The sequence below is a fragment of the Symphalangus syndactylus genome, chromosome 15 (assembly GCF_028878055.3).
Source record: "Symphalangus syndactylus isolate Jambi chromosome 15, NHGRI_mSymSyn1-v2.1_pri, whole genome shotgun sequence".
NCBI lineage: Eukaryota > Metazoa > Chordata > Mammalia > Primates > Hylobatidae > Symphalangus > Symphalangus syndactylus.
Window position 1 is genome coordinate 38,536,877 of NC_072437.2, and position 576,716 is coordinate 39,113,592.

The 576,716-nt window shown below is 33.9% G+C and overlaps 2 long non-coding RNA genes and 3 pseudogenes across 3 annotated transcripts; 3 read left to right on the forward strand and 2 right to left on the reverse strand.

Moving 5' to 3' along the window:
• Positions 1–77,148: 77,148 nt before the first annotated feature.
• On the reverse strand, positions 77,149–78,146 carry LOC129463925 (glycogenin-1-like; annotated as a pseudogene).
• A 37,417-nt stretch (positions 78,147–115,563) lies between these two features.
• On the forward strand, positions 115,564–364,634 carry LOC134731313 (uncharacterized). 2 transcript variants are annotated; one of them, XR_010115856.1, is made up of 4 exons: positions 115,564–115,636; positions 264,977–265,044; positions 349,102–349,168; positions 363,795–364,634. It is a non-coding gene; the product is annotated as an uncharacterized lncRNA (long non-coding RNA). The 2 variants fall into 2 exon arrangements; XR_010115857.1 differs by lacking the exon at positions 363,795–364,634 and adding an exon at positions 354,001–354,105.
• LOC129463730 (uncharacterized) lies at positions 115,936–119,052 on the forward strand (annotated as a pseudogene).
• On the forward strand, positions 281,540–286,311 carry LOC129463926 (uncharacterized). The gene is made up of 4 exons (XR_008651348.2): positions 281,540–281,593; positions 281,984–282,026; positions 283,669–283,794; positions 286,275–286,311. It is a non-coding gene; the product is annotated as an uncharacterized lncRNA (long non-coding RNA).
• Positions 364,635–416,520: 51,886 nt separating the features above from the next.
• LOC129463732 (coiled-coil domain-containing protein 148-like) lies at positions 416,521–417,029 on the reverse strand (annotated as a pseudogene).
• Positions 417,030–576,716: the final 159,687 nt, after the last annotated feature.

Here is a 576,716-nt window from a genome sequence, read left to right on the forward strand (position 1 = left end):
GCTCCCTGTATCACAGCCACTCTAGCTCCAGCTGTGGCACAAAGGGGCCCAAGTACAGCTTGGACTGCCATTTCAGATGCTGCAAGCCATAAGCATTGCTGGCTTCCACACGGTGTTAAACTTGTGGGTGCCCAGAGTGTAAGAGTTGAGGCTTGGGAGCCTCCAGCTAGATTTCAAAGAATGTTCGAAAAAGCCTGGGTTCCCAGCCAGAAAACTGCTTCAGTGGTAGAACCCTCACAGAGAACCTCTACTACGGCAGTGCAGTGGGGAAATATGAGATTGGAGCCCTCATACAGAATCCTCACAGCAGCACTGCCTAAGGCAGCTGTGAGAAGGGGGCCACCATCCACCAGATCCCAGAATGGTGGAGCCACTTGCAGCTTGTAACCTGTACCTAGAAAAGCTACGGGTACTTAACACCAGCCCATGAGATCAGCCACAGGGATGAACCTTGCAAAGTCACAGGGGTGAAGCCTTCCAATACCTTTGGAGACCACCTCCCATATCAGTGTGCCTTGGATGTGGGACTGAATTCAAAAGAGACAATTTTGGAGATTTAAAATTTAATGACTGTCCTCCTGGGTTTTGAACTTGCATGGGGCCTGTAGCCCTTTCTTTTGGTTGGTTTTTCCCTTTTGAAATGGGAGTATCTACCCAATAATATACCTACATTGTGTCTTGAAAATAAGTAACTTGATTTTATAGGATCAGAGGTGAAAGGGCCTAGCCTTGTCTCAGATTAGACTTCAGACTTTGGACTTTTGAATTAATGCTGGAAGAAGTTAAGATTTTGGGAATTATTGAGAAGGCATTATTGTATTTTGCAATGTGAGAAGGATATAAGGTTTGGGAGGGGCCAAGGGCAGAATTATATAGTTTGGACATACATCCCTACCCAAATCTCATGTTTAATTGTAATTCCCAATGTTGGAAGGTAGGGCCTGGTGGGGCAGTGTCATGGGGGTGAGTTTCTTATGAAGGATTTACCACCATCTTCTTTGGTACTGTCCTCATGACAATGGGTCAGTTCTCACAAAATCTGGTCATCTAAAATTGTGTTGCCCACACCCCACCCGCATCTTTCTCTTTTTCTTCCTCCTGCCATGGAAGAGTCATTGTGTTATTGCATTTTCACACTGCTGTAAAGATATTACCTGTGACTGTGTAATTTATATATAAAAAAATTTAATTGACTCACCACATGTCTGCGGAGGCCTCAGGAAACTTACTATCATGGTAGAAGGCAAAGGAGAAGCAAGCACCTTCTTCACAGGTGGCAGGAGAGAGAGAGAGCAAAGAGGATGAGCTGATCACTTTTAAACCATCATATTTTGTGAGAAATCCCTCACTATCATGAGAACAGCAAGGTGAAAACCACCCCCATGATCCAATCAATTCCCACCAGGTTCTTCCCTCAACACATGGGGATTACAATTTGAGATTAAATTTGGGTGGGGACACGGAGCCAAATCATCATTCTGCCCCTGTCCCCTCCCAAATCTCATGATCTATTCACATTTCAAAACCAATCACGCCTTCCCAACAGTCTCCTAAAGCCTTAACTCATTCCAACATTAACCCAAAAGTCTAATTCCAAAGTGTCGTCTGAGACAAGACAAGCCCTTTTACCTATGAGCCTGTAAAATCAAAAGCAAGTTACTTCCAAGACACAGTGTGGGCATAGGCATTGGGTAAAAAGTCCCATTTTCAAATGGGAGAAATTGGCCAAAACAAACGGCCACCCATGCAACTGTGAAACCTGGTGGGGCAGTTATTAAATCTTAAAGCTGTGAAATAATCTCCTTTGACTCCATGTCTCACATCCAGAACACACTGATGCAAGGGGAGGAGCAGGCTCCCAAGGCCTTTTGCAGCTCCATCCCTGTGACTCTGCAGGGTACAGCCCCTCTCTCTGCTCTCATGGGCTGGTGTTGAGTCCCTATGGTTTTTCCAGGAACATGGTACAAGCTGTCGGTGGATCTACTTTTCTTGGCTCTAGAGGATGGTGGCCCTCTTCTCACAGCTCCACTAGGCAGTGCCCCAGTGGGGACTGTGTGTGGGGTCTCCAATCTCACATTTCCCTTCTGCACTGCCCTAACAGAGGTTCTGCATGAGGGCTCCACCCCTGCAGCAGATTTCTTCCTTGACACCCAGGTATTTCCATACATCCTCTGAAATTTAGGCAGAGGTTTCCAAACCTCAACTCTTGCCTTGTGCACACCCACATGCCCAACAACATGTGGAAGCCACCAAGGCTTGAGGCTTTCAGCCTCTAAAGCAATGACCCAAGCTGTACTTCGGACCCTTTCAGCCACAGCTGGAGCAGCGGGGACACAGGGCACTAAGTCATGAGGCTGCTCACAGCAGTGGGGCCCTGGTTTCAGCCCACAAAACCATTTTTACCTCCTAGGCCTCTAGGACTATGATAGGAGGGGCTTTTGCAAAGATCTCTGATATGCCATGAAGACATTTTCTATATTGTCTTGGCTATTAACATTTGGTTCCTTGTTACTTATGCAAATTTCTGCAGCTAGCTTGAATTTTTCCACAGAAAATGAGTTTTTCTTTACTACCAAATTGTCAGGCTCAAATTTTCCAAACGTTTATACTCTGCTTCCCTTTTAAACATAAGTTCTAATTTCAAACTATCTCTTCAAGAACACATACAACTGAACACATTCGGAATAAACCAAGTTACCTCTTGACTGCTTTGTTGCTTAGAAATTTCTTCCACTAGATACTCTAAATCATGTCTCTCAAGTTCAGATTCCACAGATCTCTAGGGCAGGGGCAAAATGCCACCATTCTCTTTGCTAAAGCACAACAAAAGTGACCTTTATTCTACTTCACAATAAGTTCCTCATCTTCATCTGAGACAACTTCAGCCTGGACTTCGCTGTCCACATCACTATCAGCATTTTGATCATAACCACTCAGCCAGTCTCTAGGAAGTTCCAAACTTTCCCTCATCTTGCTGTCTTCTTCTGAGCCCTCTAAACTCTTCCAAACTCTGTCTGTTACCTAGTCCCAAAGCTGCGTCCACATTTATAGATGTCTTTATAGCATTGCCCCAATCCATGGTACCAATTTTACGTATTAGCTCATTCTTGCATTACTGAAAAATACCAGAGACTGGGTAGTTTATAAAGAAAAGAGCATGAATTGGCTCATGGTTCTGCAGGGCGGGCAGGCCACACGAAACTTAACAATCATGTCAGAAGGCAAAGGAGAAGCAAACACCTTCCTCACAAGGTAGCAGGAGAAAGAGAGTGAGGGAGCCAAACACTTTTAAACCATCAGATTTCATGAGAACTCCCTCATTATCATGAGAACAGCATGGGGAAAATTGCCCTCATGATTCAATCACCTCCCACAAGGTCTCTCCCTCAATATGTGAAGACTACAATTTGAAATGAGATTTGGGTGGGGAAACACGGCAAAAGCATATTACTCCTACTCCTTCTTTGCCTGTGGCATGATTGGAAACTCCTGAGGCCTCCCCAGAAGCAGACGCTGCTATGCTTCCTGTACAGCCTGAAAAGTGTGAGCCAATTAAACCACTTTTCTTTATACATTATGCAGTCTCGGTATTTCTTTATAGTAATGCAAGAACAGGCTAATACACCACCTTTTTACCTTTTAATATCAAGGTCCCCAGGCCCTCTTGGAAAAAGCATGCACCACAGTTTTTCCTGTGGATCCATGTTTTTTTGCCAGATATGTCCTTAACCTTGGCAAATAAATCTTCTAAAATAATGAGACTCACCATGGTCACTTATTTTGATTTAAAGAACAAATGTTTTTCATCTTAGTATCCTTCAGTTTATCTATTTTTCCCTTAAAGATAGTGGTTTTGCTATTCTTTTGAAATATTTGCCTACTTAAATTGATAAAATATTTTACTATGTTTTCTTTTTAAAAAATATTGTTTTACTTTTGCCTTTTTTTACATGTAGACTTTGAGCACATCTGAAATTGAATTTTATATTATATGAGGTTAAAAAATAGTAATTGTTCTTACTTCAATGGCAATTTGACACATCATTATTTATAAAAAAGAGTATCCTTTTCATTACTGCATTGCAGTGTCATCTGTTATCTGTGCTAAGAAGCAGTTGATAAACATTTTATTATCTTACAGAATTCTCTGTACTGTTCTATTTTTTAATATACTTGAGCTTCTGTCAATCTCACACCACCTTAATTATAATTGCTTTACAAAAGATCTACCTTTGTAGCAGTATAAATCTTCCAGATTTTTAAAATTTTCTTTTTATTTAGTGCTCCTTCTCCTCCTTCTTTAAAACTGAATTGGCAATTCTTGGTTCTTGGCATTAATACATACTTTTCATAAGGAGCTTGTCAAAAAAATTATACTACAATTTTCATTGAGATGTCATTGAACACTTTTCATCCTTGTTAAATACTTTTCACGATATTGTATTATTCTTTGTTTACAAGTATTGCATTGCACATAGGAGTTTATCACTGTGTTGCAGTGACCTGTTGCTCTTTCAACAGAGGACTCATTGTTCCAGATGCTGAAAGGGCTTTTAGCCCTTTTCAGAATTGCCTTACTTTCAGAATGCTTCCTTGTTCAAAATCACACATCTTTCCTCAGTGTAGCCGGCATACAATGGCTGTTTGCTGTAGGGCGTAAAGACCTGGTCTGCTTTATGTTTGTGTCTCCTCTGAATGAACATTTTAGCTTGAGAGCTCCCTATGAAGATATTTATGGCCAAAATCGGGCCTTCGTTACATTTCAGCTTTGCTTTCTTGCCTTTCTTCCACAATCACTGATCCTGAGGACAGTCCCTAACAAACACGCATGCTAGAATATCCATCTCAAAGGTTTCTTCATGAAGAACTTCTTTTCTACATAAATACAAAAGTAGTTCAAGGTAGTTGATAATAAAATGAAGTTTTGCTGCTGAATCACCCTCTACATGGCTGACAATGAAAACATAATTACTAGTGCTAACTGGAGAATAGAATTATGCTGGCAAATAGTGGTGGTCCATTTGCTACAACAGTAACCACTGGTGATTTGCAGTGCTTTAATAGTTAACAGGAATGGATTACAGATTATAACATATGGGTAATTACAGAAATATGGCAAAATCATAATTGTAGTAGAATTGTGTGGCTCTTACTAAGATCCAGACATTCCACATAAAGATAACAAAAAGCTGAGGGGTATCAACTTGCAAAAGAAAGTTAAGTGTGAACACCATAGTTCTTCCTGGGTCGTACCCAAACTGGCCTTCAACTCCCGTGGCGTGATTATAGAGAATTCTGAGTACTAGGATAAGAAGTCAATATTCATAATATCTGTGCTCCAAGGATGGTTACATTCTCAACAAAACTACAACTACTATTCTAAGGTCAACATTATGTTTGGGTTGATGTTCTTTAAAATCCTGAATCTGAAGATATTTTTCTAAAAGCTCTCAGTCTATAGAAATGACTTAATCCTTTCTATTATAAATATACACTCCTACCTTTCTTAAAGACAATGAGAAACCCCTCCTCTGTATGGTCAGCCCATATTTGCTGGTGATAGAGGCACAGATAGAGGCACTAAAATGTTCAGTATCAATTTTTCTCTCTAGTACAAGCGTGATCCTAGGAGAGGCAGTTCCATAATTATTACCACTGAAAATAAAGGGCATAAAAGACTTCCGTTGAGAAGAAATCATGGCAATACTTAACTGTCAGAAGATAGGTAGATACAATTATTGAAAGGTCATAGAGAGCAAATGGTGGGAGTTTGGGGACCTTGACCCACAGAGAGTCATGGAGATACTTAACAGAACATAGTATTCCTGGAGGTTGCATAGGAGGGCACACAGCAAGGGTACTGCTCAAGTTGTGTCATCTAAAAAAAAATAAATAAATAAATAAAAAAGCAAAGATGAATTAACAGGATGCTGAGGGTAGTCACCCAGTTTTTGGATCTCAGCCCAGACTCATCAAGTGAATAAGAGAGCCAGCTAAGTCAAGTGTACACGAAAATCATTTACATAGCCATTCTCCAAAGAAACTGTTATTTACTCGGTGACTGCACATTGGGGAAAGAAGAAAAATCTGATATTGGAGGAGGAATTAATTCCTAGAATCCAAAGTCATTATGAAATATAAGTGTATGTGTTCTATTTTAAATGCACTTTAAGCATACAGTTCTTTTAGGAGTTCAGACGGAGAGATAAGAACTGGAGTGAAATTTGCTGGTCGCTATGAGTTTGTTAACCAGTGTCACTACTAGGTTGTCAAAAGTTCATTTTAATTATAAGACTTGGAGATTACTAATGTACAACTAACTACCTGTTTGTTTATACATTATAAATAAAAGCCAAAACTCATACCGTATTGATGGTTTACTTGTCATGGCTGACCTAATTGCAAAAGTTTATTTAATATTCTTCCAAAATATTGTTTCCCTAAGAAGGATGAAGATTTGGGGATAATAATAATTAGAATCATGACTTTAATACATTAATATCGGTGTAACTAATGTTTTAGGAGATTAGTCACTATTTGGAAAGAAACAAAATTGAAGCAGATCCAGTTTTATATATAGGAACTGGAGTTAAAGAAAGACACTGTAGATTATAATTAAAGTATTACCAGTAGGTGAGCCTTCTATATGACATTTTCTGCATGTTCAAATAGATAAATTCAATTTCCCAGGGGAAATAAATTTGTTTGACCAGATGTAGCATCAATAAAAAATCAATTGACCACCAATTCATTTTTTTCTATATCCATCTTGAGAAGGAAATCAGAAATGATGGTCTATTTTAACTGGGACATAAGCTATGAACTCCTGAGGCAGAAATTTGTGCCACTATTTTTTTCTCAATAATTTTTTTTCTAAATAAATTAGAATATTTTTCTTAAGAAAAAGCTTCAAATTAAGAGGGATCAATTAAGTTGATTCCTTTGAGAGTTAGTTAGAAGAAACTGTTTTCCAGCATTCTTAATTATTTCAGCTAACCAATTGTATGTCCAAAACATTGCTTTAACTCTATTAAGACAGTAGAAATTGGAAAAAACAAAACAAAACAAAACAAAAAACCTATGTATTCCCTGAAACAGAATTGGAGTAAAATATATTCTTGTTTCTTGTTCCCTACTAAATAAATTTATCATATACCAATGTCCTTTGTTATGCTTAAAAAACTCCAGGCCCACAAGGATCTTTTGAATTTCAGAGTAGAATCATGATTAATATATTTATTTTTATCTGATTTTAGTCTTTATAAATCTATGGAAATCTCTCCTGTCGATATGGAGGAGATGGTAAAATATAATTTATCCTCATGATAAATATAGCATCATGTATTCCAGTGAAACCCATTATGTGAGCTTGAGATAAATTTAGTTGGCAGGCACAAACCTCAAACATAGGACCAATCTAAAATTTAACATTAGAAGTTAATTAGCCTAGAAAATTAAGTAGAAAACACAATGTGTATGCATACAAATGGCATAACTATGTTAAATTTTAGAATATAATTTATCTGAAGTAAATGTAAGCATATTCTCAGAATGGATATCAGCTGGCATTAACAAATCTTAACAGCTGGAATACAGATATTATTTTAAATAGTTGTGATCATGGATGTAAATGTCCTCTAAAACACTAAAATTTAGAGGATATATTCTAGCTCTAGGGTTACCAGTAAAGTTTTTAACTTTCTTTTGTATTCATCACTTTTTTATCCTTTAAAAACATTTTAAGTGGCCGAGCGCGGTGGTTCATGCCTGTAATCCCAGCACTTTGGAAGGCCGAGGCGGGTGGATCACGAGGTCAGGAGATTGAGAACATCCTGGCTAACATGGTAAAACCCCGTCTCTAGTAAAAATATAAACAAATTAGCCGGGCATGGTGGTGGGTGCCTGTAGTCTCAGCTACTCGGGAGGCTGAGTCAGGAGAATGGCCTGAACCCAGGAAGCGGAGCTTGCAGCAAGCGGAGATGGAGCCACTGCACTCGAGCGTGGGTGACAGAGGCGAGACTCCGTCTCAAAAAAAAAAAACAAAACAAAAAAAAAAACATTTTAAGCAGTAGGTCCTATAATTGTTCTAAGCTGAAACGAACTTTTATAGTTAACTGGAGAGAAGAAATTCTTAGAAATCTGTAGTAACATAACTATACCTTTCATACTTTATTAATTATAATGGGTTGACCAAAGACAGAGGGGAAAAAGATAACACTTGCAGTAACTCCATAATATTTTTAAACATAGGATTTTTAAAAAAATTAAATTATTTCCAGTATGGCCTCATCCTTTGTCTGTAACACATCTCAACAAAATTATCCTGAAATGAAGTTTAGATCTTCAATTATGATTTGTTTTTATTAATGTAATTTTTCTGGTTGTGCATGATTATGATAAAGAGAAGAATAGTCATGCTATTCTGGAAAACTGGAGCAGTACATGCACAATTGAACCTCTGTGGCCTCTGCCTATTTGGCAAATTCCAGCTGCCTTTTTGGTATAGTTTCATTTTATAATCACAAAACATAGAACATGGCACAGTTCTATTGGCAACTCTTTCATGTAGGTGTGCATAGATGTGTCTCTATGAATGCAGACACTGTTTCTTTTAAATATACTCTATTTAGACAATTATTTCTATGAAATAACACTGGCAAAATTTCTTACCAACTACATAGTAAATTTTTCTTCTGTATGTTCCCTGTGATGAAAATTAATTTCTCAACTCTAATGATGAGCAGCAATTAAGAAAGTAATCTTGGCTAGATGAACATGTTATGAATGGAATATTTAACTATTGAAGATAATGTATTTGTTTTATGAGTTAATCTACTACTAAGTGTTACTGTGTTGAAAAAAAAAAACTGCCAGTGGATTTACCTTTATCTCATTGTCAACAAAATCAAATGCAAAATGTTTGAGCTTAGGATTTCTTACAATTCTAATTGCTACCAACAATTGCTTTTTCTGGCTTATGAAGCAAAGGAAAAAATGTACAAAGTCTACACTACTCCAAATCACAGATAATCTTTAAAAAAGGCAAGCCTATATGCATGGATGTGAATAATTTTAAATTACATTCTAGTAAACAATGTTTTCATTCAATATCTAGATTAATTCTTTACGAAAACTACTTTTTCTATGTGGAATGGAGTCCCATTTCAGTGAGTAAAATGTCATAGTTTCTGTTTCATTCATTATCCAGTCAGTAACTGAGAAAATGCTACTATATTCACTATTAAATGTAATAAGTGAATCCATATATATATATATATATATATATATATACTCATTCTGGTTAAGCGCCTATTTTCTAGAAAAGTATAACTAAAAATAATCATCCCCAAGAAACATAGTGATCATGTTCTCCAAGGTAGATACAAAAGAAAAGCTATTAAAGGCAGCTAGAAAAAAGGGGCAGATCACCTACAAGGGGAGCCCCATTAGGGTAACAGCAGACCTTTCATCAGAAACCCTACAAGCCAGAAGAAATTGGCTGCGTATATTCAGCATTCTTAAATAAAAGAAATTTCAGTCAAGAATCTTATATCCAGCCAAATTAAGCTTCATAAGCAAAGGAGAAATAAGATCATTTTTAGAGAAGCAAATTCTAAGGGAATTTGTTACCACCAGATCTACTTTACAAGGTGTCCTTAAAGAAATGTTAAATATGGAAACAAAATACTACTAGCAGCCACCACAAAACACAATTAATTACATAAACCATTGGAAATATAAGCAACTATACAATCAAGTCTGTATATAAACTATCAGTATGATGATAGGATCAAATTCACACATATCAATACTAACCTTGAATGTAAATAGGGTAAAAACCACACTTAGAAGGCACAGAGCAGAAAGTTGTATAAAGAAGAAAGACCCAGCTATATGCTATTTTGTCTTCAAGAGATCTACTGTACATGTAATGGCATAGGTTTAAAGCAAACAAATGGATAAAAATTTACTGAACAAATGGAAACTAAACAGAGCCAAGGTTGCCATTCTAGTCTCAGACAAAATAGACTTTAAACCAACAAAGATCAAAAAAGACAAAGAAGGCAATTATGTAATGATAAATGATTCAATTCAACAAGAAGACTTTACTATCATAAGTAAATATGCACCCAACACTGGAGAACCCAGATTTACAAAACATGTTTTTAGGGACCTATGAGGAGATTTAGATAACCACACAATACTACTGGCAGACTTTAACATACCACTGACAGTATTAGACAGATGATTGATGAAAGAAAACTAACAAAGATATTAGGGATCTCAACTTGATACTTGAGCAAATGGACCTAGCAGATGTACAGAAAATGCCACCCAATAACAAGAGAATATACATTCATGTCATCTGCACATGGCACATACCCTAAAGTAGACCACATGCTCGGCTATAAAAACAATTATCAACAAACTCAAAACAGCCAAAATCATACCAACCAGTCCTGGATCACAGCACAAAAAAATAGAAACCAATACTAGGAAGATCTCTCAAAACCATACAGATAAATAGAAATTAAACAGCTACTACTGAATGACTTTTGGGTAAGCAATGAAATTAAGGCAAATTCAAAAAATTATTTGAAACTAATGAAAACAAAGACACAACATACCAGAATCTCTTGTACACAGCTAAAGCAGTGTTAAGAGCAAAGTTTATAGCAGTAAACTCCCTCATGAAAAAGTAAGAAAGATCTCAAATTAATAATGAAATATTACACCTAGAGGAACTAGAAAAACAAAAGCAAAACAAATCCAAAGCTAGCAGAAGAAAATAAATGACGAATCAGAGCTGAACTGAATAAAATTGAGAAGCAAAAAAAAAAAACATAAAAAAAGAGTAATGAAACCAAAAGTTAGGTTTTTGAAAGAAGAAAAAATATTAATAGAACACTAGCCAGACTAATACAGGAAAATGACCCAATTCAAATAAAAAATATTAGAAATGACAAAGGGAACATTACTACTGATCCCACAGGAAAAAAATAAAAACTCTCAGAAACCATTACAAACACTGCTATGCACAGAAACTAGAAAACCTAGAAGAAATGGATAAATTCCTAGAAACACCCAGCCTCCCAAGATTGAACAAGAAAGAAATGGAAACCTTGACCAAACCAATAATAAATTCCAAAATTGAATCAGTAATAATAATAAAAAAAGAAGCCTTGCACCAGACAGATTCAGAGCCGAATTTTGAATTTTAAAAGACATATAACAAAGTCTGGTACCAATCTTACTGAAACTATTCCAAAAATTGAAAATAAGAACTACTCCATAACTCATGCTATAAGGCTGACAGCAAAATCTGACAGAGACACGAAAACAGCAAAAAACTTCAGGCCAATATTCCAGATGAACATAGAAAAAAAATTCTCAACAAAATAGTAGCAAACAATCCATCAGCCTATCAAAAAGTTAATTTGACATGATCAAGTAGGTTTTATTCCTGGGATACATTGTTGGTTCAACATGTGCATATCAATAAATGTGGTTCATCACATAAATAGAATTAATAAACAAAAAGACATGATTATTTCAATAGATACAGAGAAGACTTTTGGCAAAATTCAACATCCCCTCATATCAAAAACCTTAAACCCACTAAGCATCAAATAAACATACCTCAAAATAATAAGAACCATCCATGACAAACTCATAGCCAGCATCATACTGAATAGGCAAAAGGTAGAAGCATTCCCCTTTAGAATTGAAGCAAGACAACAATGCGTACTCTCAACACTCCAATTCAGCCTAACTTTGGAAATCCTAGTCAGAGCAATCAGGCAAGAGAAATAAATAAAGGCACTCAAATAGGAAAAGAGGAAGTCAAACTATCTCTCTTCACAGATGATATAATTTTATGCCTAGAATACTCCATAGTCTCTGCTCAAAGCCTCCTTCAGCAAAGTGTCAGCATACAAAATTACTGTAAAAAAACTAGTAGCATTTCTACACATCAACAATATCTCAGCTGGGTGCAGTGGCTCACACCTGTAATCCCAACACTTTGGGAGGCTAACGAGGGAGGATCCCTTGAGGCCAGGAACTCAAGACTAGTCTAGGCAACACTGAGACCGTCACCTCTATTTTTTTTAAATTAGCCAAACATAGTGGCATGCACCTATAGTTCCTAGCTGCTTCTGGGGCTGAGGTGGGTTGATCGCTGGAGCCTGGGAAATTGAGGCTGCCAGTGAGACATGATTGGGCCACTTCAATACCACCTACTCAACAAAGCAACACCCTCTTAGAAAAAAAAGTCCAACCTGGCAGCCCAATCAAGAATGTAATCTCATTCACAATTCACACACACACACACACACACACACACACACACACACACACACAAATACTTAGGAATACAGCTAATTAGGGAGGAGAAGATATCTACAGTAAGAATTATAAAACACCAATGAAAGCAATAATAAATAATACAAACAAATTGAAAAACATTCCAAGCTCGTTAATAAAAAGAATCAATATTGTTAAAATGAACATACTACCCAAAGCAACATACAGATCCAATGCTATTCCCATCAAACCACAAATGGCATTTTTCACAGAATTAGAAAAACCTATTCTAAATTTTATATGAAACCAAAACATGCCTTAGCAGCCAAAGTGATCCAAAAAAAAAAAAAAAAAAAAGCTGGAGGCATCTTATTACCTGACTTCAAACTATGCTACAATAACCAAGAAAACATGGTACTGGTACAGAAACAGGCATATAGACAAATTGAGAAGAATAGAGAGCCCAGAAATAGAGCAGCACACCTACAATCATTTCTCTATTCAATACATGACTCTGGGCTAACTAGCCAGATGCAGAAGATTGAAACTGGACCCCTTCCATACACTACATAAAAAAGTCAACTCATGATGGATTAAAGAATTAAACATAAAAACCTAAAACTATAAAAGCCCTAGAAGAAAACATTGGAAATACCATTCTAGACAAAGGCTCTGGCAAAGATTTTGTGACAAAGATGGCAAAAGCAATTGCAGTAAAAATAAAAATTCACAAATGGGACATAATTAAAGAGCTTTGCACAACAAAATAAGCTATCAACAGAGTAAACAGACAATCTACAAAATGGGAGAAAGTATTTACAAACTACTCATCCAACAAAGGTCTAATATCCAGAATCTATAAAGAACTAAAACAAATTAACAAGCAAAAAACAAACAGCCCCATTAAAAAGTGGGCAAAGGACATGAACAGACACTTTTAAAAGAAGACATATGTGTCCAATAAGCATATGAAAAAAACCTCAGCATCACTAATCATTAGAGAAAAGCAAATGAAAACCACAGTGAGATGCCATCTCACACCAGTCAGAATGGCCATATTAAAAAGTCAGGCATAATAGATGCTGGCAAGGATGTGGAGAAAAGGGAATGCCTATACACTGCTGGTGGGAATGTAAATTAGTTCAGCCACTGTAAAAAGCAGTTTGGAGATTTCTCAAAGAATGTAAAACAGAAGTACTATTCAACCCAGCAATGCTATTATTGGGTAGATTCCTCCCAAAATATAAATTTTTCTACCATGCAGACACATGTATGCATATGTTCATCATAGCACTATTCACGGTATCAAAGACATGGAAATGCCCATCAATGGTAGACTGGATAAAGAAAATGTGTGATTGTGTGTGCATGTGTGTATACACACACACTGCAGAATACTATGCAACTGTAAAAAAATGAGATAATGTCCTTTGCAGTAACATGAATAGAACTTGAGGCCATTATCCTTAGTGAGTTAACACAGGAACAGATAACCAAATGCCACATATTCTCACTTACAAGTGGGAGCAAAATATTGAATACACATGGACAAAGGAAGGAACAATAGACACCTGGGCCTACCTGAGTGTGGAGTATGGGAGGAGGGTGACGACTGAAAAACTACCTATTAGGTACTATGCTTATTACCTGGGTGACAAAATAATTTCTACACCAAACACCTGTCACATGCAATGTACTCATGTAAGAAACCAGCACAAGTATTTCCTGAACTTAAAATAAAAGATAGAAAGAAAAAATGAAAAAAAGTGAAAATGAATATTCTATTAATGATTATTATTTTTTCACTTCTGACATTTTTATTTATATCATTTCTGGTATTTTATGTTCATACTTTTTTCACCTCAATAATTTTGCTCATACTGTTAATTATACCTAAAATTTCTCTTGACTTATAAAGTACTCTAACTACTTTAAAGATAGTAAAGAATGCTAACCAATTTTAATTTTTTTAATGAACACTTTGTAATTATATATATTATAGGGTGCAATTTGATATATTGACATGTGTACATGTTGTACAAGGATCAAATCAAGGTAGTGAATTTATCCATAACTTCATGCATTTAGTATTCGTATATCCATAAGACACAAGATATAATTGGAAATAAGTAACAAATACATATTTAAATTATCTCCAACATTTGAAAATAATAAAAAGTGACTTAAAGTTATTCATCAGTAAAATAAACACAATGAATATAATAAAATACTTAAAATTACATTAATGGTAACAAACATACTATCAAAATTTAGATGGAAAATCAGTAGTACATAAATATTAATGTTTAGCTTTAAATTCTTTCCCATGTACATAAGAAAGATTGAACAGTGAAGGCCTAGAAATTCAGTCAAGCTGCTAATAAAACTACAGAATATATCTAAAACAAATAAAACAATAAATAATAAACATCAAATAAGAAGTGTATAAAGTGGAAAGCACAGAAAGAGTGAATTCATTGAGAAGGACTACAACAGAAAACTGACAAAATAATCCTCACCAATATATTTAAAAACAGAAAAAATTAACAATGTTTTAGAAAATCATTAATGACAAGCATTTAAATAAAATGTAGAAAAATGATCTCACCTACAACATTAAAAAATGTAAGCATTTGTCATAACTACTTACATACAAACATACACACTCTCTTTTGAATTAGGTTAGCTACTTTAACTTAGGAAAGGAGAAAAAATTCCAGTAGCATATTAATTTCTCTAAGAAAGATGAAAACAAATACACTGTGAGTTTTTAAATGAAAAAAAAATCTAGTATATGTTAGTCCAACATATACATATAGATGCTGAAATCTTAAGTAAAATATTAGTAATGTTAAAATATTTCTGACACTTGCTGAAATGCTAAAGACTTTATTTAAAAATATTGCAATATGTGCCATGATTATAGGGGAAGGAGATTAGACTCAACTCTAAATACAATTGGAGAAAGTGGTGATTAATAGCCAAGGAGCAGATTGGGGTTGGTTGTTGAATGGAAAATTACTAAGAACAGACATCAAGGGTAGGAGAAATTCTTGCTAGACTGACCAAACAGGATTTTTGCTGAGGGCAGGCCAGAGCGACTTGATATTAAGAGTGGACGGATTCTCCCTAAACTGATTTAGCAGGCTTATTGCTAAAGGTGAATTCTGCAACGATGAAGGAGAAGTGCAAGGTTGAGGCCTACTTGAGAAGAGAGTTTATAGGACCCTTACTAAAATTTGATCAAGGAGAAAGTAGTGTTTAATAATCTTTGTCTGGAAGGATGAATAGTCTCAGAGACAAAATTTGAATAAAATCCACCCCCATTTTTAGCAAATTTGAAAGAAAGGCAAGTGTGTTAATGCTATTAATGTTATCAAAATATCACAGAAAGTGAAATGGTAAAACTTCAAATATCTTTAATTTAAAGCCAATATTGTGCCAAAAACCTTTGCTAACACTCTTCCCACTGGATATTCTACTGGCACACTGACCAGTTGGATTAGTGGAGACAGAGCAAATAAAAGTAGAAGACTTGAAATGAAAATAAATTATCTTCTATATTTCACAAAGTAGATATTTGCCTGCATAAATACAAATTCTACAGTTTATCTTACCTAATGAGGTTGTTTTGCACCTTCCCAAATATTAGATTAATTCACCACAAGCATGAAAGTAATGTTATTTGCCTTCTTAACATTATGGTTGAAGATACATCAGCTGCATGTCAACTGAGACTTTTCAGAAATAATCATTTGCTTAAATATTATGATAGAATTAACTATAAAAATAGAACAATTGTATCTGTAGCAGCTCTTTTTCATTATATTTACATTAAAATAGTGGAAAATAGAAATGTTCATAACACATACTCTCCTGTAAGGTTTAGGAAATAATTTGGTTTTCTAAAATGTCTATCAATGAACATATAAATAATCTGGAAAATTGTTCCCACATGAATTTCAGTGAATATGCATGTTGATTAATATTAAACTCTATACCAGTTCACTATTGCTTTCACCTTTAACATAGCCATTAAAAATGATCTGAACCACCATTTCTTTGGTATGCATTCAAAGCACAAGTCCCCAAATTTACATAAATTGAGCTGTTTGCCTAATATGCCTTAAGTGTGATGTAAGTAATTAAAAGGTTAAGATCAAACATCACATTATGTGCTTGACAGCAAATCTCTGCTGGAAAGAATAAAATTTAGAAGCTTAAACGTGTGGAATTGAAAAGATAAGAGTGTTTCCCTGCAGATATATCTTTCATGATGAACAAAATTATTTGAATAAGCTGCCAGAAATATGCAGCAATATCTTTAAAGGAGTAGTCAGTCCCAAGCTGTCTTCATTTAGATTCACCAAAATTATGCCAGGTCAAATAAATTATTACTCTAAAATGATAAACATAGACAGGATACACACTTTCTACTTGTTTGGGGTACATACAGGAATGCCCATCCACCTACAAATGCATGATTATGTAAATATGTATCTATATACATTTGTGTGTGTCTGTGTGTGTGTGTGTATAAGCAAAGCTTATGTTGTAGAGCTTAGTATACATTGACTACATCTTTATTTACTTCCCCTTCCCAACGTTTCAAGTTTTTCAGACAGAAATGGTGGCTACATCCTTAAAGACTCAACAATCTTTCACCTATTGCGGTGAGAACTTTCCCAATGCCATTTTGTGCTTACAACAGGTAAACTTGTCATCTGACTAACCCCTTCTAGTATATATATACCCTGGTTTGAAAAAAAAAATAATATGAGCACAATAAATGTTTAAGAAAGAAATAATAAAAAATACTTCAAGTCTAGCTTAAGAAAAGAAATATAACACAAGGGATGACTGGCAGATCAAAGGCATGAAAAGAACAGAGAATAGCCACAGGCAATGCTTTGATTACATAATCGTTTCTTCTGGAATGTTTAACTTCCCTGTAGAGAATAAACCAAGTTCCTAGGAGACCCATATTCGTAAGAGACTTGAGCACCTGAGTCAATTTTGCCCAGCATTAGAAGATGCGAGGTATTAATGTAGCTACACTAATAGATACTTATAGCCATGCATTAAAAATACATGTGTGCACCCATAATGATCTGGCACCCAACTAGGAGCTAAGTAACAGAGATACAGAGTAAAAAAAAAAAAAAAAGTCAAAATGAGTTTCAGAAACTAAGAAAAAAAAGACACTATGAAAGGATAAAGTCCCTGAAAACGTTTGAGAACCAGAGAGAGGCCAGCGTGATTAGAGGATGCTCAGCTGAGTTCAACTGGCATGACGACTTCAGCATGGATATGTTTAAATGACATCAAGCCTTTTTGTGAGAAGGAAGAGGTCGTCAGCTATAGACGGAATGAGCATCATATAAAGACGTAAGAAAAGTAAGAATTATAGCATATATGTGATAATATATTGTAAACAGAAATATTGAGAATGAGTGTTTTACACAATTTGATTGTTTTCTCAACTATTTTATGTTTTTCAATTCAATAGAAAATACACCAAGTAAATATCAATTCATTGTATGAAAGATTTTATTTGTAAAACACTGAGAATTATGTGAAAAGGTGTGCAACAAATTGACATAACAGCAAACTGTAATTAGGAGAGTGGAAAAGGGAATAAACATTTTCTTTTACACAGTCTATTTTTGTTTTGTTAAGTAAATAGTAATTTTAGATTGGCAATAATTTTAATAAATATATGTGTTTCAATGCACAATTATATGTATCAAAAATATAATTTTAAATATATGCACCTGGTCTTGTGAGATAAATAGAAGAAAATGAAGCAGAAAACAGAACTGAGATTTAAATGTACCATTTAGCTCATTTAAATTTCTACCTTTAATTGAAGCCAAAGTTTTAGAAAAATAGTTTTAAAGAATAATAAATATTTGTTGACTATTGTAAGCTAATATATTACAGAAATCCCTTTTCCCAAGGTTTTTGGAAAAATACATTATTATTGATTTTATCTGGAACTTTAGTTCACTGTCTAAGAGGTGTTGATTGAGTGTTAATTCTGCATAACAAATTCCTGCGTATATGTCAGTTTAATACACTAGAATATTGTCTGACACCCTGTGAGTTTACTGTCTATAATAAAATTGAATCATCTCTTCAGAACCAGGACATGCTCTCATTTTTTCTCACCGAGACTTCCCAAACAACATCCATCTTTCTGCTTTCCTTCTCTACTTAACTTTCTTTAACCCGTTTTCTACAATGTAAAAAGTGATCATTCTTTAAATACTCAGCTGATCAAAATGCTCCCCTGCACAAAACGCAAATGGCTTATTATTAGTTACAGTGTAAATTCTATTCTCCTATGAGCAGGCTATAAATTCAAGTGGGAAAATGTCTTGTTACCTCTCATTATTTCATTTTAACTTGTGGAAAAATATAAATACATACATACACAAATATATTTACATACATTTATATGCATGTGCATATGAATGTATATATCCTTATTTTCATTTCTGCATTGCAGACACATGAATTACTTAAAAAGACCCCCTCCCATCTCCTATGAACTTTTTTTTTTGTTTTTTGAGACAGGGTCTTGCTCTTTCACCCAGGCTGGAGTGCAATGGCGAGATCTTGGCTCACTGCAACCTCCACCTCCCAGGTTCAAGCGATTCTCCTGCCTCAGCCTCCAGAGTAGCTGGGATTACAGGTGTATGCCACCATGCCCAGCTAATTTTTGTATTTTCAATAGAGATGGGGTTTCACCCTGTTGGCCAGGCTAGTCTCGAACTCCTGACCTTGTGATTCGCCCCCCTCAGCCTCCCAAAGTGCTGGGATTACAGGTGTGAGCCACCATGCCTGGCTGAACTTTTTTATACCTTTGTTCATTCCACAGGTTTTTTTGGACGTTTCTTATATTTTTATCCCTCTAATTTGCCAGATACGTTGTTTAAATATTGCTTCTATATAAAATTCATGTCTTATATCCCTTTAGATAACTGTACAAGGATATATGTAAGATGCTACTATAATTATTAATTTTATTATTTTAATTTCAACGTACTATGAAATTCTAATGGGAAAGATTCTTGGTCTTATTTGGAATATTGATATTAAGCAAGCTTTATAAAGTTTAGGATGTTGAAATCAGTGCAAATAAAAGACAAATTATAAATAGATCTCAGGTTTTCAATGCTAATCAAAGAAATAAATGTTTAAAAAACTTAATCAAGCAACATTACACAATCTTATTAAAATCAATGTAAAAATGAAACATCTCAAAAATTATTTTTATAATAAATATGTACTATAAGGCTCATTATTTTTATTGTAACCATAAGTTCCTACGGTTGCCTAAACACTGAATAAATAAATACAAAAGTTTAACACAAAACAAATAGATCATACCTGAGATTTTTCAAATTGCTTTCAAAATTAAACAAAGTTGCTTCTCAAGAGATTGGACTGCTATTCATTTTGCCTTTTTATTGAAAAATACATTATGATGTTTTTTTGTAAAACATGGAATTGCATGTGATTGATTTATTATGTTTTCTATTCAGCTAAATTGAGGCTAAATAGTTAGCAGTAGTCTTTCTTGATGGTACCGTGCAAATAATATTATCCTACATTTCTTACAGTAAATGAATAATTTGTAGTAAATTGGATTACTAACAAATTTGTATGTAAGGAGTTGGGTTATAATATGGAATGAATTATCATTGTGCTTTGAAGAAGTCTGAGTACATTATAGGGACTTTTAGTGATATTCTAAGATACAAAAATAGGTTTAAATACATTAAATTTAAGAGCTGTGCATAAGATTGCAATAAGAAAAGAAAGTCATATCCATAAGAGGAATATATAAATTACCAAAGGAAAACTATGTCATTTGATATAGTATAATACCAAATATTTTATTTTAAATAGTGAACTCTAAAAAAAATAAGTAGATGCAATTTAATGATTGACTTGAAGGTAGACTTCATTATTGAAAGTGTGTCAAATTGGTAACACATTCGCCAAGTGACTAACAACAGTAACCAACCAAGAATGATTGCCATCATCTCAGTGACCTGAATCTTTTATTTTGCCTTGTAATAACTGGTTAAGAACTAAAGATCAGTTAAGAATTATCTTTAAGTATTTAAGTATTCTTACTTCACATAATCTACTGAGATTTGAAAATATTATTTGTGTGGAATTTAGATACTGATATGATTATCTGAAATTGTTTCTTGGTCAAATACACTGGGGAATTGATGCTGTGTTTAAACAGGTGACTTTTTTCCAATCCTCAGCTGTACATTAGAGTGTTGACATTTGAAAGTGAGAGAAAGCAAGCAGCTTTACAAGGTAGGGCTTTCGGGAAATGAGGCAGAGTTTTCCAGGAAACAATGATTAGAAAACATTTTGTTTACCTCTAAACCCATTAAGGTTTATATAATACTTTACGTCACAGCTACAGAAATAACATATTGGCCTTCATAAGAAAAGGGGAATTTGGTATTTCTTCAAAGTAAACCAATCGAGACACAATTCTAAAAAGCCATGGTTTGTGAAGCTTTTTAAATGCAGCTATTAACATGTGCAATAATAACGGCATATGTACTATACCTAGTGTATGGAAAGTGGAGGATGATTTACTCGGTCTTTAAAGCTTGAACTTTAATAAGCATCAGTAGAGAGGACGAAAACTTGCTCTAGTCAGCATACAAACTTTGCTTTTTCAAAGAATAACCACACTAGCTTAAAGCGGATGAAGTATAAAATCAGACAACACAGCAGAAAATACTGTATAAACAACAACACAGCAAGAGTGGCATTGAATTGGTATGCAGAAACTGGCTAACAAAGTCTCAATAATTGGGAAATTAAAGGCCTACTAATACCAATCATAGGAGGGAATAGGAGTCAATAACAGAACTTCATTTTAGTCGTAAATATTATTTTATTAATTATTTAATTTTGCTGTAAGAAAATGTATCTACATAACCAAGTTATTGTTTGCAAGTAGAGGAGAGAGAGAAAATTACAGCATTTAATACCCCTTTTGTTTTTCTAAAGTCGCAAAGGATTAAAAAACAATTAAGTATTTGGCAAGGAGAGATATTGGAGCCAAGTAAATAAAACATTTTAAATCTAAATTCTTTTGTCCAGAAAAAAATATGTGAGAGAAGCGTAATGCCTTATTGGATGGTTCCAGAACAGTGATTATCTATATCTTATTTTGCATTTCTTAACATCAGGCATTGCACCACATTTTCTATCAAATGCAAAAACTAATTGGAAGCGGCTGGGCGCAGTGGCTCACACTTGCAATTCCAGCATTTTGGGAGGCCAAGGCAGGCAGATCACCTAAGTCAGGAGTTCGAGACTGGCCTGACCAACATGGTGAAAACCCCGTCTCTACTAGAAATACAAAAATTTTCCTGGAATGGTGGCGGGTGCTTTAATCCCAGCTACTAGGGAGGCTGAGGCAGGAGAATCGCTTGAACCCAGGAGGTGGAGGTTGCAGTGAGCCGAGATAACACCACTGCCCTCCAACCTGGGCAACAAGAGAAAAACTCCATCTCAAAAAACAACAACAAAACTAACTGGTAACAGTTTCAGCCCTCAGTGTTTGTATAATTATGTAGAAGATATAAAACAGGTCACAGAAAAATAACAGAATCTGATCAGTGAATGAGAGATTACAAATATTTTATGTCATTCTGTCTTGTGTAAGGCAACCAGAAATATTTTACAGGATGAAAAGACATTCAAATTAAGCTTTGAATTGAGTGTAGGATTTCAAGCGTTAGACACGAGGAAGGGGCAAATAACAAAGAATGGAAATCAGAGTATTACCAATATTTCTGTAAAAGTAGCTTAGAGTCAGGAGAGGCCTTGCATTTCAGACCAACATTTGGCCTGTGTTCAATAAGCGAGCAAGAACTAGTGACGTTGAGACTGGGTGTGGTGACTCCCGCCTGTAATCCCAGCTCCTTGGGCTTTGGGAGGTGGAGACAGGCAGATCACTTGACGTCAGGAGTTTGAGACCAGCCTTGCCAACATGATGAATCTCCATCTCTACTAAAAATATAAAAATTAGTCGAGTGTGGTGGCACACGTTTGTAATTCCAGCTACTCCGGAGGCTGAGGCAGGAAAATCGCTTGAACTTGGGAAATGGGGAGTGCAGTGAGTCAAGATCATGCCACTGCACTTCAGCCTGAGCAACAGAGCAAGACTAGGTCTCAAATAATAATAATAATAATAATAATAAAAATAAATAAGAGGTAGCAACTGATGAGTGAAACTCGTTTCTATGATCAGAACTCAAGTATATTAAACATACGACATCCATAGTCTCAAGGACCCGTGACTTGTGGACAAAAGATTTTATAAAATCATTCAAGTGAAACGTGGTAAAGATTTGTAATAAAACAGTGGAAGAGGAAATGTAGAAGATGAAACAAATGTAATAAAGAAGAAGGAAGAGTTCATAGTATTCGGTCACTTACTGAATGTGGACAAAATAAAGGGATTGGAATATAAAGAAGGGATAAAAGTGACTGAATTTTGAGTCCATTGCCTGGGCACTAAGGTGGTAAAATAAATTTTGTTCAGAATACACTGTGATGGATTTTATTGCTAGGAAATATTTGTTGTTACTCATGGCTATATCTCTAGTATATACTAAAATATGCCTATAAATACATAGTGTATAAAGCAATATCTAGTTACAAAATAGTATAGCATTGAAGGTGTTAATATTGCAATTATATTGTTTTATTTTATATAGTAATTTTTATTATTTTGCTTTATTTTACATACAAACTGTCATTTTATATAACAAATAATAATTAACATTTGAAATTGAGATATTAATATTTTCACCTCTCTTCATTCTATTCCTAGGATAAATATGAAAATTAACTAAGAAGTGGTGAAATAACTGCTATGTAACTTTCTACGTAAATGAGTGCAATAACATAGATCCCTAGAGTGCATGTGATAAGCAAGGAAATGTGGGTGCTTTGGTTACAAGATTCTAGTAGATTAATGTCTGGCAAATAGAATGCACACAGTAAAATTTTAGCTGTTTTCTGGCCTACAAGACAATATATGTTTTTGCAGGCAATCATATCTGCCCTAATTTATATAAAATTGCTTTCTGGAATATTTCAATTAACTTTCTATGCAATGCTTGTGAGTATGTACATAGTTAAAATATCATTTCATTTTATTAATATAGTATGGCATCAGTTAATATCTACCCAATAGTTAAATATGATTAATAATATTTACCTTTAAATCATATGTGGGCTATTTTGAAGCATTCATTTTGTTGATTTACATATCCTGTTAATATTATGAAACTCATAACTATTACCAAAGTTAATGTAAAATATATGCATCAATTCATATAAATATATATATACACAATACAAAAAAGGGAATTCATTTCATTAATATTAGATTTCTTTTTGTTTTCTGCCTCTTGAAACAATAAAACTCTTGACACTTCTAGAGAAACAGACTAACCAATTTTCTAGACTTTTTATCTCAAATACAAATCAATGTTTACCTTTTAGTTGGTCAATTGTGTAATTAATTATTGAAACAATAAAAGTATTGTGATTCTTTTACAGAAACATTATTTGACAAATCTGAAAGATATTACTGAATCATAATATATTTATTGCATACTGTACATGAGGTACAAAGAAGAAACCACGTCAAGGACAGGTGTTATATATTGGATAGTTATCACATGCTAAACTAATGTTAAGGATAAAATAAAATTGGAGAAGTTGTAATGAAAAAAATCAGCATAAAAACATAACTTTTTCTTTTTTCATGGCAATGAGAAAACATGGCTCCAAACATGTAGATGATTCCTTATGTAGAAACATGGGATATCTATAAATTATAACTAGTGTTTGATAAAATAAGCTTAAAGACATATACATAACAGATAATGGAAAGATGGATAATATGGAGACTGATTTTTAGTGAGGGCTTTATTTAGAAGCCATTTTAAATAAAATAAGATATGAATTGTTTTGAAAAATACGCAGATTTAAATGAGAAAACCATTTTTGTTAAAATGTAGCCTTGGTGTAGAAATAAAGTGAGACAGTTTAAAGAGTTTTAGGAATTGATCTTGTCTAGAACAGCTGTTTCTAAAGCTGTGCGATTATCAAAATCACTTGTGATAATATTTAGAATAATGATTCCCAGGAACTAAATCAAATCTGCTAATTAACAATCCCCAGTGTTGGGTGGAAGAAAATTGAGTGTGGAAGAATGGGTTGTTTAGTATTGTATAGTTACTGAGTTTATTTCATTTAACTGAATGAGTAAGTTACAAAATGTTAGTATAAAAAAATTACGATATAAAATTTTTATATTATACAAATCATTCTGATTAAAATGTATATAACTTATGGAGAAGTGAATAAGTGAAGGGAATATAATTGACCTATCATTAAGAGAAAGTGATTATATTTAGGTTGGTGCAAAAGTAATTGCGGTTTGGGTCATTAAAAATAGTGGCAAAAATCTCAATTATTTTGCACCACCCTAATAATTGCATGGTTGAACAATAGCGAATGATGATACAGTATATTTAGTTACTGAAATAACTGAAATAAAGAGATGGCAAACATCTTGGCATTAATATCAGCAAAATATGGTACCTAGTTAGTTCAGGAGAAAGAGAAAAAATTTTTAAATGATGTCAAGGTAAATTTTTTCTATAATTTTAATTTATTTATTTTAAATTGATAAATAAAAATTGTATATATTTATGGTGTACAACTTGATGTTTTGTTATACGTAGACAGTGTGGAATTACTAAATCAGGCTAATTCACACTCCCGTTACCTCATGTACTTATCATTTTTAAGGTGAGAATAATTAAGCCCTATTATAAGCAATGTATCAGGTATCTAATACATTGTTATTAAAAATAATTATCATATAAAATAGATCTTAATGTATTTCTTTTATTGCATCCGTTGATCCACCTGTCCCCAATCCTCTCCCCCAACTCCTGATAACCATCATTCAGCCTTAAAGAAGAAGGAATTGCTATCATCTGCGACAGCACAGATGAACCTGGAGGACATTATGTTAAGTAAAACAAGCCAGGCACAGAAAGACAAATACCACATAATCTCACTTAGCTGTGAAATCTGAAAAAGTCAAACTCATAAAAACACAGAATAGAATAGTGGTTACCAAGTGAAATGTTAATTTGATTCTGAAACAAGGGCAACGGATGAAAATTACATTTAAAATTTGTAGTAATATAGTTGGTAATGATTTGAACATGCTCATTGCTGAATACCTTCCAAAATGCACATAGAGACTCTATTCAGTCACTGAGGAGCATTATCAGAAGCTGAGGGACTAACTCAGGGTAAGCCTAAGGAGAAATAGTTTGGAACAGCTGAATTTAAAAATGCAGAAGCTGAAGATATATCTATATATAAGTACCATTTTATTTTTAAAATAGTAGTTTAATAAAGAAAATAAAATCATGTGACGTTGATATATTTTCTAGTTTACAAATCTATCTACAAGAGATATGTTCTAAGGATGGAAATAGGCAATAAACCATTTAAAAATAAATGAATAGTTAAAATAAATATAGCAATAAATTGTTAGGTAGAAGATAACCAGAATGGAGAAATAATAACTTCAGTTATTTCAGCTGAAGTATGTAGGTTATGATGTGCTTGGGGAACAACTTTTCAGTCTAAAACAACAACAACAACAAAATAGGTGGTGCAACTACCTAAAGAAAAGATAGGCTGGGTGTGTCTGAAGAAAATGTGCCTCTCCTATAGTGAACAATGTGAAGAACACTAACGTACTCACAATAAAATAAAGGAAATTACCAGCAGCCAAAACCAGAGGTAGTCAAGAACCTGATAGTTAAGCAGGTCTTAAACGTAATGGGTTTCTGGGAACTTGACATTTATTGAGATGTCTCTAGGTCTTCCGATAATAGAATTAGCAGAACTACAGTATAAAATAATGCTTATTTTCAAACACATGAAACACAGCTGTCGATGCCAAGTAATGAATTGATTAGGTTAAATTGGATGTTAGGAAACGTGTGTGTATGCGTATGTGTATGTGTGTGTGTGTGTGTGTGTGTTTGCTTCGTTTGTGCAGGTACATGTATGTATGGGTATCCAGATGTTAAAGTTCTAGGTTCACATGTTAACTCATTATTACTAAAATTATATATATATATATATAAATATATATATATATATATAAAACAGAGGCCCAGAAAATAGCTACAAATTATTCCAGAATTCTAGAAGCTAGGATAAAAAAGAGGAGACAAAAATAAGGCAAATTAAGAAGCAAGTGAGAAATAGAGAAAAATAAGGGAGTATAATGTCAGGAAAATGGAGACAGAGTGCTTAAACAGAGGTAATGTAGAAATGCTGGCCAGTGTCAGATGCACATTTGAGGCTCAAGGTCATTGTTCTTTGGAAAAATGAATTAATATTGGGTGATTTTTCTACAACAATATTGAGTTATTTAGGTGAAAATATGTATTTGTTTTGTTTTGTTTAATTTTTTTTATTTTTTCCAGTTAGCTATAAATTTTATGACTTGTTTCCAAGATGAATGACAGTGAATGTTAGAATAAAATAGATGAGCATTTCTTTTATACTGATCATAGGGCATTGCTATGCCAAACTATGGAATCTAATTTGAAAAAGAGAGGGTTTGCTGTAGCATAGAAAAAAAACTATACTACAAGGTTACAGTAATCAAAACAGCATGGTACCCATACAAAAATGGAGACATAGACCAATGGAACAGAACAGAGCCCTCAGAAATAATACTACACATTTACAACCATCTGATCTTTGACAAACCTGACAAAAACAAGAAATGAGGAAAGGATTCCTTATTTTAAAAATGGTGCTGGGAAAACTGGCTAGCCATATGTAGAAAGCTGAAACTGGATCCCTTCCTTACACCTTATAGAAAAATTAATTCAAGATGGATTAAAGACTTAACTGTTAGACCTAAAACCATAAAAACCCTAGTAGAAAACCTAGGCAATACCATTCAGAACATAGGCATGGGCAAGGACTTCATGACTAAAACACCAAAAGCAATGGCAACAAAAGCCAAAATTAACAAATGGGATGTAATTAAACCAAAGAGCTTCTGCACAGCAAAAGAAACTACCATCAGAGTGAACAGGCAACCTACAGAATGGGAGAAAATTTTTACAATCTATCAATCTGACAAAGGGCTAATATCCAGAATCTACAAAGAACTTAAACAAATTTACAAGAAAAAAATCAAACAACTCCATTAAAAAGTGGGCAAAGAATATGAACAGACATTTCTCAAAAGAAGACATTTATGCAGCCAACAGACACATGAAAAAAATGCTTACCATCACTGGCCATCAGAGAAATGCAAATCAAAACCACAATGAGATACCATCTCACACCAGTTAGAATGAGGATCATTAAAAAGTCAGGAAACAACAGGTGCTGGAGAGAATGTGGAGAAATAGGAACACTTTTACACTGATGGTGGGAGTATAAACTAGGTCAACCACTGTGGAAGACAATTCCTCAAGGATCTAGAACTAGAAATACCATTTGAGCCAGCCATCCCATTACTGGGTATATACCCAAAGGAATATAAATCACAAGAATAAAAAACCAAACACTGCCTGTTCTCACTCATAGGTGGGAATTGAACAATGAGAACACTTGGACGCAGGGTGGGGAACATCACACACCGGGGCCTGTCACGGAGTGTGGGGAGTGGGGAGGGATAGCATTAGGAGATATATCTAATTTAAATGACGAATTAATGGGTGCAGCAAACCAACACAGCACATATATACATATGTAACAAACCTGCACGTTGTGCACATGTACCCTAGAACTTAAAGTATAATTAAAAAAAAAAAAGAAAAAATGTAAATGTAGCATCAGTGAACTGGAAATTTCCACATAATTAAAAAAATTAGTGAGGAAGAAGCAAAGATAGAAAATGTTAGGCACAAAAAGGGGGGTAGTTTAAATCAGCACTTCATATATAATTCTGTAATCAGTAATAAAATGTTCAAGAAATAATCAATGATGTTGGGTAATGAAGAGTGATGGAAGAAAATGTTTTTGTGAATTGGAGTAAAGAATTTGGCAAATGTATCTGTTGAGTGGTCATCTAAACTGGTGATAATAGATGCTATGGTAAAATATATCACAAGTTAATGTGTGTAAAGACATTAATCCATATAGTAAATTCCATAATAAGTGAGGGGATGTGATTGAAAACTCAGTAATTGAAAGTGAGAAGGCATGGTAATAGCATAGCCATACAGTATGGAGTCCTCTTCGATGAAACTCAACCTTGTAAATTAAGAAGGAAATCTAGTGTTCTGGATACAGAAAAGGAGGGCTAGATGGCCCCATTTCTTGGACCTAAGGTGTGGGTAATGCGGGAGATAAAATACTCTCTGCTTGAAAAATTTCTATGTTTTACAGTGTTGTCATGGATATTTTATCTCATTTCCTTCTATTAAACTGATATTTATTCATTTATATTTATTTATTAAATGGGTATTTTGTTCTATTAAAGCTTCTACCTTTATCAAAGTACAGTCTGTTCTTTCTTTATCCTGGAACCTGGTCATCTTTTATCTTCTCAAGGATTAATCTCTTATACATAACTTTTATGTTTTACTTTAAATATCCCATCTAAACATCAGATAAAGACAAAAAGAAACTTAATGGAACATTATGGAAATGGTTTAAGACATGAGGAATTTTACTAGACATGAAGTCCTTGCCCATGCCTATGTTCTGAATGGTATTGCCTAGGTTTTCTACTGGAGTTTTTATGGTTTTAGGTCTACATTTACTAACCACAAATGTAATGTTATACACAGCTGTGAAGATGGGGGAATTCCGTGACGTTAGTAATTACACAGTAATATGTGCATGGGAATCATGGTCATAGTGGTGGTATGGGAGGACTAGCTTTTTAAGGTGTTTGAAACAAACATGAATATTAAGCCTAATGGGAATAATGTTTCTTCTATAAGAAAAGTATGCCAGTCTGTTCAAATTATGAAACTGGGAACATGGCCTGGGGTGAAGTATTGTCTGAAACCACGTGGGAGAGAATGGTGCAGAGTTTATGTGTGTGTGTGTACATTCATGTGTGTGATGTGTGCAATTTTCTGCATGTTTGGACAAATTAATAATCTCTTTGGCTATAATAAGTAATATAATAGGACTAGAAAAATATAAAAATCAAGGTTGTACTAATTAATTTTCTCTATTAAATTTTAAAAAGGATATCAACTAGCAGCCCATCTCTTTACTTATATGAACAGATAAAAAAAACACAAAAAACCCTAAACAAAAAGAGGAAAAATTAATCATTAAGAGCCATAATTGCAAAAAGTCTTAAATGTTAATGAATTTCATAAAATATGAGTCAGATTCAAAAGGCATGCAGATTAAGACTAGAGGTCACAAAAGACAATTAAGTAATTAAGAAATATTGCCACAGAATACATTATATAATGTATCTAATGTTTTTATCATCAAAATGGTCCTCATAAAAAGTATGTGATTTGGGTTATAAATATTAATTACTTTTATACAAATATAATAAAAATTTAAAAGTAGGAGAAAAGCCTGCCTACTTTTAAAATAGAAACAAATATTTGATTTGCAAGAAATTCAGAGAGTTTAAAAAATAAACAGCTAGGACGTACTAGGAAATGAATAAATGCCAGTACCTAAGTCAAATATAAATAGAAAATTAATATAAAAATAAGCTTATTGAGTCAGAAAGATGGCCTTCTTTCCTGTCCTTAATTTTCTTTTTTAGAATATAAATTTCCTTTTTGGAATATAAATCACAGCTTTATATTCCGTGATTTTGCCCTATGCTCATAGGACGTTCAAGAATTGCCAGGCCCTCCCAATTTCAATGAACAAATATGTGCAAAATCACATTCGTTGTTCTCGTAGTGTTATTTCTCATACCCCCAAAAGGAATGTATTAGTCATTGGGAGTGCTATACATATAAAGTAAATAAAATAATGAATAAATTTTGCTTTAGATGTATAAAGTATGAATATTAGATCAATAGTTGTAGATATGGAGCATCCAGATTTCTGCAACTTTATGCAACAATTTGCATAATTTTTGCAAATATTAAAGTCTTTTCAAATAAGGGGATGTAAATTATTGTCTGTCCAATTATATTTCACAGGTTAGGATAATTCCTTAAGAAACTGGCTTATGACGTGTTACCCAGTAGGCTATAATATTTTACAGATAATTTATTATTGAAGAAGTTTCAGACACGTTTAAATTTTCTAATTCTGCACATTTGTCTGTATGTCTTACAGGCTGGTTTAGTTACACATCACTCATATGTAGTTAATTCCCTTTTTTATTTCTCAGCATTTGCCATACATGTGTAGAAGCAGAGCAAATACTTTTCAGCTAATGATAATTATGTCAATTGTTCAGCTACTGACACTTAAACAGCAGTACATCATTATGCATATTAAACCACACACAGTTATATCTGTTAGGATTGTAAAGCTGAAAATTTACTAAAAAACAACTAAAAAGTAGCTTGCCAATAAGATAGTCATTTACTCAAGCAACAAGTTTTATGGAAACAGGGTAGTCCAAGTTTGAATAACTTAGAAAAACAGCAACATTTCAACCTTCTTTATCACTTTGCTGTGCAATCTTCAGAATGCCCTTCCAATCTGTTTTTAATATGGTAGCAGTATATTTTGGGCATAGTGAAAATATGAAAATATCTAAGAAAGAGAAGAGGATATTCCTGGTGAGTGCTACTTTTGTATCAGCAAATAAATAAGTAATTTTCTAGGACTCTTCCAGTATACTTTCAGGTTTTTAGCAAGAAGGGTCACTGACGTGGGGAGAAAAATAAAATAGCAAAGGAACAGAATAATCATCATTGTCCTAAGCAAATTATTTTGCAATCTTGATCTTAAAAAAGGGTCTTTCTTCTACGGCACACAGCCACTGACAATGAACTTTTATGAAAAATCATAGCTATGTCAACAAGGACAGGATGAAGGGATAGAATAGAAAAGCAACCACATTGGGTCATTAAAAATAAGCTATGTGTTTGTTATTGTTGTTTTTTAAAGGATCACTATTTTGGCTACTATGATCTAACCCAACTTGGCAGTTATCCCACTTACTTGTTTCTTACATTCTAAGAAACATTGTCTGATCACAGTTCTTGGAGGTTCTGGGTGATATTCATTGCCTTCACAGATTTTTACTTTGTTGGGTTCTAAATTGGAGAAAATGCTGTAGCCTTCTATATCCCAACCAAATTTAGAATTGAGGTCAAAATTACACTTACTTCCTAGCAATTTATACTTGAAAAGATTCAAAATTTAGGGGTCTTCCTCAAGAAGAAGAGAGGCTTGTTGAACTTACCCCACTCCATGATAGCAAAAAAGGCATAGGAAAATCACCATTTTCATCATCATCAAGTACCGTTCATGATCCAGCAGGAAACAATGGCCTTTGGTGTTGAGAAGAGCAATTCATAAACTGTAGACCATCTTAAAAAAATACTCCTTTTAGAAATGTGACAAGTTGATACTGTTTTCTCATTAGTTTCTCCAACTTATTTATCACTTGTCTTTTGTGAAGATTTTATGATGAGCAGATTGGTGAGAAGTACCGAATAGTGCTACTAGAGCATTGCTCCATCCTGAGTAGAAAAGAGATAGATCTTTATGTAAACATGAGAACAAAGTAAAATGATTCATCATCATAAATGATATTACTTTTTACTTGTTATTTTCAACCAGCTAATTGAAATTAATTTTATATTGCTTCCAAAATGCCCCCATTCATGCCATTTGTTCTTTTACATTTATTTTTGATTTATGAACACATTGTAAAAACAGATTTCTTAAGCTATAATTTAAGGTGTACAATTTTGTGTTTTTGGCATATGTATAAAACTATAAAATTATTTCCACCATCAAGATAAAGCACATATCCATTATTCCCAAAAGCTACGACTTGTGTTTGATGTTTTTCTAATTTGATTGTCTCCATAGGGCCATTTGTTTTCTACCCTATAACACCTTAACTCGTTAATGTTAAATATCTTTTCAAGTTTTATTGAGTCTCAGAATCCTTCTGCAAAATATGACACCCCTGTATATAACAGTTATTCGTTTGCTAAAGATGCATCAAACTAAGGTAGTCGATTCTCATTATTCACAATAGTAATGCTCTATAATAATATTCTATATAGTCACCACAAACAATTAAATAAGGTATACTAAACTCTTGCTCCTAGAGGAAATATATACACACATATATACGTATATATATTTAAATATCTCACATAGATTATAACCTTGTCCTAAAAACAACTCTTTCCTGTAGAGTCTAATTTCTCTACTTGAAAAAAAAGAGAAGTGAACAAAATTTCAGTTAGATAAGAGACATAAATTCAAGCAGTCTTTTCCACAATATGATGACTATAGTTAATAACATATTGAAGCCTTGAAAAAATGCCAAGACAGGACAGGTGAGGTGGCTCATGTCTGTAATCCCAGCACTTTGGAGAGCTGAGGCAGGTGCTTGAGGTCAAGAGTTCCAGACCAGCCTGGCCAATATGGTGAAACTCCGTCTCTACTAAAAATACAAAAATTACCCAGGCGTGATGGTGCATGTCTGTAATCCCAGCTACTCAAGAGGCTGAGGCATGAGAATCACTTGACCCTGGGAGATGGAGGTTGCAGCGAGCTGAGCTCACACCGTTGCACTTCAGTCTGGGCAACAGCGAAAGACTCTGTCTAAAAAATTTTTTAAAAATTAAAAAAGAAAATATGCTAAGACAATTATACAAAATGTTCTCCCCCAAAAATGATAACTATGTAGGGTAATTCATATGTTAGTTAGAGTTAGTCATTCTGCAATGTATATGTACTTCAAAATATCATGTTGTCCATGATAAAAAACATACAATTTTATCCATCTATTAAAATATTTTTAAAGAGATAAGAGGTTCACAAATTTTAGTGAGTAAGTGAATACACAAATATTACTTCAAAAATAAGGAGGATAGACTGTGGTGTATTGAGGGGTCTATAAAATGCCACTAATAAAAAGCCATGTTTTAAGTAAAATGGCCAAAATCCATGGCAATAACCCTATTTATATCACAACTGCTATACCACTTTCTATCTCTAGGATGATTACATAGCATCCCTTAGTGTATTACAGCTATCCCTATTGATCTTGAGTTTGTCACAGTCTTCACATTTTATCATTGACTTTATTGAGGCCAGACCCATTGCTAAGTATAGTGCTCAACCTAGAGCCTGCTTTTGTCCTTTGTTATAACTACTATTTATGATTAAGCCCATGGATTACACAAGATGGTGGTCAAGATGAGGATGATGATGATGATGTCATTCTTAAAAGCATAGCAAATTAAATATTGATTATATTCTAGAATAGAAGCAAATGTCTCTTGGATAATTTCCTAATTAAATTAATTTTATATGGCCACATGAAAATTAATACTTTTTTATTCAATATCTTTTCTTGAATTGTCTATAAGCAAAAATATACAAAATTAATGAGTTCATGCTGCTGAATTCATAAAAGTTTTTCTATGGATTTCAGATCACCCTAAGGCTGTGGAAAAGAACAGTTAATCACTTATATGAAATCATATTTTTGATATAAATTGATATAATATTTTTCTACTTTATTAAACAGGAAAGTCATGGGACATTCCTATTTCTAAATAGAAATTAGGAGATAATAACTACATTTAACTTAGTATATTTCAGTGTGAACACCATTGTCATTTGCACCACAAGCTATTATGACAACAAATACAACCACCACAAAGGTGCAAAAGACTGCTTGAATATTTAGATAGTCCCGGGAGACTGGTGCCTTTTGTTGAGAACTACCATTCTAGACAAATTTATTTTTTACTTTTCTGTTCTTACATTTCTTGATCTCCCATCAGTACTGACAGAGTAAAACACTCAATTTTTGTAACTTTTTTCCGTCTCTCAGGAAATTGCATGTATTATTTCTCTTTTAATTTTCTTCTAACTCTCAATCATGGAATAACCTCAGGCCCTATTCTGTTCCTTTTGTTCTTCATCTAAACAGTGTTCTTAATTGATTTATTCTGTCGCATTATATATTATATTAAATATATATTATATATATTTAATATATATATTATATATTAAATGGTAATTATATACTAATGATTTTTGTATTTATTTAGAGCAGAGCTTAAACCACTTCAGTAAAGAGACTGTAAAATAAAGTTGTTAAAGTAAGAGTGTTAATCACCAAAAGTAGTTGAAATTGGATAGAGAGCTCTGATGGATAAGAAAATCCAGGTCACAGGAAAGCAGAAGGGTGCACTTTCTAACTTTTGCCATGTGGCCAGTTTTACCACGCTATCAAGCCAGACAAAGATTTCATTGAAAAATGAAACTACAGACTAATATCCCTGTGAGTGTAGATGCAAAACTTTTGAACAAAATACTAGAAGCTCAATCCAACAACATATAAAAATAATCGTGTACCATGACTATGTTAGATTTATACCAAGAATGCAAGGGTGGTTAAAAATAAGTAAATAGTCAACATAAAATACCACATTAGTATAATGATGGAAAAAAGAAAATCACATGATTTTTTAAATCTATGCAGAAAAAGTACTTAACAGCTAATCAACTATCACGATAAAACAGAAAACTATGAATAAAGGCAATTTATCAAATGATAAAGAGTATTTTTGAAAAGCCAACAGTTAGTATCATATTTAATGGTGAAAGACTTAAAGCTTTCCCCTAACAGTCAGAAATGAGACAAGAATGCTCACTTTCACCACCTCTACTCAGTGTTGTACTGGAAGTTCTAAAACTGAAAATTCTTAGAGAAAACCTAGAAGTAAATATCCATGCCATTGCTTTTGGCAATGAATTGTAAATATGATACCAACAACACAAAGGAAACAACAAAAGCATAGAAAAGTTGGGGTTCATCAATGGGATATCTTTTTCGATCAAAGACATTATCCAAAAAGCAAAAAGACAACCTAGAGAACAGGGAAAATATTTTCAAGTCGTGTAGCTGATAAGTCTAGTATTCAGAATATATGTATAAAGAAATCTCACAGTCCATCAGAGTGAGAAAGAAAAAGGGAATTTACATTCCAGCACTTTCACATTCTGGCACCTTGTGCACCTGGGCAGCCACTACAGAAGCCAAATCCCACAACTAACAGAACAGGGCTACCTCTAAGTTCAGAATTAGTAGCTGAACCAAAGTGTCCATGGGTCTGGTTAGATCAGAGATGTGTTGCATCAGGAAAGTCAGGCTATCTGGCAGTGCCGGGAAATTAGATGACAGGAATGACAGGCTGGGCTGTTTACTGGAAATCATGCAAAAACTAGGAGACAAGCGAGGCTGAGTAAATTTGGGAAGGTGTGTAAATCTACACCAAATGTTTTACCTCTTTTCATAAAGAATTGTGCATATTTCTATCAGATATCTTGCTAATACTACAAAATTGGGTCTCTATTATTGAACATCAGTGATCTTAATTGTTCTCCAGATAGTCACAGAATCTTCTTCATAGTTATATTCAGTCACAATGGCCTAAGAAGTCTTCAAGAGTTTTGTGTATCAAGATGCATTCTTAGTTAATGCAGTTGGTCTGGAGTCTAGACATGACATCCTTAACTTTTTCATGAACTCTAGTAGAATTGCCTTACCATCAATCAGCCCTTCAGCAAATATTGCTGTTTGATTGGTATGTTGGTCCATTTGTCATAACTTGAGGGTCTGCATTTTTAGCTGCTTTGCACTCATTAGGCTTAGTTTGATAAAATTGCTAACTGACAGTTGTAATTAGTTGAAAGTAGTGCAGACTACTAAGAGAAGCGCTATTTAATCCCCCAGGTTCACATATACTCTACCTGTTTACTAGCATATATAAATCTTTTCAATAAACAGGTTCAAATACCACAGTATAATACAATTCAAATGCCATAAAATAGTAACTTTCCCATTGCCTGCTGGCTTACTCTCATGACTGTCCAAAATGGCCAGCTCGTTTTCAGAGCTTAAATACAATGGGATCTTTAATGTATTTCATTGTGGGTCCCTAATGTATCAAAGTCTAGATTTGCAGATATGGGATGTTCAGTCCAAAAAGTGTATGTTTTATTGATGGCAAGAGGAAAGTCCCATTTCTACTTTCATCTGTTGATCCTCAGACCTGTGTATTTAGCTAATGAAAACATAACATCATATATCAGCTTTTGCTTCATTACACATCATATTCCTGGAGGCAATGTCCCATATTTAAGAGATGTCATTCCATATTTTAGCTGAATCTTTACCAGTTTAACAGCGTTTTATAACACAATCAGACTGCCTGCTTCTAGATAAACATACCCATGTATGACCAATGAAATGCATCATTATCAGTTTATTTTGGTATCTCCTTTGCTATAAAATGGTCTGAAAAACAATACTTGACGATGGTTCAGGTATTTTGCAAGCCTTCAGGTGGTGCTGTTTTCCACCCAAGGCACTTAAGGGAGAGAAGAGAAATGCATGTCCAAAATTAAGTGTGCATTCTGGGAAGGATGATTTACTACCAGCCCACAGAACTTCCCCCAGGTGACTAGATAATCTCCCCCACAAAACGGTGTTCTAATAAATTATCTGCACTGGTCTTTTCTGGAATAATGCACTCAGCAGTGGCTATAGCTAGATCATTTTGGTGAGACAGAGCTCAGGTTTTGCAGCGTATGCAGAACATTCATCTTTGCCATCATGTTAACTCACTTACAGAACCTTGTGTAAGCATTGAGGTTCCGTGAGAACAGGCTGGTATAACTACAGAGGATGGGTCATCTTGTCTTTTATTAACATTTATTTTAGTTGCAAGGTACATGTGCATGTTGGTTCTATAGATAATTGCCTGTTATGAGGGTTTAGATTATTTTATCCGGAATAAATAATTTTTATTTTATCTTCTGGGAAATAAGCAGAGTACCCAACAGGTAGTTTTTGGATCCTCACTCTCTTCCCACTCTCCACTCTCGAATAGGCCCTGTTGTCTATTGTTCCCTTCTTTGTGTCCAGGTGTATTTACTGTTTAGCTCCCACTTATAAGTGGGAACATGTGGCATTTGGTTTTCTCTTCTTGAGTTAGTTTGCTTATGATAATGATCTCCAGCTTCATTCATGTTGCTGCAAAGTACATGATCTCATTCCTTTCTGTGGCTAAATAGTTCCCTGTGGTGTACATGCACCACTATTCTTTATCCAGTCTACAATTGATGAACATTTAGGTTGATTCCATGTCTTTTGCTATTGTGATTAGAGCTGCAATGAACATATGCATGCATGTGTCTTTTTGGTAGAACAATTTACATTCCTTCGGGTACATACACAGGAATATAATTTCTGGGTCAAATGGTGGGACTCTTTTAAGTTCTTTGAAAAATAGCCAAACTTCCTTCCACAGAGGCTGAACTAATTTTTGTTTCCACAAATATTGTGTAAGTAGTCCCTTCTCTCTGTTACCTTCCCAGCATCTCTTATTTTTTGACTTTTTAATAATAGCTGTTCTGACTGGTGTGAGATGGTATCTTCTTGTGGTTTTGATTTTTATTTCTCTAATGATTAGTATTTTAAGCATTTTTTCATATGCTTGTGGGCCATGTAAATGTCCTCTTCTGAAACGTGTTTGTTTATGTCCTTTGCCCATTTTTAATGAGGTTGTTTGTTTTTCACTAATTTAAATTCCTTATAGATTCTGGATATTAGACCTTTGTCTAATGCATAATTTGAAAATATTTTCTCTCGCTTAGTGGGTTGTCTATTTAATCTCCTGACAGTTTATTTTGCTGCACAGGAACTCTTTAGGTTAAGTCCCATTTGTCAATTTACGTTTTTATTGCAATAGATTTTGGAGTCTCTGTCATAAAAATCTTTGCCAGGGCCTATGTCTAGAGTAGTATTTATTGCTTGAAGAAAACCTAGGACATACCATTTTCATCTTATAATTTTGTGTTTTATATTTAATTCTTTAATCCATCTTAAGTTGACTTTTGTATATGGTATAAGGAGGGGTCTAGTTTCAGCCATCTGTTTATGGGTAGCCAGCTATCCCGGCACCATTAATTGAATGGGGAGTCCTTTCCCTGTTGCTTGTTTTTGTCAACTTTGTTGAAAATCAGATGCTTGTAAGTATGAAGCTTTATTTCTGGGCTCTCTGTTCTGTTCCACTGGTCTATGTATCTATGTTTGTACTAGTACCATGCTGTTTTGGCAACGGTAGCCTTGTAGTATTAGTTTGAAGTCAGATAACGTGATTCCTCTTGCTTTGATATTTTCGTTTAGAATTGCTTTGGCTATTCAGGCTCTTTTTTGGTTCCATATAAAATTTAGAGTAGTTTTTCTCTAATTCTGTGAAGAATGTCATTGGTAGTTTGATAGGAATAACACTGAATCTGTAAATTGCCTTGAGCAGTATGGCCACTTCAATGATATTGATTCTCCCTATCCATGAGCATTGAATGTTTTTCCATTTGTGTCTTCTCTGTCTTTTTTGAGCAGTGTTCTGTAATTCCTGTTGTAGAGATCTTTCACATCCCTGGTTAGCTTATTCTTAGGTATTTTATATTTTTTGTTGCTGTTGTGAATGGGATTGTGTTGTTGATTTGGCACTCAGCTTGGACTTTATTGGTATATAGAAATGCTAGTGATTTTTGTACACTGATTTTGTATCCAGAAACTTTGCTGAAGTTATTTATCAGATCTAGGAGCTTTTGGCCAGAGACTATGGGGTTTTCTAGGTACATCTTTTCAATACAGTGATTTAATGCTTTTTAGGGGAGAATGATTTCAGATGAACATTAACATGAAACAAAGTTCTACATATTGTGTTCCTGTGTCATAAACTTATTTATATACTTATATCTTAGAACTATTTGCCACTTTTCTTGAATTTTATATATAATTATAACTCTAAGTCACTAGCAAGTTATTTGCCACTGCTTAGGGATCAGTATATATCCATGTCTAAGACAACCTCTCCCTCCTAATGAACATAACCATGTATCCTGTTATTAGTTATAGCATTGGGAGAATTTGCCTTCATGACCTCCTTCGAACAGTCTAAGAATAATGCAGAGAGGAAGAGCTTTCTCAGAGAACATTTCCAGACAAGCACATTCAAAAGATGCTATGTAGTATTTGTAAGTAAAAAATTATGAAAATATGGTGTAATAGAGATATTTTAAATAAAATGGACATGTTAGTAATTTTAAATGTAACAGGATGTAATCATTGAAGATAAGAGTTGAGAAACTCTAGATCCATGTAAATAGAATTAGGCTCTCAACATTTTAGGACATCAAAACTAAATTCTTTTTCTTATTTTAAAATAGCTATGTGGTGGTCTTAATAATCACTTTAAGAGGTAGAGCTTAACTCCCCTCTCCTTGAGTGGGTTGGGATTCTTCTAAGAACTAGAAAGAGTGAAAGCGATTAAATTTAACTTCCAAGACTAGACTATAAAATATATTGTGGTTTAAAGCTTGTTCTCTTCGATATGTCTCACCTTGGGGGAAGCCATCTTCCATGTCATAAGGACACTTAAGTGGCCCTATGAAGAGATCTATGTGGTGAGGGCCTGAGACTTTCTACCAACTATGCCACTTTCAAAGCATGTATTCTAGCCCAGTGAAGATTTCAGATGAGAGAAGCCACAACCAAAATCTTTATTACAGCCTCATGGGACTCATTGTCAGAATCAATCAGATAAACAGCTCTTCAATTCATGATACACAGAAAGTAAGATAATAAATATCTGCTGTTTTACATTTCTAAATTAGGGATAGTTTATTGAACATTTATAGATAACTAATATACTCTATTTAAAAGAGTGATGTGTTCTTGGCATATTATGTTATTTTCTAGCCACTTAAGCTATTAAACTAATTCTAATACAGTATATTCAATTACATAGCACATCTAAAGTTTTGTTTTTTTTCCAATGAAGATTAAGCTTTGATTCAAGGAAATTAGAAGTTTTTCTTATACAGTCATCTGAACACTAGTTCCTCTGGACATGTATCTTTTTAATTGTAAGGCTTATGCAAATGTAGTTTGCTTCTGGTTGGTAGTTACTTTTTGGGGTGCTTATATTGATTGGCTGCAGATGTTTCTGAGTGATGTTAATCCCAATGCTGTCCTTTTGTGGGGTGCATACATGGATTCATAGTGCGTGCTTGCAGAGCTACCCAGCTGCTCAGTTTTCTGATGTGGAAGACCTGGTATTTTCCCAGCATCTTCTATCTCTCTACATGTCAGACCTCAGCTCCCACCACTGTAGGTCCTTAGTCTTAGCCTCTTATTGCTAGAAATTTTTACCTTTTGACGTCCATTGTTTAGGGTATTATAATGCAACTCAACTATACCTACTCTCCACAGTGTTTTATTTAACTCACCAGAAAATAACATATCCTTTCTCACACTATATGATGGAACTACTGGCAGCTCGAATGCCAACCATCTTTCTGCTCTTTCCTGTCTCTGCAATTTTCTTTTTCTCTGCTCCAAAATGAACATGAGCAGATTTTTAAAACTCATACCCATACAGATTAGAAATGGAAAATAAAATGCCTGTCTATGGTTCTTTTAGTCATCCTCAGTTTTTTAAATTATTTTCCCAGAAGAGCCTCTCTATTGTTTTTATGAAGGCCATAATAAAACTACTGTTCTTCCCACTACCTAGTAGATTTTCAGCAAACATACCCTAGCTAAAATGTCAATGGTAATGTCTCCTTCCTGTTCTGGCTTGGAAGTGGCTAGCACATTAGTCCATTTGTGTTGCTATTACAGAGTACCTGAGGCTGAGTAATTTACAAAGAACAGAAATTTATTTTTCACTGCTCTGGAGTGTGGGAAGTTCAAAACTTATGTGCCAACATTTGGTCTACTGAGGGCCTTCTTGCTGTGCTCTCACATGGCAGTATGTGGAAGGGCAAGCTAGTTGAATGCAGTTTAAAACCGCTTTTATTAGGGCTCCAATCACATTAACAAGGGGCATCCCTCATTGCCTAATTAATCACCTCTCAAAAGCCCCACCTCATAACACTATCACATTGGCAATACCTGGATTTTAAAGTTCACACATTCTAGCCATAGCCGGTGGGGACTTAATGGTTTGGTATTAAGACCCCTTCTGCTTTATTTTCAAAAGTTCTGTTAACAGTATCTTGGTGGACTACTGGTTGCCATATTAAGAACATGGGGGCACTTCATACTTTTTTTTAAAGATGTTGGCTCTTAACTGTAATTTATATGCTGTGCATTTAGCACCAAAGTAGAAACTAAAGGGGCATTTTCACTAGTTATTTGAGTTTGGAATAGTCACTTAATGTTGCTAAGACTCAGTTTCCTCAGTAGGGAAACGTGTGTTAGATTTGATGATAACCAGCTCTAACATTGTCTGACTATATTTTCAGTCTTTGCTCAGGTTGAGTCATTGTACTGTACTGTGCAAATAATCTTTCCCTGAAAGCAATGTGTTTTTAATAATGTGTGTTAATGTGATGCATTTTTAAAAATCAGTTAAAGGGCTAAAGAAACTTTATTAATGTCAGCGTATGAATTACAAGGAAATAACAAATATATATGATGAGCCATATTCTACATTTAACTTGAACCAAAAGAAAAATTTCCTATTTCATAAAACGAATGCCTCAACTTTGTAGATACCTGGCATTTTTCTAATTTTTCCTCATATTTCTTATTAGTTTTACTTTTTGAGCAATTCAAGTACTTTGTGTTCATTGAATTTCAAGTGAAATCCCCTTTTTCATCAAGTGTATTATTAATGTTCACAAAATCTCTGAATGAATGATGCTTTTCAAGGTACATAAATTAAATACTAGATCTCAAGAAGCTTCAGTATAAAGTTATATTTACTCATGCACAAGCCCAGGTCAAATACTCAACCCTTTGGCGGTAACTATTAACATAATCTTACTTACAAAGTTTAGCATTCCTACGGCATAACTTCTGGCAGTGGAAAGATCACAATTTTCTGTGAACCTGAATTATAGTCTGCCACTCTCATGCCAGTGACCTCTTTGTATGTTACTTAATATTTCATTTAGCTTGCCACCAGTATTGAATAAAGACATTAACCCACATTAGAGCTATTCAGATAAACTAAAATATTATTAAATTTGGTATTTATATAAGATGATATTGGAACAGCTCAAGAATGACTTGATGTAGAATAAGAATGTGAGTGGTCAGCTCTCACTTTCCATTCCCTATTAGTCCCATTCTTCTAAATGCCCCATAATATAAAACAGAGGGATTGAAATAAAAAAACAAAATAAAACAAATGTAGATATACTGAGAAAAATAAGACAGCACCTGTGAAAATACTCATTTGGTCTTATTAATAAAGAATATGTACAAAATTCCCACACTCAACTTTTTCATCTTCTGTTAGCTATCATTAGAGGTGGTTAGAGGTCAATAGTATATTAGAAAATGTAAAATTTACAAAACAACCCATTATTTCTATTATTTAAAAGTAATATGAGTGTTTCTAATTTGATTTTAATTTGAATAGTTAATAGTTTGAATAGTTAATGCATTACAGGATGGAAAAATCAGTAAGGAAAAAATCAGAATGGAAAAATTCAGTGAAAAGGATTCCTTGCAATCCAGTCCATAGTTGCCAAGCTCTTACCGACCGTTTCCAAGAGGATCCACTGTCATTGGTTTCTTGTGTCTTTTTCATAGACACTTCCAAAAAATATATGCCATCAGATACAAACATATATGTACTTTTTGTCCCTGGTTTCTTTGAAATAAATGGAAATATACTCTACAGCCTATTTTATATTCTGATTTCTTCTAACCATAGATATTGGGGTCTTTCTATTTTAGCACTTATTTCTTTTTACCTCTTCATATTTTGAAAATGATGGGAAATAATTTATTTAACTACATTTTATTGATAGACATTGGACTGTTCCCAAATAACCATGTACAAATATAATTTTTCCCTTCTATCAGGCTAGAAGTAGGATGATTCAGTCAAAGTTTACATGTATTTGTGTGAATTGCAACAATTTATACTCCATCCATATAAAAGATTTATTATTCTTTTATACACTATAAATACAAGTTTTAATTTTTTTAAACTTTTGGTAATTTGATAGGCAAGTATTCTATCTCAATGTAAATTTGGTTTGCATTTTTATTAGTAGTAAGATTGAGCATCTTTACAAACATGTAAGATAGACATCTGTTTGTTCTTTTGTAAACTATGTCCATAATTTTTGTCTTATTTTTCACGGGGTTGTGGACCATTTTCTTAATAGTTTGTGAACATTTTCTATATATTATGGAAATTACCCCTGTTTCAATGATATACAATGTAAATATTTTTGCCAATTCATTTTTGTCTTTGATCATAGGATTCGCTTTTTCCCCCTTACGTATGTATATACCTACATACATCTGTCCTAGAACTGAGTCGGAGACATATCAAGTGCTTAGTAAGTGCTGTGTGCATATGGGACAGAATCATTACTTCCTCTTGGTCCTGAACTACTTGCTTTTATTTAATCTTTGCATTGATCATAGGAGAGATGCCATACAGAATTTGTAAATTTTGTGTAACTGAATGGATAAATCTTTTCTCAATGACTTATCATATGTTGCCTTTCGTTGTCATGTTTCATGAGCCTCCTTAAATCTGTGACAGTTCCTTATTCATTCATTGGGTTTTATAACCTTAATATTTTGAAGACTATTGACCAGTTTTTTAATTGAGGTAGGTATGCTATTTCCTCAGAATTGATTTTGTGTTATGTAGTTCTGGTGTCTGACCAGGTTTTACCACCGTTAAGTTGCTTTCTTTCTCCTTTGTCATATCTATCTATATAGAGATATAGATATCTCAAAGATAGATATACATCTCAAAGATATATCTCTCTCCATATACATACCTTTGAGAGATAGATCCATATACATACCTTTGAGAAATATACATATGTGTGTAATATATAGTGTGTAATATATAATATAATATATAGTGTGTAATATATAATATAATATATTGTGTATAATATATGTATATTATATTGTGTATAATATATATCTTTTATATTATATTACATATTTATCTTTGAGAATATACCTTAAGCTCTTTCAGCATTGTATATCTTATCATGCTTATCGGAAACAATCCTTGAGAGAAGTGTATCATTAATTGGGAATTTTAGAGATAGTGCATATATTTTGCTTCTTCTTGAACAATTCTTATGTAATTAATTGATTACTTTGTCTAATATCATTAGCTGATACCTCCTGTATATTGTTTAATATCTCTTATAATCTTTGCAAATTCTGGATTATAATGGAAATGTAGGTCAACTTTGCTTTGTTCTTGATCTTAATACCAATGCCTCTGATGTTTCCCCACTGAGTAGGACACTGTCATTAGAACATCTTTTATTTATTGAGTGAGGACCTTATGAAAAATTTTTGCGGATATCACCTTACTAATTCCTTGAAATGATTTTATGTGGTAGTTAGTGATATTCATATTTTACAAATAAGGTAACTTTATATCAAATTTTTCTAATTATTTAAATAACTTTTCCTCCTTATTTTATATGAAATATTTGCGAATGAGTTGCTGGATAGTTGCTAGGCCTACACATACTTCAGTAAATTGTAAGGTACCTAAGGTGGTATTTGCATTATATATTCAGTACATGACTACTCTTTTTCAAGGACTGCTTGCTAACAAACTATTTGGCTTGACATTGTTATAAACAACAATGATAACAACAATAACTGCAAAAACAGCAACAGAACTGTGACCTGCTCTCTGCCCTCAGGTCATTTTCAGTTCTATGTACATCTTTAGGTATTTATTTTGGGAAAAAAATGCAAATATTTACACTGAGCCTCCCATGTGCCAGAAATACTATAACCATTTTGCATGTAATGACTTGCTGATGTTTAACTTCAAATAGCTGGTTTGTTGGCCCTAGCTCAGACAGCTGTTGGGATGGTAGCATAAGGATATGAACCTAGCTTATCCAGCCTTAGGGAAATGTAATGTTAACCAAGGTGCCATATAGATTCTCAACTTACACAGAGGCCAATGTCTATGAAACAAATGAATGAACAAATGAAGGATAAATAGTTTTAGTGAAAAGTAAGATTTGGTCTAGCAAAATGAGAAGGGCAGTTTTGATGCAGATATTTTCTTGCAAAAACATCAGGGAATGCTAATATTATTGATAGGGCTTAAAACTTTTTGCTTAAAATAGAGAAAATTCTTAGGCATATAAAGATTATAATCAATGATGTCAATCATGCATGTATATTTCATTATAAAATTATGTTAATTACAAAAATAGTGCAGGAATAAGAAAGATAATTGCGTTAGTTCTTTGAGTTAGTGTTATCTTTTGCAGATTTTATTTCCTGAATGCTGTTATCAGCTACAAAAGCTATTCAAATTACCATATTAATATATAGAAATCTTTTGTATCATTTCATAAATGATCAGAAAAAAATACACATTAGATAGTCAGAAAAAATGTTTCTGTGAGTTCTTTTAAAAGAATTTTGAGTGGAATATGCAAAATGCAAAATGAGGTATTTTGATTTTTACATGTCCTATTATTCTTAAGTTATACAAATAATAGATACAACTCAACCAACAATGCTTAGCATAAAGTCCTGCAAAACTTTCTTTTATATATTCACAAAAATTCTGGATACAAATTATTTCTATAGATTTTTAGTAATTACATTCTCTTTTTGAAAACTCTAAACACTAAGTGGGTAAAAATTATTCATCATTTTACTTTGGCTTAGTCAAGTGAAGTGTTTTGCTTCTTGTTTTTGTTTTTGTTTTTTGTTTTTTGTTTTTTTTTTTTGTTTTTTTTTGAGACGGAGTCTCGCTCTGTCGCCCAGGCTGGAGTGCAGTGGCGCTATCTCGGCTCACTGCAAGCTCCGCCTCCCGGGTTCACGCCATTCTCCTGCCTCAGCCTCTCGGAGTAGCTGGGACTACAGGCGCCCGCCACCACGCCCGGCTAATTTTTTTTTTTGTATTTTTAGTAGAGACGGGGTTTCACCGTGGTCTCGATCTCCTGACCTCATGATCCGCCTGCCTCGGCCTCCCAAAGTGCTGGGAGTGTTTTGCTTCTTTAGTGTACTAAAACTAATTACAAAAGATGGAGAATTACTCATCTGTATTCATATTTCAAGAGGAAGCTAACATACTACCAAAAATTATTAAATGTTAATTTACATTTGCTAAAATATTTTTTACATAAGTCATTGACCCAAGAGGGTAACACAGAAATTGCAAATTTTTCAAATATAGCTTTGAAAAGAGGAAAAGACAGTTTTGTTTCCTTACTTTTTTCTGCAAATTACAGGTCGATTTTTTTTTTCAAAATCCTTTTTAGTGTGTAAAACTATTTCAATGACTTGCTTTGTATTTTTGTTATTCTCTTTTTTAATTTTCTTTTTATGTTTTCAACGTTTGCTTAGTTTAAGAGTATTGTTGGAGGGATGGAGTTTTTTCTAAAATGTACTTATGGGAAATGTTAGTTTTAAAAACCAATCAAAGCATGCAGTAGTTGTGAATAAGACTTTTCTATAATTATTTTGTCCAGAGTCACGTAGCTGCCCAAGTAAATTATAATGCATATTTCACAGATGAACTCTTTGAAGAGCTGTAGTACTGTAATTAATATTTAAATTGCCAGACAGACAAAAAGGAGAGAATAGGACAGAATATCTGAAGACATAATAGCTAAGAAGAATACTCCTAGACTGAAGAAGACATAAATCCACAAGCAACAAATTCAAAATCAAACCACATCTACTCAGATTCATCATAGTAAAACTGGTAGAAAGCAAAATTAAAGAGAAAATTTTAAGGAATCTATAGAAATAATGCAGATTAATTACTTATTTCTCAAGTTTTTCCGAAGAAACAATAGGTGATAGAAATCAATGAAATTATATATATATATGTATATTCCTCATTCTTAATTTCAACTTTATATTCTCTGCCAAGTGATAATATTCTTCAAAATTAAGATAAAATAAAACATTTAATTTTTTTAATTTTTATTTTTATTTTAGATTCAGAGGTACATGTTCAGGTTTGTCACAAGGGTATTTTGTGTGATGCTGAGATTTGGACTTTTACTATCACCCAGATAGTAAGCATAGCACCCAATGGTTAGCTTTTTAGCCCTTACCACCCTCTCCTTCACTCCTTCCTCTAGTAGTCCCCAGTGTCTGTTGTTATCATATGTATGTCCATGTGTACTTAATGTTTAGCTCTCACTCATAAGTGAGAACATGCATTATTTGGTTTTCTGTTTGCTTGTAATGGCCTCCAGCTGCATCCATATTGCTACAAAAGACATGATTTCATTCTTTTTATGGCTGCGTGTATTCCATGGTGTATATGTGCCACATTTTCTTTATCTCATCCATCACTGATGGGCACCTAGGTTGATTCCCTGTCTTTGCTATTGTGAATAATAGGGCATTAAAAATACGAGTATAGGTGTTAAGACGTTAAACGGGCTGGGCGTGGTGGCTCATGCCTATAATCCGAACACTTTAAACGGGCTGGGCATGGTGGCTCATGCCTATAATCCGAACACTTTGGGAGGCTGAGGAGGGTGGGTTACCTTCAATAATTCAGAACATATGCTCTTATCTGTAGAATAACTCACAAAAAATAGTTAATGACAGAAGAATACATATTAATAGTGTGTGTTCCATGTAGAAAGAGAGAAGGAAACAAAAAATCTCTATCCAGAGGATTCATGGTAGTCTAAATTATTAATAATACAAACATTGAGACTTTGATTATTTATATAATCTTCATTTTAGGTAGGTGTGAGCCTCAAGTCACAAGTTTTCTTGTGCAATCATTATAGCTTGTAGCTTTTGGTAACTCTTTTTGGAATATCACTGCTTTGCTAAACAGAGTTTTGTCATCCTATATTGTGAGTACTGAATTTAACACTACAGTAATTGTTTTAAGGTTATATGTTAATAACATATTAAATACATAACAATGCCAAAAGTATCCCAATTTTCTTTTCTTTTCTTTTCTTTCTTTTTTTTTTTTTTTCTGAGATGCAGTGTCGCTCTGTCCCCCAGGCTGGAGTGTAGTGGTGCAAACTCGGCTCACTGCAAGCTCAGCCTCCCGGGTTCACGCCATTCTCCTGCCTTAGCCTCCCGAGTAGCTGGGACCACAGGTGTCTGCCACCACGCCTGGCTAATTTTTTGTATTTTTAGTAGAGATGGGGTTTCACCATGTTAGCCAGGATGGTCTCGATCTGCTGACCTTGTGATCTGCTCACCTCGGCCTCCCAAAGTGCTGGGATTACAGGCGTGAGCCACCATGCCCAGCCTCAATTTTCATATTAGAATGAATTCTGCATTGAATATTTATTTGTGGGGTGGGGTAGATGCACAAGTTAAGTGGACACATGTCTTCCTTCCTCAATTTCACTGTATTAGAAATAATTAAAGCACCTCCCATCAAATTTTGTAATGATGCATGCAAACCCATGCTAACACATGTATTGTGTGGTAAATCTAGTCACCTAGCATAGTTCCCATAATATATAAGCTGAGGCAATACAAGGCAGTTACATAATTTTTCTAAGGTTTTATAAAATGAGGATAAAAACAATGCCTAGTCTCTAGAATTTCTAAAGATTTAACAGGTAATTCATGTGCAGTGTCTAGCAACGTCCCTAACACATATTAATTCCTCAACAATTGTTAATTATTATTGTTTTAATTTTTATAATTATCGACTTTTCTTCCCATCAGGCAAGCATTGGATACTCATTACCTCAATGAGTTTTTTGTTTGTTTTATTAACGTTTAGTCCCCACTGACAATTTTATTAACTTTAGAAATGATGAAATAATTTACTGCTTATATGCCTTTATCTCATATACCAGTAAACTGAGAGCATGTTTTAAGAGATAAGAAAGCTAAAATGGGATTAAAGTGCCAATTTACATTGAGTAGTCACTGTAGAATTCTAACTAGTTTTCTGGAATTTTTTTTTTTTTAAGGTATATACAGACATCAGAATTGACAGTGCTTATTTTAATGTGGCTTATTATGTGTTATCTCACCTAAGACCTTTGGTCTATTTGAATGCTAATATTGGATATGGTCCTACCAAAGGCTCAGACAAATGTATTTTATGCAGAAAATAAATATCAAAACCATTATTACAGCTATAAAGTTTCTTGTCCTATTTTAGACTCCAATGTACACTTCTTGACATAGTATCTTTGCTACCAGTCAATAATTACCTCTGAAAACTATTTTCCTGATTTGTTATTGTGCTTGAGGAAACATCATTATATAACCTCTATGACAGGTTTCTGTTTTTTTGTTTGGTTCAGAAGTATTCATACTTCATACACTGAATTCAACAGCAATTTCACATTAGGAATATAGAAAGTTGTAGAATAACAAGTAAAGTTTTCAATGTCTATCCTGCATATAAAGTCTTTATTTTACAGGTCTTTGCTTTGGGTTTCATATCTTTATCTACTTAATTTAACCTATCACAGAGGAGAGAAATAAGCTATTCATATTATATATTATTCTATAGTAGCAAATAATTGTATATATTTAGGGGGTAAAAATTGATTTTTGAATGCAGTATTGAAAGATCAAATTAAGCTAATTAAGATATCCATCACCTCAAATATTTAACATATTTTGTGATGAGAACATTAGAAATTTACTTTCAGTTATATGAAAATGTACAGAACTCAGCTATTAACTATATTCTTCATGGTGTGCTGTTGGTGGAACTAGAGGTCATTATTATGTTAACTTAAATACTGACCCAAGCACAGAAGACAAATACCACATGCTCTTACTCACATGTGGGAGCTAAAAAACTTGATCTCATGCAGACAGAAAACAAGATTGACAGATACCAGAGGCTGGGAAGGGTATGAAGGTAGGAGGGGGAAATTAAGCATGATTGGTGAATGGATACAAACTTAAAGTTAGATAGAATAAGTTCTAATATTTGATAGTAGGCTAGAGTGGCTATAGTTAGCTGCAGTGTGTGATATATTTCAAAATAGCTGGAAGAGAGGACTTGAAATGTTACCAACACATAGAAATGATACATACTCAAAATCATGGAGACTCCAAATACCCTGACTTGACCATTACTCCCATTACTCATTCTATGCATATAACAAATACTCATATATATTCCATAAATGAATTATGTAAAAAATTCCATAGTTATGTAAGTAGGTAAATTTCCTACTTAAATTAAATATTATGTATCAATAAAAGAAAAAAAATCAAAATAGGGTAAGTAAAAAACAAATGAAATTCATTTCTCCTGTTTAACTGAAGCTTTCTACCCATTGACTATAATCTTCCCACTCCCATTACACCCTAGCCTCTGGTAACCACCATTTCACTCTCTGATTCTAGGAGTCAGTTGTTTTAGATTCTATGTATAAATGAGAACATGCAGTATTTGTCTTTTTACTTTTGGCTTATTTTGTTTAGCATAATGTTCTCCAGTTTTATCCTTGTTGTCACAAATGACAGAATTTCTTCACTTTTTAAAGATAAATAGTATTCCATTTTGTATATATAACACATTTCCTTAATCCATTCATTCCTAGATGGACAACTAATGTGATTCCATAACTTGGCTACTGTGAATAGCACAAGGCAATAATGAGAAAGAAAAAAAAACAACACTAAGCTGGAGCTGGAGACATCACACTACCAGATATTAAACTATACAGCAATGCAATAGTAATTAGAACAGCATAATACTGGCATAAAAGTATACACATTCACAAATGGAACAGAAAAGACGGCTCAGAAAAAAACCCACACAGCTATAGTGAGTTCATCTTGGACAAAAATGTCAAGAATATAAAATAAAAGAAACAGTATCTTCAATTTAAAAATATTAAAATAATTGAATATCCATATAACTATCTGTATTAGTACGTTTTCATGCTGCTGATAAAGACATACCTGAGACTGGGAAATTTACAAAAGAAAGAGGTTTAATGGACTCACAGTTCCACCTGGCTGGGGATGCCTTCCAATCATGGTGCAAGGCAAGGAAGAGCACATCATGTCTTACATGGATTGCAGCAGGTAAAGAGAGAGCTTGTGCAGGGAAATTCCACGTTTTAAAACCATCAGATCTCATGAGACTTATTCACCATCACGAGAACAGCATAGGAAAGACCCACCCACATGATTCAATTACTTCCCACCAGATTCCTCCCACAACAAGTGGGAATTTAAGATGAGATTTGGGTGGGGACACAGCCAAACCATGTCACTATCCATATGCATAAATGAAATTGCACTGTCATCTCACACCACATACAAAAATCAATTTAAAATGGATTAAAGGCTGACATATAATACTTGAAACTGTAGAAATTCTTAAAGGACGCATGAGGGGAAATACATGACATTGGTCTAGGCGGTTATTTTTTTAAATTTGACACCTGAAGTACAGACAACCAAACCTAAAAGAGACAAATGGGATTACATTAAAATAATGTCATTAAAGTAAGCATATATTAATATTAACTACATGGAGATTCCACACTCTGCCAGGAGTCTAGTAATATGCTTGTTTTCCATTAAATGAATACAGATCTTTAAAGATCTCTAAGGTTACTATGTTTACCAAATAGGGAATGTTATTTAAAATAGTTAGACAAAATATTAATGACAAAAAAAACAAGATCAAAAAGTTATGTTGACTAACTTTAGTGCTTTACTTAAAACTATTTTAATGTTTCAATAACTCTATATCCAGAGATAAATATAAATATTGCTGATGGGGGCAATCATTTGCCCTGAATCATCCATTCGATATCAGTTTATTCTTGCACTGGCATTGTTTGAGCTTGGCTGATAATTTCATATCTATGCTATGATATCCATATTAGTGTCATGGAAATGCAACTCCTTTCTGGGGATATTGGAAGACTTGTAAATAGAAAGAATGCTCTGTTAGACACTGAATTTAGAGAATATTCATATTTAATTGCTGAGATTTGGGGGTATTACATCAGGTTCTTATACAGTTTTTTTCCTAAATCTTAATGTACAAGGAGGTACATTTTTTAAGGACAGTCAGTAAGTGAGACAGATCTGGAAGTGTGGTGTTAAAGCATATTGTTAGAAATGATGGCAGAGGTAGATTTAGAAATGTGTCTTACAAAAGAATATTTTTATATTCACTGTATCATATTGCCTTTCTGTCTTTTACTTTTTAGTTCTAGATATCACTGGACTCTCATTTTCTATGGAATATATTAACATAAAATAAACATTGTAAAAATTTTGAATATAATTTCTAGTTGCTTTGTATTTAAATATTTTAATAATAGCTGATACGAAATTAACTTGAAATAAGGTTAGCCCATAAATACAAACTCAAAGAATATAATTTTCCCACATTATTTCTTTTCACAAAGCAGTACTATAGTATAATAGCAAGGATTTTTATGAATTCTATAAAAATGCGCTTAAATGATGTTGGGTACTTTCTTCTTTTTATATTATTTGTTTTACACATATTTTAATGTGTGAGAATTAAAGCAAGGAATACTTTCCTTTTTATATGTTAACTCCCAAAGTACTAAAAATAAATTATAATTTGAAATTAAACTTTTCTTATTTCTATGCAGCATGGAGTTTTACCCCAATGAACTTAGAATGTAATATGTTCAGTTTCCTAAATAGTCACTTTAATAGTACATGGAATAGTCCAGAAAACCTAACTCCAATATAAGCTAAGCAAAACAATGCATAGATAATAGTTTCCTATTATTTATTGTTTAAGGCAACCAGAGTTTGTTAAGCAATATAATGCTCTACAGAGCACCCCTCCTACATGCATAGCAAATTTTACAATACCTATCAGCCTGTAATGGAGGCTTCTAACAAAGAAACAAAAGTTTTGACCTACAGGTCATATCAACTAAACACCTAAGTTAAATATGCAAAATGTTGCCACTGGGAATTTTTCTTTCTGCATTGAGGCATAACTTCAATAACATCTGTGTTTTAAAAATCCATACAAATGAATTTGTCACAGTAAAGGAAATTAAGCAAATTATGAAAATTATCTGTCTAGTGCTTGACATTATAAATACGAGTCTTGTATAGTGTCATAGATATATTTCCAAGTTCATGAATGTATAACTGAATGAATCTATTCCTATGTCAAAAATGATGGTCTCTTTGTGACTTATGACCACTTTTGACCTCTAGTATGTAGGGTCCTGTATCTTTTGACCTCTGTCTCTCTTTGCATCACCTCTTCTATCACTGCCCTACAGCTTTCTATTCCTGCTGCCCTCAGCCAAGTTTCTTTGAATGTGTTTGTTGTACTCACAGGCCCTTGCAATGACTGAAATGGTTTTACTTCTACTATTTCGGCACAATCTTTCCCAATTTAACTGTAATTTATCCTCTCATCTTGACCCAAGTATTACCTCCCCTTGGAAGACTCTTTCACTCTTTAAACCCGATCCAAGTCCTTTACTATCTGTTTTCAAAGCAACTTGTTAAATTTGCAAGCTTTGTGATTGCTTGACTTTATTTACCCCACTGATAACTCTGTTACACTAATTATTAGCACAATGTTTCACTCATAATAGTCCCTTTATAATTTTTTTAAATTTATTTTTTATCTATTTTCAATTTTCATAGAGATGAGGTCTCACTGTGTTGCCCAGGCTGGTCTCAAACTCTTGGCCTCAAGCAATCCTCTCACTTCAGGCTCCCAAAGTGCTTGGATTACAGGCGGGAGTCACTGTGCCCAGCCTGTAAATATTTGTAAGTGGGTTTTTGTTTTTTTGTTTGTTTTTACTTTTTATTTATTTATTTTCTAAGAGAGTGTCTCACTCTGTTGCCCAAGCTGGAGTGCAGCAGTGCTAGCATAGCTCACCATAACTCCGGGCCTCAAGCAATCTTCTTGCCTCAGCATTGTGAGTAGCTAAGACTACAGGTGTGTGGCACTATGTTCAGCTAAATTTTTTATTTAATTTATTTATATTTTTTTTTAAAACAGTGTCTCACTATGTTTCCCAGGCTTGTCTCAAAGTCCTGGCCTCAAGTGATCATTCTCCCGTCTCGGACTCCCAAAGTGTTGAGATTATAGGCATGAGTGACTGCACCCAGCTCATAAATATTTGTTAATAAAGAAATGATTGTCATGCAAGCCTAAAATTATTAATTGGCATAACAAATCACACAATTGCTTGTGTCAGAATCGAGAGACATTGGTACCTCTTTTTCCTTTCTCAGCATCTCTAAGCAGCAAGTTCTGTTAATTATAACTCTAAGATATTTAACACAATATATATTTCCATTTGCCCCACATCATTATTTTCTAACATAATCTCTCATCTGGACAATTGCAATTTCTTCCTAATTCTTTTAGCCACATTTTCTTTGTATCTCTACAATCCATTCTCCATACAACTCTATACATGATTTTTTAAATAACAAGTTATTTTATATTCTCCTATTTTTTTTCAGTGAAGACTCATTTAACTAACAACGGTTTTAACATTTTTAAAAATATTTAATGATTTTGCATTATCCTTATCTTAAAATCTTAAATGTTGAATTATCTAGACCTATCTTATGACACTCTTGCACATGCCATATGGGTCTTCTTTCTAATAGTTTACCAAGTTTTTGGTTCTAACTCAAACCATTCATATTTTCTGTTTCCTCTGCCACAGACATCTTTCTTTTTTTTCACCCCTCCAACACTCTCACCCCACTGTCAAACTACTATTTATGTCTGACTTCTCACACTAAATGAGATCATCTGGCTTTTAAGTATGTATTTAATAGCCAAATTATTTCTGGAAGGCTCTCTTGCCTCCATAAACTGGCATCCATCTAGCTATAGTCCTTGTCTTCTATACTGAAATTGAAATAGTATAGAAATCATTTATAGAACACTTTTTAAGTTTTGCATGTATGGGCAAATGATCTTAAAGTTACCTTAGATAAACATACTCTTATATTTTGTGAAAATATTTTCTTCACTTCTTTGTATATCCTGTAAGAAATGTTGCATTTTTTTCTGTGATAAAATTTGAGGCAACAAGAAGTTATCACTACAATGTCATTGTATTCTTATTTTCATTTCTGTATAAAATATCATAGCAAAGACACTCAAAGATGTCCACAAGCATTGAAACTATCTATGTGGGCCTACTTAAACATATGAGTTCCTAAAAGCAGAGAACCTTCCCCTGCTGAGGTAAGAGTCAGAGAATGAGATGTGACTATGGAAGGGGAGTCAAAGAGATTCACCTTTCCTGGCAAAGAAGACAGAAGAAAGGGTTCATGAGTCAAGGAATGCAGATGTCCACTAGAAAAAAGAAATTCTTCAACCAGTGGAAGGAGATTTAGGTCAGAAACATGCATCTACGTAAACAAGGGAAAGCAATATAAAAGGAATAAATGAAGCAAAACAAAATATTTTATTATTATTCTTATTAACTAGTCTAAAATACAACTGTTTAAATCATAATAAAAACATTCATAGGTGATTGTCATACATGTATAACTGAATCAAATGACCAAAGTGTCATAGAGATGAAAGGGAGGGACTTTAAATACTCTGTTATAATGGACCTGCATTACACCTGAAGCAGTATAGTGTTATTTGAAGGGAGTCATAGACTCTAAACCAATCATTATCTTTTCAGGGTAACATAATTGACTGACAAAAAAAGGAGATAGGAATAAAAAACATGTTCACCTATATCCAGAGAAGGCAAGAAAAGGGTTGGGGCAGGAGATAGAGGAAATAAATCTATAGAAAAAAACTATAAATGTGGCAGGGATTAATCCAGTTACATAACTAAATGTATTAAATGAGAATGAAGTAAATATACCAAATTAAAGACACAAGTTGTATGAAAGAATAATGATAATAAATCTAACTATACTGTCTACTATAAACTCTCTTTAAATATAAAGACACAGGTAGATTAAACGTAAAGGGATGAAGAAATATATACCATGCTCATACTCATCAAAAGAAAGCAAGATTACCTAATTTATTTCAGAAAAATCTGACTTCAGAACAAGGAAAATTATCAGGAACAAAGAGAGATATAAAGATAAATATATCAATTTTCAAAATAAAAAGTTCTCAACTTGTATGCACCTAAAAAGACAGCATCAATAAGGTCAAGCTAAAGACTGATCAAACTAAAAGGAGGAAACAGACAAGTCTACTATGATAGTAAGGGACTTCAATACTCCTCTTCCAGTAATTGACAAATCAAGCAGGCAGAAAATCAATAAAGATATAGTTGACCTGAACAACACTGTCAATGAACTTGAGCTATTTGACATATAAGAAATGCAGCAACCAACAGCCAGAAAAATGCACCTTCTTCTTGAGGTCACATGGAACATTCACCAAATGAAACCATATCCTAAGACGTAAAATCCAACATAAATTTAAGAAAATAAAGATAACACAAATATATTCACAGATCACAATGGAATTAAACTAGAAAGAAATGCCAAAAAAGTAGCCAGAAAATTACCAAATATTTCACAATTAACAGACTTCTAAATAACACATTGGTCAAAAAAGAAGACAAATGAAAATTTAAAATATTTTAACTACATAAAAATTAATATAAGGGCCAGATGTGGTGGCTCATGCCTATAATCCCAGCACTTTGGGAGACCAAGGCAGGTGGATCAACTGAGGTCAGGAGTTTGAGACCTGCCTGACCAACATGGCGAAACTCCGTCTCTACTAAAAATACAAAAAAAAATTAGCTGGGTGTGGTGGCAGGCACCTGTAGTACCAGATACTTGGAAAGGTGAGGCAGAAGAATCACTTGAACCTGGGAGACAGAGGTTGCAGTGAGCTGAGATGGTGCCACTGCACTCCAGCCTGGGCAATAGAGTGAGACTCCATCTCAAAAAAAAAATGCAATGAATATAAACATTCAAATTGGTGAGATCCAATGGCAGCATTGTCAAGACCGAAATTTATTGCATTAAGTGCATATGTCATAAAAGAAGATATCTATAAATTCAATAACCTAAGATTTTACCTTAGGAAACTAGAAAAAAGAAACAATTTGAGTGTAAAGCAAGAAGAAAAAATAAATATTAGAGCAAAAATCAATGAATTTAAAATCAGAAAACCATACAGAAAATCAGTGAAATCTAAAATTTGTTCTCTGAAAAGTTCAATAAAACTTATAAAACTCTGTCTAGAATAACCAATAAATAAAGGGAGAAAAACATTACCAGTATCAAAAATGAAAGAAAGGTCATGACTAATAATTTCATGGTCATTAAATGGATAACAAAAAGAATACTACAAGAAACTCTATGTCGACAAATTTTGTAACTTAGATAAATTGAACCAATTAGACTAATTAAACAAGCAAAACAAAGCAGATAAAGTTGAGAAAAATTAGTTCTGGTAGATGTCTGAGTTGTCAAACTTAAGTGGTTCTGGTGTTGACCAGGACGCAGCAATTCAACAGGTAAATTTTAAGGGGTTGTGTTTTGAGAGTTCTAAATGGATTTGTGAATTTTTGCCTGAGGTACTCAAAGAGGCAGGCAAGTTAACATCAATAAAATTCAAAGTCTAGAAAGGCTGAAGAAAAATAACAGGAGAAGAGAAGCATATACAAGAAGAATTTCAGAGAATCAGAGAAAGAGTTATCTGTCAGGCTAGAAACATAATTTGCGTGGGAGGAAATACCAGGAACAAGTTTGTTGCAAGCATTTTAAATCAGCAATTGTATGTGGTTGGGTCTAGTTTTCTTACAGAACATGAGATGATGGTTTATATAATTTGGCTGTGTCCCCACCCAAATCTCATCTTGAATTCCCACATGTTGTGGGAGGGACCCGGTGGGGAGGTAATTGAAAAATAGGGCAGGTCTTTCCCATGCTGTTCTCGTGATAGTAAATAAGTCTCAAGAGATCTGATGGTTTTGAAAAATGGGAGTCTCCCTGCACAAGCTCTCTCTTTGCCTGCTGCCATCCGTCTAACACATCACTTGCTCCTCCCTGCCTTCCACTGTAAGTGTGAGGCTTCCCCAACCATGTGGAATTGTAAGTCCAATTTAATCTCTTTCTTTTATAAATTGCCCAGTCTCTGGTATGTCTTTATCAGCAGCGTGAAAATGGACTAATACAATGGTAGATCAAAAAAGACCACAAAGAACTTTAGTTTGCAGAAAACTTAAGAGAGCAACTGCTGCAGTATATTTTGCATAAGGTAACATTGTGAAGTAATTCAGATGGAAAAGCAGATAAGGAAATGGTTATCATCAGGCTATTACCACCTTAAAGTTTGAGAGCAGACAACAAAATACTAGAAAGGAGTTCAACGAAATACCAGAAAAGAGTTTATCTGGAGCAAAGTAGAGCCATTATCTTAGTCAAAATAATACAAGAAGCAAGTTACCAAGGCAAAGTCTCACACACATGGGGGTAAGCAGCAAATTAGTTATCCAAACTTGGGCACAAAAGCCAAATGAGTGCACTAACAAAATTACATAGTGGCAAGTAACAGAGAATAATAAATTAAATATCCTTAAGTTTCGTCATGCCAGCATAAAAATGTGTTCTAGAGACAAAGGTGAAAATAAATCTACAGAATGGACTAAATGAGTTGTAGCTGTGTGAAGTATAATGTAGAAACTGGAAAATAGCTAGAATACAAAGATAATCCTGCATTTGTTGGACATTTTAAAAAATCTGGCCTTGATGTACTAATGATTTTTAAGTACAATGTTATATATTCTGCACTGAATTTGTGGCAACATTTGCACATAAATTACTTAATATAGATACTATCATTACATTGAACTTATCTGTATTGGCAAATAAAGTAATACATGTCATTAAGAGATATAAATTACATTCTATTAATGTAGAATAATTCAAATTTCTACTTTACCATTTTCTCACAATTCTAACTCTCAATATTCAGACATAATAGGTTACATGATCATTAATAAATAAAACAATCGAGTAGCTTGCATGATAATAAATTAAAATTGGAATGAAACTTCATCAAATGACGTACTGTTGGATGGATTCACAAAAGGCCATTAGTTAGCAACAATTTTCCAATACTCCAAGAAACAACAATGGAAAAATCATTTCCGAGTGCTTAATTACACTTATAAAGTACTCTTTCATTTTGTATACAGTGTCATTATCTATCCTCTTCTTGTCCGCTCTGTGAGGTAAATATTATTCATCCATAGCTGAAGCAACTGAGCTTCACATATATGATGATGCTAGCAAAACTAACATAATACTGTAGTGTTGCAGACGTGAAACAAAATTGGATACTTTGAACTCATTCACTCATTAAATAAATATGCACCAGGATCTAACTAAATCCCCACTGATCATATTTAAAGTTCTGTCATATTCACCATTTCATGTGTAATATCTAACACAATGCCCGGCAAATATCCAGTTCTCTAAATAAGTGTTGACTGAATTGATATGCCAGGTATTTTACTATGTCCTCTTTCTCCCTCTTATCATAAAAACTCATTATATTTCATATCAGTGCAGATTAGGTACCAAAGAGTGACTATTGATCCAATATCACAATTCAATATATTTTAGAAACAACTTTTTTTCTAAATACTGAAAAACCTCAAACTCCTGTTTTTATTGAAATTTGGGTGTCAATTATGGAGTGATACTTTCAAGCATTTCTTAGGTTATTATTTTAAAGATATCACAAAATCTGTATTTCACAGCCCAATATGCATATTTTGAAAAATATCATGATATTAAAATTTAATAAATTACCATCTGTTTAGAATAAAACCACACTAACTAGAGATAATGAACAAAATAGATCTATAATTATGTTGCTATACTTGTGAATTTAGATTAGCAACAATTTTCCAATACTCCAAGAAACAACAATGGAAAAATCATTTCCGAGTGCTTAATTACACTTATAAAGTACTCTTTCATTTCGTATACAGTGTCATTATCTATCCTCTTCTTGCCCGCTCTGTGAGGTAAATATTATTCATCCATAGCTGAAGCAACTGAGCTTCAAATTCCAAAATTCTTTGGAATTTTCTCTAAACCCTACCTTAGCATAATTGTAATATTTTACATTTGCTTCTCATATTATTTGTAAGTTATGCCACTATTCTGGATTCATTGAGGAAAATGCAAGGAAGCAATAAAAATTCGTTCTAGCAACAACTGGAAATTTTGGAATTATTTACCTTTTTTTTTTTAAAGACAGGGTTTCACTCTGTTGCCCAGGCTGAAGGGCAATGGCAGAATCATAGCTCACAGCAGCCTTGAATTCCTGGGCTCTAGTAATCCTCCTGGCAGAGCCTCCTGAGTAGCTAGGACTATAGGCATGTGCTGTTATGCCTGGCTAACTATTTTTTTAGAGATGGAGTCTGGCTATATTGTCCAGGCTGGGCTTGAACTCCTGGCCTCAAGCAATCCTGCCTCAGCTTCCTAAGTCACTAAGACTACTGACAGCCACTGTGCCCAGTGGCCATTTTTTTAACCATTGACTTGGAAGCCCCCTGAATTCAGAGAGAGTAACTGGGAAGCAGTTCCTATGGATAGCTCTTTAGGGGAAAAGAGAGTGAGGACATTGTCTCCATTTCTCCGTCTCCAATCCTATGAAGAAGAAATATTTTTATAGCCTATTTGTCAATAGATTGAAAACATTTTGCCTGCCTATGATTACATAGGCTAATTTCCTAGGTATGAAGCTCCATTTGTGCTTTGCACTTTCAAAATCCTGTCTCCATTTGCTCCTTTTTTTTATTATTATTATACTTTAAGTTTTAGGGTACATGTGCACAATGTGCAGGTTTGTTACATATGTATCCATGTGCCATGTTGGTGTGCTGCACCCATTAACTCGTCATTTAGCATTAGGTATATCTCCTAATGCTCTCCCTACCCCTCCGCCCACCCTACAACAGTCCCCGGAGTGTGATGTTCCCTTTCCTGTGTCCATGTGTTCTCATTGTTCAATTCCCATCTATGAGTGAGAACATGCGGTGTTGGGTTTTTTGTCCTTGTGATAGTTTACTGAGAATGATGGTTTCCAGTTTCATCCATGTCCCTACAAAGGACATGAACTCATCATTTTTTATGGCTGTATAGTATTCCATGGTGTATATGTGCCACATTTTCTTAATCCAGTCTTTTGTTGTTGGACATTTGGGTTGGTTCCAAGTCTTTGCTATTGTGAATAGTGCCGCAATAAACATATGTGTGCATGTGTCTTTATAGCAGCATGATTTATATTCCTTTGGGTATATATCCAGTAATGGGATGGCTGGGTCAAATGGTATTTCTAGTTCTAGATCCCTGAGGAATCGCCACACTGACTTCCACAATGGTTGAACTAGTTTGCAGTCCCACCAACAGTGTAAAAGTATTCTTATTTCTCCACATCCTCTCCAGCACCTGTTGTTTCCTGACTTTTTAATGATCGCCATTCTAACTGGTGTGAGATGGTATCTCGTTGTGGTTTTGATTTGCATTTCTCTGATGGCCGGTGATGATGAGCATTTTTTCATGTGTTTTTTGGCTGCATAAATGTCTTCTTTTGAGAAGTGTCAGTTCATGTCCTTCGCCCACTTTTTGATGGGATTGTTTGTTTTTTTCTTGTAAATTTGTTTGAGTTCATTGTAGATTCTGGATAGTAGCCCTTTGTCAGATGAGTAGGTTGAGAAAATTTTCTCCCATTTTGTAGGTTGCCTGTTCACTCTGATGGTAGTTTCTTTTGCTGTGCAGAAGCTCTTTAGTTTAATTAGATCCCATTTGTCAATTTTAGCTTTTGTTGTCATTATTTTTGATGTTTTAGACATGAAGTCCTTGCCCATGCCTATGTCTTGAATGGTATTGCCTAGGTTTTCTCCTAGGGTTTTTATGGTTTTAGGTCTAACATGTAAGTCTTTAATCCATCTTGAATTAATTTTTGTATAAGGTGTAAGGAAGGGATCCAGTTTCAGCTTTCTACATATGGCTCACCAGTTTTCCCAGCACCATTAATTAAATAGGGAATCCTTTCCCCATTGCTTGTTTTTGTCAGGTTTGTCAAAGATCAGATAGTTGTAGCTATGCGGCGTTATTTCTGAGGTCTCTGTTCTGTTCCATTGATCTATGTCTCTGTTTTGGTACCAGTACCATGCTGTTTTGGTTACTGTATCCTTGCAGTATAGTTTGAAGTCAGGTAGCATGATGCCTCCAGCTTTGTTCTTTTGGCTTAGGACTGACTTGGCGATGCGGGCTCTTTTTTGTTTCCATATGAACTTTAAAGTAGTTTTTTCCAATTCTGTGAAGAAAGTCATTGGTAGCTTGATGGGGATGGCATTGAATCTATAAATTACCTTGGGCAGTATGGCCATTTTCACGATATTGATTCTTCCAACCCATGAGCATGGAATGTTCTTCCATTTGTTTGTATCCTCTTTTATTTCATTGAGCAGTGGTTTGTAGTGCTCCTTGAAGAGGTCCTTCATGTCCCTTTTAAGTTGGATTCCTAGGTATTTTATTCTCTTTGAAGCAATTGTGAATGGGAGTTCACTCATGATTTGGCTCCCTGTTTGTCTGTTTTTGGTGTACAAGAATGCTTGTGATTTTTGTACATTGATTTTGTATCCTGAGACTTTGCTGAAGTTGCTTATCAGCTGGAGGAGATTTTGGGCTGAGACAATGGGGTTTTCTAGATATACAATCATGTCATCTGCAAACAGGGGCAGTTTGACTTCCTCTTTTCCTAATTTAATACCCTTTATTTCCTTCTGCTGCCTGATTGCCCCGGCCAGAACTTCCAACACTATGTTGAATAAGAGTGGTGAGAGAGGGCATCCCTGTCTTGTGCCAGTTTTCAAAGGGAATGCTTCCAGTTTTTGCCCATTCAGTATGATATTGGCTGTGGGTTTGTCATAGATAGCTCTTATTATTTCGAGATATGTCCTATCAGTACCTAATTTATTGAGAGTTTTTAGCATGAAGGGTTGCTGAATTTTGTCAAAGGCCTTTTCTGCATCTATTGAGATAATCGTGTGGTTTTTGTCTTTGGTTCTGTTTATATGCTGGATTACATTTATTGATTTCCATATGTTGAACCAGCCTTGCATCCCAGGGATGAAGCCCACTTGATCATGGTGGATAAGCTTTTTGATGTGCTGCTGGATTTGGTGTGCCAGCATTTTATTGAGCATTTTTGCATCAATGTTCATCAAGGATATTGGCCTGAAATTCTCTTTTTTGGTTGTGTCTCTGCCAGGCTTTGGTATCAGGATGATGCTGGCCTCATAAAATGTGTTAGGGAGGATTCCCTCTTTTTCTATTGATTGGAATAGTTTCAGAAGGAATGGTACCAGTTCCTCCTTGTACCTCTGGTAGAATTTGGCTGTGAATCCATCAGGTCCTGGACTCTTTTTGGTTGGTAAGCTATTGATTATTGCCACAATTTCAGAACCTGTTATTGGTCTATTCAGAGATTCAAATTCTTCCTGGTTTAGTCTTGGGAGGGTGTATTTGTCGAAGAATTTATCCATTTCTTCTAGATTTTCTAGTTTATTTGCATAGAGGTGTTTATAGTATTCTGTGATGGTAGATTGTATTTCTGTGGGATCCGTGGTGATATCCCCTTTATCATTTTTTATTGCGTCTATTTGATTCTTCTCTCTTTCCTTCTTTATTAGTCTTGCTAGCGATTTATCAATTTTGTCAATCTTTTCAAAAAACCAGCTCCTGGATTCATTAATTTTTTGAAGGGTTTTTTGTGTCTTTATTTCCTTCAATTCTGCTCTGATTTTAGTTATTTCTTGCCTTCTGCTAGCTTTTGAATGTGTTTGATCTTGCTTTTCTAGTTCTTTTAATTGTGATGTTAGGGTGTCAATATTGGTGTACCTGAAAGTGACGGGGAGAATGGAACCAAGTTGGAAAACACTCTGCAAGATATTATCCAGGAGAACTTCCCCAATCTAGCAAGGCAGGCCAACATTCAGATTCAGGAAATACAGAGAATGCCACAAAGATACTCCTCGTGAAGAGCAACTCCAAGACACATAATTGTCAGATTCACCAAAGTTGAAATGAAGGAAAAAATGTTAAGGGCGGCCAGAGAGAAAGGTCAGGTTACCCACAAAGGGAAGCCCATCAGACTAACAGCTGATCTCTCAGCAGAAACTCTACAAGCCAGAAGAGAGTGGGGGCCGATATTCAACATTCTTAAAGAAAAGAATTTTCAACCCAGAATCTCATATCCAGCCAAACTAAGCTTCATAAGTGAAGGAGAAATAAAATACTTTACAGACAAGCAAATGCTGAGTGATTTTGTCACCACCAGCCCTACCCTAAAAGAGCTCCTGAAGGAAGCACTAAATATGGAAAGGAAAAACCGGTATCTGCCACTGCAAAAACATGCCAAATTGTAAAGACAATTGAGGCTAGGAAGAAACTGCATCAACTAATGAGCAAAATAACCAGCTAACATCATAATGACAGGATCAAATTCGCACATAACAATATTAACTTTAAATGTAAATGGGCTAAATGCTCCAATTAAAAGGCACAGACTGGCAAATTGGGTAAGGAGTCAAGACCCATCAATGTGCTGTATTCAGGAAACGCATCTCACTTGCAGAGACACACACAGACTCAAAATAAAGGGATGGAGGAAGATCTACCAAGCAAATGGAAAACAAAAAAAAGGCATGGGTTGCAATCCTGGTCTCTGATAAAATAAACTTTAAACCAACAAAGATCAAAAGAGACAAAGAAGGCCATTACATGATTGTAAAGGGATCAATTCAACAAGAAGAGCTAAATATCCTAAATATATATGCACCCAATACAGGAGCACCCAGATTCATAAAGCAAGTCCTCAGTGACCTACAAAGAGACTTAGACTCCCACACAATAATAATGGGAGATTTTAACACCCCACTGTCAACATTAGACAGATCAACAGGACAGAAAGTTAACAATGATACCCAGGAATTGAACTCAGCTCTGCACCAAGCTGACCTAATAGACATCTACAGAACTCTCCACCCCAAATCAACAGAATATACATTTTTTTCAGCACCACACCACACCTATTCCAAAATTGACCACATAGTTGGAAGTAAAGCTCTCCTCAGCAAATGTAAAAGAACAGAAATTATAACAAACTGTCTCTCAGACCACGGTGCAATCAAACTAGAACTCAGGATTAAGAAACTCACTCAAAACCGCTCAACTACATGGAAACTGAACAACCTGCTCCTGAATGACCACTGGGTACATAACGAAATGGAGGCAGAAATAAAAATTTTCTTTGAAACCAATGAGAACAAAGACACAACATACCAGAATCTCTGGGACACATTCAAAGCAGTGTGTAGAGGGAAATTTATAGCACTAAATGCCCACAAGAGAAAGCATTTACTCCTTTATTTAAGTTCCCAGATCGCTTTAGAATTGCTTTTAATTTACTGTGCTTACTGAAGTCTTTATTTCTGCTGAAACATTTTTTTTATTAATTCAGCTAAAATTTCTTCTTCCTATTCCACTCCTTCCTCTTCCCACCTCCCTTCCTTCTCCCAAAATCCCCAACTGCCCCAGCTCTCACTTGTTTTCAAAACTAACCATTCCATTTCAATCTCTTCTGGCTATTTTTTTGAGCTCTCGATTGAACAATAAATTGACAATAAATGTGGAAAAATAATTCTGTTCCCAATTTTAATCAATTCTACAACTCTGGAGGTAATCCACCATCACTAGAAGGCAGTATCTTTCTTGGGAATAAGTAATTAAAATATGTTTATTTGTATTACACAAACATACTGTATAAAGCTCAGGTGTTTTTCTTTATGTTATTTAAGGCTCATTTGTTGGAGTTAAAAGCAATGACATTTTAGTTCTGCAATTTAATTCTCCAATTTATCTTCTAACTGTGAGCCCCTTCTCTAGTGCAGGCGAGTTTATCTAATTCACTCATTTTTTTTCTGTCTATTCCAATAAAAGCTTTAAATGATTTAGACTTATTAAATAAGTTACAGTCAGATTCAAAATTCTTTTAGACTTTCTCTATTACTTATTCTGATGACTTAATATTTTGCAACTTTGAATACCATTGCCTCCTGGAGAAAATATTGTTAATGAGGGTCCAACCATTTTAGTGCTAGAATGGCTTTTCCTCTTTCTAGAACATGCCAAAATCAAATGCAATATAGAGACAAATCTCTGATTTCAAAACATTGTGTTTGGGAAGCAAGAATTGAAGTTTGGGTCATATACACAGACTGGGTGGTACTCAGGATGCCTAAAGAACAAAGAAGACTGGGAGCTTTTTTAAAAAGACAAATGTTAAGTATTGTTTCAAAGAAAAGCTTATTGGCAGTAGAGGAGCTTTAGGTAAAACCAGTCAGGTCAGGTGATTTTAGCAACTACTAGGTGAAATTGGCCTTAGGATTATGTCTGGCCTTTTCAGCAGTGGGGTTTGTAAAAAATTTAATTCTTGCAGCTGGAGCTATGTGCCCTGAGTGCTTTTCTCCCTGGCCTCTTGACCTGATTTAGTTGAGTATGACAAGACTGACCCAGTTTGTATAATCCACTTTCACAAACATTTGCTTCATTTAAAAAAAAATGTTTGGCACTGATTCTAACAAGTGACATCATTCTCAAGACAGCTCATTCTTATAGCTGTATTCATTGAGAAATAGCTTGATTCCACTGACCGCCATCTTCTTAATTTATATCCCCTCTTTTTGATACATAGTTTGTTGGGCTTATGTATGTTTTCATTATCACATGCTGAGTTCACTTCCATGTCACTCTTGGCTCTTTGCAAAAGTTAGGTTTTGAAGTCTCAGACTGTTTGACTGAATTTACCAATGTACATCAAGTCTAATGGTATAAGATATATCTAGAGGATTGCCTCAGTTACACTGCAGCTGGAAAGTGATAAGACAGTCTCTCCATCTCTTAGACACTCCAGAACTTCATGTAGGACCATCTCCTGAATTCCCTGCTTCCCAAGCTTTTCTCCTTTAAGACTTTGCTTAAAAGTCAAGGGCAACTTCACAGTTTTAGCTCCTTATCTCGTAATCATTTTCACTTAAACTCCTCACTTTTATCTTAAAAGAACTGTTTTACTTTCCATGTGTGAGTAGAAGGGGGCAGCTAGACAAATGGTCATTATTACAGATCTCTTACCAGTTTTCACCAATTTTAAAACATGCTATACTATCTCACACTGAATTGCACATTATCTGAATTTAGTACAGAAAAATATGGTTGTAGACACGTCCCAAGGATAAATGGAGGGCCCATAATCTAATATACAAATGAGGGTGGCAGTGGGGAAAATATGCATAAATAGCTTGATTTCTCATGTAATCTGCACATCACACATTAATACTACAAATATAACTTGCTACACCTGCTTGTTAAATTTAGACTTTATAATCAGTACTTATCCAACTCTTGAAGTGCCATTGATTCTACCCCTACACCCAGCAGGTATTGCTCTGAACATCTGCTTACTTTTTCCAAAACTTTTAACAAATTCTTTCTTTGCCAAATACTCTGGATTGTTTGTGTCCTCTCAGCGCTCATGTTAGCCTTTCTTCCTCCTCAACACACGCTTTGATTTCTGCATTTGTACATCAATATCCAGGATGAGATTTGACAGATGGCATTATTTCTCTCATGGTAAGAATACTTTATCAGACAATTTCATGTTATGGTAAGAATTTTTTAAATTATTTTTTTCCAGTCCCAGTCCATAGCTCTTATTTCCATACACCTTTATCTCAAAGAATCCTGCAGTTTCTCAGGGATTACAACTTATTTATTAATAATATGCTGTCTTGTCTTTTTACAAATTTTGTATTTGTTTTCTCCATTTTCTCTATTTTTATTTTGTTCTTTTACTTTCCTTTTTCTCCTATTCTTTATCTAGCTGGTTTCTATTTTTTACTTTGACCTATAGTTTACTTAGAAGTATGCTACTGAATTTCCAAACACGAGGAAAATTTTTTTTGTTGACAACATCTAGCTTAATTAAAATATGTTCAAATAACACGTCCTTAAAAATTTCAATCTTTTGTTTTTGTTGTTGATACATGTTTTCTGGCTTAGTATAGTGTAACCTCCTTTTTATATATTTAAAAGGAAAGTACAATAGACGTTCCGTATCTGCTGATTCAACCAGATGCAGATCGAAAATATTTGAAAAAAATAAAAAATACAAAAACTATAAAACCATAAAATATAACACAAGTAAAAATACCAATTATTTAAATATCACTTACATTATATTAGGTATTATAAGAAATAAAGAGTTGATTTAAAGCATACAGGAAGATTTTGCAGATTGTATGCAAGTACTATGCCATTTTATATGTAGAAATTGAGCAATTGCGTATTTCAGTATTCGCAGATATCTGTGAACTAATCCCTTGCAGATATGGAGGAGTGACTGTATATCATTCAGTGGTAGGAGTGGGATTCTACACATGCCTATTAGCCCATAGTTGTTAATGGTATTGTCTAATGTTTCAATGCTTTTACTAAGTTTGGGTCTGTTTTTCTTTCAATTCCCTAAAGAGTGCTTAAATATCTCAAACTGTAATTATATTTCACCTCTATATTTTGTCCATTTTTCTTCGTATATTTTTAAGCGTTATGATTAGGTTAAAACTACAAACTTACTTTTTAAAATTAAATCACTTGATGCTAGTTTTCACATATATCTTTTATATAGGCCATGACCTGGTGAGGGATTCATGTTTATCTCCTGTTACTTAACAGAGATGAATAGATTACTTGCTTTATAACCTAAAGTCATAATGTCTTGATCACACCAGTTTCTTTGCAATAATTTCAGTTATGCATTTAACATTTTATATTCTCATATATTAGTATATGCACAAGCACATACAGACAAACACATATATGTGGCTGTGAATGCCTCTGTGTGTGTATTCTATGTTTAGGTTTTATTTCTTTAGACAAAGGAAAAATGATACACGGTTCAAAACAACCAGGAATGTTGCAGAATTACCCTTCCCCTCCTCGGCAATTTGGCCAGATTTCTTATTTAAATGTTATTGTGTATATTTGAGGTTTACAACATGAAGTTATGGAATATTTATATGTGGTAAAATTACTACTATAGTGGCCAGGTGTCTTTGGACATATATTCAAACATATTGACATAAAAACAATTCAAGTGACTTTGTAGGAAATTTAAACCACAGACAATAAATCAAGTTTGATTTTAAAATAAGTTGATAATTTTTAATCATATGTACTGATAATACAAAATTGGGAAAATATGTAAATATGTACTTAATGCTTATTTACACAATTTATAAGGCATTACATAGAAATTCATAAAAAGAAAACATGCATTTAAATAACAGTCTTTTACAAAATCTGTGACTATCCATAAATATTAATTAAAGTTTAACTATAACTGTTGATTTCATTTAACATTAGATATTTTACCATTAAAAGTAATGGCAAGAACTGCAATTATTTTTGCACCAACAGAATATATCAATATTGGGTATAATCTATATAATAGTGCCTAAAATTTTCTATAATCTCATGATTTTGAGCTCCAAACCTGACTTCAGTACTTCAAACCTGTACTTCAATTGTCGAAAAAAGAGGCAAAAATCTTTCAGAGTCTTGTATATCAGACACGCAGAGAGGGGCACCATGCAAACTATGTTTACTTAGACAAAGGAAAAATAATACACAGTTCAAAACAACAAGGAATGTTGTAAAATGACCCTTCCTTTCCTGAGCAATTTGGTTATGTTTCTTATTTAAATAAGTTTTCTTGGATATATTTGATATTTACAACATGAAGTTATGGAGTACATATATGTGGTAAAATCATTACTATGGTGTCCAAGTGCAGTGGCTCATGCCTGTAATCTCAGCGCTTTGGGAGGCCAAGGTGGGAAGATCACCTGAGGCCAGGGATTTGCAACCAGCCTGGGCAACATAACAAGACCCCATCTCTATGGAAAAAAAAATGAAGTGAAAAGATCTGATTCCAGGAGTTTGAGGCTGCAGTAAACTGTGATTGCCATTGTAATCCAGCCTGGGCAGCAGAGCAAGACCCTGTCTCTCTAAAAGAAAAAAAAAATGATTACTATAGTGAAGCAGATTAACTTATCTATCATCTCATATAGTTACTTTTTTGTGTGTTTGACAGGAGCAGCTAAAAATCTATTTATTTAACAAAAGTCTCTAATACAGTACAATTTGATTAACTTTCAACCAGGTCTGTGATTAAGAAGAGGTTTGCTATCACTGCAAGAAAGAAAAAAACTTGCATTTTACTTGAGGGCACGTCCAAAGCACTGTCTCTAAGAATTTGGGAGTGGTAAACATGGAGTGTGAATGCTTGCTTTCTACCATAGGAATTCTGAAAGCTAGATTTGGGGATTTTGGCTGTGAGGACCTTTGGTAGACCAGCACACAAAGAGCTTAGTAATGATAAGTGATTTCCCATGGGTCAAAGAGTTATCTTGAAATGTAATCAGTCCTCCTAGAGAAAACAAGGGAAGCCTGAAGATTGATGGTCTGACTGCATGCAAGGATTCCAGTAAGAACATTTTATAATAGTATGGAAAACAAAATTATGTGAATTGGAACTATAATAGTGTCTTTTTGAATAGCATGAAACAGCCGGGTTTGACATACAATTCTGACCTACAGCTATCTGTATTTTCTGACTGATGGATAATGAAGAAAAAGTAAGGAAGGTAAAATTAGGTTATTTCCTTATTTTGTACTTGGGCAGGAGGATTCTCATGATGCTGTGATGCCATTGATTGAGAAATTGATTTGAGGTGAAACAGACTTGTAAAGAATAAAAAATAAATTTATCCTTAGAAATGTTAAATTTATGTTATAGTGATTATTTCTAGTAAAATTTAGGGAAAATTGCATATGTACATGACAGTAACAGGAGGCAGCCAAATGCCTAGGAAGATACCAGCGGGTACCCAGTGAAACCCCACCTCTAAGCCAAAGACCGTGTAAAGCCTGCAAGCCAAGCTACAAGTTAAATTCTTAGACTGGGCTGAGAACTTGTCTTCCTATTTGGCATGCTTTCCTCACCCTTCACCTGTTTTACAGATACCTACCCTTTACTATTTGGTTTTCTACACTTTCATGCCCACCTGTGAGTGGTGTCTTCACTTTAACCTTTTTGGGGTACTCACAAACCAATCAGCATGCCCTCCCCTTCCTGTGCCTATAAAGACCCCAGACTCAGTAGAAGAGGGGATAGCCTGCTTTGGGAAGGAGATGGCCTGACTTCAGGGAAGAGAGACAGCCTGACTTCAGGGAAGAGAAAACCTGACTTCAGCAAAGAGAAACTGCTCTTCCAGTCCTCTCTCCAGCTCCCCTCTCCAGCTTCCAGCTCTGCTGAGAGCTGTTTTCATTGCTCAATAAAATTCCCTGCCTTCACCAGGCTTCAGCTGTCCATGTGACCTCACTTTTGAATGCCGGACAAGTGCTCGGGACTCACTGAGTGCAGGTACCCAGAAAATCTGTCACACCGACCCTTTGCCCTCACTGGTGGAGGGCAGCCACCCCATGCTACAAGGCAAGGGGCCAACTGAGCTGCTAACACACCACCATCCACGGATGGTGAAACTAAAAGAGCACTGCAACACCCACTCTGGGGCTTTGAGGTCACAGGCACCCTCACCTGGGCACAGCTGCATTCCCCAGGAGGTGACACATCTGGTCTGTCCACAGGCCTCACGTGGAGTCTGCTCCTGTGTTGATGCCCTGAGCAGCCAGCTCGATACCACACACTCTCACTCATGTGTTCCCTCCCACAAAGAGTTGAGTATGGCAGGCCAAGTCGTGGAGACACTCCTGCCGTGAGTCCAGTGAAGGGGTAAAAAAAAATCCTGTGTCACATACATGGTCTAGTTCATATCTCTCTCTATCTCCATCTCCATCTTCATCCAAATTTATATCCATACTTACAATATCTAGGTTTTTGTTTATTTGATTGATTGTTGAAAATTTAAGTTTTAGTTCAGATGACACCCTGACATTGTGTTAGGGTAATTAGAACATATGTAATTCTAGTGGTGGAAGAGATAATTACCTCTCCTCTTTATGTCAAATAGTTTCCCAATGTTTTGCTGATGCTTTGAATTCCATAATTACATATAATGTTCAAATCAAATGCTCCTAGATAAGTAAAGATGACTGACAACTGAGCAGTTAAACTATTAAACCTGGGTAAAAAGGCAGCATAGATGAAAGTCAGAAATTTGCCTAAAACCAGTCCTCCAAAAAATTTTTGGAAAGATAAATATCTCAATTACATTTTATGTCACAGTAACCTGAAATATGTGTTAGTGCATCTTCCTTAATACAACCTAAGGACCAGATAATTTATTCAACAAGTCTCTGCACAAATAGGTATTTAGAGGTAGACATAAACATAGTATCTAGGTTTTGTTTATTTCTAGTCTAAATAATTTTTCTAATTCTTGACTCTAATATTACCTGTCTTTCATGTAGATTTATAGCCAATTATATTTAACATGCGTTATTTTATCTAGAAAACAGCATAAATGGTGACAAATACATTTTTTCCTAGGTTTTATGGCTTAAATCAGCCTGTGTAATAATTTTATAAGCCTACCAACAACATGCAAAAATACCTTGAGATATATTAGATATATTAAACCAACTTTATCAAAGCATCTTGGAGGTGACTCTGATATCCATCTACATATATTATGCAATTCTTCTCAAATATCATTACATCACATCAATCAACAATACAAATAATGCCAGGAAACAGAAATCTAGTTCAAATGACCAAGGGGACTGGAAACTTTATTTGTAGAAAAATGAATGCAGGAAGCATGTTGCAAATTATACAAAACCATTGCTAAAAACAATATCATTAATACCTACAATACTTCTCTAATATCTCTACCATCTCTAGCATTTACTTGTTTACTTTCTTTAAAACCATAGATCTTCTTGCAGGCAATTTCTTATACAAAATTATTGAGCATATTCTCTATGTCCACAATTTTAGCTCTACATATTCTTTCAATTTAGCAAAATCTAAGAATCCATCTTCACTTGAAAGATTAAACTTCAAGAATTACAAATATTTTATATTTCAAAGTTTTTTTATTGTCTGTCAGATTTACAAATCTATTGAGTTGGTGGAAATTATCAATTTCATTAAGCTATTTAAGTATAATAATAATTATTGTTAGTTTTGCTATGCATTATTCATGTATTCATGCAGAAAGTACTGATTCAGCACCTATCACAAGTTGGCATAATCTACTGTGCACAGGAAGGGATAATGATGGCAAGACAGATGAATATTCTACCATCGCTAAGCTTAAATTCTAATGAAGTTAGACAATGAATCATATTAAATTTGAAGCATACTTTGACAGGGGAAGAACCGAGTATATTGGAATAAGCAATAGTAAAAAAATGCTATGATCTATGGGATGAAAAACTATGGAACAGATACTATTTAAACTGAAATTAAGAAGATGAATAGATGTTGATAAAAAATACTGGTACTGATGACGTTAGAAAATGATATGACATGAGAGGTTAAAAAATTGGAGTATGTTCCTGAGACAGGGATCTATTTCCTAAAGGAAATGACACCTATTCCAGTTATTATGCCTAGATACAAATTATAGCAAAATCTAATGGCATAAATAGCCATTTGCTGCACTTAGATTTTGTGGGTCAGAAAAATATTTGACTTACATGTGTGGCAGTTGATGCTGGCTGGCGACTTTGTACTTCAGTTCCTTTCTATGTGGGAAACTATTTTCTTTTTACATGGACTCTTTTGGGCTTCCTCGCAACATGGTGCTACCTTCTACAGGTGAACATCTTGATAGAGCTAGAGCTAGAGCTAGAGATGAGGAGAAAGTGAGAAAGAGACATAGAGGAAATAGTGATGGGGAGAGGGAGAGACAGAAGGACTGACAGGAGAGAGAGAGGGAGAGACATAGAGAGACAGAGAGCGAGATGTGGAAACTCTTCTATTTTTATGACTAAGCCTTAGAAAAAATCTAGGATCATTTCTACCATGCTCTACTGGTTAGAGAAAGTGCAGGCTCCCACTCACATGCAGATAGAGGTAACAGAAACTGTCCATCTCAACCACAGGAAAGCCAGTCATATATGTAACAGTCTTCTTTGGAAAATGCAATTTTCCGTAGTCCACTCGAGTACTTTAAAATGTTTAGAATTACTAAAGCCTGGTGTGAAAGAGGGAGGGAATTCTGTGATTTACAAGATATGTGGAAACATAATTTTATTTGAAGGAGTCTGGCAAGATGTTGATGGGTTTCATGTAGGAAAATGACTTCAGCAGATTAATACATTACAAAGATTTCTTTGTGTGATTACTTTGTTAGAAGGGAGCAAGTCTAAATATGCAGAGTATTGCGACTGCTTATTTGAAAAACTTGTATAAGCTAGGACAAAATCAGAGCACTGAGAAATAAAACAGAACATACTTTTAGCACTTAAAATGGGCAGGGTGTGTGATTAATTAGCCATAAGGAGTTAAGGAGAAAAAGGAATCTAAATGGCCAACATATGTCTGGCTTAACCAACTTGGTGAATGATGGTACCATATAAAGAAAGCAGAAGAGGAGTATATTTAAAGGAAAAATTGTGAGTCAGTGATGTACATCCTTGGTTTTACGTAGAGATTTTGAGTAAGAAATGGAATACTCTGGAAGTCATAAGACAAGATAAAATTGGAAATATAGATGTGAGGAATCTTCAATACACAGAGAGCAATTGAAATCATAGTTGCTTAGGAGGTGGATTTATAGTAGTACATAAAAATGGAAGAAAAACAAGTCTATGGATGGTCCTGTAATACACCAACATTTAAAGGCTGAGAGTGATAGCAAACATGTATCGGCATTGTTATTTACTACATTCCAGTCAGTTTATAATTGCTTTACAATTGTGGTCATGTGTACTCTTACAATAATCACATGAAGTAAGTGTTACTATTATTCTTTTTTAATGAATAAGAAACTGAATTGAGAAAGGCTAAGAGATCGTACATGAATTCCAACTTGGACATTGAAGTCCAAAGCCTATGCTTTTCTTGACCACTGTGATTTGCTGCTAAGAAAATTAATTGAATGAGAGGAGATGGAAAGAATGAATAGCAAATGTGCCAGAGTGACAGAAAGAGAACCAGTACTGAACAGTGTCATCAACATGACAGAGAAAGAGCATTTAAAAAAAAAAAAATGTGTTCATAGTTTCAAATATTTTTAAAGCCTTCAGGTGATTTGGTAAGTTTGGGGCAGATAAACTACAACTGAGAAGAATAAATCTCATTTTATGAAAATCACAAGATATTAATATTATTTTAGAGATATAAATATATTTATCTTAAATCATTCAACCACATATTTCATCCTCAAAATTGGAAACAGCTATTTATTTCACACTATAAATCAAATATTCTCTAAAATATCATTTATTTAAAAGTTTAGATCAAACAATAAATTTAAATGACAGGATATTGGGGCAACATCTTTTAGTACATATTTGGGTTCTTATATTAATTTGAACATTTTAGGGATATTTGTTCCCTCTGCTAAGTTATGTTGACATGTTGGTTTAAATTAAAAAACACATTAAATTACCTGCCAAAGTACAAAATTGAAGAGATCCTGTCAGCATCTCTTCAGCGTCAGAACTTCACACTAGCAGTGGTTCCCACCTCCAGCTACTTCCATTACTCCTAAAACCAGCCTTCATATACACTTTCTGAGGTGCACACAGTGGATGGGCCACACCTACTTCTCAAAACCTATATTCTTTCTGCATGTTTTTCTTCTTAAGATGTTCCATATCTTTTCAATACCCATTTCTGAATCTTTTTTTATGGCAGTAAGCCTTTGTTTTTCATACAGGGTGCCACTGCAGCATTTTAGCATGCTGCCTTATTGCATATAGGAAACTGATGAACATCTTCAGACACTAAGATCAGGAAAAAAATAGGGTTAATGCTGTTTGTTGATACATTTATGGATCACTCAGCAGTGTTAATACAGGCTCTCTTTACCTGAAAGCAGAATTACAATCAACTCACTCTGGCAGCACAGGGCAATTCTAAAATGCAGGTCTAGTGAAAGGTACATAAAGCCAGCAAGCAAAAAAGGGACAGATGCCATGTCCTCTTCTGAAGGGAGTGACTGATTTGGAACCAGGGTCTGCAGATTTTAAAAACTGATATAGCCACCTTAACTGCTTAATATTGAGTCTCCCTTACTGTGTATGTTGACAATCAGCAAAAGTGAGAATTTCTAAAATGCGCTAAAGAGGATTAAAAAGCAGAACATTGTCCATATAACAGTTGCCTCTTCACAACTTTTGCCCAGTTCTCACCTGTTGTCCTGTGAAAACCTCTCATCTGATGAGTTTTAGTGAAAGCCTCTTGAAGCCATAACAGACTTTTCTCAACCCAGCTCTAGGTACTAAGTATTAGGAACACGTGTCCACAGGAAATGGCAGTGTTTCTACCGGAGGTAAGTGTAACGTGTCCTCTTGATGTCAAAGGAATTTGGTCCCATATAATCAGCCTGGCCCTATTCCCACCACTTGTTCTGTTCTTCCAAGGATACAAAAGGCTGTGCCATAGCTGGAATCTCCCCAAGGGACAGATGTGATATGCCTCCTGAGATATCTTCCACATTTACATATGAGCAGGTGTCTTTGACAAGGTCAAATTGTTGAGGCAGATGTAAAACATTGCTGGTAAAGATGCTCCACCACAGGATGAGAAACCCTGGATGAGTCACGTTGGAATCATGGGACTCCCTTTTGACATTTTGTTTTGGGATCATAACTATAATTCTATGATTTGGCTCATTCCAGGAAATGCACAACTTTGGCATTTGCACCAAACACTTTAAATGCTGGGAGGTAGGAGTATATAGTAATGTTGCTTAGGTTATAAATGAACAGCAGGTGTTTTCTGATATCTGTTGTTGCCCAGATGCTTAAAAAATGTGTTCAGTAAGCCTTGGTCCCCACTGTCAAAACTACCTTGCTCAGAAGTAAGATGAAATAGCTGATTATATGTTTCAACTGAAGGCTGATAAACAGAGATTCCAAAATTGAAGCAGTTAGGCCACCCTTAGTCTGGTGCTGCTGACAATTCTCGCTCAAAAAGATCACCAATATTTGCTAGGATCAGAGTATCTGCATCCATGAATACACATTTTGAGTGCTGTGTAAGTGGCTAGACGTGAAGCTTTGCCAGCATGGCACCCAACTCTGGCCTCTTCATTATGGTTAGATGAGCAGAACCGCTGCTGTCCAAGACATTTACCATGATGACTTCATCAAAGACTGTCTCTAAAACTTTTCTCATGGAGTTTGAGACTTGCGGGATGGTGAACACGACCAGCCTTCTGGTGGTCCTGTGCTGTTTTTAGAGGTGAGCCCTGGACCGGGGCACCCCTTTGGTGTAGGCATAGTTTGTGGTCCATGTCACAAAGGCCTGATCTGTCATGGTGCTGCCGGGGGGTTCAGGTGGCTGGGGCAGCTGCAGGTTGGTGGCTCAGAGAAGCCTGTGCCAGGAGGCTGCAGGGCCAGCGAGGGGGTGTGGCCTCTGAATCTATTCCATCAACTAAAGGGGTAATAATTGCTTCTTGCAGTAATTTCTTGGTCACTCTTATTTCCTTTCTTTTTGCTTTTTCCATCCTTCCGTGTAACCTGTTATTTATACCACATACTCGCTTTTTAAACATCTGATGTTTCTGTGTTACTGACTGGACCTTAGTAGTAAATATTGAACAATGCTTGCTGGTTTGTTTTTCTGTGGTCTCTTCAAGGATTCCCCACAATCCAACAATAAAGACTTAATGTTTCATAAATGTTTTAGAAGTAATGCCTAGAAGGCTTAAAAATTTTTAGTCAAAATTAAAGAAAATATTTTGTTATAATATCTAGACATATTATTACCATGTATTATAAAATGGTGATTTAACTTTTAATTTAAAATTAATGTATTTATTTCCTGGATATGTCTTAGTGGATCTATAGTCATATATAACTCTTTCCTGATTGCTGCTTTAAAGAAGTTGCCCCTAATTGAATGAGTAAACTAAAATGACAGTAAATCCTATGGTAATCTTATCATATAAAGGAGCTAAATAGTCTATCACCATCTTACTAACTTCTAAGGAATTATTTTGTTGAAGATTTGGTGAAAGACTTTTAGTACTTTTCTAACAATTTAGCATTATGCCATGTTGGAAACACTGTATAGGAAGGTAAATGATTAAATGTTAAAGTTACCTATATATACTTATAATTTGCTCATTTTACTACATTGCAATAACCAAATTTTATATAATTTTACTCCTTATAAATATCATAGTATACCTTATTAATTAGGCCAATAAAGTGTCACATTGATTTTTTGTGACCACTAACATATCATTGACCAATATTCATGGGTGTGGTGGATCCTTTGGAAAAGAGAACTAATTAAAAAACATTTCTTGAAGACAAGATACTTCTGAAGTAATGTACTGCAGAATCATTGAAAGAATCTTTAGAAACGGGAAGTTATATTGAGATGCTATTTTGATACTGATAGCATGTAAAATGTATTAAATTCGCATTGACATTTTAAAAAAGAATGAAAAGGATGAACTTCTATTATCTGAACTGAAGGGCTTTTATGATATAATTCTCTTATTTCTAAAACTATGATTAAAACTGTACTTCAAAAGTCAAATCTTTTCAAAGAAACTCTAAATTACCAAGTAAAGAATTTGAAAATCTTATCTAATGTTCTCATGAAAAATTCTCTTGACCTTTGGTTTGACATTGAAGAGCATTCTTATTTTCTAAAAGCCTCTTTTGCTCTATTCTTTTCATGACAACAGATTCATAGGAAAAAAATCTAACAGAAAATATTTGCTCCATGTAATATGAAAGTAAAAATTTTTGTGTTTGTGTATGTATAAATGAAATTGTGCGTGTGTATATATTCAGGCAATATTATTATTGAAAATACATTATATAATTAGTATCCAAAATGTTTAAATCAAAAACACTCTCCTAATTTGCCTTGCTTTGCACAGTATGTATAAGAAGTAAATTTCTCGGACCATGGCTGTCTTTTTTTTTTTTTGAGACAGAGTCTCGTTCTGTCACCCAGGCTGGAGTGCAGTGGCACCATCTCGGCTCACTGCAAGCTCTGCCTCCAGGGTTCACGCCATTCTTCTGCCTCAGCCTCCCGAGTAGCTGGGACTACAGGCGACCGCCACCAAGCCAGCCTAATTTTTAGTATTTTTAGTAGAGACGGGGTTTCACCGTGTTAGCCAGGATGGTCTGGATCTCCTGACATTGTGATCCACCTGCCTAGGCCTCCCAAAGTGCTGGGATTACAGGCATGAGCCACCGTGCCCAGCGGGATACTTGCACCTGTTAGTAGAAGAATTAGTGTGATTATTTTATGTTATAAGAAAAATATTATAGAATTTAAAATATGAACTTTGGAATTATATTAACAGAACAAACTTTGTAATGGGTTGTTAATTTGTAGAAGATGTGCATTGCATCTGGTGTGCATTAGAATCTCAAGACCTCTGGTCTGGTGACAAAGAATTAAGACTTGAATGGGAGCATTTCTATTTAAGCATGATGTATTGTCTATGTTAACTTATTTTCTTATTTTCTAACCCAACTGAAATTAAGTAATAATAAAAACAAAGTCAATGGTGGGAGAAATTTCACCAGAAGAAGGTTTCAAAGAGATATTTTAGATGCAGAAAATTGAAAAGGGAGAGTTGATTTTCATGCAGAACAGGATAGTAATGAGAATAGAAATAATTACTTCATATAGCCCTTGAGAGTCTCAGAATTTAGATAAATTTGGAATGATGCATGTAGCTAAAAACAGGTGGGTTGTTAAAAGCCATTGATTGCCCTTTGCCTCTGCCAGATGGGATACTGATCATTTATTTTGTGGAAAATGTAACAAAAGGTGCCCTGGGTTCCAGAATTCAAGTACAATAGAAGAGGCCTGGGAGAGAAGGCACAATGGTCCAAGCTTTCTTTGCCATTTTGTTTCCAACTCATTATTTTGTATGAGCTCTGTAAAAGGGAAAAGATTGCCATCTAACCCTAGAGTATATGCCCAGTCTTCCTGGAACAAGAAAGGGTTGCAGGGAACCACTGTGCTGGGAAAACTAGAAGAGAGTGCTCTAGAAGCAGGATAATAAAAGCAGTAAGAGAGATTTTTATATCTGCCACTTTTTATTACTAGAAATAATTTATACTATGGTTTGCTGTTTTACGCTCTTCGTCATGAAGGCAGCAAGGCCAGTACAGCTTTCGGAGAGAATACTTTATAAGAAGATATAGCTAAAATTGATCTTACTAGAAAATGGATTAAGCATGCATACTTAATAGTGATTTCAGACAGCCTCTCAGTGTGCCAACCCCTGAGGATTAGGTGTTCAATACTTAGGGAGACAGTTCTTTAAAAGAGCATTGTCAGGGTAAATATGGAGAGTTTAACACTTGAAGATCTCTTGAATGAACAATGTTACCCGCATTTTTCTAAAATTATCGACAAGAGCATAATCTAGTAGAGTGACAGCCTTGGCATTATTTCCATCTCATGTTATCACCTGCTGATGAATTTTGCCTGGGGATCTAGAGCTTACGGAGAAAATAAACACATAGGTTTTCAATCACTGTAAAGAAAAATAATAAACTGAAAAACATATATATGCAGATTACTCTCTGTCATCCCCCTCTTCATTCCTCCTCCATTCTGCCCCTCCCTGTAGCCTAAAACAGCGGTCCTCAACATTTTTGGCACCACGGATTGGTTTTGTGGAAGACAATTTTTCCTTGGATGGAGAGGGGACGGTGTCAGGATGATTTAAGCACATTACATGTATCACACACTTTATTTCTATTATTATTACATTGTAATATATAATGAAGGAATTATATGGTCATCATAATGTAGAATCAGTGGAAGCCTGAACTTGTTTTTCTGCAACTAGATGGTCCCATCTAGGGGTGATGGGAGACAGTGACAGGTCATCAGGCATTAGATTCTCATAAGGCAGGCACAACTTAGATACCCGCAGTTCACAACAGGGTTCATGCTCCTATGAAAATCTAATGCCACTGATGATCTGACAGGAGCTGAGCTCAGGTGGTAATGCAACTGATGGGGAGCGGCTCTAAATATAGATGAGGCTTTGATCGCTGGCTTGCCTGCTGCTCACCTCCTGCTGTGCAGCCCAGTTCCTAACAGGCCATATAGCGTGGCCTGTGAGCAGCGGTCCATGGCCTGTGTGTTGGGGACTCTGTCCTAAAAAAAAAAACAAGACCGTAGATTGCATTACCATAATGTTTTACAATCAGGTTCTGCTAGAGAGATACAGATTTCTTATGCTTTTCAGTATAATAAAGATAGTGTTTCCTCTAGGACAAGAGACAGACAAGTTTACTTCCCATTATAAAAGTTTCTGACTCCCTAAACTCAGGCTACTTCTTTAATTCAACATATTGCATTTAGAGTGCTGAATGTTGTCTAGTAGATTCTCTGCAATAATCTGATTTTGTATACGGGTGTACAATTAATATCTTTGTATAAGATAGCTTATTTTATAGCTCTATAGAGGGAAAAATAAAGCAATAGAAAATAAAACCTATGCAAATGTTTGTTGATTATTGCACTACAAATAATTTCTGTCTACAGCAATGTGAATGAAACTTTAGAATACATACACCTCTCTATGTCAAATTCTCATTTAAACCATTTTTAATATATCGTTGGCATCCTGTTTAATTAATGAGTTAAATAAAATCTTTGACACATTAATTTTGTATTTATATGAAAGTCATGTGCTTACTTTTTTAAACTGTTAATAGGACTTCATATATAAACACTGATTAAAGAAAAGTTTCTCTAAACACATGTATATGTCACTAAGAATTGACATACTTTTATTACCCTGAGAGTATATTTTGTTATGTCTTGTTAAGTAAAGAGTAAGTCAGGAATTGTGTTCTAGGATAAAAATGGCTCAGTAGTTACATATCTAATGTCTGATTTCTATTATTGCTATTTAGGGAATTGTCATAAATAGGCTGAGGAAATGGTAAGGGACTTATATGATTTATGTTTTTATGTTAATAATACAGTATACAAAATTTCTTTAGATATCATCTCAGTAACTTTATAAAATGTCTTAATTTATGTCTTATTTTCAAGAAAAATGCTAATATTTAGACTTTCAAGAATTTATTTTATGAATCTAAGATTATGAAACAAACAAATGACCTGTGGTATTTCTTTTCTTTTTTCTTTCCATTACTCCTTTAAGTGCAATGCACATGTGGGCAGTCATGATAAATACATTTATTTGTTTCTGGCAGACTCTCATCTTAAATGTGTATCAAGTTGATTCACTGAAGCAGAAAATCTTACCCAAATGTTAGTCACCATAAAATGCTTCTATGGCTTACATTAAAAATTAATAATAATTGAGACTTGGCATACATTATTTCAGCCCATAGTAAATTCTCCCAGTATGTGAGATTTTCTGAATTTAACATATTTAATGATATAATGTATAGTCTCTTTTAATATTTCTGTAATAAGCTACTGTATGATGTAATTATGCATGTTGAAAGATTTGTTACAATAGTCCACAATCAAAATATATGAATGATGTAATTACATATGTAAAGATGTTCTTTGATTATCTATGTTTAATACTTGCATGGCTATATTTTAAATTATGCTAAAAATTAAACAGCTAAAAAATACGTGTCTTTTTATGGTATCCATATAGAATATTATTTTATTATGTTTGGTGGAAACATACTGTAGAAATTCTTAAGGCATAGTAATTAGATAAGTATTAATAAAGAAAATGACAAAATATTTAATGAGAAATGAACTCCAAATTAGAGACTGATTCAGATCCCCAAAAATATGTTTGATCTGATTGGAATAAATCCTACAGATTCAGAAAACTCTGTGTTAAGTTTAAAGAATACTGAGATTTCTGTCATATTTCTTCCCTAAAAGGAAAATGAGATTAACAAGAAGGGATAAAAATGTTAATAATAAAAGAGAAAATGGTAAATGGCATGGGAGAATTGTTACTATTTAATACACTTATGTATTACAAATGTGTTGTAAAATTCTGTTTCACTCTGTTTTATGCTACTGTAACAATATCTGAGACTCAGTTATTTATAATAAAGAGAAATTTGTTGCTTTTATAAAGAGAAGACTTCTAGTAATAACATCGCTTGACATATCTGTCAGTTACACGCACTATGGTATACAGGTTTAATTTCCATGCCCTAGGCTTTCTCTTCTATCTGCTTTACTATCTTATTACAACTCAGACAAGATAAACACATACCACTACCTTTGTTCTGAAGATGAGAACTCACAGTTTGAAAAATTATTTATCTGTGAGAATCAATCAGGAAATTAATGAACAGTTTAATTGCAATCTCCAGTGTTGTGTTTTGTTTTGTTTTTTAGTATTGTGTCACTTTCCCATGTGCCCTTTGTCTGTTATGGTAACCTGCATTTAACGGGCACTCAATTTTTACATTTTGAGTTATTATTGTTAAATTCTTAAATTTTCTCTTTTCCAACAAATAAACTTGATGAATATATAACTAAGGCATTTTGTAATATTTGAGACTTGTTATGGAACTATAATAAGCAACTATAAATTAATAGCAATAAGTGGAACTGATATTTAGTTTAGAGTATAAAAATTTCAAAATTATTTACATGTAGTAAAAGAGAAACATCAAGAAGCAGATGGTATATACTGATTTCTTTGCGGTCAGAGATTTAGGCTCTCTCTCTCTCTCTCTCTCCCTCTCTCTCTCTGTCTCTCTCTCTCTCTCCATATGTATACTTAGCATTTGTCATGCAATAAGCAAATTTTTAAGTGCAGAAATTTTTCATGAGAACTAAAATATCTGATGAAAAATTGATAGCTGTTTTGTCAAAGACTTTACAACTGCCTACGCAGATACAGCAATGCATTGTAGTGCTCACATAGGACAGAAGGATGAAGTTTCTAAAGGGAGTAATTTTCCTGATAGAACTGCAAGAGCTGTTAAAACATGACAGACGCCAAATTTAGAAACTTAACTTTTAATACAACAAAAAAAAATTCATTTTCAAGTATGTGTTTCATGAAAGAAAATAGAGAAATGGATTATATAGGATGCTAATAGAAATTTGACTGGACTGTGGCAGTTACCTAACAAAATTTTTATTGTATCATAGTTTATTTGGTTAGTTATGTTGTGTCATCAACAAAGTTATCTGAATTAAAAAGCGATTTTAAAATTACCAGACTATGATTATGCCTATGTAGAGGCCAAGGAGAACTCTTGGCCCTCTGAAATTTCACTGAAAATTCAACTTGGAAAAGACAGATTAATAGGAGAAAAAGCATACAATGTTATTTAACATGTATACATGGGAGCCTTCAGATTGTAGGCCCAAAGATACAGGGGAAATTGTCCATTTGTATGCCTATGTTCAATAAAGTATGGATAGCCATGGAGAAATATGATTGAACAAAAGTGACTAATCCAATGTTAATAGACTGAGTGGAGAAACCCAGTGAGACCTCTCTGTCTAGATTTTTCTTTACTCCTCTGAGGATGCATGTCTTCCTTCTGGGTGTAGGGCAGGGCATTCTCTGGAATGAGGATCTTATGACCTACAGTCAAGCAAGGTAGGTCAGATAATATTTTTATGGCCAATTTTTACACAGAAAGGCAGAATGAAAGTTTCAGTAATAAGTTTAGGTTTTATGGCTGACTTTAGAGAAAAAGAGTTCTACGACTCGTCTTGGCAAGAGGTATTCTAGTTCCTATGGCTAACCTTGGAAGAAATAGGATAAGAGACTGGATGGCAGGAGTAGGTCAGATAAAAACTTTTGCTATTGACGCTTTTGTTTTAGTGTATTGTTTTTGAGCCCCAACACTGGAATTCTGCAACCTAGTATGTTAAGATGGCTAGAGCTTTATCATTGGCTTTGTGAACTATTACAGTGACCTGCAAACAAGCACAGGACCTCTTCCTTTCAATTTATGTTTGTCAGGCCTATAAATTTACATATGAAAGAATGTTTTATGTCTCATTTAACTGGATAGTACCATAATCACATTTAATACTTAAAAGAACTTCTTTCTTCTATAGAAACCCTGAGGCAAAAAGTCAAAAGAATCCAGAAAGACCTTCTAGAAGTCTGGCACTCTTTTGACTAGAGTTTTGTCTACAGAAAAACTTTTCTTCAGAAAAGAGAGGCCATCGCTGCACTGGGCGAGACACTTTCAAGTGCTGCCAATCATTCACATGGCTAGCAAAGTGAAAACCAACAAAACAAAGCAATACTGGATTTATGTTCATCATATGATGCTTACCACCTCAGGAAAACTGGTCTATAGCTCCTACAAATGAGTTAAAACTTATACATTTTTTAGATTAACTGGTAGTGGTAAAAGCAAAAGGAAATATTCTAGCAAAATAACTGATATGTCATAGGTTGCCTTGGTGTCTTCTTCACAGTAGTTTTATTTCAATTGCTTTATTGAAAATCACATTTTATTATAAAACAAATATATCATTTGTTACATTACTATTTTCTTTCTGTAACTCCAGTAATAGTTCCCACACTCTCTATTCTGATCAGCTATAAATTACAATCCCAGTTTCATGGAGTGTAGACTTTTTTTAAAAAATGCCATGAGATCTGCAGCATAAAAAGGTACAACTATTTTCTATGAAAAAGCAATTTTCAGATTGGAGAGCCTCAGCCTCCAATGTAAAATGAAAATGTGTTCTGAGAGGGGTTGGAGAGTTAGAGATTATAAAGGCAAAAGCAGCAGAGCAAGAGAGAGGAGTCAGGGAAGTGAGGGGCAGAGTTTTAATTGGACCACCTTTAAGCCTAACATCACCAGTCTGTCTTAATTGGCTGGTTCCAGGAAGTCTGTGGGTTGGTACCAGGTGGTCTGTTAGTGGTCATCTGGGAAACTTTTAGTTGCAGTCTTGATATTGCATCCACAATAAGAACTGGTTTGGCTCCATTATAGGAAGGGATGTCCTTGGACATACTCATAACATTGTTGCAGGACTGCCAGGTTCATATGCCCACTGCATAGCAATATACCAATACACTGAGACAGCAGGGCTTGCAGCAAATAACAAGTTTAAAAATTGCCAAGGGTTCTGAACAAGGAAATGGGAGGAATTCTCAAGCATCAACTCCATTTTCTCAAGGGGTTCTAAGCAAAAGCCTTTAAGGAAATTGTGGAGTGTGAGGGGCTGGAAAATTGAGATTGCTGATTGGCTGGGGTAAAAGGGGTGAAATTTGCAGGGTGTAGAAAACACATTCTTCCATGGGTCAGCCTCCTACTGGGCCCTTCAGAACAGCTGGCATCAGTAGTTTTTTCACATGCAGAACCTAAAGGAGGAACTCAACTAGAATGCTTATCATCTCACAGTGCCTTAGATTTCATCTACAGAAAAGAAAAGGAACAAAGAGTCCTGTGACAGGGCTATGTTTTCCTGGAGTACTGTATTAGTCCATTTTCATGCTGCTGACAAAGACATACCTGAAACTGGGCAATTAAAAAAAAAAAGAGGTTTAATGGACTTACAGTTTCACATGGCTGGGAAGGCCTCACAATTATGGTGGAAGGCAAGGAGGAGCAAGCCACATCTTACATGGATGGTAGGAGGCAAAGAGAGAGTTTGTGCAGGGGGTGACTCTTCTTTTTAAAACCATCAGATCTTACATTTACTAAATAAAAACATAAGACTTAGAGTGCACAATAGTACAATAGTACATTCACTAAATAAAAACATGAGACTCTTCTTTTTAAAACCATCAGATCTTACATTTACTAAATAAAAACATAGGACTTAGAGTACACCATAGTACATTTGCTGAATAAAAACATAAGACTTAGAGTACACAATAGTACGTTTGCTGAATAAAACCATAAGACTTAGAGTACACAATAGTACAATAGTACATTCACTAAATAAAAACATGAGACTTAGAGTACACAATACTACATTTACTGAATAAAACCATCAGATCTCATGAGACTTATTCACTATTGTGAGAAAAGCATAAGAAAGACCCATACCCATGATTCAATTACCTCCCACAGTGTTCCTCCCACAACACTTGGGAATTGTGGGGGTTATAATTCAGTCTTAGATTTAGGTGGGGACATAGCCTAACCATATTATTCCACCCCTGGCCCCTCCCAAATCTCATGTTCTCACATCTCAAAACCAATTATGCCTTCCCAACAGTAGCCCAAAGTCTTAACTCATTTCAGAATTAACTCAAAAGTCCACAGTCCAATGTCTCATCTGAGACAGGCAAGTCTCTTCTGCTTAGGATGGGAGGAATTGGCCAAAACAAAGGGGCTACAGGCCCCATGCAAGTCTGAAATATAGCAGGGCAGTCAAATCTTAAATCTTAAAATCAAAATGATCTCCTTTGACTCCATGTCTCACATACAGGTTGCTCTGATGCAAGAGATGGGTTCCCATGGTCTTGGGTAGCTCCACCTCTGTGGCTCTGCAGGGTACAGCCTGCCACCTGGCTGCTTTCACAGGCTGGTGTTGAATGTCTGTGGCTTTTCCAGGTAAAGGGTGCAAGCTGTTGGTGGATCTACTATTCTGGGGTCTGAAGGATGGTAACCCTCTTCTCACAGCTCCACTAGGCAGTGCCCCAGTATGGGCTCTGTGTTGGGTCTCCAGCCCCACATTTCTTTTCTGCATTGCACTAGCAAAGGTTATCCATGAGGCCCTGCCCCTGCAGCAAAGTTCTGCCTGGGCATCCAGGCATTTTCATACATCCTCTGAAATCTAGGCAGAATTTTCTGAACTTCAATTCTTGACTTCTGTGCACTCACAGGTTCAACACCACATGGAAGCTGCCAAGGTTTGGGGCTTGCACCCTGGAAAGCCACCACCCAAGCTCTACGATGGCCCCTTTTAGCTATGGCTAGAGTGGCTGGGATGCAGGGCTCCAAATCCCTAGGCTGCCCACCCTAGTCCCAGCCCATGAAAACACTTACTCCTAGACCTGTGGACCTGTGATGGGAGGGGCTGCCATTAATAAATCTGACATGTCTTAGAGACATTTTCCCCATTGTCTGGGGGATTAACATTCAGCTCCTGGTTACTTACAAAATTTTGCAGCTGGCTTCAATTTCTCCTAAAAAAAAATGGGATTTTATTTTCTATCACATTTTCAGGCTGCAAATTTTCCAAACATTTATGCTCTGTTTCCCTTGTTACAACCGAATGCTTTTAACAGCACCCAAGTCACTTCTTAAATGCTTTCCTGCTTAGAAATCTATTTCACTAGATACCCTAAATCATCTGTCTCTAGTTCAAAGTTCCACAAATCTTTAGGGCAGGGCCAAAATGCCACCAGTCTCTTTGCTAAACCATAATAAGAGTCACCTTTGCTCCAGTTCCCAGCAAGGTTCTTATATCCATCTGAGACCACTTCCGCCTGGACTTTATTGTCCATATGGCTATCAGAATTTTGGTTAAAGCCATTCAACATTCTCTAGAAAGTTCCAAATTGTCTCAAATTTCCCTATCTTCTTTGGAGCCCTCCAAACTGTTCCAACCTCTGCCTGTTACCCAGTTACAAAGTCATCTCCACATTTTGGAGTATCTTTACAGTAGCACCCTATTCCACTGGTAAAAATGTACCGTATTACTTAGTTTTCATGCTGCTGATAAAGACATACCCAAGACTGGGCAATTTACACAACAGACGTTTAATGGACTTACAGTTTCACATGGCTGGGGAGGCCTCACAATCGTGGAAGAAAGCAAGGAGGAGCAAGTTACATTTTATGTGGATGTTGGCAGGCACAGACAGAGTTTGTGCAGGTGACCTCCTCTTTTTAAAACCATCAAATCTCTGAGGCTTATTCACTATTGCAAGAACAGCACAAGAAAGATGTGCCTCAACCACCCATGATTCAATTACCTCCTACAATGTCCCTCCCAGGATATGTAGGAATTATGAGATTTACCATTCAAAATGGGATTTGAGTGGGGACACAGCCGAACCATATCAGGAGCTAATCATTGATCACCCTCAAGGAAGTGGGCCAAAGGGCAAGTTGGCTTAAGGATTGTTGCTGATTACCCTGCAAGCCCACTTAAATTTTATTTTATTGACCTTTAATTGATTTCATAAGATTTTCTTTGGGACAGTTTTAACCTCTTTCTGAAAACACAGAGCACATGACCACTCTCTCACCAAACATGGCTGCCTAATTCTATTGACCTTTGACAACCCCAGGTAGCCTTGGTGATAGAGTTTGGGTCTGTGTCCCCACCCAAATCTTGTCTAATTGTAATCCCCAGTGTTGGAAGTGGGTCGTGATAGGAGGTGCTTGGATCATGGGGGTAGAGTTTATTTATTTATTTGTTTGTTTGTTTGTTTATTTTACTATAAGTTCCAGGAAGGTCCTTGAATCATGGGGGTGGAGTTATTATAATTTATTTATTTATTTATTTTACTTTAGGTTCCAGGATACATGTGTAGAATGTACAGATTTGTTACATAAATATACATGTGACATTGTGGTTTGCTGCACTTATCAACCTGTAACCTAAGTTTTAAGCCCTACATGCATTAGCTATTTGTCCTGATGCTCTTTCTCCCCTCCTACCCCTGACAGGCCCTGATGTGTGTTGTTCCCTTGCCTGTGTCCATGTGTTCTCATTGTTCAACTCTCAGTTATGAATGAGAACATGCAGTGTTTTGTTTTCTGTTCCTGTGTTAGTTTGCTGAGGATGATGGCTTCCAGCTTCATCCATGTTCCTGCAAAGAACATTATCTCATATGTTTTTATGGTTGCATAGTATTCCATGGTGTATATATACATTTCCTTGATCCAGTTTATCATTGATGACTATTTGGGATGACTCCATGTTTTGCTATTGTGAAGAGTGCTGCAATAAACATGCATGTGTATGTATCTTTATAATAGAATGATTTACATTTTGGGGGATATATAGGCAGGAATGAGCTTACTGGGTCAAATGGTATTTCTGGTTATAAATCCTTGAGGAATTGCCACACCATTTTCCACAATGATTGAACTAATTTACATTCCCACCAACAGTATAAAATCATTCATATTTTTCACAGCCTCTCCAGCATCTGTTGTTTCTTGACTTTTCAATAATTGCCATTCTGAATGGCATGAGATGGTATCTCATTGTGGTTTTGATTTGCATTTCTCTAATGAGCAGTAATGATGAGCTTTTTTTCATATGTTTGCTGGCCACATAAATGTCTTCTTTTGAGAAGATGTCTGTTCACATCTTTTGCCTATTTTTGATGGGGTTGTTTGTTTTTTATAAATTTGTTTAAGTTCCTTGTAAATTCTGGATATTAGACCTTGGTCAGATGGGTAAATTGCAAACATTTTCTCCTATTTTGTAGGTTGCCAGTTCACTCTGATGACAGATTCTTTGGCTATGCAGAAGCTCTTTTGTTTAATGAGTTCCCATTTGTCAATTTTAGCTTTTGTTGTAATTGATTTTGGTGATTCCTTTATAAAATCTTGGCCCATGCCTATGTCCTGGGGTTTCTTCTAGGGTTTTTATGGTTTGGGGTTTTACATTTAATTCTTTAATCCATCTTGAGTTAATTTTTGTATAAGGTGTAACAAAGGGGTCCAGTTTTAGTTTCCTGCATATGGCTAGCCAGTTTTCCCAGAACTATTCATTAAATAAGGAATGCTTTCCACATAGCTGTTTTTGTCAGGTTTGTCGAAGATCAGATGGTTGTAGATGTGTGGTCTTATTTCTGAGGCCTCTATTCTGTTCCATTGATCCGTATATCTGTTTTCATACCCGTACCATGCTGTTTTGGTTACTACAGCCTTGTAGTATAGTTTGAAGTCAGGTAGTGTGATGACTTCAGCTTTGTTCTTTTTGCTTAGGAGTGTCTTGGCTTTGAGGGTTCTTTTTTGGTTCCATATAAATTTTAACATATTTTTTTCTAATTCTGTGAAGAATGTCAATGGTAGTTTGATGGAAAAAGCATCGAATCTATAAATTACTTTGGGCATTCTGGCCATTTTCATGATATTGATTCTTCCTATCCCTGAGAATGAAATGGTTTTCCATTTGTTTGTTTCCTCTCTGATTTCCTTGAAGAGTGATTTGCAGTTCTTGAAGAGGTCCTTCACTTGCCCTGTTGGCTGTATTCCTAGGAATTTTATTCACTTTGTAGCAATTGTGAATGGGAATTCATTCATGATTTGACTCTCTGATTGTCTATTTTCTGTTCATAGGAATGCTTGTAATTTTTGCCCATTGATTATGTATTCTGAGACTTTGCTGAAGTTGCTTATCAGCTTAAAAAGTTTTTGGTCTAAGATGATGGAGTTTTCTAAATATAGGATCTTGTCATCTGCAAAGAGAGACAATTTATTTGACTTCCTCTCTTTCTATTTGAATACTCTTTATTTATTTCTCTTGCCTAATTGCCCTGGTCAGAATTTCTAATACTATGTTGTATAGGAGTGATGAGAGAGATTGTACTTGTCTTGTGCTTGTTGACAAAGGAAATGCTTCCAGCTTTTGCCCATTCAGTATGATATTGTCTGTGAGTTTGTTATAAATAGCTCTTATTATTTGGAGATATGTTCTATCAATACTTAGTTTATTGAGAGTTTTTAACATTAAGTGAGGTTGCATTTTATCAAAGCCCTTTTCTGAATCTATTGAGATAATCATCTGGTTTTTGTCATTGGTTCTGTTTATGGGATGGATTGCATTATTGATTTGCATATGTTGAACAAACCTTGCATCCCAGGGTTGAAGATGACTTGAATATGGTGGGTAAGCTTTTTGATGTGCTGCTTGATTTGATTTGCCAGTATTTATTGTGGATTTTTTGGTCAATGTTCATCAGGGATATTGGCCTAAAGTTTGTTTGTGTGTGTGTGTGTGTGTGTGTGTGTGTGTGTATGTGTGTGTCTGCCCGCTTTTGGTATCAGGATGATGCTGGCCTCATAAAATGAGTTAGGGAGGACTCCCTCCTTTTCAATTGTTTGGAATAATTTCTGAAGAAATTGTACCATCTCCTTTTTGTACCTCTGGTAGAATTCAGCTATGAATACGTCTGGTCCTGGGCTTTTTGGTTGGTATGCTATTTATTCCTGCCTCAATTTTAGAATTTGTTATTGATCTATTCAGGAATTCAGCTTCTTCCTTGTTTAGTCTTGGGAGGGTGTATATATCTAGGAATTTATCAATTTCTTCTAGATTTTCTAGTTTATTGGGGTAGAGGTGTTTACAGCATTATCTGATGGGAGTTGGTATTTCTTTAGGGTCAGTGGTGATATCCCCTTTAACATTTTTTATTTTGTGTCTATTTGATCTTCTCCTTTTTCTTCTTTATTCATCTAGCTAGTGGTCTATCAATTTTGTTAATCTTAAAAAAACAGCTCCTGAATTTATTGATTTGTTGAAGGGTTTTTTTCATGTCTCTATCTCCATCAGTTCTGGTCTGATCTTGGTTATTTCTTGTCTTCTGCTTTTGGAATTGTTTGCTCTTGCTTATCTAGTTCTTTTAATTGTGATGTTAGGGGGTCGATTTGAGATCTTTCTAGCTTTCTGATGTGGGCATTTAGTGCTATAAATTTCCTTCTTATCACTGCATTAGCTGTATCCCAGAGATTTTGGTACATTGTCTCTTTGTTTTTATTGGTTTCAAAGAACTTCCTGATTTCTGCCTTAATTTTATTATGTACCCAGAAGTAATTCAGGAGCAGCTTGTTCAATTTTCATGTAATTTTGTGTTTTTGAGTGAATTTCTTAATCCTGAGTTCTAATTTGATTGTGCTGTGGTCTTTGAGACTGTTTGTTATGATTTCAGTTCTTTGCATTTACTAAGGAGTGTTTTCCTTCCAATTATGTGGTTGATTTTAGAATAAGTGCCATGTAGCACTGAGAAGAATGTATATTCTGTTGTTTTGGGGTGGAGAGTTCTGTAGCTATCTATAGGTCCATGTGATCCAGAGCTGAGTTCAAGTCCTGAATATCCTTGTTAATATTCTGTCTCATTGATCTGTCTAATATTGACAGTGGGGTGTTAAAGTCTCCCACTATTATTTTGTGAGAGTATAAGTCTCTTTGTAGGTCTCTAAGAACTTGTTTTATGAATCTGTGTGCTCCAGTATTGGGTGCATATATATTTAAGATAGTTAGCTCTTCTTGTTAAAATGATCCCTTTACCATTACATCATACTTTTCTTTGTCTTTTTTGATCTTCGTTGGTTTAAAGTCTGTTTTGTCAGAGACTAGGATTGCAAACTTTACTTTTTTCTGCTTTCCATTTGCTTAGTAAAATTTCCTCCATCCATTTATTTTGATCCTATGTGTGTCTTTGCACGTGAGATAAATCTCTTGAAAACAGCACACTGATGGGTCTTGACTCTATCAAATTTGCCAGTGTGTATCTTTTATTTGGGGCATTTAGCCCATTTACATTTAAGGTTAATATTTTTATGTGGGAATTTGATCCTGTCATCATGATACTGACTGGTTATTTTGCACACTAGTTGATGCTGTTTCTTCATAGTGTCTTTATATTTTTGTGTGTTTTGCAGTGGCTGGTAGTGGTTTTTCCTTCCCATATTTAGTGCTTTCTTCAGGAATTCTTGTAAGGTAGGCCTGTTGGTTATGAATTCCTTCAGCATTTACTTGTCTCAAAAGGATTTTATTTCTTCTTCGCTTATGACTTAGTTTGGCTGGATATGAAATTCTGGGTTGAAAAGTCTTTTCTTTAAGAATGTTGAACATTGGCCCCCACTCTCTTCTGGCTTGTAGGGTTTCTTCTGAAAGATCCACTATTAGTACAATGGGCTTCCTTTTGTAGGTGATGCAGTCTTTCTCTCTGGCTGCCTCAAATATTTTTTCCTCCATTTTGACCTTGGAGAATCTGATGATTATGAGTCTTGGGCTTGATCTTCTCATGGAGTATCTTAGTGGGGTTCTCTGAATTTCCTGAATTTTAATGATATTCTCTCCTTCTAGTTCTGGGAAGTTCTCCTGGATAATATTCTGAAGTGCATTTTCTAACTTGTTTCCATTCTCCCTGTCTCTTTCAGGTACTCCAATCAGTCATACGTTTGGTCTTTTCACATAGTCCCATACTGCTCAGAGGTTTTGTTCATTCCTTTCCATTTTTTTTTCTCTAATCTTGTCTGCCGGCCTTATTTCAGCAAGATAGTCTTCCATCTCTTATATTCTCTCTTCCACTTGATTGATTCAGATATTGATACTTGTGTATGCTTCATGAAGTTTTTATGCTGTGTTTTTCAGCTCCCTGAGGTCATTTATGTTTCTCTCTAAACTGGTTATTCTAGTTAGCAGGTCCTCTAACCTTTTATCAAGGTTCTTAGCTTCTTTGCATTGGGTTATAACACGCTCCTTTACTTCAGCGAAGTTTGTTATTACCCACCTCCTGAAACCTACTTCTGTAAATTTATCCATTTCATCCTCTATCCAGTTCTGTGCCCTTGTTGGAGAGGTGTTATGATCATTTGGAGGATAAGAGGCACTCTGGCGTTTTGGGTTTTCAGTGTTTTTTCTTTGATTCTGTCTCATCTCTATGGGTTTGTCTAGTTTTGATGTTTGAGGCTGCTGATCCTTGGATGAGGTTTTTGTGGGGACATTTTGTTGATGTTGTTGTTGTTGCTTTCTGTTTGTTTGTTTGTTTTTCTTTGAATAGTCAGGTCTCTATTCTGTAGAGCTGCTGCAGTTTGCTGGGGGTTTTCTTCAGGTCCTACTCAACTGGTTTCCTTCTGCACCTGGAGATGTCACTTGATGAGGCTGGAGAACAGCAAAGATAGGTGCCTGCTCCTTCCTCTGGGATGTCTTACCTCAAGGGACACCAACCTGATGCCAGTAAGAAGGCTTCTGTATAGGATGTCTAACCACCCCTGCTGGAGGGTCTCACCTAGATGGGTGGCATGGGAAGAAGGGCCCATTTAATGAAGCACTTTGGCTATACTTAGGTGGAGGGAGTGTGCAGCACTAAGGGGAACACACTTGTCTGGGCTTCCTGGATTCCTAAGAGCTAGCAGGAGGAAAGACTACGTCTGCTGGTCCACAGAGTACAGCCACCCCTCCCCATAGGGGCTCAGGCCCAGGAAGATCAGAGTTCTGTCCCTGAGTCCCTGGCTGGAGTTGGAATTCCTGCAAGGAGGCCCTGCAGTTGCACTATTCGCTGCTCCCCCTCCCACAAGGAGCTCAGCTGGCTTAGATAGCAGGCAGCTGCAGCAGTGGTGATGGCCATCTCTTCTTCTGGGAACTCCTCCAGCTTAGGCCGATTCTACCTGAGTGGGAATCTGCACAGCTCCATGGTTGAAACCCAAAGCACTGGTGGCGTAGGCTCATGAGTGGCTTCTTTTGATCCATGGGTTGCACAGTTCCGTGGAAAAAGCATAGGTTCCCAGGCTGGGTAGCACACTCACTTACCTCCTCCCTTGGCTGGAGGCTGGGACTTTCCTGCTTTGTGTGGCTCTCAGGTGGGCTGCTGCACCACACTGCTCTTCTTTCTTCTCTGTGGGTTACACTAGCCACCTAGTCAGTCCTAATGACAGAACCTGGATACCTCAGTTGCTGGTTCAGGATTTGCACACTGTTTTGGATCTTTACCATTGGATCCTCAGAGCACCACAGCTTCTAGTCAGCCATCTTGTTCCTGCCTTGGGGTGGAGTTTTCGTGAATGATTTAGCACCACCACCCCAGTAGTACTGTAAAATGAGTGAGTTCTCATGAGATCTGGTTGTTTAAAAGTGTGTGGCACCTCCCCCATCTCTTTCTTTCTTCTGCTCCACCCATGTAAGACATGCCTGCTTCTTCTTCATCTTCTGCCATGATTATAAGTTTCTTGAGGACTCTCCAGAAGAAGCTGCTATGCTTTCTGTGCAGCCTGCGGAACTGTGAGTCTCAGGTATTTCTTTATAGCAATGCAAGAATGGGCTGATACACTTGGGGAGTCCATTTTGTCTGTTGGCCAGGGGCATATTTTAACAACTTAAAAATTCTGATTATCCACAAAGTAAAAGTAGGAACCATATCCATTGTTACATTTGATAATAACAAAATAAAAGTAATTGATATGCATTAGGCACTCAAGCCCTAAATTTGATACAAAAATATTTTGGGAACTGGTTTGATTGGAAGATTTGTGGGGGAAAAAACATATAAATACAAGTAATAGACAAGTAGAAATCTGTTAATTACAGTGAAAGAAACAAAAATATTTTACCATAAAATATGTTGTTGCCTTGACATAGTTTAAGGTAGTTATTCCGATTGGCTGGAAATACAAGAATAGCTAAAAATCTGTATTTTGTGGGGTAGATTTGCATCTGTAGTGAAAATCTGATTGACGTAGCCAGGTCTTCCTTTGTCTGAATTTAGGAATATTAACTGAGAGTCTGACACTTTTAAAGGTCTGAAAAACCATAGACTATCTATTGTCTCTGAGGGCTGCCACCAGAGAGGTCTCATTGACATAAAAAGACTACCTTTTCCAGCAAGGTCTCATCTTTCTCCCCGTCCCATAATCTGTTTTGTCACGATGTAAACTCTCATCTTTCTGTAACCTCAAGATTGTATAAACTTCCGCATCCCCTTTGAGGGGTTGTGGTAATCATTCTGTGATTCCTCCCCACCTTGTCTTTCTATGTCTTTCCTTTTATTAATCTGCCTTTTGTCAGTTGATTTTTCAGTGAACCATTAGATGGTTAAGGGGAGGTTTACCTGAGGTCCCTACAATGTATAGAGTATAAGACAGGTCTTATATTGCTCAAAGAGCTTTGGGATGCAAATTCTATCCTGTCCCAGTATAAACAGATAAAGAAAGGTGGATGCTTGTTATTCACAAAAGTTTTAACTGTTTTAATGGTGTAATTATATATTTAGGCCCAATGTAAACACACTACACAACACAACACTACACTACACTACGCTACACTACGATGTAATGTCATACAATATAATACAATAAAGATAAAAGGCAGATGTTCCCTCCAGACTTAAAACAATTAGAGCCATATGCATTAATAAACATCAGAAGTTCAATCAGTACCTTTCAATGGGTGCTTTATTATAAGACTTTGATACTGGATGCCTGCCAGGATGTCTGGCATTTCACAACTGGGCAAAATTACTTAAGAAGACCAATTACTAAAGGGCTTAAATTGTCATGCTGATGTAATGCTTTGTGATTGACTAAAACTCAGGAGACATTCTTTAGGCCTTGCAAGTAAAACCCTTTATTAAATGTCACAGGCCTCCAGAATTTAAGATCCTGTTTAGGCTTGAATTGGGTAAGGATTTATGTAAAACTAGCAATAAGATTTAGATTGCTGATTATTTAAAATTTAAACAATACAAACATGACAAATTAATATTTGACTAAAACATTTCATGCATTGCTAAGATTATGATTTGTTGGGTTTTTTGGTATGGTAAATTCAAAAGTTATCTCTCTAGTGCAAATAATGTGCTGACTTTAAAAAATAGCAATTCTGTTATTCTATCATAATTCTGATAATTGCTTTTCTATTTTACTATGGACTTACTGGATATTTAGACTACTGCAACTTTCACCCCAAAAGGTGGAAACAATTAGAAAATTGTAACATTATTCTGTGATAACACAGGAAGGAGATTGTAAGGGCAAATACAAATAAAAAATAAAGGCTTAATCTTTCTTTTTGAAAATAAGGGAAGATACTTTCACCCCTCCCTGTTCTTAGAGCATTTACTGTAAAAATTTGTAGTTTTAAGCTTTTTCTTTGTCTGTTTGAAGTGTATGTAAATTTTTTCAATACCTAAATAAACCTATTGCCAGCTTTAAGACGCTTGAACTGTTTTTCTCAAAGGCCTAGGAACCATCTCTTTGATATAGAAACATCAAGGAAGACAGTGTCCTTATCTCCAAGTTTCTGTGGGAGAGTAAGAGCATAATAACTTCAGCTGGTACCTCACTCCACATTGCAAAACTACTAACTTGTCATAAAAGATATGAGAAGTTTATTTTCTTCTGGATAAAGCCAAAGAACTAACATAGGTGGGCACTCCAACAACTAAATGAGTTTAGGAAAAAATCTATGTGTGACAAATGGTGCTGTCAAGTTCTCTTATTGAAGAATAGTTATGGTTTATCTTGAGAATATGTACATCATGGTGTATTAGCCAGAGTGTCTCACAGAAATAGAATTAGTATATGAAAAAACTTATTATAAGGAATTGGCGCATGTGATATGTGAGGTAACAAGTCCCAAGATCTGTATCGGGCAAGTTGAAGACCCAGGAGAGATGATGTTGTTTATAGTCTAAGACTGAAGGCTGGAGAACCAGGAGAACTGGTGATCTAGTTTCAGTCTGAATGCTGGCAGGCTCAAGACCCAGGAAGAGTTGATATTTTAGTTCCAGTCAGATGGCAGGAGAAACAAACAAACCAAAATTATGCACCAGCTTAAAGGCAGTGAAGCAGGAGGAATTTCCTCTTACTCGTGTGAGGGTCAGCTTTTTAATTATATTCTGATTTGTTATATTAAAGCCTTACTGGTTCATTATATTAAAGCCTTACTGGTTTGATAGGACCTACACACATTAGGGAGGGCAAGCTGATTTACTAAATCTACTAATTCAAATGTTAATCTCATCCAGAAACTCCCTCACAGACACAGCTAAAATCATGTTTTACCAAATGTCTGGGAACATTTTGGCTCAGTCAAGTTGATACATTAAGTTACTTATCACAAGTGGTTTGCATTCTGTTTGGTTATGTAAAGATGAGATTTTTATTTCTGTCTCTGCCTTCTCTTAGTGGATTGCCTATGATGTACATCACATTATAGTTTAATGGATAATTAATATTAAAATTATGTTCTTTCTTTTTTACCCTTATGGAGAGTTTCTGGGTTAGAAGAAGATTTCAGTTGAATTATATTTTCCCAACAGTATACATGTGAGATTGTTTCTGACCTTAATTTACTCTATTGGTCTATAATAGTTCCTTGGCTTAATTGCTGTAGTTTTCATTATACTTTATTATATCTGCTAGAGCAAGTGCCCTTGAGTTGTCCTTCAAGACTTCCCAGGCGTTTTATTTGATTTGCATATATTTACATATATTTTTATATATGGAAATTTTAATTTACATATATTTTTATATATGGAAATTTTAATTTACATATATTTTTATATGGTTTTCAGTTTTCACCATTCACAAAAATAAAAACAAGAATGCGTATAGATAATTTTATTGAGATAACATCTCTTTAAATAAATTTGGAGAAAATTGACCTCTTTTACATAATGCTTCCACTAATCCACAAACAACTCATAAACTTTCTATGTTATTATTTTAAATATATTTTGATATTATCTTTTACTTCATAAACAGAGTTTTTTTAACATACTTTGTTAACTTTTATATACTATTGCAGTCATACACCATATAATAATGTTTTGGTCAATAACAAACCAGGTATAGAATCATGATCTCATAAGTTCATAATGGTACTAAACATTTCTGATTGCCTAGTGCCATTGTAACCACAGTAACTTCAAGCACAGTGTATTACTCGCATGTTTGTAGTGATGCTGGTATAAACAAACCTTCTGTCTTGCCAGCAGTAAAAGGTATAGCATGCATACTTATGTACTGTGCCTAATACTTGATAATTATAATAAACGACTATGTTACTGGTTTGTGTATTTACTATAATATTCTTTATGTCATTATTTTAAATTGTGTGCCTTTTACTAATAAAAAAATTAACTGTGTTAAATCAAGTTTAGCTTAAAGGTGCCTCCTTATATATTTTAAATTCAGCTTAAAGATTTCTCTGTAGATCTTGAACTATAGCCTAAATGGAATGTAAACAGATTGTAATCTACTCTTGTGCCAATCACTGAGTTTTAGCCAATCCAATGTGGCCAACTGTTCAAATGGTGTTCCAATAAGACAAACACTGAGGTATAGCCAATCCAGCTGATTCTGTACCTCACTTCCATTTTCTGTGCTTTACTTTCCTTTTTCTGTCCATAAATTCTCTTCCACCACATGGCTGCATGGAGTTCCTGAGCCTCATCTGGCTTGGGAGTATGCCTGATTCATGAATAGTTCTTTGCTCAATTAAACTCTTCTAAATTTAATTCGGCTGAAGTTTTACTTTCGACAACTGCAAAACAGTCTCAGGCAGTTCCTTCGGCAATTATCCTAGAAGAAGGCCTTGTTTGTATAGGAGATGCCAGCTCCATGTATGTTATTGCTCATAAAGACCTTCCCATGGGACAAAATGTGGAAGATCCTAGCACTGTGAAAATATTGGTGATCCTAGCACTGTGTAGGCCCAGACTGCTGTGTGTGGTTGTGTCTTGGTTTTTAACAACAATGTTAGAAGAAAAATAAAATTTTAAAAATAGAAAAATGCTTATAGAATATCAAAAATAGGTTTTTATAGCTGTACAGTGTGTTTATGTTGTAAGCTAAATGTTATTATGAGAGTTGAAAAGTTTGAAAAAATTAAAAAGTTTATGAAATCAAATAGTTATGGTAAGCGGAGGTCAATTTATTAAAGAAGAAAGAAAAATGTTTAAACAAGTTTAGTTTAGCCTAGGTGTAAATGTTTATAAAGTCTATGGTAGTGCATAGTAATGTTCTAGGCCTTCACATTCACTCACTACTCAATCACTCACCCAGAGCAACTTCCAGTCTTGCAAGCTACATTCAGAAGTGTCCTATACAGGTGTACCATTTTTTATCTTTTGTAAACCAAAAATAAAATTTGAAGACCACCAAACCATTCTGTATGGTCTCTCTCCTTGGCCGGGGCACTCTAAAATTTAACTTGAAAGACTGGTTCAGGCCATGACAGAAAGTGGGGGTTAGACAGGCCTTATTATAACCCATCCAGCATTAACATCAACACAGACCTTAAACCTAATAAGAAACATTTAATTAACAGTCTATTCTCTCTAAAGCCTGCTTCTTGGAGGCTGCTTGTGCATGATAAAACCAAGGTGTCCACAATCCCTTATTTTAACCCAGGCACTTCTTTCTACTGATAATAACTCTTTCAATCAATTACTAATCAGAATATGTTTAAATCTACCTATGACTTGGAAGCCCCCACTTTCAGCTGCCTCACCCTTCCATATCAAACCAATGTAAATATTATAGGTATTGATTGATGTATTATGGCTGTCTAAAATGTAAAAAGTAAGCTGCACCCTGACCACTTTGGGTACATGTTGTCAAGACCTACTGAGGCTGTGTCACAGGCAGGTCTTCAACCCAGGCAAAATAAATGGTCAAAATTGAGACTTGTTTCAGATGCTTTTTGGTTTACACTTTAATACTCTATTTTTACTGCTTTTCTATGTTTAAGCATGTTTTGATACACAAATACCATTGTGTTACAATTGCTTACAGTATTTAGTACGGTAACACGTTGCACAGGCTTATAGCCTAAGGGTGATAGGCTATACCATATAGCCTAGGTGTGTAGTAGACTACAGTATCTAGGTTTCTTAAAGTACATTCTATCATGTGCATACAGCAAAGAAATCACCTAAGGACACATTTCTCAGAACATATATTCATGGTTAAGCATTGAACTACTGTACTTACATACCAGTATAAAGCTAACACTTTATGTTACATGGTAAGTGAATAAGACCAAAAAAAGATATTTGATTAATATATGTATTAATACATAAACACAAACATATTCATAACAAAATAAGGAGAAAATTTTATGATAAACTATTTCTGGAGTCAGTTATATAGTTATAGCTGTGCATAAACATAGGATTTATAACTACATTTGCCTAATGTCTATTCTATATTCTTTTTGTTTTCATTAAGCATCTCAGCTGGTCATGATTCTTTACCTGTGTGGTAGAAAAAAAAAACCTTCACTCCTGAAAAATCTGTGCTATTAATAGTCCTTTCTGGATTGTTTTGTTGCAGTTTTTCACTAACTTTAGTCACATAGCTTAGTAATACTAAGAGATGCTCTAAGATATACCTGATTCTATATCTCAGACATACCCTTCCTTACCTCCACTGTGAAGTAATAATATCTTAGTCCATTTTAGGTTGCTATAATAATAGCACAGATTTGATAATAAACAATAGAAGTTTATTTGGATCATGGTTCTGGAGCCTGAGAAGTCCAAAAGAGCATATTGCTTGGGTCTGCCCAGCATCTGGTGAGGGCTCTTTTGCTGTGTCATGTCCTGGTGGAAGGATAAGTGCAAGAGAGCACATGTTCAAGAATGACAGAGGAGGGAGAAGGGAGTTGAACTCATCCTTTTATCAGGAAACCACTTCCATGCTGACTAACCCGCTCCCATAACAACATTAACGTAGTTCATGAGAATAGAGCCTTCATTACCTAATCACCTTTTAAACGTCCTACTTTTCAACACCACTGCATTGGGGATTAATTTTCTAACACATAAATTTTGGAAGACATATTCAAACCATAGCCAATAGTCCAATTTCCCCTTAGAGTCAGAATCAGTCACCTCAATCAACACCAAAACTCTCTTCTTTCCTTGTTGATTCAGAGGCATCAGGAGCTCACAATGACTGATTGTAATTCTCAACATCCAGTTCAATTGAAGCATTGTTGTGTCTCTTGGAGTAATCATTTCTCCTCTGGAACTAAGCCCTTTAGGCCAGCAGAGCACAATGTAATGGAAACAGAAAGCAAAACAAAATTGCTAGTGGGTTACTAGAGGTTACAATAAGTGATGCTACTCCCATTTTCACCCCTTGATTCTTGGATCCATGAATTCTGGCTATCAAAAATACAGTACCAAATATTAGACACAAATTCAGAGCATATAAAACTTTGAATCTAGTTTTCATTCTGCAAGTTATTGCTACCTAACTGGTGCTGTAACCAAGTCTTCAGAAGGACATTCCACCACTTAATCAAGTCAAATGTTTCAGTATGGTGAACGTGGTGAGCCCAGTGAATTCAATGATGAGCATGGGCACAATGCTGCACTTCTTTGGCTGTGAAGTGAGTTCATTGCTAGGAGCTATGCTGTGTGGAATAGCATAATGATGGATAAGGCATTCTCTTAGTCTATGAACGGTAGGTTTAGCAGAAGCAATATGTACAGGGAAGGCAAGTACGTATCCAGAGAAAGTGTATCTATTCCAGTAACAGCAAACACTACCTGTATTAGGGTTCTCTGGAGGGACAAAACTAATAGCATAGATGTATATATAAAGGGGAGTCTATTGACTCATAATGTCACGAGGTAAATTCCCACAATAGGCAATCTACAAGGTGAGGAGCAAGGAAGCCAGTGTGAGTCCCCAAATCTCAAATGTGGGGAAGCCGACAGTACAATCTTCAGATTGTGGCCAAAGATCTGAGAGGCCCTGGCAAACCCCTGGTGTAAGTTCAAGTGTCCAAAAGCTGAGGAACTTGGAGTCTGCTGTTTGCGGGTGGGAAACATCCAGCATGAGAGAAAGAAGGCCAGAATACTCAGCAAGCCAAGTCCTTCCATGTTCTTCTGTCTGCTTTTATTCTAGCTGTGATGGCAGCTGATTAGATGGTACCCACCTAGATCGAGGGTGGCTCTGCCTCTCCCACTGATTCAAATGTTAATCTCCTTTGGTAACACCCTCACAGACACACCCAGCAAGAATATTTTGCATCCTTCAATCCAATCAAGTTAACATTTAATATTAACCATCACTGTACCCATTCCATGATGGATGCAGTTCAGTGTAATCAAGCTGCCACCAGGACTGATCACATAGGAAATGATGTCCTCTTGGGGGCGCTTGGGGGCTCAGGGTTGGTCTCTGCTTCTGGCTGACTGGATGCTTAGTGATGGCCATAGCCACGTTGGCCTTCGTGAGAAGTTCATGCTACTGTGCCAATGAATAACCTCTACTCTTGACATCATGGCCACTTTGTTCATGAGCCTATTGGCTAACAGTGGTCTTTGGGGAAAAGAGGCTAACAGGTATCTGCAGAACAAATCATCCTATCCACTTGATTATTAAAATCCCCATCTGCTGAGGTCACACTTTGGTGAACATTCACATGACACACAAATATCTTCATGCTCTTTGCCCATTTACAAAGGCCTGTCCACATATCTCTTCCTTATTTTTCTTTGTCACCAATTTTCCAGTGGTGTTCCTTTCAACTACTTGCCCATCCAGCTAAAACACTGACTACAGCCTGTGATTTAATATATAATCACATACCTTGCCATATCTCCTTGCAAGTATAGTGCATCACCAGGTGCACTGCCCAAAGTTATCCCCACTGGGAGGAGTTTTTTCACCACTGTCCTTCAGAGATTTCTCAGAAAGGGGTTGTCCTGCTGTTGCTGTGCACTTTGAGGGCAGCCTGAATATTATGCACAGTTATTTGTAAATCAGGCTTTAGTCTTCTCTTTGTCAATTGAATGTAAAGAATTCTCCACAAGGGCACTGATGCAGGCCTTCCTGTTTTGGGAAAGAAAAGACAGTATAGCAGGAGTAGGGACCATGGGCATTTGAGCCACTTTATGTAATTTGTGCCTTCAGGGCCTACTCAGACATGGCTACGTGTATACTATTTCTGTTGTTGTTTTTTTTTTTATGTGCATTCCCAATTATGGCTCAGTGTGTCAGATATCACCCAGTTCATGATGGACAGCTCAGGCTATCTGGTAACTTGATGGCCCATAGTCAAGCATTTCGTTTCTAAGGCCTAGTGGCCAGCCAAGAGCTATGTCTCAAAAGGAAAGTCATTTTTAAGTTTATAAAGATTAGAAACAAACCAAAACGCCTGTAGAATATTGCAGTGATATACCTTTAGATAAATTTCGGGAAAATTGGTTTCTTTCATATGTTTCAATCCACAAACATTTCATATTTTCTAAGATTACCACACATTTGGTGGCTTCAACAACAAAAAAAATTATTTCTTGGCTGGGAGCAGTGGCTCACACCTGTAATTCCAGCACTTTGGGAGGCTGAGGTGGCCAGATCATGAAGTCAGGAGTTTGAGACCAGCCTGGCCAACATAGTGAAACCCCGTCTCTACTAAAAATACAAAAATTAGCCAGCCATGGTGGCACGTGCCTATAGTCCCAGCTACTCAGGAGGCTGAGGCATGAAAATCACTTGAACCTGGGAGGAGGAGGTTGCAGTGAGTCAAGACCGCACTATTGCACTCCAGCCTGGGTGACAGAGTAAGACTCTGTCTTAAAAAAAAAAAAAAATTATTTCTCACAGTCCCTGTGACTGGAAATCTGAGATCAGGTTGTCAGTGTAGATGGATTCTTGGTGAAGGCCCTACTCTGTCTTTATAGATGGCTGTATTCTCTTTGTATCTTCACATGACACACAAAGAGAGCAAGCTCTGCTCTCTTCATTTATAAAAGCTCTAATCTCATTCACAAGGGCTCCAACTTCAAGACCCAATTATCTCCCAAAGTTGCCACCTCAGAATACCCCCACACATTGGGGATTCAGGCTTCAACCTGTGAATTTTGGAAGAACACAAACAGCTCAATAGAAATCTCCTTCATAGATAATATTATTATCCTGATTTCTAATGTCATCGATTGTTTCTGCCCTTTTTTCCTCGCACCAGTCTACAATATAATCTGTTTCGTGTCGGGATTCTTTTGCTTAATATTAAGTTTCTGAAATTGACCTATGGTATTACTTGTAGTATTACTTTGTTGATCCTCAAAGTTGCATAATAATACACAATTTATTTAATCATTCGAACATTGAAGAATATTTTGTTTTTAGTTTAGGGCTTGTGAAATAACAAGAAATATACGTACTGGTCTCTGTCCTGAGTAGTAGACACAGAGCTCCTAAAACTTTGTAATTTCCTGAGCTACAGGAGTGCTAGAAGAATCTGTTTTAATGTTTTGTCTCTGCTCCAGTTATTGAGCAACCAATACCCTTGTAAATAGAGGTACTCAGAGAATGTTTTGTTCCAATATGTGCTCCTTCCCCCTGATTCCTGACACAAAACTTCTAAATCCCTTGGAATTTTCTGGCCTGATTGGAACATCTCTTGTAGTGAAGCAACTCTTGCTGGGCTCCTGAAAAGCTTCAGGCTGGGGACTAGTTGACAGAGGAACATGTGATAAGAGGATTGGACTTTTAGCCCCACCCCCTGAACTCCAGAGAGGAAAAATGGGCTAAAAGTTGAATTTATGATCAATGGACAATGATATAATCAATCATGTCTATGTAATGAAGCCTCCATAAAAACTCAAAGGGATAGGGTCCAAATAGCCTTCCAAATAGATGAACATGTGGAGGTTCCTTAGGGTAGCAGAGCAGGCATGGAAGCTCTGTGTCCTTTCCCATATATCTTGTCCTATGGGTCTCTTCACTTTGCTGCTTATATGTTTCCTTTATGTATTTCTTACTAATAAACTGATAAATATAAAGAAAGTATTTCCCTGAGCTCTGGTGATCCATTCTAGCAAATTAATCAAATCCAAGGAGAGGGTTGTGGGAACTCTCATTCATAATCAGTCTAATCAGTCAGTAGGAAGCATGGGTCACCACCTGTGTTTGCAAATGGTATCTGAAATGGGAGGCAGTCTTCTGAAACTGAGCCCTTTACCGGTAGAATCTGATGCTGTCTCCAGGTAAATAGTCTCAGAATTGAATTTGAGGACACCCAGTTGGTGTCCACTGGAAAATCTTCTGGAAAATTGCTTGGTTTGTTGGGGCCTAGTCTATTTTTTTTAGTTTCGTAGAACACTTATCATAAGATCTACTATCTCAATAAATGTTAAGTGAATATGTATTATTATTAACTATAAGCACAATATTGTGCAGCAGATCCTTAGAATGTATTCATCTTTCATAACTGAAACTTTATACCTGTTCATCAGCAACTTTTTATTTTCCCATTAAACCAGTCCTTGGCAACCAATATTCCACTCTCTGAATCTATGAAATTTACTAGATTATATATTTAATATAAGTGAAATTCTGTAGTATTTTTCTTTCTGTGACTGGCTTATTTCATAAGCATAACATTCTAAAGGTTCACACATAATGTCACAGGTTGCAAAATTTCTTTTTTAAGGGTGCATAATGTTTAATTGTATGTATATATCACATTTTATTTATTTATTCATCTATCTGTGAAAGTGCATTTAATTGGTTCCATTTTTTTAGCTATTGTAAATAGGGCTGCAACAAACATGAAAGTGCTAATGTCTCTTTGAGATTGTGATTTCAATTATTCTTTATAAATATCCATATGTGGGATTGCCAGATGATATGGTACTTCTATTTTTAGTTTTGTTTGGGGAACCTCCAGACTGATTTTCATAGCAGTTGCACCATTTTGCATTTCCACCTACAATGCACAAGGCTTCTAATGTTGCCACATTCTTGCCAACAGTTGCTGTGTTTGGTTGTTTTGATAATAACCATTCTAACAGGTATCAAAACACTGTGGTTTTGATTTACATCTTCCTGCAAATGACATTATTATGTATAGAAAACACTAAAGACTCAATTTAAAAAACTGTTAGAATTGACAAACTTAGTAAAGTTGCAAGATACAAAATTAACATAAAAATGAGTTGTGTTTCTATACACTAAGAACACACTATCTGAAAATAAGTTAGGTAAACAGTTTCATTTATAATAGTACCAAAAAGTATAAAAATGAAGGAATAACCTTATCTAAGGAGGTGAAATTCTTGTTTATTGAAAATAATAAAGCATTGATAAAAGTAACAAATTCTTGTTTATTGAAAATAATAAAGCATTGATAAAAGTAACAAAGCCAGAAAAACACAAGTGGAAAGACATCCTAGGTTTATCAGTAGAAACACAATATCTTAAAATGTCTACACCATACACAGCAAACTATAGATTCAATGTAATCTCTATCAAATTTCTAACAGATTTTTCCTCAGATCCAAAAAGAATTTTAAAATCCACATGAAATAAGAAAGGATTATAAACATCCAAATCAATACTGAGAAATAGGAACAAAGCTGAAGTCTTCACACTTACTGATTTCAAAATACATTACAAAGCTACACAAATAAGAACAGTACAGCACTGGCATAAAAACTAACACATAGACCAACTGAATGGAAGACAGAGCCCAGAAATAAATTTACATATATATGGTCAGCTGATTTTTGACAAGGGTACCAAAAATATATGAAAGGGAATAGACAGTCTCTTCAATAAATGATGTTGGCCAAAAATTATTTCCCCATGCAAAAAAAAAAAAAAAAAAAATGAGATTGAATGCCTACCTTATATCACACTCAAAAACAAACTCAAAATAGATTAAAGACTTAAATGTAAGACATGAAACTGTAATACTCCCAGAATAAAAGGTGGAGGAAAAGCATGACATTGGTCCTGGCAATGTTTACATGGATATGACAACAAATGCACAGGCAACAAAAGACAAAATAGAGAAATGGGACTATATCAAGCTAAAAAGCTTCCACACAGCAAAGGAAAAAATCAGCAGAGTGAAGGGACAGCTTACAAAATGAAAGAAAATATTAGCAAATCTATAAGTGACAAAGAAGTAATATTCAAAATATACATCAACCAATTAAATAACAAGAAAACTAATATCTCTATAAGACCTGAATAGAAATTTCTCCAAAGAAGAAATATAGTCAATAGATATATAAAAATATTTTCAACATGCTTAATCATTAGCATATTTACTTTTGAAGCAGACAATATGTTTTGGAATTCTTTATATCTTTTTGAAGATGAATTAAAATTTGTCAGATCAAAATATTATAAGAAAAAAATTCAAAAATCTTGTGTAACCACATCCATGGTAAATAACCCTTAACCTAGACTCAATAAGAATATTTAGTGAATGAAGAAACAAGAAAATGCATGGAAAAATTAAGTATCCAAAACAAATTTTTCTTAAAAAAATATCAAAACAGCAAGCACAAAAAATTATCAAGAAGTTAATCTATCATGTACACCTTCTAAATAAATCTAAAAATACTCACGAAAAACTTGTCAAAGAAAATGCTACAAACTCCCGATTTTTCAATAGTTTTAATTTTTTACAATAATTTGTACAACTAATGAATACTAGAAATAAAAGACTGTGGAAAAATGTATTTTTCAAAAATATTTTCTTTGGCATAATCTATTGTGTACAAACTATTTGGGATATCAATAAATGGCTAATTCTGAATAAAGTAGTTCAGATATTCAGATACTCATCAATTTTTATGTCACTGTACAAAAATGACATATTAACATATGCCTTTTTACTTATTATTATTAAGTGATTTCAGTATCTTACACAGCATAGTGAATCTAACTATATATATAGAATAGAAAATTAGTAAACAACAATGTCATTATCACTGACAATTACAAAAATTGAAAAGTAAAATTTCTCCAGTCAAAATACTATAAAAAATTAATTGAGGGTATGTTTGATTTAGGAATTGCAAATATATGATCTTTTGCTCCATTACTTTTTCAGAAAATAATTATGGCACAATAAAATTAACAGAAAACATTATATAATGAATTGAAGAAGGCAAAAATTAATGAAAAAATATCCCATGTTCAGGTGGTTCAACATACATGAATCAATAAATGTGATACACCACATAAACAGAGTTAAAAACAAAACCACATGATCATCTCAATAGATATAGAAAAGGCATTTGACAAAGTCTAACATCCCTTTTTGATAGAAACCCTCAGCAAAATCAGCATAGAAAGGACATACTTTAAGGAAATTAAAGCCATCTATGACAAACACACAGCCAACATTATACTAAATGGAGAAAAGCATCCCCTCCCGAGAACTAGAACAAGACAAGGATGCCCACTTTCACCACTTCTATTCAACATAGTATTGGAAATCCTAGCCAGAACAATCAGACAAGAGAAAGAAATAAAAGGTATCCAAATAAGTAAAGAGGAAGTCAAACTGTTGCTGTTTTCCGATGATATGATCATATACCTAGAAAACCCTAAAGACTATTCCAAAAGGCTCCTAGATCTGATAAATGAATTCAATAAAGTTTCAGGATACAATATCCATGTACACAAATCAGTAACACTGCTATACACTGATAGCAACAAAGCTGAGAATCAAATCAAGAACTCAACCCCTTTACAGTAGATGCAAAAATAATAATACAATAACAATATCTAGGAATATTCCCAACTTCAAACTATACTATAAGCCTATAGTCACCAAAACAACATGGTATTGGTATGAAGATAGACACATAGACCAACGGAATAGAATAGACAACCCAGAAATAAAGCTGAATACTTACAGCCTGTTAAACAAATGGTGCTGGGATTATTGGCAAGCCACATGTAGAAGAATGAAAGTGGATTCTCATCTCTCACCTTATACAAAAATCAACTCAAGATAGACCAAGGATTTAAATCTAAGACTTGAACCATAAAATTTCTAGAAGATAACATTGAATAAACTCTTCTAGACATTCCTTTAGGCAAAGACTTCGTGACTAAGAACCCAAAAGCAAATGCAACAAAAACAAAAATGAATAGATAGGACTTAATTAAACTAGAAATCTTCTGCACAGCAAAAGAAATAATCAGCAGAATAAACAGACAACCCACTGAGTGGGAGAAAATCTTTGCAAACTATGAATGTGACGAAGGACTAATATCCAGAATCTACAAGGAACACAAACAAATCAGCAAGAAAAAAACAATCCCATCAAAAAGTGGGCTAAGGACATGAATAGCCAGTTCTCAAAAGAAGATAAATAAACGGCCAACAAACATTTGAAAAAAATGCTCAACATCTCTATCAGGGAAATGCAAATCAAAACCACAATGTGATACCTTACTTCTGCAAGAATGGCCATAGTTAAAAAATAATAGATATTGGTTTGGAGGTGGTGTAAAGGGAACACTTTTACACTGCTGGTGGGAAGGTAAAGTAGTACAACTACCTTGGGAAAGAGAATGGAGATTCCTTAAAAAACTAAAAGTAAAGTTACCATTTGATCCAGCAATCCCACTACCAGATATCTACCCAGAGAAAAAGAAGTTATTATATGAAAAAGACACTTGCATGCATATGTTTATAGCAGCACAATTTGCAATTGCAAAAATATAAAACCAGCCCAAATGCTCATCAATCAATGAGTGAGTAAAGAAACTGTGGTACATATATACTATGGAATACTTCTCATCCATAAAAAGGAATGAAATAATGTCATTCAGAGCAACCTGGATGGAGTTGGAGATCATTAATCTTCTTCTTTTTTTTCTTTTTTTTTTGAGACAGGATCTCACTTTGTAACCCAGGTTTCAATGCAGTGGTGTGATCTCAGGCTCACTGCAAACTCAGCTTCCTAGGCTCAGCAATCCTCCGCCTCAGCCCTTCAAGTAGCTGGAACTACAGGTGGGAGCCACCATGCCCAGTTAATTTTTTTATTTTTGGTAGAGACAGGGTTTCACCATGTTGCCCAGCCTGGTCTCGAATCCCTAAGCTCAAGTGACTCACCTTTCTCTGCCTCTCAAAGTGCTGAAATTACAAGTGTGAGCCACCGCACCTGGCCTTGAGACCATTATTCCAAGTGAACTAACTCAGGAATGGGAAACCAAACATCGCATGTTCTCACTAATAAGTGGGAGCTAAGCTATAAGAATGCAAAGGCATAAGAATGATACAGTGGATGTTGGGGCCTCAGGGGGAAGAGTGGGAGGTGAGTGAGGAATAAAAAAACTACATATCATGTACAGTGTACACTGCTCAGGTGATGAGTGCACTAAAAATCTCAGAAATCAGCAGCTAAAGAGCTTATCCATATAACCAAATACTACCTGTTCCCATAAAACCTATTGAAATAAACAAATGGAAATATACCCTATGTTCATGGATTAAAAAAATTATATTGTTAAAATGTTCATCATGTCCAGAGTGACCTACAGATTCAGTGTAATTCCTAATAAATTTCCAATGACATTTGACACAGAAAGAGAAAAACCATCATAACATTCATTTTGAACTACAAAAGATTCCCAGTAGCCAAAGCAATTTTGAGTAAAAAGAACAGAACTGAAGGGAACACACTAGCCAACTTCAAAATATACTATAAAGCTATAGTAACTAAAACAGCATAGTGACATACAGACTAATGGAACAGAATAGAAAGCCCAGAAATAAATCCATGTACTTATAGTCAATTAATTTTTGACAAAATTGCCAAGACACACAATGAAGGAAAGGGCAGTCTCTTAAGTAAATGGCATTGGGAAAATTGGATATTCACATGTAGAAGAATGAAATAGCACCTTTAACTCTCACCACATATAAAAATCAACTCAAAATGAGCTAAAGACATAAACATAAAACCTGAAACTACAAAACTACCAGAAGAAAGCATAGCAGAAAAAGCTATATGACATTAGTCTGGTTAATGATTTTTTGAATATGATCTTCCAAAGACAAACAACAAAAGTTAAAATGGCAATGCAGATTACATAAAATGTAAAAGATTCTGCACAGCAAAAGAAATAATCAACAGAATGAAGATAACACCTATGAAAAGGGAAAGGGATAAAAGGAAATAAAAAGGAATAAAAATGTATTTATTACCATTAAAATGTACACTTAAAAAGGTAAAGATGGCAAATTATATATGTATAGTTTACCTCAATAAAATTAAATTAAAATTAAAAACTAAAAAATTAAAAATCCAAAATATATTAGAAATTAAACAACTCAATTATGAAAAAGACAAAAGAGGCATGGCACAGTGGCTCATGCCTGTAAAGCCAGCAATCTAGGAGGCAGAGGTGGTAGAATCAGTTGAGACCAGCATATGAAACAAAGCAAGACCTCTGTCTCTACAAAATATAAAAATTTAAAAAAAAATTAACCAAGCATGGTGATGCATTCCTGCAATCCTAAGTATTCAAGAGGCTGAAGTGGGAGGATTGCTTGAGCTCAGGAGAACAATGCTGCAGTGAGCCGAGACTGCACCACTGCGCTCCAGCCTGGGTGATGGAGCTAGTGAGACTGTCTCAAAAAAGAAATAAATAAATAAAATAAAGAACGTGGACAAAAGAGAACTCTTGCATACTGTTGATGGAAATGTAAATTAGTGAAACCATTAAAGGGAATAATATTGAGGTCCTTTAAACATTGAAAGTAGAACTACCATATGCTCCAGAGATTTTACTGCTGGGTATGCAGTTGACCCTTGAATAACATGGATTTCATCTGCATGGATCCACTTATAAGCTGATTTCCTTCTGCCCTGCCAACTCTGACACACTGAAACCAATCCCTTCTCCTCTTCTTCCTCAGCCTATTCAACCTGAATATGATAAAGACTTTTATGATGATGGCTTCCACTTAATAAAGAGTAAATATATTTTATCTTTCTTATAATTTTCTTAATAACATTTTCTTATATATAGATTATTATAAAAATATAGTGTATTTTATATATATGAAAATATATATGTATCTGTTATTCAACTGTTTAGGTTATTGGTAATAATTTTTATCAACAGTAGGCTATTAGTACTTAAGTTTTGGGGGAGTCAACATTTATATATGGAGTTTCAACTCTGACGGGGAATGACACCCCAGCCCCCACGTTATTCAAGGCTCAACTGTATATACAAAATAAACAAAATCAGCATGTCAAAAAAAAATACCCGCACTCCTGTACATTGCAGCATCATTCACAACACCCAAGATAGGGAAACAACCTAACTATCCATGAATGCATTAACGGACAAAGAAAATTTCTCATACGTACCTAACGGAATACTATTCAGCCTGAAAAACAAAGGAAATTATGTTATTTGTGACAACATGGATGAGCCTGGAGGACATTATGTTAAGTAAAATAAGCCAGGCACATGAAGACAACTACCACATAATCCCATATATATGTATAATTTAAGAAATGTGTGTTCATAGAATCAGAGAGTAGATTGGTTGTTAACAGGGACTGGGGTGGTTGGGTAGGGGACTAGGGAGATGTTAGTAAAAGGCTACAAATATTTAGTTATGTAGGAGAAATAAGTTCAAGAGATCTATTATACAATGTAAAGACTATAGCTAAAAATAATGTGTTGTATACTGGAATAATGCTAAGAGATTGGATTTTTAGTGTTCTCACTACAAAAAATGATAAATATATAAGGTAACATACATATTAACCAGCTAAATGTAGTCATTCAAAACATCATGTTATTTATCACATATATATATAGAATTTTTATTTTTCAATTAAAAATAAATGTCATAAAACAGAAAATTAGGGCAACCCCCTTTGGGTCCCCTCCCTTTGTATGGGAGCTCTGTTTTCCCTCTATTTCACTCTATTAAATCTTGCAACTGCACTCTTCTGGTCCATGTTTGTTACGGCTCAAGCTGAGCTTCTGCTCACCTTCCACCACTGCTGTTTGCTGCCGTTGCAGACCCGCCACTGACTCCCATCCCTCCGGATCCGGCAGGGTGTCTGCTGTGCTCCTGATCCAGTGAGGCGCCCATTGCCACTCCCGATTGGGCTAAAGGCTTGCCATTGTTCCTGCACTGCTAAGTGCCTGGGTTCGTCCTAATGAGCTGAATATTAGTCACTGGGTTCCACGGTTCTCTTCCATGACCCATGACTTCTAATAGAGCTATAACACTCACTGCATGGCCCAAGATTCCATTCCTTGGAATCCGTGAGGCCAAGAACCCCAGGTCAGAGAACTCGAGGCTTGCCACCATCTTGGAAGTGACCCACCGCCATTTTGGAAGTGGCCTACCACCATCTTGGGAGCTCTGGGAGCAAGGACCCCTGGTAACATTTTGGCGACCACGAAGGGACATCCAAAGCAGTGAGTAATATTGGACCACTTTTGCTTGCTATTCTGTCCTATCCTTCCTTAGAATTGGAGGAAAATACCGGGCACCCGTCAGCCAGTTAAAAACGATTAGCGTGGCCGCCAGACTTAAGACTCAGGTGTGAGGCTATCTGGGGAAGGGCTTTCTAACAACCCCCAACCCTTCTATTGGGGACATTGGTCTGCCTTGAGCCTTGAGCCAGCTTCCACTCTCAGTTTTCTTGGGGAAGCCGAGGGCCGACTAGAGGCAGAAAGCTGTCGTCCAGAACTCCCGGCAGTAGCCGGTTGAGATCATGGCGCAGCCAGAAGTCTCTACTCAGCAGTTGCCCGTGCCTGTGCCCCTACCTTGCCTTCTGACCCATACTTCCTGGGTCCCAACCATGACTTTCTTCAAGGTGTAGCCCCAAAATTCGCCTTACCTCTGAATCTGCTTCCTCTGATCCCTGCGTCGGTACTAATGGTTCAGACTTTCATTTCCTCTAGCAAGTTGTATCTCCAAAAGGATCTAAGGAAGCTCTATACTGTGTCCTTAGGCACATAGGCTATAACCCAGGGAGTCTTATTCCTGGTGTCCCTCCCAATTTAGGTATACAGCCCTCGACATGGGCAGTTATGTGGGACCCATTCCCCACCACCCTTGCCAGGGCTCCAAGTTTGTAATGGCTAAGAGAGAGACAGAGAGATGGAGAGAGAGAGAGAGAGAGAGGGAGACGGAGAGAGAGACAGACAAAAGGGAGTCAAAGAGAAAAAGAAAGAAAAAGAAATAGTTAAAAAAAAGTGTGCCCTATTCCTTTAAAAGCCAGGGTAAATTTAAAACCTGTAATTGATAATTGCCACTTTGTTGTCAGTGTAAATAAGCCCGTAGCAAATCCTTAACCCAGTAACCCAGGGATGGGCCAAATGCATTCAGTCAGTAGCGGTAGCGGCAACTGCTTTGCTAAAAGTAGAAAGGTAACTTTTAGAGGAAACCTTGTTGTGAGCACACCTCACGAGTTCAGAATTATTCTAAGTCAAAAAAAAAAAAAAGCAAAAAGGTAGCTTACTAAATCAAAAATCTTGAAGTATGGGGCTATTATGTTAGAAAAGGCTAATGTAACTCCAACCACTGATAATTGCCTTAACCCAGCAGATTTCCTAACAGGGGATTTAAATCTTAATTACCATACAAAGGTCCGACCAGACCTAGGAGGAACTCCCTTCAGGACAGGAGGATAGATGGTTCCTCCCAGGTGACTGAGAAAAAAACACAATTGGTATTCAGTAATTGATACAGACACTCCTGCGGAAGCAGTTAGAAAAATTGCCTAATAATTGGTCTCCTCAAACGTGGGAGCTGTTTGCACTCAGCCAAGCCTTAAAGTACTTACAGTATCAAAAGACTATCTCAATCCTGACTCAAAAGATTTGCTACACCCTCTCAGAAATGAATTTGCATAAGAACTGTTCTTTATGGGAATGCATCTTATGGGGCAGCTGGGTTGTTATGAAATACGCAGGAAACCAGCCCAGCTCTAGGACTCACCCCGAGGGCAAAGGCAATGTTGCGCATGCTGGTAAAGGACCACTAGAATCCAGCAGCCCAGACCCCTTTCTTTGTGGTCAAGAGAGGCAGGAAAACAGGTGCAGCGCTGCTACATTGGTGAGTGTAACTAATCTGATAAACAGAGGTCCATGGGTGGTTATGCACCCTGGAAAGGAACTCACCCCGAGCGCAAAGGCAATGTTGGTCACGCTGGTAAAGGACCATTAGAATCCAGCAGCCTGGACCCCTTTCTTTGTGTTCAAGACAGGCAGGAAAACAGCTGCAGGACTGCTACATCGTGAGTTTAACTAATCCAATAAGCAGAGGTCCATGGGTAGTTACGTATCCTGGAAAAGAATAAGCATTAGGCCCTTAGAGGACACTCTAGGATTAATGCTCATTGGAAAATGTCTAGGGGTGCTGGCATCCCTATGTTCTTTCTTCAGATGGGACATGTTCCTCCAACCCCAAGGCAAAAACGCCCCTAAGATGTATTCTGGAGAATTAGGGCCAATTTGACCCTCAGACGCTAAGAAAGAAATGACTTATATTCTTCTGCAGTACCACCTGACCACAATATCCTCTTCAAGGGAGAGAAACCTGGCTTCCTGAGGGAAGTATAAATTATAACACCATCTTACAGCTAGACCTCTTCTGTAGAAAGGAGGACAAATGGAGTGAAGTGCCATAAGTGCAAACTTTCTTTTCATTAAGTGATAACTCGGAATTATATAAAAAGTGTGATTAATGCCCTACAGGAAGCCCTCAGATTACCTCCCTACCCCAGCGTCCCCCAGACTCTTCCCCAACTAATAAGGACCCCCCTTCAACCCAAATGGTCCAAAAGGAGATATATAAAGGGGTAAACAATGAACCAAAGAGTGCCAATATTCCCCGATTATGCCCCCTCCAAGCAGTGGGAGGAGGAGAATTCAGCCTAGCTAGAGTGCATGTACCTTTTTCTCTCTCAGGCTTAAAGCAAATTAAAACAGAACTAGTTAAATTCTCAGATAACCCTGATGGCTATATTGATGTTTTGCAAGGGTTAGGGCAATCCTTTGATCTGACATGGAGAGATATAAGGTTACTGCTAAATCAGACACTAACCCCAAATGAGAGAAGTGCTGCCATAACTGCAGCCCGAGAGTTTGGCGATCTCTGGTATCTCAGTCAGGTCAATGATAGGATGACAACAGAGGAAAGAGAACAATTCCCCACAGGCCAGCAGGCAGTTCCCAGTGCAGACCCTCAATGGGACACAGAATCAGAATATGGAGATTGGTGCCGCAGACATTTGCTAACTTGCGTGCTAGAAGGACTAAGGAAAACTAGGAAGAAGCCTGTGAATCATTCAGTGATGTCCACTGTAACAGGAAAGGGAAGAAAATCCTACTGCCTTTCTGGAGAGACTAAGGGAGGCATTGAGGAAGCATACCTCTCTGTCACCTGACTCTATTGAAGGCCAACTAATCTTAAAGGATAAGTTTATCACTCAGTCAGATGCAGACATTAGAAAAAAACCTCAAAAGTCCTCCTTAGGCCCGGAGCAAAACTTAGAAACCCTATTGAACTTGGCAACCTCGGTTTTTTATAATAGAGATCAGGAGGAGCAGGCAGAAAGGACAAATGGGATAAAAAAAGGCCACCGCTTTAGTCATGGCCCTCAGGCAAGTGGACTTTGGAGGCTCTGGAAAAAGGAAAAGCTGGGCAAATCGAATGCCTGATAGGGCTTGCTTCCAGTGCGGTCTATAAGGACACTTTAAAAAAGATTGTCCAAGTAGAAGTAAGCCACCCCGTTGTCCATGCCCCTTATGTCAAGGGAATCACTGGAAGGCCCACTGCCCCAGGGGATGAAGGTCCTCTGTGTCAGAAGCCACTAACTAGATGATTCAGCAGCAGGACTGAGGGTGCCAGGTACAAATGCCAGCCCATGCCATCACCCTCACAGAGCCCCAGGTATGCTTGACCATTGATTGCCAGGAGGTTAACTGTCTCCTGGACACTGGTGTGGCCTTCTCAGTCTTACTTTCCTGTCCTTACTATCCGAGGGGTCCTAGGACAGCCAGTCACTAGATACTTCTCCCAGCCACTAAGTTGTGACTGGGGAACTTTACTCTTTTCACATACTTTTCTAATTATGCCTGAAAGCCCCACTCCCTTGTTAGGGAGAGACATTCTAGCAAAAGCAGGGGCCATTATACACCTGAACATAGGAGAAGGAAGCAGGTAGAGCAGTCATTGGCCAACCTCCCCAACAGCACTTGGATTTTCCTGTTGAGGGGGGGACTGAGAGACAGGACTAGCTGGATTTCCTAGGCCGACAAAGAATCCCAAAGGAACTGCAAGAATTACCTGTCGAATATCTGCAGGAGCCATGGAAGCAAAACTGGGATTGGATTTTGTGATTTTTTTGGTGCAAAAGTCTGGAAAATAATCCTGAATAAGCAAGAATTCTTTGACTTGGGGATATTGTCTTGAGACATAGGATTTAATGCCTAGAGGAGAATCCAGGAGATGGGAAAAACTTGCTGCTTGGAAGGTTCTTAGGATTCTGGTGGAAGCCAGAGCCTATTTTGAGTGGAATGTAAATGTCCAAATTGCTCTGGATGATGGTAGGGAAACGGAATCACATAGCTTACTATCTAGAAAGAGTTAATCTGATAGAGCATTGAAAGGGTTTTTGGAAGGCAAAACAGAAGTGCCATCTCAAAATAAATATTTTGTAAGAAAGTGGCTGATATTAACTCCGGAAGGCAGAATATACACTAAATTAGAGGCATCTGTGAGTGTGAGAGACCCATTTTCTCTACATCTTTGCCAAAACCATGGTGTTGTCAGATTTTTTTTGTTTTTTTTTGTTTTCTTCTTTTTGGCCATGCTGATATCTCATGGTTTTAATTTGAACTTCCGTGATGACTAATGTGGACCATCTTTTCATATGCTTATTTGCCATATCTATTCTAATTGTTAAAATGTTTACCTGTGTCTTTCACCTATTTTTAATTTGGTTGGTGGTTCTTTACTGTTGAGTTTTTAGAGTTATTTATATATTCAAGGTACTAATCCTTTATTAGAAATGCTGTTACCATAAATGTTGTCAAAATCTGTGACATGTTCTTTTGTCCTCTTAATAGATTCTTTTGTAAGAAAAATATTTTAATTTTTATAAGTCAAATTTATCAAGTTTTTCTTTACTGATTGTACTTTTGATTTCATGTCTAAAAATTTTGTCTGTACTTAGATTCTATGATTTCCTCCTTTGTTATGACAGTTTTTAGTTTTACATTTTGCACTGAAGTCCATCATCTTTTGAGCTAATTCTTCTGTACAAGGTGAAGATAGGTCAAGGTTTATTTTTGCCTTTGAATTTCAAATTGCTCAAACACCAGTTTTGAAAGTCTATCTTCTTCCTATTAACTTGCTTGTGTACCTTTGTGAAAAATCGATTGAGTATACCCTAGGGGCCTATTTCTATGTTCTCTATTCTGCTGCATTAAATTATGTGTCTATCCCCTTGCTAACACCAGAGAATTTTGCTCATTTTAGATATGTAATTTGTGAAATTCAGCAGACCAATAACTCATTTGTTGCTTTCTCAAAATTATTTAAATGTTACTCTTCCTTTGCCTTTTCATATACATTTTAGAATAGTGTTTTTTATATCTACCAAAATCTTGTTGGAAATTTGATAGAAAATATATTGAAATGTATCAATTAAAGGACAATTAACATACTTACTATCTTGAATTTTCCAATATATGGACACCATATCTTCCCTAATTAAATAAGAACTTATTTGATTTCTTTCATCAGTGTCTTCAATATAGATGTCCTGTATATATTTTATCACATTCACACTAAAAATTTTCATTTTTGAGCAATTGTAAAAACTATCTGGGCCTGAAGCTTTCTTTTTTTATTCTTTGGATGTTTACATTTTTAAATTTAATATCTTTGAATGATTATTGTGCTAACTAAGAAACGTATTTGGCCAGGCATGGTGGCTCATGTCTGTAAGCCCAGCACTTTGGGAGGACAAGGCAGGTGGATTACTGAGTCCAGGAGTTCGAGACCAGCCTGGCTAATATGGCAAAACCCTGTCGCTATGAAAAATACAAAAATTAGCTGGTTGTGGTGTCATACCTATGTAGTCATAGCTACTCGGGAGGATGAGGTGCAAGAATCTCTTGAATCTGGGAGGCTGAGATTGCAGTGAGCCAAGATCGTGCCACTGCACTCCAGCCTGGGCGACAGTGCAAGACTCTGTCTCAAAAAAAAAAAAAATGTATTTCATAATATGGAAGTTATGGTAGTATGAAATTTTAAAGAATCAGTCCATTTTATCTCAGTCATCCAATTCATATGTTTAAGGTTGTATTATAGTATTCCATTCTTCTTTATTTTTTATATATTATTTCAATTTTAATCGGCATACGATAGCTATACATATAGATAGTGTACATGTGATATTTTATTACCTTTCTACAATGTATAATAACCAAATGACAGTAACTTCAAATATTTATCTTTTCTTTGTGTGGGGAGCATTATAATTCTTCTCTTTAGCTATTTTAAAATAGCTTATTTTTTGAATAGTCTATGCTTATTATAAAAATAAATCATTGTGAACTATAATTTACCTACTGTATGATTGAATATTAGAATGTATTTCTTCTAACTGTATTTTTGTACCTCTCAAATAACTTCTCTTTTTACACCCTGACCCCTTATCTTCCTTGCCTCAGGTAGTCATCATTCTATTCTCTGTCTCCATGTGACAGAGAATAGAATGGCTCCACTTTAGTTTCCACATATTAGTAAAAACTTGCAAAATTTGTCTTTCTGTGACTGGCTTATTTCACTTAATAATCTCTTGTTTCATTTGTATTTCTGCAAATGACAGTATTTCCTTCTTTCTTATGGCTTAATAATATTCCATTGTGTATTTATACACATTTTCTTTATCCATTCGTTGATGGACACACATTGATATCATATACTGGCTATTGTGAATAATGCTTAATAAACATAGGAGTGCAGACATCTATTTGATACCTTGATTTCATTTTTAGTTGATGTATACCCAGTAGTGTGATTGCTGCTTCATTTAGTAGCTCATTTTTTTCTGGATCCTCCATAGTGGTTGCACTCATTTGCATTCCCACCAACAGTGTACAATTGTTTCCCTTTCTCCCTATCCTTGACAACATTTGTTATTTTCATCTTTTTGATCATAGCCATTCTAGCTGAAGTGAGATGATACCTAATGTGGTTTTTGATTTGCACTTCCCTGATGATTAGAGATGTTGAGCATGTTTTTATATACCTGTTGGTCATATGGATATCTTTTGAAAAATGCCTATTCATATATTTTGCACATTTTTATCAAATTATTATTATTATATTGTTATTATTATTATTTGCTATTGAGATGTTTGAGTTTCTTATATAAGCTCGTTTTTCTCCTATTGGGTGGATAATTTGCCAATATTTCCTCCCATTCTGTAGGTTTTCTCTTCATTTTGTTAGTTGTTTCTTTTGAATGAAGCTGGTAAACTGAAATGCCAACCAGTGACAGATGAAAAAATGGCCCAACAAATGTCAGCCTTCTCTAGCCAGAGAATCCAGAGAGAGTAGAATAGGAAGATGGAAAAAAAAAAAAAAAGTTTAGAAAATAACCACTCTACTTCAACCAAATACCAAAACCAAACAAACAAAACCCTGTGGGTTTACCCTTACCCACATTAATAATAGCTGAGTGTGGAATTTAGACTTTGACCAGCACTATACTGTAACAGTGTTAAGAGGCACAGAAGTACTTTCCTCCCACATTGGGGTGAATTAGAAGAAGATTGAGTAGGAATGTCAGACTTTCATCCCCATTGGACACTAAGTATATATTTAAACATCCAATAAACTGTTCTCTTTAACTGTTTGACCTGCTTTTCAATTGTTTTTCATAGAAAATTATCTAACTTCTACTTCAACTATTTTGCTAATTATTTTAATGTCTATCAAATTAGCTGTCCACAAAATTCAGAAAATAGATGAATATAAAATATATAACCTCTATATTATAAGTAAATCTCATGATAGCTATATATCTGAGAAAATAGTTTTATAATAATTCAAAACTACATTTCAATCCCTCTTTTCCCAAAACATTATGACAAATATATTTTTAGTTTCACGAAAAGCTTTCTTATTGCCCATTAAAATTTATTAAACATGTTGCTTTGTATTAATTGTTCATTGATAATGAGTACTACTTTCATTCCTAGACTGAAGCCCTCTAAGATAATTTTCTAAGCCTAGCTAAAATATACATGTTAATATTTATTTTTAACACTTTATTTTTCTCTTGATATGCATTTGCACGAAGGAATATGCTATTTTTGTAAAATACTTGGAGAATTGAAAAGTTCTGTTGAATGCCGTTGAATATTTGAAAACTTGTTCCAGAAAAGAGGTTTTAGAGTTATTTTTGAGGAATAGTTTTAAATGTTTAAAGAACATTTTTAATCATAATGATTTGAAAAGTGGGGTGGAAGGGGAGATGTCGAAAAAAGATGAAGAACAAGCAGAAGCAAAGAAAAGCAAAGAAAAACAAAGAAGTTGTCTTGAATTGCGTTAAGTAAAGCACACAAGGCAACAAACATTTTGTAAAATATAAAGTCATACTGGCATCTTACAATTATTAAAATGTGATAAAGCTAGAATACCTAAATATTTAGAAAAAAATTCTTAAATATGTTCTTCATTAGATATAGAAAATTATATTTTAATTCTGTCAATAATCAAACAAACAAAACTTCCCTATGACTTGGACAATCAAAAATATATTTTTGTTGTTCATATCAATCTGCTCAAAATGAGAATAAGGGAGAAAAATGTTAAAACTGCTTAAACTCACAAGAATAAAGAGAACAAGGGGGAACATGACATCAAAAGAGATTCATTATAAAATTGTAGATGATGGATACTTTTAGAACAAGTAAAAGATGACTAACAAAACAAACTTCTTAATTATTCTAAGTGTCTGTTGGGGTGGAGCCAACATAAAGCAAATAAACTCATGCCACAGAATATTAGAAAGTATCAGAAATTTGAGGCAAGAAAAGAGTTGCAGAGAGAGGACAAATATTAAAAGATATTTGATTGTGGCAATTTTGATGCAGAGAAGTTAATATTTCATTTTAGGAAATCAATAGATATTGAAATAAAAAAATGTAAACTTAGGCTATATAACTGAAAGTAAATACAAGAACAAAGAGATGAAATTTGAATTTGGGGAAATAAATTCCATCTTATCAAATATTTGTAAAGCTATTCTATTTAACAAATACGTATAGACATTTCCTTAGTTTAAAGCAATCAAATAAAAAAAACTCACAAGTACAATCAGAATATAGTACCATAAACTACTAATAAATGGCCCCCAAATTTTTGAAATGTAAGTAGAAGGTACATAGAAATTTAGTCTCTAAAATAATAAATTATGTACAGAAAACTGTAGGCATTTGATTACATCAATGTAAATATGGACTATTATACATTCCAAAAATTACATTAATAAATACTAGCATTAGTTTAGGATTCTTCATATTTATTTAGTGGTCATTTATAAATAAATAAGCAAAACAAATGTGCATTCCATGAGGAATGCGTGATTCAAATTAGACAAACATATAAAAATAATAAATAATAAAATAAGACGTTGAACTTTACTAATAAAGTAAAAGATGTTATTCTAATTTTACTTATAAATTTTATGTTTTAAAAAGATTTACTGTATTTTGGCTAAGTTTTAGGAATTAGACAAAGGCAGTAACTGTTTATACCTCTAGATGAAAAATGGGCAATAGACATCAATATGGAAATCTTCAATACCAAAATTACACTTTAAATAACTTAATTAGTAAGAAGTGTGTGAATTATGGTATTTTAATATTATTCATAATACTTAATCTAATGACTTAAGTATTATGAATATAGCTTTGGTTAATTATACTGCAATATTTAAGGTATAATGAGGACTAAGTTAAGCCACTAATGACAAAGTTCCACATGGCAACAAAATAACTAGAAACAATAATTAAGCAACATCAAATTTATCTCTCATGTAGATCTCTAGATCTGCATGATCTTCATTGAGATGATACTCTATGGTATCAAAGATCCATACTCCATTTATCCTATCGAATCTCTGTGCAAAATCTTCGCTTCTCAATGTTGTCTCATAGTCCAAGACAAATTTCCCAGCTCCAGATAAAATATCTGCACTTAGCCATCAAGAATAAGAAAGAAAAGATAAAAGCATTCTCCCTTTGCTCTACTTCTTTTTTTCTATTTTTTTTTATTTTGGAGCAATCTTACATCTATAGAAAATTCTAAAGATAGTATAGAGTTTCCATACAACCCACGCTCAGTTTCCTAGATTATTGAAAACTTATACTATAGCTTATTATATTGATTTGTTACAATTAATGAATCAATATTGACCCATTCTTATTAACTATAAAACATGATGTATTCAGATTTATTTGACTTTACCTTAATTTCTTTTTATCTGTTCCAGAATTCCATCTAGGATGCCATATTACATTTTAAAATATGTCACCTTAGACTTATCTTGGTCATAAAAATTACTAAGGCTTTCCTTGTTTTTGATCATGTTGACAAGTTTGGGAAATACTGGTCAGATATTTAGCAGAATGTCCCTCAATTGTGATTTGTCTCATTTTTTTTCTTATTAGACTAGACTTATGGGTTAAAGAGGAAGTAATAGAGATAAAATATGATTTTGAATACATTATATCAAGGGTACACACAATTGGCATGACTTATTAGTGTCGATGTTAAGCTTAATCACCTGGCTGAGTAGAATTTTTCAGGTTTCTCCACTGCATTATTATTTTCTTACTTTACATCTTGCATTCTTTAGAAGGAAGTTACTATATGTGGTGCACTGTATTTGTCAGTGGTTCTCCTTAGAAACAGAGCCAAGTGATATATAAGTATTTCTATCTCTTTTCGTATCTAATATATTTCTATATTTATATAGTGAGAAACGTTGATGAAGGAATGATTAAAGAATTGTGGGGCCTGGCAAGTGCAAAATCTGTTGGTCAAGTGGGCAGGGTAAATCCAGGGAAAAGTTGATGTTAGAGTATTGAGCTGCAAGTCTGAAACCAAGCTGGAAACTCGGGCACAGTTTCTAAGTTTCAGTCTTGAGATTGAATTATTTCTTCCTTAGAAAACTTGTCTTAAAATCTTAAATTGATTAGGTAAACTCCACCTGTATTATGGAAGGTAAACTACTTTTCTCAATTTCCACAGATTTAAATATCAATTATATTTTTTGGTATTCAAAAAAATTTTCAATTTTTTTGGGTACATAGTAGGTGTATATATTTACGGGGTACTTGAACTGTTTTAATGCAGGCATGCAATGTGTAAAATCACATCATAGCAAATGGGGGTATCCTTCCCCTCAAGCATTTACTTTTTGTATTACAAACAATCCAATTATACTTTTAGTTATTTTTAAATACACAATTAAATTATCAATGACTACAGTCACCCTGTTGTACTATCAAATGTTAGGCCTTATTCATTCTATTTCTTTTGTACCCATTAATTATCCTCACCTCTCCTCCACACCCCTACTACACTCCCCAGCCTCTGGTAATGATCCTTCTACTCTCTATGTCCATAAATTAAATTGTTTGGATTTTTAGATCCTACAAACAAGTGAGAACATGGAATGTTTGTCTCACTATGCCTGACTTACTTCACTTAATATAATGACCTCCAGTTTCATTCGTGTTGTTGCATATAAAAGGATCTCATTCTTTGTTACAGCTGAATAGTGCTCCAATGTGATTAAATACCACATTTTCTTTTTTTTTTTTTTTTTTTTTGAGACGGAGTCTTGCTCTATCACCCAGGCTGGAGTGCAGTGGCCCGATCTCGGCTCACTGCAAGCTCCGCCTCCCGGGTTCACGCCATTCTCCTGCCTCAGCCTCTCCGAGTAGCTGGGACTACAGGCGCCCGCCACCACGCCCGGCTAATTTTTTTTTTGTATTTTTAGTAGAGACGGGGTTTCACTGTGGTCTCGATCTCCTGACCTCGTGATCCACCCGCCTCGGCCTCCCAAAGTGCTGGGATTACAAGCGTGAGCCACCGCGCCCGGCCACATTTTCTTTATCTATCATTTCATCTGATTACAGACACTTAGGTTGTTTCCAAATCTTAGCTATTGTAAACAGTGCTGCAACAAACACAGGAGTGCAGATATCTCATCAATATAATAATTTCTTTTCTGTTGGGTATATACCCAGCAGTGGAATTGCTGGATCATATGGTAGATCTATTTGTAGTTTTTTGAGAAACCTCCAAAGTGTTCTCCATAGTGCTTTTACTAATTTGCATTCCCACCAAGAGCACACAAGGGTTCCCTTTCCTTCATATCCTCACCAGCATTTGTTGCCTATCTTTTGAATAGAAGCTGTTTTACCTAGGGTGAGATGATTACACATTGTAGTTTTGATTTGCATTTCTCTGATGATCAGTGATGTTGAGCACTTTTCCATATGACTGTTTGTAATTTGTATGTCTACTTTTGAGAAGTGTCTATTCAAATATTTTGTCCAGGTTTTAATTGGATTATTATTTTTCTATGGAATTGTTTGAGCTCCATATATATTCTGGTTATTAATCCCTTTTCAGATGGGTAGTTTGCAAATATTTTCTCCCGTACTATGGGTTGTCTCTTCACTTTGTTGATTGTATCCTTTGCTGTGCAGAAGCTTTTTAACTTGTTATGATTCCATTTGTCCATTTTTGCTTTGGTTGCCTTTGCTTTTGGGTTATATTACTCAAGAAATTTTTGTCCAGAACGATGTCCTGAAGAGTTTCCCCAATATTTTCTTGTAGTAGTTTTATAGTTTGAGGTCTTAGATTTAAGTCTTTAATCCAGTTTGATATAATTTTCATACATTGTAAGAGAGAAGAGTCTAGTTTAATTCTTCTGCATATGGATATCCAGTTTTCCCAGCACCATTAATTGAAGAGTGTTGTTTACCCAATGTATGTTCTTGGTATCTTTGTTGAAAATGAGTTCACTGCAAATGTGTGGATTTGTTACTGTTTTCTCTATTCTGTTCCATTGGTCTGTCTGTTTTTATGCCAGTGTGATGCTATTTGGTTTCAAGAGCTGTGTATTATAACTTAAAGTCAGGTAATATGATCCTTCCAATTTAATTCTTTTTGCTGAGCATAATTTTGGCTACTCTGGGCATTTTGTTGTTCCATACAAGTTTTAGCATTTTTTTTAAACATGGTCGTTGGTATTTTGATAGGGATTGCATTGAATCTGTAGATTGCTATGGGTAGTGTGGACATTTTCACAATATTGATTCTTCCAATCCATGAACATGAAATTTATTTCCATTTTTTGGTGTCCTCTTCAGTATCTTTCATCAGTGTTTTATAGTTGTCAGTAAAGAGGCCTTTCACTTCTTTGGTTAAGTTAATTCCTATGTATTTAATTTTTTTGTGGCTATTGTAAAAGGGATTACTTTTTAAAATTTCTTTTTCACATTGTCATTGTTCATTGTTGGTATATAGAAATGCTACTGACTTTTGTATGTCAATTTTGTATTCTGCAACTTTACTGAATTTGTTTATTAGTTCCAAAAGTTTGTGTGTGTGTGTTTGTGTCTGTGTATAGTCTTTAGTTTTTTCCAAATATAAGATTACATTATCTGCATGCAAGGATAACTTGATTCCTTCCTTTTCAATTTGGATGCCCTTTATTTCATTCTCTTGTCTGAATGCTGTAGCTAGGACTTCCAGTACTATGTTGAATAACAGTGGTGAAAGTGGGCATCCTTGTCATGTTCCAGATTTAAGACAAATGGTTTTCAGGTCTTCCCTATTCAAAATAATACTAGCTATGGGTCTGTCATATATGGCTTTTATTACATTGAGGTGTGTTCCTTATATATCTAATTTTTTTCAGGGATTTTATCATGAAGGGATGTTAAACTTTATCAAATTCTTTTTCAGCATCATTTGAAATGATCATATGGGTTTTGTCCTTCATTCTGTTGCCATGCTGTATCGCATTGATTCATTTGCATATGTTGAATCATCCTTGAATCCCAGGGATAAATCCCACTGGGTCATGATTAATGATCTTTCTAATGTATTGTTGAATTTGGTTTGATAGTATTTTGTTGAGGATTTTTGTATCAATATTTATCAGACATATTTGCCTGTAGTTGTTGTTTTTTTTTTTTCTAATGTGGCTTTGGTTCTGGTATCAGATTAATACTGGCCTTGTAGAATGAGTTTGGAAGTATTCCCTCCTCTATTTTTCAGAATAGTTTGAGTAGGATTGGTATTACTTCTTTTTTATATGTTTAGCAGTGAAGCCATCAAGTTCTGGGCTTTTATTTACCATGAGACTTTTATTAGATCTTTGATCTCATTACTTCACATGGGCCTGTTCAGGTTTTGGATTTCCTCATGTCTCAATCTTGTTAGGTTGCATGTGTCTAGGAATTTGTCCATTTCTTGTAGATTTTCCAGTTTATTGGCATATAGTTGCTCATAATAGTCACTAATAAGTTTTTGAATTTTTGTGGTATCAGATATAATGTCTCAATTTTTATCTTTGATTTTATTTATTAGGGTTTTCTCTCTTTTTTTTCTAAATCTGGCTAAAGCTTTGTCAATTTCGTTTAACTTTTTTTGAAAAAACAACCTGTTTGTTTCATTTATCTTTTGTATTGTTTCCTTCATTTTAAATTCATTTATTTCTTTTCTGATATTTATTTTTTTCTTCTACTAGTTTTGAGTTTGGTTTGTTCTTGCTTTTCTAGTTATTTAAGATGCACCACTAGGTTATTTGAAGTTTTTCTTCCTTTTTATGTGAGCACTTATAGCTATAAACTTCTCTCTTAGTATTGCTTTTGCCATATCCCATAGGTTTTAGTATGTGGTGTTTGTTTATCAACTGTTTGAAGAAATTTTTCAATTTCCTTCTTAATTTTTTCATTGACCCACTGGTCATTCAGGAGCATATTGTTTAATTTCCATGTATTTGGATAGTTTCCAAAATTCCTCTTGCTGCTAATTTCTAGTTTTATTTTGTTTTAGTCAGAGAACAAGCTTGATATTATTTACATGTCTGAATTTTTTAAGACTTGTTTTGTGGCCTCAAATATGGTCTATCCTTGAGAATGACCCATGTGCTGAGGAGAAAACTATGTATTCTGCAGCTGTTGGGTAAAATATTCTGTAAATATCTATTAGATCCATTAGGTCTACAGTGCAGATGAAGTTCAATGTTTGTGTGTTGATTTTCTGTCTGGAAGATCTGCCCAGTGTTAAAAGTGTGGTGTTGAACTCTCCAGCTATTATATTGTGGTCTCCCTCTTTAGCTCTAATAATATTTGCTTATGTATCTGGGTTCTCTGGTATTGGGTGTGTATATATATTTAAAATTGTTATATCCACTTGCTGAATCGGCCTCTTCTTCATTATGTAGTGGCCTTCTTTGCCTCTTCTTATAGGTTTTGTCTCAAAATCTAATTTGTTTGATGGATGTATAGCTACTTCTCCTCTTTTTGGGTTTCCATTGGCATGGAATATCTTTTTGCATACCTTTATTTTCAATCTATGTGTGTCTTTATAGGTTAAGTTTGTTTCTTGTCTGCAACAGATTATTTAATCTTGTTTTCTCATCTATTCAGTCACTCTATGTATTTTGATTGAAGAATTTAGTCCATTTACATTCAGTGCTATTATTGATAAGTAAGAACTTACTCCTGGCATTCGGTTATAGGTTTTCTGTTTATTCTGTCGTCTTCTCTTCCTTCTTTATTTCCTTCCTGAATTCCTTTTAGTAAAGGCAATATTCTCTGGTGATATAATTCAGATTCGTACTTTCAATTTTTGTGTATCCATTGTATGTTTTTGTTGTTTGAAGTTACCACAAGGAGGCTTGGAAATACTGTCTTATAACCCATTATTTTAAGCTGCTGACAACACTGTTTGCATAAACAAACAAACAATCAACAGGAAAACTAATAAAAACTCTATACGTTAACTTCATACCCTCGTTTTTTAACAATTTTTTGTTTCTATTTATATATTATTGTGCCGTCTATGTCTTGAAAAGTTGCTGCAGTTATTATTTTTGATTGGTTAAGTGTTTAGTCTTTCTACTTAAGAGTAGTTTACACACCACAGTTACAGTGTCATAGTATTCTGTGTTTTCCTATGTACTTACTGATTATTTCTTATTACTCATTAATATCCTTCTTTTCTGATTGAATTACTACCTTTAACATTTCTAGTAGGACATGTCTGGTGTAGATAAAATCCTTCAGATTTTGTTTGTCTTGGAAACTTTATTTCTCCATGTTGCTAAGTGGCTAGACCAGAAGACAGACAACAATGACTGCAGTTTGGCTCACTGGAAGCCATATCCATAGGAAAAGGGGAAGAGTATGATATCAAGGGAACACCCTGTGAGACATAATGATCTAAACAACGGCCTTCAGCCCTAGACCTTCCCTCTGACAGAGCCTATTTGGAGTGTCCCCCTGGTCATGCAGGAGCAGTCCACCTGTTTTATTTTATTAATAAAATATTTAGAAGCCTAGATATAGGCTCTGTGTGTGCTCGTTACTACTAACATGTTATTGTTTCTGTGTCCCCTCAGCTCAGAGAGCAAAGTAATGTATATGTGTATAATAAACTGGGAATATATGCAGGTCTATAAATTTGTATGTAACAATCTGTATGTATATTAAGTTAAAATTGAGTTCTCTAACCAGCAAAGAGTAAGAGTTTCTGCTGCTCCACATAGCCTCTAAATATTTTCAGAATTTTTTTTCTATTTATTTTAGCCATTTCAATATGTTGATTGTACATCATTGTTGTTATAATTGGCAATTCATTAATCACATATCATTCTGAACATTTTTTCCTGTGTCTATTTGCCAATGGCTTATTTTTAGTGAGGTGCATATTCAAATATTTTGCACATTTATAAATTTAACTGTTTGTCATTTTTTGTTGTGTTTTAAGAACTTTTTACATATTAAGATTCCTTAATCATATGTGAGCCAAAAGTATTTCAAATAGAATAAGTTTCAACATTTCATGCAATTATATAAAATGGGAACTATAATGTTTACAGTGAAGCATAGACGACATTACAGAGTAAGTCTTGAACTGATAGATGAAGAGTGAACAATGAATTGTGAAAAAGAGGCTGAATTCGGGTGCTTACAGCATAGGAAGAATTGCTCAGGCATCAGGAAATAGGGAATATAAGAGGTATTAAATAAAAGCCTATTGTGTAAAATAGACTGATGACAGGTAAGAATGCAGAATTTTGCAAGTGTCAGATTTTGCTGAGGATTTTGTTTTTTTGTTTTAAGAAAAATGAACAGATGACCAACATGATTAAATTTGTTCATCACAATGAGTTCACTATCTTCAATCTTAACATTTACTTGATTAAATAATGTATGGATGCAGAAATATTAATTACGAAATTATTGCAGTTGCACAGGTATAACTCCGTGGTAGCTTGAACTAAGGTACTGTAAAAGTTAAAATCAGTGTGACTGATCTATATATTGTCTACATGGGGGAATGAGAGTTTTTCCCATATAAGACTGGAGAAATTTGATGACTCATCTTGGAGTTTATTGTTAAGAAGAAATATTGAAGAATTTGTCAAATGCAATGGTAGGTGATGAGTTATTCTACGGACCAGAAAGTTGGGGGTAGAGGTAAACCAGGAGGGTACAGTGTGAGAAACTCCAAAAAAAAAAAAAAATAGTTCAAGTAGGAACATATAGCCAATTGTGACATGTTTCTCAGTGGGGACATGGAATAATTACCAACAAGAGATTTAGAAACACTATATACTCTTCATTATGTCAAAAGGAGCCTGGGAGTTGTGAATATTGAACAGCAAGTGATCAATAATTATACTTTAAGATGCTATATTATTTTGATATAAACATTAAAGATGTGTGTGTGTGCAGAAAGGGGTATGATATAATTTTGTAATATTGAGAAATCTTCCAGATTTTGAAACCTGAATTCCTAGAGCAGCATAGCAACAACTTGAATATTTTTAAAAATGTAACACAGAGAAGAAACTTGAAGATTAAGGCATAATGATTGAGATTATAAAGCTTTAGGCCAAAACTTTTCCATATAGTACTTATCGCTAATAGGAACATTGTATTAGTGGTGAGGCTCAAGGATTTGTTTAGCACTCCTCGTGTATTTCTTATAAAACAATCTGGCTCTTTTCTTCCCTTACTCTACAGTGCAAACTTTCCTCTATAGTCTAACATTAGAAATATTAGATACTGTGCTCAATACCTGGGTGAAAAGTTCATTCACACCCCAAACCTCAACATCACACAAATGTACCTAGATAACAAAGCTACATATATACACTTTGAATCTAAAATAAAAGTAGCATAAATAAATAAATTTTTAAAAAGAAAGATTAAACATATGAATACGAACACAAAATAAGAACATGAAGAACAGAGAGCAATTACTGGAAACACATTTTCATACACTGATCTAATTAAAATATCAGCCAGGAATTTTATTGTATTGTTGTCTTTATCCTGGTCTCTGCTGTTTGTTATCAGGGAAAGCTCTAGATCTCCCCCAAAGATGGCAAAAAACATATTTAAGTATATTTAGTTATTTTAATGCTAAAGATAACTTCTTTCACCAAATAATGTTTTCTGCTAATCTAAGAGTTGGTAAAAAAAGATCTTAAGAAAAATGCAATTATTGTGTAGCAGCAGAATAAATTTTCTGCTTGAATCAAAACACAATATGAACTAAAATAATTTAGTTACTCAGGTTCTTTGCTTGCTATGTAATACTGCATTTTTACCTTACAGTAAAATTTCTGGAGTTGTTTATTAACTTTTTGTTGCTGCTATTGTTATTTGAAAAAGTAGCTTTTGAAAATATAAATATTCAATGGTATCCTACAAGGCACTTAATGTTCACAAAATCTTGTTAATATATTAATAGCCTTATTGCATATGGCCATAAAATGTCATCACTCTACATTGCCATGCCTAATCACAATTTAGGAGTCTTTTAAATGTAATCCAAAAGCAATGTGTTTCACACACTTGGTATATTGATATGACTCTGGACAAATCAAGCTTGAAATATATTAGTGTAAATTACATTCTCCACAGTGGTGTCTTATTTGTTCTGTCTCCATTATTTCTCAAGACTCCACAGTGCATAAAATACTATTATGATATATTGAGCAATGAAAGTCAAGATCAGTCAACATTTATGCAACACTCAAATGAAAACTGAAAGAGAAAAATAAATGAATCTCACCAATAATCAAATAGGATTTTATATATTCTTTACAATTTTTGATAAACATGGTTGTTAGTGTATAAAATTTCTGTATGCAAATTAGCAAAAGTTATACCTTCTGGTTTTTGAAATAGAAAAAAAAACAGAATCTTTGAGAAGATTGGATATAAGGAACTTAATTGACAAGTGAGCTTAGGTTAGACAGCCTTTGCAGTGGTCTGGTACCTAAACTTCTCAAAATAATCTGATATTATAGAGTTTGTAAAACTGTGAATTATTAAATGTGACAAAACTGTATTGTAGATTTATCTCTCCAATGTTTTACGTTTATCATCCAATATTGAATCACTAAGCACAAAAATTGCAAGTGAACACTCAACTTTTAAAATATTCATTGTAATTTAGAATTATTATGAAATGTCTACTACTTAACACACTTCAACTGAATTAATAATCATTTTCAACTTGTGCCATAAAAAGCTTAATTTCTTGTCAAAATATAGAATGCATTTCAATGAAAGAAGAAAAATTAGTTGAATTTAAAACTTTTAGTTATTTTCTCATGCCAGAATACAAGCTGTGTGTTTTATTATCTCTTTAAAACCTATTGTTAGTATGTAATGTTTCAAATTATGTATCAAATCAATGAAATAATAAATCAGAGACATTTTTATATTTTGTAAAAATAGATTTTTATATTTTATGGGGAATAGATTTAACTGAATTACTTTAAAAAGCAAAATAAATGAATTTTACAAAAAATTGTTCTAATATAATAAACAAATATTTGAATATGTGTAACTAAGTTTTAAGAAAACTTTTTTCTTTTTGTTTTTGTTTTTTTGTAACTTTTGACACAAAATTTCTCTTTCAACATATAAACAAACACAAACTAGCAAAAACTATTTGTCTGATGACGAAATATCTCTATCTTCTTACACTCTACTAATTTAAATTTTAAAAGCGAAGTTGTTTGGGTTGGAAAATGAGTGTATTTATAAATATCACCTGCCTTTTTTTAAGTCTGGCTTGTTAAAATTATCAACTAACATGTCTATACTAAAAGCCAAAATTATACTTTCTCTAATAATATATTTTCTGCATATGGAATGAGCCATTCATAAACCAAGAACATTTTTAGAAAAGGGATCAAAGCTGTTATCGAATATTAAGTGGCTACCATAAATAGTTGTTTTTCCACTTCATACTGTTTAAAGAGTCAAACTGATAAGTATATTTTTAAAACGTTATATTTCAGATGATACAAATAGCATTTCTAAATTCAAATATCTATTTGACAATGATATAGTCAGCATTTAGGAGGTGATAATTTAGTTTCTGTACCTTAATGACTAGATTCTCTGAGAGGATTTGTGTATACTTTCAAAGATTTATCATTATATTTCTTGATTCCTCCAAAATCTGAAATTCTCTTTGCTTTGAACTGTTGGTAAATTTGTGCGATGATTAAAGAGCCAAACAATACCATTTCACCACTGACACTTTGATTAACCACTGCTTACATTATTTTTATCATCTAAAAAATAAGTATAATAATATCACTTCTTCCATGGGGTTGTTTTGAGTAGGATACTGAAATACAAATAGGTGCACAATTCATATCTAATGCATTACAGATTGCATTGAGTTTGTTAATAATTTAGGGTTAAGGGTTTTTCCCACTACTCATTAAATCCATCACTAAAATACCTGACTGAAGTTCTTCAAGCTTGTTAGTCTAATGGTAGGGCAGTAACAGAGATGTTTTGTTATAATGCGTCACTTCAAAGAATGTTTGTCCAAATACATGCAAAATTGGGAACACAATATCATGTGAGTTTTACAGGGGAGTCTAAAATAAGGTAATAGGGGCCAGGTGGGGTGGCTCACATCTGTAATTCCAGCACTTTGGGAGTCTGAAGCGGGCAGATCACTTGCTCATAAATTTGGAAAGGAGAGCTTTATTTATCATATAGGTTGCAGCCTGCAAGGTGGCCATTCTGACAGGCTAGGAAGCATAGCCTCAGTTTGGAAGTCAAAAACAGATATTTCAAGGGAGAGGAAACGGGAACAAAAATTTATGCTGAGTGGAGTGACCAAACATCCATATTTAATAAACGAGAGGAGTCATGAATATTTGTGAAGAGAAAATCATGCAAATGTGCAATTGAGCTCTGTGCCCCTCCATGGATCCCATGTACAAAAAAAAATGTGGTGCTAATATGATCTGAGAATGGAACTTTGGGTTCTCTGACATGAAAAGGTGAAGCAGAGGAAATGAAAACTCTTACTTCACATTCTCTGTAGACTGGCCAGAAGCACTCTGTGGTCAGCGATATCTTTATCAGGCAAAAAAGGAGGAGCAGAGTCAGGTGGTTGTTTAATACCAGTGACAGAGTCTTTCGAAAGGGCTGGTTTCTGTTCAACCCTTAGAGAAGAAAGGCTAATGATGGTTAGTGAGAGAGTAGATATAAGAAGACATGTCTGATCTCTCATTCCATCATGGCTGAGAAATTAGTTTTCAAGGTTTCTCTGGGGTCTCTTTGGCTGAGAGCATTTCTGTCCAGTCGCTTGGGGGCCTTAGGATTTCTTTTTTTTTTTTTTTTCCTCTCAGAAGTGAACAGAATTCTCATGATTGTTAAACTGAAAGACAATCAGAAAAAATCTATATTTCTTTTCATCTACCTTTCAAGATTCAACCTAACACTTCCGTTTCCAAGATTTAGTATGATTTTTTTAATAATATAAATTGCATGAAAGCATAGCTAGAGGTTTCTATTTTTTCTACTTTTTGTGGGAGAAGGATTTGATGCTTCTCTTGTTGCTGCCCACTTGATTTACAAACTAGTTTGTCATAGACTGCACTGTTGTCTGCAGGGTACAAGAAATTGCAGGCTTATAGTTAGTTGGGAAAGGTGAGGAACTGTAAGTTAGGTGTCCATAAAATATATGTGGGAAGTTAGGCTAAGACAGTTGTGCCATGAAGTTTAGAGAGATGTGTGAATATTTTTGCTACAATCACATTTTATCATTTATTACATGCTTTAAAACTGTGAGCTTTATCACACACACACACACACACACACACACACACACACACAGAGAGGCAGGGAGAGAGAGAGAGATTTTCCTTTGTGTGCCCTTGGCTTACTAAAAATCCCAATGTTTCACTGCAGCTATAACTACAGGACCAGCCCAAACTGGCTCTACTCTGTTATTAATAAAATGTCATGTTATCTCTTAGGTATAACTGCCCAAACTGTAAGTACTATAGGCCCTGCATGCAGAATAGGAAGAGCTTTGACCTTTAACAACACCCAGAAGCAACAATGTCTCTCCATGGAACTAAAAAGACCAGGACATGACTAGAACCTGACCACTGAGTTCTTTCAGAAGTGAGAGGTGTGTTGGCCAGGAAGATCTAGGACTGAAATCAACTTCAATGTATCTTACCATAAATAGCCAAATGTTATGCCCTGTAATAAGTCCCTGCCCAGGTAAATTCGCAAATCCTTTCCTTTGACCTCCAACTTCTTAAAACTTGCCCCAGCCCCCAAATTGGAGAGGTACGTTTGAGCCTGACTCCTATCTCCTTGCTGGCTAGCCTTGCAATAAGATCTTTATTCAAAGCTGTAGTATTAAGTTGTATGTGCCTTGAGCAGCAATCTCATTTGCTCAATAACACAGCTACAAAAAACAACAAAAAAAGAAATCTAGTGATGTTAGGCTACATTAGTTGAATCAGAATTTCAAGAACATAGAAGATAGTGTCACAGTTCTTTGTTTAGTTAAAACTATACATGTATTCTCTTCAATTTCCTATGTAGTGTTGGGGTTTCAGTACACTAAAATGAAGGCCTCAGAGGCAGCCTTAGAAGTAAAATATTTTTACTGACCTTCTCCTGCCCTCCCCTCTCTCAGACCCATTATCCCCCAAGACTTGCCATAAGAAGCTAGAATGTCTCTTTCCCAAGGCAGGTCGTAGAAATCAAAACCCTTTTTCCCCAAAGCCAACCATAAAACCTAAGAATATTAGTCCAACTTTCCCTCCTCCTTTCTGTATGAAAACTGGCCATAAACAAATTATCTGACCTAACTTGTTTGACTATAGGTCAGAAGACCCCTCTTCCAGAGAGGGCTCTGCCTCACACCCAGAAAAATGGAATGCGTGCTCAGAGAGGCCAAGAAGAATCTAGGCAGACAGGCCTTGTTGCGTTTTCCTAGTCTGTCTTTTAACATTAGATCTTGCCCTTTTTGTCCAATCATATTTCTATATGTCCATCTATACTTTGTTGAACCTAAACATAAAAATGGGCAATTTCCCTGTATCCTTGAGTCTTTATTCTGAAGGCTCCCATGTATACACATTAAATATGTCTGTATGCCTTTTATTCTTAAACTGCCTTCTGTGAATTGATTTTTCAGTGAACTTTTAGAAGGGTGAGGGAAATTTTCCCGTTTGGCCCCTACCATAGCAATCTTAACAAATGCAGTCATATAATAAGCTATATCTGAAAGATTTCAACAAAAATTTTGATATACCTACAATGGACATGTTACAAACTATGAAACATAATTGCGTATTCCTCATTGGATTAAAAAAATTAGAATTTAGGAATTTAGAATATGGGAATCATGCTGTTTTTTAACATATGCACTGTGTATGCTTATATATATATCTATAGATGTATACAAGTAAATATGCAAAGAACATTTATAATTTCTCAGATGTTGGTCTGGCAGGATTCCTGCTTTGAACAGGTCAAGTTTGATTTTATGCTGACTCCTTATTTCAGTTTTGACCTCCTAGATTCAGAAATGGAGGCTCTGAAGAAAATCAGTCTCCCCACTAAGCACATCCCGAAGTGAAGTCTGTCAAACACAGATGCATGATGATTTCACTCTAATCTCCAGTATCCCGTTTCATTGTTATTCTAAGCCTCTTCAGAAATGAAACCATAATGACTATAATTTTACTTGAATGGAACTTGATTTAAATAAGAGCTGCATCACTACTTTCCCACTCTTTCTTGAATATGTAAAGATCGTTTTGCTTCAGACCTTTATATTGCCTATTTCTCTGCCTGGAATGCTTGGCCTCTTCAAACTCAATTGTTTGGCTCTTTCATGGTCACCCCTCTGACCTATACCACTGCCCCTGAAATTGAATTATATTACCTTGTTATATTTTATTCACATATAGTCATTTGAGGTATTTTGTTGATTTGTTTGTTTATTATGCATCTTCAAGATCAAATGTAAATTTTATGAGAATAAGGACCTGGTATTGCTTATTCACTGCTTTAAAGGCCAGTATAGTGCCCTCTAGAGGATAAGTGCTCAAAACTATTGGTTGAATGAAGAAATTTAATGCATATAATGATCATTATATAACCAGTAAAATCTGCTTCATAAAACTATAGAGAGTAATTTTTATCACTGATATTCTGGTGTATTAGGAGTTTACTTCACAGTAAGTTTTTGACTTCTTGAAGCTTCTGCTAACTTGAAATAGAAATCTTAAGTGTCTGTAAATATTTAAATGCATCAATGCATAAATAAATATATAAATATCCCAGGCTTAGCAACATATCTTTACTTATAACAGTTTAACCTGTGCACAGGAAAAAAAATCTATCTTTTTAATATTCCAGCTAGGACTTATTCAACAAAAAGTCTACTAAGGAAAACATGTTTCAATGATATGAATGACATTGTTTTCCTACAGTCTTTCAAAGAGTGAGAATAATCTAAGCTATTTATGATAAATCAACATTAAATTATCTTCCCCAAGTCACTTTAGCTAATATTTCTGTATATATCAGAAAGAAACTATTCAAGGTGTTTTTATAAAGCTTTCTTTTATTCTGAAAATAAATGTAAATTTTAAAAAATAAACCTATTTCCAATTCAATCAGAAAATTAACTCATTCTTTTTTATTAATATGTTCAGAACTTGCTGAGATCAAGACATTATACAAATTGTATATCAATTATTTTCCTAAAATTGTTCAATATTTTTATCATTCTTGAGAAAAAACTCAAACATATTTGCAATGTATGAAAGACTGTCAATATCAGCTTTGCCTGCCTTTCCACATTATCACCTGGCACACTCACCTCCCACAAACCCCATGCTCACTCTGTTCTAGTCATAGTCATGCTCAAGTATGTCAAGTTACATGAACCTTGCATAATCATTTTCACCACTACTTGGATTTTACTATAGCTATAATCACTTTTATTTCTCAGATATCTATCCTTCAGTCCTTAGACCAAATTAGTCCTCATCTATGAAGGACTCCCTGATCTCCTCATGCTTCTGCTTATGGGATAGAACTTTGGGAAAGCTTATGTGAAATTAATTGTTTACAGGTCAATGTCTTTCAACTTTATAAGCCTTGAAAGAATAAGAAATTTTTTCTATTTTTCATTAAATGCCAAGGAGTAATGCGTTGTGAAATGAAAGGCCTTAAAAGACGCATTTTAGTAGATGGCTTGGGACTAGGTCTACAAGGATATAGGTAGGCTTTCTGTCTCTTAAGTATTTACAATCCTAATATAAGAGGAAAGGGGGTACAATACAAACACAAGGATATATATATATATATTATATATATATATAAAATGCATTAGTGGAAAGTTTAGTGATACAGAAATCAGAAGAGTATCTTTCATAGCTAGAGTAGAAATTCAACTGTGAAATATCAAAAAACTACCTATTGGGTACTATACTCACTACGGGTTAATGAAATAATTTGTGCACCAAACCCCAGCAACATGTAGTTGATCCATGTAACACACATGCACATGTGCGCCCTGAACCTAAAATAGAAATTGAAAGAAAAAAACAAAACCAAAAATAAAATAAAATAAAACAAAATAATCTGTTAGATACTAAAACAAGAAAAAAACAAGTTATGAATTAAACAAAGAAGAAGGAGGGCGTATCTGAGGCCAATTTTGGGGAAAGCATGAAGAAACAAACTTTTACATGTAGAGTTGGGGAAAGATTACTATTTTACTAGGGAGTAATGAGGGATCAACTAAATAATAATTAGAAATAGATCAGACTGAAAGGTTTTATATAGTAAAGAAATTTTTAATAAAAAATGATTGACTGCTTATTAATATAAGGATGATGTGGGATACTTTGAGAATCCTACTTTGAAGTTTACATATCAATTTTTATTACATAAAACTCTTTCTCCATAGATATATTCCTCCTCACAATAAAATTGGGCGTATCAACCTTAAATTGTAGTTTACTGGCAGAAATATTAAGAGCATCCGATTCATAGATGAAAGTTCTGGGAATTCATGTCAAGTCTATTTGCACCCAAAGTTATTTTAAATAAAAATTCTCTCAAAGACAAAAGCCATAAGACTTCTGTTATCTATAATCTATAAATTAAGTGTGGAGAACATATTTTTGCTTTGAAATATGTTAACTAAAAATACATACAGCTTTTTAAACCCATAGTTTGCTTTAAAATCCTGTATTCAATTTTTTCTGAACTAGACAAATATAATTTTATATAACCATGAAGAGATGTTTTACCAAATAATCACTTTAAGTATCCACTATATAAATAGAGATAGAATATATTTTTCTATCTTCATATGAAGCGTTTTAAAAAATATTATTATTTTATAAGTACATATAAGTGGACTGTTCTATATATTGAGCTAATTTACATATTCTTGACAATATACTTTTTAACATTCAATAAACATTTATTAAGTGTTACAATATTCAAGACACGGTCTGGAATCTAGGCTTGCTTTGTTTCATCGTTTAAAAAATTGTATTGTTAATTATTATAAATATATAATCATTGTACATATATATGGGGTACATATGATATTTTAATAAAAGCATACAATATGTAATGATCAACAGAGTAATTGAGATATCCATTACATCAAGCATTTTTATTTCTTTCGGTTAGAAATATTCTACTCTCTTCTCGAGTCCCCTTTTTTAGCTCCCACATGTAAGTAAGAATACGCAATATTTGTCTTTCTGTGCCTGACTTATTTCACTTAACATAATGACCTCCAGTGGAAATCATGTTGTTGCAAATGACAGGATCTCAGTCTTTATTATGGCTGAATAGTACCTCACTTTATATATGTACATTTTATCTATTTATTCATTCATTCATAGACATTTAGGTTGCTTTCATAACTTGGCTATTGTGAATAGTGCTGCAATAAACATGGGAGTGCAGATATCTCTTCGATATACTGATTTCCTTTTGTTTAGGTATGTACCCATCAGTGGTACTGCTTGATCATATGGTAGTTCTATTTTTAGTTTTTTGAGGAACTTCTCTACTCTTCTCCACAGTGGTTGTACTAATTTACATTCCCACCAAGAGTGGGAGTTCTCTTTTCTCTACATCCTCACTGACATTAATTACTACTTTTCTTTTTGATAAAAATCTTTTTACTGTTGTGAGATGATGTCTCACTGTAGCTTTGATTTGGATTTCTCTGATGATTAATGATATTGAACATTTTTTATTTGTCTATTGGCCATAGGAAACAGGCAACAAAATGAAGAGACAATCCATAGAATGGGATAAAATATTTGCAAACTACACATCTGACAAGGAACAAATAACCAGATTATATAAGGAACGTAAATAACTCAACACAGAAAAAAAAATCTCATTTAAAAATGGGCAAAATATCTGAATAGACATTTCTCAAAAGAAGACATATAAATGGCCTACAATACACATTTTTAAAATGCTCACTATATGATATACAACTGTCTATAGAGAAAAGCAAATTTGTGTTTTGTCTTAGACTTAAAAAAGGTAGCTATTAAAAATCCATTTACCAGGAAACTCTTTAATATGCAAAAAATTGTTTACAGGTCAATCTCTCTCAACTACATGAGCTTCAGAAGAATAAGAAATTTCTTCTATTCTTCATTAAATGCAGAGGAGTAATAATAATGCATTGTGAAGTAAAAGATCTTAAAAGACACATCTCAGTAGATGGCTTGGGACTAGGTCTACGAGGATATAGGTAGGCTTTCTGTCTCTTAAGTATTTACAGTCCTTATATAAGAGGAAAGGGGGTACAATACAAACACAAGGAGATATATATATACAAATTTTCTTATTGTTCTGGAGACTAGAATTTCAATATCAAGATAGCAGCAGGTTTTGCTTTTTGTAAAGCCTCTGTCTTTGGCTTGCAGATAGCTAGCCTCACTGTGTCCTTGCGAGATCTTTTCTCTATACATTCACTTGTCTTCTTATGGAGACACCAGTCATTGGATTAGAACACACCCATATGGCCTCATTTTACTTTAATTGCCTTTTTAAAGTCCCCATCTCTAGATATAGTTACATGTTGAATTAGTACTTCAACATATATATTTTGAGAGAAAAAATTCAGCCCAAAACACTCTGTCTTCTGGTCCCACATAATTTATGTTCTTCATATGAAATGACATATGACAGGATTTTATGAAAACTATAGTCACCCTATCCCAACAGCCACACAAATCTTAATCCATTTCAGCTCAACTCTAAGTCCAAAATATCAACTAAATATCACCTAAGTTACAGGTGATACTCAAGGTCTGATTCATTTTAAAACAAAATTACTCTCTAGCTACGAACCTGTAAAACCAGACAACATACAATGCTTCTGAAATACAACAGTGGGGGTAGGCACTGGATAAATATTACCACTCCAAAAGGGAAAAAAATAAAAGAAGAAAGAAATCGTGAGTCCATAGCATATCTGAAACCTAGCAGGGCAATTTTTATTCAATTTTAATGCTTAAAACATCCTCTTTAGCTCAATGCTTTGTTCTCTTAGTCCACAAAAACTATGCCTTCTGTTCCCATAGGGGTGGTGGCCCTTGGTGCTAGGCAGTGCCTTCAATGCTTTGTGTATAAATCTCTTCAGCTAAATGTCCAAGTTAATCACTTATAGTTCTGTCATCCACTAAACACTAGAAAACACTTTGGTCAAGTTCTTTGCCACTTTATGATAAGGATCATCATTCTTCCAGTGTACAATAAGTTATGTGTTCCTCATTTCCACTGGAGGACTCACCATGAGCACATTTGACATCCATATTTCTACCAAAAGTCTCTTCAGGGAAACCAAGGTTTTTTCTAACATGCAGCTCAAAAATTCTTGCCTCTACCTGTGAATCTATTTCAAAGTCACTTCCACATTTGAGATATTAGTTACAGCAGTACTCTACTTCCTAGTACCAACATGTGTATTAGTATTGGTTCTCCAAATAGACAACCAAAAGGATGTACATATTTATACACAGAGGAATCTATTTTTAAGGCATTAGCTCACACCGTTGTGGAGACTTAGCAAGCCCAAACTCTTCACAGTAAGCAGCGGACTATAGATACAGGAAAGAGTTGCAGTTTGAGTCCAAAAGTAACAGGCTGGCAGAAGTCCCTCTTCTTCTGTAAGGCCAGTCTTTTTCTATAAAGGCTTTTGATTGGTTGGATGAGGACCATGCAAATAATGGAGGATAATCTGCTTTACTCAAAATCTACTGATTTAAATGTTCTTTTTTTTATTTTCTATTTTTATATTTTAAGTTTTAGGGTACATGTGCACAATGTGCAGGCCAGTTACATGTGTATACATGTGCCATGTTGGTGTGCTGCACCCATCAGCTCATCATTTAACATTAGGTATATCTCCTAATGCTATCCCTTCCCCCTCCCCCCATCCCCCCACCCCACAACAGGCCCCCTGGTGTGTGATGTTCCCCTTCCTGTGTCCATGTGTTCTCATTGTTCAATTCCCACCTATGAGTGAGAACATGCGGTTTTTGGTTATCCAGAATCTACAATGAACTCAAACAAATTTACAAGAAAAAAACAAACAGCCCCATCAAAAAGTGGGCAAAGGATATGAACTGACACTTCTCAAAAGAAGACATTTATGCAGCCAAAAGACACATGAAAAAATGCTCATCATCACTGGCCATCAGAGAAATGCAAATCAAAACCACAATGAGATACCATCTCACACCAGTTAGAATGGTGATCATTAAAAAGTCAGGAAACAACAAGTGCTGGAGAGGATGTGGAGAAATAGGAACAATTTTACACTGTTGGTGGGACTGTAAACTAGTTCAACCATTGTGGAAGTCAGTGTGGCAATTCCTCGGGGATCTTGAACTAGAAATACCAGTTGAACCAGCCACCCCATTACTGGGTATACACCCAAAGGATTATAAGTCATGCTGCTATAAAGACACATGCACACGTATGTTTATTGCATCACTATTCACAATAGCAAAGACTTGGAACCAAGCCAAAGGTCCAATAATGATAGACTGGATTAAGAAAATGTGGCACATATACACCATGGAATACTATGCAGCCATACAAAATGAGGATTTAAATGATTATCTCATCTAAAAAATCCCTTCGCAGAGACATCTGCAATAATGTTTGGAAAAATATCTGAGTACCATGGGCTAGCCAAGTTGACCTATAAAGTCAACCATGGAATCTCTGTGTTTGTTCCCTATTTTTCCTGTTAAGCAGACTCCTATCACTCAAAGTAATGCTAACTAGCATGAAAACTATACTCATAACAACAAAGTACATGATCATTTGGAAATCAAACATGTTTTCAAATAAAAAGAACTATTAAAAATTATGATTTTTTTGGAGAAGAAAAAATTATTGAGATAAATTTAGAACTTCAACATTAGAAAAGACCCAAACTCATAACTTGATTTGTTAATTACCGTAATTATGTTTAAAAGTTACTACATGAAATTTATAATCTTGGCAAAGACACATGTACAATATATTTTTTTCTAATGTAGACTCTATACCAATGAGATAGATAGGAATTAATTGATTTAGATATTGTAAAATAATAATAAAGAGCATGCTTTTATGGAATTAGCTGAATAAACCAGATGTCTCTGCTACATTTTTAATTTTATTTTTATTTTCATTTATGTGTATCAACTACTTGATTACTATAATTTATTTTTTATTATGCTGTCATTTTAAAACTCATATTAGCTTTTAAAATAATTTTCCTTGACTTTTATTATTTATTCTATGGTTAAAAATAGTTTTTGTTATTTAGTGTTGATAAGATGATGACGGTAGTCAGTGGTGTTTAATGGACTTTTCCAACTTGTCTCTCATTATTCTTGCAGTGTTTTCTGACACCTGATAAATGGAAAACAACTTCAAAAGCACTTAGCCATGTAAATAACTGTGCTAAAAGCATTATTAAAAATTTTGAAATCCAGAGCCGAATTTAGTCACAACTATGGAATGCAAAAATTATCAACCCTATCATTAGCACTTAGCTACTTGTAAATGATGAGTAACCAAAAATTTATTTGATTCTGAAAAACAAGTTGCAGGCAAAACCAAGTTTTGTGTGTATGTGTGTGTCAAAAGTAGTTGAGAAACAAGTGACTCAAGGAAAACATACTTCTTGTGAAGCACAGAATTTATATTTTTATAAGATGTAATAAATCATTCTATGTTTTCCAAATGTTTCCATTTATTTTCCCTGTGAATTACATTTAATTTTGCAAACTATTATTTGAACATCATGTGTGTCATTTTTCATGCTATTTTCACCAAAAGTTATGCCTACTTATTATTAGATTCCCTGTGCTTGTTGAAAGTTTAGGTGGGAGAAGATATTTTAACAAGCCAAAAATCAATAGGGCAATTCCTGATACTATTGGTCTTGCAAGAGTTGCAACTTGGATGTTCATCTTTTATAAACACTTAACAAGCAGCATTGAGAGATGCTCTTTGAGATAAAGATATGCGCACCTTTCCTATTATTTCCTTTTGAGTTCTATTTTGTGTAAAGTACATAAAATGTAAGTACATAAATGCTGGGAATTTTCTCTACTTTTTTTTTTTTCTTTTTAATCTTGAGGAAATGTGTTTGAGGGACTGCTATTGGGGATTCCTAGCATTAAGAGTCATGGGATTAATTTTTAGTTTCTATTCAATAAGAAGAAACAGGATATGCAGTGTTGAAAATAATATCTATACATGGAGATCTCCTTAACTGAAATGTCCCATTCCTTTCACATGCAAATCCACAACAAACAATAGTTCATATCAATTTGCTTTCATTGGTCATAGCATAACTTTGGGTTGCAAGATTTTTAGTTTGAATCAGAGGTATGCCTTTTACTAGTGGATGAACTTATAAAAGTTAACTTCATTTCTCCATTTTCTTGTTCCCTGGTCAAAATAATATTCACATATATGGATTCAGATTTTATAATGATAAGATTTTGTTTAAATATTTAGGAAAAGTTAAGAATTAATATAATGTCAGGTACAATGAAAGCACTTAATAGGCATTTATTACATTAATTTCAAAAAGTGATCCAAATAATTTAATGCACTAAATTTTCATCAAATCACTATAGAATGCTGAGTATATGCTCATCACATATTACACTTATTTGTATGACATTTGAGAGCAAAACAATTTTTCCTTGTTGTTCATTTACGTATGTGTCATTGCAGCTCTACCATGCTACTGCTTTTCCCATTTTATAGTCTACATCCCTTTTATAAATTAAGCAACTTATTTAGCCATAGAGTTAGATTTTGTTTTTGTATAGTGAAATGGTCTTTGGGATTTTCTGTAAGAAAACAATTTTCTTGGCCTTGTATACTTCTGGGAAATGGCTGAGTATCTAATTATGTAAATGTGCTTAGAATATTTCTCAGGATAAATTATAGACACTTCTAAAATAATATAATGACAGGAGAAATATAGACAGTGAAATTGGTTCAAAACTGTATAATCAATTACATCAATAGTGGTTACTATGTTTATGGGTGAAATGTTCCTATAGGATTTGATTATCATCAGAATTATACTGTAAGCATTCTTTTTTATCTATACTTGCTGTCTCAGTATTATGTTTTAGAGATTCATTCATGTGGTTGTCACTGGCAATAACTTGTTCAATTTCTTTGATCAATAGTATTCCATTGTATGAATATACCACATCCTATTGTTGATGAAAATTTGTGTTGTTTTCAATTGAGGTTACAAAAGTGCTGCTAGAAAATGTTTTATCAATGTTGTAGCTGACACTGTTGATGCCCACTCCGTATCACTTGGCCTGCCTCTGTTTTCACTGCAAGTTGTAAAATATCAGCTATATTTAGAGTTTTTTTAAATCTCATCCATCTGTGTATTTTGACTTATTTTTCCAGAGTCTTTTTCTAGAACTGCATAGGCTTTTCCAGTGCAAGTAGGGCAGCTTGGTATACCAAGAATTTAACACCCAAGGAAACCAGCTACCATGATGGATGGAGGTTGGTGGACACATTTTCAGCTTTCCTTTCTGGTGGGAAGTAATTCTGATGTATTTCAACATAATACCCAGGAAATCCCCAGAAGGATGGAGTTCCACATGCCCCAACAATATCCTATTCATTAGCACATTTATTAGCTTTAGCATTGCTACATTTCTGGTCTGACTTTCCACAGACATTTACTTGTGCTTTTGGAGGCCATCATTCACATAAACTTGTCTGTGCATTAGTCCTAGTCTCAATGTCTTCTTTTAGAGAAAACTCAATCCAAGATAATTGGTATTAAAAGTAACCCTAGAATTTACCACCTCAGACGTACATATTGTATTTTGAAGTCAGTTGACATGAATGATTCCTTATTGGTAGTAAGTGGGTGGATTAGTTTGTTAGGAGTGTCCAGCAAATAGGTGTAATTAGTTAGAAGTCTTCAGCAAATAGGAGATATATTACAACAGACAGATGTAGCCCTTTTTTCCTTGCTAGAACACAACAGGCTCCTGCTCCCTAAAAATTTTGTTATGCACTCTCAGCAAAGACAAATACCTCAAGAGATGATATCCTTATTTAGATTCAAGTTACTACTCTGCTTTACTCTTTGGCAGATAACTAGGTTCTTGGCATAGTCTAAATAGAGAAGTGCAGTCCTAACCATGAGGGAAATAATTTACTTATGAAAAGAACTGCAGGATCTGGCTAATATCCACGTGTAGGGGTCCAGGGAAAGTGTATGAAAGTGGGTCTTGAGAATGTTGCACAGAGATGCCATGTGATATTAGAGAGATGCTACTGATATGGGAGCATTCAGCCTTGACTCAAAATCTAATATCCAATACATTTGAATCTTCAAAAATACAATAGCCTACAGTGAATGTCGTGAAGAGATTGAGGCTGTTTTTTGCAGAATATTGCGGGAGGGAGGGTCAGAAAGCTAAATGGTGTTAGTATTTCTATATAAATTAAGAAAAAAAGGTAACAGTAAGTGACTCTCTTCTCCAGCAGGCCTAGGAATACACATTCTTTTCTAAAACAGTGAGGAATGCAACGAACAAAAAGGCACCAGCGTATTTGAGAAGTCAAGTGGTGACTCTCTTCCATATAAAGCCACTATAGTGGGAGATGTTGCCATAGAACTAATGTGCTCACTAATAGCAATAGGCGTGACAATGTTTTGTAATAGCAGAATTCACGCATGGATTTTATTGTCAGAGGCAAGATGGGTATAATTAATAAAATGAGCTACAAGGCAAGGATGACAAAGAGAAAATGCGATCCATAGAAATTTTTGGTAATAGATAATAGAGCATGGTATTGAATGACAATGAAGATGCCATTTATCTTAAATAATCTAAAAGAATCGAGCTAGCAAACATAAAACTACTAATAGTTACTATGATAGAGGATCATAGAGCATCAACCAGTTTCCAGAGCTGTGTCCACTTCACACCTAAATCATATAAAGGAAGATTAGACCTCTTTCGGGAAGAATCATATAATACCTACTACAAATATATAGAAAAATTATTCTTAAACCTTCTACAAAGGAATCAGTAACTATTTACTGGAGTGACAGTAAATTAGAAAAAGAAGTAACACAGACCCACAAGGCCTGTTGAATATAATGTCAAATTTACAATTGATACCAAGATACTTGGAATGACATAATACACTCCTCCTTATGCATTAGATGCAGTCCTCTCTGGAGGCCATGCCTCTATGTGTGTTATGGATCTGTGATTGTTTTCCTATCCTTGAATGCATAGGTGCAATGGGTATGCATAATAGTTGCCAAAACTTGTATCAGATTTCTTAACTCAGGGACTAATAGCCATTATGGAAGGAAAACCAAGTAGAGTGCATAAAACTGCCCACAGCCCGTAGACAAGAAAGTAACTCAGAAGCAAAGTGGCATCCACTTATGCAATCTTACTACATATGACTAGAGATAGATGAAGGGGAAAATACTGTAAGTTCTATGGCAGTCTTCTGACTGAACTTGATAGTCCTACCCTCAGGATGGGGAACACTATATGAAAACTAATGACAAGTGGAAAGATGGATAAATACTTTCTAATAAAAAGGGAACAAATAAATAGATCATTCAAAAATGAAACAGTATTACCTTGGTGTGTTGTGAAAGGTTCTGAATGAGACATTATCTCCGAGCTGCATTTACAGATGCTCATAAATGTAAAGCTATTTCCTTCTATTGATTGAAGTTGAAGGTCCAGGATGGTCCCAATGAATTTAGTTATTCAATCTGGAGTCATCTATGTAATGTGTCTTAATGACACTGACAGCACTTTGTAGTGAACACTTGGAATAATTCTGAAGTTGATTTGTATTTCAATTTCCATTATACAGTTTACAGCTATTAGAAAAGACTCTTGTGGAAGGTAATGAGTGGGAACTGTTATATGTGCACAAAAAATTGCCTCGAGTAATAGAAACTCAAGATTACTGTGTAACGTAACCTCCATGAAGACCTGTGGATAAAGATGTCTATGTATGGTGTACATATCTAGATGTCTATCCAGATGGAATATTTGTTGAATGCCTGGCTTCTCATAGTATTATATGCCTTAATGCCTGTAGTCCAATGTGTGTGCATGTTGTGGAGAGGTGTAGATAGAGGGAAATAATCAATATGAAGAGTAACTAGCATACAGAAGTCAGTATCAGGGTCAGGGTCAATTTCTAGGCTCATATACCTTCTTCTAATAGTCTCAATATCCAGAAATGGTGCCTATGGGAATCTTTTTGGCATGCATAAAATGCATATGACTAAAGTAGACTAGAATGCATAGACTAAAGTATATTTGGGCTTGACTTCTGCACATCTGACATAATCATTCCTAAGAAACAATTAAATTTACCAACCTAATATGAAAAAATGAATACAGCTATGTCCAAAAAGAATTTGGATCTTGGATAAACTGAATATTTTTTCTCCTTGATTTACATCCCAATCCGTGACAGCAGTTGGTAAATGAGCAGAGTTGTTTTTGTTAAGAAGATCAATAAATACTATTGTTAATTATAACTGATTTAATTTTTCAATGATACATATATAACCAATATGTAACTGCGATTTAGTGTAATCCTAGTGTAATTGGTAAGATTAATTTGACTGGTCTCAACAAAATATTTGATATTACTAAGAAAATATTAAAAAATAATTAAAACTTTTATAAGATATTTATCCAATAAAAACTAATTTAACAGAGGAGGAAATATAGACGTTTAAGAATAAATTAATTGTTTTGTCAGTCTGTTGTTATGAACTTCAGCAAAGTTTAAATCTCAATAGTGAAAAGAAGTAAAGAGTTAAACATGATTATTAACCAACTTTTGCTGGAATGTTTAGTAAACCGAAATTTGTTAAAGCAATTATCTCATTTGTCAATACAGATCATTCGTATTTTGACAGTTATTCTTTTTTATCTTTTTCTGTTCTATAAATGCTACAAAATATTGACCATAGATGATTTATAATTAAAAATCTCGGGCCAAGAGTCAAAGGGCAGATTATGGAAAATACAATAGATTTATAGCTTAGAATCTATGCTTGGAAAAATTGTTAATGGTATCTTTAAACGTGTAAGAAGTAATCAAATTTATGACTCACTCCAACAATAAAAAAAGAAGCTTTGCAGATAAATTTTCCAAAATGAAAAAGTGCAAGATAGCCACATTTTGCTATTTAAATTTATATTGATTATAGCTAAATAAAAATAAATAATATTTAATTCCAGCTCCCACAAGTCACATTTCAAATGTTCAATAGCCATATTGTATTAGTCAGGGTTCTCTAGAGGGACAGAACTAATGGAATAGATACATATATAAAGGGGAGTTTATTAAGTATTAACTTACACAGTCACAAGGTCCCACAGTAGGCCATCTATAGGCTGAGGAGCTAGGAAAGCCAGTCCGATTTCCAAAACTGAAGAACTTGAAGTCCAATGTTCAAGGGTGGGAAGCATCTAACACAACAGAAAGATGTAGGCCAGGAGGCTAGGCCAGTCTCTCTTTTCACTTTTTTCTGCCTGCTTCGTATTCTAACCATGCTGGCAGCTGATTAGATGGTGCCCATCCAGAATAAGGGTGGGTCTGCCTCTCCCAGCCCACTGACTCAAATGTTAATCTCCTTTGGCAACACCATCACAGACACACCCAGGATCAGTACTTTGTATCCTTCAATCAAGTCGATACTCAGTACCTAGTGGCTATCTATGGAAGACAGGGTTAATTTACAATGAAGTGAACAAAACCTCTGGGGATTCCTGGATGTCTATTTGTTGATTTTTGGCCAACATGAAATCAGTGGGATTTGTTACGTGCAGTTAAAGACTGAACCTTCCCTGACTACCCCCAGATAGTGTTTTTTTCTTTTCTTTTCTTCTTTTTTTTTTTTTCCTACAAGTTTTTAACTGGCTTAACCTGTTTATCAACCTGACTTAAGGGCCAAAAAAGTATACAAATCTTGGAAACATCTGCTTTGAGCTCAGGGGAAGCCAGGATTTTTCACATAGAACCAGACACCTTGGAGGTTCAATCCAGTGACAAGAGCACAAGCTAGGTACAAATAAAAACCCTGGTGAACTGTCACATAAGATGTCTTTCAGAATTCCAGTGCTTGCTTGGATTCTGTTTCTCTTGCTACAAGCACCATATGCTTTGTTGTTGTTGTTTTTAAACAGGAATCTCTTGTTTTGTAGAAACTTTTCTAATGCACAACTTGAAAAATCTTTGCATTGCTATGTTAGCCAGTGTGACTACAGAATATTTCTATCATCATAGAAAGTTCTACTAAACAGATTTGACTATATAAATTTTTCAATTAATTAATTGAAATGCAGTCAAAACATGGAAATACTGTTATCATTACACATACCATAAACTCTTTCACCACTCATCGTGAGGCAGTGCGAAGATTAAACTATTATACTCAGAAAGTCTTTGGTGTGGGAAAAAATGGAATATGAGTACTTAATCAAGTTTTAAAGTTACAGGCGCCTAGTGATAATTAAAAGCAAAGCAACTTCTAGTTGGTTTTATTACTAAATTTAATTCTTCTAACAACATCTTTTTATTGACTGTATCCAGGTTTAACTGCTCTCAGTACAATCCTTTATGCCACTGGAGCCAGGTCACTTCAGCCAAGCCAGACTATAAAAGCTAACTTTGTCTGACCTAGAGATGCATGAACAAGCCTAGCAGATGAGCAGAAAAGATCTGTGAGATCTTGTCTCACAGCTGAACATGTCTGTGAGAATAATGGATCAAAGTTGTAACCCACTATGCTTTTCATCATCTCTAGTGCAGCAAGAGCTGGCTAATAGAAACATTTAGCGAGGAAATTAGGATTCTTTTTTTATTTTTTGTCATTTTGTATTTAAACACCTTTGGTGGTTAAGTCTCAGAGACAGGTAAATAGGTGCCTACAATTCTGAAAGAATCTCTTTATTGCCAGCCAATGGGAAGCATGGTTTTATATGAGAGAATTGGGTAAGACTTAAGGAAGAATTCTAACAAATACTAGTATTATGTAGATGATTAGAGAGAGAAAAAGGAATCCATGTGGAAAAAAAAAATAGAGAGATGAAATTAAAACATTACAAGTTACCAAAAGAGCAAATTTTTTTAAAAAGACTTACAAATTTGCCAATGATTTCATGGAGAACTTATCAGTTTCTAGTTTGGAAATGTTAATTTCTATAATTGCAACTTTAATGCAATTTCTCCAGTTATATATATATGTATTTCTTTAAAAATGTTAATACTTGTGAAAAGAAGTGTTCGTGAGATATAATAAGCAATAAATATAGACTTATTTAGAGTTGTTACATGAATAAATAAATATATAAATAAGTGAATAAAGTTAGTGGCTGTAAGAAATTCACTGGGTGTGAGAAATACAGTATGCTTTGAAAAGTTATTATTAGAAAGTTAAAGAAAAGTTTTTGTTATAATGTTATTGTTCTCAGATTGTAGTTAAATAACATTTAATTCTGCTAACTAGATCTGAAAATAACTTTTGAAGATAAAATTAGTATAAAATTTGGAAGAAAATAAATGTCTCATGAATATATAGCTACAGTAGGCAATATTTTAATAAAACACATAAACATGTATTGTTAATATTGTGTATATCATGGGTGATTCCATCACAATTTTATTTTAATTTATCATTTAGGTTATCTTACATAAATACAAGGTATTAATCAGAATCCCTGTACCAGATTACACATTGTCGATGACTTACATTGCATTTTCCTTAAAAGGATTAAAAAGAAAATGACATATATATGCATTGATCATGGCAATAGTGAAGTAACACTCAAATTGTATTTATAGTTTAGAGGACTAGATTAGAGATAAATAGGGGATGCCATTTATTTGCTCATTTGATTCTTCATGGAATTCTCTTAGTACAATTTTTCCCAGGTGTTTTTATGTATATTTAATCAGATGAGGCTAGAGGTGGTTTGTTTTTATTACATGGGAGTACTCTCAGTGTATTGTTACCCCAGCTGAGTATCTCAACATATTGGACTTCAGAGAAAAAATAGGCATATGAGTTAATTTATTGGGAGAGTCTAGATAGTTCACTTCTATTATTAATAATAGAAATACACAAGCAAAATTTTCCCAAGGAAACATATTTTATGATCACATATATGCCAAACATTGATAGTAACTTTATATGTATTATATCATTTGTTTCTTAAAAACTCTATGAAGTATTCATATTCCAATTTTACCTATACCACAGACTTTCTGATTATAATAGTTTAATCTTTGCCCTGTATCATGATGAGAGGTGAAAGAGTTTATGATATATATCATGATAACAGTAATTGTAATTCGATGCTTTGCATTTTAGCACTTTCTTTTGGGAGTGATTAAAATAAATCAATACAACTAAGAAGAGTATATAAAGAGAAAAACAAAAGAGTCAAGTTAAGTGAACTCCATAATGCCCTGAAAATCTTTTTTCTTATCTAAAGGGGTCTTATTTTCCTTCTTTGTTTCTATAGTTTACATATTAATATTTAAAAAACAATAAAACATACAGTTGAAAAAACACAGTGGATATGGCAGTTTGTCCAATTATATAGAATCACATTTAATGTATTCATTTCAAGATAGAATAGAATTTTTAAGGTATACATGACATAAAATCAAGAGAAGACCTGGAGAAACAGATTATAGAATCAGTTTTCAAGAAAGGCTCTGTCACTGTCGTGGGCTTTTTTTTTCTTTTTGTTAACAGCAGCTTTATTGAGATATAAGTCACATAATAATAAACTTATTCAAAAAGTAAAATTATGTTTTAGTATATCTGTTGTTTAAGCATCAACACATCCAATTTTAAAATATTTTCTTCACTACCAAAAGAATATTTACCAATTAGCAGTCATTTTTTCAACTCCATTCCCCAAGCTCTAGCCATAATCAACCACTAATCTACTTTATGTCTCTACAGATTTGCATATTCTGGACATTTTATATGAATGAAGTGATACCATATATGATCTTTTGTGACTACACTCTTTCATTTTCAACAATGGTTTTAAGGTTCATCCACGTTGTAATATGTATAGCTACTTTATCACTTGGTGTTTGAAAGCAAATATCATATTGTATGGATATACCACATTTTGCTTATTCATTCATCAGTTGATATACTTGTGGGTTGTTCTGATATTTTGTTTATAAGAAATAATGCTTCTGTGAACAGTCGTGTAGAAGTTTTTACTAGGATGGATGTATTTTGAATACTCTTGGTATACATCTAGTGGTTAAATTGCCACATCATATGGTACTCTACGTTTACCTTTTGGATAGATGGCCAAACTTTTTCCAAAGCAGGTAAACCCTTTTCTTTTCCCACTAGCAGTGTATGAAGATTCCAATTTCTCCCCATTCTCATCGAAACTTGTTATTATCTTTCTTTTTTATATTATCCATCTCACAATATAAAGGAGTATGAAGGAGTGTCTCATTTTGGATTGATTTGCATTTCTCTGATGGCAAATGATGTTGAGCATCTTGCCATATGCTTACTAGACATTTGTATTATATATTCTTTGGAACAATGGCTCTTTAGATCCTTTTCCCTTTCCCTAAATTGGAATTAATTTTTTTTAATTCAATATACATTTAGTATTCTGGATACTAGTTCTATATCAATATATAAATGATTCAAACACATAAAAAATCCATTCAGTTCCTTCTTTCCACTTTCTTGATGGTGTTGTATGAAGTAATTTAATTTTTGAATTTTGATGAAGTCCACTTTATGTAGCTTTTCCTTTGTTGTTTGCTATTTTGTTGTCATATGTAAAAACCATTGTCCCCTTCAAGGCCAAAAATATGTTTTATTCTAGAAGTTTTAGCGTTTTAGTTCTTACATTTAGGTGTTTGTTTTTCAGTTAATTTTTATAGATGTTATGAGATCGAGGTCCACCTTCATTCATTTCCACGTAGGTATCCATAGCATCATTTGTTCATAATACTATTTTTTTAATTCAATTGTCTCTGTACCCTTGTTGAAATTAGTTGACCATCAATATAAGGTGTATTTCTTGACTATGAATTATATTCCATTGATCTATAAGTTTAATCGTCATGGCAATACCACACTCTCTTGAATACTAGCTTTGTAATCATTTTTAAATTAAAAAGCTGCTTCAAATGTGCTCTTTTCTAAGTCATTATGATTATTCTGTGTTGCTACAATTTCCATACACATTTTAGAATCAGCTTATAAATTTCTGCAAAGATTGATGGGATTTTATATGGATTGTGTTGAATCTGTAGATGTATTTGGGAGTGTTACCATTTAAACCATACTGTCTTCTGCTCTATGAACTTGTTATGACTTTTCAATTATTTGGGTCTTTCAGAAGTTTTTTTTTTTTTTGAGATGGAGTTTCGCTTTTGTTGCCCAGGCTGAAGTGCAACGACTCAATCTCAATTCACCGCAACCTCTGCCTCCAGGGTTCAAGCGATTCTCCTGCTTCAGGCTCCCAAGTAACTGGGATTACAGGCATGTGCCACCACGTCCAGCTAATTTTGTATTTTTAGTAGGGACAGGGGTTTCACCATGTTGTTCTCAAACTCCTGACCTCAAGTGATCCACCTGCCTCAGGCTCTCAAAGTGCTGGGATTACAGGTGTGAGCCACCACGCCAGGCCTCATTTTTTTTTCTATTTATTGAGACAGAGTTTCGCTCTTGTTGCCCAGGCTGGAGTGAGGTGGTGTGATCTCGGCTCACTGCAACCTCCACCTCCTGGGTTCAAGTGATTCTGCTACTTCAGCCTCCGAGTAACTGGGATTACACGAGCCTGCCACCACGCCTGGATAATTTTTTGTATTTAGTAGAGACGGGGTTTTGCCTAGTTGGGCAGGCTGGTCTTGAACTCCTGACCTCAGGTGATTTGCCCGCCTGGGCCTCCCAAAGTGCTGGGATTACAGGCGTGAGCCACCATGCTCGACAAAATTTTTTAAATAAAAAAAAAATATTTTAGGTTCGGGGGTACATGTGCTGTTTTGTTATATAGGTAAACTTGTGCTACAGGGGTTTGATGTACGGATTATTTCATCATCCAGGTACTAAGTCTGATACCCAATACATTTCTTTCAATAATTTTGGTTTTCTGATTATAGTTTTATACTCTTTTGGTAAATATTTATACATATTATGTTATTATTATAACATTAGCCATCATGTTTTACACTATTAGAAAGGTTTCAACTTTAGAAATGCACTAATTTTATGCCACGAGGAAGCTGGATGAGAAATAAAATGACACAATAAAAAACTATTGTTATTCATGGCTCCAGAAAAACACCATATCTGCTTTGTCCTAAAATGGATGTCCCATGCCCTTTCTAAGTGGCCCTGGTTGCAAGTAGAAAAAAAAGAAGAAACAACAGAATTTGCTACAGCATGCTCCCCTCTACATTCCAAATAGAACTGAACAATGTGGATTATACCTGAAAGCATAACTGCAAAGGAATTGACAGTATGTGAGTTTGCAAAAGTAGGTACATACATAAATATTTTATTCTCTTTTTTGTTTTCTGGTCTCAGCAATAGAAGAAAGCGTATTAGAAGTGTGTTCTTAAGTTGAAGCATCTAAATAATTAATGAATTCCATCACATTCAAAATAAATATACAAAGAACAGAATAGCAAAGTATGGAATGAAAAATATTAAAGCTTATTATATGTAATAATTGACAGTTTCATATGCCTTTGGTTTGTCTGTGTGAGACTTGAGTTGTTGTGTAAAGTGTTCTGGGTTGTATTTGAAAAGTTTTGAAAAAAATCTGCATCCATAGAGGAATGAAATAAATGTTGTGTATTAATCTACCATGTTCACCACAGGAAAAAAAATGTTGAATAAGATTCATATTTGATAATTTACTTAAATACTTGTTTTATTCAAGTAAAATTTGCCATATATCTTTCACAAGCAAACAAAGGGGTTAAAATGTTATTTTTAAGGTGATACACACACACATATGATTGACAGAGTTTCTGAGAGAGTGCTTGCAAGTGATAAAGAGCTGACATAAATACAGTAATAAAAGTATTGATTTAGAGGAACCGAGATGATAGCATTGGAAGCTTTTAAAAAAGTCACAGCAATTTACAGGTAAAAACTATACTTACAGTCCATATAAGCTCCCTTAAGTTTAGGGATACTCCAGTTTAAAATAGATTTCCAAACAGGAATACTGTAGAGAATAGCAAAAGTGCTTATCTGCATCTTATTCTTAACTGGAGTTATTTATCAAATTTTGACGTGCATTTGGTATTATGTCGATTCTGACCTATTACTGTTAAGTTGAATTAAAATACAATGATTATATAATTCAATAATCTGAATATTTTTAAAAATTGTGTTTTATACTAAAAACCCCAATAAAACTTATGGTGAACTTTAGACAAAGTATTCTCAGCACAACAATATATTTGTTTCAAACCAAGAGATTTTCACAAAGATTATGCAGCAAAATCACCAAATAAGATAAGGAATGAAAAGCAACTAAGCTATTGAATAGGAGCATTTTAATTTCTATTCTTTATAACAGTTCACCTTGGCTAAATTTTCTGAAATAAGACAGACATGTTATATTGTTATTATTTTTTTTCCCAACAGAGTTCCTTTATATAGTGCTTCTTCTCCTTATTACATGAGGCCATAGAGTGTGCTGTTTACTGGCATAGACACTGAAGTCACACTTTATGTTTTCAAAGCCAGCTCAATCTCTCATTACTATGTAATCTCACTCCTATTACATAACTTGCCTCTGCCCCACTTTCTTTAATTTTAGAATTCAGGAAATAATTTTACTTCTTAGTAAAGGGGAAAAAATTTCTGCTGGAATGTGAGCTGTGAGGGGAATACTGATAATTTAATGGAAACCACAGCTTGCAAAATGAACTACACATTTTTTCAGAAAATAGAAAACCTGCACCAACCCAAACTTAGAAAAGAGACTAAGTCCAAACGAATATCTTACACAGATCTAAATAAGCATAACTCCACATAGAGTCATGTGTTCTAAATAAGGCTAATTGTTTCATTGACCCTTCAATTTTCCAATTCTGAACAGTGCTTGCCAACATAATCCTCTAATCTACCTCCCCAAATCCTACAAGTACCCTTCTAAAATTTCTCCTTTTTGAGATGCCCCATAGCTCTTATTAAAGTAGCCTCATTGTCTGGGGTTATACCTGATGTTTGTTTTGTCATGCCAAGGAAATCAAGGATGTGGACACACAAGGAGTGAGGTTAAGAACGGAGGTTTAATAGGCAAAAGAAAGAGAAGAGCTATCTCCTGCAAAGAGAGGGGTCCAGAGCAGGTTTCCACTTCTTCAGTGAAGTGCAAGGAATTTTATATGAGCTTGAGGAAGTGGTATCTGATTTACATAGGACATGAAAGATTGCCTGGGCCAGGTGTGCCATTTGCATAGGGTGCCAAAAAGTGGTTAGGGCTAGGTGTGCCATTTGCATAAGGCACAAAAAGCTGCCCCCTACCCCCTATTCTTTTATTATGCAGATGGGTTCTCTACCTGGCCAATGCCATATTGCCTGTTTCTTTACTGTACACGTGGTAACAAAGAAAAGGGAAAATGGAGCCTGTATGTTGGACATGCCTGGCTCCCAGGTAGCCCTTCTCTGTTGGTGCAGCTGCTGGCATTCTCCCCATGCAAGCTTTCAGCTTGCTTATATATGTTTGTAGCTCAATTTTTCAGGTTACTCTTTGTTAGGAAAGAAATTATTTTGGGGCTGCTTTTTGTTAAAAGGGAAATTCTGTGTAAATAATTTTTTCTAGCTTCTGTATTATTAGGATGTTTATTCTTCCTTGCTAGGGACCACAAGATTGTTCCTATCAATCTTGAGCTAGTAACTCTATATCTCTTCCACACTTTATCTGTAAATGATATATTTTAATATTTCCCACATCAATGGCTATTGTAAGAATTGGGGAGATGATCCATACAGAAGTCATTCATATGTGAGCACTTTATAAGGATTTGCATTTATTGTTCTCTACTTGCTTATTTGTGTTTTTCTCCATGTATCCTTTTTCAAAAAGCATGCTCTAAAGAACTCCATGAGGAAAATATACTAACACCTCAGAAAAAAAAAGTATCAGAGTGAGTTAAACCCAGTAAGATAATACGCAAAAAGTGCTTAAGTATATTTTAAAGTACTTTAATTATTTCAAAATCCAAATAAACCTGTGATAAAAAAAATCTGAAAAATACTTCAACAGATTTGAGCTCTATGCTTATGTTATTTACATGCCTGCTCATTGTGCTCTGGAACATTTCTTGGGTGCTGATGGGAAATAAAACATTTAGTCAATTCTCCTGTTTCTACGAGTCACTTGATCAAGAGATAGAACTCCTTAGCTGTTGCAGCAAGTAGATTTCTGACATTTCTGTGGATATAATTAAAACCTACCCTTTCTTCTCTATCTGTACTATTGTATTTAGTTCTTACTTATGTATGACACACAAAGTTAACTTTTATATGCATTAGATTTTTAAAATGCTTGTAACTATTATGAATTTGTAATTATTTTGGCTCAGAAAAATTAGTTATGTGTTCAATATCTATATCAAATAGAGAAACTACAATGGTTTAAAGATGACTTTTTCATGACTCTTTGTTATGTAGTCTGGAGAGAAAGCAAATCACATCATATCAGCTTAACAACAACTCTACATGTACCAAGTGCATACTTGACTATATCATAATGAAGGCCTTTTGCATCAGTAAAGCTGAGAAGAATTTATCTTCTTTCATGTAAGTGGGTGCTTTCCCTTTATTTGCCTTACAAGTATACTATATACACCTCTTTACCACACAATTAGTAAAGATAGAAATTATGGAGAGCCATTGTAAAAATACATTCAAATTATTCAAAACGAGTCCTTAAGCATAAAAAAAAATAGTTTAACATTTGTGGCTTGAGTGTTGCAAATGTTATAGTATTCTTATCTTTTTTTAAAAGAAATATTTCAAAGTTTCAGCTATTAGCTTTTCTTCTACACAGAAAAAATAGAAGAAATAAAATTAGAACTGCAAATGTAGCTAATTGTTAGAATAGACACACACACACACACAAATTCGAACATAATAATAGACATACTTGTAAGAAAATAAAATACATATTATATTCTTAAGATATTTTACATATGAAATGTTACAAGCAAATACATGGTACCTGGTCATACAGTTTGTTAAAGGCTAATGAAGATACTTACACCACATGGCCAAGGCTTTATAGTAATAGCAGGACAACTTTACAAAAGGATATTTATCTAGTTAATCAGCATTTCAGAATTGTTCCTAAATATCTCATTTTTTTGATCTTCAGAATTTTGTTTCTATACGATTTGATTATTCTAAGTTGTTAGCTACTAAAAGAAAGAGATGGAAAGATGGAAAAGCTTCTTCAGAAGCTTTCTGAACAGTTGGGAACTTCCAAATACACTGAAAACAGAGAACAAACTATGGTAACTAAAAATCTACTCTCACTACCGGACTTTACATTTATCAGAGAAACAAATGGAAAACAGTAAGACACTGACAAAGGCCCTTCACTATCAGATGAACTTTGAGACTAAAGGGCCAGTGCTCCTCCACTTCCCACCCCTAACAGGAGAGAATCTTCAAAATTATATACGTAAGAAATGTTAAAGACTTATATTGGTCCTAAAAATTAGTAGGAAAAGATATTTACTTTTATTCAAAAATGAAGCTTTACCGGCAGGAATAACACTTTTGTTTGTGTTGGTTACTTTCAGAGTCAGGGTAACTACTATTAGTTTTAATTCTAGGTTTGCTCATACAACTATTTAAAATATTTTCAGTATGCTGAAATAAAAAATCCATTGCTAATACAATGTAGAAAATCCCCAGACAATACCATCTCTTGGAAGTCTGCTATTACACAGCCTCAAAGGATTTACTAAATTGAAGTGAGAGTAGGAAGAAACAAGTATGAGAATATTGTCCCTAATTCCCACTTGGGAGAAAAGATCAACATTTGTGCAAATTGCTCTCTGTAAGGAAGAAACAAATACTTCAAATCCTCCTTGGTTAAGATATGAAGATAGTTTTATTTTGTTCTCTGGGGATTCTCTCCCAATGGTTAAAAAAAATTAGGAACCTTAATAGATCTCTTCATCCAAAGTGTTAAAATTATTCTCTATATTCATGAAGCCAGATGTTTCATAAGCAGATTTTGGAAAAAGACAGTAGATCTATCTTCCCAAACAACAAACCACTGCCTTATCTAGCGTGAGCAATTATATAAAGTTAATCTTCACAACAACAGCAGCAACAACAATAATAGTAAATATCACTTCCATATATTTTTAAAGGAAAAATGCCTAAATAGAAATTTGGTTTACAGAGCATTAAATAAATCAAAACAAGCCTGGGTGGGTTTTTTTTTTTTTTTTTAAGTAGTCACATATAATGAGGAGGCATCCAGGCTTACTTTACAAAGGGACACTATGATAGTGGTTCTCAAACTTTTTGATATCGTATTACGCTTTTTAAAATGGAAAATCTCAAAGTCTGTTTTAAAAATGTTTTTATATTACTAATATTTACCATAATGTAAATTGAAACAGAGAAACTTCATTTTTTTAACTTAGGCATTTAAGAATAACCATGATAAGCACACTACAGGATAATATAAATATAATATTTTTTAAAAATATTTAAAAACATCAATGATAAAGTGGTATTGATTTTACATTATCCACATTTCTAATCTCTGTATTAAGACAGTTGGATTCTCAAATCTGTTTCAGCAGACTTAACAAATTCTGTTGTTTTGCTTTTCATATACAAAGATAATTGCCCTTGAACAGATAGAAATGTAGTAAATATATACAAAAAGGAGATTTTAAGCACAGTTCCGGTAATTATGGATTATCTGAAATTCAACAATATCAGTATTTGACAAGTGATAGAAAAATTTCTAAAGAATATTTACCACATAACATCTTGAAATGTATAAATGAACTTTTCAATGTCCATTCTATTAAAAACCATTAGTCAGTCTTGTACTTCAACTGGATCTTTTATTCATGCATGATTTTGTAACCTCATACTTTGGTCATTTTGAAAATACTGGTTTACTGAATAATGCAGTTCTTTTACATTTTGATATATTTCAACACTTAGAACATTAGTATTTGTTAATATCAGTAATCTCATAACTTGAAGCAAGTATTGGGAAACATTCAAGCTCACAGTAGCAGATAGCAGTTTTCAAAAAATTTGAATTTTTGTTTGAAAACAAAAATTTTATCATTGGTAAAAACATAGTGGTTTTCATTGAAATGAGAGATTAATTTTATTCACATTTAAGAAAAAGTATGTTAATACCCAAATCTAGATAATCATTGCTTAATTATCAGTGGTTATTTCAAGGAAAAAGTACCTCTATGATAAAAGTGAGTTTACCATAAGATAACCATTACGCAGCAGAAGTGTTTTTTTGCAAAGTATCCATTTCATAACACTGAGTATGAAAAAATGTTTACTCGAGGGTAAAGATTTAATAAAATTAATATACTGCTTCATCAAGGATATTATTCAGTGAAACTTCTGCACTATGCACAAAGCCTTCCAACTGACAAATGTGAATTTTCTATTAAGGGCAGAGCAAGGGTGGGTGCAAAGAACTAATTGTGTAACATTAGTAAACAGAGAACATAGCAGAGGCTGTTTGCAAGGACATTGTAAGGTCCATTAATCATATTGAGTAATGTAAGGGTAGATTTAGTTTTATTGTATTTTTGAAGAGTTATCTCACTTTTCACCACTAAAAGTTACTTTAAATTATTCTATTTTGGTTGTGTTTAGGAAGCTGCCATCAGGGATTCCACAAAGTGAATGAGAAAAATGATTCCAAATTTGCTATCCACAAAAAACATCTGCTTCAAGGGAAATGATAATTGTCATGAAGCATAGCCGAGCTTTTATTCTTCTAGGCAGTCCCACTACAGCTCTACAGTGAGGTTTTTCTTTCTTTATTTTTTGTTTTGTTTTATTTTTACCAGAGTGTTACAAGCCTTTTGAAATATTTTGTTCCACAGTGTATTTATAGAGCAAAACTTCTCAACAAATAAATAGAAACAATTTCGTTAGCAAGTACAATACAGAGCAAAACAGGAAAATCCATATGGATCTAGGTAGAATGTAGAAAAAATACTAAAAAAAATTCATACCCATGACTGCAAATAGATATTATTTTCCCATGCATTACTTCTACATTTTTGTGCAGGTGCTTTTCCAGATTTGCATTTTCTGAAGCCAGATTGATGCTGCCTTAGTCTCCTCTGCCATTGATTGTGAGTTTCTAGCTGCAATTAGCTTAACTTTTTTTGTTCACCATTAACACTAAAACAGTGACTGTCTAAGTAATCTTAAGAGATCATTTTTCCATAAGCAAACACAACAGTAATAATAATAATAAGGCAAAAACATATCTATAAGCATAGGAAACCAAAATATATTGGATTCTTCCCATAGACCCCGTAACACCTTTGAGGAGAGAGAAAGATATTTGGTGTAATAATTCATCTTGCAGAATATTTTTTTCTCCTATGTAGATATGATTTATAAGTGCTTATGTTAGCATAAGCTGAATTAAATGCGATATAGCTTTTCTTCAGTAGTCTAACGAAATTTTAAAATAAAAAGTAAAATTCAATTTATCTTCATTTCATAAATAATCTAAGTTTACAGTTGTCAGTTATTTTCATGATTGAAATGATAAAATTTACTGGATCTAGAAGAAAGATACTTAAAAAAAAGGTGCATTTTTTGCAATTTAACCTTCAATAACTAAAACTAAAAAAAAATTGAACATTAGAGGCAGATATATGACTGATGTGATAAAAATTACGTTCTGACCCACTATACTTTCATGTGTTCAAAACAGTAATTCATATATAAACTGGCTCCAGCCTATGACTAGAATAGTGGCCCAAAATTGCATTAAACAAATGTACTATCACAGAAGTTAAGTGGTCATGATATAATTAACTAAAATCCATTTTGAATGAAAAACATTTTGGCTTGAAGAATAAGAATTGTTTTCTAAAATAATATTCAGAAAACATGTATTTTAGGGAAGGTACATGAAATACCAATTAAGTTTACAAATAATGTTTACTATCATAGTGCAATATTTTAAATTAAAAAATATGAAAAACAAAATAGCTAACAACATATTTTAGGGACATTTACATAAATACAATTGATAAATATTTTTTCAAAAGATAACTATGTTTATTTACCTCAGCACCACTATAATTAAGAAGTTAAAAGATGTAAAATAGCATTAACGCAAAATAACCTTTTTAATAAAAGTGTAAGAATTGCCAGCCTACTTCAAAATATTGGCACCTCAATGCTAATATTTTGCCAGTAATAGTTTAACTATTAAATTTATTGTGAAACTAAACACAGCCTTTATTATTAGATTAGCTGCCACCTGGCATGATTTCAAAGATGTCTTTAGAATACTCCACTTGCATTAGATTCCTCAACTTGAATTTTTGTTCCAGAGGTAGAAATCAGGTGTACTGTAGTATATCTTTGATCAAAGATTCCATTCAGAAAATTGAGGAAGCTCGACAGCCAGAATTGTGGGTCAGACTTTGTGACATGTGTTCTCAATGGTCAGGGTGGACAGCCCTATGTGGAAAAAGGAAGCTATGGGAGCTGTACCAATTATACAGAATGAGAGAGGTTTGAAAATATTTAAAAACTTCCAATAGGTACGGACAAAGATTTTTGTATTATCAGCATAGAGTAATATCTCAGGCAATCAATGAAGATATGAGAATTATATTCCAGGCTTTTTTCTCAGTTAGAAAAAATGTGATTCATCTTTATGAATTAAAAATATATTGTTCAAATATGTATGGAGGAAATCTTCATTTCAGGAGGGCCCAGGCAAAAATTTACAGTGGTGCCTTTCACCTCTTTGCTCATATAACAAAACCAATTTGTGTAACCAGTTAAACCAGGTATAAAGCAGAAAAAAACACTTTCCTAAGCAACATAGCCAAGCTAGCTCGGGCTGTCTGTAAAGAAGTTCTGAACTTCAAGTTGAATGTTTTTTGTTTGGAGATAAGGACAGATTTTAGTCCCTATTGTAATAGAGAAAATACTTCAGTGTGAACTGAACTCAACTTTGATTTGTAGAGAGATGAGTGGGTGTTTTAAAGGGAGAATGAGGGAATAGGAAGGAGGATGAGTGGGGACTTAATAAAGTCAGGAAAGTAAAAAAAAAAAAAAAATTACAAAAAAAAATGCATGCAAAGAAGAGATTGTTTCATGTATACCACATTAGGTTGCTAACTGACACTTTTTTTTTGAGACGCAGTCTCGCTCTGTCGCCCAGGCTGGAGTGCAGTGGCGCGACCTTGGCTCACTGCAAGCTCCGCCTCCCGGGTTCACGCCATTCTCCTGCCTCAGCCTCCCCAGTAGCTGGGACTACAGGCGCCCGCCACCGCGCCCGGCTAATTTTTTGTAATTTTAGTAGAGACGGGGTTTCACTGTGGTCCCCATCTCCTGACCTCGTGATCCACCCGCCTTGGCCTCCCAAAGTGCGGGATTACAGGCGTGAGCCACTGCGCCCGGCGGCTGACTAGCACTGACACTTTTTAAAGGTAGGCTCCTACCCTCCTGCAGTGACTGGGAGGAAGAGGCCCTATCTTCCATTATTGGCCGAAATAAACGGTAAATTCTTTTGGCAGCCTTTAGGCAGAAGCTTTAAGTTGACCTAGAGTCATCACGGGGATGTGGATTTGTGCTTTTAGAAATTATGTTAGTGTCGTTTAATTTTTTACAGGCCAAGGGTGATATTTAGTTGTAGAGAACACTCAGAGGGGCTTGACTAGTATGCGGTCAAAAAGAGAATGTGTGTCAGTATTCCATCTTATTCAAGGAATAAAAGGAGACATTATTTTCTCCAAACAAGATAAGTCCATTTCTCGTTTTATCACCTTTTGTTTATTAAGGACCAGCTGAACCATCGGTTGAGAATTGATAGTAGAAGAGATTTAATGAACGATACAAATCATCATGCATTTTGTAAGAGGAGTCTCTATGGAAACAAAAAGGAAAACGAGGATTAATGGTTGAAGCAAAATACAAATTTAGTTTTTGAGTCCAAAAGGCAGTTGGTTGAGAAGATTTCTGGGCATTGGGCCCTAAGTTCCTTTAGATGGTGACACGAGGACATCAGAGGCAATCTGATGAATTGCCCTGTTTGGAGTCTGAATGTTGTGATGTTGGTGTACACTACTGCGTCACAGTGATGGCTATGTTGCAGAGCAGAGTATGAAAGGTGGAGGGTTTCTGGGGGATTGTTTGAGTGGCTCGTGTAGTAGCAGCTCCAAGCACCAAGGTAACCTGTGCATAATTTGTTGCACAGTATTTTGACATTTATATTAAGTTATCTGGCTTCAGTACACAGAACTTGGCCCCATTAAATTTGGCCTGCATGAGAGTAATTGACCACACAGGTGTTTTTTAAGTTTGTTTAGTGGAACTTTTTATAAGGAATCTCAGATTGGACCTTTAAAAGCCTCTAGAGAGTGAGAAGCTAAGCCAAAAATTTGTCTTCAGGCTTTGCCTACATTACATATAGATTTCGATAAATTCCCCTCTTTTCCAAGTTTATAAATGATCCTGTTTCATTGGCCTGTGAGGTAGTGACCTTTCTTACCTGTAAGGTTGGGAAATATCAGGCTAGTTTTCTCAAAAGGGCTTTGTAAGCATTGGCTCTGTAAAGTCAACTTTAGGTCCTTAAAATGGTCTGATCATATCAGTTTTTATAAATCAGTCTCAAATGTAACATTCAAGTAAAAGTCTTGGTAGTGTAACCAATGTTTTAAATTATGCCCCAGATAAAGAAGAAAGATTCTTATTGGACATAGGCAAATAATTATATTTCCATGAAAATAAGAATACTGAATATTTTCAGATTTTTGAAGGAGTCAGACAGGAAGAAAAAGATGAATGTTTCAAATTTGTTTATAAAAATATAATTTTCTAGATTTTTATCAGTCAGAGATAACGTAAGAGAAAGGAAAAGGGGATTTCTTATGTCCAGAAAATAAATAGTATGAGTTGGCAATACTGTAAACAAACACAAAAACTATTTCAAAATTAAATAAAAAGTATATAATCATCCTTTACCAGTGTACTCTATTACATGTAGTTAAATATGTTCTTGAACTTGGGTTAGGAGTTCTAAAAACCCATTAAGTTTTTTATTAGAGGTTTAGAAATCCTGAATGAATCCACCCATATGATGTCAGTTTTTTAAAGCAATTCCATCAAAAGGCTATACACAAGGGTACCTGAAATACTGTGGGTTTCTTAGAAAGTTTCTCTGTGTTCAATATAAGTAATCTGGCCTTTAGCTTATTGCAAGAGCTTTCAGAAAACATCAGAGCAAAACAACTCTGGATGTCTTCTGTGGATGACAAAAGTGTTAAAATGAACACAAGGTATCTTTCCACTTATTTGTGTCATCTTTCATTTTTTTCATTGATGTTTTGTAGTTTTGGTATACACATTTTGCATCTCCTTGGTCAAATTTATTCCCAAGTATTTTTTCCCTATTATAAATGAGATTATTTTTATAATATCTTTTTTGGATTGTTGATGTTAGAGTAGGGAGAGTTTACTGATTTTTGTATGTTAATTTTGTATCGCACAATTTTACCAAATGTATCAGTTCTAAAAGTTTTTCATGGACTTTGTAGGGTTTTCTACTTAGAAGATCATGTCCTTAACAAAAGGAGACTATTACACTTCTTCTTTTCCTGTTTTGTTGCCTTTTATTATTTTTCTTGCCAAACTACTATGGCTAGCGTTCAACACTATATTGAATAGCAGCATTAAGAGTGGGCATCATTGTCCTGTTTTTGATCTTAAAAGAAAAGCTCTCAATTTTTCACCATTGAGTATAATATTAGCTATTGGTTTTTAACAAATAGGCTTTATTGAATGAAGGTGTGTTCCTTCTATACCTATTTTGTTGTGTTTTTATCATGAAAGGATGTTGAGTCTGTCAATTCAATGCAAATCTGTATCATTCCAAAGACATTTTTCACTGAAATAGAAAAATATAATCCTAGAATTCCTATGGAGCCACAAAAGACCCCATATAGCTAAGGCAATCTTGAGCAGAAAGAAGAAAGCTCATGGCATCACACTACCTGATTTCAAAATACACTACAAAGCTATATTAAGCCAAATAGCATGGTAATGGCATATAAACAGATACATCGACTGATGTAACAGGATAGAAAGCCCAGAAGTAAATCCATACACTTGTGGTTAATTTATTTACCACAAATGTACAAAGAACACAGAATGAGGAAAGGCTAGTCTCTTCAATAAATATGACCACTAGATAGCCACGTGCAGAATAATAAAATTGGATCCTTATCTCATATCATTTATAAAAATTTAACTCAAGATGAATTAAAGACTTCAACATAATACCTGAAACTGTAAAACTACTAGGAAAAAATATAAAAGAAAAGCTCCATGACACAAGTCTAAATAATAATTTCTTGTATAAGACTCCCAAAACACAGAAAAACAAAAACAAAAATAGACAAATGGGATTTCATCAAACAAAAAAGTTATGCACAACAGAAGAAACAATCAACAGAATAAAGAGAAAACCTATAGATTGAGAGAAAAGATTTTTAAGTCATACATCTGAAAAGAGGTTACTATACAAAATATATAAGAAACTCAAGGAATTTAATAACAAGGAAACTATCTGATTTAAAAAAGAAGCAAAAGATCTGAACAGATACTCTTTTAAAAAGAAAACTACAAATGGCCTATAGACATGAAAAAATTATCAAAATCACTAAGTATCAGGGAATGCATATTAAAACCATAAGGAGATATCACCTCACATCTGCTAGGATGACTTATCAAAAACACAAAAGATAATTGTTGGCAGGGATGTAGAGGAAAAGAGACCCTGCACACTCTTGGTGGGAATGTAAATTAGTCCAGGCATTATGGAAAAATCTATGGAGGTTTCTCAAAAAATTGCAATAGAATTAACATCAAATGAGCCCACTTGTGGGGATATATTCAAAATAATTGAAATTGGTATGTTGAAGCGGTGTCTGCACTCCCATGTTTACTTCTGCACTACTCTCAATAGCCAAGATATGGAATCAAACTCTGTTCATTACAGATGAATAGACAAAGGATTTTGATATGTATACAAAATGGAATACTATTAAGCATTAAAAAGGAAGGAAATCCTGTCATTTGTGACCATGTCATTGAACAAGGAAGACAGGTTAAGTGAAATAAATCAGGCACAGAAAGTCAAATACTGCATGATCTCACTTTATATACAAATCTTAAAAAGTCAATCTCATAGGAACAGAGAGGATAATGGTAGATACCAGAGGCTAGGAAAGAAGAAAGAAATGTGCAAAACGAAGATATTAGGCAAAAGGTACAAAGTTTCAGTTAGACAGAAGTTAGTTTCGGTGATCCATCATATAAATATATACCAAAATACACATTTATCTATATCAAAATTTATAGGTATCCTATAAAATTTATAGGATAAACGTATATTATATCTTTATTTTGGTGAAGAATCAACAACAAATTTTCAGGCCATCCTGGAGATAAGCATAGTGCTAAACTATCCAGTGATAAGACAACCCCATCTTAGACAGGAACTAAGAGAAATTTGATAGAAATCAATGAAACATGCAATTGGTTTTGCATTAGTCTGTTTTCACACTGATTTAAAGAGCTACTTGAGACTGGGTAATTTATTAAGTAAAGAGGTTTAATTGACTCACAATTCCACATGGCTGGGGAGGCCTCAAGAAACCTACAATCTGGGCAGAAGGGGAAGCTAACACATCTCTCTTCACAAGGCAGCAGTAGAGAGAAGTGTGTGAAAGAAGCAAAGGGGTAACTCACTTGCTATTATGAGAACAGCATGGGGGAAACTGCCCCCATGTTCCAATCACCTCCCACCAGGTCTCTTCTGCAACACCTAGGGATTACAATTCAAGATGACATTTGAGTGGGGACACAAAGCCTAACCATATCAGGTTTTATTATCAAAATCATAAATTTAAAATCAAGAAGCCATAAATATATATATTTTCAATTTTTCTTGCCTTTTAAATATCGACACATTTTCTTAAACTTTAAAGGGGCAATACTCTAAATTTAAGAGGTGGGTGCTGCAAGTTTGGAAGACAAAAAAGTTAAATGGTTTACCGAATTTTTGTTATTATCAGACCTAATCCACAACCCCAACTCCCAATTCCTTATGTTGTGAAAAACACCTATTTTTATTTTTTCCTCAATTCAGTTCAGCACATTGCAGGAAAGAAAATAATCCATGTGTGTGTGACTTAGCTGTATATGCATGTGTGTGTGTATGTGTGTGTGCGTGTGTGTGTATGAGTGTATATAGTAATGTGGAGTTACACACATACCTGATAGATACATACATATCATATCATATATGTGTGTGTATATATGTATGTATATATATGCTGTCCTACTGCTGTGCAAGTTGAAAAAAAGTTGTAAGTTCTGGCAGGGTGTGGTTGCTCACTTCTGTAATCCCAGAATTTGAGAGGCCGACATGGGTGGATCACAAGGTCAGGAGTTCAAGACCAGCCTGGCCAGGATAGTGAAACCCCGTTTCTACTAAACATACAAAAATTAGCTGGGTGTGGTAGCAGATGCCTGTAATCCCAGCTACTCGGGAGGCTGAGGCAGAGAATTGCTTGAACCCAGGAGGCAGAGTTTTCAGTGAGCCAAGATCTTGCCACTGCACTCCAGCCTGGGCAACAGAGCGAGACTCCATCTCAAAAAAAAAAAAAAGAAGTTGTAAGTTCCAAAGATTTTCTGTTTGTTGTTGTTGTTGTGTTTGTTTTGTTGTTGTTGTTGTTTTGCTTTGAAAGCTGATTGCTCCTATCCTTGACCCATACATAAACTTACTGTAATCCTATTGCAAAGAGTTTTTCATTTATCTTTAAAACAAACCTATTTATGTTGCTGAACACAGTAAAGAGTTTTTTCTCTTTGCCGCATACTTTTAGCTCACTATCTTTGCCCAGTGAGGTTTCAAAACTGTTCTCTCCTCTAGTTTCTGACCTCACTGCTTACCCCTTCATTAGGAACAAATAGGTCCACTCAACACATTCATGAAAGGAGGGGAACAAGGAACTTCGTATTTTACTACTTAGCCTAAAAGTGTATCTTTTCTTCATTACCTTTGAACAATTTTCACTAATTTACTTCTACTGTCTCATATCACAGGGAGATAAAATTTTGATCTACAGTAATCAAGGCATGTTTTCTCAATACAAGTCCTCATTTGTTCATGTATGCAGTTGCTTATATGTAATTTAATTAATCAATAAGAAACTGAAAATAGTGCTGTTCAGCAGTAGAATAAAATACATGATCTTTTAACTAATGTCTTGCTATTTATATTCCTATTTTGTTTTTTCTTTTTAATTGACTTGTATTTATTTTGGTTCTAAAAACCAAACAGAAATTTAAACCTATTTTGTTATAACATAAATATTAATTTTAAAATTCATAATCATGCACTGCTATACATTTCTTGAAAATATTCTTTAAAATAGGTTTATAGATATATTAATTTGTACATACTAACTTATTTGCAGAAATAGAGACATTGTTGTGTCGGTAGGGGTAGAAAAATTGAATGCTTATGGAAAAAATGAAAGCCTTACAACCTTGCTTTCCAAAGTAACAGTATAGAGACTAATTTTGTCATACGTATTTATCAATTTTATGCATAAAAATAAAATATTTCATAACACAATCAGAAAGTGACATTGTCTGCATAAATTTATATGCTATGGTTCAGCTATAAATTGTGATTCAGCTTGAGCATTACAGAAAAACAAATTTCTAATTACATACATTTGCATATTATTACTACAAACTTCCACCCTAGTTAGAATATTACTTTGAACTCCTGAGATGCTTTATAATATGCTGGAATCATATACATATTTATATTTGTAAGAAAATGTGTGTGTATATATATATAGGCACTCATGCATACATAATCATTTCTTTTCTGACTATAAAATATATTTATCACAAAATTAGAAAAAATGTACAAAAAAGTTTACAAATTTAGACAAAAATCATCCACAGCTCTACCACACTTTGAAGTTTGTCTGTAGTTTTGTGGGGTGTGAGAGTGGGTACATGTAAGCATGATTATGACATTGTATCTCCAATGCAAAATATAGTATGGAGTTATATCATGGTTATCTCCCCATATATTAAATATTTTAAATGACATCACATGAATGCCTTCCCCATGTCACAACCTATGAAGTTCTATAATGTGTCTGGTTCATCAGTAATATGTCCCTATAATTTGTAAGAGTTTTTGTTTCACAGAAGTTGCACAATAATGTTGACCCTTGAACAACACAGGTTTAAACTGCACAGATCCATATATACATAGATTTTCTCTTGCTTCTCTCACCGCTGAGACAGCAAAAACATCTCTTCCTCAGCCTACTTAACATGAAGACAATGAGGATGAAGAGGTTTATGATGCTCCACTTCCACTTAATGAATAGTAAATATATTTTATCTTCCTTAGGATTTTCTTAATAACATTTTTTTCTCTAGGTTTCTTGGTTTTTAGAATACAGTATATAATCTATATAACATACAAAATATGTGTCAATCAACTTTGTTACTGGTAAGGCTCCTGGTCAACAGTAGGCTCTTAGTGTACACAGAATTTTGACTATGTATGGGATTTGGCTTCTCTAAGCCCCACATTGTTGAAGGGTCAACTGTATTTGAATAACAAAATAGTAACACTAAAGAAATTTCAAGTATTTTATATCTAGGTATTTCAGAATTTTTCATGATATGAGCCTCTTTATGTACACAAAGCATATGCAAAACAAAAACTACTAAAAAAGTTATGAATTTCTTATTTCTCATTAATTCTTCACCACATCGCTGCTGAAACAACCTTCATAATGTCAATAAATTTGCTTATTGTCAAATCTGGAAAGGACATTTTATGCTTTTTTTAACAAAAATATTCTTTATCACATAATATCATTAATAATCCCAACCATTATTTTAATATCTCCTCGTTTGCTTACAACAACAGCTACACCTGATACCTTAATTCCATTGTTTTGCACTTTTAAATATATGTGTGTGTGGATATATACACACACACACATATATGTATATGTACATATATCTATAAATATATGTTTATGTATACATATATTTATAGATATTTATAAATAAATCATATTTATTATAAATACACACACACACACATATACAGATATCATTTCCTCTTTTGCCCCACACCTGGGAAAGCCCATAAGAAAGCCTATATACTTTTTCCTCTGGTGCTGTCAGGAATTTCAAATCAAGCAGGTCCTGGCTTCAGATCTCATAATATTCAGAATCATTGGCCACTCACAGGCTGGCTTGAATGCCTCTCCAGCTCTCCCCAGAAAGCCTCAATATGTGAGTAATAAATCTCTTCATACCCTATTAATGTGTTTTTGGCATCACTGGTCTCCATAGTTAAACTCATTTAAGTGTATGGCTGAGTGGGGTCCATCTCATCATGACTGATAATCAGAAAACATGTGCATATATTAACTCAAACTATTCTGAGAAGTTCTAGAGAATTTGCTTTGAGGACAATGTAGTCCCTTTTCTTTTTACTGTCCCCCCCGAAGAAAAGTATGACAAAACTTCTGTTGATTTATTTGATACTTTCTTTCACACATCTGCATAACCTGCTCACATTTACATTTTTTGATTTTTTAGTTTTGGACACTAGTAACATTTGACGAGAGATAAGAATATTTTTGTCTTCATTTTCTTTCTTGTCTTTCCAAAAACATTCACCTCTACTATTTTCTCATCATCCAAAGAGTTATATTTCATGTCTTCTTCAAATTCCTATGAACCTTCCTGTAAATATTCATTTGTACATTATAGTTTCCACTATTATGACAACGTAAATGTTTTTTAGAATTGAACTATGTAGTAAACAATGATTGCTTTTATTTTCCATGCAAACTTTTATTTTATCTAATTTATTCTATTATTGGCCTTTTTATTTGCCTACTTTATATGTACTTATCACTAATACAGGCATAATTTACTGCCAACTATCTAATACTATTTCAAAATATTCTTGTGTGCATCAATTATTCAATAATTGAATCGTCTTCAGGAAATACTTTCAATTACAATCCAAATTGCTCTAAGTAGGAGCAGTTGTCATACATATCCTTTGCACAATTGTAACTCTAAGATTTCCTTTTACTCTTGTTCTGAACATCTCCTTAATGTTGATTCTATATTTAACCTCTGATATATATTTTTTAAAAATGAATACTACTTAGCAATAAAGAACAACTAAAACAATTACTGACAAAGACATCAATATGGAAGAATATCAAAAATACCTGCTTTAACAGAGAAAAGCAATGGAAGGAGCATTTCTACAAAACCCTTCAGAGGCGAATTTAGCAAACTTGATTATCAAATATAAATTAGATATGAAACTTAAAGAAAAAAATCAGGAATTGAAGATAATCCAGTGTCTTTTAGGACGATCTATAATGTTCTGTGCTGCTGTTTTCTAGGAAGCAAAGCATCATTTGTAGAATTGGCACTTAGTATTCCCTTAGCTATTATTTACCATTTGGGCATTATTTACTATTTTAGTTTTCAGGTCCATGGCATGTCAAGAAATGAATATCTAAGTCATATTAACATTTCTCTGCTGCTTGTCTTCCTAGAAATTTTGAGATACAGGGTTGTGTCCTCATTATGATGTATGTAAAATCATTTTTAATTAGCAGAAAATAAGACTGAAAATCCTTAAGACTAAACATTTTGTCCAAGATGAAATAACTATGACTTATAGCATTTTCCATAAACACAGAGAATTTAACTTACTTTTTCCAAAATCTCTCACTTGGTAGAGGTAGGGTATTTTATTTTTATCTTCTTATTTTATTTTATAAAGAAAGACTGTTGGAGATTTTCACAATCAGGCAGCTACATTTTTTGCATAAACTAAAAATATGAACAAATAACTAGAGTTTTAAAGTAGAGAAATACTTTATGTAAAATATTTAGTTTGTTATTTCAGAGTTTTAAGTTTTACATGAACTATGATAAGTTGCAAAGTCATGGGGAAAGAAAGAGAGAGTGGTGATTCGAGAGTTATCTTGGAGAGAAAATGGATCAATTTAATGACGAATTAACTAAGAATAGGTAGAGAGAGGTAGCGTGGATTATTCATGATAAATTTATAAACTATAATAGATAGTAAAGCTATTTATTAAGGTATAATTCAGCCCAAAAGACCAGATTTGTAGGAAGCTATGAGTTAGGTTTTGATAAAGTTAATGTTATATGTTAATGAAAATTCAAAAATTTATTTGGAGGAGTAATCAGGAGATTAACATCTATCTGTAAAATATATAACTTAGCTGCCTTAAGATGGTTATTAAATCGGAGAGTGCATAAGAACTTTCTAAGCACTGTCAAAGTGCAATAACAATGGAAATGTCCATTGATTTTAGTGACGTGGAAATTCTCAGTAGTCTAAGTCAGAGATGTTTCAGAATTTTAATGAGCCAGAAACAAAACTGGAAAAGTTTCAAAAGTAAAGTATTGAATAGATAAGTTTGGATTTTAAAGTTATAGCTAGAAAGGGTGAAATATGCCAGAAGCCAGAGCCAGTATATCACTGTGGACCTGGTAAGTAATGATTTTTTGGTTATTATTTTATGATCATTTTACTATTTTTGCATTAGAATTTTTCCTGATTTCTATACCTGTAATAATAATTTTTGAAATAGAATTTCCACCAGTTTTCCTTATTTGAGTAATTCTTCAGTAACCAACCACCACCTTGCTCGTTGGCTGTAAATTCCCACTTGTGCATGCTGACTTCGGAATTGACTCCAGTTCTGGGGTCTCTTGGGTCTCTTTTCCTCTCTTGCTATAGTCAAGAATAAAATACGTTTTTACTGCTTTAACTATCGTCCAGCTCTGGTTAGTGTGTCACTGAAGCAAAGATCACTTAGCAAGGGTCAAATAACTGACTTGTATCTTCTTTTACTTATGCTCTTTCTTCTGTGATGAAATTTAGCATTTGTTCAGCGAGAAGAAATTGTGGATTCTTCTATTTTTCTCTCAAACTTAGTTTTTCAGAGTAACACACAAACATGATTACAATAGTAATTTCCCTTTGATTTTGTATGTTGTAAAGGACAATGTTCGCCTTCTTGGGAATTAAGTTCTTGGTAGGGATTGTGATCTATTTCGTTAGAGGGGAAAAATGAGTAATGTATCTTCCTAAACATTAATTTAACAACCTACTTTTAGCTTTGGATAAGAAATTGGGAGAACTTTCAAAGGGAAACATTTTCAAGTTGATTTAAATAGCTGTGACATACCAGTCTACTGCTCATTTTTCTTCCCAAATAGCTCAGTTTATGACTCAGCACCTCAAAATAATCTGCTTAATTAAATCAATGTTCACATACTGTATATATCTGAAGTGCATATGGAAAGAAGTAGAAGCAATATGCTTCAAATGAAGTATTTAAATAAAGCTTTATGCTAAAACTGACATGTTAGGTCTTTAAATATATCTTTCTTACATTGCTTTTAATTTTTTAAAAGCCTCAGTTAACCCAAAGATTAGCATGTTTTATTGTTAGAGGAATACTTCTGCATTATTTTTGTAATTATTTTGCAGTTTATCCTACTTGAGGTACACACTATCACAGGAAGTACAGATTCTTCTGTCTATTTTATACATCAAAGTTAAATGATGCAGATCCTGATTTTTTTAATATGATTAGAGATGTTTGACTCTATGATACCTCCATATGGTCAGTTTAATCAGCTATGTAGTTCTCAGACATGCTAGATACCTATTTCCTAAGTTAGACGGTCATATTTTGTTACTTGATTATTAAATTAATAAGATACATAGAGGACTTAAACGTATGGCCCATCAAGAAGATGGAATACAATCCTCAAAAAAAAAAAAAGGAAAATAGGAATAAATGCATATGGGATGAAACAAAAAATCCATGTCTCTCAAAACTATTTACTTAAAACATGTAATTAAATATTAAATCATTCTGATGTAGATTGCTGTTATGTAAATATCTCACCTCTTTCCCCCATATTGAAAACTCCAAATGTTAGAGATATATTCCACTCTTTGAAAATGCTAATTTTAACTCCTAGGAATGTTTAAGTATTTGGTGTTTGTTATATACTTTCTAAATCAATTTAACTTTCTGAAACTGTGTCTTTGACATAATTTGGGAATATTATTTCGTGTACAAAGTACTCTAATGCATTTAATTTTTAAGAAACTAAGTTTCAATTGTAAAATTAAAAAGTTGAGTAAAAGTTGTGAACATATGATTTTAAAAGTAAAAAGAGTTTATTTTAGAAACATGAGCAAGTTCCAAGTGGTATAATGTTGTAGCTTAATAAAAATAATGCATTTTATGATACTTCTTACCTCAAAAGTTTTTATATGCTACATGAACTTTGTTGTGTTATAAAGAGGAGGGATTAGATAATCAAATAAAATATAAGGAAAATCAAAAGTTCATTTTGACATACTCAACCAAGAAATGAACATTGAGAAACTTTGTTTAGTTTGGCTAATAGAGACTTATTTAATCATGAACTAAAAAAACGTTTTTTCTTCAGATTATAATAACTTCATGTAATTGCTGCTGTGAAACCCAATAAGATAACTTATTTTTTATATTGTGCCTACCTGTTGCATGATGAACAGTGCAGGATAGCTCTTATCAGCATTATGATTAATAAATTATTTTTTCCAGTCTCATCTCCTGTTGTCTTTTCAATGTCAGGAAGCAAAAGTAGCTAAGTGCAGTTCAACAATCACATGTCTTTCACTCTGTTTACACTGTTTGCTTTCTCTGGAATATAATTCTCTCTACCTCTCCAGACACTTCGTTTCTGACTTTTGGAACTACTACATCTTGCATAAAACCTAATATTAGTATAAGAAGATTTTTAAAAAGTGGATTTTGGTTGAATATATTTGTTCTAAAATAACACAAGTAAGAAATTTAAATATCATCTCTGACATTCACTACCTATTAGCTTGGGCGAGTGCCTTAAACTCTTTAGCCCTTTGCACCCTCATTCACAAAATGGTCTAATAAAATCAACTTTAAAGATTTATTTTATGGGCTCCAGACTCCACTAACCATTTGTGTTCTCAACGTCTCCATTTGTCCCTTGGTTGCCCCAGAACTACCAAAATTAAATAATTCCACTGATATACATACCATGCTTCTTTGTGTTTTTTATTAACTCTTTCACAGAAAATATTAATATAAGTAAAAATGTTAAGGTGATGGCATAGTTTATATAAGAAAACATAAATATAATTTAGATTTGCCATAATAGTTAATAAATTTTAGTGTAGCTATTGAATAGCATATTATTATGGGCTTTAAGATAAGTTTATGTTGCACATCTCTGTATTTAATAAGTTTCAAAATAATACGTATATTTATTTATTTTGCCATTTCAAATGTGTCTATGTAGAACCTTTAAATCCAGGTAATCTTCTTTGTTTGTTCTTCCAAAGAGAAGATTCAAACAATAACAAACAAACAAGAAAGAAAACAAGCAAACAGAAGTCAGAAAGTCAAAAAGCCAAAAGGATGCTGCTTGCACACCAGCTAATCAAAATGAACACCGTTTAAGACTGTGTGTGCCAAAATGATGCATATGGGTGATCACTTGCTGTATTACAGATGCAGTTATCAAATGTTTATATAAAATAGTAAATCTAATTCAGTTTACACATTTATTATTTAGTTAATGTAATAATAAATTATGTTTTAAAGAAATGTACACAATCAATATATAACATTTTCCATTTCATTTTTTATTGAAAAAATGCATTCAAACTTAATACCTTCTTCAGGCTATGGATCATAATAAACAGTGATATTCTGGAATCATATAATACAGCTATCCTGCAATTCACCTTCACTTTTGCTCAGTTTACTTGAGATATAGGAGTTTTTAAAAATGTATGTAATATTTTAATGAACATTTTAGTTGAAGCCATAGATAATGCTTTACTTAACATTAAAATAGTTATGTTTCTTTTCCTCCTATAGCTATACATTGCCAATATTAACAAAGTATCTGTTTAGCAAATTGCTTTCTAAGCTAATTATGAAAGACTTGTTTATGAGCTGTCCAACAAAGGCCATTACGCCAAACAATATATTATTTATGTCAAATAATACTATACAAGCCAAAAAATATTTTTAGTAAAAAAATTGAGAGACCATTTAATAAAATAAAATATCATTAAGGAATACAAATATTAAATGGTTCTCTCTTTTCTGTATTAACATTTTAGAGAAAAAGCTTTCTTACTGCTAGCCATCCGTAGAATATGTAGGTATAATATTCAAAGAGGAACATACGTATAAAAGAAGCTAGATTAAAATAGGCAGTATATCATAGTGAGAAAAGAGTGGGATTTTAGAATCAAATTAACTGGATTCAAAATCTACTCCAATTGTGTGGCCTATGAAAGTTATTTAAGCTTTATGTGCTTCTTTGTCCTTTTATGTAAAATGAATATAATAAATTTTTCTGTGCTGTAGAATGACTGTGAGGATGGTATGACCTAAATTAACACATTTAAAGCACATGGAAAAGAACAAATAAGTATGCAATCCACATTTCCTGTGATTGTGCTATTCTGGTTCTGATTCTCCTTTGAGCTTCTTTAATGAAGTTCAAAAGGAGCACATTGACTTTTTAAAGAAAGCACATTATTTTAGAAGATATTGAAAAACTTCTAATGGCTCAAAGACAATATAGGAGTAAAGAGATGCTGGATGTTTGGAAAGAGACCCAGAACAGAGGTTTGTGTTAACCAGATGCTTTAATGTGTACTTATTGTCTAAACGGTAAATGTTTCCACTTGAATATTATTTCACAAACTTTCACAATATACATACACATAAGTATATATAATGTATTTGTATTTCAAAATTTTAGAGTTGATTTTCAAAACATGGCTATTATAGCTAGAGAAAGAATTCTATCTATGTAATAGTGTATTGAGTTGGTCACTTACTCTTATTCTAACAAAGGCTCAAAAATGGCAGGAGATAACATGTTTTATGCATTCCAAAGAAGCCTGCCAGTAAGCCACCAAAAATTAAAGTTACATACATTCTTCAAGAGTAAAACAGGAAGAAAATGGAACCTGCATTACTCTCCTCAAACCACCTGTTCCACTGCTACCATAACCACGAGGTGTTTAGATAATACTAAGATTGGCAAAGGTACATAAGTGTTGTGTGTGATCTTGAAGTAAATTCAGTGTTTGTGGTCTCTTGAGACTTAATTATTTCTTCTTGGCAGAATGAAAGTTGTATCAGTTAGCTAATGCTGCCAAATAATCCACTTAAACTTTAATGGCTTAAAACAACAACATGCTTAACTTACAATTGTATAATTTGGCAATTTAAGTTGGTTCAGCTTAAAGGTTGCCCTGCTCTCATCTGGTCTTCTGTAGCACCTGTGATCAGATATGGGTCAAGCACTTGACTTTCCTGATCTTGGATGGATTCTCATACATGTTAGACACTTCAAATGGGACAATTGGAATGCCTCAATCCTGGTCCATGTGGTTTCTCATCCTCCAGGAGATTAATCCAAGTTGATTGACATGGCAGGGGGAAGGATTCTGAAAAAAAAAGTGGTAGTGTGGAATGCTGAAAGTCTAATCTTAGAACTGACATGCTTTGGTCTCATTGCATTTTATACTTAAAGCAACTCTCAAGGCAAACCCAATTTAAAGTGTAGGCAAATCACCTCCTGATGAACAGCACTTCAAGTTAATATTGCAGAAAGTACAGATAGGAAAGCAAAACAAAATACAATCACTTTGCAAACAATCCACCACTAATGGTTTTGATTTTTCCTTCCCAAAATATTTTTTAATATTTAAAAAACTATTTATTGGAATTGACAAGTAGAATTTGTATATATTTGTGAAGTAGCACATGGGGTTTTGATATATCTATACATTGTAAAATGGCAACTTCAAGCTAATTAATATGTGGATTACTTAATATACTTATCATTTTTCATGAGAACACAAAATCTATTCTCTTAGCCATTTTCAAATATTCAATACATTGTTATACATTGTTATAACTGTTGTCACTATAATGTACAATAGATCTCTTGCACTTATTCCTCTTATGTAACTGAAATTTTGTATTTCTGACCAACATCTCCTCAATCCTCCCAACCTCAGCCTCTGGTAACCACCATTTTACTCTTCATTTCTATGAGCTCAGCTATTTACATACCACATATATGAGATCAAGCAATATTTAATGTCTTTCTGCACCTAGCTAATTTTACTTAACGTAATGTTCTCCAGGTTCATTTATGTAGTTTCAAATGACAAGATTTCCTTTTTTTTTAAAGCTGAACAATATTCATTGTGTACATATACCACATTTTCTTTATCCACTTATTCATTGGTGAACCAACACTTAGGTTGATTCCATATCTTGGCTATTGTGAATAGTGCTACAATGAACATGAAAGTAAAAGTATCTCTTCAAGATAAAAAAAAAACAAAAAAAAAAAAACACTTTCTTTTTATAGTTAGAGGTGGTTGCTTCCAAGGAAAACACTTCTAAAGTTTGTGGCATTTTAAGGGATGGAGACGGGTTTTCTTCCAATGAGGAATTATTTTTGAGAACATAAGCTAATTTTCATGTGTTTATGGAAAATATATTTTATTTGAAGAGTAATACGAAATATAGAAACAGGTTTGCCATGGAGCAAACTGCAAATAAATTGAAGGAGGTGCCAAAAATATTTGGATTTCCTGTGGTCCAAGTGAGTATTGCAGTGGCTAAGCAGGAGCAGTATTGCAGTTTTCTTACAATAAAATGGTGTTTGCTAAAATAAATTCCTGATTAAATTTAAATGAAAATAAAGCTTCTGGGTTATTGTTTTTTCAATATCATCTAAGTGAAGCTCAACTAAATTATTGATATTGCCTTAAATTTTGTGCTTTCTAAAATTGTGTGTTATTTATTTCACCATTATTAGTAACATATACAATAATAAAAACATAAAAGGAAAAGGTTGAATATGAATGTAAAATTTTCGCTAATACCAAAACTCAACTAAATTACTATTATGGTTAGTAATGTTTTAACCAACCTCAATTGCTTATATTTAAAAAAGGAATGAAAGAGTCCGCATTATAGTTGGGTAAGTTGCAAATTTTAGTTTTGCAATTCTTGACTCATGGGTGATGATAGTTATAGATGAAAAATTATCATCTAATTGCTCTTATCAATATATTTGTGCTAACGAGGGAGAGAAAAAACACATAGATGATTAAAGTATACTAGAAAAATTAAAAAATAGTAGAAATATAATAAAAATCAAGAATTCTGAATTCTCACTTTACATTTTATAAAATGAAGTAATTTGAAGAGGCAGCATTTGAACTGGATTACTAGGTGCTCTCAATGGTATGGGAGAACACTCATAGATAAGACATCAGTCTATTTAAAAGGTTGATTAGAATGAAAAGTTCCCTGTTGTGGTGGAAGTAGATTATGGAGGTATGTAAATGAAAGTAAGACTGGGAAAAAGTAAGGTGTTAGTGAAGTCATAAAACAGATTTAATGTTATACTAATTTGTGCTTCATTCTGTATGAAATAGGAAACCATTTAACGTTTTAGAGAAAAGAAATTATATAATCTAAATAGATTTAAGACCAATAATTTGATACAATGTGAAAATATATTGAATGAAGAAAGCCTGATAATAACCAAGTCCCTGTTTTCATCACTGCTGAATATTTTATAATTAGATAATCCTATGAATGTTTACAGGCCTCATGTACATGTATTTTCACATCATTTTCTCAAGATAATCTACTGTTTTTGAAATATTTTATTCTCCGTGTTTATGATACTCTATAGTCATTATTTATTTTGCCTTCATAACACTTAATCCTCAAATACCTGCATGATCAACTCTACTTCCCACTACGTATTACACTGAATATTACTTTGAGTTTTATTTTTTTTTGGTCTCCTGCCTCAAACTATAGCTGTAGTTTTTCTCATATAATTTCAAAGTGTCTAATACCATTTGTCTGAAGATATCTCACAGATACATATCTCTAGCAACGGTCTCTCTAGAGCATTTAAATCTAGATATACCACCTTGTATCTCAAACTCATCACTCAATAAACTTATTAAAGTCATTATTTATCAGAAAAGAAAATACGTTGTTTATGCATTCCCAATTTTATTAAAAAACTGAAATTGGGCTTTCATTCTAAACTTAGACCATTCAATCACTCTATACATTAAAATCTGCACGACAAAATATTTCTGTATCTTTCTATATTTTTCTATTACCATTTTTATTGCCTTAGTTTAGTTTTTTTCTCATCTCCTAGTAGATTCTTATAATAGCATTATAAATAGGTAGCTACTCCCTTTTTATTATTTTCCCCAATTAATTCCTCCAAAAATACATAATGATCACGAAAAAGAGGATAATGCCATTCTCTATAGGAAATTTATTTAATAACTTCCCATATTTTAAGGAAAAAGTTCAAATTCCATAATGTAGCATGTAAGACCCCTTGATCACGTCCCTCTTAGCTGCATGTGTCTTTGAACATCTATGTATTGAAGTATTTTCAGCTCCACAAAAAATGCTAGGCTTCTGTGTTGCTCAGTAACTTTGTATATAGTATTTTTTCTCTTTCTTTTATTCTAAAAATGGCTTTCTCCTGTTTTTTAAAAAGACAAACCCATCTTTAATTTATTTTATTTCCTCTATAAAGTGTCATCTGTCTCAGTCAGCATTTATTATTTGTTCTAGTGAGGCAGTCTCAGTTCCTCATGCGTACTTCCAGTCTTATTATGTATTTCTGCTGACCATGACACATTACTATATAGTTGTCTGTCTAGTCATCTACCACTGGAAAATAAGATTATGCTTTATAAGAACTTGTTCCATTATCTTTGAATGCACAAATTGTAATTATCCATATTTTTTCATATCTTAACATATCATTTATTTATATATTCTATTTCTTGTTTATTATCTCTTTTTACCAGGAAAACCACATCAGATCACGGATCTTTGTGTATTTTGTTCATTGGTGCTTAAGACAGTGACTGGCACATAATGGGCATTCAAATTCTTTTAAATGGATGTATTAAAACAAGAAGAAATATTGCAGTTTCTGGTTTGTCTAGAAATTGCCTTTATATTAACAAATGGAGCACACAATTCTTGAGGAATGACAAAAATCCATTGCCAGTGAATATATATTTTCTCTTAGGAAAATGCATATTGATCCTATGGACTGAATATTTGTGTTCCCTCAAAATGTATGTGTTGCTGCCACAATCCCCAATGTGATAGTATTTAGAGATAAAAACTCTGGGAGGTAATTAGGGTTAGCTGAGGCCATAAGTGTGGGATCCTCATGATGAGATTAGTGCCATTATATGAAGAGACACGAGAGAGTTTGTTCTTTCTCTTTCTGCACATACATACTGATGAAAAGATCCTGCGAAGATATACTGAAAAGACAGGTATCTGCACACGAGCAAGACAGCCTTCCTAAGAAACCAAATTGACTGGCACCTTGATTTTGAACTTCCCATCTCCAGAACTTTTTTAAAAAAAGTGTTTATGTTGTTTAAGCCTCCCAATGTAGAGTATATTGTTACGACAGCGTTAGCTAACACAATCGACGTGCAGGCATCTGTAAATCCACCTGGGCCACAACACTGAGTTTATGTTTTTTTTTTTTTTTGCTGAGCATCTTTTGCATTTTTTTAGCTTGATAGATGATATCAGCATCTACCCAGTTTTTCAGAAAATAAAAATGTTAAAAATTCTTAGAAGTTACTTTCCTTTGGTCTCAGCGAGTAAGACAAAAGTTTAGCCATACACATGGTATTCTATAAAAAGGATGTTGTATGTCTCTCTGTGTGTTTGTGTATGTGTGTGTGTGTGTGTGTGTGTGGTTAGATAGCATAATTAAAAAAAATCTAGTGCTCACTCACAAATGAATGGAGTACGGTTTTATATTTAGTTCCAGCTTCTAGTTGTTCGAAGGAAGAAAGAGTCACCACCCATTCCTTTTTAGGATTATAACCTCAGACCCTAACTCCTACATTCAGTTCCTATTCACTGATGGTTCATACAGATTTAGTGTATCTTGCCAATCAGTTTTAATGTCTGGAATGTGGAAATGTTTCTTGTCTATTTTTAGAATAAATTCATGTGTTACATTTGATTTGGTATTTCTTTGGGTGTAAAATGAGAAAATATCCTTTCTTTGTTAGCTCAGGCTATCAGACTAAACAGAAGTACAGAGTTAGTTTTTTTCTTGGTTAAATTATGGCAATTATTTCTTAAATAATTTCTATGTATGACTCCTACTTATTTGATCAATTGTCACTTATAAAGTGGATAGTCAATCCACCTTGCATGCTGAACATGCATGCAAGCATGTTCGTTTGGATGCAAACATCTTTCTACTGTAAATATTTCCCTTTAAAAGTGAGAGGTTAAAAACAAATATGCTGAAGTTAGGCAACCGTCAAAGGGACTGATTTATTTAATATCTTAGTTTGTTCACAGCTAAAATGATAATAATAAAGGCTATCAATAATTTCATAACTTTTTGTCAATATTAAGTGAGATAATTGTTGTCTATAATATGCTTAATACAGTTTCTAGATCTTAGTAAATTGTTAAAAATGTTGGCAAATATTATTATTTTTATAAGCTATCAATATTCTTAACAGAAATATCAGACTCAATCAAGTATAAACAAATTCATCCTCCACCAATACACTCCTGATGAAAACAGATTGCAGAGTTTTAAGTAGAGATTTGATGTGATTATGTTTGTATTTTAGATGCAAGGGAACTGTTAAATAACAGCAGGAGAAGCAGAAAAAATACATATAATATGGTGAACTTTTGTTAAGTAATTAACTTGTCATTGATAGGTATTTTATGGGTTTTATCTCATTATTGTGTATTAATCTTATTAAGTTGAGACACAATTTTAAGCCATAGGTCCTGTTATATAATTAATACCCCTTATAACAATGATGACATTGTGGTTAGAGATATTAAAACAATACCCCTAGGGTGTTGTGTTCAGAAATACCAGATACAGAACTCAGATAGCAACTGTGTAAAAACAAAGTCCAAGTTCAGCATAATAATTCTGAATCCTCAAAATACAGTACAATATAATATAAATAAAATTAATTAAATATATTTAAATCACATATTACAATTTATTTTTAATCTTATTTTTAATTAAATGACAGCCTATCTAGTCAAAACAGCAGCATCTGCATTATTTTATTTCACTATATCATTGCTTGTATCACAATAGTTAAAGGAACCTATTGTAATAGAAGGAGACTAGTAAAATGAATCAAACTCAACAAGACAAGTTATGGGTTGATGTTTAACACTCTCTTAATTGTTGACATAGTTAAGTGAACAGTACCATTAAAGTCACTATTTTGTGACTTGTGAGGTAAGAGGCAAAAATAAAATACTCTTTTCCTAATTAAATGACTATGAAGTGCCCATTTATTCTTTATTGGGGCAATTTAATACAAAGAAGCAGCCAACATTCGTTTTAAGCAAATGTGTTTCATTCTTTTTTAAATTTTGTCTTATAACCCTCAGATGTGAGTAATTATTAGAATTAAGGTACTAAGAGTGCTATTGTAAAATTAGCTTACAAAACTTACTTGCAAAGGGAGATATTTTTAAGGGGATCTCGACCCAAATACTGTATTCTTTTTGATTGTGGACTTACTTATCTGTTGAATATAAAGTGTAGAAAATTGTTGTGAAAAGAAAGTATAGCAGATTCTCAATAGCCTGGCTTAGGACGTAGATTGAAGACTATCTTATTATTATTTATATTACCCAAACTACTTCTTATTTTCAAGGGTCTTTAATATCATCATAGTTTTTTTAGCAGGCATTGAAAAGAAATTAGTGCTTTTCTTTTGCAAATAAGTTAGCAAAAATAATTTATTAAATTCAAAAAAATAAAGGTAGTACTTTAGAAAACAGACATTTTAGAAATAGTTGCCTCAATTTGGTAAAATCAGAACTAACATAGTAGTCTTGTTATTCAAAAGGCACCTTTGCATGATATCTTCATTGTTATTTATTGGTTGTGCATGCCTGTCCCCACCACAAATTCTCATTACCCCACCCCTTTGTATCAACAAAAAAATTATTGTTTTTTGAATAAAGATCTCAAAGCTGAGCAAAGAACAGCTCTTAGTTAAGAATTTCTCCTAAAATTGAACCTATCAGAGGCCTATTATCTCCTGTGGGCCTAGTTAAACTCTATGATACCAAAACCCTTTTCCCTCTCATACCTCTTTTATGAAACAATAAACTAATAATAAATAGTCTTAAAGACTTATATACATTAATCTAAAATTCAATCCATTTCCATTTCTAAAAAGAATGAATAAATAATGTGAACAGGCATTTAACTGAAGAAAGAAATAATCTAAACATGTAAAATGACTGTGAAAATTATTACTATTTTATATAAGCAAATAATGAGTAAAAACTACAATTTTTAGTTAACTCAACTGGTCAAAAACGAAAGAGACTGACAGTAAAATATCTTTGACTTAGGGTGGATGAATCAGGATCTTCAGAACATTTTTAATGTACAAATTAATACAACACTTTTAGAAAACAATTTGGCAATTTTAATTTTGGGTATTTAACCAAGAGACATAGGTCATACGAGCCATGCAAAATTTACACCAAAAATGTACCCAGTGGCAGTCATTTGAAAAACAAAATCCAGGTATAACTCAGATATCTGCTATTGAATGGAAAATACAGCATAATACATTTTCCAGCAATGAATTATGATTACTCATGTGAAATATTATTGCTGGAAGTTTGTTAGACATTCAGTGCCCAATGTTTTATGGGGGTTTGTCACATAATTATCCTCTGCCCAGCATGTGCCAACATTCTAGACCCTCATAGGAAAAGCTGGTGTTTGGCATAAACTATACTATTTGCACACAAAGTTTTGGCATGGTGAGCCTTTCTTATGGAATATTCATAGAATTAAATATACAGAGTACAAATGAGTGAATGTTACAACTCACCAATAAAAATGAAAATAATTCAGAATAATATTAGCAAATTGGCAGAATAGGAAGCTCGGAGAAATAGTGACCTAAAACTTTTCAAATATGAAGAAGGTAATGGACATCAAAATTTAAGATAGCAAAAATTTTCTAATTAGTATGAACCCAAAATGAGCTGAGACATGTTATAATTAAAGTGTTAACAGTCAAAGAAAAGAGAATATCTTGAAAGTAGCAAGTGGAAAATGACTCACTATGTAAAAGTGGGTTCCCATGAAATTAACAGTGAATTTCTCAGCAGAAACATTATAGGCAATAAGAAAATGAAACAGTATGGTATGCTGTAAGAAAAAAAAAATTGTCAACCAAGAATACTACATTCAGTGAAATTATTTTTCAAATGTAAAGGCGAAATAAAGACATTCCCAGATTGACAAAACCTAAGGGAGTTCATCCCCACTCAACCTGCAGTATAAGAACTGCTAAAGGAAATGCTTCAAGAAAAAATGAAATGACTTTAGACAATATAAAAGCATACAAAAAATAAAGTTTCTGGTAAAAGTAGACATATAGACAAAGATTGGTTCCTGTAATATTGTAATGATTGTATATACATCACATTTAATTACTGTGTGAGATTTAAAAGATAAAAGCATACATATAAATATAAAACTTACTGGATACACAATTTTTAAGGATGTAATTTGAGGCATCAATAACATAATTACATTTGGAGGAGATGTAAAAGTAGAGTTTGTATACACGATGGAAGTTAAATTGTTATCACCTTAAAATAGGTTATTGTAACTTTAAGATATTTCATATAACCTGCATTATAATCACAAAGAAAATAATTATAGAAAAAACAGTAAGAAAGAAAATAGAGCATATCAGTAAAAAAAAATCAACACAACACAAAGAAATTCAGCAAGAGAGAAAAAGAAATAGAAAATAACTATAGTGCATACAGAAAACAAAAGACAAAGTGGAAATAGTAAGTAATTCTCCCTCAGTGATTATGTGAGACACAGACTATTTGAATTAGATATAAAAACAGGATAAAACTGTGTAGTGTATAGAAGGGATTAATTTAGGTATACAGGCACACATAAGCTGAAAGTAAAAAACAATAAAAAATTTTCCATGCAAAAGTTAACCAAAATGAACAGCAGTGATCATTTATATCAGACAAAATCAACTTTAGGATAATAATTGCCATGACAAAGAAAGATATTTTATAATGATAAAAAGGTCATTTCACCTGAAAGATATAACAGCTAACTTCAGCACATTTAATATGTGAAGGAAACATTGACAGAATTAAAGAAATAAATACATAACACAATAATAGTAGGATATTTCAATATTCCACTTTCAATAATGCATAGACCAACCAGACATAGGTCAATAAGGAAAAGAGGGCTTGAACAACCCTAAAGGCCATTAGGACTGACAGATATACACAAAACGCTCAACTGAACAGCAGCAAAATAAACATTCTTTTAAAGTACACATGAACATTATGCAGAATAGATCACATATTAAGCCACAAAACAAGTCTTAACAAATTTAAGAATATTGAAATTATATTAAGTATCTTTTCTAACTGCAGTGGAATAGAACTAGAAATCAATAACAAATGGAAACAATTTAAAAATTCCAAATATGTAGAAATTAGTAAGCTTCTGAAAAACTGTTGGGTTAAAGAAGAAAACTAAAAATATTAGAAAATATTTTAGAAAAATGAAAATGGAAAGGAAACATATCAAACTTATAAGATGTAGCAGAAACAGTACTACAAGACAAGTTTATAGCAGTAAATGCCTACATTAAAGAGTGGAAATATCACCAATAAATGTCCTGACTTTACACCTCAAACAACTGTAATAAGAACAAACTAACCCAAAGTTAGTAGAAGAAAGAAATAGAGATTAGAACAGAAATAAACCAAACAGAGAGTAGAAAAACAATAGAAAAAAATGAAGAAACCTTAAGATCAACAAATTAGACAAACTTAGGAAGTCTAAGGCAGAAAGAGAAGAAGCAAATAGAAATCAGAAATAAAAGAGGAGAGATAACAACTGATGTTACGGAAATAAAAGAGATAAGAAACTAATATACATAATTATATGTCAAAAAATTGGATAATCTAAAAGAAATGAATAAATTCTGAGAAACATACAACCTACAAAGATTGTATCATGAAGAAACAGAAAACCTTAACACATCTCTAACTAGTGGGAGATTGAGTCAGTAATTAAAAATCCCACCACAGAAAAATATCCCAAAACCAAGTCTCCATTGGATAATTCTACGAACCATTTAAAGAGCTGGGCAAAGTAGCTCACACCTGTAATCCCAGCACTTCGGGAGGCCAACTGGACAGGATGCCTTGAAGACAGTGGCTTGGCAACATAGTGAGGCCCTCATCTTTACAAAATATAAATATATATATATATATATATATATATATATATGCTTACAATAAGTATTTTTAAAAAATTTAAAGAAGAATTGATGCCAATCCTAATCAAATTCTTCCAAAAAATTTAAGAGGAAGGATCTTTCAAACTGATTTTATGATGCCAGGATTCCCCTGATACCAGTCAGACAAACGTACTATAAGAAAAGAAAAAGATGACCAATGCCCTTGGTGAATATTGATGCAAATAATCCGCAATAAAATACTAGCAAAAGGCCGGGTGCGGTGGCTCACGCCTGTAATTCCAGAACTTTGGGAGGCTAAGGTGGGTGGATCACCTGAGGTCAAGAGTTGGAAACCAGCCTGGCCAATATGGTGAAACCCCATCTTTACTAGAAGTACAAAATTAGCTGGGTGTGGTGGTGAATGTCTGTAATCCTAGCCACTCGGGAGGCTGAGGCAGGAGAATCACCTGAACCAGGGAGGTGGAGGTTTCAGTGAGCTGGGATCCCACCACTGCACTCTAGCCTGCGCAATGAGAGTGAATCCCCGTCTCCAAAAAAAAAAAAAAAAAAAATACCAGCAAAGCAAATTTAACAACACATTAAATATATTTTACACTATGAACCAACAGGATTTTTTTTCTAGAAAAAAATCATTATTTAATTTGTGAAAATCAATCCATGTAACAAGTCACAGTAATAGTAAATTACTGAAGGGCAAAAATCACATGATTATTTAACTAATGCATAAAAAGTGTTTGTCAAAAGTCAGCAACTCTTTATGATGAAAACACTTAAAGAAAACCGAAGAAATTTGCTGCAATATAATAAAAGTCCCATATGTAAAGCCTACAGCCCAGAACTAATAATTTTTCCCTGAGTAATTACCATTTGAAAAGATTACCTTATGTCTTTCAACAAGCAATCTTTACATTAAGATTCTTATACAAAGCAACGTATTGCCTTAAATGGTATCTCTATAAATGTACATAAAGCAAGTAATTATAATTTTGACATCTAACCATGATATATAAATCTGTATCTCATTCTTCGACTAATTTTAATATAGAACAATTTATATATTGGTTGGAAGTTTGAAAGACTTTTTTTTTTTTTTTAGACGAAGTCTCCCTGTATCCCCCAGGCTGGTGTGCATTGGCGAGATCTCGGCTCCTTGCAACCTCCGCCTCCCAAGTTCAAACAGTTCTCTGCCCCAGTCTCCTGAGTAGCTGGGATTACAGGTGCCTGCCACCACGACTGGCTAATTTTTGTATTTTTAGTAGAGATGGGCTTTCACCATCTTGGCAGGGCTGGTCTTGAACTCCTGACCTTGTGATTCACCCACCCATCTCAGCCTCCCAAAGTGCTGAGATTACAGGAGGGAGCCACCTCCTCCGGCCAAAGACCTCTTTTGTAATTAAAATGCTAACAACAAAGCCTAGAAATTTAAACTTTTTTATTCGGAAGATAAAACAGATCTTAAGCTTTCTTTGACACTTGGGTTTTTAATGTATTTATTTGGGATCAATACTAGAAAGTCAAGTACAGAAGCTCTATATGACATTATCCTATGGATGATATGGAATGACCATCAAGGAATTTATGTACATCTTAATAGGAAAATATGTATTTTTAAAAATGTTTTTGTGGAAAGGTTTTTTTTTAAAAAAAGTCTAAAACGGTATTTTTGCAATAATATTGCGCCGATTTTACTATGATTTATCAAGTAGTGTACATTTTCTTTACACTAAATATTAAATAAGATATTTTCTTTAATATCTTCACTTTATAATAATTGGTGTAGCTACACTTGGTAAGAAAAAATAAAATGTGTTATTTAGATATTATTGTGAAAGTTCATATTTTTCTAAAGTGATCCTGACACATGAGAAAAGGTTGAATTAAAAATTATGACAAAACTTGTTTATCCTCTATTTCAGTATTGAGTGGGAAATAAAAGACTCAGGAATTAATGTGGCCACAAAAGTAAAACAAATGATAGATATGTCAATTTTGAAAATACATACATATATCTTGCTTATTAGAATAATCCTTTATTATAATATTAAAACACTTTATTCAACATTTGATTTGCCAAAATTTTATTTGAAACATTCTAGAAGTTTGCTTATAAAAGAAAACAAAAACAATGGAAGAATACTTGGTGAAATAGGGTTTCCAGCTTTTAAATTTTTTATTAGAGGCTCATAAAAATAGTTCTCATTTTTGCTAGCTTTAGTATGCATTTTTAAATTGGAAATTATGTTTGTAATACATTGGAATATTGTAGTAGATTTATCTCCATGCATATTTAATAAAAATAATATATTTATGAATTAGTTTAAAAACTGCATCAAATCAAGGCATTTGAGATAGTCCAAAAAGGTACTGGCATGACACAGAACTAGAAAATTCCTCTCTTTGTCTCTGGTAAGTCATCACCCAGCCTTATCAAGTACAAAATGATTTTTTCTTTATGAAAAAATTAAATAGAATAATCTTGTTTATTGGATATTCTTTTTGTTACTTCAGTTTAGCCTATTCTTCTCCACACATCCAGCAAATCAAACAACGTGAATTCTGAATCTGTTTTCTATTGTTTACCAGTGTGTGTTATGGTTTCAAAGTTTCTGCTTTATCGCTGCCACACACATCCTTCATCTAGATATCCATACCACTAATTCAACTCCTCTCCGTCTTTGATCAACTATCATTTCCTCGATAAGAGCAATCATGAACGCCCTATTTAAAATTGCAAGTTTCCCTCAGAACATCTCATTGTTTGACCTCTGCAATTTTATATTGTTTATAGTTTTAAAATATTTGTTATGATTTATTATATTTACCATTATTATTTATTATTCCTATCTGTTTTCCTTTTCAATAGAATGATACCTCAAGAGGACAAGGTTCTCCTGTCTGTTTTAAAGCTCAAAATTGTGTTTCTGTATCAAGAAATATATCTTGCATATGGTAGATGCTTAAACAATCCAAGTTATTTCCAGATCGACAGAGATGTTCAAAGTATTAAATTAATTTAAAATGTTTATTATGATCATATTATGTCCAAAAGAATTAAATCAAGAAACAAAGCAAAAAAAAAGACCACATTATATGGAGATTTTAAAATATATGTGCCTGTTAGCATTTTGTAATGTTAAAAGGGGGGTGTTATGCTGATACTATTTGATAAGCAGAGAGCTTCATAACCAAAATTTCAACTCCAACTCTTAATTCCATGACTATGTTTACCAACTCAATAATGAACTAAATTTTCACCTTCCAATATTGATTGTTGCTTTCAATTTTTAACATAATGCCATTTTTCCTTCAATTAGTCATTTAAATCTCATCATCTATAAACTTTTTTTTCGTTTTAGGAAAAGATTGTTAACATAGGTTTGTTTTATTTCTCTGTTATTGCTTGGGAGACAGAAATTTAGATAATGTAAAGTTTCCAGTAGGAATATAGTTATTAAGTGGATAAAGCATGAGTAGAATATATCTTTTCTAAATACAAAAACAGATTTTACATTATAGTTTAATAATTCCTTTTGACTTTTTCAACCCAATTGAATAATTGAATACAAAATATTTAAGAAATCAAATGTAATTTTAAAATCATTTGTTCTCCTATATGTTCAAAGTTAATCATGTCTAATCTCACCTATTATGATTACACTTTTACCCAAGCATTTGCTCCATAACTAAATTTAGTTTATATCTACATACATTATTTTCTAAAAATTCTTACCTGTAACTTTATATTTTCTATTTATGTTGTACTTATGTTTAGATTACATATCATAATAACAATATATTATGTTTAGGGGATATATTATAAAATTCTAGGTATGTAAGAGTGTACCTACGTGACAGCAGGCACATCATGAGTAGAACATACATATCTGTTGGTCTTGCTTGTGGGAAAATCTTACCCCTTGTTATGATAATAGCTCTTCACATTTCTCTTGTGGATTTAACACTCACTTTAATTTACTCTGTTTCTGATGCAACTATTAATCATAGTGATAGGTAATAGATTTTAGTTCAAGCTAGATTAATATTTCTCCTGGGAATTAAATCTTCAATCAAATATTCTATGCAGAGAAAGTAATTGGTACTATAATTTTGTGTATAATTTTTGTGTGTGTATTTGTGTGTGCTTCTGCTATCAGAGCCAAAAACTGACGAACCTTGAGTTATTATCTGAAATCACAGGCGTTGCCCTGGTTCATGTTCTTGTCTGCTTTCTTTCATTTCTATAAACTATCCACCAATACTTTTGTTTTTATTAAGCTTCCTAATAGTTTGTGTTGTGAACTGTAATAAATAATTGTGTATATTTCTTATGAAAATAATATTTGTGTATTGAAAGTTATAAAAGCATCTTATCCCTCAAGTAGCTTCACATATAAAATATTTGCCACTTTTTAAATTCTACACGCAATATGAAACATTGTTGCAACCCTGATCTTGTGTTAAAATATTTTTGAATTGTTAAATATTACCTTTCTTGTTTTGTTGTGGTGTTATGTGCTGGATGAATAGAGTTATGATTAGTCTCAGTTCATGAATTTATAGTCTCTATAACAGGCTGAGATCTGTTCTAAGCTATGCTTTTAGATGAATATACAGGAATATTGACGGCTTATACAAAGGGCAGGAATGTTCAAAATGAGGGAAGTTTCTACTTCTTCCAAGCCTGTAGAAAGGCATCCTCAGCTTCTAAAGATCAGTCGGAGGCCTGTATGTCTTGAACTAATCTTTTTAAAGAATTGGGCCCTTCTGTCTAAAACACATTAGAAAAACTATAAAATAAAAATGTAAAACAACAGAGAAAAATTTGGGTGCAGGGAGGGGGGGGAGAGAGAGAGAGACAGAGAGAGACGAGCAGAGAGACAGAGAGAGAGAGAAAGGGAGAGGAGAGGAGGGGGCTGGGGGAATGTTTCAGCTTGATAAAGTCTCCATGTCAATCTTTCACAAAACCTGGTAATAAAAATGAACACACAAAGATTTCACTTGGTTATAAGTAAAGTAAATCCCCTAAGGCAATAAGACTGAGTTTATTTTGATAATATTGATTTAAAAAAAAAGAGAAAGAAAAACTATGAGGCAAGGAGCAGTCATTAGTTCACAGAAAATCACAATGCATTTGCAAGAGAGTGTGTATTGTTAACCTCTCACATTGTCAGCTACTGGCACACAAATGAAAGCTTCCTCTCCCTGAAGTCATGTTTAACAACAACAACAAATATTCAGAGAGATTTATTTTGGCAGAGTTTTATAAGAAATTGCACAGTTTGGGGATTTTTCTTCTTAGACACACTTGGCTATAGGCTACATTGCAATTGATTTTTTTTGGAAAGTGCTTTTGTGTTTTGTATCAAAATGGTTAGACTGCCAAAAAAAAAAAAAAAAAGAATGAGGAAATATAAGAAATAAAAACATATTTCAAAATGCCATTAATACCATAGCCATAGAGTCGAGAAGTTTATCTTTAGACATATTCTATATATATTAGTAATTACACAGATTAATGCCACAATAAAAACTCTATATTTGAAAAAGTTAAACAGTTTGACACATTTTCTTATGTGACAGATATGTTTACATGCACTCATATAAATGTGAGTTATTAAAATGCATATGCAGACCTGAATAATTTCTGAAACTCTTTCTGAAAAGAAATAGTGATTATATTTTATGATTTCAGCTATGTATATTGGAGTTACAATAGGCAGAAACTTACTAGTTATACCTATGACACTGTCAATTTCATGTTGGAATCAGAAAATGTAACATCTTTCAAAATGAACATTCCGTGACCAACTTGGAGAGACAACCACAGAGGCTGAAATAATTTTTCATTTTAGTGTAATTTACTGTTTATAGCCTTTTACTGTTGCAGAACCAAAATAAACCTTCTGAAATACTTTTATCTCCTTCTAGTAGAACCACTTTCCTTACTATCAAATGAGAAACCTGGACTTGCTCAAAACCATCTCTATTTGTTTGCAACACGTAATCATTTAGTGACAAATCCCCTTTTTTCTATTATTGTAAATTATAGTATTCAATGCCTTTCTATATACAGATGGGGCCTTGAAATTAGACCATTAATTCAAATAGTTTGATAATATAATCCTCTAATTAATTACATCATACAAAGTTCCAACCATCATATTGCAGTTTTCTACACAAATATCATGTTAGTTTTTCTAAATCCCACTTTCCTATGCTCTGTTCAGCTTGTGATGAACTTTAATATTGCTCTTTAAAATGGCCATGCCAATTAGAAATTCCCCTGAGTGCACGAGAGTAAATGGGTACAACCTCATACTCCAAAAAAGTTAACCCAAAATTATCACATCCCTGGGTGATTGCTTTTCAACTGACTAGTGACAATGGTAAGTTTGGGTTTATTAAATTAATAATTGTGGTTTTTGCCATTATTTTTAATGGCAAAAGATTTAACTTGAATGTATTTATCTGACAGGTAATTTTCAGTTTTGTCGAATAGAACTGTGATAATAAAAATGTTCTACATTCTGAGCTGTACGATAGGGTACCAGTAGCTGCATATCACTACAAAGTGCTTGAAATGTGACTATTGCTGAGAAGTTCAATTTTAGTTTACAAATATTATTTTCAAGTAAAGAATTTGGTAGACCCTTTAGGTATGATCTCTTCCCTATCACAAAGCCCCAAGCTCCAAGACCTAAGACCGAGGGGCCTATGACCAGAGCTAAATCCTAATAGGCCTATTATCCTGTAAAGTTTTAGCAATTAAAAATAATTTACACTGATCTTCAAGCTATCTCCAAGCCATCTCTAAGCTGCACTGTCACCTAATCATTTAGAATCCAAATCAAATAAAATTAATACAGAAGTTTTTCTTTCCAGCATGCAAAATTAGTGAAAAGATAGAAGTAAATTATATTACGATTAATAAGGTGGTGTCCATGACACTTAGCAAATGAGTGAATTGAAGCATGGGGGGAAAAGATCATAGTAATATAATAATTATTTATTAAAATTTCATTTTTGTTTCTTAATTAACATGTTTCTAACAGTATACTTTACTGCCAATTCCTACATTAACACTTAGTAGATGTGAACACTGTAATCTGTCATGATGCTAGTATTAAGCAATATTTCCAAATTTAATGTATAAATTTATGTCATTGCTTACGTGAAGGAGACATTCCGTTAAAAATAATCACAAAGTTATATTCAAGTGATTACATCTTTTTATAACAGCATTATTTATACAGAGAAGAGGTCAAGAAAACAGAAACCCATTACTGGGACAAATAAGAAATGCATAATTGATCAACATTTTTTTTACAAATCACAAGCCTATGAGAACCCACATTATTTAATTACAAATAAAAATGCATTATTTAATAACAATATTACTTGAAGGTTCTTTTTATTTTATTCTTTCAATGACTTTAGCTATTTCATTTTAGTATGTACAATGAAAAAACATGGCAGTGCTCAATGATTAATATCAAAGTAAACACATATATAACTAACCGTCAGATTAAGGAATAAATCAGTGTGAACACTTCAGATATCTATCATCTCTCCTTTTACATCTGCAAATTAACCAAAACTTTAATTATTCTATGGTAATTGTTATGTCACCATTATTACATTTTCACTTTTGCAGAATTATATTTTAGTGGTATTATTTTCCTTACTGTAGCTGTGTTTTAACCATTATTATTGCTCGACAAAAAGAGTATACCGCAACCTATCTGCTGTTTCTACAGTAAATGGTTATTTGGCTTATTTTCACTTTGAGAAAATAACACATGATCCTTCTATGAATATATCCATTTGAGTCTTCTGGTGAACATGTCTACATGCCCATTTATGTAGACTATATATGAATGCGCAACTTTGATCTGGTTATTTTCATTTTTAATAGATAATCAAAGATTATTTCTCAGAGTGATCATTCCAACTATAACTTCTTCCTGAAAAGCATTTTTATTTCCAATGCTTCATATCCTTGATTACTCTCAGGCCAACAATAATCAACCTTTTAAATTTTAGTCTTTATAACAAATGTGTAGTAGGATCACATTGTGATTTTAATTTGTATTATGTATATTAAGAGTGAAACTGAGTACCCTCTTTTTCAGCCATTTTAATATATAGGTTGTGAATAGCCTGTTCACATTTCTTGCTCGTTTTTCTACTTTTGTCATCCTTTTCTTATTCTTTGGTAGATGTTATTTATATTCTGGTAAAAAGCTTTTTGCCAGTTTAATATCTTGCAAATATCATCCCCCATACTATGACTTGGCTTCCATTCTCTTCATGGTATCTTAATTTTAATGTAATATAATTGTTCAATGTTTTCTCTTACATTTTATATATTCTATATTCTGGCTAATAAGTCTTTTTATACCCAAGATCATAAAAGCATTTAAAAATATATTATCTTTCAGGACCTTTAGTACTCTACCACTCACAGTTAGATCTGCAATTCTACTGATTAGTTTTCATGTATCCTGTGATATATGGGTCATGTTTCTTCTCTTCCCAGTTATTGCTACCAAATTGACTTAGCTACAATTTTGAAAAGAACGTCCTTCTCCTCCGGCTCTGCAAAGATTTCTTTATAATACCTCTTATATGTGTATGAGTAGATTTCGGTTTTTGGATTCCCCAAATTTCCTTTAATTGGTCTATTTATGTAGTATTTCACAGAAACTATGGTCTCTTAATTAAATGTGGTTTTATAAGAAGACTGCATTTCTCATGGAGAAATACTTCCCATTTTGTGCTACTTCTCCAAATTTGATTTCAGCTATATTCACAACTTTACATGCCTATGTAAGTTTTAAAACCAACATGCGAAGTGATAAGGAAACAAAACTCTTGACATTGACAAAATAATATGCTTAATCATTTTCATGGTAAATAGATGTCTAAGGAAAAAGCACCTAATTTCTGGAGAATTAATATCATTAAAACGTTGATTCCTTTCATCCACAAATATAATATATCCCTCCATTGATTGAGGCCTTTAAAGTTGCTGAATATTAATATCTTATATTTTTCTATACAGAAGTATTGAACTGTAGTTGTTACTGACATGTTTCCAAATTAATGTTTTCAGAATTTGATTTGCAGTTTATATCACTTTAAAATTTTTAGCAAAACATTATTTTAATTTCTATCTATAAAACATTTCAACGTATGTAGTTTTTATTCTAAACTCCATGTTCAATTAAATCTTTTATTTCATTTTCATTTTTTCGACTTTTATTTTAGATTCAGGTGTACATATGCAAGTATGTTGCCTGGCTACATTGTGCAATAATGAAGTTTATGGTACAAATGATCACTTTACCCAGGTACTGAGCAAAAGACAAGATTTTGGTTTTTTTATGGGAGTATAGTATTCCATGGTTTATATGTACAACATTTTCTTTACCCAGTTCACTGTTTTTGTTATTTATGTTTTTGTTTTGTTATTTATGTTATTCACTGTTTTGTTATTTATGTTATTGTTATTGTGAATAGTGCTGTGATGAACATGCAAGTGCACGTGTCTATATGGTAAAACAATTCACTTTATTTTGAATTTATACTCAGTAATGGGATTGCTCAGTCAAATGGTGGTTCTGTTTTAAGATCTTCGAGACATCTCTAAACCGCTTTCCACAGTGGCTGAACTAATTTACATGACTACCAGCAGTGTATAAGCATTCTCTTTTCTTTGCTGCCTTGCCAGCATTGGTAGTTTTTTGACTTATTAATGATAGATAGTTTTTCTGACTGATATGAGATGGTATCTCACTGTGCCTTTGATTTGCATTTCTCTGATGATAGTGATATGGAACAATTTTTATATATTTGTTGCTCGCTTATATGGCCTCTCTTAAAAAGTGGTTGTTCATATATCATTCATATCATTCTAAAGAATATATATTCCAGCAATACAATAACTTATATTTTTATATAATAATATATATATATTAATTCTATATCAAATGCTTTTCATGTTTAATGTAATTTTTAACTTTCTTCATAATAATATAGATGTATGATCAAATAAACTTTGCACTCATAGCTTTGGAAGTATGTTATCCTCTACATTACTATCTATATTATCTAAGGCAAGTACAAATCTTTTTTAGCTTCATTACCTTTATCTGTGTGATTAAAAAAGTACCATTTGCAACCTGCGAGATTTTGTGCAGATAATTTGAAATAATGAATACCTTAGAAGTGTTAGTCAATATTTTAGAAGACACTCAGTAGATGATAGTTTGTAATTTTAAATTATTTTATCATAAAGATATAGCATCAACATGTAATATAAAATAATATTTTAAAATATTATAATTACAATACTTCATGTAAAAAATATGTGAGTCCATAAAGTGACACACAGATACACACTCCACAACCAGGAATTCCAAATGGGAACACAAGAATGACCTTCAACTCAAAATCTAAATAAAATTTAAATAAACCTAACTCAACATCCTGCAAAAACTAAAGTTGCTCTAGATATTTTTATAAATGTAAATAGCATTTATATATCTAGAATCGAGTCTGTTTCTGGTTTCCTTGGTAATTTATGCTGTATTTTTGGCCAACTATATACACATGTATAACCATAAACATATGCACACCTCACATATACACTTAGTGAACTCTCACTCTTTCAATAATTGCCCTAGTGACTGTTTGAATTATAAATGTTCCTCTACGTGTTTGTGTGGGGATATAAAAATGTCAGCAAAAAATACTCAGAGGAAAAAAATGACCAGCTTTTTTCTCAGTGGTTAGATGTGTAACATCTTTAAAAAGTCTTTTTTTCTTATCTACATTGCTTTTAATTATTTTGAATTCTATATTTCATGATGTAAAACAACAGCAAAAATTCTTAGCAAAAGCAAACAAACAAATATGTAAAACTCTTGTAGTTAAGGAGATGAAAGATCTGACCTAACATTACTATTATTCTCTCTGTGACTTATGGTGTGGTTAGATAAATCATCCAAATTTATTCAATTAATATGTGGCAGACCTGTGATTTGAACCTGTATCAGATTACTACAAATCACAGTTGTAAAAAACTATACAACTTTCTTCGGCAACACCATCTTGTTGTCTCTGTAGTGTAAGAGAATGTTTTCTTTTTTCTCTAACTTTTCTAGTTTCAATGGCTTTGGTCTGAGAATCAAACCAGCAAAAGACAGATTAATAAAAAAAAGTTTTAATTATGTAAGAATGTATAGGAGTTACAAAGAAAAATTTAGCACTAGGAGGAAACAAGTTAACTGAGACTTGCATAACAGCTTTGGCTAAACATAGGAAAAGGGGCTTGGGGCTTCTGGGCAGAGGAGAGGGCAAGGTACTAAGAGGAAGGGAGGAAATGAATAGAAAATAAGGGTTGTTTTATGTAGATAAGTCTGTTGAGTGACAACAGTTGTCTCTGGGAATAGTTCTTTCTGTTACAGAGACACTTCTAAAAATATAATTTTTCTTTATAAATGTAAATTTATTTTACAAAGCAGAAAATTTATATTCTATTTTTAGGCAGTTAGGGGAAGGAAAAGAGCTTTTCCTGTGTCTGCTGTTTGTCAGTGGCCTTTCATTCAAAATAGTCCATATGCCAAAGGGATCTACTTTGAGTACCATATTCTGATATCGTCTATCTTCTATGTTAACTCTTCTGCAAGAACGTCAAAGTTTTCCATTATTTGATCCTCTTCAACTCACCAAGACTTTGTTTCACTGCTCCCAGAAGGATTCCTCCACTTAAGTCTGACTTGTCTCTTTATTTTATACATCAGTTTAGGATCCCTTCTGTCTTGCATTCCAGTTAATCTATGTCCCGGTTATAAACTTCAGGTTTTTTTAACTCTAATATTCTTTCAAAATTGAGTTCATATGCAACATTCTCCAGGTAGTTTCCTATAACTCCTCTGGCATATATATATATATATATATATATATATTTTAAAATCATAGCCAATGCATTTGGATTTTATATGAAAAAAGAAAAAGAACTAAGAACTCGTTTTACTGATTTGTATAAATATTAACATTTAATATAATGAAGCTATTTAATATTGAAAAAGAATTGCTAGATTTTATTTCAGTTGGCTTTCAATTGTCTCTATTACGTTTTAGAGATTATATTTAATCTTGTTTAAAGAAAATCAGGAAATACAAGTCAAGTAATAGAGTATAGAAAAAAACTGTGCAGAGCCTCAAGTTAAACTGCACAGGTTGAAGTCCTGATTCTGCCATGTGCTTGCTCAGCTGTGTTAATGAGATAGTTATTAATTGCTCACTGGGAAGTTTCCTCTTTAGAAAAATGGGATAAAAATACTTGCCTCAGAATTTTACTGTAAAGAAATTTAAAAATGATAAATGTAAGCTAAAACAGTGTCTAGCATTAGTAAATATTGTATGTGTTTTTGTTAGTTTTATTATGTAATAAAAACCATTAGATTCTGATTGATAATGGGTTCATTTATAAACATTAGTCCTCATAGCAAAGAGATGTGGGATATTTTTCAGTTCAGCCTACCAAGTCTAGTTTTTAGTGGAATATAATGTCCAGGTCTAAAAATTGCTAATGATAAAGAGGAAAAACTCTTTTAAACAATAACCTTTGTAGCGGACTCAAAATTAAAGTAACAATTTTTTATGTTTTTTTAAATTAAAAGTTCTTCAACATTTATGAACTTTGAATCTAATATTTTATAAGCAAAACTTAGCTTAGTGTACTAAGTCTGGAATTCAAGAAAATGACACGGAATGAATCAGAGAACAGGACAACAGACTCTCAGATAAATGAGACAGAGGACAATATTTCTATTAGTGGCATATTTTATTTTTCTGAAGGACAATATCATTATCATAGAGTGATGTGGTCTGCCATGGCTTGTTGCCTTTGAGTCTGTATCAGTGACCTCTGAGTCTCAAGTAGAGGACAAAGCAGGCACCCAGTGGCGTTTTAGAAAACAAACCTGTGGGTTTTAGAAAACAAATGGTAGACAAAAACTTAAGCAGTAAACATGAAAGTTTAAAGAGAGGAAAGAAGAAAGATGTTTTCAAATTTACGTGACTTCCAGGAGATTTCGATGCCTTCCTCTAAAATCAAGTCTGTATTTAGAGCGACAGCACAACCTGAGGATAAAGTAAGATGAATAGCCTGGTAATCTGTAGCTGTATGTGACTTGGCAGGTTTGAAAACGTGTGCAGTGGAGCCCTAAAAAAGCTGACAGTTTCAGGGATGTCTTAGTCTATTTTATGCTGCTATAAAAGCATATACACCAGGATGGGTCATTTATAATGGAAAGACATTTATTTATTAGCGTTCTGAAGGCTGGGAAGTCCAAGATCGAGTGGCCACATCTGTTGAGGGCTTTCTTGCTGCATCATACCTGGTGGAAAGATACATGGCAAAAGAGAGCAAGAGATTGAACTTAACACCTCAAACTCTTTTATAATGAATTCATTCATGAGAGTGGCACCCTCATGACCTAGCAACACCCATTAGGACCCACCTCCCAACACTGTTACATTGGAAATTATGTATTCAACGTGCTTTTTGTGAGACAGATTCAAATCATGTAGGGGTTTGAATGTGAAAAGGCATAACTCCTGCTTCTCCATGACTCCTGAGGATGGCATAAAAAATCAAACGGGACAAAACGTGGGCTTTAGACTAATTCATCAAAGATAAGAATCTTAACAAGGCTTATCAATAACTTAACAATGCTAAGTTAATATTAATATATAACATTTTTGCTGTACTTTGGTCTTAATCTTAATCTGTATTAATCTTCATGACAATCCTAGGGAGCAGTTCCGTTTATTATACCCTTTTACAAATGAGGAAACAATGGCACAGACTTACCTCCCGGGGTATATTCGGTTAGTAAGTAACGGGATGTGTATTCAAATTCACACATTATGTTTAAACTGATGTTCAATGTGCATATTTTTAAAATTGTATATTGAGTGACCATTTCTTAAACGTTGAGAATTTAAAAAAAAAATCACAATGAAGTGGAGAAAAAAAGGCATTCAATTGTAGTAGACCATGTAAAATGAGGAAAAAAGTAATTCAGAGTTAAGGTCTAGAAATACGAATTTTAAAAGAACTGCAGAAAAGCAATTTTCCCTGGGGTTTTAAGAATAAGTATAATTTAGCTATATTGAAAAACAGTGTGAGTGTATGTAGGTATTTTTGCGCATGTATTTATGTGTGTATTTTAACAAACATGAGTTTGCACAGGTTAGGATTAGGGCAGTATTATAAATACAGTGGTTAGTAAAATGTCATTTAGGAAATACTTAAAAGTCTATGGTTGGATACTTGAGAAATTTAGATTATCTTTTAAGAAGTGTACATTTCAGATTATAAAGAAAAACTAATCAATAAAGAAACAAATTGATAAAGATGTAAATGTCTTACACAAGACCTGGTCATATCTCTGATCATTGAAGCCTCAGGTATTTCATTAGGTTTAATTTTTCCTGCTGTTTGAATCATTTCTCTTTCACAGGATGACTCTGTTTTCAGACTAGTTTGGCATTAGAGTTTCATTAAAAAGAAGTTGTTCCCCATTTGTTCTTTCCTGCCCAGATATGACCCTTGAGAATATAGTCTGGAAACCTAATTTCAGTACAGCAATGGATAAGTCAAGGATCAAACATGGGAAGCATGCCAATATTTCATGTGCTGTAGATACAATTCATGTCAAGGAGAGAGAGCAAAGGGCAGGGCAGAAAGTGGACCCAGGAATTCTAAAAGAAAAGCTGTATTTAGTCACCTGAATTGCTAGTGTTATATGGATAGGTCCATTCTTTTAGATGGCACAAAAGTAGAGCTAATACATGTGACATCTGTCATCATAAAAGTCAATTTTGATGTACATTTATCGATGTATTTCTGGAATAAAAAGTCAGAAAGAAAATATTCTTATATTGATAACTCTGCTTTGTTCATTTAAAACTAATTTTTATACAATTAAAATTGAACAAGTTATACATATTGGGAAGCACTGAGTGGCTATAGATACATTGTAGTAATCTTTATTATTATTATTATTATTATTATTATACTTTAGGTTTTAGGGTACATGTGCACAATGTGCAGGTTTGTTACATATGTATCCATGTGCCATGTTGCTTTGCTGCACCCATAAACTCATCATTTAGCATTAGGTATATCTCCTAATGCTGTCCCTCCCCACTTCCCCCACCCCACAACAGTCCCCGGAGCGTGGATGTTCCCCTTCCTGTGTCTGTGAGTTCTCATTGTTCAATTCTCACCTATGAGTGAGAACATGCGGTGTTTGGTTTTTTGTCCTTGCGATAGTTTACTGAGAATGATGGTTTCCAGTTTCATCCATGTCCCTACAAACGACATGAACTCATTATTTTTTATGGCTGCATAGTATTCCATGGTGTATATGTGCCACATTTTCTTAATCCAGTCTATTGTTGTTGGACATTTGGGTTGGTTGCAAGTCTTTCCTATTGTGAATAGTGCCACAATAAACATACGTGTGCATGTGTCTTTATAGCAGCATGATTTATAGTCCTTTGGTTATATACCCAGTAATGGGATGGCTGGGTCAAATGGTATTTCTAGCTCTAAATACCTGAGGAATCGCCACACTGACTTCCACAATGGTTGAACTAGTTTACAGTCCCACCAACAGTGTAAAAGTGTTCCTATTTCTCCACATCCTCTCCAGCACCTGTTGTTTCCTGACTTTTTAATGATGGCCATTCTAACTGGTGTGAGATGGTATCTCATTGTGGTTTTGATTTGCATTTCTCTGATGGCCAGTGATGATGAGCACTTTTTCATGTGTTTTTTGGCTGCATAAATGTCTTCTTTTGAGAAGTATCTGTTCATGTCCTTCGCCCACTTTTTCATGGGATTGTTTGTTTTTTTCTTGTAAATATGTTTGAGTTCATTGTAGATTCTGGACATTAGCCCTTTGTCAGATGAGTAGATTGCAAAAATTTTCTCCCATTCTGTAGGTTGCCTGTTCACTCTCATGGTAGTTTCTTTTGCTGTGCAGAAGCTCTTTAGTTTAATTAGATCCCATTTGTCAATTTTGGCTTTTGTTGCCATTGCTTTTGGTGTTTTAGACATGAAGTCCTCGCCCACGCCTATGTTCTGAATGGTATTGCCTAGGTTTTCTTCTAGGGTTTTTATGGTTTTAGGTCTGACATGTAAGTCTTTAATCTATCTTGAATTAATTTTTGTATAAGGTGTAAGGAAGGGATCCAGTTTCAGCTTTCTACATATGGCTAGCCAGTTTTCCCAACACCATTTATTAAATAGGGAATCCTTTCCCCATTTCTTGTTTTTGTCAGGTTTGTCAAAGATCAGATAGTTGTAGATATGCAGCATTATTTCTGAGGGCTCTGTTCTGTTCCATTGATCTATGTCTCTGTTGTGGTACCAGTACCATGCTGTTTTGGTTACTGTAGCCTCATAGTATAGTTTGAAGTCAGGTAGCGTGATGCCTCCAGCTTCGTTCTTTTGGCTTAGGATTGACTTGGCAATGCGGGCTCTTTTTTGGTTCCATATGAACTTTAAAGTAGTTTTTTCCAATTCTGTGAAGAAAGTCATTGGTAGCTTGATGGGGATGGCATTGAATCTATAAATTACCTTGAGCAGTATGGCCATTTTCACGATATTGATTCTTCCAACCCATGAGCATGGAATGTTCTTCCATTTGTTTGTATCCTCCTTTATTTCATTGAGCAGTGGTTTGTAGTTCTCCTTGAAGAGGTCCTTCACATCCCTTGTAAGTTGGATTTCTAGGTATTTTATTCTTTTTGAAGCAATTGTGAATGGGAGTTCACTCATGATTTGGCTCTCTGTTTGTCTGTGATTGGTGTACAAGAATGCTTGTGATTTTTGTACATTAATTTTTTATCCTGAGACTTTGCTGAAGTTGCTTATCAGCTTAAGGAGATTTTGGGCTGAGACAATGGGGTTTTCTAGATATACAATCATGTCATCTGCAAACAGGGACAATTTGACTTCCTCTTTTCCTAATCGCATACCCTTTATTTCCTTCTCCTGCCTGATTGCCCTGGCCGTAACTTCCAGCACTATGTTGAATAGGAGTGGTGAGAGAGGGCATCCCTGTCTTGTGCCGGTTTTCAAAGGGAATGCTTCCAGTTTTTGCCCATTCAGTATGATATTGGCTGTGGGTTTGTGATAGATAGCTCTTATTATTTTGAGATACATCCCATCAATACCTAATTTATTGAGAGTTTTTAGCATGAAGGGTTGTTGAATTTTGTCAAAGGCCTTTTCTGCATCTATTGAGATAATCATGTGGTTTTTGTCTTTGGTTCTGTTTATATGCTGGATTACATTTATTGATTTGCATATGTTGAATCAGCCTTGCATCCCAGGGATGAAGCCCACTTGTTCATGGTGGATAAGCTTTTTGATGTGCTGCTGGGTTCAGTTTGCCAGTATTTTATTGAGGATTTTTGCATCAATGTTCATCAAGGATATTGGTCTGAAATTCTCATTTTTGGTTATGTCTCTGCCAGGCTTTTGTATCAGGAGGATGCTGGCCTCATAAAATGTGTTAGGGAGGATTCCCTCTTTTTCTATCGATTGGAATAGTTTCAGAAGGAATGGTACTAGTTCCTCCTTGTACTTCTGGTAGAATTCAGCTGTGAATCCATCAGGTCCTGGACTCTTATTGGTTGGTAAGCTATTGATTATTGCCACAATTTCAGAGCCTGTTATTGGTCTATTCAGAGATTCAAATTCTTCCTGGTTTAGTCTTGGGAGGGTGTATTTGTCGAGGAATTTATCCATTTCTTCTAGATTTTCTAGTTTATTTGCATAGAGGTGTTTGTAGTATTCTCTGATGGTAGATTGTATTTCTGTGGGATCGGTGGTGATATCCCCTTTTTCATTTTTTATTGCATCTATTTGATTCTTCTCTCTTTTCTTCTTTATTAGTCTTGCTAGCGGTCTATCAATTTTGTTGATCTTTTCAAAAGCAAGCTCCTGGATTCATTAATTTTTTGAAGGGTTTTTTGTGTCTCTATTTCCTTCAGTTCTGCTCTGATTTTAGTTATTTCTAGCCTTCTGCTAGCTTTTGAATGTGTTTGCTCTTGCTTTTCTAGTTCTTTTAATTGTGATGTTAGGGTGTCAATTTTAGATCTTTCCTGCTTTCTCCTGTGGGCATTTAGTGCTATAAATTTCCCTCTACACACTGCTTTGAATGTGTCCCAGAAATTCTGGTATGTTGTGTCTTTGTTCTCGTTGGTTTCAAAGAACATCTTTATTTCTGCCTTCATTTCATTATGTACCCAATAGTCATTCAGGAGCAGGTTGTTCAGTTTCCATGTAGTTGAGCAGTTTTGAGTGAGTTTCTTAATCCTGAGTTCTAGTTTCATTGCACTGTGGTCTGAGAGACAGTTTGTTATAATTTCTGTTCTTTTACATTTGCTGAGGAGAGCTTTACTTCCAACTATGTGGTCAATTTTGGAATAGGTATGGTGTGGTGCTGAAAAAAATGTATATTCTGTTGATTTGGGGTGGAGAGTTCTGTAGATGTCTATTAGGTCCACTTTGTTTAGAGCTGAGTTCAATTCCTGGATATCCTTGTTAACTTTCTGTCTCGTTGATCTGTCTAATGTTGACAGTGGGGTGTTAAAATCTCCCATTATTATTGTGTGGGAGTTTAAGTCCCTTTGTAGGTCACTCAGGACTTGCTTTAAGAATCTGGGTGCTTGTGTATTGGGTGCATATATATTCAGGATAGTTAGCTCTTCTTGTTGAATTGATCCCTTTACCATTATGTAATGGCCTTCTTTGTCTCTTTTGATCTTTGTTGGTTTAAAGTCTATTTTATCAGATACTAGGATTGCAACCCCTGCCTTTTTTTGTTTTCCATTTGCTTGATATATCTTCCTCCATCCCTTTATTTTGAGTCTATGTGTGTCTCTGCACGTGACATGGGTTTCCTGAATACAGCACACTGACGGGTCTTGACTCCTTATCCAGTTTGCCAGTCTGTGTCTTTTAATTGGAGCATATAGCCCATTTACATTTAAAGTTAATATTGTTAAGAAATAAAGTATTTTCTTTCTCCTTCACTTATGAAGCTTAGTTTGGCTGGATAGGAAATTCTGATTTGAAAATTCTTCTCTTTAAGAATATTGAATATTGGCTCCCACTCTCTTCTGGCTTGTAGAGTTTCTGCCGAGAGATCAGCTGTTAGTCTCATGGGCTTCCCTTTGTGGGTAAGCTGACCTTTCTCTCTGGCTGCTCTCAACATTTTTCCTTCATTTCAACTTTGGTGAATCTGACATTATGTGTCTTGGAGTTGCTCTTCTCGAGGAGTATCTTTGTGGCATTCTCTGTATTTCCTGAATCTGAATGGTGGCCTGCCTTGCTAGATTGGGGAAGTTCTCCTGGATAATATCTTGCAGAGTGTTTTCCAACTTGGTTCCATTCTCCCCGTCATTTTCAGGTACACCAAATCAGATGTAGGTTTGGTCTTTTCACATAGTCCCAAATTTCTTGGAGGCTTTGTTCGTTTCTTTTTATTCTTTTTTCTCTAAACTTCCCTTCTCACTTCATTTCATTCATTTCATCTTCCATCACTGATACGCTTTCTTCCAGTTGATTGCATCGGCTATCGAGGCTTCTGCAATCTTCGTGTAGTTCTCAATACTTGGCTTTCAGCTCCATCAGCTCCTTTAAGCCCTTCTCTCCATTGGTTATTCTAGTTATCCATTCGTCTAATTTTTTTTCGAAGTTTTTAACTTCTTTGCTATTGTTTTGAATTTCCTCCCGTAGCTCAAAGTAGTTTGATCATCTTAAGCCTTCTCTCAGCTCGTCAAAGTCTTTCTCCGTCCAACTTTGTTCTGTTGCTGGTGAGGAACTGCTTTCCTTTGAAGGAGGAGAGGTGCTCTGCTTTTTAGAGTTTCCTGTTTTTCTGCTCTGTTTTTTCCCCATCTTTGTGGTTTTATCTACTTTTGGTCTTTGATGATGGTGATGTACAGATGGGTTTTTGGTGTGGATGTCCTTTCTGTTTGTTAGTTTTCCTTCTACCGGACAGGACCCTCAGCTGCAGGTCTGTTGGACTTTGCTAGAGGTCCACTCCATACCCTGTTTGGCTGGGTGTCAGCAGCCGTGGCTGCAGAATAGCAGATTTTCGTGAGACCACAAATTCAGCTGTCTGATAGTTCCTCTGGAAGTTTTGTCTCAGAGGAGTACCTGGCCAAGTGAGGTGTCAGTGTGTCCCTACTGGGGGGTGCCTCCCAGTTAGGCTGCTTGGGGATCAGGGACCCACTTTAGGAGGCAGTCTGTCCGTTCTCAGATCTCCAGCTGCGTGCTGGGAGAACCACTGCTCTCTTCAAAGCTGTCAGTCAGACATGGACATTTAAGTCTGCAGAGGTTCCTGCTGAATTTTTGTTTGTGCCCTGCCCCCAGAGGTGGAGCCTACAGAGGCAGGCAGGCCTCCTTGAGCTGTGGTGGGCTCCACCCAGTTAGAGCTTCCTGGCTGCTTTGTTTACCTAAGCAAGCCTGGGCAATGGCAGGCGCCCCTCCCCCTGCCTCCCTGCCGCCTGGCAGTTTGATCTCAGACTGCTGTGCTAGCAATCAGCGAGACTCCGTGGGCATAGGACCCTCCAAGCCAGGTGTGGGACACAATCTCCTGGTGTGCCACACAATCTCCTGGTGTGCCGTTTTCCAAGCCCATTGGAAAAGCGCAGTATTAGGGTGGGACTGACCCGATATTCCAGGTGCAGTCTGTTACCCCTTTCTTTGACTAGAAAAGGGAGCTCCCTGACCCCTTCCACTTCCCAAGTGAGGCAATTCCTCGCCCTGCTTTGGCTCGCACACAGTGCGCTTCACCAATTGTCCTGCACCCACTGTTTGGCACTCCCTAGTGAGATGAACCCGGTGCCTCAAACGGAAATGCAGAAATCACCTGTCTTCTGTGTCACTCAGGCTGGGGGCTGTAGACCAGAGCTGTTCCTATTCGGCCATCTTGGCTCCACCCCCCCGTAGACATTGTAGTAATCTTTAATGTATTTAAAACTATACTAGGAAAGCATATCACTTAGTGTTTTAAAGTAAGTTTAAGAAAAATTTGTTTTGTAAATAAAATAATGATCGTTAATAAGTGATGTGTAATTTTGCATATTTAATTTTTATTTTTTATAAAAAACGTATATTAAAAAGTCAGCCATATCTCAAGAATGTAGAATTTTAAAAATTATATAAAATACAAAATATATAATTTTATAAATTTATTTTAAACTTTTTAATGTGAAAGAATTTCTCATTTATAGTCATTATCTTCCTAACTTGCTAATTTACAACTACACTATAGTTTGGAAGGCAGAGGTTAGGAAGGTTGGTCAATTAAAATATCTACTCTAGAATTTTTTAAAAATTGATTTATAAAATCATTAAATATTTAAAGGTATATATCTCTGTTTTATGTTTTACAAAATCTAATATTTGAAAAAACTGTAGTGACATGGGTAGAATTTATCACCTTTTAAATGCTCAAAAATTTCTCATAAAACTAACATGAACATGGTATATTCTTTATAGAGATTTTTGGGTTGTTTTCTTTCACAATGATTTTTAAAATTTTTCAATATACATTGGATATTATGTTATTCTAGAAATGTTTTAAAATGCTTGTTTTCAAATGTTAAAATACAAAGTTTCAATATATCTTCTCATTTTTATTATCTGCAAACTCTACCCTTATATTTTTCTTTCAACCTGCTTTTTGATGTGTTACTTCCTTAAAAAATATGGATGTTACCTGTCTGTTTATCCTCTTTCCAAGAGTGTATAAGAACCTCTAACTTGAAACACAAAAAAAATTGAGATTTTTACCATTCTCATAATATTTTTAAAGAATTTTGTTTCATATGCAATTGTACTAATAATGTCAATTTTTTATATGTTAGTAAGACCATTTTTGTTACTTTCTTTGCATTGTACATGTATTTGACATTTTGTTGCAGTTTTTAAATTGGCTCATTGCAAGTATTTACGCTGAATAAAATCAACCATTTTATTATATATAATGTAAGTACTAAGCAATTCTTCATTATATTTGAATTTTATAGTTATCGTACAAACAATATTACTTATCACTTTAAAGAAAGTATTATTATTATTATTATTATTATTATTTGAGATGGAGTCTAGGTCTGTCACTCAGGCTGGAGTGCAGTGGTGCAATCTCAGCTCACTGCAACCTCCACCTCCCAGGTTCAAGTGATTCTCCTGCCTCAGCCTCCCAAGTAGCTGGGACTATAGGTGCACGCCACCATACCCAGCTAATTTTTTTGTGTTTTTAGTAGAGACAGGGTTTCACCATGTTGGCTAGGATGGTCTCCATCTCTTGACTCGTGATCCGCCCACCTTGGCCTCCTAAAGTGCTGGGATTGCAGGCGTGAGCCACTGCACCCAGCCAAGTACCATTATTTTGTTAATTATCTTGATTTCATCATTCCACAATGTACACACATATCCAAACATCATGATGTACTTCATAAATATATACAATAAAAATGACTAAAAATATATTTTTATTTTTCCTTACTATTGCAAGATATTTTGTGTTTTGCTTTTATTCATATGTCCTGTATTCCCTTTGAATAAGTCAATTTTCTTAAATACAATCTTCAAGTTTTCTATTATAGTCATTCTATCAAATTTTTATATATAGTATTTTATATTTTTCATTAAGTTTTTTATCTCGTTGGTATTGTCTGTCTTGCCAACAAAGTGAACTGTAATAATGCTAATGTGTTTTTACTTTCCCTTAATTTCTCCTTTCCTCTAATTCCCTTGCATATTACATGATTTAACATGCATCAAATATATTTTGTCTTTGTGCCTTTCTGAATGTACTTAATAGAAAAAATTCAATTTTCTTTATAGAATGAGTAACATAATGTATTTCATTCATCTGTTAATCATTAACCATTTTATTTAATGATAATGTAGCAAAGACGTCATATATTTTGAATTATGCTCTGTTCTGGAGATATAGCAAAAAAAAAAAAAAAAGGAGCATGGCTTTCTCAGCCATATGACAAACAAACAAAAATGCAGGTTAGGTAGAGGTAGTGCCTATAAAAAAAATTAGTAAAAATGGGAGCAAACAATTAAAATATTGGAATTGACTGAGCTCTCCAATGGAGAGACAACAGAGAAGATACCTAAAAGAAGTAAGAAATTCATCCAGCTAAGTATCTGGAAGAAGGTTATTCTGGGTAGAGGGAACTTAAAATGAAAATGACCTGAGATAAATCAAGCTCCTTTAGTGTGAAGAACTGCAAGTAATCCAGTGTTGTGTAATATTTCACTGATGAATATATCATCCTTTCTTGACAGTCAACCATTATTGAGCATTTAAACTGTTTCTTATTTTCTTTTATACATTGTGAATATAGCTGCTATAAATAAAATTTCACATATTTTCTCTTCTAAATGTGAGAGTTTATTTTGGACATATCCCTAGGAGAAGAATTCTAAGGCAGGGGAAACGTGAATATTCAAATTCAAATGATAGCACAAAACAAATTACCAAAACCATTTCATCGTTTTACACTCCAACCAAAAATGTACATAATATGTGCATCACGTGTGCTGCAACAATTGAAATTATCAGATTTTCATTTTTTGCAGTCTGCATGTGAATCAATTGGTTTGTCATTGTTGTCTTGATCTGGGAATAACTTAATATATTATAGTTTTAGACAGACACTTAATACGTTATAATTGTAAAATGTCATAAAATGTCAATTGTAAAGTGTCGTAAAATGAACTTTTTATATTTATCACAATACTTCTCAGTAAGATATAGGTGGAAAAAATAATGATGTGAATATTTGTTTAGTATCTTCTATACTTACAGAATTCCATCTTTCTCCTATACTCGTCATTGCTTATCACTGTAATATCATAATATGTGATATATAATGATATACTTTAAGTATCTTTATAATCATTTAGAGTTCCTTATATATCTACAGAGCTTTCTGCCATGTACGTATATAAGATTTCTTTAAAATCTCTTTTATAACATGCAAAACATTTTTTTATATTTTTTATGCTGGTATTGATTTTTACAGACTTTCTTGGTCTTAACTGGACGTGCCAAATGTATTAGGAGACATTATTATACCTTCATTTAGAAATGCTTTCCTTTTGAGTTCTACAGACGGATCTGGGGAGAACATTAGGTATTTCCTAACAAATTGAAAAATTATCTAGACTGTAAAATTTTGCCCTGCCATTTTTCAGGTGGGAATAAAAGACCCAAGAAATACCAACTGGAAAGTTGACAGGCACCAATACCTCTCAGGACACACTGTAGTTGTAAAGTGTCATAACAATTTCTTTCTTTGAGAGACTACTGCTTTCTTACTCCTGGGGTAATACAGTTTTCTAAAATAGACTATCATAAAATTTGCTTTTTAGAATTTTGTCGGTAAGAAAGAAGTATCCCCATGTTTGAAGGATCTAAGTCACTTTGACAGAGTAAAGCAGTTTTGATTTGAAACCCAGGTAAACCCCAGTTTTCTGATCTGACATTACACATCAATCTTAACTTCAAAGTCTCGGAAGAAAGAGAACGCAGGACCAGTTTGCATTCCAGAAATAATTATTATCTCTATATTCGCAGCCTTTCTTTGTTTGAGCTTCTCAAAACACTGTTTCATTGAAATGTCAACTAATTCTCACTATACACACATATTCTATAAGAACTCTATTTTTTCTTGCTTTGGGGAGATGCACAATGGTTCCTCTGATGTGCAGCCTCCTTCATTGCAATGATTCATTAAATATCATATATTTACCTAATGGTTTTAAGACTATCTGGAGGCTTTACATACAATCAACTGTGACCCTGGCTGTCATATACTGAGGCCTTCGATTTATTTAGAAAGTATACAACATGAAGACAAATTTAAAATAAGCAAAATGTGAGAAGAAAACCAAAAATCAAAATCAAAATATGTCACCTCACCCATCAATAACTTGAATGTTCTTAAATAAGCATTTACATTTGTGAAAACATCATTCAGGCTCATGTTTGAAAAATTCAGGAAAAAAAAGCAGTAGACAAAAATAAAAGCAGATTAATGTGATTCCTACCAAAATTTCAATGCTATTTTGCTCAGAAATAGGAAAAGCAATTTTAAAATTTGTATGGGGTTATAAAATATTCCTAATAGCCAAAACAACTTTGAAAAAAACAAAAAAGTTGGAAGCACTACACATCTTGATTTCAAATTATATTACAAAGCTATAGTTCTTAAAATGATATGGTATTGTCTTAACAAAAAAGACAGATAAACCAACAGAACCCAATAGACAGCTCAGAAATAAACCCAACCATATATGGTGAACTAATTTTCAACAAGGTCACCAAGAAAACACAACGGGGAAATGATAGTCTCTTCAATAAATGGTTTTGAAAAACTATAGCCACATGCAAAATAATAAAATTGGACTTTTATTATATACTATATACAATAAGCAGTTCAAAATGTATTAACAGCCTAAATGTAAGACCTAAAACCATAGCATTCCTAAAAACAGGGGAACAGCTCCTTGACTTTGGTCATGGCAACAATTTTTTGGATATTACATCAAAAGCACAGGTAACAAAAGAGAAAGTAAACAAGAGGAACAATATCAAATTAAAAAATAATTGTACAACACTAAAAACAATCAGCAAAATTAAAAGACAATCTGCCAGGCATAGTGGCTCACACCTGTAATCTCAGCACTTTGGGAGGCCCAGGTGGTCAGATCATTTGATGTCAGGAGTTCAAGACCAGCCTGGCCAACATGGCAAAACCTAGTCTCTACTAAAAATAAGAAAAGGAAAAAAAAATAGCCGGGTGTGGTGGTGCATGCTTGTAATCCCAGCTACTCAGGAGGCTGAAGCAGGAGAATCGCTTGAACCCGGGAGGAAGAGGTTGCAGTGAGCCAATATCGCACCATTGCTCTCCAGCCTGGATGACAAGAGTAAGACTCTGTCTCAAAACAAAAAAGACAATCTATGGAATGGTGAAAAATACTTGGAAACCATATATCTGATAAGGGGCTAATATCCAAAATACAAAAGGAACTGACAAAACTCAATAGCAAAAAGCCAATAATACAATTTAAAAGTGGGCGAAGAACCTGAATAGGTATTTCTCAAAAGAAGACGTTCAAATGGCCAACAAGTATATGGAACACATCACTAACAATCAGAAAAACTGCAAATTAAAAACACACTGAAATATCACCTCACATCTGTTAGAATGTCTACTATAAAATAGATTAAAGATAACATGTGTTGGAAAGGGTGTAGGGGAAAGGGAACTGTTGGACTCTAGCTGACAATGTTAATTGGTTAGCCAATATGGATTACAATATGGAGGTTCCTTAAAATTAAAAATAGAATTACTATATGATACAGCAATCCTACTATGGGGTATATATCCAACAAGATGACATTAATATGTCAAAGAGATATCTGCACTCCCTTGTTTATTGTGGCACTATTCACGATAGCCAAAATATAAGCTCAACCTAAGTCTTCATACACAGATGAGTAAGTTTTTAAAATGTTTGTATATATGCACAATGCGATATTATTAAGTCTTAAAAAAGAAAGATATTCTGCCACTTGTGACAACATGGATGAAACTGGAAAACATTATACTAAGTGAAATAAGCTAGACACATAAAGAAAAATATTGCATTATTACATCTATATGGGGAGTCTAAAAAATAGCTGAATACATAGAACAGTGGTTACCAGAGGTAAGATGGTGGGAAGATGGGTAAATTAATATCAAAAGGTACAACATTGTAGTTATGCAGAATGAAAAAATCTAGGGATCTACTGTACAGCATAAGGACCATTGTTAATAACATTTTATAGTATAGTGGAAATTCACAGAGTACATTTTAGGTACTCTTACCACACACAAAAAAGAAGAAATCTATGTTCGATGAGAACTATATTAATTTGCTTGACTATACTATTTGTTACACTATGGATGGGTATATCAAAACATTATGTTGTACACAAATATATACAATAAAATATTTTTAACAGGAAAAAATAAATAGAAATTTAAAAAGTGTCTCAGCAATGTAAACTAAAATACAGTGTGTCCAATGGAGAACTGATGCCATTAAAAATATACTGATGTGAATAAATGATTTTCTATTATTTAAAAATAAAAGCTTCATATAATTTTATATTCTGTGAGCACCAAAAATCTAGCACTACTGATATCCTTGTGAATCAGTGTATCCAATTGCATTAGCCAAGGTTCTCCAGAAAACCAATAAGATATATATAAATTCATATCTATACCAATATTGGTCATCTGCTCATCTAGCTGTCAGGTACTCTCTATAGATTTTTTTAAAATTTTAAATATTTGGCTTGTGTGAGCCTGTAGGTCAGACTGAAAGTCTGAAAATTTGAATAGTTGATGTTACAGTCTTGCATCTAAATTCCCAATGATTAGGGCAATTAGAGCAAAAGGTGGCATCTAAGGCAGGGTTTCCAGGTTCCAGTTTTGATAAGAATCTCTTTTTCTTCGGACAACTTCAGTCTTTGCTCTTAAAGCCTTCAACTGATTAGATAAAGTCGACTCACATTACAATAGTAATCTTAACTACTCAGTCTATTGATGTAAATGTTAATCACATAAAAAAAAACTTCACAGCAACATCTAGACTGCCATTTGACCAAACAACCATTAACTGTGGCCTAGCCACATTCTCATATAAAATTAGCCAACAAAACAGTATATAGGGCTGATTAATTTTTGCATGGGCTCATTACTTTTTCATAGCTTTATATGAGGACCTTGTTTATATAGTGTTGATTATATCTATGTCCCTGATTTATGCTTTTGAAGATTAAAAACAATAGCAAGTTAATGAGAAATAATGATACATAGAAAATGGTTGCACGTACAGAAATCCTAAAATATGTTTTTTATGTAAAGTTTCATTCACGATCATCTTAATCATTCTCACCCAAAAATATGTGTTGCAGTACTAGATATAAAGTCACAGTATTTTATCTCAGAGGAAAGTAGATAAGACATAAATGTTAGTGGGTCTATATGAGAGCCGTAGTTTTATTTCCCAAGTGGTTGTTATATTTATGGAATTCATTATACCATGGCATTACTCTACTGCCCAATAAAATCCCAATTGCCATGCTTTATTTCATTTTAATGGCCATTTTTTAAAGTAAATTTTCTCTTCATGCTATCTGAATGTGTACCCAGAATGTGTGTGTATATATGTGCATCTCACTTGACTTGGCACATGTCTCTGCTCGTGTTCAAGTTTCTAGTTCTATACGGTAGTATTGTAAGTGTTTTAATTCTGCTCTTTTCATTTGATTAATTCTGTTGATGAGTTTCCCACATCGCTTCTGGAAAAACACTGCTTCTTATTTTAATGTAGCTCTCATAGATTACTTACTATAGATATTGAAAGTTTGCTACCTGTTCTTTTTCTAGAAAATTTTCTGAATTTCTAAATTACTTAATTCCATAAATGTATATTTAGAATAGTTTTTCTCTTGTCACTTATGTTCTAGGACAAATCTCATTCATTAATGTATTCCATTATAGATTTTTATACTTTCATTCAATAAATATTACATTTCTAATGTATGAACCATGACAGAGTTTGAACATTTAATCTATAATGTTCTGTAAAACTATCAATTGGCCCTATACAACATGAATCTATCAAAATTTAGAACACAGTTAAATTGTTTAATAAGGAAGAAACATAGCATAGACACTAAGTACTAGATACTGTTTATTCATGCTTCTCAATTACATGTTTCTTCATGGAAGAAAAACCCAAAATTAGAAGGGTATATTTTATGCCAGTTCTTTTGTAAAATATATTTGTTAAAATTTTTGTATAAGTAGAGTAAACCTAAAAATATGAAATACATTGTGAAATACACATTTATAACATCTGATAATATAATAAAAACATGCACATGACACAAGAGATATTCCTATAATATAAGAAATACAAATACATATATATTTTTATATGTGTGTATATGTGTTTATATACATATATGAAGTATCTATAGAATCTCTGGTACTAGAATGTGATTGAATGGAACAATTAATCACTTGTGTATTTTATTTCATTGAGTCTCAGAAATGGAGATTTGTTTCTTATGATAGCCAAATATTCAAATTTAGGAATAACATTTGACCAAAACTCATATATAGGAAGGTACACATACGAGGAAAGCAACCATAAAATTGTTTGGTAGGCCTATGTGGGTTTTCTTTTTTCAGGGAATATTAGTTACAATGCTAAAAGGTACTTGTATGATACACAAAAACTATTTAATATACTTATTTTATCACGTATATTTTATTTTAAGCTTCAGTATGATGAGTCTAACTTTAACTCTTTAAAAAACTTGTAGTTACTACAATTAATTGAATTTTAAATCAAACAGATTTTAATAGCCTTTGGATTTAATAATGTACTATCCAAATATATTTGAGGATTAATGAACTTCTCAACTTTGGTCCTTTAGAAAGGAAATGATGAACTCATGCAATTTATTTTAAAAGTACATTCTTATGTTTCTTTTCATAGAATTAACTTTGCTTTCTTTTCTCCCTAACTTTTGTGTTGCAAATGTAATTTAGTTGTTTCTTGAATGTTTTTAATATAAATTATATATATGCTATTAGATTAGTTACTAAGTATAGTTTCTGAATATGTAGAGGTACAGTTATTTAAGTTTGTGTTACAGTTATTAATTATGAAATGTATGCTTCTTTTAACCAACATTTTTATTTAATAAATTAACATTAATGAATACTATATTTTCAGGTTCTTCATATTTACTTTCCACATTCTTTTTCTATTGAGATTTAATGTTAGTTCAATTCTGAATAAAACAAAAATCTAAATGGCCTCAAAGTATATTTGATTAAATCAGCATATCTAAGTGTTTTTATTTCTTCAGAATCTTGATATACTGATTTTTAGAGACATCTGCTTTCATCATTTCATCTCATGTTTGCTTTTTATAACTGAATTTCTTCCTGCTCTTTTGTCTGAAAATTAAAGTTCAGAAGTCCCAAATCAATCTCTGGCAGAGGTATTCAACTTGGAAAAAATAACTCTGTCTACTAAAAATCTGCTAGAGACATTAAAATATGTATCATAGTCCATCAAATCTTCAGTCTCTACCTAATGCATTTCCTGGAAAAAAAAACTTATAATTCGAGAGTCTAAAATTTCCTTGGAAGATAATGCGATCTTTAATGTCAGCATTTTCTATACTTAGTGTTCCTCTATCTCAAAAACCAAAGCGGCAAATACTGTGCATATGTTCTGAACAAATTTACTCAATTAAATAAAACCATTGTTTTAAGGGAAATGCTTAGTAAAGTAAGAGGTAGAATATTCATATTCAAAAGAGTTTGTATGTCTTTACACCCATGTTGATATGTGGCATGGTTGAGTGGTAACTAATCATGACATCGATATTAAACCTTTAATAAATGCAGTATGTGACAAATGAAAGTTTCTTGATCTGAATTTTTTAATAGAGAAATATATATATATTTTTCTCTCTGTTACCTTGCCATATTTTTCTAAATATTAAATATATTTTCACTTTCCAATTTAACCTATGATACATATAATATTAAATATTTTTGCCATAATACATATTGTCTTAAATATATTTTGCTAAATACTGATTATTTTGTTCTTTTTTGTCTAGGCAACACAGATACTCGTAAGTTTTAAGCTTTACATTTTTCAGCTCTCCTCTTACAAAGAAAACACATTATATATAAGCACATATATATTTTGTAATATTCAGCATCATGTAACCTGGTTATAGGTATAAATATTTCAAATAAAGAGCTTGTGAATAAGTTGTTTTTGTATACAACTTTTATTATTATTATTATTTGAGATAGAATTTCTCTCCTGTTGCCCAGTCTGGAGTGCAATGGCCCATCTTGGCTCACTGCAACTTCCACCTCCTGGGTACAAGTGATTCTCCTGCCTCAGCCTCTTGAGTAGCTGGGATTGCAGGCATGCACCACCATGCCTGGCTAATTTTTGTAATTTTAGTAGAGACGGGGTTTCACCATGTTGGTCAGGCTGGTCTCAAACTCCTGACCTCAGGTGATACACCCGCCTCAGCCTCCCAAAGTTCTGGGATTACAGGTGTGAGCCACCACACCCAGCCTATATACAACTTTTAAATGAGAAACAATACTGGAGACATTTTCGTAATTGCTGCCTCTTAGATGTCTATTAATTTTATCTGTTACCCTATTAGCTTTACTTCTAGTGCTTCTCTCGTCAAATTAAGATTTTTTCTGCTGCTCCAGTTATTATTTTTCAGTTTCCAGAAAGAATAACATAGGTGATTGCACAGATAAAGATGTGAAGTCTATATCAGAAAAATCCACTTTCATATAAAGCACTTGGAGTATTCTGTTTACATTTACTGTTATTAATGCAGTTGTTTTTGTTGTGAAACTGTTAAGCAATCTTATTTGTAAGCTGGAAAATATTATTTCTAAGAATAATAAGGATAAGTGGATTCACCACTAGATAATAGGTTATAAAGTATTTTGAATCCAGAAACCTGAAATCTTAAATGCTCCAAAATTCAAAACTTTTTGAATGCTGACATGACAAAACAAATAGAATATTCCACATCAGACATCATGTGATGTGTTACAGTCAAAATGCAGTCAAAACTTCATTTTATGCCAAAAAATAATATTTAAAATATTTTATACCATTACCTTCAGGCTATGCATATAATCTGAATATTAAATTTAAATTTTAAAAATTTGTGTTGAGATTTTGGCCCCATCTCCAAGGCATCGCATTATGTATATACTAATATTCCAAAGTCTGAAAAAATCAAAAATCTGAAACACTTCTCATCCCAAGTATTTTGGATGCAATATTCTATCTGTATATTGTGTTCTAAAACCAAACAAAACTGAGATTCACTAATTATAGGATGTTGCAAAGATAAACAATAGAGTATTCCATGGTTATTCTGTATACATAATAAAAACTATTTACCAACCATAACTATGCATTTTCAAATTAACAAGACTTTTTTCACCAGATAATAGATTTATAATTTTTTACATTTGTGTTAAGAGAACAAGGACTAATTTTCAAAAAGTATGAATGAACCAAAGTAGGTTTTCTGATATAATAAAATAATTGATATAGTTTTAAAGTTTAAAAAATTTCTAGTCAGTTTTGAGAATAATAAAAATTGATAAATCTATAACAAAAGTTATATTAAAAGGTCTATAAAATTAGATACTAGGATTTATGTGCACTAATGACTGTGTTCATTTAAAAATTATGCTGGATTTTCCTTTTCAAGATCACAGTTAATACAAAGGTTCATTTTGAACACTTTCCTCATAGAAATAAGAAGTTCTCCTGGATATTAAGACACTAAATATTCTTGCACTTTGTTACTTCTCTGATGATGTACTTTTTAACTGTTTTTAACTCTGGAAAATTTAATTATTTTAACCATTTCTTTACATTTAAATTTAATGAAATTTTGATGCTAAGAAGATGTGTTGCATATAATACTCCTAGGAATACCACCAAATATACTCTAATAAAGAATCAGTTAAAACTGTATTTTTAACTGTTATTATCATTTATACCATAATAATTTCTTGATTCAGTGTTATTAAAATAACTGTAATTAAAATGGCAGTATCACAAATATAATAAATGTTGCTAATTTATTAAGTAGTACTCAAGTGTACTGTGGTGAGTTACAAAAATGCAAGTTAAAAAGTACAAGACAATTGCTATATAGGAAATATCAACTACCTATCTTTCAACTATTAACCTTGCATATTCACAAATCCAGTGTTCTGCTCACTGAAAGTTGCTTTTTATGTAAAATAAACATTTTCCTGGAATATGTATAAACTGAATGCAGTAAACAAAAATGAAGATATATTTTATAGTTCTCAATTTTTGGTGACAGCTGAGGTCAAGAAATAAAATGAAGGCTGGACACAGTGACTCATCTTTAATTCCAGTACTTTGGAAGGCTGAGTGGGGTGGATTGTGTGAGGTCAGGAGTTCGAAACCAGCTAGAAGCAACATAGCTAGACCTAGTCACTACAAAAAATAAAAATAAAAAATCATAAATTAGCCAGGTGTGGTGGCTCGCATCTGTAGGCCCAGCTACTCGGGAGGTTGAGATGGGAGGATCACTTGAATCCAGGAGGTCAAACCTGCAGAAAGCCACAGTCATGCCACTGCAATACAGCCTGAACAGCAGAGTAAGACCCTGTCTCTAACATAAATAAATAAATAAATAAGTAAATAAATAAAACAAAATGAAGGATTCTGCATGTAAGCAGACCCATGTTATTACAAACATCTGTCCTCAATGATTTTGGTTTTAATATGATTATATGAAGCTACGACTATTGAGCATAAACACATGAAAATTGGGAATTTCGCACTTTTATATCTGTAACATTGAATTCTTCTTATTGTATTTTAATTTTTAAAGTAAAAAAATTCTTATTCTTAATTGTATAACCCTCTATTAAATTTGCATAAGTTTTCATTATATTGAGACTTATGATTTTAAAATAACTTTAGAAACAAATGAATGCATAAAAAAGCCAATTTTTACTATTATTAAAACAATCTAATCATTAGAATTAAAAACAGGTATAATATTTGCTAGGAAAATAAAATTGACCCTTGGTTCTATATCTTTTGGATACTGGTAATGTTTATCATGTATTAATTAATTAGGGAGAAAATGTGAAGACTATTTCAAGCAAGAGAAATGGCCCTCCAACAAAATAGATAGACAAATATGATTATATTTTGGTGTGTAGGCCATTAGCCAAGTGTGTTTTCGATTTTATACTATGTCCTAAGTGCAAATTAGAAGAACATATATTCCGTTATAGTTGAGTGGAGTGTTCTGTAGATGTCTGTTAGGTCCATTTAGTCAAGTTTTCTACTCCAGGTCCTAAATATTTTTGTTAGTTTTCTGCCTCAATGATTATGTCTACTATTGTCAGTGGGCTGTTGAAGTCCCCCACTATTATTGTGTGTTTATGTAAGTCTCTTTGTAGGTCTCTAAGAACTTACTTTATGAATCTAGGTGCTCCAGTGATGGGTGTATTATATATATTTAGGATAATTAAATCTTCTTGTTGAATTGAATCCTTTATCCTTATGTAATGACCTTTTGTGTTCTTTTTGATTGTTGTTGGTTTAAGGTCTGTCTTGTCTGATATAAGAACAGCAACCCCTGCTTTTTGTTGTTGTTTTTGTTTGTTTTATACACTTTCTCCAACCTTTTACCTTTAGCTTATGGGTGGCACTGAATGTGAGAGGGGCATCCTGAAGTTTGCATAGAGTTGAGTCTTCTTTCTTTACTCAACTTGCTACACTGTTCCTTTTAAATGTGGTATTTAGCTCGTTTATGTTCAAGGTTAATATCAATATATAGAGATTTGATCCTGTCATTGTGCTGTTAGCTAGTTCTTATGTATACTTGATTGTGCAGTTGCTTTATAGTGCCAATGGTCTATATGCACTTAAGTGTGTTTTTGTGGTGGCCATTAACAGTCTTTCATGTCTATGTTTAGCACTCCCTTAAGGACCTCCTACAAGCAAGGTCTTATAACAACTTCCCTTGGAATTTGCTTACCTAAAAGAATTTTATATCTCCTTTGCTTATGAATCTTAGTTTGGCTGAATATGATATTCATGGAATATCTTTTCTTTAATGATGATAAATATAGGCCCTTATCTTTTTGATCTTGTAGATTTTCTGCTAAAACATCCATCATTTGCATGATGGTGTTCCCTTTGGAGGTGATCTGCCCTTTCTGTCTAATTGCCTTCAATATTTTTTCTTTCACATTCACTTTGGAGAATCTGATAACTATGTGTCTTGGGAATGATCATCTTACATGGTATCTTTAAAAAGCTTTCTGAATTTCCTGAATTTGTATGTCATTTTTTTTCTGTTGAGTTTGAGTAAATTTTCATGGATAATATTTTCAAACATGTTTTCCAAGTTGCTTGCTCTCTCTTACTGTCTTTCAGGGATGCCAGTGGGTCATAGGTAGAACCTCTTTACATAACATTGTATTTCTTGTATGTTGCATTCATTTGTTGTTTCTTTTTTCTTTATCGTTGTTCGACTGTGTTGATTCAAACAACTGGTCTTCAAGCTCTGAGATTCTTTACTCAGCTTGGCTTATTATGCTGTTAACATCTATGACTATATTATAAAATTATTTTAGTGAGTGTTTCCGTCCTATCAGATCAGTTTTTTTGCTGTTGTTAAAGTGGTTTTGTCTTACTGGATTTCATAGATTCCTTCAAATTTCTCCCAAATCTCGATGGTCTTCATTTTCATTTAGATTCTGTATTCTGTGTCTGTTATTTTAGCTTATTTAAGAAGCATTAATGGGGAGCTAGTACAGTCTTTTGGAGGTAAGAAGAGACTCTGCCTTTTAGAGTTGCCAGGGTTTTTGCACTGGATCTTTCTCATCTGTGTGGACTGATGTTCCTTTAAACTTTGAAGTTGCTGTCCTTTAGATGGTGCTTTTTGCTTTTATATTCTTTGGTGTTCTTGAGAATTTGACTATGGTACGAGTTGGAATCAATCAACTGGTTTCATTTCTCAATTATTTCAGGTAGCCAAGGCTTAGTACAACACTCTTGGACTGCATGCTCCAGGGGAGATGGGATCAATCCTACGGCTCTGTTCTCTGGCTCTTAGAAGTTAAGGTCCTACTGCACTGGAGGGGCCAAGGTGTTTCTAGTCCACTGGTAACAATACTTGGGTGGGGGTGGTGTCAAAATGCTTCATCAAGGTGACAGTAGCAGGAACTATGCTCAGACATGCACAAGCATGCCTGTGGTGAAGGGCACTGGTGCAGTTTGCATTCTAGTGGTGTCAGGTAGGCAGTGGGGCTCAATAGACATTTTAGTGTAAGAAATAATAAATAAATATAAAAACATAGTTGGTTTTTATTATATATAGCTGGTTTTTTATTAAATAAGAAGTGTAATTAAATAAGAAGCGTATTTTTTCCCTGAGCAGAGTTTTACCATGACACTTTTAATGAGAAAATGAAGTTTCTCTGTAAAATAGCCTTACACTGGTCCAATATTTATTATTAAATAAATCATGTTATAATGCACACTTACATAAGATCTTTTTGATAATTTAATTTTGGTTGCTCTTTAATTTTTTTAACTAAACTAAAAAACAAAAAGACTACTTTTGTTTAACTAAATTAAACAAAAACAGACTAGAGAGTCAAAATAATTTCTTCTTATCTGAACTTTGTAGATTCCCCATGATAATTTGGCACACAGAAAATAGTTAAGCACATCATCACAAATAATCTTTCTTAAAGAGACAGTCTCTATCTAAGCTTGCTAAATAAAAATATTGATTCATACATGATTCTATTTTTTAAAATGCATGTTTAACACAAAGTTCAGGCAGTATTTTTTGACACATTATATCAAATAATAAGGCAATATTAAGTAATGTGGCTTCTCTGTTTATGACAATTATAGTTGTCTTTGCACTCTATTTAATCATACAAATTGATCTGGAATTATTTCTATAGTAATTCTCATAAAACAGACTTTGCCAGTGAAAATTTTCTCTAATAGAATAAGGTAAATTTGCTGAGATTGAGTTTTTTCTAAATTCATCTTAGCAGTTTGAATAATTTGAGATTCCACAATATGAAAGAGTAAGGTTAACCCACTAGCCTTGCTAGCAGAATATTTAAAAAACAAGCTTGAAACAGTTAAATCGTGTATTAATCAAAGTTTCTTATGCATGTGGCCTGTTCTCAAGACAGAAAAGACTTTAGAATTAATCAAATAAACATACATTGTTTTCAAGGTCTGAAAAATTTTGGGGGACAAAATAAGGTAGGCTACATCCAAAATCCTATGACTTCATTCTTCATTATTATTATTATTAATTTTATATCTCTATTCTTTAGATTTTTAAAAGCTATTTTTATATTATTGGTAGAATATATAAAATCTGTATTTCTTTGACCAGCATGGGATCCCTAACCAAATTAGTTAGGCTTGGCACATCTCAGAACATTAGGATCAAATGATCTGTTAATGTTTTATTAAGACTGCTTGAATTACGCCATATAGTTATGAAACATGTAATTCAAATAATAAAAAAGACACTCATGTCTAGGAGCTATTTCTAGAAACACATTTCTCTGAAATAGGATATTTCAGAATATTAATATAGCATGTTTTGTTGGTACTGAATCTGCCCATTTTTTGGTCATAATTAAGACCTATCTTATGCTATGAATTTATAAGAATGCAGCAATGCAGAGAACATGTAATAAAACAAGTGAATGGAAGAATTGAATCCTTAACGAATTGAATTCTTTGGAAAATGTTATTGCTAATGAGTTTTCAGTTTTGATTCTAATAGTTAACTTATAACTATTCATGATATAAATCATACCAAAATGTTAGCCAAAATGCCATTGGCTGTTTCTTTTTCCATATTTCACATGAATGCAAACTATATCTACACAAAATATTTTCCTGAGATTTCTTGTAATAGTTTTGAAAAATATAGTAAATAAAAATCCAACACACACAACTAAGTTTGAATTTCAGATATTCAATTACGGTTTCCTAGTATGCTTATGCAATATTTGGGGCAAACTCACAAAAAAATTATTTATTGTTTAGTTGAAGTTCAGGTTTAATTGGACTTTCTGTATTTTCTCCCACAAGCCTATTTGAAAGCCCCCAGGTATAACTTATTCAGATAGTATTGAATTCAGATCTAGGAGATTTCAATGCTTTTCCATTACTTTAAAGATAGATGGCCTTTTGTTCAGGAGATTCTTAATTAATGCTAATTGTCCCAACATGACTAATAATAGTGTCCCTTTAATCTTAAAAGTGGACCGAATTAAATATAAGTTGTAAATTTTGTGTTCTTTGATAAGAAACAAAGATAACTTGAGTTCCCACTACTCTAATGAACATTTTATGCTTCTTTCTATTTTTACTACTAGAAACATAAATGTGAATACTAAACAGATATTAGAACCTCAGTATGCTCTCCAGAGTCTACTTTTGCACAGCACAAAGTACATAATATAAAACTGGCAACATAACCTTCAGTAGAATTGGTCTCTGGTACATTAGTAAAAAGAAGACCAAAATAAAGAGAATACTTGTAAAATTATTAGCATAACTAATTCACATTGTATTCAGTTCCCACCCAATAACAAGAAACCAACCTTGGTATATTTTTTTTCAAAGGTCAGATTCATGAAGATGAGATATTAATAAAAGGGGGAATATAACAATTTAAATTGCTACAGTAAAATGGAATAACTACCTGGGCTTTTTACATTTGAACTCAGAAAATTTTAATTAAGTTTACCTTTTTGTAAACACCTCATTATCTTGTATGCATTATGTTCATGCACATACTTGAACATAATGCCTACAAGAAAATTATGTTTTGTCTGCCTCAATTTTTTTTATTCTTGGTTTCTGATTTGTCTGCTCCAATTCTGAGGTCTTGGATCTCTTTATACATTTTCCTTATTGCTGAATTAATACTGAATAGAGAACAGCTGAGAGAGAGAGAGTGAGAGAGAGAGAGAGGAAAAAAACAAGAGAGAAAGAGTGAATGAAAATTCCCTAAATTGACCCTTGTTACATTTAACTCTTTTCTTAACCTTTAAAATATAACGTTTTCTATGATAATGACTATATTTAAGTTACCCCCTCCCTGAATGTATTGTATTAACACTCCCTCTCTTTCTCTCTTCTAGACATTTCCATACATACATACACTTATTCTGGTATCTTTCATTTTTAAACCACTCCTTCATTCCACGTGCATTTCAGCATTTGCTTATCTCTTTATTATTACACTTCTCCTTCCTCTACCTACACATACTCATCCCCTGGTTCTAGTTCCCTCAGTAACTGGTACTACTGTCCAGCTAGTTACTAAACAGGAGGGAATCTGCCATGACAGTTGCTCTCCCTCATCTCTGCATCCAAATTCATACTATAAAGTCTTGCACTTTCCTCCCAATTATATATTAATTTCTTTTTGCTTCAACTGCTGGCAACCTACTCTTTCTTGGACTACTAACGTAATTTTTCATTTGGTCTGCCTACTAATTCTGTTCTACTCATTCTATTATATTTTTCCCCAAAATATACTATTACTGCAACTCTCCTGGGCAAAGTGATATCTATCTTCACAGTAACTAAAAGGCATGGAAGTATCCAAACTTGGATTCAATTCAATATTATTTGTTTAAGTTTGTTCTGTTTACTAAAGAAACTTCTGGTTTCCTGGATATTGTGTCCCTTTTGACTTGAGAGAATCAAAGTAAAATTTTGATATCTGAGCTTTTGTATCTAGGAAGCAGAAGGAAGTGAAGGAGGAGTACTATATTAATGTAATATGGGGCTGGAAGAAAAAAAATCAATTAAGTTCTCAAGAAAGAGGTTCAACATCAGACCATAAGAATAAGGAAAGTGCTGAAAATCATACTTCAAATACTGGGTCTGAGTAGCGCAAATTAAAAAATAGAATGGCCTGGCACAGTGGCTCAGGCCTGTAATCCCAGCACTTTGAGACGCCGATGGGGGCTGACCACGAGATTAGGTGTTCGAAACCAGCCTGACCAACATGGTGAAACCCCGTCTGTACTAAAAATACAGAAATTAGCCAGGCATAGTGGTACGCACCTGTATTCCCAGCTACTCAGGAGGCTGAGGCAGGAGAATCGCTTGAACCCTGGAAGTGGAGGTTGCAGTGAGCCATGGTTGTGCTACTGCACTCCAGCCTGGATGACAGAGCGAGACTGTGTCTCAAAAAAATTAAAAAAAGGAAAGAAATTAAAGAAAAGAATTCGTTTCAATTTACTTTTTAATTGTTGCATGGTTTCTTAGCCTGAGAAGTTGGTATGAATTATATGTAATGATAGAATAATAATAAATGTATCTATGGCAGTTGATAGACTAGCTGCAAGATATATCTAGGTTGTCTGAAATTTCACACTTTCACCAGAAATGATTTGAATATATTGTGTTTTTATTGGATTACATTATATATAGGGTTTATAGAATGACATTCATTATGCTTAGTATTAGTGTTTTAATGTAATTCTAAACCTTTCAGTATTTTTTAGGTAGAAAATCCAGACATATGATATATTTTTGCAGAATTTCTGAATTTTTACCATTAACCCTCAGTTGTTTTTTTCTTTTTTCTTTTTAATTTTCAAGACATCAGAAACTTTCTAACTATGCTCTTAAAATCGGGGAAAAAATAAAAAATAATAATTTGCTTTTTAACGTCTCCTTTTCCTTTCTCTTTTTCTTATATTTTCTGCCTTATATAATTTCATAAATAATAGAATGCATGTATTTTAAATATTTATTAAATAGAATGATATGAAAAAATGTATAACTAGCATAAAGAATAAATAATAATATAATAAAATATTTACAATTTGTAATGATAAAACATTTTTATACTTTTTCATTATGTTGGGCAAAATGTTATACTTTTTCTTTTTCTGCACAAAGAGAAATGTATGTTAATATTTAGGTCACAGTATTTAAATGATAATAAATTATTTTATTTCATTATAATAAATTTTTTACATTATAATAAATTAGGACTATGGGTAAAATGTAGCTATTCTTGATATTGTGTACAGATGTAGATCTGTCTCAGGCTTTGTCTATATTTCTGTTACTCAATAAATTCTTATAATCCTCTCTCTCTCACACACACACACACACACACACACAGTATTTTACATATTAATGAAGGGTAAATGCTGATAATACCTGATGAATTAATCAGAAAAAAAGGAAAAGTTAATATGATGAGTGTGATAAAGCAATGTGCAAAGACCATGTAATATTATAAATCAAAGAGAGAATTCCAGAATAGCTACTCTGGGAAATTAATGTTATCATGATGGTATTTAAAGAATAAGTTTGAGTAGTAGAGATAAAAGAAAAAGTGTTTTTTAAGGAAAAACCCATAATTAAAAATGACTAGTAATGGGTGATGATGGAAAGGCTAATGTGGTTGCTGCAGGGAGAGCATGAGAGTAAAGAGAGGCTGAAGAATTGAGGTATCCACAGGGAAAAGACTATGCAGGACTTGCATATGATGTAAATATTTCCACCTCTACTTAAGGAAAACTGAAAAATATGTGTGAGTTTTAAACTTGGGAGGGACAGGTTTATTTACTTGCTTGTACTGTGGAGAAATGTCTAAAATAAAATAATGGAGGCAGCAGTGGCTGAATGGTCTAACCAGTTAGTAGATTACTTAAACTGAATGGTCATTCCATCTTTTATGTAGCAAATATTTATGACATAGATGTGTCACCTGAGACACTTTATTCAGCTGTCATGGTGGGCATACATATTTTTGCTTTTAAATAACTTGTTTTGCTTTAAAAATGGAACTACTAGTTTTATAATTATCTATTATAAATAATATGATATTCATAGGGCTTTTTCTTACTGACAAAATACAATTCTATTACAAAAATGGCTACCATATTCAAAATTTGAATGAGAAAATGATAGCAAGAATAAGAAACTAGGTGTAATTTTGTCAATTGGAGTGAGTAGTTCCAGGAGCAAATAACTCCATAGCCAACCTACTAAGTGTGTATTTATGTAGGAGCCGCAATAACATGAGTAAGTAATACAGCTCCCATTCTTTCTTATGTAAACAAACAAACAAAACATCCCTCTCCATAAAACCATCCAATTATATGTTGACAGTGGATATACCCATTCACTTCTCCATCAAATGGCAGTCTCAATTTCATATCAATACAAAATTTACAACATACTATTGTAAGAATGAATATTGATTGTGGGAAACTATTTGAAGGACCCCAAGAAATTACACAGAAGAATAGAAAATAATATGGAGTTTTTAAAAAAGTGTTGGAAGTACAGCAAACACTATATTTAAAAAATAAAAACAAAGAAAAAAACAACAAAACGATCTTTCCTCACCTCAAAATCTCGAAGAGTTGTGCAGAATAAAGTACATATTTCCTCAATGTTAGAGTAGAATTCCAAGCAGGGTTTTTCCCTATGTTAATTTTCATTGACTATATTCCTTAGGTGCTTTTATATTTTACTTTATTATGCCTACTTTAAAATGAAGACCAAGTTTGTCTTTATGGAATAAGTTTACTTCTCACTCATATCACAGTAAAAAGTAAGTCCTTGGCCGTCCCTGGCAGTTCCTCAGGGATGTGAGTTCCCCCTGTTAATGGTTTTGTCACATGAAGCCTTTGCTCACAGTTCAAAGCCTGGAGGAGAGACAACACGGGTCAGGCACACAGGTTTTAATTGCCATGGCCTGTAAATGACTTACACTCCTTCTCCTTACATTCCACTGGCTAATCTCAATTATATGGATCTTCTAAACTACAGGCAAGACTGGAGAATAATGATTTGTTGGCTTAGAAGAGGAAAATGAGAGCTTAACATTTTGTCGACTTGAGAATCAGTAGCAAATTAAAAGTATGTTTTGGCACTTATTTTTTGAAGCATTTATTATTATAATTTATGGTTATAATTATGCATGTCTGCTTTCCCTATATAGATCACTCTCATTTTCAAGGCAGATTTCTGTTAGATCTTTTACTTCCTTTCCAGAAGACAAGGGCACTCATTTGAAAATATGTGACTGAGAGCAAAATCTGAGCACCTATTTTGATGTGTAACTGAAAAATAAATGCAGATTATATTGTATAAAACAATGAACACTTAGATTACTCTTATCTGGAATAGTATATGTCAAAAAAAAAAGCTAAGGAGACCATCTGGTATAGGTAAAAGCTAAGGAGACTGTTTCCTCAAGGTTAAATGAATCACCAAACGTTATGACAATAAATAATATCAAAGTTATTTCTAGAAAACCCTTCATGATCCTAGTCCAGTGACTTCCCTTCCATATTGTTGTTTCCTTACAGGTATATTTCAGCTGAAATGTTTTAAAAACTGTATTGTTTTACTAATACACACATATATGTATGATTTACGAAATAAAATGTAGGCTCATGACAACTGGGATTTTGTCATTTCTAGGGCAACATAAACTTGTATGGTTCATTCTCATTACTGAGTATAATTGAGAATTTATCTCTTGAGTATTTTACAAGCATTTATAAATGTAAATGATTTGGAAATTATCAATAGCATTATAATGCTAGATATAAACTAAGGTGAGCTCAGCAGTCAGCCTTAATATCCTCAAATATTTAAAGCAAATGCATAGATGTGTATGTTTAAGTGTGTGACGATAAGATTAAAAAAGTTAAAGAAAGAAGAAAGATAGGGAGACTAAAAGATTAATATTTAACTTAAGATATTGCAAACATAAATGAGAAAAGAACAGTCTAAATAAATGTATACAGTCTATATAAATGTATACAGTCTATAAATATATAGACTCTATGTAAAAAGAGAGAGTGGTTTTTTTTTGCTGTTTTGAGCTTTTCTATTTTTCAACATTTCCTTTTCAATATCTTGTTAAATAGTTATCGCTGAAGTATTTTTATGTTATTATTTAGAATTGACACCAAACTTCTGATACTAGAATTCTGTTAACTTGAGAATAGCTTCAAGCACAGGGAAATTTATTCTAATGAGTGGATTTTTTCAAAATGTGTTTGGAGGAATGTTGAAGAGAAAAACCAGCAAAGAGATTTTTTTTTCTTCAAATATTCCAGTAAGACCTAAAATTAAATCTGTGATTGTTACTAATATGATTAATGTTCTATTGTTTTGACAGTTTTTTTATATCATAGATCAATCTCTTAAAAAGAAATAGCAATACAATTCAGTGATTTAGTTACTCAGTCTGATATAATGTGTATAGAAGCATTACAATTTATAACCATTCATCTTCTTGTAGCTTTTTTTTATTTTTTATTTATTTACTTTTTTGAGATGGAGTTTTGCTCTGTCACCAAGCTGGAGTGCAGTGGTGCAATCTCGGCTCACTGCAACCTCTGCCTCCTGGGTTGAAGCCATTCTCCTGCTAAAGCCTCCCCAGTAGCTGGGACCACAGGTATGCGCCACCACCACACTCAGCTAATTTTTTGTATTTTAGTAGAGACGAGTTTCACCATGTTGGTCAAGATGGTCTCTATCTCTTGACCTCGTGATCTGCCTGCCTTAGCCTCCCAAAGTGCTGGGATTACGGGAGTGAACCACTGTGCCTAGCCTTCTTCTGGCTTTTTAAATGTATTATCTTATTTCTTTATAACTGAGGTAAATGCTTCATTTGTGGAAAAAAATGAATTAAAGAATGTTTATTTGTTCCTGAGTCTTCCACGTTCTCTACTTTATGCAAGGTTTTATATATTGGCTTTTGGATTAGCTGTTCTTTCTCTTTTTATTTATTCTGTTCTTTCTCCATTTATTTTTTTCATTTGTTCTCACTTACAACAGCACTGTCCAGTTATGAAAGTATCAAGATGTAGAAGAGATTTTGAGAGTTTGCCCTGAATTTAATTCAGAACAGAGTTTAGAATCTGACTTGACACTTAATAATTAGATAATCGAATTAAATTAGACAATCTGAGGTTGAGTACCTTGATTTGAGTATTGTTAACGTAAAATGTAACACTATATATATTCATCTGACATTTATATAGGATGGTATCCCAAAGAGCCAATGATGTTGTTGATATGGTTTTGCTGTGTCCCCACCCAAACCTCATCTTGAATTGTAGCTCCCATGATTTCCACATGTCATGGGCGAAACCTGGTGCGAGGTAATTGAATCATGGGGGAGGGTATTTCCCATACTGTTCTCGTAATAGTGCATAAGTTTCATGAGATCTGATGGTTTTATAAAGGGGAGTTCTCCTACACACTCTCTTTTGCCTGCCTCCATGTAAGACACGACTTTGTTCCTCCTTGCCTGCCACCATGATTATGAAGCCTCCCCAGCCATGTGGAACTGTGAGTCAGTTTAACCTCTTTCATTTATAAATTACCCAGTCTCAGGCATGTCTTTATTAGCAGCATAGCGATGGACTAATACAGCTGCCATCAATGAAATTATAGTCCAATATTATATTAAATGTATGTCATCTTAGTAAACATAATCATCACAAATATGGATTGTTTGACTTGATTTGAGGTATGAAAGAGCTAAGTGAAAATAATAAAATGTTAATTGATTAGTGGCCCAAATAGAGAGGTTAAGATGTCATGAAAACTAAAAGACAGATTTTCATGAAACAAAGACATCAATTATTTCAAATAGTGGTGAGCTATCAAAATTTAGGCATATTAAAAGTTGCTCTTTGGAGTAAAAATCTAGAAGTCACTTGTTACAAGAGAAGGGATATTTTATTGGAATAGTAGGCCATAGATGCATGTTGGATTGAACTGAAGAGAGAAAAAAATTCTAGTTTTCTGTAAGTGTGAATTAAAAACAATAAAAATGGTGGACAAATTGTGAAATAACTAAATTTCAAAACCAAAACGTCATCTTAAAAATACTGAAAGACAAAAATAAAGGTCAAAAAATTGAGAACTTTCAATGAGGTGCTATAAATAGAAATGCAATCACCACATAATATTAAAGCACTATTATAAGAATACAGAAACATTAAAAATAAGAAAACAGAAAAATTTCTATATTATATAAGTATATATACACAATGAGACTGACCAAAACAAGCTGGTTGATATCTGAAAATAACTTAAAGCAAAGGCTATGAGAAACAAACATGCAAATTTTGCAATTATGAGGAATGAAATCCAATGAAATGATACAATAATTTAAAATATTTCTATACCTGAAAGAATACCTAAATTATATAAAGATAGAGAAAGAAAAGGCTAAATAGACGAATTCACACAAACCATTGTGAGATTGTAATATAAGTCAGTGTATAAGTAGTAGTACATGCAGGTAATCATAAAGCATATAGATTTGGAAAACATGCATAATAAAATAGATCTAAAGAATGTATATTAAACATCAAACCCCAAAAAGCAAGATATATATTATTTGATATGCATATGGAATAGTTCACAAAGTAATCATTTTTTGACCCATAAAATAAGTCTAAACAAATATCAAAAAACTGACATAAAGAAAATGTGTTGTCTCACCAGAAAGAATAAAGTAAGAAATCAAGTTTAAAGAGATAATTAATATTGCCTTCTATATTTTTGGATAAGTACTTTATCAACATCTTTGTGACAATAAGCTCTCATAACAATATTTAATAAACAACAACTTGTAGAGGAAATGGCCAAGTCACTGGAAAAAATAAGAATAGAAAATGGAAACAGTCCCACATCCATTAAATAGATAATTTTTAAAATTGAAATTATAAACACCAAGGAAATGCCAGGCCCTGGTGAATTAACCAGAGAACTATCAAATACATTTAAGAAAAACAATAGCACCGTTATCACACAAAATGTACCAGGAAATTAAAAATACCAGAAACTTTTTTTTTTTTTTTTGACAGAGTCTCGCTCCTTCACCCAGGCTGGAGTGCAGTGGCACAATCCCAGCTCACTGAAACCTCCACCTCCTGGGTTCAAGCAATTCTCCTGCCTCAGCCTCCTAAGTAGCTGGTATTACAGGCACCAGCCAGTATGCCTGGCTAATTTTTGTATTTTTAGTAGAGATGGGGTTTCACTACATTGGCCAGGCTGGTCTCAAACTCCTGACCTCAAGAAGTCTCCCCACCTCGGCCTCCCAAAGTGCTGGGATTACAGGCTTAAGCCACCGCGCCCAGCTGGAAACCTTTTTACAAAGTCAATATTATTATGATTGTAATGCTTAACAAGGTCATTACAAGCACAAATAATTTTAGACCAATCCATATTGTAGAGGCAAAATTTGAAAACAAATTATTATAAAACAAAATAAAATGACATGTATAAAGGGATAGAGACACTTTGAATAGATCATACAAGATGGAACACTGGAATTCAACAACAACAAAAAAGTGACAGAGAATACTTAAAACAAGGAAAGAAAATCAAGTGAGGCTGCCTCCCTGGCTGAGATGGGCTGAGAATTGAGGGAGACTCCCCGGTATAAGCAAATGGTAAGCGAGAGACCCACAACAGTTGACATTTCCACCATGAACTTCTACAATCCTAGACATGGGAGAGCACTTTGACCCTTGCAGGCCCTGAACCTAATATAAGGAGCTGCCAGGAGAATCTGTGATGACATTGCCCAAGGAAGAAAGCTTGCCCTGGGTTCCACATATTCCCTGAGACCTAAACAGCTTCAGCAAGGTGCCTTTTTAGAATGTCACATCCAACGTGCTGTACACTGTACTGGAGTCTTGTGGTGCTGGGACTGAGGTGCTGAGAAACACAAGCTGCTAGACCTGGGGTTCAGGTGTGAGTGACCATGGCTACTGCATCTGGGTGTGAAAGCCACGAGGACTGAGGTGTGAATGGTGCATGTACTGTCTACTGTTAGCCTAGGCTGCCATCACTGAAGGTGGCATTGCCTGCCCAAGTGACAGGCCCCAACCATGCTGCTGCCTCTGACCCAAGAACACTTCCAGTGGCCTGAGAATCATCCCACCTCTGCCTCTCACAGCCAGCACCCGTACACACCATCAGGGGACCTAAAGACATGTCAGTCTGTCCTGGTTTGACACTCACCCCCAGAGTAAGTTTGACACTTACCCCTGTTGTGGGTGAGAGACCCACAACAGTTGAGATTTCCACCATGAATTCCTATAATCCTAGAGCCTAGTGGGAGCCAGGTGATTGCCCAGCCAAGTCCACCACCACTGATACATGAACATTACTCTCAGGAGTCTGAGATTGAGCCTACCGACTCAGCCACTATCACCATAGCAGGCATCTAGTTGCATATACCACCTGCAGACCTGAAGACTTGCCTGCATAGCCATTCACAGCCACTGCCAATACCTGTGTACACGGCTTGGAACCCAAAGGGCCTTTATGCCACAGCCACTGCACACCATCTGCCCACGGTCCTGAGAACTGTTCCATCTGCCTGGCCCACTGCTGCAATTATCAGCATCAGTGTAAGCCACCTTAAGGTCCAAGGATTGGCCTGCCTGGCCCCACTACTGGTGATAGTGTGTGCCACCCTGGGGCAGCAAGACAGCCATGATCAGCCCACTACTTCCACCACTGGGGCCTGAAGACGAGCCTACCTGGGTGTCCCACTTCCCAGAAAACCTGCACCACAGCTTCCACTAATAACTGAACTCTAACCATTGAGGAAATCGTAGATAACGCTAATGCCACTGACAGCCAAAGAAGTGATCCAGAGATTAAACTATTGCATGCATTCAGAATCAAACTCAAAGTACCCTATGGAGCCAACACCATAGATTCATAATAAGGAAACATTTTTCACCTAGGAAAGCAAAATTCCGAAAAGAGGAGAAAGCAAGTGTTACACTGGATACACACATGTCACCATAAGGACAAAGGAAACATAAAAATCAAGGAATTACGGCAACTCCAAGGAACTCAATAATTCTCCAGCAACAGATTCTAATCAAAACAAACTCAGGAAATGGAGGGAAAATCATTCAAATCATTAATTCTAAAGAAACTCAGTGAAATATAAAATAATTCTGAAAAAGTATGCAAATAAATTTGAAAAATAATTCAGAATATGAATGAGAAATTTACCAAAGATATAGATACCATAAAAAAGAAGGAAAAAAAAATGCTGACTGCAAAAATTCCTTGAGTAAAATACAAAATACATTTGAAAACCTTAACAATAGACTAGGTCAATTGCAAGAAATAAACTCAGAACTTGACAGTTGTTTTGAAATAACCCAGTAAGATACAAATTTAACCAAATAATAAAAAGAAAGAGAAATGAAATAAATAATGCCACTGTAGGAGAGCACCAAACCACAATAATAAACAATAAAAGAGAAAAAAAAAAGAAAGAAAGAATGTGCCAAAAAAACCCCAGAAAATAATTAGCAATATCAAAGGAACAAAAGTTTCTGTGTAAGTAATAACTTTCAATATAAATGGATTAAATTCTCTACTTAAAAGATATAAATGTTCTGAGTAGATAAGAAACCATAATCCAGCCATATGCTCTCTACAAGAAATGCACTTTACTTGTGAAAACACATATAGACTGAAAGTAAAGGGATAAACAAATATTTTACACAAATAAAAACTAAAAGTGAGCAGGAGTAGCTATATTTACATCAGATAATACAGACTTTAAGCCAAAAACTGTAAAAAAAAAAAAAAGACAAAGAACATCATTATATAATGAAAAAAGAATTAAGCAAGATAATGTAACAATTCTAAGTATACATGCATCCAACATGATGCACCCAGATTCATAAAGCAAATATTACTAGATATAAAGAGAGATAGACTCCAATACGGTAATAATGGGGCACTTCAACACCTCACTCTCAGCATTAGACAGATCATGTAGACAGAATATCAATGAGGAAACATTGGATTTAAACTCGACTTTAGACCATTGATCCAAGAGATATTAACTAAACATTTTATCCAACAACTACAGATACACATTCTTCTCTTTAGTATGTGGAACATTCTCCAGAATAGATTGTATGTTAGGCCAAAAAACAATTTTTGAACACTTTTTAAACATTGATATTATATTAAGTACCTTCTCAGACCAAAATTGAATAAAACTAAAACCAAAAATAAAAATCATTATCAAGAGGAACTTTGGAAACTTTCCAAAACATAGAAATTAAATCAGAAGCTTCTGAATAACCACTAAGTCAATGGAGAAATTAAAATGGAACTCAAAACATTTCTTGAAACAAATGAAAATGGAAACACAAGTTCAAATCCTGTGAGATGCAGCAAAAGCAGTACAAAGAGGGAAATTTGTAGCAATAAATGCTACATGAAAAACATAGAAAGATTTTGAACAAACAATCTAACAATGTACCTCAGTGAACTAGAAAAGCAAAAACAAACCAATCCAAAATTAACAGAAAAAAAGAAATAATAAAGATCAGAGGAGAACTAAATGAAATAGAGATCTAAAAAACAGTACAAATAACCAATGAAAAGTTTCTTCTTTGAAAAGATAAAATTAATAAACTGCTAGCTTGACTAACCAAAAATTCACAACAAAATATTAGCAAACAGAATTGAAAAGCAAATATAAAAGTTAATGGATCATGCATGATCAAATGACATTTCTTCAAGGGATGCAAGGATGTTTTAACATATACAAATCCATACACATAATATACCACTTTAACAGAATGAAGAATAAAAACCTTAAAGTCATCTGAATAGACAAAGAAAAGGCATTTGATAAAATTCAAAATCCCTTCATATGAAAACTCTCAACAAACTAGATATAGAAGAAATATATCTCAAAATAATAAATGCCATTTGTGACAAACCCACAGCTAATATCATACTAAATAGGGAACAATTACAAGCCTCTTCTCTCAGAACTGGAACAAGACAAGGATATCTACTTTCACAGTTCCTAATCAACATACTACTGGAAGTCTTAGCTAGAACAATTAGGCCAGAAAAGTAAAAAAAGAAATTTAAATTAGAAAAGAGGAAGTCAAATTATTTCCTTTTTTTTTTTTTGGAGATGATATGACCTTATATTTAGAAAAAATCCAAAGACGTCACCTAAAACTGTTGAAACTGATAAGCAAATTCAGTAAATGTGTAGTATACAAAATTATCATACAAATATCAGTAGTGTTTTTATGCATTGATAATGAAATAGCAGAAAAAGAAGTCAAGAAGAAAATGCTGTTTAAAATAGCTACAAAATAAAACAAAATATTTATGAATAAAGTTAAACAAGTATGTGAAGATCTCTACGTAAATATGAATACTACAGTGCATTGATGAAATAAATTGAAGAGAAGAAAAATGGAAAGATGTTTCATGCTCACAAAGAGGAAAGATTAATATCAGTAAAATGCCTATAATGCCAAAAGCAGTCTACAGATTTGATGCAATCCTGATCAAACACCAATGTTATTTTTCACAGACACAGAAAAAAAAAATCCTAAAATTCGTATGGAAGCAAAAAAAGAGCCATAATAGCCAAAGCAATTCTGAGCAAAAATAAGAAAGCTGGTGGCTTCACATTACCTGATGTCAAAATATATTACAAGGCTATAGAAACCAAAACAGAATGGTATTGGTATACAAACAGACACATAGATTAATGGAACAGAATAGAGCACACGACAGTAAATCTACGTATTTATCACCAACTGATTTTTGACAAAGGCACGAAGAAGATACAGTGGGGGAATTGATGCCTTTTTCAATAACGGTGCCAGGAAAATTGAATAGTCATATGCAGAAGAATGAAACTGAATCTCTATTTCTCCTCATATACAAAAAGCAACTCAAGATGAATTAAAGAGTTAAACAGGAGACCCCAAACTATCAAATTACTAAAAGGAAACATAGGAAAAACACTCCAGAACATTGGTCTAGGTTAAAGGTTTTATGGGAAAGTCCTTAAAAGCAGATACCAAAAATAAAACATATTGGACTATATTAAACTAAAAATTATCTGTACAGCAATAAACAAATCAAAACAAGAAAGAAAAACAGAGTAAAGAGTCAACTTTTTGATGTGAATAGACATTTCTCAAAAGAAGACATACAAATGGCCAACAGGCATGTGAAAATATAATAAACATCACTAAGCAACAAGGGAATGCATCAAAACCAAAATGAAATTTTATCTTATCCCAGTTAGAATGGCTATTAATAAGAGACAAAAAAATAACAGATGCTAGTGAGGATATGAAGAAAAGGAAACCCTTATTCACTGTTGGCAGGAATGTATGTAGTGTAACCAATATAAAAAATAACATGACATTTTTGTAAAACAACTAAAAATAGAACTGCCATATGATCCAGCAATCCCACTACTGGGTATCCATGCAAAGGAAAATAAATTAGTATTTCAGATGGATACCTGCACTCACATGTTTGTCACAGCACTATTCATAACAGCAAAGATACAGGAATCAACTTAAGTGACCAACAATGGACAAATGGGCAAAGAAAATGTGGTATGTGTACAAAATAAAATATCATTTGGGCATACAAAGAATAAAATTATGTCACTTGAAGCAACATGGATGGAACTGGAGATCATTATGTTAAGTGAGATAGCCTATGCACAAAAAAACAAATACCACAAACTCTTACTCATATGTGAGAGCTAAAAATCTTTATGACATGAAAATAGAGAATAGAATGATAGACACCAGAGTCTGGGAAGTGTGTGAGGGTGAGAGGGGGAAATAAATGAAATTTGGTGAATGGGTAGACATCAATAGTTAGATAAAAGAAATAACCTGTAATGTTCTATAGTAGACTAGGGTGACTATAGTGGTAACACTGTACTTTATATTTCTAAGTAGCTGGAAGAGAGGACTTAAAAATGTTACCAACCCATGGAAGTGATACTTAGAAATGGTAAATATTTAAGGTTATGGATACGCCAAATACCCTGAGTTGATCATTCCACATTCTATGCTCACATGTACCCCCCAAATATATAAAATATTATGCATAAAGGAAAAATAAAACAATGAGATAATAAATTCAACTAAAGCGGAGATTTTATAGGTATGAAAATGTAGTTAAACATTTGAAAAATTATCAATCAATATAATTAATTACATGAGTTGAATTAGAAAAATTTCTTGATTATCCCAATATGTACCAATAAACATTTGATAAAAGGCATAGTAAATAGAAAATGAAATGAAATTCTCTTAATTTGATTCATAAGAGTACTTTCGAATAAATTTCATGTGAAAAGTTATACACTTCTCTATAAGACAGTTTTGGAAGTTATGACTTGACAAGAAAGCCAAGAAATTTTTAAAAAGAAAGAATACAGAGAAATTAAATAAATAAACGTTTTTCTTAGATATATGATTGCAAATGTAGAAATTTCTCCCTTAACCTTCCCAGATTAACTCCTACAACAAATAAATGGAGTTAGTGAGTTGTTTATATAAAGAATTAATAGAGACATTTTTTAAGAAAACTTTTTTTTCCCTAAATGAACGGTATGTAAGTAGTGAGTTAGTGAAAAAGCACCAGAGAAAGAGAAGGTTGAGGAGAACCTGGTTTAATATGAATAGGACACCTGTGTTTGCTAACTGGTGTTTATCACAGTTAGGATCCTACCTTCCCACAGGGAATGAAAATAGGGACTCTATCCTTCATGATGATTACGTTTCAAAGAGATGGCTCCTGGGTCTTTGAGAAAGACATTCCTGAGCAAAACTGGCAAGAGGCTGGGGGGAAGATTTACATCCCCAAGGGAGAGAGAAAGAATTCACAGTTGCGAGTTTTCAAAAGTTAAGTGCTCTAAAGAAGGGAAGATCAGCCGGCCGCGGTGGCCCACGCTTGTAATCCCAGCACTTCAGGAGGCCAAGGTGGGCGTATCACCTGAGGTCAGGAGTTCCAGACAAGCCTGGACAACGTGGTGAAACTCCGTCTCTACTAAAAAATAGAAAAATTAGCCGGACGTGGTGGCGCATGCCTGTAGTCCCAGCTACTCGGGGGGCTGAGACAGGAGAACTGCTTGAACCCAGGAGGTGGAGGTCGCAGTGAGACAAGATTGTGCCATTGCATCCCAGCCTGGGTAACAAGAGTGAGACTCTGTCTCAAAAAATAATTAATTAATTAATTAATTAATTAATTAAAAAATAAAAAAAGAAGGGGAGGTCGGAGGCCTATTGTCAGGAAGTAACTGGTCTAAAAGTTTAGTCAAGCTAAGAGGAAAATTAAGACCATCTTTGTCAATGTCCATAACAAAAATCAGCATATTTATTTGTTAACTTGACAAAGTTTTTGTTCTTATAACATATTAGATTTTTCTAGCTATCTTTTGTTACTGGTTCCATATTCCATTAAATTATGGTCAACAAATGCAATATGTACATTATTAATTTTTTAAAATCTCTGAGATTTGCATTCTGAAATACTATTTTCCATAAATGTTCCAAAAGTTTCTTAAAACAATCATAATTTGCCATTATACACACACATACACACACACACACACATATACACATATACATATATAGGCACACATCCTTCCATAACTATATACACATATATGGATATATACATGCATTTATATATACCATAAATGATATTCCACTATAGGATGAGAGATATTTAATGTCATGAACAGATTTTGCCATACTATATAATACAGAACATGTTCACAATATTAAGAACATATATAGAGTACTCATCAAGCTATAGTTACATGCTTGTTGCTAGACATGAATAATCTGATTTTCATCAATGTTAGGGCTAAACCAAATATATAAAAGTATTACATGAATATAGGGAAAAAGAACTTAAGAAAATACAATTTTCTGCTGCTTTATCTATGCTTACTAATTATATGAAGTCATTTGAAATGAATTACTTATTAAGTAAAAGTACTTTTTAAGGAATATTTCACAGTACATTCAGTAAGTTGGAGAACAATTTCTTTTAACAATTCATACTTCTACAGATAAACTAAAGGTTGTAAGATTATTGGCAATAAAGTAATGTTAATTAGGAAAGAATTTTGAGGTCCCCACTATTCATTTCTAGAAATAAACTGATATCAGTTTGGTATTAATTTTGGGAATACCTTTTTAATTGTTCATAATGTTGGACTATTCAATGTAAGTAATGACCCAATTTCAATGTTTTTTAATTGCATATTCTTTGACCAAATACAGAAAAAATAGATAATGTAATATGCCTATAAAAAATTATCTGGGTGAAATACAACTTTTTCTATTCTTTCCTGAAATTAAACCATGTTGAGCATGGTGTTGCAAAAAATGTCCTGGTAACTCATTAATGACAATTTTATGAAATTCAATTATCACTGAATTTTACATTATACAATTACATTATAAATGAAAAACTTTTTTTTTCCTGAAAAGAGTCTTAAGTACAAATTAGTTTCAGCAGGGATTCTGTTTTACAAATCATCACAATCTGCTCAACCCACTTCCTGGAGAAATGCCTAAGCTGTTTGGTTAAGAATTATACACTTGGAAAATTCTTGTTTGCTATAATATGTACAAAAAAGGATTATAAACCAACAGTGCTGAATAGTATTACAGAGTATTATCTTGTGCTTCTTGTCACCTACAGTGACTGATGCTTATCGTTCATTTAATTATTGTATTTAAAACGTATGTGTTGTTGCCTCTAACTGCTGCAGTATTCTATCCTTTAAAATTTCTGGGTTCCCATGTTATTGCTACTAATAATAAGCTGTTTATTCCATTTGAGCTTTTCAGAAATAAAAATTTGAATATAGAAAGATTTGTGTATTCACTAGAGTTGATCTTAAAGGAATGTCTAAACAGAAATATAAAATGTCTCACATATAAATTTTAAATAAATATGTCAAATATCTGTTTATGTTCGTTCCAAGAATGTTTAAGTCAAACTCTTTACCTGTTTGTGTATGTGTAAAATAAACAAGTAAATAAACAAAAATGACACTTATTTGAAAGGCTGGGGCAACTTTTTAAACAAGTAAAATAAATTATCTAGTTGATGTTTTCATAAATCCATTCTTATGCTTTTTGTCATTCTTAAAACAGCATTTTGAGGTGAGTGTTTATACAGAAAGCAGCAATAATAGTAGCACATAATTGTATGCAACTTTATATTTTATAAAAATAATTTTTTATACTCTAATTTCATTACTCTTTTTAAAAGACAAGGAATAAGCCTCATAATCTGTAGAGTCTAGGATTTCTAATTTTCATTTATCTGGGTATCCCACTATAGTATGCTAGAGAAGTATAAATTAAGCCTTATATAACAGTAGAGTAGTAAGTATAGATTATTTTATTGTATGCAACAATAATCATTCCTGAAAGGTCGTAAATCAGATCCAAAGGCCATTGATTGGACATGTTTTAAAAAATCAAGACCTACAAAAAGAAAGAAAAACATGACTACATATCCACATGTACACACACATTGATATAAACAGATTGTGTCCTCCAAAATTCATACGTTGAAACTTAATTGGCAGTGTGATAGTATTAAGAGGTGAGGCCTTTAGGATGTGACTAAGTCATGAGGCAAAGCTCCCATGAACGAGGTTAGCAACTTTATAAAAGAGGTGGGTGGGATCAACACTCCTTTGTTCCTTTTGCCCTCCAGACCATTCTGTCCTCTCTGGACATAGCATCCATCCCTTCGAGAGAACACAGCATTCAAGGCATAGTCTTGGAAGCACAGGACTGCACTCTCACACGACACCAAACCTGTCAGTGTCTTGATCTTGGACTTCCAGCTTCAGAACTGTAAGAAATAAGTTTATATTCCTTATAAATTACCCAATCTCAGGTATTTTGCTATAGCAGCATTACAGCACTGAGGCATATACAGTGCACAATATTTAACATCAGTTTTCTTGTGAGAATTGTTCACAATTCAAATTCTCAGAAGATATGGGATGATCTTATTTTGTATTAATCTTGGGACAGGATGTAGGAGCAAGACGATTAGGTCGCAGTTTAGCAGCCTTTGCTTAGAAAATTGGGGTGTAGCAAGAGATGGGGAAAATAGTTTGAGGATAAGATCTAGAAGGGTCATCACTTAAGATACTTAGTCCGGAAGAGTCCTTAGCAAGGAAGGAAACTATTAACATTGTTTTGAAATGCTTCTGTACTATAAACTTGATTTCATTTCTTTGAGTTGACAATATATTATTTCTTTAGGTATTTAAAATAATTTGGAACAAAACACAGTGGTCTCTAAACAAAACTAAGTGATTGTTTTTGTTTGATTCCTTAATAATTGTTTAATATCACTATATTTACCACATAACAGAGTGTCTTAGTTTAAATGACTCAGTTCTAGGCCAAACACTTGGCAATGCCTTTGTACCTCCAATCCTACTTTCATGTTTATTCTATTGTAAAACTATAAATGCCACTAAATTGTATCAATGTACTAAAGAGACTTTTCTATGTTGGTTAAATTTAAGACAGCCCTCATTTGATTGTCATTCGGTCGTTTCAAATATTTTATATATTAGTTTGTTTTCCTACTGCTGATAAAGACATACCTGAGACTGGGTAATTTATAAAGAAAAAGAGATTTAATGGACTCACAGCTCCACATGACTGGGAAAGCCTCAGAATTATGGCAGAAGGCAAAAGGCACGTCTTACATGGCAGCAGACAAGAGAGAATGAGAACTAAGCAAAAGGGGAAACCTCTTATAAAACCATCACTTCTCATGAGACTTATTCACTACCACAGGAACAATATGGAGGAAACTGTCCCCATGATTTAATTATCTCCCACTGTGTTCCTCCCATAACACATGGGAATTACAGGAGCTATAATTCAAGATGAGATTGGGGTAGGGACACAGCCAAACCATATTATTTGACTTACTAATTTTTTATCAATAACTTACAGGACAGCTCAAAGGTCAAACACTTTGGCTTTCTCTTATCTTCCCTGAAACACTTATTATATATATGTGCTTCCACAGCCAAACATAAACTGGCAAAATTAAGGTCATTATCCTCATAAATAACAGTAAAAACATGCTTTTGAATAAAATTGAACATAATTTTTAAATTGTCCCTTTCTGATTACCTTGTTAATTTATTTCAACAAATTATTGTGAAATCTTTACTTTTACAAAATTTAAAAATATGTAATCATATTTTCTATATTAATGGCATAATTAGGTTTATATCTACACCAGAGATATAAGAAGAAATCAGAAATACTTTGAGTAGAGAGCCCACATGGTATTTTACCCTGCTTTGAAATGAACGAGTCTGTCATAGTTTCATAGATTCTGACACTCATGAATTGGCTCACTTGAATGTGGGGGCTGACAAATCTGAAATCTGTAGGACAGGCCAGCAGGCTGAAAACACAGGCAATATTTGAGGCTGCAGTCTTTTTCTGTTTTGTTTTTAATTGACAAAAACTAGCATTTTTTTTCATGGTGTACAATGTGGTGCATTTATATATGTGTGCACTGTGAATGACTAAATAAAACTCATTAACATTTACATGACCTCACTTATCTTTTAATTTGTGTAAGTAAAAGGGGTGCAAGTGCAATTTTGTTATATGGATGTATTGCCTAGTGGTGGTAAGAACATTTAAAATCTACTCCCTTAACAATTTTCAGATATACAGCACATCATTATTAACTACAGTCACCATGCTGCTATGTTTTTTCCTGGGTCTTATTCTTTCTAGCTGCAATTTTGTACTATTTGACCAACATCTCCCTCTTCTGTCTTCCTTCCCTGGCCCCTGGTAAGCACCATTCAACTCTCTCTTTTTTGTGAGTTCAACTATTTATATTCCACATACAAGTGATATCATGCAGTATTTGTCTTTTTATGCCTGACTTTCAATGAACATAATGTCCTTCCAGATTATCCATGTTATTGCAAATGCCAAGATTTCCCCTTTTTATTTATTTATTTGTTTATTTTTGAGATGGAGTCTCATTCAGTTGCTTAGGCTGGAGTGCGGTGGTGGGACTGCAGCTCACTGCAACCTCTATCTCCTGGGTTCAAGCAATTCTCCCACCTCAGCCTCCCAAGTAGCTGCGATTACAGGCACCCACCACCACACCCAGTTAATTTTTGCATTTTTAGTGGAGGCAGTGTTTCTCCACATTGGCCAGGCTGGTCTCAAACTCCTGGTATCTGGTGATCTGCCTGCCTTGACCTCCCAGAGTGCTGGGATTACAGGCGTGACCCACCACACTTGGTCAAGATTTCCCTTTTGTAGGGCTAAATAGTATTCCACTGTGTATCCATACCACATTTATTTACCTATGTATCTGCTGACGGACACACCGATGGACATTCAGATTTACTTCATATCTTGGCAATTGTGAAAAGTTATTCAATAAATATGGGAGTGTAGACATCTCTTGAAGAGCCTGACTTCATTTTCTTTGGATATATATCCTGTAGTGAAATTACTGGATCATATAGTAGTTCTATTTATAAATTTTTGAATAACTCCCATACTGTTTCTCATAATGGCTGTCCTAATTTACATTTTTAGCAACAACATACAAAGGCTCCCTTTTCTCCACATTTATGGCAACACTTGTTATCTTTCATCTTTTTCATGGTAGCCATTCTAGTAGATATAAGGTTATATCTCATTGTGGATTTAATTTGCATTTCCCTGATGTGTGATGTTGAGCATATTTTCTTATACCTAGATATCTGTTGGAAATTTGTATTTCTTTTTTAGAGAAGTGTCTATTCAGGTCTTTTGCCTATTTTAAAATCCAGCTATTTGTTTTCTTGCTATTGAGTTATTTGGCTGCTATATATATACATATATATGTGTGTGTGTGTGTGTGTGTGTGTGTGTGTGTATATACATGACTTCACAATTTTGGTGGGGAGACACAATTCAACCTATAACAATAGATGAAAGAATGTTTCCCAAAATTTTAATTTAATGATAAACCATTTCTGACTTTTGGGGAAAATCCCTTTGGTAAATATTATATTTTTCTAGTTCTCTTCTAGCCAGTAATGTTAATTTTTAAAGAATCCATGCTGTTATATCAGGGGCTTTTAATCGGTAAAGCAGGTGTGTATATGAGAAAATATTTTATCAAAGCATTTTTAGTTTTTGTCTTTGATATATACAGAAATGTAAAATGTTAAGGAAGCATAGATTAAAATTGCACTGATGATTAAGGGTCAGAAAAACCTATGTGGGTAATGGGAAAACTATGAAAAATATTAAACGATACACATAATTATGCATGTGAATAAAACAATATAAATAAATGTAAAGGAATATGAACAGTGTAAGCAAATTTAAAAGTAAAAAATGTGAATAGAAAACTATGTATGTGTGTGTATATATTCATGTGAATATTCTGTGTATATATGTGTATGCCTATAATGTATGCACAACAAATACACAGACATATATACAAATACACTCCGAGGAAGTGGTAGATTTAATGGGAAAAATAAGCAGGAATAAAAGCTGTTGCAGGAAGTCAGGGACCCTGAACAGAGGGACTGGCTGGAGCTGTGGCAGAGGAACATAAATTGTGAAGATTTCATGGACATTTTTCAGTTCCCAAATAATACTCTTATAATTTCTTACACCTGTCTTACTTTAATCTCTCAAGCCTGTTATCTTCGTAAGCTGAGGATGTATGTCACCTCAAGACCACTATTGTGTTAACTGTACAAATTGATTGTAAAATGTGTGTTTGAACAATATGAAATCAGTGCACCTTGAAAAAGAACAGAATAACAGCGATTTTAGGGAACAAGGGAAGACAACCATAAGGTCTGACTGCCTGCAGGGCCGGGCAAAAACAGTCATATTTTTCTTCTTGCAGAGAGCCTATAAACAGACATGCAAGTAGGGAAGATATTGCTAAATTCTTTTCCTAGCAAGGAATATTAATAATTAATACTCTGGGGAAGGAATGCATTCCTGGGGGGAGGTCTATAAATGGCCACTCTGAGAGTGTCTGTATTATGTGGTTGAGATAAGGATTGGAATATACCCTGGCTTCCTGCAGTACCATCAGGCTTATTACTGTGGGGAAAAAACCCCACCCTGGTAAATTTGAGGTCAGACTGGTTCTCTGCTCTCGAACCCTGTTTTCTGTTGTTTAAGATGTTTATCAAGTCAATACGTACAGAGCTGAACATAAACACTTATCAGTAGTTCTGCTTTGCCCTTGTCCTGTTCCCTCAAAAGCATGTGATCTTTGTTCTCCTTTTTGCCCTTTGAAGCATGTGATCTTTGTGACCTACTCCCTGTTCTTACACCCCCTCCCCTTTTGAAATCCTTAATAAAAACTTGCCGGTTTTGCAACTCAGGGGGCATCACAGTCCTGCCAATATGTGATGTCATCCCCAGAGGCCCAACTGTAAAATTCCTCTCTTTGTACTCTTTCTCTTTATTTCTCAGCCGGCCGACACTAATGGAAAATAGAAAGAACCTATATTGAAATATCGGGGGTGAGATCCCCTGATAAAAAGCAGAGAGATTTATGTATTTTTTGTTTTAGCAAGCACATAAAATACATCTTGTAAGTCAGTGGTACTCCAGCCAATTCCTTTGCCAGTGTTAGTCTGTCATGAGCTTTTTGGTTATTTATGGAAAAATAAGAAAATGTAATAATTTTATTATTAATGATAATTCATTTAATTTAAATAAATTTTTAGTTCTGCATATTTTTAGATATTATATGTTCTATATTTGTTGCTGTCTAATATTATTTTTTAAGATATGTGAAATATAACAACTGGTAGTTTTTCTTTAAGTCTTGAATTTTTACTGGTTTGACTTTCTAACTCTAATTCAACAACATAAATGGAAAATTATTGGTTTCTCTCTTAATTTTATGTATAATAAATTTTTCCAGGCAGTGAAATTCAAATTTTCAAAATTAGTGCTGTAGTTAATACACCGTTATTGATAGTGTTTAGTCAGGAGAGAATCATACTTTTATGTTTGATTGTGTATTTTCATAAAAGGATTATAAATAAATGTCTATAGCAACTTTATTTTTAACAGCCCAGAACTGAAAACCACAAAGCCCAAATTCCCATCAACAAGTGAATGGATAAACACATTGTAGTATATGCACATGATGGAACACTATTGAGGAATACAATGGAAGGAAATATCAATACTTGTGAAATGTGTATTGATTTCAAAAATATTATGCTGAGTGAAAGAAGCCAAGCATAAATAGCACATGCTGTGTGATTCTATTTACATAAAAATTTGAACATTCTAAACATCTATAGTGACAAAAGTAAATCTGTGGTTGCCTGTGTTCAGGGAATTAGGACGGGTAGTAAGGAGGGATTACAAAGGAGCTTGAAGAAAACTGATGAGGATAAAAATAAGGTCAAGATCTTGATTGTGGTGATGTTTTTACAACAGTGTATATGTACGTACACATACACACACACACACACACACACACATACACTTTGCATATCTGCATAAGGAGGACTTCAGTAACCTCAATGAACAGGTAAACTAAATTATACCTCACAGGTCAATTATAACATTTTTAGGAGAATCAGTATAGCCTGTAGAAGGTAGACTGTGGATATTTACATGGGAAAAAGATTCTTGTTAATCCTTCTCCTCGTGGATAGAGAGAAGTGAGCAATTTCAGTCTTGACTCAGCTCAATTTTAACCCTTTTGATGTCCTCTACATTATAATTTTAAGGCACATATTCATTCAAAAGTTTACAGAACATTTTGATGGCCAGTTATTTTGATAAGCTAGATTAGTTAAACCTAATAACCATACATTGGAAGCTATTCTAGATGTTCTTGTAACTTTTCAAAGCATGGTAGACAGTCTACAATGAATCAGGATTAACAAGAATGTCTTTTCCATGTAAATACCCACAGTCTACATTCTACAGACTATATTGATCCTACTAAAATATTATAATTGACCTGCAAGCTATAATTTAGTTTACCTGTTCATTGAGGTTACTGAAGTCCTCCCTTACCCACTTTGATCAATTATTTTTTAAAATAGCTTTATTGAAATAAAATTGATCACAACAAACTTCAGATACTCAAACTTCAGATATTCAGATATGCAAAGGGAATATGTGAATATGTATGTATATACATATACAGTATACATATGTTTATATGTATGTAAAGGAATAAAAGAATAGAGATTTATGTATTCAGATATGCAAAGTGTACATACGTATGTGTATATATATATATGTATATACATATACACTGTTGTAAAAACATCACCACAATCAAGATCTTGACTTTATCCATTATTCTCATCAGTTTTCTTCAAACTCTTTTGTAATCCCTCCTGCTATATGGTCCTGCCATATGAACAAGATCTCATGATATGAAACTCTCTGTGACAGGTAATTGTAACAGGTGTTGTCTTTTAAAAGTCCTAATAGAAGGGTCACGTTTATGACCCTAGGGGCCTAGAAAAAAATTATATTGTTGCTGCAGAGACTTACAAACTATATGAAAGCAGTGCCTGCTATTAAACTTAGTCTTGGTAGAGACTAAATATGTAACTATGAGACATCACACCAAGTGACTATTTATCCATAATTGTCTACCACGAATGTGGTAACATCAAAACGGTCATGTCATAGGGCTTGGTGGGCACAGCACCAATCACTCTTAAGATGTATATTGTTCACCTGGAATTAGGCTTCATAAAGTACAGAGAACATATATAACAGCATTAACAAATATTCCACACCCAAGAACCATATGTAACCTACCATCACTAAAATGATACCTCTCCACTTACTCACAGGTATTGTCTCATGGACGTTTGTTACAATAGTGGAAAAAAGGGAAACATGGATTGATCACCTTGGTATAGTGATGAATGACTAGACCTTTACCACAAAATAACTACACTATAATTTCATGTAGTTCTAAAAGATTTTGGTTTGCTTTGAGTTGTATATGTCGTCATCCACTTTATGTACAAAGATTCTTCAAAGTAAAGATATGCATGTAATCATGAATAAAGCCAACTGGTTTGGCATATTGGCTAGTAATTAGAGATGAAAGAAACCGGGAGATCAATGTTGGCTTAGAAGCCTGGAAAAGAGGCTTATGGGTAGACGTACAGGAATGGTAATACAGGGTGTGTCTGTTGTATCACACATGAATACCTAAAGAAAGCATTTACTGCAGAAGAATATTAGTGAACCAGATGACCAAGATGATTTCTCCAGACATTGCCATTGTCATTCAAGATCCTGTGTGATGTACCAGTAATTAAAGTAGCCATTGTAGCAGAGGTGGTGGCTACATAATGGGCCTAACATTAAGGGCTCTCATTCTACAAGACAATATTAGCTACTGCCACTGCTCTATGTCAAAATTCTCTGAAGAAGAGACTGAAGCTAAGCAATTTATATTGTACAATTCCTTTAGGAGAATAACCAGTACACGAAATAAGGAATTTGATGAATTATAAGCCAAGGACTGTGAATAGAGGCAAATAATATTTTAGAATACATAAATATGTAAATTCTTAATTTATACTAACTAAAATTACACTACTGGCAGGGCATGGTGGCTCATGCCTATAATCGCAGCATCTTTGGAGGCCGAGGCAGGTAGATCACGAGGTCCAGGAGATCGAGACCATCCTGGCTAACATGGTGAAACCCCCTCTTTACTAAAAATACAAAAAAATTAGCCAGGCATGGTAGTAGGCACCGGAAGTCCCAGCTACTCGGGAAGCTGAGGCGGGAGAACAGCGTGAACCCAGGAGGTGGAGCTTGCAGTGAGCTGAGATCACACCACTGCTCTCCAGCCTGGGCAACAGAGTGAGACTCCATCTCAAAAAAATAAAAAAAAAATAAACTACACTATCACATTTTAAATCATAATTTTGCTAAATAAAATACCATTTTAATTTTATTTAATAAAGTGACTTAAGCAAAAGTTTGCATATTACAATACATTAAAAGATACCAAAAATGCTTTTAAAAGTTGAGACTATTTCCATTATTTTACAATCATTTTAATTTTGATGAAAGTGAATTTGGCAAATTAGTCTTTATAAGCAATCTTTGTGAAAACTCTTCATTAAATGACTTGTCCTTAATATTATTTTTCTGTAACATTGATTTTAAACTATTATATCTTCTAATCATCTCACTTATATATGAACTTCTCATGGCTATTTCCTTAATTAGTGCCTAGTTATCCACTTAAAGTAGAAAACTGGTGACTGGAGTATATCAACCTTTATTCTGGATGACCAGTGAATATATTACATAATTATTGGGACACTTCTGGACATAATGATAACAAAACCTTAATTTTTTGCATTAATTATTAACAATCAATATATCTGTTCTAGCAATCCAAAATACTCAGGATATTTTTGAGTTCACTCATGCATTTATACTAGTAAAATATTATTAACAGAGCTGAGTTGTAACATGTTTATTCTCTCTCCCGTGGAGTCATATGCAAAGAAACGATGGCTAATACAAATATGAGAGATGCACATATAATTTGCTGATCAAACTAAAACAATACAAACAAAACAAAAAAGATTTAATTTAAACTTCCCATGTACAAAAGCTTGTATTTATTGATTTTTTAAGGAAATAGCATATTATCTTGAAAATTGCTATTAAGAAATACAGTTGGCTATTTTTGCACTCAAAATTATTTTTGAGATCGTGATTATGCACTACCCCTAAATGATTTTTCATATGTATTATATATAAAGAAAATGTAATGACTAGAAGCACGAGGAACTGAAACACAAATGGGGAAGAAACATACTTTGGAAGCTAGCCCAATTTATTGAGTAGAAGTAGCAATAAATATAGAATTGTTGTAGGAGTCAAACTGGGAACAGTTAAAGAAAAATCAGCTAGGATTTTCAGCATAAAAAAAAATCTACATGTATTTGAAATACTTAAATAACCAAATAAGAAGAAATACATTTGACTTCACAGTTTTTTTGAATGAGAACAAAATTTTGCTAACATCTGTTTTTATTTAGCCCACTAGGATTCTGACAGCAGTTATTGTTTTTTTTAAATATTCTAATGTGCAATGAATTCTATTTGGTACTCTGAGTCAGTGATATTAAAGAAATGCTTGATATTTTCTCCTATTTCTCTGCCTCCTCCTCCTGCTGCTGCTTCTCCTCCTTCTTTTCCTGTCTTTCTCTCTGTCTGTCTGTATCTCTTAATTTTTCCCTCTCTCCTCTTACTTCATTCAGTGGCATAAAATACATTGTATTTGCATCAGTGAGCATGATTCTGATGTTGGGCATGACTAAATATTTGTTGATAACTTAACTGTTAACTATTCTAGATATTATCTTTAGATTACTGAATTATGATAACCACTAAAGAAATATTTTGAATTTTTTATGTGTATTTTTATTTCAAAGAAAAGTAAAACTGATTAAACAATTTCTGTAAATAAATACATTGAAAATAAAAACGTTCTAATTTGTGGTTGCATCAGTTTATATACTTTAATTGTTATCTGACTATCCACAAAATTATACCTTGCAATTTCTACTATTGGTTTTACTAATACTGCATTAATAAATTACACATTATATTAACTTCAAAACGCAAAATGGTACTTCTATGGCAACTAAACAAACTCATTTGTATCAGTCTGATTTCTTTAATGTCTTTGATTTGTAATTTCAAGAAAGATTCATTTAACACACAAATAATTATTCATGCCCTTTGTAAATAAACAAACATTTTGTCTTGTTTTAAAATAACATTTTGAATATGTACTTAAAATGCATGTGGATCTTAAATCAGTGTTATTTAAAATAAACATTTCTGAGAGGCTGAGGTGGGAAGATATCTTGAGGCCAGGAGTTCAAAGACAAGCGTGAGCAAGATGGTGAGACCTAGCCTCTAGAAAAAAATTTAAAAAGAAGATTAGACAGCATGTGTTGTGTGCCTGTTGTCCCAGCTACTCAGGAGGCTGAGGCAAGAAGATCTCTTCATTCCAGGAATTTGAGGAGGCAATAAATTATGACCATGCCACTGCACTTCAGCCCGGGCAACAAAGTGAGACCTTGTTTCTAAAAATAAATAAATAAATAAATAAATAAATAAATAAAGACATATTGCTTGCTACCTTAAATAAGATAAACTTTTTCCTTTTTGTGAAGACAAATAGTAGTTTAATATCAGTGATAAGAACAAAACCCCATCTTATTACAGTTATTGAAATTCTTACTTTACTTTTATTATTCTTCCATCATTATTCATCTGATAACCAATTTTTTCCATAAACATATAAACTCATGATCTTAAGCACATATCAGTAGCTCCTTAACATTTTAGGATAATTGTAATTTTTATTAAAAATGACATTTAAAAATTAATATTAATAACAATAAATGCTTATAAAGACTTTATTTGTAATTAGTTTACATTTAAATAATGCGTTTTGGTCTGTATCATGAAAAATGTTGTTATTTATTGCTTTTATTAGAGATTCTGTTCAATTTATACATGTGAATTAATTTCCAGTCTGTAAAATCTTTAAGAAGTTTCTCTTCTTTCTTATAATTTTATAGGATTGATAAAAATCAACCCTCCCTTACAAAATAATGTAGATAAACTATAATGCATGATCCTGTGTGAAAACATAAAACTGTGATCCTGTGTGAAAATATTAAAATAACACAAAGGCAGCCATATTTGGAGGAGGCTGCATTCTGACCCGTAGAGCAGCCCCATGAAACCTTTAGTAAAACTGTAAAAAACTAGAGTAAAATAAACAAATCGTAAAAGCAAATGGAGAAAAGTACACATTAATGTCAAAGGAGTACATACAGATAATTCTTTACGTTTTCGACAGAAAAAATGGAAGTACAAAAACAATGGCATTCCATAATTAAAGTGGTGAAAGGAAATAACTACCACCAAATTTACATTCTAAAACATATGAAAATATGTTTTTCAGAGACAAGAAAGGTGCTTCCAGCTGAAATAGAAATGTAAAACAATGAAAATGAAAAAGGAATTAAAACAATTAATAAAAATGGAAAACGTTATTAAATGTAAATAAATACTAAGCAATAAATGAATATCGAAATATTTATCATGTAATTTAAAATTCTCATCAAATAAAATCACAAGTGACAATATTCCAAGAGGTAAAATAAAGGACAATATGAGTTAACGTAGTCTTAATTTTTTAGAACTAGTAGTTAAATAGCTCTAAATTTAATAGAACTAAAAGGAGGAATAAATCAACCATCATATAGCGAAATTTCAACAAATAATTCTGTTAATTGATAGAGTGAAATGTTAAAAAATAGTAAATATATAGAAAATAAGAGCAATGTATTCACAATGAGCAAACAATATTTATAAGGGCATATGGAATATGCCCAAATGTTTTATATATTTACCAATACCAACCATGTGTGGGTTCATAAAACAATATCAACAAATTTCAAAGTACTGACATCATCGAACACAGGTTCTGAAAACATAGTGGAACTGAGCTATAAATAAATAGCCACACAGATTATTAATAAATCCTCTCTGTTTGAAAATTATTCAGTACACATGTAATGTTCCCATAGGTTAAAAACGTCATTTAAATTTGAAATTATTTTAACTGAATAATAATTAAGACATGCCATATAAAACTTGTTGGGAGCATCTAAACTCACATATATAGATTAATATTGAAGTGCTTATAGAAGAAAACAAATAAAGCCCCCAAGTCAATAATCTGAAAATCTAGATCATGAATTTAAAAATTAAACACAAAGAAAAGAGAATAAGTAAATTGATAAATATAAAAGTGTAAATAAATGTGATCTGACATACAATACAGTAAAAGCCTAAAAGTTGGTTTTCTGAAAAGACTAGTAGTATTAAAACTAAATAATTATATTTATAATAAAACCATAGGTGGAATTGATAAATGACTGCCAAAAAAAGAAGACACAAAGATCTATATCAGAAATAAAAATCTGATATCATTATATTTTCATAAAAATACATTTAAATATTAATAAAATAAAAAAGAAAATTACAATCTATGAAACTGACATAAAAATATAAATTACAGTCACAAAAGTATTAAATAACTTAAATTTATCATTAAAAGTGAAAACACCATGCTTGATGCCTTAGCAGTGAGTTATTACATGTAATTGAGGAATAAATTATATCAATATTATAGAAATATTGATATAATTTATTCCATGACACCATTAGACCTACATACTAGAATCTTACAGGGCCATTACAAGGAAGTGAAATTGAAGGTCAGTATCACTTTGAATACTGATACTAACAACCTAAAGAAAATATGAGTACCTTTATCTAGTGACTAAGTAAAATTCAATATATCCATGAGCTAAAGTGCATTAATTTCAATATGAAAATTTCAATTTAATATTCACATCAACTAATGTTACCTATGAAATTGATATAATATAAAGGTACTTAGCATGCTCATTAGGTGCAAGAGATGGTAAGCGTTCTTAGTAAGTTAGGAGAAAGTAACCACTTTACATGATAAAGTACAAAAATGACCTATAGCAAACATTATGTTGAAGGGTGAAATACTGCATGTTTGAGATTCAGGATGAAAAGGCAACTCCTGTTCTCACAACTTACATTCACCAGTATAATAGAGACCTGGATTATGGCAATAAGATATAAAAAAGCGAGAAAAGGTATAAGAATTTAAATACGTTAAAGTAAAACTGCTTTCAGTCATAGACAAAATAGTAATCCACAGATACATTGATTTAGAAATGCCAAGTAAATATGTAAAAATAATTTATATTATTTTATTGCAGCACAAAAAAGAATATGGAATTTAATGCAATTTATAGTGGTATCAAATACATCAAATGCAAAGGAATAATTTAAATAAAAGATGTGCAAAATAAGTAAACTAAACTACAAAGTATTGTTGGGACAAAGGATAGCAAATCTAATTTAATGGAAGAATGCACAATACTCCTGCCTCGAAAGATATATTTAAAGGTGTGAATTCTCCTTAAGTTCATCTATAGATCCAATGCAATTCTAATAAAAAGTCTAGCCATTTTACGAGGATTAAAAATGTATGTCAAAAAATTATATGGAAATGGAGAGGGTCAGAAATAGCCATAACATGCTTGCAAAAGGAAAAAAAAGCAAGACGGCTTAACTAACCTATTAAGAACTATCATTAAGCCACATTAATTAAAGATAATGTTAAGCAAAAAGCCACAGGTAAAAATTGCTGTATACTATGATGCCTATACATGAAGTTCAAGGTTGGCAACATTTAATCAGAGGTGTTGTAAATAATGCCATAAATAATTACGGCATTTGCACTTTGGGACGAGGGAGGCTTGTCAGGGGCATAAGGTGGTTTCTGGAATGTTGCTCATATTCTATTTCTCCGTTTGAATCATAGTTACATGGATGAGTTCACATTATTAATTCGTTAACATTCATGGAGCCAGGCCCTTATTATTTAGGCATTTTTTCATATGTATGTTATACTTCAATAAACCTTTATTTTAAAATGTATGCTAGATATGAATTACTGCACGCCTTTTTTACAAGAAGAATCTGATTCAAAGTTAAATAATTATGCAAGTTTACCACTGTTAGGATCAGTATTTACTTAGTTTGATCCTACCCCAAATTCATGTTTTTATACAATAATTATCATGAAAACCTGAAGTTTCCAAGGGGGAAAAAAAAAGGAAATTGAATTAGTCATTTGGTTGTAAAGAAAACTAAAAGAGTTAGTCTAGAATACCAGGATAATATGAGCCCTAAACTAAATTCAAGAAAACAAGACAGATTGATGATATGTACCTCATTGATCTTTCACATTAAGTCTTTCACTATAAAGGCTGAAGAATTGTACATTTATAAAATTATTTTGGAGAAAATGATTGACAGATTTAACATTACTCTGATCTCCAAACAGGTTGTTATTTTGGACTAAACTGAAATTCTTTTTATACAATAATATTATCATTTTCCCAGGCTCTTCAATTCAACACTTTTCATGAAGATTATTTATCGACTACTGAATATAGCTGTCTGTTTTATATTTGCTTATTATTAGCTGTGTGCTTGATTACTACATGTCTATATTGAGTGGAATATTTTATGCAACAATTCATTTGAAATAGTCTAAGTCTTTGCTTTGATCAATAATTTCTATCATATCTAACATAAAATTTCATTGCGGTTTTTCTTCACATAAAAAGTAAGTAACTTGTTTTTATGTCACACAAGTGTAAAAAGAAAGATATCTTAAGAATATATGTTTATAATTGAATGTTGAAACCCTAAACAGTAAGTCATGTTGAAAATTGATCTAGTGCCTCATAATTTGATGTGTTTCACTATCCTAGTACAATAGCTTTTTCAAAGGGTAGGTGTAAAGATCTTAAGCTTTTTTACAAATTGCTTTCTCCTACACCCATTGTGACTAAGTAGTGTTTTTTGTGTGTTTGTTCTAAAAGAGTATAATGAATTAATATATTCAGTTAATGAGATGGTGTCCTGATCCTCCCATCTCTTAAAAATTTTCCTCACTAATTTACAAATATGTACATAAAAAATATATCACACTATGTATGTAAGTATATTATTTAAATTTCAGAGTCACAAGCCAAAATTATTTTGATGACATTTAAATCTAAAGATTTAAATTTCGTTTTGAACGCCTCCTGTAGATATAAATTATTTGGAAAAATATAAAATATTTTTGTCTCTGCGTAGGTCATTAGCTCATCTCCTTTTCCTCATGATATGTGGGCACTAAGAGAAAAGATGGCAATGGTTGAAGGCTAAAATTTAGGTAACTGAAACTAGGTTTTCTCTTTTTGAAATCTAGGCCATCGTAGACAATTTATCCTATTACCCCAGAAGCGACTGAGATGGTGGAAATTAATGATTAGGTAAGTGAAACTGATCAACAGGTAAGAATTGAAACAAGAGACCAGGGACTTCTGGACAGAATTTGCACTAATGCTTTGGAGCCATATAGAAAAAATCATATAGAGCACATCAGTTTTGCCAGAAACTTGAACACTCACCTCAAGTAGCTCCTTGATAAATGACACTCTAATAATTGGATACAATTCTATCCTATCAACATATCAATATATTTTCAACTTATTTAACATTTGTTAAGTACAAGATCGAAAAATAACATTTGTACATTTTTGAAGATAATTATTTGGTTAGATAATTAAACCATAAGTAAAAAAGATCCAGTGAAAAAGTGGGCTAAGAACATCAATAGACAATACTCAAAAGAAGATATATAAATGGCCAACAAGCATATGAAAAAAATGCTCAACATCACTAATCACCAGGGAAATACAAATCAAAACCACAACAAGTTACTGTCTTCCTCTTACGAGAATGGCCATAAAAAAAAAAAAAATAGACGTTGGCATGGATATGGTGAACAGGTAACACTTCTACACTAAACGTGGTAATGTGAACTAGTAAAACCACTACGGAAAACCTTGTGGAGATTCCTTAAAGAACTAAAAGTAGAACTATCATTTGATCCAGCAATCCCCCTACTGGGTATCTATCCAGAGGAAAAGAAGTCATTATATGAAAAAGATACATGTACACCCATGTTTATAGCAGCACAATTTGCAATTGCCAAAACATGGAAGTAATGTTAATTTTAACTGACAAATCATAATCATATACATTTATATAGTGCAGTACGGTGTTTTGATATATGTATTACAAGGTGGAATGAGTGAATTGAGCTAATTAACATACCCCTCACCAGAATTATCATTTCTGTGGTGAGATGTTTGAAATTTACTATCTTGCTTATTTTGAAGTATGGAATACGTTATTATTGACTATAGTCACCTTACTGTGCAAAAGATGTCAAAGCTTATTCATCTTGTTTAGCTGAAATTTTGTACTCTTTGACCCAAAATTCTTTATTTTCATCCCCACCCCTCAGCCTCTGATAACCATCCTTCTCTACACCTCTATGAATTTGACTTTTCTAGATTCAACATATAAGTGAGATTGTGCGGTATTTGTCTTTCTGTGCCTGGCTTATTTTATTTAGCATAATACTCTCCAGTTGCATAGGAAGAAAATTCTTTCTTGACTAAGGCTGTGCTCTGTTCCATTATTTGCTTGAACTACAGCTAGATTGAGCCCTAATTTATCTCTTTCATAGGATTTCTCTGGAAGTGGCAGGATTTGGCTAATATATGTCAGAACTAAATATTTTTCTGTAATTTCCTCATAACCACAGCTTTGGTTGGCTTAAATTACGGCTCCTATGGTCATTTTTAGTCATATGTTGTTTATGGTGGTGGGGCTTTTCTTTATCATAAAAATAATTATTTGATTTCCAGTTTTCTGTCTCCAATTCTTTGCTGCCTATTGACTGTTCACTTCCAATAAGCTAATAAAACAATTTTCAGATTTTTCTACATGCAGCAAGCCACTTCCAGATACCAAATTGTGTATTGTCTGACGTTATGTTAAGCTGACAGTGACACAAAATCCAAAATATTATACAGAAGTGTATTTCTTTCTTACATAAAATCACATGTGAATAGTTTTATTGCAGGTAGAGTGGGCTCATGATCATCATAGCCATGCTGATAGACATAGATAGGTTTTTCTCAACCAACTTCAACTTTTGAGTCCTGACTCATTGTTCAAGATTGTTTTTTCATCCCAATATGATATACCTAGAATCTAAACAGCAAGAATGAAAAAGGGAAAAAAATTAGTTAGAAGCTAAATGGAGCATACTAGATATGCTTAGGAAGCTCCTCAGATGCAGTGTTTCTATATCATTGACTGAAATTTAGTTAATGTGAACTGAAATGACTCAAAGGGGGACTAGAAATAATTCATTATTCCCGGGACCCATGTGTCCATATAATATTTAGGGATTCTACCACAATGGAATAAGAAGGAATAGGTATTAGAAATGAGCAAATAGTCTGAAACATTGACAACATAATATGGAGATGAGAAGCTTTTGTTGTAGTTTTGGGAATGATGTTGGTGTGCCTGTTGTGGATGAATAAGAGAGCTATCTATCTATTTGTGAGGGTTTCTAAATATTGCTCAGCTATTATTTCAGTCCACTCTAACTGCCTTTTCACCAGTAATTTTGTTTTTCAGTGCCAGGAACATACAAAAAAATACATGAAATATGTATAGGGTGTTGCCTGACCTGAAAAATGAAGCAGTGAGATTAGACAGCCTCAAAATCACTCCAAAATTTATTGTTCTGTGACTTTCTTTTGTAAGAATAATACACTTTGTTATTCTTCCAGTAAATTGTGAGGGTATGTAGACATAAATACTGTATTCTTTAAAATCTTTAAATATATTGCACACTATTAACACTACCTGGAAATTCTACTGAGCTCAATAAATTTTTAATGAACAATTGACTGTAATAATGTGCCTATCTCTGGTCATATCTAGACAAAGTGTCAAATGGAATTAGTTTAAAAATCCATGATAGCATATTTATTGGTGGACAGAAGAAAAGCAGATAATAATGGATTTCTTGAAAAATTCCATTTCATAAATGAGTTTTCCACCAATAATTATGATAGAGCACACTTAGAAAATACAAGAGCAAATGAAGCCAAGGAAGAGCTATACTTTCTACAACGAGAATAGTATAATTAAATTTAAAGATAAATATCAATATAGTACTGGTATTACAGTGGGTTTGCTGGCTTCGTTTAGATTGCCTTGAAAAATCCATTGGGTTATATTTTCTGCTTTCTCTACTTAGGCCAAAATGGGAGTAATAAATCACCCTCGCATTTGTAATCATTTGTTATTTTACACTTTTATTGAAGTATAATTGATGTATAATGAACAATATACTTTTAAAATGAACAATTTGATAACTTTCAATGATAATTTAAATGTCTATCTTTATATTATTGTGAAAGTAAATGCAAGATTTCAGGACAAAGGCAGATTATTAAGAACTACAGCAGTAATTACATTGTTCTCTCTTGCTACGATTCTTTCCCATTCTAGGATGATGAGATCAGAGGCAGGTTTGCATGTGTGGGAGTCATACCAAAAGATAGGAGCCCTGAAATTAGAAACTTGAAAGCGTATATAGGACAGCTTGCATACCTGTTCTCACCCGCTGAGAGACAAGGGGCAATCCAATCTTCCTAATTTGTGCAAATTCTCTTAGGGAAGAAAGGGAAGAGTCCCTATAGTCTTAGTGTTTGGAGTGTAAGTAGAAGTTTTTGAGGGTGGGGAGCAAGAGATAAGACGGACTCCCACTTTTAACATCCAAGTTTTGTCCCCATTTAAAAGGTAAACACGTAAGGTTATATTTTCTCAAGAGTTTTAGCTTTCAATCCTTCTTAACTTCCAAGGCTTGTTCTTTAACCATGGTCTTAAGTTTCTTTGTTCAGAAGAAAGTTTTAACTGCAAAAACTTGAAAATATAGTTGACTTTTGAACAATGCAAGGATTGGAGCGCTGGCCTCTGCACAGTCAACAAATCATGTATAACTCTGACTCCCCCGAAACTTAGCTAGTAATAGCTTATTATTTACTGGAAGCCTTCTTGATAACATAAAAAAATCAATTGATGCATATTTTCTGTTATGTATATTATATACTGCATTCTTATAATAAAGTAAGTTACATAAAAGAAAATGTTTAAAAAAGTCGTAAAGAAAAGAAAATGTATTTACAATTCATTAAGTGGAAGTGGGTCATCATAAAGGTCTTCATCCTCATCATCTTAATGTTGATTAGGCTGAGGAGGAGGAGGAGGAAGAGAAGGGGTTAGTCCTGCTGTCTCAGGGGTGGCAAAGATGGAAACAAAAATCTCATATAAATGGACCTGTACAGTTCAAATCTGTGTTGTTCAAGAGTCAACTGTATCTCTTCTACAGTGCCCCACCGATGTATATATGCTTGTGAAACCAGTTATCTCAAGCAAGATAGAAAATATATCTATATACCCAAAAGTTGCCACATCCCCTTGTTTAACCCCTTTCTGTTGGCTCTCCTGCACCCTCTGACCTCTGAAAATGTCTGATTTGCTTTTTGTCACTATAGATAATTTTGTACTTTGTAGTATGATCTAAAAACATAAGATTAAAGGTACTTCTCTTCTCTAGTATATAAGCACACTACAAATACATTGTTATAAAGATCATCATCTATTTTTAATACTCAAATGTAAGTAAAATACTTTGTTTTTCCAAAGCTTAATTTATTTTTTCTAGTTTCCATTTCCTCTGATTTGAATACTGAAGAGAAATTAAACCATCTGCTTTTGAAAATAAATTGCTAACATTATTCAAAAATAAATGAACACATAAACTCTCAGATTTATGCATTTTTTGTTCATTGACTATGAAGACATCTAAAATATGTCTATTGAAAAATAAATTTTATGAAACTTAAGCATTGTTTATCTGTAGTTGTCAGACATTGGAAAGCACTATTTTCTTATACTTAATTTAAAATATTACAACATATGCACTTGCACTTTAGTTCAAAATAATTTAGGATCAGTATAGAGAAGGATGTATTTTAGTCTTGGTTTGCCAAAATAAGAAAAGAAACAGTTATCATTTCAAAAATCTCTTAATTCACCCAATATTAATTGTTTACCTGTGGAAATGAGATTTGATGAAATTATTTTTAGAAATTTATTTTATTATTTGTTTTCATTAAAATGCCTTGTAAACTCAACAATTATGGCTTGGTTGGTATTATTTATAAAGTGTTACATGTTCAATAAACATAATTCCCTGTGAATATCTAAGCAGAAGTTGTGCCAACTCCAAAAATGACAAATAGGCTATTACCAGATAGTTAAACACAGTCTTAAAAATTTTTAAATACTAGATAGAATACACAAATTCATGTATTAATGTCCACCCAAAGTAGTAGTGATAAAGAGAAAATAGAACTAGACCCCATTCTCACTCATCCCCAAAATGAGATAATATATCAAAAAACATCATTAAAGGGTATATATCTGTTATACTATGATTTCACAGAAGCATGAATCTCAAAACCAATCAAATTGAGCACTTTAAATACAGCTTACTGTGTCAATTATATATTAACAGTACTATTTTTTAATTTTAAAATTTTAAAATATTAATTTAAACTTAGTTTTAATTAAAACCACAATCTGTCACTGTTAAGAAGTATAAGAATTCTTTGTTCAATGCCAAAGGTAAAAGATAAAAAAAAATTGTTGGGATTAATATCCTAGCCATCTGATTCTAATTCCTGTTCATTTGATTATTCAAACTATTTCACTGGGTTTTTATTTTTTCTTCTTGGTCTAACTGGTATAATCTGTGTAATTTACTGTGTTGTTAACCTGATTTCAGAAACTCATTCTTTTCATTATTCATCAAATATTGTTTGTGTTAACACTGCCTTTAAAGTTTTTTCCTAGGCATGCAGAGAAATATTAGGCAGATAAATCTTGTTAGTGGATGTAATATTTTACAAATATCATCACCCCAAAAAAGGAAGACAGTTTATACTTTCTGAAGGATGGCTAAGTGTTTACTCCAGTCCCAAATTCAGACTAATCTACATATTGTTTAATAGTGGAAGGATTGACGAGAACAGTAAAAGTGTTTTGGAATTACAGTAAACACAAAAAATGGGTATTATATGTTATTTTCACTTTTAACAAAAGTAAAAATTCACGTTAATGATGGAAGTCAGTGTAACTAAAGCCCTCTAGGAAGGAGAGAGTGTGTGTGTGTGTGTGTGCGCATGTGTGTGTGTTTGTGTTTATGCGTGCACATGATTTTGTTTTCTTTGCTGGACAACTGTTTTAGATCATCTACAGTCCTGGACTGAAGACTTTCATGATCGTTTATACCAATAGGAGTTTTATATTATATTTTGTATCTAAAAAGAAAAACAGATCCCTCTCTTTGATCATTTTGAAAGAAAAAATGCATCGTTTTTCCAGCGCTCGTTAGCATTAGATAAAATATTTTAACAACTTTGAATCTATTATTCTTTGATTGACTTACTTTGAAAATAAAATGTCCAATTTAAACAGTCTAGCAGAAATTTTTCTGTCAAAGTGAAATCGAAGTGGAATATTTTTTCTTTCGCATGGCCTATTTTGAATGCTCACACTTTGTGAATGTTGATATTATTTTTCCCTTGCCAAATATAGTGCCTTTTATCTAAAGTGGATAATACATATTAAAATTTTTAACAGTTACGTGAGTTTTAGCTAAAGAAGCCATAATGTGACAATCAAAACATGTATTGTATAATCCAGTCTTTTAAATTCATGTTCTTGTCAAACACTGGGTGACACATATGTCACATAGGCACAATTTGTTTTAAAAAATGTTTGGAGTCAGTCATCTAAACACAGGATTTGCCATGTCTAGATTTCAAGGCATCTGAAGTTACAATCTCTGCTGACTTGAATTTGATTAACCTTTTACTGTATTTCTTTTTTTCTGAATTATAATAATTGAATGATAAACTCACTTTTTCAAGTTTCCTCAGTAATTATTTGAAAAAGTATTTGTTCTATTTATTAAATATAATGAATAAGGTAGCTTTTTTGGGACATAACGTTTTCCCATACTGGAGCCATTTACTAAACCTTGCCATAGGAGAAAATATCAGACTAAGATTAACTGGTACATATTAAATAAATCAGGTTTAATTTTGTATAAAGCATTTCTTCTTTAATCACTGGCAGGTTTGCTACAATGCCAATTTGTGTTCAATAATTCAAAGATAGGACGTGAGATTATGCATTTCTAACAAGCTCCTAGGCTGGTTGGCCTGGTCCATTAATCGCATTTTGAAGAGAAAGGTTATAGAAAGCAATTCTTTTTATAAAAATATCTCTGCAGTGATACAGCCATGCAGGATAACTGAAATATGTGTAGCTTAAAAAGTGATACAAATGGTTGTTTATTTATGTATATGTTTTTCTCTATTTGCAATGCAACCAAAAATAAAGTTGTTCAAAGGACAACTTTCCTTTGAATTTTGGAAAGGATTTTTATATCTGTTTTAATAGCTTTGAATATTGATACCAGGACCCACTAGACTTCCCCAATATATAGAAAAAGTATGAGTAGAAAGGATATGATCTATCTGCCTACTCAAATTGTTACTTCTGAAAGAACACACATTTTGATCTGTAATAGTTTATATGGTTCATGGGATAGTAGTTTGTTGTTCTGGATTCTTTTTTTCATTCCTTCAATGGTAGATTAGTACCATCTAGTATTTTTATTCAAGCTATATTAGAGATCCCACTTCCCAAAATACACCAGTTGGGTGTCTCTCACATAACTTTGAAGAATTTGGTAGAGAGTTTGCCTCTTGTACTTATGTTAAGGTGAAAAATGATCATTTGACATTGTGTATAACTCATGTCATTGACTTATGAGAAACCAATTTTTCCTAGCATCCTATGAATTGACATAGGTATAAATTGTCCTTGCTTATAGGCAGGTGCTGTATAACTTAACTTCAGAGATTCCAAATCACCAATATCTTACAAGAAATGGGGGCTCCATGTATTCGTCTCTCTCTGTGGCATTAATCATCAAAAATTTGAGATGACTAAAAATGTCCACCTCAGTTTGCTTTGTTCTGAACTTTAATATTAACATCCTTGATTTTTCCATTTATACCAAACACAATTTCAGCATGGAGAGTGAGTCATGATTGTTTACATATTACTGCTGGTGACTCAATTTTCCATCCATTTTTATAGATTGGTATATTTATACACAGTATGTTAAATACTATGTTCCTTTATTTAACATGGTACTAGTCACCCGGCTGATAATAATCTCACTAGGGTTAGCTTTCATGACTGTTTTATTATGTAAATAAAGTATCATATATCTGGTTCTCAAAGAACATGAACAACCAGGCTCTTAAAGATTATTATACACAAAGAAAAAAATGTAATTGTATTTCTAAGTAGATGAACTTTGTTTGCTAAGCAATTTTGTTTTCATAAGCAAATGAAAGTGGGAGCAGTTATAGAAAATATCTACATCTTTAAAACATAAAATACTACTATTAAAAAAGCATCTTTTTGAAAATACAACAGATTCTCATCATTAAATAGTTTATTTAAATGAATTAAAGCTATTTCTTCAATACCTAATATACATGTTTATATGTCACAGCTAAAATGATTTTTAGTTGAAAAAAACCAGAGGCAGAGAATAAGGGTTTGGTGAAGAAAAATTGTTCTATAAAGAAAAATATGGCTAACTAAGTCAGTATTAAAATACAAGCCTATTATTAAAATACTGGGCAACAAAATGAATCAACTATGTATATATATGTTTCAGCACTTGGGTCTTTCTCATAAGCAGAGGTTGCAGGATGGAGTAAGTTGTCCTTCCTCTTGCAGACGGTATCTTGATATGTCCCAGACCTCTAATACCTCTTTGAGGTTTTTCTTCTTTAGGTTCATGGCTTTTAAATACACACACATGCACACATGCACACACACAAACTAGATACATTACACTATATGTAGTATATGTATATGTATAGACATTATACTATATGTAACATATATACTATATATAACATATATACTATACAACATATATACACTATATGTAGTATATGTATAGACATTATACTATATATACTATATATAACATATATACTATATAACATATATACTATATATAACATATAAATACTATACATGTAAAATATATAGTATTAAAAAATAAATAGTATAGATGTATATATTAATATATAATGTATATACATGTATATATACATATATACACCTATACATAGTGTATATATGTATACATTAATATGTATATATTACATGCGTAATACATATATGTATATATACATTAATATGTATATTGATGTATATGCAATATGTATATACATATATACACATATACATAATGTATATGTGTATATATCAATTTGTATGTATTGCATATATAGTATTTAATATTAATACTCTATATTTTACATATATAGTATTTACACCTATAAATACATGTATACACACATACATATATATATACATGTATGAGTATATATACACACACACATATATATAAACATGTTGGTATCGATTACTAAAATAAGGTCTTAGTACTCAATGGCATACCAGCCTGTGAATGCAAAGAATGCAAAATCATACACTATATAGTTACACAGTCTGATCATAGATGAGGGTCATAAGTATTTGCCTTGACTTTCATTTGTGTATTTTGTTTTCAAAAGCACATATCAAGAAACCCCCTGCAAGAGGAAGGACAACTTACTCCACCCTGTAGCCTCTGCCTATGAGAAAGAGGCAAGTGATGAAGTATTGATGGTACCAATAGTTGGATAAGCAACTAAATCAGACCCTGTGACACCTACTCGTAGTTATTTGGCAACTCTTATAGACTAGAACTATAGCTTTATGGGCTCTTACTTATAATAACCTGTAGGCTAAGTTTACAAAAAAAATGGCTTTAGTTACACATAGTTGCACACATTATTTTGCTATTCACTCGAGTGAATAACCAGGAATTACAGCTCCACTCAACAGTAGCCCTGCAGGACTGCAGGAGAGGAGTATCTTCCCAGTGTACAAGACTTCAATCAATGCAGCAAGAAAGAAAACTAGACAAATGCATGAACCTACACTGAATTATTAGCAATGAGAAATTGTGTTCTAGTCAGAAACTTAGAAGGCATACGATTAGAAAACTGGTTACAGAGAATCCTGCAAAATGGATAATGTTAATAAACTTCTAAATGATCAGGAAAGTGAAGATATCCATGTCTCTGAACAAATTAAATGTATCCCAAATGTGTAAAAATGTAGGAAAAACAATAAATTTCTGTAATTTAAAAAAAAATAAACTTAGGACGATAATCATTATAATAATAAAATACCTATTAAAATAATTCTTCAGAAAACTCCATAATGAGTTCATGTGAGATAAAAAAATCTAAAAAATATTCTCCATTTGAATATCAATAATATTTACTTAGTACATTATTAATACCTAGGAACAAACAATAAATTATTATCATCTATGTGTATGTAAGGATAATTGGGAACTAAACATGAAAATAATGTTAATATATTCAAATCTCAATTATGTACTAAATTTAGGTCATCTTTTCACATTAGGTGTCTCTTAGACTGTATTTTAGCCTTTTGCTTCCATGTTTATTAACTATTTTTATAGTGCATACTGAATGCAAGGATTAGTATTAATATAGACATATAATTGTATATGTAGGATTTACAATAAATCAGAATATGGCTTTTGTTTTAGTAGAATTAGTATACTTTGTAGGACTTTCTCATCCTTCCTTGTTACTCCCTTTAAAAAGAGAAGAATATTGCTCAATACTTGAAATAAAACAGTTAAATTACTTTGAACAGAGTGTAAAACCAAGCATTTATGTAAAATTCATCAATATTTTACTTGCATTTGCACATTGTTCTGACCTCAGATATCCTTAAAACGCTATCTTGACTTCAGTTAGGTCTTTACTCAAAGCTCACTTTTTCCAAGAAGGATTTTTCTGACCATTCAAAAATTTTATGCCTGTCTCAATTTCAACTATTTATATTCCCTTTCCTTTATTTATGTTAATATATCATGAAAGTTAATTACATACATTATGTCAAGCTTTTTTTAAAATGTGACTGCTATAAAGAAAATAGTTGTTTTTCTCTTTTTTTATTTTTTTAGGTATTTTTGTTGTAACATCTAAGATTCAATATCTACTCAGTAAGTATCTCTTGATGGATAAACAGATGAGATAATAAATAAATACACAAGTGAAATTTAATGTCATTTCAGGTACATGTAAGATAAGCTTACCTAATATTTTAAAAAGATTGACTCAATTTTTATCAAATTAAAATATAAGAATATGTAGCATTATGAACAACTCTAGCAAATTATTTTATAAGAATTCAAAACGTGGTCTCCCAACATATCAGACTATTCTATTTCATCAAAATTCAAATAAATTGAAGATACATCAACAAATTATTATATTTCATAAGTTTTAGTTTTATAAGATGTCATTGCTTAGAAGAGAGCACATGAGATTTTTCATTTCTTTAGTTTATCAGCAATTGGAAATCAACCTTAGAAAGTTGGATATGCTTTTAAGAACCTGGTAATTGATTGCTGATAAAACCTTTTCAATCTCAGAATAGCTACATGCATGCACTCGTGGACTTACATACACACCCCAGCACACATACATTAGACATATTTTATGTAGGAGTATATTTTTGACTGAATTAGAATATTCTATTAAGAATTAAAGTACCCATCATATTTACATATGACTCTTTACGTCACCCTGTATCCTTGTTAATGTAAAGCAATATTACTTATCTTTGTATAGGATACATCTTACTTGCCACATTAAATAAAGCAGATTTCAAAGAAAGTAGTACAATGTCCTTCAAAGTAGAAACCTAATAAAGTTGAAGCTGTGTGCAATGCTTAAGAGTTTAAAAAAAAAACAGATTTCAATTAATACATTTTGATAACAATTACCAAACAATACATTTTTGCTAAGTGACATTAATTATTTATGTCAACTGTGAATAATATTTTATAATTGTAAAAGTATATATAATTATCATGTATGTGATATATGATATAATAATTTTTACAATAGCCATGTAAACTCTATGGGCTGTTGTAACAAATTATTATAAAAACAGCAGCTTAAGCAACAGAAATTTGTTCTGTCTCAGTTCCAGAAGCCAGAAGTGTGAAGTCGAAGTGTTGGGAGGGTCACACTCCCCATGGAGGCTCTTGGGGACAATAATTGCCTTGCATCTCCCAGCTTCTGGTAGATTCGGTCATTCCTTGAGGTTTGGTGTATTATTCCAATCTCTGCCTCCATCTTCACATGACCTGCTCCACTTCTGTGCATTTAATTTCTCTGCCTCTCTTATGAGGATATTTGTGATGGCATTTATGTCCCACCTGAGTTATTTAAAATAATCTCCTCATTTCAAAATCCTTAACTTGGCCGGGCGCAGTGGCTCACGCCTGTAATCCCAGCACTTTGGGAGGCCAAGGCAGGCGGATCACGAGGTCAGGAGATCGAGACCATCCTGGATAACACGGTGAAACCCAGTCTTTACTAAAAATACAAAAAAATAGCTGGGCGTGGTGGCGGGCGCCTGTAGTCCCAGCTACTCTACTCGGGAGGCTGAGGCAGGAGAATGGCGTGAACCCGGGAGGCGGGGCTTGCAGTGAGCCGAGATTGTGCCACTGCACTCCAGCCTGGGCGACAGAGGGAGACTCCGTCTCAAAAAAAAAAAAAAAAAAAAAAAATCCTTAACTTAATCATGTCTGCAAAATGGAATGACCCTTTTTCCAAATACGGTAGCAATCACAAGTACAAGGAATTTGAAATTGACATCTTTGGTGAGGGGAATACATGTGTCAACTTATTACTACATATACAACACACACACACACACACACACACACAAACACACATACCACTATATAGAAAATTTGGAGAGAGAAAAAAATAAATGCGTTTAGCCAAGATTGTGCAAAACCGTATCTATCCAGAGCTCCATTCTAAACAAATATAAACAGTTATTCCCACCACATTCTCTTTCTTTCCTCTTCTCTCGACCTCTTTCTCTTTCTCCTTTCCTCCTTCCCATTCCTTCTTCCTTTTTCTTATTCATTCTGTATCTGATTCCCTTCACTTTTTACCATGTTTCCCTCACAAATCCCCTTTATTGCTCTTTATATTGAAATACCAATCCCAATACCATGAAGTGGGGCGGAGCAAAGTAAGCATGTTTGTGAAAAGGTGAATTGGCATGGAAAGGGGTCAGAGGCCAAATTAGGTGAAAAAGACACTCAAATGAAAGCAAGGCCTGCCTACCATAGAGTGTCAGAGCCTGGGCAGAATCAGGAGAGTATACATCCGGGGCAAGGCCTGGTATGGAGTTTCAGAACCCGAGAATGTTGAGGTGATTGCTGGCAGAAGTCGTCTGCCTTGGGCGCTGAGCATGGTGGCACATTCTTTCTGAGCACTCCAGACTGCAATCCTTATCCGTTTCCTGATGGTGGGTAGTTTCTGTAGCAATTGAGATTGGACTACGTAAGTCAGGCAAGTCAGAGCCTAACTACCTTCTAAATACCGCTCAGACGAGGTCTTGCTTATTTGCTGCTCTCTACAGTGTTTGATGCTTACGCAATTAGGGCTATTCTCTCAACCCTTGTTCCTCTGCTATATGGTCATCTATCACATGTGCATTTTTAAAATCCTTCCCGCCCCCCAAATTACCTGTGGGAATTAGGGCTTAGAAAACTAAAGTGAATAACCTGGTACTCTAGCTATTGGTCTAGCTATATTTTAAAAGTCTTTTATCTCAGATTCAGTTTCCATACATGAGTTGCCCTGTCATGAGGTATCAAAGTCCACACTTGATGAGGAGGAATCTACACAGAAGTGGTGTCTGATAGGGCATGAGAGAATGAGAAGGATGTCCATGAGAGCAAAAGTCATAGCACAGAGTTTTGATGTACTCACTAGTCAGACTGTACCCAAGCGGCAGGGAGGCAGAAAACAGATAATTCATTGCATGTATTAGACCATTCTTGCATTGCTGTAAAGAACTATGTGAAGCTGGATAATTTATAAAGAAAATAGGATTAATTGGTTCACAGTTCTGTAGGCTGTACAGGAAGCACAGTGCTGGCATCTGCTCTAAGGACGCCACAGGAATCTTCCAATCATGGCAGAAAAAGTGGGAGCAGGCATGTTACATGGTGAAAATAGAAGTTAGAGAGAAAGAGTGGGGTGGGAGGTGCCACACGCTTTTAAATGACCAGATCTAATGAGAAATCACTATCAGGAAGACAGCACAGAGCCATGCGGGACCCACCTCCATAATCCAAACACCTCTTGCCAGGCCCCACCTCCAACATTGGGGATTACATTTCTACATGAGATTTGGGGAGGGACAAATATCCAAACTATATCAACGGGGGTGTTGGCAGTGGCCCAAGTGTGTATCAGAATCCTAGTAAAATCTAAAGTGTATTCGGCCAGGTGTGGTGGCTCACACCTGTAATCCCAGCACTTTGGGAGGACAAGGCAGGTGGATCACAAGGTCAGGAGTTAGAGACCAGCCTGGCCAAGATAGTGAAACCCCATCTTGACTAAAAATACAAAAATTACCTGGGAGTGGTGGCATGCTCCTTTCGTCCGAGCTACTCTAGAGGTTGAGGCAGAAGAATCGCTTGCACCTGGGAGGCGGAGGTTGTGGTGAGCTGAGGTTATGCCATCACACTTCAGACGGGGCAACAGAACAAGACTCTGTCTCAAATAAAAAAATACACATATATATAAAGTGTACTCATGTAGGGAAGAGGGTAACAGCAGTAATGGGAGACTGGGTAACTTTGGAAGAATTTCTCAAATAATTCAATAAACTAAGTATAAATGGAGCCAGGCTAGTCACAGTTAGAAAAGGTGAAAATGGGAATAAATAAACCTTGAAATTAAAGGTATTAAATTGGAATGGGAAGTGTCATTGTTAAATTATGACTTATCAATATGTATAGATAAATATAGAAATGAAAATAAATATGTGTGTTAATATATGAATATATGTTTTGCATGTTTACTCATACTTTTCTTATCTATGCAAGGGAGAGCTTAAGATAAGAGCTGCTGTGATTCCCCAAATTAATAAACATAAACAAACCTGAGACACAAATTCTGGGTTGTACATATAATTTTCCGTTAAAACAAACCATTACTTCTTAGAAAAATGACTTATTCTAAAGTTGGGATAGGAGCAATATGAAGTGAACTTGTCACTTTTTGTGGTTTCAGAAAAACAAAGAACTATTCAAATGATGAGGTGACATAGCAGAAACTTGAAGGACCTCTCACTGTCCAAGTTTGTACATTTTTGAGCAACAGAGTAAATGGTTACATTAGTTATAAACAGTTGAACACATAGAAAATCATGGCACTTACTGATGTAAATAAATAATAAATACCACAAAAGTGAGAAAAGGCTATTAATAAAGCAACAAATTACCTTGTACAAAATAATTAATGTGGGGATAAAAAGTAACTTTTTATTGTGGAAGCATCACGGACATTACTTTAATCAAGCATTCAAAGTGTTTGACATTAATAATTGAATAAATTGAAATTGTGTCTTTTGTAGTAGTAGGTAGGCATAGAAACACAGCGCCATGCCTGTCATATTCCAAGGATGTATAATTTGTATTAATCATGAACTGAACAACCATCTGACAAACATTATGTTTAGTTCATGCTGCTAAATAATTGTTCTGTACAATTTAAATGTGACAAGATTGAAACTTCAAGAAAGTCAGAAGAACTGGTCTAGAATAAAGTGAACTAAGAGACATGACAACAAAACGGGACATACAATTTTGAACTATATTATTTTTCTATTAAGAACATCCTTAGGATGATTGGTGAAATCTTAAGGGCAACTTTGGATTAAAGGGTAATAATGCATCAGTGTTAATTTCCTAAATGTTATTGTCTGTTTCATGGTTTTATAGGACAGTATAATTTAGGAGGTTTTATAGGAGAATATTAGAGTAGCTTCAATATGGCAGAGATTGTATTGCTCACTGAGTTAGGGATGAAACAATCAACATACTTCCTCAAATAATTAGTTAAATAATATGTCTTTGGAATATTTTTTGGAAAATGCTCATACTTTAAAGAGATATTCAAAATATATTTTTTAAAAAAACATAGTGAATCCAGGAGAAGATGTTGCATACTAAAGCATAATAAGCAAAAAACGTTAGGTAGCCTGCACATTGTGCACATGTACCCTAAAACCTAAAGCATAATAAAAAAAAAATAAAAAAAAACGTTAGGTAGCAAGAATTTTTAAACAATAAAATTGTAAGATGGAAAAGAAAGAAATGGAAAAAATAAGATTCCTTCCATATTTATAAATATTTATTATAAAATATTGTGTTATGCAGTATCATGTTTCAAGAGAAATGCTAATTCTGTCTGGGATATGACTGAGCATATCCAGTGGGAGCCATTCTAGGTCTCTATTTTGAGCTTTGCCATCTTACTAGGCACTGAGTCACAAATGACTCTCTGGCTTCTTGTTCTTATTGTTTCCTCCTACATGTTTCTCTTTATTTATCAGTTGAAACCTTTCTCTTACAAGTTATTTTCAATTATATCAACCTACTAGTAACTTAACTCAGCTCATCTGCATTACTGGTTAGCTAGAATAACCTGCATCACTTGAAATTGTTTTAAATTGCCAGCTTTTGAAGAAATTAATTTAATATTATAGTTTATTATTATTTTACTCATATTAATTTGTACCTTTGTACATTTCTCTAAAGAATATGTTGGTATGAAAATCCATCCAAAGGAATATATTCCAGTTGAGAAATCATGTATGTATTTTCTTTTCAATGTAAAATTATCTTTTAAAAGACAGCTCATCAAAAAATATAAAATGACTGAGTCATAGAAAATTTTGCTTTTTGTGTTTAATAAATTGACTGAAAATTTGAGATCCTTACAGATAGACCTCACGTAAGAAAAAAAATCTGATCAAATAAGAAAAATAAATACATTTTACATTCAGATACATATTTAAGTTTATTTTTAGTTTAGATGCAAGGATACTCAAGGACTCGAATACAACCTGCCTAATGTAAAAAAGATATTGAGGATATTTTAAATGGCAATGAGCTGCAAGAAAGATATATAATAAATCTAAATGTATAGTTTCTTTTTAATATACTGCAAATTATTTTTATTTATTCCATATGTCATTTCAGTTGGATGTGATGTAGAAGACATTCAGTCAATACCATTGAATAGGTATGTTAATTAATGACTAAATATAGTTACTATCTGACAAATTTATTTCTATGTGGGTTATTTTGATAGGTTAGGATCTGAGTAAATTATCTGAGGATCTAAAAATGCTTCCTAAATTTTGTTACCAGAAGTTAAAACTATGAATTAAGAGTGGGTTAATAGGTATGTTTGAAATACGCCAAAGTGCTTATATTATGGTTGTCTTTAAGAAGTTTGCAAATTATTTTTGTAAGATTGTAAGACTATCCCAGGTTTGTTTAAAGTATAAAAATATATGTGCTATATTAGAAAAGAATCTAAGATTAATCAACCTATGTGTGATATTGAAAAGACTCAAAATGAATTTAAAGAAAAGAGAAAGAAAACGTGAAATTGTTATTCAGTTAGATGTTGCAACATTCACCTCACTTTAAATCCACTTCCCACATGAGTCATTTTCAACAATTAAAGAGATTATGACAGGAAGGAGACTGGTTTAACAACAGTCTGTCTTCAATAACACAGTACTGTTTTTTACATTGAGAAAAAGATCATCCAGAGAGATGATAATTGCGCTTAGGGCAGTTTGGGAAATACAAATGAGATATTTGGGATTGTGAGAAAGTAGAAAAGTTCCCCCAAAACAAATTGTCCCCCAGTGAAAAATTGAGTTACTTGTTACATTTGGTTTTGACTAGGAGAACCTGGCCTTGACATCTGCTATTTTACTGAGCTTATTATTACTCCAGATGGCAACTTCAAACTGTTCTCTAATGTTTCACTTCTGAAGAATAACAATATTTTGCCTTTTGACTACAAGACCCTTACCTTCATGCCAATGTCTCCATTTTACTTTGTTTCTTCAAATATTTTATCAATCAGCGTTAATGACACACTTACAACAGGAACATTAATATGGTTTTTATTAAATTATATAAACTTAGAAAGTAGCCATTGCTTAAAATGCTAAGAAAAAACGTTTTGCTAAAAATGGAATCACACATTTTGCCTCTTCTAATAAAATAAATAAGTTATCTCCCACCAAGTAAAAGAAAATAAGACAGAATTTAGGAGGTGGCTAATACACAAAGTACAGTTATGAAAAATGGTTTGTAAATGCAGGAAAAGTCAAATAAGGCATCAGGAAGGTGATCTTCTGTAACCAACTGCCCAGTGGGTTCACCTTGCATAGACAGAGCCGGCTTACCAATACAGGGAAATCGCAATAGAGAAAGAGTAATTAACACAGAGCCGGCTGTGCAGGAGATGTTTTGTTATTACTGAAATCAGTCTCCTTGAGCATTCAGGGAGCAGAGTTTTTAAGGACAACGTGATGGGCTGGGGGAAGTCAGAAAGGCAGAAGTGCTGGTTGGTCAAAAATGAAATCATAGGGAGTGGAAGCTGTCTTATTGCACTGTCACTTCCTGGGTGGGGGCCACAAGATCAGATGAGCCAGTTTATCAGTCTGGATGGTGCCAGCTGATCAGTCAAATGCGAGATCTGCAAGATAGCTCAAGCACTGATCTTAGGAGCGGTTTAGGGGGATCAGAATCTTGCGGCCTCCAGCTGCGTGTCTCCTAAACTATAATTTCTAATCTTCTAAGAGAAGATAAGTAAATTGGGTGAGTTCTGTGAGATACCTAGATTTTTTGAGTAACGGCAGTTTCCAGACTGAAGCACACGATTTGGGAACCCGAGGACAGTCCAGTAGTCTTGCTGAGCAGAGGAAAGAGGAATAAGAAATAAGAGAGGCCAAGATAATTGAAATCTGTGAATTCAAGTATCAGAGGTAAGCAGAAAAAACCCAGTGAAAGAGTTCCAAAAATGTACAAATGTAATTCACTGAAATATTTGAAGGAATACTAATCTGAACGTAAATAGAGCAAAACTCTATTAGGCCAGGCATTGAAAAAGTGCTTGGTAGTGACTTGTTTGATTATTTTAAAGAGTTCATGCATACCTGGAGATGTGGTTTGGCTGTGTTCGCACCCAAATCTCATCTTGAATTGTGCCATAATTTCCATGTGTCATGAGAGGGACCAGGTAGGAGGTAAGTGAATCAGGGGGTGAGTCTTTCTTGTAATAGTAAATGCCTCATGAGATCTGATGGTTTTAGGAAGGGGGGTACCCTACACAAGCTCTCTTGCCTGCTGCCATGTAAGACAAGACTTTGCTCCTCATTCGCCTTCTGCCATGATTGTGAGGCCTCCCCCGCCACGTGGAATTGTGAGTCAGTTAAATCTCTTTCCTTTTAAATTACCCAGTCTCAGATATGTCTTTATTAACAGTGTGAGAACAGACTAATGCACCTGGAAACCATTCAATTTTCTACCAGTAAATGTGGAGAAATTTTATTGAATACTTGTGACATTGAGCAGAGATCCCAGAAATATTATGCCTTAGGAGTAGGTCAAATAGGAATATAAAGTCTATGCTGTATCAATAAAGCTTATGAGTAATACTTGAGTGGATCAAATTTATTCAGAAATGACTTAAATGTCTGCCAAATTTCAAAATCTTCCACAGAAAAATGATAAAATGCTAATATAACAGCATAATATATATGGCATCCTATCAAAAATTCCTTGACATATGAAGCAGGAAAATTCCTTTGACATCTGACAAATAACTAGGAAATAAATCATATCATAGAAACAAACCCATAGATGTGAGGAATTTTAGAATTAGCCAGCAAAGATTAATAAAGTTACAATAAATATTTTTAGAATAAAGTTAAAAATAACAAAAAATATAATATGGCAAAAAAAGAAAGATTAAAAAAGTGAGTTCTTAATTTAAAAACATATCCTCAAACTTCTAGTTTGCATTCAGCAGGAAAGAATATTAGAAGCCCCACTCTATGCCAACAAATAAAAAACTGGAAAAATGGGAAAGTGAAAAAGAATCCTTAGATTGAACAGAAAAGTTAAGTCCCAGGGAAAATCAGTGCTCCAAAACTTTGAGAGACAAACGGATAATCATATTGGATATTTCACAACATATACATATATCAAAATATTACAACATACACTTTAAATATATACAATTTTATTTGTCTATTATTGTCAATATATATAGGGGAAAGAAAATAACAACTGTCGTTGAGGATATGGAGAAATTAGGACTAACATATACTGCTGATAGGAATATAAGATAGTATAGCCACTTTGAAAAACATTTTTTTTTGAAAGTTAATATTTTTCATAGGACTCAGGGCAGGGAAAATGAAAACATACTTCCATATAAAGACTTGTGCAAAGATAGTCACCGAAGCATGGATAATAATAGCCAAAAAGTAGATGCATTTCAAATATCCAAAAACTGATAAATGGGATAAACAATACTATATATATATATATATATATATATATATATATATATATATATATATATAAATAACATGGCTAAAACATTCAGTAAACCATGTTGTAAACAGATGTGCTGTCATCTGGGCTTTCTAGTTCCATTTATAGAGCACAGACAGAGTAGATTTAGCGTAATTCTTAAGGGTCTAGGAATTTTTAAATGGGAAATGGGCACTGGCTCCAACCAGCTGCACTAACTACTAATGGGAGAGTAAGCCTATCCTTTGAAGCTTTAAAGCCAAGCATTGATTTCTCCTCTCTAGTTATGAAAGCCCCAGATGACACTTTCTTCCAATAGTAGGCTGTTTGGTCTACATTGAAAATCTGTAGTGACTTTCATCAGTTATCTTAGCTGGCTTTTCTAGATACCTTTCTGTAAAGCTGCTACATCAGCACTTGCTGTTTCACCTTCTGCTTTTATGTTATAGAGATGGTTTCTTTTCTTCAGTTCTATGAACCAACATCTGCTAACTTGAGACTTTTCCTCTGAAGCCTCCTCACTTTCCTCAGTCTTCATAGAATTGAAGAGTGTTAGACCTTGCTCTGGGTTAGGCTTCAAATTCAGAGAATGCTGTAGCTGGTTTGATCTTCTATTCAGACAACTAAAACTTTCTCCATATTAGCAATGACTGTTTTGGTTTCTTATCATTCATATGTTCACTGGATTAGCACTTTTAATTTCCCTCAAAAACTTTTTCTTTGTATTCATAACTTGGCTAATTGTTTTGTGCAAGAGGCTTAGCTTTCAACCTATCTTGGCTTTCAACATGCCTGTCTCACTAAGATTAATCATTTCTAGCTTTTGTTTTAAAGTAAAAAACATCCAAACTTTCCTGTCCCTTGAACAGTTAAAGAACATTGTAGGATTATTAATTGACCTAATTTTAATATTGTTTTGTCTTAGGAAAAGGAAGGCCAGGGGAGAAGTAAAAAACAGGGTAAGGCCAGTCTATGGAGCAGTAAGAATACACAGAGCATTTATTGATTAAGGTTGCCATCTTATACTGTGCCCCAAAACATCATATAATTTTGTGGTGCCCCAGAACAATTACAATAGTAATAATCTAGAGCACTGATCACAAATCACCCTAAAAGATACAATAATAATAAAAATGTTTGAAATATTGTGAATATTATAATATGTGACACAGAGACACAAGGTGAGCACATGCTGTCAAAAAAAAAATGGTGCCATAAACTTGCTTGACACAAGGTTGCACAAACCTTCAATTTGTAAAAAAAAATGCAATACCTGAGAAGCACAATAAAGCAAAATGCAGTAAAATGTGGTATGTCTGTACATCCTTTAACAGCACAGGAGAGAGGAATGAGTTTTCTGAGAAACAACAAAATTAAACAGACAATGATATATATATTTCAGGTAATGGAATTTTTTTTTTCAAGGCATGGTCTTGCTTTGTCACCCAGGCTGGAGTGCAGTGGCGTGATGTTGACTCACTGCAACCTCCGCCTCCCAGGCTCAAGTGATTCTCCTACCTCAGCCTCCCAAGTGAAAGCCACTACAGTCAGCTAATTTTGTTGTATTTTTTGTAGAGATGGGGTTTCACCATGTTGCTCAGGCTAGTCTTTTGTGCTCAAGCGATCTGCCCGTCTCGGCCTCCCAAAGTGCTGGAGTCACAGGCGTGAGCCACTGCACTGAACAAGTAATGGATCTTACTAGAAGAGTACATCATTTAATGAGTTAAAATCAAGATTCAAAACTATTTCACCTATTTTTATAAAAGATGTAAGAAATAATACAAACTTTTTTCATTTTGTACTCAAAGAAGTGACTGAAGAAGAAGTGGATTATTTTATAGGTATTCCAAATCAAATTCAGTTTGAGTTAAATCTGTAAGAATTACTACATCTGAGTAATTTTTACATAATTGGAACATTTTGATATAACTATTTTAAGACATTATTTTCAATTTATATGTATGTCTAAACATGTAATAATCTGTTAATTATGGTGAGTAAACTAAGTACTCTTTGAGGAAATATAATTATCTATTGTGAATGTGAGCCTGTGCATGTATGTGTGTGAGTGGTAGTGAAGGGAATGATGTCCACTGAAGAGGAAATAACTTCCCTCTGGAAAAGTATATGGAGAGAAAAAATTGTGCTTTTACTCCTTTGATAATCCTCATTGTGTTTTTCATTATTCAAACACTGACACTAACATCAGCTCTACTGCATGTTTTTAAGTCTTTAATGCATTATTTCTTTCCACTTTCCCATCTTGCTTATTTTATTTTTTCCTCAAACCTGTAACCTAGGCCATCTTATTAATATTGTTTTTGTTTTATTTTATTTTTTAAGTTTTTAATTTATTTTAATTAATTCATTGTTTAGTTTTCTGCAATATCATTCTGACTTTGAATGTTGCTATTTCCAGGTCAATAAAAAAATCTGACTGAACTGGAAGTCTTCTGCTTACTTCTTCATTTACCTTCTCCACCCTTCTCTGTTAAAAGAGACTGATCTGTTGGAGCTACCAGAAAGTCAAAGGGAGAGAGAACAGTGACTAGAGAACTATTAATTCCACAGTTCTCTCTGTTGCTTTATCTTTTCCTGGCTGTTAACACCACCACTCAAGGTGGTTCACTCCATTGAATTCTTTCCTTCCAGGTTCTGGTAACTACAATTGCATCTCTCTGTTCAGGCTAACAGAACGTGTTATTATTAGCTCTGGTGTACTGTGATATATCTTTTAGAGAATTTTAATTTCAAAGTAGTCCCTTTACTAACCCATTCTTAAATTATACTAATTTTAGTTCACAGTGGGAACCAATCTGATACATTTATCATAGAAATTGATCTAATACGCTGAGACTTATATGAGAGTTTTGAAGAAAGATGATTTTATCCACATCCTGGCTAAACTATAGAGAAAAACTGCACAATCTAATATCAATGACTTAACGTGATAGTGTCTGGTTTGGATTATATGTCCATTATAGGTTGGCAAGTGGACTTTATCAATATATCTAAGGTACACCGTAAGCTCCATAGAAATACAACTCTAGCATGTCAGAGTCAAGAAAAAAAAAGATTTTTAAAAATAAGTGTCGGTGGTTTAAGTTCTGCCCAGAAGGTCATTTTTCTTATGTTTTTCTGGCTGATAAGTCCCATAGTTTAACCTGACCTTATCATATGGCATTTTTCAAGATGGGACCCATATATGGTTGAACACCAATGCATTCTGTCATTCTGTCCATGAAATATTTGGTTTCCTCCTCACCCATGTATGAAACATTTTTACCCAATCCCAAATTTCCCACCTAATCAGCATATCTAGCACTAGGCCCAAGATCCCATTGTGTTTTGTGATTTCTTCTATGTCAGATGTACATGGCTTCTTTTGCTCTGGACAACTGAAAACTAAAAGAAAAAAACAATAGTTATTGTCCCTCATCACACAAATGTGCAATATAAAAATGAGATAACTGAGCAGAAACATTACATATGTATACGTACACACACACACACACACACACACACGATGTTTAAGAGACAAAATAGGAGGGAGGCTTATGCGTCTTTGTTATATGATGTTCTAAAACCTCACTGGATATATATTAAAAGGAATATAGTTCTTAGAGGAGCAAATGTTCTTTTTCAGACTCTTATTTCACTCTCTTTGTCATCATTTATCATTGTTCTTCTTGATCTTTGGTTCTGTCTTCTGTAAGATATTTTTTATTTCTATTACACTTGATTACATCAGATGGAAGTTACTTTGAATGGAGGTTCCACTGAGACTTGTTCTAGAAATTTAAAAGAAAACTTTTTAAATAGTAACATTCTTTTAAAATTTTTGCTCAGCATGCTTCACTTAAAAATAAAATGGTGTTAAAGTATATATATATATATATATACACACACACACACACACACATTTATATGTGTATATATAAGAAAAGTAATTAAGAAAATGTCTATGTAAATGCATGATGTTTCCTTACTATTATCCTACCATGAAAGACATTTCAGGAAAGAAATAGAATAGTCACAGAGTATAGGACAAAACAGATTATAAGCATACAAAGGAGTCAAAATTAAACGTAGTATAAATTAATTATTTTATTAGTTTAAAATGAATCTCGCCAGTTAAACTATTATCTTAGTGATCAAGAGATTTCATACCATATAGCCAATAAAACTAGATATATGGTTCTGCTGGGAATTAAGCAATTGGGTATATTTTTATGCCTCATTATTAATTACCATTTATGCTATTTTAGGCCAGTGCATACTTACTAATTTGAATAATTATGTTTTTATGATAGTCTCAGTACTATATACTTCTAGTATAATATATAGTACTTACTATATATTAAGCCTCTGGAATTATTTGCCTCTGGAATCATTTAAATTTATAGAAAATTATTAAAGATGTAAAATTATTAGCATGCTAATAAAAGTGTTAAATAGGGGTAGTCTCACCAAAAGTAATAAGTACTTTGGACAGTCAACAATTTAAACTCAAAATTAAAAGTATAATCACAGATTTTCAAACCTACTTTCCGTTTTATTATTTAAACAAAAGACATCTAGAAATTGAAGATAATGTATTTTAAGAGTTTCACAGAAAAAATTAAAATCTAATATCACATGTAATAAGATGTGGTGTCATAAATACTAAGTATAGATAATTATGTTTAAGGAATACAGCTATGAAATAAACAAATCAAATAGGTAATCAGAATAATGATTATTTGTATCAACTATTATTTATTTATTTATTTATTTATTTTGAGACAGGCTGTCACTCTGCCGCCCAGGATGGAGTGGTGGCACGATCTCAGCTCACCGCAAACTTGGCCTTCTGGGCTCAAGCAACTCTCCTGCCTCAGCCCTCCCAACTCCAAGTAGCTGGGATTACAGGCAGAAGCCACCAGGCCTAGCTAATGTTTTTTGTATTTTTTGTAGAGACAGGTTTTCACTATGTTGCCCTGGCTGGGCTCAAACTCCTGAGATCTAGCAATACACCCACCTCAGCCTCCCAAAGTGCTAGAATTACAGGTGTGAGCCACCTCACTTGGCCTTTATCAAATTTTAGAGACAATCATGACATTTGTCCAATCTATACACTTATTACAAATGTGCTCATACGGTATGGTGACATTGCATATGACTGTTTCGTCTTATTTAACATTAACTTAAATATCTTAACAAACAGAACAACAAATTCCAATTTTATGTTCAAGTGTATTAATGTGATAACTACTCACACAATGAATTCTTGAAAGTTCCTTGACTAAATATTTTAAAATTCGTAACTTCTCTCAGAATAAATGAGATTTTTCTTGTTCATGATCTCTACTCAGGGCTGGCTTCTTGGCCGTGCAAACTGTGCAGTCTCACAGGGTCCTAGGTTTAGAGGGTCCTAGGTTTAGAAAGTCCTCATACTTGGCTTTTCCATGGATGTTGTGAAATTATTTTTGAACAAGGAAGGCCACATTTCCATTTTGTCCTAGAACCCACAAATTGTGTAGACTGTCCTGCTATTATCTATTTTTTCATATAGAAATAATTATTTGGTAATATGCCTTATAGTTTCTGTTTAAAAAATTAATTTGAAAAAAATGAAGGAAAATATGTGAAAATAACCCAAAACTAATACAAGATATAGAGAATAACCACTGCTCTTATTACTAAAATTTGTATTAAAGATGCTGCCTTCCTATCACAAAGACAGTTTTGAGTTGCTTCATGGAAAAAGCCATTAAATAAATGGCCAGGAGACAGGCAAAGATGAAGCCATATAATAAAGGATGAGAACCTCAAGTATAAAGGTTTGTCTAGAAAAAAATATTTGGCTATAGTTACTCAGCAAGAAAATTTATTTGAAGTAATTAATCCATCAGGTTGTTAAGATAAGAGTTTGTTGGGTTATCTTGCCAAAGAAACTCCTTACAACATGTAATGATTTCAATCCCATAAACTCTCAACTGAGTAAAACAGGAAGAACTGTAAAAATTCAATCCTCTAGGAAGACTATCTTTCCGATGTCTAACACAGAAGGGGCCAAGAAGACTAATGGGCAAGACTTCCCAGAAGATAGAACCAAGGGACACAGTGGGTAATATAGTAAGGGCAATCCTCTCAGATTGCAGAAACAGTGCTGGCTGTTCGACTTAATTTGTTAACCAAGAGCAAGAAAGTTATACATATTGCAGGGGTTTTTTTCAGTTGAATTATGTATATATTTTCCTATAAGAAAATAACAACAAAAAATAGCAAATCAAACACACAAATAAATAAGTTAATGAAAGAATTGCAAAACACACTGAAAATAGAAGAAAAAAATGTAAGTTAGGAGTAGTAATTAATGAAATACAGATTAATGCATTTATCTGTATTTATGAATTACAGATAACAAAGATGGAGAAGAATAAAGAAGTCAATGTCAATTAATTGATAGGATGAAATTTTATAACATAATTGTTACATAGTAATAGCTGATAAGCCAATTACAAATTCTGGTATTAAGAATTCTCAATTTAGAATTAAAACCGGTTTTGTTTAGGGGGTTCAACACCTGTCACTGTAGCTCTTATTATTCTCTTTCAATTATCTATCTATGTATCTATCTATCCATCCACATATACATGACAGATATATAATCTATTTATGTCTATATGATCTAGATAGATATATCCATTTATAATCTATATACACATATATTGTAGATAAATTTTAATTTAACCTATTAATTTATAATATATGCAGAGCATTATAAATGTACATAGGTAATATATAATTATGTATTTTATATCAAATATATATACATTTTATTATATAATTATAAATAATATATTTTATATATTGTTCTTAAATCTACATGGAGAGAGAGTGAGTCTGTGAGAGAAAGAGATTGATTAATTGAAAAAGATAAAGTGATCTTTATAAATACATCTTCATAAAATTATATTCAAGGATTTTTTTTTCTGTTCTGTCCATAATGGTGACATGTGATTAATGAAGTTCAACGCAAAACTTTCTATTTTAAAGCTAATTTTATGACAGGGAAATATTATTAATTGCCATAAGATTTTCTGCAATATAGCTTTCTAATACCATCTAAAAGATCATCCACTGTATTCTTAAGTATTGTGAAGGCCATACCAACTACGAAGACCAAGGTTTTGATGAAAATCTACACTGGCAACATGAAGCAAAAAATTATTAGTGGAATTAAATTATGAAGTGTATATCAATGGTTTGAAAAAAATCTCAACTTCACCATCTCATAAGTAAACAACATAAATCTATAAAAAATATACATATCATAAACTCTGACTGGTACATCAGGCAAATGTGACATAATCTTCCTTTGTTTCCCAACCCACAGGACTGGCTTAAGCAAATAATGATGCTTATGGTGTTAATTCTGTGGTCGAGTAATGTTATTTAAAAATGTTATAACTGTAGATTGTCTCCTGGAGACTATTGGAATGAACTCTCCTGATATCTGTGTCCTTGAAATCCCTGCCACTTGGATTGAGGCACATCTGCTATTCTTGCATATTGATTTTAACTATTCTAAGTAAAATGTTTTTAAAACTTTTCTTCATAATCATCCTTAACAGATTTTTTTCCTTTAACTCCTATGGGCGATAAGTGCAAACTTTTTTGGTTATTTCAAGACTATTAAATTTCATCTAGATTAAATATAGACCAAAAGATGATATTATGTGCTTTCCCCAGAACATAAGACATATGACACATAAGATATTCATGCAACTTTCCCTGAATTTCTAAGCTCTTTTTTTCTATAAGTGTCTGCATTTTAATTTAAGCATATATTTGCAAACACTTGGTTCTGTTTAAGATGCATGGTTTCAAATGCATAGGTGTATATTTATTTATACTTAAATATGTTAGCTTCAAAGATGACCATCAATGATGTATGCCTCCTTGAATTCATAATTAATAAGGGACAATTTCTAGGGCAGAAAGAATATTATTCAGGTAACACCAGGTCATAAAAAACACTACTGCTTCACTCTTGCTTTTCTGGATCACACAATCTAACTTCATGATTATATTTTGATCAACTTGTAATGAGGCTCACTTAGGAAATAACTGAGCTCTCTGTTAATAACAAGTACACAATGCTGTCCATGTGTGAAACACCTTAAAAGCAGCTTCAGCTTACTAAAGCCACGGGTGACACTGAAGCACAACTCCCAAAAAAACTGTCAGCTTATCTTTCTTTATAATTATGACCCATAGAGACCATACCAGCCCAAAAGTTGGTCCCCAGCCTTTTTTGGCACCAGGAACTGGTTTTGTGGAACACAGTTTTTCCACAGACAGCAGGGGATGGTTTTGGGATGAAACTGCTCCACCTCAGATCATCAGGCATTAGATTCTCATAAGGGGTGCACAACCTAGATCCCTTGCCTGTGCACTTCACAATAGGGTTCTTGCTCCTATGGGAATCTACTGCTGCAGCTGATCTGACAGGAGGCGGAGCTCAAGCTGTAATGCTCTCTCACCGACTGCTCACCTCCTGCCCTGCAGTTCAGTCCTAACGGGCTGTGGACTGGTACCTGTCCGTGGCCCAGGAGTTGGAGACCCCTACTGTAAGCAATGATAAACATTCGTTCTTGTAAATCACGAATTTTGAGGGGCAATTTGTTATGCAATAAGAGAAAACTAATTCTATCATATGCCCAGCTGCCTAAAATGGAAACAAAGTCATTTAAAACAAATGAATTTATTTTATTCAAAGAGATTTCATGGATATATAAGTGTGTCTAATTTGTGACAATTCAGCAAACTGTCTTCTTCTAATGACTGCCCTTTTCTGTGTGTATTCAACACTTCAATAAATATTAAAATAGAAAAAACACTTTACAATTTTAATTATTTTACCAGATATTCAAATTGTTCATTGTTCATACTAACACGATCCTTTTTATGACTTATTTTATAATGGTTTCTAAATTAGTCATTTGTAATTATTTTTCTTTTCACCTGTGGAAGTTGGGTAGACAAGTAATAATTCCCTAGGCAAAATATATAAGGATACTTCACCAGGGAAACCAATAACACTACAATTTAAGACATTTGTTTCTTCCTGGGAAAAGTTAAAAAAGAAAATTTGTAAATGTTCTCACCATAACTTACAAGACATTCTTTCCTGATTTTGTATGATTTTTCCATTTCAGCAGAAGATGTCAGGAATCACTGTGGTTAAAACTGCGATTTTATCTCTTCTCACCAAATTTTGCTACATTGAGTTAGGTTGCAATTATCTCACTGTGATTTGTAGATATAAAATATTGCTATGTCTAAAGTCTATTTGACTTATTTTTTCTTATTAAAGTGTAGTTTAGTGCAAAAATAAATAAAAAAATTCAAGTAGAGGTGGGATACATCCATGCAATTTTTCTTCAATTCAAATCGCACTCAATCAATTGAATATAGTCTGACTCTTTGAAACAGAACAGATAAGCAGAACTGCTTGTGTTATATAATGATGTTATCTGATAGCAGTTTTCCTGTTTCCAGCAATTCATGTGCAATGAGACTCTACTTCTATCTTGAAATGAAACCAGTGAAGGCCACTTAGCCCTTTCACAGCTTTGAAAGATATGCCAGAATTATTCTTCTGACAACCCCCATTACCTAAAACTAAGGCATTCAAACAAATGTGACATAAATGCAGTTACACTTCTCACTACCACCATCCGCCATACTCACAAATATAAATGTTATCTGGAATATTAGCATCCTAAAGGAGGCATTGTTTTGTATGATATTTTCAGGACTTCACCATCTGGGTCAACAGTATACTTTCTAAAGAATTTTTAAGACGACATCATAACTGATATAATTGAACTTTTATATTAAAACTTCAATACTGACATGAAATCACTATTTGGATATATATTTCACCCAAGAAAATGCCTCACGTAGTTATGCCGTAACATTGTATAAGAGAAGACTTTAAAACATGAATTGTACTGCAAAATGTCATGTTCACTCTGTAGGCATCTTGCTAAGATGATCAACTTTATTCAAGGGATGTCTCTAGGATATCTTCAGATAGAAACCATTTACCACGTTGAGTTCTTGGCGAAAATTCAGAGACATAACACAATTTATCAAAAATACTATTGGTAGAGATCAAGCCATAAAAATTTGCTAAAATTGAACAGAATAATTGCCTTGGTAATTAACATCAATAGACATGAGGCCATCTAGATTATTCATAATAAAGTGAATACTGAAATTGTACACCACTTAGATTGATAAGGAAAAGTGATTTAGAATACTAATATTCTCAATAGTACTCATAGAAAAAATATTATTTTTATTTCAGCTGTCTAAAGCCTTTTAATTTTTTGGAAGATTTTTTTCTACCAAGATGTTGCAGTTGTGTATCCTTTAACTTGCTTTTTATTTTGACACATTGGCTACTGCGACTTGCTCAAATATATTGTCTTTCCCTCTTCCCATTTAGTGTTATTTTAAAAACATGGAGAATGAGTGTTATGGGCTGAATCGTGCACTGGCTTCCAAATGTATACGTTGAAGTGTTAAAACCTCAGTATCTCAAAATGTAATTATATTTGGAGATAAGACCTTTAAAAGATAAATTAAGTAAATATTAGTCCTGTAGGGTGGGCCTAATCTAATGTGACTGATGTGCTTTTAAGAAGACTAAGTTTGTACACACAGTGACACCAGACATGTACATCCACAGAGAGATGACCATAGAAAGACACAGTGAGGCCTCAGAAGAAACTAAGCCTGCCAACAACTTGACCAGGACTTCTAGTTTTCAGAACTGTGAGAAATCAAGTTCTGTTTTTTAAGCCACCCTATCAGTGGTATTTTGTTACAGTAGCCCTAGCTCACTAATACAGTGAGGCTGTATTTTTCGGACACATGGTATGTACCAGGTGCTTTCTTTGTGGAAGAATGGAGGAATTTAGCAAATTCCAGGAAATATTTTTGTGCTTTCTATCTGGCTTCCCTTTGACATCATAATTGAATTAGTTTTTGTAACACAGTTTTAAGCTGTCGTTTCACAGTACCAGGCATTTTCTGGCTTCTACTCCCCGTTGTGGAGGTGTCTGTTATGGAATATGTACCTGGAATAATCTTCTCATTTTCTGGAGATTTAAACTCTTAAAATAACTAAAACATTCCACTATCTTATAAATCCACATCATTTTTACTGCCATGTAGCTGTTATTTATGAGGTGAAAACATTGGTATCACAGTAGTGACACATACAAAATAGTCTTTTTTTTTTTTTTTTTTTTTTTTTTTGAGGCGGAGTCTCGCTCTGCCGCCCAGGCTGGAGTGCAGTGGCGCAATCTCGGCTCACTGCAAGCTCCGCCTCCCGGGTTCACGCCATTCTCCTGCCTCAGCCTCTCCGAGTAGCTGGGACTACAGGCGCCCGCCACCACGCCCGGCTGATTATTTTTTTTTATATATTTTTAGTAAAGACAGGGTTTCACCGTGGTCTCGATCTCCTGACCTCGTGATCCGCCCGCCTCGGCCTCCCAAAGTGCTGGGATTACAAGCGTGAGCCACCGCGCCCAGCCACAAAATAGTCTTTTACCTAATTTCTTTTTCTCATTAGTGTCAGGTTGACTGTTTACTTATTAGTTATTCAATGGTTGCATATGTTTTAAGAATAATATTTCTATATATTCCATATAAACAAATTAATGTGTGGAACAAATGTAATAATTTTAAAAAGAAAAAACAAGATAACCCTAATGGGAAATAACACATTTATATATTAATATATATATTATATATACATATATATAACGTAGTAATAAGCACTTACCATGTACTGCAGCCTATGCTAATAATACTAATAGGTTATAATAAATTTAGAAATATTATTTATATATTATTTTCTAATATTTAAAGCACTTACCATGTTTGATAGTCTATATTCAGAATATATATGCAATATTTTAGTTAATTTTTTTTTTTTACTACAGCAAATGTTTTCAGAATAGTAGAGAGGATCTTAAAGAGTTAAGTAACTTGCCATGGGTACCAATCGTAGTGTCGTTGTTGGGATTCAAATACATTGCTTTTGACTGGATAACAGAAATGTTCAAACATTAGTCTACACAGCTGTTCTATATTAAGTCAATAGATACTAGGAAAAGGGCCACACATAAAATTATAACCATTACACCCAAGAAAATTAAAGCAACATTTGTTTCTGTGTCTTTGTTAGACCATACTGGAACCATGGATGCTTAATTTTCCTGTGTTAAATACTGCTGATGACCAGAAATAGCTTAGCTACTGTGTTTCAGGGGGAAAAAATGCTGATCAAAGTTGAAACTGTGAACTCCCTCAAATAGCTTTCTTAATAATGCTAATAATAGCTTGTTTATCAAGACTTGCTTGAAGACTTTTGCTTCAATGTGTCATCTTTAGAACAAACAAACAACAACAACAACAAAAAAAAACAGAAAGAAAGAAAACTGCCATAAAAGTCTGTACAATATCACTCAGTCCTTTGCTTTTCAAGAGCCATCCTAAAATGTCTTACTCTAGGCCCTAAGATTTTATCATTATCCTCTTTCTGTGTCTCCCATTTGAGATACCACTAACACGGTCTCTGTGGTTTTCTGCTGTATAAAATATTTGAGTAATACAAATAACTATTTAGTCAACAGTTTTTTTCTGATGTCTTTTATGAAGTTTTCAGTTAATAGGCATATAACATACATAAATTTTATGTGTCACTTTGATAGAAAGTGTTTTCAATAGACTTATTCATTAGTACTAAATTTATAATAACTGTTCTAGTTCACCGACAATAATGTACAGCATCAGAGCAAAATATCAAGAGCATATGCAAGAAATGTAAATTATTTATTAAAAAGACCATTGATATTTAGGAGGCAGAAAATGTATCTCATTTGTTAGGAGCACTGAATTTGCAATATGTGGATTAAAATGAGACTGGGAGGAAAGTAAAAGATATCAATTTATGCAACAGTTTAAATACTTTACCCAAAATTTATGAAAGTGAAATTGCCCTAGGGGCATTTTGTCACATAAAGAACTAAATGTACCTTTATTTTGTTTAAGAAATTCTTCCTTATTGATCTATTTCAAATAAATTCACTAAATATACTGGAACTATGAACTAATTATTCCAGAAGAAATTTTTGTGTGTATGTGAACAGGAGAGAGAAAGACAAAGTAAGGGAAAGTTTTTTTTTTTTTTTTAGTTTTTAAAAAATATTTTTATTATACTTTAAGTTATAGGGTACATGTACACAACGTGCAGGTTTGTTACATATGTATACATATGCCATGTTGGTGTGCTGCACCCATTAACTCATCATTTACATTAGGTATATATATATATATATATCTCCTAATGCTATCCGTCCCCTCTCACCCCACCCCACAACAGGCCCCGGTGTGTGATGTTCCCCTTCCTGTGTCCAAGTGTTCTCATTGTTCAATTCCCACCTGTGAGCGAGAACATGCGGTGTTTGGTCTTTTGTCCTTGTGATGGTTGCTCAGAATGATGGTTTCCAGCTTCATCCCTGAAAATGTGGCACATATACAGCATGGAATACTATGCAGCCATAAAAAAGGATGAGTTCATATCCTTTGTACGGACATGGATGAAACTGGAAAACATCATTCTCAGTAAACTATCGCAAGGACAAAAAACCAAACACCATATGTTCTCACTCATAGGTGGGAATTGAACAATGAGAACTCATGGACATAGGAAGGGGAACATCACACTCCGGGGACTGTTGTGGGGTTGGGGGAGGGGGGAGGGACAGCATTAGGAGATATACCTAATGCTAAATGACAAGTTAATGGGTGCAGGAAATCAACGTGGCACCTGGATACATATGTAACAAACCTGCACATTGTGCACATGTACCCTAAAACCTAAAGTATAATTAAAAAAAAAAAAGAAAAAAAAAAAGAAAATGTGGCACATATACACCATGGAATACTATGCAGCCATAAAAATGATGAGTTCACGTCCTTTGTAGGGACATGGGAAAGTTTTTTTAATGAATAAAACTTTGTATTAAGAAAACTTGAAAAATTTAATGTTACAAGTATCAATGTGTTTGCCTAAAGCATCTTGCCCGATATCACACTTCATAAGATATATCAGTTTCATTTTTAAATAAGATTTTTAAAATCATATTTACTTATATATCTTGGCCAGTACTGTCTTTATTTTGACACCGTGAGTCCCAGAGCCCAGGAAACCTCCCATCCCTTCCAAAACAAAGCCTCATATTCACTCTATAATATTCAGCATACAAAGTACAAATCTAAAAGGCATATATGTGTTTTTTCGGATATATCAATGGAAATAATGAAACTTTTTAGTGTTTATTTATTTAAATAAGTTACACTTTATACCAATTTAAATCATTGATTAGTGTTCAAGACATGGGGCAAAAAGTCATGTACAAATTTATGAGTTCTCCTTGACATTGGTATGAATCAAATGAAAATAGCAGAAATGTATATATGTTCACATTTAAGTTTTATTATTTTATAAATGCAAAGAAGTTCTATTATGTTTTCAAAGGATATAAAAGGACCAATATAACAATCTATACATTTTCTTATGTTCTTTCAGAAGCATTTATAGGAGTAGACAAACATCTTTAATGTATTACACTGACAACTTTTTAAAAATTATTAATTGACACATAATAATAGTACATGTTTATGAGGTACAAGGTGATATTTCAAAACCTACATGCAATGTGTATCAATCAAATCAGAGTAATTGGCAATCCATCACTTCAAATATTTATTATTTCTTTACGTTGAGAATATTCAAATCTGCTCTTCTATTTGAAAATATACTATTGGTTGTCATTTATTACAGTCACGAAATAGTGCTATGGAACACGAGAACTTACTTGTGCTATGTAGCTGTACTTTTATATTCATTAACCAATCTCCAGCTATCCCCGACATACCCTTCCCTTCCCAGCCTCTAGTAACCACTATTTTACTCTCTACTACTGTGAGATCAACTCTTTGAGCTTCCACATAGGAGAGAGGACATGTGATACTTATCTTTGTGTGCCTGTCTTATTTCACTTAATAGCCCACAAGCTAATCCATATTGCAGCTAATGACAAAATTTTGTTCTTATTTATCACTAAGTAGTGTTTTAAACAATGGCAATATTTCTCTTATGACACTTTTATGGCAAATAAATAATATAGTTGTGTTTGTTACAAATTAAAATATGATTATCTTCTTGGGCATAGTTTCTCAAATTTGCATAATAATAAAAATCAATTGAGCATTTCTGAAAGTACTTCTTCCCAGAGCCCACCCCAGGCACAGAGGCTTGAAATCAATTAAAAATATTATTATTTGTAAATTAACTTCTCTTAGCTTAAAAATAAACACTTTCAAAACATGTTTTCTCAAACATGAATAATTAATTCACAATGCGGGCTCCTCTTCCATTCATAAATCAAGCTTTTGAAAGAATGATCCTGAAAATTAGGAAAAGCACTAATAACAAGAATAGTCTCAGGTTTAAATTAAAATAAATTATTTTGCTATCAAAATGAGGGGCCACATGCAAGAGCCTAATAAGAGATAAAATTCAGTCAGTACATTGCTATGTATGTATGTGAAATTAAGGCTTCTTAAAGAAAAGAACACATAATATCTATTGATACTTATTTAGTGTACTGAGCTATAGAAATTTCTTTGGTTTCTGGGAGTTACAGTATTAAAACTGAGACAGCATCAGCCAATAAGGAATAGCAATTGCTACATTAATTGAATTACCGATGTAAGCAATACTATATAGAAAATAAAGATTGCTTTTTGCAATTTATAGAGTACCGATAAATTAAGACCTATTAGATGACAGTTTTGTAACTAACACATTAAAGTAAATAGTGAAATTTTTCTTCATTTCCTATGTGAAAAATACAGATTCAGAAAATAAATAATTCATTAGAAATCTCATTAAAAATTAATTAATAAAATAACTCATTAATAAGTGTCAGACCTCAGTTTGGGAGATTCAAAAGCAAGTGTTGGGATATTCCAAAACACTTGCCCTGAGTAGGTGTGAGAGATCATTAAATAAATATTGTAGCAGATTTCTACCACTCCAAGTCACTCTTGTCAGATGAAGCTTTTGACAGTAATTGTTTTGTAAATGCATCATAGTGAAGAACTGAGGAATGAGAAGAAACTATACATTCAAATGTTCTACAAGGATAAATAAATGCTTTAACATTTGAAAAAATGTATTGACTGTGCCAAATTTTTATTAGTTTATACCTAGTACTATGTTGAATAGGAGTAGTGAGAATGGGCATCGTTGTCTTGTTCTGGGTCTTAAGTGGAATGCTTCCATCTTTTGCCCATTCAGTGTGATGTTGTCTATGAGTTTGTTAAAGATTGTTTTTATTAGTTTGATGTATGTTCCTTGGATATCTAGGGTATTGACAGTTTTTATCATGAAGTTATTTTGAATTTTATCAATAGCTCTTTCTGCATCTATTGAGGTGATAATATGGTTTTTGTTTGTAATTCTATTTATGTGGTGAATTACATTTATTGATTTGCATATGTAGAACTAACTTTGCATCTCAGGAAGAAAACCTACTTGATCACGGTGAATTAACTTTTTGATGTGCTATTGAATTCAGTTTGCTAGTATTTTGTTGAGGATTTTTGCATCCATGTTCACCAGAAATATTGGCCTATGGTTTTCCTTTTTCATTGTGTCTTCCCCTGTTTTGGCATTGGAGTGATGCTGGCTTTTTAGCATAAGTTAAAGAGAAGTTTCTCCTCACGTTTTTGGAATAGTTTCAGTAGAATTGGTACCAGGTCCTCTTTGCACATCTGGAAGAATTCAGCTGTGAATCTATCTGGTCCAGGGATTTTTTTTTTGGTTGGTAGATTTTTTTTGAATTAGTGATTCAATTTCGGAACTCTGTGTTGGTATGTTAAGTATTTCAATTTCATCCTGATTCAATCTTGGGAGTTTGGGTGTTTCCAGGAATAAATATTTAATTTTAGATCTAAGATATGATCATAGGTCTGAATGAAGATAGAATAATAATCATTTACATATTTTATTTACTGCCAAAATAGAAATAATGAAACTAAGATATTGGAAAATAAGAGACGAAACAGAAAAAAACATACATTTATTGATTATGACATAAACAATATGAGGCAAAGTATATCACTAAAAATGTATAAGCTAAAAAAGATTAATAGAAACAGTTGACTACACATATTAAAATGGCTTAAGAGTAAAGCTAACAAGTATACTTAAAATACAAACATTTATACTTTTAGATAAAATGTAAACATTGGAATCATTATATTCTCTAATGAGTAAATGTAAAAGTCAAATCACCAATTAAAAAAATTTAAAATGTCTTAAAGGGAGGAACCCAAATCAATGTTATTTCTATGAGACTCCACTAAAACAACGTGTTTAAATATAAATAACGATAATACAAATAAAACCAAGAAGAAAATCAGCATTTGAGTATCAGGCAAAAGAGAATCAGGCAAAAGTTTCAGCTGGGCACAAATTTTCTCAAGCAAAGTCCAGGGGACAAGCAGAAGATGCTGCAGGTATGAGCGAGTGCAGGAACACAGGTGCTGCCACTGATGGAGTGGGCAGATGTGAAGGGGCTAGGTGCAAAAGCCACGTTTGCTTTCTCAGTGGGGCTTCTCACAGCCTGAGGCAAGGTTTGACCAAGGCACTGCTGGAATGAGACTGATCTTGCCAACTTCATGGGAACTGGGTGAGACCTTTCATTACTGGCTATCCTTCACTTCCCTGGTGAACTATATAACACAGAAGAGGTGGCCAAGGTCGCCTAAGAAACATAAACTCCATTAGCCTGAGAACAACCCCCCATTCACCATAGTTGCCAAGGTAAGCCCTAACTAAGAAGAGTTTGAGCCTAGACCTGCCTAACCCTGCCCCAACCTGGTGATATTTCCCTTCCTGCCTTTGTAGGTGTACACAAAACACAGAAACTCTTGGGAGCTTAGTAGCCCTGCCCATTGACAGAGAATTCAAAATCCTTACCCTGGTCATCTTAGGGCAAGCTTAGAGTCCCCTACTACTATCATAGCTAGTGCTCTGTTGAAAGTATCACTTCCCGGCTGGAGGCCAGCAAACTCAAGCCATTACTGCACTCATGATAGAATAACCAAGATCACAGAAAAGAAAAGACAACACCTAATTCCATTGCCTGCAACATCCTGGCTAACCAGAGGTCCTGAATGTGTCCACATGACAACTTCAGTGCTAGTATAACCAGCATTCAAGAAAGCCAGCACACAAAATACTCTCACAGAGTCTACTTTACTTCTCTGCCACCTCTTCCAGAACAAGTGCTGGCATCCATGGATGGGAGGCCTAAAGACAGATCACATCACAAAATCTTTGCAGATATCCCCCAGCACCAGTCGAAAGCCTGGTAGCCTTTTGGCTAGACCCAAAAGAGTAATAACAGTTAACTGCAATCCAGCTCTCAGGAAGCCCCACCCACTAGAGGAAGGGAGAGAACATCACATCAAGGGATCACCCCACAGGACAAGATAATCTGAACATCAGGGCTTGAGTTTCTGAACTCTCTACTGAAATAGTCTATCCAAATGTGAAGGAATAAGAAAAGTGATTCTGGTAATATGACAAAACAGGGCTCTGTAACATCCTAAAAAGATTACATCACCTCCCACCAATGGATCCAGAGCAAGAAGAAATCTCTGAATTGCCAGATAAAGAATTCAAAAGGTTGATAATTAAACTACTCAAGGAGATATCAGAGAAATGTGAAAAACAACTTAAATTTGTAAAAAAATAGAGGATATGGATGAAAAATTCTCCAGAGAGATAGATATAAAGAATAAAAAATCACAACTTCTGAAAATAAAAGACACACTTAGAGAAAAACAAAATGCAGTGGAAAGTTTTAACAATAGGCTAGATGTGGAAAAAAGAACTTCAGAGCTCAAAGAGAAGGCTTTTAAATTGACCAATCAGATAAAGAAAAATAAAAAAATTTTAAAATGAACAAAGCCTCCAAGAAACTTGGGATTATGTGAAATGGCCAAGGCTAAGAATAATTGTTGTTCCTGAGAAAGATGATAAAAATGGTGTTCCTGAGAAAAGTCAGAAATCTAAAAGTTGAAAAATGTATTTGAGGAATTAATTGAGGAAAACTTCCCTGGCCTTGCTAGAGATCCAGACTTCCAAATGCAGGAAGCTCAAAGAACACCTGGGAAATTTATCATAAAAAGATAATCACTTAGGCATATAGTCATCAGGTTATCTAAAGGCAAGACAAAGCAAAGAATTTTACGAGCTGTGAGACAAAAACATCAGAAAACATATAGAGTAAAATACAACAGAGTAACAGTAGAGTTCTCATCAGGAATCTTATAAGCCAGAGGTATCAGAGTACATCTTTAGCCTGCTAAAACAAAATAATTGTCAGCCAAGAATTCTGTACCCAGCAAAACTAAGCTTCATAAATGAAGGAGAGATAAAGTGTTCTTCAGAGAAACAAATGCTACGAGAATTTGTCACTACTAAACCAGCACTGCAAGAAATTCTAAAAGAAGTTCTAAATCTTGAAACAAAACCTCAAAATATACTAAAATAGAACCTCCTTAAAGCATAAATTTCACAGGTCCTATAAAACAAAAACAAAATGAAAAAAAAACAAGATATTAAGGTGACAACTCATGTGATGAATAGAACATTACTTCACATCTGAATACTAATGTTGAACCTAAATGGCCTAAATGTGCCACTTGAAAAATATATAATAGATGAAAATCCATCAACCAAGTATTTACTGTCCTCATGAGACTCGCCTAACACATAAGAACTCACTAAACCTATGGTAAAGATATTCCACACAAATTGAAACCAAAAGTGAGCAGGAGTAGCAATTCCTATGTCAGGCAAAGCAGACTTTAAAGCACCAAAAGAAAACAAAAGTGACATTATATAATGATAAATAGTCCAACAGGAGAAGATCATAGTCCTACATATATATGAACCTAAAACTGGAGGTCCTAAATTTATAAAACAATGGCTAACTAGATCTAAGAAATTAGATATATGGCAACACAATAATGGGGGTGATTTCAATACTCCACCAATAGCACCGGAGAGGTCCTCAACACAGAAAGTCAAGAAAGAAACAATAGACTTAAACTATACCCTAGAACAAATAGATTTAACAAATATTTACAGAACATTCTACCCAAAAACTGCAGAATATACATTCTTTTCTTCAGCACATAGAACATTCTCTAAGATAGACCATATAATAGGTAATAAAACAAGTCTCAATAAATTTAGAAAATTAAAATTTTATCAAGTATTTTTCCAGACCACAGAGCAATAAAGCTAGAAATTAACTCCAAACAGAACCTTCAAAACTATACAAATACATAGAAATTAAATAATCTGCTCTTGAGTAATCTTTGGGTCAACAATAAAATCAAGATGAAAATTTAAAAACTTCTTTAAGCTGAATAATAGTGACAAAACATATCAAAACCTCTGAGATACAGCAAAAGCAGTGCTAACAGGAAAGTTTATAGCCTTAAATAACTACATCAAAAAGTCTGAAAGAGCACAAGCAATCTCTACAAATTCAATGTAATTCCATCAAAGTGTTGTCACCACTCCTCACAGAACTAGAAAAAAAAATCACAGAACTAGAAATCACATCAGGAGGCATCACATTACCAGACTTCAAACTATACCACAAGGCTGTAGTTACAAAAACTGCATGGTACTTGGATAAAAAATAGGCATGTAGACCAATGGAACAAAATAGAGAACCCAGAAATAAAGCCAAATAGTTATAGCCAACTGATCATCAACAAAGCAAACAGAAACATAAAATGTGGAAAGGACACCCTATTCATTAAATGATGCTGGGATAATTGGCAAGCCATATGTAGAAGAATAAAACTGGATCTTCATGTCTCATCTTATGCAAAAATCACCTCCAGATGGACCATAAACTTGTATCGAAGACTTGAAACCATAACAATTCTAGAAGATAGCATCGGGGAAACTCATTGGCTTAAGCAAAGAGTTCATGACCAAGAACCCAAAAGCAAATGCAACAAAAGCAAAAATAAATGGATAGGACTTAATGAAACTAAAAGTCTTCTGCACAGCAAAATAAATAATCAGCATAGTAAACAGACAACCCACAGAATGAGAGAAAATATTGAAATATATACATCCAATGAACAACTAATATCCAGAATCTACAAGAGATTCAAACAAATCAGGAAGAAAAAATCAAATAATCTCATCAAAAAGTAGGCTAAGGACATGAATAGACAATTCTCAAAACAAGATATACAAATGGCTAACAAACATATGAAAACATTCTCAACATCACTAATTATCAGGGAAATGCAAATTAAACCCACTGTGAGATACCACCTTACACCTGAAAGAATGACCATAATTTAAAAATAAAAAAAAGCAGATGTTGGTGTGGACATGGTGAAAAGGGAACAATTTTACAATTCTGGTAGAATGTAAACTGGTACAATAACAATAACATTAATAACAATAATATATGAGAAACTAGATTTAAAATAGCATCTTCTAGGAGACAATTCTTCAAAACATCTAATATTCATAGACAGTAGGTCACAGTCTTTGTGACATGCTTAATAGTTTGTTAAGTTTGTTTTTGTGAGATTTCACATTTGGCTCGTTCTGTAAATTATGTTGTTCTAACATGTGATACAACATTTCAAAACAAGCTGGAGTTCTTCTGCCTTTCCCTCTTCTCTTGTTCCTCTTCTCTTCTCTCCTCTGCCTTTTACTCCTTCTCTTCCTGAATATTTTAGTTCAAAGGCTACTAGGTGGGACTGAGCAGAGCAGGTGCTTATGTGTGTGAGTGTGTTGATGGTAAGCCATGGTACTCCAACACCTGGAGTCAGACTCTGAGTAAGGTGAGGACAGCGTTCAAAGAAAAAGGACATCCTCACAAGGGCTCTTGGTCGCAAAACAGTATTACCTAGAAAATCCATACTGGGCAGAGGAGTTGGTAGAAATGGCAGTGGCTGCGCAGCCCACAGTATTGGAATTAGAGTTGCAGTAGAATGATATCCATATGAGGAAGCTGCAGTCTACCCTGGGATATCATTGAAGAAGTGGAGTAAGGAGGTTATCATTGGTGGGCTAGTAGCTTAGAGTAGGGAGTCTTAGCACATGTCAAGGTGATGAGGCATTAAATTAATTGGGAGGAGTTCATTATTGGGTTTTGGAGCCCAAGAAGTATGAGGACATGCAAATGTATAGTGGAGAAAAATGGGGAAAATCAAAATAAACCTGTAGTGTTGTATTCAAGTTGGAGATAACAGTATGAGCTCAGAGATTTCAATATATCTATATAAAATTAATATAAATATGAACGTGTGCATATAGGTATGTGTGCATATATATATCTACCTCCCTGTACTACAATATTTCCATGTACAGTGTCATACCAATAGCAATGAGTACATGTAGAGCCAAGATTTTTGTTTCTTTTCTCTACTATCCACTGAAATGTTCTAGGAGTCCTTGGAGAAATGATTGATTCTAGAAGTACAAAATGAGATTGGAGAATTTTCTGGGACAAAAAATTTTAAAAAGTGCTCAAAGAACAATGGGTGCATGTCAAAAGACACAGAAATCAACTTAAAGAGATATTCACTGTAGAATTTGAGCATTTAATAATAATAGTAATGGATTATAATCCATTAAATCATATAGAAATTCATGAGTCTATACTAATATAAATTAATGAGTGAATACATAGAAAATATGATGAGATATTTAATAATATCTCCATCCAAATACTTATTTAGAACAAAAAGAAAGGGGGAGAAACAATAACTTTAGAATGAATAATCTTAGCATGTGTCATCTTAATCAAGGGCTCAGAATCAATAAACAATGAAATCAGTTAAACGCTGTGCCCTGATAGACTGGATAGGAGGAATACAGTATCACTTCTTTGTGATTCCTATCAAAGATGCTTAATCTAAATCTAATTATGATGAAATACATGAAGATCTCAAATTGAAGGGGAGTATACAAAATTACTGGCTTTTAATATTCTCAGATATCAAACTTACAGTTATAAGTTCTGAAGATCTACTGTGCATAATGGTAACAATAGTTAATAACAATATATTGTATACTTGAAATTTTCTAAGTAGATGTTAAATATTTTCACCACAAAAAAATGTAACTGTGAGTTAGTGCATATGTTATTTATCTCAATTATGTTATTTACTCACAATGTATGTGAATATTAAGACATCGGGCTGCATACTTTTAAAAAACTTTTTCAATTATATACAATTTTTATTTGTCAGGTATACCTTAATAAAACTGATCAAATAAATTACAAAAATGATATTACCATGTATCAAGATCATCAAAAGCAATGAAAGACTAAAGTCCTTTTCCAGGTCAAATAAAACTAAAATGACATAAATAAATGCATATGTTCCATTTTAAACTACATCCTTATCTTTGAATGAATATTATTAATACTGGAATAATTCAAGAAATTTAAATGTGTCTTTGGAGTAGATGGTGATAATACATAAATATAAAATCTTGATCTTTATGTTTTACTTTGGTTTTATGGAACATGATTGTTAATAAGAAATATACACAATGACTTTTACTTGCATGATTGGGCATCATGTCAGTAAGTTACTCTTAAATAATTCAGAAAAAATAAAGTTATATGTGATTTAGGAACTTAAAGAAAAAAACATAAAATCATTTGTAATCTACTTGCCATTTTAATAACTTTTAGGTTGTTAAAAAATGAAAAAAGAGTCATATTTATGCACAAATTGGCTAATATGTATGAGAACTATGACACAGAAATTTATTTATTTTTTTGCTACAGCAAGACAGGAGAAATTGTCCCTCCAGATTCACGTTACAATATGGTCATGGAAAAGCTTTCTTCCAAAACACATGAAAGTGTTTAGTTACATTGCTTTTTATTGTTATTATTTAATACTTAGTTATACAGAACATAATTCATAGATACAAGTTATGATGGGTATGCTTTCTTATCTTCTAATGTTTACAAAAATTAAAGGAGCTTGTAGTGTTAATTCAGACTAGGCAAAAATGATTATTTCAGATTTTAGTCATAACCATGGTATGGCATCAGTGCATTTAATGTCTAGTTAAAATAAAATCAAGTAAAGGAAAGCATTTTGAAAATTAGACTTTTAATATTTTATTTTTTACTTACAGAGAAAGCTTTTGTTATCACTTTAAAGTGAAAACATGAAGGTTAGCAACATATTTTCCATGACCAATAGGCCATAATTCATTAAAACGATCTATCAATAGTTGGTGTAGATTATTAGCAGTATTAATACTACATCACCATTTCTCTTGCCTGTAGGTTAATTCCAGAAAAATCGTATTTCTAATTTCCCACTCCTTATTAGTAGTAGAAGCAGAACCAATCATAACAATAATAGTTTCACTTAGCGATGCCATTTCATGATATAGAGTATGTTCTCATTCATTCACTCAAATAATCACAACCATCCTACATAAATCATTCTTATATTCATTTCATATGTAAATATATTAATTATCAAAATGTGTGGAAAATGTTATCCAAGGTCTGGCAACGAAGTTGAGGACCTTGCACTTGACATCTAATTGGACTGGCCTTCAAAAACCATGAATGACTTCAAATTATTACATTGTTTTATTGCTCCCATCTAGCATAGTATTTCTCCCCATGCAACATTGCAAAAAAATGCTTTCATGTTGACGTACCCTTAAGGGCCATTTCTATTAGTCAATTGGTTATTTATGCTCTTCCCTTTTGAACTTCTATTGAATTATGGGAGTTGCTCATAAATCTTTAGAGAATCGGCCTTAATTGTTAGCCACCTCTATATGTTTTTATTTTTTAATTTGTTTTTCTTTTTAAAAATTTGTGTAAATTCAAGAGGCAGTAATACAGTTTTGTTAGGAGACTATATTGTGCAGTGGTGAAGTCTAGGCTTTTATTGTATCCATCAGCCGATTAATGTACATTGTACCCAGTAAGTAATTTCTCATCAGCCACCTCCTCTTACCCACTCCACACTTCCAAGTCTCCAAAGTCTATGATTCCACACTCTATGTCTGTATGTACACATTATTTACCTATTGAATGGAAAATTAATATAATTGTTGATTTTACTTTCTATATATTTATATCCTAAAATAATCTTGCCACTTTTCACTAAAGGTAAAGTAGTAGAATATGACATGAAAATTGCAAATAGGTATCTGCTATTATCTGAATGTTTGTGTCTCTCCAAAATTCATATGTCGAAACTGAACTCCAAATGCAATAGTATTGAGGTAGGGCATGCAGGAGGTTATTAGGTTCTGAGAGTTGAGCCCTTATGATGGAAATAAATACCCTTATAGAAGACACCCAGAGCAGCTTGATTCCCCTTTCTGCTATGTGAGGACACAACAAGAAAACACCATCTATGTATGAAGTATGAGCTCTCACCAGACACAAAATCTGCTGGTGCCTTGATTGTACACTAAAGCTCCAGGACTGTGAAAAATAAGTTTCTGTTGTTTATAAGACACTCAGTTTATGGCATGGCAGGAAATATTTCAGAGGAACATTATAATGTGTTCTGAGCTGTGGGCATTCATTATACTAGAACAACAACCAGGAGGAATTTTAGTGTGTCCTCTAGTAGTTTGATCAATATACATCTTCATTTTGAGCTCCACATGTAGTCAGAAATAAAACCATAGCTACAGAATCTGTTTTCCATCTCTGGATTTAGCTCAAATGCTTAAAATTTATTTATTTTTTTATTATTTTCATTTCTTGAGCAGCAGCAAGACTTACTGTGAAGAGGGAAAGAACAAAGCTTCCACAGTGTGGAAGGGGACCTGAGCGGGTTGCCGAAGATTGTTTTTATATTTTGATATTCTTTTGCCATATTACTCTTTCAGCATTTTTAGAAAGTTAAAATACCTTGCATCCAGTGTTTTCAGGATGAGCTTGTTAAAGCTTTTAATAAAAGAGCAAATGTAGTTAAAGGAAAAGTGACACTGTGAGTTTTCCACATGAAATAACAGTAACATAAATCACTTCCCAGAAATTACCTATCAGATATGTGTCATTAATGTTCTTTGTAATAGCATAGTAAATCCACATTATAACACAATGACGTTGTTCAAGATCGCATGATTTAAATTCTGTATATATGGAATATAGCAGTCAACATCAGTAGTTATTTTGTTTCACTTTAAGAAAAAATTTCTTTTCAAGTAACTAATAAACGGACATATAAATTATATATCAACAATGAATATATGAATTTTGGGTTGAAATTTAGTCTGTGTAAAATATTAACCATTATCCAGAGGAGAAAATTCAAACATATCAAATGTTTAACTTATAGAAAATATGAAGGCATTAACAAAATATTACAATTTACTTTGATAAAATTTTGTATGTACTGATTTTTTATTTTTTTGATCATATGAAAATATGAACAGTATACACTCGAGCCATAACAAGTATGAAACATAAAAGTTATGCAACACTCATTGCAAAAGCAGGCATCTTGTCCATAAAAAATTCAATGAGTAATATACAAATAGAAAATCAAAATGTCATCACTTATTAAGTAAAAATACACACAGACACACCATATATCTATATGGAGAGACAGAGAGAGAAAACGGGAATTACAAGGTAAAATTAGACCACTTATTGGTATTTATTACCTTTAGAAAATTTAATATGGAGAACTTGAAGGAAACAAATACATAGAAGTTTTCAAATATATGATATTCAAAGTGTTAATAACAATAAGATTAATAAAACCAAAACAAAATATTGATATTAATTTACACAAATAGGGGACTTAAAATTTAACAATTATTTTTGGTGTCCAAGTAAACAATCTGTGTGCTAAAAAGAAAACATACATATGGCATTGGATTCTTGTTATAAACAGCAAAGAAGACTATTCAAGACTACTGCAGCAGGACTCACAACTATTGCAGAGGAGTGAAGGATGTTACTGAACTGTAAACACATCAAGGATGGTTGAAAATGTGTAGCTAAAGAGTAGAACTACTCAGAGAGGCTGAGGCAGGAGAATGGCGTGAACCTGGGAGGCGGAGCTTGCAGTGAGCGGAGATTGCGCCACTGCACTCCAGCCTGGGCGACAGAGCGAGACTCCGTCTCAAAAAAAAAAAAAAAAAAAAAAAGGAGTAGAGCTAGAGGGTCAGTAGATAGAAAAATAGTTAAGAGGAACTTGATTAAATACCAAGACTCTTGCTAAACTGACTGAACAAGATTCTTGATGAAGGCAGGATAAGGTTGAACTACCAAGAATGAGGGATGATGAATTTGATCAAATTGTAAAGGTGGGAGATTCTTGATAAATTGGCTTAGCAAGATTCTCTGCTAAAACTGGGCTCTGTAGACCAAGGTTTCCAGGACAATGTTGAGGCCTAATTAAAAAGAAAGTTCTCACGACCTTGACTAAAGTTTGGTCAAGGAGAGAGTCCTTGTCAATATACATTGTGTGTGTGTGTGTGTGTGTGTTTATGTCTCCCTGTTGAAGCCAATATTAGTACAACAATAATGGCTCTGAGGCTTCAAACGCATTATCAAATTAAAGAAAAGAAAAAAGAATGAGAGAAGGTGAGAGGGAGGAAGTGAGGAAGAGGATCAGAGAAAGAAGAAAATTATGAGGAGAAAAAGGTGAATAGAAAGAAAAAATGAAGTGAAAATACTAATAATTTTAGATACAAAAAACAGAAATTATTTTTTCGGTTTTAGTTCTTTTAGTTATCAATTTTTGTGTAATAAAAGCACTCCTAAATTTTGAAGCTTTAAAGAGCAATAGTGCTATCATTTATTATGATTCTGTGAATTGACTACTTGCAGCTGGTTCAGCTAAGGTTGTTCATGTAGTTGTATGACCTGGAAGCTCAATTGGGGCTGAAAATCTAAGATGATCTCTAACTTCTTGGACTCTCTCTTCATTAAGATCCTCCAATCACTCAGAGACTGAACATGAAAGCTATCAATTTTCTAAAGATGTAGACCTGGAAGTTATAGAATATTGAGTATCACAACTTCTGTAATCTATTGATCAATGCAAGCCACAGGTCGAGTTCAAATTCAAAGGAAAGATAGACACTGAAACTAAACCAGAGATCATCTACTTCAAAGCCAAATAAACTTTATACTTGTTAACCAGATACCATCTTACTCAAATTCATAAATTCTTTTGGTACATTCTATATCTTCTGTAATAGTTTCAGTAATTGTCCTGCCAATTCATAAAAATTTTAACTTTCTCCGGCCACCAAAATAATTTTCCCACTGGTTTTCTAGTTTTGACAAAGGTACATAGTAAGTGCAGACTGGAAAGTTTCAGACTATCAATTCTGCTGCACTCTATTGGCCAAAGGGGGTCATGAGACAAACTAAAGTTTAAGGGGAGAAATAGATTATCTTTTAATAATGCAAGTAGTAGCGTGCATGTACAGATGGAATATGTTATTGGAATCTGCATTTGGACACTATCACACAGGAATGGATCCAATATTTCTAAGAATGTTCTCAAAGAAAAAGATCAATGTAAAATATAGTTTTAAGAAGACTAGCATTTTGATAATCAAATATATTTAACCCCATAAAATGAAATATGAGGTGGATAAAAATTAAATTTTTTAAATATGAGGAAACAAAGGATTAATATTCTCCCTAAGTAAGACAAGATAACAAATGAGTACTAAAAAATAACAAGATACATTGAAAGGTTTGAAAGAAATTCTTGTGAGTAGAAAAGCCACAAAAAATGAATAAAATTAATGAAGAAATAATGTTTAATGAACTAACAATTTACTTATTCTATTTTAAATGATAATCTGATAATAAGTTAAAAATATTTGACACAAATAAATTCTCATAATTGATGCTTTAGATATAGTTTTTGCTATGATAATTTAGTCACAAATTAAAATTGATACATTGTTTTATTCTTTTTTCTATAAATTTGTTATTTAATTGATGTACAATAAACTGCATACATTTAGAGTATATATTTTATTATTATTATTATTATTATTTTTAAAAGGAATCTTGCTCTGTTGCCAGGCTGGAGTGCAGTGGCGCGATCTCAGCTCACTGCAACCTCTACCTCCCACGTTCAAGTGATTCTCCTACCTCAGCCTCCTGAGTAGCTGGGATTACAGGCGTGTGCCTCCATGCCTGGCTAATTTTTCTGTTTTTAGTAGAGATGGGGTTTCACCATGTTGCCCAGGATGGTTTCGATCTCTTGACCTCATGATCCACCCGCCTTGGTTTCCCAAAGTGCTGAGATTACAGGCGTGAGCCACCACACCCAGGGAGAGTATATATTTTAATTGATTTTTACATATATACAACTTAAAAACATCATCATCACAAAGAATAGAAAAATATCATCCACCAGTATTACCTAGTGCTTGTTTTTAATCTACTATTCACACACTATTCAGAGTCTGCACAGACCATAACTCAATCAGTATTGTCACTATTGATTATTTACGTTTTCTGTAATTTCATCTAAATGGATTTATATGATTGGATCTATTTTTTCTAGTTTCCTTCACTCAATATAATTGAGATTCATTTATGTTTTTGCAATTTCAAAGTTTGATTCTTTTTATTGTTATATAGTTTTCGTTTTATTAACACACTACAATTTTTGTATTCATTCATCATCGTTTTGGCTGTTAGAAATAAAACTGATATAAATGTTTATGTGCAAGACATTGTGTAGACATATGTTTTTATTTATTATGAGTAAACACTATGAAGTGGAATAGGTAGATGGTATGAAAAGTACATATTTTGTTTTAGGGTGGTTCTATCCATTTTATATTCCCACCAGCCCTGTATTAAAAAATGTAGTTACTCCCCATTCTCCTAGCACTTGATTCTTTTTTCTCTCCCTTCCTTCCTCCCTCAGTCCCTCCCTCCCTCCCTTCCTACCTTCATCCCTTCCTCCCTTCTTTCCTTCCTTCTTCCCTTCCTCCCTCCCTTCCTTCCTTCCTTCTTTCCTGCCCCTCCCCTTTGTTTTCTTTCGAGAACTATCTCATTTTGTTTTGTATTTGCATTTCCCTAATGAGGTTGTGGATCATTTTATGTGCCTATTTGTCATCTGTAAATTTTCTTTAGCAAAGTATGGTTCACACATTTTCTTTGTTTTCTGAGTTTTGTCTTGTTATTATAATAGTTCATTAGCTATTTTAGATATAAATCCTTTGTCAGATCATGTTTTGTGAACATTTTCTTTCTGTTTGTATCTTGGTTGTTCATTCTTAAAATAATGTCTTTTAAGAATAAAATTTCTCAATTTATATGAAATCTATTTGTGATTTTGTAACACCTTATATTATTTGCATCCTATCTATAAAATTTTTGACAAAATTGTTAACATTTTCTCTTTTTTTTAAGTTTTAAATTTTTGCTATTTCTAGGTCTCTAATCAATTCTAAAGGTTTCATTTTTTTGGTTTTTTCATTTGTTTTTGATATTTTATGCAAAGTAGTGATCAAGATTAATGTTTTGGCAGACAATTGTCTAATTCTTCTAGCAGTATTTAAGAAATTATTCTGAAATTGTTAAATAACGTTTGCTTCTTTCCCAAAAATTATTATACCATGTGTCTGTGGGTTATTTCTGGACTCTCTATCCTGATCTATTATTTTATTTGTTTATCTTTATGGTAATACTACAATGTGCTGATTATTTTGGTTTTATATTAATTCTGGAACTCAGATGTTGTGTGTCCTCCAACTATTCTTGTTTTTTCATTTTCAAAGCTGTTTTTGGTATTTTATGTTTTTTGAATTTACATATAAATTGTGTAATCAGTTTTCCATTTCTACAAGAAAGCCTACTGAGATTTAGATTGAAAATACATTGACTATAAAGATCAACTTGGGGAAGACTTGACATCTTAACAATATTGAGTATTTTCCCTCCTTAACACTGTTTAACATATTGAATAATGAAATACAATGTTATCATTCATATGTAATAAGAATATTATTTTGGAAAAAAATAAATAAATAGGTTCTATTTTACCTATGAATTATGTGTTCCATTATACCTTTAAACCTTCCTGTTAGATCCAGGAGGCTTAACAGTAAAATGTGGATATAATAAATAGCTTCATGGAACTTAAAGCCTTTGATTGGCCTTGAGTCTTAATTCTTAATTTCTTGACTCTATTCTTGAGAGCCAAACAGAGGCAAAACACTTTTCTAATTTATTCTAGCTTTAATTAGAATCATTGGATTTTTTTCCTAGATGCTGAAATTACAAGGAACTAAGGCTATGGCATGAAATTGAAAGCCCTGAAAAGCTGTAAAATTTTTAAAAAATGGAAACAAAGAAGATACAGATAGTCATTATAGATGGATCAAATAAGATATTCCTTTTCCTCACATTTGTCTTTTTTTTTTAAATCAAGGACGACTTTTGCCACTTTAGAAAGTCCTAACCTTAATGCAAGACGCTCCAAGTTAGCAAATATGCTTCATTCCTTCTTAAAACTAAATTTCTCAAGTGTTTCAGGAGATTTGAGCTGTGTCCCTCAAAGCATCATAGGCTGTAGTGAGTGCTTAAGGATCTCTGTCCAGTGTCATCTTTCCTGGTTGTGAGAGTGCTGGAGTGTGGCCAAAACTGGTACTCCCTATGAGCCAAATATTGCTTGCATTTTTTTTTTAAATGTTTTACTGCCTACAATGTAGTTGTTTTGTACTTTCAATTTAGGTACGTCGGACTATCTATTCAGCAATATATCAGGAAGTAGGCGTTCATTATGAACTATTTTGGCAAAATTTGGTGATTTAATATGTAGGATCATTTGAAAGATTTTATTCTGGGTTTGACTCCATAAAAGCTGTCAGGTTTAAGTCAAATTAACATTGCACTCTTGTGTATTGTTTTTTTAAAAATAAAAAGGACATAGTTATAATAATAGCCTTTGAAAAAAATTCTGATTCCATTTTATTGCATCCTGAAACAAGTTGTTTAACTTTTGTCAGTTTTTTTCTTTGATATAAGGACATACTCTTGCCTCACAAAGGTTGTTTCAACAAGTTAAAAATAAATGCACTGTCCAAACCTGAAAATTAGAAGATAAAATTATTTTTTTATTTAGTTCTTTTCTCTTAATAACCTCTGTCTGAAGAAAAAAAACCTGAATTTTAGTAATTTTATTGAATGAAAATATACTTAATATATAGTAATCCTTTTTACATTTTTTCCAATCACAGAAGTACTAACTGAAAATATAATACATACTCTTTCCATCAGATAGAAACAGACAAAAATATTATGTGTAAAAATAAGAAAAAGATATATAATTGGGCATTTATAAGTTAATGGATGACTCTTACATCCATAACTCTACTTATATTTCAGGAGATTTATAATAATTTTTATTTTCACCCCTAAGCTACATTCATGCATTTTTTTAGACTTCCGTTCCATCTTTGAAAATCATATAACTTAGAGCTTGGGAGTGCTTCTATCCTTCAACTTAATTTTTAAAATTGTATTTCTAAATAAATAAGCTTATTTAGTAGGAATATATTGGAGTCAATTCTGACACTATCACTAGGTTAGTTAGATTAAAAACTTTACTATATAAGATATACTTTTTGTTATATTACAGATAATGCAATGGCAGTCCAGTAAACAAGTTTTAATGATAAAAGCATGAATTTACAGGAAAGTTCCAGAGACAGGAGGGATAATAAACTAATAAACCACTGATATTAGATATAGAGAGTGAAAGGCTTGAAGATAATATTTTAATTTTTTTCTAAACTCTTAAATACGCTATATAGTACAAAATACTTATACTTTCTGATAACATATTCATTTGGCTATTTATTTTCATTGCAATTTTGGGACCTGTTACAGCTATTTGGGTCATGGAATAAAAGAAAGAACAAATGAGTGAAAATATTACCTGCCTGTAAACAAAATCCATATTAAAACTGATAACATGTAAAACTTGAAAAATAATCATCAAATCATATTTGGAAGATTTTCCAGAAAATAAAAGTATATTATCAAAATATGATCTTGAGTAATTTCCAACCACTTTTATAGCAGCAATTTTTTTTTCTAGTAATTGTATGTAGAAATACAATATTTGCAAAGAATAAAAGAGGATATCTTTAGAAGTTATTTAGATTAATTGGCCGGGCGCAGTGGCTCAGGCCTGTAATCCTAGCACTTTGGGAGACCCAGGCGGGTGGATCACGAGATCAGGAGATCGAGACCATCCTGGCTAACACAGTGAAACCCCGTATTTACTAAAAATACAAAAAAATTAGCTAGGCGTGGTGGCAGGCGCCTGTAGTCCCAGCTACTCAGGAGGCTGAGGCAGGAGAACGGCATGAACCTGGCAGGCGGAGCTTGCAGTGAGCCAAGATCGCGCCACTGCACTCCAGCCTGGGCGACAGAGCAAGACTCTGTCTCAAAAAGAAAAAATAAAAAAAGTTAATTAGATTAATTAAATGCAGATACATAAGACGATTTGATAATTTATCTGTGTTTTCTTTTTTCTTTAATTTTCTTACACTTTTCAGACAAACTAAAGAAAAATTAGAAGTAAATGGCTTGGAAAATATAATTATCTTACATTATCATCACAATCTAGTCTCAAAGTGGTAATCACCTCTATTAGACTGTCTATTCCATCAGACATTACCCATACAATAAATACAAATAACAATGGTGTTAATAATTATTATTATATACAGAAATTGATCATACATCTTACTCTTTTGTAATACTATTTTACAGAAAGTAAAACATTTTGGTTATTTTCCATATCAGTCATACGTTTAATTTAAATCAGTTTGTATATGTAGTTTTAAGAAAGACAAGTATAATTTTAAAAATAAAATAACAAAGTAGGTGCTAATTTGCAAATTTTGGATTTTTTTTTGTTTGATTTTACTCCACTGAGATGATTTAAGTCAAATTGGTTGTACAGTAGAAATTACAATTTTTTAAAATTAATATATTTGAGGGAGCATTTTATTTGAATAACATCATTTTAAAGTTATTTTATGTAAGTAGAAAATGTCTTGATTTGTATTTATTAGATAAATATGTAGCATAATTTAAATTTACTTCATTAATTTTACTCTGCAATATGCTACACAATTTTGATAAAATAATATTCTTGGTACCTTAAGAAAGCAATTTAATCCAATTTGAAATAACTTTATATTCTGTATATTTTGGTTGTATAATATATTTTAATCCTGGAATTTCTCTTTAAACTTTGACTACATAAAGAAACATTATCGTAATATCAAATCTCTGAAAGCCTTGAAAAATAAACTATTTGTATTGGCTTGTAGATAGAATTTTGGCCATAAATATCAAATACTGTATGGCTCTGGCACTGTTTTTGGAAGGAAAGGGGAATTATATGTTTTGAGGCAGAACATAGTTTTCTGGTGTTTACAAAAGTCTGTATGAAAAGGAATTCACTTTTTCTTATATTTTTCTTAATTCACCTAGAGTCATACTGAATTTTATTTATTACTGCACAGTTTAGCGACGAGATAAAATATTAGACTTAGCTTTTTTGTATATTCTATTGGCATTTCTGTGAGAAAGAATATTTGTACATGCTTCTCCTTTGCCACATTTATGATAAAATGCTCTAATTGTGCCCCTGTGCCCCACAAATGTAGTAATGGACTATGAAGAATATAGATTAAAGAAGCAAGAAATATTAATGGTAGAAATACTATGTTGTATTCACGGTTACATTATTTTTAGCCTTCCCCAAAACTTTAATGTCACTGTGGGTAAATCTCCCAGTTTCGTTATACCAAGTCAAAGTATTCCTAAAAATATAATAATAATAAAATAAAATAATGTAATAAACTAGTTTGGAAGAGAGAGATTTTGTGAGTGGTATTAGGCAGAAGCATTTCATATCTTCTGGATTTTCAGTTGTCTTTCATTCATTTAAAGCATCAATTCCCTGCATGATCTGATCACTTCAAACTCTGAGGGGCTTGAAAACAGCAAGCAATTTTTGTAAAAGTGATTTTAAAACCCTCAAAAGTTCCTAGTTTTATTTCTTACAAATGTCAAAACTCCACAAGCTATATGTGGTCTTCACAAAGGAAATAATCCTACATCTTTATTTACTTTGATGGCAAACATTTCTCATCTCTGTTAGATTTGAGTAACTGTATCAACAAACTATGTCTGTTGGTCAAGGACACATTTATCACTTGATAAATGAATCTCATTGGCCATAGCCAGTTGAAGATCAGCAGTGATAATTCACTTTTATGTCCCTGAATGGAAGTAGCTACAGTGGCAGAATGAAAACCCACAGTAGGCGCAGAAGAAAGTAACATTATGTTTAATGAGACTATTATGTTAATGTAAAATGAATGGAAGTTAAACAGTCATTCAAACAAAACTACAGAACAGTTGTTTCTACAAAGATCCCTAAGTTAAGGCCACATCTCAACAGTATTTTTGCAGTAAGTATAATTTCTCTCTGCAGTTGTATTTTGCCCTTTTATGGTAACAGATTAAGCAGAAAAGACAACAACGGACAAAAAGAGGCACCAAATACTTTAATGATTTACAAGTAACTAGAAGATTAAAAACAACAGAGATAAACTTTACAATTCATGAATTTCTTGAAAGCTATCATTTAGAGATCCAGAAGACAAATATTTATTTATTTACTTTTTCCTCTTTAAAAATATTTTCTTTTGGGAAAATTCATGATAGAAAGAAAACATTCAACTTTTTTTTTTATCATAGCATAAGAAATATTTTAAACAAAGCTTTAGTTTCTTTATAATTTTACTTTCTAAAATATTACAAAGGGTAACAAATCATACCTTTATACTGTTAAGCTTACAACTGAGCAATATTTAATTTGGTGAATTATTTCACCTATAAAGTAACATCTACTTTATGTAGCTAATTTCTAGAATATAGACCAAAAATAAATGTATACAAAAAATTATTATAACTTTAAACACCAAGACATTGAACTGTATAAATCAATATTAGAAAATACAAAGCATAATTGACATGTTAATAATTCTATCATGGATAGTAATTTATGATAATATCATTAACATAGGAAACTGACAAAATTTCACCATTCAGTCAGCTTCTAAGTTTTAAAACTCATTTGACTGCAAAGCACATGTGTAATTTTTAAAATATATTGGTATCTGTATAATTGCTTTTCTCACCTAGAAACTTGGATGAATTCACAAGAAAGGTAATGTCAGCAAGCATTTTTTTAAATTTACGTCATTTATGAGGAAATATGTAATTTCACTTAGAATAAGAAGACATTAGCCTATTGCTGACTAAGCTAAAAAAGCTGGAAAAAGGCTAACGTAGTTTTTATTTATAAATCGAGAGAGAAACAGAAAAGATCTTGATAAAGAAGGAAATATGCATCCAAATCACCTGAAAAGCGTATTAAAGCACAGATTGCTGGGCCATCTCAGAGTTTCTTTTTTTTATTTTTGAGACCAAGTCTCCCTCCGTCACCCAGGCTGGAGTGCAGTGGCGCAATCTTGGCTCACTGCAACCTCCGCTACCTGAGTTCAAGTGATTCTTCTGCCTCAGCCTCCTGAGTAGCTTGGACTACAGGTGCCTGCCACCATATCATGGCTAATTTTTGCATTTTTAGTAGAGACGGGGTTTCACCCCGTTGGCCAGGCTGGTCTTGAACTCCTGATCTCAGGAGATCCACCCACCTCGGTTTCCCGAAGTGCTGGGATTACAGGTGTGAAGTTCATATGAAAGATTCAGTTATCCAATTGCTCTTACATTGTTGACTATACTAAAAAATACAACAACAAAGAAAAGACAAATAACATATTTGGAATATTCATGATTTTTCTTACTACCTTGGGCAAAATGCAAGTCAAAGAGAAAAGAGAGGCATTGCAATTTGTTAGAGGGTTGGTGGAGACAATAGAGATAGAGAAAGCAATCAGCCATTCTGCCTTTCTGGGGCCATGGTGAATTTTCAGAAGAAAAATATCAGCTTTCATCAACTAATGAAGAGAGTTCATCAATAAACAAGAAAAGTATTTTTGTTAAATTATTGGCCCTTTAAGGTCAGGGATTATATTTCATTTGTCCACATGCCTGCAGCATTTAGAAAATTTCATAAAATCACACACACTGACCATGAATGAAAGATGTTTAAGCCATTTTAATTCAATAGACACATGGTCTTCTCCTCAGTACAAATATACACACACAAAAAAACTCATTACAAAGGCCTACACTCCACTTACAGAAAAAAAGCAGAGCAAATTCTATTTCTCAGTTAATTATTTAAACAGAAATAATACTAAATAACTTGCATTTTAAGAGAATAATGGATTATTTTGTAATAGGTTTATTGAGGCCATCAAACTGTACTAATCTTGATAGGTTGGTAGATTTTTCTTTACTGGATATGTATGACTCCAATACTAATTATGCAAAAATGCATTTATAATCCTATGGCAAGAAATTTACTCTCATTCCCATGAATTGGTTCTGATCAGCATTCTTCTATTATGAAATCGAAAATGCTTGAGGTCTGTATGGAAAGTTGTACACAGAGCTGAGAAATCACAATGCAGGTGTAACTCATAATCCTTTTTCTTATTTAAGCTTAATCACACACACACACACACACACACACACACACACACACACACACGGTATTTTCCTTAGTTCCTGGTACAGAGTTCTGAAAACCTGTAGAATCTCTTGAATAGTAAGTGTCTTTTCTATTTTTATTAACTTTTTTTCCTTACATTGTTACCTTTTTTATTTTTCTGGTAAGAACACCTAAAATCTACTCTCAGCAAATTTCCAGCATACAATACAATATTCTTAACTCTAGTTTTTTACTGTATGTTAATGTCTTTAGACTTATTTATCCTACCTAACTGCAACTTAGTACACTTTGAGAAACTTCTATTTTCCCCATCCCTGGTAACCACTGTATATTTTTCCCTGTTTCTATGTATACAACTTTACATGTCTATTCATGTTATTTGCCCACTTTTTGATGCGATTTTTTTTTTCTTACTGATTTGAGTTCCTTGTAGAGATTCTAGGTATTAGTTCTTTTTGGGATGCTTAGTTTGCAAATATTTTCTCCCATTCTGTGGTTTGTCTTTTTACTCTGATGATTATTTCTTTTGCTGTGCAGAAGCCTTTAAATTTAATTAGGTTTCATTTATGTATTTTTGTTTTTGTTGCATTTGCTTTTGGGGTCTTAGTCATAAATTCTTTGCCTAGGCCAATGTCGGGAGTGCTTTTTCTAGGTTTTTTTTTTAGAAATTCTGAAACAAGACAATGATGCCCACTTTCATCACTTCTATTCAAGATAGTACTGGAAATCCTAAATAGCACAATTCAGACAGGAGAAAAAAATAAAAGGCATCCAAACTGAAAAGGTGGAAGCAAACTACCTGTGTGCCAGTGATATCGTTGTATTCCTAGAAACCCTAAAGACTCCCCCAAAGGACTTCTAAAGATGATAAATCAATTCAGTAAAGTCTCAGGTTACAAAATCAATGCACACAAATCAGTAGTGCTGCTATACACCAATACCAACCAAGCTAAGAATCAAATCAATAACTCAGTTCAAACTAGGAATATACTGAATCTAGGAAGTGAAAGATTTCCACAAGAAGAACTACAAAACACTGTTGAAAGAAATGATAGATGACCAAAAAAATGAAAATAAATCACACACTCCTGGATCAGAAGAATAAATATAATAAAAATGACCACCCTGTCCAAAGCATTCTACAGGCTGAATTCAATTCCTATCAAAATACTAACATCATTTTTCACAGAAAAAGCAATCCTAAAATTCATATATTTTTAAAAGCCTGAATATCCAAAGCAATCTTAAGTAAAAAGAACAAGTTTGGAAATATTGCATTACCTGACTTCAAATTATATTACAAGACTATAGTAACCAAAACAACATGGTAGTGGTAAAAAGGTAGATACACAGACCAATAGAACAAAGTAGAGTACCCAGAAATAAAGCCAAATACTTACAACCCACCAATCTTTGACAAGGCATACAAAAAATATAAATTGGGAAAATGACATCCTATTTGATAAGTGGTGCTGGGAAAACTGGATAGGCACATGTAGAATAACACTGGATCCCTATATCTCACCATATACAAAAATCAACCCAAGATGAATTAGAGACTTTTTTTTCATCGTAATTAAATGATTGGTGGACGAGGGCTTCTAGTTAGCTTCAGGGTGCGGGGTGGTTACCAGAAAGATGAAGACATGATTAACTGGTTGGAACTTTCAGCTCCATCCCCCTTCCAACCTTCAGGGATTACGGAGGAGCTGGAGATTTTCAATCACCAGTGGTCCATAATTTAATCAGTCATACCTACATAAGGAAACCTGCATAAAAATCCCCATATAATGGGGTTCTGAAAGCTTCCAGGGTGATGAACACATTGAGGTACAAATATATCCACCATGCACACAACCTCCACACCACACACCCCACACCTCACACACACCACACATCACACACACCACACATACACCACACATACACCTGCCACACCACACACGCCCCCCACCCACCACACAGAAACCACACACAGCTGCTGTGTATGTGCTAGATTTAGCTGCTGTGCCCAGAGGGGGCATGGAAGCTCCACACTCCTGCCTCCATAACTTAGCCTATGCCTCTCTTCCATGTGGCTGCTTCTAGGTGGTATTCTTTAATAAAAACAAACAAACAGTAACAGTAAGTAAAACACTTTCCTGAGTTCTGTTAGTCATTCTAGAAAATTATTAAACCTGAGGAGGGAGTTGTGTGAACCCCCAAATTTGTAGCCAAGAAAGATAGAAATGCAGGTAGCCTGGTATATTAGTCAGCTCTCATGCTGCTAATAAAGACATACCCAAGACTGGGTAATTTAAAAAGGAAAGAGGTTTAATTGACTCACAGTTCCGCAAGGCTAGGGAGGCCTCAGGAAACTTACAATCATGGCATAAGGAAAAACAAACATGTCCTTCTTCACATGGCAGCAGCAAGGAGAAGTACAGAGATAAGTGGTGGAGGGAGACCCTTAAAAATCCATCAGATCTCATAAGAACTCACTCACTATCATGAGAACAAGAATGGAGGTAACCGCCCCCATTATTCAATTACCCCCCACCAGGTCCCTCCCACGACATGTGAGAATTATGGAAACTACAGTTCAAGATGAGATTTGGGTGGGGACACACCCAAACCATATCACCTGGTGACCCTATTGAGGCTGTTGAAGTAGGAGTAGGCTTCTTGTGGGGCTGATCCCTAAGCCTATGGGGGAGTGCTAACTCTGTACAGCTAGTGTCAGAATTGAACTGAATTGTGGGACACCTGTATGGTTTTGAAGAATTAGAGAATGAATACTGGAAAATACACCACCATGTATCCAGTGTCAGGCAAATTACTACTTCTGATCACAAGAGGGTAAGAAAAGTGAAGGGGAACTCACATGAAAGATAATATTAATTTATCAAAAATGCTGTGTGGAGTCACAAGTAATATTTTAAATTTATAAACCCTTGTTTCTATTTCAAAATTACATTTGCAAAATTAACTAGATTGACATATAAAAGACCATCAAGGGCTATGTTTTATAATATTTTACAGGTATATTTGTGCATAATCTCTAGAATCCTAGAATTTCTGCACCTAAATATTTCATTGAGTATTTTCAATTAATAAACCTTTACAAATTTCAGAATATACATCACACAAAATGTTTAAATGGTAGATTTTTATGTTAATAAAATCTCAAATTAATTATAAAAAATGAAATGAGAAATGAGAAGCAATGGAGAAATTAAATGGAGTCAGAATATGCCAAGAAATCAATTTAATTGGATGCATTTCTCTGTAATATCTAAAGAGTCCTACAATAGATTGTAACTAATTACCTCATACCAAGTTATAGTGTTGACTTGTCTTAAGGTAACAGATTAAATCATTTCTCAATGTCACTTTTATCTCAATGGGATTTATTTCTAATATTAGCTCTTATTCATCAAGATAGTTTTTGTTTTGTTTTTCTTTGGAGCTTCTAGAGATAAATTACATTTCTTGGCTTGTGGCCATATTTCTCCATTTTTAATTTTTTTTAAATTTTACTTTAAGTTCTGGGATACATGTGCTGAACGTGCAGGGTTGTCATATAGGTATACAAGTGCCATGGTGGTTTGCTGCACCTATTAACCTGTCATCTAGGTTTTAAGCCCCACATGCATTAGGTATTTTTCCTAATGCTCTCCCTCCCCTTTCCCCAAAGCCCCTGACACGCCCTGGTGGGTGATATTTCCCTCCCTGTGTCCATATGTTCTCATTGTTCAACTCCCACTTATGAGTGAGAAAATTCAGTGTTTGGTTTTCCATTCCTCTGTTATGTTGTTGAGAATGATGGTTTCCAGCTTCATCCATGTCCCTGCAAAGAACATGAACTCATTATTTTTTATGGCTGCATAGTATTCCATGGTGTATATGTGCCATATTTTCTTAATCCAATCTCTCATTGATGGACATTTGGATTGGTTCCAAGTCTCTGCTATTGTAAATAGTTCTGCAATAAACATACATGTGCATGTGTCTTTACAGTAGAATTATTTATAATCCTTTGGGTATATGCCCAGTAATGGGATTGCTGGGTCGAATGGCTATAGATCCTTGAGGAATCATCACACTGTTTCCCACAATGGTTGACCTCATTTACACTCCCACTAACAGTGTAAAAGCGTTCCTATTTCTCCACATCCTCTCCAGCATCTGTTGTTTCCAGACTTTTTAATGATCACCATTCTAACTGGTGTGAGCGGTGATGATGAGCTTCTTTTCATGTGTTTGTTGGGAACATAAATGTCTTCTTTTGAGAAGATTCTGTTCATATCTTCATCCACTTTTTGATAGGGTTGTTTGTTTCTTTCTTGTAAATTTGTTTAGGTTCCTTGTAGATTCTGGATATTAGACCTTTGTCAGACGGATAGATTGCAAAAATTTTCTCCCATTCTGAAGGTTGCCTGTTCACTCTGATGATAATTTCTTTTGTTGAGGAGAAGTTCTTTAGTTTAATTAGACCCCATTTGTCAATTTTGGCTTTTGTTGCCATTGCTTTTGGTCGTTTTAGTCATGAAGTATTTGCTTATGCTTATGTCCTGAATGACATTGCCTAGGTTTTCTTCTAGGGTTTTTATGGTTTTAGGTTTTACGTTTAAGTCTTTGCTCCATCTTGAGTTAATTTTCATATAAGGTATGAAGAAGTGGTCCAGTTTCTGTTTTCTGCATATGGCTAGCCAGTTTTCCCAGCACCATTTATTAAGTAAGGAATCCTTTCTCCATTGCTTGTTTTTGTCAGGTTTCTTGAAGATCAGATGGTTGTAGATGTATGGTGTTATTTCTGAGCCCTCTGTTCTGTTCCATTGGTCTATATCTCTGTTTTCTTTACCAGTATCATGTTGTTTTGGCCCTCTCTCACCACTCCTATTCAACATAGTATTGGAAGTTCTGGCCAGGGCAATCAGGTAAGTGAAAGAAATTAAGGATATTCATATAGGAAGAGAGGATGTCAAATTGTCTCTGTTTGCAGATGACATGATTGTATATTTAGAAAATCCCATTTTCTCAAGCCCCAAAACTCCTTAAGCAGATAACAACTTCGCAAAGTCTCAGGATAAAAAATCAACGTGTGGGGCTGGGCGCGGTGGCTCACGCCTGTAATCCCAGCACTTTGGGAGGCCAAGGCGGGCAGATCACGAGGTCAGGAGATCGAGACCATCCTGGCTAACACGGTGAAACCCCATCTCTACTAAAATACAAAAAATTAGCTGGGCACGATGGCAGGCGCCTGTAGTCCCAGCTACTCCGGAGGCTGAGGCAGGAGAATGGTGTGAACCCGGGAGGCGGAGCTTGCAGTGAGCCGAGATCGCACCACTGCACTCTGTCCTGGGCGAAAGAGCAAGACTCCGTCTCAAAAACATAAAAACAAAACAAAACAAACAAAAAAATCAATGTGCAAAACTTACATGCATTCCTATACACCAATAACAGACAAGCAGAAAGCCAAATCATGAGTGAACTTCCATTCACAATTGCTACAAAGAAAATAAAATGCCTAGGAATACAGCTTACAAGGGATCTGAAGGACCTCTTCAAGGAGAACCACAAACAACTGCTCGAGGAAATAAGAGAGGACCCAAACATATGGAAAAACATTCCATGCTCATGGATAGGAAGAATCAATATCATGAAAATGGCCATACTGCCTGAAGTAATTTATAGATTCAATGCTATTCCCATCAACCTACCAGTGACTTTCTTCATAGAATTAGAAAAAAACTACTCTAAATTTCATATGGAACCAAAAAAGAGCCCATATAGCCAAGATAATCCTAAGCAAAAACATCAAAGCTGGATGCATCATGTTACCTGACATCTTTCTCCATTTTCAAAGCCAGTAATGTTGCATCTTTCTGAATTTTGTTTTTCTTGTTTGTTTGTCTAATCATCTCTCTGTCTCTGTCTCTTTCTCTCAGATCTCTTCAGGAGTTTCTCATAATCCTATGGTAAGAAATAGACTCTCACTTTCATGTAATTTTATTAGGTTTAATTGAGAAAAATTTCCTCAGAATACTTAATCATAGCTGCAAGGTACTTTTTGCTAGGTAAGCTACCATAGCCCCAGGTGCATGGATATAAGGATATGAACATCTTGGAAGTGGGGGGACATTATTTATTCTGCCTATGATACAGAGAGAAAGGGAAATGCAGGAGAAGGAGGAAGAGGAAGAAAGAGAAATTAGTTATGAGATTAAAATAAACTTTTTGAAAGAAAAGTACCCATAAACACAAATAAACCAATTGATAGATTCATGTACAATTTATTTAGTGACAAAAATAATTTATGGAATTATAGCTAAAAAAAAAACCTTTAACTTAATCTCTTTCTGTTTGCAGAAAATATGTAATTATTAAACAGCTATACTTTAATGGAGAAACTATGTCTTCCATAACTCCTATCATTGATTTAAAGATTTTCAAAATAACCACGTTTAAGTTTAATGTGTCTTTATTAACAAATGAACATGAAACCAGGGAAGGAATCTAACTTAAATACAGCAATAACTTTTATAATAATTAACAGTTAACAGGTCAAAGAAGAACTTTTAGGGTGCCAAGTCACATATTTATAAAGGAATGAAAGCACTTGAAATTATTGGTTAAGCCTCATTTGCATTATACTCTATTTTTATATAAATAAATGTAACCAAAAATTACTGTTTAAAAAAATAAATTAATATTAAATTGCTTAATATGCTACCATATAACTAGTTTTTATTGGGATCCTTTTCAATGTCCAAGAACATGTTTAGAGAACTCAAAATAGTTAAGACATTATCTGTTAAATACATGAAATACTTGTGTGCCAATCATTTTAATACTATTTGCTTGAGACCTATACATACATGTGATCATCTTTTTCTACCCAGGTTATGCACATAACCATTCCATTAAAATGGCTTATTTTATCTTGAGTTTCTTCCATTACTTAGAGAGATGAATGCTTGATTAATTTGTAAACAACAAAACAAAACTTAATACAAATATTTCTTACATTATAACTTTCAATTAAAAAGTTATATAAATGGCTTTTTACCTACTCTGGACAGCATGATTATTTCTCAGTTACCGAAGACTGTGCTTAACACAGAGTAAACAATTAGTAAATAATTTTAGAATAAATGCAAAGATAAATATAGAATATTTTCCAATTTACTCACTTGTCAGAATATAATTCTAGGTTACGCAACATATACTTTCACTTTGTTATAAATTATTGTTGCTACAAGACCCCATCATTACACATCTATAACGCTACACAGGTTTCCAAATAAAAGTTTAATAAATTATCACAAATGTTGGTAATTTGTTTTTAATCAATTAAATAATTCCCAGGTCCAGTTTGTTTAAAATATAGTAGTTAAAATCTTTATTATGTCATCTCTTCAACACCATTACATAGATATTCTTGCATTGCTTTACTAAGAATATTTGGCCAGTTGAAAACACGAATATTGCTACCCACTACTCTTTACATTTCCCACCATTATTGCTATTTTTTGGGGACAAACAGACATTTTCCCTTTGCTTGAATGATAACTGTTTTGAAAAACATTATTTTCTGAGAGACATTACCTCATCTCAATACACCCAAATTTTTCATTGTCTTTTTTTCCATTTATACATTTATCAAAAATTTCAGACACATGAACTTCCACTACTTTGGAATTTAAATTAGGAAAGGATTACTAATGAGATAATATTAAAGATGCTAAGGGACTATAAATATTACACTGATTTTAGCAAGGCTTTAGCCAAAATTATTTCCCTCAATTCCTTTTGCTTAATCTAAACTGACTGATCAACAGATCAACAGCTGCTTGAACCAGGGACCCAGTTTGCTGTGCTTAAAAACTCTCTTGTAATTAACATAACCTCAGTTTCCCAACACCATCAAAGATCCATAAGCAATTTCCAAAATAAAACCAAATTTTACCTTTCAAATTCTATCCCATAAAATCTCTAATTTCTTGGTCTTTTATGAAGTAGACATCTTGAGCTATTTTCAAGTTGCAGTTTTTAAAATGAAACCTTATGCTAATGACTTCTGTCTTCAAATTTCTTTTACCAAGAATATGAGGATTAAAAAAAGAATATAAGGAATATACTCTGCTTTTCCCCCGTGAATAATAAAAATAGTTGAAAAAATTATTTTGCCCTCAGAGAAAACATATCTATTAAACTAGATAAAAACACACACGAATAACTAAAATCTGGTAGATATTTAAAACTGTGAAGTATCCAAGTGTCCCTTTTTGCAAAGTCACAAATTACTCTGCCATAATTTCATGGACATTTCTATGTAAGACTCCAAGTTTAGAAACAAAGAACTTTATTAATCACATAAATAACAGAAGCCAGAATATTGGCATTTTCTTATATTATTTCACTGAGACCCAGCATCCACAGGGCAAAATAAAGAGTGCTGGTTGATACAATTTTGGGCTTGTTTTGGAAGACAAGTATTGAGTGGTAAGCCTCATTTTAGTTGTTCAACTTCATTCAGTGGTGTATTAACATAAATGCCACGTATGAAGACTTAAATAATTAAATTTTGAATAAATTGTTGGCAAATTTTGCTTCTTTGGAACATTCTTTTTTCAAGATATTTTTCTCAAATTCTAAAAAAAAATTATATTTTAACATATAAATATATTTTAATGATATTTCAAATTTCCACATGAAAATAAGGAGAAATTTTGGAAATCGCACATCATGAATCTTGAATATACATCCAGTTATAGCTTTTTAAGATGATTGGCATGTTGGAAAGAATATAACTATATGTTTTACCTGTAGATCTTCCCTTATTATTTTTTCAGGAGTGTGAGCGAGTTAGTCCTTTTGAGTGATCTAAAGGTATATTTTTAATGAAATATATAAAACACAAACGTAAGCACACCCAAGTTTCCTTGTGACTACTTTGTTGTAGTTTAGATTTTCTTATTTCCAACCATCTCCCATATCCTCTATTTCCTGGCTAAAATTTAGGTCCCATTTTTGTCCTATAATATCTTCATATCTTTTCTCTTTTGTTCGAGTAACTCTTTCCCTCTCTGATATCTCTGAGATAAAGATCTATTTTTTGTCAATGCTTTGGAGCATAGGTTGCAAGCTTAAATATCTAGAGAGTTTATAATCTGTAGCATTAAAGATAAGAAATTTTCCTTTACTCTGATTTGAAAAACACAATAAAACATTCTGTTTATATTTTAAATAGAATAAATTGCTGTAATGATGTCTTAGAAATACCTCTAATAGGTCTCTATCACTGTACACAATAATTGTAGAGTTCAAGTGCCCAACCAGGTAGACTCTTGTGGACAAAATATTTCTATTCAAAGCACAGTTCTTGGGCTGCCTGTTGTAGTGACAGACACTGCTAAGTTGGCACTCTTAGCTTTTAAAACTCTCTATGACAGACATTTTAGTAATGGAATGCATTTTGACTTTCTTTCTTTTTTTTACCTACTGGCTCCTCTGATATATTTCATTAAATATGTTTTCTTCCATTTCAACTATATGTTGACTTATATTCCTCTGATGAGCTAATGTACAATTATTAGAGTATTTCCGATGCTTTGTTCTACACCAGTGACATACAAAAGAGATCACATCAGATACATGATGTATATATAATATATCATGATATATACAACAATAAAACTGTTGACTTTATCGTATTTCATCAGACTTTTATTGAAAGATGCAATTAAACATATTTTTAGTTTTCAATATGTTTTCTGCTATTTTAATGTAAAACACACAATATACATTTCTTTATACGGCCTCTCAAGAAAATGGGCACATAGAATCTTCATAGAAATAATTTAATTCATGTATAAAAAGGTATCTATTCCTTAGTGTTAAAGAAATATATATTCCCTACAAAAAACAATAATGAATTTTTTTTCCTTAGGACATAGAGGAACACAACACAAGGTCTGTATTTTGGTGAGATCTTACTAAACTTCACTTCTCTCTTTCTGCACATCTTAAAATTGAGCTCGTATTCAGCAAAAGAAGAGAACCAATATCTTTTAACCAGTATCCTGCAAATTGCCATCCGTTTTCTGTCATTATCTATCATTTTTTGCACAGTTGGCTACTATCTCTGGCATTGCTATACCCTGAAACTAATTCTAGTTACATTGCTATTCACACAGCTGAATATGAAAAAAAATACGAATTCATATGGTGTGGTGCAGAGGATTTTGCTTAAAAAAGAGAAGACCTGAGTGTAAAACCATGTTTCTACACAGAAATTATCCATGATTTAAAGCAAATCCTTTAAATTTAAAATTGCATGAACAAATATGGTAAAGAGAAAAATGTTTAGCTTTGATAATTAGGAGTTATATGACCTTAGTAATAATTTAATATCTCCAAATCTACAGCTTTGTTATTCATAAAGTAGAAATATCATTACATATTAATAAGACTTTTGAAAATATGTTGTTGTGTTTATACATATGCCAGCACCTACAACAATTCATGATGCATGACATTACTTAACAAATTATAGATTACCTTTATAGTTGGAAGAAGATAATTAAGCATATCACAAACTATATTTGTTTACCAAAGTAGTCACCTTATAATATAATATTTGATGAAAGAAAAGGAGATATTAAGGTATGTAAGAGAGTGTTGAAGGTGGCATTTTCAGTGGTCCCAGAAAGTCAGGTAACATAAAGCCTCAAAGCCAAGCACAAAAAAACAAAAAAAAATACCCCGAGGGTTCTAATATTGATGCTAGTAGCATCCTTAGATTCCTTATTATGGGATAGGCCACACAGATGTTTGACTATATATACCCATTACTCATCTCTAATTGCATATAAGCAGCCTAGAAATTTATATGAAAGAATATTGTTAAGGAAATTGTGGAATTGAGAATAATGTGTCAATGTCCTCTATTCTCTATGAGGTACCACCTACTTCTCCAAAGTCACGTGAAAGACATGTATAGAATCTTTTGGAAATATTAAAAGGTGCTTACCAAGAAAGAAAACTGTCATCTTGCTCTCAGCTACATCCCTGCTGCACTGCAGAAAATGATAGGTACACTTCATGCTGCTTCTGGAGGCAAGAATGAAAGTATTCTTGTCATTTCCCCAGAAGTTTGGGACATAGTAACATTTTCTTGACTCTTGACTTAAGAGCATTAGGGCATGACTCTTAGAATGTCTCTTCTAGATAAAAGGACTTCTAACAGTGTTACAGAAACAAGACAAAATTGTTTTAAGATATTAAGGGTATTTTTCCAGAACACCCGGTATTTCAGCTCAATATATATAAGAAGTACTGTTTCAGAAAGAATCGAAGGTGTGGCTTTTGACTAATGAAGTGAAGTACAACAATACAAGAATCTCATAGTCTTTTAAAAGGTATGCTATAATCTTGAACTAAAAGATACAGAGCTAGCATAACATAAAAAGAAGCCTTTGAACCCGGCATGTACTACAATTAGAAGCAGCTCAAATATACTTACCTGGAAACATAGTCTATTTCTTATGAAAAAATAAAGGGTGACTCATAAAGTGGAAACAAAATTCAGAGCCTGCAGCCAAGATCTATACAGATTCTTTCTCTGGGAGGAGGAATAAACCCTAATCAAGGAATTGACAACACATGTTTAGCTGGATGTCAGCATCGCAGTGAATCAATGATTACTATTTGCCTAACATCACCCAGAGCCACTGCTATGTTAATGGAAGTAACCATTTAAATTATCCTATGAATGCCTTACTATTGTTTATTGGGTATATAAGAGGTGTGTAACTTGTTTTTCAGTTCACAAGTTTTTATATTGAGAAAAATCATACATATGGGACCACACTGAAGGAGACTCATCCATACTTGGACCTGATTTAGATGTGATTTCCTGAAATAGGGGAAGATAACATACTAATACGAAACTTTATAGGTCATGGGAGGAGGGTGAAACATGGAAAAAGAATTTGTGACCAGATGGCAGATTATGTCAGATTAAAAATGACCACAAACTCTTTAACATTCTCCAATTGAGATGTGTCTAATTCTCCTCGCCTTCCATCTGTGCTGGCCTATTTCTTATTTACTAGTAGAGTACAGAAGAAATGCTGTGAGAGTTTCTGGCCTAGTATTTAAAAAAAAAAAAAGCCAGCTTCTGCATTGTTCTTTAATGGAGCCTTCAGTTCTGTGTAAGGATCTCAAATCCCCATCTAGAAAGACAAGACTGACAAACTCTGAGACTACATGAACAGGGAGAAGGATCTAGCCAGATCTAGCCTTCTCCCAACCATCTTCAGCAAAGCATCACACATGTAATTGAAGCCATTATGAATGGTCCAAGCCATTCATCATTTCAGCTGAATATCAGTAAGTTACGTTTGTCAACAACAAATGAAACTGAAGAATTGGACAGCTGAGCCCTGAAGTATGCCATTTTCTATGGTTACTCTACAAAATATATTAGAGCTGAAATATGTATTATCTAAACACGCTATCTTATAGGTCCTTATGCATATCAAAATGATTAGCACTCTTACATTAACTTATTTCTTGATGTCTCTTGGTCTCTTCCTAGACTCTAAACCAGTACCCCTACCCCCAACAATGACAGGTTTAATAATTCACTTTTTACAACCACTTTCTATAAATTGCTTCTTTGGTTCGTGATGGCAAGAATTTAGAACCTGGTATCATCCTGTCAGGTCTAAAATTGTCTTAACTAAGGAGAGTTTCTATTTTACATGCTCATGATAAAGAATATATAGCACCTTTAAAGTGAATTTTCTTACCCTTATGTCTCTCTTAGAAATTCATGACTTTACTTTTCACTTGTTATTTTGTATGTAGCTTCAAAAAATCTATAGTATTGAAATTGTATTAGTTTCCTGAGGTTGTTGTTAACAATGTACAACAAACTGAGTAATTTAAAACAACAGAAATTATTATCACACTGTCCTGGAGACTAAAACCCTGAGATTAAGGTGTCATCAGGACCTTGCTTCCTATGAAATCTGTACTGATATCTTCCATGCCTCTTCCTAGCTTCTGGCTGTTTGCTGCAACCTTTGGTGTATCTTGGCTTATAACTTCATGACTCCAATCTCTGCCTTCGGGTATGTGGCTTTGTGGGTGGCTTTCTGTTTTCACATGGATATCTTCTTAGGAGGACACAGTCATATTGGGTTAGGCAGCCAGCTTTATCTATTATGACTTAATCTCAATGGAAGTAATTATATCTTCAATGACCCTATTTCCAAGTAAGATCACACGTTCAGGTATTGGGGATTTAAGATTACAACATATCTTCTTTGAGTAATATTTTCAGAAAAGTTGTCTGCCATTATAAACATGGATCACCTTCAATTTTCAATAACATATTTCTTATTTCTATATCCTTCACCGAAAACATTCTTTTCATAATGATCTATGTATTCTCTAAGGCAACAGAAATTTTCTCTACATGTCTCCTCACTTCTTTCTGAGCCCTCACCGATACTGTTTTAGCATCCATATTTCTACAGTCTCTTCAACGCAATCTACATATTTTCTATCAGATGCTTCAAATTCTTCCAGTCTCTATCATTATTCAATTCTAAAGCCACTTCTCCTTTTTTTCCTTTTCAGGTGTTTGTTACAGCAGCACCCCAACATCTCAGGATCAAATCTGTATCAGTTTAGGTTATCCAGGATGTGTATGTGTGTGTGTGTGTGTGTATCTCCATCATACTGATTCTGTTTTCTATTCTTTCTCTCTCTCCCTACACGTAATCAAGAGAGATATACACACATAGGGAGAAGGAAAGAGAGAGAGATACTTTAAGTAGATGTCCTTTTGTAGTATGGGTGGAACTCATCCAATAAGTTGGCCTTGAGAGAAAAAGCTGGGATTTACTGGAAAATTAATAAACCCTGCTTCAAGACTGTAACATAAAATTCCTGCCTGAGTTCCCATTTTGCTGACCTACACTACAGATTTCAGAATCCAAGTCCTCACAATTATATAAAACAATTTCTCAAATAAATCTCTCTCTCATACAGATAACAGATAAATAAACATAATTAACTAATTGTAATTTTTTATTTTTATTTTTTTTGAGACAGAGTCTTGCTCTGTCACCAGGCTGGAGTACAGTGGTGCAATCTCTGCTCACTGCAACCTCTGCCTCCTGGGTTCCAGCAATTCTCTTGCCTCAGCCTCCCAAGTAGCTGGGACTACAGGCGTGCACAACCACACCCAGCTAATTTTTGTATTTTTAGTAGAGATGAAGTTTTACCTTGTTGGCCAGGATGGTCTTATTCTCCTGACCTCGTGATCTGCCCGCCTTGGCTTCCCAAGGTGCTGGGATTACAGGCGTGAGCCACCGTGCCTGGCCCTAATTGCAATTATTAATCACATGTACAAAATACCTTCACAGCGACATTTAGACTAATGTTTGACCAAATAACTGGACACCATAGCCTAGCCAAGTTGGCACCTAACATTAGCTATGTTAGGAAGATTCATATATTTATCACCTTCTTTAAGAAGATGCACCTGACTGCTACCCTAAAGCGCATAAAATTGCCTCTGTTTCAGATCGCATACCTGAATTATAAATAAATTGATTTCATTATTATCTGCACTCTACAAAGATATTAATTCCTTGAAAGTAAGGGCTTAAAATTGTATTTTTTATATCTTTAGTGCATTATTTGAGGCCAGGCACCTACATAGTCTGCAAGTGTTGATTGAATAAATGACACAATTTTAAAAACATGATATATAGTTACTAGATGTGCATTAATTTCTTATAAATGAAAACAAAATTTGACAATATTTAAAAAGAATAAAAGGATTTGAGTGATTAATATTAAGCATAATTTTCAAGTGGAATAATTATAATGTTCAATAATGAAATTTCCAAAATTTATGAGCCATCCTGAATATGTATATAATATGTCATTAATAACAATATACCACGTACAGTATTGCTAATTATAAGCATCCCCAGGTGTCATTTATATGACATTGGCAAATTCTACCACATCAGTAAAAACAGATGGTAATTACAGAGTGAATGAAGCAGATTGTTACTATGCCACCATGTAGATTGAACATGTCTGCTGTTTATGAAATTCGTCATGTAATGACTCAGATGAATTGCATTCACACTGGCACTTAGATATTTGAATCGGCATTTTGAAACAATGAGGGTCGTACAGTTAGAAATGCTTGATTAGCAGGACAAGGACTCATTTCAGTGGTGCTAGACAAAAATACTTTCAGTGAGCAAGCTTACATGTGGCTAGGCAAAAACTAGGCAAACTTTCCAGAGGTCAAAAACTCAATAACCACAAGTTTTCTTCCACTATAAGCCAGAATAAAAAGTAGTCAGTTTTTCTATGTGTGTGTGTGTGTGTGGTACTTTTGTGTGTGTGATTCTCACACCAATTTGTAGAATGCTTCAATTAAAAATACCAAATTATTTATAACTTTATCATAACTATTACGGAAAAGCACACACATATACTTTTAAAAATATCACCTTATTTTCTATATTATTTACAAATATTAAAGACCAAAACAGTAATTTAAATCCATTGAATTTCATCTGTTCCATCATCCTTTTTATTTCTCAAGTGTTATTAAATATTTCTGTCAGTTACGTTCATAAGACATATAATTTTAAAATAAAATTTTTTATATATTTTGGGATTTTTATTCATACATATTTAGCATAAATGCACATTCAAAAACAAAATTTTAGAAAGGTAAGATATGTACAAATATATGTGATTTGGATACAGAAAATCATGTAGGTGAGTAATGCATATCTATTGCACCAAAGTTTTACAATTCCTTACATCACATTCACTCTTCATCTTTTAATAGCTCTGTTCTTTCCTTTAATGCTATTAGTGAGTAAGAAAAAAACAATAGTTAGGGTATAATTTAGTGGAGCATATGTCTGTTTATTGATACAAGTGAGACAGTTTCAAATGACTAGGTTCAGCCCTGTTCCTATTTCTATGCACAATTGTATATTACCACATTTAGCTACATATTAAAAGCTGGAAACTTCAATTCTTGCTTTTTAGTTATACTTTCTCAAATCAAGAGGCTTTTTTTCTTTAAAAAAAAAGCTCTATAATTGCCTTGTGTTTTATTGTGTAAAATATTCCCCTAAAACACAGCAACAAGTTTAATATAAGAGAAGAATTAGTATTTTCTCAAATAATTGCCTTTTAAATTAAGTTCAAGTAAACTGAAATCTCAGCATTTGCATGTAGAATACCAATAATCCAAAATCATCGATCAAGTAATTTTACTGAATTTCTAGTGCCTTCATTTATGAAAAAGAGAATATATCCTAATTAGTTTCTAATTGATTTAGAAGTTGTATTTGTAAAGCTGTAGAAATCTCAATACTTGTAGGCATAGAAATCTTGAGCCCAATATTTCTTTTTTTAACTTTTGCAAAAATTCAATTCTCCAATAGTACATGCCGCATTTAAACTTGAACAAACAAACCCTATCTTCTGATATTTGATAACGGCGCCTTTTAAGAACCATAACCATTAGTTGTAAAGCTCTTTGGAACATGACGGATTTAAGCACAATATGGATCTTTTCATTTTTTTTCAAATAGAGATACCCATTTGAAAAGAAGATATTAATTCAGGATAGTAAAGCAGTATCTTCAGCTACAGTTAAGAAAAACATATATTTATACCTACAATATCTAAGAGTTTCTAAAGGTAATTTTAAAAGTTATTTTCCTCATCTATGTGTTTATAGCACAGTAAAGTTCAAATAACTTCCTACTGAAAAAGTTTAACACAAAAAGCTAAGATTAAAATGTAGCTTCAAAAACACAGGAATACTAAACATAATTGTCTGATTTAAAAAAGCAACCATAATTGGGGGTCTAAAAACTAGGAGTGGTTGCACTGAATAAATATACAAATCCTTAAAAATACAATCAGAAAACACAAACAGAAATTTGCAAAATAATAAAATAGGATTTTTTTTTTGGCAAGATTAAGAACCAGACATTTCTAGGCAGTAAGTAAAGCATTATATCATTCAGGGATAAATAAAGCCCATAAATCAAATCACTCCCACAGAGGTTATGAACTGAAGGTCTTAAATACCTAAATGTGTCTGCCATGGCACTCTCCTTTCTCATTTGTCAATAGCTTCCACAATAATCCATGGATATTCAGACTACTGGCTTTCCCTAAGGGTCAATTATTATGAGCATATTATTACATAATGCATGTGTAAAAAATGTTGTACCTTACTCTCTTCTTACCAATATTCTGATAAATGTTTTGACTTTCAAGGAAAAATAAAAAACAAAATTGCCTTATATAGCAGAGTTTTTAGCTGTTTTCCAATATAACCAAGCTAAAATGTACATGATTTATGTAGCATCGTCCTTTCAAAGTCATTATGTGTGTAAAGAAAAGAATCAATACTTTTTAAGTATATGTAAAATATATGCATGTTCAACTTTATCCAAACATTGAAAATGAGACCTTTTTAATGGATAGACAAAATATATTGGATATATTAAAATTATGAAAACAAAATAAATGTGCATTAATTACATCATAGTTTTGTTTTATTATTAATGAGGTAATATGGTAAATTCTAAGTAATTGTTCATAAATGATAACAATTTCATCTTCCTGTACTGTCCAGCAAATATTCCCCCTCTAGTGTAAAGTGGTTAAGTGTATCTATGCCTTCTGAATGGACCCTGTCTTTCTTGTTGTGAATCACACTCAGAAGCTATACTGGTATTATAACTCTCGTTCATATTAATATTGCCTCAGCATTCATCTTCTTGTCTTATCCCTGGCTTGTCACCATTGACTTGCATACTTTGAGGTAGTCTCCAAATAATTCCTGTTTTCATGTTCTAGGTAGATAAGGTCCTATATCCTAAACCACTTGATAACCTTCATTCTACTTTGGGCCTGGTGAACCTGGTAACGTAACCCCTGAGTTTCTGAGCTTAGCTTTGAGCTCCCTTTAAATTATCCAACCAATCCTCTCATAGGAAACACATCTCTATAATGCCTTAGATCCCAATAGTCTTTGGCCCATAGGAACCCATCTCTCCCTCTTGCTTCCCACATACTCGTTAAGCTCCTTTATCCTAGATATCCCCCACCTCCCTTCCTGTGGGCCTTATGATGCAGCCTGTCCTCTTCTCTCAGATATTTGTGTGTAATAAACCTAATCTTTCTGCCATTCTGGCTTGAGTACTTCTCATTATGCTATACTTTACTACACTGACCTTAACTTACAAACTTCACTTAAAAAGTCACAAGTGAAAAGTTCCAAAGTCCTAGATAACTGGGCACTGGGATTGATGGTAATTTTTTGTCCTTGAAATACAGCTTGGAATACAATTTTTACTTTCTTTCCCATTGGTTCATACTATGACTTGAGGGGAAACTAAACTATATTCTGAAAGGTTTCTGAAATTTTCTATTTGGTTGTTACAAGAGTTACCTAACTTAAGAAAAATAATAAATCAAATTTGGGTGCTGTCAAGCAAAAACCCCAATATATATGCCATTCACTTAACAGTTGAAAAGATAACTGTCATCAGATGCCAGAAAGCAACAGATTGGTGTTATTGAGAAAGCCCAAGGAGAACTGCTTTCCAACAGAGTTGCCTTGTTTTGCACTAGCAACTTTTTCCCAGCTGGTGAGAAAAGCTGAGATAGATAGACTGCTGAATAATGAGACACATTTAGCCATTGCCCCAGTTGACACAGTTAATCACAAGATATGTGAATAAAGTTTTTCCCTCACACCAACCAGGCTGTCTATTCCAGATAGTTGAATGAGGCCACTTGGGACCATCCGGCCCCAGCTGAACCAGCCCACATCAGAAAACAGGCTCTGACAACCTGTGGAGCTGTGAGAATTAATTCATAATTTTTTTAAGCCAGCAAAACAAAAATGTAAACCACCTGGCATTGGCTGGAACCACGAAGAAGCTGGAAATGTGGCAGGAAAATTGTTAGCATATGTTGAAAAACTGATGCTCACTTTATAACAACTGGAGAAATGGAGAAAAATATGTTTTAACATTTTGGAGAAAGAACAACTATTAGAATAGTGGTAAAACAATTAGCAAAATGGTTTTCTGTGCTATTCTGAGAAATTAAATATATATTTAAGTTATTGAACATCTGACTAATGAATCAGGCAGAATGTTTTAATCTAAATGTCAATCGATTTACCCTAGCAACCTGGGACAAGGAGAGAAATGATCTAATAAAGAAATTCTTTAATCTGCAACCAAAATTTAGAGAAAAGAGACAAGATCTAGGTCTTCCTGAATAATACTCAAATCCTTAGTCTCTTCTGCATGTAAAGATTCACAAAGTGAAATTATATCTGGTATTAAAAATCGAATCAAGGTTTTTAGCTTTAAGAATCTTATTAAGGGCTTGTAAGAATCCTAAGGGTGTTGCCTCTCATCAGCCTGATATGTAGAGGAAGATAGAGAGATATAATACAGATGTGGCTTTTGGAACATGGAGTGAACTCACAACAGACATATAAGAAACTTATAAAGTTTTAATAAAGTTAGACTGGCAAAAGAACTACCAGCTTAGAGCAAAAAGAAAAAGACAATTTAAAAACTTAATAAAAATCAGGGGAAGCAAAAGGACTTCAGGCTTCCAACTTTCTACTGTTAAGAAGCACACTGAGAAATAAAAGATGAACAATTTATTGTGAAAAGGGGATTATATATCAAAGGAAAGAACCTGAATCAGAGAAAATGTAGGTAAGCATGATACACAATGATGAATTTGGAAGCCATTCCCATGGAGCACTAGGTCCAGAAAGAAAAGAATATTTTCTTCTCGCAGGGAGAAGGACTTAGCAATATTTCCCTGCCTGTATTTCAAAATTACCTGGCCCAGTGATCCTCATGTCCTGACCATTTGTCGTCCTTGTTATTGTGATTAGCCTATTCCTATTTCAATATTGTACTGTGTAGGTTCATGGGATGAATTTCTTCACTGTGTAATTCACCATTATCTGTTGAGATAAAGCCAGAATTTGCCAAGGTTAGCAAGCTCTTGAAGCCATTTCTATTTACTTCTTGTGTGTACACATCTACAAAACTTTCACGCTTCTTTTGCAGTAAATTTACTCTTTTCAGAAAGAGATTCAATTTTTGTTTTAATCATCTGAAGAAAGTGAATTTGCTTCATTGACGGGAAATAATGGTTCAGTTACTTTTGGTTTATACTAACAAATAACAACTCACTATATGAAACTTTCCTCAAATGGATGATGTTGTCGTATCTTGTAATGAGTTCTTCATTCCTGGAAATGTCCAAGCAGAATCAGGATGACATCCTCAGAAGTATATGTGACAGAGAAAGAATTGGATGGAATACAGAATGATAAATAAAATTCATCCTGAGTCCTAAGGATGATATATTGAGAGTGGTTGCCTGGAGAACTGTTAAGAAGCATTGGGAAGCCAAGCTCAAGATATTCATGGTAAAAGTGCCCACCAATAACCAAGTTTTAGTGGGCAAGGAAAATGTACTGAGTGATAACACATTTAAAAGACCTTTAGACACAATTCAAACTCTATCATTGTAATAGGTAGCCTCTTTTATATGCCCTAAAAACATTCAGAATGCTAATTAATCATAAAATTCAACTTTCTTGTTGAATTTTTAAATTGATTTGAATACTGTATTTTAAAGCTTTGGTTATTACATTGAGAGAAAAGAGTGAGAATTATACTTAAAACATGTAATGATGTATTGTCCTTTGAAACAAATACAGGTAACTTTAGTTTTAAATTCACAACATTTTTAAGTATGTAAGTGTATTGTGAACTGAAAGTGTTATTTTAGAAGTGCTTGGTTGTGATTTACAAATGTGTTTTACTTTCTCCTTTAAGAAGCAAATTTCATTTGGACTATGAAGCTTTTCAGAGAAAATAAAAACATGCTAATAGTAATGCTCCTCATGCAATAAATACCCCAAGGGCTTCCTTAGTGGAAAAGGCGGCTGAAAATAATAATTTATTGATTTTCAAGGAAACTTGGTAATTAACCTCCTGGCAGTTTTCTTCAGGCTACTCTGTTAGTCTCAGCACAACAATGGTAACTTAATTCTACAAACAGAAATTAAATAGGCTTTGAAACAAGATCCTTTGAAATAATGAAGTTAGTATTCTACATTTACTAAATGTACCTATTAGGACTGATATGAATTGGAATTTTATTTCCTTGCCCTTATAGTAGGGAAGTTTATAGTGGAAAATAGAAAAAGTTTGTTTCATCTTGCATTGAATGTAGTTATAAGAATATGAATTATTGAAAGAAAATCAAATGTTTTTGTGTACTCATTCTGGTTTTTAATATATTGCAAATAACTTAGTGTTTATTTTTAAACATTAAATTGAAAAATCAGGTTTCACAACACTATATAGTATGATTCAAACTTATAAAACAGATATAAATAGTATTCAGAAAATTTATTTAAGACTTTTTTGGAGAAAGGCATTGCACTACTAATAAAAATTATCAACATTAATATTCATTTAAGCCTATGAAGTAAAACATTATTATTCCAATTATGCAAATGAAATGAAGCACAGAGTAATTGAGCAAAATTTCCAGCATCACTTTTTAGATAGAGAAGGAGATTGAGATTGAAGTCCAGACACGCTAACTTCAGAGCCTAGGCAATTACTATAGGTAAAGGGGCTGCTAACATGTAGAAAGCTATAATATATATACATGTAAAATTGAGTGTATGTGTTTGATTTCCTTATTTAGATTTTCCTAAATTTCTAGAACTGCAAGATGCTTCAGATTTATCCTGTACATTTCCTACCCCAATCCTAGAATCGAGATTCTGGATGTGCTCATTGCTACTGGTGTGGCACTGCTTTCAGGAGCTCTCAGTTAAAAATTCAAACAAGCAAATATGTGTACCTAATAAACCATGTATAAACACATATTCATAAATATTTCTATATGCAACAATATGTACCTATATTCAGGTAAAAATGAGGCCTTACCAATATCTACAACTCTATTCCATTATCAAATAGTATTTCCAAAGTTATTTAGGTTAGCACCTTTTCCCCCAGCCACCTCATCTCAGTGAGATAAATTCATACATTTATTTGGACTACATTTAAGTTGTTTTGTGACATTCTGCATGGCCTCCTGGGATCTCAGTATCACTTGAATAATTTTATTTGTAATCACTAAGGTTTACATTTTGTGTATTAAAATTCTACAGATTTTGACAAATGCATACTCTTATGTATACAAAATTTCAGCATCATACACAGAAGTTTCATCACTCTAAAATATTCCCTGTGTTTCAGTTATTAAGCCTCTCCTTTCTTCCCCTACATCCCTGGCAAGCACTGATCTTTTTAATATATCTATAGATTTGCCTTTTTCAGAATGTCATGTAATTGGAATTATACCACATGCAGTGTTTTCAGACTGGCTAATTTCAATTAACAGTATGAATTTCATATTCGTCTATATGTTTATGTGGCTTAGCAGTTTATTTCTTCTTATTATTAAATAATTTTCCATGATATGGATGTACCACCATTTGTTTATCCATTCACCTGTTGAGGAACAGTTTCGCTGTCTTCTATTGTTGAAGATGATCAATTATACTGAAATGAAATTCACACACAGGTTTTTGTGTGTGGACGTGACTTTTCAAATCAGTTTGGTTTATGTGATAAGACAATGCTTAAATTTTTAAAAATAATGTCAACATTTCTTCCAATTTTTTTTTATCATTTTGTTTTCCCTCTATTAATGAATGAGAGATACTTTTGCTCCATATCCTTACCAACATTTGTTGTTGTGAGATATTTTGGATTTTAGCCATTCTATTAAGTGCGTACTGGTAACTCATTGCTGTTTTACATTGCAGTTTCGTAATGACAAATGATGCTATCTTTTCCTATATATATGTTCTATTTGCATATCTTCTTTGGTGAAGTTTCTGTTTATATATTCTGTCCCTTTTAATAGTGTTGTTTGCTTTATTCTTGTTGAGTTTTCAATGCCCTTTCTATATTTTGTATGCCAATTTTTTATTAGATGTATGTTTTGCAAATATTGTCTTCTGTTCTGTGGTTTCTCTTTTGATTCTTATGATGGTGTCTTTTATAGACCAGAAGTTTTAAATGTTAATAAAGTCAACCATTAATTTTTCTTTTTGCAGAACATGCTTTTGGTGATATATCTAAAAATTCATCACTAAACCTAAGGTTGTCTAATTTTTCTTCTAAGTTTTCATCTAGAAATTTCATAGCTTTGTGTTTTACATTCAGATCTATTATCAGTTTTTAGTTAATTTTTGTGAAAGGGATAAGGTATCTGCTCATTTCTTTCCAGTGGGCAGCCAAGTGTTCCAGAATTACTTGTGGAAAAGACTATTCTATCTCTATCTAATTGCTTTTTCTCCTTTGACAAAAATCAATTGACTATATTCATGTGGTTCTATTTCTAGCATCTCTATTCTGTGACTTTACTGATGTGTTTGTTTTCCTTTTTATTTATTTTTAATATCACCACATCTTGGTAACCTCTAGCTTTATATCAAATTCCAATTGTTCATTACTAATATATTGGGAAACAATTTAACTTTGTATATTGGCCATATATCCTGAAACTTTGCTATACTTGCTTATTAATGTCAGGATTTATATATATGTGTGTATATATATATAGTCCCTCTTAATAGTGTTGTTTACTTTATTCTTGTTGAGTTTTCAATGCCCTTATGCCCTTTCTATATTTTGCCTACCAATTCTTTATTAGATGTATGTTTTGCAATATATATATATATATAGTTGGAGATTTTCTATATAAATAATTATATTATCTGCAAACAAAGACATTCTTATTTTTTCTCCCCTGTTGGTACACCTTTTATTCCCTTTTTTTTTTTTTTTGTCCTGCTGCACTGGAAAAGATTTCTAATATGATACTGAAAACAGGTGGTCAGAGAGGATAGCTTTATTTGTTCCCAATTGGAGGAGAAGTATGCCTACTTCCTCATTTTATTAAGTCCTTATGATTATTCTAACAAATTAACACAAATTCAGTAGACCTCTTATTTGTGCACTGTCACAGAAAGAAGGAGAACTCTGTGTTGTTTTTCCTTGTAAAAACACTAATCCTACTGAATCAAAGTCCCAGTCTTATGACTTCATTTAACTCTAAGTACTTCCTCAGTAGCCCTATTTTTAAATACAGTCATGCTGGGTTTAGGGTTTGAACATAAGAATCTTGCAGGGACTCCAGCATTCTGTTCGTAACACTTACATTATTGATTTTAGATTTTTTATTTTTTTAACTTTTAAGTTCAGGGGTACATGTGCAGGTTTGTTACACAGGTAAACTTGCGTCATGGGGGTCTGTTATACAGATTATTTCATTACCCAGGTATGAAGCCCAGTGCCAATTAGTTATTTTTCCTGGTCCTCTCCCTCCTCCCACCCTCCATCCTTCTATAGGCCCCTGCGTGTGTTGTTCTCCTCTTTGTGTCCATGTGTTCTCATCATTTAGCTCCCACTTATAAGGGAGAACATGTGGTATTTTGTTTTCTTTTCCCGATTAGGTTGCTAAGGATAATGGTCTCTAGCTTCATCCATGTTCCTGCAAAGGACATAATCTCATTTCTTTTTATGGCTGCATAGTATTCCACGGTGTAGATGTATCACATTTTCTTTATCCAGTCTATCATTGATGAGCATTTAGGTTGACTCTACATCTTTGCTACTGTGAATAGTGCTGCAATAAACACATGCATGCATGTTTCTTTATAATAGAACAATAATATATGCACAATTTTTCAGGTGTGTTTTGTGGCCCAGAATATGGTCTATGTGTATAAATGTTTCATGAAATCTTGATAATAATATATATGTGATTGTTATTAAATAAAGAATTCTATAAATGTCAAAGAGGTCAAGTTATTTATAGTGCTATATATAGATCAACTATGTTCTTACTTATTTTTTAACTAAAAGAAGAGGTGTTACTGTCTCCAATTATAATAAAGTATCTGTTTTTTTTTCCTTGGAATTTCATCAGTTTTTTTGCCTCACATATTAGGTAATGGCTTTATTTGTCCCTGATAATTTTCATTGTTCTAAAGACTTCCCTGTCTGAAACTAATATAGTTTCTTTAGCATTCTTCTAGTTGGTGTTAGTACGGTATATTTTCCTTTGTGCTTTTAATTTTACTTACGAATCTCTTTACATGTAAAGAGATGCTCGTACTCAGCACACAGTGGTTCTTGTTTTTATCCACTCTAACAATTTATACCTTTTGTGGTTGTTGTTGAAGCTTGTCCACAGCTGAACGATTTATATTTGTAATTGGTATATTTAGACCATTCACATTTAAAGTTATTATTTCGATATAGGTAGATTAGTATCTCCCATAATTGCAGCTGTTTTTCATTTGTTGTTTTTGATCAGTTTCTCTTTCTGCCTTCCCTTGTTTTGAGTGTTTCACATGTTTCAATTTTATATCCTCTCTGGGCATACCTATTATAATTGCCTTTTTAGATGTTTGTGTATGTGTGTGCCTGTATGTGTGTGTGGGTGTGTTGTTGCCTTTGATTATAAGCTTATACAATATTTTTTTTCCAATTTCTTCCTCCAGACCCTTGGATATTGTTGTCACTTATTTCACTTACTTATATACTATAATTACTCGATGCATTGTTATTGTTATTATTACTTTACACAGTCATTCTTTAGATAATTTAACATTGAGAAAAAGATTTTATCTTACCTTGATTTATTCTTTCTCTGATTCTCTTTCATTTTCTATGTAGACACAAGTTTGTGACTTATATTATTGACCTGTCTGAAGGACTCCTTTTAACATTTCTTATAGCACAGGTATGTTGTCAATGAATACTTTCAGTGTCTGTTCTAGAATGCATATATTTATTTTTCAATTTTGAGGGAAATATTCACTGACATATTATTCTAGGTTATTTATTTTATTTTGTTAACATGAAATAGTTGACTACCACTTATTCGTTGCATGCTTTATGTTGAAAAGTCTGTTCCTCTATGGTCAAGATGTTTTCTTACGTATTTTCTATATTTTATTTATTGTACTTATTTCTACATTCTTCTCTTATAAGACTTTTTTTCTTTGTTTTTGGTTTCCTGGAGTTTGAATATAATATTCACACAATTACTTTTTTTGTATTTATTCTCTAAGCTCTCTAATTTTCTGAATCTCAGTTTGATGTTTGTCACTAATTTTGAATAATCCTTGGCCATTGTTACTTCAAATATTTCTTCTACTCCATTCTCACTTTCTTCTTCTTTTAGTGTTCCAATTATGCCTATGTCACACCCTTCAAAGTAGTATCACAGTTCTCTTTTTAACATACATTTCTATGTTTGCAGTTCAGACTGAGAATTTTTTTAATCAGCTTATCTTCAAGCTCACGGATTTTTTTTGGTCTTGTCCAATCTATTTTTTTTTTTTTTTTTTTTTTTTGGAGACGGAGTCTCGCTCTGTCACCCAGGCTGGAGTGCAGTGGCGCAGTCTCGGCTCACTGCAAGCTCCGCCTCCCGGGCTCACGCCATTCTCCTGTCTCAGCCTCTCCGAGTAGCTGGGACTGCAGGCGCCCGCCACCACGCCCGGCTAATTTTTTTGTATTTTTAGTAGAGACGGGGTTTCACCGTGGTCTCGATCTCCTGACCTTGTGATCCGCCCGCCTCGGCCTCCCAAAGTGCTGGGATTACAAGCGTAAGCCACCGCGCCCGGCTGGTCTTGTCCAATCTATTAATAAGACCATCAACAGTATTCTTCATTTATGTTACCATGTATTTTATTTTTATCATAACCACTTAGTTTTTAAAAGTTTCTTAGAAGCATAATTGATATACAAAGAACTACACATATTTAATGTGTTAATTTTGATAATGCATGCATGAAAATTGTGATGACATATGTGTTCATTTTTGGACATATGTAAATACCCATAATGTTATCTCTACAATTAGGGTAATGGACATATACAACACCTCCCAGAGTTTTCATGTGGCCCTTTTTGTTGATGTAGTTGATTGTTTCATTTTGCTTTTTTTTGTTTTGCTCTAAGAATACTTAACATAAAATCTATCCTCTTAACAAATTTAGAAGCATATAATATAGTATTGTTAACTAAAGAGACTGTACAGCAGGTCTTTGGAACTTACTCACTTAACATAACTGAAACATTATCTTTTTTGAACAATTCTTTATTTCTCCCATTTCTCAGGCCCTAGCAGCACCCATTTTCTCTGTTATTAAGAGTTTGACTATTAAAGATACCTCAAATAAGTGGAATCATGCACAATTTGTCCTTCTCTGGCTGACTTATTTCACTTACTATAATGTCCTCCAGTTTCACCCATGTTGTTGCAAATGGCAGGGATTTTTTTTCTTTTTTTAGGCTCAATAATATATAATTGTATATTTATACTATGTTTTCTAGATCCAGGCATCTGTTTATAGACAACTTAGATTGTTTCCATATTCTAGCTATTGTGAATAAGACTGCAATGAACACGGAAGTAAAAATAACTCTTTGTCATACTGATTTCATAATTTTTGGACACATAACTGAAACTGGAATTTCTGATCATATGGTAATTCTGTTTTTAATTTTTGAGAGACTTCCAAACTGTTTTCTGTAGTGGCTACAGCATTTTAAATTCTCACCAACAGTGTACAAGGGTTCTAATTTCTACACATCCCCACTGACACTCTTACGTTCCTTTCTGCTTATGTTATTCATCTGATTTTGCATTTTATCTACTTTGTCCATTAGGGCCCTTCACATACTAATTATAGTTATTTTAAATTTCCTGTCTGATAACTGAAACATCTGTGCCAAGTCTGAGTCTGGTTCTAATGGGTGCTTTGCCTCTTCAGACAGTGTTTTATGTGCATTTTAGCAAGCCTTGTAATTTTTTATTGAAAGCCAGACATGAAGTGTCTGGAAATATAAACTATGGTAAATATGTTTTTACCATAAGGTATCTATTTTATCTGATTAGGAATTGGGCTGAATTTAATGTTTGTAGCTGTGGGTGCCTGATGCCTTCAAATTTTTCTGATGTCTGGTTTTTGTCTCCTCTGTATCTTATGTTTTCCCTAAAATCTCCTCTTCAGGTAGCATATGTGTCTCACAACTCTTTCATCTTCAACACACTGCTATGTTGGAGCTCCATTTGTGTGGTGCTAAGGTGTGGGAGAGGGAAGACAGTCTGTAATCTTATGTCTCTTATCATTCTCTTAATGGGCCTCTCTTCCCGAGGCTGTGACATTCACAGTGCTTCTCAGCTTTCCCTTATTCCTTAGGTGAAACAGGAAAATATTATGGAGAAGACTCTAGGAATACTTCCTTTACAATGATTACCATTCGCTAACCCTGTCAGAACCATGATGGGATCCTTCTTGGCTCTTCACCTATAGAACATCATGATTTTCAGATGTAAAGCCCATGCGAGTATGCGCACCTCTGCAGCGCCTAGCTCTTGTATTAGCCCACATTCACCTTTCAGCAATTCAACAAAATCACTGTTTAAATGCTTCTACAGGCTAGGACCCAACTGATTATGACTCCAACAGCTGCTTCTTTGGGTGAGCCTATTCCACCTGTGACTCTTTACATTCACCTGTATCTCCAGATGCTGCAATGGTGGTTTCACAGTGACTTTACTTCTCTGATGGGCCCGAAGAAAATCGTTAATTTTCAGTTTGCACAATGTCTTTTTTCTTGTTGTCCTACGGACACGAGTAACAACTTCCAAGCTCTTTATATATCAAGCTGAAACCTGAGTCATTTTTGTTTAATTTAGAAAAAAAAGTAAGAAGAAATAGAATACAACAAATATTTCTGTTATTTGCTTTCTTATTCCATGGACAAGAAGTATTAATGTTTATCAAACTTTGACCAAGTTGAGGTCTAAGAAGTATAAGGTTTCTATGATGACCTACTCACCAAATTTACTGACTTCTTTCTTCTTTCAAATAGATTAAGAATTTCTAAATTGCTATAAATGTAAACCCTCTATATATTTGTATAAAATACACATACACATACTCCTTGTGCACTTGATTTACACATTGCCCTCAGGTTTATTCAACAGCAAAAGAAAAAATGAAGATTTGACTCCCACTTTTGAAAAAAATGTTGAATCCAGTTTTTCTACATTCCATTCTTAATTCGTATGTGGTCTGTTTAAGATTATAGCATCATTGACTTTAGAACAGAAATCGTTTTCTTGCAGAAAAAATTATGACTAAAGAGTTCTGCTTTTCAAATATGTTTGGATATGTGTATATACATACAATGAGATATGCTCAATTTATTTGCCTCAACCCTGAATGTTTAAGACTATAATAATCACGGACTTAAATATATTCTATCTCATTAAACTTTACCTCTTCCATTTTGGGGCAGAAACATTTTATCTTCTGAACATGAAGGCTTAATTTCCACTGACATACATTTTAAATTTTTACAACTAACTACTTCAAATTTAGCACTAGCAAAACAGTATGAAGAGTTTGGAATACTCTATGCAAAAAAAGAAAAAACATTGAGTAATTAATAAAACAGAAACATGGAAAAAATGACCAATGAATTTTAAGAACCTCACATAAAGATATGATAGAAAAATAGAAATTAAGAAAAATGATATCTTCTACCTCATTTGATCCTTCATCCCAAGCCATTCAAAGTACCAACTTATGACAACAGACACAATTTTCTTCTATTTATGTATTTTTAATTGGTTTTAATATATTACAGTGTAGTAGACATTTAATAATGAAACAGTCATATTTTTAAATATACTGTACACAATTACAAGAATACAGTAATTGTGTACAGTATATTTACACTGTAAATATATAAAGGTGTGTCAATAATGTGAAATAACAATTGATTCTCTAAATGAAGAAAGCAACTTTTTTTTAGTTCCTTCTAAGATTTGAGGCAAAGACTTAGGCAAAGTGAAAGTCACGGACATTTGTGTTAGATGTGGTTTAAATAAAACTTTAGAAATAGATAAGTTTATAGGATTAATGAGAACGTATGTGCCTTGAATCTTTAATCTGTTCCCTGTTACTTCCAATAGAGCTGCAAAGATATAATTTAATCCAAAGAGAGACCATTCTCATTCATATTTTACAAATCTTTATGAGCTTAAGGCTATTATTGCTTTCCTCCTAATACTAATCAGCCATTCAAAATAAAACAATAACCCACTTTGTGCCACTTTGAAAAGAAATGTAATCCAAATATCTCAATAACATTTTTACATAAAATAGGTCTGGATTCTACCTAGGTGGTTTTTCATGGTTAGATACAGCTATGAATTAGAGAAACTTGTCCTAAAATATATGGCGAAGCATAAAAAGTAATCTATTCTGAGATTGACTAGTTGCCTAGAATTAAATGGGATTGCAGTTAAAAATAAGCTCTTTTATGTCTCTGCCACTTCAATACCAGATTTATGTTCCTATGTTCCCCTTTTATACATATATATGTGCATACTGTATATACAACAGGAACTTGACATTTTATAGTAACAAGAAGACAAAAGCTATATTACCTTCTTACTGTGTTATTTTTTCAATCTGTTCAGCGATGTTTTATTTTCAGTCATAACTGGAACGTAAGCATGTTTGAGTAAAGATATTACCTTTCTCCTTTTAGGTGCTACTTCTATTTTCCCATGGCTTGACATTCATCTTTGGATATCATAGAGTCAGTGTAAACCACATTAAAGATGACATTTTGCACTGTCAGACGTTTCCACAGGTCTAAGAGTGAAATATAAATTTATTTACTATGTTTCTTTTTTTCCTGATGACTTCAGCATATGTATTCCAGGCCTATGCATATAGCTTATTTATAGGCAGACCGTGCAATTTCATTTACACTCTTATTGAGTTCAGACAGAAAATGCCAGGTATGCACCAAAATATATTTAGAACTCTCTATTTTTTTGTCAGTGCAAAGATTTACAAACATACCTCCTCACAAATATGCACGTGCATAACTTCATGCCTTCCATTGCAGGGAAATAAGTTAGGTATTAGTAATGCTTATAGCAGTCCTTGCGCAATATGATTTTCCCCTCCAGTGTGCTATCATTTTCCTACATCAAAGATACCCAAAAATGAACAAAGCCATTTTCCCAAAGGGATACTGAGTGTAAAAATTATATGCTTCAACTCCTTGCATAAGCTTACCCGTATATGGCCTCAGTCCATATTTTAAACCAACAGGTATCTCTCCAGCATTTACTTAATGCAAATCTTTATGATATTAAGAATTTGTGGTAGTTGGTGGTTGAAAATTAATAGCAACCTTCTCTTGCCCATAAGTATCACTTAATCCAATTGAAAACAGATATATGAACTATTCCATTGATTAAGAAGATATAATTTAAATAATGTAGATTTAAATAGTACTTGGTAGGAGTACAAAAGAAATCCAACAATTCATTTTGGCAAAGGAATATCAAACAAATAAGACATTAAGTAGTTGACTCTTAATCTTGGCTTTTAGGGACATAGACAAAATTTAAGGATATAGAGAAGTAGCGCAACAGGCCAAGGCTGAACTTTAAAAATGGTGGCATTAAGCTTTATTATGATGTATGCTGATTGTGAAAGTAGCATGGATTGTCAGCAGTGACTATCTGTGAAATACATGAGATTTTTGTGTTATAGCAGTGAATAGGCAAATAAGAAAGAATTATGTCAGCCTGCATCAAATGTATTTAATGTGAGCAGAAATCTGCTCTGGGCTCACCTCATCAAAAATGTACAGAGCCACTAACAGGAAGGTAAATATTAAACATGTAAACTGTGCAAAGCCAAAATATTGAATTCATGCTATACACACATATACATCACAGATGCACACACACACACACAGAGCTGTTTTTCCTTGTTCGTCATTTTCCAATTACTAAATTAAATTCTATAGATTCATTATCTCATGGAATCCTCTTTAGAATTCCAGGTGGTCAATATTTACATTGGCATTTAATTTTCAAGTTATTTTGGGCTCAATAAGTTTAGGTAAATTGCCCAAAGTGCCTAATAATTGGTAGAATCAAGTTTTATATCCCCATATGAGTTAAGAACCAATATTCTGTTTGCATTAAATCATATCTCCAACATGTCTAAGATTAAAACAAAACAAGAGATTCTCTGGAATTTAAACCCAAACAACAGCTCACTGACTTGATTTCATATGCTTTTGATTTAGTTTTTCCTTTGTTTCATGTATGGTTAATGTGGTAGTCTCTAGAATTAACGTATCTCTGTCTGTATCCTCTACTAGCTATATGAGTTTAGAAAAACTTTTTAAACTTTGTGGAACATTTTATCCATAAGTAAAAGGGAGGAAATGCCATCTTGTTTTCCTGGGGTTTCCGTAAGATGTTATTTTTAATGTGCTTAAAATATGCCTTGACATGTAGTAGGTGCTTCAGAAATGTTAGATACATTGTTACAATTATTATTATTGTTATAATATAATTTTAGCTTTTATTTTAGATACAGAGGGTACATGTGTAGAATTGTTACATGGATATATTGGACTCAGGTAGTGAGCATAGTGCCCAGTAGGTAGTTTTTCAATCCCTGTCTCCCCTTCCAGCCTATTCACCTCTAGTAGTCCACAGCGTCTACTGTTCTCATGTTTATGCCCACGTTTATAGCTCCCACTTATAAGTGAGAATATGTAGTACTTGGTTTTCTGCTCTTGCATGAATTCACTTAGGATTATGGCCTCCAGCAGCATCCATGTTGCTGCAAAGGGCATTATTCCATTCTTTTTGTGGCTGCATAGTATTCTATGTTGTATATGTACAACATTTTCTTTACCCAATCCACTGTTGATGAACCTTAATCAATTCCGTGTCATTGCTATTATAAATAGCACAGTGATGAACATACAAGTGCATGGGTCTTTTTAGTATAATGATCTATATTCCTTTGTGTATATCCCCAGTAATGGAATTGCTGGTTCAAATGGTAGCTCTGTTTTAAGTTCTTTAAGAAATCATCAAACTCCTTTCCACAATGGCTGAACTAATTTACAGTCCTACCAACATTATATAAGCATTCTTTTTTCTCCACAGTCTTGTGAGCAATTTTTTTTTCTTTTTTTTAAATTATTATACTTTAAGTTCTAGGGCACATGTGCACAACGTGCAGATTTGTTACATATGTATACATGTGCCATGCTGGTGTGCTGCATCCATTAACTTGTCATTTACATTAGTTATTTCTCCTAATACTAAGCCATTCTGACTGGAGTAGGAGAATTTCTCATCATGGTTTTGATGTGCATTTCTCTGATGATTAGTGATTTGGAGCATTTTTTTATATGTTTGTTGGCTGCTTGTATGTCTTCTTTTGAGAAGTGTCTGTTCATGTCTTTTACCCAGTTTTTAATGGAGTTATTTGTTTTTTTCCTGGTTGATTTGTTTAAGATTCTTATAGATTATGAATATTAGACCTTTCTCAGAGGGATAGTTTGTGAATATTTTCTCCAATTATGTAGATTTTCTGTTAACTCTGTATATGCTTTCTTTTGCTTTGCAGAAGCTCTTTAGTTTAATTAAGGCCCACTTTTCAACTTTTGTTTTTGTTGCAATTGCTTTTAGGGACTTGGTCATAAATTTCTTGCCAAGGCCAATATAAAGAAGGTTACTTCCTAGGTTTTCTTCTAGGGTTTTTATCATTTGAAGTCTTACATTTAAATATGTAACCTATCTTGAGTTTATTTTTGCATATGATGAAAGGTAATGATCTAATCTCATTTGTCTGCGCATGCTAGCCAGTTATGCCAGCACCATTTATTGAGCAAGGAGTTATCTCCCCCTTGCTTTTGTCAACATTGTCAAAGACCCGATGATTGTACATGTATGGCTTTATTTCTGAGTTTTTCATTCTTTTCCATTTATCTATGTGTGTTTTTGTACCAGTACCATGTTATTTTGGTTACTGTAGCCAAATAGTATAGTTTGAATTCAGGTAGTGGGATGCTTCCGGCTTTGTTCTCATTGCTTAGGATTGCTTTGGCTATTTAGACTCTTATTTCTTCCATATAAATTTTTGAATAGTATTTTTTATCTAATTCTGTGAGGAAGGACACTGATAGTTTGATAGAATAGCAATTAATGTGTAAAGTGCTTTGGGCATTATGGCCATTTTAATAATATTGATTCTTCCTGTCTATGAGCATGGGATATTTTTCCATTTATTTGTGTCATCTCTGATTTATTTCAGCAGTGTTTTATAGTTCTCCTTATAGAGATCTTTTACTACCTTGGTTAGATGTGTTCTTAAGTATTCCATTTTTTGTGTGGCTATTGTAAATGGGATTGTGCTGTCAATTTGACTCTCAGCCTGTATATTACTGGTGCCTAGAAAGGCTGTTGATTTATGTACATTGATTTTATGTCCAGAAAACATGCTTAAATAATTTATCAGTTCTAGTAGCCTTTGGTAGAGTCTTGGGGTTTCTCTAGGTATAGAATCATGTAGTCGGTGACTACATGATTTTTTTTGACTTTTTTTTTTTTTATTGTTTAGATCTATTTTATTTCTTTTTCTTGCCTGATTGCTCTGGCTAGAACTTCTAGTGCTATGTTGAATAGCCTTGTTCTGAGTTCTCAAGGGGAATGCTTCCAGCTTTTGCTCATTCAATAAGATGTTGGCTGTGGGTTTGTCATAGATGACTCTTATTTTGAGGTATGCTCCTTCAATACTTTGTCTGTTGAGGGTTCTTATCATGAAGGGATGTTGAATTTTATCAAAAGCTTTTTCTCTGTCTATTGAGATGATCATATGTTTTTTGCTTTTAATTCTGTTTATGTGTGATAAATCACATTTATAGACTTGCATATGTCGAACCAAGCTTGCATCCCAGGAATAAAGCCTATTTGATGCTGGTGAATTCACTTTTTGATGTGCTGCTAAATTTAGTTTCTAGTATTTTGTTTGGGATTTTTGCATCTGTGTTCATCAAAAATATTGGCCTGACATTTTCTATTTTTTCACTGTGTTTCTGCCCGGTTTTGGTAGTAGGCTAATGAATTAGAATGAATTACTGAGGAGTCTTTTCTCCTTGATTTTCTGAAATAGTTTCAGTAAAATTGGTACCAGTCCTTCGTGGTATATCTGGTAGAATTCTGCTGTGACTCCACTGGGTCCAGGACTTTATTTGGTTGGTAGGCTTTTTACTACTGATTCAATTTTGGAACTTGGTATTAGTCTATGCAGAGTTGCAATCTCTTCCTGAGTCAATCTTGGGAGATTTACATTTCCAGGAATTTATTAATTTCTTCTAGATTTTCTAATGTGTGTGCAGATAATTTTTCTTAGTATTCCCTGATGGTCTTTTGTGTTTCTGTGGGATAAGTTGTAATTTCATCTGTGTCATTTCTGATTGTACTTATTTGAATTTTCTCTTTTTTGTCTTTGTTATTCCAGCTAGTCATCTATGAAACTTATTTTTTTTTCAAATAACGAACTCTTGGTTTCATTGATCTTTTATATGGATTTTCCATCTCAATTGTATTTATTGTCTAATTTTAGTTATTTCTTCTCTGCTCTTAGCTTTGAGTTTGGGTTGTTCTTCCTATTCCTGGTTTTTTAGGTGCAAAGTTAGATTGTTAATTTGAGGGTTAATTTATTTAAAGCAAATTTGTAACTTCTTAATGAGGTATTTTAGAGCTATAAAATGTCCTCTCAACACTGCTTCGGCTATATCCCAGGGATTTTGGCAAATTGTTCCTATTTTCATTAATTTAAAAAAATTTTCGATGTTCACCCAAGAGTTATTCAGGAGCAAGTTGTTTAATTTCCATGTCTTTCTGTAGTATGAGAGATCTTCTTGATATTAATTTCTATTTTTATTATACTGTGGTCTGAGAATGTGCTTGATATAATTTTGATTTTTAAAAATTTATTAAGACTTGCTTTATGACCTAGCATGCAATTGATTGTAGAATATTTTCCACTTGCAGATAAGAAGAATGTATATTCTGTGGTTGTTGGGTGGATTTTTCTGTAGATGTCTATTAGGCCCAATGGTCAAGTATCAAGTTTAAGTAGAGAGTTATTGCTAGGTGTCTGCCTCAATGATTTATATAACATAGTCAGTGAGGTGTTGATGCCTCCCACTATTATTGTGTGGTTGTCTCTGTCTTTTCACAGGCCAAGAAGAACATTTTTTATGAATCTGGGTGCTCCAATGTGGGGTGCATATATATTTAGGATAGCTAAGGCTTCTAAAGCCTTTGTTAGATTGTACCCTTTATTATTATGTAATGTGCTTCATTTTGCTTCTTAATTTTTTTTTTTTTTTTGAGATGGAATCTAGCTCTGTTGCCCAGACTGGAGTGCAGTGGAACGATCTTGGCTCTCTGCAAGCTCTGTCTCCCGGATTCACACCATTCTCCTTCCTCAGCCTCCTGAGTAGCTGGGACCACAGGCACCTGCCACCATGTCCGGCTAATTTTTTGTATTTTTAGTAGAGATGGGGTTTCACCATGTTATCCAGGACGGTCTCAATCTCCTGGCCTCATGATCCGCCCGCATCGGCCTCCCAAAGTGCTGGGATTACAGGCATGAGCCACCGCGCCCGGCCTTGCTTCTTAATTTTATTGGTTAAAATCTGTTTTAGTTGAAATAAGAATAGCTACTTCTGCACATTTTTGTTCCATTTGCATGATAGAACTTTCTCCATTCTTTCACTTTGAGCCTGTGGGTGATGTTACATGTGAGATCGGTCTCTTGAAGACAGCAGATGGTTGGGTCTTGTCTTTTTATACATTCAGCCACTCTATATCTTCTAAGTGGGGCATTTAGCCCATTTATATTCAGTGTTAGTATTGATATGTGTGATTTTGATCCTGTCTTCTTGTTGTTAGTTGGTTGTTATGTGGACTTGATTGCCTGTGGGCTAGGTGCTGAAGTGTGTTTTTGTGGTATCAAGTATTTTTCTTTTGTTTCAATTTTTAGCATTCCCTTAAGACCTCGTGAAAGGCTTATCTAGATGAAACATATTCCCTCAGCATTTGCTATCTGATAATTTCATTTCTCCTTCACTTATAAAGCTTAATTCAGAGGGATAGGAAACTCTCGGTTGGGGTTTCATTTCTTTAGGGATGCTGAAAATAGGACCCCCAATCCCTTTGGGTTTATAAGTTTTCTGCTGAGAGGTCTTCTGCTATCTTGACAGGATTCCCTCTGTACATGATGATTTTTGCTAGCTGCCTTGAGGAATGTTTTCTTTTGCACTGATCTTGATGAATGGTTATTTTGTATAGTATCTAGCCAGGGTTCTCTGTATTTCTGGGATTTGCATGTCAATCTCTCTAGCAAGATTATGGAAATTTTATTGGATTATATTCTCAAATATATTTTCGAGTTGCTTATTCTCTTTCTTTCTCTCTCAGGAATGCCAATGAGTCATAGATTTTTTTTTCTTTTTAGGTAATTCCAGATTTCTCAGAGCTTCTATTCATTTTTCTTATTTTTTTTTAACACTTTTGTCTGAATGGGTTGCTTCAAAGAACCAGCCTACAGGCTCTGAGATTCTTATTTCAGCTTGGCCTACTCTGCTGTTCATGCTTCTGATTGTATTATGAAATGCTTGTAGTGAGTTTTTCAGCTCTAGAAGTACAGTTTGGTTCTTTATTAAAATGACTGTTTCTTTCCACTGTTGGATTATTTTACTGGATTTTTTTGGGCGGGAGGATTGAGTTTCAACTTTCTCCTTAATCTCCATGAATTTCCTTGCCGTCCAGATTCTGAATTCTATGTCTGTCACTTCAGTCATTTCAGACTGATTAAGAACAATTGCTGGAGAGCTAATGGAGTTGTTTGGAGGTAAGGGGTCATTCTGGCTTTTTGGACTTTTAGAGTTTCTTATTCTTTTTTATCTGGGAGAGTTGGTGTTTCTTTAACTGTGAGTATAATTTGAGTATAATTAGTTGGCTTTATTTATGGATGCTTTCAGAGGGCCAGGGCTTTGTATGAGATCTTTATGTGTGGATGAAGTCTTGTGCTTGGTTTCACAAGTGCGTACATTGGCAGAATAATTTTTGGTGCTGTAATTTGGGCTGTGATTCAATAGATGGTGCTGAAGAGTAGTGGCTAGTAGCTAAGTTAATACCCAGCCTTGTGGCTGTTTCATACTTTGAGGGAGATGGTCCCCTCAACAGATCCATTCCTGGGCCTTGAGGGAGCCCCTCTGATCACCAGTGCTGCACCCACATTTTTTTGTTAGGTATTACAGGATTCAGGATCCCCTTTGGGCAGGGATATATAGCACTTTCTTTGGACCAGCCCTGTGGAGAGAAGCATGCTCCACTCCTTCCCCAGCCTAGGAACTCATGTGTCTCATCACTCTCAGTACACTGTGTGAGGACTCCTCCCCCATTCAAGTGCCAGTCACAGATCTTGGCTCCATACTCCCGAGCTGCCAGCCACAGGCCTGGAGGCACCAAGACATCTTGTGGCTCAGGTTCAGTTCCTGGCTGTGCTGGGAGGTCTGATGTGTACCTGGGTTCCCAGGAAAGTACATATGTGAATCAACTGATTCAGGCTTGGCTGCCTGCAGGGGCTGCAGCTGTGCAACCCACTCCTGCAGGGCAGGTAGGCATCGCCCCTGGGAATGGCTGGCAGGCAGGAGGTCTTGCAAGGCAGTCATGCCCAAGTCCCATGGGGAAGCTTGCCTTGCTCTCTCTGGGCTCAGAGGTCAGCTGGGGCCCACACCTCCCAGACAAGGATGGGTAAACCTGGGGGACGGGCATCTATGGCCACTGTCCACTGGAGCTGCCCTTTGCGCAAAAGCTCAGCGGCTCTGTGCCATCCAAAGTCCTATCTCTGCCTGCTCCATGGGAAATCTTCCTAACAACTCACAGATCAATGGGTGACACAGGGTCCCCTGTTGCTAAAATCTCAGAAGTCTATTGTGAGAATGAGCTGTCCCTCAGTTAACTCACTCACCCCTTTCCCAGGAGCTGTCGGGGGCTGGGAGCTAGCCCTGGCATTTGGGTAATCCATGCAGGGTTTCTTCCTCTTTAGCCTGGGCTTCAGCATTGCCTCTTCATCTGCTCTCAGTTTTCTATATGAAGATCTGCCCAAATTATGGTGGTTCAAACCATAATTTGGTCTCCCTCCATGGGAGCGGCACGTCCTGACTGCATCTACTTGGCTATCTTTCCCCTTTTTTGCCTATTATTATTATTGAAAGGTATTAACTTAAAGTATTAACTTAAATTTAAATATGTTAATATATTTCTTGATCAGGTGACATTTTGTAAATATAATTAGGCTTATATAATAAATGGTAAGATAATACTGAAAAAGCTGATCTGGAAGTTTATGAAGCATCTCTTATTCTTTTTTTCTGAGAAATTATTATTAGTGATAAAACATATAGACATCACAAATGGATACCCATAAGCACTAGCTCCCCTCTAATTTTTGAAGGACAGACCAAATTTCTCTTAGGAAATGTACACTGATGTAACATTGTCATCTGTAAACTTACACAGTTCTAGCCAGCATTCTAAGCATCAAACTATCTCTACCTCAATCCATCTGCAATGAAAATAATTTTCTCTAATGTCACTGTGATGACCCAATTTCCATCACAGAAATCTACAGTGACTTAATATTTTTTGAGATGGTGGGCATTTGATCTCTAATTTAACTCTCATTTTACAGATGTAAGTCTTGGAGACTCAGAGAAGTTGCAAATTTCATTTATTCTGTCATTCAAAATTTCCTATTGTATCTACTGGGTAGCAGGTGCTGTGAGAGACAATGGAGATACAAATATTGAAAAAAAGTTACTACTAGTCCCCCGATCACATTTTATTGGAGGACACAGATTGTAAATGAATGCATAATGTAAAGAGTATGTATGATCCATTGTTTAATAGAATATACTTTTAGTCAGCCAAGTTGAATTTTACTCTTAGTTTACAACTCAGTGCTTCCGATCTTAGAAAATTTTACATTTCTGGGTGTAAAATTTTATTATCTGTAAGACACGGATAAGAATGCCTTTCAAAATATTTTTAGTTGGCAATTTTGTTATTTTTAATTTTTTGCTAATTTATTCATTTTTAAATTGACACGTAAAACTACATGTATTTATCATGCCTAACATATTGTTTTGAAACATATCTACATTAAAGAAAAAATAGTTAACTCTAGCCAATTACCAAATGCATTACCTCACATAGTTATCATTTTTTGGATGAGAACACTTAATATCCAATCCCTTAGCATTTTTCAAGAATACAATATATAGTCACTAACTAGAGTCACCATGCTGTACAATAGATCTCTTGAACTTATTCCTCCTATGTATTTATAACTATGTAAGATTAGCATTTACAATATATATAGATTACACATAAAAGTACCAGGGAATATTAAGTCTTTCCCACCTTTTATTTGTAGGATTCCTAATAGATCTAATATCGGTCAGTAGTGGAAGAATATTCAACTGTACCTAGGAAAATGCAAGTAACTTCTCCAGTTAGAAAATGGAACATTGTCTGCCTTGTGAGTAAAAAAATGTTGAATTTCACTCTAGAAAAAAAGAGACAGAGCAGGGATGAGACATTTAGAATGGCAGAGTGAGAACCTCCAGCAGTACACTGATAAAACCAACAAAAATATTGGCAACAAACTGTCAAAGTCAAGATTTTTGGAACTCTGGAAATTAACCAAAGTACTAAAACAACAAGAAGAATGTTTCTTTGAGAAAATCTGAGAACTTTAACAAGAACATCAGGACAGGATTAATAGTCATATAACATGACCTACTCCATTGCTTTCTTCCTACCTCTGCAGTGGCCTTGAAATCTGGCAAAGTCACAATCACAGTAACTCAGAAAACAGCCTTTTAGCTACAGCTAAGGGCAAACCATATTTGGAGTTTTTCAAAAACGTCCCAAAGCTAGAGCTGGTTCACTCTTTGACTTGCCTGTTACCTCCCTAGAGAAGCACTGGTTGCAGGATGTTGCCATTATTTGATCTAACTCAGAGCTCACATCAAGAGAGAAGCCCTGTCTCTAGGGCATTTTTTGAAAACAATCAATGAAAACTCTTTTCACATCACAATTGCCTAAAGTTCTGACATATGTTGGGTCAAAAAAGGAGATGGACAAAACTTTAAAAGGAAAATCTGGGAAAAGAGATATCCACATGGATTTTTGAAAAGCTCTAGAAGACCTTGTAAGGGCAAAGGTGTGCTCACTCCCCAAAATAACTGAAATAGCCACAGACTCTCACCTCTGGCTGTTTTTGAGTCAATTTAAAATCCCAGGATAGGAATGAACTATGCTCACTTGGAATGACTGGTAAAGCTGAATCCAAGATTCACATATCTTCTCACACGTAACATAGATTTTCAGTAACCTTGTGTTCTGGGGACATAATTTTTCCTGGTATAGCTTCTCTAAGGACGAAGCATTACTTTTTGTATTTTTTTAAGTTTTGAGAGTGAGTGTGTATGTGTGTGTGTGTTTTAAAGTAGTCAGAGTAAGTATTGTATAAATCTTATGTATACCTTTTATTTATTTGGGCCTTTAAATGTGAATACACAAGAAAAGCAAATTCTCTTTTTGAGGTCCAGAGGACATTATTTACATTCTAGTGTGAGACAACATATTCTATACTTGTCAAAAGAAATCCCACTTTATAATTTAAGACTATGAGAGAGGCTTATGAAAATAGAAGCCATAATGTAGCAAAAGGTGATAATCTTCTCCCCATGTACGTAAGGTTTAAGCCAGATACAATATGAGAAAAACAGGTGGGGAATGGTGAAAAAGGTGACTTGAACTCTATGCCACAGGCTACCATATGTAAGAACTTCCTTAAAGAAACTCTTCTAACACCATCTCCACACATACTCCCTTCTTCCCTTGGAGATGTGAGTTATCTGATTCGTGTCTTTGGAAGAAAGAGTTGAACATATTTAGCTCAGCCCTTGCCAGTGGTCCCGCACACTTCAGTATATATAGCAAGCTTGACTCTGTGGCCATAACAGAGATATGAGGCTTTAGTGTAAGCAGTTGTGTACAGGGGGACTATAAGCAAACTCACTCCATGACAGGATAAAGCTACATGCTCCAAACAGCTTTGTCAGAAATATAAACAATGTATTGATATACATCTAGTTTATTCTTAGATCTCACTCTCAGTTGTTCAACTCAGTAAAGACAGGGCTATTATTTACTAATCCCCTAAAATCTCAACAACTCACATAGACATTTATCTACTTGGAAAGAGAAGTTGTTGAAAGAATGAAATAATTATGTTTGGATCCCACTGTAAAAATTGATGTGCTCACTTATAGGATGCTTTACAGCTCTGGTTTTACAATGTTTGGATTATTAACACTGTAGAGACTGGAGAATATTCTGAAATTTCTCCTCAGCAAACATGTACTTCTGCATAAAATTAATGATTCAACTTCAGAGCCTCGTAGGCTCCAATCTATATGATACTTAGCATTTCTCTGACATTTAAAACTCAAGTGCTGCTTTATAATTCAATAGAAGGTAAGTCACTGAAAAATTTACATATTAAGCAAGTGTTATAGCTGAGTGAAACTGTCATATGAAGACCCAGAAGTAAAAAAATGACTCATTTTCATTATTACTTTACATGTATTACTGTATTAGTCAATTCTCACGTTGCTATGAAGAAATACCTGAGACTTGGTGATTTATAAAGAAAAGAAGTTTAATTGGCTCATGAAACTGCAGGCTCTACGGGAGGCATAGTGGCTTCTGCTTCTAGCGGGGGGGAGGGGGGATGGGGGGCAGGAAACTTCTAATAATGGTGAAACTCAAAGGAACAGCAGGCTCATCTAAGGGGACACGTACTACATACTTTTAAACAACCAGGTCTCCTAAGACCCCACCATCACAAGAATAGCACTGAGGAGATGGTGCTAAACCCTTCATGAAGGATCCACCCTCATTATCCAATCACTTCCCATCAGGCCCCACCTCCAATATTGAGGATTACAATTAAGCATAAAATTTGGGTGGGAACACAGATCTAAACCATATCAATTTCTTTCATTTATAAAATGTCAAGCGCTATAGAAAATTAACAATACTGTAGTATTACTTCATATACCTGTTTCAAAAACATGTATATACATGGCTTCAAAAACTTATATATACATGCTTTAAAAACAGTGGAGAAATGTATATATGATTCAAAAGGTCTCAACAATTTTAGTTATTTTCAAAGTTTATCATCTTTTTTTCTAATTTAATTTGGACAACAAGCATCTACAACATAAACTGATTCATGTAAGTATATAGTAAGACTGAATTAAAAGAGAATTTGATATGAAGAATATGCTAATTCAAAAGTTTAAATTTAATAAAACCTATTTTTATTTCCTTGCATTCTATAGCCTAAACTCAGTCCCTTTGTGCTAATTCATCAAAAATTATTTTAAAAGTAGTGCTATGTAAAATTTGATATATAGTATAATGAAAAATATTAAGTAATGTCAAATAATTAGCAACTGTGGTAGGCTGTAAAGCCTCCCAAAATCATACCTATTTCCTAATCCTTAGGACCTGCAAATATCACTTTATTTAGAAAAGGGGGCTGTACAGATGTATTTTATAAAACAATCTTGAAACAAGTTTAACATCCTTGGTAATTGGGTGGGTTCTAAATGTCATCACAAATATCCATGCAAGAGAGACAGAGATTAGACCACCATACACCCAGAGAAGAGGGCAATGCAAAGACAAGCAGAAAGATGTGACCACATACAGAATGCCAACAGCCACCAGAACTTGAAAGTAATGAGGAATAGATTTTATCCTGTCACTTTGTGCTAATTCATCAAAAATTATTTTAAAAGTAGGGCTTTGTAGTCACTGGAGGGAGTGTGACCTACTGACACCTTCATCTCAGACTCCTGAACTCTAGAGCTGTGAAATAACAAGTTTCTGTTGTTTTAAGCCACCAATTTGTGCTGATGTGTCTATGGGAACTAATGTAAACTAATACAATAGGTAATGTTAATTAAGTGCTGACTGTTTTAGGCATTCTTTTAAGGCTTTTCTTCTGTTCACTCATTCAAGCTATGGAAGATTAAGTAGTAGCCTGCATTTACCATGTTCCTCTTCAAAGCAAGTATTGTTCTAAGCATTTCACATAGTTATTCAGGCAGTATTTGAATCCACTCAAGACAATCTGGACTTTCAACCATTCTGCTATCTTGTCTTTTAAATAGGTTATTAGTTTATTCAAGTTAGTTTATTTTTTCCATAATATACTATCCATGGGAGCAAATAATCAGAGATATCTATGAATTGTGGCTACACTGAAAAATTGCTCAGATAATGAATGCTGTTGACAGAAAATTTGTCTTAAGAGTTTACATTAATTTGCAAATATAATTCTCAGAACCAAAAATTATACTCAGTGAAAATGGATGTTGTTACAGCTTCCATGTAAATTTCAATTTCATAATCAATTTTGAGCCTTTCTGTAATGAGAAATGACAAAATAATCTTAATAATGAACTGGCATGTTAATTCCAAATACTCTTCACCTGACAACATCTATTGTATTTAAACATTTGTTTTCAGTTTTAAACAAAATTTTAAAAATCATTAAAGAACACTATTTCAAATAAACTTCTTGTAAATCTTAGAATGTGTTTGCTATTATAGAATACAATGTTTGGAATTCATTGCATAAATACCTCAAAGTTTTTCTGTTACTATTTATTCCCAGTGACTCAGCAAGTAGCTGAGACCTACTTTCCATATTCTTTTTCTCTGTATATTGTTAACATACCCCCTCATTAACATCCTACATACATGCCACACACATCTACATGTACTCACACATGATAATTTTAGGTATTTTGGGAAAATACAAAAAAAAGTCTACTACATTTTTCCAATGCTAAAATAATTTAATAAGAGGAATTGTTAACAACAGTAACATTATCTAAATCATTAATAATATGTGTGTATATATACGTACATATATACGTGTAGATATATATGTACATACATAGTTTATATCATAATTTATGCTATTAGTTCAAATACTCATATGATGACTTCACATATAACCTCTTTTTGGTGGCAATAGGTCTGTAAGCAGTAAACTATGAAGAATTAGTTATACAGGGGCAGATAAGTGAAACCATTGTTTAGTTAGGCTACTGAAACCATCATATTTATATGTTTTGAAGGATTTTATTACTATTTGGGGAACAAAATAATTTGTCATTTTAGGTTATAAAATTGGAATTATATGCATTTATTTTTGGTATCAATAATGATTTTAAACAGTGAAGAGTGTTGAGATTAATAATTTATTTTTTTCTCCCTTTATATGTGTAGCCTTGCCATTAAGAGATCAGTAGCACTTTTCTATCTAGAACAGACATTTCCGTAATCGAAGCAACAGGAGCAGTTAACTCTACTGTATCAGTTCCTGGCCTTTTCTCTGTCATGTTCCTGCTCATTCCATGTAGTTCATTAGGGTATGGTTAAAAACACAAAATTGGTAATAAAAGTTACATACTGGGAACAGGTCTCAGACTTCTGGAATAAGTCACAATACTCAGCCCAGATTCTGATACGGGTTTTCCACGTGAGGTGATCCATTGCTTCTTTCCCATATCTAATCCCTGTACCCTGAGTGGCATCTCCTTATGGGACCTTACAAAGCAATGAAACAACTGAGCCAAAGCTGCTTTTGAGTATTTCAGAAACTTTAAGCCATAATACCATTAAACAGAACCCAAATCCAAACATTTTTACTCTTAGTCTAAGTTTTATCAGAAAAGTCAAGAAGATGCACAGGACACTAGCTTTTGAAAGACAATTTCATGGTGCCATAAAGGCTCTGTAAAGGGAGACACTTGTCATATTTAGGTGTCTTATTTCAAGTTAGGCTGTAGCTGCTGTTAGATACGATGGAAATTTATATTGAAGATAAAGACACATATTTTCATGGTTTCAAACAAAAACCTAGATAGAAGCCTAGTGGACAGTCCTCATGCCATAAAAGTAAAACGTAAATGGGCAAAATTTACAGTAATAGTGTCAACTGCATTAAGAAAGTAAGTCTTAAGCAATAGTTGAAAATCTTATGAACATGAATTTCACAGCTGGATACTAAATCAGCCAATTTGGCCTTGAAATGTATCAAAATAACACAGCTCTAATATGTGAAATTTCTTGGGATTTGTACTTCTCCTAATGGCCATTTTAACTGTTATTAAAATATTTGCTCTAAATGTTGTTGGAGACTTGTAGTGAACTGAAAGCATGATCTAGCTCCTAAAGTATTCAGTTTTATTCATCAGTCTATCCATTAATTTATTTAGTCATCATTTGTTTATTTATTCATCCTGTTAGTTACACGATTGTTGCATGTTTGAGAAATTAAATATTTAATATGTAATGGTGTACAAAAGGTAACATTTGAATTCATAAAGCATACATTGAAATGGAAATTTAAAATCACACATAAAATGCATAATTATAATTACAGATAAACGCATTGAAATGGAAATTTAAAATTGCACATAAAATGCATAATTATAATTACAGATAAGTGTTATCGAAGAAGAAATACAGAATGTAAGGAAAGAATACAGTAGGAAGATCTCCGCAGCTTTGTGCAGGGTGGGGAGGGGTAAAAATAACAAAAAGTTTTTTAGAAAGCATTCAACTTCCTGACTTGATATAGAAATTTGATCAAAATTTCAGAAGGGAATAAAATACAGTTGAAAGATCTCTGCAGCTTTGTGCAGGGAAGGGGAGGGAAGCAGCAAAAACAATAACATATTTTTTAGAAAGCATTCAACTTCCTGACTTGATATACAAATTTAATCAAAATTTCAGAAGGAGAATAGACAATATCTCAAAAGGCACAACTATGGGAAACTCAAGCTTAGCTTTATTTTTCTTATTTTTGCCTTTAACTATCAAAAATCAGAAATTTACAAACTAACAAATCTGAAGTTATTTTTTTAAAAAGGTAAAAAGTTTATTATTTTCTGCACAATGCATGGTCTTTATAATGTTGATTAATTAAATCTTATAAGAAAGAAAAAATAGTGTTCCCAACATATATATTTGAATATACATGTTACACGTGTATTAAAAAGAAAACAAAATTACTCTAGATGATTTATAATTTCAATAAAATTTCAATTATATTATAGCAGAAAATTTTTAATAACGTAATTCTAGTATCAGAATAGCATTCTCCCTGTAAACAACTAACAAATTAAATAAAACATCTTTTTCAACAGTTACAGGGAAAAAGCAAAATAGGCCTGTGGATCTTCAGAGAGAGGAAACCCAAAGTAAGCCTGTGATTGCTTTCTCATTGGAGTATGTTAGACCTGTGCTAGCCAGTACAGTAGCCATTGACCACATGAAGCTGTTCAAATTTATATTAATTAAGATTTGAAATTTCATATCTTACAGTGCATCTGTGGAGCATCCCTATGCTTTGGCCTGTTTTTCCTTATTGATATCTACTGTTTCAAACTATGTAATGTTTTTTCTTCTAACTTCAAAAATTCCTCCACTTATTTTTTTATAAAGGTTATTTATTATAATGAGCTTATTTTCTTTTCCTCAATATTTATTTATATTTCTGACCTGTTTTCTGTTGCTAAATATGTAACCATTAACTGATGCAATGAATATGTCCTAAAACATTTCCAGTATGCTAGTCTTTGAGGCCTTCACAGCTCCTGGGCCCCACAGGTACTCACACACCCATACCCAACAATAAGGTAAGCCTAGTTGCCCATTCTGTCTCATGTCAATGCTTTAAACCCCTTCTTACTTTTCACTTAGGGGTATCGTTGTTTTTCAAATACTTTCATAAAAATTTCCACTTCATTAAGTGCTCTTTCAAGATACATACTGAGATAAAGGAACTCTGTTGGCTGAATGAAAGTTGGTCTGGGCCAATTGTGTTGAAGCACAGGAGCCTGCCAAATCCTCAGGGTTGCCAAGTAAAATATAGTATCCCCATTACATGTGAATTTCAGATACTCAATTATGTCTTTCAGGAGACATTCAAAATATGCATTGGGCACACTTATTTTTTTAAGAAAGTATTCCTTGATTAACTGAAATTCAAAATTAACTGGTATCCTGATTTTGTATTAGCTGAATCTAGCAAGCTTAGGGTGTATGATGGAAAATATTGTCCTTTTTAGTATCTAATCTAATCTAATAACACTTTGGATGTGTTATTCCAATGCTGCAGAACACTAAAGTGATGCTTGACGTCATGGTGGCAAATGTGATGTGGGTCAGGGACATGAGTCTTTCTGTGCAGGCAAGAATATACACATCTGAAGTGTAGATTTAATCCTTTATTTAAGATGTAAAAAAAGTTAACGTGCTGCATGTGTTGAATAATAGAGGTTACACACTAAGTTAGGTCTGGAACAGAGGGGGTGAAGCTGTTCATAGTACCTCCATAGGGCGCTCAGACTGGGATTTTTTTCAGAGTGATTATTTGAAGAAAGGAGATATCTCAGCATCCTGCTTAGTCTGTTAGTAGGCCTGAGGTTAAAATACCATGGTTCTTTGATATTTAGTTCTACCTACTAACAAAAAAGCCTCTTTCAGGACAAAAGCAGCCCTGGGCACTCTCTACTCAGGATTTCTGACTTTCCCTAGCCAGAAACCCACTATTCCTTCAACCACAATCCAGGGTTAATTATTCAAGAAAGTGAAGATTTTCTCTTAAATGTTAAAAATATAAATATTTTGTAAATTTTTTTGGGAAATTGTGCTTAACTTTTCAATATCTATATCTATGGAATCTCAAGCTATTTATTTATAAATGGCTTTTATAAATATTTAAGAGAACCATTAAAGGGACTCGTCAATGCTCTTTTGGTCCCAAGAATCTTCTGTCTTCCTTTATATTTTGAAATGGTTGCTATTTTTGAAGGGAGTGCCAAGCGGCTGAAAAGTAAGTAAATGATAATTTGAAGGGAAGCAGGCCGTCTATCTGGTGAGACATCATTGTGCAAATTAATTGATGGTTTCTTCTGTTTCCTCAGTCCTGACTTTTGTTTCTAGTAATATATCTATGCCAGGCATTGTTCTTAGTGATTGTGTGTGTGTGTGTGTGTGTGTGTATATATATATATAGACTATATTGCGTGTGTGTGTATATATATATATATAGAATATATATATATATAGACTATACAGAGAATATATATATATATAGTCTATATATACATATAAAATGTCTCCTGAAAGACATTCTATATATAGACTATATATATAGACTCTATATATAGAATGGATTTAAAACCAAAAATGTTTATTTTCCTGACACTGGATCCTTTCTGATTTCATTTCAGTTGTTATAATGCCTCCTGAGAATTTACCCTAAACAGGAATCCAGTTGCATTGCTTTTCATTAACATGAAATCCTCGTGATTTTATCTTCCATCAGTACCTGGGCCATAAGGAAACTAACAAAGGCATAGGATAAATTGCCTGGTATTGTCAGTGAAGATTTATTAAAGTAGTTGGGAAGCTGATGCTAAAAACTAATACAAATTAAACACAGAAATAAATAACAAATAACATTCTTAGCTTTCCTCAGGCGGACTTTCAAAGATACTGGTATTTATGCTTCAAACACTCCTCCTCTTTGCCTGAATAATTCTTATTTCTCTGTCAGTCCTTAGTTTTGGCAAGACTTTCTCTGGGAAGTCTTATTGACACACCAGGAATAAGTTTCCCACAAAATAATACTTATTATTCTGCATTTTAATTGCTTTTTTAGATTCCATACACCTTTCTGGACTCTATATGAAAACAACTCATTAGTCTCAAATAGCTTCAGCTTGTACCAAAATTATGCTTCCTTCAATTTTCTGTCTTTACTCTTGCATATAATTGGTTTCCACTCTCATGAATCCTAGGAAGCGGGAGTGTGGAGTGGGAAGTGTGAGTTGAAGTGTATCTTTGCTTATTTGTTTAAATTCACTATAGCCAGTTACCTCTTCTTTGGAAGACGCTAAGCCTTTTTATGGTGCCAGAAGTGTCTACAGTGAACTATTAGCTAGTTTTTGATAAGTATTGTTATAAAAGTCTCCTAAAGTGTCTGTTCCTTCTATGATTTTTGAATTTCAGTGTCATCATTATTACTCACTAGATATGTGGAATCTACAAATCTCCCCAAACACACACACTCAGACACACACAAAACACACACGAAAAGCACAGATTCTGAATAGCAGTAACTTTTAAATGTACAGTTATGTTAACAAGAAGATACAGGAATAACAAAAACAATTGTTTTGCAAGATCCTGAGCCACCTCTCCCCTCAGGTGTAAAATCTTGGTGCACCAGTGCTCTCTCTGCTCAATGTCCAGACATATCTCAAGACATTTGGAGCACACAGTCTTCTAGATTAGGAGTTTAGACATCACTACTTTCCATGCACAGTACTTGGGGCAGTGGAAGTTACACAACTCCATCTCTACAAACACGTCTGGGTGTTCCACAGCCTCCCACTGGATACCCCCTTGGAACTGGTGCTTGTGCCTGCCATTGGGGAAACTGTAGGTGGGCCTGCCTGGTGTGGTTTTGCCCTTCTTGGTATCTCCTCCTCTATGCCTGAGCAAGGAGGGAGCTCAGTCCATTGTGAATTCCAGAGATCAGCCTCAGGCAGGGAAAGCTTACCTTAGCAAAGTAGGATCCAGTATACATCCATCCACATTGGCTGGAGCAGCTTTTACACATAAGTGCCACCTACTGGCCTGGATGTTGAAGAGCACAACACACAGGAAATTTGGCAGAGGCACAAAGCACTGGGGGAGCAGTTTCCTAAGACTTCCATCATCCTGGCCCACAGGAGGGAGTCAGCCTGCTCACACACCAAGCACATAGCTACTACAACCAGCATTTCGGAAAGCCACTATACAAAGGCTATCTATAACCAAAGATCTTATACTGACTGTTTGCCTTGGAAAATACCCAGAACCAAAGTCAATGGACCCTACACAACATCATATGTTATACCTCCTTAGGACTGGATTGGGGTGTGGGGGAAAATAATATCCAAACAAAAGCAATATTAAAACATAACGAGAGATAGCTTATCCAAATGTGAAGAAAAAAAAGCAGAGAAACAAATCTGAAGGCATAAAAACAAAAAACAAAAAAAGAAAATCTAAAAAAACAGTGCTACAGCACTCCAGAAAGGGAACATTAACTCTCCAAAAACTGAACTCTAACCAAATTGAAATTTTAAAAATATCAGATAAATATTTTAAAATATTAATTTTAAAGAAGCTCTATGAGATCTAAGTGAAAGCTAAAAATCTGCACAAAGAAATCAGAAAAGCCATTCAGGACAGGAAAGAATGAGATAGACACCATAAAACAAAACAAAACAAATAAAATTCTGGAAACAAAAAAAACAAATTATTGAAGAAGTTACAAAATATGGCTGAAAGCTTTAATAATAGGCTAGACCAAATGGAAGAAATAATTTCAGAGCTGGAAGGCAGATCTTTCAAATTAACCCAATCAGAGAAAAATTTTAAAAAAGAGAAAAAAAGAAATATCTGAGAAATATGAGATTATATAAAATGTGCAAACCTATGAGTTATAGCTATTCCAGAAAAAGAAGAATAAGTAAAAAGTATAGAAACCCTATCTGCGGAAATAATTCAAAAAAATTCCTGGGTTTGGGAGAGATTTGAACATTCAAATATAAGAAGCTCAATGAACTCCTGGAAAATACTTTGCAAGAAAAACTTCACCAAGGCATATTTACATAGGACTATCCAAAGTCGATGTGAACAAAAAAATTATAAGAGCAGAAAGAGAGAATTCTCTTTATCACCCAGTGATATCACTAGACATATCTTCAAGGCTGAAAATCATCAAGGAAACTCTGGACTTACACTGGACTATAAGCCAAATGAACATAATAAACAATGATGAAATGCTTTATCCAACAACTGAAGAATACACATTCTTCTCACCTTCACATGGAACATGCTCTGAAATCAACCATATACTTGGCGATAAAGCAAGTTTCAATAAATTTAAAAAATTAAATGCATATCAAGTATATTCTCAGACCACAGTGGAATAAAATTAGAAATAAATATTAAGAGGAACTCACAATACTGCGTAAGTACATGGAAGCTAAACAACTTGCTCCTGAATAACCTTTTAGAAAACAATAAAATTAAGGCAGAAATCAGTATATTTTCAAAATAAATAAAAATAGAGTCACAGCACACCAAAACCTCAGGGATACAGCAAACTCAGTGTTAAGAGGTAAGTTTATAGCATTAAATGGCCACACCAAAAAGACACAAAGATCTCAAATTAATGATCTAACGTTGAACCTCAAGGAACTGGAAAAACAAATAATCCAAATCCCAAACTAGCAGAAGAAAATAAATAGCATATATTAGAGAAGAACTAAATATGCCTGGGACAATGGAAAAAGATATAATGGAACAATAAAACAGAAATTTGTTTTTCTGAAAGAATAAATAAAATTTACAGACTGATAGCTAGATTAGCCAAGAAAAGATTCAAATAACTACAATCAGAGATAAGAAAGGAGACATTATAACTGACACCTTAGGAAAAAAAAATTGTGAGACTGCCATGACCACCCCCATACACACAAACTAGGAAAACTAGAGGAAATGAATATATTTCTGGAATTACATAATCTCCTATGACTTAACCAGGAAGAAATAGACATCCTAAAAAGACTGATAATGCATAATGAAATTGAATAAGTAATAATTTTTTTAACAAAAAGAGCCCAGGAAAGATGAAGTCACAAATGTATTTTACCAGACATACAACAAGGAGCTGGTATCAATCTTACTGAAACTATTTCAAAAAATCGAGATGGGACTCCCCCCAACTCATTATATGAAACCACTATCATCCTGATATCAAAATCAGGCAAGAACACAACAATAAATGAACATATGATATGGTTTTGCTCTCTGTCCTCACCCGAATCTCTTCTTGAACTGTAATCTCCATGTGTCAAGACAGGAAACTGTAATCTCCATGGGTTGAGGAAGGGAGGTGGAAACTTTCCTTTTCAATCTTAGATATTTCTTTATAACAGTGTGAAAAATGACTAATACAACATAGATGCAAAAATCTTCAACAAATTACTAGCAAATCCTCTCCAACAGCACATCAAAAAGATAATTGATCAGGATCAAGTGGATTTTATTCCATGAATGTAAAGACAGTTGAACACATGCAACTTAATAAATGTGATTCACCACATAATCAGTATTAACAAAAACCATATAACCATCTCAATAGATGCAGAAATGGTATTAAATAAAGTTCAACGTCCCTTCATGATAAAAATTCTAAACAAATTAGGCTTCAAAGGAACATATCTCAGAATAATGAGGTAGCTATGACAAACCCACAGCCAACATCATGCTGAATGGGCAACACCTGGAAGAATTTCCCTGAAGAACTGGAACAATGCAAGGATGCCCATTCTCACCACTCCTATTAAACATAGTACTGGAAGTTTTATCTAGAGTAATCAGGCAAGATAAATAAATAAAAGGCATCCAAATAGGAAAAGAGAAGTTTAATTACCTCTGTTCACTTATGACATGATCATATACCTGGCAAACCCTTAGGAGTCCTCTAAAATACTCCTAGTCTTGATAGACACACCAAGTAAAGTTTCAGAATACAAAATGAAGGTACAAAAATCAGCAGTGTTTCTTCACATCAATGACGTTCAAGCTGAAAACCAAGTCAAAACTGTGTCCTATTTACAATAGCCACAAAAATATCTAGAAATATATTTAACCAAGGAGGTAAAAGATCTCTATGAGGAGAACTGCTATATGAAAGAAATTGTAAATGACATAAACAAATGGAAAAACATTCCACGCTCATGATTGGAAGAATCAATATCATTAAAATGACCATATCGCACAAATGAATCTCCATATTCAATGCAATTCCTATCAAACTGTCAATGTTATTTATTATAGAAAGGAAAACAATCCTAAAGTTCATATGGAATCAACAAAATCCCCAAACAGCCAAAGACATTTTAGGCAAAGAGAACAAATCTACAGGCATCATGTTGCCTGATTCAAATTATACTACAAGGCTATAATAGCCAAAACAGCATGTCACTGGCATGGAAATAGACACAAAGTTCAATGGAATAGAGTTACTAAATCTAAAGCTACATACATACATACAGCTGACATTTGACAAAGTCAACAAAACAAGAAAGTTCACCTTATTCAATAAACAGTGCTTAGAAAATTGGCTACTCATATGCAGAAGAATGAACTGAATCTCTTCTCTTATGCTATACAAAATTAACTCAGGATGAATTAAAAATGTAAATGTTGACCTAAAACTATAAAAATTATAAAAGAAAACCTGGAAAAAAAGACTCTTCTGGACATCGTCCTAAGCAAATAATTTATAATGTAGTGCCCACAGGCAAATGCAACAAAAACAAAAATAGACAAATGAGACACTTAAATTAAAAATCTTATGCACAGCAAAATAAATTATCAACAGAGTAAACAGACAACCTACAGAATAGGAGCAAATATGTGCAAATTATGCCTCTGACAAAGGGCTAAAATCCAGAATCTACAAGAAACTCGAACCACTCAATAAGACAAAAACAAACAGCCCATTAAAAACTGGCAAACGACATGAACAGATATTTCTCAAAAGAAGAAAAACAAGAGGCCAATAAACAAATGAAAAAATACTTGACATCACTAATCAACCGAGAGATTCAAATTAAAACCACAATAAAGTTTCACCTTACACCAGTCAAAATGGCTATTATTAAAACATCAAAAAACAAGAGATGTTGCCAAGCATGCAGAAAGGGAATGCTTATACATTGTTTGTCGGAATGTAAGTTAATTCAACCTCTGTGGAAAACAGTATAATGATTTCTCAAAGAACTAAACATAGCACTACCTTTTGACCCAACAACCTCACTACTATCTACCCAAACGAAAAGAAATAATTATATGAAAAAGACACCTGTACTTGTATGTTCATTGCAGCATTATTTACAATAGAAAGATCTTGGAACAGACATAAGTGTCCATCAATTATTGACTAGATAAAGAAAATGTGGTATAAATACATTATGGAATACTGCATAGCTATAATAATGAAATCATGTCCTTTATAGCAACACAGAAGGACACTAGAAGCCCAATCTCCACCAGTATGCAATATACCCATGTAATAAACAAAAAAAAATCTGAATAAAAAAATCCCTGAATCTAAAATAAAATAAATTTAAGTAAAATGGTAGCTTAATTACAAGAGCTGTGGCTATTACATTACTGGTGCAGACCACTAACTCTAAACTCGCGCCATCTGTCTTTTCTTTTAGAAAACCATGACTACCAAAAGCTAATTATTAGATTTTAATTTTCTAAAATAATGAACAGATCTCTTTGTTATATTGTTAAAGTGAAAAGCAGTTAATGAACCACTTTATCATTTAGCAACTTATGTTCCATCAATTACAAGTCACAACAATAAAAGCATATATAACATTATTCATTATCTCTTCATTGTTGATTTGCCTTCAGATACTCAGGATCTATAATATACAGTAGGTTGTACAACAATAAATAGTGGAAAACAAATTTATCCTTATTGCTATTCACTAACAGAGGCATATATGGAGATTAGTCAATATTATAAATTTCTAGGAACTATGAATTATCATTTTTAATTTTTAAAGACTTTTTATTTGGGGTTTGAAATAATGTTTTAATGATGCTCAAGTTAGCAAAGGCTATAGAACTTCCATTATTGTTTATCATGCACACAATTTCAATCTAATAGCAAGTATTGTCTACATTGGGAATCCAAGTTTTACAGCCATTAGAAATCCATCAGAGTATTCATTTATAGTATGAAATAAAACTTGAAATGACTGATATCTTCCACTTGGGATAAGAAAACATTTTACAAATTAGAGATAAAAAGGAAAAGCAAGATTTAAGAAGATAAGAAGATCTTTTAGAATACCAGTATTAAATGCCTCATATATTACTGATAAATATCCTTATGTGAGCATATTAGCCACTAATTCAATTTTATAAACCTGAACACAAATTCCTGAAATACTTAAATCTATTTCAGTCTTTATGTTCTAAGTTTTGTTTTTTAGTTACACTGATGTTCAAATAACCAAATAGATTTTGAATTAGTTACTTTAAAATATATATCTGTGTTGAAATAGTCCATTAATTTTCTATTCTGTCAATTATTTAAATTCATTTCCCTTTTTCATGAGGAACCATAGGATTAATACTTTTAACTGTATTCTTGTACCTTAAGTATTATGGACATTTTAGATTAATACTTGAGAGATCCAACTGAACCTTTGAGTGTGCTATTTAAAAATACTATTCTTGAAGCCTCAGGAAATTGGGGTGTTTATATATTCACTTTATATTAATAGATATTCCTGGATACCAAAATCAAATTTTAAAAATGAACCCAGTGTCAGAACTGTGATACCTTAAATTCCTTGACATAAGCTGAGAAATAATCATTGTCTCAAAAAATCATAATGTGAATTTGTCAAGTGCTTGCTAGCCCTGAAATCACACATCCTTTTAAAAATGATAGTTCTTAGGGCTTTTATAACATACATTTTTGTTTTAAATTTCTTGTTTCTCTTGCTTGTTGGGCATGTGTTAATGTTGCTTTTTTATGTTTCAGCTCTAAACCACTTCTCTGCCTGCGCAATTTCTTTCTCATCACATGCCAGATTATTATCTCTAATGCCATAATTAATGGTTTAAGCTCTATTTCCTTTTAAATTTATCTAATGTATTCTGATTACTCTATTGAGGCTTGATTTTCTTTTTTTTTGCTTTTAAGATTAAAAATGTAATCCAGAGAACTGGTATGATCAATTCTATTTGGGTAGACATCAAGCATCAATCATCCAAGGAGATGAAATAGTAATGATAGCAAAAGAGTAATAATAATAATAATTGAATTTTATATAATTTATTCCTTTTTATTCACAAAAATATGTGAAGTACTACTAACTCTATTTCGAAAATATGAGAACCAAGACTTGGAAAGTTTGTCGCTTTTCATAGATCACACATCTAGAAATTGGCAGAGTTTAGACTTGAATCCAGTCTTTCTGGCTTACAGTTTTCTTCTACAAGATCACAGCTGCCAGCCAAGAAGAGAGTCAAAGGAAAGCAGCCTTTCAGCAGAATGTACCAGTTTTTTGTGTAGACTTCCTGTACTTACCACCTGGCAGCCCTCCTATGAATTTTCCTTTTCCCAGAAGCCTATATCATTTACTCTTTTTATTTCTCCCAGAATAAGGATAATTCTTGTTGATGTTTCCTTTTATTCCAATATTAACTGAACTAATACTAACCTTAGTACTTAATATGGACATTAACATTAAATTTTTTGTTTAGGGATTATTTTGCCATAGATTTTCTTTAAATAGTGAGCTGTTAGTTGTTTTGATGTAACACAGCATTTTCTAACATATTTTTTTTATGTAGGATAGTATTTGATTTAGTAAAATTTAAGCTGAGACCTTAAAGATTGTTAGAAATTAGGGAAGTTTCATAGTATATGTAAAGGTTTTGGAATGAAAATAGATCAATTTGTTTCTCAGAGTGCAGAATGCACTTTGGAAAATATTAGACATTGTTATGCACTTTCTCACCTAGCTGCACATTTAAAACAAAAAGAAAATTGGAAAGATTTTGTTTGCTAGTTTCTTCTTTAATAAAGATACTTTGTCTGTATTATTTAGCTAGGGATAAGGCATAGGTATTTTGAATTTGTAAAATGTTCTCCAAATGATAGTAATAGTAACAGGAGTAGACTTGACTGAGAATTGCTATTTGATGGCCACTGTGCTATGTTAAATTTTAACTTTCCTTCCATCATCAGAATTGTAGACAATGATGTTTTGTTGATTACCATCCATAACATAAGCCTAGATACTAACTGTAGATATCTAAAATAAAGGTTGATTATAATCTAAGCTATTAAGTAGGAAAGTATGTCAACTTGAAGTGAAGATGACGTGTGTCCCAGCTTATTTGATATAGTTTCAATTAACTGCTATTGTTCTAGTACAGTAATTAGTAACCACGTATTTTCCTTTATAGTTTTCCAGTTTATAAAATAATTATGTAGCCATGTTACTTAAAACAAACTAGTTTTTGTATTGTATTTAGAGCTAGCATGTGAGGTATTATATTTATTTATTTTTATTTAATTTAACTTTTAAAGAAAACTCTTAGGTTCACAGCAAAGTTGAGTGGAAAGTACAGAGAGTTCCCATATAGGCCCTGTTCCTATTCACTCATAACCTCCCTCACATCCCCACTCTTCACATTCCATACCACAGTGTTAAATCTGTTACAACTCATGAGCCCACATTAATACATTATTAACACCCAAATTCCATAGTCGACATTAGAAATCATTCTTGGTAGTGTACATTTGTGTCAAAACAAATGTGTTGTTTTGGTGTTGTAAATTCTATAGGTTTTGACAAATGTATAGTGGCATGTATTTACTATTGAAGTATTACACAGAATAGTTTCATCAACCTAAAAATCCTGTTTTGCCTACTTGTCCCTTGATATGGTTTGGCTGTGCCCCCACCTAAATCTCATCTTGAATTTTAGTTCCCATAATCCCCATGTGACATGGGAGGGAACTGGTGGGAGGTAACTGAATCATGGGGGCAGTTCACCCGTGGTATTCTCATGATAGTGAGTAAGTTCTCACAAGATCTGATAGTTTTATAAGAGGATTCTCCCCTGACTCAACTCTCATTCTTCTCCTTTCTGCCACCATGTGAAGAACTGAAGCAGAAGGTATAAAAAAGTAAAACAAGTTTCTTCCCCCTTACCATTGTCCATTGTTCTGTTCTCATAATTATTTTTGCAAGTTTTTTAAGTTCCTGTTTTTCCTTTCTGTGCGGCACGGCAAGGTCACAAGATATGCTTGGGTTACAAAACCTGTCACTGTTTAACAAACTGCCTGTGTTCTACTTCTGTAAGCTTGTTTGCCCACCCTACAGGTTTCACATCATCAAACTGGCCAACTCCCTTTTAAATGCATGTATACAAGTCAAGCGCTGTCTTTATTGGAGAGCAGCCTTTGGATGTTAATCTGCTGGACTGGTGTGCACCTAATAAAATCCTCCTGTCCTACCCATTGGTCTCTCCTGTCCCTTGATTCCCAAAATAGAACATGTTTGCTTCCTCTTCTGCCATGATTGTAAGTTTCTGGAGGCCTTCCTAGCCCTGTGGAGCTGTGAGTCAATTAAAATTATTTTCTTTATAAATTATCCAGTCTCAGTCAGTTCTTTATAGCAGGATGAGCATGAACGAATACAGTAAATTGGTACAGCAGAGAGTAGAGTGCTGCTATAATGATATCCAAAAATGTGGAAGTGACTTTGGAACTGGATAACAGGCAGAGATTGGAACAGTTTGGAGGGCACAGAAGAAGACAGAAAAATGTGTGGAAGTCTGGAACTTCCTAGAGACTTGTTGAATGACTTTAAGCAAAATGCTAATAGTGATATGGACAATGAAGTCTACGTTGAGGTGGTCTCAGATGGAGATGAAGAACTTGTTGGGAACTTAAATGAGGGTGATTCTTGCTATGCTTTAGCAAAGAGACTGGTGACATTTTGCACCTGCCCTAAAGATCTGTGAAGCTTTGAATTTGAGAGAGATGACTTAGGGTATTTTGCAGAAGATATTTCTAAGTAGCAAAGCATTCAAGAGGAAGCAGAGCATGAAACTGGAAAGTTTGCGGCCTGACAATGCAATGGAAAAGAAAAAACAATTTTCTGGGGAGAAATTCAAGCCAGCTGAAGAAATTTACTAAGTAACGAGAAGTCAAATGTTAATCATTAACACAATGGGGAAAATGTCTCCAGGGCATGCCAGAGACCTGTGCACCAGACTCTCCCATCACAGACCTTGAGGCCTAGGAGGGAAAAAAGATTCTCTGGGCCAAACTCATGCGGCCTCTGCTGTGTGCAGCCTAGGGATGTGTTGTCCTATGTCCCCGTTTCTCTAGCCATGGCTAAAATGAGCCAAGGCACAGCTCAGGCTGTGTCTTCAGAAGGTGCAACACCAAGCTTTGGCAGCTTCAACATGGTGATGAGCCTGTGGATGCTCAGAAGTCAAGAACTCAGGTTTGGGAACCTCCACCTAGATTTTAGAAGATATATGGAAATGCCTGAATGTCCAGGCAGAATTTTGCTATGGGAGAAGAACCCTCATGGAGAATCCATGCTAGGGCAGTGTGGAAGGGAACACTGAGCCTCCAGAAATTCATGAATTACAGTTAAGGTTTTTCCACTCCACCCTAGATTCTAGTGGAGAAGGTTTCTTCTCAAGATTTTATCTCTGGTGAGCTGTAATTCTCTGTTCTGTCTGGCTGGCTCTCTAATTTATGGGACAGAAGTTTGCCTTGTGATCTCACTTCAGTGAAGAATCTAAGAGCTGTTAGTTTTTCAGTTTTTTCATCTTTTAACTTATTGTTAGAATGGAGTGGCAACATCTAAGATTATTGCATGATAAACCAGAAAACAGAAGTCTTTGTATTATATTTAGAACCAGCATTAAGTATAGATCCCAATTGTTCAATAATCTTTTTTAGATTTCATTTCTATAATGCTCATTTATTAAGAATATAACAACTTTCCAACATTATGTTAGATTGCTGGCCAATATATAGATAAATTAACATTGTTTATTTTACCTAAAGTTAATTAGTTTTTTGTTGCGTATGTTTAGCCATTTGTAACGTTAATTGTTGATCTGTATCCTTCAGTAATAACTATCATGCTTTTAAACTTCATTACTTTGAGTAATATTTATTACTAATATAATAGTGACCAGCATTGTGTGAGGCATATTGGTAAATGTATTACTAAATTTTCATGATCCTTTTCTTTATTTTTTCCAACAGCTTATTTTTCAGTATTTTGTTTTAGCTTTGTTTAAAGTATAATCTCACTTATATCAATAAATATTTCATTTAAAGTTAAAAAATATATATCTAATTGTTTTCTATACATTTTCTTACTTGTTTTCCAAATATATGTATTTCCATTTACATATATTACTATACATATAATTGTTACAAATGTATATTTCCTAGGTTTATCATTATCAAATGTTTAATGAAACAACTGAAATCAAAACTATTAATTTAATCAGGCATTTACAATTAATATTTAAAAGTCATAATCATCTTAATTATTCCATCTATATAGTATCTTAAATCATCAAGAATGGTTTATATAATCAAGAATTAAAATAATTTGTATGAGCATTAAATCTATGAATTAAAATAAAGAACTTATATATGAAAGTTAATATATATATGAAAGTTATATATATATTAAAGTTAATACAATTTGACATTAAAAATGAGATTGACCATAGAGGTTTCTTGGTGACTCTTGTAGATTTTGTATTTTATAATTTATTAATATTCAATGTAAATATACCAGGTTTCAATATTTCACATGTTCTTCAAAAGTCTTTCTTTTCTTTAAAGAGTAGAAACTTGTAAAATCAAATTAGTTAGGTCATAACTTTTTTTCCTGATTTCATTTCCTCCTACCTTCTCATATTTATTATTTGTATTCTAGAATAAATTCTTCTGTTATTTTTATTTTTATTGATTTATTATTCTATTTCTTTTATTCACTTTTATTTTTATTTTTAATTTTATGGGTACATAGTAGATATATATATTTATGAACTTTATGAGATATTTTGATACAGGTATGCAATGTGAAATAAACATAACAGGAAGAATGAAGTATTCATCTGCTCAAGCACTTATCCTTTGAATTACAATACAATTACATTCTTTAAGTTATTTTTAAATGTACAATTACATTATTATTGACTGTAGACACCCTATTGTGCTATGAAAGAGTAGCTCTTATTCATTCTTTCTAACTATTCTTTTTTGTACTCCTTAAGCATCCTCCCTTCCTACCCAGTCCCCCACTACCCTTCCCAGCTGCTGCTTACGATCTTTCTACTCTGTATGTCCAGGAGTTCAATTGTTTTAATTTTTAGATCCCACAAATAAATAGAAACATGCAATGTTTGTCTTTCTGCACCTGGTTTATTTCATTTAACATAATGATCTCTAGTTCCATCCATGTTATTGCAAATGACTGACTCTCACTCTTTATTATTGCTGAATAGTACCACTGTGTATATGTACCACAAGAGACTGCTTGGTGCTCTATTTATTCCCTGTGGTCATGCTGATACCTAAAGCCAGCAAGTCTCAGAGGCTCACCCAAGGCCTTCATGTAGTACTTGGGTGTCTCTGGTGGTTACTCAAAGTCCAAGGGCTCTTCAGTTAGCAGGTGATAAATGCTGCCGGACTGGGTCATTTTCTTCAAGGCGGCTAGTCCCCTTTGGGCCCAAGATGTCTAGAAATGCCATTTGTGAGCTATTGCCTGGAAATAGGGCCTCATGACCCTGACTGATGCCCTATCCTGCTGTTGCTGAGCTAGTATTCTGAATTCGAGACAAAGTTCTTCCCACTCTTCTCTTTCCTCTCCTCAAGTGGAATGAAGGGATTCTTTTGGAGCCTCTAGCTGTGCAACCTGGGGTTAGAGGTGAGATGATACCAGCACTCCCTTAGCTGCCCTCACTGGTGTCTCAGTATGTCATGTGTCTCCCCTTCCCCAGTGCACTGTCTCTGGGTCTACTTAAGCACTAGGATTTGCCTAAGAGTTGCAGTCCTTATGGCCTAGACTGCCTTTCACATTTAGAGACAAAGAGCACTGTAACTCTTGGTAGTGAGGTTTGCAGGCACTCAATTTCAAACTGCTGGGATCAGCACCTCCCCTCTGGCTAGGTCTGTATTAAATTCTCCCTGCATGGGCAGGAGCCAGCTGCGTTTGGTCTGGTTTTCCCTTCTGCTCCAACAGGACAGCACTGAGTTAAATGCCTCACAATTGCTGTGATCTCACTCCTCCATACCCAGAGATGCTCTTTGTACCAAGCTGCCACTGCCAGGTGTGGGGGATGGTTGGCATTGGAGATTCAGGTCATTTTTTTCTATCTCTTTAGTGTCTTTTTCAGTGATATGAAGTTAAAAACAGGTACTATGAGTGCTCACTTAATTTTTGGTTCTTATAAAGCTGTTTTTTTTTATGTGTAAATAGTTGTTAACTTGGTGTCCTTGTAGGGGGAACAATTGGTGGAGCCTTCTATCCTGCCTTCTTATTCTAAATAAATTATTCTTTTGAAATGTGTTATATATACCTTGGTCCTTGTAATGGATTATGAATACCAATATTTCTATGAAGATCCTTTTTTACAAAATACAGCTTCATTAGAATATAATTTAAAGAGACTTTGTTATAAAAATAAAATAATTCTAAAAAAATAATGAGAATCTCCACAGATTATCTGTTGAATAGAATAGCCAATCCCTTAAATACCACAATGGGAATCCCCTGGTACTTCTAATAAACACTTTCAAAAGAAAAACAGATAAGATATTGTGGATTTTTGTGTTGTGTCTTATTTAGACTTCTTTTAAAAATTTATATTACAAAATGAATATATGTGGAAACAAATTGTTGGATAAATTCTTCATAAACTTGTAGTTTTTAAAGAGGAACCACATTTAAAAATTAATAAAAAGTTATTAGATGTTCGGAGTTTCTGCTACCTGGTCTAAGTTTATGTCTCTACAGTCAATTCCATAAATAAACTATTGGGTTTGAACATTTTTAATTATCCATATATATTATTCTAAATATCTTACGACTTTTGGCTTTAGATAGATATTTAAATATTTGTACAAGCATAAATATTTATGTAAGTATATATATATAAGTATATGTGAATTTACATATGTGTGTGTATATGTACATATAAATCACTTACAAATATATCTGATATACATATTCTGCACTATTTCCTTTGTCTTCTTTTTAAAAGCTTCCTTTTTAAAGCATGAGATTCTTCATTTTATATTTGTAGATATCAAAGTGAAATGTGTAATTCCATACAGTTTCTCAAAGTGTTTTGTTAAACTACTTTGATGAAATAACATGAAATGTTATTTGGGAATAGTTTCTGTCTTTATAAATACTTAGAAGAATTTTGATTACTCTCAACAACAAAACACTTCAGTTTCTGGCCTAGTCAAAGCAGCAGACTACAGAGTTTTTTTTTATGTTAACATGAGTTTGGAGATTAACTTAAATCACATAGAATTTTGAATTACTGACTGTGTTATAATACATTGACAGGAGTTTAGAAAGACATTTCCTATGGCATAAAATCAGAAAATCTTTCTTGTACTATATATAGAAAAATTATTCTTTTTATGACATTTATGGAAAATATTATAAAATAATGCTATTGTCCTAAAAATGTAGCAAAGTCATCATACTATATATGGTATATTTGACTGGCAACTTGTTTCTCAATTCAGAGAAAAGGCTGAAAGCAATACATTTAGATAAATGTTAGGCATGTGTATGTTGCAAATTCCTGATTCCTGGTAAATAAATAATACATTTCTTTTCTTCCTAAATTTTCTATATTGTCCATGTAAGTATAGTTTACAAGAAATTTAGTTTTTGCCCAAAAGAAACTTTGACAGAAAAACTCACCCCCCAAAGAAACCCCACATTTGACCCACAGCAATTGATTCGGCTGCTCTAAACTATACCTTCAGAGAAATATAATTTGTGCGTGTGTGACTAGTGGATATACTCTCAGGAAAAGAGTAAGATAAGCAAGAGGAAGTAAAAGAAAATGAAAAACATAGAAGTGATGGGTTATTAATATGCAGCAGACATTTTTGAGATGACAAGAGTGCCTTAAATACCTTGGTAGACTTTCTATCCTTTTGAGAAATGTGACATACCATTTAGAGGAACTGATATATAAATGCTTTTTTAAAAACCAAGAACTTAATTAAACACACCCTCAAGAAACACATTCACACATATACATACACACACACTACTCCAGGAGATACTCTTAGTCATTAAGCTCTTTAGATCAAATTTCATTCCCTCCTCCACATCCCCTCCCCCAGGAATAGAGACGAAGGGAATACTATATTTCTGATTAATTATCTTTCATGGATAAGTTTTAACAGTGCCTTACTCATGAATTTTTATTGTGAACTTTGAACATGAACACATATTTTATGATTTGCAGTAACTGTTTGCTAGAATATAGTCTTTTTTAACTACTTTGAAACTTGTCTGATACTGAGTTGTTATGCAACAAGTAAAAGGAGGAACATCAAAACTATACAACTTATAATTTTAAAAGACACATAAAAAGAAAAGAAACAGTATCTATATTCTTAGTTGTCATAAATCAAAAAGGTGAGTCTTGTACATCAGAGAAAAACATAAAGCACAAAGCCTGAGGAAACCACTTAACACATCTAAAGCAGATAAAGGCATCATGTGTCTTATAATAGATGAGAAAGCTACATCTCATGAGAAGATCAACTATATTTTTTCTTGTTCTTTCAAAACAGAGAATTTGCTTGGGCTGGGATTTTAAATTATTTATAGAGTCTTTTGATAATGGGCTTCAAATAGATTTTACAAATAACATGATTTAGTCGCAGTAAACAAACATATATCACCCAGAGATTATTGGTTTATTTTGTACCAAATTTTATAAATATAAATAATAACTATGTTGTTCATGTAACTATGCTTTTACAGGTGGCTCTATTAAAGATTATTCACCTATTATGGTTATATGTATGCTATACATAAAATAAACATACTTGCAAAGGTATATTTAAAAGCAAAATACTGAACAACGATATAAAAACATCATGAGGTATACATGATCAGTTGCTAATTGAATATTATAAGTACTTTATGCTAGGATATGACAACTTACTCCACAAATGTGCATTGTCATTACTTAGTATCGGGAACAATTCTAGGTATTGTTGCTCACCTTATCAGAGAGTATGATTGAGACATTTAATGAGTGTTACTCTAGAGCTAAAAAGAATTATATTCTCACTGGTTGTGAGGTAATTTTGGACATATAGATAATGTTAGAAAATAAGCTTTCATAATGCTGTTTCTAAGGAATTTCATAAGTTTACCAACAGTTCTAAGAAGAAATTTGGTAAACTACTGACATGAGCAAAAATATATATATTTTCTCTGTAAACCACAATTGTATCTCAATATCGCAGAGTCAGACATTGTTGAAAACTAGGATATGAAGTCATCCACCTGCAAAAAATGAGACTAGACTTACTTAATAAATCACTGAAAAGTGACAAACTTATCCTCAAAAATGTATATTACCAGTTGACCCTGGCAGAATTCTAAATTCTCTTAAGTTAGAGGACAAAGAGTAGTAATTAAAGGCAGTTATGCAACCCATACTTGGAGAGAACCATTGGGTTCACACGTGGTAATATAAAACCAAAAGCAGATTAATAAAACAAAAGCATAACAAATTTATTTCACCACAGTTTTATGTGACATTTGATCTTTTGGAAATGAAGACCCAGAGACCCAGAGAAAACTGTGTAAGTTGCTAAATCCAGTGAAAGAAGTGTACAGTTGTGAAAAAAAAAAAGTTTGGACAAAACGAATACAATTTAATGCTAATAAACTGGGGAGGGGGAAGGGAACTCGGGAAGGCCTGTTGTTCGGATTCTCCTCTGTCAGTGTATGTCATTTTTACTCGTTGGGTACAGGGCAGGACACCTGGCATATGATAGTCTTATTGGGTACTTTTAAGAAATGTAGGTCACAGGGTTATTTTATGTACAGCTCACACACAGAAAGATCAGAGAAGGTCAGAGAATGACTTCCAAGGTGCCATATTTGGGGGTAGCATGACCTGCATCTCATTGATATGGATCCTTAACTTTCTGAAGGCTTTACATGTGTCAAACTAGTTTACATTCCATGCTCACTAAGTTGGTGATTTTCCATGGCAATGATATTAACCCTCATGCTTAAGTTTATGTTCAAATCTCAAATTAGTTCAATGTGTATTTTCTTTGCCTATACTAATTACTAAATAAAATTTCACAAATTTATAGAACAAAATTACAACAAATTCAGTCGTCAACTCATTTGGGTCCTACTCATTAACTGAAAATCAATTATTCTTTCCAAATTAGCAACTCTTCATTTCTTCAGAATTTATTTTCTAAACCTTTTCCATGCTCCTCAAAACTTCTTTTCTCTCAGTAAATATGTCACTTCCTGACATACAGCAAAAAATAGAAGATATCAGAGGGACTGCTTTTTTTCTTCACATTTAGCTCTCATTATGTTTATATCATTTTAAAAAATCTAGTATATCCTACATATTTTGAGACCTTGCATTACACTCCATCCTATTTCTACTCTATATTTTTACTTCATTTATGTAGAAGAGATGGTATTGCTCAAATTCTTAAAAAATTGAGAAGACACACAGGATGTAGAAGCTGATAGGTATTTTACCAATGTTATTATTTGCATAGTTTGACTGGGACAATATGGTGGAGATTTCTACCATGCTAACAGATGAAGTTCTTCACTGAGCATCTTTACAACAGAGCTCAACCTGGTTGTGTAATGAGCACCACATGCCAGAATAAAAATGAACGAAATTATGCATTCTAAAACACAAAGAACCAATGTTGGAAAATAAACAAACAAAACGAAACACGTATATTTTCAAGTATTACATTTCCAGAGTGAAAATAAAACACACGTCAATTGACTTTTCAATGACAGACTTAAAAGCACAAACATATTAATTGCTCAACTTCAACTTAGTTATCAACAGTGTCACTCCATTGTAACCACTTCACTTGAACTGACACCAACCAGTTTTTCAAGTGTGTCTAGAGTTGCCAGATTCATCAAATAAAAACACAAGATATCAAATTGAACTTGAATTTCAGATACACAACAAAATTATTTTAATATAAAAATTGCCATTTTCTGAGATGTGTTTATACTAAAAATTATTTTTTATTAATCTGGTAATCAAATTTAATGAGTATCGGCCGGGCGCGGTGGCTCACGCTTGTAATCCCAGCACTTTGGGTGGCCGAGGCGGGCGGATCACGAGGTCAGGAGATCGAGACCATGGTGAAACCCCGTCTCTACTAAAAAATACAAAAAAATTAGCCGGGCGTGGTGGCAGGCGCCTGTAGTCCCAGCTACTCGGAGAGGCTGAGGCAGGAGAATGGCGTGAACCCGGGAGGCGGAGCTTGCAGTGAGCCGAGATCGCGCCACTGCACTCCAGCCTGGGCGACAGAGAGAGACTCCGTCTCAAAAAAAAAAAAAAAAAAAAAAAATTTTAATAAGTATCCTTTATTTTATCAGAGACACAGCCCTAAATGTGTTCTATTTTATAAAAATAAAAAATAAAAATAAATAATACAGATTTTCAGTTTACAAAAGGCCAGAAAAATCATAGAACTAGCTTCATACCTATATAACATAGTAACCAAGAGAGTTCTCAGCCTCTATAGTAGTGATTCCAAGTAAGATATTGTTCTCAGAAGCAAATAGATGGACCCATATTGTAGCTAAAAGTCAAAGATTATAACAGAGACAGCAGCATCTGGAATTAGAGGTTAGTGGGGAAGATGTGGCAAATTTCAAAAAAGGAGAGAGAAGAGAAAAAACTTGTCTAAATTTTATACATATAAGAAAAATCTGGATTTTGTTGAGGTTTATGTCTTGTAACATAAACTCAAGAAACAGCAATGTATAATCAAGGAGATAATCGTGGTAATATAATTGCCATATTTTGAAGGGTGAAAATGCCTTTGAATTTTAGCACCTGTCGTGTGAAATAAGCCTGCCATCTTGAAAACTGCAGAAATTTCAGTAAGTGCAATTTCAGCTTCTAGATATTCTTTGAGAGTTCCTTCATCGTTTTAGTGTTCTTCACACGTTTATGTATATATTAGGTGTATTACTTATTTTGAAGGCTGAGCTGAAGGCCCCATATGTTGAAGATATAAGGGATCTACCTAGTTAAAAGGAAAATGAGCTTGTATTTTAGTAGTAAATATTTAAAGTTAAATTTATAGAATGCTTTTCTAGAATCCTAATCTATGTTTCTTTTTGGTTTTTCCATCTCTAGCCAAATTCTAAGGCAGTTACAATTTGCCTTCTACACTGATTACTGCCTTTCAAATCTGACCCACTGGGACAAATATACCACTTTTCATGTTAGCCTTGAAAGCATCAACTTTGCTCAGTCATTTAAAATAAGACTTAAACAATTCATGCTACTTAAATAGCAGCAAAAAACAAAATCTGATATCCTTCTAAACTGAAGAAGATATATCAGCTATTTTCCTTCTATGTAATCATAATCGCACTTTTAAAATTCTCTACCCTTATGATCCTTCACCTATAGAAAATATATTATTTACACATAGTGGGTCTTCTCTAATACATTTTCAGACAAGATTCTAGATTTATTAACATATTTTTTCAGACAAGGCATGAGCATTCAATATATACTCAATAATAATTTTTGATATGCTAAAAGTATTTATTAGTAAACAACAACAATGCATTCATGTTCTTGTGTAAGATAATTCTACACAGGAGTCCTCTTCCGATTTGTGTAATAACTTATATAAGCCTCAATATAATATGCTTTTGTCTTGCTTTTCTATCTTTACTGTGAAGAGTCTCCTCACCATGTCTTCCCTTAGATTCCTTGTGCCAAAATTTTACAGATATTTCCAATATCTGTTTAATCAACTATAAAAACTGTGTTATTGAAATTAACTAATGTTCTAAGAATCTTATGCTGATGTGTCTGTGTTACTTTCTCAAGAAATCTAAACAAATAGTAGTCATAACCTAGTGTGGCTGTTAGCTATTAAAGTGTTGTCCCTGAATGTTTTATTATTATTGATTCTATTTTCAAATTTAAAAAGAAACTCAATAGTTTATTCACTATGGTGACTCTCTGTAGTAGTGCTCAATTCTGAAAAGATAATTTAATTTACTTAAATTAGGTGTGAGTGAAAAAAAGCTACATTTAAATGTTATTTTGGTGATGCTAATAGGCATTAATAGTTGAGACACAACTGTTGCGGATGAAACCACCCCAAGTTTGCTCCCTCAGGTTATCCCCATCATCTACTAAGATATATTTGGAGACAAATCATTTTCTAAAGATAATAATTTTTAAAATATTCCAATATTCTTATACCATAATACTAAGTGTATATACATTTTATCTTTGTCCTTTCCACATCTTTTTAGCCCACCTATTAAAATCTCAACTTCTTTTAAGGAATTTTCCTTTTTCATTTTACTTTAATAGATGTGTTTTGTTGCTGTTTACTCATTTACTGCAATTAATATTTTCTGAGCTTTTGCATATAAGAAGGTATGATATAATGTATGATGTATATTACTGGCAGTGAATCTGTATCTGTATGGGTCTGCAGAAACCACAATTCTTGCGTCCTCAGAAGAAAAAATTCAACTGAGGGACATGAGGCAGAAGGAGAGATCGAGGCAAGTTTTAGAGCAGGAGTGACAGTTTATTAAAAAGCTTTAGAGCAAAAATGAAAGAAAGTAGCCTGATCCAGTTCCATCGCAAGTCAGCAAAGAATCTACAGGAAAAGTTCATGAAGTTAAACCAGGCCTAGAGAAGCCTGGGGAAACCCACAGACCAGCACAAGGCAATGCTGGGTAACCTGAAAGATCAAGGGCAAAATTTGACCCTTAGATTTGTGGTTTTATATTTTGGCATACTTCTGGGGTCTTGTGTTACTTCTCCTCTAATTCTTCCCTTGGGCTGGGCTGTCCTCACGCCCAGTGGCCTGCTAGCACTTGGGAGAGGAGCATGCGCAGTGTGTTTACTGGAGTTGAACGCATGCCTACTTGAAGCGTTCTTCTCTGACCAGTCCGGCATTACTAGAGGAAGGTCATATACCAGTTAAACTCTTCCACTGAGTCACTATCCCAAATCCTAAGATCTTATTGGGAAGTTGCTGATCACCAATCATCAGTTTCAGGTGTTTTCTATTTATTGCTAGCCTGCCTTTCCCTGGAGGTGGCTGTAACCAATTAGTTTAGGAAGACATCACCTGATCATTCCTTGACCATTGTCTGACCATCACCTGATGGTCGGCTGACACTTCTAGTATATGTGTGTTGGGGGGTGGGGGAAGCTGTCTCCTGCCTTGCTCATGCCTGAATACTTATCCACTGTAACAAGTATAGGCATTCATCTTACTAGATAGAAGATATAAAGCTTATATTCAAAAGAATAAAATAAACAAAATTGTTGGCTATGAGTCTCAGAAGCAGTTAAGTAATAAATCAAGCCAATTATGTTATATAAATATATTACAACCTTATGAAAATATTAAATAATCCTAAATTAGATTTAGTTGAACATTACTACCTTATGAAATAGAGTATGAGTTATCAGACTCTTAGCTTACATAACTAGTTTAGGTACATAATTATTTCAAGTAAAAGCAAGCTGGCAAATTGTTTAGCATATAGTAAGTGCTCAATATTTATTAGCTTGTATTATTAGTAGTTGTAATGTTTAATTATTCAACTATTTTTGTTGTTGGTGTTGACCTTAACAGTTATAATCATATCAAATTTTACTGTCATAATAAAATATAAAATCTGACTTTAACAATTAAAATTGGGAAGTATCTGGGAAAGTAGTTGTGTGAAATAGAATAATGAAAACTTATTTTTCATGATACAGAAGGACAATGTATATCTTGTTTTTTCTTAAGTGAGAAAAATAATTTCAAATTACTAAACTTAAAGCAAAATACTAGTTAAAAAATAACCAATACATACTTCTTCCAAATTATAAAATATTGATAAAAATACCAATGTACAGAGAGAGGAAGAAAGGAAGGAAAAAATGAAAAAAATTATGAGGAGAGACAAAAAAAGAGAGAAGGAAGAAACAATGGAGATCAATACAAAACTTGCATAATGAAAGAGAGCAGAGTTTTGAAAAATATGGTTTATAAAAATATGAGCATATGAGACAATATTCTATTAAAAATATCAGTAACTTATACATTAAATTTATGGTATTTTAAATACATATATCTAAAAGAACAACAAAATAAAGCTTAGACTATCAACATAAGATGGTAGCTATAGATAAATCTATAGAAATGGAAGCATGAGGAAATGAAAGACAGCTATTAATATCAAATCAATTTAATTAAAGGCACAATATGTGGTATGAAGAATCATTGCACATTGAAAAGTGGTGCAATGCATAAAGACATAATACAATATCAAAGTGTAAAATCATTATTCAGACTAATTTTGTAGCAATTAAACTTTCTGCTTAACAAAGACAAAATAATACTACAAGATGCATCATAGATTAAAAGGGTTAGTTCTTGATAGTTGTTCTGACTTTATATATTATAAAAATACTTTGTTTATGTTTAAAATTATTATGATAATTGTGTTTTTTCTTTTTTGAGATGCATCTTTACTCTTGTCATTCATGCTGGAGTGCAGTGGTGCGATCTCAGCTCACTGTAACTTCCACCTCTGGATTCAAGCGAGTCTCCTGCCTCAGCCTCCCAAGTAGCTGGGGATACAGGCGCCCGCCACCATGCCCAGCTAATTTTTGTGTTTTTAGTAGAGATAGGGTTTCATCATGTTGGCCAGGCTGGTCTCATACACCTGACCTCATGTGATTCACCTGCCTTGGCCTCCCGAATTGCTGGGATTACAGGCATGAGCCATCACACCCAGCCGATAATTGTATTATTGACTACTTTTCTCACTACCATTCTAGTATGTGTTTGTGCTACATGAGATCTTAGTTATTCTTTTAAAATGTCAGGTATGTTGCTTTTCTTGTCTTTGGAATTGACCCTGTATCAAAATTTAGTTAACAGAATGAGGTGACAGTCACAGTGTGGTCAATTCTGAATCTAGTCCTTAAATGGCTTTGAATGTTCCATTTGCATTCATGTACTTTCATTATTATCAAGAGAATGGAGTGCCTAGGATGAGTGACATGAGAGGTATGAGGGACAGGTAGCCCTGGAAGAGCCAAAAAACACAAACTAAATCAGGTCAATAAAATCCTAACTAATCTGCAGACATGTATTTAAGTCTGGATGAGTCCAGAGGACACAAATTCAACAATTTTATGTTATGAGTGACAATGATTGTTGTTTTAAGCCGTAAATTAACCCAGTATTTTTGTAATACATAAGACAAATACTTGTTTGTAAATATTAACTTATAGTTCTATAATATTTTAATAACTGTTATACCCCCTCCTCCATTTCTTTCCAAAAAGAATATGCCAAAATATTAAATCATTATATCTGTCCAACGAATTTCCAGATATTTTTTTTTACTTCTTAAAGTATTCATTTTTAATAAATAAAACACGCATTTTCTTTCACTTTAGGAGAAATATTTTTCAATTAATTCTATTAATAAAATTATCAGGTTAATACATATAGATTCATATATGTGGTTTACATAAATCTCATTGTGTTAATCTCACATTTAATCAACACTTTTGTAGTGCTATAGATTTGTGATGCTTTCATATATTTTTTCATTTTATAATAATCTTAACACATATAGTATATATTGCCATACATTTTGCATATAATATAGTTGAAATTGAGGGATGTTTAATTATTTGCCTGCGTTGATAGATGCAATAAACTGGTGAATAAAACAGTCTGGCTTTTACTTATTGATTGATACTTTTTATTGAAGTATATGTTCCAATACTACTTCTTTAGATGCGTAAGCAAAGTCACAAAAAGAAAAGAGCACTTGATTTAGACACAAACAGAGGTTTTTCTATTTGTGTTCTCGTCTCATCCCAGAGATGAGTCATTAGTTTTGTTCTTTCTCTTCTAAGTACCACCTGTCTGTTGCATCCCATAAATAATTGTAGATACTTTGAGAACTGCATTTTTTACTCAGATTAATGAAAAAGAGAGAATTTTAAGATATGCATATATAACTTCATGAAATATGATAGACCCTGGAACAATGCAGGTGTTAGGAGCACCGACTGCCCCATGCAGTCGAAACTCTGTGTATAAATTTTGATTCCTTGAAAACTCAACTACTGATAATCTACTGTTGACTGGAAACCTTATTGATAACAAAACAGTCATTTCACACATATTTTTATGTTATATATTTTAAATACAGTATTCTTACAATAAAAGAAGATGAAGGAAAATATTATTAAGAAAATCATAAAGAAGTAAAAATATATTTACTCTTCATTAAGTGAAAGTGTATCATCATAAAGACCTTCACCCTCATTGGCTTCACACTGAGTAGGCTAAGAAAAAGGAGAAAGAGGAGAAATGGTCTTGCTATCTCAAGGGTGGCAGAGATGGAAGAGGTGGAGGATGTGGAAGGGGAGGCAGGAGAGGTAGATACCTCACTTTAATTTTATGGAAATACATTGTAATTCCTGTCTTTTTTGCTATTTTCTTTAAAAATGTTTTTATACAGTATCAGTCCTTCTTTAACCTACAGTCCTGCTTTAGCCTACAGTATGTGCATCACAGAAGGGCCCATGTTGTAAAAAACTCAAAAGCGATCCTGAATAATTGAAATAATTACTCGGTTATTGTTGTAAGACGTCAAAAGCAATTCTGAATAATTGAACAATGAGATTGTCTAACGTCAGTTCGTTTACATCTTCCTCTTCATTGTCAGGAACTAGGTTGGAAGCATGCGTCTCCATCGGGTCATATTCTGTCAATGGCTCTGTTGTGTCTACAAGCTCTAGAATGTCTACAACATCCACATCTTAGAACCCCTCACCTCTTATGCTGTATTTATAATCTCTTTCATGTTTTTCTTAATCAGTTCTTTCATAAACTTTGTGAAGTCATGTACAACATCTGGACATAGTTTTCTACAGCATAAATCTGTTGCTTCAAGCATGATGATTTTCACAGCTCTTTCTGTAAGAACAATCACCTCTTAAATGGTGTAAACCTTCTAGACTTTTACTTTGTTGTATTTGGTTTCTCTTCGCTAGCATTGACAATCATTTCCATAGAATATGTGGGTCATGAGATTCAAAGGTTGTTAGGCCACTGATCTGGAGGTAGAATTAGAGACATGGTGTTTGGGGGCAAGTAGACCACTTTGATAACTTTCAGGTTGAACTTCTGAGGTTCTGGAGGGCCAGGGACTTTGTCTACTATCAAAAGAACTTTAAAAGGAAGTCCCTTACTGGGAAAATACTTCCTGACTTCAGCGACAAAACTTATATGGAACCAAACAAAAATAAATAAACAAATAAATAAGTCTTCATTGTCCACGACTTTTTGTTGTACAACTTAAAGACTGGCTGCTAGCATTTATGTTTTTCTTTGAAGGCGTCAGAATTAGCAGCTTTATAGATAAGGGCAGCTCTGATCGTAAACCCAATCTCATTTGTTTAAAAGAGTGAAATTCACCTACTCTTCCTAGCTTAAATCCTCATGCTTACTTCCCTTTCTTACTAAAAATGTCCTTTGTGGCTTCTTTTTTTTTTTTTTTTTCCAAAATAAAATACTCTTACCTGCATTAAAAATTTATTCAGGCAAATATTCTTTCTTAATGATTTTCTTAATGCCATCTGTGAATTTGTCTGCTGCCTCTTGGCCAGGAGAAGCTGCCTCTCCTGTTATCTTGCTATTTTTTTTTAAGCCAAACCTCTTTATAAAAGTATCAAAATGTCCCATCCTTTGCTGGCAGTAAATTTTCCAGCTTTAGATTTGTCATCTTTCTTTTGCTTTGAGTTGCCATATGATGACTTTACTTTTTCTCAATTCATATTAGTTTGTAGCCATGCCTATCTTATAACCATTCCGTATCCACATACAAACTGCATTTTCAGTGCAAGATTAAAAGGCATTTCACAAAAAGTGCAAGGTTTTCCTGTCTGCTGGCATACATAGCTGCAGTGATGACTTCATGAATGTCCTTTTTCTTATATACCTTAAGTACTAGGATACATGTGCAGAACGAACAGGTTCGTTATATAGGTATACACATGCCATGGTGGTTTGCTGCACTCATCAACCCCTCATCTACATTAGGTATTTTGCCTAATGCTGTCCCTCCCTTAGCCCTCCACCCCCCAACAGGCTTTGGTGTGTGATGTTCTCCTCCCTGTGTCCATGTGTTCTCATTATTCAATTCCCACTTATGAGTGAGAACATGCAGTGTTTGGTTTTCTGTTCCTGTGTTAGTTTGCTGAGAATGATGGTTTCCAGCTTCATCCATGACCCTGCAAAGGACATGAACTCATCCTTTTTTATGGCTGCATAGTATTCCATGGTGTATATGTACCACATTTTTTAATCCAGTCTATGAATGATGGACATTTGGGTTGGTTCCAAGTCTTTGTGAATGGTGCTGCAATAAACATATGTGTGCATGTGTCTTTATAGTAATTTGTAATCCTTTGGGTATATTCCCAGTAATGGGATTGCTGGGTCAAATGCTATTTCTCGTTCTAGATCCTTGAGGAATTTTCACACTGTCTTCCAAAATGGTTGAACTAATTTACACCACCAACAGTGTAAAAGGGTTCCTATTTCTCCACATCCTCTCCAGCACCTGTTGTTTCCTGACTTTTTTTTTTTTTCTGAGATGGAGTCTCACTCTATTACCCAGGCTGGGGTGCAGGAGTGCAGTGACCTGGTCTCAGCTCACTGCAACCTCTGCCTCCCAGGTTCAAACAATTCTCCTGCCTCAGCCTCCCGAGTAGCTGGGATTATAGGCATGTGCCACCACGCCTGGCTAATTTTGTATTTTTAGTATAGACAGGGTTTCCCCATGTTGATCAGGCTGGTCTTAAACTCCTAACACCATAATCCTCCTGCCTCGGCCTCCCAAAGTGCTGGGATTACAGGTGTGAGCCACAGCGCCCTCCCGTTTCCTGACTTTTTAATGATCACCATTCTAACTGGCAGGAGATGGTATCTCATTGTGGTTTTGATTTGCATTTCTCTAATGACCAGTGATGATGAGCTTTTTTTCATATGTTTGTTGGCCTCATAAATGTCGTCTTTTCAAAAGCGTCTGTTCATATCCTTCACCCACTTTTTGATGAGGTTGTTTGTTTTTTTCTTGTAAATTTGTTGTAGATTCTGGATATTATCCCTTTGTCAGATAGATAGATTGCAAAAATTTTCTCGCGTTCTGTAGATTGCCTGTCCACTCTGATGATAGTTTCTTTTGCTGTGCAGAAGCTCTTTTAAAAATAATAATAATGGTCTTTACACTGGATTCTTTTATCTTCAAATGGTAGGAGACTGGAGCTGCAGATCTCAATTAATGATACAAATAAAGCAATTCAGCTTTGTGTTTTAATGTCATGACTTCTCTGCTTCTTGGGAGCACTTTCAGCATCATTAGTCGCACTTCATATGGGTGCCATGGTGTTTTTTAAGGTTTGTGGTATTGCACTAAACAGGAAAAGAAATATGAGAGAACTACAACAGATCACCTTTTCCTGCTATACACAATTTATTGGAGAGATGAACAGCTCATGTGGAGATGAATAGTGTCACACAGTGTTTTATATTGTACTCACAACACTTGAGCTCAATGCAACAGCAACAGGTGGTGGCTACAGAAATTCTTACAGTAGTCTGGTATGTACTATAGTTCATTTTATGCAGTTATGATTTAATATTGCATCTTTACATTTGTTTATGTTTCTCTTAACTGCAAATGGTAACATGTGTAGTCTGTATTTGTGTGCATAAGTTTCGATACATTTTAACTTTTTTCTAATAGGTTTGTGCATGTTTTTATTTTATTTTATAGTAGTAAATGATAAAATAGATTGGTATCTGCATATGTTTCATGCATTCATAACATGCTTAACTTTTTTTTTGTATTTGTAAGCTACATGATTTGTCTATGAGTTTATCAAGTTGTTACAAATGTCAAAAAGATATCTGTATATAAGTGGTTCTGTGTAGTTCAAGTGTGTGTTTTTCAATGGTCAGCTGTACTTAAAATTTTTCTAACCTTAAATATTTCTAATTTTATTTTGAACATTAAACTCTAAACATTATGAGAAATACTTGTGTTTTAGCTATGATATGTGTGTGATTTTCTACACATGCATTGGAAGAAGACATCTTGAGCGTTCAATTTGATGTATATCAAATATAGTTAACTCATTGTAATTACGATGTTATTAAACTAATTTTGTGGAGTGTGTTTACTTACCATTGAAGTCATTTTGTTTTAGATATGCATTTGCTGGAGCCAGAAATAGTCATTTGTTTTTGCTTTTCCAAGTTATACATCATGGTGTACGAGGATAAAGAGCAATATATTATTACAAAGACAAAACTGTGATTTTTCTTTTCTTAGCAATGCAACTCACAGTGGCACTAAAGTAAATTTAAATAGTTATGAGAAAGAAATCTCAAATGTGAAAAGGGTACCACTAAAAACATACAGGCAAAAAATAGGGACTGGAGTCAAGCATCCATGGAAATGAATTAGTTTAAGGTAAATTTGGGTAACATAATGAAATACATCTTACATAATAGATCAATGTAATGTTTAAAGTTTAGAATACATCAAGAATCCGTGGGAGCTTAATTTAAAATAATGGTCCTTGGATGCTTCAAATATTTTAATTCAGTGCAGCTGTTTGGGGAGCCATGTATCTGGATTTTAAACTGTTACTGAGGTGTTTTCAATTCAGTTTGTCCATTGTCCTCACATTTGAAATAATACTAAGTTTTTAAACATAAAAAGCTATGAGTATGTTTTGGTTAAAACCAAAATATTTGCCCTTGTCTGATTTCAAAACTTTCTGTTGTTTTCCTGTCTATAAACTAGAGTGGTAAAAACAGCATCTGTTCTACAGAGTTTCCATAAGAAATAAATATTCATAAATCATTTTAGGACAGTGCCTAACACATAGTAAACTCAATAGATGTTAGATATATACTGTGTTATGCATAAGGGTGTTTTATTTAATAAGGCATATGTAAACTCCAGTGGCTTACTTTGAATCACTGTTGCGTGTGAGAAGTGGAAAGTTATTTTAAAGTGGCATATGCCTGTAGTCCCAGCTACTTGGTGAGGTTAAAGGCAGAAGGATTGCTTGAGCTCAGGAGTTTGAGGCCAGCCTGGGCAACGTAGCAGGACCCTATGTCTGAAAAAAAGGAAAAAAAACAAACCTGACAGTGTTTTCAAAATAGTTTTAAAAAAACATTTTGTACCATATACTACATAAAATGCCCTTAAAATTATCTATATAGGATGTAATAAAAGATTGAAAAGCATAGGATTTTGACATCATGTATTCTCAAAGTGACTATTAGACCCTGTTGCAATTGTCTTATTTCAAAGATCCACAATGAATGTGTTACATTAAATATGATGCAGTGTACAGTTTTTACTTGTCATATTGTTATATGATCTTAACTATCACAAACTCTAATGGTATAATCATTTCAGTAGGCATTCAATAATATTTTATATGGTAATTCACTTTCACTACTTTTTTTAATAAGAAAATCTCAAATCAGGTTACAAACAAAAAATTGCCTCATAAATTCTCTGTAGATGGATAGATAAATAGATGATAGAGATTAATTGATCGATCAATAAATAGAAAGCTAGATAGGTCATCCACATTCTTATATTCTACTTCTCACAGTTTGCCTTCATACACATTATGTTAGGAACAGAAGAAAATCAAAACATCTGTTTTTTAAAATTCTTTCCGAAATTAATTATAATATTGGCTTCTACTGTAATATGATTTATATTTAGAATTTTAAAATTTGGCACAGGCCATTAATTGAACTATCATGACAGGACGTTTTAAAATTGATTTAAACACCAACATTTCTTTATCAAAAGGTGAAATTATGGGTGTTTTGGGAATAAATATAAACAATATTTATAAAAAATTGTATCATATTTAGAAATTATTCAAAAATGAATAGAAGAATATACACTAAAGTTGTAAAGAATTCAAGTCACTAATACAAAAGAGATATATCATCACTGAAATAGTAATTGTGTCTTATGGAATATTCTTTAACAATTTTTATGTATCTAGAATGATAATTTGTATAAAATCTTAAGTATAACAATATTATCTGCTCAAATCTGGAACCTCATGATACAACATGAGACTTCCCCAAATCAAACATTTTTAATAATAATAAATTATACCTACATTATGTTGTTAGCCAGTTAGCCAATTAAAGTGGTTAAAAATCATGATATTTTAAAATATATGCATTTAATCCTTCAAGAATAAAGACAGAATTAAAAATACTCATGAAAATATTTAACTTCATAAAGAAGCTAGAAGTTAAAAATAATTATCTCAACTGAATTTCAAGTATAATTTGATGTTTGGGAACATTATTCATTGACAAATATCTTTTCAAATAAACAATTATGCTACACTTTGGTAAGATAAATGCCGATCATCTTTGACTAGAATTTACAGAAGCTTTTCAATCTCAAAACCCCTATCTGTTCAGCATAATAGGCTTTCAAATAGAGAAGATGTTATTGTTAGTATATTACAAGATCTTTGAAGATTGTTTTGAAGAGGATCTATTATTTTGTTCATTTTTCTATGTTGTACATATGTTAATTTATTTTTGTCTCTGAAAATAAAGAAAACAGGCATAGGAATGATAAAGCTCCATGCGGCTCACCTATTGTGCACTGCAGTTCTCTAACCAGCATGCTATGTTTATTGATCCATTGAGGATGCTAAAGAATCTGGTTAAAAACAGGTTTAATGAGCACCACCTAGAAGTTTAGTTTGAAATTTCTCACTTGAAACTTTCAGAAATAATTAGTGCCATTGAAACATTTTGTAACAGAATGAGACCTCTAGTTACATTATGAATTAGAAATCAGTTACTAAGATATTCAAAAAGAGAGTAAAACACCTATAAATTCCTAGAGCAATTTTATCTCCAATTACTCACTTTAGAACATTTCTTGATAATGGCATACTCAGGTACAAACAGAACTACTGCCTGTGGCCCTGAAGAGACTGTTCTCAAGCCCCCGGTTCCTACACATCTCTTTATTCCATTAATTATAGTAACTGTCTGTTTCTTCTTCTGTACATATTTTGGACTGTGTTGCCATTTTTGTCTAGTTGGCTACCACTCATGTTATTCTACCTTTGACACTAACAGGAAACTGGTAACATGTCTAATGGTCAACTCTTTCAGAGAACATTTAATACAAGAGATATTTTGTTCAAAAATACATTTTTAAAAATTTTATTTTGTTTTGTCATTTATTTTTGGAGAGTAGGAAAAAGGGAAGAAGTTTAAAGATACTCAGATGTATCAAAATAGGTTTATGTATATCCATATTATTGTGAGTTACTGAGATGTGAAGCCGGCTGGGCTTCTGAGTCCGGTGGAGACTTGGAGAACTTTTCTGTCTAGCTAAAGGTTTGTAAATGCACCAATCAGCACTCTGTAAAACGGACCAATCAGCGCTCTGTAAAATGGACCAATCAGCAGGATGTGGGTGGGGCCAAATAAGGGAATAAAAGCAGGCCACCGAAAACAGCAGTGGCAACCCAGTGGGGTGCCCTTCCACATTGTGGAAGCTTTGTTCTTTCGCTCTTCGCAAGAAGTCTTGCTGCTGCTCACTCTGTGTCCACGCCGCCTTTGTGAGCTGTAACACTCACCGCCAAGGTCTACAGCTTCACTCCTGAAGCCAGTGAGACCACGAACCCACTGGGAGAGATGAACAACTCCAGACGTGCCACCTTTATGAACTGTAACACTCACCCCGAAGGTCTGCAGCTTCACTCCTGAGGCCAGAGAGACCACAAACCTACCGGAAGGAATGAACAACTCCAGACATGCCAACTTTAAGAACTGTAACACCTACCGTGAAGGTCTGCAGCTTCACTCCTGAAGTCAGTGAGACCACGAACCCACCAGAAGGAAGAAACTCTGGACACATCTGAGCATCTGAAGAAACAAACTCCGGACACACCATCTTTAAGAACTGTAACACTCGCCGTGAGGGTCTGCGTCTTCATTCTTGAAGTCAGCGAGAACAAGAACCCACCAATTCTGGACACTTTACCACAGTCACTAATCAAGAGATATTATTTTCCATTTATTTTTAGCTCAACTATATATTAGTAGGCATCTCCTCAAACTGTTTAGGTATCATTAAACCCAAAAGCAAGATCAAAAGTACTTGAAATTTTCAATATCGAACTAGATGATAGAGAAAAAAACTGCATTTTTCCAGTCTAATTTTAATACCTATGCCACAAGAGACTGCATTTTTCCAGTCTAATTTTAACACCTATGCCACAAGAGCTCGTCCTGTCTCATTATGTTAAATTGGATCTTAGTCTCCTCAACCTAATATTTAATATTTGTTACAACTTGTAAAATTACCATTTTATTGGGTAGAGAAACAATCATATGCTCTGAAGTAAATGGAGTGATAATAATGTTTGTGATTACAAATTCTCTGAATTGTCCTTCCTATCTGAGCAAATTAAAGCAAAAACTATGTAAACCCCAGGCAACTGTTATTTTATGTGTATATATATGTGTGTGTGTGTGTATGTGTGCGTGTCTGTGAATGTGTATGTATGTGGGGTATGTGTGTCATAATTGGAAAGGTCTGCTTCTAATGTCTTAGTTAATTGACTATTACAGTATCTGATTAAGGTCAATAACATACGGAAAGTAACAAGACCATCAACCTTTCAGAAGATCACCAAGGAAACCTGTTGATAGAGCAAAGCTAAGTTTACTAGATAACATTTGTATGGGAGACAAATCTGAGCATGTACTTAGTGGATGTCAAAATGCTGAGACTGGGGAAAGATGTATAGGATTTTAGGGTTTGGGATGTTTATTAAATAATAACTTTATAATGGTGAGCATAGTGAGTCTAGTGACCCTTTATGGGCAACCTGTAATTTTTATATGAAAGACATTTAATTTACCCACAGACATTTTCCAGAAGCAAGTGTGTTCTATTACAGTTAGCTAAATTTTTATTTCTCACTTTTGGTATTATTTTACGTAGGGATATATATACATTTTTGGTCCCAGACATGACATTTTAACACAAGAACAGGAAAGGTTGTTTCTTCATAGTATTGTTTAACATAGAGACAGAAGAAGAGCCATTTTAAGCAAAAATAAAACAACAACCACAACAATGAGCAAAACAAAACCACCACAACCACTTTGAAAAACAAGCAAACATAATCCTTTTCGTTTGTGTATGTGTCTGTGTGTGTGTGTTTAGCTCTTAAAAAGCTTTTAAAAAGTTGCATAGAAATTTTTTTAATGTGGTAAAAAATACATAATATAACAGTTTCTATATAATATTTGTTTTTTGTTCTAACCTCTTTTTTGCTCTATAGATTGGTTAAATATTTTACTAAATGCAGGAAAACTGAACTTTTCTGTTGCCACTGAGTCAAAAATTACAATACCTGCCTGCAATTACTACTGGATCGTATGTATCCTGAGAGTAGAGACAAAACTTATCTCAGTCTCCTTTTATGGAACTAATGACTTCACTTCTAATAAATAGAGTGTGACAAAAGTGGCAGGATAACACTTCAGAGATTAGGTTATAAAAGACGGTAACCCTGTCTGGCTGCTTCTCTCTCTTGCTCTTTTACTTGCTTTCTCTGATGAAGCAAACTGCCGTCTTCTGGGGCTGCTTACATGTCTGAGCGGCAAGTAATTGAGAGCATCCTTCAGCCGACAACCCACAAGGAACTGAATCATGCCAACAACCACCTAAGTGAGCTTAAAAGCAGACTCTCCCTCAGTCGAGCCTTGTGAAGACAGCTACAACCACCCAATACCTTAATTGAAGCCTTATGAGACACTGAGAGACAGATGATTCAGATAAGGCACACCTGCCTTTCTGACCCACAGAAGCTGGTGCAATATTTGTTGCTTCAAGTTGCATAATTTTAAGGTAATTTGTTATTCATCAGGAAAATGAGAAAAGAGATATTTGGGGAACATCAAGAAGTCTCTGCCACAGGCATAGAACATTTAAGACAGAGGGTAAAATATTTTAAAGAATATCTAAATATCATTACTATTCAGGATATGGTAATGTATATATCCAAACTGTACCTGGTTTTAATTACACTCTATTACAATGAAGAAAGCATATAAATTTTGAGACTCAAAATACTGGAAATTATTTTCTTTGTAAGCACGTGATTGATTTTGTTTCTTAATAACATACTAGTTTTTTTACTTGGTTCTATTAAATAATAAAACAACAGTTGCCTTAGTTACTAAAATCACTTATGTGTTCACCCTTAAATTACATAAATTACCTTTGCTACTTTTCAAATTCATATGAATAAAATTATGCTGAATGGTTCTTGAACCTTCTTTCTTTAGCTAATATTATGTTTGAAAAGATCATCCATTGTTGCAATTAACCCATTTATCTTCACATCATTTTATTATATTATTCTATAAATTGTGTATGTATTCTGTTGTTGATATGAACTTTGGAAGTTTCCATTTTTAGACAGAATTAATAATACTTGTTTGAAAATGCTAGTACATATAATAAACGTGTACAATTTTTTAGCATATATTTTATGGAATGGGATACTGAATCCTAGATATTGGTACCTTAAAAATTATTTGATGATGCTGAACTATTTTCCATAGTCATGAGATTACTTTGCATTTTTATCAGTAATTTGTGAATTTTATTGTTCTACATTTTCTAAACACTTGTTCTGATTATCTCTTGCACACAACAAATTTTCCCAAAATATGGTAGGTAAAACAAAAAGTAATTATTCTGTAAGACATTTCTTGAAGTTGATAGGTGTTGGCTAAGCATTTGTCATGTGAGTTATCCCACGCAACTGCAGTCAGGCTGTGATTGAGGAGTCATTTTGAAGGCCAACTCACCCATATACTTGGGAGTTGATGCTAAATTTCTGATGGGCTCACACCTGGAAATATCAGACAGAACACATACATAAGGATGCTGGAAGTGCAGTGGATTTTCTCATAAGGTGCTTGGGTCTTAAAGGGGAGACCCCCATGATGACAAGACACAAAACATGTTACCTTTGATGAACTAAGCTTGAAGATCACATAATATACTTTCTGAAATAGTTTGATTCCTACACAGATTCAAGGACAGGAAACATATTCATCCTATTTTCAATGACAGAAATACAGCAGGCTGTAGAAAAGGCATGTGCCATGGAAAATCTTGCTGCAGCCATTTTATAAGACACAATATCTATGGTTTTGTTGTTGTTGTCATTGTTGTTGTATAGAACTTTCAATATGTCTAACGTTTGTGTGTTGATATCTTACTTTGGGTTTAATTTAAATTACACTGATTACTTGAAAACCTTTTGTTAAACAGATATATAAATATTTCAAGTGGAAAACAGTTTTTAGTATCTATTTGCCAAAAACTAAAACTCTCTCAGAATTATGAAGATACCTTTCCCTGTTACACTTCTTTATATAAAAAAAGCTTTTAAAATAGCCTTTATGTATAGGAAAACTACAAGTTCACCACAAGGTATGCTTTACCTATGATCCATTTGCAAGCTATCACATGAAGTAGCACCATTGCTAAATACATAAATAGACATTATTAATAATGGGGGCATTTCTGTACATAATTTAAATATCTAAATACTAAAATAACATTGATAATGACATCAATTATTCAAACTCAATGTAAAATTTGCTGTATCCAAATATCTGTATCAGCCCGGGCACAGTGGCTCTTGCCTGTACTCCCAGCTAATTGGGAGGCTGAGAGGAGAGGACCCCTTGAGCTGAGATGTTTGAGGCTGCAATGAGCTGTGATTATGCCACTGAACTCTAGCATGGGTGACAGAGCAAGGCCCCACCTCTAAAAACAATAACAAATTGAAAAAAATGTCTATGACTTATAACTACCTTGCCAAATTCTGCAAACATAGTTCAGGCACTGATGATGAGTGCCCTAATTCATATGGCAATTTTGTTGTAATTGCCAATTTATAATATTTTTTCTCCAATCCATGATTTCTAAGATCTTTTCTTCTGAGCCATTAATGTCAATATAGATACCCAATTTTAAAAAAATTATTCTTGTTTTAATTTTCACATCGATATCAATAATGCAGATGATGTGGTGATTAAGAAATAGTATAGTGTTATAAAGTAGGTGAAGCATCTGGTATTTTTATACAACGCTGTTGTTATGTAATTTGGCACAACAAATTTAGACAAAATATTTGGTGGTTTCTATTAGGGCTGAAATATCATATTACCCAGTGGTTGTACTCCTAGGTACCTATTTCCACAAAAACATGTCTATATGTTTACAAAAGACATGTACAATAATATTAGTAGCATAACCATTCCTAATAGCCTTCTTAAAGATTGGAGAAAAAAAGTGGTTTCTTTCCTACTCTTTACTGTCATACAGTCACCCAATACTTTTGACACTAGATATATGGATGCATGTAATATATATAGTTAAATAAGTAACACCTAATCAGATTATGCTAAATAGAAATAATAATAATTTATACTAAATACTAAATATCCTTATATACAAGTGTTTCTTATAGTTGTGAAATAAAATCCAAGATAGGATTGCTGAATCATATGTTTTAATAGTCATTGCCAGATGGCTTTCTGAAAAGCTTGTTACTGTTCTTATTTCCTGTAGGAGTCTATGAGAATTTATTTCCTTCTTTATCTCATGATATTCATTAGCATCAGAAACTGCCGGAAAGATGGGCAGGCTAGTAGATCAATAATTTTTAATTTTTGCCAAGCAAATGCTGTGAAGTAATATTTTACGCATTGCTTTGATAACTAATAAAAACAACTTTTTACATATGTGTTGATCATTTATATTTGCATACTACTCATTTATCTATGAGCGTGTCTTTTTCTTAATAATTTTTATAAATTTTTGTTATAGAAAATTTAGTTAACAGAAGTACACATGTATTTTCCAAGCTTGTGTATACGGTATAATTTTCCCATTTAGTTTCATATTTATATGTAAATAAACTTAATTATAAATGTAGTTCTAAATGTTCAGATTTTGGCACAGGTTTATTCTTTTTGTTTCAATTCTACTAAATAGAAATTTTAATCTATTAAGAGTAGGGTGTTCTATAACTTATAGCTGATGCTAAACAAAAAAGTATTTGTAATAAAATACTATATCTCCTTACTTCTATGAAAATTAATAGAATAACTGTTACTTAAAATCAAAATAGTACTTTTTGGCATGGACACTTATTTTTAGTTATGTTATATATTCTTTCATTTTTGTTTATAAAAATTTCTTAACATTATCTTTTTATACTACTATTAACGTGTTTCAACATATTAACTCTTCTACTTACACATTTTTTAAGCAAGAAATTGGGCACATAAAGTATGAAACCCATAGTCATGAATCTAATATGATTATATAAAAATTAAACTTTATAATTTATAATTTATGGCCAAAAGCTTACTGTGTTTCTTTTATAAGTTTGGAGGCTGAATAATTCTTTTCTCAGTGGAAGTGAAAATTAATAGAAGGTCATACATAGCTCCTTATACATCTACATACAAAGATACATATTTAGTTAAGCATAATTAATATTGGAGTATCTAAAATAAAAAATTGAAAATTGTTATATAAATAAAAGGTGTTCAAAATAGATGTAAATGTTCTATGCCAAGGAAAAAATACAAAATAGTAGACTTCTACTGAAAAAGTATTAATTAGGCTTTAAAGAAAAAGATTATTGAGATATGATAAAGCTATATGAAAAACTAAAAAAGTAAGCCATTAATAAAAAGGCTCATGTTGTGAAAAAACAAATACACATATATTTTTAAAAATTGAATGTTATCTAAACTATGGTTTTTAAGTAAAGGAATTTATGTAAATTTGTTATGGAAATATCCTCAGACTATGAATTACTATGTATTGCCAATACTGCTTTCAAATATAATTTCCAGTCAGATTTTTGACAATGAATAGTATCTGTCTGATTTGGCAAGCCATACGATTATTTAACTTGGTTGAATATGAAAGAATAAAAAATTAGAACTCTGTCTTCTTAAACGTGTGTAAGGTGTTCTGCAGAAGATCAGTTTATATTAATAATTAGGTTGTCCATTACAATGGTGGAAAAATGGAATATTACAAATCTAAGTTAGTGGTAGTTTTCATGGTCTCCAATAGAAATATGAAACAACTTCTACATACTTACCTCTCAGCCTCACCTAAGGGCATCAGCCCTTGAATGATCTCTAGAATGTCCTCATCTGTCAGCTACAGCTGTCAAACAAGAAAACCAATATGTGTCTTACTGAAGGTATAATGCATTCACAGATGTAAGTGACCGGATATTGGAACAGAAAGAGTAATGAGAAAAAAATTTATGGCCACCACCTTTTGCTTAGGGAACCGTAAATTTTATACCCCTTCAGTGAAGATTTTATTCTCAATCTGCACTAAAGACAAAGAAAAAAAAGTAGAATAAGAATTAGGCTTCACAAGGTGAAAACAGTTCATGTCAGCAATTCTTCCACTACATTCAGCATTATTAGTCAAGCTTTTATAAAGAATGGTAAGTGGCAGCATATTTGTTCTTTCTATCTCAAATTCATTCAACTTGAAAGCATTGCTCTTGCAGGATGACAGGATGACAGACTTCTTAGATAATGAGAAAGAAAAAAACTCTAGTAAATCTGTACTTGACTAAGACCTTTTGGCATCATCTCACATGGTATTCTCATCAACATTCTTGATAAATTGTAGAATGTGTACAGGAGAATCACACCCAAATGGTAATAATCAATGACCCTGTCAAGCTCAGGCAATATATTTAAAAGGTATCAAAATAGTTGAACCAAGAGATGTTATTTATATATTTTCCTAGAAGTCTAATAGCAAAAAAAAAAGTCAGACTGTTCATTAAATTAGCAGATGACATCACACCAGATAAAGCTGTTAAGAAATCAACAATAAATTTTTGAATACATTTTTGAAGATTATGATGAATTAGATAAATTTCATCATAACTTCATGAAAACATGTTTAACTATAGAACAAAATACTATAATCACATAACTGAACCCATAATGGTTGAAATTGTTTAGTTTAAATGCTCCAAAACAATAGGAAACGATTAATAATTTACCTATTTTGTTCTCCATAAAATAGCAATGCATACATAATAAAAATGGGGAACTAAAGAATTCTGCAATTTTGAAACTTCACATACTCAAAAATCTAAGATAAATTTCTATAACTTGGGATTGAGATATGATTAGTAGCATGCTTGTACTTTTATAACTGAAAAAGAATAAACTTGTTTTAGATAAATAACAGCTGGAAGAATATTGTTTCACTGAGTGTGGCAGGGTGTAGAGAAAGTGTCTATACATGTACACTAAAACTTAAAGTACAATAATAAAAATAAATAAATAAATAAATAAAAAGCTTAAAAAAATTTCTATCTGTGGCAGGTAGCTTCTAAAATGTCCATCCAATAATTTCCGGCTACTGGTATTCATGGCTTTGTGTAATCTTGTCCTTTTGAATATAAGCTAAATTTCTTGACTTTCTTCTAATGAGTGGAATATGACAGGAGTATTGGAATGTTACTACTAAGAGTAGGTTACAAAAGGCTGCAGTCTGTCTTGACTGTGCTTGCTGTCTCAGTCTGTCTTGTATTTCTCACCTTGTGTGTGTGATACCAGCCACTATGTTGTTAGATTGCACTGAGGAGAGGAGACATGGCAAAGAACAAAGGTTCACCAACAACTATGTGAATAAGCTTGGATATTTATCCTTCTACAATCAAGCCTTCAGATAAAATCACAACCCTGACTGGTAAGTTAACTTCTACTTTTTGGTAGTCCTTGAGTCAGAGATGTGCAATTAAATGAGTTCTGCATTCCTGAGCATCAAAAATTGTGAGATAATAAATATTTGTTGTTAAAGCCCTAGGGCTGTTTTTAGGTATTTGTAATATATCAGTAGATAACAAATATACATTTTGTTACTATTAAGTAGTAGTCTAAAATGTGGGCATGGCTTTAGAATGAAGGAGTGAGTACGAGCTGGAAGAACTTTCAGGGAATCATTAGTGAAAGCCTACATTCACCTGAACAGACCATCAGTGGCATCTAAGAGTTTGAGGACATGAGAGTTTATGGTTTATATGAATATGAGAAAAATCTTATTGTAAACTGTATTATGGGAAATGATTATTATTTAGTGGTTGGAAATTTAGCCACACTGCTACTTGCAGATAAGTGAAAATTAGGAGATACTTGATGAATTGACAGATCAATTAAAAAAGATATATAACATTATAAATACAAAAGGTAATATTTATTTCCTATTAATTATATATTGCATTAAGGTAGAATGGAGAATGGGTAGAATTTGGTAAAAATTCAGTGATAAAATGAAAGAAAATCTCAAAATATTCAAGACACAAATATCAAATAAACAATATAAACATACTGTAAATGAGAATTTTTAAATTATGAGATAGAAATCACACTAAATTGATACCAAAAACCAAATGATTTATGAAAATATAAAAAATGATTTTGTTGTTAAACCCACTAAAAAGTGAAAGCACCACAACATAATTTATAGGCTTTCAGATAAAAAGCTGTTTATATTAGGATAAAATGTTTATATTGAGTCACGTTTCTATTCATGTTAAAGACAATCAAAATATATGCTAACATATTTAGAATCTCAAATTATAAATATAAACATGTATAAATATAATTGCATAAATTTGACAATAATATATAGTGAAAATATGTATAGTTATTGATTGAAATACCAACATAGTTGAAACATCTAAACGGTGAATAAATCTGAAGTTAAATATAAGGATGTCCTCTTAGATATAGAACCACACATTTCAAATGAGATAAATAGAATAAATGAAGCTTCCCCAAAATATCTAGAAGACAAGTCTTCTTCTTTAAAGTAGTATTAAAGAATATAAATATATTATTAATTTTTTTGTAGACAAGACGAACTATCAGGGAGGGTGAAGGATTATCCAAAAATTAAATCCCTTTTTAAATGTATGTTGAGACAAAATAATTGGTTCAGTTATGATATTGATAAATATGGAAATAAGCTAAAATATATTAAATTAATAGATGCTAGAAATAAAGTATAATTTCAAAATCATTGAAAGGAAAAAACCCATCAATGTAAACTACAGTCCATAAGCACACTGCTGATGTGAAAGGAGGTGGAGCTCAAGTGGTAATGCCAGCGATGGGGAGCAGCTGTAAATACTGATGAAGTTTTGCTTGCTTGCCCACTGCTCACCTCCTGTTGTATGGCCTAGTTCCTAACAGGCTATGGACTAGTACCCATCTGTGGCCTGGGTCTCAGGTTGGGGACCCCTGTTCTAAGTAACAAAGCCTTAATGTGCCAGGAAAAAGGATGCAAAACCCTGAGACTCAGGACACTGGTGAATAAACCCCAGCAGCAAGGAGAAAATCAGGAGGAGGGGAAAGGTGATGCAACACTGAAGTAGGAGAAGAAATTTTTTTGAAAGGCACACTGTTGAAACCCAGGTTGCAATACAGGCCACAGTACAAAGCTAAGAACATCAGAGAACCAAACTCTCTACTGACTCCTTTTAATGATACTAAAAAGCTTTCAGTAGAATTAGTGGAGAATACAAGAAAGAGTGATGCAAGGGACTGATTCTCATTGGGAAGGAACAGTAAGGAAGGACATAGACCCCAAACTGAGACGAGAACAGTGCTTTACTAAAGAAATTTGAATCCTTTGGTGCTCATCCTAGCAATAAACTTCACCTCTAGTAACCATAGCAACAATAAAATTTAAACATATCAAAAGTAACAAAATAACAAAAATTATTACACTAAAAGCCAAGAATGAAACATCTCATGTTCTTCCCCTATCAACAGAGATAGAAACTTTAAGAAACAATTTATTGGAATTTTAAAATAAAAATCAAACTAACGTAAATGAAAAATATGTCTATGGGTTCATTAGTAGACTTGCCACAGTCAGGGAAAAGTGAGCGAACTTGATGACAAATCAATAGAATTTACCCAATCTAAAAGACAAAGAAAAAAAATGAAAAATAATCTGTTAAAATATAACAGAACATCCAAAATATGTATGAAAATATCAAAAATTGCAGCATATGTGTAATTGAAATTTTACAAGGGGAATACAAAGAGAATGGTGCAAGAGATATATGTGAGGAAATAATAGTGGATAACTTCAAACATTCATGGCAGAGAACAAACCACTATTCCAGAAAGCCCAGAAAACACAACGTAGGATAAAGTGTATGCCCTCCAACATATACATGCATGCACACACACACACAAACACACTCCTAGGCATATCATATCTAAACTACTGAGATCAAGGTTAAAAGAAAATTTTTGAAGGCCACAGAGTAAAAACACAACACAACAAAACCAAACCAAAACATCTCACCTATAGGAGAAGAGAAACAAGGATTCGAATTACAGCCAAATTCTCATCAAAAACAGTATAAGCAAGAACACAGTGAAGTGACATCTTTAAAGCATTAAAAGAAGGAACTACACTATGCCAACTTCAAATTCCATATTCAGTGAAAAAATCCTGCAAAAGTAAAATAAAAATGAAGACTTTCCCATGCAAAAAATTGATGAAATTAACTGTTAAGATATATGTGCTGCAAATAATAAAACATTCTTAAAGCAGAATAAATATTTTACAGGTCAGAATCTGGAAAGGAAAGAAATGAACAAAATCAGAAATTGAATAAATTAAGGGAATATTCTTACTTTACCTTCTCTTTTTTTTTTTTAGTCAATCTAAACATTTATTGATTGTATTCCAGTTACATAGTAACTATACAGTAAGTTGGAAGTATAGTGACTCCAAACAAAAATAAAAAGTTAGTGTCAAAAGTCTACACAGGACTCAATTAGTTTTATCTTCCAACTGAAGATTAAAGTCTTGAAGCTTCTTTTGATATTTCCATGTAAACTTACAGAACTCACTGAGAATTGAAGATTTCAAATCAGGGTATGGGCATTCCAAACTTTCTAATTCAATGGGCAGTTCACTAAACGGGTTAGTCTTTTCTTCCAAAGAATGATCTAGAATCTTTATACTCCAGTCTGAAAGATCATTTTCTATTCTCTGTTGCTCCAGGCTAAGTCTTTCAAAGACAATTTTCAATTGTTTCTTCACAAAGTCAACCTCTTCCAATACTTTTACAGAGTTAAACTCAATATGTGGGTGTGAATGCTGCAAAGTGTGATGCTGTCTGTATTTTAGATCTGCTCTCAGCTGCTGAATAGGATTTATTACATTTTTAAGATATGTGCACCGTTGTTCTGACAGCTCTTGCTCAAAATTTGTAAGGTCACAAAGACATTTCCAATGTTCTCTTCATTGAGAAGGGACTTTATTTCAGATTCCATTTTACATCTCCATTTTCTTTGTGTCATTCCAGGTCAGCCAAAAGAATTATTTCCCATAATGATATGTATACACCTCTTCTACCTAGCTTACGAACGACTTAATATACACATGAAGAAAATGTGGAATAGCCAAGATTTAAAAAAAAAACAAAAAACTTAACCAGTGTCTTCCTTTACATTTGAACTTGAGTCAGTGAACACCACAATTAAAGCTTCCTAATGGCTTCTTTACCTTCTTTAAAAGAAAACAGGATGTTGGAAGCAATAGTAATAAATATGTTTTGGGTATTTATAGTATATGTAAAAACAAACATGACATTAGAGATTGGAGGAAAGAATGGTGACTAATCTGTCATGAGGACCTTACAATACACATGAAACAAACAAATATTAACATTTATGACTTTATAAACACTATTATAACATCAAGTTTTAAAAACTTTTAAAAATGTACCTATCACAATTAAATATATGAGAGCAGTAGAAACTTAAAATCAATTAAAATAAGAGAAGGCAGAAAAGACTAATAAGAATAGAAAACAGTGATATGGAAGATTATAATCTAACCATATTTATGATCATTATAAACATGAACAAGCTAAACATACCATTTAAAAAAGATTTGTCAACATTCAAATATCAGTCAATGCAATTCACCATTTTAGAAATTTAAGAAAAAAAATGGTTGTATTAAGATGTGAAGGGAAAACAAGACAAAATTCAATGACTACTTATAATAAAAACCTCAACAAACTAGGAATAAAAGAGAACTTTTTTAATTCTATCGAAGTTTATTGATGAAAAACCTACAACTAACATCATACTTAATGGTAAAATTCTATATGTTTTCTTCCCTAAGACTAGGAGGAACAAGGCAAAGATGGGATTATCTCTTATCATTCCTATTCAATGTCACACTGGAAGTACTAGTTAGTGCAATAAGGCAAGAAACAGAAATAAAAGATATACACACACACTGCAAAGGAATAAATAAAACTGTCTTTATTTGCAGCAATGTAGAATCTATGGAGAATATTCAAAAAATAACTAAGGAAAGACAAAACTAAAACTAATAAGTAAGTTTACTTTGTCTCAGCCTACAAGGTCAACATACAAAAGTAAATTAAAGCTGGATGCGGTGGCTCACACCTGTAATCCCAGCACTTTGTGAGGCTGAGGCAAGCAGATCACTTGAGGTCAGGAGTTCAAGAACAGCCTGGCCAATATGGTGAAGCCCTGTCTCTACTAAAAATACAAAAATCAGCCAGGTGTGGTGGCACACGCCTGTAGTCCCAGCTACTCAGGAAGCTGAGACAGGAGAATCACTTAAACCCAGGAGGCGGAGGTTGCAGTGAGCCCAGATTATGCCATTGTACTCTAGCCTGAGCATTGCTGTGAGATTCTGTTTCAAAAAAAAAAAAAAAAGTAAATTACATTTCTATATTAGACGGCTAATATTATTAGACTGTCAGTCAATCCCAATTTTATGTATAGATTTATGTATCAAAATTATCTTTAACTTTCCTGTGGTATCTACAAACTAATTCTAAAGTGTATATAGATAGCCAAAATAAGTAGAATAAAAATTTCGGATGAACAAAGAACAGAGTTAGATAATTCAAAATTTCCAATTTTAATACTTACTATAATGCTAAAGTAATCAAGGTAGTATGGTATTGCAAAAGTATATACAGGCAGATCAATGAAACAAAATACTGAACCCATCAGTAAATCCACACGAATATAAATAACTGACTTTTAACAAAGATGCAAAGGCAATTCAATGGAAAAAGGTTAATCTTTTTTTAAAAATGTGCTACAAAATACGATATCCATATGTGGAAAAATAATTGAACCTCAATGCATACTACATACCACATATAAAAAGTATAATTGTGTAACATGATTTGTATTAAAATATAACTCAAATTTAAAATTCAAAATTATAAAATTTCTAGAAGAAAATATAGTATAAACTAATGTGAATCTTAGTTTACTACTAAACATTTAGACCTAAAACAATAAGCATAAGTTAAGAAAAGAAAATATTATAAATTAAACTTGATTAAATTAAAAACTTTATTTTGTGAATGATATTGTTAGGAAAATGAAAAGACAAGTCACAGACTGGAACAAAATATTTGCAAATTGTATTTCAGATTAATAACTTGTATACAAAATACTAAAATAACACTTTACATTAAATAATAAGAACCAACAACCCGATGAAGACATAGTAAAGGAACTGCCACTCCAACAAAGAGTTTACAAATTACAAATACACACATTAAAATATCCTCAATATTCATCATCATTATTGTGAAATCATAGTGCAACACCCCTATATACCTATCAGAAGTCTAAATCCTGGGCCAGGCACAGTGGCTCACACCTTTAATCCCAGAACTTTGGAAGGCCAAGGTGGGCGAATCACCTGAGGTCAGGAGTTTGAGACCAGCCTGGGCGTTATGGTGAAACCCCGTCCCTACTAAAAATACAAAAATTAGCTGGACATAGTGGCAGGTACCTGTAATTCCAGCTACTCGGGAGGCTGAGGCAGATGAATAGCTTGAACCCAGGAGGTGGAGGTTGCAGTGAGCCGAGATCATGCCACAGCACTCCAGCCTAGGTGACAGAATAAGACTCTGAAAAAAAAAAAAAAAGGAAAGTCTAAACCCCCCAAATTTGATAATACCCTTTGGTGAAAATTCAGAGTAACAGGCAGTCCTATTTGTTGCTTTGGAATTGAAAATGATAAAGCCCCTTTGGTGGAAAATTTGGCAATTTCTCATGAAGTTAAACACAGACCTAACAATTCCACTTCCTGGCATTTGTTCAAGTGAACTGAAAACGTATGTTCTCATTAAAAACTTGCTTTTGAATATTTATAGCAGCTTACTTCATAGGTGTCAAAACCTGAAAGCGACCAAGATGTTTTTAAACAAGTAAATAAATAAACAAACTGTTTCACACCCATGCAATGGACTACTATTTAGTGATATGAAAAGAACAAGCAACTAATTCATACAGCATGGATAAATTTAATTATTTTACTCAAGTCAATAAGCCAGTTTGAAAGTTAATAGATTATAAGATTCCATTTATTGAAATTATGAAAAGGGGAAATACAGGGATATAAAAATCTTGATGTGTACTATTTAATGGAGTGAACAGAGAGATGAGAAATTCAATCTGAAAAGGATAAAATAGCCCAGAAATAAATACATAGTCATCTGGTCAATTTTCCACAGAGTGGTCAATGTAATTCAATTGAGAAATGACAATTTTTTTAACAAGTGATAATGAAATATTTGTATGTCATATGAGGTAAAAGAATCTTATATCTTACCTTACACATGACAGAAAAAAATTAACTTGAAATATATGATAGAAATAAACATAAAAGCTAAAACCTCAAACTTTCAGAAGAAACTATATGGAAAAATATTTATCACATAATTATGCAGATATATCTTAAATAATACTCAAAAATCAATGAATCATTAAAGAAATAATTGGTAAAATTTACTTCAAAAAATTTTAAAAATTTTGAAATACATTCTTTAAAAAAATGAAAGACTAAGATGCCCACACTTGAAAAAATATGTGTAAACTTCATATTTGACAATTGGCTTATATGGAAAGTTTTTTTATTATTCAAAAATCAATAAGATTAAAAACAGAAAAATTCCTTTAAAAAAAAAACAGATTATTTGTAAGGCATAAATTCTCTTAAACTTTGTTCTCTCTATATTCCAAACCCAGCCACTTTGAATAGAAAGCTGAGTGTGCTAGGACACTTCAAATTGTAGAGGAACTCAATTACTATTTGTGTATTTTCATGAACGTTACAAAGAAGCCTGTCTGAAGCAGCAGAGAATGGTGTCAGCAACTGCACCTCCCATGCACACTAGTCAACACCTCTCAATGCCTTTCCCAATCTTATTTTCAATCTTTACTTGAGGCAGAGGAATATAATCTGGTTTACAACTAGGACACACTGAATTGACTGCCCTTAAGCAACAACTCCAGGAAGAAAGAACTACAGTTAATTATTTGAACTAGACTGTGAACCATAAGGTCAACACATCAGCTGGTATTATTGGCTGTAGTTCCTACTTCAGACTCCAAAAATTGCAGACAGGTTCTTTCCAAAGATATTAGGCACATTGTATTCGTTTGTTCTCACATTGCTATAAAGAATTATCTGAGACTGGGTAATTTATGAAGAAAAGAGATTTAATTAATGCATAGTTTCACAGGCTGTACAGGAAGCATGGCTGGGGAAGCCTCAGGAGACATGTAATCATGGTGGAAGGTGAAGGGAAAGTATGCACATTTTCACATGGCAGAACAATAGACAGGGAGTAAATGGGGAAGTGCTACACACTTTTAAACAACCACATGTTGTGAGACCTCACTCACTAGCATGAAGACAGCAAGGGGGACACTTGCCATTTGCCTTCATGATACAATTACCTCCCACTAGTCTCCTCCTCCAACATTGAGGATTACAAGTCAAAATCAGACTTTAGTGGGGACACAGAGCCAAACCATATTATTCCACCTCTCACCACTCATAAATTTCATGTCCTTTTCACATTTCAAAAAAAATCATGTCTTCCTAACAGTCCCCCAAAGTTTCAACTCATTCCAATATTAATTCATAAGGGCAAATCCAAAGTCTCATCTGAGACAAGGCATGTTTGTTTCACCTATGAGCACTGAAAATAAAAAACAAGTTAGTTACTTCCAAGATACAGTGGTCGTACAGGCATCAAGTAAATATCCTCATTCCAAAAGGGAGAAATTGGCCAAAACAAAGGGGCTACAGGCCTCATGCAAATCCAAAACCCAGCAGGGCAGTCATTACATCTTACGGCTCCAAAATAATATCCTTTGAAGTCCTGTCTTACATCCAGGCCACACTAATGCAAGATGTGGGGTGCCAAGTCCTTGGATAGCTCTACTCTTGTGGCTCTGCATGGTACAGTCCCCTCAGCTGCTTTCACAGGCTGTCATTGAGTGACTATGGCTTTTTCAAGTGCATAATGCAAGCTGTTGACGGAGCTACCATTCTGGGGTCTGAAGGATGGTGGCCCTCTTCTCACAGCTGCACTAGGCAGTACCCCAGTGGAGACTCTGTCTGGGGGCCCAGCCCCACATTTCCCCTCTTCACTACCCTAGTTGAGTTTCTCCATGAGGGCTCCACCCCTGCAGCAGACTTCTTCCTGGATATCTAGGTGTTTCCATACATCCTCTGAAACATAGAAGGAGGATCCCAATCCTCAACTCTTATTCTTTGCACACCTTCAGGCTTAACACCATGTGGAAGCTTCCAAGGCTTGTGGCTTGCACCTTCTGGAGCAGCAGCCTGTGGTATGTCTGGGGCTCTTTTAGCCACAGGTGGAGCTAGAGCAGTTCAGACATAGAGACCAGTGTCCTGAGGTTGGGCAGGGCAGCATGACCCTGGGTCTGGCCCAGGAAACCATATTTCCCTCCTAGTCCTCAGGGCCTCTAATGGGAGGAGCTGCCAGGATGGTCTCTAAAATGCCTTCTAGGCATTGTTTATGTTGTCTTGGCTGTTGACATTGAGCTCTTCTTTACTTTTGCATATTTATGCAGCCGGCTTGAATTCCTCCTCTAAACAGGGATATTTCTTTACTACCACATGGCCAGGTTGCAAATTTCAAAACTTTTACTCTCTGCTTCCCTTTTAAATATAACTTTCAGTTTCAGATCATCTCTTTGCTCACAAATATAAGCATATGTTGTTAGAAGCAGCCAGACCACTTCTTGATCATTTTGCTGCTTAGAAATTTATTTCACCAGATACCCTAAATCATCTCTCTCAAGTAAAAAGTTCCACAGATCTCTAGGACAAGTGCACAGTGATGCCAGTCTCTGCTAATGCATAGAAAAAGTGACCCTTATTCCAGTTCCCAGTAGGTTTCTCATCTCCATCTCAGACCAGACCACCTCAGCCTGGACTTCCTTATCCATATCACTCTCGGCAGTCTGGTCACAACAACTTAACATGTCTCTAGGAAGCTCCAAGCTTTCCCACATCTTCCTGTCCTCTTCTGATCACTCCAAACTGTTCCAACCTCTGCCTGTTACCCAGTTCCAAAGCTACTTCCACATTTTGTAATCTTTATAGAAATGCCCAATGCCAGTACCAATTTTCTATATTAGTTCGTTCTTGCACTGCTGTAAATAACTACCTGAGAGTGGGTAATTTATAAAGAAAAGAGGTATAATTGATGTACAGTTCTGCAGACTGTGCAGGAGGCATAGCTGGGGTGGCCTCAGGAAACTTACAAGCATGGTGGAAGGTGAAGGGGAAGCAGACATGTCTGCACATCGTGGATCAGGAGAGAGAGAGAGTGGAGGGGGAAGTGCTACACACTTTTAAACAACCGGGTCTCATGATAACTCATTCACTATCATGAGAACAGCAAGGGGGAAGTCTTGTCCCGTGAACCAATCACCTCCCTGTATGCTCTTCCTCTGACACTGAGGATTACAACTTGACATGTGATTTGGGTGGGGACACTAAACCATATCACACATCTTTAGGATTGTACCTCTTTCTTGGAATTTATAATTTTACTTGTATTTCTCTCCCTAACAGGGTTACTTATACTTAAGGGGTCACCATAAGTGACATGAATGTGTTTAAAGAAAACCACCTCACCCTGGAAAGCACTAAGATCAGACTTAACTCACTGAACCAAGTAGTTACGTATAATGGAAGTGCCCTACACTTATTCTGGGTGCCAAGTTGAAATCTGTGTAATCGCTATCATATAATGCTGTACCTGGATTATTGACTTGGGCAAAGTGGAAAATTACATACAGAAACTTAAGGAGAAACCACCCAGCCTTCTAAGGTTTATTTTGATTGTTCATTGAAGTTTTGTCCTCTCCTCTTGGACTTCAAGAGGCATGGCTAACTGGAATTTGGGCCCATTCTGTTAATTTAAACCTGTTGATAGTAGATTTTATTAAATGGTGCAAAATACAAAGGTTTCTAACTAAGAATATGTTGCTAAGGTTAATCATAGTGGTTGATGAGTGATATATAAATAGAAAAAATTATTCGAAGTCAACTCCATACAGAAACAAGCATTAAGTATAATGAGAAACTATACTCAGGTCTATTTATGCATGTTTTCTAAGCAAAGGCATGAATGTTATTTTTATTCTATACCATCTTTTAAATAATATTTGTATAGCAAACAGCTCTGAACAATAAAGATAATACCTCTCTCTAGGGAAGAGAGCTGATTTGTTTGCTCTCTAGCATAATAAAGATAATATCTCCATCTGTGGCAAAGGTTGGCAACAGTTTACTAGTAAATCCTTTAAAAGTCTGAGGTTTCCTAAGTTCAAGGGTTTGTCATGGTAAATTTGGGCTGCTATAACAAATATGTCATATACTGTGTGGCTTAAACAGCAAATATTTATTGCTCAGGGTTCCAGAGGCTTGGAAGTATAAGATTAAGGTGCCAGTAGATCCAGTGTCCAGTGAGGGCCCACTTTCTGGTTTGCAGATAGCTGTCTTTTTCTTATACCCTCACATGACGGAGAGCAAAGAGAGAGAAAGTAAGTTCTCTTTAGTCTTTTAATAAAGGCACTACTCCCACTCATAAGAGCTCTACTTTTGTGACCTAATTACATCCCAAAGTCCCCATCTCTTAATATGATCATATTGGGGGTTAGATTTTTAATATGTAAATTTTGAGGGGACAGAAACATACTGTCCATAGCAGAGATTCTCTCCTGTAATGCAACCCACTGTTTGTGCTAAGCATCAGCTAACCTCCTTCCACTTGGAAATTTTGGCTTAAGGAACCAACACGATGTTACTCTGGCTATTGCTATTGCTGTGAGTGATGAATGATTCTTTTTCTCTGAAGAATGACTTTCACATTTACTACCAGCATCCAATAACCCTGTGCTTTTGCAATTAGGATAAAATCTCAGACCCTGGACTCTTCTTGGCACAAAAGTGTATGCATTAGTCAAAGTACAGTACATTTAAATGCATGAAGATAATGCAATGGGAACAAAAACTTGAGTTTTAGTGAATTATATGCAGAATGAAGTATTTAGTGAAAATATATATGTGATTTACTTTTAAATGCAAAAAACTAAGTTACATTGATGGATATGTGAAAGGAAAAATAGACAGATATATATGGGCTAAAACATGTACAGTAATACAATAGTAATAGATTCTAGGTTGTTACTAAATGTTCACTGTAAAATATTTCCACTTTGGTTTTTGAGAATATTTATAATAAAATAATGTGAAAAATAATTATAAGGTTATGTATTCTAGTATACTGCTAAGATTGTGTAAATCTTTAGGACAGTAACTCAACAGTATCTATCAGAAGTATTTAAAACATATTTAAGAATGTGTTTTGAATCATTTATTATGATTTTAGAAGATATACTATGATAAATTCTTCAAGATGTTTTTGTATTCATGTCAATTAGCATATATTATAATTTTCACCTCACTTTTGAAAGTAGGAATTTGGCTTACACAGCTGTGTTGCTCCCTCTGAGTGAGGGAGTGGGAAATGGGAACTACATTTGACTTGTATAGAAACGTAGTAGCTAAGATGGCTGTATGGCTAATTCCTGTGGAACATAATGAAGAATATTTTTCGTGAAATTTAATTCTCATCTCAAATTTGATTTATGATACAATTTGGCTCTGTGTCCCCACCCAAATCTCATCCTGAATTGTAATCCCCATAATCTCTACGTTTCAAGAGAGGGACCTGGTGGGAGGTGACTGGATCCTGGGGGCGGTTTTCCCCGTGCTGTTCTCATGATAGTGGGTGAGTTCTTATGAGATCTGATGGGTTTATAAAAGTCTGCCATTTTCCCTGTTGGCACTCATTCTCTCTCCTGCTGCCCTGTGAAGAGGTGCCTTCTGCCATGATTGTAAGTTTCCTGAGGACTCCCCAGACGAGAAACTGTAAGTCAATTAAACCTCTTTTCTTTATAAATTACCTAGTCTTGGGCAGTTCTTTAAAGCAGTGTGAAAAACGGACTAATACAATATACTTCTAAGGTGTTATTATTAAGCTTATTTCATGAATAATGAACCTGAAGATAGAATTCCACTTTGAATATTAAGTTCATTCAATGTATTTTTTAAATTATCTGTAGAAAATATTGTATTGCCTTTAACGAAATTTTCAAGATTAGTAAAGGGATCAAGAAAATTATTACATTAGTTTGGAGGAAAGATCAACGTGTACATGTCTAAACAGTAACATTCCAGCTAAAAACTGTAAGACTGTGCTTATTAAATATGTTGTTACATTCTTAATGGTTCTATTTAGACTATTAAAAGGAATAAAAAGTATTCTTAACTGCTCTGAAAACCTCATGAACACTTATTCCCTTCTAGAAAAGATTATTTTTATTGAATCTTATGTGCACATTACTTTTTTCTAGTGTGAAACTCTTTTTTTGCATTGTAATCCCTATCTATACAATTTCATAAGTTATTTCCTTCAGTGTATGTATACTGATGGACCTGGGAGATTAAACTTCTCTTCTCTTGCACTACTGTCTGGCAGTGCCAGATTGCCTCATTGGCACTAAAAAATTTTTACTCTCCATGTAATATACTAATAGCCAAACCAGTTTAAGATGTATAGAGGCACTGAATTCCAAACATATTTTCTTTTAAATTTATAACTCTCTGAAGCTATTTTTTCATTGCTAGTAGGATAGATCTTATCTGCAGAGTTATTCATCCTATATGAGCAGTACTTTCAAGGTGAATTGATTTCAGTCGGTGAAAACAAATACAGTGCTGCAAGACATGCTTTATTCATGCTGCCTAGTGTGCTGCCACAGTCTTAAGAACCTGGTTATAAGTAAAATGACATGTGATAAGTGAAAACAGTTTTCTACCATTAAATGGCCCAACAAGAAGACACATTAAAAAATGTGAAGGCCTGAAAACTTATAGTTTATTAAAATAAATGATTAAGGTTGAAATATAGTTATGTAAAACTAACGACTGATAGTCAAGCTGAATAAAAATGCACCAAACAAAAGTAATGCTATATGCACATTATTAAACAGTCTCGATAAAAATTAAGCAGAAAATAGATTTTTTAAAGGAATTAAAATCAGAGGAATGAAATAGCACTAGTCCAATAATTTATTCAGTGTTATACACAAGTAAATACATTAAAATTGATTTAAAATTATGTTTTAAGTTGAAAATGAAATGTATCCTCATGAGCCATAAGAACTTCATTTAATAATTCAGTATTTACTAAAAAAAAATTACTCTGCAGATAGAATTGGGAGAAACAGATACATTGAATTAATTCAGTTCATTAAATCCTAGAGGGGACATAAAATTGACATTTTGAATAATATTATATATATAAAACTATGTCCTAAGTCATATTAATGGCATAATCACACAACACATATGTTTTAATTGTCATTTGAATTTTTTTCTTATAGATAATTATCAATTGCTAGGAATGAAAAGGAGAATGAATGCTGGGTCATCTATAAGAGACATTACAAAGAAACATAAACATTTTAAAATTTGGATAAATGGACATTTTCTTAGAAAAATGTAACTTAAACAGAGCACAAAGCAGATACCTGTCGTGCATTTGAAACTCATCTGTATCCTTTACTCCCTCATTTAATGAAAGCCTGTTTTACTCTTCATGAAAGCTTATTTGTCTCAGTTTCACAAAGTTCGGTCAGTCACAAAAGTTTCTCAACATTCACTTTTTGTGGCATCCAATTCCATTGCTCTGTCCCTCCAAAACAAGGGACACCTATCATGCACTGTGCATTTTATGCTTAAAATCATAGTTCTTGACACACAGGTGCAGTGCTGGTCAAACTTCACTACTTTATAGCACTCCAGTAATTATCTCCAAATAAATTATCTCTCATGGCTTCCTTGTATTCACTACTTTTATTCCCTTCATGTGTATTTTAAACGAAGGTTCAAGACGTAGAGATATACACTGTTCATAGAACGTACATTTGTTCTTCTACACTTCCACATCACCTTGAAATTAGTTTGCCATAAAAAGTCTGCTGATAAGTGTAGCAAGTTAGAGAAAGATACAAAAAAACAAATGGTAGCTGTGGTAATTCACTGAAAGCTTGCTCCCAAATTCTTTATTTCATTCTTAAAAATACATAATATAAGCTGCGCAAGGCAGGAGAATCACTTGATTTGAGGAGTTCGAGTTCAAGGCTGGTCTGGGCAACATTATATATATTTTTTAAAAGCATTATGTAGTATCTTTAATGATATGTTTTTGTAAGAAATACTTAAAATGTGTTGTAATGGTCTAATCATCAGATGATGGTAGAAAAATACAATGAATTCCTTCAGCTAGGAGGCAGATTTTTAATTTTATGCACTGGCAATATGGTAAAACAGTCACCTGTAATAACTTGGGAGACAGATGCCACACATAATAAGCAATTCTAAGCAAAGAATCTTAGAGCCTATTGACTGGTAATGGTTGTGTGTTTCAAACACTTAGCAGTCTTTAAACAAATATGAAAGAGAAAATTTTAAAAATCAGATAACTTGAAGAATTATAAAAGCTGATTCCTCTAGAATCCAAGCAGCAAGTATGCAGGAAAATGCTTATTCAATTCTTATATCATTCCCTTATCAATTCTATATTTCTTTGGCGTCATCCAAAGGCCAATAGAAAAGTAATTGTACTGTTAAAGTAAATTAATATTGCTAAATCTTCCCCGGTGATAGAAAGAACTAATGGATCTATGCTACCAGTGTGATGCTATGACTGGTTTCAAACACAATAAGAGAGGGTTAAATGACAGTGAACAGCGATAATGAGCAAGTCCTTTATTTAAACATTTATTAAACAATTTCAATCCCAGAGTTATGAGAGTATTAAAAATTTGCAATAAATCGTATCATCTGCCATGATATAAAATTGTCTCTGTAAATATGTATAAATGATTTATTATATTTTACAAGACTTCTTTAGCAAAGTATAGGCATTGTTTTATTTTATATTAACAATATTTAATATGAAATATTAAATTTAATTTAAATTTGAGGCATTTTGTTCAAAAGTATTTACAACTCTAAGTAATGCATTTAAAAAAATAGAAGTTATACAACAAAAAATGTGGTTTCTATTTTTTCTATGAATTTTAAGTTAAATTTATAGAAACTTAGCAATGTTACCATTACCAGATATTTTTAAAGCAAATTCCAATTCTTTCTGATACTTATCATATCAAATACTTAAAAAGTGCAAATCTTAATGGGAAATCAAAACTTTTTTTTTTAACATATGACACAGTATAAGCATTATGAATGGCCTTGCATATAACAAATGCAGTTCTCAGGGATTTAATTAACTTTTTAATTAAAAGATTTAAACATATTCTTTAATGTGAAATAACACATTGCAAATTTATTTTGCCATTCTCATTATGAAAATATACAAACAACAACTTGTACTATACAGTGATAACAAAGCAAAGAGTAGTTAAGCAGCGATTTTTTTTAAGTATACTGAAACCAGGTGAAGAAAGCAATGGTTCTCAATGTTTTTGTTGTGTTGTACACAGGCATAATGCTGATTTAGATTTTCAGTCCTAGTATTCATTAAATTTTAACAAATTCAACATGTTAGCCTAGAGATTGCCATGAATTTGATAGTTTATCAACTGAAATTTAGGAGTTAATAAAACCTATTAAAATTAATGAAATTGGCGATTATAAAAAATATTTTACTTCAACATGTAATATATATTTAAATGTTTTGAAAAATTATTTAAAATAGATATATTATAAAAATAGAAAACAAGTAAATTTTTTTCTTTTTTTTTTTTTTTTTTTTGAGACAGAGTCTCACCCTGTCACCACCCAGGCTGGAGTGCAGTGGTGCGATCTCAGCTCACTGCAACTTCTGCCTCCCAGGTTCAAGTGATACTCCTGCCTCAGCCTCCTGAGTAGCTGGGACTACAGGTGCGTGCCACCATGCCCGGCTAATTTTTTTTTTTGAATTTTTAGTAGAGACAGGGTTTCACTGTGTTAGCCAGGATGGTCTTGATCTCCTCATCTCATGATCCTCCCATCTCGGCCTCCCTAAATGCTGGGATTACAGGCGTCAGCCACCACACCAGGCCCAGATAAATTATAGGATGTAAATTTTTAGTTTATAGTTTGTAACTTATTTTTAAAATTGTCACTTCTTCATTCAAATAGGTAGGCAGGAAGGTAAAAGAAATAGGTGAAGTAGGTGATAGATTAGATAGATAAAAAGACTTGAAAATATCTTTATAATTTCTGTAAGAAAGCTAATTACATGCTGTTTGGTGGTAATACATTTTTCTACATCTAAGTATTTAACAGAGGGTATATAACGACTAAAATGTAAATATTACCAAGGTTTAAAAATAAATGTAATTGTCTCTTTCTTGCTACTCTGTCTGACATCTCAAGACCATGACAAAGAGAGAGACAGAAAGAAAAAGGGAAAGATAGTGTGTGTGTGTGTGTGTGTGTATGTATTTAAGTTTCTCCTGTAATCTAGAAAATACCCCAACCACAAGTGTTCTACCCTCTTTACTGCACGTTTCTTGTAGCTTAGTATTTGAGACCACAAATTTTTCACATCCTACAGGCAGATTTACATGTCTTTTTCAATACTATTTTATTTATGAAACATACTCTATTCATTTCATTTCTTCTTAAAAATTATGTAAGCTGTTTGTTATTTTTAACATGCAAAAAATGCTCCAATAAATTTTTGCAGATATTTAGTACACTTCCAATCAATATAAAGACTATATAAATTTGTTCGTAAAATAACAAAATAACAAAAATAACAATAATTTGTTATTTTTATTTTGGAAGTTATTATTAAGTTCATACCAAATAGATTACAACTACTTATTCATACACTGCTATCATATGTAAGGGTACCTTTATACATGACATTGAATATTTTCAAATCTTTTTTATCACCTACCTCATATAAAAATAAACATTTTGTAAAATTTATTTTTATTGTAGTATTTTTATGTATGAGTAATGTTGAAGCAATATTCATGTATTTAATCACCATGTATATGCCTTTTTATAGCTATTCGTTAATATACTATTTACAGTATTTTTTGCATTATGATCCATTCATTTGTTATTTTTCTATAGGCATTTTTTTGTTTTTATTTGGGTTTCCTTTATATTTATTAGAAATAAATATTTTTTAACTTTGTTAAATATCCCACCTTAATGGTATTTGAATATTGTGCTATAATTAGAAATATTTGACCCACATCAAGAATATAAGTAAAATTATTTATGCCCTTTTTTTTGAGACAGAGACTTGCTCTGTCACCCAGGCAGGAGTGCAGTGGGGCGATCAAATGCTTTTAAAAAAGTTTTAAGACTCTTGGTGGCATCTTAACCTAGATTCATCAGGATTTTATTCTGATATAAGTTGGAAAAAGGGTTCTAGGTTTTTATCTTTTCTTTTGCTCCTTAAAAGCCCAGCTATTTTCCTCAGGTGTATATTCTATCTTTATCTTAAACTGATTTGAAATGTCATATATATAATGTAGTAAAGCAATTATATCATCTTAATTTTTTTTGAAAAGCAATGTATTCCTTCATTGTTTAAGAATGTGTGATCAAAAAATGTATCACTATACTTGATTTATTTATTAACAAGTATCTGTGGAATATTATACAAATTATTTAACCTCTCATTACCTCTTTTGTTATATGTCAATAATAAAATTACTTGACTCATAAAAAATTGTGTAGAAATATTTGCATATGCAAGGCCTGACACGTAATGGACACTCAATGAGCCAACTGTAATTTTAATAATGACTAAGACATTTAATTTTTTTAGATATTATAAAAAACTGTCTTGCACATAACACCATTCTCAAAGCTTTCATATAATTAAATTTTTCAACAGAATTAATTGGCATTTGGATTTAATTCAAGTTCTTTAAGCAAAAACTCACAAAACCTCTTTATTCTCTCCACACAATTGTGATCTTTCCCTCATTAGAGATAGCTATGAAGTAGTTTTTAAAATACGAATTTCTGCCTTTTCCTGCTGCTCACTAGGTGGTTAGTTGTAACTCCTATCACATCAGGATTAATGTTGTGATCGGCTTTGGACTCCCTAGGGTCTGCCATAACTTTCAGCTGCATTTGGGCTGCTTTGTTTGCACTTTACAAAACTTGTGAAAACATGTCTGTATCCACAAAGAGAGTAGTCCTTATTGTTATATTTCTTGCCATCATACTCTTTCTTTTTTTTCTCCATAATTTTTATATATATCCCTACATAGCCATTTGCTTTTTCATTTAAGGGGTCTCCTTCAATCATCCTGAGAAAGGCATTGGCCTCTGGTTGGTCCCAACATAAATAACTGTGACAAATGCAAAACATGGAACAAATGTTAATACAGCCTATGTTAGACACAATATGTGTAAAGTACTAGAGATGTCACCTTCCCTGTGTACCCATAAATTACATGAAAGTAAAGAATGTCTTCATATAATTTTTAGTCTTTTGTGTTTCTTAATTATTCTGATCAAGCAGTTTATCCACCTTTTAAGTGGCAAATTAAAGATAATTTTTTTAAAAAAAATTTAGCACCATTTACTATCCTAAGGCAGTCAGTGCTCGGTCTGACACATTTGTCCTGATATATTTACCCAATGGTCTTTTAATTTTATTATTTTCAGAGAAAATCATTGTTTAGTTTATTTGTTTGTTTGTTTGCTTGCTTGTTTGTTTGTTTTGAGATGGAGTCTCACTCTGTTGCCCAGGCTGGAGAGCAGTGGTACAGTCTCAGCTCACTGCAATCTCTGCCTCTGAGGTTCAAGCAATTCTCCTGCCTCAGCCTCCTGAGTAGATCAGATTACAGGCACCCACCACTATGCCTGGCTAATTTTTGTATCTTAGATGAGGTTTCACCATGTTGGCCAGGCTGGTCTCAAACTCCTAACCTCAGGTGATCTGCCCGCCTCAGCCTTCCAAAGTGTTGGGATTACAGGCATGAGCCACCATGCCTGGCCATTGTTTAGTTTTTATGAAGTCAAATCTGGAGCTCCATGCCACTGGGATGGCTTTATCTATAATACGACTTTCTCTTCCTACCTCCTCCTGGTTATCAGTAATATCAACATTTATTTTTTCAGGATGTTTATGATTTTGTATATTTTAACTTTATTAATCAAATTTATAGTTATAACTGTGAAATCCCCTCCTTCTATGTTCCCAAAGCAGCATCTTAGAAGCCCATGCAAGAATTACTAGAAGATTGAATTCTGACATTAGGGAGAAGGGCTCCACTGACCCACTGCCAGTGATACTGGTAATCACTCCTAGTGATCCCAGGGATACTGACAAAAACAATGAACAAACAAACATGCAAACAAAAACACAGCCTTTTGAAAATTCTGGAAATAATAGTCCCAGGATTGAAAAGCAAGTAAAGAAATTTTTATTCAAGATGTATAAAAATTGGTTAACAACAACAAAATAAAAAATGGTGAGAGACTGCGAGGCTATTTGCTTGCCACATAAATCCTTTAGTATAACACATAGGATTATTGCCTCAAGTTGAATGCATCAGATGGCAGAGAGTTTTTATCAGAGACAGGTGTTGCATATTATTAAAAGTTTTCTCTCCTTTATTTTGTATCATGATTAAATGCATTCTTTTTCAATATGATATCAACCTTAAATTCATAAAATAGTCCCACGGTTTCTTAAAATTTTATTTAGGATTCTTTGAATTTTTGCCCTACAAAAAAGTCAGCCTCTCTAGTACTATCAAGACAGGTTTTGATATGAATATTATTGTGGTGTTATTAAAGAGTTGAGTATCTATTTTCTATTTTTTGAAAGACATGCTCATAATTTAGGAATTATATTTTCTTCAAGAGTTTGAAATAATATACCAGTGAATCCCTCTGGGCCTTATTTTATCTGATTGTGAGGTTTTGGATTATGCATTCAAATATTCTAATAGTATGTCAATATGTAGATTTTCCTATCTTTTTCCTTTTTGCATATATGATAATATTTTCCCCACAAAAAATATTTTAGGTTACATTTGCTTTTTTTTTTGGCTTCTTGATTTAAAAACTAGGATAATTGATTTTTCTTTCTTCTTAAAGCTGTAAATTTTCTTTTTAACAATGTGTTAGCTGATATCATGTTTTATATGTTGAATTATTATTAATCTTTAACTCAAGATAGTTTGTTACCTCTATTGTGGTGTCATTTTTGGCCAGTGAGTTTTTAGTAATTCATTTCTTAATTTTGAAATATTTGGAGACTTTCTAATTTTCTTTTTTTCATATAGTTCCAAAATAATTTTTCAGTGGCAAATATTAGTTGAGTCATTTGAAATTTGTTGAAACTTGTTTTATGGTCAAGAATATGCTAAATTTTTGTTACACATATGTCAGGTACGTTTTAAAACATGGTGTATTCTGCAGTTAACTGATTGCAGTTGACAGTTTTTTAAAGACATTAGGTTTAAAACGGTTTAAGATTTACATAAAAATTGAGGATATATTATAAAGTTTCTATATAATCTGCACCCAGTTTCCACTGTTACAAACGTCTTACATTAAGATAGTACATTTGAATGTTAAACATTATGTGTAGTTACTTTATTATTTAATTTTACAAATCCCACTCATTTCCAAAGGAAATTAGGTCAGCACATTTTCCTACCATCCTTTTCAGTAAGGTTTATTCCTATATTTGTAATAGAATCAGGTTCTCTAAGAACAGTCTGATATATATATATATATATATATATATATATCAGATATATATGTCACGTATATATTTATCAGATATATATATATTATTTAGTCCTATGTGGGTGTTTACAATTATATAATGTCACATATCCAAAATTATAGCTAAATAATAGTAGACTATAGCAGTCTTAATAATGTCCCCAAAGAGATAAGGTCTTACTAGGTAACTGTTACCTATGTGGCAAAGACTGAGGATGTTTTTAAATTAAAGATCTTGAGATCAGGAGGCTATTCAGAGTTATTATGGTGGGGGTTAAATGCAATCACATGTATCCTTACAGGAGGCAGACAGAGTGCGATGTGATAACACACCGAAGAGGTGATATGAAAATGGAGGGTACAGAAATTTGAAGATGTTGACCTTGAACTGGAGTGATGTGGCCACAAACTAAGAAATGTGGACAGCCCTCAGTAGGAGGAAGAAAGGAATGAATTGTCCTTCTAGAGAATCTGGTGAGAGCACAGAACTACAGACGTCTTGATTTTGGCTTGCAAAATTATAAGGATTTCTACATGTTCCTCACTCAACATCTCATTTCTGCTTTATCACTAAATAATACCATTGTATAGATGTACTGCACTTTGTTTTTCTATTCACCTATTAGAGGACACTCAATTGCTTCCAATTTTAGGGGTTTAGGAATAAAGCTGATATAAATTATCAAGTGTAGATTTTTCTGTGGATGTACGTTTTCAAAGCAGTTCTGTAAATACCTAGGAGCACAATTGCCAATAGTCATTTTTTGACTCAATTTCTTTACTAGGTATAGGCCTATTCAGGTTGTTTATTTCTTCTTGAGTGTGTTTTGGAATATTGTGTCTTTTAAGAAATGTGTCCATTTCATCCAAGTTAGAGACATAGAGTTGCTCATAATGCTCCTTTACTATTCTTTTATTATCCTTTTGATATTTAGTGATATCCCCTCTTTTATATCTGATGTTAGTAACTTGTGTCTTTCTGTTTTTCTTAGTTAGCCTGGTTAGAGGCTTATCAATTTTGTTAATCTTTCAAAGAATGAACTTTAGTTTAATTGATTATCCCTGTTGATTTTATGTTTCCACTTAATTGATTTCTGCTTTAATTTTCATTGCTATTATTCTGTCTTGAAGTGATATTTCTATCTTGAATATTTGATTTTTGTCAATGTTTTCATATCAATTGATATATTCTTATGATTATTTTTCTATGTCCTATTGATATGATAGATTCGAACAATTGCTTTTCAAATGGTGAAGCAACCTTGAATATCTGAAAAAAAATCACAACTGAACATGACATATACTACTACTTTTTACATTATTGAATTCACGTTTGTTATGAACTGATTATTGTGGTCCCTAAAATTCATATGTTTAAGTGCTGACCCCAATGTGTCTCTATTTAGAGATCACATCTGTGAGGAGGTGATAAAAGTTAAATGAAGTCATAAAGAAAGAGAAGAATCTCACCTTCCAATATTGGATGTAGATTTTATACCAACTCCTTAATACTGGGAAGTGGGGGAGAGGTATTTCGTCTTTATCTTGTGTTTCTAAGAATTCTACAGGATGACGACAAAATAGTCCCAGATAATGAACGAAAGGTATTCTTTACCAGAAGAATTACAGGTAATGCATATAGAAAGATAATGTTTCAATTATAATTTTACTCTGATAACTTTTGTGAAGGTAAAGCAGAGTTTAAAACAAACAAAAATTATGTTGTTACATCATTTACAACAACTCTAATTACACTTTCAAATTTCTTTTTCACCTATCTAAAATTTTTAATACTGAAATAAGTTGAAAAATATGTTCAGTGTTTATTTTTTAATCATTCATGTGTGGCTTTCAAATGAATTTAATCTGGGATAAGGATGTAAGCCAGAAAGCAAACAAAACACCACTTGACTCACAGAGATAAACAAATGAATCTGAGGTTATCAGAATATGCATGTGGTTTAATGAACTCAAAGAAAATGAAAATTTAAAATTTAATAGGGTTGTGTGTATCATAATAATAAAGCTGAACATTAGAGCAGTATCTTCCAGATTGCTACATCAAAATGGAATATATATATATATATATGTGAATAGTACTCATTTTTATTGTACTAGAATTATGCTGGCTAGAAAGCATACCCCATGTCATTTATTTTAACATAATTCATGTAGTCTTAAAACTTATAAAAGTCAAACAAAGCAAAAAACACTTTTTGTGATACTTAGGAAAATCTTCTTGAAACCTTAGAATACCATAAAGATAAAAGTTTAAATTTTAATAGAAGTGCTCAGAGTGGAATGAATGTCATAAAAGACTAATGAGTTTTTATGCCTTTTCCCAGATGAGCAACTATGGCTAGAAAGAGTGAAAATTATTTTATTTTAAGAGGATATTGGTTTAAATCTTAAATATGTTTTGGGACGTTTTCTTTGTTAGAATATATAATCGAAATGATCACAGAGTAAATCTCTTAATATATTTAATAGGCCATATGTTAACTTTTACATTTCTATTACCTAATTATGTTTGCAATTCATGATAAAATATATTTTCCTTTAAATTCAATCTTTATGCCACACCAATTCTATTTTTTCAGAAATTACTTATATTTGACTATTAAACATGCAAACAACTAAAATTGATAACATTTCTTATGAATTTTTATGAGGGGTTCTGTGTCAATAATTAAACAATGCCTGAAAGCTTCCGTACTGCCAAAAATTATGGCAATAGAATCCAAGTAAAAAATATGGTGAATAAAATACTGTCATAATTAATGTTTGAATTTTTAAATGAAAATGTCATTGAAAAATATTTAATTTTAAACAGTTTTGTCTTGTTAAGATAGTAAGTCACTGATACAAAATTAACATAGGGAATAGTTTTTTTCTTAAGTAATTATTAAAAAAGAAAATATCAGCTTTATTTACCAGTCTGGTATACAAAAAAATGACAAAGTTACGCATGAAATTTCAAATAAAACTAAGTGGCCAAAAGAATCGGTTGCAAAATTTCTCTCCCAACTCCACTAGGTGCTAACAGATGGTATATAATTATTTCAAGATATTTAATACATCTGCCATTTCATGTTAGTGCAATTAAAGGTAACAATACATAGCCCAAGCAGATGCCTTTCATAGGGTTTGATTAATGGAAAAAGAAAGAAACTTTGGATGCAAAGTATGCCAGATATGTTTTTATTAAGTAAAAAACAGTGATTCTGTTCTGAACTAAAAGAACTGCTTGATTCAGAAAGAAAAAGGGGAAAAATGAAGTATAGCATTTGAATGGATATGAAAACATATAGAAGGTTCATGGAATTTTATTTATTGTGGTTAAGACAGGTGAGTTGGGGGTACAATTCAGACTTTATAAGATTTTTTTTTTTTTTTTTTTTGAGACGGAGTCTCGCTCTGTCGCCCAGGCTGGAGTGCAGTGGCGCGATCTCGGCTCACTGCAAGCTCCGCCTCCCAGGTTCACGCCATTCTCCTGCCTCAGCCTCTCCGAGTAGCTGGGACTACAGGCGCCCGCCACCACGCCCGGCCAATTTTTTTGTATTTTTAGTAGAGACGGGGTTTCACCGTGGTCTCGATCTCCGGACCTCGTGATCCACCCGCCTCGGCCTCCCAAAGTGCTGGGATTACAAGCGTGAGCCACCGCGCCCGGCCTCAGACTTTATAAGATTTTTAAAGTTTTTTTTTAAAGCCTTAGTATTAATAGCATATTGATAAAAAATAGAATTTGGTTTTTCTCTGTTAAAATGATAACATTTTCTTGGATTATTGGTCTGCTTTTGATAAGAGTTTATGAATGTTTTTTCTTTACCTTCTGAGTGATCTGTTTCAAGGTAGAAGTTTCTATGTCAGAATAATTTTGTGTACTTTATATTAACTTTATCATATCTTTGATTATTTAAGAGAACCAAGTCTTCTCATTTTTAAAAGCGCTAAGGATTTTTACAATCATATTACCTCTTATATTTACTTTGTTTTTAATTGTAACTTTCATTAAATAAAAAACAAAGTATTGTTTTACAACAATACATAATCCTCTATAGCCAAGTGTTCAAACCTCCTGGCAACTTGGACATTTTGTCTTCCCAAAATGCTAATTGGCCTTATCCAGAAGAAAAGTAAACTTCCTTGTATCTACATATCATTCCATGTATATACCATGGAATACTACACAGCCAAAAAAGAGCAAAATCCTGTCCTTTGAAGCAATATGGGTGCAGCTGGAAGCCTTTATCCAAAGCAAGTTAATGTAGGAACAAAAAAACAAATATTGCATATTCACACTTCTAAGTGTGAGCCAAACGTTGAGTACACGTGGACATAAAGATGGGGACAACAGTCACTGAGGACTACTAGAAGGGGAGAGAGAGGGAGGAGGTGGTGGTAGTTTTTGAAGCTAGGAATCTATTAAGTTAGACTTCTACTACAGAGCCCTGGTGATAGAGGCTCTATCTTTCTTGATTATTACATTTCAAAAGCATAGCTCCCAAGTCTTTGAGATAGGCATTCTTGGGATGTAAGCTGGAAAATGCCTTTATATCTCACAAGAGCAGCAGGAGGAAAGACCATTGTGGTTAGGCTGTCTTAATTCAGTAAGAGAAGGAAGTCAGAGACCTAGAGGCAGAGAGAAGCCTCTCTAATATTGAACCAAGCTTTTGGAAGCATTAAGGTCCTCTTTTTTTTTTTTTTTTTAACTTTATTATTATTATACTTTAAGTTTTAGGGTACATGTGCACAATGTGCAGGTTTGTTACATATGTATACATGTGCCATGTTGGTGTGCTGTACCCATTAACTCGTCATTTAGCATTCGGTGTATCTCCTAATGCTGTCTCTCCTCCCTCCCCCCACCCCACAACAGTCCCCAGAGTGTGATGTTCCCTTCCTGTGTCCATGAGTTCTCATTGTTCAATTCCCACCTATGAGTGAGAACATGCGGTGTTTGGTTTTTTGTCCTTGCGATAGTTTACTGAGAATGATGATTTCCAATTTCATCCATGGCCCTACAAAAGACATGAACTCATCAATTTTTATGGCTGCATACTATTCCATAGTGTATATGTGCCACACTTTCTTAATCTAGCCTATCACTGTTGGACATTTGGCTTGGTTCCAAGTCTTTGCTATTGTGAATAGTGCCACAATAAACATACTTGTGCATGTGTCTTTATAGCAGCATGATTTATAGTCCTTTGGGTATATACCCAGTAATAGGATTGCTGGGTCAAATGGTATTTCTGGTTCTAGATCCCTGAGGAATCGCCACACTGACTTCCACAATGGTTGAACTAGTTTACAGTCCCACCAACAGTGTAAAAGTGTTCCTATTTCTCCACATCCTCTCCAGCACTTGTTGTTTCCTGACTTTCTAATGATGGCCATTCTAACTGGTGTGAGATGGTATCTCATTGTGGTTTTAATTTGCATTTGTCTGATGGCCAGTGATGATTAGCATTTTTTCATGTGTTTTTTGGCTGCATAAATGTCTTCTTTTGAGAAGTGTCTGTTCATGTCCTCTGCCCACTTTTGATGGGGTTGTTTGTATTTTTCTTGTAAATTTGTTTGAGTTCATTGTAGATTCTGGATATTAGCCCTTTGTCAGATGAGTAGGTTGCGAAAATTTTCTCCCATTCTGTAGGTTGCCTGTTCACTCTGTTGGTAGTTTCTTTTGCTGTGCAAAAGCTCTTTAGTTTAATTAGATCCCATTTGTCAATTTTGGCTTTTGTTGCCATTGCTTTTGGTGTTTTAGACATGAAGTCCTTGCCCATGCCTATGTCCTGAATGGTAATGCCTAGGTTTTCTTCTAGGGTTTTTATGGTTTTAGGTCTAACATGTAAGTCTTTAATCCATCTTGAATTAATTTTTGTATAAGGTGTAAGGAAGGGATCCAGTTTCAGCTTTCTACATATGGCTAGCCAGTTTTCCCAGCACCATTTATTAAATAGGGAATCCTTTCCCCATTGCTTGTTTTTGTCAGGTTTGTCAAAGATCAGATAGTTGTAGATCTGTGGCGTTATTTCTGAGGGCTCTGTTCTGTTCCATTGATCTATATCTCTGTTTTGGTACCAGTACCATGCTGTTTTGGTTACTGTAGCCTTGTAGTATAGTTTGAAGTCAGGTAGTGTGATGCCTCCAGCTTTCTCCTTTAGGCTTAGGATTGACTTGGCGATGCGGGCTCTTTTTTGTTTCCGTATGAACTTTAAAGTAGTTTTTTCCAATTCTGTGAAGAAAGTAATTGGTAGCTTGATGGGGATGGCATTGAGTCTATAAATTACCTTGGGCAGTATGGCCATTTCTACGATATTGATTCTTCCAACCCATGAGCATGGAATGTTTTTCCATTTGTTTGTATCCTCTTTTATTTCATTGAGCGGTGGTTTGTAGTTCTCCTTGAAGAGGTCCTTCATGTCCCTTGTAAGTTGGATTCCTAGGTATTTTATTCTCTTTGAAGCAATTGTGAATGGGAGTTCACTCATGATTTGGCTCTCTGCTTCTCTGTTTTTGGTGTATATGAATGCTTGTCATTTTTGCACATTGATTTTGTATCCTGAGACTTTGCTGAAGTTGCTTATCAGCTTAAGGAGATTTTGGGCTGAGACGATGGGGTTTTCTAAATATACAATAAGGTCATCTGCAAACAGGGACAATTTGACTTCCTCTCTTTCTATTTGAATAGGCTTTATTTATTTCTCTTGCCTGATTGCCCTGGCTAGAACTTCCAATACTATGCTGAATAAGAGTGTTGAGAGAAGGCATCCTTGTCTTGTCCTGGTTTTCAAAGGGAATGCTTCTAGCTTTTGCCCATTCAGTATGATATTGGCTATGGGTTTGTCATAAATAGCTCTTATTATTTTGAGATATGTTCCATGAATACCTAGTTTATTGAGAGATTTTAGCATGAAGGGGTATTGAATTTTATCAAAGGCCTTTTCTGCATCTATTGAGATAATCATGTGGTTTTTGTCATTGGTTCTGTTTATATGATGGATTACGTTTATTGATTTGCCTATGTTGAATTAGCCTTGCATCCTAGGGATAAAGCTGACTTGATCATGGTGGATACTCTTTTGATGTGCTGCTAGATTCGGTTGGCAGTCTATCCCTTAGCAGAGCTTGAGTGCTATGCTGGGAGAATCTTCCTTGTCAGGATCTGCTGCTCTCTTCAGAGCCAGCAGGCAGGAACATTTAAGTCCACTGAACTGCATCCACAGCCACCCTTTCCCCCAGGTGCCCTGACCTAGGGAGGTGGGAGTTTTATCTATAAACCCCTGACGGGGGCTGCTGGCTTTCTTTCAGAGATGCTCTTCACAGTGAGGAGGAATTTAGGGAGGCAGTCTGGCCACAGCCATTTTGCCACACTGTGGTGAGTTCTGCCCTTCCTGGCCTCCTTCGCACTGTCAGGGAAAAACCTCCTATTCAAGCCTCAGTAACGGCAGATGCCATTCACCAAACCAAGCTCAATCATCCCAGGTTGACTTCAGACTGCTGTGCTGGCAGTGAGAATTTCAAGCCAGTGATTCTTAGCTTGTTGGGCTCCACAGTACTGGGACCTGCTGAATGACACCACTTGGCTCCCTAGCTTCAGTCCCCTTTCCAGGAGAACGAATGGTTCTGTCTCACTGGGGTTCCAGGTGCCACTGCAGTATGGAAACAAAAACAAAAACAAACGAACAAGCAAAAAATTCCTGCCACTGATTTAGTGTCTGCCCAAACAGCTGCTCAGTCTTGTGCTTGATACCCAGGGCCCTGGTAGTATCAGCACACGAGAGAATCTCCTGGTCTGTGGATTGCAAAAACCTTGGGAAAAGCATAATATCTGGGCTGGATAGCACAGTCCCTCATGGCTTCCCTTCTCAATAGCTAGTTTTTCGACCTTCACCTCCTCTCTCTTGCCCTCTAGTAGTCCCCAGTATCTATTTTTTTTTTCCATTTTTAGTGTACTCGAAGTTTAGCTCACAGTTAGAAGTGACAATATGCAATATTTGGTTTTCTGTTTCTGTGCTGGCTTGCTTAGGATAAAGGCCTCCAGCTGCATTCGTGTTGCTTCAAAGGAGAGGATTTTATTCTTTTATGGCTGTGTAGTGTCTCCTGGTGTATATGAACCACATTTTCTTTATACAACTCACCACTGATGAGCATCTAGGTTGATTCCTTGCCTTTGCTATTGTGAATAGCGCTGCAATGAACATATAAGCGCATGTCTCTTTTTGTTAGAACAAATTATATTCCTTTGGGTCTCTATTTAGTAATTGATTTAATGGATTAAATGGTAGTTCTATTTTAAGTTCTTTGAGATTCTCCAACTGCTTTAAACAGTGGTTTAAGTAATTTATATTCTCACAAACAGTGGGTAAGCATTCACTTCCCTCTACAATCTTGCCAACATACTATATTTTTCTATTTTTTAGTAATACCCATTCTGACTGGTGTGGGATGATATCTCATTGTAGTTTTGATTCACATTTCTCTAATGTTCAGGAAAGTTGAACATTTTTTAATACATTTATTGGCCATGTGTATGTTTTCTTTTGAGAAGTATCTGTTCGTGTCCTTTGCTCACACTTTTTAATGGGGCTATTTGTTTCTTGCTTGTTAAACTCCTTATAGACTCTGGATATTAGGCCTTTGTTGGATTCATAGTTTGTGAATAATTTATTCCATTCTGTAGGTTGTCTGTTTACTCTGTTCATAGTTTCTTTTTCTGTGCAAATGCTCTTTAATTTAATTAGATCCCACTTGTCAATTTTTGTTTTTGTTGCAATTGCCTTTGAGGACTTAGCCAGAACTGTGTTTCCTAGGTTTTCTTCTTGGATTTTTATAGTTTTAGATCTTACATTTAAGTCTTTAAACTATCTTGGTTAATTTTTGAGTATGGTGAAAAGTAGGAGTCTAGTTTCTTTCTTCTGCAGGTGGCTAGCCAGTTATCTCACAACCACTTACTGAATAGAGGGTCATTTCCCCCTTGCTTGTTTTTGTTAACTTTGTCAAAGACCAGATGGTGGTAGGCGTGTGGCTTTATTTCTGGGTTCTCTATTCTATTCAGTTTGTCCATGTTTCTGTTTTTTGTACAAGTACCATGCTGTTTTGATTACTTTAACCTTGTAGTATAGCTTGGTGTCAGGTAATGTGATGACTCCAGCTTTGTTCATTAGAATGCCCACTCTCACCACTCCTATTCAACACAGTACTGGAAGTCCTAGCTGGAGCAATTAGGCAAGAGAAAGTAATAGAAGGCATCCAAATTGGAAAAGAAAAAGTCAGTTTCTTCACTAATTTCATTCCTGAGATACCCTAAAGACTCTGCCAAAAGGTTCCTAGAACTGACAAATGACTTTGATAATGCTTCAGGATACAAAATCAATGTGCAAAAATCAGAAGCATTTCTATATACCAATAACGTTTAAGCTGAGATCAAAATCAAGAACATAATTCCATTTACCATAGGTACACACACACATGCAAAAAATCTAGGAATATATTTAACCAAGAAGGTAAAAAATCTCTATAAGGAAAAGTAAAAAACACAGCTGAAAGAAATCATGGATGACAAAATCAAATGGAAAAAAACATTCCATGCTTGTGGATAGAAAGAATCAATGTCATATAAATGGCCATACTGCCCAAAGCAATATACAGCTTCAATGCTGTTCCTATCAAACTACCAACGTCATTTTTCACAGAAATAGAAAAGAAAATTTAAAATTCATATGGAACCAAAAAAGTGCCTGAATATCCAAAGCAATGCTAATCAAAAAGGAAAAATCCATGAGTTTTTAATTCTCAAATTGTCAAAACGCAGCCTCCTGAAATTAGCTAATTACAGTTTAGGTTGGTATCCATTCTCAGTAAGGTTTCTGTTTATGGATTTTGCTCTAGTAAGTTGTGATTCTCTGTATCTGTCTGTTTTTCCAACTTGTGGCAGGCAGCAGTTTGGTCTGTGACCTTAATTTTCTGATGGATCAGAAAGCATTGTCCATTTTAAGTGCGTTGAGCTTTTTCATGTTGTGTTGACAGAATAACTTCCAGTCTCCTTACATGCCAGACCAAAAACTGAAAGATGAACTGGGCTTTTTATTATATTTCTTCCTAATCCAAGTTGTTTCCCCTTAACTAATTACTTCATACTTAGAAGAAATCCAGATTCTATGTAGTTCCTTCGCCCAACACATAGCACAATCTCATGACACATCTTTTGATTGGTTCTGTTTTCTCTTTCTTTTGGAAGCCTCTAGGTTCCCCCCAAATTTCTATATAACTGTGTCAGAGATAAGAATTTCCTTTTAGGGACCTCTTGGCTTTTCCTTGTAAACTTTAAAAGAATCCTCCTCAATCTCTATACTTTTCAAAAAGGGCATATATATACTCAAACACAAAAATCTGTGGGACGATCATTTCCATGAAGCCCAAATAGCTTCCAATAAAACATATTCAACTTGTGGCAGCTCTCCCTGCTATGGGCTGGGTTCTATTGCCTCGCTACTCTTATTTTATCTTAACAAGTGTTTAACCAGACTTCCTTTTTTTTTTTTTTTTTTAACTATTCCTTTAGCTCTGATTTAAATTTTTCTGGGTGTAGACTACTGAAAATGTCTATAGAAACATGTAATAGTTAAAAGCTTTGTCACATAATCTCAGCCCCAGCAGGATGCAGTTATCTTTCTTTCTTGCCCAGTTCTCAGGAACCCTGAGAATAAGAGACTAAAAGTATATTGGGTGGAATAAGCCCAAAATACTTGAGCACTACTGCTATAACCTGTCACATAAGAACATCATCATGCTGGCAGCTGTTGCTATGTGGTCCATTCAGGAATTTTGCTGAAACTTCTGCATGTGTCATCTCTGATACAGAAAATAACCAGGAGTGTGAACAATCTTACCAAAACTACCAATCATCACCAGAGAACTACAGAAACTCTGTTGATAGATTCTGTACAATGCCATGTCTGGCACTGGAAAAGTTTCCTGCTTCCTAAAGAACTACTTTTGTAGTGATTAGAAGCAAGTGATGGTCATATGTTCCTTGAAACCTCTCTGGTGTATAAGCCATAACAAAAACAATTCAACTGAAACCTGGTAAATGCATCAAATTGCCACTGCTGCCCTCATCCCACCATATAAAGATGTTTTTCAACTGGCCCTCTAAATCTCAAACCCTGGTTTTACTCCTTCCATCAATGTTTAATTATTATTTTATTTTATTTCTCACTAAATGCCTGATCTTTAAGACCTTCCAAAAGCTGACTTTTATTCCGGTCTAAAGAACAGACTTTATTTATCTTGAGCTAGAGGGGAACTGACCAGATGTTCACAATTACACATTTTTTATCCTTTGTCTCTACCAAAGGCTAGTCAGGCTTCTTTCCTTCCTAACATTCTGCTTGCCTCCAAGCCTGAGCAAGCACTCAAATGGGGAACATGCCACTTATCAGGTTACCCTGAAAATTGGATGACCACAGTGAGACACTTTTTCTGTTGGACTTCACTAGTTATTTCCTCTTGCTTGTCCTCTTTCCCTTAAAGGGAAAGCTGCTAAACATTTAGTTACTCCTCCCTACCCTATAAAAGGAAAGCTTTATCTGTTTGATTATGAGATTCTTGCAGATTTCTGAGATTAGAACATTCTCCCTATTGCAGTAGTCTTTGTAATTAAAATTTCTCCTTTTCTAGTTTTCATTTGTTTTTATTTGACACAAGTTGAAGTCTACTTTTGTTTTTTAATAAAAATAGGTAATGAGAGATAACCACTATAACAATGTGAAAAACACCCACTTTTTATATTATTCTGCTAAAACACAGCCTCTATAGGAATAGAACTGACAAGCTGTGTAAAAAACAAAACTTTTCTGGAAGGATGTTTAGTGACTATCAGACACACTTTTCTTTGCCCAATAATTTAAAAATACTTTTGTGCAGATGTAAATTTTCTTTATTAGAGGTTCCATTTCCCCACATTAAAACACAGATCTCATATTACCTTAGCACTAAGGCAAAGCCAACTTCAATCAACCTCAACCAAATGATACTTAAATCATGAAGAAACAACACTAAAAAGCAGCTGCTCAGAGAATCCTTTCTTGAAGTACTATTTCTCTTTAGGGGCACCATTTGGTAGGGTCCCAAGAGTCACCAGAGTTTGCGGACTCTTCATGCTGCAGCATTAGCTCTGAGTGGTGGTGACAAAGGCATTTTGGATGGAGAAACTCCTTTCTTGGTTTGGGCAGACAGTATTCTTAGCTTGTCAGCCTGCAGTAATTTATCCTGGAAATTTGGTGAACTAAAATCATGTTTTAAATGTATTTTCTGCTAACGTTAGGCAAAGGATAGTTTGCTGATTGCAGCTAGGAATCCTGAGTCCATATGCTCTGTAGCATATGGATGGGAAAAATAAGTAAGTTGATTTTCAAAACTATAGCTAAATAACATTTATTAAGAAGTAGTAAAATTTCAATGGCTGGGGCAGAATAAAAGTTTAAATTAAGAAAATAGAAAACCTCAAAAGAGGAAAGACCAAGGACACATCCCTATGCCAGTGGGTGAAGGAGGTAGGTATTGATCAGAAAAATGACAAAGTACTCTGAATTGAAAAATAAACAGTAGAAAATATTTCTTTTTCTTTTTTTAAAAAAAGAGGTGGAAAAAAAAAAAAAAAAAAAAACAGGCGCAAATAGGAAAGATTCGTGGTTGTGCTTCTGTAACGCCTAAGGTTCTTGCCTAGCCACGCCAAAGAATTGGTGTGGCGGCTGACCATGGCGAGTGATAGAGACACGGACCGAGAGAGAGGAAAAGCTGTAGACTTGATTGAGCAGAGTTGAAGTACAAAGCTTCCACAGCGTGGAAGGGGTCCCGAACCGGTAGCCACTGCTGGTTTTGGGTAATTGCCTTTTAAACACTTTAAGGAGGGAAATATGTGCGGCAGGAAGTTGTTACCAGAGCGAGAAACAAAGGCAGTAAGTTATTTTGTGAGATGTCTTAGATTTTAGGAAAACCGGAATTGCAACTTAGGTTTTATCTACTTTATGACCTTGCAGCGGCCTGGCAAAGGAGACAGGATCTCACAGGACTTTACAAAGTATATTTACAAGGAATTGGAATTGGGAGTAGAGATAAGGTCCGCTGGTCACAGAAAAACGGTCAGTTAACATTTTTTTTTACTTTAGTTTTGGGGAGGGGTGAGGGAGAGAGGATACAGGGAAACTTACAGCAAATTTTTTGCTGTTTATAGATTTCTTGGGGAAGAAAACACATTCACAAATCCTGGTGTTAGGAATAGTTTAAGCATATATCTTCAATATTATTCATCCAGGACCGAAGTAAGTCCTGATGCACAAAATGAATGAGTCTCACAGCTTTCTGAGCCGGTACCCAGGAAGCCCAGCTGGCACCTCCTCTCACTTCTATGTCAGATTGGCCAGTAAGTTACTGCTTTCTGATTTCATTTAAATCTACTTTGCTAATGGTATTAGCAGCTCTATGTAGATAATTAAAAATATTTAAAATGGTTTGATTACTTTTGTTTGAAAAATAACCCAAAAAGATTCAGAAAATATGATATAAATGAATGTAACCCCATTAAAATGTGTTAGCTTATTATGTGAGTAAAGTCAGGACAGGTTGTGCCAGAGTGGGAGAAAAAAACAATTATGTTTGCATTTTTAAATAAATGAAAAAATAGAAAATGATTCTTAACTACTATATAATAGCCTAATGGCATTATTTTACTTTCTTTCTCCTTTTATCCTTTTTTCTTGACTTATTTTATGTACTAACATTTCCTGAGGCTATTTATGCTAATCTTAAGAGGACTAATTATTCAGAATTCTTATCTGACAATGCACACTCACATACTATTTGTCTTTAGGCTTAGCAACATTTTAATGGTGATAAACAGAAATACTTCCAAGAGTAATTGACTGCCATTTTCAACTGCCATTTTCTAATTATGTTTTATTCTATTACTTGGCTGAAAAGATTTTTACTGATGCATAAAAAATATTCCAAAAGCAAGAGGCACGTTTTTAGTTATTTTATGGTCTTCTGTCAAAGGTTTGGTTTTTGTTTAAATCTACACACTTTGCTATTTTAGTGTCTAAACAAAGCCTTTGTTTCTTAGTAGTTGTAGGGGTGATTAACACATTTTTAAAAACATTCACAGGGAAGGATTATGATAGTGAAGTTTTTTAAAAATTCTACTTTATTTTATAAACAGATTTTTATTATGCCCACACTTCATGGCAAGTATAAAGATTTTTTTAAAAGCTAAGTAATTCAAAATTAATTTCAGATGTTTGAAAACATACCTTTCTTAAGATAATAAACAAAATAAATTAAAGAATGATTTATTTAATGGTATAAGAATGTTTGGGACCATTAAAAATAAAATGACGTGTTTTTTGTTTGTTTATGTATTTTTTTCCCATAAAACTAAGTTTAGTTGGATAAATTTTTCCTACTGATTGCTATTTTGAATTGAAACAAATTTTAAATAAGTGAATAGATTTTACAGATATTTATTTACTTGATGGTTAGTTACAAAAAATAATTTTCTTTCAAGTACATTATCCATTAATCACCAACATAAATGTACATTACTTAATCCATAGTCTTAATTCTAGACTAAGCATTAACATTAATATCAATGTTCTAGAGACCAGGTACATTATTTGTTGAAATTCCTAATTGAATATTAAGCTTGGCCTTTTAAAATTCATTTTTAAAAAACATACAAAACAGCATATTCAATACCAGCTGTATTCATGCAATGAGAATGTGATGGAGATCAAGAAAGCCAAAGGTTCTGCTTTCAAGGAGTTTATTTTTTCATGGGAGAAACAAACAAACATGTAAGAAAATAAATAAAATTTTAAAATGACTTCAGTTAGTGATAAGTTCTATGAATTACATTAAAAAATGATATGTAGCAGTAGGAAATAAATATTGCTTTGTAACTTGGTAAGTTATTCCTTAACAAGTAGCATCTGAGCTGAAACCTGAGTGATGTTGTATTCCCAATTAGGTTAAAAGAAACCAAAGGCAAATTACCTTAAAAAAATAATGGGATCCTGGAGAAAAGGTCAACATATTTGCCTATTTTTGCTTTTGTTGCCTGTGTCTGGTCAAAAAATCTTTGCCCAGACCAACTTCCTGGAGTGTTTTTCCAACATTTTCTTCTTGTAGCTACATAGTGTTGTTGCAGTTTTTTCACTCCCATAGCTCAGCAAGCAGGAGAGAGTGGTGCTCAGCTGCTTCACTTCTTCACTCCTATAGCTCAGCAAGTAGAAGGGCGAGACACTCACTGACTTCTTCACTCCTGTTGTTTGTCAAGTGGGAGGAAGGGTTAGAGCTCTTTTACTCCCACCACCCGCAGCTCAGTGAGCAGAAGTGTTACAGCTCTTTTGCTCCCACAGTTTGGTGAATTCTGGGTTCTTGTTCCACAACCAAAAGGACTAAGGTACGCAGACACTGAAGAGTGAGTAAGGCAGAGTAGAATATTATTGAGTGGCAGAAAGAAAGCTCTCAGCATAGAGAGGGGACCCAAAAGCGGGTTTTCATCTCTGAGGTTGAGTGTGGGGTTTCTGTGGGTTTAGAATGTGAGAATGTGTGCTGATTGGTCCATTGATGGTCTTGGAAAAAGCACCATTTGATTAGTTGAAAGGCATCATTCAAAAGGAACCAATTGAGAGAGAGAGTGGGTAAGATGGGGGATGAAAGTTCTCACTCTGGTCGTGGACTCTATCTGGAACTGGCAGCTCAGTTTTCAAGCTTTGTATTGTCCTTCGCTTGAAGGTTGGGTTTTGCTAGGGACCCAAGCCTGTCTGCCCAGGAATTTGTCTGTCTCCTGCTGCTATCAGTGTCAGGTCTTACATTAAGTTTTAATCCCTTTTGAGTTGATTTTTGCATATGGTAAAAAATAAATACCTAGTTTTATTCTTCTGCATGTGGATATCCAGTTTTCCCAGCACCATTTATTAAAGATACTGTCTTTTTCCCAATGTATGTTCTCAGCACCTTTGTCAAAAGTGAGTTGGCTGTAAATACATACATTTATTCCTTAGTTTTTGCTGGGGAAGGCATCAGAGCCCTGATGGTGGGGAGTGCTTGGCTTGCAGGTAGTAAAAGAATTTACCAACAACCGTAAGGTTTGAAAAATAAAGTTTTATTAGATAGAAAGAACACTGCAGCAGAGTGCAGCAGCGTGCTTCAGCAAGAGCTGAAGCATGCTAGAGTGCCACTGAGCATGCTACAGTGGATTTTTCTTAGGTGTATTTATGGATCTGAAAGTATGAACTTAAGGGTAACTTGGACCATAAAAGTCACATAGGTCATGATAAATGATTGCATTTGTGGACATTTTGGTGCCTTGGTGACAGCAAGAGTTGCACAATGAGTTTTGACAAGTATGCATTCTGGAGATGTGTACAAATTCTAGTTACTTATACATTTTTAGGAAAGAAGCCTAGGACCAGATGACAGCTTTAGATAATAGGAAAGTCAGATCACTTCTGAATTCCTCAGATAAGGAGTTTTGCCTGTGGATGGTCCGCTTGATGGAAACCAGGTGATCTTGGCTCTCCTTATTTCTCTATCCTGTTCCATTGGTCTATGTGTTACCAGGGAAAGCAAATGTCCCAGTTCTTATATAACTTTGGATGAAAGATTTCAACCGAGGGGACAGTATAAAGATAAATAATTTTATTGAAAAGGAATATAGTGTAGAGAGCTTATTGTAGGAAAAATAGGTGCACTTCAAGGGAGGAGTGGGCTGATCCAGCCAGAAAACCATACTGAGGGTCCTTTGCAGGGAGTTTTTATCATGTTGGACTTCAAATTTTCCACCTGTGTCTCACATCTCTGCTGCTTTCCTTTGTTTAGTTTTCCTGCACCTGCCTAGTGTCCTCCCCCATGCTTCTGGGACCCTCTGTTACTATTTTGTTGGTGCACATGTGTGGGCCCAGTGTTGGATAAAAATCCTACATAGTAGCTGTATTGCTCATTACTGCCAGCCCAGGAAGGTCATACAGCAGTTAAATATGTACTTACTATGCCTGTGTATCTCCTTGGAACTTTTGTCTTTGTCCTAATTTGTACTTTGGTGCCAGGATTTTTTCTTTTTCTTTGTTTCTTTTTTTTTTTAGGACTTTCTTGTTTTCCCTCTTATCAGCATTTACCTAGCTATATTTTCACAGGTTAACTGCAGAGTGAATGATTACTGGGCATCTTCATGGACGTCCTTTCTACCTAGCTATTTCATCAACTCTCTGCGTATATCTAGCATGCCTGTGTAGGTGGTCCCTGTTGTGTGAGATTTTCCAGACCTCCCTTTTCTTAGGGGTTTCCCCTCCTGCTTATGTCTGGCTACCTGCCTACTCTAACATATGTGTCTGTTTTTGTGCCAGTACGATGTAATTTTGATTAGAATAGCTTCATTGTATAATTAGAATCAGGTGATAAGATGCCTGCAGCATTGTTTTATTGTGGTTGTTGTTTTTTGCTCAGGATGACTTTAGGTATTTAGGTTTTTTAATGGTGTTGTCAAGCTTTGGAATTGTTTTATCAATGTCATTTGGTATTTTGATTGGGATTGCATTGAATCTGGAAATTGATTTGGGTAATATGGACATTAAAAATATTAATTATTTCAATGCATGAACATGGGATATATTTCCATTTTTGTGTTCTCTTCAATTTATTTTATCAATGTTTTATAGTTTTACTTGAATACGAATTTTTACTTCTTTAAAATTATACTTAGCTATTTCTTTTTTCTAGCTATTGTAAATGGAAATGCTATCTTCATTTTTTTTAGATTGAACGCTGTTAGCATATAGAAATATCACTTAATTTTTGTATGTTGATTTTATAACTTGCAACTTTGCTGAATCCATTTATCAGTTCTAACAGTTTTGTGGTGGAGTCTTTAGGTTTTTTAAATATAAGATTATGTTGTCTGCACATAAGTATAATTTGACTTTATCTTCCAATTCGAATGCTGTTTATTTCTTTCTTCTACCGAATTGCTCTGGCTAGGACCTAAAGAACTATGTACAGTAAAAATGGTAAAAATGGCATCCTTGTCTTATTCTAGATCTTAGTGGAATGGCTTTCACTTATTCCCTGTTCAGTATGATATTATCTGTTTGACATATATTGCCTTTATCATGTTGTAGCATGTTCCTTTGATACCCAGTTCAGTGAGAGTTTGTATCATGAGTAAATGGTGAATTTTATCAAATGCTTTTTTAACATCTATTGAAATGGTCGTATGGTTTTTGCTCTTGATTCATTTGAGGTGATGTATCAGGTTTGTTGATTTGTGTAGGTTTCACCGTTCTTCCATCTCTGAGATGAATTCCACTTGATCATGGTGAACAATGGTTTTAATATGGTATTGTATTTGGTTTGTTGGTATTTTGTTGAAGATTTTTTTCATTAAACTTCATCAGTGATATTGACATGTAGTTGTGTTTTACTATGGAGTAAAATAACTTTTAGAGTTTCCTTCTTTTCAAATTATGAAAATAGTTTAACTGATATTAGCTCTTTTTTAAATGCACAGACAACAAAAGCAGAAATAGACAAATGTGATTACATTAAGCTAAAAAGCTTCTGCACAGCAAAAAATTTTTAAAAAATAACAAATAAAGAGACAACCTACAAAATGGGAGAAAATATTTGCAAAATGTCTATCTGATAAGGCATTAATAATAAGAATATATAAGAAACTTAAACATCTCAGTGGCAAAACCAAACAAAAATAACAAATAATCCAATTAAAAAATGGGCAAAATACCTAAATTGACATATGCCATGAGAAGACATACAAATGGTCAACAACTATATTTTTAAAAGCTCAACATCACTAATTATCAGGCAAATGCAAATTAAAGCTACAATGAGATATCACCACCACAGTTAAAATGGCTATTATCAAAAATACAAAAAAATAACAAATGATGGCAAGGATGCAGAGACAGGAAAATACTCGAACACTGTTGGTAGAAATGTAAAGTAGTAAGGCACTGTTGAAGTGAGTATAAAGGTTCCTCAAAAAAACTAAAACTAGAGCTACAGTATGATCCAACAATTCCACTGCTGGTATATATCCAAAAAAAAAAAAAAAGGAAATCAGTATATCAAAGAGATATCTGCAATCCTATGTTTATTGCAGCACTATTCACAATAGCGAAGATATGTAATTAATGTGTGTCTATTAGTGGGTTAATGGGTAAAGAAAATGTGGAATATTATGTAGAGAATGAAGTCCTGTTAATTTCAGCAATATCGATGAAACTGGATGTGACTAAATAACCCAGGCATGAAAAGAAAACAATACATGTTTTCCCTCATATGTGGGAGATAAAAACATGTATTTTGTGAGGTTAGAGTGTAGAATGTTGGTTACCAGAGGCTGGGAAGGGTAAACAGAAAGAGGTAATGACGACAGGTTGGTTAACAGGTACAAAAATCAGTTAGAAAGAAGGAATAAGTTCTAGTATTTGATAATGCAGTAGGAAGACTGTAATTAACAATAATTTATTATATATTTCAAAATAGAAAAGAATTGCAATGCTCCCAACACAAAGATAAATGTTTGAGACAATGGATATCCTATTTATCCTGATTTGATCATGGCACATTATATACATATATCAAAATATCACATGCACCTCCCAAAATGTAGAACTATTTATTATATATCAATTAAAAAATAACAATACCTCGAAAAGATTAATGAAATAAACCCAAAAGCTGTTTTTTACTTTTTTTTCTTTTGGGAAATTGATAATTGAGGAGGCAAAAAGCTCAGAAGCCAAGTAGAAAGAAAAAAAGACCAGAGACTGTGGCAGTCTCACTGCCTGTGGGAGATAGAATTTGGGTTTCAAAGTTACCAAGGCATCCATGTCTTAAGAGCATAGTACCACGAGGCACGAGAATGGCGTGAACCCGGGAGGCGGAGTTTGCAGTGAGCCGAGATTGAGCCACTGCACTCCAGCCTGGGTGAAAAAGCGAGACTCCGTCTCAAAAAAAAAAAAAAAAAAAAAAAAAAGAGCATAGTACCACCTCTTTAACCACAGGGAATATGTTTCAAGACCCTCGGTGGATGCCTAAAGCTGCAGACAGTGCCAAAGCCCATAAGTACTATGTTTTTTTTTATACATACCAATAATAAAGTGCAGTGTATTAGTTAGACACAGTAAGATATTAACAGGAATAACTAACAAAATAGAACATTTATAAAAATATGCCAAAGGCACTACTCATCTGTCTTGGGGCCATTGTTAAGTAAAATAAGTGTTACTCAAACACAAGCACTGCAATACTGAGACAGTTGATGTGATAACCAAGACAGCTACTAAGTTACTAATGGGTAGGTAGTGTAGACAACACGGATATACCAGACAAAGGAACGATTCACATCCTGAGCAGAACTAAGTCCTACAGCTGAGATTTCATTACACTACTCAGAACGGTGCACAATTTAAAACATGATTTTTTTTCTGGAATTTTAAAATGTAATATCTTTGTACTGTGGTTGACTTTTAACTGAAACCATAGTAAGCAAAACTGGGGATAGGAGTTATAAAAGAATGTGGAATAGATATACAATAAAATATTATGCCACCTTTAAAAGAATAAATCTGTCACATGCAAAAACACGGATGACCCAGGAGGGCACCATGCTAATTGAAATAAGCCAATCCCAGAAGGACACATAAATACTAATGATTCCACATGTGAGATATCTAAAATATCAGGTTGGTGCAATAGTCAAACTCAGAGTAGAATGGTTGTTGCCAAAGACTAGGGAGGGGAGAGATGGGGAGTTACTGCTCAATGGGAACAAAGTTTCAGTAAAGCAAGATGAATCTTATAGAGATCTGCTGACCATATTGTACCCATAGTTTAAAATACTGTACTGTACTTTCAAAGTTTTAAGAGGTTATATCTCATGTTAACTCTTCTTACAGCAATAATTTTTAAAAAAGACAAAAGAGAGGTGGACATTCTTTGGAGACTTTTTTTTTTTTTTTTTTTTTCCGAGACAGAGTCTCACTTGTTTCATTTTTTGAGGCAAAGCCTTACTCTGTCACCCAGGCTGGAGTGTAGTGGCTCAATCTCCGCTCACTGTGGCTTCGACCTCCTGAGTCCAAGCAGTCTTCCTGCCTCAAAATGATGAAAGAAAATGATGAATTCAGGGTTCTGTCTCCCAGCTTCAGAAGCAGATACTGAGCCTCAAATCTGCTAAGATTGCCCTGAGTGAGAGTCTTATCTCCTGTAGAGGAAGAACTGAAATTGTAGAACATCAGATACTAGCTCTTATTATGTGAGTGGCTGACCTGCAATGAAAGGTGCATGCACAGCCTTGCCAGGTGTCTACTGTTAAAGTGAGGGCATTGATTGGAAAAGAATGGGACCCTGAAACTTGGAATGGGGATGTGTGGGAGGACCCTTATGAAGCTGGGGACACTGAGTTTATAAACTCTGATGAACCTTTTTTGTCAGAAGGAACAGCTTCCCCATCCCAAGTAGTGGCAGCATCCCCTCCCTGACCCATGCTTCCATCAGCCTTTTCCACCTTTGTCTAAGGAGATAAACACGGCACTGTTTGAGGCAAGAGTGATGCCCCCCAACTCTGAGGCACTTGCCAGGCAAAATAATGTTGACTCTCCTCAAGAGCCACCCCCAACACCTCTGTTTGCTTCTAGACTTATAACTAGACTAAAGTCCTGGTGGGCCCCTTAGAGGTGAGGTTGAGAGTGTGACCAATGAAGAGGTATGATACACTCAAAAAGAAGTGCTTGAGTTCTCTAACTTATATAAATAGAAATCTGGAGAAGAGCCATGGGAATGAATATTAAGGGTATGGGATAATGATTAAAGGAACATTGAGTTGGATCAGGCTGAATTTATTGATTTAGGCCCACTAAGTAGGGACTCTTCATTTAATGTTGCAGATCAAGGAGTTAAAAAAGGTTTTAATAGTTTATTTGCATGGTTAGCTGAAATATGGATTAGAAGATGGCTCACTGTGAGTGAGCTAAGAATGCCTGCTCTCCCTTGGTTTAATGTAGAGGAAGGGTTCCAAAGGCTTAGGGAGATTGGGAAGACGGAGTGGATTAGTCATTTTAGATCTACTCATCCCAGCTGGGAGGATCCAGAAGATATTCCCTTGACCAATGCCTTACAAAATAGATTTGTGACAGCAGCACCTGTATTTCTGAATAGCCCTGTAGTTGCTGTTCTCTGTATGTCAGATGTAACAGTGGGAACTGCAGTCACTCAACTACAAAATTTAAATACAATGGGAATGATTGGATCCTGAGGTGGCAGGGGCAAAGTGGTGGCACTCAACCATCAAAGGCAAGGTCGACGCAGCTACCATAATGGACAGCAGAGACAAAGCAGCAATCAGAATAGTCTGACTCATGTAGAGCTCTGGCATTGGCTAATTAATCATGGTGTTCCTAGAAGTAAAATTGATAAGAAGCCCACTGAATTCCTACTTAATTTATACAAGGAGAAAACTTCTAGGTCGAATGACAAAAGGCTAATTTGAATTATAAAAACAGAGAAGCACTGTCCCTCAATCAATTTGCAGACTTGAGCCAGTTTACAGACCCAGAACCCCTTGAATAAAGAAGAGGCCAGATCCTCTTGAGAAAGGACCCCACTACATTATGGACAATTTATGCAGTGAAACTTTCTCTAATCGTTACCCCAAAGAGACCTCTGGCCTTTTACCATGGTTACTGTGCACTGTGCTCACCAACGGGTGACCTCAGGAGAGGAGGATTTTAATAATCAAGTGGATAGGGTGACCCGTTCTGTGGATACCACTCAGCTCTTTCCCCAGCCATCCCTGTCATTGCCCAATGTGCCTATGAACAAAGTGGGGGTGGCAGGGATGGAGATTATGCATGGGCTCAGCAACATGAATTTCCACTTGCCAAGGCTGCCCTGGTTGCAGTCACTGCTGAATGCCCAATTTGCCAGTAGCAGAGACGAACACTGAGCCCTCAATATGGCACCATTCCTCAGGGTGATCAGCCAGCTACCTGGTGGCAGGTTGACTATATTGGACCTCTTCCATCATGGAAAGGGCAGAGGTTTGTTCTCACTGGAATAGACACTTGGTAAGGGTGAAATCTAACTATTTAAACATAATTTTTACAAATTTATTAATGCACCTGCCTTCTTCACCCTCAAACTTGTCCCTTTAACCTTGTGTTCTAAAGAATATATTTGAGTTTTTCAATTAACTTTGAATTAAATAGAAATAAAATATTGAATTGAATAGAAGTAAGTTTAAAAATATCTTTACACAGCATTCCAGTGATAACTTTAACATATAAATCAGGAGATGTTATCCTCTGCTTAGCATGCTCAAATGGCCTCTCACATTGCTCAGCAAAAAAACCTAAAGTTCTAAGATGGCCCAGCCCCCAACTTCTGTGAGCACCCTTCCTTTGTCCTCTTTGCTCTCATCTTCATCTAATCATTTCCTTACTCCCTTACCTTCAAGCATATCAGCCTAGTTATACTTCACAAACATTGCAACTGTCTCTTGCAAATATAGTTCCTTCTGCTGGAAACCTTATTCCCCCAGAAAACTAGATGCCTGGTTTACTTGCCTTTTTCCAGTTTTGCTCAACTGTTACCATCTCAATGAGGCCGTCTCCAATTATACTAATCAATGCCATCACATAACACTCTCTATTTATTTCTCTGCTTCACCTCATAGTTTTCATTTTATCCTACATATATTGCTTATTTACTTCTATGTTGCCCATATCCATGCAGGTGTCAAAAATGAAATTAAGTTAGGAACAATTTAAAAGTTCATTGTCCAAAGAAAGACCACTTTGTTAACTGGGAGACCTCAAACTGAACATGGTAAGAAGATCCACTCACAGCAGTGACAGCACAGTTACTAAAGCATAAAGAAGGAAATATTTTGACCTTTTTCATGATTGGCTGTTATATAGTAACATTCTTTTTAAGTCAAGCAGAGCTGTTTAAGCTGATTTGTCTATAGTTGATTGGTTTAATTTGACTAAATCATGCTGGCAGAAATGTAACACTTATATTTTGTGTTTTATTATGATTAGAGATAGCATTTCAAGGAAATGTTTTGATGTAATGATGACATGTTTTGGGTATGTGGCAATGTGTAGCTGGTATTGGGATGTATCTTAACTGTATCCTCCATTTTTATTTTTCTTTAACAAATATAATATTTTGAAATTAGAAAATTCTGGCCAGGCACAGTGACTCATGCCTGTAATCTGAGCACCTTGGAAGGCTCAGGCAGGTGGATCACCTGAGGTCAAGAGTTTGAGACCAGCCTGGCCAACATGGTGAAACCCCGTCTCTACTAAAAATACAAAAAATTAGCCGGGCAAAAAATTAGCCGGGCGTGGTGGTGGGTGCCTATAATCCCAGCTATTCCAGAGGCTGAGGCAGGAGACTCGCTTGAACCCGGGAGGCAAAGTCACAGAGAGCCGAGATCGCGCCATTGCACTCTAGCCTGGACAACAAGAGTGAAATTCTGTCTCAAAAAAGAAAGAAAGAAAGAAAGGAAGAAAGAAAGAAAGAAAGAAGAAATTTCTGTCTTATTTATGCACTGTTGTGTTTTACCAATCAGAAGAGGGCTGGAGTTCAGGGACAGTCAATAAATATTGACAAGTGTATGACTGATTTCAGGTCATGTTGAGATACACTAAAATTTGCAATATGAATTTTTAACAATTGTTTAATAACTTTATTTAAATACCCTGGTCATATGGTTCACGCTTGTACTTTCAGCATGTTGGGAGGTGGAGGCGGGAGAATCTCTTGAGCCCAGGAGTTACAAGCTGCAGTGAGCTTTGATCATGTCACTGCGCTCCAGCCGGGGTGGCAGAGTGAGACCTTCTCAAACAAACAAACAAACAAACAAAACCTTTATGAAAATATAACATGCTAAAGTTTTTTCAGTGCTGTTGTTTTGGTTTTCATGTTAAAAGGGGTGAGATTTTAAAACAATAAGAAATCTACATCAGTCTTAGGATGACAATTTGCTAACTCTAATGTAGAGTCTAAAATTCCATTTAAAGTTCAATTAGAAAAACACCAATTCTCAGAAATGAAGTGAAAAAGAAGTCATAAATTGAAAAAATATCTGAGAAGTTAATAAGTTAATAAAATAAGTATCACCAAAATAAGCCCCAGACATTTATGTAACAAGGTAAATTTGATCAAATTTTCAGGAATAGTTAAGTCTAATGTCATTTAATTCATTTCAGGTAATGTAGGGATACATAGTTATATAAAATTCAGAAATATATTTATTGAAACCTTAAAAATAACAACCACACTAAAAAAAAGTACAGAATTCCATTATGAATGCATATCTACTAAAATATGACCACTAATGTATAACACACTAAAAAAATATTCCAAGGATATCTTTTCAGAATATTAATAAAATTAAATAAATTACTATGTAAGAGAAAGACTAGAAAGATTTTTCAAAGATAAAAAAAATTGAATATAGTTTAACATTGATTCTTACTAAGAATAATATTAGATTGATGCAAAAGTAAGTGTGATTTACACCATTAATTTTTATTTTTATTTTTTTATTTGAGACAGAGTCTCACTCTGTTGCCTAGGCTGGAGTGCAATGGCTCAATCTTGGCTCACTGCAACCTCTGCCTCCCAGGTTCAAGCAATTCTCATGCCTCAGCCTCTGGAGTAGCTGGGATTACAGGCACCTGTCATTATGCCCGGCTAATTTTTGTATTTTTGTGGAGACGGGCTTTCACCATGTTGGCCAGGCTGGTCTCGAACTCCTGACCTCAGGTGATCTGCCTGCCTCGGCCTCCCAAAGTGCATGAGCCACCATGCCTGGCCCTACACCATTACTTTTAATGGCAAAAACCACAATTACTTTTGCACCAACCTAATACCAATTATAGAGTAAAGTAGAAATGAATTAATGCCTCTGTACCATGATTACCAATTTGGTTTACTTGGTTGCAAAATTTATAATCTACATTTGACCAAGTTAAGTAAAAAATAAATATGTTGAAAGTAAACAGTACTTGATAATACTGGAGAGAATAGAGATCAATCCTTGGAAGCAAAACAAGAAACATTTTAGGAATTAAGGCAACTTGGGGCAATGTAGTCCACAAGGACATCTTATACTGCATTCACTTCTTTATTGTATCACAACATTTGAGATCAGCATATTAAGAAAGATGAGATCATTAGTTTAGCTTCAGTCATGAATATCTCACTTGGAGAGAGTAAACAATTTTACAGAAATAAATTAGGCAAAAAGTTAAAAGGATAAATGGTTAAAGGAAAACAAACAGTTCCAGGTGCAGGGGCTTTAAGACTATAACAAGGTGATAGACTCGGGGCTTTGGCTTTGGGGGTTATCAATCAGACGAATTCCTGGGAATTGCGGATATTGCTCACCACAGTATCTTATCAGTTATTTGCATTCTTGGATGTGCTGGGAGTCAGCTTGCACAAGTTAAGTCCTTGAGAAAGGGGCTGCCAGTGAAAGAGCCAAGATGGAGTCTGTCCGGCTCTCTTAGCTAAGGGAGAGTCAATTCAGGTGGAAACAGGCTGGGTGATTAAAGGAAAGGGAGAGTCTAAAAACAGGGTTAGTAAAAATGAGGTTGGGCATTACGTAATGAAGTGATGAAGGCAAGGTTGCTAGAGACAAGATAATTAAATAGCTGAAATACTTACTTGAAAAGACACGTTTTCCTTATTCATATATCATTACATGGGCATGTAAGTTGATTTAACATTATAGCTATTGTGAATTGTACTGCAATATGCATGGATGTACAGATGTATCTTCAACATACTGATTTCAGTTATTTGGCTATACACCCAGTAATGGGATTGCTGAATCATATGGTAGTTTTATTTTTAGTGTTTTGAAGAAACTTCATACTGTTTTCCATAATGACTGTACTGATGTAAATTCCTAACAATGATGTATAAGTTATCTCTATTTTTCTGTATTCTTATCAGCATTTTAAATCTGTCTTTTCTTAATATTAGCCATTCTAATTGAAATGAAGTGAGGATTACTGAAATAAGGCCTTAACAGCACAGGCCACAAAATCAAAAATAGACAAGTAGGATTACATCAAGCTAAAAAGCTTCTGAATGTCAAAGAAAACAATCAATAAAATGAAGACACGACCTAAATAATGTGAGAAAGTACTTGTGAACTAAGCATCTGTCATTCGGTTAATTTCCAGAATATATAAGAAACTCAATAGCAATGAAACAATCTGATTTTAAAATGGGCAAAAGATCTAAATAGACATTTCTTAAAACAAGACATGAAAATTTCCAACAGACATAAGGAAAAAAAAAAGCTCAACATCATTAATCATCAGAGAAATGCAAATCATAACCACAATGAGATTATTTGATATTTCAACAGAATCCCTGAAAGTCAAGTATGAAATATAGACATATTCACATTAAAGAAAAATAAACTTAGAGATTGTCTGAGGCAAGCTTGGACTGCTATAACAAAATACCATAGAAGAGTTGACCTAAAAACAGATTTTATTTCTCACAGTTCTGGAGGCTGGAACTCTGAGGTCAGGGTGCCAGCATGGTTGGGTTCAGGTGAGGTCTTTCTGGCATGTATATGGCCGACTTCATGCTGCGTCCTCATATGACATAGAGGGAGAGCTCTGGTCGCAATTCTTTTTATTATAAAGAAACTAATCCCATCATGGGGGCCCCATCATCATGACCTCATCTAAACTTAATTAGCTCTCAAAGGCCCCATCTCCAATCACCATCACTTTGGGGGTTTGGAGTTTAATAAATGGATTTTGGGGAGGACATAAACATTCTGTCTGAAACAAATAGGCTAAATCACTCATTTTACTTGTTGAAGTCTTGCTTGTGTATTCAAGAAAGCATAGTTTTACATTCTTTAGTTCTGTTTACTATGCTATTTAGTGATCTTTCATGAAATGTTGATATTATCAAATATAATATTCTAGAAAATTAAGTCTGTCAAGTGGAATTTACTGCCAATATTTGTTTCTATACATACCCAATAGTAGGACACCTTATGTTAAAAATTATAATTCTTCAATATTTTTAATTTTTAGTTGTCTGTTTCTTTTAATATACTTGTGCATTTTTAGAAGTTAATAATCGAAATAAAATCCATGTATTAATTTGAACATTTATTAAATATAACCCATATACGTTACTAACAATTTACTGTGACCAAATCTGATTTTTACTCAAAAAAAAAAAAAATTAGTAGATAGCTAGGGAGACAAAATACTAGGAAAATATGGTTAAAATTGTGACCTGATATTCAGTCATTCAACAATGAAGCATTAAGTTATAAGCAAAATGCCATACAGGATGGCATATTAGTACTTTCTCACTTTGCTAATAAAGACATACCTGAGACTGTGGAATTTATAAAGGAAAAAGGTTTAATTGACTCACAGTTCAGTATGGCTGAGGAGGCCTCAGGAAACATTCATCATGGTGGAAGGGAAAGCAAACACGTCCTTCTTTACAGCAGCAAGGAGAAGTGCTGAGAAAAAAGAGGGAAAAGACCCTCATAAAACTATAAGATCTCATGAGAACTCAATCATTATCATGAGAACAGCATGGAGGTAACTGCTGCATGATTCAATTACCTCCCACATGGTCCATCCATGACATGTGGAGATTATGGGAACTACAGTTCAAGATGAGATTTGGGTGGGGACACACCCAAACCATATCAGCTGGTAAAGTGAAATGGTGTTGGTGAGCCTGCTCACTAAACATCTGAAATATATCAACTAAAATTTTGTAGAATTACGAAGGAATTAAGTGAAGAAGTTAAAGAGACTGCTAGCTATACGTAAATTGTTACAAATAAATTTCCATACCACAGTGAAATATATACAATAAAATTTAGGCCATATATTTTTCTTTTCCTGCAGAAGTCTGCTATAATCTAATGGGATACACACAAACATAAGAAAATAATTTTAAGGAAAAGAGTTTATTATCTTGATTTTATAAAATGATTTCCTGCTGAAATCACACATAATAAATTATGTTATATGTTTTAAGAGGCTTCAAGTACTCTGTGTGTCTGAATAAAGCTTGAAATAAAAATTATTGAGATTATGTTGAAAGCTATGTTACGTTGAGTGACTCTCAGATGCTGTTCTGCTCTGACCTGAGTGTTGTAACAAATGCAGTTCCAATTATTATTATATCTCCATATAATTGATTTTGTACATAATGTAATTTCCTCCATTTCCTATTTAGCTGGATTTTATTTTCATAAGATATTTTAGAATCAAATAATTCAATTAAAGCTAGTTATTGGTAAACAGAACTAATAGGGACTGTTCTATTAAGAAAAATTTACATACTAGCAAGAAAAATTTCCAAAATGATTGCAGAGCATTGAGAAGACAAGGCATTGCTGAAGTTTCCTTTTATAATAGAATTACTATATTAAACAGAACCTATTATATACACTGAATCGCCAATTCATTTTAAAAGTAAATTGGATCTGACAGTAGTACAAGTATCATACATAAACAGTTTTCTTTCAAATGAGGGTCTTAAGGGAAAAATCAATTTCTATGGTATTCTGGGGAATTTAAAAATTATTAACCTTAAAATAATGACCTATTCAAAGAAACAAGAAAATAATGTTAATATTCACATTAGGCTAATGGAATTAGGCTAATTTTACATCATAGGTTATTATATTTTTCTTCCTAGATTTGATAACTCTGAAATATTGCCTGTTTTAAAAGGAATTAAAAATATTTTCATCTACATTCTGAGGCTTTCATTTTCATTACAACATTGCTTGGCAATTCAGTCTTTAACAATGGGAGAGAAATGAGAAAAAAAGACCAACAAGGTAAATATACATTATTTTTGTAAGTCAGTTGTATAAGGTTGGTTGTTACCCTGACATTGCTAATATTCATTAACACATAACCTTATTAAATTGAAGAACAGTAAATTGACAAATTCCTCAAAGATATCTATCAAGTTTTGGCCTAAATAATTTTTATATGGCTGTACTAAACACTGAAATGTGTCTTCAGTGGAGATTCTCACATTACACTTAAAAAGGTAATTTTAAAATAAGTTGTCATAATAAATTATTTTTTTCTAACTAATGGAACCAGTTGATTCCAATTAAATTACTCAGGCTCTTTCACCAAAACTCATTCACCCTTCAAAAACATGTTATTTAAAGCCTTTCAATATTAGTTGATAATAGTGTTAAGTTGCGATACGTCTTGATTTTAAAATAGAATAGTGTCAGTAGAGCCAATTCCTTTGTTTCTTTCTTTATTATTTATTTATTTATTTATCTATTTATTGAGATAAGGTCTGGCTCTGTCGCTCAGGCTGGAGTGCAGTGGCCCGATTTTGGCTCACTGCAACCTCAGGCTTTTGGGCTTACAGCATCCTCCCACCTTAACCTCCCAAGTAGCAGAGACTACAGGCTGTGCTGCCATACCAGCTTTTTGTTTGTTTGTTTGTTTGTTTTTTGTTTTTTTAGAGACAGGGTCTCACTTTTTTCCAGGCTGCTGGTCATGAACTCCTGAGCTCAAGCTGTCCACCCACTTTGGCCATTCAAAGTGCTGAGATTACAAGCATGAGCTGCTGCACCCAGCCAGTAGATTTGTATTCCAAAATCACAAAAATAATTTCCATATTTAGAGTTGCTGCATTTAACATAAATTTTAACCTGAATAATATGTTTGGTGATTTTTATACATATTGAAATATGGCATATGATAATTTAATTTAATTAAAAAGGCCCAGCTCTACTTCTTCACCGAACAGTTGGAAGTTTTGGACATTATTCATATTACATATTGAAAATAGGTAACAGTTAAGATCCCGGAAGTTTGTGACACCTGGATCTACTGGGTGAAACATTTAAGCAATATAAAGAGTTAAATAATCTAATAAACACTCTTTGATACAATTTTTTACAAACTTTCTCTAGTAAATACTATCTCGTAAGTAAACTATAGTTCTTGAAGTCTAGTTTAATGTATTACTCAATTTGAGTTGGGATCCTTTTATAAAAATCTAGATTCTCACAAAAGTTATCTAGTTTTCTAATAAAATAGGTACAGAAGGCATTAGCATAACACCTATGAAATTTTAGATACTATTGTGATCGACATTCATGTTGACTCAAAGACACTTTTCTCTATCCATTAGTGTATTTTTAAATAGAGATTAAAACATACAATGAGCTGTTGTTAAGGAAAAAAATATATAAGCACGCTATTTTTTCTTCATGATTAATGAATACAGCTGCTAAACCAGGAGGAAACAAAAATATCATTCAAGATACATTTTAGAAATTATAAATGCCATAAACTTTCAATGATTGTAATATATGGACAACACTAGTTAATGAGAAGATTCTTTTAGTTTGCAGACCAATAAAAAGAAAGAAAGTGGAAAACGATGATTTCTTGATTGCAATTCACAGGAGGCATTTTTCCTAGCGTTCTAATTGTTATCCTTTGTCTGCATAGTAAGTGAATTTCATTAACTCTGAAATAGCATACTATTCAAAAGTAGCTCCTAAGGCTCTGATTTTATTGATGATTTCCTTCCAAAACTGTTATGACTCACTTGAAAGAGAGTGTTTTGTTCATACAGAATATTGAGTCAAAAAAAATTCTGGAGTATGTTAACGTAAGATCTTGATGAGTGTTGCAACATGTTGATGACTGTGATAATTACAACCTAAAATTTTCTTTAGTTACATACATTAAAATCTGTTTGCCAAAAAGAAATGAAATTTCTTGACTAAGACTACAAATAGAAAATCTGAGATTTTTAGACATCATTGTCACTGGTGTTAACTCTGTTTATAAGAAGACACTAAGCTAATGATGTTTCATTTTTTAAAAAAGTGAGTTCTGTTTTTCTTCATTTGTAGATGAGAAAATATTGGGATATGTTCTTTGAGAAAAACATGTCTTTATTGCAACATAGATCACATACTAAAATATAATATGATGAAGTTACCATAAAATAAATAATCATTTTGATATATATTTTAGAATGCTATTTTAATAAAGAAATTACTAAAAGCATATCAAGTAAAATTATTATATATCTATATCTTCAAATAGTATATATATAATAGAGACAGAGTCTTGTCATGTTGTACAGGCTGGTCCTGAACTCCTGGGCTCAAGCAATCCTCCCACCTCAGCCTCCTAAAGAGCTGGGATTACAGGTTTGAGCCACCACACCTGGCCTTATTTGGATATATTGATTGTAAGGCACATGCATAAAATAAAAAGACTTGAAATAAATAAAGAACATCAGAGATTTTTAAACTAAAAAGAATAATTTATACAATTTTTAGTCATAAACTTGAAAAACAGTGCATATTATCAGTTTTTAAGGAAATACAATTTACCAAAATTGATGCAAAGAATAAAATAATAACAATAATGTAATATTGCTAGAAAATACATTAATATAAAAATTTTTCAAAAATTACTTAAAAACATTGCCAAGTATTCAATTATAAAAGAATATACTTTCTTGTCTTTCAAATTGTTAAAAGTTTCAATGCTACGTGTGATCTAATATATTTCATGTGCCTATTTGCCATCCATGTTTCTTCTTTAGTAACAATGTTCATTTTTTTTCTGTTCCACTTTCACTGACATTCTAAAGTTAGTTGACTATTTCTTAATATTGATTTATAATACTTTGCGTATCCTGGGTAAAAGTGCATATCAGCTGTATTAGTCCATTTTCACACTGCTGATAAAGACATACCTGAGATTGGGTAATTTATACAGAAATAGAGGTTTCATTGACTCACAGTTCCAAGTGGCTGGGGAGGCCTCACAATCATAGTGGAAGGCGAAAGGCACATCTTACACGGCAGCAGAAAAGACAGAAAATGAGAGCCAAGTGAAAGGGATTTACCCTTATAAAACCATTCCCCTTATAAAACTTATTCACTGCCATGAGAACAGTATGGGGGAAACCACCTCCGTGATTCTTTATCTCCCACTGGATCCCTCCCACAACACATGGGAATTATGGCAGCTATGATTCAAGATGAGATTTGGTGAGGACAGAGTCAAACCATGTCATCAGATACGTAATTTCTAAATTTTTTTCCAAGTCAGTGGTTTGTCTTTACACTGCCTTAAACATGTCTTTCAGAGAACAGCAATTCTTAACTTAGGTGAAGTCCAGTTTATCAATTTTGTTTTTATAGATTGTGCTTTTTGGATTTTTACTTAAGAAATCATTGTTCACCCCAATGTAACAAAAATTTTCTTCTTTCTTCTAGAACTTTTATAGTTTAAGGTTTTACATTGAGGTGTCCACTTCACTTGAATTAGTATTCGTATATATTAGAAGAAATGGATACAGATAATTTGTCTTCTTTCTTTATTTGTATATGGCTCTCTAAGTTTTCTAGTGGTATATGTTGAAAAGACTATTCTTTCTCCTTTCAGTTGCTTCTGTACCTTCATTTATGTATCTACATATATTCTACTGAATCTGCTTCTCTGGAGAATTCTGACTACAGATTTTGCTATCAGGAGTAGTTCCAGAGGAAGATAACTTCATTTTCTTTTTATTTATTTGTTTGTTTTATGAGACAGGGTCTTCTTCTGTTGCCCAGATTGAAGTGCAGTGGCATGAGCACAGCCCATTGCAGCATAGACCTCCCAGGATCATGTGATTTTCACACCTCAGCGTCCCCCAACACCACCCCATTATCTGGGACTATAGGCACACACCACCATGCCTGGCTAATTTCTGTATTTTTTGTAGAGACTTGGTTTCTCTATGTTGTCCAGGCTAGCCTTCAATTCCTCAAGGTATCCCTTGACTCAACCTCCCAAAGTGCCAGGACTACAGATGTGAACCCCTGTGCCTAGCTGGAATAGAAGTTTAAAGATAAGTTTTTAGAATTGGCTTTGGGGTTTCTGCAGCTGGCTCTCTAATCTGATTAAATTTGAAGACACTACAAGATTCTATTCCACTAGGAAAGAGAACACTGATAACCCCTGGCGTAAACTGTTTATACAGATACACAAAATATTTGCATTGTACTCCTAATCAATCTCTTTCAAGAGGCAAGAAGTTAAGTAACTGTGTTTCTGGCACTTTCATACATTTTGGGAAAACTAAGAAATATAATGACATTGGTTGATTGTTCCTAATGTGACAGGATCAAGTGGTGAGAAAAGAATGAGCTAACAGATGTGAATTTTCAATATGTACTGTATACATCATGAGTTTTATGATGTATACAAAGAGTTTTGTGAACCCTGAATATCTGCAACAGGTCTCAGTTAATTTAAAATGTTTAGTTTGCCAAGGTTGAGGATGCATGCCCATGACACAGACTCAGGAAGTCCTAACAACATGTGCCCAAAGTGGTCACAACACAGTTTGGTTTTATACATTTTAGGGAAATACGAGACATCAATCAATATATGTAAGAAGAACATTGGTTTGGTCTAGAAAGGCAGGACAACTCGAAGCAGGGAGAAGGCTTCCAGGTCATAGATAGATAAGAGACAAATGGTTGCATTATTCTGAGTTTCTGATTAGCCTCTCCAAAAGACTTGGAGTCTCACAGTACAAGGTCATCTGTAGTACCCCAAAGCCAAAGAAGCCAGGTCATGCAATACAGGAAAACAGACCTTTAGACCTATAAAGAATTTTCCCATGACTCTTGCAACTCCACAAAGAAAGCACAGCACCCCTAAAATGGTGAGTGGTGCCTTTGTTCTGAATTCTTTAAAGGTGTTTGAGTCAGTAGAAGCCTTTTCTAGATTTTTTGGTACTGTAGATGGCCAAGGGGGAAGAAGTTATCAGTGTAAGAAAAGTTAATGAAAGAATATTTGATTTTTGAGACTGAAGGCAAGCATAGACACCAAGCATATACTTTTTGTTTTTGTTTGTTTGCTTTTCCTGTTTGCCAGCTTCGAGGAATTTTAACCAAATTAGAGAGGCTTTGTTAACCATAATTTGGAATTGTCACATGGATTTAATCAAGTCAGGTAATGTTGGTCAAATCTAGTGAGAGAAAGACCAGAAAAAACAACAACAAACAAAATTCCAACAATATGATCACTGAGTGCTCTAATGATAAGAAGAAATTAGGACCAGCTAGTTGTTAAACTTTAGCCAACTTTACCTAGGGGTGGATCTCAGACTGCTCTCTACCATCCTAGAAGCAGGAGAAAACTTAAACTCGTCATCCTGGCTGGGAGCAAGCTCAAAATTCCATAAAGAAGTTACCTTGCCTTCCATCACCACAGAAGCAGGAAATCTTGCCTTCCTTGTTGGAAGCAAGTAAAACTCCAAAGACAAAGGGAGTTGTACAGCAAAATAAATTTTAGATCTCGATGAAATTTTGGGAGTTCAGGAATTCTCTGGAGGGTGTGTTCCCAGACCTAGCAAATTGTTCTATTGGTTTTGGCCATAAAGTTAGCTTATGCTGTTACCAAGCACCAATAGAAAATTTGTCAAAGGTCAGGGGCACCTCTATTCAGAGTCTTTTGATGGTTACCAAAATGTGAACTCTGAATGTCTGAGACAGGTCTCAGTTAATTTAGAAATGTTTATTTTGCCAACGTTGAGGATGTGTGCCCATGACATAGCCTCAGGAGGTCCTGACATGTGCCCAAGGTGGTCAGAGTGCAGTTTGGTTTTACACATATTAGGGAAACATGAGACATCAATCAACATATGTAAGATAAACATTGGTTCAGTCCAGAAAGGCAGGACAACTGGAAGTGGGGAGGGGCTTCCAAGTCATAGGTAGATAAGACAAATGCTTGCATTCTTTTGAATTTCTGATTAGCCTCTCCAAAGGAGGTAATAAGATATGCATTTATCTTAGTAAGCAGAGAGGTGACTTTGAATAGAATGAGAGGCAGGTTTGCCCTAAGCAGTTCCCAACTTGACTTTTCCCTTTAGCTTGTGATTTGGGGGCCCCAATGTTTATTTTTCTTTCATAGATTTTAGGTGTGCCCTGAAGGAAAGCCCTTTCTTATAATCCCAGTATTAACATTGCTGAAAATCAAGCACATGAAATCATACAGTGATTGACTGAATTACTATGCGAGTTGAACTCCCATCCTCTAAGGATGTGGTTAGAGGATCACTTTCTATTAAAGTGAAGTCATTGAAAGGGGAACAACATGATCCTGTAAGTTGAGATGGGGGTGTATGGAAAGACAAGCTGGGGACATTGAGCCCCTAAACTCTGATGAGATTTTTTTGTTTGGGTTTTTTGCTAGTCAAAAAGGTCTCCTTACCCCCCAATAAAAGCAGCCTCCTCACCCCCATTTATGTAATAGTTAGGGTTCTCCAGAGAAACATTACCAAAAGGATATATGTAATATATAGGAGGAGGTTTGTCATGGGAATTGGTGAATGTGATTATGAATGAGGCTCAGTAGTTCTACAATATGCCTTTTGCAAGCTGGAGCACTGGGAAAGCCAGTTGTGTAATTCAATCCAAATTTGAAGGCTTGAGAACCAGGAGCTCAAGATGCCCAAGGACAAGAGAACGTGGATGTCTCAATTAAAGAAGAGAGAGTGGATTCACATTTCCTCCCCCTTTTGTTTCTATTCGGGGGATCCCATAATGGTAAGGGTGGATCTACTTTACTCTGTCCACTGATTCACATGCTAATCTCTTCTGGAAACATCAAAAATAGACACATCCAAAAATAACGTTCTACAAGGTATCTGGGTATCACTTTACCCAGTCAAGCTGACACACAAAAGTGACCATCAGAAAATATATGGATGGCTTATCTGTTGTCTCTCTTTTTTTATTCTATTGATCTCTATATGCCAATATCACAACATTTTTATTATTTCAGCTTTAAAATTGGCTTCAATATCACATAGTCAGTTCCCCAACGTGAATCTTTTTTTTCAAAGTTGTTTTGATTATTCTATATTCTATTCTATGTATTTTTATGAATTTTGAAGTCTTTAAATCAGTTATTTAATTTCTACAAAAAAAAAATCCCCTGTAATTTTTATGGAAATGGCTTTAAATCTATAAGTTAGTTTGGGGAAAATTGATATGTTAACAATATGCAATCTTTTGATTATGCGAACAGTGTATCTTTTGCATTATTTACGTCAATGTTTTCAGCAATGTTTTGTGGTTTTCAGACTAAAATTCTTGCACATCCTTTATCAGATTTATCCTTGAGTATTTTATATTTTTGATGTGATTATAAATCAATTTTTGAAATTCTAATACTGAATTCTTCACTGGTAGCTTATAGAAATACAATTGATTTTTGAATTTTGAATTTATCCTGCTAACTTGCCAAACTCACTTTTTGGTTATTTTAACTTTTTTGAAGATTTTATTTAATTTTCTGTAAAAATGATAAAGTCTTCTAATCAAAGACTTTCACTTCTCCTTTAGAGTTTGTATGCCTTGACTCCTTTTCCTTCATTGATTGCACTACTAGATAGTATTTCTAGTAAAATGATGAGTAGAAGTAATGGAAGAGGATATTCTTGCCATGTTTCTGATACTAGGATGAAATAATTCAATTTTTCATGTTTAAGTGTGACGTCACTGGCAGACTTTTCATAGATGCTGATAATAAGCTTGAAGAAGAACACTTCTGTTCCTCCTTTGCTGAAGGTTTCTATAAGGAGCAGACAGACTTTAACAAGTATTGGCCAAGATGCATAAAATTGGAAGGCTCAAGTATTGCTAGTGGAAAAATAGAATAGTACAGCCATTTTTAACAATACCATGGCAGTTTCTTAATCAGTTAAAAATAGACTTACCATATGACTGAGAGTCCACTCCTGTGTATCTCTCCAAGAAAATGAATACATCCATACACATTTATACAATAATGCTCATAGCAGCATGATTTATAATAGGCAAAGTGGAAGCAAGCTAAATATTTATCAGCTGATGAATGGATGAACAAAATATGGTATATTCTTGCTATGAAATATCATTTGGCAGTAGAAAGGAATGAAGAACTGATATATATAACAACATGGATGAACTTCAAAAACATTTTGCTTAGTGAAACAAAGATAGACAAAAAGCATATATAGTATTATTTCATTTTTCTGAAATATCCCAGAAAAGCCGATGCTGAGAAGAGAAAATAAACTAGTGTTTTCCTAGGACTGGAAGTAGAAATAGAGAGGGACTGGAAGTAGTAATAGAGAGTGACTGAAAGTGGGCACAAGCTTTTTTTTAGGATTATGGAAATGTTTCAAAATTAGATTATGGTGATGGTTTTTCTCCTCTGTAAGTATACTAAAATTCTTTATGGTACACATTTAAAGGAGGTTATTTTATGGCTTATAAATTATATGTTAAAAGTGTTAAAACTGTGAAGCTACTAACATAGGTCAGGTGATTTGAAAATGTAGATGATATAAAGGCAAAAAAATAGCATTTTCTTCTATATGTTTACAATATAGTATATAGCAACAGATATTTAAGCAAAGAAGTATATTTAAATGCTTATGGGACATAATAATCATATTTATAATTTATAAGTTGACAAAAAAGTAATATTTCTGTATTTAATAATACATTTATATGAATTCCACTTTGAAAATTTACTTTTATGAATTATAGGTATTTAATCATTATTTTCTGGATGATAGGTATAAAGGGAAGGAAAATTAGAAGGTGAAGATTGAGTAGTTGTATTCAGACATTACCAAATGGATATTTGACCAAAAGTAAATAAAAAGTAATATTTACTTGTCTATTGCTATAGTTTGAATATTTGAGTCTTCCCTAAATTTATATGGTGAAACCTAAACCACAATGTGATGGATTTAGGAGTAGATGGCCTTTAGTAGGTGATTATGTCACGAAAGTGGAACCCTGATGAATGTGATTAGTGCGTTTATAAGAGGCTGAAGAGACCAGAGTTTTCCTTTCCATTACTTGAGGACACATAAGAAGTTGCCATCTATGAACCAGGAAGGGAACCCTCTCCAGACCCTGAATTTACTGGTATTTTTTTCCTGGACTTTCCAGTCAGGAAATATGATAAATAAATTTCTGTTGTTTACAATCTACCCAGTTTATGGTATTTTACACAGCCAAATGGACTAAGACATCCATATTGCTCAATTATTATAGCAGGTAAAGAGCTTTTCAGACTCATGACATAGTAAAGTCTTTCAAATAACATTCTGGTTTATCCAGATGCATTGAAGTGAGAACTTGTAAACAACACTTTGTGGGAGAATTTCTTTTTAACCACATGATAGAATTTCTTGGTCTAAAATGTGACTCAATTTGTGTTCTGCAGTAGATTAGAGTCTGAACACAAGTTTAGCATACTAATAGTTTCTGTATTGGTATATAGACTCTCCTAAGCTCTAAGTGTAAATGCATGTAAATTAGACAGATTAATTCTTTCCAACTAATTGCCCTGCAATACTTAAGTAAGTCACCACATAATGCATCATTTGTTTATCTATATGACAAATAATTATAACAAACATATGCCACAAATTATTAATCCATTTGCTCACTTGTGCATTTGTTCACTCATTTATTCATTTTTTCATTCATCTATTTATTTGATGTAACTAGTGTTTACAGTATTCTAAACACTTGCATTTTTATAACATTGATAATCATCTTTTAAAAAGGACCACTTGATACTAATCTTATGTTAACTACTAAAATAAGGTAAAATTTAAGTCTTAGCTAACATAATACCTTAATAAAAATATAATGATTTCAGGCTTGGCATGGTGGCTCACGCCTGTAATCCCAGCACTTTGGGAGGCCAAGGGGGGTGGATCACGAGATCAGGAGATCAAGTCCCTTCTGGCTAACGCGGTGAAATTCCATCTCTACTAAAAATACAAAAAAATTACCTGGGCGTGGTGGCGCGCACCTGTAGTCTCGCTATTCTGGAGGCTTCCCAGGATGCAGAGGTTGCAGTGAGCCAAGATTGCACCACTGCACTCCAGCCTGGGTGACAGAGGGAGACACTGTCTCAAAAAATAAAAATAAAAATAATAATCTATTTGAGTGATTATTATCTGATATATTTTTATAGCATATTGAAATGATATCATTTCTACTAATAAGGTGTGGGTTTTAATACTTTCTGATTTAAAAGCAATAATGCCTAATTTTTTATTTACTGTAACACCCACTAAATTTTTATTACTTTTTAAAAACTACTATATACACACACAAATACATATGTAACTATATACATATCTACTTATATATTAAGCTATATCTAGAGAGAGAGAGAGAATAAACTTTTCTCACAGAGCATCCATAATAGTTTCCTTCAAAACACATCATGTCATTTGCTCCGTCTGCTCAAAAAACACTAATGGCTTCCCATTGCTATCAGAGTAAAATCCAGATGAGCTAGTTATATAGATGGGATCAACTTCTACCATGCTCCTCCTTGCTCAGGTCTTTCCAGATTCACTGACCACTTGATACATCTCAAAACAATGCATATGATCAGGGCCTTTGCACTTCTTGATCTCTCTGATAGAAATGCTACCACAAATATCTGTATGGCTCACTCTGGACTTTCCTGACGATTCTGAATGAATTAATTAAAATAAGTTCAGCTTATCTACCCTTTCGTCTTAAAATGTTCTGGATTATGCTTATCGTGTGTTTGTTTTTTGTATCTGCACATACAATATAACATAGATACTTGTGCATATTGGCCGGTGGTCTATAAGCAGAAGCTTTATTACTGTATTATTACAGGAGAGTCAGTTATCAGGCTAAAAATGCAATCAGGTTTTCAGCTTTTAGCCTGGGAAATACTACAATAAAAGAAAAGTCATGTGACTCAGTGTTATATATTACACAAAATCATGAAATGCCATGAGTATTCGCTAAGACAGAATTTTTCTGGATAATTGAACTATTTTTTTAATGAACTGTTTTGTTGGAAATTTTGTTATCACATACCTTCCACCGGCAAACACTCTGGTTTTCATGTTTCTGTACAGAGTGATTGTCATCTAAATGGGAATGCATCCACTCCCATACTATTTACAGATAATTGTCCATTTATAGCTAGATATAAATTATATGAAAATTACCCTGCTCTATTTAATATAACTGGTTCAAAACTGCATGTTTGAAGAGGGATTATTCTGTTTGTCTGCATAAGAATGAATGGCATGCTGTATTACAGAAAAAGAAAGGGAAATAGAAGAAAAAACCCACCAGGGTACATTATTAGTTTTATAATTACATTTAAAGAGCTTTTTTGAGGCCTTAGTTTATACAGCCTATTGGTATAACTTTACAACAATCTGAATTTTTATTATATTGGCTTAATGTACTTATCTGGATTTGAAAGAACAAGGCATTTTGTTAATTAAAACACAGTCTCCTTGAGCTGCTAGCAGATAGCAAAGTGCTATTTGATTTTGTGTGATTATTTTCTATTTGGCTTTCAATTTCACTAAAAGGACCTCACAGTGTCTGCACTGGAATGAAGGCAATTATTCTATGGGTCTTTTAAATAAATTGGAGTGCTTTCTTCAATTTATTTATCCTTAAGATTGGTATTGGTATCCTCATTGTCTTAAACCCAAGTTTCTGTTCTCTATGCCTAATAATTTTGTCGTTTTAGTTCTAGAATAAACTTTCTCTGTAATATATAAAGTTATCTTGTATGATTTCATATAATATTTTAAGACTCTTGCTGTGATTTATCCAGGAAATATGTATTTTTTGAATTCTTGCAATATGGTAAAAGCCCATTTGTTATAGTACCAATATAATCCTTTCTTCAATAGGTTGAGGTAAACAGAAGTGGTAGATTGTAATAGATCCTCCTTTCTGGAGTGATTTTGCTGACATTGCATATTTATGAACAGTGCAGCAACTCCATTACTAGCATAGTAAAGACCCATCAGGTTTGTCAGGTTGAAAAAAAAAATGTCCTTTTCACTTGAGCTGAAATGTTCTATAATTGCTCTATTCCTTTTTTTTTTTTTTTTCAGGAGTGCCTTTCTCTGCACACACAAATGGGGCTTCTGTTTTAAGACTAAATGGCCCAGTTCTCTATGGACAACATAGTTTGCTCAGTTGGGCTGTCTTATTCCACATCAATGTGTCTGAGAAACCCAACTCAGTCTAGACCCAGAAAGACAGATTGGACAGAGTACTGATAGAAGACATGACTTATATAGAGTAGCCATGCGCTCTAGTTCAGTAATAGGATTGATTTAAGAAAATGTCTATGGACTGTGTCAGTTTTCAAAACATTGTAATAGCCTGTATTTCTAGAGATGTGAATATGACTAGAGAAACTATGAAAACTCCTGGATTACTTTTAATTCGATATGAATTATTTTAACTGGACTTTCAAATTGTTTTTAAGTATTTAAAACTATTATATGTAATATAGGCTTAAACCCATCTTGTGTATGTGTAAATTACTTTATACACTTATAGAAAGGGTCTCGAATTGTGGGTGACTAATTCTCATTAGTGTAGATATGTTTATTGATTTTTTATGTAATGTATTCAGGTGGGAAATTAAAAAGCAATATGCGCTTGCTAATGAGAAATTGAGCAGGACGATACTTTGGGCACTATCTATTCTGGAAATGTGATGGCTAAAAAATTACTTGTTAGAAATTTTATTGTGAAACAAACAATAGTGTTGTATTATATCAGGGCACCAAGGTTATTTATACACAGGAAAACTACTTAGCTAACACATTTGATAAAGAGATGAAATATTTGAGCATTATCCAACTCACTGGAAGTTATAGATAAAATGGATCCTAGGGGAAATTAACACGAAGAGAAGAATGAATTTAGTCATTTCCTTATTTATTCAAGTAAGAGCAAATTTTTCAGTCAGGAACCAATAAGATTGATAAGACCAATTCATACAGAATATCACTACTTATTCAGCAATGAGTTTGGTAAGACTTTTAGTCAATCCCACATCACTGGAAATAAATGTAGTTTTTCTCATTAACCACAGTTAATTTTCTTATAATTTTATTTATTTATTGCTGAGTTGTAAAAGAGTCTTAGTCCTCAAAAACCAATTTATGGAGAAAATATGCAGTTCATTTAGCAATAGCATAAGTCACGGGGAACCACTTTCAAATCTCAGCTTTAAGAGGAGGGCATTCTTCTCCAGATAAGGCAGCTTTGGGGATGTTTCTGGAAGTACTTGGCATACATATTTGGTTTGCAGCATCGTTGTGTCTACTTGACATAATTGAACAGTTATAATCATAGAGTATAGTTATTTTTATCAACAAAATTTCTAAATATGAGCTTTAAGGTCTTCATGAAGTTGTAGAGAGCATAGCCTAGAAAATTTGGTAGGGTCAATTTTAGGAGTTAGCTGGCAGACTCTAAGTAAGGAGTTAGCTGCCTTCACTCTGAGGCAGCATCCAGGTCCTAAGACATAGCTTTGGGTTAAACATGTGTGATGGGTTAACTGTGGCTATAAATGGTTTGACACTCTTGCCATCAACAGGCAGGGTATATTTTCTGTTTTGTTTTAAACAAAATTTTACCACAGAATAGATTTAATATTTACAGAAAAGTTGCATAGACAATGCAGTGAGTTCCTATATACCTGCACCAATTTTTTATGTTTGACATCTCACATTAATGTGTTATATTTGCCATAATTAATAAAGCAATATTAATACATTATTTTTAATTGAAGTCCATACATTTTTAGATTTCTAAAGTTGTTTTACTTTTTTTGTTCCAAAATCTCACCCGGGATACTACATTATATTTAGCAGTCCTGTCTCCCTAGAATCTTCTTAACTATGACAGTTTCATGGACTCTGCTAGTTTTTGATGATCTTGACAGTTTGAAATGTACTGACCAGTTATTTGATAGACTATTTCTCAATTAAGATGTATTTGATGTTTGTCTCATGACTAGATTTACAGGATGTGGAGAAGTCTGCGAAGTTAAAATATAATTTTCTTTATATCCTATCAAGGGTGCATATTATCAATTCTTGATTATTTGGCTGGGGTGTTTTCCATCAATTTCCCTGAAGATTAATTACTCAAATTTCCAATTTTTTAATTGTACTTCTTAGAAGAGCATCACTAAGAAGAGGATATGTTTAAAGACTGAGGAATTACAATCTATCTCTTTGAGGTGGAGTTTCTATATATACTATTTGGAATTGTTCTGCATGGAAAAATTGCCTATTGTCCTACATTTATTTATATATTGTATCCATTCATTTATATCATAGACTCATTTCTTCTATGTGTGTGTGTATATATATATATATATATACATATATAAATCAATGAGATGAGCCTATGACATATATATGTCATATATACATATATATATGTGTCGTATGTATATATGACATATATATTCCATATATATGTCATATATACATACGACACATATACATTCCATATGTATGTCATATATACATACGACACATATACATTCCATATGTATGCCATATATACATACGACACATATACATTCCATATGTATGCCATATATACATACGACACATATACATTCCATATGTATGCCATATATACATACGACACATATACATTCCATATGTATGCCATATATACATACGACACATATACATTCCATATGTATGCCATATATACATACGACACATATACATTCCATATGTATGTCATATATACATACGACACATATACATTCCATATGTATGCCATATATACATACGACACATATACATTCCATATGTATGCCATATATAAATACGACACATATACATTCCATATGTATGCCATATATACATACGACACATATACATTCCAGATGTATGCCATATATACATACGACACATATACATTCCAGATGTATGCCATATATACATACGACACATATACATTCCAGATGTATGCCATATATACATACGACACATATACATTCCAGATGTATGCCATATATACATACGACACATATACATTCCAGATGTATGCCATATATACATACGACACATATACATTCCAGATGTATGCCATATATACATACGACACATATACATTCCAGATGTATGCCATATATACATACGACACATATACATTCCAGATGTATGCCATATATACATACGACACATATACATTCCAGATGTATGCCATATATACATACGACACATATACATTCCAGATGTATGCCATATATACATACGACACATATACATTCCAGATGTATGTCATATATACATATGACACATATACATGACATATATACATTCCATATATATGTCATATATACATATGACATGTATATTCCATATATATGTCATATATACATATGACATGTATATTCCATATATATGTCATATATACATATGACATGTATATTCCATATATATGTCATATATACATATGACATGTATATATTCCATATATATGTCATATATACATATGACATGTATATATTCCATATATATGTCATATATACATATGACATGTATATATTCCATATATATGTCATATATACATATGACATGTATATATTCCATATATATACACACACACACACACACACAGAGTATACTTTGGAGTTTAATCTCAAAGTAATTTAGTTTGTTGCTCAAATTGTTCTAGTCTTGGCAGTTGGAATCTCTTTCATTTGGCTGCAGTGTCTCTGTTGTTAACATAATCCATCCCCACAGTGTTTCCTTGAGTATTATCTTTCTTTCTGAGACTGCAAGGTGTGCCCAGATCACCTTATGTATTTTATGTCTCAGTCCTAGAATCAGACATTTCTCCAATGACCTTGATTTTCTTTATTGAGGAGTGGTATTAGAAACCATCTGCTAAGTGTGAAGTGTGCTTGTTGCCCTTGGGGTGTCAATGCTTTCATACTCTTTCAGCTGACAGAACAATGTGTGTATACTATTGCATCTATATATACACATATCTATAAATATATGTTGCCATCAGCATCTATATTAAGCTAAACACGAGTTCATACTGATGTCTCCACCTTATATCCATTACTACATAGATCATTTTAGCCTCCTCCGTTTGCTGATCTATAACACACACCACTTCAACAGTGAGAATCCTGGTTGCACTATCCACCATTTATTATTTCATTGTTCAATTTCAGTATGCATGTGTAGTGATTCCAGATTTATTAACCTCATATCTCTATAGGGGACAACCTTATCAACTATTTTATAATTATTATATGCAATTCTTTTTGCCTTTGGTTTTACAAACCCCTTTCACTTCCAAACTACCAGGTTAGTACATTTACCCCAACTCCTTTCAGTAACAACATTAAATAATTACAACACTAAATTCAATTGAAAATGCAGAGAAAACATATCACTTATACATTGCTGGTGGGAATGTAAAATGGTACCACAACTCAGGAAAACGATTTGCTCATTTATATTAATACTAAACATACGACAACTACAAGACAAAGCAATTGTACACTTAGGTATTTATCTCTGAAATATAAGAAAATATATATTCACACAAAACCTGTTTATGCATGCTAATAGGAAAAAATTTATTTTAAAATACGATTTTTTAAAATAGAAGTCTTCCAGAAATTATATCAAATGTAAGATTTCTAAACCTTACATAAACTACAGAAATAGTCAAATTTGATTAATTAAAAAGTAAGCCACATATTACTTATAAAACATTCATCCACTTACAGTATTAAGATACAGAAACATTAAAAGGAAAGGTATAGAAAAAGATTTACCATACAAACATAACCCCCCAAAATCAGGGATGGCTAACTTAATATCAGACAAGTATTAATGCCAAACAAATGGCAGAGATATATCATAATGGTTAAAATATTAATTCTATGATATTATATAACAATTCTAAATTTTTCTATACTTGATAGAATTATTTTCCAAAAATATGAAGATTTGACAGAACTAAATGCTGAGGTAGAAAAATCCACAATTAAGATTTTAATAAGCCTTCTCAGTAACTGATAAAACAAGCAAACAGAGAAATTATTAAAAATATAGAAATTTAAACAACACAGTTTAATGTTGGTGTATTTGAAACACATTAGAACATCATATCCAATTTATACAAATTATAGTCTTTCCAAGTACATGTTGAAATTAACATGCTCCACTGTAAAGCATATAGCAACAAACATCAAAGATCTGAAATAATTTGAATGTATATTCTTTGAACATGTGTATTCACTAAAATGTAATATTATAAACCTAACTGGAAAGTCTCCAAATGTTTAGAAATTGAGGTACTCGTATATGTAACTCATGGACAAGGAGGAAATCACAATATGAGTCAGAAAATGGTTTCAATGGAATTATTATGAGTAACAAAACAATAAATATTGTGGGTTGTAGATATTGCAGTGACTAGATGATGTTTCTTGATAGCAAAAAATGGAAGTTAATTTCAGTGTTATTTGTTCATAAGATGAATACATTGAGATACATTCAAATAATAGAGATGACAGCAATGAAAATGAATGAAAAACATGTTTACATGATATCACAGATGAATAACATAGACATGGGATTGAGGGAAAAAGCCAGACACTCCAGAAATCTAGTGGTATTTTATTCTACGTGTACTAAGTGTAAAAAGGAAAAACTAGATTTTGATAGTAGAGATTAGTGGTCATCCTTAGAGGTGTACTGTCTAGGAGGAGCAAAAGGGAGCATTTTAAAATGCTGGAAATGCTCTATGCTTTGTTGAGGTGGTGTGACATGGTAAACATATGTGAAAATTCATATATATGTGAAAATTCAACAAGCCTTATGTTTAAGATTTATGTAGTTTACCCTGTGTAAATTCTACCTCAGTAAAAAATAAGGCATGGTACTTTTTCATACAATATTCCATCTATCCATTTGGCAAAATCCAATGTTGATAAGACTCTCTGTGAGACTAAGGAAACGCTAAGTCTGATGTATTACTGTTGAGAGTCTACGTTGGCACAAACGTCCTGGAGAGAATATTGGCAGTATATATCAAAATTACACATGTATATATATAGTTTACCCCAGCAATTTTATGTCTGGAGATTTTTCTTGTGGATGTTTTCACACATGTGAAATGACATATGTACTATTTTATTAATTTTAGCTTTGTTTGAAACAGAAAAATAATATTGGCAACTCAAATTACCAGCAATAGATAACTGGTTAAATAAATCATAGTATATCAACAAATATAATAAAATGTATGGCAAAATGAAAAGAATGATGAAACGCTTTGAAAGATACTGAATTTTCTCCAAGATATATTGTTAGTCAAGCAACTGTGGGAAACAGAGTATCTCATTTTCTACTTTCTATATAAAAAATGACTAGAGATAAAAATTTATTTCTAGATTTACTTCTACAAATATTAATACTAGAAGGATATACAAGAATTTGTTATTAATGAAGGATGGCTTTTAAATTTATGGAATATTTTTAGCCATGTGAATAAATTCCATATTCAGATGTATTTTATACAAAAACATAGGAAACTATCCAGGACACAGTCACTACTTTCAAACACAGCAAAAATATGTTAAAAGGCCTGGTTCTAGTATACAGTAGAAATGTGGCGAGGGGTTGACATCTCCACTTAACACAAATAGATTATAACATTTTCTCCTTTTGAATCTCCAAGCACAGATTCAGAATTCCTTTCATCATAGAAACATCAATTTACACTAAACAATATAAGAATGAAAATATTGTACATTACTGATACAGTTAAAAGAGGTGTCTGCAGATTAGCTGTGGTATGTATTTGTTTGCTCTCTTTTCTAGTATTCTTAATGTTAGATTTTGTAAGTTATCCTCCTTCTCGTTCCAATCAGACAGCTGATCACAGTTTGTGCCCTGCCATAGCAGGTAGTAGAAGCAGAAGTCAACCCTTTAACGTTTGGGCCTCCGGTTTATGTTGACAGAGGAGAAAGAGATGTCAGTTTTTTTTTTTTTTTTTTTTTTTTTTTTTTTTTTTTTTTTGCTGAATGTTGCCACCTACTGATCAAGACTTACTTTTGTAAGGCCAGCTTCTACATAATTTAGCATAGTGAAGAATAGACATGCAGAAAGCCATATGAAGATTAAGATATATAATTAGTTCTGTAATTATTACTTTTAGTAATAATAATTAGAATGTACTTCAATAAAAATAATTAAAATCATTTTTATTTTATTTATACTTCAATAAAAATAATTTTAATTATTTTTATTGAGGTATAAATTGCAAACAATACATAAACCCTGAGTGCGCAAACACTACATAACCACCACCTGAAAATCAACATATAGAAAATTTTAATAATCCCAAAAAGGTTTTCAAGTCTCTTTCAAGTCAAGCTCTATTCTAACTATACTCTGATTTTTATTACATCACTTAATTTGTCACCCAATTTTCTTGAGATAAGTCTGATTCTTTTAGGGTTATATCTGCAATCATAGCAGAGAGGCAGACAGAGATAATAAAAAATAAAGAGTTTCATTATAAATACGTTTCAAAATAAAAAAATAAGTTCTGATCTTTACAAGAAAAATTTGCACAAGCAGCAAATCAATGATTTATGTGAAATCCATCAGAGAACTGAGTTCACAGGACAGATAGTCATTTTAAAACCTGGAGAGAGGCCAACATAAAACCTAAGCATTTGTTTTCCTGGGTAAATGACAGTCAGACTATATATGAGCCAGACAATACATTACATTAGAAATTGTGAGGAACTGCTGAAAGATGGGTGTAGGCTAGAGTGAGGGTGGGGAGCTCCTGGGAGATGCAGTCCTAGGGAGATGTTACCTTTTCGCAAACGATTCCTCTAGAACTCCACATAAAAGATAGGAGAAAATTCAGAAAAGGGATTCCCATGGTGCTAGCTAAAGGGTAGGAAAGGCAGCCACTGCAAAACCTATTCCATATTCCTAAATGTGCAGGTTGGGACCTCTGCCCTGATTTATCTGCCTAGTTTCTCCTAAGGAGAAAAATAGCTTAAATTGCAGGGTGGAGGTCCTTAGGGACATACACAGAAAACAATGGTGGATTATCTCCTGCAGCTAAGGAACAAGAATATTTGCAGGGTTCATGGTGAGGGTACTCTAATATTTCAGTCGGGCTAATCATAACTGAGTATCATCACAAAGGGGGAGACTCAAAGCCTAGATGTAAGACACAAACAAGAAAGGTAGAGGAATTTGAAGGTTTGGATGGCCCCTGGCAAGAAACTTTAATACTGTCTGGCAGAGTGGCTCATGCCTGTAATCCCAGCAATTTGGAGGGCTGAGTCTGGCCGATTGCTTGGGCCCGGGAATTCAAGACGAACCTTGGCAACATGGAGAAACCCCTTCTCTACAAAAAATACCAAAATTAGCCTGGCGTGGTGTCATGCGCCTGTAGTCCTAGCTACTCAGGAGGCTGAGGTGGGAGGATCTCCTGAGCCAGTGAGATGGGGGCTGCAGAGAACCAAGATCACACCACTGCACTCCAGCCTGTACAACAGGAATGAGGCTCTGCTTCCAAAAAGAAAAAGAAACTTTAATACGGGTAACTGTTAGCAATATTGAAAGTCAAACACAGCTTAACTCCTGGCTAGATTAACATGAATTTTCAGAGTAAAGGTCTATTTACCTCAAAATCTACTAGCCTGTGAAGTATGTCTGGCTTTCAGCAAGAGCAGCAACAAAAATGGAAAGCATAAGGAAAGGCAGGGGAGAAGGAATCCTTAGAGATTCTGAAGAGAAAAGGAATCATTATAACCAAGCTCTGATAGGCTACAGAGGTTGAAATCATCAGATATGGGAATTTTAAAAACCTGAGTAGTGTGTTAAAGGTTTTAATGTAAAAGGTAGACAATATGTGAGACCAGATGGATAATGTCAGCAGAGATATGGAAATTATATGAGAAAATTAAAGAGTTGCTAGAAAAAAAAATACCAGAAATGAAGAACGTGTTTGATGAGTTTATCACCAGATTCCTCACGGCCAAGAAATAAACTCAGTGAACTTATAAATGTCAATAGAAATTAACCAAACTAAAATACAAAGAGAAAAATAAATTTTAAAAATCCAGAGGATTCAAAAACTGAAGGACAAGACCAAATAATGTGAAATACATACAATAGAAATGTCAAAAGGAGATTAGAATGAGTATAGGCAGAAGAAATGTTTGAAGAAATAATGTCCTAAATATTTTCAGAATTAGCAACAGAAAATAAACCACAGACCTAAGAAAATCAGGAAACATCAATCAAGACAAATACCAAAAAATAAAAATAAAAAATACGCACCAAATAACAATAACAACAACACACCCAAGAATATAATATTGAAACTGCGGAAAAGCAAATACAAAGAGAGAATCTTGAAGGTAGACAGAGAAATCAAGTACATTACTTAACATAGAAACCACAATAATAATTACAACAGGTTTTACGTCAGAAATCACACAACTAGGATAACACAAGATTGAAATGTTTTAAGTGTTGAAAGGGAAGTTTGTTAACCCCAGATTCTATATTCTTCAAAAGTGAAGAACAGACTCTCCTACAAAAGATCTGACATACAGCCAACATGTCCCAAAAACTCAAATTCTACATATCAGCAGGATCATATGGTGTATGGCTTTCTGTGCCTGGTTTATTTGACTTAACATAATGTTCTTCAGGTTCCTCCACATTGTGGCAAATGACAGAATTTCAATCCATTTTATGACTCAACAGGATTTCAGTTTACATGTCTGTATGTGTATACATACACATACACACACATACACACACACACACACACACACACACACACACACACCACGTCCTCTTTATACATCCACAGATGTGTAGTTAGGCTGATTCTTTATCTTGGCTATGGTGAATAGCACTGCAATGGGAGTGCAGATGTCTCTTCAACATATTAATTTTCTTCCCACTGGATGTATACCCAGTAATGAGATTGTTGGATCATATGGTAATTCTATTCTTTAAGTTTTTGAGGAAGATCCATACTGTTTTCCATAATGATTTTATTAATTTACATTCCCACCAATAGTGAGGTCTCTTCTGCACATCCTCACCAGCATACATTATTATTTGTCATTTTGATGATAGTTATTTTAACTGGGGTGAGGTGATATCTCATTGTAATTTTGATTCAAATTTTTCTGATTATTGGTAATATTGAGTATTTTGTCATATATCTGTTGGCCATTTACATGTGTTTATTGGATAAACGTCTATTTAGGTCTTTTGCCCATTTTTAAATCAGATCATTTGTTTTCATATGTGGAATCTAAAAAACTTGTTCACAGTTGTAGAGAGTCGAATAGTGGTTACTTGAGGCTTGGAAGAGTCAGGGGAGCTGGGAGCTAGGAGAGAGTAATCAACAGGCACAAAGTTATATTTAGACAGCAAGGATAAGTTCTCCTGCATGATTACACAGTAGAGTGGCTATAGCAAATGATGTAGTGTATATTTCAAGATAGCTAGTAGGAAAATTTTGAGTGTGTTCACCACAAAAAGTGGCAATTATTTAAAATGATAAATATAGTAATTATCCCAATTTGATCATTATACAATGTATACATGCATTGAGACATCACACCATGATACATAAATATTACGATCATTATGTATCAGTTATAAATAAAAACATTAAGTAATAAAAAATTTAAATGAAGTATTCAAGGAGAAGAAAAATGACATAAAGAAACTTATAAACAAAGAATGGAAAGGCATCAGAAAATAAATCAAGGAAGGTAAAATGTAATCTTTAATATTTTAATACATAATTGATTTAAGGGATAATATACAGAATTGGTTGATTTAAGGGATAATATACAGTTAAAGCAATGAATTGGTTGATTTAAGGGATAATATACAGTTAAAGCAATGAATTGGGTGCTTATAGTATATATAAAAGTGAAATTAATGGTAGCAATTTCACAAAGAGGAAAAAAATTGGAACGATTCCATTATATTTGTACTAAACATAATGTGCCCTGATATTATTGAAGGAAGAAATACGATATTTAAAAATATACATAGTAGACCCCACAACAGCCATTAAAAATGCATTAATAGGTGAAATAAAGAGCAATCATGAAAATGTTCAATTAAAACAAGAGAAGACCAAAAAAGAGGAAAAGAAGATAAAAAATACACCATATAGAAAACAGGAATCAGACAGTATATTTTAATACAATCATATCAATAATCACTTAAAACATGAATAATATAAACACTCAAATTAAAAAACAGAGATTGTCATTTGGGTTTAAAGGAAAACAAGTATGTGCTATATAGAAGAAATGTACTGTAAATACAAGGATTCAGAAAGGTGAAAAGTAAAGAGATGGAGAAAGATATATTATGTTAACACTAATAAAGAGACAACTGAAGTACTCATTAATTTGAATAAGGGATAATGTCAGGGATAACAAGGGCAAGGGATATTACACGAAGCAGTCAATATTCAGAGAAGTGATAGCAATGCTAGATGTACAATGTAACTAACAACTGAGATTAAAAATACACCATGTAAAAACTTATAGAACTGAAAGGAGAAGTAGGTTCACATTATAGTTGGAAACTTTAAAATTTTAATTGCAGACTTTAAGACACCTCTTTTAGTAATTGAAAGGTCAGGTAGAAATTAAGTTAGGATATATAAGCTGAAAAACACAATCAATGAATTTGATCTAGTTGACATTTATACACTATTCCATCTGACAACAGTAGAATACAAATTCCTCTGCTGCACGTGGGACATTCACCAAGACACATCATATTATGGGCCACAAAGCAAACCTGGATAAATTTCAAACATAGAAAACAAAATTTATTGTCAGGCAATTAAATAATTAAACTGGAAATAAATAACAAAAAAATTGTTGAAGATGTATCACACATATTGAAATTAAACAATTTATATCTAAATTACCTATGGATGGAAAAGAAATTCTCCAGGGAAATATAAAAATATTTTGAGTTAATGAAAATGAAAATACAAATGATCAAATCTTGTCAGATGTAGCTAAATCAGTTCTGAGAGAGATGCAGTATTAAATGTCTTTTTTGGAAAAGGAGAAAAATCTAAAATCAATAACTTAATCCTCTAACTTAGGAAACTAGAGAAAGAACAAATTAAACCTAAAGCAAACAAAAGATAGCAAATAATAAAAATTAAAGCATAAATTAATAAAATTGAAAACAATAAAACAGAGAAGATCAACAAAACCAAAATCTAATTATTTTTGAAACTCTCAAAGATATTAACGGGGATAACAGGTGAAAAATAAAAAACATAAAATTCCAATATCAGAAATGAGAGAGGGTTCACCACTACTGATCTCATACCCATTAAAGATAATAGAGGTATGCTATGAACAACTATCTCTGCATAAATTTGGTAATTTAAATGAAATTGAACAATTCCACAGAAGACCCGACTATCAAAATTCACTTCGGTGCTCACACCACAAAGTTGTTCCGGTGAGCCATGCCCTAAAATATTTTAGTGTGGATGAGCCCATGAGTTTTTATCTAGGTTATAGAATGTGGCAAAAGTAAGGGGATTTTGAAGTTTCAATGACAGTCCCAAATCAGTTGATTTTGAGTTAATCATAAAGGAGACTACTGTGGGTGGGCCTGACTCAATCAAGTGAAAATCTTAAAGAGAGGCTGAGTTCCTTCCTAAGAACAGAAGCTCTTTCCTGTTGTCCTTGAAGAAGCAAGCCACTTGAATTCTACATTGGTAAGAAAATAAATACAACCAGCAATCTGAGTTTACATAGTACAAAGAAAATTCAGTAAATAGTCTTATCAACAAATGCTGCAGGAATAATTGGATGCCTATATTTAAATATATGTATGCGTATATATGTGTGTGTGTGTGTGTGTGTGTGTGTGTGTATATCCTTCAAACCACTTAAAAATTGAATAAAAATTATCACAGACTTAAATGTAAAACATAAAATATAAAATATTAAAAAGAATAAAGCAGAGCATCTGTGTGATCTTAGCTCAATAGTCAGTTTTTAGACATGACATTAAAATATAATACATTAAAAATACTACATTGAACTTTATCAGTATTAAAAAACGGTTTTGTAAGAGACATGTTTAAGAGAATGGAAAGAAAAGCCAAAGATCCAGAGAAAGTATTTGCAAATACATATATCTGATAAGGGACTTTTATTCTGAACATATAAAGAAGTCTTTAAATTCAAAAACAAGAAAACATTAATCTAATGAAAATTATACAAAATAACTAGACAATTCACTAAAGAAGACATACAGATGGCAAATACATGCAAAGACGTTAAAGAGTAATTGATCATTAGATAAAGACAAATTAAGGCTATAATGTGATACTAGCAAACACTGCTTAGAATTTTCTTTTTTTAAAAGGGAAACAAAGGAAAGAAAAGCTATGTTAAGTATTGGTGATTGTGTGGAGAAACAGAAGCTCTCATTGCTGTTAAAAATGCAAAACAGCACACTCAGAAATAAAAATGGACAGTTTTGTATAAAGTTAAAAATGTATCATGCTGGAGTCTATAAGATGACTCTAAGTTTTGGTGATTCACCAGAAAAACTCACAGAACTCAAAAGTTGTTATACTCATATTTTCAATTTATTATAGCAAAAAGATACAAAGCAAAACAGAAAATGGAAAAGTTGCATGGGATAAAATCCAATGGAAACTAGTTGCAAGTGAAGTCAAATAGGATACAGGTAATGCCTCCAATAACATGCACAGTATTATTTATCATATCAAGGAAGTTTTCCTGAGCCTAGCAGTCCAGGGTTTTTACTGGGGTTCACATTTGCAGGTAGTGCTTGAGTGACAGACTGCAGTTAATGAAGCTCTAGGCCCCCAGAAGGACAGGAGGTGTTCAGCATAAATCACATTGCACAAACTATTTAAAGAAATTGGCATAGCATGGTTCAAGTCCCAAATGTACTAATAATTCTTATAATTTGGAGTATTCCAAAATGTGGATTTTAGAGGAGGACAAAGGACAGGCCCTTCTTGAGAGTTGCACAAGATTTGAGCAACTGAGGTCTACTGAGCTAACTTATTCGTGTACATAAGCTTCCCACACAATTCAGCAACTTCACTGTTAGGCAATTATTAAAATGACTTTAAAAGTGATGTCAACAAGGAATCCTGTATGTGAATGCTTATAACAGCTTTATTCATAATCATCAAAAACTGGAATCAAGCGAGTGTCCTTATATACATGTCCTTGAATAGATAATGAAACTATAGTACACCTATAAAATAAAAACCTATCTAGTGATAAAATGGAACAAGCTATTCATTCACACAACCTTAAATATATTTTGTGAAGGCAAACAAACCAGACTCAGAATGCTACATATTGTATAATTCTATTTGTATTACATAATATAAGTCAAAACTGTATGGATGAAAAACAGATCCATGGTTGCCAGGTATTCTGAGAGTGAAGAGTGAAGGACCAAGAATCCTCACAGGGTTTTATTACAGTGATGGAAGTATGGTATTTGAATGATGGATACTGACTTCTTCATGTTTTTGCTAAATCCCTTATACAGAGAACTTTTTTATATGCAAGTTAAAAAAAGCTCAGCCAAGTTATTGGAGCATCCCAGAATAGAATGAAAACAATGATAAAATAACCTTATCATTGGATTTTTGAAATTGACACACAAAAATTGCACATATTTATGGGGTGCAATATTTTGATACATATATACATTGTTCAATGATCAAATCAAAATAATTGAACATAACAAATGCATGACATAATGTCACTGAAGAATATGGTGAAAAATGAAACTGACCAAAGTAATTTTAGAAAACAACAACAAAAAAGACCTACATGTAAACAGTTTATTCTGGGTGGTATTTCTTTGTTGTTGTTGTTTTGTTGTTGTTGTTGTTGTTGTTGAGACGGAGTCTTGCTCTGTCGCCCAGACTGGAGTGCAGTGGCGCGATCTCGGCTCACTGCAAGCTCCGCCGCCCGGGTTCACACCATTCTCCTGCCTCAGCCTCCCCAGTAGCTGGGACTACAGGCACCCGCCACCACACCCGGCTACTTTTGTTTTGTATTTTTAGTAGAGACGGGGTTTCACCATATTAACCAGGATGGTCTCGATCTCCTGACCTCGTGATCCGCCTGCCTCAGTCTCCCAAAGTGCTGGGATTACAGGCGTTAGCCACCATGCCGGCCTCTGGGTGGTATGTCTTTTTTCCTACATGGCGTAACTTAGCAATTCTGAAACTACATTGCATGTATACCCAGTTTGAAAAAATAAGCAAATAAATTTTAGATGATGAGACTCAGGTTTCTTATTGCCTTAGAAAGAAGTTACGAAAAGCTAGGCAGAAAAACTAGAATGAGTCTAGTATTACTTAATTATAATCAACATTGTGAGTATAAAGTCTCATTCATACACCGCCCCCCCCCAACACACACATATATACAGATGTGTAGCGTTGAAATAATTATCGAGACAATTCACTTTTGGTACGTAGCTGATGCTAGAATTAAGGTATTGAAAATATATGATGAGTGTGGAACACACTGTAGTGTCAGAAAGTGAGGAAGTTATCCTTCAAACAAATTTGAAAAAGGATAGATTTTAAAGATACAAGACCCAATATGAATCTGAGAGTGCTCACATGGCCAAAGTACGAGCAAATATCTTAACAACATAAGTAATAGTATTACTGAGTTATAACCAAAGAATGAGTATCTGTAAGTCCATAGTATATAATGAAATTATTGAACAAATAAATAAAATGAGGTAAATGTATTATTTCCTAAAAGAAGGCTTGCAAATAATATACTTAGATACCGCTCCCTCCATAAATGGAGCTTATTTCTCCTTCCCTTCAGGGTCAGCCGGACTTAATAACTGCCTTCCAGAAGAATATTGAAAGGAAAAGTACCACTTCACAGCAGAGAGATCTGGCAAACAGCACCTTAACCAAGTGATCAGTTTATCATCAGTCATATATTAATATCATATATCACATGATATAATATGGTGAGAAGAGCACCTTGACTCTATGTTATCTTTTCCATAAACCCTTAACTCCCAGTATAATCACGAGAAGCACAGACACAAATTGAGTCATTGTACTCAACATTTGATTAATACTCTTCAAAACTTCATGAAAGCCAAAGAAAACTTACAAATCCCAAGAGACTAAAGGAACATGAAGAATTAATGCAATATGGCATCCTAGACTGGATGTAGAAAAAATGTGGATTGTTAGTTGGCATTCCTAAGATCATACACTAAATCCTACATATATAAGTAAAACCCAGCAAATCCAATCAATATATGCCTCATTTGGAAAAAAATTACAATTTCCCAGGTAACTTTTTCTCATTTAAATTATTTTTAAACACTTTCTGTAAAGTATGTGAAAAATAAATAGTATGACACATTTGTAGGTCTTCACTAAAAACATGAAGTTATACGATTTTATATTGTATTAACATGGTACTGGTGATTATCTGTCATTAAGTTTAGCTGGAAAAAAATAGTTTGTAGTTATTTGCCTTTAAAAATCAAAATGCGTTAAGAAAGAAAATCCAGAAAAAGAATAAAAAATAGATGTAGGTTAACATTATTATTTAAAGACATTCTCTCTTTTTTTTTTTTTTTTTTTTTGAGAGGCATGAACTGTTTGATTGATTGACTGAGACCGAGTCTCCCTCTGTTGGCCCTTTCTCTGGAATAGACTCAGAAAAAGAAATATCACCTATGCACCTATTCCATAAGTATTCTAGTCCTATTTGTTGATATGGTTTAGAAGAATGTATAATGCTTAATTGTTTTCTTAACTATTTGTAACACATTGAATTAACACACTGAATCATTTATAAGGACGTACTCATGCAAATGCATATTTAAATTTAGTCCCTTGTTGGTGACCCTAATATTTGAGTCACGGGGGCAGATCTCTCATAAATAGATTAATGCCCCCCAAGGGGAGGTGGTGAGTGAGTTCTCGGTCTATTAGTTCCGCAGAGCTAACAGTGTTGTTAAAAAGAGCCTGATACTTCCCTTCTCTCTCTCTTCTTTTCTTGCCATGTGGTCTCTGCTCATGGCAGCTCCCCTTTGTCTTCTGCCATGAGTGGAGGCAGCCTGAGGCCCTCCAAAAGCAGATGCCAGAGCCATGCTTCTAGTACAGCCTGCTGAACTGTGAGCCAAATAAACTTCTTTATAAATTAAAAAAGAAATGTAGTCCCTTGTTTAGTATTTGTATCTGTGGTAAAAATAGATAATATATATCTATATGCATCAATATAATTATGTGTATGTACATATGTGTGGTACATATGTGTGTGTACAGTTTTTTTAAGAAAGAGAAGCATCATATTAAAATTGAGATTGCAGGAAATATACCCTTACTTACTGCTCATATAAAAATCATAAACAGCTGTAATATAAAAATATCTTCGAGCTTCCTTAGGCATAATTTTCTTAGGTTTCAGTGTCACCCTTGAGGATTGTTGAAGAGGACTAAATTTTCCATCTTTGAAACAGAGATTTGTTAGAGAACATGGATATGAAAAATGCAGAAAGAAACGTGTTGCACTTGTAAGCTAGTGTTCTCCTGCCATGTTTAAACTTATACACAAATGAACTTGCATCATTATGAACAGTCTCAGACTGAAATATGATTTCACATTTGCCATATAATTTAGGCTTATTTCCATACCTCTATTAGACCTATGCCTTCTTATGTGATAAAATTTTAGAGCTGACTATATTATTTCTCCTATTTTAGCATTTTATTCATTCTTCTGTGCAAAAACTCCTGAAACACAAAGAAGGTCATAGATTATAAGGTTATAATTGTGTAAAATTCAGATTATAATAAACTGATGTTTAATATTAGTCCTACAATTTTTTATCATGTGTATTATACCTTCCTAGTAAAATTCCGCACATATAAATCATTTTTCTTGAAGTTGGTTAAACAATAATGTTCAATACAATGTAACATGGTAGGCATAAATATTTAAAGACTAGGAAATAGAAAGAGTAGAATACTGGCTAAATGGAAATAACAATCTTTTTGGGGAACACAATGCAACCCACAACACTCAAATATGGGCCTGACTTCTCCTTTTATATCCTTCAGTCTCCACTCAAATTTTATATTATCATAGTGGTCATTCCTAATGATCCCTCATAAGATAATAACCCTCTACATACTATGCCTTTCATCCTGTTTATTTTTTTTCAGGGTATTAATCTTTAGCTAACAAAGTATTTATTTTTGTTTCTGCTTATTAAACTACTTTTTGTTTGTCCTCAGTAAATAGTCTCATAAGGATATGTTGCCAGTTTTACTGACTATTCTGTCTCTAACAACTAGAGCAGTGTATAGGAAATAGTAGGTATCCAATAAACATTTGTGGAATTGTTGAATGAATTAAACCAGATTAAGTGGAAGTTGATTGCTGATGAATTCAAACGTCTCATAGTTTTAACTTATCTTTATAATAAAACTACATGAATTAAATTTTTAATGTAGTAATAATAGTTTAAAATAATAAACAAGGCACTATTTTAATAATTTAACTACTTTGTTGAATAATATTAAAAACATTTCAGTATGTTTCTTTGACTAGGAGGAAAGTTTAGACATTGTTTTTCTAAAGTTCTTTTGTAGGAGAACTAGCTTAGCATTCCAGCTGTTATTTTTATGAGTTTATCTTATTTCATAGCCACATTTTAAATCCTGTCTTAATTTTAATTTGTTCTTTTGAATAATTTTTTTTTTATTTTTGACATATTGGCTTCTTCTCTTTGGGCCACTGGGAGCATTTCTACTTTAATCATGTTTTCTTTTTTGTATGGTGCCCAGATGTGATGACAAAAACCATGCAGAACAGACACACTTGACTTAGCATGCACTGTATTTTATTTGTTATAGCCAAAGGGCTTTCTTTCTAAAAAGAATTAAAATGTTCAGTAAAAGATTTATAAATCAGCTTTTGATGTTGCTAATTCAAAATCAAGTAGGACATTTGCAGTGCATTTAACTAATGTATCAGTGAGACATAATTATAAATTGTGGATACTATGCAAAACTATTTCTTAGCATAATAGGTAAGTGTAAACTAGAGACACATGGTTTTTACATGCTATTTATACCTTTTGTAAATATTTGCTCCTTGAAAGTAAGTGGCTTTTTTGCTACTCATATTCGTTTGCTATCCTTTTTTTCAGCATCTTTATATCAGTATTTCCTCACAGGAGGGATTAATCAGGTTTACTGCAGATGTCCAAATTAATTGTCATTGCTCTTCCTTAATTTAATAAGAAGTCTAAAATATGCTTCATTGTTAAAGAGTGGTTTCATATTATTAGAAAATGTATACTTTTGAATACTGTTGTTCAGTATTGACTTTATTAGTTGTTAATCACTAGTGTAGAATAACATTTCATGGAAAATAGGAGGTATAAAACTTCTTATGTATATTTGTGTGGGGATATGTGTGTGTGTGTGTGTGTGCATGTGTGTGTATAAATCAAACCAAACAGGGTATTCTATTTTGTTGCATTTCTCAGTTTTAGTGGATATAAAGTGTGCAGAATGGAATTAGTTTATTACTAAAAGGGAGCTGGCATATGGCAATAGTGTTCATAACAGCATTTATTTGTAGGATCATTTATAAGTCAATAAGGCAGCTTTGTTGACCTTGGTTGAGTTAATTACACATAGGAATTTGGTCAGCTGTCAGCTGAGATTTGGAAGATGGTCTCTTCCAGAACTAGAAAATACAACAATGAAATAAAATGGATGAAAACCCAACCCGTATGATCTGCTTTTCTTTTAAATATAAGTTTCAACATTAAGTAATATCTTTGCTCCTGCACCTGAGCATAGGTTATTAGAGGCAGCCAGGCGATTTCTTGAATGCTTTGTTGCTTAGAGATTTCTTCCACCAGATACCCTAAATCATCACTATGAAACTTAAACTACCACATATTCCTAGGATGTGAACAGAATGAAGCCAGACTCTTTGCTAAAGTGTAGCACATGTGACCTTTGCTGCAGTTCCCAAGTAGTTCCTCATTTTCAGCTGAGACCCTGACAGCCTGGACTTCACTGTCCATATCACTATAAGCATTGTGATCACAACCATTTATCCAGTCTTGAAGAAGTTCCAAACTTTCCCTCAACTTTCTGTCTTCTTTTGAGGCCCTCTAAACACCTCCAGCCTCTGCTCATCACCCCGTTCCAAAGCTGCGTCCACATTTTCAGATATGTTTGCAGCAATACCAGAAGGGAGCAGATGAAAACATTAAGTTGTATAACTTAAACATATACAATTTTGTAAATAATATAAAAACAAAGAACCTATATGACTGCTATACAATGTGGGTATTGTCTCAAGGAAAATCGGAGGGCTACCAGGAGAATTAAGAAAATATATAAATGTTAAAAAAGCCAGCCTGGATAAATTAGGCTGCCTAAAGCAAATCATAGCCAATCATTTAAATGTTTGATAAATTAGCTAATGAAATACAACATTATTTGTATTTAATAAAGATCTTTTTTACATTTAGCCATCCATTTTAAGTAAAAAGAGCTTTTCTTACTATAAAAGCTATATCACTCAAGTATTTTTTATGTCAAAAGCTGGTGAAATTTGACACACCAGCAGGCACAGCTACAAAAATGACTATTTGTTACTTATAAAAGATTTTATCCAAAAACTATTTACATTAAAGTCACATATTTTATATATTTTAAGAACTATTATGTATAAGAGCAAGAAAAAATAAACAAATTAAAATAGGAATAATATTAATTTTTATTGCTATGAACATACAAATTACATCATTTCTCTTATCAGGTCAAAGACAGGTATAGTATGAAATTGGAAAAGACAAGATTTGAACTTTAGAAAATTTGAAGTTTTAAGAGGATAAGTTGTGAAAAACTAGAAGACTAAAGATATAGAAAATAAGCATTCAGATAAATATAAGGCGAAACAGAAGAGTAAATTCTATGTAGGATTTACTGCGTAAGAGTAAATTCTATGTAGAGTTCACAGAAGCCCCAGGTGTTGAAGAAGACGGTCTCAAGGTTTGAGGAGTAATGCAGATGCTCTGGAAATTTATAATAGAATGAGGCCAGTAGAAGTGTAATTGTGGTTGACAATTAAGAGGGACTGATGCTTTTAGTCAGAATGCGGTATTGAGTAGACAGTAATAAATAAGTTGAAAGGGGAAAATGTAGATGACTCTTTAAGAAATATGACTGGAAAGGAGGGAATTAGAGTGATGATCCCACTAAGAAGTTCTTATGAAAGAGTACTGATTATTCTGGGAACCATCTCCATACCTGACATTTTTACCTAGAATTTATCTCTTCAAATTCCTCCATTTAATAAGTGTGAATAATTTTTTACTTGAGGATTTCAATAACTAAACAAAATAAAAACATTAACTGACAAAAATTAAATGCATAATTTAAAATAAAATTTGTGAGTTAAAAATTGTAAGTCATTTAGTAAATATGTACTACACATATTACATACAAACCCTATGTAAAGTTCTACTGTTCATCAACATCTGCTTCCAATTAAAAATTGTAATAACTAAAACTACTTTTCTTACTATATTGACTACTAACTTTATAAACATATTTTTATTAGGAAATACTCTATATCAGTTGTTCAACAGGTAGGCAGCATATTTAAAATTGAACATGACAGCTAGAAGTGGTGTCTCATACCTGTAATCCCAGTGTAGGTCCTCATAAATCAACATTCGAAGTTGCAGGAAGTATTAATAGTAGGTTTTAGTATTTGATAGTACAGTAAGGAAATTATAGTTAATAATAACTTATTGAATATTTCCAAATAGTAAGAAGGGAAGAATTGCAATATTCCCAAAGAAAAGAAAGCTTTGAGGTTATGAAGATCTCAATTACTCTCATTTGATCATCACACATGATATAGGTATCAAAATAACACATGTACTTTCAAAATATATTCAACTATCACATATCAATTAAAAATCCTTGGAAGGCTTAAGTGGGTGGATTGTTTGAGCTCAGGAATTTGATACTAGCTTGGGCAGCATGGTGAAAACTTGTCTCTAAAAAAAGTACAAAAATTAGCCAGACGTGGTGGCAAGTCCCTGTGGTCCCAGCTATTTGGGTGGCTGAGGCACAAGAATCTCTTGAGCCAGGGAGGCAGAGGTTGCAGAGAGCTGAGATCACCCCACTGCACTCCAGCCTGGGTGACAGAGCCAGCCAGACCCTGTCTCAAAAAAAGAAAAAGAGTTTATCTTTCATTTCTAAGAAATTTTTTAAAAACACAAAATTTTTTTAAAAAATAAAGTAGAATAAAATAAAATTGAAAATGACATTTAAAATTCTTGCTATTACATGATCTAGAAATACTGCATCAATATCTGTAATTTTTCTGATATAATTGTCCTTAATCTGTTTTATGTGTTATGTGCGGAGTAAACAAGACTAAAATGAGATAACTTTTGTATTCTTAATGTGACTATTTATCTTAGATATACAGTATTCAGAGTGCAAATAAAGATTAACATAGTAAAAAGAGCAAAGAAATTAAGTAAAAGCATTAAACATCCCTATTGAAACAATATTATTATCTAATTTTTAAAAAATATGAAAAACATTTTAATTATTTTTATAAACCTACTAAATTCTCTTATACTTACTCTTTAAGGATTTTAATTGATATGTGATAGTTGAATACATTTTGAAAGTACATGTGTTATTTTGATACCTATATAATCTGTAATGATCAAATCAGAGTAATTGAGATCTTCATCACCTCAAAGCTTTATCTTTTCTTCGTGTGGGAACATTACCATTCTTCTCTTCTTACTATTTGGAAATATTCAATAAGTTATTATTAACAATAATTTCCTTACTGTACTATCAAATACTAGAACCTACTATTAATACTTTCTGCAACTTCGAATGTTGATTTATGAAGAACTACATTTGATTTAAGGAAAGTAAATTTTAAAGCATATTACGTTAGAAAATTTTGAAAATTGAACTAAACAGTATCTTTGAAATGTATTTTACACATTTTATATTATGTACAAACTGTTAGTAACAAACCATATAACAATATTCCTTATTTAAGCAAATTAGAAGTGTCAGAAAATGTTTATTAGTGAAAACTACATTTTCAACAAGTGTGTCTATGTGTATCCCATCTTTACTTTTTAAGTTCTGTTTTAATTGACACATAATTGTACATATTAATGGGGTACAGTGTGATGTTTTCATATTTGAATACATTGTAAAATGATCAAATCAGGGTAAATAGCATATCTATTACCTCAAACACTTGTCATTTCTTTGTGGTGAGAACATTCAAAATTATTTCTTCTCCTCCCTATTTAAACATATGACATTACTCTTAACTGTAGTAACCCTACTGTGCAATCGAACACCAGAACTCATTATTTCTAATTATAACTTTGTATTCATTGATCAACCTTTCCCTTTATCCCTCTCCCCTACTGTCATCTGCTTCTGGTAACCACTGATTCTATTCTTTATATCTATGACTTTGACTTATTTAGATTCCACCTATGAGTCAGGTCAGGCAATATTTGTCCTTCTGTACCTGGTTTACTTCACTTAACATAATGTCCTCTAAGTTCATCTGTGTTGTCACAAGTGGCAGGGTTTCATCCTCAAACTATCTGACAAGGGCTTAATATGCACAATATACAAGAAACTCCAACAACTCAATAGCAAAAGCCGAATAGTTTGATTAAAAATGGGCAAAAGATCTGAATACATCTTTCTCAAAAGAAGATAAACAAGCAGCCAACAAGCAGTTGAAAAAGTGCTCAACATCACTAATCATCAGTGAAATGCAGATTAAACTGACAATGAGTTATCACCTCACCTGAGTTAAAATGGCTATTATAAAAAAGACAAAAAATAACAAATGCTGGTGAGGATGTCGAGAAAATAAGAACTCTCATACACTGTCAGTGGAAATGTAAATTATTATGGACATTTTGGACAACAGTATGGGGTTCTTCAAAAAATGAAAAATATAACTACTATGTGATTTAACAACTCCACTATTTGGGTATATATCCACAGGAAATAAAATCAATATATAGAAGATATATCTGCACTCCTATCTTATTGCCACATGTTTTATAATAGCCAAGATGGTGGCAATTAACCTGTGTCCATCAATGAATGAACAGATTGAAAATACATTATATATACAAAATGGGATACTATTCAGCCATAAAAAGAAATAAAATCCCATACCCAATTTTTAAGCAAAATTCTCTGAGAATAGGAAAATTACACTCAAAGGACTAATGTGAGTATAATCAGTTAACTTTGGTTGGCTACTTTTTGTATTGTCTTGTATACATCTTGACATTTTCTATTTTAAAAACTTAGTTTAAGAAGAATATTAGCCTGTTTGGTACACCGTAGAGACACAGTTTAAAAGTGAATTTAAATGTAAGGCCTTATTTAAAAAGTAATGTTGTATTTTATTTTTGATGAATTATTGTTAGTAGAAAACATCTCTAAGCTACACATCAACAAATTTTTATTATGAAAAAAATCACTTCCTTGCTTGTGAACTGCCTCATTTGTTTTTTGGAATACTATTTTTAGGAAACAAATCACAATCTAGTCATTAGAAGTTTGTATTTTACAAGATGGCTGTAAGCATATCTATTGTTCCACATGTTTTTCTGGAACCACCCTCTTCCCTTTTTAAAAGTAGAGTTTAATCCCTCTTCTCTTTAATCTTAGTAGATTACTACTATGCCAGAAGTGAGTTATGAGACTTCCTAGGCTTAGTCATGAAAGGGGATGGCTTCTATCTTACTGGTAAGTTTTCCTACAAGACAGAGGCTGGCAAACTTCTCTGTAAGGATAAGATAGTTAAAAAAAAAAAAAAAAAAAAAAGGCTTTGCGAGACATGTGATCTCTTTTGCAACTACACAACTCTGCTGTTGCACAGCTAAATCTACCACAGACTAGTGGTCCCCAAGCATTTTGGCACCAGGAACCGGTTTTGTGGAAAATAATTTCTCCATGGATTGGGAAGGGGGGTCGTTTCAGGATGAAACTATTCCACCTCAGATCATCAGGCATTAGAGTCTCATCATGAACACACAACCTAGATCCCTCACATGTGCAATTCACAATAGGGTTTGCGGTCCTGTGAGAATATAATGCTGCCACTGATCTGACAGGAGGCGAAACTCAGGTAGTAATGCTCATTCGCCCACTGCTCACCTCCTGCTGGGTAATCCTGGGGTTGGGGACCCCTGCCACAGACGATACCTAAATTATTTGGCTTGGCCGTGTTCCAATTAAGCTTTACTTACAAAAACAGAAAGCAAGATTTGGCCCATGGACCTAGGGTTGCCAGATTTAGTATATAAAAATACAGACAACCAGTTAAATTTGAATTTCAGATAAAGATAAAATACTTTTTTTAATATAATTTGGTCCAAAATAGCATCTAGATCATATTTATACCAAAAAGTTTATTCATGTTTATCTAAAATTGAAATTCAACTGAGTGTCGTGATTCAATCTGGCAGTTCAACTTGTGTTGTAACTTGCTGATCTTTGATGTACGTAATCTCACACACAAGAAGTCATTATTATGTGAGGAAGTCCCAACTAACAAAGAGAAGAGATTCCATGTAGAGCTAAGACAATATGAAGAGAGAGATTGTCCAGTCTGCATCCAACTCATCTCTGCTATTTCAGCTCTAGCTACCATCTGGATAATTATATGAGATTTCCTGTGCCAGAAATTTACATGAATCCTTGCTCAAATCCTGACATGAAAAACCATGAAATATAATAAAATGACAGTTGTGATTGTAAGTCATAAAGTACTGTGTGCTTTATTGTGCAGTGATAGATATCCCTGCTACATGTCATTTTTTTAACATTTACACTGTTTTCCTATGTGGAGCTTTTACATGCTAAAACATAAAATTTTTGACAAATCTACCTAAAATTGTAACCCTAGAAAGTTTTGAATATAACAGAAATATTTTTATATAATCTCAATCATTACATCTGTATTTTCTAGTGCATTGCCAACACAAGTAGAAAAGTAGCCTTGTATTGACACCTGTGTATTCCACAGTTAGTTTTTATATTTTACAAAATTCAAGTGTCAGATGAAGTACTCCCTCTCCCACTCACAAGAAATTAACTTGCAATTAAGTCATCACATATTTTGATCTCTACTCAAACTTTAGTAATATTGGGCTGAAAATGATTCCTGCTAATGGGATAAAGGCTTTGAGATCTATCTCATAATTTTCTTTCTGCACTTGACCATTAAAAATTGTTTCAGAAACAGAAATAACAGTTTTCTATTATCAATAAAGAAGAGCAGTTCTCAAGCTTTGTCCCAAATTGTCATTTGGAAGCTTATTAAAGATGAAGAATGTATTATTACCAAGTGACGCTATGGTTGAAAATGTATGTGAACCAGGACGTTATGTAGAATCTGAACTTTTCACATGAACCTCCTGATCACATTTTGGAAAACACAGAAGTGAAGATAAAACATTGAATACCTTAGTGTCATATAAACATTTTCTCTTTGAGTTCCTAGAATTCTTTTAAAAATAATTCGTGACTTCCATTCACAGTTACACAGACACAGACACACACACACACACACACACACGACCGCATACTTCAGTAAGAATGCTATGAAAGCCTTTCATTCGTTTTTGAGAATGCAGTGCTGGTAGCAAGATTTTCTTCAATAAACAAGAATAATATGAAAATATATATGAATAATAACCAGTTTATTTTTATCTATTGGGGGGCTTTATGAGTTATAAGTTATAGAATCTATTTTTAAATGCTTTGGGGATTCAACCTGCTTTATTTTAAAACTTCATTATGTAGCTGCAAAATAGTGTGCCTGAGTTGCTAATTTCTAAATCTGTTCACATTCATTTCTATTTCTAACAGTAAATGCATCAGAATATATGTAAGTCGGATACTTGAGGGTTGGTGTTCAGATGCATATCTGAACAAATGCTCATATGGTTCATACCAATAATAATATTATGAATAATAACTATAATTGTAACAATTCTGATATAAGGTAATGAGTGTGTACATATTAATAAGATTATTTTACCAACATGACAACAATATCAAGATGATAAATCCTCTTCGTTATTTCGCAATGTAGTTACAGCTTAAAGAGTTTAAATAATTGGGTGAAGTATGCTATTGAGTTATTAGTTTTTGGAGCTAAGACTTAGCCCAGGTCTAGGCAGTATATAAGTTAGTCTACATAATCAACATATTTGTCAAACATCAATCAAAAATAAATTGATATGGCTCATCAATCAAACCCACTTGAACCCATGGCCATTTCTCTGCTTATATTTATGTTTGTCTATGGGGTAAGTAGCCTCGTTATCTAGGTCAATGGGATCTCTAGATCAAATTTATTTTTTCATGTTAAGCCAACTTTACATTCATGGAATAAATTCTTGATCACAACTTTTTCTTTCATTTGTAGATTTAATTTGATAGTAATCTATTAAAAATAGCCATATCTACTGAGATTATCTATCATTCATGATGTCTGGCATAATTAAGGTTTATATTTTTATTTAATTATATCTAATCTAGTTACTAATTTGATAACCTCTGGTATTTTTCTCAAGATCTAGTTGTAAGGTAAGTAACATTAGGTGCTAGGCATCAAAGTTTTCATGATTCAAATACCTAAATTACAAAAGATTTTATATCTTCCTGATATGGTTAGGCTTGTGTCCCCCCACAAATTACATCTTGCATTGTAATCCCCAGGTGATGGAGGGAGGACAAGGTGGGAACTGATTGGGTCATGGGGGCAGTTTCCTCCATGCTGTTCTCATGATAGTGAGTGAATTTTCAAGACAGCTTATAGTTTTAAAGTATGTCACTTCCTTATTCTCACACACACTTCCTCTTGCCACCTTGGGAAAAAGGTGCTAGCCTCCCCTTTCCCTCTGCCATGGTTGCAAGTTTCCTGAGGCCTCGTAGCCATGCTTCTTGTTAAGCCCGTGGAACTGTCAGTCAATTAAACCTCTTTGCTTTATAATTACACTGTCTCAGGTAATATTCTTTATAGCAATTTGAAAAAAGACTAATCAACTTCCCCATGGGCAGCTATTGCATTCAGATCCTGAAAGAATCTTATTGCTGATTATATTTCCTATAGTGATCAATTCTGCTACTAATATAAAGGTAATGTCAGCTCCCTTTAAACAATAATAAAGTTGAAAGTCTTTGATATTCTGTCCTAGATCTTGGCACAAAGTTCTCACACCTAGTAAATCTGCTTAATATATGTCCTGGTTCCTATAACTTTTTTTCTGGATTATCTTCTTATGTTGTTTCTCAAAAACATAAGAAACATAACTGTCAGAAACCAATCATCATCTGCTGATTCAGTAGATGTCGATTGGTCCAAAGCTGTTTAATTTTTAATATCACAATTAGCACCACGTTGTAATGACACAGTTTTTTGTTTTTTTTAATGGGGTCTCTATCTGTCACCCAGGCTACAGTGCAGTGGCATGATCCGAGCTCACTTCAACCTCTGCCTCCCGGGTAAAAGCAATTCTTGTGCCTCAGCTTCCCAAGTAGTTGGGATTACAGTCATGCACCACCATACCTGGCTAATTTTTTGTATTTTTAGTAGAGACGGGGATTCAACATGTTGGTCAGGCTGGTCTCAAACTCCTGACCTCAAGTGATCTACCTACCTTGGCCTCCCAAAGTGCTGGGATTACAGGCGTGAGCCACCACATCTGTCCCGTAATGACACAGTTCTTATTGTATAAATACGGTGTATTTTGGTCCTATTTTTTTGCTGGTTCAATTTTTTTTCAGAAGTGTTTCTGATTTTATGAGATTTCTTTTCAAAACTGTTGGCTTTTGATATTTTAGTAAGTTTCTTTTCTATGGGATAGCAAGGGCTGATTTACAAGAAACTTCTTGGATCCCTCTATTAAAGGAGCTAGCCATATTTCACAAAAACCTACATTTCTACACTTATTATTGAATACTTGCGGCATATTAACAGCAGAAGTAATATTCAGAGCCATATTTCTACTAAGGTAAGGATTAGTTTCTCATGCTTTTCCTTTGGAGACATTCATCTCATTGCCAATTGAATGATTCAACCAACAAATCAAGAGCAACCAAAGACCTAAGTCTGAGATATTCACAAGTAGGAAGCACACAAACATCACTTATTTGACATGACTTTTATTTATTTTAATCTTTTTAAAAGAGATTGTGCTCTGTTTTTCCCACTAATCACTCCCAGTCAGCTGGACTAGTAACATTTGTTTATGGATAGCTCTCCAAGGGATGGAAACCCCCTTATGGTCAGCTTGGTACACATCCCTCCCAGCTCAGGGAGACAAAGGGAGTTGAGGCTTCTTATCAATTTAGTTGGCAGACTTCGTGTCAACCTTACATTTTATAAGTCTACAGTTGAATTAGCAATATTCTAATTGGTTGCCCAAATGTTATGTAATTTATTACACATTGTATAACTTACTTTATATAATTTGTTTATGAGTTACACAAATTCTTATTAATCCATATTAGAATCTCCTAATAATTTCCAAAGCCTATTTGTTACAACTTGCCTATAATACTGTGACCACTTTTAAGAGAAAAAAATTTTTAGCAGCAAGGGTATGAGGGAAGCAAGGGAGCACTTCTGGTGATAAAACTAGTTTTAAACATAGCAAAAAACATTAATAATTATATATCAAAATATATGAGGCATTCTTTATGAATCATTATAGAGATAAATAGATTAGATATAGAAACATAAATCGGGAGCATGCTATTTACATAATGTTCTAAATATCTAGAGCATTAAAGGATGCAAATTATGAAGTAAATGGATGAAGACATTCTTAACTTTATTAATAATCAGATAAATGCAAATAAAGATACTAAGATTCACATCTAATTTTTATAAACTCATCTTTCTTGACAATAGCAAGCATTAAAAGTGATGATAATCAATAGTATAATGTATTCATTATTGGTGTGATTATAAATTCCTGCAACTTCTCCATAAGAGTCAATCATCATTTTGTTGACTGTTGAAAATTGTTTTAAAATCCTGGACTGTATAAAGAAAAGTTCTAAAATCTTTACAACAATATTAAATGATTAAAGAATGTAATACAAAATAAATTGTACACAATTCATAATTGTAGAACAAAAAATTGTCGAACTTTTTTTTTTTTTTTTTTTGATATGGAATCTCTGTCTGTTGGCCAGGCTACAGTGCAGTGGCATAATCTCGGCTCACTTCAACCTCCACCTCCCGGGTTAAAGCAATTCTCATGTAGAGCTCAGTGAATTGCTTCATGAATTCCACATGATCACATCTTTGTAAAAAAAAGTATTAAGAAATAGAAAAGTGAAAGAACCCTGAAAACTGCTTCTGCCGTCTACCAATAACTACCCCTTCTCTATTCTACAATGGAAACACTTATCCTGAATACCAGCAGTCATTTCAGATTTGCTTCTTTTTGAACTTTAAATAAATGGCATTACGTTACAAACATTTTTGTGTTTGCCTTATTTCTTTACACATTATATTTGTAATATTCATCTCCATTGTTTTGCACAATTCTAGCCCTGCTTTATTACTATATAGTATTAGTATAGATGATTATTTGAATATATCCATTTATTAATTTTTCTGTTGGTATACATTTAGGTCATAGTAACTATTATAAATAAATCCCCCATGTTTTCTGCACATGTCTTATTGTGCACATATGCCCACATTTCTCTTTTACGTATAACTAGGAGAGGGTTTTTTTTTTTTTTTTGCAAAGATACATGTATGGGAATTTTTAGTTGATACTTCCAAAGTGGATATCCCCCTTACACACTCCATCAATAGTATATGTAATTACAAATTACCTTCTTTGCAACTTCTGATAATTTAAAACAACATTTAGCCATTTTAAGTAGGCACTGATGGTATCATTGCAGTATAGATTTAAATTTAAATTGATTTCTAGTGTGGTTGGACATGTTTCCATGTTTCTTTGCCTTTTGGTACTCCTTGTGAAATGTCTGTGCATGTATTTCATCTATTTTGTATTTTATGGAGGTCTGTATATAATTACTAGAAAATATTTATGTTCTGTATGAAAGACATGCTACATATATCATAAATATTTTCTTACTTTTTGTAGCTTTATTTTAAACTCTCCTAGTTATTTTTCAGTGTGTCTTAGTTTTAATGAAACCTAATTCATTAACCTTTTTTTAAATGGAAAAGTGCTTTTATATTTCATTTTTAAAAATCTCATTTTAAAAATGTTTTCCTGGCTCAAGATAGTTATCACTTTTCTCCTAAAAGCTTCACTGCTTTTTTCTTTCTTAAATATAAAAATTTGGGGCCAGCCATGGTGGTTCACGCCTATAATCCCAGCACTTTGGGAGACCTAGGTGGGTGGATTGCTTGAGCCCACGAATTCAAGATCACCATGGGAAACATGGTGAAACCCCGTCTCAACAAAAGAAAAAAAATGATAATACAAAAATTAGCCAGCCAGAGTGGTGCCTGCCTATTGTCCCAGCTACTCAGGAGGCTGTGGTGGGAGAATCATTTGAGCCCTGGAGGCCAGGTGGAGGTTGCAGTGAGCTATGATTGTGTCACTGCACTCCAGTCTCGGTGACAGAGACAGACCATGTCTCAACCAAAAAAAAAAAAAAAAAAGAGAAAATGTTATATATTTAAAGTGTATTGTGTAATGATTTAATATAATATAATAAACATTACTGCATTCAAGCTAATTCACATGCAGAACTCTTCACAGTTACTTTTTTATTTTTGTTTTCAGTGAGAACACTTAAGATCTATGCTCTTAGCACATTTCAAGTATTCCATACAGTAGCACTAACTTTAGTCTCTATGCTGTGCATTAGATTCCCAGAACTATTTATTTTAAATAATTGCAACATTGTACCCTTCGACCAACATCTCCTCATTTTCCCCTTCATCTACCCACGACCTGATAACCACCATCTTCTATGAATTTTAAAAAGTCCATATATAAGTGAAATTATATAGTACTTTTCTGACTGTTTCTGATTGATTTTCGCTAGCATAAAGTCCTCTGATTTCATCCATGTTGTCTTAAATGGAAGGATTTTTTAAGGCTGAACGATATTCTATTTATTCACAATTCTTTGTATTCAACAATTGATGATCAATTAGATTGTTTCCATTTCTTGGATATTGTGAATAATGCATGAAATAATGATTAAGATATACCCTAAAATTAACCAAAGATATCACTACACAACTATCACAATGGCCAAAATGAAAAATAATGACTAAATTATGGGAATGTTGCAGAGAAGCTAGATCATTCATACATTTCTGTTGGGATTGTAAAATAATATAGTTACTCTGGAAAATTCTTTGGAATTTTATTATAAAACTGAACATGTAGTTATCATATGGCCCATAAATTGCACTCATAGATATTTCTCCTCAAAATAAAAACATATTCACAGAAAAATCAGTATGTAGATTTTCATAGCAGCCTTATTCATAATGACAAAAAGTCTCCAGATGTCTTTCACTGGTTTGGGTGTTAAACAAGTTGTGGCACATTCATGCTATAAAATACTACTAGTCAGTAAAAAGGACCAATCTATTTGTACACACAACTTAGAAGACTATCAAGGGAAGTAGGCTGAGTGTAAAAAGCTAACCACAAAACGTTTCATATAGTATGATTCCACTTGTATGACATTCCTGGAATGATACATTTTGGAAATGGAAAAATAAATTAGTGTTTGCTGGGATTAGAGACCAGGGTGGGTGAGGAAAAAGAGTGAGGTAGGTGTGGTGAAAAAAGGGAATCACCACAATTTCTTATGATTATTAAATTGCTCTGTGTATTGACTGTGGTGGTGGATGCATTAATCTATACACCTCAAAAAATTGCATAGATGTAAAACCACACATGCGCAGATGAACAAGTGCATGACAAGCAGGGGGAATTTAGGTAAGATTGGTAGATTGTATCAATGTCAATATTCTGGTTGTGATTTTGCACTACGGTTTAGCAAGATGTCATTATTGGGAAATCTTTGTTGAAGAGTGCTTGGAATCTCTGCATTACCTTGTACAGTTTTATGTGGATCTTCAATTATCTCGAAATAAAAAAGATTTAAAAATAAAAGAAATTAATATCAGACAAACTTCATGAAAAAAGAGCTATTGAGATATGCTTCATAGCCTCACTTTTCAGAATAGAAAAACCTTAGAAGTCATACAACATTGTACATGATATTCATTGGCTAAATGAGCTGTAGTATATTCAAACAATAGAATATAGCAGTAAAATAAAAGATGGTAGCGATACGTAACTGCATAGCTGGATTTTGAGAATGAAATATTGCGTAAAAGAAAGCAACTTCACTTTGGGAAGCCAGGGCGGGCAGATCACGAGGTCAAGAGTTTGAGACCAGTCTGGCCAATATGGTGAAACCCTGTCTCTACTAAAAATAATAATAATAATAATAATAATAATAATAATACAATACAAAATAATAATACAAAAATTAGCCAGCATAGTGGCACACGCCTGTAGTCCCAGCACTCGAGATGCTGAGTCAGGAGAGTCGCTTGAACCTGGGAGGCGGAGGTTGCAGCAAGCTGAGATCGCGCCACTGCACTTCAGCCTGGGCGACAGAGGGAGACTCCTTCTCAAAAAAAAAATAAAAATAAAAATAAAGAAATCAACTTACGGAAGATTATATATTGTATCATATTGCATGTCTGTAGTTCAAAATATATTTACCTAAGATATTATATATGCATGCATACATATATGATAAGACTGTTGAGAAGTGTAAAAAGGACATGACAAATATTAAATACAAGATACTATTTGCCACCAAGAAGGATGCATTAGGCAGTCCAGGGGAGTGGTACACAGGTACCTTTAAGTTACTAGTTCCTGTATTAGAGAGTAGATTAACAGATGTTCATTACTTTGAAAAAGAAATGTAAGAATGAATTACAATAATAAATAATCAAAATAGAAGACTCATATATACACACATTTATGCACTGATAATAACAAAGATTAAGATTAATCAATATTTTTTGCTTTTGGTCCTAAATTTCAATAACATTTACTATGGATACAATTAAATAAATAAGTATTTAAATAAACACATTTAGGAGTCAAACAGTCTTGCAATTAGCCATTATTTTATTCACATTTTAAACACTGCATTTCCTTCCTTGGCCTTTGAATATTGATTATTCTTAAGACTAAATCCTTAACCAAGAAAACAAATATTGAACCACTAAAACAAGATTGTTTTCATTAAGGTACAATCTTGCTCTGTCACCAGGCTGGGCTGCAGTGCAGTGGCACAATTTCTGCTCACTGCAACCTCCAACTCCTTGACTCAAGCAATTCTCCGGCCTCAGCCTCCCGAGTAGCTGGGATTACAGATGCAGGCCAACATGCCCAGCTAATTTTTGGTATTTTTTAGTAGAAACTGGGTTTCACCATGTTGGCCAAGATGGTCTCGATATCCTGACCTTGTGATCTGCCCACTTCGGCCTCCCAAAGTTCCTGGATTACAGGTGTGAGCCACCGCACCTGGCCTTCTGGTGTTCTTAGACTTTTTTTCTAAGTAACTCAATGGAAACACACATCCACACAAATACCATTTATATGCATAGAAATAAATGATGTATGTTAGGCAAGTACCTCAAAATATATGCATTGAACTTATAGAAATATATATTCCTAATGCTTACTTCAGTGAACATTTTATTGAGAATTCTAAACTTTCCAATCTTATTTTGTGTCTTAGAAGTGTAGCTTATAAAAATGAATATATTTACTCTTTTAGAAATCATCTGCAAATGAGAATAAGGTCATAAAGAGTGTAAACTTTATAGTTTTTACATGATAAATTATTTCTGTGTTTTTCTCATTAAATATATTATTATCCATGAATATTTAATTTATTTCAATAAATTCCACATACTAGGAGTGAAATTTTTTTATTTGTTCTTAGTTTAATCCTTAACAGAAAAAAAATACTCAAATAGGATTTGATCAATTGATAAATATTTCAAATATGAACATTTGCTAATAAAGTGTAATGTTTCAACAAAGCCCTTAGGCTTTGGTAGTTAAAATATACTTAACTGGCATATATTTCTTCTCCAATATGAATTACGTATTTACAGGAAAATACATATAATAGTATCATATTATCCACTCCTATAGCTACTATTTAAAATAAAGCTTTAACATTTTCCTTTCAAGTAAACAGTAATTTGTAATGAAGATTTTAATAAGTTAGATTCTGAGACTTTTTGTTACAAAAATCTGTGGGCTCAGGACCTCTGATGTTTACGATAAAACCCTAAAACTCTGATATAAATACAGACAACTGTATTTCTAATACAGAGACTTCCTACAGACATCAAGGATTGAAAAATCTACCAAAATGAGATAAAATGCAGAATTGTTCAAATGAATAATACATCTTACACAATTAAAATGAAAATCTTTATGTGAAAATAGATAGAACACATGTAATATGATAAGCTGATATTTAGGAAAAGACATACAATGGAAAAAGATGTCATATACAAAATAGAAAAAATAACTTCTACAAATCCATACAAAATCAATTAAAATTCATTATGACATGGGACAAAAGATGTGAATAGGAAATTTACAGAGCAGAAAAAGTAGAAAACACTGAGCAAATATTTTAAGTTACTACAGATAATGGAGTAAGAAAAACTGCAATGAGATACATTTTCACATTCTCTAGAACAGTAAGATTTAATAAAGGAAGAAGCAAGACAGAAAAAGAAAAAAGGAGAGGGACTGAGAAAAGAAGGAAGGAAAGAAAGAAGGAAGAAAGGATACTACCAGACCTTGGTGAGGGTGTGAAAAGTTGAAACTTGATGGTGTAAATTGGGCTATAAATTGATACATCTTACAGGAGAGCAATTTGGCAACATTTAGGAAAGATGAAGCTGTACATACCTTTTTTCCTGTACATACCTTTTTTCCCGAGAATTCCACTCCAGAATATATATCTCAGAAAAACCTCTTGTGTCATTTTGTACATCTCACATAGATGTACAAGGAGATGATAGATAAGAATGTGGATTGCAGCACTGGTTTTAGTAGCAAAACATAATAACATAACATACGTTTAAAATGAAAATAAAAACCTGCTGTTGCATGTATGAACTTGGATAAATATCACAAATAACTAAAGTCAAAGACCATAAATTGCAGATGACTATATACATAGAGTAGTGAAATAAAATGTTTATGTACTTTGAAATATTCAAAACTAAATGTGTGTGTGTGCTTGCATATTTGTTTTACATATATGTATACATATTAATACACACAAATCCACTTACACATATATATTTGGTTACTGTAACCCTTTAGAACCCAATATAATTGCACTTTAAGTGCTAAGAAGTATAATTTTTATGAATTTATACTATAAAAATAATTATACCCCATAGGTATAAATTAAAACACTACAAATTTATATGGAGTTCTAAAAATTTCCTCCACTACTTCATGTGAAATTTAGCAGAAAACAAGATTGTAGTTTGGTATTTTATACTTTGGTTCGATAATTTTGAAAGCAAGGAAATGTTATGAGGAGGTACAATGATAATATTTTTAAGAAATAAATAAATGGACCTAACACTAAATCCTAGGGAGAACTTTAAAGGTAGTAAATGTTTACATGTTTTCGCACCTGAATGTAATTTGAAAGATAGCTAACATTAAATCAGTCATTTAGCACAATTACTGGAATGTCATTAAGGAACATTATTTGGGGTTTTAGATTTGTACAATTAAATCCTGTTAATCTTCCTTATATTTACCACTTGCTAAATCATTTACAGTGTCATATTAATTATTACCTATTTTAATGGTATGTCTGAAATACACTTACTTATTAGAGAAGGGATGTTCCCTGGCTAAGAACATAGATTTAACTAAAGCTCAACATTTAGATGTGCTCTAGAGTCTTTCTTAAACATATAACAATGCACATGATAACTTAAGGTTTTAAATCTAATTTAATGTGTTAGTAATATAAAAGGTTATATGTAGATATCTACTATATATTTTATGCACATAAATATAATTTGAATCAAAGAACTAAAACTTATCACTCAAGTAAAAAATAGTGGCTTTGAACTTTGTTTCCTTACATCTGATTTTAATATCTGAGGGGCTGAAAGCAATTCTTAGGAATAATGCTGTTCCCAATTATCAAACAAGATAAATACAGAAAAAGTTTGATTGAGTGTCAGTGTGTTGTTTTGAATAGGGAAACAGTGTAACAGATTTTGGCTATGTTCCCAATTTAACGTATAGGAAATATTTTAATACATATGGCCATAATGCTGTCATTCACAATGTAGAATATTAAAATAGGTACTGTCATTGTGGTACTGATAATTATAAGATAAATGATAACATGTAGACACCTATAAACTTGATTTTGGTTCATCTACCCACCTTAAATCACAAGCAACATTTATAGACAGACTTGAAAACCTTCTCAGGAAGCACACGCCATTAATTATAAGAACTCTACTGTAATAGTTTGAACCCCTCCCCAAAATATGAATTCACAAAATCATTTATGTTACATACTCGCTACTTTTCCTTGTCTCTATAGATGCAGAATAACTAAACTTACATAAAAGACTTTTGAGTAATACCTTCTTTCAGAGTGCTTATGTTTTATTTAAAAATATATAAAGGCAAATGCAGATAAATTTGGGAGAAAGGGGGCCACTTTTGCCAAGAGTGGATCAAGAAATCCTCCCAGAAGAGTATTGTCATATATAAAGGAGCAAGGTACATGGAATTCTTTTGAGAAGAGAATTCTAAGTTCATAAAACAAAAATTCAAAGGTCCTAAAGCAAAATTAATTGTGAAAATTCAAGGCATAGAAAAATTGAAGTCTATTTACACCAGGGTGATGTAAGAGAGTAGGGAGAATGTTGCAAACAAAGCAAGAATGGTAGTGATATTTATTTAGAATCTTGATAGTCATAATGAAATATTTGAGTTCTTTTTTCCTAAGTATTCTGGGAAGTCACTGGAAGGTTTTGCATATAGATGGTTAAGCTCATTTAAAGCAAATGAAAGAAGGGGCTTAAGCCTTTAATAGCTTTCATTTATAATACTCGACACATAAAGGCAATTAGTTTATTTCAGAGAGGGTATTTCAGAATATGTTTAATTTTATCTAACCTCCTAATCCTCTTAAATTATTTTGCCCTGAAATAATTACAGAAAATGTTTCTACCTAGTCTACAAAGCAGCATTAGGAAAAGGTGCGGCATATAATTTTAAACATTCAATCACCTTTTTAAGCCTTATGAAATGAACCAGGAATTTGTTGGCTTTAAGTAACATGTTCAGCTACCATTAAATTTTAATAATACTAATAAATTAACTTTTAGACCATATTTATTCATTCAATAGATACTTATCTACTTTCTATTCAATGTAAACACTGGGGCTACTGGACATTATGTAGCTTATGAAGCTTATAATTTATCAGTCAAAATGCTAAAATTATATACAAAATCTTTATTATTTACACTATTTAAAATATTGAAGGTTATGAAGATGCCAAACTGATAATATGGAAAATGTAATTCAATATATTCGGTGTGTTTTTTGATTCTGTGTTATTTTATTAAAATATTAATATAATGATTATATATACATATTATACAGATAGACAGAATTTAATATACCCCATAAATTTATATGGATTAATGTCTACTCACAGAAATAATCAATTTTAAGTATCAGAAAATGTGTTATTGCCTATCTTAATTAAGGATTATGATATGAGAACTCTTTCTTCTTTTTACCCCAAACTTAATGAAAAGCATTGAGGTTGTAAAATTGCTATTAAATTTGATGCCTGATATATAGATACAAATGCCATTAGACATCTGTACTATTTGGAAACCAGTGTGATGTAAGACAAAGGACTTGTGAGGCACTTATAAGTTCTAATCCTGGTTACCCATGCAATCTTTGTCAAATTATTTATATTGTAATTTCTCAGTATTTTTAAATCATCATTTTGAGTAATATTGAAACAGCCTTGTTGCATAGAGTATCACCTGAGGTTCATGGTCTCACAGCCACAAAGAACAAGGATGTAGACACACACAGAGTGAGGTTAAGAGTGGAAGTTGGATAGGTCAAAGAAAGAGAAGGATTCTCTGCTACAAAGAGGGGTCCTGGAGAAACGGGTTGCTGAATCTGCAGTGAAATGCAGGGAGCTTTACAGATGAGCTGGTATGGAGGTAATTTCTGATTTACATAGGGTGCAAAAGACTAGTTGGACTAGGTGTGCCATTTGTGTGGGGTGCAAAAAACTGGTTGGGACTAGGTGTGCCATTTGCATAGGCCGCGAATTTCTGGCCACCTCCACCCTAAACTTTTATTATGCAGGCAGGTTCTCTGCCTGAGCTGCACCATGTTGCCCATTCCTTTGTTCCTGTACACATGGTAACGAAAAAAGGAAAGATGGAGCCTCCATGTTGGACATGGCCTGGCCCCTAAATAGCCCTTTTCTATTGGTGCAGCTGCTGGCATTCCTCCATGCAAGCTTCCAGCGCACTTACCTATATTTGCAGCTTGATTTTCCAGGCCACTCTTGTTAGAAAAGAAATGATTTTGAAGACTGTTTTTTGTTAGAAGGGAAGCTCTGCTGAGGACTCTGTTCCCCTCACTACCTGCCTAAATAACTTATTTCTACTTCCTGTATCATCTTCCCCCTGAGGAGTTGAAATCCCAACTGCTATTAGGGGGTGTTGGATGACAACTCTTTCTGGCTACTCCCTGCTGAAGAGGGGTGTCATGTGGGGAACAGCAGCCAGGGATCCTCCTGGGGTCAATCTAAGGGTCCTTGGAAGAAAGGCATGTCCATGCTTGGTTCCATCTGCCAGCACCATTTGGAGTTTAATAGCTTCTAGGTGAGAAGAGATAAATTTTACAAGAAGGTTTAGAATATAGGATTCGAATATGAGTATTGAGATTACCATTTTTAGTAGGGGTACTATAGGCCATAACCATGACATTAGTTTGTTCAATGCCTGTTAGCCATTCTCATGGGTTGTAATACTGATTTGCATCCACCAGATGTCACTGTACTTTCTCAGAAACGTTAATATACAAGCAACTTTTTTAAGGGTAAGTGGCATTGGATTGGGTGGCTAGAGTAACTTTAGGGTTAACTTTGCTTAAATCTTTCCTATAATTATTAATTCTACTATTCAGGTGGTAATTAGGCAGAATATTACAACAATTAGAATTTTCCACCCAGAATTTTACACTGCAGGTGCCACACTATATAGTCCTACTGCAAATAGTAGAGTGAGTATAGCAATCCTGCAAGTGTGACATAATCCATAATTTTGATCTAAATTTTACTCTCCAAGATATAGAATTTCCCTTTGGGGTCTATGAAGTTACAAATGTAATTCCAAGGATAATCAAAATCTCCCTGAAAGTATGCATTAAAAAGAAGCTGTAATATCTGATGCCAAATCTCGAGAGGAGAAGTAGAAATGACTGAATGTATCTGGTGAGTTAGGGGTGGGATTGAGTAGGAGGAGTAGCCCTCATTCATTTACTTATTTTTTTTTATGATTTTCAGCTTAAGATCTTTTATTTCTTCACACTGATGTCTGAAATATTCTTCTAGGCTGTTAAGAGTTGCTCCCTCAGCTTTCCAGGAGTCCATTCCTGTAACTTTTACCACCAAGGTGGTTGAAAGAACAACAGTGTAAGGCCCTTCCCAGCTTAGGCTTAGGGAAAGAGAGAGAGAAGAGTGAGCTTTTACAAATACCAAATCTCCTGGATTAAAGGTGGTCCTATTTCTTGGGGTTGAGTTTATGTTAATTGTGTTAATTCCTGTTGGAAGGGAGCCAGAGAGATTATATGTTTAACCAGTTCAGAGATTATATGTTTAACCAGTTAGTTTTCTGATCTAATAGGAAAAGGTAAAGAAAGGCCATCCATACAGCATTTCAAAAAGGCTCAGACCTACCTTCAAAAGGGTATTTCTTACCCACAGTAAAGCCAAGGGGAGAAGAGTGACTCAAGGAAGGTGAGTCACTTGAGACAGTTTTCTAAGGTGTCTCTTGATAATACCATTTGTCTTCTACACTTTTCCTGAGGACTGGGGTCTCCAAACACAATGGAGATGACACTGTAATCCTAGTGTTTTTAACCCCCCTGTGTGGCAGCTGCCTTAAATGAGAGGCCTTTGTCACTTTGGAGGTACTTAGGAAAACCAAAGTGGGAAATGATTTCATTAACTAACACTTTTATTACCTCAGCGGCCTTTTCTGTACAGCATGTAAATGCTTCTTTCCAGTTAGTGAAAATATCTCCCTATACCAAGAAATATTGGATTCTCTTCATGTTTGGCATATGGGTGAAGTTTATCTGCCAGTCTTCCTCTGAATAGCTTCCCATCCTTTGAGTTGAGGAGGAAGGAGCCGCCTGTCAAGGGGATTATTTTTAAGACACACTTCATAAGCATTAACAACCTACTTGACTGTTTTTAATAAGTTCTCACCTGAAAACAATCTTAGGTCACACTGTTAAGTTTTATCTCTTCTCAAGTGAAAAGTTTGGTAAAGGATATTAAGGAATTTCCATTGGCTGGAGGCTGGCAAGTGGAGTTTGCCATTCTCTGACTGTCACCATCCTAAGGGCTGGGAAGTATACCCTTGAGAGACGACCCATTCTATCTATTTAGGGGAGCATTGAGGCTTAATTTATTGAGTCTTCCCACATTACAGGGGCTTCAAGTGTGGCGAAGCCCTGAGGCTTTCTTGCCACTGACTAGACTGGCTTATCAGTTAACTTGTTTCCTTTAGCTATTTCATCTTTTCCCTTCTGATGTCCCTTGCCACAATGCAGCATTGCTACCTCTTATGAAAGGAAAATTGAGGATAATAACCCGTTAATTTCCTGGTAGTATTTTATAGGTGATCCATTAGCAGTAAGAAAATATCTTTCCTTCCAAATGGCAGCATGAAGAACTGAGAAAGCATACTTGGAGTCAGTGTAAATGTTAACTACCATTCCCTTGCTTAATTCAAGTGCTCTTGTAAGATCTATCAGTTCAGCTAGTTGAGTGCTTGTGCCTGGAGAGACAGATGCACTTTCAATAACATCATTCAGAGTGACTACTGCATATCCTGCCTTACAGACTCCTTGCTCCACAAAGAAAATTCCATCTGTGAAGTGGGTCCAGTTCTGGATCTTCTAGGGGAGTATTCCTGAGATCCTCCCTGGCTGCATAGGTCTGTACCACAACTTGTTTACAATCATGTTCAGCTTCCCCAGTTTCCTCATGGAGGAAAGTGGCTGGGTTTAGGTGAGAACAAGTTTTTAATTGGATTGCAGACTTTTCTAATAGCAAAGCCTGATATTTAAAGAGCCAACTGTTAGCGAAATTCTCCCCCAGAAGACAGCAATCCTGCTACATTATGTGGGGTATAAACACTTAAGCCGTTTCCCAGGGTTAATTTGGTGGCTTCTAGCAACCGTAGAGCCACTACAGCAACTGATCAGAAGCATACTGGCCATCTTTTAGCCACCAAATCAAGTTCTTTATGCAGGTAGCCCACTGTCTGTTGAGCTGGTCCTTGGGCTTGAGATAAAACTCCCAGAGCCATTCCCTTACTTTCTGATACATAAAGATTGAAGGCATTCCCTACGAGAAGGCTGAGGGCCTGTGCCCTAAGTAAGGCTTATTTTAGCTAATTAAAAGCCTTTTGGTTTTAAAAGCTTCAGGTTCCCAAGTTTGGAAATGAGTTTTAGCCACCTGAGTTTCTTTTATGAGGTGACATAGGGACAAGCTATCTCATCGTAGCCAAGTATCCTAGTCTGCAAAATTTTGTAATGCCCAAAAATCCTCTTAGTTGCCTGAGGGTTTTAGGTTGGGGGAAGGAAAAAATAGGCTTAATGCTTTTTTTCTACTAATGTTTTAGTCCCTTTAGACAACACTAAACCCAGGTACTTCGTAGAGGTTTGACAAAGCTGGGCCTGGGATTTTGACACCTTATATCCTCTCAGCTAAGAAATTAAGAAGAGCTTTGGTGCCTTCCTGAGAAGCTTTCTCAGTTGAGGCACAGAGCAGTATGTCATCTATATATTGCCAGACCTTGGCCTGAGGATGGGAAAACTCAGAGAGGTCCTTTGACAATGCCTGTCCAAACAAGTGAGGCAGCACCACCTCTGTTAACTGGAGAGTTTGGCCAGAGGGATCTTCGAAGGTAAACAGGTATTGAGAGTCGGGATGCAATGGTATACAGAAAAAGGCATCCTTTAGACCTAGGACATGAACTATTTAGTTCTCTCAAGTATTTAGGTTAGCAACGTGTAGGGATTAGGTACCATTGGATCAATTGGAACTATAGTTTTATTAATGAGGCAGAGGTCCTGAACCAGTCTCCATTCCTCCATTAGGTTTTTGTGCTCCTAATATTGGAGTGTTGCAGAGGCTGTTTCAGGGTTTGAGAAGGCCCTGTAGTTTCAGTTATTAATAATGGCTTCTAGCCCTTTTCTAGCCTCTGGCTTTAGGAAATATTGTCTCTGGTTAGGAAAAGAAGTGGGATCCTTAAGGTGGATCCAGACCAGCCTAAAGGTTATAGCTGGACCTATTTTTCTTGAGTTGCCCACACTTCTGGATTAATATTAGCTTCCATCGGGGGAGACAAAGAGTTTGTCCTGGGGCTATAAGGATGTTTGCCCCCCATGCAAGCTAAAATGTCTACACCTAATAAAGGAGTGGGACTTTCAGTCATGATTAAGAAATCATATATAAATAATAGATTCCCCCAACTACAACTAAGAGGTTGAGATAAATATTAGGTTAGAATCTTTTCTGAGATGCCCATCATGGTCACACTACAGGAAGAGGGAAGGACTGGATTACAGAGGAGAAGAGAGAGACTAGCTCCAGTGTCCAAAAAGAGGTCTATCTCCCTTCCTTCAATTTCCAGAATCACCTGGTGTAGTAATGACAATTTGAGACACTCATCGGGGGTTTGAGCCCCAGGACCCGTCAGGCCTGTTGGATCATCTGTGAGACTGGTTCTGAACCTGGTGACCTCCATCTCTGGGGACAATGTAATCTCTAGTGGTCCCTCCCACAGGCTGGACAGAGTTGAGGTGGCTTCTTCTTGCTGCCTGCACACTCTTTCTTAAAGTGCCCTGACTTGTCACACTGGTAGCATCTAGTGGATGCACCTCTGGGATCCTGGACTTTGCAAGCCTGTAAAGCAGCTATGAGAGCCTTTGTTCTTCTCTTGTGTTTCCTCTCTTTCTCCTGGTCCCTATTATAAAAGACTAAGGTGGCTACCCTCAGGAGGTTTTTCAAGGTGCTATCTGGTTCTATAGCCTGCTTCTACAGTTTTCTTCTAATATCAGGAGGTACCTAGGTAATAAACTTGCCCTTTAGGATTACCTGTCCCTTGATGGAATCAGAGGATAAGGAGGTATGTTTTATTATTGCCTCTTTCAGTCTTTCCATGAAGGCTAAGGGATTCTCGTCTGGCTTTTGGTCTATCATAGACCATTTAGGGTAATTAAAAATTTTGGCCCTAGTTGTTCATAGGCCCTCCAATATGCAGATTAAAAAGTCTTTCATTTGCCATTCATCTGTAGAGTCATTGGGATTCCAATTAGGGTTGTCAACAGGTACTGCCTCTCTTTCTATTGGGAACGGTGATGCCCCTATTTCTTTGCTTTCCCTACATTCTCTTTTCCTTCTTGAACTACAATAGGAGACATATTGCTTGTATATAAAGTTCTCTGCTGCCTGCAGAGCTGCCTGTTTTTCAGCTGCAGTTAAGATTTGGCTTAGGAGAAGCATAACATCCCTCCATGTGAGGCAAACATCTGAGTTAAATTTTGGAAAACTTCTATGTTTCCAAAAACTTCATAGAAAACTTCTATGTTTCTATGGGGTCATCAGAAAATTGGCCAAAATCTCTCTTTATTTGCCTAAGGTCCTACAATGAGAAGGGAACTGGGACCCTAGTGGCATCACCTCCACTAGGCATTTCTTGTAAGGATAAGAGTGAAGGTAGGGGAGAAGGAGTTTTGGAGATGGTGGAGATGGGAGAGCTGATGATGTGGTTGAAGGTGGCCCTGAATAAGGGGGAAAGGAAGAGCCGTAACACTCAATAGCTGCCTCAGATGGTTCTCCTGGAAGTTTCTTCTCAGTTTTAGGAAGTTATTCCCTTTGGGCCTGCCTGATATGACTGCTGTAAGAGCTAGGTTAATTGTGTAATTCTTGCAAAGCTCTGGGTTGTCTCACAGAGCAAAGAAAGCCTGTACGTAAGGGACCTTGGACCATTTGCCCTCACATCTACAGAAAACATCAGATTGTTGGAAATCAAGGCTTCCCTCTGCAGGCCGGTTTGGTTCAAGATAGTAAGAAGGCCATGCCCTTGTGCAAAAAAAATGAGCTATTCTTTCTTCAAAGTCTCGGGGTCAAAGGAGTACCAGTGTTTTAGAATGCAGTCCAGAGGAGTACAGGCTGAAATTGTCTGTTACCCATCTAGAAAGAGAAGTGAGAAAAAGGTGTCCCTTTAGTTTCCTTCATTTCCTTTGGAATGGCCCAGGGTGGAGGACAAGACAGTGGGAGCATCGCCCCCTCCAACTGTTTTTCCTCTTTGGTTTCATATGCCCCAGCATCCATTAAAAGTGCCACCCTTGGATACAGGCATGACACTCAGTCATGGATCTGGAGGAAATAAGAGATGGCATTAGTCACACTTTCACATGCCCCTGTAGGCCTCTGTTGGTGATTACTCTTTGACTTCCTAGGCTTGTGTGATCTGCGTGGCTCCCCAGTAGATAAATCTCAGGAAAGACTATATAGCAGTTGTATTTGGGCAAGGTCTCTTAATGGATAGAGTGTACTGGGTTGAGCTCTATAATCTGCTATTTTGGCCCTGACTAAATCATGTATTCTTAGACAGTGGTTCTGGTTAACTTCTGGACGTAAAATCCCCTTACTATTTTAAGTACTGTTTTAATTCCATAAGGCAGAATAGATGCCTTGAAAGAACATAGGGACCAAATGGCAGTTTTCCTGCTCATGGGACAGTGTTGGGTCTGAAATTTGGATTTGGAGACATTTTTCTCCTCATTGTTGAGTTTTCCCATTGACAGAAGGAGCATAGAGCCTAGTCTATAGTAGAGAGGTGCAAAAGGGAGGATAATTGGAAAACTAGAGTATTTTGGCAAAGGGCCAACAAAATGCATCATAGAGAGGATCCCTATTCCACTAGATGGTACTGTAGGCCTTGAAATACCATGTGCTCTCTGGCCAGGCGCATTGGCACATGCGTGTAATCCCAGCACTTTGAGAGGCTGAGGTGGGCGGATCACTTGAGGTCAGGAGTTCGAGACCAGCCTGACCAACGTGGTGAAACCCCATCTCTACTCAAAATACAAAAATTAGCTGGGTGTGGTTGTGCACTCCTATAGTCTAAGCTACTAGGAAGGCTGAGGCAGGAGAATAGCTTGAACCTGGGAGGCGGATCCTGCAGTGAGCCAAGATTGCACCACTACACTCCAGCCTGGGTGACAGAGCGAGACTCCGTCTAAAAAAAAAAAGAAAGAAAGAAATACAATGTGCTCTCCATGTGCTCTCCAGACCAAGGATAGAGATGTAAACTGATGGGGAGCAGGGAGGAAACCCTCTGTTCCTAGAAAAATCACAAAAATGCCAATCCCTTGAGCTATATTCCTGGTTACTATGGCATTTGCTGATCTTGCCTAATAGGATTATTTTCCCGAACTGTAAAAATTTCCACAGCATTGCATACAGAGAGGGGACAGGAAGCAAGACGGTCAAGGAAAGAAAAGGAGGAAAGTTGCAATAGAAAAAGATTGTAGATCCTACTGCCAATGCCCACTGGGCAGTCAGAGGTTAGTGTTAGTCCAGTAGCCGTCTGATAACATTGGGGTGTAGCCCCAGCCAGAAACTCTCAGTTGCTCTGGACTTCTTCCAGCCCCTCATGATGGCTAGGCTCTCCATGAAAGGAAACCAGTTTGAAACAGAGTCAATATTCTCAGCACCCTGAAGACTCAGGGAGATTTGCTAAGTTCTCGCCAGCAAGCCTGTCATCTGAATCTTAAGAACACTGGCCACACAAATGGTTTTTTTAACTGGCCATCAGAAACTCAGTTTTAAGTTTGATTTTAAAATTGAGAGCAGAAAGCCTCCAAATGAAAGTAAAGATTGGGGGGTCCCCTCCTATACTCATCCTTCCAATGAATCTACCTTGGATCCCCAATGGGCATCCACAATGAAACAGCATCATTGTCTGGAGTATCACCCAAGGTTTATGGTCTCACGGCCACAGGAACAAGAATGTCGACACACAGAGTGAGTTTAAGAGCTGAAGTTTAATAGGTGCAAGAAAAAGAAGAGCTCTCTGCTGCAGAGAGGGCTCCCAGAGAAATGGGTTGCCAAATCTGTGGTGAAATGAAAGGGTTTTATAGAAGAGCTAGTGAGGAGGTGGTGTCTGATTTACACAGGGCGAGAAAGACTGGTTGGACCAGGTGTGGCATTTGCATAGGGCATGAGATCTGGTTTGGTCTAGGTGTGCATTTGGATAGGGCACAAATTTCTGGCCGCCCCCACCCTAATATTTTATGATGCAGGTGAGTTCTCTGCTTGAGCTGTGCCATGTTGCCCATTCCTTTGTTCCTGTACACATTGTAACAAAATAAAGGAACATGAAACCTCCATATTGGACATGGCTGACCCCTGATAGGACTTTTCTGTTGGCACAGCTGCTGGCATTCCCCCATGCAAGCTTCCAGCTTGCTTATTTATGTTTCCAGCGTGATTTTTCAGGCTGCTATTTGTTATAAAAGACTTGATTTTGGGGACTGCTTTTTGTTAGAAGGGAAGCTCTGCTGAGTACTCTGTTGCCCTCACTATCTGTCTAAATAATTTATTTCTACCTCCTGTATCAATACTGCTTAGCGTTTTACTGATGTCAAATGATGTCATCTGTTTCATGATAATAAATGCTAACTATCTTTTTATTAAGCACACATTATATCTCCAACATTATGCAAAAACTTTACGTGCTATATCTTCACTGCGGTATCTTAAGATAACTATCTATACTTCTATTTTATAATTGGAAACCTGAGGTACTTAAAGGATAGGTGACTTTACAGTGTCTTGCAGCCATCAACAGGGCAAATTCTGAATTCAGGCCACTCCAACTAAGATGGCCATGCTTTTGACACAAACCCTACAGTCTTTTAATACACATAGTGTTAGAACCAAAAGAATGTTAGTTTCTTGAGGGCAAATATTTTTGTCTTAATAATTCACTGCTGCATTCCTCATGCTTAGACTAATCTCCAAACTTAGTGGTTACAAAATACCTAAAAGTATATATTCACCCAATATTACTTGCCTTCAAAGGTTAAACCAGTTCAAAGAAGAGACACTTGTGTACATAGACATTATAAATGTTTACCTCCCTTCATAGTATGTGATGAATATATGTAAATTGCTAACATTATTTTTAAATTTACAGATGATTGTTAGTTTCTATCTTGTCATGTATGTTTATAATATAACCAAAGCATCAGGGCTTCAACTGTGCTAAATGTATTAGTTTCTGGAAAGAAAGATATAAATAAATAATCTATATTAATAACAACAAAGAAAACACGGATACACATGACAGATTGTAAAAGTTTTTTTTCTTTCTTATAAAGTGAATGATCAAAAAAGATACCAAAGTACTTGAGACAAATGAAAAGGGAGTGGCTTCAGAGCAAGCACTCTATGTATTTAATCTACCAAAATCTGTGGTTTCCAGAGAATGAAGTGAGGATTGATACTGACTCCAAGAGGGCATAAAATAACTTTTTGGAGGACGATAAAAATGTTCTATGCCATGATTGTGTTGGCGGTTACCCGATTGCATCCACTTCTCAGAACTCATGGAACTAACCATTTTAAAAGCAACGTTTGTACTGTATGCAAATTGTATCTCATGAACTTGAAAAAAATATTAACCACATAGGGACTCCCTACATTTACCTATCATTGCTCCATTTTTCAATATTTGGCCACAAACAGTTTTGAGATTTGTAACTTTCCATGTTTGCACAAAACTACATTCAATCGGCTTTCATTTATTTAGGAAACCGATTCCACTTAAACTCTTTATCTAGTTCTTTTTCCAAAAGATGATCTGCTGAAGAGGAATTTCACAACATCTTCACCAGAAAAATATTACTGTGCAGACTTTATCTGTAGTCATTGAAGAGAGTCAGGTTAGGGTCACAAAAGCCTGTCACACCTGAATCTGATTAAAATGTTTTAGAAATGGTTATAAAATTTGGTAAAACAATTAATTGGGTAAAATTGAATTGTTGTGAGACTAATGTATTTGTAACTAATAAATGGTTTCTGAATGTGTTACTCAAAGAAGAATTCTAAAAATATTTTAAATAAAGGAAGACCCATTTAATTAATTGATTAGCCTCAATGATTATTATGATAAACTTTTAGATGTAGCTTCATAGAGATTTAGACTCTTGTAAAGCTATTTATAATATTTCTCATTAGTTTATAATGCTATCATCAACAACTTCTTATAATCTAACAGTAACAAAACTCAAGAGAGAAGAAAATGTAGAGATCTTAAAATAATAGAAAACTGAATGCTAATTTATCATGTAATTTGGGAATACTGTAATTATGCTTTAAAAAGCTCTGTTTTCTCATGTAAAATGTAAAGATAAGATAACTGTCTTATGAAGTTTTTATGAAGACTTTTTGAGACAACATGTGAAACCCACCAACCATGTGTTAGGCAATTAATAAAATATTGAAACATAGTATTTAATATAATCACTACTTTTCATGTACATATGTGAGATAAAATTTTCTTTAGCTATTTATTTTTGCTCTAATAGTGAACTTATCCTTGTTTCTGCAAGTTCGTGCAATCCATTTAGGCAAAGAGCCAAAAAAAAGGGGGGCAAAAATAATTACAATTAATTGCTAGAGATTGAAAGTATTTGTCATTAATGAACAAATCTCAGGGTCGCATTGATACTGATAAATTGCACATAATGTGAGCAAAGCTGTTGCAGAACCTAAGTGTGTGAAGGAGGGGACTTTGAGGGAACTGAGTATGGAAGCTGTTGATGTAGCTCTTCCAAGCCATTGTCAAGAAAAAATGTTTATGATTCTGATATATAACAAGTTTTCACTAATGTAATAATTTGACTTACATTCAAACTTATGACTATATCTCTTCATAATAGCAGTTAATTTTATAGATAAAAAGCTACAGATTACAAGACATTCTCACTCTTTATGCCATTTCCTAACCAAAGAAGTGGATTAGTATTCAGCAGCAAATGATTCTTGTAGATATTACTCATTTTTTACATTATTACTTTTTAGGCAACATTTTATTTTAAAATTGTAGATATAAAATTATATTTGGAAATAAGTTTTTATGTATCCATTTAGTGTATGTTTTAAAAGGTGTCATACATACATTCGCTATCATAAAGGATTAGGGCAAACTGGAAAGTCTAGTGTCTTCCCAACTGAGAGAAGCAAATGTTAGTGTTATGAACCCAGTTGCAGTCATCAAATAGGTTATTTTAGGGGAGAAAAAAATGATAAATGAAGGTTTGTTAGAAAAACAATTTGATTTGGAAACAAAAATTTAAAGGAAACAAAAATTTAAAGCAAACTAAAATTAGGTTATTATATGTTTCAACAGAGGAATATAGTGAGAGATAGAGAATACAGACAATAGCATCCAAATAGTATCAAGTAGGCTTGCATAGAATGGAGAGCACTGGGGCAAAACAATCTTACTAGTGATGGAGGCTGATAAAGCAAGCTGCCTTTCCAACTGAGATGAGTAGAAAGAGTAACAAACTCGAGAGGCAAATTCAAACATGAAGTTATACAAAAAGAATATATTTACCAAACCTGGGATATAATTTGGAAACTAGGTAATATTAATATTAAAGAGCTTATACTGGAGGTTGATCCAAGGTTTGGGTGGTGTATTCCTCTTGATTAACTACTTTTCTTTATCCTTTGACCAACATCTTTCGGACTACAGTTAGTAGCAATATATTCCGTGCTTGAGAATTGTTAAGAGAGTAACTTACAAATAAATGTTCTCACCACAAATAAAGATAAATATGTGAAGTAATGCCTATGTTAAATACCTTGATTTAGCAATTTCACAGGGTATACATATATCAAAAATCATGTTGAATGCCATAAATACATACAATTTTTACTTGTCAATTAAAAAATAATTTTAAAAAATATCGTGGTGGGGTTAGCAACAAGGGTGATGATGTAAAATCAAAGAACATTAGACTAGGGCAGTTTACAATTCTTCCTTACAAGTACTTTGACCTTCAAACAGTGGTTTTCAAAATTCAGTGTCTAAGAAGCACCTGTGATACTTCGTTAAGGTGCAGATTTCTCAGTATTTTACATAGAAATTCTGATTCAGTAAGTCTGAAATGGGGCAGAAATTTATTATAAGTTAATATTAAAGGATTTCCATGAAGATTTTCCCCAAAGCTTTCCTTGAGAGCCATTATCTAGAATCTGGGGCATTCCTAAGCATTAAATTATGTCATCTCTGAGCTGGGTAGAAGAATGAAGCTTAATTAGAGAAAGAGAAAGTTACCAAAACCAGGGGAAACTATTAATGAAAGGGAAAGAAGTGCTGTCTACAAATCAGTTTTAGTTAGTGGTATTTCTGAAAGATACAAATGTATATACATGCATGTATAAAAATAGTTGGTCTCATATAGTTAAACCTTTACATTTTTGTCTCTGAATATTTTTAAAAAGATCATATTTTAGTGCACTTCTTTATGAAAATATTCTTGAAAAACAAATATTTTAATTAATATTTTACTTTTGAAAGAAAACTTGTAGCTGATATACTTAGTCTTCTACTGATTCATTTATATATTTATAGTCATTTCCCAATATAAATTTATTTTATATGTCTGTTTCAAAAAACGCACTTGTACATGAAATGACAGAAAAAAATGTCAAATGCTATGCATCATCTATAAAACTGAAATGTATTGGAGAAAGTTAAATATTGGTAAATTAGTGAATACTGTGTGTCAGTGTCTTTTTAAAATAGTTAACGTTCATATTCTTTAAACTGAAATGTATTGGAGAAAGTTAAATACTAGTAAATTATTCTGGTGAATACTGTGTGTCAGTGTCTTTTTAAAATAGTTAACGTTTGTATTCTTTCTTTTGCTGTTCCCATAAGTGGTTGCTTTTATCATCATCTGTTTTGAACAGAGAAGAAAATGAACCAGAAAAGTTTCAAGTATTTTAGTCAAAGTCACACAGCTTTTAAGTATTGATAACTGAATTTCTATCTGGACAGTTTGACTCCAAATTATGGCCTTTTATGCTGAACAAACAATATGGGAATGGGAATGAATTAAGGTAAAAAAATAAAAGCCTCATGAACACTTTGTAGTTAAAGCAAAAACAGATGGATGAATGAAGTAACATGAAAAGTTCTCATTGAGTGTAAGTAGAAGTAATATTTCATTTTGTGGTAACATTGCAACTATTTACTTAAAAGGTCAGCAGAAAAGAATCCAGAAAAAAGTAAAAGAGATTAATTTGGAAATAAAAAAGAGGGAAACAAGGGGTAACAGCTGCCTATTAGTAAAAATACAAAAAAATGAACATAGTTCTGAACTACTTATTTACTCTACACAAATTATTTCCTTCTTCCCTGAGCATCATTACCTAAAATTATACATAAACAAAGTGACATAGAATAAGAATGCCAAAGGACAAAACAGTTCTATTGAGAAAATAATGCATCATTTAAAACTATTTTACACAAAATTTGCAAGCAAAATATTCTGTCTGGGTCAATATTTGTTAAGTGTCCTTCATGATAGGAAAGGTAGGTGCTAGCAATTATTAACTGAGCCAATAATCAAATATAATATAAAGGAAAGTAATATAATCAATAGAAAATTCAAAATTGCTATACAATCACAAATCAGGCAACATTTTTCTGTGTTTAGTAATCACACCCAGATGCATAATTCATTGAGATAATTAGGAAACACAATTTAAATATTGTAGGGACCCAGTATGTTTTTTCTCTAAGGATTCATGAGACTCAAAAGCTCAAATGAAACAGAGGCAAAGTTGGTGCTGCCCATATTTGTACTAGTTGTTAAATAGCCATAGATAAGTCAAATGTTTACACATAAAAAATCTGTCTGACATTTTGAAAAAGAAAAAAATATACCCATAATTATAAGCACTATAGGTTAGTATCTACATGCCAAACTAACAGTGGGGCTTGCTATGATAAAGCTCATTGCAGCACCATGATATATTTAGGAATGCGTAGAAGCAAATTGAAAGTTGGGAAAGATGCCAGTTTTGCAGATCTCCCCAACTCTATTATCTAAACTTAATAAATATCAGACCAAAAGGAAAGTCATTCACTTATGAATGATTTATAGGGGCAAGTTATTGCAATTGTAATAATTTCCATAATAAAAAGAAACTTGGAAATTAATTCCTTTTGCTTATTCTGATTGTGAAGTGCTTTAAAGGGAATAGTTACACATTGTAGATTGGAAGGCCTGGAAGCCCAGGCCTGAAATTAGATACCAGCTTTACAGGTGCCAGTACTAATGTTTCTTTGTTTCCCTTTAATGTCATTGTCATTGATGCCTTAATCTGAATTACTTCTTGTATTTATGCTGACACATTTTTTACCAGATTATATGTTAAACACTGTGCAAGTCAAAATATTTCTATTTAGAGCAAAAGAGTTCCAGTATATTTAGTCTTTGAGTGTCCTAAGGAGTCATCTCCATCTCTCAATGGTGACACTAGCAGCCCAGGTATTTAAAATAGTTATATTGTTTTATGGCTGTACTGCTTTGCTCAACATGTATCTTATCCTTATTTGCCTGAGGCACTCAGGAATCCAAGTCTGCCAGATCATATGTCATTATGCACTATGGGGTTACTTATTTTAGTTCTTCTCTGTATAGACTGTAATCAGAATTCATCTCTCAACCGTTCCTACTCTTTCACTTTTTTCTTTGCAATTGAAATTCTTTTTTTTTTTTTTTTTTTTTGAGACAGAGTCTTATTCTGTCTCCCAGGCTGGAGTGCAATGGTGCAATCTCAGCTCACTGCAACCTCCACCTCCTGGGTTCTAGTGATTCTCCTGCCTCAGCCTCACATGTAGCTGGGATTACAGGTGCCCGTCACCGTGCCCAGCTATTTTTTTTTAATTATTTTTTAGTAGAGACAGCGTTTTGCCATGTTGGCCAGGCTGGTCTCGAACTCGTGACTTCAGGTGATCCACCGGCCTCAGCCTCCCAAAGTGCTAGGATTACAGGGGTGAGCCACCTCACCCGACCGCAACTGAAATTCTTTAATCAGATCACTCAGTCTATCCTAAGCCACTACTCAATGTTTCCCTTTCAGAGGTTAGCTGACTTTCTCATCTCTATTGCTCTCATAGAGGATTCATCTTTTATGATGGTAACATGTTGAGGAAAAATCAGAGAATCAATGCTGAGATGATAAAAATCTAAGTCATCAGAGAAGACGGGATGAGATGGGTCAAAGATAAACTGGACATGAGTTTTTAAATTGGCAAGGACAGACTTTATTCAGTAATCATTATTGCAATGGGGAAGATGGCCTATCTTGAACTGAAGTCAACGTTGTTTTGTGCACAGGAGACTGAGTATTTTAAAGAAAGAATGAAGGAGTAGAAAGAGGAAACTAGCAGAGAGTTAAAACAGAGACTGGGTTTGTTCTTCATGTTTATCTGAAGGAGATAACTTATCTGTCTTCATGACAGAAAGTAATAGTGCAAGTTAGAGCAAGACACTCACCAGGCTGTGAAGGAGAGCTGGAGTTATTTCTCTGAATGTTTGCATCTGGAAGAAATGGCTCTCAGGTCCTTGAAAATATAGTTCTCGCTGATGGAAGTCCAACAACTCAAAGTGGGAGAGAAAGGATTTACAACTGTAAGCATTCTAAAGTAACTCCTCTATGCGGGGGCTGGGGTGCGGCGTGCAGGTCAGGGACCTGATTATTACTAGATTTTTTATTAGAACAAATTGTAATTCTCCTGATATCCCTCAGTTTCTGCATACCGCACATTAAAGGGACCTAAGATCATCTTTGGAATATGCCCTTGAGCTGTTTGAAAATATGTTAGTGTTTGTGCAAATCTTAATAAGGGTTTGGAGAGGTAGTGAGAGTCTGCCGTTTTTATAGAGTAGAGTTGAAGCCTTCTTGAATAGAGCACTCGGAGGAACCTTTCTCCAGTTTGATCAAGAATAGAATTTTTGTCATAGGCAATGACAATTGAATAGAATCAGCTCCTGAAGATTGCCCTCAAAATGCAAGTAATCAAACAGAGATAAACAAACAAAGTTTCCCGCTTAATGGACAACAAAGCAATTTTTAGAAGTCCCACTTTGTTCTGAAACCTCATTTCCAATGGAAAGCCACAGTTTTTATGATTTTATCAGGGAAGATTGAGTGATTTGGGAAAAGTTATTAACATCTCCCACATTGAATACTCTTACTGGAAATACAATTTTCGGAATATATTATATTATAGGAATCTCTCTAACATTTCAAAAATCTACATGCAATATAAGACATTACTTGTTAAATACATGTAATATATATTTATAAAAGTCAATAAAATAACTGAAGTTATAGCAAGTATAGTTAGAATATATTTACCACTTATGATATTATTTTATCCTTTAGCATTTAGTTAAAAATTTGAAAAATTATATATTTTTTTCAATTTTTGGAGTAAAATAAAATACATAGCCACAAAATATACCTTATTTGAATATAAGTAATTAATAACATCATTGCAATTTGTATATATATCTTTGTGACATATCATGGTTTTATTTTTTTCCCTCATATGCAGTACTTAGGATTCTGAGGTTTATTTCCAATTGAAAAAGTATTTACCATTGTATTGACCCTTAATCATTGCTGCCCTTTCAAGTTCATGGTAGAAATGTCCCTTATCATTTCATTTGAATATACATGTATCCTCGGTTGCTTTAGCAGATGAAATATAGTCATTGATGACACGTGTCACTCCAGATTAGATGTTTTAAGGTTATTTCTCTGCTCTTGTGTTACTAGAAAAAATGTGTTGAGATGGAGCTTCTGTTGGCTCAGTTCCTAAGTCAGTGTGCTGAGCAGAGCTACACTGTTGATCCACAGTGGACCTATAATATGAACAATAAATAAATATTTCTCATATAAGTTTTTTTAATTGCACTGTCAACTCAGATTATAAAAAACATACAAATGTGTATTTAGAAATGAACTACTGTGTTAACCCCCATGTATACATACACAGGTGCACACATAAAAACACACACACCTAAACCAAATTATGTATACGATTGCTCTAGAGCTGAGTGGTGGGTTTGAGGAAACATATATGGAAGGGTAGAAGAATATTTACATAATTACATGCTAGGAAAGCATTGTATAAAGTCATTTCTGGGAGGTAATTTATGTGCCTCCAAAAATGTGGGTCCATGATGGCTTTTCAAGGCAAATAGTAACATTCTGAAACCACTACACATGGTTTTTACAAACCATGTAAAAAGTAGGTGTTTCCAAAGTTAATACTTTCAGTTGAGCAAAATTGCTCAGGACAAGGAGACTGCAGAGATGGCTCTCTCACTAAACCTAAATCACCTCTGTGTATCTGCAGTTAAATTGAGAGTCATGGAGAACAAGAGAGAAAAAGTAGGGTAAAGCAAAAAGAAAAACAATAAAATGTTTATTTGTAGAAAGAGTGAAACTTAATGTATGCAATTAAAAAATTGTTGAGAAAGTTGGGGGATTACAATACAGAATGCAGACTGTGACAAAAGAATTTCACTGTCTTACCAAGGAAAACATATGTGTAATCTCAATGAAAAGGATGGAGAAAAAGAAAGATACTTATCTGAGTAACTCTGTAAATGGGTGGAGACTCAATGCTAAACACAGCATGAAATGAACATAAACACTGGATTATGTTGCGGGAAGTCAGAGACCCCGAATGGAGGGACTGGCTGGAGCTGCGGCAGAGGAACATAAATTGTGAAGATTTAATTTTAATATGGACATTTATCAATTCCTAAATAATACTTTTATAATTTCTTACGCCTGTCTTACTTTAATCTCTTAATCCTGTTATCTTCGTAAGCTGAGGGCCACTATGATAATTGTGTTAACTGTACAAATTGATTGTAAAACACGTGTGTTTGAACAATATAAAATCAGTGCACCTTGAAAAAGAACAGAATAACAGCGATTTTTAGGGAACAAGGGAAGACAACCATAAGGTATGAATGCCTGCAGGATCGGGCAAAAATAGCCATAGTTTTCTTCTTGCAAAAAGCCTGTAAACGGACGTGCAAGTAGGGAAGATATTGCTAAATTCTTTTCCTATCAAGGAGTATTAATATTAATACCCTGGGAGAGGAATGCATTCCTGGGGGAAGGTCTATAAATGGCCACTCTGGGAATGTCTGTCCTATGTGGTTGAGATAAGGACTGGGATACACCCTGGTCTCCTGCAGTACCCTCAGGCTTACTGGGGAGGGGAAAAATCCCGCCCTGATAAATTTGTGGTCAGACTGGTTCTCTGCTCTCAAACCCTGTTTTCTGTGGTTTAAGATATTTATCAAGACAATACGTGCACCACTGAACATAGACTCTTATCAGTAGTTCTGCTTTTGCCCTTTGCCTTGTGATCTTTGTTGGACCCTTATCAGTAGTTCTCCTTTTTGCCCTTTGAAGCATGTGATCTACTCCCTATTCTTGCACTCCCTCCCCTTTTGAAACCCTTAATAAAAAACTTGCTAGTTTGAGGCTCAGGTGGGCATCATGGTCCTACCGATATGTGATGTCACCCCCAGTGGCCCAGCTGTAAAATCCTCTCTTTGTACTCTTCCTCTTTATTTATCAGCTGGCTGACACATATGGAAAATAGAAAGAGCCTATGTTGAAATATTGGGGGCGGGTAAGACTCTTTTATGGCTGTAGGTTAATTCTGAAACCACTATAACTGTATATTGATATTGTACGAATAAATGAATTACAAATGGTAGAATACAGGTTTCTTACTATTTCATTGGGGGGTCGTAGATAAGCAAGTGGTAGAAGCTAAAATGAACTATGTGGCATTTCATAAGAGCTAGAAGCCTGAGCATGAATTCATATTTAGTTTAGTATAGATAAAGGTGTGTATAGAGACATTTTAGTATACATGCATATATTTTTTAACTCTGTCCACTGAGGGAGCTTAGAAACACCAACACCATAGTAGCAACATGCAAACCCATTTCCCAGAGCTGGGCTTCTAATGCCATTCTTCAATAAAAGGAACCTAGGCTCCTTGGAGAAATGGCTGATTCTAGGGCTAAAGCAGCAAATATAAAGGATGATCCCAGAGCATCTCATCATGCCAGAAGGAAATGGAGTCATAGCAAACAAACAAAAGCAAAGCAATACACAACAATGAGGGTATATCAAAGAGATATCCCTCCTTCAGGATACTATCTGCCCTTCAGGGTTAAATCAGCAAGGTAACTTTCTTCTAAAAGAGTAATAATTTTACAGTAGATAAACCTCACAAAGACTACTTCAACCAGGTAATAAAGGCTGACACTGACAGCAATAATTTGTGTGGATATAGCATAAACTCTTTACAAGAATTAATGAGAATAGCACTTTACATCTGTGGTCTTTACTCCAAAATCTATAACCACTCTCTAACCATGAGAACAAGCAAGATCAGACCACCCAAACAAAAGGAATTCTGCAAAATACATGACCAGAACTCTGAAAAATAATCAATGTTATAAAAAACAATGGAAGTCTGAGAAACTGTCACACTCTAGAGAAGCCTAAGGAAACATGACAACAAAATGTAATGTGGTATCCTGAACAGAATTCTTTTATTTTTATGAATGAAATTCTTGAAGAGCAAAGGAGACTTTACATAGAAATTGTGGGTATCCAAAAAAGTCTAAACTTTAGATAATAAAGTATTAAAATTATTTCATTAGTTGTGATAAATGCATCATAGAAATAAAAGGGGAAACTGAGCATGGGGTATAGTAGAGCTCTTTATTGTATCCTTGCAACATTTTTGTAAATCTAAAACTATTTAAAAATTTTTTAAAGTTTAAAAAACGTTTTAAAAAATCACAAAAATAACTATGAGTTTGGATGAATAGAAATAATTTACAGATATTCCAGCTGTACTTTCTAAAACAAATGGGTAAGTTAATACAATTTTTAAAATATTTTTTTCACCTACCAAAACTAAAGCAACCATAATTGGAACAAAAAAACAGATTGACTTGCACTTTTTTTTATACATCCCTTGATGTCTACAAGTTAACATTCAGCATGTGAGAACACCACAGTAGTAGAAACAAGATTGAATAATTCATGACAGATTAATACATTTTAAATTATGTTACTGTAACTAAGTTTAAAAGAGAATGTAATACTCTCTATTTTTTCTATTGTAGTTGATTTGTAATAGGCATAAAATTTGGAGTACCATTTTTTATTTGAGTTTTTTAATTTTGAATAAACATTAACAGAAAACAAAACTAGGACATAGAGGCTGCCACACTGCCTTCAAAGAATCGGTAGTTTTCATGTCTTCACCATGTTTTACCTTACTGTTCATCTGAAATTATTCCAGAGGAAAGATTCTTAGCTAAATTCACAAGACACAGGCTATCATTATTCAAAGTATCCCAATGATACCATCTCTAAAATCACATGCACAAATTGGTGAGAGTAATACATAATATCACGGCATGGTTTATGAGAGAGGAACTCAGAGAGCTAGCCCTTGAGGAAATGCAGAAAAGATGAGATGAGCCAGTAACTTTTTGTGATTTTTATTTTTGAAAAAAAAGAGTGACCTTTAAAATTAACTACAGTAGGTGTTATGTAAGGTATTCATACAAATTGTCTTGTCTTCTAACCTTAGAAAAACAGACTGGAGATCATCTAAAACTCTGAAGACAGATAAAGGGGCGTATCATGTACTTTCTGTTTATTCTAATTTTTATCCCGTTATTCATACACAATCTACCAAAAAAGAGAGAGAGAAAAAGGCATTTTTCTAGTGTGCAGTGTTCAAAATAATGAGATTTTTGGAGAGAGAAAGAACATCTTGTATGTTTTTGCTGAGCCTACTAATTCAAGCCAGACTCTACTAGCTGCTGGTTTAGCATGATTTCACCTTTTATGATAACAGACGTGTGACATAGCCTTCCCTGGTTTATACATCTTTTGCTTGGATGAAAGAAAAGAAATGGCAGTTATCCTTTGGGTTATATTCTTGCCTATACATGAGAACTGGTTCTTAGTCATACGGTACTGAATTTGTAATAATAATATCATTAATAGTAACACACACATATAGTGCATATTATGTCTCAGATTTATTTAATACTTACAACACCTCAATGAAGTATGCATTATTAGTTTTTCCATTTACAAAAGAAACTGTTGTACAGAGACATTATAGTAACTGACCCACAGTTATCCAAATATGAAGTGGCTAGGCAGGGATTCAAACCTATTGATTCTGATTTAAGAGTACATTCCCTTAACCCCCATAATATAATTTATCACCAATTTAAATAAATATTAAATATTGTGTTATAAATATTTAGTTGTATTCATGACAACTTTACTGCCTCTCTGACTTCAGACAAATTAAACCAAGAGATAATACACAGCTACCAGGAAGAAAAACATTAGTATTCTGACATCAATTTAGTGTGAAACTTTTATCACCTTCAAGACCAATGCAGCACCAATGAGACCGAACATGGTAACTGTAGTCACCATGTTGGAAAATAGATTTCTTGAACTTATTCTCCCCTGCCTAAATGAAATTTGATTTTATTGGCCAGTGTCTCTTCAAACGCTACAATTCCTGGGCTCTGGCAAAGAAAATGATATTCTCTACTTCTGTGAATTCAACCTTAAAAAATAGGACACATAAGTGAGATAATGTGGTATTTGTCTTTCTGTGCCTGGCTTATTTTACTCAATATAATGTCCTCTAGGTTCATCCATGTCATGACAAACGACGAAATATCTTTCTTTTAAAAGCTTAATAATATTCCACTGTGCACATATACAATATTTTCATTATCTACTCACTGTTGATGAACACTTAGGTTGATCTCATATATTATTGGCCTTTGTGAATAATGCTGCCATGAATATGAATATATGATGCAGATATCTCTTCTACATACTGATTTCATTTCCTTTAGATATGTACCCTATGATGTAAACCCTGAATCGCATAATAGTTCTATTCTTATTATCATGAAGAGATTCCCTACTGTTTTCCATACTGGCTGTACTAATTTACTTTCTCACCAACAGATTGAAAGAGTCCTTTTTCCCCGCATACATGCCAGCATTTTCATCTTTAGTGTTTTTAGTAATAGCTATTTTAACAGGTGTAAGTTGATTTCTCATTGTAGTTGTACTTTGCATTTCCCTGATGATTAATGATGTAAAGCAGTTTTTCATGTACCTATCACCATTTGTTTGTCTTCTTTTGAGAAATTTCTGTTTAGATCCTTTGTCCATTTCTAAATTATTTGTTTCATTGCTACTAGGTTGTATGAGTTTCCTTCGTATTTGGAATAGAACCCTTTGTTAGATATATGGTTTGAATATATCTTATCCGTTTCATAGGTTGTCTCATAATTTTCTTGATTGTTTCCTCTGTTGTATGGAAATGTTTTACTTTGATGTTATTCCATTTGTCTACTTTTGCTTTTGTTGACTGTTTTTCGGTTCATATCTAAAAAAATCATTCCCCACATAAATATAATGGAGCTTTTTTCCTATGTTTTCTTCTAGTGGCTATTCAGTTTCAGTTATTGCATTTAAGTCTTTAATCCATTTTGAGTTGATTTTTGTATGTGATATGATATAAGGGTCTAATTTCATTCTTAGTTGTTTTATTTTAATTTTTATGAATACATAATAGCTGTACATATTTATGGGGCATATGTGATACATGAAACAAGTATACAATGTGTAATGATCAAATCTTGATAACTGGGATTTTTACCTCCTAAAATATTTATCATTATTTATCAGAAATACAGTGAGATAGAAAGAATATAACCTAGTATTTGGTAGCACAATAGGGCAACTATAGTTAATAATAATTTCATTTATCTGAATGTGAAAATCTACTTGTCTCTATACCATTGTTTGAAGGGACTACCTTTTCCCCGTTTTGTGTTCTTCTCAACTTTGTTGAAAATCAGCTGGCTGTAAATGTGTGGATCTATTTCTGGGTTCCCTATTCTGTTCCATGGCTCCATATGTCTGCTTTTCGGTAAGCATCATGATGTTTTTATTACTATAGATTTATAGTGTATTTTTGAAATGTGGGGTGTAATGTCTCTAGCTTTGTTCTTTTTGCTCAAGATTGCTTTCGTTATTCTGGATCTTCATGGTTCCATGCAAACCTTAGGATTGTTTTTCCTATTTCTCTCAATAACGTGATTGAAAATTTGTAGCGTGATGAATCTGTAGATTGTTTTTGGTATTATGGATATATTAATAATATTCACCCAATCTATGAACACGAGATATCATTCCTTTTATTATGTCTTCTTCAAGTTCTTTCATTCATTGGTTAAATTTTTCCGTAAGTAATTTTTCATAGCTGTTATAAAAAGGACTGTTTTTTATTCTCTTTTTGATATTTCATTGTTAGTATACAAAATGCTACTTTTTTTCTATCTTTCTATTTTATTTAGTATATTTATGAAGTCTAACAGTTTTTTATTTAGTGGAGTCTTTAGAATTTTCTATATAGAAGATCATGCCATCTTCAAATGGGGAAAATTTAACTTTTAATTTTTCCATTTGGGTGTCTTTTATTGTTTTCATTTATCTAATTACTCTAGCTGGGACTTCCAGTACTATATTGTATAGAAGTAGCAAGAGTGGGCAAAATTGTCTTACTTCATATCTTAGGGGAAAACTTTAACACTACTCTGTTGAGACTGATGTTATCTCTGGGTTTGTAACATATAACATTTATTGTATTGATGTAAATTCCTTCTACATCTAATATTTTATACTGTTCATCATGAAAACACGTTGAATTTCATCAAAAGCATTCTTTGTATCTATTAATATGGTCATATAGATTTTGTTAATGGGGTATGTCACATTAATAGATATGTGTATGTTGAACCATCTTTGCATCTCTGGCATGTGATCAATTTCTGTCTTTGTCAGTTTGTGCTGCTTTAACAGAATACTTAAAGTGGATAATTTGTGAGGAATATATATTTATTTTGAACACTCAAGTATTTATAAAAAATAAATACTAGGTTCCAGAAAGTCCAGATTAAGGTGCCAACATCTTCTCAGTGTCTTCTTACTGTGTTCCCACATGGTGAAATGTGGAATGGCCAGAAAGGATGAACATCCTGTCCTCACGTGTAGAATAGAAAAAGAAAGCAAACTACCCTCACAAGCCCTTTTTATAATGGCATTAGTCCATTCGTAAGTGTAGCACCCTCTTGATCTAATCACCTTTCAAAAAACTACACTTCTCAATACATTAGGGTTTAAGTTTTAGCAGAAAATTTGGAGGGGACAAAATTCTGTCTCTGGCCCTCTGAAATTGATGGCCTCATACAAAAAGAATACTCTCCATCTACATAACCCCCAAAATTAAATTATTTAATTTAATCAATTTATTTATGTTTTAAGCTTAGAGACAGTGCTTTGCTGTTACCTAGGCTAGATTCCAACTCCTGGGCTCAAGTGATTTTCCTGCCTCAGCCTCCAAGTAGCTGGGACTATAGGCTCGCACTCCTATGCCCAGCCGCCCCCAAATTCTGAACTCATTCCAAATCAGCTTTAAAATCTAAGTCTAAAGCTTCATCTAAATCAGATTTGGGTGAGACTTGAGGCACAATTTATTCCAAAAGAAATTTCTGTCTTGCTGAGAGCCTGTGAAATAAAACAAGTTATGTATTTTCGAAATCCAATGGTGAGACAAGCATAGGACAGACATTTCCATTCCAAAAGGTAGTGGTAAGAAAGGAGAGGAGTAACAGGACTCAAGTAAGCCCAAAACTCAAAAAGAAAAACAAAATTAAATCTTAAGGGTTAATTATAGTCTTATTTGACTCCATGTCTAGGCTTCTGGACACACTAGAGTGGGAGTTGGGTCCTTAAAGCCTTGGACAGCCCTGCAACCATGGCTTTGCTGGGCAAAGCACACAGAAAAGCTCTCACAGGTTGGAGTCATGTGCCTATAGCTCTCACAGGCTGGCATATCGTGCTGACTGCTCTACCGTTATGGGGTCTCAGAGGCAGTCCTGCCCCAACAATTCCACTAAGCTTTGCACTACTGGGGGCTCTCAATGATAGCTCCTCATATGTAGCAAATTGTTGGTTGGGCATCAAGGCTTTCTACGGCATCCTTTTAAATAAAGATAGGTGAAGTCATGCCTCCACAGCTCCTATACACCATACAACTGCAGAGTAAGCACCATGCACATGCTGCCATAGCTCACCTTTTGCACCTTCCAGAACTGTGGCCTGAGATGCACCTGAGCCTGCCTAAGGAAAATACAGGGAGCATATACTTGAGACAGCCCTGGACAGTGAGTCCAAAAGTACCCCCTCTGCCCTGGGCCCCTCCCTTTAAAAAATTCTGACTGCAAGACTCTAGCACTCTTGGCTTGGGATAAGATGGGAAGCCTTGAAGACCTCTGAAATTCCTTTAGGGTCATTCTCAAGCAACTAGAAGAACAAAAACAAACTGAATCCAAAGTTAGTTGAAGGAAGATATTAATAACCATCAGTACAGAAATAAATGATATAAAGTGTAGGAAAACAATAAAAAAGATCAACGAAACTAACAGTTTTAAAACTGACAACCATAAAATTGACAACTATTAGTTAGATGAAGAAAAAAATACTCTAATAAATAAAATCCAAAATTAAAGAATAGTACAACTGAATCAACACAAATACAAAGGATCATAAATGACTATTATGAATAATTATACACCAATAATTTTCTTGATGCGTACAAGCTACAAAGACTGAATTATAGAGAAATAGAATAGCTTAACAGAATAGCTTAATAATGAGTAAGGATATTGAAACTGTAATGGAAAGTTTCTCAATAAAGAAAAGCTCATGACCTGATGGCTTCACTGATGAATTCCATAAAACTTTTAGAGAAGAACGACTCCCACTTTTTCTCAAATTTCCCAAAACATTGAAGAGAAACGGCTATTGCAAAACTCATTTTACGAGGTCAGCATCATGCTGTTACCAAAGGCAGACAATGACACTACAAAAAGAGAAAACTACAGGCCAATATCCCTGATGAACACAGATGCAAAAATGTTTGACAAAATACAAGCAAACCAAATTGAACAACAAACTTGGAAGATAATTTACCGTAAACAGGTGCGTTTATCTCAGTAATTGCAAATACAGTTCATCAGGCATAAATTAATAATTGTGATGCATTACATTAAAGGAATGAAGAACAAAAACCATATCATTATTTCTATAGTTGGAGCAAAAGCACTTGACAGTATTCAACATCATTTTATGACAAAATCTCACAAAATTAAGTATAGAAGGAATGTAACTGAATATAATTAAGGCCATATATGACACACTGAAAGATAACATCATTCTCAATGGGGCAAATTTGAAAACTTTTCATCTAAGCTATGAAATAAGACAAGCATGCTCACTGTTGCCACTCTTATGCAATGAAGTACTGGAGGTCCCAGGCAGAGCAATTAGCAAACGAAAACAGTAAAAGGCACCCACACGGAAAAATAAGAAGTTAAATTGTCCCTGTTTGCAGAAAACGTGCTCTTAAATATAGAAAATCCTAAAGACTCCACTAAAAATAAAAAACCTCTTAGATACAATAAATATACTAAATAAAGTTGCAGGATATAAAATCTACATGGAAAAATTAGTAGCGTTTTATACACTAACAATGATATATCTAAAAACAGAATCAAGAATGCAGTTCCTTTTATTATAGCTACAAAAAGCAAATACTTAGGGATAAATTTAACTGTGAAATGAAAGATTTATACACTAAAACCTATAAAACATTGATGAAAGAAATTGAAGAAGACACAAATGAAGGGAATGATATCTCAAGTTCATGGACTGGAAGAATGAACATTATTAACATGTTCATATTATCCAAAGCAATCTACAGATTCAATGCACTCTCTATCAAATTGCTAACCACATTATTGAGAGAAATAGAAAAAACAATTCTAAAATTTGTATGGAACCACAAAAGACCCAGAATAGCCAAAGCAATCCTGAGCAAGAAGAACAAAGTTGAAAGCATCACACTCCTCACTTCAAATCTATAGTAATTAAAGCAGCATGTTACTGACCTAAAAATAGACATATAGAGCAATGAAATAGAATAAGGAGCCACCAAATAAATCTACACATTCGCAGCCAACTGATTTTTAGCGAAGCTGAAAAAAACACAAAATGGTTGAAAAAGAAAGTCTCTTCAATCAGTGGTGTTGGGACACGTATAGCCACATGTGAAAGAATGAAATTGTATCCTTATTTCACACCATGTAAAAATAAACTATAAGGCAACATAATACTAAAACTTAAGACTGAAAACTATGAACATTTTCGAAAAAAAACAGAGAAAAATTCACGACATTGGTCTGGGGAATGACTTTTTCGATATAACTCCAAACCACAGGTAATGAAAGCAAAAATAGACAAATGGATTTTATGAAGCTAAAAAGCTTACGCAGAGCAAATTAAACCATCATTAGAGTAAAAATACTACCTACAGATTGGGGAAGATATATGCAATGTATACATCAGATAAGGAGTTAATATACATCATATATTAACAACTCGAAGAACTCAATAGGAAGAAAACAACCCAATGAAAATAAGCAAAGGATTTGAATAGACATTTCTCAAAAGAATACACAAAATAGTCAACAAGCATGTAAAAAAGTTCAACATCACTGATCATCAGGGAAATGCAAAGTAAATCTGCAATGAGATATCATCTCACATCTGCTAGAATGGCCATTATCAAAAATATGAAAGATAACAAGTGTTGGAGAATTTGTGGAGAAGAGGATCCTTTGTATCATGTTGGTGGGAATGTAAATTAATATAGCCATTATGCAAATCATTATGATGGTTCCTCAAATAATTAAAACTAGCAAATTAGACTATGGTAAAATTCAACAATCTCACTACTGGGTGTGTTTGTGTGTGTGTGTGTATTATGTATATAATTTCTGATTTCTTATATGTATATAAGAAATCTTATATGTATATAAGAAGTCAGAATGTGGAAGATGTATCTGTCCTCCCATGTTCATTGCAGCATTATTCACAACAGTCATTATACAGAGTCATTGTAAGTATCCATCAGTGGCTGGATGGATAAAGAAAATGTGACATATATACAAAATGGAATACTAGCCAGCCATAAAAAAAGAAAATTCTGTAATTTGGGACAACATGGATAAACCTAAAGGACATTATATTAAATGAAATAAGCCAGGTGCAGAAGGACACATACTACACAATCTCAATCATATGTAGAATCTGAAAATATTTGTATCATAGAAGTAGATAATTTAATGGTGGCTACCATGAGCTGGGGCTGTTTTGTGAAAAGGCTGGGCGCATGTTGGTCAAAGGGTATATTATTTCAGTTAAATAGCCTTAGGGCTAAGATATCCAACAAGCAAATGGCCAATCTTTTAAAAATGGTGTTATAAAAATATTAAAAGAATCTTGGAAGTATCTCAGAGAAAAGTAAACTCTTCCTCAATTAGGAATATATTGGATGATATTTAATTGTATCTAGTTATCTACTTTTTTCTGTTTTTATTTTAAAAATTTAAATATGTTTGCCAGTGACATAGCTCTTGATAAGTAAAAATAAATAAATAGGAAAGAACTGGTTCCATTGATATAAAAGTACCAGTGGGGTTCCTGATATGCCTTTCTAGCTAAACAAAAGACCTTAAACCAAATTTGTTCATAAACACATTGAGTGCCATTCACAAACAAATATATATATATATGGCACTAATATATATAGGTATAGATTAGTCAAAACAATGCAATCTGATCAGTAAAATATGGTTGATTAAATAAATACAAAGACTAATGGGTATAATATTTCATGCTATCAACACTGAATTTATGTACATAAAGTTTAATAGATGTGTGTCATTATTCTAAATAAATAACAGGGCTATCAAATTGCATGACTGTACACCACCACCCAAATATGAACAAACTTATAAAATCTGTTAGATATAAAACTTCACCACTTGTTGGTACATTGAGTTCACTTTTAGAATTAATTCTAATTCATATGCATATACAGCTGACCATTGAACAACACGTGTTCACTGCATGGGTACACTGACACATGGATTTTCTTCCACTTCTGCCATACCTGAGACCCAAGACTAGGGTCTTTCTTCTCCTTAGCCTACTTAACTTGTAGACAATGAGGATGAAGACCTTTATGATAATCCACATCCACTTAATGAATAGTAAATACATTTTCTCTTCCTTATTATTTTCTTAATAATGTTTTATTTTCTCCAGCTTACTATATTGTAGGAATATGTTAGGTAATCCACATAAAATACAAAATATGTGTTAATTGACTGTTTGTGTTAGAGGTAAGTCTCATGGTCAACAGTAGACTGTTAGTAGTTAAGTTTTGGGGGAATCAAAACCTACACACAGACTTTTGACTGCACAGGGGTTGGTGCCCTTAACTCTATGTCGTTCAAGAGTCAAGTGTTTTTAGAATAAATGTCATCTAGCAATAATAGGCTAAAAGATATTAAAAGCTATGAGTTCAATTTGACATCAGAAGTGATACTTGAGAGACTCAAGGGCCAGATGCCAGGCTGCTGAAAGTGACCTAGGTCACAGTGTACATGCCACTGACCAGCTGTTCAGATTGTTATCAGCACACCTGAGTCAAGGAGTCCATGCTTGTGATGGACTATTCAGATAGCTATCAAGACATCTGGGTACCAGTTATGAGTATATATTGTTAGTAACTCATATGCAAAAAAGTACTTTCTTTCTGCTATAAACTAATAAGGAAAAATCATATATTTTAAAAAATATAAAATAAGGGTATGGTTTACCTAAACAACTTTCTGTAATCATAACGGAAAATAATAAAATCAAAATTATATTATTTTTAAATGATTATAACTAATGCTTTATAATTTCATAAAATAAAAATACAAAAAGCATTCACTTATTTTCTGAAATAAAAAATACAAAACCTGTTTTATTTGCATAATATATTAAACATGTCATAAATACAATTTTACATACATTTTCTAGTAAAAATCTCAACTTAAGCACAGACCTATCTCAGTTACGAAAACACTAATAAAATATAACTGAATATAAACAGAGATTCAGAGTTACAATCTTAAAATATTCCAGTTGTCACTAAAAATCAAACACATTATACTTCAAAAATTTCTGGTGTATCAGGTTTCCAAGACAAAGGTTGTGTCTGCTACTCTCTCAAAATATCTTGACTCCTCATTCTATTATTGTTATTAGGTTATTAGTTTTTTTAAAACAACTCTAATGTTTTCTTTCTTTTTTTTTTTTTTTTTTTTTTTGAGACCTAGTCTCGCTCTGTCGCCCAGGCTGGAGTGCAGTGGCCTGATCTTGGCTCACTACAAGCTCTGCCTCATGGGTTCACGCCATTCTTCTGCCTCAGCCTCCCGAGTAGCTGGGACTACAGGCGCCACACCAAGCCTGGCTAATTTTTCTTTTTTTTTTTTTTTTTGATTTTTAGTAGAGACAGGGTTTCACTGTGTTAGCCAGGATGGTCTTGATCTCCTGACCTCGTGATCCACTCACGTCAGCCTCCCAAAGTGCTAGGATTACAGGCATGAGCAACCACGACTGGCCATGTTTTCTTTTGGAATTTTATTATCAAAATTATCATCATAATTTAAATTTAGTCTATATTGAAATTGTTGAACTATTATCACAAGTCCTGAATAATAATTACTTCATCTTTCTAATAAAACAACACCAATTTTCATTTCTCCTTTGATCTATGGATTATCTAAGATTGTTCAATTTCCACACACTCAGAAATTAACCAGTTGTCTTTCTGTTATTCTCTATTTTAATGTTTATGGTAATTATAGATATTTTGTATGTTCTAAATTATTTTAAATTTATAGAAACGTGTTTTATTAATCAGCATATGTTCCATCTTAGCATTTCTTGTGTATTTGAAAGATATATGTATCGTGCTGCTGTTGAATGGAATGTTCTAAAAATGTCAATTAAGTTAAATTAGCTGATAATATTTGCTAATGTTCTATATCTAACTTTTTGTTGTTGTTGTTGTTGTTGTTTTGTTTTTTGAGATGGAGTCTTGCTCAATCACCCAGGCTGGAGTACAGTGGCACGATCTCAGCTCACTGCAACCTCTCATCCTGGATTCAGGCAATTCTCCTGGCTCAGACTCCTGAGTAGCTGGGACTACAGGCACGTGCCACCATGCCAGGCTAATTTTCGTATTTTTAGTAGAGATGGGATTTCACCATGTTGGCTAGGCTGGTCTCGAACTCCTGACCTCAAGCGATCTGCCCCCCCTTGGCCTCCTAAAGTGCTAGGATTACAAGCATAAGCCACCATGCCAGGCCATCTCACTGTTTTTTGTTTAATTGCTTTAATAAATTCTAAGAGAAGACTGATGAAATATTCAACTATAATTGTCCATTTATCTATTTATGGATCCTCTTAGTTATATCAGATTTTGTTTCATTTATTTTGAGACTGTGACTGGGTGCATATACATTCGAGATAATTATGTCTTTTTGGTGAATTGATCCTGTATTATTATGCAATATTCTTATTTATCTTTGTTATTATTTATTGTTTATATTTTTTGTCAAATATTATATTGCTATTAAGGTTTTATTAGTATCAGTGTTGCATAGAATACATTTTCCCATTTTTTTAAATGTTATTCTCTACTTATATTTAAAGTGTTCCTCTGCAGACATTACATAATTGAGGCTTGTTTTCTTCTTCACTCTGACAGTTTCATCTTTTTATTTGGACTGTTTGAATCAATCATGTTAACTTTAATTTTTTTGGCTTTCTAATTATTTTTATTTCAACTTTTATTTTAGATACTGGGGGAGGGGTACATGTATCAAAAATACATGTTTTTTTACATGGGTATATTTTGTGATAGTGAGGTTTGGAGTACAGATCCCATCACCCAGGTAGTGACATAGTACCCAATAGGTAGTTTTATAACTCACCCCTCTCCCTCCCTCCACTCTCTAGTAGTACACAGTGTCTATTGTTCCCACATTTATGTCCATGTGTGCTCAATGTTTAACTTCCACTTATAAGTGAGAACATGCAATATTCAATTTTCTGCTCCTATATGAATTTGCTTATGGTTATGGCCTCCAGCTCCATGTTGCTGCGAATTATATGATTTCATTCTTTTTTATGGCTGTGTTGTATTCCATGGAGTATATGTACCATGTTTTCTTTATCCAATCTACCATTCTCAAAAGAAGGCATATGAGTGGCCAACAAACATATGGAAAAAAATAGTCAGCATCACTAATCATCAGATAAATGCAAATAGAAACCACAATAAGATACCATATCATATCAGTCAGAATGACTATTACTAATAAGTCAAAAAATGATAGATACTGACAAGGCAGCAGAGAAAAGGGAATACTTATACAATGTTGATGGGAATGTAAATTAGTCTAACCACTGTGTAAAGCAGTCTGGAGATTTCTCAAAGAACCTGAATCAGCGTTGCCATTCAACCTAGCAATCCCCTTACTGTGTACACACTCAAAAGAAAATCGTTCTACTGAAAACACATATCATTTTTATGTTCTTTGCTGTCCTGTTCATAATAGCAAAGACATAGAATCAACACAAAGGTCCATTAGCTTTAATTGTTGATGCATTTGTGTTCAAACCCACAATCTTGCTATTCATTTTGATTTGTCTGATTTATTCTCTTAGAATATTTTCTGACATTCTTGCCTCCTTTTGAATTAACTTGATTTTTAAAAATATTTTAGTATTTCATTATGTGTATGTGATTGATAACTTAGCTGTTTTTCATTATTTTATCCTTTTTTTCTGTAATTATACTAGACTTTACACATGTATCCTTATCACAATCTATCTTCAAGTAATATTATCTCTCTTTACATCAAATGTAGATATCTTACAAGTATACAAATCAAGTTTTTCTTATTTTGTGGATTTGTTTTATTGTCATGAATTTTGTTGATATGTTAGTTATAAAATCAAAAATAAATTACCCAAAACACAGGCAACAAAAGCAAATTTAGAGAAATAAGGCTACATCAAACTGTAAAACTCCTGTACATCAAAAGAAGCAATCAACAGAATGAAAAGGCAACATACAGAATGAGATAAAATATTGCAAATCACGTGGAAGTTAATATCCAGATATAGAAGAAATTCCTGTGACTCAATAATGACAAATAAATAAAAGATGGTCAAATACTCGAAGAGACATTTCTCCACAGAAGATTTACAAATGGGCATATGACATGCCTTGTCATATGGTTAGGCTTTTGTCCCCACCCAAATCTCATCTTGAATTGTAATCCCCATAATCCCCACATGTCAAGGGAGAGGCAAAGTAGAGGTAATTGAATCATGGAGGCAGTTTCCCCCATGCTGTTCTTGTGATAGTGAGTGAGTTCTCATGAGATATGATGGTCTTATAAGGGGCTCTTCCCCACTTCATTTGGCACTTCTTCCAGCTGCCTTGTGAAGAAGGTGCCTTGGTTTTTTTTTTTTTTTTTTTTTTTTTTTTTTTTGGCCTTTTACCATGATTGTAAGTTTCCTGAGGCCTCCGTGGACATGCTGAACTGTGAGTCAATTAAACCTCTTTCCTTTGTAAATTACACAATCTCAAGCAGTTCTTTATATCAGTATGAAATGGACTAATGCACCCTAAAGATATTTTTCCCATTGTCTTGGCTATTAACATTCAGCTCCTTGTCACTTATGCAAATTTCTGCAGCAGGCTTGAATTTCTCTCCAGAAAATAGGTTTTTCTTTTCTATTCCATTGTCAGGCTGCACATTTTCCAAGCTTTTAAGCTCTCTCAAATGCTTTGGTGCTTAGAAATCTCTTCTGCCAGATACCCTAAACCATCTCTCTCAAGTTCAAAGTTCCACAGATCTCTAGGGTAGGGGCAAAATGTCACCCCACTCTGTGCTAAAGCATAGCAAGAGTCAACTTTATTTCAGTTCCTAAGAAGTTTTTCATCTCCATCTGAGACCACCTCAGCCTGGACTTCGATGTCCATATCATTATCAGCATTTTGGTCAAAATTATTCAGCAACTCTCTAGGAAGTCCCAAACTTTCCCACATCTTCCAGTCTTCGTCTGAGCCCTCCAAACTGTTCCAACATCTGCCTGTTACCCAGTTCCAAGGTTGCTGACACACTTCCAGTATCTTTATAGCAGTGCCTCACTACCTTGATATCAATTTACTGGATTAGTCCATTCTCAGCTATGAAGACACTAACCAAGACTGAGTTAATTATCAAGGAAAAAGGTTTAATTGACACACAGTTCCACATGGCTAGGGAGGCCTCAGGAAACTTATGGTAATGGTGGAAGGTAAAGAGAAAGCCAGGACCTTCTTCCTATGGTGGCAGGAGAGAAGTGCAAGCAGGGGAAATGCCAAACACTTATAAAACCATGGGAACTCGTGGGAATTCACTCACACTCATGAGAACAGCATGAGGGAACACATTCCATCATGATCCAGTCACCTCCCATCAGGTTCCTCCCTTGATGTGGTGATTATGGAGATTACAAATCAAGATGAGATTTGAGTAGGGACATAGCCAAATCATATCAGCATTCAATTCTTTGCAATTGATGTAGTTTTGTATTGTGGGTCAGCATATTATATATCTTTATGTGTAATATATATATATTTTTTTGAGACGGAGTCTCTCTCTGTAGCCCAAGCTAGAGTGCAGTGGCGCAATCTTGGCAAGCTCCGTCTTCCGGCTTCAGGCCATTCTCCTGCCTCAGCCTCCAGAGTAGCTGGGACTACAGGTGCCCACGACCACGCCCGACTAATTTTTTGTATTTTTAGTAGAGACGGGGTTTCACCATGGTCTCCATCTCCTGACCTCGTGATCCGCCTGCCTAGGCCTCCCAAAGTGCTGGGATTACAAGCATGAGCCACCACACCCAGCCCTCTCTGTGTAATATTTTAAACTAATATTTTAATAATAAAGTTGCGATTCAGGTATAATCCTTAATCTCTGTTAGCATCTTAATAGCATAATATCATTTTTATGGTATTACCATTTTAAATAATTCTCTTGAAATGCAAAAGGAAGATGACACTGAAATGTAAATTCAGATTTGCCTTCAAAATTATTTTAATGAATATAATTGGCCTAAATGATTTGCAAATTAAAATATATTTTTAATTATTATGGATTCGTAATATTTGTACATATTTATGCAGTGCATGCGATATTTTGATACAAGCATACAATATGTAATGATTAAATTAGAATAATTGGGATATCTATTACCTCGAGCATTTGTAATATCTTTACAAAATTTAATATTAACATGCGTACATTTCAAATTCGTCTATAAAATTAAATTTATGGAGCCAGAGTAATTTAGACAATTTTTTAATTCAGGTTTTTTTTTTCAAGTACTACCATTGTGTACCTGGTTTAAAGAATAACAATAAACTTTAATATTTTTATACATTTAGCCCAAAGAGAATTTTTCAAATATAATGGCATTTGTATAACTGGTCTACACTTGTATTATTTTCTCTACTGTAAACCTAAACTTAACATATTACAAAACTATATTTGGAAAACAATACTACTTCATCATAGCTTTTTTAAAAAAATGAATAAAAGTGTGAGATAGTTGAGGGACAGTTTTTTGTTTTCTTCTATACCCCCACCTATAAGAATATTGGTTTTATGAGTGTTAAGCATAAGAGTTTTGTGTAATTAATGGTATTGTTTACACTTTTTTATAGAAAAGAGAAAAAATATACAAGTTTGTCAAAAATAGCCATGCTGTCTTGCTATGTAGAAGATAAACAAATACAATGTCTTTCTTTATCTGCAGACATTAATTTACAATATGCAAACTACTCCAAGCAATTTATTAGCTAAAAAATTTCTGATTATTACAGGATATTATTTGTACAACTTCAGTAATTTACAAAATGTATGATATAACAAAACACACATTTTGACTATTCTATATGTAAATTTTTACTATAATAATATGTGGTTTATTTTTGACACAGACATAAAACCAAGCGTTATTATTGAAGTTATACAAGAGAAGTCTTTGTCCATGTCAAAAATAAACCAGACAGTTTAGGCCAACCATTTTCTCTTAAAATTTACAACAAATACCTTTAAGAAATTGCCTTTGAACTATTTCTTCACGTTTGCATTTATCATCATTTTAAGACAATACTTTACTCCAAAAATTGCTCTAATACTAGACATTTTTATATGATATTCTGATGAAATTGTTGGTGCTATGTGGCACACTTTAATTCAAACCCTGTAGGTGATGATTATCTGCCTATGAATAGAGTGAGGCCTAGTTTTAGGTGTGCCCTGTCTCTATTTGCAACATCAGTAGACACCATAGGAACATTCACAATCAACTTATTGCTGTTAGGAAAAGAAGAGGTTGATAAAATATTTACCTTATGTATAAGATTGCCAGACTCTAGTAGTACAGCCCTGTGTAAAATTTAGGCATGGCCATCACATAGAATAACCATTAATTTAAGCAAAATACTGTTCTAGAAATCAAAACAGCAAAGTGACAATAAAAATGAAAGATCAAGCATGACTTATTTTGTATTCATTTCTCTATGATGAATTCAGTTCTTAGAGAAAAACCTTTTGATATATTCTATCAAGTGTAATTATCATCATCTTTGAGAAAGGATATATTAAGTCTCACTTCTTTTTGCTTCCTCATTTTCATTCAAAATTAAGAATCTACCCTGAAAATAAAAATTGTAAATAATTACTCATCATAGGCTAAACACTGCTGTAATTTCAGAATCATAGACAATTCTAAACAATGATTCTTTATTATAATAATGAACAAACATGAATGGGAAATAATTTGTATTGTCAGTGCAGATATTCTTTTTAGTTCGTCAAGTCCTGTGTATGCTTGTCGCAATTACGGCGTTTTGGGTTATAATCCACAAACTAAAAATCGCTGAAATTGGCCTTGACAGGCCCAGCTAATTGGCTCCCAAGGAGCCATTATGTTCTACCTGGTGAACAGTCCGTGAAGTACACAGCTACTCATCCAAACCACGCACGGAGCTAATTATAAAGCAGCAGGAGAGATCACACAGTAATAGGCTGTGTACTGTTATTAGTACATAATAATTCCATACCCAAATCATCAATTATAGTACTCTTGCCACCTTGAGGAAAATGCTATTGTGCAGGAATGATTACTTAGGGACTCTATGTGAGTAGAAATAGTGCTATTTTTATTGTTTTAAATGATTAATTCTTCTGACTTCCCCTAGGAGATTAGAAACCCTGTCTAGTCACCAAACCCAAACAAAATAAAATGAACAAAAACAAAAAGAAAAATCACTTTGTGCCAAAAGAAAAAAAAAACAAAGATTCTAATGATATTTATCTGACAGTGTTATTGATTATCCTTTGCAGTTCATTATTTTCAAATGCTTGAATGGATATTCTGATTTATAATTAATTTCATAAAATACTTAAAATACCATTAATTATAAATTTTTGTAATAGATGTTTATATAGTTACTTCCTACTAAAACACACATATCAAGAATGACATTGCCATTGCTCTTTCAAGATGACCAATTCTATTCATACAGAAGTGTTCTGCTTTAACCTAGTGACTTATTTGAAAGTAAAATAAAACAAACTAGCTCGATTTATTTCATGGTAAGTCTGAGAAGTTCCTTTGCTTGCTTAATTAACTTCTTTGGACAATTCATTGTATAATCAGTTTCGCTCGTCAGAAACTTGTTTGATCTTGGTTTGGGGTCATTAATTTGGATCTGCCCTTGTCTTTAGATGAAAATATGGAAATTATTATAATCAGGCACCTTTTAAAGTTTTTCTCCTTCCTTCTACTTGTTTTCCTTAAAATGTAATTTTTAATGTGTTTCATTTAATTACAATCCAAACCACAAACATTTCATAGATAAAATTTTAAAAATAAAAACATAGTTTAGATCTTTAGTAACATGAAGCATTTTTTCTTTGATTTATACCTATTTTGTTGGTATTATAATCTTTTCTTGATTCGATGTCTGAAACTCAATGAATAGAAATACAGAGAAAGTGAGATCCAATATGCATTAGACAGCTCATCTCACAGATTTTGTTTATAATTAAATAAATGTTCTATACCAAAATAATGGGATTGAATCAGAACTTTCAATTGTCTGTATCAGAAAGTTCCAAATGAACCTGAAATTGAGGCAGATCAATTATATATATTAGTTGATTTATGAATAATTTTACTTTAAAAATGTGATTTTGCTAAAAATACCTTACAAAGCTCTTTATTGAGATTTATTTATATTTAAGAGATATACTCTTAAACAATTTGAAGTTAGCCTATGTAAAGTGAGCCTATAACATGAAACTTTATTTTCCACCTCTCCAAGTTGAAGGAAATAACACTTAAATTTAATTTTTTAAAAATTGCTTCTGTAGTTGTGTGTTAGATTCCTACAACTGCCATACCCTAAGCATGTTATTCTTGGTGACTTTTTCATTATTGTGAATTGTCTTGATCCAGATAGGCTATATTCAACTTGATACCACATTTTCACAGACCTTAAGCCATAATCAGTAATTATTCACTACATTAGCTTTGTTGTTGAAAAAATTTCACTAGTCGGAATATTTATCATTTATTGTTCCATTTTAATTTCTATCACTAATTTGAATGATAGTTCCAATTTACCTAGACCTTCTGTGTCTGCTCAATTGTATGTAAGAAGGGATGTGTTTAGCACTTGGAAATAAGTGGATCTTACATATTGAAATCAATAACAAAGTCCTAGTCTGTCATACAAGTCTTGTTTTAATAGATGACTTTTGTGTGGTCCTGCTGACTACATCTAATTGCCACATCTTAAAAGCTACGTAATTGCTACTCCACCATGAATGCATTAAAGTGTAAGGGTAAATGGTAAACATAGTTTAGGTAGTGGGCCAGTTACCAGTTAGTGGTTTTATGTGTCTATCTTCTGTCTATCTGTCTATCTATCGATCGACCTATCATCTATTTATCTATCTTTCTGTCTATAATCGTCTATCTTATTTGAGTAGAGTTGGGTATGAACCCAAATTGAGTGATTAAAGCTATGTGGAAGAGGAAAGATATAAGGGGACCATGCGTTTTTTATTAAAATAAATCTACTTTTTTTTCTTTTACCTCACTTTGACATGTTTTATTAAATGCTTTGAGTATATTAAGTGGGCTTGATATATTATATTCTTTACATTGTATAAGAGTTTTTACTGTAGCTTTCTCTATTGTTTGGAAAATATAGGAAGCAAATGTATTTGATTTATATATTTATATTAATATGGTTTCCTACCTAATTATTCTATTTATTGATCACAAAGTTCAGTTGATATTCACAAAAACTGCAAAATAATGAAGATATTTTATTCTTGAGAAACCATAATCATTTATCCATAGCCAGCCTTGTTTGAAGCTTTTTCACTTGTTAATAGTGAAATATGTTTGCGTTTGATTTACACTAAGAAGAGTTTTCACAATGTATTTTTGTTTTATAGCATTGACTCTTGACTATGTATAAGTTAAGAATTCAGTAGATAGTCATGCATTGCTTAATTGCAGGGATATATTAAGAGAAATGCCTTGTTAGGCTATCTCATTGTGCAAACATTATAGAGTTTACTTACACAAACCTAGATGTTATATACTACTACACAGCTATACCATGTGGTATAGCCTATTGCTTTTAGGTTACAAACCTGTAAAGCATGTTACTATACTAAATACTGTAGGCAACTGTAACACAATTGTAAGTATTTGTGTGTCTAAATATATCTAAACCTAGAACAGGTACGGTAAAATTATAGCATTATAATCTTGCAGGCCTACAATTCTGTATGTGATCAACCAATACGTTCTTGAGTGGTACATGATTGTAGTTATATATTATAAAGACGTGTGTGTTCATATAGATAGATAGATGCATTGTATGATGTATAGTTGAAGTTACAGAAGATAATGTCACAGATGCAATATTTTAAAAAATAGTTGCTAATAATTTACCAAAACAGAAAACATAATAGAGTTTCAAGAAGCAATATAAACCTACAAAGAATAAATGAAAAAAAATACCTGGTCACATTATGTTAAAACTGTTAAAAGCCAAAAACAAAGTAGATAAAGAAAAAGAGTTTTAAATGAACAAAAATAAGACTGCTTAATTTTCATGAAGAATAATGGAAGCTAGAAGACATATTATTAGGCATTTGAAAGAAAATGACCATCAACCTAAAATTTGTAAACTTCTGCATATATTCTTCAATAAAGTAAACAAAACAAAGACATTTCCAGGAAAACACTGCAAACATATTGTCAGGAGACATATCAGAAATGTATTATTGAAAACCCATTCTTCAGGTAGAATAACTAATGCCAGATGAAAACACAGAAACATAAGGTGAAGCAAATGGTATAGGAAAAAGTAAAATGTTCAAGTAAATTCAAAATAACAGTTATTGTATTATTTGGGGCTCTAAATATATAAGAAAACACATAAATTGTAGTGGAGGAATTCAGACAGAATGGGGATAAGTCTTGGCTTCAACTCACCCCACTAGAGCATTCCTTCATGTGTCCCCACTGATCACAAAACCCACAACACTGCCTCACTGATGCCATACCCACTAATAGTCATTCTATAAAGAATATAGCCATTCTATATCCCTGCAACTAAGCCATTCTATAAAGAAATAGCCATTCTGTATTGCTCTTTTGCGCTCTCATACTGTGTAACCATACCTTTTACTTTAAAAATTCCAGAAATGGCCTTAAGCAATTCAAATACCAAACCAAGATTGTCGGATGTCCCAGCCAGGGAAGGAATGCTGAACAATTGATTTACAGCCTTGTTGCCAAGGGCCAGACCACCAGGTGGCCCATCACTCAAGATACCATCACAACCAGATATGTGACCTGAATACCCTGTCCCTCACAAACTTGCCCATCCCAGCCTGTATTGCATACCCTACCTCTGATATCAATTCTGATGCTTTGCTTAATAGAAAATCCCTATTTAGTCCGGGCCCGGTGGCTAATACCTGTAATCCAGAACTTTGCGAGACTGTGGCCGGTGGATCGCTTGAACTCAGGAGTTCAAGACCAGCCTAGGCAATATAGCAAACCCTACCTCTACAAAAAAATACAAAAATTAGCAGGGCATGGTGGTGCTTGCCTGTAGTCCTAGATATTCAGGAGGCTGTAATGTGAGCATCCCTTGAGCCCAGGAGGACGAGGCTGCAGTGAGCCCTGTTCGTGCCACTGCACACACAAAAATACTCCCTACTGGCCTTTTTCACGGAGCCAGCTGGAAAATTCTTGCACTTCCATTTCCTCCCTTACCATCAAGCACAAGTCCTGAAATACAGCCTTGTCTGGGAAATCAGTTTGTCCTCATGTTAATTTCCATTACATGGAGATCCTAAGAGCCTGTGAGCCTGTAGCAGATTCTCTGGCCACTGCAGCAAGAACACCAGAGACATTTTCCTTCCCTAAAGGAGAGGCTTATGAGTCAGCAGGAGGCTTGGTGTGATGCCTTTCAGGCTGACACTGAATCTTAGATTCACTAGAGCTGGGACAAGTGAGTTTTCTTCCCGCCTTCTGAAGACTCTTTGCCATCTCCCGGACAAAGCTTTGCCTCCCTTCCTGTCCCTTATTTGTTATGTCTTTCTTTATCCTTCTTCTTTATTTCTTCTTGCCTTCCTCCGTTTTCATTAACTTCATTGTCTTTACCTGAATAGACATCCCGTGGGATTGAAACAGCTGATTGGTTCATCCTGAACAGAAATTTGTGTAAAATGAGTGGAAACAGCTAACTCCCAGGACTGATCGCCCCATGGTCTGATGGGAAACTCTGTTCATCTCCTATGTCTTCTAAGTACTTCTCCACTGGCCTTCCCTTCCCCACAAGGGAAGGGAAGGGAAGGGGAAGGGAAAGCTGTGGACTTTTCTGTTGTCTGCCTGTTTCAGCATGTGTACCTATGGACTCTGGGTGCTGTCTGTGTGAGGACAGAATTGACAGCACACGGGTGAGGCATTTGCATTGTTCAGGTCCCAATCAATTTTTTTCTTTTTGTAGGTTTAATTTAACATCTTATTTCCTCATGCAGCCTGTTGGGGGACATTTTTCAAAAATAAGAGTCTTTTGCTTATGGTTCTATGAAATAGAAAAGGATGATTTTCTTTTGTCATGTGGTTTGGCCCCCACAATGATGGCACGGTGAACAGGACCATCAAAACCCACTCTAAGCTGCGTGCAGTGGCTCATGCCCATAATCCCAGCACTTTGGGAAGCTGAGGTGGGCAGATCACCTGAGGTCAGGGGTTCGAGACCAGCCTGGCCAACATGGTGAAACCCCATCTGTACTGAAAATACAAAAATTAGCCAGGTATGGTGGTGGGTGCTTGTAGTCCCAGCTACTCGGGAGGCTGAGGCAGGAGAATCACTTGAATCCCAGAGGCAGAGGTTGCAGTGAGCCGAGATTGTGCCATTGCACTCCAGCCAGGGTGACAAGACCAAAATTCCATCTCAGAAACAAACAAAAAACCCCAAATCCCACTCTGCTCTTCTGAAAGCTGCAGAGAAAGAGAACCCCAAAACCTAGCATGTTAGCAAAGAGGTTAACATTTCTTACCAGTCAGGCTTCTGGCCTCTCAGTCTCTGTGCAAACCAGATGAGTAAACGATAAAAATTACTGTTTGTCTCCTCTGCAAGATTTCCATTAATGGGAAAAAGGATTTATGAGATTAGCCTTAGGCTGTATTGAATGAGTGTATTTTGTGCTATGAATTTGTCTTTCTGTGTCACTCTGTCATGGAGAGGGGTAAGAGAAAATAGAAAATAAGCCTAGGATACCTGTAAGCCAACTGGTTGAGCCAGCCCAACCCATTAGTTGGGCAAAAACTTTGCTGCAGTTCCCTGAAAGAAAAACTGGATAAAGTTTCCTTCTCGTCTTGTTTTATGTGCTTGAGAACTTGACTTGGTGGCCACGTGGAAGTACTGTCTCTTGGTCTTCACAATCCAAAGTATAGGAATTTTGGGGTTCATGTCAGGCAGTCAGCCTGAAAGGACACATGATAATGTCATGGCTAGCCTTAAAAATTCTCTTGAGCAGTCAAAGTCTATTGCAAGCTCAAAACTGCCTGCTCTAAATTGCCTCTGGAAAATCTAGTGACAACTGTCCTATGCTGTGATTCAGTGGCTAGGGCTTTCCCCTTTCATTATGGAGGTTTGGGTTCAATCCCTGGCTTAAGTGATGGCTGCTTTCTAGTTTGATATTTGTATGACCTTTGTCATTTATTGATTCTTTTCCTCTCCCTGAACTAATTCTGACTTCCTGACTTGAATTTTCCTTTTCTGAGCTACCTTTAGGGAGATTCTAAATCTTGTAAAAACAGTTTGCCACCTCTAAAAATACCTCATGCGCCAGTGGTGAAGTCATAACCTTATTTAAGGCTTATTAATTTGACATGGGAGGTTACCTTTGGTTAGAAAAAAAAAAAATTCAAAATCCAGAAATATCACCTGTTTGCCCTGGTTAAAATCTGGTAATAAAACATTTTAAAGAATTTTTCTTATGAGAGATCTGTGGTTAAAAGTCAACTTAATTAAGGCTGATATTTGGGCTACATGTGTACAGATACTGCTTTAAAGCCCCTGTTCTCCTTCTATAAAATCTTCTCAGTCTGGGGAATTCTGCCTAATTTTTTATTTATCCCTATCTGTCACTTTTTCCTCTTGTATCTAATCTTTTTGACTTTTAGGGGAGCCAGAAATTACTTTGAATTTTAAAAAAATTATCATAATGTGTAGTAGCTAAATGAGAGATATATTTGTTAAATGGCTAATAGCAGTTGCTTAAAGTGAGTGATTATTACTACAGGGTGATACTCCTTTTTTCTACATTTAAAGAATAAAAATACTGCTCTTAAGATACCTAAAAGATATGAAATGGGCTGATTACAGAAGAAGCTAAGTGGCATGCATTGTCTAGCAGCCTTGGAGAAATGTCCTTACATAAAATGCACCATGAAAATTCTGCACTGTCCAACAACAGTGTAGCATTTGTTGTCTCACAGCATTTCCTTCTTTGAGGGGACCCAGGATTCAGTGTAAAAATGAGATCTTTTATTTTGGGGGTGCTGTTCTGCCTTCTAGCTATGCCTTCCAATTAGGCCATAGTAACTGCATGCTTTCTTGGCCTTGTTTCTGAAAAGGCTTCACCCTAAAGCCGATAGTCAAATTTAAAAATTGACGTCTTTAAAGAAATCTCCACATATGAGGATGTGTGCTGTTCCTGGCCATCTCACCTGAACTTTTACTCACATTTTTTGGTTTAAGTAAAATATAAATTCTCAATCTTGTTTTACCTAAGAGTTGTGCCTTCAGAAATGCAAATTTGTAGTTGCCTAGCTGACAATTTTTTAACTCGGGGAAAGGGTAATTAAGAGAGTACATAGTCTAAAATTGAAAAAAAAAAATCTTAAAAACTGGCAAGGGAAGAATCTTATAACTCTACCAAATCTACTTCTGTCTGTTTTCTGTGTATTTATAGGTGTCGTGTATGTGATGTTTTACCATCAAAGAATATAAAAGATCTCTAATTAATTAGCTTAAAAAGAAGCACTTAAATAAAATATTTTGTCCAAAAAACAGAAACTTTAATGTCTTTTAGTTGACATAACTTTAGTAATCTCTGGTAAATAAAGACAGTATTAAAGACTGTTGGTAAATTGAAATGAAAATACCATCAAAATTTAAACATTTAGTATAAATTAGGCAGTTCAGACACTGTCTTGCTAAATGCTTTAAGGTTATAAACTGCTTCTGTAACTTTTGATAATTTTTCATCTTACCTTCTCAAGAGCCATTAGATTCTAGTATGGCCTGGGGACATGTGGAATGAGCCATGCCCCCTACCTATGTTGGAAACAGTCAGATATTATCTACAGTTCTGTCCTGTGTCCTAGCCTCTGCACCCGGTACGTAATTAAAATTGCTTCCCTCCTAGGTTTTTAGCTAAAATAAAAATTATGTGTTTTTGCTAAAATGTTATAAAGAGTCATGGGGAATATGAGTTTTTAAAGAGAAAATAATTTTATCTCATTTGGAGGTTTTCAGGATGTTTTAAGTTTCTTTTTTAAAAGAATAATATTGAAGGTTTAAGGAAGCCATAGAAGATTTATAAAAGATTAATCTTGTAAAAGAAGGTCTGTGTTTGAGCAAGTTGGCAAAAAGTTGAAGGGGATTATTCAGTTTTGCTATGGGGTGAACATTAATATACAAAGCAGACTAATGCTGGCCCAGAATCTGGGCCCTGATGCCTAAAAACAGGGTTCTTGTGAAGCATTAATCTACTTTTTTATAAAAAGTGTAAAGGGTTATATTAATTGTGAAATATTACCTCATGGTTAAGCTAATTAAAATTGGATATATTTATTTATTTTTAACAAGATTTTTGGGTAATATTAAAAATAATGAAAAAAATTTGTTTGTCTTTTAAACAAACTTCAGAAAAAAGAGAACAGAGAACAGACAGATTCAACTGGCCTCCTGCTGTCTTGATTGGGTCTTGTTGTTTGGAAAGCTTGGGTCTCTCCTTTATCAATGAGTAAATGTTTTTCATTTTTAATTTTTAAGTTACCATTTTGGCCAATTAAATGACTTATAGTAATCTGGAATTTTATTTTGTGATATCAAGTGTTTTAAAACTTTTAATGTTTGACAAACTTTCCAGTATGAAATTATTAGGTCTTTTTTCAAAGTCAGAAAAAGACATATTAGGTTTATTTGGTGGATTAAAACCATACAGAGGCTGGCGCCATGGCTCAGGCCTGTAATCCCAGCACTTTGGGAGGCTGGGTCCAGCAGATCACCCAAGGTCAGGAGTTCAAGACCAGCCTGACCAACATGGAGAAACCCTGCCTCTACTAAAAATACAAAATTAGCCAGGTCCGGTGGTGCATGTCTGTAATCCCAGCTACTTGGGAGGCTGAGGCAGGAGAATCGCTTGAACCCAGGAGGCAGAGGTTGTGGTGAGCCGAGATTCTGCCATTGCACTCCAGACTGGGCAACAAGAGCAAAACTCTGTCTCAAAAAAAAAAAAAAAAAAAAATACAGAAAACATTGTAAAATATAGTATGGTGTTTAACTGTCTTTAGATTATACTTATATAAATATGTTACAATACATATTCCAAAATTATACTAGATTTTTATAATTCTGATAAGTCTCAGTATATCTTAATTATAATTGTTTTGTTAAATTATTGTGTGCCACAGAGATGACCAGATTTTCTTGATGATTTGGTCTTTAATTATGGCTGTCCTGACTTTTGTCATCCACAGGCAATTGTTGTTTTGTTTTGATCTTTTCAAAAGGCAATGTATAATGTGTGTTAGCACTCAAACAGGTACTGTTGAATACAGGTCCCTGATAACTTCAGAGATTGTTACATTAGAATAGAAGGAAGAGCTTCCAAGACTATCTCAGAAAGTTCATGTATTCTTAAATATCAAGCAGAGCAGGAGTAAATTGCATGAACTAAACCAATAGAAGATTGATATAATATTTTTATGACTTTTTTCTTAAAACGTTATTGATTCTGTTTCTTTTCAGAATAAAGAAAATGTTTGCCTTTTAAATTATTTACAGCTTTTAAAAATGGAGTAAAATACTCCCATAAGCAAAATTTGGAGCATGTTTCCTTCTCTCTACCTGATTTATCCAGAATGGTAAAACTATTTGTGAGTATTCTTAAATTATGGCAATATAGTTGTTTGCATAAATGCAAAAATAGTATGTTTTATTTTGTAACAGGACACAGATCTTTTACTAAGGCTTTGACTGAAATGGCATGCTTTCAGACTGCTTTGAAAAAATTGAGGTTGACTTATAAATCTAATAAAAGCCTCTTGGAGAAACTGGCCTCATACCTTGTCTACACAGTCCTGTACAGAATTTCTGACCTGTGACAAGTAAAGAATGCCACTTCCTGACAGACCAAGGAGCCCCAGGTTATCTTGGGATGTCATGGGGAGAGAAATTCGCCTAATTTATACACATATTTAGAGATACAGATAAATCTGTGGCTGGGCTCAGGCCTTATAAAGTCTAATCTTTATAAAGGTTCCTTAGGAAGCAATGTTCCAGCAAAGACAATTAAAAAAAAAAAAACATAGAGAGAAAGGCTATATGGAAAATAATTATTGCTGCTGCAATTTTTACAAATAATGAGACTAAGTATAATAAGACTATAACTTACTTTCCAAATAAATTGGTTCTACCATGATTTGTCTTTGATAAAAATGAGAGACTGGATAAAGACTGTACTACATCTGTTATTAGAGTCTAGTGTTTCCCATTGTTTCTTAATGTTTTATATTATTTACTAACTGGATCATGAAATTTTTCCAGGTTACAAGTATTCCATTTTTCTCACTTAATGAAATTGCTCCTATCATTTTCCTGAGGCTCTGCAAGCTGAACTTATTCTTTATAATAGAGACGAGAAAAACATGGACATTGTCATCACCTTCCTCTTCTATAACTAAAGATGCTTTCAATCTAACTTCTAAATATATCCAACATTCTAAATATGTCCACCATTAACATTTGTTTTTCATCTGTCCCCATAGAAATGCCTCTTATTAAAACTCTTAGCTTCATATTGCAGGCAACAGGAGTCTGGTTTTCCAGCCTATTCACTTAGCTTCCAAATAGAATCTGATCTGTTCCTTTTTTTTTAATTTTTGAGATGAAATTTTCACTCTTGTTGCCCAGGCTAGAGTGCAATGGTGCGATCTTGGCTCACAGCAACTTCTGCCTCCTGGGTTCAAGTGATTCCACTGCCTCAGCCTCCCGAGTAGCTAGGATTGCAGGCATGCGCCACCATGGCAGGCTAATTTTGTATTTTTAGTAGAAACATATTGGTCAGGCTGGTCTTGAACTCCCGACCTCAGGTGATCCGCCCACCTTTGCCTCCCAAAATGCTGGTATTATAGGCATGAGCCACCGCGCCCAGCCTGATTGCTTCTAATATGCATTGTTAAACTGAGCTTAAATATTTTATTAATTATTTCTGGGTGTTATTCAATTTTTAAAATAATTATTTTTTATATTCAACAGAGGTGCAGATGATTGAAGTTTGTCTTTCAGGCTTCAATACGTTACATCAAGCTGATGGTGATGTAGGGACTCCAACCCCTTCCATCCTAGGAGGAATGAAGTTCCTATAAAACATTCAATCAGTCAACAAGATATTTTTTTGTGTGACCTCCAAAATTAGGTGGGATGACCATCCTGGCCAGCAGGAAGCAGCTGTGAAAGACAAGACCACTGTCTTTTCTCTTTAAGAATGAGGGACGGCCGGACTCAGTGGCACACACCTGTAATCCCAACACTTTGGGAGACTGAGGCAGGCAGATCACCTGAGGTCAGGAGTTCAAGACCAGACTGGCCAACATGGCAAAACCCCGTCTCTACTAAAAATACAAAAATTAGCCAGGCATGGTGGTGCACGTCTGTAACTGTAGCTACTTGGGAGGATGAGGCACAAGAATCACTCGAACCCAGGAGGCAGAGGTTGCAGTGAGCCAAGATTGCGCCACTGCACACCAGCCTGGGTGACAGAACAAGACTCCATTTAACAAAGAAAAAAATAATAAGGAGGATAAAATCTCCCAGGGGTGAATGAGGAGGAGAAAGATTAGGGACAGGGCTTAGCTTCAGTTCACCCCCACTAGAACATTCTTTCATGCACTCCTACTGATCACAAAACTCACATCACTACCTCACTGATTCCGTATCTGCTAATAGTCATGCAAAGAAAGTAGTCATTATGTATGGTTCTTCTCTGCTCTCATGTTTAAATATGGCTTTTACTTAAAGAATTCCAGAAACTGGCTTTAGGCAATTCAAATATCAAATCAAGATTGTGAAATGTTCTAACAAGGGAAGGAATGCTGAGTAATTGATTTACAGCCTTTTTGCCACAGGCCAAACAACCGGGTGGCCCATTACTAATATAACTATAGTTATATCACTCAATTTAACTATCACAACCAGATATGGTGACCTGCATACCCCACGCCTCATGTCTTTTGCCCAACCCAGCCTGTATACCCTATCCCTGATGTTAAATTCCATACTTTCACTAGGGCTGTTTTTGGGGAGCCAGCTGGAAAATTCTTGCACCTCTGGGTTTTTCCTTGCACTCAAGCACAAGCCCCAAAATAGAGCCTTGTCTGGGAAATCTATTTGGCCTTGTGTCAATTTCCATTACATAGGGAGCCAAACAGCCTGTGATCCATATCAGAATGTGAGTTAATGTACTTGAAGATTCTTGCATTTCTCTGAAAAGCATAAAGTTATTCATTTTTATAAGATTTTAGTAAGTGTAGGATGTACATTTTAATCTCTAGCATAGTCACTTAATGAATTGTAAAGAGAATGTATAACTAAGAAAAATAAAATGAAATAATAAAAATATAATATAAAAGAAAATAAGAAACAAGAACAACAACTTAAAGTATAGCGAGACAGATCAAAATAAAAGAAAATATTCAAAGGAAGATGCTAGATGTGAATCGCAAATGTCAGTAATTACTTTGAAAAAGAATAGATCTTTTTTTAGTTTATTCACACTGCTATACCAAAGCATCATAAACTAGATAGCTTATAAAGCACCAGAATTTTATTTATCACATTTCTGTAGGCTGAGAAATCCATGATCCAGGTGCAGGGAGATTCCGTGTCTGGTTGCGGGCCCATTGACTGGTTCATAGGAGTGGGCCTTGTCAATGTTTGTGTCAGGGCACTAATCCTACTCATGAGGGCTCCACCCACATGACCTCATCACCTTCCAAAAGACTTCACCACTGAATACCATGGCCTTATGGGATAGAATTTCAACCCCTAAAGGGTTGAATTTGGGGGATACAAAAACATTCTGACCATAGCGGGTCACATACTACAGTTTTTAAAAATGTCAGATAAGATGAAAACAAAATTCAACTATATGATGCGTCAAAGAAACACTTTATATAGAAAGACAGAGAATATAATATAAAAAAGTTATAGAAACACTAACAAAAGAAATGTTACTTAGCTGTTATAATATTAAACATAATAGATTTTCTGAAAAGTGCAATTAGATAAAAGTGGATTATTTCAAAATAATAAAATGGTCATTTTAGAAATATATGTACATGATAGTATGACTACAACATATATAAAGGAAACACTGAGAGAATTAGAAGACATAACACAAACCTACAATCAGATCAATAGTGTTTATAATTTCAATATAATTATCAATACATCCAATAAATACAAATTTGCCAAAGAAATTAGGCAAAAAAAATGTCAACAGAGTTGTAGTATTTTAAGTCTAAGGGAAACTAAAAAAAAAAAAAAGTACTTGCAAATAAGCAAAACCAAGCACAAGTTACCAATATTAAGATTGTAAAAGAGAGCATCATATTCAGCATCTTAGGCACTAAAAAATAAAATTGAATCTGTAAATCTCACTTAAAAAAATTCCAATTCTTTACTTTTTAATCAAACAAAAGTTTAATGCATATAACGATACTAAATATTTTTAAAAGATCATCATTCCCTTTTTGCCAAAACCAGTCAGGTACATCCAGAGGAATATCACTGGCTATTAGTTGTGATGTGCATAGGTGCAAAAATAGTAAAGAAATCTCAGTATTCTTAATCTAGACAATGGATAAAAATGGTAATGTAATGCTCATTTTATGGTTGATTGTAAGAATAAAAGTTGATTTAGCAACTAAAAATTCAACAATTTAATATAATTTGCACTGTTAACAGGGTAAAAGAGACATAGTATATAACATTGAAAATAATTTGATAAAATATGCCATTATTTCATGGGAAAATTTTTTTCACAAAAAAGGAATAGAAGAAAACACTCAATGTAGTAAAGAGTATGAAAAAATTATTTTACAGCAAATACCACCCTTTTCAGTGAAATAAAAACACTTTCCCTTTTAGTTCAGAAGTGGGGAATAATGCCTACTCCTATTTAATACTTTATTGTAAACAGAAATGTCGGCTGGGCAGGGTGGCTCACGCCTGTAATCCCAGCACTTTGGGAGGCCGAGGTGGGCGGATCACGAGGTCAGGAGATCGAGACCATTCTGGCTAACACAGTGAAACCCCATCTCTACTAAAAAAATACAAAAAATTAGCCAGGCATGGTGGCACGTGCCTGTAGTTCCAGCTACTCAGGAGGCTGAGGCAGGAGAATTGCTTGAACCCGGGAGGCGGAGGCTGCAGCAAGCCGAGATCACGCCACCACTGCACTCCAGCCTGGGCAACAGAGGGAGACTCCATCTCAAAACAAACAAACAAACAAATAAACAAAATAGAAATGTCTCCTCAGTAATGCACTACTGAGAAATTGATATGTCACTTAGGACTCTTTTCTTGTTTGCAAACTTAATTAACCAGGAATCAGAATAACTGTCTCACTATCCCTGTTGGAGCAGAAAAGATCTAATTTTAGTTTTCTTGTGCCTTTTCAGGAGTATGATGCTGGAATTGGTGAAGCTGAACTAGAAGGAGTAAATATCTTCACTTTAACAAAATAAAATAGCTTCTACTTTCTTTATGATTATTATATCATACTATAAGCATTATTTTAACTTAATTCAGTAATCCTTATATTTCAAAAATAAATCTTATTTAATAATATAATTATTCATAATTATAACAAATGTTTAAATTAATGTATAGATTTGAGGCTGTTAAGGTCATGATGACAATTTTATCCTATACATTTTACAGCAAGTAAATATCCATATAGGCAGGAAAACAATATTAAATCTATCAAAGCATGTGGTTCCTTTATAGAATCATAAACATCAAGTTTTATCGTGATTTAGTTGAGGCTAGTTTATGAGGCAAATAAATACTTGTATTTTTTAAATTTAAATTTTGCTAATTAATTAATCATAATTTATTGGTTATAGTATTTTTGCTGAGAAATTATAATTGTACATACTTATGAAGTACAATGTGCTGTCTTAAGCATGCATTAATGTTGCTTTTAAATTTCACCTATTAAACAGTTTTTGAAATAGAGTAAAATTGGAATAAGCAAAACATATTTTCTGATTTTGTTCATGTCTCTAAAGACCCCTTTTACACAAAATTATAACTAAAAATATGTTCTTATTTCATGTTACAGTCATCAATTGCCTAGATTAGAAGAAAAAATTTTACATCAAAAGAATTTAACTCCCAAATAACAGAGAATGAACAAAACTCTGTTTTGTACCAGGGTGTTTAATAAAAAATTTCTACTTCAATGAACCCATATTCAAAGTTTATAAATATCTATACCATTAAATTTGAACGTTTTTCTGATTAGAACAATAAACATATAAATTAACTTATAGAACTAATAAAGAAGATATTTGATATGGCTTGGATCTGCATGCCCACCAAATCCCATGTCAAATTGTATCCCCAGTTTTGGAGGTGGGGTCTGGTCGGAGGTAATTGGATTGCTGGGGAGGAGTTACCCCTTGGCACTGTTCTGAGTTCTTGTGAGATCTGGTTGTTCAAAAGTGTGTGACACCTTCCTCTACTCTCTCTTCCTCCTGCTCTGGCCATGTGAGGTATTCTCTCTCTCTTTGCCTTTCATCATGATTGTAGGTTTCTTGAAGCCTCCCCAGAAGCTAAGTTGATGCTGCCTTGCTTAATGTTCAGCCTGAAGAACTGTGAGCCAATTAAACCAGTTTTCTTTATAAATTATGCAGTCTCAGGTACTTATAGCAATATGAGAATGGACTAAGAAAATTGGTACCGAGCAGAACGGCATTGCTATAAAGATAACCTGACAATGTGGAAGCAACTTTGGAACTGGTTGATAGGCAGAGGTTGGAAGACTGTGGAGGGCTCAGAAGAAGACAGGAAGATGAGGGAAAATTTGGAACTTCCTAGACCCTTGTTAAATTGCTGTGACCAAAATGCTGTCAGTGATATGGACAATGAAATCCAGACTGAGGTGGTCTCAAATGGAGATCAGGAACTTAATGGGAACTGGATAAAAGGTCATTTTGATATCCATTAGCAAAGAAGTTGGAGGCATTGTGCCCCTTCCCTAGAGATCTGTGGAACTGTGAACATGAGAGTGATAATTTAGGGTATCTGGTGGAAGAAATTTTTGAGCAGCAAAGCATTCAAGATGTAGCCTGGCTGCTTTTAACAACCTCTGCTTATATGCATGAGCAAAGAAATGACCTGAAACTGGAACTTACGTAGAAAAGGGAAGCAGAGCATAAAAGGTTGGAAAATTTGCAGCCAGGCCATGTGGTAGAAAAGAAAAGCCAATTTTCAGGGGAGGAATTCAAGTAGGTTGCATAAATTTGCATAACTAAAAGGAAGGCAAATGCTATTAGCCAAGATAGTAGGAAAAAGGCCTTGAAAGCATTTCGGAGACCTTCTCATTACAGATTCCTCCCATCACAGGCCCTGAGGCCTAGGAGAGAAGAATGGTTTTGTGGAACAGGCCCAGGGCTCTGCTGCTCAGGGTAGCCTCAGGACACTGCTTCCTACATCCCAGCCACTCCAGCTCCAGCCATGATTCAAACGGGCCCAGCTACAGCTCAGTCCACTGCTTCAGAGAGTACAAGCCATAAGCCTTGGTGGCTTTTACATGGCGTCGAACCTGTAGGTGCACAAAGTGGAAGCACTGAGGCTTGGCAGTTTTTGCCTAGATTTCAGAGAATGGTTGGAAAAGCCTGGATACCCAACAAGAAGTTTGCTGCAGGGGCAGAGCCCTCATGGAGAACCTCTACCAAGGCAGTGTGGAAGGGAAATGTGGGGTTGGAGCACCCACACAGAGACCCCACCTAAGCACTGAACAGTAGCATATGACACCAGGCTAAATTCCTGGAGATTCCCTTAGGAATCTTAACTCTTCATGCCCTGGTTTTGTTCTTAGCCTTATGTTCCATCTTTTTACTTCCCAGCCCTGAAAAACTGAACCAAACTTACGTATTATCTCTCTTAGCAATTGACTTTTTAAATGGCTTCTCAGCTTCTCTAACTGCATCAAATGTTAATGAGAAAATGCCTCAGGAAGAGATGAATGACATAAAAGTTTTGGCTCACTTGTTGACTTTCTTTTCCCTCTAGGATATTGGCTCTCTAAGGTCCATCTGGCTTAGCAGATCTGCAGTGCCTACAGATATTTTATTTTGTAATTTATTCAGGTCTTCTAGATGTTTCAGCAGGAACATTGGTGTGCTAGTATACTATAGCTGGAAGTAAAATTCAAAGTAACTTTAAAAATTTCTATAATATCAGTGATATTCATCAGCCTGAGTAATATAATATAGTTGCCCAATAATGTATACATTCTTCTTTTCTGAGACTTAAGAGAAAAACACATGAAATATTAAATATATTATGTATGATTATATTATAACAGTCTGAAAGTAGTTTGTATTAGCTTATCTGATTGCTGTAACAAAGTTTCACTAATTAAGTAGCATAAATCAATTTAAATTTATTATCTTACTGTTCTACAGGTCAAAAGTCTGATATAGGTCTCAAAGGGTTAAAATCTTTGTGGCAGCATAGTTGCATTTATTTCAAGAAACTCAAGGGTAAATTTATTCCCTTACTAGTTTCTAGAAGATACCTGCATTCCTTGGATCTTGGCCAGCTTTCTCCATCTTCAAAGCTAGCAGCACTAGGTCGAGTTCCTATACGGCCATCTCTCTGGATCTTTCCAGCAGGAAGAGGCTTTCTACTTTCTAGAACTCATGAAATTAAATTGAGCCTATTCAGATAATTCAGTATAATCTTTTCGTCTCAAAATTATTAACCTTTATTCATTCTGCAAAACCTCCTTTTCCATGGAGGCACAGGTGCTGGAGATTAGGACTTGGCATCTTTAAGGACTGATCTGCTTAACACGTAGTTAAATAAGTAGAGAATTTTTCCTGCACTAATAATAGAAGCAAAGGCAAGAACCTTCCAATGGGACTGAATTCAAGTGATGACATGTGACTGTGGCATTTTTCTTTTCTATTGTGGTTTTGAAAATGCTCTGAGACCTAACTAAATCATTTATTTATTTCCATAGAACTTTTAATAGCCACCTACTGCTATCAGTCACTCTTCAAAAGTTTAGTAACTCAAGGAGAAAAATAAACAAATATTAGAGTGTCCTGTCCTTGCATCAATAAGTTGCCACCATGCAATATGACATAACATAGCAGTGGAAGCCTTTTTTATAACTCCAGACATTCAGGGATTATGAAAGGTTTGTTTACCACTGTATAATCTGCACAGATTGCAGTTGCTGAGAACTTACTTTTCAAAAAAATTTCTAAAAGATAAATAATTGTTTCTATTAGTATTACTTTCATATTGAAGTGGGAGCATCATATTTTCTCATTGTTTCTATATAGAAAATAGGACTAATGGTTTAACTTAAATAGTGAATTTCTAATTAATATTTATGCCACTATGCAATATGATATAGCATACCAGTGGAAGCATTTTCTAGAACTCCAGACATTCAGGGATTATGAATGTAATCCCAGCACTTCGGGAGGCCAAGACGGGAGGATCACTTGAGGTCAGGAGTTTCAGATCAGCCTAGCCAACATGGTGAAAACATTTAATGTTTTATTTCAATTGTAATTGTTATTTTGTATTAACCTGCTATATAATTGTAGTTAAGTCAATCAAAGAGAGCTAAACAATTTCTTTTAAGAAAGTGAAATCACATGCTCTTCCATCACCATTTTCACACATTTTAGCTGTTTCTGTTCCCAGCCAAACTCTTAACAAAATATAAGAGTGGTGAAAAATATTTAAACAAGTAAAGTCTCAAAAAGCATATTCCCAATGCATCTTATTTGAGGAAGAAAATTGAAGATGTAACAAAATTAAAAAACAGAAAAGAAGCAGACCTGGGATCTATGGATCAAGTATACAACATAGAATGTAAAAAGAAAAAAGATCTCCTGTATGCCAGCACATACTTTAAAATAATATTAGTAAACTGATTTCTGTTGACTCTTAAATTTTGGAAATTATCGATTAACTTTATATTATGGTAAATACAAATTTTTAATAAACTATCATTTTAAATCGTCTGAATTTTGACTCATCATTATTGTTTTCTACATTTCATTGGCTATTGAGAACTTTAATGCTATTTTATTCCTACTAGTTTTATGTTCGTTGTATTTTCCAGTGGATACTTTTTATTAAGAAGGTGCTTTGACATTATATGAAGATATTTATCTCACTGTGGTTGTGTTTTTAATTAATTGTGCTACACATCCAGAGGGCAATTTTTTATGGAACAAAGTGCCAGAAACTGCCGTTTACACTTTTGTTTATTGAATAATTTGTCTTCTGTAATTTTTCTTCATTTATCATTCTGAAACTTTTATTAGGTTAAATGTTGATCATATGAATTAACCATTTAATTTTATACAATTTTGTCCTTATTTTCCATATTTGTTTATTTTTTTTCTACTGTCTTGGAATATTTTAAAAATTTACCTACCGAACCAGCAATATTATTTGTTTATCGAAGGTATTCCTTGTATTCTGATTTTTGTTTTTTGCAGGAAGTCTCTTATTCTTGTTTCATGAGTACAATTTATTCTATTATCTTTCTTAATATAGTTACTTTGAATTGTTCTTTAGCGTCTTCACTTCTGTTTCCAATAAATTACCTTTTTAAATTTGTGTGTGTTAGTTTCCAGTGTCACTCTTTTATATTGGGAGATTCCCTCAAAATTTGGGTGATGCTTTGTTATCCTTTTGTATTTAATAGTCCCTAAAACTTTTACTAGAAATTGTCTAAGCGTGTATGATACTTTCAATGAATAAAATTTACTGAAGGGAGAGACATTTGGTTTCTCAGAGAATCTCCCTATACCATTATTTTTAGGCAGTTTCTCCATATGATACAGTTTCTCTTAAGTAAAATCTCAGCCAAATTCTTACCGGGAAAATTTTGTCTGTCAGTTCTATGGTGCTGGAAAGGTGAAGAGAGTTTGGGAGTCTTTACATTCATTAATGCCTGATACCAGTATTAATTCAAATGTGCATGATGTTGCTAAATCTGGAGTCTGGAGTTTAATGTCTCAGATAATAGACTTTCTGAAAATTGTGCTCCTGGAAGGAGCAGATTGGCTGCTGGGATGAGGAACGCCACATAAAATTACCCTTTGAAACAGAGTTTTAACCTAGTCCCCCTATTTTCATTTTCTTATTTCATCAAACCTACTAGATTACACAATGGAAACAAGTGCCAATCCTTTCTATGATACTACTGTTGTATTTTCTCATTTACCATTCTTTTCTGCTTATTTAGGAGCCTCAATTTTTTGGCTCAGTTTTTGTTAGAAAACAAGTGATTAAAATATACTTAAACCTTATACATCGTCATTTTTTGGTGACAAGTTTTATCTGAAGATAAGAGGTTTTGTTTGTGATTTAACTTCCAATTCTGGTTGATTTTAAGAATAATAATGGGGCAGGGAATTCTTTATTTCATCATGTTGAAACCACATTTTCCAAAATTACTTCCAAGAGCAAATATATGATGATCTTGACAGGAAGATTATTTAGAACAATATTCATTTAACCAATTTTGAAGTTAAATATTTATTTCTTATTTCTGTTTCCTATTTAGTTTTGTATGTATTATCTAGTGGAAAATTTCTCACAGTGAGTTAAAAATTCATTTCAATGTGTGTTGGAAGAGGTTAGCAACAAACTTTCAGTCTTATTTACTTGCCAGAATTTAATTTGGTTTAAAACTTTGAAATGTATTTAAATTTTAATAAATTTATTTCAATAAATTTCTATCATATTCTCCATTTTCAGTAGTATAAAAATTCACAATCTTATCCTCTTTTGCTGTTGGTTCCTCATGTGCACTAATAGAGCTTTTCAATATTTTAAGAGCCCAAACAAATATTATTGAAAAAAAGCAGTTTTCTAACCTTCTGTACTGTTCCATTTAAGAGGCCACTCACATTATTGTATACTACAAAAACTTAACCCAAAATATTTTAGTTATTATGTAAAGGAGATATGTATACTAGAAATACAGGAAAACATCCAGTTAGATATCTGATTGTTATTACTATTGCTTTCATTAATTTGTGCGTATGTGTTTCCTTTTATTTTTAGTTGACACATAATAGTTGTACATATTTATAGAATGCAGAATGATATTCCAACACATGCATACAATGTGTAATAATAAAATCATTGATAAATTGATATTTATTCATAAATTTAAAAAATGATAAAATCATTTTTTGGTAGAGAATTCTGTAGAAAAAGTTCAATTGGTCAAGTGTCAATTTTAAGTCCAGAATTTCTTTGTTAGATTTCTGCCTTGATGATCTAACACTGTCAGTAGGGTGTTGAAATCCTCCACTATTGTGGTGTGGCTAAGTTTTTTAGGTCTAGAAGTACTTGTTTTATGAATTTGGGTGTCCAATGTTGAGTGTACATATATTTAGGATAATTAATTTTTTTTGGAATTGACCCTTTATCATAATGTAATGATTTTATTAGTCAATTTTTTACTATTGTTAGCTTAAAGTCTATTTTATCTGATACAAGAATCACAACCCCTGCTGTTTTTTAAAACTTTTCAATTTGTGTGCTAGATCTTTCTCCATTCCTTCACTTTGAGCCTATGGGTGACATACATGTTAGATGTGACTCTTAAAGACAGCAGATGAATGGGTCTTGTTTTTATTTTTTTCTTCTTCTTTAATGCAACTTGCCACTCTCTGTCTTTAATGTGAGATATTTGGATAGTTTGCATTTAAGATTAATATTAATCTGTGAGACTTTGTTCCTTTTATGGTATTGTTAGCTGGTTGCTTTGTAGTCTTGATTGTGTAATTGCTTTATAGGGTCTGTGGGCTATATACTTACATATGTTTTTGTTGTAGTAGGTATAATTTTTTGTTGTTTCCATGTTTAGAAATCCCCTAACTATCTCCTGTAACACTGGTCTAGTGTTAAGAAATTTCCTTAGAAATGGCTTGGAATGCTAAAAAAAAAAAAAAAGACTCCCAATTTCTTCTGGCTTGTAAGATTTCTACTAAGAATTCTGCTATTAGCCTGTCTGGGTTCCCTTTATAGGTGATATGATCCTTGTCTCTAGCTGCCTTTAAGTTTTTTTCTTTCACATTGATCTTGGAAAGTCTGATGACTGTGTGCCTTGGAATGATCATCTTGTATCTCACAAAGTTTCTCTGAATTTCTTGTATTTACGTGTCTGTCTCTCTAGCTAGATTGGGAAAATTTTCATGGATTATATGCTCAAATATGTTCTAAATTGCTTACTTTTTCTTCTGTTTCAGCCCTGCCAATGAGTCATAGGTTTGGTTGCTTTCTATAATCCTGTATTCTCAGAGGGTTTGTTCCTTTTTAATATTTCAATATTTTTTGCTTTATTTTTGTCTGACTGGATTGATTAGAAAGACCAGCCTTTGAGATCTGCAACTCTACCCACTGCTTGGTCATCTGTTGTTAAAGCTTCCAATTAAATTTTGAAGTTCTGATAGTGAACTTTTCAATACTAGAAGTTCGGTTTGGTTCTTTCTTAATATGACTGTGTCGTCTTTCAAATCTTACATCATTTTTCTGGGGTTGGTTTTCAACTTTCCCCTGAATCTCATCAAGCTTCCTTGCCATCCAGATTCTGAATTCTATGTCTATCGTTTCAGACATCTGTCTGGTCAGCATTCATTGGTAGGAAGCTAGTGTGATCTTTTGGAGGTAATAATACACTCTGACTTTTTGAATTGCTGGAGGAGTTCTTCTGATTCTTTCTCACCTGAGGGAGCTGGCATTTCTTTTTCTTTGAATTTG